Here is a 576,716-nt window from a genome sequence, read left to right as displayed (position 1 = left end):
ACGTATATTCAAAGTTGTTTTCGTGATATACAAACATATATACAAACAAACAATTCGTATAAATGCAAAGAAATGGCTTATACGTACAAAAGTGGAGGCCATATACGTGCATATTTTAATTTAATTTTAAACGAGTTGGTTTAACATCATATACGATTTAATATGTAATAACAAATTCATTTTGAAAAGTCTTACGATGTAATCTGATTTAATTTGTGATACAGTACGACGGAAAAATGAGTCATCGCATATAAGTCGGAAATATGCATTCTATACGATTTAACTTAAACATAATGCGAAGTATGCCATTCTTAAATGCGATTTTGACTTAAACTGTAGCAATTTACGATACTGTCTGTACATTGTTATACGACTTCTGGTTGTCTGGGTAATGATTAAAACGTTAATTTGTCGAAACTTTTTGCCCACCCACGAAGACTAGCCCCACCATTATGCTTGGAAAACTTTACCTTACTGGTATTAGTTTGAGTGGGCGACCTAAGAGTTTTAACAAATTGACGTTTGAATTTTGATTACAAAAGCAGATACGGTTTTTTTTAATCCATCCTTGAATTGTCACAACTACAAACGATATTGAATTACTTTGAACTAAAATAACCCTCACCTTTATCTTAATCGGTAACCACTTCTAACGAAACTGGTTAAAAACCATTGCAATTTTTTTTTTGAATTATTGTCACTTTAACGCTTTTGGGTCATTCGTGACTTGTCCGGGGGTGAGAGTTGAACTCGTGACTTTGGCGCCGGGGTCGCCCCCAGACTATTGCAATTAAAATAGAGTTTCGCATGAAGCTACTTAACATTTTGATACCTATTCAACATTGAAACTGACGAAGCCAACACTTCTTCGACTGAATGCAGGGTGACAAATACTTTGATATAGGATTTCATTTTCATCGTTCGCTTCAAATCTTGTATTCAACATTTAGTGAACATCAACTACCTACCTAGTTATGTATGTATGTACGAACGCGCATTCGTTAGTGCTGCTTGGAGAGAGTCGTAGCCACAATACAAATAGTGATGATACACGTAATATATTTCATTTATTATAAATGAAAGGAAGCACTCGGATGCTGTTAGCTGAACATTGCGGGAAATCTTGTAAATCTTTGGTTAGATGGATTTGTTTGGATTAGAGGTGAAAGGGTTTCCTCTGTCCGGGGTCTCTGCTGTTGTGGGGACAAAAGAAGACGGATAAAACACGAGAGGTTATGGTACAGTGTAGGTGTCTGGGCGTTGATGCACGTGACAGTGTGAACGAGGGAACATTTCAAAACGTTTTGAGTAGATGTTGAACTTTATTTATTTATGTTTCGAATACAATCAGTGGGGGCAAGCGAACGAAAGACGTGGCAAACGGTTTTCGGAAGGTGGGGTTGGGCTCGTTTTCTCTCTCCCCATAGCTTGCTTGTGCTTTGGCAATGTTTAGCACGCCATAGTGGTTATCTGCTTCGGGCTAGCAGAGGGGTACGACCAACAGACGAGAGTATGAGTGAGACAGCAAGATCGTTCAGTATGATCCGGATGAAGAACGGAATTGTGCAGAGAACTATTCGTATCAGAGGAACGACGGACTCATTGATACGTTATAACGTTGGGAACATCAACTATATTGTTTTAGATTTTCAATTTCCTATGTACAAGATTCATGCTTGACGTATTTCTCAACCACGGATGCTGGGAGCTATGCTGAAGCAACAACGTCTCAGTTGTGAGAGAGAATATCCATAAAACAGTACCTTGTAGTGCAAAACTAAACTACACATAGCAAATCCGTGTTTCAGCGCTGAGCACCTTCGCTGTGGATAGAGTATTGATTTGAAGTTTAAGTTTCATTATAATTTAACCCAAGACAAGACCGTTAATTGATAAGTGGTGTTGTAGAGCTTCTTCAAACTGCCACAGAGTGGAGTATTAATTTTGCACGTTTACATCACGCTTCGGCACACATTCTAATGGGAAAATTGCGATCTAGTTTGTCATCTGTAAATATTTAGCACTGTGTCATCTTACACTGTCACGGCTATAAGGATACGAGCAGCCGCAGTGAACCCCAAACATCACATGTGCGATAATTGATCTACGTGAGATAATGATGCTCAAATAATTGGTTGTACAAATATTGCCTATATATACTCGTAGTTTTCACCGATTTCCCTCATATTCGAGCAGATTTTTAATTCATTTTATCTATTTATTCAGTCTATGAGATTTTATTCAGTCTATGAGAAACCCACGGTTTTTGCGATTTTGATTGAAAAACCACTAAATTTTTAGTCGATTTCATCGACCGTGTATCCCATATGAGTATTCGTCAATTATTATTTAGCAACGCTATGTACTCTATCAATTGTTGTCTACTTTATATTATGTGATAAAATCACGGACCTTGTTTGCGTAAAAATGAAAAAAAAAGCTGTAAAATGGACAGAGACAATTCTTGCAAATGAAATAAAACTACATTTGGTCACAATTTGAGATTACAGGATCTCAACTGGCTTAAAAAATATGGTAGTCAACTTTAACACATAGAAATAAAATAAGCTAAAAACCAAGCCTGCTGACTTGATTGCAATCGAGGCACCTAATTTTTCTCCTTAAAAACGAGTTACTTTTCAACATGAATAAAAGTTTAACACATAACAACATTACACTAACCGTACAAAATATAACGAACCAAGTATCAAGCTTGAATATTGCATGTTTGATCGCGATCACAGTATCATGTTTTCAAAACACATGGGAATAAAAGCCGCACTCGTTCGAACAAAAACCTGGCTCATCACGCCAACCGATCAATAGATCACGCCCAATGGCAGTCATACCGGTAACAAAAAGAAATCGAGAGCACACATTTCTTTTGTTATCACGAGACAAAATGAAATCAAAATAAAAAATCAAATGTGCACGGGGCCTGTGACTAAAATAAAAATGTCACACATCAGACCGACTACCTGATCAACACTCCTCTCGGCCTAAGTTCAAAAATTCAAATGTTTAAAAACTCCACGCATTTGAAATCTAGCTAATTCCATACACTGGATCTCTAATTCAAGTTTAACAATTTTCTCTCACAGAGCCTTGATGAATATAAAGTTCGTTGGGATCTTGCAGTGAAACTTTTGTCATCTTTCGCCACCTTTATTTCGATGTGAAAACTTCTACAAAACAAGATCGACGAAAAAAAAAAGGATTTTTATTGAAATTAAGATTTGATTTGAATTAATGTTCCAAGCAAAGCTCAATTCTTGTTTGTGATATTTCAGGGATGGTTGTATAGGAAGCTATTATTCAATAAAAGTTCATAGTAACACTCCTTAATAACACTGAATATTAAATTCTTATTCATTTAGATACTTTCAAATCGATGAAAAATACAACTATACTTCATTTCATACGAAAATTTCAAATAGTCTTATATGTTTTAATCGATTCTCTTCATTAACTTTCCTTTTCTCTAATAACTCAGTTGCAAAAACATTCCCTGATGTGTTTACCGTTCTGGGCGCTAGACGAGAACATCCTTCATCAAACTATGTGGTAAAAACAGCGCGAAATTTATTTGAATAACCGTGGAGAGTCGATGAAGAGAGATGAACTAGCCTTCGGCTAAAAATCTCTAAAATAAAAATAAAAAAAGTCGATGAAGAGAATCGATCAAAGCAAATATGATCTTTTGAATAATTAATCTAGATATAATCAATGTAAACCCTTCTAAAAATAATTCTAGATGTTTTTCAAAGTGACATAAAACGAGCAAATCATCTTTGTTGTAAGCAATTTGGAAATTTAGTTTTGTGTATCGTAAAATAAAACTAATATTTTGTATGAAAATGCTTCTGGTAAAGTCAAACGTGCACTTCAGTCTGATCGAAATATATGTTTTTCTCCATAATTTGTAGGTTGTACAGGAAGGATGTTTTGCATATTTGATGAATTATACTCAATTCTGTTTTTATGACATTTTTTTTTCATCCGTTTTTTTGATCGTGTGATCTCAAATTGCAACAACACTAGTTTCAAAATATCAGAAAAAATCAAAGAAAAATTTGCTGGTATTAAAATTTCTGTACTCATCCTAAATGAGATCAAAATCTAAAACTTGTACATCGCGTAAAAACAGAATTGAGTGTATGTTTTAATGCTCATTTTCATTTTCATTTCTTATGCAACCCGTCAACATTATCATCATCATGCAGTGTTGACATCTGTAATGAATTTTTGCTGCAATCTTTCAACGCGTGCTAGAATGATTTTTCTGAAAAAATTCGAATCAAACTTTTGCCCCACCGATGATGGGGCAGAAGTTTTATTTAGCAATGGGCCAAAAGTTCACAATTTGTGAGAATTTTTGTCTTTGGAAATTTTAAATGCTCCATGATGATGCATATACAGTGTTAAGAAAATCATTTTCAAATCTCATTCATTGAGTCCTCCAGAGAGAATAAATTCGCATGTGAATCTGGCAAACAAATATCACGCTTGAGATTCTTATGCATTTTCACGCACTCATACTCACAACGCCAAAAAATAATTCCAGTTTAGAACTAGTAAAAACCGCTCAATGAAGTACTGCATCTGCTGATACAAATACAACACGCATAACGCAAAAATATAACGCAATGAATATTTATACCTGAAAACTCATCGATGATTTTTGTGCAGTTGAATTTCGTCGATTTGAGTTTTTGAGATTTTCCAAATACTGTGCGTAAGACATGAAGAGATCATAAATTTGTGCCCAGATATTGTCAAAACTTGCCATACAACGAAACCAGCTATTTATGCAACAGTTGCAAAACGAAGATTATTTTAGCACGAAGTTTACGGTAATTACGGCGAGTGGTGAAAACATTTTTTGCAATTTCGCATCATAATACCTGTTTTTTCATCATTCAGAAAAGGCCAATTTTTCCTAGCTAATGTGCATGATTGCGTCTCTTGAAGTACATCACACTTTTGATAAGCGAAAAAGTTAGAGTTTGGGACTCGACTAGAACGTTCGCCTCGCTGTAGGGAATTCTAATTGATGGCATATGCGATGCATTTTGAGGTGCATCGCACTTTTGATATGCCATCAGTTAGAATTCCCTACAGCAAGGGAACGTTCTAGTCGAGCCCCAAACTCTAAATTTTTCGCTTATCAAAAGTGTGATGCACTTCAAGAGACGCAATCATGCACATTAACTATAGATTTCTCACGTATTAAACTTTTCACATTACCGATTCGAAAACATCATCAATTGTCGTAGGTACTTTTTTTTAGTCTGCATAACTGATCAAGCAATGAGTTTTGTTTTGCACAGACTTGAAAAATATTTAAAATTGAACTATTCCCGACCTTACTTTACGTTAAAATTAGCCCAATTCGTGTGTGTGTGTGTGCGAATGTTTCTGTTACACAGCAAAGACGAAGCAGTGTCTATGAAAAACGAATAAATTTCCTGACCACGCAGTTGCACACAGTGGCTCGTGATTTTGCGCGTGTGACATTCCAAGCAATTCATTTTTTTTCTCGAAACGTTGCTGTAGGTAGCCCACATGGAAACGAGACAACAGTGCTCACTGGGAATTTCAGACTACACGACTTTTGGCAACAACAACAGAAGGCAGACTCGTCTGCGGAAAAATGCTACCTGCTACCAACGTGCTGCTCTGGGGACATCAGATAACACAAAATGTTTGGTCACGACTTTCTGATCTCGAGTCGGTATAGGCAACATGCTGGAATTAAGATTCAACTGAAATAATTAAACAATTTTATTCCAAACAAATTAGTTTTTAATTCCAGCGAGAGCAATATTTTCATTTTATGATTGCTCACGATCCGTCGGCGTTTGTATTATTTCATAGGTCGAATCAGGTTTGATAAGGGCAGCTGTAGTATATCCCCACTCGAAGGTCAATGTTAAATGTTGTAACCGTCTGGGAACGAGCTAAACGTCCAAACAGAGCCAAGTTAGCAAACTAGGTACCTATGAAAGCAAGAGGCTTGTGTAGGTATATGCAATAAAAATATTAATATATGCATGCATAATTTTTGCTGCTATTCAAATTAGTCACACATAAACAATTAGAATAATGTGTGCTTGGTTATTTCCATGAAGTGTTGTTTTTCATCTCAGCTATTACCGTACATCATTGCAAGCACCGAAGAAAGCTGTTAACTCTCCAACGCTACTGGTAATATGGAACGCAATTGAAAAGGTTGATTGATTGTGAGAATATTCTATGAATGCAATTGTTCTGATACACCAAACCGAGCGTTTCTTGCTGGATCTAACATACGCAGAACTGAAACATGCCATGTGAAAAATCTATGGTATTGTCTAAGCTATCAATCGCTGGAGAAATTCAATAAATCCACACCACGCTTACGTTACATGTAACATGTGAACTTTATATCTTTATATTGAAATATGTCTCCGCCAACAGATTGTCAAAAGGATTGAATCCAATAACTCTTACACTCGTTCCATATCGTAGGGATATTTCGAATCCAATTTAATTCGCCTCTCTGCCTGGTGCGACAACTTCACCAGAAGCTGAAGTGATATGCCGAATCAATTTTTGGGCGCTAAATCACCCAACTTTAAAGTGCACAACCTATGTGGCAGGATACAGAGATGGGGGAACAAGCGGGATTAAAAAAATGACTTTGAACCTTTTTTTATTCTGTACGATACGGTGCATCCAATGTAGAAAGGCAAAAAAAAATCAGTTCCGCTCATCAAAAGATGTGTGACAACATTATAAACATTCGATGCATATTGTGCACGAACAGACGATAGCTATGGACGGTGGCGCGGCGCCGGAAAGCAACAGCTTGTTTATTGAATTTTTTGAGAGTGTCAGTGGGCTCTGTTTAATGCTGATATTGTGCGTACATACACAGATAAAAATTCCGAATTTTAATAGTGATGTAAACATTCATTCACGTAAACTTGTATTTCATTTCACACAACCGAGCAACTTGTAAACAATGTTGTTTACAATAATGGGCTTTTGTATACAATATTTGCTTCTTTGCATGAAATGTCTCAGAACTTTACATGATATATAATGTAAACTTATATGATATGTGACGCTCCATTTATGTGCATCATACTAAACAGAAATTTACACTACTTTTTCGAACTGTGTAGGTATATCCGTATGTGTTAGGAGCAATCTAGCTAATATTATAGTTTCGATCGTTGCATGTTGAATTTTTTTTTCAACGCGTTAGTTTAAATTATTGAGATTTGAAATGAGACAATATTTATCGCGTAACTTTTCTAAAGTACCAATGTAAAATATCCGCCATTTTGAGAAAATCGAAGTTGAAGATCGACAGATTATTATTTTAACTGTTTAGAAGCAATAAATTTTGCAATACTTTTTTTTTCTGTAGTCAGTGAATAATAACACGAGATGAACTAGCCTACGGCTAAAAATCTAAAAAAAAAGTTGAAAAAGTGGATAATAACGTTGAAAATTGAGTGCAAACGGTAAAATAACAATTTTACTTTGAATTGCATACTACAATATAAAAAAAATCACACAGGAAGTTTTGACTAGTCAGGATGTGACATGTTACATTGGCCGATTATTCTCAATTACATAATCAATGAGTGATACATTGGGCGTTTCGTTCTACATCATACTAGATTCCCTTTCAAAGATTTCAGAATTTAGTACCTAGCCTTAGATTGGTTTGCCATGCCCCGCTTTTAGAAAATGAGCACCAATCATGCTAGGCAGTCCAAATAGTCCGAAGTAACAATCACGTACCCATCTCTTCAAACTGTACGTTGGATAATTGTTTGACCTATGATTATCTTGAATAAATGAAAATGAATTTGGATGGGTGTTTTTGTATCACATACAATGATAGAAGAGCAATAGTTGGTATCGATTAACTCGATTTGATTACATTGGATACTTAAGACTTTTTAAAAAGTCATGCGAGATTTGTTCACGCATCCTTGTGAACAAAGATGGTCTCTTTTCAGACATTATTTTACAGTTTCAAACAGTTTAACATTCGGTAATGAATTCAGTAAAAGTTTAGTTTACCGAACGATCAACAAACTTGAAATCAATACTCAATTCCAGACTGGTTTAAGATTTGGGGCGCAACTTTTTTTTGTAAACAATGATTTCAATTGCCACTTGTTAGAGGAATCATTCTCTTACTAGATTGTGTCGTTAGTTTATGAGTGGGGGGACGGCCTAACGTAACCTAACACTGTAGGTCACGAGTTCAAATCTCATCCTTGAACAAGTCACGAATTACCAAAAATGTGTTAAAGTGATAATAATAAACTGGTGGAATAGAGGTAATAATAATAATAATTATTATTAATTATAATATTAATAATAATAATAATAACAATAATGCCCTTATGTTAAATCACTCCGGAACTGTCTTCAGCTTATCAAATAATACCAAAGCCAAGTAAAATTTGAAAAATAAGCCGTCAATATTTAAGTTCTTTCAGCAATTATTACTGTTTACGACTTTTTTTTCATTAAATAAAAGCACACTGGTTTAAATACTACAGTACATTTGAACATTTTTTATGGGCTCCTACCAAAAACTAAAACAAACTGAAATAAAGTGGGGCAGCAATGTCATTACATTCTATTTGTGTCGATCAGAATTTTGCTGTTTTCTGGATAATTATCGCATATGTTTATCGTTTAATGTATGGAATCTATAGATAAGAATGAATACTAACCATTCATAAGCATAGTTATTATTAACGAACAAAGAGTGAGTTATAAGCCAAGCCATTAAGTATTTTTTTTTCGTCAGGCATAAACTTGCAGCTATATAAAGCAAGACGGCTGCTGAAGGCGGGTTCGATTCCCGGTCGAGTTGCAAAATTTCTCGACTTCCCTGGGCATAGAGTAAGATTGTACTTACCATGCAATAATACTAATGCAAAAATTGATACAGGATTAGGATTAGGATACAGCTCTCAATTCACAACTGCGGAAATGCTAAAGAACACTAAGTTGAGACCCGGCGTAAAGCACCAGTTAGAATGTAAATAATAAAGCCAAAGAAGAAGAGAAGACACACTTCAATCTGGTTGTACAGCTGCTATGGTTTTACCATGTACGGTACGGTACAACCATGCGTTATATCGTAAACCCATTGCGGTTGTACAATCAGATTGCAGTGTGTGCAAAACTGTACCGGTACACCAGTGCTGTAAAATATCGACCATACACGGCGACATTGACAAAACAGTTTAAGCTTCGAAATTCGTCACTCACTCACAGCAGCATATTGAATTACACCCTGCACTCGTGCTAACAGTCATCGTCAAGGGAAACCATGTCAACTGTCAGTGACGAACATGTACAGTTTTTCGTATTACCTATGTAAGGAAATTAAATTAATTTAGACCAATAAATACATGCAGTCGCAATGTGTACAAGCATCTACGTCCGCAACAGTCTGGATACGTATAATAATGTGTAAAAGAACTCTCGGAATAACACTTTTTGTTGTCTGTATCATTGATACACAAATCAATGAGACCTTTGACGAATGTTTATGTGGGAGTCTTCCAGAGACAATGCCAAAAATATTTCTGTCAATATCGCGTGAAAACTATCAACGGGTGTTGACTACCTGAAAAAAAAACCTGGAAAATCAGGGAATATCCGGGAATTCAGTTTTGAACCTGGAAAATCAGGGGATCTAATTCAACTTCAGGGAAATATTTCTTAGTTGGACGATGGTTTTTCATTTCAAATATTAAATAGAAATGCAAACTTGTGGTTGTTCAATGCTTGATGTTGTATTTTTGCAAGTTGAGCAAAAGTTACTCAAATAAAAGGGTATTTCGGTAATTTTGAGCGTATTATACATTCAGCTTCCACTGGGTGTTATCATATTCCTGAGTTTTTTCTTCCTTGATTTGTTTTCCGTCGATCTTGTTTTCCGTGCTGAGCACCAATGCTACCCTACCTGTGGGAGGCAGCTCCCACACCTGGACCCTACCTATCGACTCATCAACTGATGAACCGGGGACCAACGGCTTTACCTCCCTTCCGAAGGAAGGCATGATCAGAACATCCCGGCGGCGTGATCAAGTCAGTTAAATGGCATGGTTTTAACTGAGTCTAAATCCAGCTTAACCTTTACCCAGCATTAAGAGAAGATGATATTTTTTTCTGAATACTTCTAGCTATTGTTCTGTATTGTGTTCTTAACAGCTTGATGAGCTCAGAGAACTAACTAAATGAGAATCTTGCTTGTGAGGCATTCTTTTTCTGGCTTGCAGTAGCATTTTTTGGATTGAATAATGATTCAAGTATACGTAGACAAGCATTGACTTGACAGCATAAAGTGGCTTAATTGATAATTCTAGGTCTTTATTGTAAACCATGTAGCTCGTACAATTAGCTCCCCTGTGAAGTTTTAGTACTGCATTGTTGCTGCTATTGCAATTTAGATGGACATAATTGCAATTGACATAATTTTGAAGGTGAAAGCGCTATACCAACGGAGGGATCCGCCCACGAATTAGCGTTTGGTTAAGCGGAATAATTTTCTTGTGGAGCTGGGTCTCAAAATGTGCTCAAGGCAAAAAAAAATATATAATGGGGTTAAAACAAGTGTTTCATATGTAAAATGCAGTGAATCGGGAAAACCGGAAAAAAAACTGGGAATTTCAAACAAAAAACCAAAAGATCACAAATCTGGAAAACTAGTCCTCGTCCTCTCTTCGAAAACAATAAGATGTCAAGACCCTTAGAATGAACTAGATTTTCAGGATACAGTCACTTCGAAGAACTTTTAACAGAATTGAATCTATAGATAACACCAAGGTAACTGTTACTCGAACTCCCAAGAGTGAAGAGGATTCCATTATTCGTGAAAAATACCAAGTGAAGCTAATTTTTAGGGTACAATTCCAAAATAATTCTGAGAAGATCTATAAGGAAATTCCGAGGATAATTACTAGTGCATTTCGAACGGAATTTCTAGAGAGTTTTGATGAAAAATGCATGAAATTTCCAGAAAAATTTCGAGGGGACTTAGACCCTTTTCAATTGTTGGCCGAGAACCAGAGGTAAATTGCATGGAAATTCTACAAAAAAAATGAAGCTCTAGTTTAAAATTCGATGAGAATCTAAGGACTAATTTTAAGGTTTTGTTTTATTTTTCTACAGACAATTTCTGGACTTTCATAAAGAAATTCTCATGGCACTTCCAGAGAGAATTTCAAATTTATTTTAGAAGAATTCTGAAAAGGTCTGTGTTATAAAAATCTCCAGAAAACGCTAATATATACAAAGTATGTATCAAAATTGATCGTATTTTTTTTTAAATCGTGGCTGGTGATTGAACAGATATTGAAGTTAAATTTATTTTAGTAAAACGCTCAATTTTCAAATGTTTACCTACTGGACGAATTTTAGTAAAATTAGTGGCAGATGAATGATCCTTATTTCAACTTCAAATGAGCAAAATGTCAATGTTCATTTTATTTCAAGGAAATAAGGTTTTTCGAGAAAAAAGCGTTTTCTTTAAATTGCTCTAACTTTTTGTAAACTCAACCAAATATGCCCAATACTGAGCCAATCATTGATAAATGAATGCTGAGTCAAAAATTCAGAGGCGTATCTTTTTAACTTGTGCCGTTTTTCTAAAATTTAAATACTGCTGTACGATCAATTTTGAGATACACTGTATCTGAGGAAAGTAATAGCTGATGGGGTGTGTTTCCAAAAACGGTTACAAGTACCCTGCACTTGGATTTTTTTTTGAAAATTACTAGAAAATCAGGGAATATCAGGGAATTTTGTTTTATTCATTGAGTCGAATCGATGATTAAAACGGGCAATTCTCAGCACTGCTGTACACCAACAGCCGTATGCATGCTGGAAAATTGCACATTGAATGATGGCCGAGGGTTATGCAACTATGAATCCATATCAACCTTTCAGTGTTTTTTTTCTGCTCGGAGCAGAGCAACATATTCCTGTTCGTAGCTTATGGCTAAGAGGTGTACAGAAGCATTAGTTACTATTCAATCCCATTAATGATTTTTAGGTAGGTGGTAAAAATTACTAAACAAATTTTTTTTCTTGGTTTGTTTTCCGTCGATCTTGTTTTCCGAGCTTAGCACCAATGCTACCGACACCAGGAAGGCAGCTCCCACTCCTGGACCCTACCTATCGAACCATCAACTAAACAAATTTAAAAGGGTGCATTTTTAGCTGTTTAAGCTTTTACTTTTGACGTAGGACTACGTCTTTCGGGAAGATGGCGGTACACTTTATGAAAACCGAAAAGTGATATTATGAAAGATTTTGAACGTTAATAACTCAGCTGTCGCTGGACCAATTTCAAAAATGTTATGACCAATCAATCAGAAACATTTCTACGCATCGATAACACTGTTTTGACTGTTGATTTTTAAATTAAAACTATTGAAAAAATGGAAAATTTCAAGCATTGTCGAAAAGCTTCGAAATAACTAACAAATCTACCAATTACGTACATGCATATGCTGCTTCCCCAACACAGTCATCAGAGAATGGTTCCTAGATGAAATAAGTCGAAGTGACAGTCTCCTCCGATCTTCGGGCGTGTACGAATAGGGAGGATGCAATCGCGGAACATTTAGCCGGCAATTCAGAACTACACACCCCCAACGACCACAGACAATGCTCTCCGTTTTTTTCCCTTGGATTTGTTTTCCGTCGATCTTGTTTTCCGTACTGACACCAATGCTACCCACACCTGGACCCTACCTAACGACCCATCAACTCATGAACCGGGGACCAACGGCTTTACTTCCCTTTCGGAGGAAGGCGTGATCAGAGATGTTATGCCTCAGAACATCCCGGCGGTGGGATTCAACCCAGGTAATTACGCTTACCTGGGTGAGAGGTAATAACGCTTACCACTATTTACACCACCGGCGCCACTACTCTCCAGAGTTGTAATCTTGTAACCAAACTTGGAAGCAGGGGATACTCTATATAAGTTCTATTCTAACTCTTTTCTGAAATGAACTTGGTGGCCGAAGGTGTTCCTAAAAAATATGATCTGTGATGCCCTCACCTACGTAGGTTAAAACTTATCACCAACGTAACGGTCCTTTTCAGCGCCACCAAGTTCATTTCAGAAAAGAGTTGGATTAGAATTTATATAGATTAACCTATGATTCACCCATTCAATTTGTCACTAAATACATCAAAATGATACAAAAATCAAATTAATTGTTATGGAAATAACTTATGTTCTGTTTGTTGTCTAATCGGTGGGTTAAATTTATTCCGTTTCACTTTAAATAATAAACTGAGAAACCCTTATCGTATGCATTCTCCTGCTGCGCGACATCTTCGAAATCGTCCGAACCGTTAAATAATACAGAGTACAGATATAACAGACTTAGAGTACAGAGTGTACAAAAGGAGAGGAGCCAGTGTCGCTACTTGATAGCAAACTACTCATGATGGGAGGAGTCTGTGTACTTTACCAACGTGTTCAATAAAAAAGGCAATCAAAATTTGATTGTAGCATTCTCTGTAAATTCCAACTGGTACAGTAAATGCTTCAGTGTTTACACTAAGCGTTGGATACAGTCAATATTCGAAGCAAGACAAGTGTTTATTGAGAAATTCTGTACAAATCTTCAAAATGTCTATACACATGGCTGCTAAATATCTCCGCAATTATCGGAAGCGCGTGAGAGACCAGGAGGCAGGGAAACCTGCGAAACAGACGCGGACTGTTGCTGAAAGCGTTCGAATGTGTCGAGCCAACAAGAAAGCAGTCAAAGATAATGCATTGCCAACTACTAATTGGGACTCCCTTAGTGCAATTTAGAAAATTGAACGCTAAAATTTATCCTAACATTGCTTTGCATTTTGCATTATCTTTATGTGATATTTTTGTGCAACCCTCAGTTTAAAGAAGAAATATTTGATAGAATCTTACATTTTCTATGTTGATTGTTTCAAGAAAATACATTCATTTCTCTCTAAAACTGTATGTTTTGCCAATACTACACAGATAAAAATTCTGAATTGTAATAGTGATGTGAACATTCATTCACGTAAACTTGCATTTCACTTCACGCAACCGAGCAACTTGTAAACAATGTGGTTTACAACAATGGGCTTTTGAATACAATATTTGCTACATTGCATGGAATGTCTCAGAACTTTACATGATATAAAGGGTGATACGGTCAAAATTTGGTCAAGGGAAAACGCGTGTAAATCGGTGAAATCGTTTATTTAAAAATCAAATTAAATTTCTTTTTCAAGTTCAATTAGTATAAAATTCAGGAAAAATATTCAGTTAGGCTTCCGCTTTTCCAAATCCGAATTGCCGGGCCTTACGCTTGACCCCTGCCATCAGATTTTGTACAGCCACCTTGTCCACCTTCTTCGCCGCAGAAAGCCAGTTTGCCTTGAACTGCTGCTCGCCCTTAGCAGTTTTTTTGGTCTTCTTTAGGTTCCGCTTGACAATAGCCCAGTATTTCTCAATTGGGCGGAGCTCTGGCGTGTTGGGAGGGTTCTTGTCCTTGGGAACCACCTGCACGTTGTTGGCGGCGTACCACTCCATGGCCTTTTTACCGTAATGGCAAGATGCCAAATCCGGCCAAAACAGTACGGAACAACCGTGTTTCTTCAGGAAAGGCAGCAGACGTTTATTCAAACACTCTTTCACGTAAATTTCTTGTTTGACAGTCCCGGAAGCTATGAAAATGCTGCTTTTCAAGCCACAGGTACAGATGGCTTGCCAAACCAGATATTTCTTTGCGAACTTTGACAGTTTCATGTGCTTGAAAACATCTGCTACCTTTCCCCTTCCTTTTGCCGTATAAAACTCCTGTCCCGGAAGCTGCTTGTAGTCGGCTTTGACGTAGGTTTCGTCGTCCATTACCACGCAGTCAAACTTCGTCAGCATCGTCGTGTACAGCCTCCGGGATCGCGCTTTGGCCGTCGTATTTTGTTTATCATCGCGATTTGGAGTCCCTACCTTCTTGTAAGTCGATAGTCCGGCTCGTTTTTTGGCTCGATGCACGGTTGTAGACGATACACCCAGCTTATTTGCGGCATCTCGGAGAGAGAGGTTAGGGTTTCGCTTGAAACTACCGGCAACTCTCTTTGTCGTCTCAGCGGCTTCCGGTTTTCGATTTCCCCCCGATCCAGACTTCCTGGCTGTCGACAAACGTTCCCCAAACACTTTAATTACATTTGTAACGGTTGATTTGGCAACTTTTAGCAATTTTGCCAACTTTGCGTGCGAGTAGCTCGGATTTTCGCGATGCGCGAGCAAAATTTTGATACGCTGCTCTTCTTGCTTGGACGGCATTTTGACAACTGAAGAGTGAATTCCAAAATCAAAATAGGAGCAACATTCTACACACACACACCTTCAAAATGAGGGGTGTTCAGGTTTTTTAAATGCAAAATTGAAAGAAATACGTCAAGTTGATATTGACCAAATTTTGACCGTATCACCCTTTATAATGTAAAAGTATATGATATGTGACGCTCCATTTATGTAAATCATACTGAAAAGAAATTTACACTGCTTTATCGAGCTGTGTACATATCAATTAAAATACATTGTTAAAGATAAACATTTTTCTTCAAATCTTTTTCTTGTATTACAAATAAGTATGCAATATTATTTATTTAATTTGATAAAACAGAGGACATTAGCAGTCCTCATTGAAGTGGTAAGTTATTCGATAAAACATTACAGCAACTTCAATTTGCAAAATGAAAGTTGTGTCTTCCCAGCTGTAATTTGAACCAGTAAACAAATATATAAATATATTTTTAAGAATAATTTGAATTCCAATTCCCGATATTCAACTGTCATCGCCTTTTCTATAAGGTGATCAAAATATCGGAAGAAGTTTTCTGTACACCAGATCACATGCATGAGGCATGTAACAAAAAGTGTGTTGGTTAGTTCTTTGGCGTTAATGTTCCCGAAAAGTTCACTATTTTGCTATAAGCAAATGCAAAACAAACAAATTTATTGGCAGATTTGGGAAAATTTTGACCTGTTTCATGCCACCGGAAGGGCTGGTCACAAATGCCGTGCCAAACTGATTTCCTGCGCAAGTGATATGTATAAACGCGAATAAACACGACGTCCAATGATTATTGCAAAGCTTGCCATAAAGAAACCATCACAGTTCAGGGCCACCACAACTTTCTACGACAGAGTTGAGTTATGAAATTCACATAACTCCAAAATAATATCCGAAATAACAAACTAGGAAATCGAACAAAAATTTCGCAGTCCTACGTCAACAATGCGGTCGTGTCTTGTACACCACCCTCCAACTTTTTTATATTTATTGAACAAAATTAACAAAAGATGTTTACAGTCATACATTTTCCTAAAACTTTGTCTCAGACGTTATTTCGATTAGAAGAGACAGGTTTGTGCTATGATTTATTGGGAAATATCGAATTTGCCATTTTTAAATTTTTTTTTTTTTTTTTTTCCTTTGGTTTGTTTTTTCCGTCGATCTTGTTTTCCGTGCTGAGCACCAATGCTACCGACGTGCCAGGAAGGCAGCTCCCACACCTGGACCCTACCTATCGACCCATCAAACTCATGAACCGGGGACCAACGGCTTTACTTCCCATCCGAAGGAAGGCGTGAGCAGAGATGTTATGCCTCAGAACATCCCGGCGGCGCCGACTGGGATTGAACCCAGGCCTGCTAGGGTGAGAGGTAATCACGCTTACCACTACACCACCGGCGCCGTTGTTTTTTTTAAAAATGAAGTGAGCGTAAAAATGGCCCAATCTAAGCAAAAATGTGAATGATTACCCATAACGAATATTTTTTTTTTTTGGGGATGGTGTAGTCTGAATTTTATTTTGATTTTGCTATTTGGCCTGGAGTTGCTTGTGACCTCCCTATATATTTTTTTTATATGCATTTTAAAGCCAATCACAGCTTCATTATTTAAGGATCAGTGGATCAGTGCGTAGAAGGTCATAGGTTCAATCTCAGGCCAGTCCACTTTAAATATTTGTAGCTCTAATAATTTGCTAATAATGTTTACCAAACGTATCCTATGGTTTACCCTCCCTATTATCGAAATTTCATCCCTCCCGTAACATTTATGAGGGTCGTAGAGTTCTCTGCATCTCTTTTAAGTAAATGTCCAACTAGCAATCCTTCTAATCTTCGTTAGTTGCAGGGTCGCAACCAGGATAGTTCTCGATCAGGGGGACGACCCCAGCGTAGTGGTTAGAATTCATTTCTCTTACGCCAAAGTCACGAGTTTAAATCTCACCTCCAGACAAGTCACGAATAACCCAAGAGCGTTAAAGTGACTATAATAAAGAAAAAAAAGTTCTCGATCATTGGAGGTTGTACACAGCATGAACAATTCATGTAAATTTCTGCGATTTATAGCGCACACGTTATTGACACTAGATTTGGCGTGATTTTACACGATATTTCATGTTAATTCACTTCCATCTAAAGGAGCATCCATTAAGTACGTCACGCTCTAATGGGGGGAGTGAAGGGGTTTACAAATGTGTGACAAGGAATGCATTAGGTATAGAAACAACGTGACAACTACAAAATCAGAACGAACTTTCAAATCGCCAAGCCATGTTGTAGTATTAAAGAATCAGTGTGCCACTCTATTTTTGAGGTAGGCTTTGAACAAATAAATAAATGCAGCTCCCTAACTATTGGAAAGTCAAAAGTGTCAACTAGTTAACAATTACTAAATGTTTATTTAATTAAGAAACTTTTAGATGCTTGCCCATCGCTGCGCTTCTCTAATTTAATAAACAAAAAAACACGTGCAGTCTATAACTTTTGTAAAATAGTGTGAAATACTACATTTATACCAGACAAGAACAAAGGAGAACTCTTTTGATCATGTCCGGTATATATGTAGTATTTTTGCACTATTTCAAAAGAGAAATAGAACTTACTAATAGAAAACATGGTGAATGGGGCATCCACGGTTACTGGTTACTTGACGGTGTACCGATTGGTGATGAAAGTGTCAGCCATACAACAATGAAAATGATATGGAAGAAAAGTTAATAATTTTTGCCGGTTTGTCGGTGGTTCTCGTACGGGACCGGGACCCATGCACGCGGAGAATGTTTATGCCTTGCAGAATGTATACATTCTGTTTAAGTTGGATTAGTTCAACTCCCAGTCCGGTCTAGGTATGTTTCGGGTTGGAAATAGGCTTGACATGCGAATAAGAAGAATAAGTAGGGAATATCGTGTGAAACTTGTCTATAAAAGATTTTGATGATGCAGAAGAACAGATAGGTTTTGCTGAAGATTTCGTTCTAATGACAAGGATCAAAAATAGTCAAATAGTCGGCCTCTTCAAAACAAACCTCTTCTACTGAAAATTGTCAATGAAATCAGGCCCTTCTATTGATTTCCATGTCGGCAAGTCAAATGAACTGAAAAAAAAAACAGAAAGAAATAAGATGAAGAAACTAAGATAAACGCCAACGCAAGTTTCTCAAATTTGATGAATGAACTCGTTCACCTGGGACATAACGTAAGGTTTGGGAAATAAAATCCCTACCTTTAATTACGTATCAGCGGTAGACCATCTGCAGCGAGAACAAGACTTAATGTGTTTGGATTTTACGGATCAGACATCAACAGCAGAGCGCGGTGGCCACATTAAAGATTTAGACTGCTGGATTCAAAACTGGATTCGTACATTCAGGTTCCGTGTTCATAAGACATTGTGATTTGAGTGATTCGACAGCATAGTGGGCAACGGACGATCAACCATCTTCAATCAGCTGAAGATTAATCCTTTCATTCATATTCGGGCCGGTATTTTTTAGTCGCATTTGTGCATTAATCAGATACTTTGAATTAATTTATCTGACTTTTCTTAATGAAATTATAAACACTAATTAGCGACTCTCGTCAACGTTGACTTTCGGATCGATTTTTGACGCTTTGAGCTTTTTGAGTACCATCATGATTGATCAATGAATATCCACTAAAGAAGGTTACTTCAACATGAACTTACGCTGAAAGTGCCTATAGATCCCATCTTTTCGATTATTATGATAAAGTGTCGAGGTCACTTCACGAATAAATTTAATTAACAACTGAATTTTATAGCTGTACCCAGCTGGGAAGCAATGATCCGTTCTACCTTCCTGGCTCGCCTAATTCATTTACGATGTTCTAAATTCCGCGTTAGAGACGATTGATAGAAGTCACAGTGGGAAATTTACAGTTGTTTAACCTTTTAAGGCTTATGATTATGTTATTAAGATATAATCAATTGGTAGCTACTCACCCCATTCTGTTGGTTAAAAAATTCACACATCAGTGCGCAGCGGGAGAATGAAACGATAAAAGAGAGAGAAGAGAAAAATATTTAAAAAAATGTATCCTCGATGTTAATTTCATAATTAGTACCGTTCTAGCGTTGACATCTGCCTTCAGAGTTCCTGCTACCAGCTTAACGACGTCCTCATTGCCATGCTTGGCGGCCCAATGGAGAGCGGTCTGTAAAATAGAAAGTAACAAAAAGAGAGTCAATTTCCTGCAAACCTATTCACTACTGGGATGTTGAAGAAATATTTCGACATTTTTGTTTTGTAGATCTAAATATCAGTTGAGTACAATATTTGATTTAGGTAGGGGAAATGGATGTAATGTCGGCCTAAATGCCTCTAATTTGGGCCCATACATAAAATCAGCAATCGACTAAATTTTCAATAGCAACCAAAAATATCCATTAGTACCGTCCCAATGACGCGTTCATCTAGATAAAATTGATAAATAGCAGATTTTTAGCGATGGGCCCAATCTTAGATGCATAGGCCAACATGACCCCTATTTGGCAATTGCGGTATGCAAGAAAAACGTTTTATTTTTCGTATCGTTTGCTGCTATCAAAGGGGCCATTGGACGACACTGATAGCTAGCTACCAATGCATTGCATTGCACCATTCCTTTTCTTAATAATCTTCTTTGTATTCTCCTTCTTAACAATTTGTTGAAATTACGCACCCATAAGTGGACCCTACACGATTGATTTTATTGACAATAATCGATATTGAAAATATTTCTGTATTCACATCATCAATATTATTGCCAATAATTTCCCTTCGCGTCATTATATTGATACGTGTGGGGTTCGCTATACACCAATTTTTATACTTGTTTAATTTCCGTCGGTCTCTGTTCCGCAAACGAGTGCCAATCGCTAACGTCAGGGATGTGACTGGACCCTACATATCGACCCCATTAACGCATGGTGCCCGAACAACGGTATTACCAACCGGTGTAAAATAACGATTTGAAGTAGGCTCACACTTGACTAGCCTATCGGTCCCAAGAACATCGATTATCGTACCCCAATCTAGTCGAAATTCTAGTACTACACTATGTTTGTTTTGATTCGCTATGAAAGTTTGACAGATGAAATGAGGGGTTCGTGCTTGGGACCGAAGAGGGTACCAGAGCTGAGAAGAAAAGTTGAGCAAATTTCTTCGGGACCTTCTGCTAGAGTTACCTCTACGGTATTACTTCCCTTCCGATGGAAGATGTGACCAGAGATTTTTTGTCTAAGAAAATTGGACCACTGGGATGAGAAAGCAGTCACGTTTACCACACAACCATCGGCGCCGTCAAACATTTACACCTATTTTAATCCGGTCATTTGATGAGCATAGCTCTTTGTTTACCACTATCAATCCGCTGTCTAGATTGTCTCTTCCAGCATCGGAGTAGCCGCTCGCTAGCATGCTTCGTGCTACATGCTAATCAAATCAGAATCGGAGAGTTTCTTCGAGTAATTATAATACTCTTCATAGCTTCCGGTGTGACAGTTGGTGCGCCTTCATCTATTACCGAGGAAGCAATTCCAGGCACGTGACAATTGTCAATGGATTCAATGAAAGAATAATTGAGTGGGAATTACCGGGATATTAAATGACACCGGAATCAAAACGCTAGGCCCCAGGAAAAAGAATGCGGGCGCCAAGGCAGCACAGAGACACGATTTACGCGTTTATTTTGTTTTGTTTTTCACGTGTTTAGCCGATTCCACGGAATGGTGTCACGAAATTGTGTTTTGAATAATTTATGACAATTTTACCCATATTACAGGTCCATCATAACTTTCCTACCTCCGTAACGCCAGAACAACGAAAGAGTTTGTGGAGGAGAAAATCATGATAATGACGACAATTATACTACATGATAAAATCACTACCATGCGAGGCTTGAAAAAATTGTCACACAATGTTTGATATTTTTGCGTGTGCCTCGCTTCATTTTTTTTAGTTTCGTAGAAGAGTTATGCTGGCACAACGAGAGCCTCGACTCCACTTGGGCAGAATAGGGTCGCGGCAAGAAATTGTTTTTTATGCTTTCTGGCACCATTCTAATGGGTACGTGGCGATGAATTTAAGGACGCATTTGTAGAATGAAAATATATTGTTTTGTCTCACGGTTATGATTTATAGCCCATAGCTCGAATCTTGCTGTCTGACTTATTCGTCTTGTCTTGTGCAGTCTAGAGGAATCCACGCGCTAAGATCACGACGCCCATGGCTTGCTTAAAGAATACACATTCGCGGAACAACCTTCGAAGCCCACAGACTTCTAAAATTTCTGCCCTTTTTTCTCGGTAGTGCAAGACTCGAAAGCTCAAGTAAAAGAAAAGGAAATGCACTTTTGTTTTCTGTGAAATCCTTGCATCCAACCAACAACGGATGATGGTTAGCATTCCCTACGACCTGGTCGGCGTGGATTCTCTGGGGTGGCTGAAAAAATTTTGCAATTGAAATTATAACCACAGCTACATGATGAGGTGGCGCCAACCGTGAGCCGGCAATGATGTTGTCTGTAGGAGACGGTAGTTGTTTTTTAATCTCTTTTTCTCTCATCCTCATGAGTCGGTGGACTTACTTAATAAAAGTAACACATGCCCGGTTTCACGACGGTACTTGAGAAAAAAGAAGCCAATTGAAAGTTGGGGTAAATTGTTATCATGACCTTTCACATACTTTTGAAAGATATTTGTTTTAAAACTTTTCGTAGAAACTTCAGATCAATATAGTTTTAGTGACATTTTTTAATGTAGTTTGATGTATAGAAATTGTTATTTATTTTTAATTGTTATGTTATTTATTGTTGTATGCAGTGTTGTCCAGTCAATAATTGACAAATTTCCGAAGATAATAAACTGCCATTAGCTGACATTCATAAAACAAATTGTTAGTTCAATTAGCACGAAAACAGCCAAGAAATCATGGTAGGTGAACTGCACTTTTCGGGGGATTCCTGTATAGACATATATGGAAAAGCATAGACGTGAGTTTCTTTTTTAGAGAGATTACCAAGGCTGATTCGTTTTTCTATGGTTTAAAGAAAAATGCAAAAAAGAATATATGCTGCAAAAAAAGTATGTACATTTTATTCATACCTCGTGAAATTCATCATTCCGATGCAAGAGAAAGAAGGTAAAAAATACAAGCACTTTTATCACTTCGATCCGCTCAAAAATTTCGTTAATTTTCACTGATTTTCGACACTAAACGTTTCATAAAGTAAAAACATAGTTTGACTCAACATTAGTTATTTACCCTAGCAATACTTTGTCTGAACTTTAAAAAAAATTCACTTTTCACTGCGTACGACAAAATTAGCAATACAAAATTGCGTGCTTTTGATGTTTTTTGACAGCTGTTCTCCGTGTAATAATAAATAACAGTGACCATTCAGCAAAAGTAACATGATTACCGACATGTGATTAATCTTGGTGGGCTTCGTGGTCGTGCGGTTAGCGGCGTCACCCGTCGTTCAGGCGTATTGTGAGTGCCACGAAGTGAGAGTTAGATTCCCGCGGTGGAACTTTTCGCAACCCGGAAATTTCTCTACTGGTCTACTGGGTGTTGTGTGTTGTCCATTGTCTAGTGTAAAGTATTCAGTCTGTACAACCTATGGTTGAAGACGGTGTCAATTGTCTTATAAGTCTGTAAGAGTTATTAACGAAATAATTTACCACAGGATTGATTGATTTATCTTTATTTAGGAGGCTTTCAGCCTGAGGCTGGCTCGCCTCCAAATTTACCACAGGAGTGAATTTAAGATTACCGAACAAATCAGTAATGAAAATAGGAAAACACAGTAAATGATTTAAGAAAATACTGGTCTTCAGTAACTCACGTCACTGTTTTCGGTATAAACATTACAAAATAGAGGAATGTATTACAATTTAACAGTTTTGCCGAGTATAGTCCACTAAATAAAAGTACCTAACATCGAGAATGCGATTTCAGGGTAATTAAAATTAATCTACGCCGAGTTATTTAATGGTTAAACAATATTGAATAATGTGATTTGATGTGTCGCATGATGGAATTTGGCTCAAGTTAAGCCACTTCCTGGGGACCCAGAACATGTCTTATGTCTATTGTTTATTATGGCTAATATAGTACTGGGCACCAAGGTTGCAAATACTCATTTCAGCTAAAATAATGTTTTTCGGAATAATACAACCAAAACATGGTATGATGGCATGTTTTCATGTGGTTTGATAGATCATGCGTTCATGTTAAAGTTTTACCATTTCCCCTGAAGGTATTCAAAACAAATCCGTGTATCAATAATATAGTAGGTTCGAGGCACTTATTCTCGAATTATCATCTGATTTAATATGTACCATGAAGGCTTTTGGTTTATGACAAATCTTGAACAGTTCTCCGGAGGTAAAACAAGACGAAAATACACAGCCGGGGAAATTGCATGTTTTGCTTTCGACCACCTGTATTATGAATCGTTCTTCTATTTCATATTGAAAACAGGTGCTATAAATTATACAAACAAATTGTAACACTCAAACCGCTGATCTAACATAGCATAATCTAAATCTTGCAGGAATCGATACGTATCAATTCTATCTTGTATACGTATCTCGAAGAAACAAGAACTACTAAATGCAACCTTCAAAACATAATAGCCACATCCCTCAGAAAAAAAACGCCGGAAAATTGCTGCTATTAGAAAGAATACATTAATCTTGCCTTACACCGCACGGTGCTATCTAAAAGCGATAATTTAGGACTATTTAGGTTAAACTAATAGCGGGCAGCAGTTATATCCTTCGGCAAGAACACATCTGCTTCGGAAGTGCGAACATTAGTGCGATTTGGCGGATGTTAAAAAATCCTTTTTTCGATGTTCCAGCCAGAACTTCGTCACTTCTGGTGGTGCTGTGGCAGGCAACGTATTACATGCTGTCGTTACCTATATATGGCGATTGGTTTCAATGGAGGTCGAAAGGCTGGGTAAAGCATGCAGTATGAAGGTAAAATGTGTGCAATGCAAAATTTCTTGAAAATAAAATTGTTTCGCTTCTACGAGCAGTCACCTACTGGTCGACTGCCGCCGGCCGCCACAGACGCTGTTGGCTTTGCTCCATCAGACAACAATTTAGTTTTCTCGTCGCCCTGCACTTGGATAAAGATGGTTAGCTCGTCTCACCGAGAAAAAAAAACCCATCTCCACCACCAGCTGCAGTAGCAAGCAGCAAAATTGCATCCACCGGAGAAGCAACCAAAACCGATTGTGTCAGTTCGTGAGAAGAAGCAAAAAGGTAAACTCTCAATAAATTATTTTCCTTTTAGGACGCAATCGCGCTATCATTGTTGTCTTCGACTGTCGCCAAGATGATTATCTGATAAAAGAGAGCCATGCAAGATGGTGAAAATGCAAGGAAAAAAAATCTGAAAAGCAAAGTGCAGCTTGTACATGTGTTCCCGTACCCTGTATTTGTTTTTATTTCGTGTGTGGCAAATTTCATGTGTATAGCTTCATACCATTTCATTGAAAAAGTTTCTGTGATCTCTGTATGTCACATAGTAAAGTGTGGTTAGTAATAATAACTGTGCATAAATGAACACCCTCTTCATAAATTATGCAAAAAAAAGAAGAGGAAGCTATCGTTCTCTGAGACACTGTAGAATACATACCCACGAAAGGAATACATCTAAAATATCATCCTGAAACATTCAGTGTGTGCAAAGAAACTCTCAAGCGTTTCAATTTTCGATGTCATAGTGACCCAGCGTCCATCTTTAACAATCATTACAAAGGCGAACAACGTGTCAAACGGTTTATATCAGAATCAAGGTTTTTGTTGATCTATGCAGTTTAATGGGTTGAAGCTGAAAAGCTAGTTACCATCCTCATGATTTAACAAGTCTGCTGGTAGGTGAAATCGTGGAATTTGTAGCGTTTGCTAATATTAGGACAGCATCTTAACAGGCAATTTTTCACAATGTTGCGGAGTTAACTGATATGCTCTCGAACGAATACGATGGTCTGTGAATATATCTTAGCTTGATGGTCACCAATCGTTCAGGTGTAAGATCTTTCAACACCGTAGCTTTCATTAAAAGCAAATTGAGGACATTGATTACTTAAAGCTGAGCTTGATGTGTTTGCTGAACATCGAAAGTGATATTCTTAAAACGATTAATTTTGTAAAATTATAAAAGATTTTGCTGAAGCTTAGTTAGACAATTCATTGTGCTAGTTTATAAACCCTTGCCTTATTTTTTTTATATTTATGATTGATTGATTATTTGATTAAAAATCAAGTGCTGATAATTCTCCCAAAGTTTGAGATAATTTGGATGCAATTTTTAATGCGATGTTTTCTAATCAATTGAGATTGAGATGGTCGAGCAAAATCGATATTTTTAACCACCCTAACATACATATATGTAGCTCTATACGTGTCTATACTTCACATGTGTGGTCCAAACATTTGTCAATTTGCTGTTCTTCCGCTATATTCAAATTTATAAGACTTGTAATTTTTTTCAAAGATATTGTGAGTTTATATTCAGATCAGTGTTGGCAAAATCAGAAATCAATTGATATTTTCCCGCTCTCATGCGCTCGCAATATCACGCGTGATATTGAAACAAAATATCATGCTTGATATTGATTTTACAAGCCCCTTTAATATTTCGAGACTATTCACAACGTGCAAAAATCAAGCTGAGAGTTGACTCGATACAAAAATGATTCCGTTGCACCTCGTTTTCTTAGAAAGAGAAAGTATAGTTTGCTATCTCTTTTTACTCTTCACCGATGGCAGATATGAAGTGACTGCTGCCAGCCGTTATGGAAGTTTCGGTTGCATTCGAGTGTAAAGCAAAAATCATGAAATTCAATCTCACCACAGATTGTTGAGATTTGCAGCTGGTGAGTTTTGTTAGCTTGATATTCTGAGCTGCGATATCACACCTTGCAAAATCAACCGCAGTTGTTTGCTTGTTGATTTTTGTGTTCGAAAATCAAGCGTGATCTTGGTCGTTGGTGAGATTTGATTTTTTGATATTTTCCCAACACTGATTCAGATGCTTGCAACGTGAAGAAGCTTTACATAAGTTTATGCGAATTTTTGGATATCCTTTTTGGCATTTCTAACACGCGCTAGTGATGTTGCGTTTTCAAGTGCAAAGATTGTAAGCCACACTTTAACCGCAGACAAAGAAAGTCTTTAGTTTCTTGTTATCTTCACTTTCGTAGAAAGGAATAAAAAAGCAGTATGATTATTTGGATCCTTCATGATGACGATGAGATGTGCAAGATCACTAAAGCACTGCTCTACTGTATGAAGAAGGATTGAGCTATACATATAATTAATGATAAAAGATAAATTTCCAATAACAACTTGATGGATTTTACATGTTAAATAACTGCTCATGTCATAAAGAAGAGTCAACTCCAAGAGCATATGTGTGTGAGAGAAAGAGAGAGAAAGAGAGAAGAAAGATCGAGAGAAACGATTTTGGAAACTGCTGATGTTTTAAAGAAGGAACCAATTCCAAGAAAGAGAGAGAGAGTGAGCAACTTGGGCATTTCAGTTCGATTTCTCAATTGCATTTAAGTTTCGTTTGATTGTATTTAAATGCTATTTGACCTTTTGTCCTTCGACCTACAACCAAATAATCATTCCAAAAGAAGGAAGGCAAATAGAATAGTATGAGAAAACAACGAGCAGCTTTCAAAAGAAGGAAAACAATGTCATGACATATTAGATGCATAGTGCCAACAATAGTCAAAAACAAGAGCAACACTCGGAAGAACTGGTAATGTTTGAAAGAAGTAAACATATTAAAACAGTTTTTTTGATTATTCTTTTTCTAGGCTTTTTACGCTTCTGTAGTGAGCTTTTTGTCGGCTCTCAACTTAGTGTTCTAGGTGCACTTCCACAAATATTAATTGATACATAGATAAAAATTCTGAATTTTAATAGTGAGGTAAACATTGATTCACGTAAACTTGTATTTCATTTCACGCATCCGAGTAACTTGTATACAATATTTACTACATTGCATGAAATGTCTCAGAACTTTACATGATATATAATGTAAACTTATATAATATGTGACGCTCCATTTATGTGCATCATACTGAACAGAAATTTACACTACTTTTTCGAACTGTGTAGCTCTCTTAGCATGCAACTAATGCATGTAATTTGTATATTGTGTGGCAATCACAATGATATTCTATGCCCAGGGAAGTCAAGAAAATGTCAAACCCGAAAGATTTCCGCAACCGGACTGGGATTCAAACCCGCCGCCTCTGGCTTGCTAATACCATGCCTTTACTGGTTATCTGAGAGCTCAATTTTGAATTATTGCCAACCTGAAACTTTCAAAGCTCAGGTGATATAATCATATTTAACTATTCCGAGAAAATTTCAAATCACAGTCAAGCACTCTTAAAAACTTCACATAATCCTCAAAGCTCTCTCGAAGCCCAAATTGTCTGGACAAAATTTTCAAGTGCTCAAAATCATGAAATAAAAAGAGTTTCCAAAATTTAAAAAAAAAATAACGATCCACGCAAATAAAAACATAAAAATTTATTTCAAATTTTGCGGTTTTGCAGTTAAGTTATTAACGAAAGAGAAAATCGACCTAATCCATTGTTCGGCTTGAAATTACATAAAAATTACTATAGTTTATTGCGAAAAAGACAATCAATTATATACTGACTGAAGTGGATAATTTTTGAGAATTTGTTGGTAGTAATCGATTTGCAGATAAGTGCGCAGTGCCTGAAAATTGCATAATTTTACGATTATTTATATGCTAGAAAAAAATCTTGACTCGAGGCTCGGTAGCTTAGTGGTAACCGTTTCTGCTCATTGGGCTGTAGGCTGTCTTAAATCCCAGATCCGTCATGATGATGATAATGTTGACAGGTTGCAAGGATAATTAATGAAAATGAGCATTGCAATTGTCTTCAAACTTGTAAAACTTCTTTCCAATACAGCCTTCGAATTGAAGGAGGAAATAGTTTTCCGGTCGGACTTTGTGTTTTTTTGACGTTATCAAATGGATTTCCATGAGGAATTTTCATTTTATTTCACGATATTGTCAATACTACATCGTACAAAAGATATAATCAAACCAAAATTTCCTTAACTGATTTACTCGTATTTATGATAGTGAAAACCATCTAAAATCGTATTGAATTAAATTTCATATTTTTATTGGGGCATTTCATTTTTTGTGAGACGAACAATGTATACAATTTAATCAAAATGTAAAATTTTTCTTGGAAAATAGATAGACGTATAAAAATTGTATTTAGATCGCTTATTTAGATTTTAATAAATTAATAGTCTTAGTTCCTCCACTACTGGCACACTCACCTTAAAATAAATTTACTGTATTTTTTTTTCATGAAAGAACACCATTTTCCCAACCATTTTATCTTAGGAAACATTTCGGCCAGAAAAGAAGTTGTACTATTATTCATTAAAAAATAAATATAGAATACGCCATTTTACAACATGACAAAATGGCATACCGAAAAATCATATAAAGTATCATGCAAATCGGAAAAGCTTGAGTCTGAAATTCGTTGTTATTTTGCTATTTGACACGGCTTTATTGGGCACGAATATGCACATTTTTAAATATCATTTCGTCCGCCAAGTTCAACATGCATACGTTGCATTATCTCGGGCGATGAAAGATAACCTTAATACGATACGATATGGTCAGATTGCGACGGTTGTCGCTATTCATTATATTTTGTTCTGCTTTCGTATACCGATGCTTATCAGCGGAGCGAGCTGACGTGAAAAGTTGCTCCTACAACAAAGTTGATCTGAATGGTGGGAATTATTTTGATTCCCTCCACCTATGGGACACTGTTTGCCACTTCAACGAGGCGCAATACACTTTTAGATCACACATCCATTTGGACAATGGATTCACATTAGCAGCCCAGTCAGCTTGAGCAAGCATCGTCATCGTCATCGGCAGTGATAAAAAACGACTATAGTAACACGTGTACTTTGCTAGAAACATACATTTTAACAATCGGAAACTATGTAAAAAAAAGCGAAAAAAAACTGGTCGATGAAGTAGCTCTTAACATTGATTATAAATTTGCATTCCCCAACAGGGGGGACCCTCAGCTATGGGCACTTGGCAGCAGTGTTAGACAAAGTATGTTTTCGCTGTACCTCTACTAAAAGGGTTGTGTAAAAAGAGATTTTACACTTCGATATCGCGATTGTCGTTTGTTTTCAGTCGTATTTTTTATACTTACTGCTAGCTGCAGTCGTTTGCTCGTCTTTTACTGAACTGCAACAGAATATCCATGTTTCCCATTTGTTTTCCTACGTCGTCTGAATTCAGTATTGTTTGATTTGTTAAAACAATATCATAACAAATGATAACATTTTATTGTTACATCTCTATAGAGGAAGAATAAGATGTGTAGTTCGGGTTGTTGCCTGTTGCTAGCGATCAACAGCAGCACATGAAAACATTATTTTCTCCCCGCTGACATAATTTATGTTTATTAGCGAAAATCTGGAAAAGCATCGTGTATTGTTGTCTCAATCTGTTTCGGAACAAGACCCCGTGACAATTTAGTGGCTCGCTCGGAAGAAACGGAGCACAGCCAAAGTAGACAAGGGCACAAATTCAATGCGACGTTTTTCCACATCTTCCGATATATGGATGCCTTTGCCGTCGTTGTACCTACCTACCTACTACTAAAAACGAGATGCTATCAGAATTTGTATTCAAATTGATTTTTCTTGCGTTATTTCCCGCCCGCCGAAAAAAGGGCAACAGACAGCTCAGATTATGGACAGAGAGGCTGCACAGTGGACAAAAAGAAGCGCACCAAATTGGTACAAATCTGTATCCGTTTCCAAAGCGATTTGTCTTCCCTAAAAGTCTTTCGAAAATTTGTCGGGAAACCTCTCCGGTTGTGACGTCTGTGTACGGTGGGTAATGATTTAATTAGAAAGTTCTTTCGGATGTCGTTCGATTTCGGTTTAGAATTGATTCTAGAGGTTTAGTTTTTCTACCCCAGGAACGGGAAACACTCGTCATCACATAGTTCTCACATAGTCGCTCTTGGCATAGATGAGGTTCGATGCACAGGAGTGCATCAAACAATCGTTCGGCGTCTGTCGTTGAAAGGCTTAGGTTAGAATTGGAAAGAAGCTTATCCGATTAAGAGACGCTTTTCTTCGCTCGTTCAACGGGACCGTTGTGGCGACTTCATTGATTGCCACTCGGGAATTGTTTTAGTGGTGCTAGAACGGTGAAAAATAGAAGGCAGATAGAATGTCGTGTGGACAATCTCAATAATCGTCTAACATGGTTGATATAACTGTGAGAGATTGACTAAATGGCATGTTGCCTAATAGCAAAACCGTTTGCCTGTACACTTCATTTTTGAAGACCTCAGATGGAAAATTTGATAAAAAAAAGTCTACAGTCCATTAACCAGCAACGCATTCACCGTACTTTTTGGTAATAGGGAAAATTATCTCTTCGTCGTTTGCTGTCCCTATTATCGTCAGGGAGAGATGAAGCAAATGACATAGACAAATATTCAATGGGAAGGACAATAACACCCCATGTTTGTGAAACTCGAGGAAATTTGTAGTATTAAGAGATGCTTCACTAGGCCAGTTACTGAAACCGGCATCCAAATATTGTATGATTATTATAAATGCAGTTAGGCCGATTTCCGCTAAGCTGTATGCCATTATGTACACAGAGATGCCAGTGAAACTTATTGCCGAGCTGCTCGACGGTGCTGGAGTTACCGAAATTCTTGCTGGACTGGAATAGGGCGTCGCCCACGAAATTCTCGAACAGCTTACTGCAGGTACTCAACGAAGTATTTCCACGATAGTTGATAATATTGCATTTTTATCCTTTCTTGTGACACTCATTTGACAACATCAACTTGTTTTTCTTCTGTTGCGCCAAAAAAGAAACGGGTAATGCCACCGACACACTTGGATGACAAACTATGAACATGAGTATTAATTGAATAATAAGTATGAGCACTTTAAAACAACTATACAAAAACTATACAAGTCTGACCATTGATGTGCTCTGCAATGTTACTTGGGTGTAGTCACGTTTTGTCTGCTGTCAATATTTTATTTTATGTTTTCCTGTAATTATCGTAAATAATAAATATTCAATATAATAGATAGCTCAGCCATATATATAAGTAAATTTGATCATTTGGGTGAAAACCTTTCTTTTTGTTTGTTAACACTTTATTTTAAACAGGATTGGAATTAAAATTGAGGAGCTCGGCTAGCTTGACCGCTACCGCTTTTGCTTACTGAGTAGAAGATCGTGGGTTTATTCCCAAGCTCCTCCAAAACAAAACAATTACTAAGGTCGCATCGTCTGCTTAAGCGAATCCTGATCCATCTCCTACCCAACTATCCAACTCCGTAGCATCTATGGGGACGTCAGTGAGTCGCTGGCCTTCCGTTAAGTAGATGTTACATCAACCATATCCTTCCTTTCCCCGTAACGGAGAAGATGGGCGTGGCGAGCAATGGTAATTGTCATGCTTTTTCTATTCTGAATTCTGATTGAAGAGCTATTCATTCCCGAAGAGTTTTCATTAAGCAATTAGAATAAGAAAGTAAACGTAGATACATGACAGTTGCCAGTATGCAACCTAAGAATTACTCCGTTACAAACGCAACGCAACGCAAGTGTGACCATTATACAAATGATGGTCATGTTCATAGTTTGTCATACACGTGTATCGGCGGCATAAGTCTGACCATGTCTGAGAATGAATTGTTTGTTATTTTATAATGCAGCATGGATAAAACATTCTGCTGGAAATCGTGACTAAATTTTTTAAAAGGCTGGACTTAGGGGAAAAAATAATTTATTAAAAATAATGCGGAAGATTTGGTCTAAAAAATGTCAAATTTAATTATGTTCGAAAAAACACGCAAATTACTAGCTAAAATTATCCACCACTTTGACTATATGTTTAGTATAACTTCTGCGTGAAGTCAACGTCAAATTACCACTTTAGTCTGTTACTTGAAATTAGCATCTTCAACTATTATCCACCAGATTTCAGGAAGGTAACATGCTATCAGCTCTGCTATAAGTAGAAAAAGAAACACGCCACAATCGCATAAGGAAATCAGACGGTAGAAAAGTGTGAAAGAATTAGGGTTTTAGGAGTTATCGTTGATTCCAAACTAAAATTTAAAATTTCTGAATCAATACGATTATCAATAAAGCATACAACATGCTTGGCTTCGTAAAACGATTCAGTTATAAGTTTGATGACTGCACATATCAAAAAATCATTTATTTATAGCAAATGAATGACAGCAACCTTGTTTCCACTCCGAAGCCTATACTCACCGGCCATGGTCCGGCCATATCTCCGGAGTCAGTTAAGCGATTTCAAAAATATTCAATAGCGATCAATAGGACCATAAAACCTTTCAATTTGCGCTTGATGCGTTCAATTCGGTTCAATGGTTGCCGAGAAACATGAGAGTATTCACTTCATTACTTATTTTTTCATTGCCGTCAATCAAATGTAGACCGTTTTGTATAGTTTGTCACAATTTCTGTCTTATTTATAATATGAACTATTTTCACATGTTAAAACTAAAAATAGAATTAAAATACTGCTTCTATTTGATTTTTGTCATTGTAAAGTTTATAGACTTTTATAGAAACTATGCCTAATGAAAGTAGCCATAATTTGATTTATTGGTCCGAAATTAGGATAGTTTATGCGATAGTGATTTGTAGTAAATAACTATATTTCGATTTCGCAGTTGCCAGCCGGCGCCGGTGGTGTAGTGGTAAGCGTGACTGCTTTGTAACACCCCGATGGGTCTGGGTTCAATCCCAGCCGAGGTCGGTGGGATTTTTCTGAGGCATAAAAATCTCTGGTCACGTCTTCCTTCGGAAGGGAAGTAAAGCCCTTGGTCCCGGCCCATGTGTGTTGAATGGGTGCGATATCCTACGCAGGTGTGGAAGCTGCCTTCCTGCACATTCGATTGCCATCAATGGATGGCAATCGATGTTCGTCGGTGATTGGCACTAGATTGCGGAACAGAGACCGACGTTAAACAAAGGAAAGAAAGATTTCGCAGTTGCCGAGAAGGTATGTACCTTTGTATGTACCTTTGATAAGAGTCCTACTGTGTAAATGCGAAGTGAAACGATATCGTTTAAAAATGAAACCATTGCACATTCACAACGCTCTTTTAATATTTGGATGTTGATGAGCATGCAGCGTGCTTCATAAGATGGAAGAGGAAATCTTGTCGAACCTAATTTACGAAGAACAAATAATAAAAATTGCTTTTGTACTGATTCTAATCGTTCATCATGCTTGATTGAGAAAGCCCAAGTTACATAGCAAGCTTTATAGAGGTTTTATTGTATTCTACACACCTAAATCATGGTCAACAGAACCCTTTATAGAGGTTTTATTGTATTCTACACAACTAAATCATGGTCAACAGAACCCTCATAAAACCAAAATGTTACTTGGGAGGTAACAAAAGTATGCCGGAATATTCCAGTATTGACCTCACGTATGAAATAATGTATAGTGTTCATATTGTATACGGGTCATGAAAAATTTAACTGAGCTATCGTGCGCTTAAACATTTTGTACGGTGCTGTGTTGTATTGGTACGGGGTGTGGCGTATGGTATTTTGGTTAAATTAGTTTTAATTTTTCGCATACGTTTAATTCTCGGGTGATCGGGGTTTTTCGGTTGTGTTGTTGTAGATCGGTGGTCAGATTGTGTTGGTAAATCTTGTGCACCATAATTTGGTCCATAAGGATTAATTGTGAATCGAGATATTGTCCAACAAGCCAAAATCAGTATTCAAACATCTCCATAAAATCCTCTGGATATACAGTGAACTCTCCTTTGCTCGATATTCTCCCAAACTCGATGGAAATCCAGGCTACTTGAACAACTCTTGCCTTACAAATTTCAAGGTCCCTTCAATATCGAATTAGGAACGAGTGCCTGTATAATCATTTGAATAAAATTTTCATTAAGTCCTCTAGATGTGTGTTGAAGACTTCTGGTGCACCAGGTAATTTTATGAACATTGCTATCGGTTCAGGTATCCAAATAACAATCGATCAGTTTTTTCATAATACCTAGCAATAAAAAAAATATTGCAGACCAAGATCTCCAATAGATCATCAATTCAAATATAATTTCTTAAATAATAACTTATAATGCCATGTTGACCAGTATTTTTGTTAATTATCCTCAGGTGATCAAAGATCTCCGTGATGTCCTCTAGTTGTTTGTTCAAGACATTAGGTTCAAGGTACTATTTTAAAGATCTTCATCAGCCTAGTAATCCTAATCTCATCTGTAATATATTATCTTATTATATCTGTTGCTCAGAAATTATTTCAAAAATATATAGGTGCTTAAAAATCTCTGGATGATATTTTTTATGTTTTTTCAAGATTTCAGGATCATCTGCATTTAACTGTTAGTAGTTCCATGGATTCAGCTATTTTCCCCTTGATATCAAAAAGTTCAGCATCCACTTTTGATAAACACTACCTCGCTCAAAATTTACGATTCCCATAACTGCACTCACTGATACTGCCTAGAATATGACGGGCGCCTGTTCATTGGTTGGCTTTCTCTCCCTCATGAAGAGGCCTGCACGCCTATGGAAACCACCCACAATGTTGAGTTAATCCATGCGCTCATCTTATGCTTTGCAGCCAAGTGATGCGTGCTGTCAACAATTTCAATTAACGTAAAATATTGGTCTAGCATTTAATTTAACTTCCGACACTGATATTCGTAGTGACCATGATATCAGGCGATACGGCTTTGACATTTCTATCCATATGAATAGCACTAAGGAAAAGTGGAAAATCATACTTTTATCTCAATAAATCAACTTTTTTGTATGACCTTTGCATTGTATTAATATTTCTGACGACTTTTCTAACAATCGGAACTCGGTTAGTTGGCAAGTATAAGAAACATTTGCGGCAGAACTTTGAATATCAGTGGTCCCTTTACGATGTCAATGTCATTTGCGCACTGAAAATGACTCGAATGATATTGATATATCAGATGGCTAGTGAAATTGAGTAGGTATTTTGTAGGTATTGATATTGATATTTTACGACGCCTATAACTGCACTCACCGATACTGCCTAGAATATGACGGGAGTCTGTCTAATGGTTGGCTTTCCCTCCCTCATGAAGAGGCTTGCACGCCTATGGAAACCACCCACAATTTTAAGTTAATCCATGCGCTTATCTTATGCTTTGCAGCCAAGTTATGCGCACTGTCAAAAATTTTAATTGACGTAAGATATTGGTAGTAACCGTAGTGATATCAGACGATACGGATTTGACCTTTCTATCCATATGAATAGCACTAAGGAAAAGTGGAAAATCATATTTTTATCTCAATAAATCAACTTTTTTGTATGACCGTTGCATTGTTTTAATATTACTATGAGTTTTCTAACAATCGGAACTCGGTTAGCTGGCAAACATAAGAAACATTTGCGGCAGAACTTTGAATATCAATGGTCCCTTTACGTTGAAATGTCATTTGCCTACTGACAATGACTCGAATGATATTGATATATCAGGTGGCTAGTGAAATTCAGTATTTTATATTGATATTTTGCAGCACTGGCAGCCAACCTTAATTTTGAGTGGATCACAACCCTTGCTTCCCATTGCTCTTTAGATGTGTATTCAGGTCCCCAAAAACTGCCAAATTTGAACGAATTTGGTTATGATCTGTATTTGCGGGAGAATTTTTAATTTGTATGAGCAATTGTAAACCTATTAATTTGCTTGTCAAAAATGTATATTGGGTAAAACAACTTTGTCTAAGACCGCCAATCAATTTGAAATCTGCGCAAAAAGTTATTTATAGTGTACCGCGTATATATGAGCTGGTAGGTATGTGCGGAGCACTTGGTCTAAAGTAAAATAATAATACCTAAACAGTTTTGGATAAAGTTGTTCCACTTAGTATACTCAATTTATATCCGATGTTTGGTGAAAATTGAGCTAAAATTGAATTTTTGACAGGTCTATGAAGTTTTGTTATATTTCCCATACAAACTTGCGAGCTCTCTCGCAAATCCAGGATACATAAACCCAGTGCAATTAATTTTCATCATCTTTTAAATTGTTCGGGTGTTTCGGTTGTCCGGATGATCGAGTCCGACTTGTATGAACAAAAGTTGATGTTCTACGGTTTTTGTCGATTTTCAAGTTTCCATGATTTCAAATACTCCTAAAGTTTGCATTTTTCACGAGCTTTATTTAAAAATATATTATTAACATTGAACATGCTTTATGAGATAGTTCAGTTTTAAACATTTTTTTTGAATTTTGACTCAAAATAAAAAAATATATATATATAAATTACCGTGTATATTTTTTCCAGAATTTCTTTGCTTTTATAAAAAAAAGTTGTCTCGGACTGGCAAGCGGTAAAAATGTTTATGAAAGTTTTGTTTTGTGCCAGCGACAAAACAATTTCACATTTAGAATTTTGCTGATTTCAGGCTAATTACTATATTTATTTGATGTTTATTGCATGAAATTAAAAGATAAGAATAAATACTAACCACTCATAAGCATAGATGTTAAAATTGTGCGGAACTAAGAGAGTTGATAATTTACTGTCACACGCAAGCTTACAGCTAAAATTTATTTACAATAAACTATTTGAAAAATAATGGACTGCGACAGTTTTCATATTCTCTATCTCCGCTGTTCGCTTGAAATGTACAAAATTGAAATTGCAAAAACGATACATTTGCCACCACTGCTAGCGGCAATCAGTAAAATAGATTGCGCATTATAGCGCATCATTGTGCGATTACAGCGCACTACTTCCGACGTTATGTTTAATGTACAAAACGAGAGTAAAATTTATTGTCGCTATTGTGTTATTTCGGTTTCTAACTGTAGTGTACCGACAATATTCAATCATCGATGCATTTCGTGAATCTACAAGGGTGGAAGAATGCGTGGACATACCGTACCAAAAGCTTTGAGTTATGTGAATATACTGCATGGTATATACAATATTGAACATAGTATAATGGAGTGTGTTTAAAAAAATCTAGACAAACATTTCAAAACTTCGATTCTATTCATAAGTTTTTCCCTTTCGCTCCAAAAACATTGCCAGTTGTGTTTGACGTTCTGGACGCTAGATGAGAAGCTCCTTCATCAAACTACAGCAATCCCTCCATTTATGCAGTGGGTTATACTGTCCACCCACCGCTGTTCTCGGTTATTCTTCAACCATTTACGCTGATTTGTTGTATGTGATTAGTGTCAGCTAGTTATCATTTTGACTTTTTAGCTTTCTACAAATTTAAATAATAGCATACCTAACTATCTGATGACCTCAAAAGCTTAATTCTAATAAGAAGTGGAAAATCTTAGAAAAATATTAAATAGAGTTTTAAATTTCAAACTGCAGCTCACAAGCAACTTTAAGACATATTGGGGTCATGTTGCCAAAATCGAATTAGACATTTTATGGCCGTTAAAAAAATGTCCATTCAGCTAGATGTCCATTCGTCCAAATATTTTTCGGCTAAACGTTTTCAGTCGTTTGTTCAGTGACTTACATCTCTTTGTGTGCGAAATATCACCGATTATATTACATAATATCACTGGGATGATGAAAACATATTATATTTTATTAACTGACGGGATCAATTCCAGCTATGGAATAAGAGATCCCCAAATTGACTATGAGGCTATGAGACTATTAGGGAAACATGATCGAAATGATTTCTTGGTAAATTTGCAATGAAGGAATACGAATTCAATGTCAATGCAAATTTGGCGAATTCATGCCATATGGCTAATAAGGAGAGCACTAGTGCTTAAGTGGTTCACGGTTGCACAAAAATGTCTACAGTGAGTATCAGTAGCCAATAAACGGTCAAATGCATTTTTTGGCCTTATAAATCCGCGATTTTGGCGAATATTTGCTTTGGGTCACAGTTCATCCGGTGGGCATATACCATCCCTTACCGAAAAAAAGCATATATATCGATGCAGTGGAATCCTGGTAAAATGTCATTGTTTTTCAGTAACGATTTTTCTCACTGTCGCTTGCTGTTGGGACACATTATGTCCACCTCAAAGGTGTTTGCAATTTATGCTTTTCAACCAGGTCTCTTCGGCTTAGCCGTAAAATATTCACGCGGCACATAACCTTTTGTCGCGTTTGTTTTTTTTTTAAACAAAAAAGAAGATATTTAAGCGTTCCACCGACGACCGACCGAACGATTGCAACAACATCAAGAAGCAGTATTTGATTCTTCGTGTGAATCGGGGTAACGTATCTGGCTGGTTTGAACGCTGGAAAGAAATGGTCTTGGCTTTGCTTTGTAGGTAATTTATGTGATTCCATACGCGAAAATGAGACACCAATTGCCATTAAATTTATAGCGAAATGCGTTTCTTGAAATCGGTATGTGGAATCCTCGATGCGTGCCGATCGATTCCTCGAAGATAATTAAACTCACAGAATCCTATATCGGCTTTTGTTTTGAGTGGTAAAATCGAATCGTCTGTTGCAAGAGATTATGTACATTTGCGCCATTCAGAATTTGGTAAACTGCACATCTACCGACTATGTTTTTCAAAGATAATGCCACTGTATTTGGCTACATCTGATCTCTCTTAAATAAAACATCGGTAAACATTAATTTGTTAAATGGTAGGGCAATATTTGAAGAAGAAAAAATAGATACATCAAATTTGATCTTTACACAAAGCTCAACCAATTTTCCAATCATCTAAACCTTTTGATGTACATTGTTTGAACTTTTTTTACGAGTATATTTTTCAACCATGCATACATATACGATCTGTAGATCATTTAGCTACTAAAATTAATAAAAAAAAATTTACTGTTCAATTATATTTTTTTATTTTTACGTTGATATTGATGAGCTTTGAGGCAGTAAAGCATTTGAGGAGAAACCTTCCGTGGAAAGTCAGTTAGCGGATGATTTGGGGTTACTGACATTCGTGGTAGAATGCTAGAATCAACTATATTTTGAAAATGAATATCACTGCAAAAATACATGGTGGCAAAGACTATAAACATAAAGTTATTTTGGGTCAAAATTTCAGCCATGATTTATGATGCATGTAATTAGGATCGTTTACCATTACTTTTGGTACTGGCTGTAAATTAAAAAAAAAATCAAATTTAAAATGTCTTAAACTGATAAATAGAGTAAAATATGTCAATTGAATCTAATTTTATTCGAATTCTACAGCTTACGGACTCCAGGATTGGCCCGAGAACCGAATCCGCATTAATATATTGATGCGCATTCTGAAAAAAACTGGCTTGTACGCTGCAGTCCATTGTCGTATGAAACATATGCAGAGGATGTAATAAATTCTTCCGAAAGCATCGGTAATCAACTCTACATGTAATGGAAAGACTAGGAGAAAAGTCGAATCCAGAAACATACTATTCTAGCTCTGGGATATTTTTTTCCTTCCAAACATTCACTCATATAATTAATAGAAGCATGATGTATTGTTGTCACGATTTATGAAGGAATGAAATAAAAATTTTCAGCTAAGTATAAAGCTTTTTGTCATTTCCACCACTGTCATTGCATGTTATGTTCGTTAAATATAACATGAGCTTTCACATTTATTTCAGTGATGTATTAAACGTCCATTTACTACGAAAACAGCTTTGGGCTGCCAAAAGTATTAAACTTAACGTCACGTCGTCGGTGGATTATCGTTTGTAGTAACACCGGGAAGTAGAGAAAACGATACAGCTTTTAAAATCCAATAAAAATAAACTAAATACTTACATACTGTTGATATCGGATTACACATCCGCGCGTCGGCCAGATTCGTTCCATTTGTAGTTCGGTGCCCACCAGATCCACCGTCGAGCGGAAGAATGCGCGCGATTCCGGTAAAGATCAGGTATTGATTTCAGTAGATTGTTGAATTTATGATCGGCGGTAGTGGCAGCAACGGTGGTGGAATTACGTATTTGCAGGCGGATCCATAAGTGTTGCACATGAAACGAGATGGGATATAAAGGGAAAAACGCTTCAATAATTTATACGATGCTCTCGTGTACGTATGGGAAAAGACTGCTTATATGTACGTGCAATGGAAAGCGAAGGAACAGTTCGCTGTTATGCTTAATTTTTTACCTTGGAATACTGTAGACAGACGAATGCGTATCGTCATGTGTTATCTAAAATTATTCTTAAATATAAATAACCATTAAATTATGATTGACTGTTGAAGTTATTGTAAATAAAAAGCAACACGATTTTAAATGGCAAGATGATACAGATAAGCGCGATGGGAAAACTGTAACTGTTGCCGATATCCTGGAGGAATGGTTTGAGCTAAAATCGCCATATGCTTCATTCAATTCTCAGGATTTGAAAAGGTGAATATGACTACAAATCCATCTCCATTCATCAAGGACTTCAGAAGCATGTAGTAATAGGACGCAACATTGATCGACTGCTACCAATATTGCGACCACATAAACATAATTTTTGCAATTATGGCAAGTTCCAAAATAGCAGCCTGAGGCAACAACAAAAATGTGTTCAGACTTCGCAGACGTTCTTGGACATCCAGCATGCGTTTAAGTTTAAGTAGGCAGTAGTGTCATTGCACCTATGATCAAGCTACGTCGCTCGGGCATTCATTTGCATTTCACTTGATTAATGTGATTAACATTTAATAAGCAATTTCGTAACTTCACCAAACAACTGGACCAGGATCTGAAATTTTATCAGGCACGCGTATCATACGGAATGACCTTGTTGTACCTTCTGTTTCTTTTCCTCGTCGACGTTTGTATTTTTCGGAACGATGCGGCCGAAAAGAAAATGTGAAACGATTTAACACCTGCCGGCGTGTTAATATACGACGTATGCCACATTTTGGGTGAATATTATTAGTCCACGAACTGACTATCGCGGGGCTTTGTTTCCGTATCGATTTCGTACGGGTCGGACGAAAGCAAAAGGTATCATTATTATAACATATTTCAGTGAGATGGGAAATAAGAAATTAGTTTTAGTCAGATTTTATTTTTGATGTTTGCTTTTTTCTGAAATAAATAGAATAAATAAATAAACTTTTCCGCGATTATTTCCAGGGAGGAATTCTTGTTAGTTTAAAACGTGCAATGTGTATTTCAAATTTCAAAAGTTCGTTCCGATAAGCGTAATTTGTTTGGTACGTAAATAATCAGATACAGTACCGGCCATAAGTATATGATTTATTCCAGCTCAAGTGTATACACTACCTGAGATCGATTTCACCGATTTCAATCAAACTTTGCCAAAATTCTTATTTTGATATCCTAAACCATATTGGATTTGACTCTAAAGGGCTTGGTACCTGATTTTTAGATTTAAAACAAATTTATCTTTGAATAGAAATTACTCCGCAACCAAAGAAGTTCATTGTGTTCTTGACTCACCATTTTGATGGGTTTTAAATTCAGAATATCGTAGAATATCAAATTCAGAATATCATAGGATGATATACAAATTATCAAAAAATGCCTTTTTCATAACGCTCGGATTTTGTTATTCTTTTTAGGTTTTACAATTGCCTCCTCATTTTGGAAAACCTATCGACAAGAGTGCCCAGAAAAAATAAATATTTGAAAATATGGCTTACGAGATAAAAGCTAATAACTTTTCAGGATCAACTCCGGTCTTAGACAAAGTTGTTGAGCATACAATTTCCTATTAGGGTATTGGGTTTGGTGATGTTTGGCATGTTTACAATACCACCTAGCGACAAAATTTTGAAAATTGCGTTCTTTAATATATTTCTAAATAGGCAACTGTTGACCGATTTGGCTAAAATTTAAAAACAAGTATTGTGGCGATGGATGCGGGTCATGTTTTGTTAACCCTTATCACGTCTTAAGTTATAAAAATACGATTAGTGTGTACAAAAATCACAATTAGAAAAATCTTAATGATATTCAGTAAAATCAATTACTTTTTGCACTCCAAAACCGTTTAAAAATTACAAATCGGTTGCAAAATGATTGATTTACTCATGATAGTATGCGGTAACAGTCGGGACATTAGGCATAAGTAAGATTGATGTGTATGTTAGGCATACAGACGTTAAGCATAACTGACGTAAGGCATAATGTTAGTTCCTCCCCAAGTAACAATCTAAATGCTTGGAAGATTTATTCTTATTTTATCATTGTTTTATCATAGCATCCCTTCCAGCCTGTGGTTGTATTACGGTTTTGTGTGCTTGTCATAAAATCAGGCCGTCAAGTCGTCTATAAAACTGTTTTATGACTACTAAATTAAAACTCAGACTTCATAGTTTTAACGGTAGCTGTAAGGTGGCTCTGCATCACTACTTATAACTGAAGAATAAAACCAAAACAAAACATACAATTATGTTTTATGGTACACTTTTTATGACCGATATAAAACTTGAAGCAGTCTTAGACCTTCATTAAAGCTTCATTACAACTATCATCTTTATCAGAGGCCTAAGATTCACAGATAAGAAATATACTGCTACAACAAAAAATACTCTGAAATTTTTTGTCATTATAAAAAACAAATCTATTCAGATATATGAAATGAAAACCCCTTCAGTGCTTCTGAACACGATGAAGATGAGACGATCGACAATATGAAACTCCTGGAGGAACTACAGTTATACGATCCCTACATAAGGCACAGTGCGGTGAAGGAGCTCTTAAAAATATTGAACAAGCGGCTTTCCGATACACTTCCGAAAGATCCACGAACCCTTCTTAAAGCAACGCCGACAGTTTCACTAAATCCGTTTGGAGATGGCCAGTATTGACATCACGGCTTTAAACCTTGTATTGAAAAAGCTTTTAGTGGATCCAATAAGCATTGCTTACATCTTGATTACAAGCGAAAATAGGAGGATCGCTTGGAATGTTGACTTTTTGATAGGTGGTCATGGTTTTTGTTTTGTTTTGATTCGCTGTACCGAATAAAACCAGCAAGCTAGTTATATAGCTTAAATATAACTTAACGCTCTCAATTTGGACTACGAAATGCTAAGATACAACCATTAGGTTTATGTTATGCTATAGAATTCCAATCTAGGAGAATATGTTATATTGAGGTTTTTTTAAGGAGTAGCAAGTTATAACGAAAAAAAATGTCGCCTTATGAACAAATTTCACACAGTATGAATAATTACGCTTTAATTGATAGGCAATAAAACACTTTCATACATTTATGTATAATTAAATAATATGTGACTGGTTATTGCTCAACAGTAGTAACAGTTTTGTACTAAATAGATAATCTTTGAATGACTCTTTAATGCATGGTGCTAATGCAGACAAATTAAAAATATCCCTATATTTTAGTATTCATATGGCGCACTGAATTTATACTCCTATTTGGTATAATAATCACCATAAATATTGCACGGCATGCTGTGAAGCATATACAGATTGGTTTAAAATTATAATAAAGTTGTCTTATTTTCAATGTACAATTGACATAAATCCTATGCTCCTAAAGTAGTTCGCATATCAAGTTTTAATGACTGCATTAAAACTGGGCCAATTGGCCATGACATGGCTGCATTGCGGTTCTCAGGAGATTGTTAAAGCAATGTGGTCGTCAGTGAAGGTTTTATAATTTGGTTATATCAACTGCTATAAAACTTAAATAAAACAAAAATTGTTGCTTGGGTCCGATCTTACCGCTTCCCTTAAAAGTCCAACTGGCTTCCACTGGAAAAGAAAATTGTGTCTTATGTAATCCAGAAGTTTCTCCTGTCTCCTGTCACTACTGTTTTCTAAGGAAAGTTTATTCAGAGCTCCGCTGGAAATTGTTTTGTGAAAGAGAATAGTGAAATTGGTACAGAATTGAAAAAAATTTTTTTCGCATATTGAACTTATTGGATTAAAAAAAAGCACATTTTTAAAAGAGCGGCAAAAAATGTTGAATTAAAATTGTTTGAACTTTTTTTTTAGTCGTAGGATTTAATTTTACATGACATATTTGCTGAAGTTTTACCATTTGTAAAAAATGACTTCTAGTGGCTGTGTCATTTCTCGGAAGATTATTTCACCGAAAGTAATTTCTCCGAAGTAGTCCGAACATCATTTCAACCGGTTCTCAAAAAAAAGGTAAGTCTCGAAACAACTGCTCCTGTTTAAAAGATGGAAAAACATTTTAAAATGTGATGAAATAAATTTCAAGGAAAGAACAAGCAGCCTTTGAAATTAGCGAAAAACAATCTCATCAAACTTTCACATTTTGACATTTTTGTAGGCAAAATGACCCGTTCCTAAATTTTGATCCGTGTAACATAAGTGTTGTCATAGTGTGTGCATCTCAATTAATTAAATCGAAACGGTAAAAAATTAGAACTAAAGTTCGCAAAGCAAACAGTCAAAATAATGTTTTGACTACCGTGGACCCTACAGGTTTCAATCTCAACGCTTTTTAATTTGAAACCCTTTAATATTGTTAAACGTCATTGGAACGATGCGAAAAGGAAAAGGGGGAGAATTAGGTTAGACACCGATTAGCTGAACCTATTACTAGGTCGATCATCGTTTAACCGAAACTAAATTTTCACTCATACTTCAGCATATGTCGTCGGTATTTTATGATTTTTTTTATAAAAGTACAACATGTTTATAAAAAATTTATTAAGGGTACATGGGTATTGCTAGTCGTATTAAAATTAAGTTAGTTTTACGCTAGAATTTTCTTAGAAACAAGTTTTAAGTTATCTCATTCAAATTATTGATAAAGATGACGGGAATCATGCTCATTAACATTTGGAAGAAAACCAGAATATTAATAACTAACCAGGGTGGAAACGCGATAAATTTGTTTTACGAATTGTTTAAGGAATCTAAAGCTTGCAAGAAATTAAGATCCAATGAATAGATTTTTACAAACTCATGTTTTGCTCAATATTTATATTTAATTTTCACCAGGCAGTAACAGGATTTAAAATTCGGTATCTGATATAATTTTAAATTTTTCCTACGTCTATAAATTCATTTTGAACATATTTTTTTTAAACCAAGACTTATAAAAGGAACATAACCTTGTAATAATAGTCCTTTTAATATCGTACATAAAATCAACTTTAAACGATTAGCATTTAAAAATTATACAATATTTTGTGACTCCGACAATTGAGCAAAACAAAATGATTAAATATCTTTAGTATCCTTAATTTATTAAAATTTTCAATAAACTTATAATTAAAAAGATGTTACGCGTTTCTCTGCATGAAAAGGATTTTAATATTCTAAAATTTGGTGAACGTTCAATACGTAAAGATTTCTTATTTTTATCGAAGACATTCCCAATTCCTCATCTCATCTCATCTATATATCTTTAACAACTTACAAAATCATGTTTGAAAACTTAGTATTGGTCTTCAATAATCATCATTGTAATTAACTTGAACATTTGTTAGAAACATTTTATTTTAGATTTTTCTTAAATTCTGGGTTAGGGATTTGATTAAAAAATATATTGACACTTATGATTGTTTTAAGACAATCCTGGAATAAAGTTTAACACAAAAGTCGCAAAAATCGGCAATATTATTTTGTTTTCTACCCAATTGTGATGATTTGAAAAATATATATTCACAAGGACAATTTCTGACACACAAGAAACAATTTGGATTTCAATTGGAATTCCCTTCAAATTTTCACCATCTGCTGAATTTTTTTGAAATTCACCCTATAGTATTGTTTGTATTCTCATGAAACCTTGCACTTCAGTTTATTCGATTCATATAATACTCTTGTTATATTCATTATAATTCTTTTGTACCGTGCCAGCACCATATTTGACGCGTTCCTGGTCTGTTTTTGATCGCATCTCGATTTTGACAAGATATTTTTAAAACCTTTGTTACACCATCATCCCTAGAGCACTGGAACTAAAATTTGCAGAAGTAACATTTCAAAAATAATGATTTAAAATAGTCGAACATTATTGAGTGCGTCGATTTAGGAACCGCTTCGAATATGGTGCCTCCACGGTAAATTTCTTTAGATTTACCTTTAAGTATTTTTCAGAAACCTTTTGAAATTCACCTCCGACCTGCTATTGAAGCTTGCTAATAATTTTCATGAAACCTTCCTCATAATCAGTGTTGGGAAAATCTCAAAAAATCAAATCTCATCAACGCCCAAGATCACGCTTGATTTTCGTAGACAAAAATCAACCAGCAAACAACTGCGGTTGATTTTGCAAGCTATGATATCGCAGCTCGGAATATCAAGCTAACAAAACTCACCAACTGCAAATCTCACCAAACTGTGGTGAGATTGAGTTTAATGAATTTTGATTTACACACGAATGCAGCCGAAACTTCCATAACGGCGTGCAGCAGTCCCTCCGCGTCTGCCATCGGTGAAGATTAAAAAGAGATAGCAAACTATGCTTTCTCTTTCTAAGAAAACGATGTGCAATGGAATCATTTTTGTGTCGAGTCAACTTTCAGCTTCAGCAAAGGAGCTTGTAAAATCAATATCAAGCATGATATTTTGTTCCAATAGCACGCATGATATTGCGAGCGTATGAGAGCGGAAAAATATCAATTGATTTCTGATTTTGCCAACACTGCTCAGAATACTCCTGAAAATTTCCGCAGAACTTTATTAAAATTCTTCTTAAAATGTTGAAATTCCGTAAGGTTTATTAACAACCCATTGAAATATTCTGTCGAGCTAAAATTTTCTTCAGAATTCTAGCCAATATTATCAATCTTTGAAGTGCCAGACTGTTGAAAGACAAGATAATTATAAGAACTTTGAAAATATTTCAATATGTCAGATTCTTGGGAAACTTTTAGAGTCAATGGAGTTTCATGGAAGAGAAAAAAAATCAAAGTTACAAATGGGATTTAAAGAACAAAATATTTTAAAATTTTGAAAATATGAATATTAATTCTCATTTTTTAAATAAAAACCAAGAATCATGAAAATTTTCGCAGTCTGTAATTATCAAGAATAAAAAATGGTTTTTTTTTCAAGTTTTCTGCAATAATAAATCTAACTTCAATCTGATTCGGAAACTCAAACAAATGTGGAAGTTATACATAACAAAATTGACACCTATGAAACATGTCCCAAATTATGTACACATATCACTTGTGCATAAATTTGATTCATAACATATAGTAGGTCCACCACCTGTCGATTCGTATCACGCAAATACACACCTTCTCGCCTTGGGACGGATAAAATAAAATAGCTATTCTTTTCGGAAGCAAAAAGCAGCAGCAGCAGCAGCAACAACAACAGACACAATGTGGCAGCGTGCAGGACAGCAGACAGTGTTATTGTCAGGCATTTATGTTACAACATGCTTTCTTTTGAGGAACTGTCATAAAAACTCAACAAACTTGTTAAGAGTGTTCGAGGAGGTCAGTGGATTCTGACAATTTAATTGCTAACCACAGTTGAACGAAATCTAGATTTATGGATCGAACAGACGATCAGTCAACTTCAATTTCAAGGACTATTCCCGTTTGTTGCTTGTAAATTAATAAAGGATCATTCTTATAAATTCAAGACGACTTTTGTTTAAAGTGTTTCACGCAACAGAAACAGAGCATTAAACAATTTATGTAAAAAGCGCAAGTAGCGGTTATGAGTGGAAACACGAAAACAAAGCGATGTGAATTGATAATTGAACGAGAAAAAACTGCTATAATTGATTATACGCAGTCTCGTTATTTTTTGTTGCAGGATAACGATGATCGCCCATCACACTTATAGCGGTTCTTACAATGGATACTTATACCCCTTTTCCACATATAATGGATAATCGAGAAAGCCAACATTAACGATGAAAATTGTACACATTGCACCAGAGGCTTTTGGCTCCATATTAATAATTATAGGGATCAAGATCGTGTGTTTATTTGATAATTCAGCTCAGAAAGCTGAAAATGTGTAATAGTAAAGTTTTTCACCAAGAACTTTTTGCTTAACCAAGAACTAGTAATTGTTGGCACTTAATGACATTAAAGAAAAAATGGCTCTCAAGAGAGATGCTTTTAATGTCCTGTAAGTTGGTGGTTCCACAACATTTGATATTGCTAACCAGCAAGTTTATAGCTCTAAAGACACTGCTTTGAAACATCTCAATTGTAGAATAATATCTTTTGTTTGTCATGCTCATGCTAATGCATAAAAGTGCTCAGAAAGTCGTTGTTATTGAGCTGATATGAGATAAGAATATGCAGGTAAAATCCGGGTTAACATACGAGACGATGCACTGTTGGAATGAATTCTTGTAAGAAATGGTCAAAACAAAAGCTCAAAATACCTGGAATAATAACGAAAAATTATGAATACAGTAATTACCCGATTTTGCGGCCTCCTTTTTGAAAATCTTTTCTAATGTTTTACGAAACCCATGCCTTTTATCAGTGGTCTTATTGCGCCAAAGTATACCCTAAACATCAATTTTGAACATGAATGAGAATGATTTGGAGTTAAGGTTATGTGAAATTATTGAAAGTCTGATGCGCGAATTTCTAGCCCAAGTGCATTATAGGACAATATTGCTAAATAAATTTAATAAAATTATTTAAAAACCTTCCAACGCCGACATCACAGAATCTTCTCATGCGGTGAAAATCTGTAAGAAATGCTAAAATTTCCCGGTTAGGTGTGATAATCATTAAATTGTATTTTCTGCCACCATGTATACGTTACCAAGGTTGCCATTGTTTTTTCTTCTTCTGAGATTGTGTAAGTAAGTTAATGTGCAGCCCTAATATGTACACATACAGTGTATCTCAAAATTGATCGAACAGCTGTATTTAAATTTTAGAAAAAACGGCTCTAAAATCACAAGTTTAAAAGATACGCCTCTGACTTTTTGGTAGCTGACTCAGCATACATTTATCAATTATTGTCTCAGTATTAGACATATTTGGTTGATATTACAAAAAGTTAGAGCAATTTAAAGAAACACCTTTTTCTTGTAAAAACCTTATTTTCTTGTAATTAAATGATCATAACTTCTTGAAATTTGGCTCCTTTTAAGTCGTAGTAAGGATCATTCATATGCCACTAATTTTACTAAAATTCGTCCACTAGGTAAAAAGTTGAAAATCAAGTGTTTTACTAAAATAAATCTAGCTTCATACAGGCTTTTCCAATATACACATTAATACACATCTCTTCAACCACCAGCCACGCTTAAAAAAAATATATCTATTCACCATGTTTCAAAAAATTTTCCTCTAGGTAGTACGATTAATTTTGAGATACACTGTATATTGGTCTACATTTTGCAAGTTTTTTTTTAAATCATTTATCAAATGATTTTTAATATACTACTCAGTAGTAGTCTATTAACTCGAAACAACATAATAAAGCCTACAGTAGAACGGAGTGAATTTAATCACTGAGATAAAGTTGATCACAATACCATTCAATTAACTTTTCTCGAAAATCATTGCCTGTAATATTTTTTCCGTCGATCTTGTTTTCCATGCTGAGCACTTATGCTACCGACGCCAGGGAGGCAGCTCCCACACCTGGACCCTACCTATCGACCCATCAACTCATGAACCGGATACTAACGGCTTTACTTCCCATCCGAAGGAAGGCTTGATCAGAGATGTTACGAGAGGTAATCACACTTACCACTACACCACCGGTGCCGCTTGCCTGTAATATTGATATGAATTCATTTCATCAGAATTTTATTGGATAGCCTTTAACTTTTCTTGGCATACGATCCATTCTATCACTCTATCGTATGTGATATTGTTTGTACCACCACATAAATCTAAAATAACCTGGTATTATACAAATATGGACGTGTGAAATGAATTGGTGCCAACCCGAGCAAAGTTAGAGATCAAATTGAAATCAGAATTTGCTGTTATGAAGTTATTTATTTTGAATACTCAATTTGTTCTCATTTTGGTTGACTTAACGGTTAACACAGCAAAAATGAGAGCAACATTTTACACTGTTGAATCAAATGGAAAACTAATCCTGCTATCAATGAAATCAATTTGATTACCGATTTTGCATTCATGATGTTTAACTGAATACGGGCCTGGCGTAAATGGTTAACATCCATGCTTTTCACGCTGAAATACTTGATCTCAAATCTCTCCTCGGTTTAGTCACGAATGACCTAAAATGTGTTAATTCAATGACAGATTTATTTGTCTTTGTATTTATTGTATGCATCCATCTGACATCGTGGTCTTAATGAATAAAACTTAACTAAAAAAAAAACTTTAACACGTTGTACAGAAAAAACAAAATCATTCTGGTCGATTCAGTAGACGGTTTCGAAAGACGTTGGTAGAGATATTGAAGTCAAACAAGCTGTAATTGTCTTGAAGTCTTCGACTTATCGAATCGATGGTATTGTTGGATCCGTACTGTGTTCGTCTCGTTGGCTGGCGCAATAGCTGTCTAGATCGCAGCACTCGTTGAGGGGCGTAGATGTTGAGCTGACTCAGCAATGCACGGCAGTCTATTCCGGAGCGTAAAATTTTGGCTCCTAAGATAGCTTCGCTGAACTTGCGTCTATCCACTAGCGGTTCAATACCAAGCAGCGCACAGCGGTGCTCGTAGGATGGTAGTCGTAATGAGTCGGTCCATGGCAAGCCTCGTAGAGCACATCTCACAAATTTCCGCTGCACTGATTCGATTCGTGAAATCCACACAGCATCGTACGGAGACCAGGCGGCAGAAGCAAATTCAAGAATTGATCTAACTAGCGAGCAATACAGAGATCGCAAACACAGAGGGTCATCAAATTCGTTCGCTATCTTGAGAATAAATCCAAGTTGACGATTTGCTTTATCAACTATTTTCGAATAGTGCATTTTGAATGTGAGTTGATAATCCAGTACCACATCCAAGTCTTTAACATGATCAACCCGATGCAGTACAGTGCCATTGATAGTATAGTCATGTATAGTCATGATTTCTCGTTCTTCGAAAGGATATGATACAGCATTTGGACACACTGACTGCTAGATGATTCAGTGCACACCAACTGACAAACAAATCTAGCTGTTGTTGCAATTGACGGCAATCATTTGTGCTCCTAACAACCAGGTAGATTTTCAAATCGTCTGCGTAGAACATTAGGCAGCAATTCAGAAGAACGTGGGACACATCATTGAAGAACAATGCGAATAACAGCGGCCCCAAGTTGCTCCCTTGCGGCACCCCACATCGAGGAATGAAAGGTGCTGACACGGCTGATCCAATTTTCACGAACAATTGACGGCCAGTCAAATATGATCTCAGCCAACTACAAATTCTCGAAGATGCTCCTAGTCGCTTCAGCTTAGCCAATAGAATATCGTGATTAACTGAGTCGAACGCAGCCTTTATGTCAGTGTATATGCTGTCGATTTGACCCCTCATTGCTCCATTTCGCTGATGCAAAACAACGTGTATTCACACAGATTAGTGATGACTGAACGTTGCGGAAAAAATCCATGCTGAGATGTTGAAATGTACGGTCTACAGGCCTGGAACATAACATCATTGAGAATTATCTCAAAGCATTTGGATCCGGCAGGCAACGAAGTTATTTCACGATAGTTCGACACATCCACTTTACTGCCTTTCTTGAAGATATCCAGTATGACATCTTCCAAGCGATTGGAAACTGCTGGCTTCGAAGAGAGAGGTTGAATATAGCTTGCAGAGGTGTAATCAACATGCCACTACATTTTTTCAATATGCACGCAGGAATACCCTCCGGTCCAGGTGAAACAGATGATTTCAGCTTTTTCAGTGCATTCTCCACCATCGTCTGATTAACATCGAAAATATCAGGCAGGGACCTTGTCGCAGTTTCAACATCCGATGGAGACGCAGTTGATGCCTGAAAAACACTCGCAAATCGTGTAGCAAATAGTTCGCATTTGGCTTCTGCTGTGGAGGCAGATTGATCTTCCATGCGCATGGTAGATGGAAAGCCGCTTTCATTTCGCTTAGTGTTTACAAAATTCCAGAACTGTTTAGGATTTCTTCGCAGATTGTCCTGAACACGACTTACGTATCTGCCGTACAAGTAACGGTTATAGCTCCGATAGTTGCGACTAGCTCGTGCAAACGCCAGTTTGGCGATGCCATTTTTGCAGGCCGAGAAGCGTTTAAGCATCTTAGATCGAATACGTCGAAGGTACTGTAAGCGAGAATTGGACCAAGCAGGTTTTCTCCGAGGTCTTGACAACGGAACACAGAATGTGAAGCAATCGCGCAGTATACTGTTGAAGCAACTAACAACATCATCTACGTTGCTACACCGACAAACAGTAGACCAATCAACTTGAGAAAGCATAGAGTTGAGTGCGTCATAATCAACTTTACTAAAGTCTCGATCATGTTCATCGACGTTCTCAACAAATGGAAATATTGCTGAACAATACACCGTGAAAACAAGAGCTGGATGATGAGCATCGATATCCACAACCGACTCCGGGGCCTCATCAACTGAACTGCAATCTGTCATGCAGTCGTTCGAAAATATCAAATCAAGCGTTCTGTCCAAGTGATTGCGTATCATATTTCGTTGTCTCAACCCTCCAAAAGCAAGGCTGTCCAGAAGAATGCGGCAAGCTTGAGAAAAATTTGATGCAAGAGGATCAGCAAATGCGTAGACGTTGTTCACTGATTTCCAGACGATTCGAGGCTGATTGAAATCCACGAAAAAGATGATCCCATCAAAGCTACCCATCATTTCATTAATTTCCGAAACAATGCTGCGTGAGATTGGATGCTCTCGCAATCAGCGGACTTCTCTGGTGGTACGTATGAAATACCAACGAAGATAGAACTTGTTTCGGATGAGATCTTTACCCATATGCTCTCCATGATTGCACCCGAAGAGGTTTGCACTAAAGCTGCTTCGAGTTTGTTAGAAACAGCTATTAAAACACCTCCACCACGTGTCCTGGTACTGTTCAAAGCAGAACGATCGGTGCGATAAACGCTGAATCCATCACCGAACAATTGACATGATTTAATTCGGTCGTCGAGCCATGTTTCCGTGAAAACGAACACATCATAACTGTTTTCCGAGGTTGCAAGGAAGACGTCGGTGGTTTTGGTTTTAAGCCCTCGGACGTTTTGATAATAAAAATGTAGTTGAGATTTTGCCGGGTCACACGAAGCAACTATCGTGTCGGTTGTGCTTTCTCTGCCATTCCGGTCGATTGAACGGGATCTAACGTTTGCAGCATTCCCTCGAACAGAAACTTCTGAGCAAGTCAGGTACCGGATTGCTTCGATTGCAGTCATACTTGCCTGAGGTGGAAGCTTGGAAGACCCCATCACCGTCCTCAACAGCAGGGCCAAAACGACTACGACGGCGGGAACCAGCAGGCTCGACTGCGTTGAAGGGATCAGGGGCTTCCATGAGGCGGCAGGCAGTGCGTTCTGATTCAGCGTGTTCATTGGTGTCGTCAACGAGTTTGAATGAGTCGAAATTTGCAGACTCTGTTATGATGCGGGACGTAGTGCTAGGGTACAAAAACGAATCAGGAGCCGTTTTGACTGAATTGCGTTCATACTTGCCTAAAATTGAAGTTTGGAAGACCCCGTCACCACCCTCAGCAACAGGGCTAGAACGACTATGGTGGCAGGAACCAGCATGCTCGACTGAGTTGATGGGATCAGGGGCTTCCATGATGCGATAGGCAGTGCGTTCTGGTTTGTAGGTGCAGTGATCGGTACTGGATGCAGCAGGTTCCGTAGATGGAGCAATATTGTGAAACAGAAAGTTGGCTGAAAACAGCGGTTGGAAGACCCCGTCACCAACTACGACCTCAGGTCCAGAACGGCTACGACGACAGGAACCAGGAAGCACGTCTGGGTCGAGTGGATCAGGGGCTTCCTTAATACGGTAGGCAGTGTGTTCTGGTGTGGATGTCCATTTCACGCCGATTTCCCCGAGCCGTTCACAGGTTGGTTGATACTGACGATTCGCCTCTCGTTTTTTGTGTGATTTTCAAATTCACGGAAGCACACATTTTCCGGCCAAGAACTACTTGAGAGTGCAACGTCCTTCAGTGTGATATTCACTCCAACTTTGAATAAAACGAAACTCAAGCTGGCTAGGTCTTTTCCTTTTGGAATCAACTTGATCACTTTTGGTTTGGCATCCATATCCATGCTCAGGCAGTCCCTAGTGAGCGTCGCGATTTCCGCTTCTGTCGTACTGGGGTGGAATGCAGAAAGGTAGATCCACACAAACTCATCCGTATCGTCCAGCTGTACAGCATTCACCAGTTCACAGGTTGGCTTAGTTCCTCGAATGGTAGGAATTTTGAAGGCGAATCCTCGTGTCGTTTTCTTTTCGGTGCGTTCGAGTTGGTAGTCCAATTAACGTTTTTCCAATCTAGCTTCGCCATAGGTGTTAGAGGTTTGGCGTCAACCTTGGCTGCGAGCGCGCTAACTGCATCGCTTAGTTTGATGATGTCATCTTTTAGCAAGCTAATTGATGTCTCATCGGTGCTTTTGACAGAACTGCGCTGGACCATGTTCCGGAAATGATCACTAGAAAACAGATCAGTGCAGTCATCACATATCCAAAATACATTGCGCGCGTGCTCTCCTAGAGTTTCAAGCAGCGGTTGATCCACTTGCGCACAGAACACATGAAATGAGCATCCACAATAACCACGGCAAGTTGTACGGTCAGACTCCGCAAACGACTTTCTGACAACGAGTGCATGCCATCCTGAGTGGTGAATTAATATTGCGAACGCCGATGAGATGAGAGATGACTGCAAATGTAGTTCTCCTATTCACTCCCAGAGGGCCAGATTTTGAAAAAAAAGTGCGCAGCGGGGTACTGTCTATGTATGCGTACGACCAATAAAAGATCAAAGGCACTTCACAAAATCACAAATTACTGCACATAAATCTCACGGAATGTCATTAACTTTAATGCATCGGCACAGAAAACATTCACCACAATGCGAAAACAGTAGTCCGATAAATTAAAAACCAGTTTGACAGGTAAACTTTTTTACAACAAATACAGACAATACTCTAAGGAGGTTGACTTGCCAAAAACTACACTGAGGGAAAAAACTTAAATCAAATTTTAAACAAGAAATTAACTGCAGACCTTCAAGTTAAGTTAGTCAGTTGACTGCATAATGAAAGCACAATATGAAATCGCGACAATTGAAATCGAAATGAGTTTTCGTTATGATAGGAACTGCAAACTTAAATATCGTTAGGCTTTCATTTTGTTAACCAACTTTGCTCGGGAAGTGTGACCTTTTACTGGAGTAATATGGATCTACACTAAACAATCAAATCTGGTCACGCGTTTTAAAAGCGTATGGAGATCGTAATTCAAGATTCAAGTCAAGAAGAACAGAGTCCACCTTCTTATTTGTTGAAAGCACGGTGTTTTCTTCCATAGCTGAGAATTCCATGCAAATTTATCGGCAAACAAGAACTTTGTTCGTCATCTATAAGCAAGTAATCATATATATAATAATTATATATATAATATATAATAAATATAAGTAAGTCATTGTGCTTGGTCAACATTTTCTGATACAACCTATGATTGCGTGTTTTGGCCACTACGTTTTACTTCAACGTTTTGTTTGGTTATTTACTAGCACGAAAATAATGTAAACTTTCCCACAAACGGATCCTTCTAACAGTACTACCGTTGCCACTGTGATTTCTGGCGACATCACGGTCTGAGACGCATGGATTATTCCGAATTGTGCTCAGCTTTCGATTACAAATTCCACCATGATGCTTACTCTGAATTACCCGATCCATGGTATTCCGTTCGCGCAAGCGTGTGAGGACACTGCACACTGTTGATTTAGCTAATTTCAATGTTTTCGAGATTTTTTTTTCCAACTGACCACGTCGGATTTTTGACGTGGTTGTGCAAAATCTATGTTGTTTTCTAGTGGCATAGCTTTTCTTAATCAACAAGAATCGGAATGACACATTCTGCACTGCAAAAGGAGGATTGTCAAAACAAACTGGGAACGGGGCCGGTGGTGTAGTGGTAAGCGTGATTACCTCTCACCCCAGCAGGCCTGGGTTCAATCCCTGTCGGCGCTGCCGGGATGTTCTGAGGCATAAAATCTCTGATCACGCCTTCCTTCGGATGGGAAGTAAAGCCGTTGGTCCCCGGTTCATGAGTTGATGGGTCGATAGGTAGGGTCCAGGTGTGGGAGCTGCCTTCCTGGCACGTCGGTAGCATTGGTGCTCAGCACGGAAAACAAGATCGACGGAAAAAACAAACCAAAGAAAAAAAAAAAAACTGCAGTCAAAATATTCCTGTGCCCGAGCAGGAACGAATATCTCGATACCTCAAATTGGTATGAATGAGCATGACATAAGAGGTAAAATACAAAAAAATACCAAAAAATGTTCGCACAATACCATTCCAATACCAAATTATAATAATGCAATACCAGAACAATACCACACAGGTATTTTTTTTGGTATCCAAATATCAATTTTTGTTATTTATAATTATTCAATTTTTAGGTATTATTATTATTTGGTATTTTACCTCTTATGTCATGCTGATCAATACCAAATTTTGGTATCAGATCAAAATTAGGTATTCATTAGTTATTTTCTCCTGCTCGGGTGGTTGGCACTACAATAGAGCTCTTGGTTCGCGTGGGCGTACTTACCCGGAAAAAAATAACCATACAATTACCATAAAATAATATAAAATCACAACGCAATCTATTGCCAACAATCGATCTTTTTGTATGTATACCATGGTATGCATACAAGTAAATTCAAAATATAGTTATTACAATAGACCTACAATACATCCCATATGGTATGAATTTTCAACAATAGAAAAACAATAAAATGAATGGAAAATGGCTCAAGTTCGTTCGGGAAAAAGTGATTTTTTGAATTGTTAATATACATAACAACCCCCTTGTTCTATTGTAGATATCCCCAGGTACCATAGATTCTATTGTGGAAACAATAAATTCTATGGATACTTTATCGTTGTGGACAGTACAATTTATTTTAAGTACAATAAATTCTATTGTATAGTTACAATACATTTCATTGTACCTCTATCGTTCCTTTTTTACGGGTAGGTTCGTGCGAGAAAGCCCTAACAAGCTGTGTTTACCAAATTTGATTGGCCCTTTTCAAATGTTACGCGAGAATTGTTCGCTAGGGGCAAGAAACCAAGTTTGTGCTGAAATTTGGTCATCTTGTTATTTTTTTTTATTTTTTTAAAAAGAAAAAAGAGGAGAATTTACGGACGCGAGAAATACCCAAGTGTAAAATTTTCGGTTATATTTTTTTCTGGAATTAATTTTTTCATCGTGTTTTAGCTCGAAACAATGTGCCACTCAATAACATAGTTCGATAAAAGAACTTTAGTGCAAAACATCGGGTGAAATGCATTCCATAGTGTTTTTTTAATCTGCATCCTTTTCGTCAGAACTGCGATTGGCAGGCTAGCGCAATGATTCTCATTGGAGGTGGATTGTCCAAGAGTTTCTTTGAAGATCCTACGGACTGTTGTGAAATGTTGAGCTAGAATTAGGATATGCAGTAGTCTTTCACGTTTTTGCTTCACGGCAAAAACCATCGTGCATTTGGTGAGTTCGTTCCTGTTATTTATTCACCTGTTTCGGTACCTTTTATCAGCTTTCTACAACTTTGTCATTTCGAGGAGCCGCTTTCGTGCTGTAATGTTTTGATAAGTGTCAAGCGCGCTATTTTCAAAGGTTGGGAACGAGTGGGAATGGCCGAGTTCCAGCCCATTGGTTTATTCAGCAAGAGAATCGTCATAGTGCTTCTGGTTTTAGACGATTGATATCTTCACTGATGTTTTTGTACTTGAAAGTTCTCTGTTTTGTGATCATGATTAAGAGTTTTTTTTTAACTAGCGCGAAAAAGTCTTGGAATAGTCTTTGGTTCAACAGTACTACAGCAGGACAGTAGAAGTACAACATTGTGAAATTGGATGAGATCTTTCTTTTATTTTCATTTGTAGGTATGCATTCTCTTTCTATATTTCTCTACTGAAATCTAGTTCTCACCTCTTCGTGTTCAGCCTTTGTAAATTTCGCGAGATTTTATGAAGCTCACAATAGGAAAAAATCGCAAGTCATTGTAAGTTTTCGCGAAATTTTCCAGTAGATGATTAGAGACCCACTTATCTCAGTTTCCATACAAGGGAGGATAGAACTAGGGTTCCTTCCTCCTTTTCCCTTCTCCTATGGCTTTTCTCTTTTTAGAAATCTAGTAATGGCGCTTAATCATAGTTAGCGGTCATGCCCCGACCGCTCCTGAGCATCACTTAACCTTTTTAGACCAATGACCCAATGACCATTCATTTATAAATAACAATACATCATAACGTATGGTATGAGATGCCCACGTTTCACCCATTTATTGATTCTGTGTTGGTGTTAGATTATATTAGATTAGATATTTGCCCTGGAACTGCTCATGTTTGTTAGATGAATTATAATAAACGATACCATACCATAAAAAAAAACAAACCATACCATATTTACCCTACCATACTTTTCGGTATCCGTAGTATAATTGGTAAAGCGCCCGTGTACTAAATGGAGTTTGTGCGTTCAAATCCCACCGGTTGCCGTCATTTTTTTTGCAAACTTTCTCATACACACGTGTCCGGCTAATTATGTGTGCTTTGCTTCTCAGTATATTTTTTCCAAAAATAGTTATAACCATATAACGCTGTAGCATCTACTGTAAAAAAAATCCCATAGTGAGCAGTGCAGAAGCTAAGAACATCCCAGCTGAGATACTACTGGCGTGTGTGTGGTATTGAGTAAGCAAAACAAAAACAAAATATACCTTGGGAGCCTTGCTGCACGGTTGCTTCTTGCATCATTCGAGATCTACGGCAACGAATTTCATGACTGATAATCTTCGACCAATTTACTTGTGACCTTATTTGAAACAAATAAGGGGCATTTTTGATTGTGGTTGCTTTTGTTGTCGTGATATCGTTCTTGCAAGAAGCCGCGCATTTTGTCCATATTCAATGAGCATTGGTTCGGTAGTCGGTTCTCATCGAGACAACAATTTTGTCGTCGGAGTAATCGAAAAAAAAATGATATCAATATGAAAGATCGGTGTACTGGCGTACTGATGCTTTCCACTACTTGCTGCGACTCGGCGGTCATGCGAATTGTGTATATCCGATATGGCGCCTCGTTCAGCCCGCGTGGGTTTCGCAAATTTCGTGCAAAGGCGGCTAGACGAAAGAACAAGAAGCGCATAATGCATGCTTTTTGTGGAAGCTTTTCGCTACAGATAATGGTTTAATAAATCTTTTATGTTTTTTTTTCTCATGCTATCTGCTCACTCATGGATTGCTAATGTTCAAGTTGCAACCTAAGGAAAATGAGTTATGGTATTGTATGGGAACGTATGGAAAGAAAATTGAATTCACGAACTGAGTAAATATTCATTTAGCTACATCATTACTTAATTCGCAACAAAGGATGTAAGCTACCGACATGGTAAAACATGAAGAGCCCTATGGGACGATGCTGGTTCATATACCAATGATTTGAAAACAAAATCATAATAAGCAAAATATGTTACGAGGATTTCATTTGAATGAGCCCACTGTATGATAAAAATTTAAATTGTCCTCTCATTTCCATAAAAGGAATGCAACAATTTGTCGCAGTTTGTAAGTTCATTTTGTTTTCCGACAAATGAGACTATTGTTTCATTAAACGTAAATCGACGATATATTGAATTGAACAGCATAAAGCACTTAATCGAGGAAATGTTCTTCATTATTCATAAATCCAAAATGTCTGACACCCACCGGAAGTCGAAAATCATTAAATTATGCTTTTTTAATGTAAGTAAAAAAACTGCAACATAACGCCACACAAACTTAACAAAGCCAGCATGTAGCATAAATGTAAATTTAAATCATTTCCATATACCACAGATAAAATTAAAGGAATGATTTGAACATAAACAGAAAGAGAGGAACAAGTCTTTGGCTCAATCGATATATCATGCTGCTTTGCTAGTGCCGATTTGGACCTGATAAAAGGCGAACGAGTATAAATCCATTTGGGCAATTTGTTTCAATCATAATTCGCTTAATACTCGCAGCGACGTTTTCATAAAAAAAAAGAACGCAAACAAACAAACGAACCAAACAAGAAAGGAAAGAAGGATCAAGATCCTCTATCACTGTCCGAAGTCCAACGCAGGAGATCAGGAATTTGTCTGGTCTGGCGTGGTGGTTTACCTACACTTTGGGCCTCCTCCTTCGCCAGCATCTTCATATGATTCTGAATGAATGAGTACTCTGCTGCCAGACTCGAGCCTCGAGGAAGGCAAAGAGGGATTCGTCTGGCAGAATAACAACGTTAGCAACTTTCTTTCGTAATAAATTTCAAATTTTAGGCTGGTAAAAAACGGCAGGTGGTGACTAGTAGGTGGCATGACCCCATGCCACTAAGCGGGATGAAATGACATTTTTAACTATATCTTCAACCAAGGTTTGAGTTTAGGGTACGGTGATCAATTATGGCCAGTTGGATACGAATTTATTCCGGGGAAACAATAAATGCATACTTTTGACTTTGGTGTTACCTTCAAGCATCAAGCTGAATCTGGTGGATGTTGGATATTTCGCACCACTTTGCACACAAAGTAATGTTGGCTGTGCTATGATTTACAGAAAGAGATCGAAAAGGAAAATTTGTTTACCTTTTTATTTTCCCTCCTGTTGTTTTGTCAGTTCATACGAATCACACTCACACAATGTGGGTGAGGGCCCACAGACGATAAAAAAAGAAATATTTCGTTTCGGTAAGCCACGGGAGATTAATTCACAGACATGTTAAAGGTATTTTTAAGCGATCGGAATCGAATCTGAATGTAGCCGTTTATAATATAATTAATTAGACTGAGTTAAAAATTAGTATAATTTATAAAGGGAGCACCACAAAAAGATAATTAACAACGGAACGATTGGTGGTCTGGCCCAATAGACATCTTAGAGGTAGGACTGCACTACTAAATAGATACTATCGATCGCTTCTGTTCTAATTGATAGCTACCGTCGTCGGAGGCTTTTGTAAACATGTTTGATTCGTGCATTCGGTAGCACGTTCTTAAGAGAAATGAAAAACAATGAAACAACCGATAATACAACGAGATTGCAATTATCAGCTATGTAGATCAATTTGCATAATTATATTGCAAAACAGGAGTACTGGCAGCTGATAGTCATCGATGTTGCTTTTTATCTGTTCTCATATCGATACATAAACGATAAAGCAGTAAAGAAATGTGGTTGGAAGATGGGTTTGCTGCCACAATGAGCACACTTGTAATTTGAATATATAGGGTAGAGAACTACTTCGGCCTAAGCGCCCATTTTCGTCATATCGAATGATTTAAACATACGTTTGGTACGATAGTTTAGTTCAAAAGCTACAAAACAAAGTCTATAAAACAACATAATATTTATATTTACATCCATTCTTCCCAAAAACAAAAGATGCACTTCTAGCGAATCAACTTTTTCCGCCTCCATCCGTATGCCGAAGTGAATTCAATGACGTTCCAATGCGTTTGGACGGAATTGAAAATCGTATGACGGAATGGGACTCAAGTAGCAGTGTTAGATTTTTATCAATATCTCAACAATTTGTGACTATTTTTCAAATCTAACGGTACGTATGGAAAGGTAAATAAATTTAGACGCTCAGAACACTAAACCAAAATAGAATATTATTGCATCACCAATTTTTCCCAAACGTCTTCTGAAAAATTGATATAATTTTTTTTCTATATAAAATCGGGGCTTCGACAACATGTTTTCCTATTAAATGCAAGTCCATGAGTGCTCATTTTTTGCATGACGGATCCTGTGTCAGTGCGTCTTTTGGCAAAAAATTGAGCACTGAAGAGTGTTTTTTTTATCACAAATTCGGAAAAGTTCAGAAACTTTCTAAGCAATTCGAGAGTTCCCTCAATGTTAGTTTGGGTCTTCCAAGTCTGATTGAGAATCAGGTTGCTCGGGATTATCTGAATATTTTTGATGATTCCTGGGGGACTGATTTGAACGAAGTAAGATCTATAACTAAAAAGTTTCAAAATATGAATGCTCCAGGTGATGATTAAATTTTCTACATCCTCATCAAAAAGTCCCAGAGAGTGCCTTGTCTTTCTTGGTAAAACTATTTAACAGATGTCACTATATGGCATATTTTCCTGATAAATTAAAAATGCAAAAGTTGTTTGAATTTTGAAGCCGGATAAAAATCCAGCTGAAGCTTCTAGCTACCGTCCAATAAGTTTGCTTTCTTCAATAAGTAAACTATTAGAAAAGATAATTTTGTATAGAATGATGATTCACATCAATACGAACTCAATTTTTGCAGATGAGTAGTTTGAACTTCGCCATGGGCATTCAAATTCATCAATTCTTAAAAGGTACCAATTTAATTCTTTCAAATGTGTTTAGGGATGATCGCGATAAATTGTTATCCAACGAAAAATGTGGTGGTGATGGTGTATTAATATCAGTTAGTGTAGAGTTTGAATCAGAGCAAATTTCAAATTGCAAATGTAGGGAGTTCGATCATGTTTGGGATAAATTTTGTATTGGAGGTAAAATTCACATTTTTGCAGTCGTTAATTTTCTTCCAGAACATGCAAAAAAGAATCATTCGATTTTTTTAGTTTGGTTTAGTTTGATTTTTTATGTGATTCACTTTATTTAGTCCACTTGCTGCACATTTGTCGAACAGAGTATGAAGCGTTTCATTTTCCCCAACAATCGGTATCAAAAAGGATTCATTTTCGTCATCAACAATAAAATTGCCTGCACGTTGATTAAATTTCTCCGTATATATGAACATTTGCTTCAGCCTCAAATCCTTTTTTCCCTTGATTTGTTTTCCGTCGATCTTGTTTTCCGTGCTGAGCACCAATGCTACCGACGCCAGGGATGCAGCTCCAACACCTGGGCTCTACCTATTGACCCATCAACTCACGCTGAACTATTGGGCCTATACTATATAACATTTTCATTTCGGACCTCCTTGAGTTGCCTCAGGGTTGCCACAAATCTGTGTTCGCCGATGACACAGGAATTTTCGGTAAAGGAAGAAGTCTTCGTGTTATTTACAGCAGACTGCAGAAAAGTTTAGATATTTTCTGTTCTTATTTACAAAAACGTTTCCAAAACTGAACTTATAATATTCTCACATAAGCCTAGAGCTTCCTTTTTGAAACAAAGTAGTAGTCACATCGTCGCTATGAACGGAGTTCCAATTTCTTGGTCAAGTCAAGTGAAATATCTTGTATTAGTACTTTACCGTAAAGTAGCTTTTAAAGATCATATTGACAGCATCCAAGCGAAGACAACATATCAAGAAGACTGGCATCTCTTCCATTTTCTCATACGAACGCTATGAGCCAGGTACAATCGCGTCATCTGCCGCTCAAAGGTAAATGCTTCGAGCGAATTTGATAGCAAAGATTACATCCTCAGAAGAAAGGTTTGTGTATTTGCTTATTTTTATATGCGTTGCTTCCACCTTCACTCAAGCGCAGCGCTACTGTATCTGTCGCTTGGATTCTGGCAAAGTTGCCAGCCTCAATTCAATGTTCGATTCAAGCCAAATGTAACAAATATATAAAATGTTTGTATCCTCTTATAACCAAGAAATCCAAACTTTGCCTGAAGAATAAACTTCTAATATTTAAACAACACTCTTAGAAATACCTAATTTTACACGTGACGGAATCCATGTTTGACATAAAGGATAACACGTAAACAAACATGTCAAGTAAAATTATGTGCTCCGATACTGAAAAGTTCGCAAGTACGTTTGTTGATTGAGCTGAATTTTGCATCTATTATGACTCAATTTTATGTCAAAATTGACGCTCGAATATGTCAGTCTCAGAGCACCAAAACTTACATCAATTTTTCTAGACGGTGTGAAGTTTATAGACCGTCCATGCTTAACACTGTGCCAAAATGGTCTGGTTGTTGCACTACTAGGGGAAAAGCACTTCAAAGGATTCAGAATAAAGTTCTGAAGATGATTTGGAAGTTGCCTCCCTGGTACAGTAATACAGAGGTACACAGAGTTTTGAATGTTGAGACTTTAGATGAAATGTCCAACGAAATAATTTATAATTTCAGACAAAAATCGTTGGAATAAATCCTAAAATAATTCCCGTTATATTTAGATAAGATTAAGTTATAGTTTTTAGTTTTAAGATGAAAATTGTTTGCAGGAACAATGTAAACACACTTAGATATATATCATCACAATTAAGGTTGGTAAGTTACTACCTCTAGATTGAAATGAAATGTAATTTAATTTGAATTTAAAACAAATAAATAATTATGGAATATATGGAAGAAAAGTTTATCATTTCTTATTATCGTGTAACTTGAGCATTGGCTAGATTGAGAGCTAAAAGAAAATTTGCGTGGAAGCTTTTATAATTCGCACCCAGATATTGATCATGGTATGGTTTTCCGAGTTCATTCCAGTTGAAAAATTGTTATTGATTCCCGTTTGCTATCCGTCAGGATGGCATCGATCGCGCGTGGTTGAAACATGATTCGATTTGAGGGGCTAAATAAATATTGCATTCGCAATCGAACTTGCATATTTGGAACTTGATAGATTATATTTCGATGTGCCCTCATTAACAACACACTTAAAAAAATCATGTAAATTTAGGTGCTCTGAGACTGACATATACGAGCGTCAATTTTGACATAAAATTGAGTCATAATAGACGCAAAATTCAGCTCAATCAAACGTACTTTCGAACTTTTCAGTCTCGGAGCACTTAATTTTACATGACATGTTTGTTTAAGTCTCATCCTTTATGTCAAAGATGGATTCCGTCACGTGTAAGATTAGGTATTTCTAAATGTGAAGTTATCATGCCGTTTCAGGTTGGGTTTGTTTTCGACCTGCAAGACCGAAAAAAAGCGAAATTTTTGATTTTTTTTTTCTCGAAAACGACGCAACATATTGAAAAGGGGTTTTCTGCCGTTTATTGAACACACATTAAATGGTACATTTATCAGTCGATGCTGTAAAAACGAGGTCCTGGTGCCCCGCACGGCTGCTCCCCGTGGACGATGTTCTAAAAAACGCTTTTTGCGGTGCCAACTGCGGTTTGTGATGTAATCATCTGAAAAAAAAAAAAAAACCATGCCAAATCGTTAAGCATGTGTTAAACTAGTCCTTGATCGTTCGGTTTTTTTTTTAATTTTTTTGACAAAATGGCGGCCTTGCAAAGGTGAAGTGCCGATTTTTGATCCTTAAAATTTGTCTTTGATCGGCTGTAAAAAATCGAAATTAAATGATAGACGAAATCCGAACGATCGTGGACTGCACAAAATAGTACTGAACAGAAATCAAAACGAATCCGACGAATCGAATGTATACATTTCGAGAAATTTTTGGCACCGGTTTTGAAAATATGATTCAGAGATAATCGCGTTTAAAGTTTCAAGTTGGGTTTAGTCCACTATAAGTGAATATTTTTGTACGTCGCATAACTTTCACAATTTTCATCGGATCAACTTGATCTTTGGAGGAAATATTCTTGACTTTATATACTTTCGATTAGGACAGTAAAAATAATGATTTTTTGAAAGTTTGCAGGTAGGCGTAACCCCTTAAGTGTTTGTAAGATGAAATTTTTGATTACAATTCAGCAAATTATGATAACATTAGAAATAGACTGAACATTGTCGATTGACAAGCAATATTAAGAACTGCAGGAAATGTTGAATGTGCAGTTGACAATGTGTTGTTTGAAATAATACTTGAAGAAGTGCCAACTAAAAGAAGAAGACATCAAAGTCATGCAAAACATCCGGTTTGGTACAACAGGGAACTGAAATGTTTAAAAAAATCGAAAGCAAAAAGGGCACAAAGTTAATAACAAAAATATAATAGTGAAGAAACTTTGGCATCCTATTTATACATTTGCGATCAGTTAAATTTGGCCGTGAATATGGCATTTGAGGAGTATAAGTTACAAACTGAACTTGAAATAAAATCTTGTCCTAGAAACTTCTTCAATTATGTGAAAACCAAATTAAAATCTGATAATTTTCCATTAAAGATGCATTTGGACGATAGGGTAGGTGAGAATTTTTTGCAAATTTCTTCCAAGAAATCTATACTACGTTTTCAGAAGAGAACCGTGACCGTGAATATTTTGAATCTTATCCAGAATTTTCAAGTGACATCAGCTCAAGTCAAATCAAGGATCATGATATCTTAAAGGGTTTAAACAATTTAGATGCATCTAAAGGTCCTGGTCCTGACGGTGTTCCGCCAGTTTTTATGAAAACTGTAGCAACTGAACTTACTGCTCCATTATTTTGGATTTTCAATATGTCACTGGAATCCGGAAACTTCCCTAAAATATGGAAAAACTCGTTTTTAGTGCCTATCTTTAAATCGGGCAAAAAAATCTGACACACGTAATTATCGTGGTATTGCTATTATCTCTTGCATTCCGAAACTTTTCGAGGCGATTATAAATGAAAAACTCTTTCTTCAAATTAAAAACAGAATAGCTACTATGCAACATGGCTTCTTTAAAGGCCGTTCAACAACTACGAATTTGCTCGAATTAATTAATTATTCCTTGAATGCAATGGATAACGGAAACCATGTAGAAGTGTTGTATACAGATTTCAGCAAAGCGTTTGATCGAATTGACATACCCATGCTTCTTTTTAAACTTCGAAAAATGGGAATTCATTTACGCACTCCTCAAGTGGCTAGAATCATACTTAACTGACCGCCATCAAATAGTAAAATACAAAGGAAAGACATCAACTCCCGTTGATGTCACTTCAGAAGTTCCTCAAGGCTCCCATTTCGGTCCGCTTTTATTTATTCTCTTCGTCAATGACATATCTTTCATTATTAAGAAATTGAAAGTTTTAATCTATGCTGACGACATTAAACTTTTTTTTTGAAATAAAAGATGCTAAAGACATCATCACATTCAAAGAGGAAATACAGATATTCCATACTTGGTGTCAAAAAAGCCTGCTACAAGTAAATATAAAAAATGTAACTCAATTACCATTAGTAGAAAACGAATCCTACCCGATATAACAATCACTTTAGGAAACCAGATCGTAGTAAAGTGTGATAGAGTCAGGGATCTAGGTGTTATTTTGGACTCAAAACTTACTTTCACAGATCATTATAACACAATTATTTACTTAGAGCTAACAACATGTTTGGTTTCATAAAACGTTTCTGTTATAACTTTCACGATCCGTATATGATTAAAACATTGTACATTGCTTATGTAAGGTTGATATTAGAATATTGCAGCATAGTTTGGTCTCCTTTTTTAATCACACACGAAGAAAGAATAGAGTCCGTTCAAAAGCAGTTTCTATTGTATGCACTCCGCAAGTTAGGTTGGACTGTATTTCCTTTTCCATCTTACACAGCTCGGTGTATGCTCATAAATATCCAAACATTAAAAGAGCGTCGCGAATTTGCTATGATTTCATTCGTAAACGATATCGTACCACATCGTATTGATTCAATAGAACTATTGTCATCCTTAAATTTATATACACCATCTAGGCATTTACGAAATAGAAATATATTTGCTACAAATCGTCATCGTACTTATTATGCCAAATTTGGGCCCTTGAACCAAATGATGGACACATATAATAAGCACTGACTTTACAATGACAAAAACCAAATTAAAGCAATATTTTAATTCCTCCCATAACGTCAGCTAGAAGTAATTTTTTTAACTTGCTCCCAAGAAATATTATAAAAATATATATAAACAAAGACAAAATTGTAAAAATAGCACTTCAGACAACAATTGTAAAATGGTCTACACTGATTGACGATAAATAAATAAACATAAAAAAAATAAATAAACAGAAAAAAAGGGATAGTCAGATACGAAAGGGACACACTTAAGTGCCGTCTCAATTGATTAATAGTGCAATTTCACTGATTCTGATCAGTCATGGAGTAGCAACCATTGATCTGTGTAGTCTGTTTAAGCTAAGCTAAGTTACCACTATAATGGTTATCACATAATGCTAGCTTTGGGTTCAAAAAAGTCTTCCTTATTATATAATTATTCATCAGAAATCGAAACAGCGAGGAATCGAAACATGAACTTTAAATATTTAAATTTTAGTCACCATAAATTGTAACAACTTGATTGTTACTACAACTGATCATTTTCAGTTACCAGCGTTCTTCGACATGTGTGCTACCTGCACATATAAAACAATTTTTGTGCCGAAATGTGCATGACAAGCATGCTTGTAAGCAGGGTTGCTTCCACTCACTTGCTATAAAATACCCCTACCCCACCCGTGTCCCCTCGAGATCGTCAAGTCGACGATGACAGGAGCACATATCGTGGTAGGGGTAAACAATAGTTGCAATTTCCAAACCTACGACTGGATGCCTTCCTTCAAATAACAACTGAAGTGCGGTAAAAAATCGGTAGAACTGTTTCAAACACACAGTTGGTACATGAGCGGGTCGGTTTTCATCTCTTTTTGCCAGAGGTGACGGGGGGGGGGGGCACCCCTCACCATCCCTCTCCAAAGGGGGAGTTTGGTAAAGAGAGATGAAAAAACCGATTTGTACCTTCCTTAAAAGTTGTCCTAGCTCGCTTGTCTAATATCTATATACAATCTTCACACTGCCGTACTCTAACGGAACTATCAACTCTATGCTTTCATCTACTCCATCTATCGTATAAAAATTACCACTACAGTCTGTTATTTGAAATTAGCATCTTCAACTATATAAAATAATGTTTTTTGAAATTATGAAATCATTAGATTATATAATGCTATGTTGTACTTGTGAGTAACAAGAAGAGGGTGTAAAGTATGTGTTTGACTCATTAAACCTGTCAATTTCGCTTTCAGAGCGTCACAATCAGCGATCTTATGATTCGCGAGCATTCACTCAGAGTGAGCGCTCACAAATCATTAAATCGCTTATTGTGACGCACTGAAAGCAATATTCAAAAGTTTTATGTGTCAAACATATACTTCACGACCTCTTCTGTCTTCTTGTAACTTTCAAGTACTAATTATCATTATAGTGTTTTCATAATTTGGAAAAACCATTTTTCATAGCAAGTGAGTGGAGTAACCGTGCTTGTAAGTATGCTTGCATAGTGTATTATCGCGGTTGATTTCTATCAAGGCTATACTAAAGGCAGGGTTCGATTCCCGGAATATACGTAGACCGGAATGGGAATCAAACTAACCACCTTCTTCTTCTTCTTCTTCTTCTTCTTCTTCTTCTTCTTCTTCTTCGCATTTCAAGCTTATTGCAAATCGCATATTAGCTTATTGCGTGCTCTCAACTTAGTGTTCTAGATGCACTTCCACAGTTATTAATTGAGAGCTTTCGATGCCTGTACCATTTTTGCATTGGTATGATTGTGTGGCAAGTCCAATCATACTTCTATGCCCAGGGAAGTCGGGAAAATTTCCAACCCAAAAAATTCCTAGGCCGGACCGGGAATCAAACCCAGCCACCTCCAGCATGGTCTTGCTTTGTAGCTGCGCCTTTACAGACTGAGCTAAGGGAGGCCTCTAACTGCCTTGTTGTTGTTGATTTTTTCTTTATTTACCGATTTTTGCGAATTTGCTGCTTTTTTGAAGCAAAGCTTCTGGTTTTTGTAGCTAATCGCTTTCAGCATCTATGCAATTTAGCATACGAATCGCGTGTAAAAAACTCTAGATAAACATTTGAAAACGGAACAACCAAACGTCTTTAAACGCAAATAATCAATACACATCGAAGCAATCTAACACCAGCATCTAATAGAGCAAACTTCCTTTATCGAATGGCATTGTTAGTTTGCGTGGACGTGTTTTGATTCTTCGCGTATAATGCCATTGTTTACGTTTGGATGATCAACCTACACACTTGGAAAAAATAAACTAATTTTACACGTGACGGAATCCATTTTTGACATAAAAGATGTGACGCAAACAAACATGTCATGTACAATTATGTGCTCCGAGAGTGAAAAGTACGTTACTCGACGAAAAGTTCGTTTGATTGAGCTGAATTTGGCGTCTATTATGATTCAATTTTATGTCAAAATTGACGCTCGTATATGTCAGTCTCAAAGCACCTAAATTGACATGATGTTTTCTTAGTGTGTATTTCAATTGTTGGTCTAGAACTTTGCACTTAATTGTTGAAAATTGATTTTTCTTCCAACAATAAAAGGAAAAGATGCCTATATTGAAAATGTTATGATAATACTATTGGGATTGTTATGATAATAATATTGGGATTGTTATGATAATAATATTAATAATATTATGATGATAATCATGAACACTATACAAGTGTAACCATGGTGAGCATGAGTTTTATTATAAAACACTCGCGGAATAACTAATGTTTTCTGCACATTGTAAAAGAAAAACGCGTATTTGTCATGGATCCAATATTAACTAATTGAAAATAAATGGCAAGGACTCGTTCGGATTTAGAAATTGTTTTTTAATCGGTTCACTTCCTAAATTTCCATGATTATTACTAATTAGATTGTCTATTGCTAGTAAAGCAACTGGAAAAAAACAGCAATTAATTTCTCAAGATGTTCAAACCGTCGAATCATGCTGCGCTAAACAGATTTTACCCTCAAGGTATTACTAAATACGGTTACCTGTAAGTAAGACCGTCTTGTAATCACTCAAAACAGTCATCCACTCTAATAATAATTGAACCTACAATTACTCATCAACCAGAACGAAAATGAAATAAAAAGATATAATGATACTTACACCCTTCATTCGTTGAATTTACACGTAGTTAAGGTTGTCAACAGGCCAATTGACGATGGCAGGAGCAGGAATGGACGGAAATGGCCAGCACCGATCATCGTCAGCGGGTGGCAATTTTCCCCAGTGCCATAAGCAGTAGGCAGAACATTTTTTTTTGTTGGTCATTCGTGCGGGCCGCATTCCAAATGTGGTTGTTAGAAGGTATCAAAAGTTTTAAAGATTATCATTATCGTAGCCCAGTTGCGGCACAGTGGTCACATTTTGGTGGTGATCGTTACCATTAGATAGTGGTTGGAAAATTGCAGGTTATGTTCAATTGTGTCGTTCGTGTCCCCGAAGCGCCGGAGATTCATAACGACATAATCATTTTGGAGATGGTTTTTGCATGTTTTTTGTTCCATCCGGATGACCGTTGATAGAAGCAACCCAGGAAGCGAAGTACCATACATTCCGATGGAGCAGTCCAATGTACGATGCAGAGCACCGATGATGATCATTATTATTTTTACGATGATGATGATGTCGTCGATTTGCGAGAGGGACCACGATGATAGCGACGATAGTTCCATGTTCGAGTTCAAAGTTTTGTTGTTGAATTTGTTGGACATGCAATGAGAAATGAAACGAGAACAAGAGAAAATACATGTAGCGGCTATATTAAGAGAACATGTGTTAGAATTTATAAAATTACGTGCCAAATGTGCTTTTCTATTTTCGATTTTCTAAGTTGCTACGTTTGTTTTTCCATTTGGAAGCCGGAAACAACTGAAACGACGACATTGTGCAAATTTTCCGCTTGTAAAACACAGGAAGGAGATTTTTGTTCTTGGATATACTATTTTGGTTCCTGTTCTAGAAATGCAAATTTTAGGCTGCTTTTAGCTCGCTCAGATATGTTTGGAACGATATGTTGAAGTATTCAAGATTGCGTAATAATCATTTAGTCATGCATTATGTAACTCAAATAATATTTTAAACAAACAACTTCAACCCAAGTCAAACTTACCATGATAGAGAGGGCCAGGCGAGGTCAGGAAGGAAAGATGACCCGTCACAGATAATCTTAACAATGATTAATGAATTCATTGACGAAAAGACCATCACTTTTCACTGTTCCTCTGCACCTTGTTCAACGAGTAGCTCTGCATGTGTACAACATTTTATACCTGGATCATTTCTCTGTGGCGAAACTGCTAATCGGTAAGATATGTGTATTCTGGTACTTTGTAGCAGTTTGTTATTATATCCATATTAATTTGCTTCTTTCCAGAACTGCCAACCGTTAGAATGAGGCTTCTTTTTCTGTCTGCAATAGGTTATGTTCAAAGTGGCTTTGGATATCTGCTTATCCATCCTTAAAAAGTAGCCATTTAGGAAGGTACAAATTATACTTTCCAGTTTTTCTTCCCTATATTTCGAGCGTATTATTAAGTCAAGACAGCACTTGGATGGAAATGGAACCCTTAGTCAGATCCAGAAGCAAGGTAATTAATTTAAAACATATTAGTTTGTGCAACGAGCCTACTGAAAACAGGTTGTGTTAATTGTTTTTTTTTCTCATCCTGATGACGTCCAGCGCAAAAAAGTTTGCATTCATCAATACGAGCATTTTTCACACTAGAAGCATTTAAAACATTAAACGATGAGCACTGGCAGTATTCTAGATAGCAATTTCTGCTATTATTTAGAAATTTGCGACGAGGATCATAAAGGATACAACACGCCTGTAGGTATCCAAGTCTCAAGTTTGGGCAATAATAATTTATGTATGAATTTTTGACAACTTAAAGAATAGTTTATTTCCGTTTTGCACACTTTTCGCATACAAACTTTAATGTTTTCCCACTAATCCAAATCGCAACCAAATTGGATCAAATTTGGCATACTTATTCGGGATCTCAATACAAATCTAAAGAGCTGTGGGCAAAGTTGACCCACTCTAATGAGAACATATTTTTTTTTATATCTTTATTAAGGAGACTTTCAGCAATGGGCTGGTTCGTCTCCGGAAATGGGAACATAAATTATACGATAAATCAAGCACAACACTCTTTTAACATTAACTTACTAAAGTATTTTGATATACTTAGTTAAAAGATGAACTAACCGTAGGCTAAACATTTCTACAATAAAGTATACAATAAGATAAACTCAATTTCAACTTTTGATATTGTGTTCAAATAATCATCATGTCAATTCATCCAAAGAAATCACCAACTGATTTATACTTTGAAGGCGTGAGATTTTGTTTAATTAATTTAAAATAAATCTCTAGCAACAACAAAAAAATAACGTCTTTTTCTTTCGTCTATTACGCTCCTGGAACTAGAACTAGAACGTTACGTCTGTTATCAACTTTTATTTTGCATTCGTATGGCAAGTACAATGCCCAGGTAACAATTTTGGTTTTATGAAGGTTCTGTAAACCATGATTTAGACTTGTAGAATGCTATAAAACCGTGATAAAACCTGCAAAGTTACTTGGGTGATATTTCTGAGGCATAAAATCTCTGATCACGTAGGGGAGTAAAGCCGTTGGTCCCCGGTCCATGAGTTGATGGGTCGATAGTTAGGGTCCAGGTGTGGGAGCTGTTTCCCTGGCATCAGTAGCATTCATACTCAGGAGAAACGTAGAGTTCAACTCTATGCCCAGGTAATTCGAGAAATCTTCTAATCAGAAAAATTGGAAGTGCATCTAGAAAACTAAGTTGAGAGCATGCAATATGTTAATATTAGATAAGCAATAAGCTTGAAATGCAAAACAACAAAAGTCTTGTAAACACAAAAAGAGAAAACAGATGCTCTATTTTTCCAAATTGATTGTTTAAAACTATAAACAATGTAGTGCCTAGCAACCAAATGTGGCAACATTTTAATTTTTATGAATTTCTTGGCAATTTTTTGCAATAGTTTAAAAACGCTAACTATAACTCACACTATTTATTTATAACTCACATCGACTTATCAGCATATCTTGATGTACTTTGGAACAAACGACCGACATGCCCAATACCCTGAATAACTTACCCCGCCTTTGGGCTAGTTGGTTAATCGCAAAATATCCATAAAATGCTAAAATATTTTGGAACGTTTATTTTTTTACATGATGTACACAGCAAAAAAAAAATCAATATTACATCCAAGAGGATGCACTTCAATCATGTCGAAAATCTGATTTAATTTCTATACCTACAAAAATAAACGACGCAGCAAAAGCAGCGTAATGTCAGTTCATGCACTGCATTAATGATAATTTTGTCCTTTTTCGGCAAGTAATATTGCACCATAATTTTGACACGATTGAAGTGATATCATGTGATCTCAATATTGGCCCAGATCCGGTAAAATGACTAAAATAGTCGTTTTTCTTTTATTTATTGAGTTTTGATACTTATTCACCATTAAATACATCCACTCATCTATGTTAATGAATCAAACTTCGCAATTACTTGTTTAAATAAACTTAAATTCATCGCTAGAAGCAATACATCTGGCACCGCTGCACAGTGGTGCCTCATTCTCCTATGAATGTTTCCAATAGTTAATCAAAGCTCACTTCCTGGTTTCTAAATGGTATATTTGGAAATTTTAAAAGAGAGATATTGTCTATTTGTGCCAATAAACCAGTCAAATGCTTTCAATTGATAGAGGATTTTGGGGTAAATCAGGTTCTAAACATGTATTTATTTGTTCGTATACAGTATGCAAACCAGCACATTGGATGCTAACCTAAATCTCGTGTTAGCATTTCAGCAGCAGAAATCTTTCAAATATAGTGAATTGTTTTGATATGAGATACCGGGGAAAAAAACACTCAAAACATGCACTTGAATCAGTTTTGTCCTTTAGACTATTTTAATCCACTTTCTGAGTGTTTTGTGCTTCTCATATTACAATTTTTAATATTGAGTTTAAATTCGGAAAACTTTTATATTTTATTAAACAATCTGGTTTATTTGACCCCATGCTCTCCTATGTATGTTTTTAATAGTTTTTAGTGTGATAGTTTTTGGTCATACTGAGTACCCGGCTGATAAACGGCTGGATAATGCGACCATTGGTACTACGCGCACGTGCAGGTATAACATATACTCCTTAGCCTATTGTCCAGTAACTCCTATCCCTACCTCCCAGCGGTCCCGGCTGGGGTACGAGTAATCATAGGAAAGATCGGGTAACCATCTCCGGTGGGACCTTGTTCGTGTTCTAACAAGACCCCCTGGGTCCAGTCAACCGAGTGTCTGTTCCCCATGTTAGAGGCCGCTCAACACAGTGTCTGTTGTCCATGTTAGGAACAGCTGATCATCTAATGATGCAGTGTTGCCAAATGAGAGAGATCTGACTGAAGCTCCTATTGATGATTGCTGAGGTAGTGTTAACAGCGCAGCAGAAAGTGCCATTGGGTTCGTAGAGAGGAATCGACGTAACGATTAGTTGGACGAGGAGTGTCAGACGGATTTAGACGAGAAGAATGCAGTTCTCAAGGGACCGTAAGTTCTACTAGAAACTCAACGTATCCCACAAAAGCTTTGTGCTGAAATGGATGGTATCTTGACGGATGAACGTGAAGTGATTGAAAGGTGGAAGCAGCATTACGATGAACATCTGAATGACGCAGAGGTGGAGAACCAAGACAGTAAGAGGAATAACTTCATCAATACGACCGACGAGGGACAGTCAAGGCAAATCCTCAAAAAGTGTTACGAACATCAAGTTCCTACACAAAACATATGCACCGATTTTAAGGCCGCTAACGATACTATTGACCATGAAAAGCTATGGAGTCTTTGTCTAGGGACATGAACGAAAGGTTGACGTAGGATCGCGATTGTTTTTGCGCTTAGTTCTTTTAGTTGTTTAAAATCTATAAACTTAAGACTCTTTAAACATTTCGGCCACCATTTGTATGAAAAGAGCCTGAAATAGAATGGATACCAACAGTAAGAGCAAAACCGTTAAGGAAGGCTGCTGTGTACCTGGCGGGCAGTTCATGATTATTAGATCCTGTAATTTAAAGTTTTGTGAGTGCCATCAAATTTTTTATGATAATATTATTATTCATCTCTAAAAAAACTAGAAAGCTTTTGCTTCGGGAAATTTACCGTAATATTTCGGCTAGAGTGATGGTAAACTTATAGTGATGATATTTATAAAGTTACATAAGGAGTTTCCATATAGGGAAAATGACAACTTCGGCCTTTTTACCTATTATCGTTAAGGGGTAAATGAAGCGCTGATGTTTTGCATGATGCTGCATCATATTCTAGAGCATCACTGTGCAGAAAATGATTATTTTAGACTTCATTTACCCCTTGGCCATAATAGGTCATTGCATAAACCGCATAAAAAGTGATTTTTTGCGCTGAGATATATTCAAACTTAGAACTGGAAAAAGAGTTTCCACTCTTTACTACATATTCGCCAATAATTCAGTAATTTCTGTTCCCACTGAAGAAACTTGATCAAATACGTCGTTGTTACAGGAAAAATACTTAGCTTCAGGCATTCTATGGATCTAATTGGTTTCGTTTTGTGTAGAATAGTGCAAGCTGAGGTTTAGGCGACTTTTACTCCAAAAAGCCATATTTTGTAAAAATAGCTCTCATAACATGTAATCATGACTGCTGAAACTAAACCTGATACGATTCTTCCTTATGATTTAATGAGGTTTTTCCATGACTGACATTACATGGTAAGTCAAGAGCGTAGTTAGGTTTTGAATTAGGTGGGGGGGGGGGTTGTGGTTGGTGTCAAAATATTTGTTTTATGGAGGATTAGGTTAGATGCCGATTAGCTGAACACCTCTTTTTTTTTTGGTGCCTATTTTCAAATCTGGCTCGAAAACTGACATCCGAAATTACCGTGGAATTGCCATTATTTCTTGCATTCTAAAACTTTTTGAATTTATCATAAACGACAATTTATCAACAAGTAAAAAACCAAATAACAAGTCAACAGGCTTCTTCAAGGGCCGTTCCACTGCTTCTAATCTTCAGGAGTTTGACTCTTTTACACTGAATGTCATGGATAATGGTAACCACGCAGAAGCTCTTAAAAACTGACTTCAGTAGAGCATTTGACAGAATGACTGGCTCCAGTCCTACTTAACAAACCGTAAGCAAATTGTACGCTTTCAAAATAAATATGCAGAACCAATTCTAGTCACCTCTGGGGTCCCCCAGGGATCTCATTTAGACCCACTTTTATTTTGCATAAACATACATTTAGGAAACGAAATAGTAGACAAATGCCAAAGTGTAAGGGACTTAGGCGTAATACTGGATACCAAACTTACATTTGTAGAACATTATAACACTATCATAAGCAAATCAAATAGCATGCTGGGCTTCATTAAGAGGTTCAGTTACAATTTTCAGGACCCATACACTATAATATTACTGAACACTACATACCTACTACCTATTCTGGAATACTGCCACATAGTATGGAGCCCATACACTGCCATACTCGAAGAACGCATTGAATCTGTCCAAAAGCAATCTCTTGTATATGCTCTTCGACGACTAAATTGCATTGCATTTCCTCTACCATCCTATGAAGCACGCTGCATGCTCATCAATCTACAAACACTAATGGGGTGTTTACATCTGTGCGGATTTACTCGCGCTAGTGTACTCGCCAACTAGCACGAATTTCAGTTGCTCCTGAAATTTTATGTTGGTAGACGCTGATGCCCTGTTTACATTATGCTGGTGAGCGTTTTTGCTAGCAGCGAGCTCATTAGCGCTAGTGAACTAGCCTAAGTGTAAACATCACATAAAGGAACGGCGTGAATTTGCAATGATTTTCTTTATCAATGACATCATTTGTCATCGCATAGAATGTGCAGCAATACTCTCACAACTAAATTTTTATGCGCCCTTTAGACCTCTTAGAACTCGAAAATTATTCTATGAAAACACATGCAAAACAAATTACGCAAAAAATGGTCCTATGATGCAACTGTATAACATAAATTGCGAAGAAATTGGCATCACTATGTCCAAAAACCAAATAAAAACTCGACTAAAAGGAAATAGAAATAATGAAAAACTCTAGGGATTGTCTTCAAGTTTCAAGTTTTTTTTTCTAGTTGTATTAAAAGTTAGTTTTAAGTCTTACAATCTTCTGATTTTCCAACCCTGGATTATTTCAATTTCCCTAAAAATCTCTCACAACATATTTTTTTTTAATTTTCCCAAGATTTTTTTTAGAAACAAGTTTCAAGTTATCTCATTCAAATTAATGATAAAGATGACGGGAAATCTCTAGTTGTCGTAGCAAGAAACTGTTGACAGCATTTTGATTTGTAATGGATTTTTTTATTCTGTGGTGAAAATTTCATCAGGATTCATACACACGTTTTAAAGCTATCGGAGATGGAACGCAAAAGACGTGAAAAAATTCTGCACACTCACTTGAGCACCCAACGCGGTAAGGTAAGGAGGAATGATCGCAATGGTTTTGAAATTTCCAAAATAGACTGTGAATACCGTGCTTAAACATTACGGGGAACAATAACGTTGGATTGCGCAAAACAAAACAAATGTAGAAGTGGAACAATTGTCCGGAAATTACGATCGAAGATCATTAGGGCAGTCCAAAAGAATCCTGGGATCTCCGGACGTGATTTGGCGCACAGTACAGTTCGGCGAATCTGTATGCGAGAAGGTTTTCGATCGTATCATGCCAGAAAATATCCCAACTGGACGCTGAAACAAAACCTGGTTGCCAAGGAAGCTGTACGAGCAAGTTCTGACCAAGTATAATGGATGTATTTTGATGGACGATGAAACTTGAATGGATAACTTTACAAGTAGGAATGTCTCCAGAAGAGAATTTCGCCATTCACACCGTCACACGAAGGTCCCGTAAAGTTCTGGCCCGACTTATCCTGCTGCCATTACAGCAGGAATGTCATTGAATGGTATAAGCAGAATAATGTCAATTTTATTGAAAAAAAGTGTCATTGCACCAAATTGTCCAAATTTTCATACTATGGAAAAATTTTGGGCAATTATCAAGCGTTAATTGTAAAAATGTGGCAAAACAATCAAATCACCATCTGATTTGCAGAAGTGATGGAAAAATATAGCTAATAAGGTTGACAGTACTACTTTGCAAGGCATGATGGGAGGTATTCAGTGAAAAGTTCAAAAATTCATAAGAAAAGCTGACAAATAATTTATCTTCGAATTTAAAAACTAGCGTTTTTGTATGTTATTTCCACTTAGAGAAATGATCCATTTTGAGCGACCAAATTCTAAATGGGACAGACTTACATTAGTTGCTTTGGCAAAATTGCGCGTTAATTTTTTTTAAGTGTCTTGGGCTGACTCCATGTTAAAAACATATAAAAATCGTGAAAATTGCTTCCTTCAGCAAAGTTCCTTCAAATTAGTTGTTCTACAACTATGTTCAACATTGTGGTACTATATCTCGAATAACTAAAAAGTTGATGAGTTTTAATCATTAACATAGGAATCACTTCCACTCACTTGCTATAAAAAAATGTTTGTCAGAATTATTTTACGACTCGTGAGTGCTTTTTCTGAGCGAACGCTCACAAATCATAAGATCGCTTATTGTGACGCTCTGAAAGTAAAATTTACAGGATTTATGAGTCAAACACATACTTTAAATCCTTTTCTTGTAACTTACAAGTACAGCATACCTTTATATCATCTAATGATTGCATAATTCCGAAAAGAATGTTTTTATAGCAAGTGAGTGGAAGCAACCCTGGGAATCACCCTTATAATACTTACTTAATTATTTGAGATAGAGATCCGCAATGTTCGACAAAGTTGTAGAACAGCGCATTTGAAGCATCACTTAAGTAGTAGATTGAATTCAACAAAAAACTCGTTCATGTACTTACCGTACTCATGTCCTGCAAAAGAAAAGAAAAAAAAACTATTAGAATCGTATCAACAAACAAACAAACATCGCAACAAATGGGACGGATAAAAGTACTAGGTGCAAACAGCTGCACGAAATTGTTTCCCTTTCGAATACGACACACAAAAGTGAAATAAAATCACTAGACAAATCACCTGATTACGTGTTTATGAAGAAGCCTATCGGTGTGGTCATGTTTAGTTCTATTGTAATGCGTCCGAAGGCGTTCGCGCCCGTCGTTTAGTCCCAGAGTGAGCCCGAGGCGAACAGATCAAAAATACGACAAAATTAATTTAAATTCATATTTTTACGATTCCTTCGTGGCGTGCGATGTGTTTGCAGGTGGGACACGCAGGTAGGTACCAATGGGATTTATGAATCAGACCGGGATCGCTGCTGTCGAGCCTGGGACGACGCGACGACGTGCGAAGAGTGTGCCACACACAAACAGAACGCTTCCTCCATCATCGAGAAATCCAACGGCCAATAAAGCACCACGAGTCGTCATATAATATTAAAATTTATGCATTGTAAATTATTATATCGAACCATGTTTAACTGACTAATAAACCATTTAATTTGACTAGAAATAACTTCATCACCGTGTGACGAGCAAAACAGCGGGTATACGGATATAAATACGTATGTCCCGGGTTGACGCAAGGTGTAAAAGCTCGTGTGCTTACAAACGAGGTCCAATATGATGTGATTTCCATTTTTTGCGCTTGGGTGGATTTTTTGGTTATATGACGGCTATTTGGTCGTGAGCTTGGTTTCGAACAACGATCTTTATGTTTTATTTACACGAGTTTTGATAATAAAATATTCAAATATCCTTTAGTATATTTTCTGTGTGGCGAGGGCTCGTTTCTTTTCTTTTATTGTGGTAAATTTTTTGTTTCTTCGACTTTTAGTAGAATCTATAAAACGGTGGTATTTCACTTCACGTCGCCAGGTTTGTCATCTTAGCACTAGATTTCTTTTTGTTCTGTTGATGCAGTTAGGGCTGGCAGATTATCTGGGATAAAATTTGTTTGAAGACCGAAAGCTGCATCACTGTCATTGAGGAATTCTGAGTAAGAACGGATGAGTTCGATTTCGATTCTAGTCGGTAAAATTGCATTTGAAGAATTTACGAGTGCTCAGCTAAGATATAATCTGTAACCTGATGTTTAAGAAATGAAAACAACAAATATCGAAAGCTGAATTCGATGATAAATCTCCAGCTGGCAACCCTATTCGACTGACCGCGTGTTCTCTGTCAGCTTCAGTTACGGCCAACAGAGATGTTGAAACAAACGCTGACCTGCTGCGCCGAGTTCGAGTCATGTGTCGTTTCCATACACTTTATCCTCGTATTTTGGCTAGAAGAGGAGAGATCTTAAATTTTGTATGATTTATGATCGGTTTATTCCCCAGGTTTGGAATTTGATTCACGGCCACATCTCCAGGAGGGAGCGGAATATTCGGCGACCTCGGGATGGAACGTGCCCAACCTGTGAGTCAAAAACAGCAAACAGCAGAGAAAGATAGCCCGAGAAAAGTGTCAATTCATAAATATTTGATTATTAATAAGATTGAATACGTGACCAGCGGGCGAAGGAAACGGTGCCGTTCCTACCAGGCGTCAGAGAGTGGGCTCCGCGTGCTCCGTGATTTATTAATTGATTATACTAATTTATTCGTGTATTTCGATTTATCTCGTTAGGTTTATTATATGGTTTGTGATTTGTGAAAAAATCGATGGAAAGGGTTACACATTTGTTCTGATGCTGCATTGTACATTCATGAAGGGTGTAAAATTATTTGAGTTATCTGTCGTAGAACATTTAGACCATTCACCGCTAGTAGCAACACGCAGACTGTTCCTTTCCTTTTCGAACAGTCTAGTTAATGTAGAAAGGGATCCTTCACGGAGCCTTTAAAGTAAGAGCATCGCTATAAAACTGCATACATTACCACTTTTAATGCCAAATATTCACGCAATAAATGAATAATTTAATAAACCTGCAAAGCTCCTCTAAACCGACGCATTCAGTTATTCGCTGTCGAGCACGTCCATCGTTTCTCGCGGCAACGGACAATATAATTTATACATCAAAGATTAATTTATTACTATTTTGATACAGTTTTTAATGTCTTGTAAAATAGCATTGCCCATAACATACACGGAAACGTGGTTCTCCAGAATAAGCTGGTTGGTCGCGGATACGTTCCACATGCCCGATTAAACCCTACACAAGGATGGGTACAGTAAAGGACGTAACATTTGCTTCTATTCTCGATGGAAATACTCCCCATGAACTAAATAGCTAAATTAATTTCTAATCTAGATAGGGGAATTTACGTATTCTCGGCAACCTAAGCAGCGACCTTCTTTCTATAGGCTTTTTCTCTATGGAACGCACACATATGCAGTATTGGTTTGTTTACAATATTTTGCTGCCAGCTGCTCTAACAATTTCAGTCGAAAGAATTGTCAAAAACTGTTTTGAAACGCTTTTACAAAGCTCCAATCTTCTCTAGTGAGAGCGAGTATTGTCGGCAACCAGTTTTTCTTCGGCAACCGTTCCATTTGAACTGCATGTAAATCTGCTGTTCTATTATCGGCAACTCGAAATCAGCTACAATTTGTAGAGCGTGTGTTTCATTTCAAGAAAACCCTGCTAGATTGCTTTTTCTCAGTGGTAAAAATATAGTCAAATTGAAGCTGAAAGCATAAAGAATCGTTTGCATGGATTCAGCGAAGTGTTTTCGTAAGAAAATCCAGTGAAAATAGTGTTTCAATTTGGGTTGCCGAAAATAGTCTGTCATGCCGAAGCCGTCATTTCCTCTATAATGATAACATCACAATGATTTCAAAAAGGGGATGCTTGTATGGTTGAGATTTTCAATGGTGCAAATATCATGGCCAATACTGTATATCGCTACCAGAGAGAGCCGCCTATCAGCAAGAGTGGTCAGTTTTCCTTTTTTTGCGCCAGAAATCGACAACCAATGCAACAAGCACCCATACGCTTCATATGCATCGCGCGTCTAGTTGCCACCTATAGTGGTTGCAGCTTTTTGATGCATACAAATATTCCACTTTTTTGCAGTCTGTGTGATGGCTAAAGTCACCCCTTTTCCCTGTTCAGGGCTGATAAAGTCACAAGGCTTCGATGCAAAAATCCATTGCGCTGAAATTTATGCCGTGTAGTTTTAATTAAAATTGCCCCTTTTATTGCATCGATATATACACACACACACACAGTGAGTTGCAGGCGGCGAGAATTAAATTGCACTCGATTTTTTGAATGCAAGACTCGTCTTGTGTCTTCAAAACAGTCTTAACGATAGCGAAATGGGTTTGATCAGGCGACGATTACACTCTCATTTAGCACTGTCAGGGCTCATTTCCTGAACGCTTCATTTAGATCACACTCGAGTGCTCGCTGACATGCAGCATTTTTTCTTCTTCAGTATTTTTGACCTCCCGAGAGCTAAGCTGTGCAGTAATTTCCCACCAGTTGTTGAGCGTAGTTCGGTTGCTGACAGGAGACATTAGAATGCTAAATGATGTGTTTATTTTCCATACCATTTGAATCTTCTTTTTTGTTAGCCACCAGTTGTCAGTTTTCAAGATGGGAAATGTCAGTTTAAATTGTTCTCTGAACGATGGTGAAAAATCATGTAGATGAGCTGACATTGCATCAGATAAAGATAATCGGTAGATGAAAATAAACTAGTACTTAGTGTTTTGATTTTTACAAATAGCAACTAGGCTGAAAGAAATATACTATGGAGCAGGTTTTTCAAGCTTTTCACTTGCGGAGCACTTTTTGGAAAATATTTTTTTGGCGGAACACTATCATCAATGGTGTCGATCTTGAAGACAGCATTACACCACATATTAAAATTTTCATTTAATTTGAAAATTTCTGCTAATATAAATCAATTTTTATTTCATAAATAAACTCCTACATGCATCAAAACAATGCATATCCGCAAGAAGGTATTTCAATTTTTATAATGCATCGTATCTTTGATAAAAAAAAAGCAATATGGATGGGCTATGGGCCAATTGCAAGTGTCAACGTTTTTCGGTTTTCCCCCCCGTTTTTGGTAACTATCCCAAATGTGCTATATACATTCAAATTGAGCATAAACCCGAATGTGATTGAGCCGAGGGGTCATTAGAGTCGGAATTCTGCAAAATTTGTTTAATTTTATTTACCTTTATAATGCGCTCAAATCTGATCCATGTGGAAATTTCTTGAGAATTTTCTTAAATAATTGTTCGTCACAAAGTTATTTTCAGAATTCCCCTTAAAAGAAACTTAAGGTTCTATCTGGTATTCCTTTACCATCTAGTCTAAAGATTCCTTGTAAAATACCCCTTGTAATTTACCCTCAGATTTTCTTCAAAGTTTTAATGACTCTTCCAAGTATTAGCTGATGTTTCCTTTCCATGGCACTTTAAATTTTTTCTTAGGTTTTCCATGCAAATTATCTCAGGAATGTCTTGCAATTCTGTTCAGAACTATCTTGGAGTTCTCCACTGTACTCTTCTGAAAACTCACTTAGAATAACATTGCTCTCGGAAATCCTTAGGATTACTCTTGCGAATTCTCTTAGATTTATTTTGGAACGGTCCTCAGAATTAATTATCCTTAAAGTTTTGCTAAAAGTTTCATCCACACTCTCTTGAAATTCTTGTAAGAACATATTAAAAATATTAATTTAAACTGGACCTGGAATCTTCCTCATAATGGTCATGGAAATCTCCGCAGAAAAACTCTTCTCATAACTACCCGCGTCCCAAAATTGCACTGTAGTTTTAGTAAAACTCCCAGAACTCCCTCGGAGTTTCTTTTTTTTCAACTCTGCTCCACATACCTCTTACAGAAAATTGAATTTGCATTGAAATTGACTTAACAATTCTGAAAAACCAGTTCTGTCCAACAATGTTCCTAGGTCCATAGCCTTCGGCAGCCATCGACTGTTTTCGGTAACCACAATTTAAACGTTATCTTCGCTGTATTTTCTCACTTAAACACTCCGCTGAATGTATTTAAACGATTCCTTAGTCCTTCAGCTTCAATCCTAATACATTTTTACGGCTGAGAAAATCTGTTATGCCAGGTGTTTCTTCAAATGAAACATAAGCACATGAACATACGGCTGATTTCGAGTTGCCGATAGTAGAATAGCTGATAGAAGTGCGGAAGCTGCTTAAATTGCCGAGAATACGTAAATTCCCCTATATATTTTTCTGATTTGTCTTCAGAACTGACGGGGCTTTCATTGTCTTTTCCCGAGTTCTTTCTTCTTCGCATTTCAAGCTTATTGCATATCGCATATTAGCTCATTGCGTGGTCTCAACTTAGTGTTCTAGATGCAGTTATTCCACAGTTATTAATTGAGAGCTTTTGATGCCTGTTCCATTTTTGCATTGGTATAATTGTGTGGCAAGTCCAATCATACTTCTATGCCCAGAGAAGTCAAGACATTTTCCAACCCGAAAAATTCCTAGATCGGACCGGGAATCGAACCCAGCCACCCCCAGCATGGTCTTGCTTTGTAGCTGCACCTTTACCGACTGAGCTAAGGGAGGTCCCGAGTTCTTGGTCACCCTGAAATTGCAAATAAATTGAATCCGTACCGAGTTGCTAAACAAAAGTCTGCATTTATAACAAAAGCTGTTCATTTTTAAGAGGTGATGTTGTGAAGTGGATTCATAGCTAGTCTCTTCGTGGAAATCTACCGATACATCTCAATCCTGAATTTTATGGCAAAAGTTTGCAAAAGTCTTCTGCATGACAAGCTGTAACCAGTTGTCCAATCTATAATCTCGGAGTTTCAGAAACAATTAATGAAAAAGAGTTTGAAAATCTTCAGCTATACCAACACTCTGATTGGTAGCTTCGAGAAATGTCAGAAAGTACACGTCGTCGGGACCGAGAATCGTACGGGGTTAAAATCCGTACACATAGTACACAATTTACACGTTTTACGGGTTTCGATTCATGATGTAGGTGCATATACGGATTTTAATCGCGCATGAACTTGGTGTCACAAAGCTGGTAGATAGTGCGCTGCACAGTGGACAAAAACTGACCCAGAGTCGCACTTATTTCGTGTCGCTGATTTCAAGAGGTGTGAAATACCTTTTCTTATGTAAAAAATAGAGGGAATCGAATGCCGTTGGTTTTTTCTTGCACATTCTACAGGAAGTGCCCTATTTGCCCGTTTCTCCCCAATTTCTGGTGAAATTAGAAGTTATTTGGCTTTATATGTGACTGCCGGTTATAAACAACCATAGTCACTGATTAACTTGATCATCAAAAAAACCTTTGTCAAAATCTCATTGATTTTTTCGTCAATGACAAAGGTTCACCTGCCAACAAAACGTTTAATTTAGTGCATTCTGTGTCACATTATTGTTATCCGAGCAGTTCAGGACGTAGATGCTTGTTCACTTTAACGGCTCCATGTAATTGTTTTGCTCAAGTCATTTAATTTCGTTACAAATTTAGCTAATAAAAAATCTGCACATGTTCGTCACTGACAGCATTGTCACTGACAATTGACATGGTATGGTTTCACCAATACCAATATAAAGTCATCATATAAATTTCGAAGGCCATAATTAAAAACACGTCTTAAAATGACGTCCCAAAACTTCGGCCTATAGTTTTAAAGCGTAAATTGCGTTAAAACATCTGAATAAACATTATCAGTTAAAACTGTGATGTTGATTTATTAGGCTTATTAAGTTACAAAAAGGTAAGTCCTTTCATTTCATGAAATTATCAGTGTATATTTTCGTTAGTGCGGCAGATAATGGCGCCTAGAAATCGAAAAATATGAAAACTCACCTTTTTCTTCAAAAAAGAATAATAAATGTACAACATTTATCTCAAAAATAGGCAATTCATTTACGGATTACAGTTTCACAGCAGATTTGATATTAGTTTTTCATGACTATTCTATATTATTGCTGAATAAATTAGTTATTTTCTTGATAGGCCGAGGTGAGGGACTAGGCTGATATTACATCCCGTTACCCTATTTAATATAAAATTCAGAATAACCAGAAACCCAAACTTAATTGATAACACTACATTTGATTAAATTGTTAAAAATAATCTGGTTGGACCATAAAAGCTGAAGGTTTGTCCATCTTAACCACCTTTCACCTGTTAATGAGACAATGTACCGAGCACAGTGTTTTTTTTTTTATAGTTTACACACTACGAACAATTATTTCAATTTCGGATGCATGGATACTTGCTTCCAATAATTTTAGTAATTCTTCCATCAACCGCTCAGATTTCAAGTACCTGTGTCAGTTGTAAAGTGTTATTTAGTCATCATATTTATGGTTCGTTTAAGGTGTTTTATTTTGTATTACAGTCACTTTAACACATTTTAGGCCATTCGTGACTTGTCTGGGGATGATATTTGAACTCGTGAATTTCAGCATGAGAGGCATGGACACTGAACACTAGGCCGGGCCCGTTCCGCTTTTAAAATTATAAAATTTACATGAGGGCTTATGGTCTAAAATGCACCCTAATTAATTTTTTTGTGGTTAAAATACCCTTTTAATTAATTTTCGAGGATCTGCTATTTGAATGTCTTAACCAGCAGTGCTGCATGATACATATGCAAAAATGTTTTGGAAATGAAATAAAAATTGTCATTTTGCTCCGCCGCTGCATTTTACCTCATGTATCCCTACACTCTTAAGGTCATTAAAGTAATTTAACTCTTAGTTTCTCGGTATTGAAAACATTGCATAATAAATCATAACTGTAATTTGAATCTGTACCATGTGTCTGTGGTAAGCGTGATTGCCTCTCACCCCAGCAAACCTGGGTTCAATCCCAGTCGGTGTCGCCAGGATGTTCTGAGGCCATGGTTCATGAGTTGATGAGTCGATAGGTAGAGTCCAGGTTTGGGAGCTGCCTCCCTGGCGGCGGTAGCATTAATGCTCAGCACGGAAAACAAATCAAGGATAAAAACGCACATTCCATCCGCACAACAGGTCAAACATTCACATCCAGGTAAAATCAATTGGGTAGTTATTCAATGTATCACACTCTCAAATGCTTAAATATTGAATACCTTTGATCAAAAGTAATGGCTTCATGACGATCTTTTCAGGAAAATTCTTCTGCATAAACGAAGGTTTGTAAAATTTTGTTATTTATGCAGCACAACGGAATATTTGCCAAAAACAAGAACATTGTAATTACGGATCATCTCCAGCTTAAGATTTATACGAATATAAATTCTAGTTTTTAGCAATCCTCCGTATCATCATCATAAATTCATCAGAGAGCGTGTTAATGAACTGCGCTCACCGAACGAATAAAGTATCGATGCCGCAGAAATTTAAAATTTTAATTTTCCGCAACACACTGTAATGTGCAAGAACGCCAATAAAAATGTGTTAGAAAATTTCTCAAAAGCACTATTAAACACATACACTGACAGCAGTAATGGAGAAAAGAGCAACACGAGACAAAGACTCCCATCACCTGAAATGAAATATTTATAAAATTTTGGAACCATTTTCACTTCGCCGGACGTTGCTTTTTGCAGTCAACCCTTCTTGCTCCGCTCGAGTTGGTTTCGTTTTTCTACAGCTCATGAATAATCTTCAACAATTTGAAGAAATACACCAAAACAATTAATTCATACAAAATATGGATAATTAAGACAAAATGGTACCAGCTCTCCCGGTTGCCCAAAGGCTATCGAGAGGGGCGCACTGGTTTTCCTCACAAACTGAACCAACTTTTCGAGGTTCAGGTTACTGTACCACCAGTGTTTTAATTTTCAAGTACCCATACCAGAAACAAACAAACAGACAGTTGAGCGACCAAACGGGCAGTGATGAAGATGATGGCGATTCAGAAGCAGCACGGTTATAGTGTCAAAAAGAAACATGACGAACTAATGCCGCCGGCGTCTTGTTCGTTTCCAGCATGTAGGTTTGCTTCGTGCAAATGATTTGCAGCGTTATAGATAATATGTTTTAATTAAAAACGAGAACGCGAAATAGTTTTGCTAAAAATTTGAACATGGTGTCCAGGAGAACTGAACAGGAAGAATCTGATGTGTGGATCAACTAAACTTCAGATTTATGTTCTGATATTTAACTGTCAAGTTAAACAATCAATCAAAGTTTGGTCTATATCAGTTAACTTTGCAAAATGTTCCGCTAAACAAACAGTCTTCAGGAAGTTACAAGCGACGAGTAGAGTAATGTATGATAATTTATTTGCATTAAATTATTTAATCCACAGGAACCCGTTGTAACAGTGAACATTGCTCGGATTCATAACTTACTCTAAAATATAGAAATACAAATCATAATAAACTTAGGGTAGGTGTATCAGTTATTTTATGTTCCTTTTATACTGTGTTCCAGTTATGGCCTATGGAATCCCCACAGGCCATAATTGGAACACACCATAATAGGAACGTATTTCCATAACTGGTACATTTACCCTATCAACATTATATTTTTCAAATCTGATATTCTGTGGTACAGCTAGGAAACCTTCAGGAAGGTTTCAAAGGATTATGTAGGTCGAAAGGTCTTCAAAGCGAATCAGGTGTATTTTCTAGAAGAATCTGCACTAAAGTAGTGGACCTAAAGAATTTTAGGGAATAATATGAATACTTTGAGACGGATGAAGCGCACTTCTATTAGGTTCGGTGTACTTTGGGGCTTACTTATCGAGAGGACTACAAAATTGGGTACATTGGTTTTCAAGAACAGATTAGGGATATTTCTCATCAAGACAAGTCGTGAAAATTAGCTTTAAAGGTAGACCCAGAAAACTATTGATTACTTGAATCTTCAGAACTCGCTGATCTTTGTCTTCTGGATATTCCTCCACTGAGCTTTCATAAGGGCTCTAGTAACAAATGTTAACAATGACTTCTTCCGCAAATTTATCGACGAAAACTCCCCCAAGCAAACCTCCTCGATTATTGCGTTGGGGAAGAGTCCCTCTATCCGATAGGATTGGTGGCTTACATAAATAGACTTTTAATTACGAGAAATATGGGGAAGAACCCATTGTTTACGTTTGCGACTTAGGCTTTTATGAATGCTCAGTGTCAGGAAAGGATCTACACATTGACGTAGCTAATGGGGGTGCAAAGGAGGCCAGCCCCCTCCAGATTTGTCTAAGCCCCCCCCCCCCTGAATTTTTTGTGTTTTTTTTTGACTCACCGGTATTTTGTCAAGCTTGTCAAGTTCGATGTTACTATTTAACAGCGAATAATAAAATTGGACGACAAACAACGTTTTTTTAAGTCCTTCATGCTGACTACCTTTCTTATGTTCTGGACTAGAAGAAACAATTTTGAGAAATTATATTGTGTCGATATTTAATCGATGGCATAATAAGAGTTCTGAGAACTTCGTGAAAATTCAAGGACTTCTAAGAAACTCAGGAAACATCATAGAAATTGAGGAAACTTAGTAGAAATTCTGGGAGGTTAAAAGATCTTCAGAAAAAATCATAGAAACAAGGGACTTGGAAATGTTCTGAAAACTGTGGAAAACTTATTTAATTTTAAGGAGCACGTAGAGCTTATGGGACCATTATTTTATTTCAGGGAAGCTCATTATTGATCGGGAACCCCTATATAATTTTGGGGGCACTTTTTCGAAGTCTCTTGGAATAGTTGTTGAAATTACATACAAATTCAAAAATTATCGGTTGTGGCACGTCGAGGAAAGTCAACGAGACACGTAGAAGTGCAGCAAACTTTGTAGAAGTTTTACAAATTTCATAGCATTTTGAGGAGCAGCGTAAAATTTCATATAAGTGTAAGGAATGTTGAAAAAGTTCAGGGAATTTTGTAGAAGATCTAAAACTAGTTCAGTAAACTTCTAAGAACTTCAAGGATCCTCGCTTCAGTTTAGGGAACTTCGTTGCAGCTTGTCACAGATCTTACCTTATCGCAAAGATGAACTTCTTGGAAGTTTTGGGAACTTCGTTAAATTTCGGAAAACTTATGTGCTGAGATCTTCGTTCGATTAAGAAAGATGGAAAAATATGGATTTTGAATAAATTCAGGGAACTTCGTTCGTAGTTGAGGAAATGTTGTTAAACATAGAGGGGTATTGAATATGTACAGCAAACGTTGCATAAGTTACAGGATATTTTTTCAGACAACTTTCCTAGACAGAAGGAAATATTCAAAAGATCTCCATATAGATGAAGTTCTCTGGATATTTTGCAAGAGTTCAGATTGATCAAGTTCTGAGGATCTCCAACTGTTAAAAAATGCAATGCTCTTTCAAGACTGTAGGTTGTTCAGGAAGTATTCAAAAGTTTTTCATCTAATTGAATCTGATGAATCTTGAATGATTAACCTAAATTTTATGGACATGTTTGTACATTTTCTGTAGGAGAAACATTTCTTTATATACCTAACATGTATAAATTTCTTCTTTCCGATGAAATATACGCCCGGAATTTGAATTGCTTGAAATATAATCAAATCTGTACTTTTTGTGTGTATCTTTTTTTTATTAAACTAAAAACATTGAATAAGATCTTACCTGTATAAAGAACGTGTAAATAGCAAATTGGTAATGGGTTTAACCAAAACTAACTCCATTTCAAATGTAAAAATCAATACCAATACTTTTTTTTATAAATAAATTCAATTATTTTTAGTTACAAACAGGCACACAATCATCCAAGTTTCGAGTTCATTGCTTTCGGTTAGAATTAAAGTTAAATATTGATTTTATATATAACTTCAAATGTAAGTTAGCCGATGCATCGATAAGAAAAATGTTCTGGATAAAAGCTTCATTACTTTCTTTTCTCTTCAAATATCAGAATCATGACATTTGAAATCCGGTATCTTAAAATCCTGATGAAAATAAATTATAAGCTGATTTTTGTAAGATGTCAAGATTTTTCGAAATTTAAATTTATATTTTTCTTATCTCGAATAATTTTCCTCTTGAAAAATGCTGTAAGTGTCAAAATCTTGGTGAGTTTTCAAAAATCTTAAACTACAAATTTCGAAGTCCAGGAGATTCAAAGCTCGTCCAACCCTATTATAGCAAAACCTTATTTTCATCCTAAAATTTATTTTGAACTAAATGTCGTTGAATTTTTTTCAGGCATATTTATTTTGTAGAGTTTTTATGAAACTTTCGATTAGGTCAAACACCAGTGGCGTTGAGTACTTGGCACTGATGAAGTCTGCAAGTAGTAGACAAAATACGCGTATCTGTCAAAAGATAAGCAATTATAACGGAATATAAAGGAAATAAAACAACCCACTCAAAGCTCTTCATAATGGGATTCCGTTAAGAGGTTCGAAAAATTTTAAAGATATGTTATAATTATTAAAATTCTTATTTCACTTGTTTTTAATATTCATTTACTTTGTCTTAGAATTATAACAATTGAGTTGAGTATTATTTACATTTGTCTTCGAAGAATTTATACTTATAATCTGTATCAGAGATATCTATTTTTTGTAGTTACAAAATCTTGAAGTTATATGGGTTTATGATCTCAAAACTATTTTTATTTTAACATTCAGAATGTTTTCTACGTTAAATTATGAATTTTTTTCTGTGTGCACTTTACCATTGAAACACCAAAGCCAGAATTTTATAAAATATTAAAATTCAAACTCCTAGCCTAGGAAGCCTTAAACCAAATCGAGGTCCCAATCGTTGTTATGGAATAAATATTATCACATTTATTGTTTCATTATTAAAATGCAATGCTCTTTCAAGACTGTAGGTTGTTCAGGAAGTATTCAAAAGTTTTTCATCTAATTGAATCTGATGAATCTTGAATGATTAACCTAAATTTTATGGACATGTTTGTACATTTTCTGTAGGAGAAACATTTCTTTATATACCTAACATGTATAAATTTCTTCTTTCCGATGAAATATACGCCCGGAATTTGAATTGCTTGAAATATAATCAAATCTGTACTTTTTGTGTGTATCTTTTTTTTATTAAACTAAAAACATTGAATAAGATCTTACCTGTATAAAGAACGTGTAAATAGCAAATTGGTAATGGGTTTAACCAAAACTAACTCCATTTCAAATGTAAAAATCAATACCAATACTTTTTTTTATAAATAAATTCAATTATTTTTAGTTACAAACAGGCACACAATCATCCAAGTTTCGAGTTCATTGCTTTCGGTTAGAATTAAAGTTAAATATTGATTTTATATATAACTTCAAATGTAAGTTAGCCGATGCATCGATAAGAAAAATGTTCTGGATAAAAGCTTCATTACTTTCTTTTCTCTTCAAATATCAGAATCATGACATTTGAAATCCGGTATCTTAAAATCCTGATGAAAATAAATTATAAGCTGATTTTTGTAAGATGTCAAGATTTTTCGAAATTTAAATTTATATTTTTCTTATCTCGAATAATTTTCCTCTTGAAAAATGCTGTAAGTGTCAAAATCTTGGTGAGTTTTCAAAAATCTTAAACTACAAATTTCGAAGTCCAGGAGATTCAAAGCTCGTCCAACCCTATTATAGCAAAACCTTATTTTCATCCTAAAATTTATTTTGAACTAAATGTCGTTGAATTTTTTTCAGGCATATTTATTTTGTAGAGTTTTTATGAAACTTTCGATTAGGTCAAACACCAGTGGCGTTGAGTACTTGGCACTGATGAAGTCTGCAAGTAGTAGACAAAATACGCGTATCTGTCAAAAGATAAGCAATTATAACGGAATATAAAGGAAATAAAACAACCCACTCAAAGCTCTTCATAATGGGATTCCGTTAAGAGGTTCGAAAAATTTTAAAGATATGTTATAATTATTAAAATTCTTATTTCACTTGTTTTTAATATTCATTTACTTTGTCTTAGAATTATAACAATTGAGTTGAGTATTATTTACATTTGTCTTCGAAGAATTTATACTTATAATCTGTATCAGAGATATCTATTTTTTGTAGTTACAAAATCTTGAAGTTATATGGGTTTATGATCTCAAAACTATTTTTATTTTAACATTCAGAATGTTTTCTACGTTAAATTATGAATTTTTTTCTGTGTGCACTTTACCATTGAAACACCAAAGCCAGAATTTTATAAAATATTAAAATTCAAACTCCTAGCCTAGGAAGCCTTAAACCAAATCGAGGTCCCAATCGTTGTTATGGAATAAATATTATCACATTTATTGTTTCATTATTAAAATAATAGCAAGCCTTAATGTCATATTAATGGTCACAGAAAAAAAAAATACCTAGCGCGTTTATCTTGATTTAGATAAAAATGGATGTAAATATGCATATTATGCGTTCTTACAAACTTTGTTTTGTAGTTTTTGAACTAAGTTATCGTACCAAATGCATGATTGATTCGTTCATGTCGAAATCATTGATATATTTGATGTTTCGATATAACGGAAATGATCGGTTATACCGAAGTAGTTCTCTATCCTGTTGAAATTCACACTTCACAAATTCAGCGTAAATGTACACGTTATTTCATGTAAATTTTAGCGCAAAATCGCATAAATTTGTTTCATTGTATGCAAGCTTATAAAAAACTTCGTTGTTTATGATAAATTTAAAACAAAATTCAACGAGAGAACAAACAGTTGAGCAGTTTAAATAGAATACTGCACTGAATCTAGGCTTCTTTTACTAGTTGAGTACAAATTGAGTTGCAATTTTAACACATACAGTACGGTTATAAGTATTTAACATCGTTTTTTATTCACGAAAGTAAAACGAGCTGCCTATAATCACACATTAGTCCCATATTTGCTTGATCTCCTATGCTTATGGAATAGTCATACGATTATGGGTAAAGTATCAACTAGAAAAGTTACAACTCTTTGATTAAAAAAAAAATAACGACTTTGTTTAGGACACTTATGCCTGGTCCTTTTTTTCCTAAGTCTTTGCTTATTGATAAGGGGAAAATGACGGCTTCAGCGTTCAATTTTGTTCAAGGGCTTATTTTACCCTTGACTATAATAGAATCCATCATTCACCCTAGCAGTTTTTTTTATAATCTTTTGTCAAGATAGGACCGTCTATAACATATTTAAAATAAATGTGTAAAACATTGTGTTAAAAATATAAAAAAGCACCAACGAAGATTTTATAGCCAAAGCCAGTTAAAAGATGCTTCCCAATGTTTATGAACGCCTCATACAACTACAGCAAAGAATTTAGCATTCTGATCTGCCACACACACAGAATATCAACCGTACAGAAGATTACGACGTTTTTCTGGTAATCAAAATAATGAATACACTGATGAATGACGATAATTTGGAGTATCAGCAATAAACATAAAAAATAACAGCGTATTTATTTTACCAACAGCAACACCAGAGTACCTACATTGTTCTCGCTTCTTTTCCCTTCAAAGGTAACTGATCGTAGTCTACGTGGAGGAGCAGCAATTTCCGAAGCTCATCGGAGTTACCAAAGTGCAACAATGTGATGTAACACATAAACAAACTGAAGCTTGCCTTCTTCTCGGTGGCGAAGGAATGGTTCATCACAGTAGATAGGGCTTATTTTTAGACAACAACGTGAGGACTCTCTTTTCCTCGGCCCAACGCGAGGATCAAGAGATGTTAAATTCGCTTTTCTGATGCGGTGTGGTATCACGACCACACTATTATTAACATTGTTATTAAATATATTAAGTTGAAGTTTGTTATTAAATAGACCGCCGATCGATATTAACGGTTGCGGTAGCGGTTGTTCGAGGATTTTCAACATCACGGCGGGGGTTTCAGAGAGTGTGTCGGCTCCCATCAAAAGGCGCCGTTCGGAAACCTTCACATGGTGTCGGATCATAAATGATTGTACACCATGTGAAAGCATTAGGTAGTTTACTCAACTTTAATGTAATGAAGCAGTAAAGAGACCAAATTTGTTCGGAAGAGATGAAATTTAATTTTCTACATGATTCGATTTAGTCATAATAATCGTGAAAATTTAATTTTTCGATGAATAACAATTTTTAAACATTACACGTCTTTCATTTTTCGTACAGGTGAAATTGGAAATGTGTAGTCCTAATAGCATATTCGTCTTAATTTACTACTCAAACATCCGAAAAGAAAACTACCAGGAAGACACAGGACGTATTCCGCTAAAACACGAGGTAAGGCAAAACTAATATCTCCTTCATGCATGTTTCTGTATGCAAATGTACGCGTCAGATTCAATCGTCTTAGCTCAGCCTCAAGTCATGCTTCATTGCACAAAGGCGTGTTATAGATGTGGCAGCTCCAAGCAGTTCCTCTTCGTCTGATACACATAGGGTGAGGGTAACATAGTGCACCTCCTGTTCCCCCTACCCGAACAAAACCGGCGTAGTCATTGGTGGACGAAATGGTCTGTGGCTGTGGCTCTAGCAGCCAGGTCGTAATTCATTCTCGAGACTTGTTTCATTTAGAAAGACAATTAAATCCGCTATTAAATCTCAAATTAGTGACAATTCCTAATCACATTTCCTTAGAAATAAATTTTGCATATACAAATCGGAAATGGCTTTCCATTTGGTTTGCTTTCTCCTTCCTTCGAAGAAGCGGTATGCCACTCGAGAAGGAATGGTTCGTCTTTTGAATAGTGAATGTCTTGAAATGGACGACAGTAATGTGTAGATAACTTGAACAAAATGTTTTCAAATTTAATTTAATTAAGATATTTGTCGTTTAATTGACTACGCTTATGTCAGAATTCACAATAAATTGTTATCTATTCAAATCAGTTATCTACACTAATGAATCCTGAGCATTTTTAAATTTGCATAGAGCCATCGTATTTTTTCCTTTTGATTGGATTACCATATGCATGCCTTTGGGGCCAAAAAGTAGTGCAAGGATATTTACAAAACTATCGATTTTAGAACAGAAAATAGATAATAAAAGAAATGATAGGCCTCTCGGCTTGGCTAAAAATATATAGTTACAAAATAAGTTGTATATCCATAACATATTGTCCATAGCTATTCAATATTACTGTCAAGATATGGGACTTTACTAACTATATTTAACTCTTCGTGATATGCTACATTCAAAAATACCATGCTCCTATAAACATAGCCTACAAATTTAACAAAAAATTGATCTACTCAATATTTTTTTGAAAGGCACCGTAAATTAACCAAAGGTTCATTAAAATAGTATACATTATATTTTCTTTAACAATTGATTTTTTTTTCTATTTTTGATTAAAGATAAGATAATAATCTACGAATAAACAAATAAAATTACAAAAATTAAATCAATTGTTTCAATTAATGTACAATTCAAAATGCGTAAATTACTAAATTTTTCCTAAACTTTTTGCAAGTAATAATTATTTTAACAAGGGATTAGTGATTAGAGAATTGATCAATCCTGGCTTTTTTGTGTAGAGGAGAACTTTAAAAGATGCACAAGTAAGGTCATCCACATTAGTTCACTTTTATTTGCGTTTTTCATGGCTTTTCCATAGCAAATTTGACATTCTATCTAACAGCACTTCTAGTTCATCGTCTGAACTTAATATACTGCATCAATCCTAGATTTGTTTTATATATATTTTTTAAATAAAAATCTTTTCAAACTACAGGTTCAATGAACATTTCAAACCACTGAAATGTATTTTTCTAATTATAGTTACTATAACACTTATGAGTCATTCGGGACTAGTGCGGGATGAGGTTTGAACTCGTGTCTTTGGCGAGAGACTTATGTACTGTATAAAGCAGTTTTAAAGTTTTAAAATTCATATAAATTTGATAATGAGGAGTCCAGAAGTGTTTTCAGTAGATCAGATGGTAATGCGACCTTCGAATCAAAACAGTGAGAACAACAATTGCGGTTCACGACGGATTGAAGAAATGACAGCCTACATTTACTTACCTACGTGTGTCATCTCCTGCGTATGTTATGAAAAAGCTTGCAAACAATTTTACTTTTTCCTTCCACACCGTTCTGATCAAGCTACAGCTATCCCCCGAAGAACGCGTTACCCACTGAGTTGTACCCACCGCTTTTTCTCTGCGGGGTTTCAACCAGTCGGTCTGATTTTTTGCATGTGAGTAGTGCCAATGGAGAACTAGTCACTCGCAGAAAAACAGAGCGCTTGGTTAAAAACACACCGAGAAAAAGCGGTGGGTAGAACTCAATGGGTAACGCGTTCTTCGGGGGATAGCTGTATATTGCTGACGGAGTTTTCTTGAAAAAAAAAACGCCAGAGGATATTGATGACGAGGCTTGGTAGCTAAGTGGTTACCGTTTCTACTTACTGAGCAGAAAGTCAAGAGTTCAATCCCAGGCCCGTTCTATTCCTTGTATTTGTCACTATGCCTTATTATCTATCCACATTAAACTTAAAAAAAAAAAACAAATATGCTTTACTGATCGTATGCGCACTGTAAGCCACAATGAATCCAGATCAAAAACAACCTGACCCACACTAACACAACTTTCCTTTCCATGGTAATCACAGACCGTGTAGACGTGGCCGGTGTCGGTGCTGATCCATTAATAGCTTGAATTAGTGAACTTGCATATTGAAGTTGGATAATTTAATCCCAAGCGCCATCTATGTGGTTCTCTGTGAAACTCCACTTGTAGCAACTACAATATTCACAATTTAAAAAAAAAATGAAAATAAAATTAAAACAAAACGCTAGAGGATATTGTCTTTAATTCTGACAATGCGTTATCATTTGGCTCGTTGAATGTTTGTTGATTCTAATCTAATCCAATACAATCACAGCGAGTACGAGAAAGCGTCCTGGAAAAGTTAGATAACGCCTAATAATTTTTCTTGTCAATATTGATGTTTGCATCTTATCCGAGATAACACAAACATCAAAACGGCCGTTGTATTTGATGATTCTTGCAAATTATTCGAGTTCAATTGAAAATATTTCACCAACGAAGCATTACTTAAATATATAGGGGTGGAAGGATACGTGGACATACCGTACTAAATAAACGCTCCGAGTTATATAAATTTGATTTGAATAGTACAGGTATATAATGTTAAACATAACAATGGAACGGTCTCAGCATATGTCTCTTATGTTATCCATTATTACATCCTGTCAATTGCAAGCTGCAGGCATTGAAACTCCATAAAACAGGTATCAAACCAGGTAACAAAACGATCACGGTACCGGAATCTCCATTATAAACAAAGAAATACGTTTCAAATATGAAACCTCCAGGTTAATTATGATGGAATTCCCATCACAAAACTCCCAGAGAGTAGCTTGTTTTTCTAGGTAACATTATTTAACAGATGTTTCTATTCGGCATACTTTCCTGATAAATGGAAAAAAAGCAAAAGTTGTTCCAATTTCTAAGCCGGTTAAAAATCCAGCAGAAGCTTCTAGCTACCGTCCAATAAGTTTGCTTTCATCAATAAGTAAACTATTTGAAAAGATAATTTTGAATAAAATTATGCTTCATATCAATACGAACTCAATTTTTGCATATGAGCAGTTTGGATTTCGCCATGGGAATTCAACTACTCATCAATTTTTAAGAGTTGATTTAGTTCGTTAAAACCAATCTGAAGGCTGCTCAACTGGAATTGCTCTTCTACACCGTTGGAAAAATTCATGTAAGTTTCTGGGAGATATACCGCAATAATTATTTTTATTTCGTGTAAATTTAAGCGCAATATCGCTTAAATTAGCAATGTTGTATACAAGCTTGTAAAGATTTTGTTGTTAATGCCAATTGTCGCCGAATCACATTCATAAATACGTTCAATTTATTCGAAAAATCGACATGAAAATAACTATAAATACACAATATAAAGCCCTGCCAATTTAGAATCTGTGCGATTTCAATTGGATTTATCTCAGAATCTGTTTGGTTTACAAAAACTTTATTAGAAGAAAATGTTATGTATTTGTTGTAGTTGTAGTTGTAGTCATGAAAGCCTTCGTGAAGTTCTGACGCAGTTTTCGGTCCACTGTACCGCTTCGACGCCCTGATTTCACCTTCCGGTAAAAAACAAACGTTCCTTGAAACGTTTCTGCACTGCACAGAATGTGGTTTTGACCATTTTTAACTCCTTTGCAATCCTCGTACCCAACCATGTCGGTTTTTCATAGCTTGTGTGCAGAATTAATTCTCTTTTTTTTCAGCCATCACGTGGCAATTCAAGAAAAACTACAACCACAAACTAGGATTTAAATTACAGGATTTAAAGAGAAAGACATTGTTAACAAATTTCTGTTAAAAGATTTCAGAACCTACCACTAGGAGCGTTGTACCTGACATTATTTACTAAACTCTTATTTAAAGTATTTCTTTTTATTGTTATCAAGGCAAGAAACGGTCTAAAAACGTCCAAGATCCACAAACCCGAAGTCAAAAACATGTTGTGCAAAAAACCTTCAACAATCATTATTTTCCAAAAAGATTAATTCTTCTAGCAGTCCGGAGATCAAACCTATCAAAACCTTTTCAGTTCTGTATAATAAATATGTCATAACACTTCATACCAGCGAACTTAATCTAAAATGATAAAAAATACTGGACAAATATGGCCAAAACAATTATTTTTGAAGAAAATGTGCCTCACTATGATGATTTAAAAAAAGTGCACTTTCGGCACACAGAATGTTTGAGCAGTAAGTAAACAACAACAAACATCGATGAGTGGCTGTTAAACGTAATCGGTATACAAATGTGTCGTGTTGATCTTGAGATTATCGAAACTGGCACATCCTATATTGTTTCAGGTCAAAGCGATTCTGTTCCGCAACATGAAAAGCAACAGTCTAATATCTAGGGCTGTAATTTGATTTTTTTTTTCATGAAAAACATTATCTCTTGCTGAGCAATTATATGAGGCCTATTGATAGTACCATGAAGTTTGTGTCTGTGTGTGTGTATTCCCTCTAACCCCCACTGGCCGGCAGTGTTATTATGGAAGAACTCTCTCTACAATGTCGCATTTATGGTCATTGTAGACAGCTTTAGTCCGGGAGTTAGAAAGTGATAGCTCTATTGCAGATCCAGCAACCCATTTCAGAATGTTTGGAGAGTCACGCCCATTCCGAGGTTACTTTCACTCACAATAAGCCCCGCATGTATGCATCACCGTTTATCATCAAGGTTGTTACCTTGATCTCTGATCAAATATTGTCAGGTTCAAATACTCCTACTGTTAACATCTAAATAAAATATTTCACGAAGGAAATTTTGAAATAGGTTAGGAGTGTATAAAATGCCTTCTTTGCACTTCTTTGACTCCTGGATGTAAACATATGGTAACATATATACCTGGGTAAACATATTCAAAAAGATACTTTTTTTCCAGCTTTATGCAGATTGAGATATCTAACATTGACGCTCTGGGTCTTCCCGAGCAAAGCTGCAGATTAAATTGAAATACAAATTTGCTGTTATGATGTAACCTATTTGGAATACACCAGTGGATCTCATTTTAGTTGACTTAACGGTTAACACAGCAAAAATGAGAGCACAATTTTACTCCTCCCCATGGACATGGAGGTTGACGGTACTGAAGCAAAGGGTTATGTTTAATTTCTTTATATTTGCAACGATGATGATTTTCTATAGTGACACATATCACCTTCTTAATGCTTCAGTATGCCTCAAACGAATTATTCTTGGTTGTTAATAGAACTTCCTTGATGAAATTGGCTGCTTCATGCAGACTGAGCAATTCTGATTATAGTATCAGATTTGTTCTGTATACAGAGGAACTGGGAGGGCTTATTAGAAACTTCTCACCAATAAAGTAATGATCTTCTAGTAAATTTTGCATATAATCTTATTAATATTTTATTTTATTTAAGCATATTATTTTTGTAACAGTCAATTAGCATTAGCATACTATATAAGATATTTAATATTACTTGCTCGTTTTTGCGTAAAATAATCAATATGTATTTTACTTGTAATTAATTACCTATGAAAATTTTCCTCAATTTTTTTTTGTGATCTGAAAATTTTCCCAGTTTGGTTAGAAGTTTCGAAGCTAACGCATATCCACAGGCCTAATAGAAAGATAGGTACAAAAAGTGTATCATGAAGAATGGTTGCATGCAGGGTTGCTTCCACTTACTTGCTATAGATGAGTGATTTTCGGAGTTTTGAATTCGTTAGATGTTGTAATGGAGATTTGTGTTGTTGGATGCGGGAGGAGATTGAAGGGCGGATGTTTGACGCATAGAGCCTGTCAATTTCGCTTTCAGAGTGTCGCAGTCAGCGGTTTTATGATTCGTGAGCGCTCGCGTTTCGTAGAATCGTTGATTGTGACTGCAAGTGGATCTGGCGGGTTTTGTGTGTCGGACGCTTGCTTTTTGGCCTCTTCTTGTGTCTAACATGTGCAGAGTATTATTATAGCGTCTAATGGTTTTGAGATTCCTGGTTGCGTGATATATATTTGTAAGAATATATTTTTGAGATTTTAGTAGTCACGTTTTGTTTGTAGTTTATATGTTATTTCTTTCATGTAATTCTCGTAAGTAATAGTTATTCAATAATAGATAGTGGATCCATATATTCGTACTTTGACGCAAAGCGCTGTGGATTTTGAGATGTTCGATGACCCTGTAGGGATCGATTTTGCTTACTGAGCAAAAAATCATGGATTTAACCCCAAGCTCTTCCACAGCACAATAAATCGCCACCATCAATTGTATATTTGATATTGAACATTAACCTCGGAAACTATTTGCATATCAAGCGAAAACGTAGTCCTGTATTGTCGCGAAGCGTTATGGTTCTGAGATGCTCGAAGACCCTGGAGGGATCGTTTTGCTTACTGAGCAGAAAGTCATGGGTTTAATCCCATGCTCTCCGTCATGACTCTTAAAATTCATGATCACTAAACAAAATGAATATGTTCTTTTGACAGCCGGCTATCGAGAGATTAAATAAACAACAAATAAACAATACATACTTTTGGTTGCATCGTCAACTTGAGGTGAATCCTAACCGAATACCCTACCCAACCTTCCAACTCCGTAGCACTTATGAGGGTGTCGCTAAGTCGGTGGCCTCTCGTTAAGTAAGTACTACATCAACATTTCCTTCCCTATCCCTAGTTATGGTAAAGATGGGCGTGGCCGGGAATAGCGACAGTCATGCTTCTGTTACTCTTGTTTAGATTGGAACCAATGTTTACTCCCCAGCATTATTCCTGAAAGCAGTCTAACTGAGAATTTCACAAGAGACTTGAGTGTCGCTAGTATCCAATCTACGAAGTATATCATAACAACGCTAACGCTAACGCTAACGCTAACGCTAACGCTAACGCTAACGCTAGCTAGCTGTGTTAGCGTTAGCTAACACAGCAAAAATGAGAGCATAATTTTACACTGTTGAATCAAACGGAAGACTAATCCTGCTTCCAATGAAATCGATTTTATTACTAATTTTGGGTTCAGAATATTTAACTGAATACGGGCCTGGCGTAAATGTTAGCATTCATGCTTCTCACACTGAAAGGCTTGAGTTCAAATCTCACCCGGACAAGTCACGAATAACCTAAAATGTGTTAAACAAAACAACTAAACAAAACTCGTTAGTTCAACGACAGGCAAACGTAAATTAAATGTTCAACAAGACGTTAATGGCAGAACTTGAAGATCAGTTGTTTTCATTTAAAAAACATTTGACTACATAATGAAATCAAAATGAGTTTAAATTATGATAACTTAGGAACTGCAAAATTGAGCATACTATCCATTTAGTAATGATCATACTGTCCCTTTTTTGTGGGACATTTTATATGGTAGATGGAGCATTTCGCCCCGCATAGTTAAACAATCTAGAATTTAGGTGTTGTCGAAAAATGTTTAATGATTACACCTTATTTCTAACTCCCAAAGAAATGGATAGACGTAATTGTTCCATTAATTAAAGAGAAAACAGTAAAAATATATCCGATTTTCCTTATTACATTATTACTTAGTTCCATTCCTTTACCTGATTACCCTACATTTATGTTTGTATGATATTGATTTTTTCCCTGTTTTTAGCTCAGTTTTTTGATAGGATGTTACTATTTTCATAACGAAATCACGCAAAATGGGCCATATCTATTTGTACTCACATTGGTAGGAAAATCAAATGTTCAAACTAGAAGAATACCACTGTCTTGAATTGCATATTCACACCGGATGCCTCCCACCACGCAAAAGCACACACAGGAAGGAAAATGTTGGTCCTATATCAATTCAACCTTTCATGTTATGCCGCTGCTACAGTATCGCCACCGCACCATTATCACTTTGGTATGGCACGTTCGCAAATGCAAACGAAGCATAAGACTACAGCGCATTGGTACTTGTGTTCTCTGGATGCTTCTTCCGAAAACGGATAGATTCTTGTTGGTGCTCGAAGATATATTACTTCTACTGCCAAGTCTCCCATCAGATGATAACCATATTATTATATCAAAACCGACTGAGCGATGAAACAGGATGGGGTGCGTTTAGTGCCTGATTTAGTACAATCTTGCTGACCATTGTCAGTATCACTGCTCGTCCTACTAAATGCATCCAATTTGCTCACCAATCACTTTCTTTCTCGACTAATTGTTTCTGGAAGCGAAAGCCCACTTCTCCTGGGCGGAAGAAGAACAACGATGTGTACTGATGTCCAAGCCAGAGTAGCCATCCAACAAGACAACAATGACAATTTCTTCCACACAGAAGTGTTGCAATCTAGTAGCTACACTGCCGGGATGGAAGATATATGAGCTGAAAAAGGATTCTCTGCCTTCCAAGATGGATTCGATGTGAGAATCGTAAATTACGAAACTGTCATGTACCAAAGATTCCGCACGTCACAAGAAAGCTACAAATGGGTACGGGTTTGTAAGACGCTGGCCTGGTCGGGTGGTTGGAATGATCTGGTAAATGCATTAAATTCATTGCATATTGCATTTCAGTGTCTATTTGGGTCTTCACCTCATTCATCGAATGAAGTCATTCAGACGGACCCGAATTTCTCTGGAAATACTTTTACGCATTGTAATTAAAAAAAAATACCCCTCTACACTATGGCATGGAAATAGCGTTAAACAAGTTGGATACCGTGAGGAGAAACATCTGACGTTGCCGGTTTTGACCGATGGCATATTTGCAGTCATGTGACACATATAAGCAATATCGCTTTAACTCAAGGACCAACATGCCAACCATATCGCAAGTAAGTAACCCAATGACAGCAACTTTTAGGAGGTCCCTTGCGCGCGGGATCGATGACATGTTGTAGTTATGCAAAACATAATGCAACATCACTTACCATGTGTTATCAAGAAGCATTTCTCTGGCGCAAAGCAACGACAGGTAATTATATCATGGAAATTACTGACCTCGTTGGCTGTTTGGCTCGTGACAAATGCTTTCATAACTACCTGCCTTCAGCTGAGCAACGACGATCGCGATGCGTTTATCAAATAAATAGTTTGGCATAATTTTGTCACATGCTCGACTTAATCGAGTGCCGTCACGTCGTCTGTTGTTGGTTGAGCTTTGCACGGCTGTACCGCGACCTGTTCTCCGTATTACGCCGTTTTCGCCGTCAGGATATATGCATCGCACACAAACGTAAATGTATATATTACATCGCACAAGACAATGACATCTTTCATGTTCGTAAATGTTAATGGCGTTGCTCTACCAGACAAACGCGACAGCCTCGGTCAAGTGAAACAATTTATCGAAAATATTTTAATTACATCAAACAGGTGATACCGTAGCGAGCCGCTGCTGGCTGGCTGAAGCAACATAAGTGGCCGTTTGTTTGCAGGTCGCGGACCCGTCTCACCCTACAGAGATAGAGTGTGTGAGCATTGTCAAAGTCCGAAGACAGACGCACCCGACCGACCAGCCGACCAGCACAGCCGCTATTGCGCTACCGAGCTACCAATTTCGTCGTCGATGTGTTTACAAGTTATTTCGCTTTATTAAGGAAAATGATTAGGGTTGCTGATAACGTCCTAAAACAAGCTGTTTTACACCCATTATCATTGTGCAAAATAATCGAATTCTACGACCGAAGGCATGGCTCCTTGGGCTCTGCGGTCGCGGCGGTCGTGACCCTTTTCGCCTAATGATGCTGCCGGCAGCGTTTATAGAAATTTAATAAATGATTACCTCGCCAGTGTTTTACATTTAAAATTAGCTGCTGCATTTGTTCAAAATTGTCCAGCAAGGTTTTTCTCATGTTGATGATTTTTAGTAAGGAGTTGTAGTGAAAGGGACTCGCTGTTTAGACGAATGCAAAAAAGCAGACCATGCTGAGGGTGGTGTGTTCGATTCTAGGTTCGGTTCAGAATCTTTTGGAGTTGAAAACAGGGGAATAAGTGCTTGGAGTATAAGGTTTTATTATATCAAGCATGAAATCAAATGAAAGGTAAACATAATAACTGACTGTATTAAAGTAAAACGTAAGTTTGTCACTAGTGGCAGTGTCAAACACCAATCTTAATTCTCAATCATTTTTAAGTTCAACATCACAATGCATTACCTACTTTTCTTTTGCAGCCCATCCCACATAAACGTTTAGCATGCTCCTGTAAATAGGTTACATTAGTTCGATCCCATACTCGGTTCATGTAAGTGAGCCGGTTAAACTGCACTACTAGAAGACTACCCTGAATACGAATGGGGAGAAAGGCTTCACGCTTACAGTTTTCTTCCTTGTTTAACCTCCCTGTTGGTTGTTGTAAGACACCGTCATCGCATCGACTCAAATTGCTCGAAAGGGAAGTTATTTGATGGTTTGATCTTGTTTCGTTCTTCATTTACACTGGTTAGACATTTTTCATCGCGTTTAACGAATGCCTCTTCTAAAAGGTTTTCGTTTTCATTATCTGGACACATCTCGAACAGAAGTACATGTGTTCTTGGGGGCTCCAATGAGTATATACAACTTTACATTGATGCATGCATGGTAATGTTTGTGGGCATATCGCAGGGGTAGGCACAAACTGCAGCTCTGGTTTTTTGTTTCGTTTTTTTTTATTTCGTAAATTTATTTTAATTTATGTTAATACAGTAATTTGTATGTCTATTATACTTTCTTGTAATCGTTATAATTGGTTACATTTTTGTTCGGACCTTGAGTAGTGGAATTCGTGCAGCCTAAAATCCTTATTTGTGTTTAAAAAATACGTTTCTATTTAATTTAACTGGCGACGCTGGTATTTATAGTAGCTATGAAGAAATGATCAATCGATACGACTTAGAAATGATGTTTTTAAACTCAATAATTATACATTTTGACGATCTACCGTGAACTTTGGTTATTCCACGCGGTTTTTAGTTCCGCTCACTCAGCTTACAATTCGGTGAATTCCAGCAAATTTCAATAAAAGTGTACCTACAAATGTAGCGTTAACATCGTGCTTTTAGAAATTTGCATAAATTTATCGAATTTTAAGACGAGTGAATGGAACAAACTACGCAGAATAACCCACGATCACGGTAATTGTGTCAGTAGGTAGTAACGATAAGTTTGTTAAAGGATTCTAGCCAGAAAACTAGCGCTAGTCAGAAAAATATACCACGGAAATTAGAATTTCAGCGATGAGAAGTGAAGCTTTCGTGCTACAATTTATTGAAATTTTTTGGAAAAAATACCTGATCCAAAATGGCCGGATTTTTGCAAAAATGTGAATGATTGCCCATAACACATACTTATGTATTATTTCATTCAAATCGGAGAAGGTCGAGTTAATTTTTTCAATCCTATTTGGCCTTCAACTGGTCTAATACGAGCACCCACTGCCACCACTGTTTTTTGGCTGACATCAATTCAATTGAACTGGTTTGATTCTTCGAAGCAAATCGTATAAAACTGTTGGAATCGCCACTACAATCACCTGACTTCAACCCTGTTGGTCAATCTTGACTGTGCTCATGCACTTCTCAGCGCTAGCTGGCGTTGCTAGATAGCTACTCCTCTCTCCATTTACGCTGCAGCTCCGATATAATCTGCGTGACTGCTTTATTGACGGCTCTCTCGACACATTTCATCGGCAACATTCTCCACGTTAAGGACGAGCATCTCCCTTCGCACTGCCTCGGACAGTCGAAGACCACATGCTTTGGCGTTTCTCAGCAACCACTGGAGCGAATTGGCCGCAACAGCCAAATGAGAGGTATTTTGGTCCCATAGAGTATTTTTGAATATTTGAATAAATTTTAGATATAGCCGGAACATATTCCGGTGAATATGGGACGTGTGTCTAGCAACGGCTTGAATTATGTTAATCCCATCATGTGATACTTAAATCATATGAGAACGCAAACAGATGATCAATGGTTAACATGTTGAGCAACTAGGACCAAATTGGCCACATCCGAACATGTTCCGGGTATCCCAGGAGAAGTGGCCAGTTTCTGACGTGGAACAAAGCCATCATGCGACAACTCAAATCACATGAGATTTCAAAAACAAGTACAATGGTGGTTATATTAAGGGCCCTGGACTACTTTAGACACATCTGGACATGTTCCGAGTGCACCTGGGATAGTTTACACTTCCTTTCAATCTTGGAAATTTTTGGAGTTCATATAAAAAATTTACACAGGAGTCAAAGAAGACCAAACGCTCCGAGTTATATAAATGTGATTGCAATATGTCATGTCATGGGTCTCACCAAGTTATTTCTTATATACCGTTATAATTTCATTTTATACACAGAACATATTTAACTTCCGATGGAATCAAAAACAACGTAAAACTGAATCACATATCCAACGCACGGAATACCGATCATAACTACACTTGGAAATATCCTTTGTACGGCAGCAAGAACCTGAACTCGTGAACCTATATTAAAAAAATTATCGAGTGGCAAAGTTGGAAATGCGTCTTTAGATAAAACTCGGAAAATCACGGCAATACAAAAAAAAAAGATGAGCAATTTGACAGCAGAAAATTTTTCGCGTCCGTTAAGCAGCTTACATTTTGATCCCGTGTAGTTTACAGTTCATTTAAAGGGCCAAAATCCATCATACGACACATGAAATCAATACGTCACATTTCACAATAGCATAAGTGGATACATTCAGGATTTTTCATTAGGTGCAGTTAAAATAAAAAGCCCGAACATGACCTTTCTTTTAGTGCAACGAACGGAACGCAATTACACTATTATTTGTACACATTATTATTATTTGTTTGCATCGAACCCAAAATTCTAACGATAATGATCGTACTTACTTACCAATCAGGCATAGGCCTTGTTGTCCTCTGCTGTCCGAAGAAGTAGTCTCCACTCTACTCGATCCATGGCCACACTTCGCCAGCCTCGTAGTCTTCGAAGGGTCCGCAGGTCGCCTTCTACTTGGTCGATCCACCTTACCCGCTGTGCGCTTCTTCTTCTTGTTCCTGTTGGGTCGCTTTCAAGAATGATTTTCACTGGGTCGTCATGCGGCATTCTTACGATGTGCCCAACCCACCGTAGTCGCCCAATTTTTGCAATGTGAACGATGGATGGTTCTCCCAGCAGCTGGTGCAATTCATGGTTCATTCGCCTCCTCCACGTTCCGTCATCCATCTGCACTCCACCGTACATGGTACGCAACACCATCCGTTCGAAAACACCACGGGCGCGTTGGTCCTCCACGAGCATAGTCCAGGTCTCGTGACCGTAGAGGACAGCCGGTCTAATCAGCATCATGTAGATAGTCTACTTTGCGCGGCGGTGAATTTTATTCGACCAGAGCGTCCTCCGGAGTCCAAAGTAGGCACGATTCCCTGGCATAATGCGTCTTGGAATTTCTCTGCTGGTATCATTTTCGGCGGTCACCAGTGAGCCCAAATACACGAACTCATCGACCACCTCGATTTCGTCACCGTCAATCTGAACTCGGGGTGGGAGGCTAATAGCGAATTCGTTTATTATTCAGTTCCAACCTGGATCGGGTATCAGGATTGGGTCTGCTTGTTTTCTGACAAACGTCAGTTTGCTCGTTTGTTTTTAAAACCTAGCTCAGGTTGAGGTTCGCACTGACAAAAAGTTCGGTTTCGCACTGGGTTGGAACTGGTTCCAACCCCGATAATAAACGAATTCGCTATAACATTGTCTTCTCTAGAACTTCTTTCTTTCATGTATGTTGTCTTTGATGCGTTGATGGCAAGCCCAATCCGCCTAGCTTCAGCCTTCAGTCTGATGTATGTTTCCGCCATTGTCTCAAAGTTCCGTGCCATGATGTCGATGTCATCGGCGAAGCCAAGAAGCTGTATGGACTTCCCAATGATCGTGCCACTCGTGTCTATCCCAGCTCTTCTGAATACACCTTCTAACGCGATGTTGAATAGCAGACACGAAAGTCCATCACCTTGCTGTAACCCCCTTCGAGATTCAAATGTGTCTCCGATACTCGAGCAACGCACATCACTCGATCCATCATCGCCTTGACCAATCGCGTCCGTTTATACGGAAATCCGTACTCGTGCATAATCTACCATAGCTGATATCGATCGATTGCGTCGTATGCGAATTTGAAATCGATGAACACATGATGTGTGGGCACGTTGTATTCGCGGCATTTCTGCAGAACTTGCCACCCATGAATCCCGCCTGGTATTGCCCCACGAATTCTCTTGCAAATGGTGAAAGGCGGCGGCATAGAATTTGGGAGAGTACCTTGTAGGGGGCGCTCAGCAGTGTAATCGCGCGGTAGTTGCAGCAATCCAACTTGTCGCCCTTTTTGTAGATTTGGCATACGACACCTTCCATCCACTCCTCCGGTAATATCTCCTCCTCCCAAATCTTAGCAATTACCCAGTGCTTCACCACCGTATTTTAATAGCTCACTTGGTAGTTGATCTACACCAGTTGCTTTGTTGTTCTTCAGCTTCAGTCGTCTTCTGCGCGTGCTTCAAGGTCTGTTGCTGTACCACCTTCGTAAGTTGTTGGAGAAAATGATTCTTCTTCGTCTGAACAAGTGGGTTGAGTCGAATCGTTTACTCTCAGATACGCAATTTGGATTTCGGAGGGACAAGGGAACGAACGACTGCCTTGTGTTGCTTTCTACTGAAATTCAACTGTCCTATGCTCAGAAACAGCAAATGGGCTCAGTATTTTTTGGATATTAAGGGGGATTTTGACTCTGTTCAGTTCGCGTTTGGCTTTCACCGTTAGCAGTTCAGCTCGTGCCGTGTTCTGTGTGTGCATTTTTTCTTCCCTTTGTTTGTGCGTGCTGGCGTTCCGCGTTCCGGACGAATGTTGTCATCGTCGTGTTTGTGCGTTGAGGTTGTGTTTCAGAAATGCAATCGAAGTGTGCCGTGGCCGCTTTTAGACGCGTGGGTTTTCGGTCGCAGGAGATTTTGGTTCTGATTTCGGCGTTGGTCGCGAGTTGATTCGGCCGATGAGGAGCTGGCGTCGCGGGTGATTGGTGATGGAAAGTGGATGCAGTCCTTTTTTTCTCTGCTCAGATCTCTCTAGTTGGAGCAGCTAGAGTGTATTTCGTGGTTGATGGGGTTTGCGCTGCTGTGTGAGAACCGAAAGGCGAGAGTGCTGTTTTTAACACCGGTTGAAGAAGTAGCGCCAGCATAACTATTGGAGCTCTTCGAAATCATCGTGACGTCATGGATTCCTTTGCAACATATCGGGTGAGATCTTTCCTTTATTTTTCTCGTAATCCCATTTTATTGTTATACATCACACTTTACACTTTACATTTACATCCTTACATTATTAGTAATTAGAGATAAAATATATATTTGCTTAACATAACCTTGAAATTTCATTGTTACATCCACCTGATATTGTGAGCTGAAGAAACATAGAGCTGCATCTTATTATATGTAAAATAATTATTATTTTCATTGCAGAATATCAACTATTTCATCTATATAGATAAATTTATATTCATTATTTCATATCTAATGTTCTGATATATTTCGTTTCTCTATTACATATATTTTCATTATATAAATAAATACTGGGTTGGGAGGGAGCATCAGGGTATCATTTGACCTGGAGCTGGACGATTGGAGTGGTATGACAACCGGAGTCTAGGAGGGAATAAACACTATCATTTTCTGTATCCTACCGATTCGATCGTGGTGGTGTGAATTCTACTCCAACAGTTTCAGTAAGATTGACGCGCCCTTCTTTACAAACCATCCTGTAGAAAGCTTAATAAGTATTGCGAATTGCGTTATCCGATTTGTTGGATCGTATCGTTGGAAGGAGATTCTTAAATTCCCGTGGATTTCGCGTAAGTGTCTCTGCTTAGGGCTCCGCACCTCCGTTTTTGGCCCTTCATACAGCGATATTTTTAACCATACGTTAATTCACATCGGTAGCTCAAATTGATCTTGCTATTAAGTGGAGCTGCATACAAGACAAGATCTTAGAAGGGATGGTGGCTACCTTACATACATTAAGGGGGCTTTTGACTCTGTTTGTATCGATGTCCTTTCGTTTAAACTCCACGATAGTGGGCTTTCACCAATTCTTAACAACTTTTTGAGCAATTTATTGTCAGAGAAATACATGAGCTTTTCTCATGGAAACTCGACAACTTCACGAATTAGTTACATGGGCCTCCCCCAGGACCAAAAGCACCGGACCTCCAAGATACCTTGGACAACTTGTCTACTTGGGCTATGAAGCTGGGTATCGAATTCTCTCCGGAGAAATCTGAGATGGTTGTATTTTCTAGGAAGCATTATCGAGCACAAATACAGCTTCAACTAATGGGTAAAACAATCACTCATAGCATGTCTTTTAAGTATTAAGGTATCTGGTTCGATTCCAAATGCACATGGAGAAAATATATTGCGTATTTGAGTCAAAAATACCAGCAAAGAATCAATTTTCTCCGGACTATCACCGGTATTTGGTGGGGAGCCCATCAGGAAGACTTGATAAGGTTGTACCGAACAACCATTCTACCCGTTTTAGAGTACGGTAGCTTTTGTTTTCAATCGGCGGCAAACACACATTTTGAAGCTGCAACGGATTCAATACCGTTGTCTCCGTATCGCGTTAGGGTGTATGCACTCATCCGTTGCGAAGTTATGAATTCATTGGTAATAGAGAACTTTGAAAAGTTGCTCGACCGAAAGGACGGCCGTCTTCGTTCAACCCCAATCGTGCAGGCTTCGAAGATTTCTACAGTTCCTCTGTACATTTGGTTGTGACCATGAAGTAAGAAATCATGGAATCCAGATCATGTTTCGATGGTTGTTCCCTCAATTTTCGCTATCAAGCACCGCTACGTCAATCAAGAGAAGAGATTTTTCACAGATGGGTCAACCATAAATGCGCCCACTGGTTTTAGAGTATTCAGTGAATTTCATAGCGCCTCCTATAAACTTCAGAAACTCTTTTTTATGTAGCCTGTAAAATGTTTTCTACGAAAATTTTCACGATGAAGAAAAATCGCAAGAAAAGTAAGGGAAAACCATTATCAGGGTAATGATCATGATCATAATTCTAATGATTTTGTTCATGCTTGAAAACTTATTATCTTTTACTGGAGAACATTTCAGTGCTGAAATTTGACATTGTCGTTGACAGACTTTCGCGCGATATTGACAAAATTGTTTTTCATATAGTCACTGATCCTCCAAAAAACCTTTGTCAAAATCTCATTCATTGTTTCGTCAATGACAAAGATTCAACTGGTAACAAAAATTGTAATTTCATGCATTCTCTGTCACATTTTTGTTATCTAAGCAGTTCATGTCGTAGATGCTTGTTCACTTCAATGGCTCCACGTAATTGTGTTGCTCAAGTCATTTAATTTCGTTACAAATTTAGTTAATAACAAAATCTACACATGTCCGTCACTGACAATTGACATGGTTTGCCTTGACGATGACTTTTAGCTCAAATGAGTGACCAAAGCATTATTGCGAATATCATCGTGTACTATCGAGATTTTGCAGCACTCGTCAGTTATGCATTTTCAAAGTATGTGATATCTGATAAAATCCGAAAAATTAAACTAAAATTTTCCGGGAAAATTAAGCAAACCCGTTTTTTATAAACTCGGTATGAAGTATTGCAGAAACCGAAATTTACTCTACATATACTGTAGTATATATATTTTCACGGTGCTTGGGACACCCTGCAGTATATGGAATTAATTCGATTCAAAACGCTTGAATTTGTCAACTAAGGTTGAACATTTGTTCCATCTTAGTACCCTCCCGAGCAAAGCTGAAGATCAAATTGAAATCAGAATTTGCTGTTATGATGTAACTTATTTTGAATACTCCAGTTGATCTCATTTTGGTTGACTTAACGGTTAACACAGCAAAAATGAGAGCAACATTTTACACTGTTGAAGCAAACGGAAAACTAATCCTGCTTTCAATGAAATCAATTTGATTACTGATTTTGCATTCATAATGTTTAACTGAATACGGGCCTAGAGTAAATGGTTACCATTCATGTTTCTCAAGCTGAAAGACTTAGGCTCCAATCTCACCGCGGGCAAGTCACGAATGACCTAAAATGTGTTAAACAAATCAGATAAACGATAATCATTAGTTCAACGACAGATGAATTTCAATTAAATTTTAAACAAGACGTAAACAGCAGAACTTCAAGTTAAGTTGCTTTCATTTAAAACGTTTTGACTGCATAATGAAAGCAGAATATGATATCAGACTTATGTCGCAACATTTGTAATCAAAATGAGTTTTCAGTATGATAGGAACTGCACACTTTAATATCGATTTGCTTTCATTTTGTTAACCGACTTTGCTCGGGCTACCCTACCCTGTATAATAAAGTTTAAGTTAAAGTGATGAAAAAAGGTTACAAGAATCAAATAGTTGTACAGAATCAACTTGTAACGTTTCGTTGTTTGCGACGAAATTCGCACTGCATATTCTATATCGAGTGTGAGTAAATATGATGAAGGGTTTGCCCCAATTGCAATGAATTAGACCCGTTATTCATATCCCATACTTCATATCATGCAAGTGCAAAGAGATCGGGATATTGCCTCATGAACAGCAAAAACCGTATTCGTTTCCGATCATTTCCTGCCAGATTTATTGTTGCATTTTCCTGCTTACATGTAGACCACCAAGCGTAAAACTCCTGAGCCCATTGATCATCATCACCGCCATCCTAGCAAACAACCTGTTGTGGTCATGTTTTCTTCCCTGCCAGTGATTCCTGGTTAGCCACATCCGGTTTGTGTGCTTATTAGGCGTCATTAACTGCTCATTCTCCGCTATAAATCCGCTGCTGTTTTCCAACTCATCGATGTGCGAAAGGATACAACTGTCTTGCATGAGTTGCTGCTGTTTTTTTTGTATGAATTGTAACACATCTCCTTCGGCTCGAGGCGCGAGATGGTTTTTCCGCGGATTTCGCGGGGCATTGAGCAAAGGCTTCAAACGAATCATTGGACCTTCGTCGGACCGGACCGTAAGCAGCACTAGAATAAATGGTTTACGTTTCGTGGTCGGCTCGAGGGAACCAGGCTGATAAAATTGGAGGGTGGAAAAGTATGTAAATTCTTCAAAAACATGGTTTCGCTGCGAATTATTCAAATGAATTTACATCATTTTTGTAACCATGTTCCACATTAGACTATGTAAATTTTCGCATCGCCTCGTCCAAGCAATAATAAAACAGGGAGGAAAAAACGCATTATCTCCACGCACCTAGGAGAAGAACACAAAAATACACACACGCACCATGTGAGAGCTGGCTACCACCCAATGCATCTCATCACGAAATTCGCGGCAGAATAAACAATTAAATTCGCGCTTGCATTAAACGAAAAAAAAAAAATGGTGGTGGCCGCGCAAAATGATCCCGCATCTTCTCTTGAAGCCCCCTCACACCCTAACCTATGTCGCGAAACCCACTTTTGGCGCATAATGTGGGGAAGGAGGGAGAGATGGGGAAATGATGTTGTTACTTCAGGCTGGGGCTGGTGGATGTTGTTTTAGTTTCCATTGAATGGTTTGGCGTAAGTATAAGCTACGATCCGATTGAATGCAATAAAAATATATATGTATAACCTAGACCACGTAAAGACGAGCTAAAAACCGCTGTAGTACGACATTCCAGACACTCTGGCGAAACAGTGGTAGGACAAGATGGATAACAACCAGAAGACAGGATTTTTTGTATCGTTCCTCAAAGTTTACTCTCATTAACAGATGCGAAAGGATTGTATTTTTTTTTGCTAAGGTCTACGAGGGGCATTTTGTAAAAAGTAGTAATGAGCAGGATTGATCAAGATTATATGATTTATGTTATATAGTTAATATTGGAAAAAAGATAACCAAAATCAAAGAAAATCCGTTCTATTTTCCTTAGATTGAGCATCTACGACGAAATTGGTCGCATCCGGACATGTTGAGACATGACAACTCAAAGCACACGATGATTCAAAAACACTTTACATGGTGGATATATAAATTGCCCAGAAACATACCCGAAAAAAAAATGATTTTTTGATAAAATATGACGTTTGCTTGATGATGGACATCACTCAATTTGAAAGATTTCATGTCGCCGGTAATGAACAATCGTAGTTGGTAATGTAACCCAGCCCCTTAGGTAGCGTAGTCCAACCGTTTTTGAACACTGAGCAGAAGAACGTGGGTTTTATCCCACGCCTCTTTACATTTCTGAGTTGATAGGGTCGAAGCATTCGCTCATTAAAAGATCACAAATATTATTCGTGTGAATGTCGAAAAACAATTCATTATAAACTACGATCGCATCACTTATCAAGGTGAATCCTGATTCAATGAACCCAACCTACTTACAATATCTCCTCTCCAGTCCTTGCCTATTTCCACCTGATTGCAAGGACGTGCTGGCGTTTTAATGATTGTGTTCAATTACGGAGTAGCAAACATTGCTGTGTGCAGTCGGTCTACTACTAGGGTTTTTGATCTAATTTCCGTCCTACTAAGCACAACGCGTACTTTACCTCTCTTTCCTGAACGAGTTTAAACTAAAAATGGAGTATTTCTGTCAAAGATGACTTCTAAATTTATTCACTTTTCCATACGTACCGTTGGATTTGATAAAAAGCCACAAATTGTTGAGATATTGTTTAAAATCTAATACTGCTTCTTGATTCTAAATTCGTTCTACGAGTTTCAATTCCGTCCTAACGCATTGAAACGCCATTAGATTTTCTTCGTCCTACGGATAAACGTAGAAAAAGGGGATTCGTAGGGAGCGCTTCTTTTGATTTGAGAACAATGAGCGTTAATATTCATACAATGGGCTCTAACAGGGTTTATGTTGAAGCTAATGAACTAACGCATCGGAAAAAAAAACATACTATTGATTTGTGCACGGTGAAATCATTGATATTATTGATCTTTTCTGATCGATAGAACGGAAATGGGCGATTACGACGAAGTAGCGCTCTACCCTATTTACTTTCAAACAACTTCTTGGAAAACGACGTTTCCTACCATATGGCAATTTAAGTAATGTAATGTTAGTCGTTTCATGTTTGAACATAATTACTAGACATCTCTTGCAATAAAACCAATAAATAGATTCAAATTATTTTGAAAAACTTGAATCTAACCATTTATTCTCGACCGGATATTGAATAGTAGTTTATGACATAATGTGTGCACAAAATAAAATAAGAAAACTTAATCCAAACTGGGTAAATATTGATTTGTATAACATCAAGGTAAGATGCACGATAAAGTACCCTATTCGCAGTCTTATACAGCAACCACATCCATGATCAACGTTAGCAACCCTGCGCATCACCCACGCATTTGGTTTTTTCATTCTGAAATACGTTTGATTTTGGGTGATATAAATCAAAACGACATAATTAATTGATAAAAATTACTTAATTTCAAATTTATGTCGTTGTACAGCCGGGAACTGTGAGCTCTCTGGGGCATTTTTCTTCGTCTGTCTGTTAGCCAACCGGAGGATCCGCATGTGCCCTCAGTGGGGGAACTTCCACGGTTTTCCTGTCTATTCATCATCCTTTTCATATTTACCGAATCTGTTGCGATCGAAATGGACTGGGCGGTGGTGGTCACTTTGCCTTCCTTTTCGGTAAGGCTCACACAACCCGCTACAATGCAGAAACTGGCGACTCGAGAGAAAGGAGACTTGATACATTCAAATTAGATAAAGATAATTCGAAATGATTCTTCATAAATCACAGCGATGCTATTAATCAGATGTGTGCTGCTGATAAAGACGATCCCAATATAAGATTTTCTTGGTTGCTCTGGTTATTGAAATGTTACTCTGTGGACCTGAACAACCGAGCCGGTGTGTGCTTGTAAAATAAATTTAGTTTTAAAAATAAACAACAAGATGTATGACCAATTTATTTAAAGTAGAGCGGCGGCAAGTTTCAGAAAACGAATAAAATCCTCTATCTGTACGGATTGTAGATCTTCGCTAGTGTGCAAGGGGAGGTACTGCAAAGCCAACGAGCTATTGATTTATGATGATGCACGGCTCAATTAACGTATTATTCAAGTCCTATATGGATTGGTCTCGTGTTTTGTTTAATTTGAAATATTAGTCTCCGAGAAGAAAATAAGTAATATATTCATTTATTAAACAAAAGTTTCTTACCAATTGATAGTTGGAGATTTCGAGAAAAACAAAACACACCGCCAGGGCCAGAATGAAATCTAGCAGGAAAAAATTGATAACGCTCTGGGATTGCTTCCAATTAAGTTGATGTCTTCAGCCAAGTTTCTCGGTTTTGTTAGTACTATAATTTGGAGGATACAAATTGTTCTAATTCTTTACGTGTAGATGGCGCAGCGATTTCAAATTTTTTATTTTGCTTTTTTTCTATGATTTGTTTTCCGTCGATCTTGTTTTCCGTACTGAGTGCCAACGCTACCAGGGAGGCAGCTCCCACACCTGAACCCTACCTATCGACCCATCAACTCATGGACCGGGGACCGACGGATTTACTTCCCTTGATCAAAGATGTTATGTCTCAGAAAATCTCGACAGCGCCGACTGGGATTGAACTCAGATCCTTTGGAGTGAGAGGGCGGTCACGCTTACCTGTACACCAGCGGCGCCACTGCAAGCTGCACGTTGTGCAGCACTGTTGTAGATAATTTATTTATTTACAATTTAATAATTTATCATTGAATTACTTGTTTATACATTACTTTTTAATTTTCGACCTCCCCCGCTCGAGTGATGTAAAATAATATTAAATTATTATCATCAGTCAATCTGGTAAGCGTGATTGCCTCTCACCCCAGCAGGCCTGGGTTTAATCCCAGTCGGCGCCACCGGGATGTTCTGAAGATGTTCATCAGTCAATCGGTTGCTGATCTGCAGAATCAGAGAATTGTGAAAGAGAAAAAACGTTTTAATCGCAATAGAATACGGTTGAGATTACTTTTTTTCTTCCTTTGGTTTGTTTTCCGTCGATCTTGTTTTTCGTGCTGAGCACCAATGCTACCAACGCCAGGGAGGCATTCAACTCCCACACCTGGACCCTACCTATCGACTCATCCACTCATGAACCGGGGACCAACGGCTTTCTTCCCTGATCGTGAGCGTGATCAGAGATGTCATGCCTCAGGCCATCCCGGCGGCGGCAACTGGGATTGAACTCGGGCCTGCTGGGGTGAGAGGTAATCACGCTTACCACTACACTATTGGCGCCGCTGTTGTTGAGATTACTGAAAATATGTGAAGTTTTCGTGCCATAAAACTCGATCCTAATCGAAAATCATGGTAGAGAGGCGTCCGAGGAGTTTATTAATTTTAGTCACTTTAACACTCTTGGGTAATTCGTGGCTTGTCCGGAGGTGAGATTTAAACTCGTGACTTTGGCCTGAGAGGTATGGATGCTAACCACTACGCCCCAATATGTCATATTTTTTAATGTCATCATTGCATAATAGTCACCCTTGTCGTGGTTTTTTTTATAATGTCATCCATTTTGTGTGGCAGTCGTCGTCACTACCGTTAGGAAAACAATCTCTAGTGAGATTCGAAACAGTGTGAAAAAGAAAATGGATTTATCGGTAAAATATGACGTATGCTTGATGCAGGACATCATTCCGTTTGAACAATCGTCGTTGGAAATGTAATGTAATGTTATATAATAGGCTCGGTAGTCTATTTCAACAATGTTTGCTAACTGCACGGAAGATCGGGGGGTTTTATCCCACTTACTGAGGTGATAGGGTTGCATCATTTGCGTGTTGACAAAACTATTGATCGATCAACAATTATTTTTATCAAAACTACTATTGCATCACTTATCAAGGTGAATCCTTATCCAATGTACAAAATCTCCTCTCGTGTGATCTTTGTAAGGACACAGAGGTACACATGGTCCCCAAAACAACAAAGGCTATTAAAATATTCCTTCCCTACTCCTACCTGATTGCAAGGACGTGTGCGGCGCCGTTAGTGATCTTTAAATATGGAGTCACTGAAACTTTTACATTGATAATGGACGATCACTCGCAGTCTCATTTAGTTGATTCATATAGTGTAATTTAATTGATTCTGATGAAAGAGATGAACTAGCCTTAGGCTAAAAATCTCTCTAATAAAGTTAAAAAAAAAAACATTGATTCTGATCAATCACGGAGTAGCAAACATTGATAAATATGTGCAGTCAGTCTAAGCTCTGCTAACCTTTTATTTGTTCGTTTTTCCTTTTCCTTTCCCTTTCTATCACTTTCTACACTATTAGGGTTAAATACCCCATTTCCGGCCTATTAAGCATAACACGCATTTAGTCTTTCTTAATCTAGATCAGTTTAGCACCAAACGGAATGTTATTATTACTGATGGTTTCCAAATTTATTTGCCTTTCTGTACGTACCATAAGATTTGAAAACGAGAAACCAATCGTTGAGATATTGTCAAAAGTCCAACACTGCTTCTTGACGCCAAACTCGGCCTACGGATTTTAAACTCGGCCTAACGCATTGAAACGCCAATGAATTCACTCCGGCCTATCGTATGAAGATAAAAATTGATTCGGTCGGAGCGCTTCTTTTGTTTTTGGGAATAATGGGTGCAAACTTTCATACCACGCGTTCTCATTGACTTCGTTCGGTAGCTTATTAACTAAAGTATCGTACCAAACGCATAATTGATTTGTTATAACTCTGAAATCATGGATTGAAGTTTTCTGCTCGATAGGCCCAAAATGGGCGATTAGGCCGAAGTAGTGCTATATCCTATTTCCATGATCAGGGAGTTCTCACTCAATTTAACAACTTTGTCGAAGAGGAGAACTTTCAATATGATTAGGCTCTTACAGGGTACAATACAATATTTTTGCTCGCTAGCGCCACCTGGTAAGGATCATTAGATAGGAAACATCAAAATATGTTGGCTCACTAGAGCTACATTTTGAATCCTTTTTTTAACTACTGCCACCGTTTAGTAAATTGAACAACTTTGACGAAGCCGAAAACTTTCCATAAGGTCAGGATCATGATATATTAGAATAGATAATATGTTTGCTCACTATCGCTTAGTAAGTCATATTTGGAAATTGCTTTTATATACATTAGGGGTTATTCTGGTCGAGTCACGTAACCAAAGTGACAATTAAATTAAAATTAGTCACCTCACGTCACTATGACTCTCTGAATAACCCCCAATTGCTTTGGCCATCGGTTTCTCACCCACAAATGCAAACTAACAGCACCATCAAGTAGAGCAATGTTTCCTCTACCAATTGGTATGGTTAAGCTGGTTGGCTGATTACACTCACGTTGCTCTGATTAGGGTCGTTTTAACGGTTAAATTTAAAGCAAAACATTCATCAGTAAATGTCGTTCTGCTCTCAATGAAAGCAAAATGAAGACTCTTTTTGCGAGTGAGAGCAAAAATCGGGCAACTTCATTTTTATGCTCGACTTTGCTCAGAATACAAGCTTATAGGTTATCCTATCAGTAAGTTTTGTCAAATGTTTCAGAATTGAAAAAAAAAAATAAGTTCATTTCCATCATAGATGTACATATATAATACAATTGTTAAGCATTGAGCTTCTTCGCCAGTACTGAAAACCGTACACAGCAAAAAAATAATTTTGATATCACATCAAAGTGGATGCACTACAATCATGTCGAAAATTTCATGTAATTTTTATGACCACATAAATAAACAAATGCAGTAAAAGCAGCGTAATGTCAGTTCATGCATTGTATTAATGATAATTTTGTCCATTTTAGCAAGTAATATTACACCATATTTTCGACATGATTGTAGTGCATCCACTTTGACGTGATATCAAAATTATTTTTTTGCTGTGTACGATACGGATAGCAATCTCTTAATTAATATTTTTATTACTCACATTAATTACGAAAATTGAATCTGGCTTTCGTTGCGCATTGTAACTTGTTCCGCAACTCCCTCACTTGACTCCTGACTACATGTATCGATGAAGAGGCTTACCCCAGTGCATAAACATCGTTTTAATTGATCGCATCCTTTGCGTTCCTTGAGCCAACAGAGCCGGTCCAGTGTTGTTGGTAAGAAATTAAATTATTATCCCTCTACTGCACTAAGTTTGCTGTCCGTACCATTCAATGGTGGGCGTCGGGTTAGGGGTCATCTCTACCGTTTTCTGCCCCTGCATCAGCATATCTCCCGCAAGCGATCGCGAAGTATCGTATAGGTACTGTTTTGAGTCGATCTTCTTTAGTGGTTTTGGAATGATCTCCTCTGAACGCTCTGCGTTGAAACAATTCTACAGATGATCAGGTTTCTTGCATCGACGGTATATAGTGAGTCGTGTTTGACTTTGCAATTGAAATAAACCGTTTTACACCTACAATTAATAAAATGAATGACTCCATAAATTTCGATCAATACATTCTGCGGTTATGCCGGGTCCTTCGTGATTTTATCATATTGATAGAGCGAGTATTTTATTTGTTTAGTGGAAAATTTCAAATACTATTTCATTGAAATTTATGATTTGAGTAATTTGAATCGGAAGTGAGTGTCTAGCAATGCGTTGGCTCATTCTTTAGCCATTTAAGTGGTTGAACTTACTTCTTAGCCCTACTATTTATGACCTTCGGCCGTGGTAGTTTTCACACCAATTTGGTCCTGTTCAATATTTACGATGGCCATGCAGGAAAGTCAAGATTTGCCAAACGTGTGAAAACCGCACCGTGATGGCCCTCACCACATCACATGAAGAGTTTGCAGCATAGTCGAAGGAGTATAAGAAGCTCCTTTACTCTCTGCTCCATGTGAGACAAAACAGCATTCTTAAGTTTTTGTCTTGAGTGCATTTGCTTGTTATCGGACTTTCCTCTCACAGCGTGTTTTAACGGCGGAACATTGGCAGTAGGTAGGTATACGGTGGATATTGTTGTTGTTGTTTTTTCTTGGTGAAATGAGAGTGAATTTATATGGTTCAATCCATGATTCACACCGGAATCGATTTCCTTACGCTCATCGATTGTCCGATGGTCGCATCGGTGGAGGGTATGTCTGTTGTGAATCTGCTTGAATATTACCGTTTTAAAACCTTATGTACACTAGAACATACGTATATCGAAAACATTTACTCAATATATTTGATTAGAATCTTAAGAAAAACAATCGGGTTTTATAGTTAGAAATACCGTACGTGAGGGAACTTCTATATCCGCTTATTACTTTTCTTAAACACATTTTAAACTATTTCATTATAAATTATTCGTCTGAGAATAATACATAACCGTCAAAAGCTTGGATGCAAGTATATTTAGTATTTAAACGACTTCTAACTTATAATTTGACGAACTTCTGATGGAACTCACAATTACAAGTACAAGTATTATTTATTATACTTCTAAACCAAATATTAGATATCATCAGTGCCGTCACCTCAACTTCCATCTACCTGTGCAATAGATGAATATCATTAAAATTAGAATATTCTGTACATTTTGCAATCGATTTAATTATAAACTTATTTTAATATTATATCCAAGCGGATGCACTTCAATCATATCGAAAATCTCTTGTAATTTTTATGGGCACAACAATAAACAAATGCAGTAAAAGCAGCGTAATGTCAGTTCATGCACGTAATTTATTAATGATAATTTTTGCTTTTGGCAAGTAATATTACACCATATTTTTGACACGATTGAAGTGCATCCACTTTGATGTGATATCATTTTTTTTTTGCTGTGTAGATATCACCTTTTAAAAGTTGGTGTACAGGTAAAAAATGATCTTACGCGACGCCACTGATAAACATGCAACATGAATTCCTTGTAATGGTTATCCATCTTGGTGAGTAGAGTTCTTGAATTAATTACCAGTAAACTTTTATCGGGTTTGTTTTTTTTTCCGTGGATTTTTTTTTTATTATCTATAATCGGTTGCTGATCTGGCCAAAACCAGGCCCAGGAGACAATTTCTAGTTCCGCAGTCCCTATTATTTGCCGCTGAGAAGCTGTTCCGAAGCCAAGTAGAACCTCCACGAGGCGTCCCATCATTAGTTGAGTCGCAGCGTTGAACCTGACTATTTTCCACGAAAAGGCTTGCCAATGCACATCAAAAATCGACTACATACATCCGAACATTTGTTCCTCTCAAATCTTCCGTTGATTCCGCGCAACTACCATAAACCGGACTAGTTCATGTTGATCTTCGTCAAGCTTCGTCTACAATTTGGACCTCTACATCAACACATGTCAGGCAGCCTTCAGGTTCAATTGGCTAAACTTGGTGAGTTCGATCAATTTTGTAAATTTTTATCTTTTCAAACCAGTAACGTTGGGATATCACCTTTTTGTGGTGCGTTACTGGTATAAGATCTACCACCGAACCCTAGTCGTGACAACTTCAAACTAGGGAATCAGGACTCGGGTAGTGACCACCGCCATTATGCATTTCTATATTGTATATTTTAAATTAAAAATATTGTTTATGTTTATAGAGTTTACATAATCCTTTTCGCTTTGTTCTTCTCCTTTTCCTTTCACTCTTCTCTTTTCAGAAAGCGAGTAATGGCGCTATAGCCATAAGCCATAAAAGGCTAGAACAAGAGTTAGTGCTCATGTCCCAACCGTCAGAAGAAAGTGGAGCATCACTTAACCTTTCTAGCTGTGATGCTTCCAACAACCAACCAATCATATAATTACCAACATCGAAACGTACAGTACAAGATGTCCACGTTTCATCTATTTATTGGATTTTGAAGCATCGTGTTTAAATCTTCGATTTAAACAGGCCCGATGTTTTCTGAATCATCTTGCCCCTTAAATGCTGACCGTTTTGATATGTGTGACGCATCTTCGATGTGAAACATATATCAAATAGACAAGAAAAATTATGGAGGTATTCCATCATTTTCCAGGATGCTTTCAAGAGCTGGCTGTGTTGGTGTTAGATTAGATTAGATTAACTTTTATCGTGCTAGAACCACCTATTCTTATTCCATACATGTTAATATCTTCGAAAAACATCTTAAAATGTCGGTAAGAAATAACTACAAATATAAATGTAAAACTAAACAAAGGAAATATAACAAAAGATCAATGTGTTGGTCGCAGTGATTATGAGCAAACAAATAAAAACGAATTCCCATTCCGCACACAAATTGATTAAAACTGCAAATAAACCTGCTTGCTGAGAAGCAATGAAATGTAAAATTCTACAAACTGATAGTTGCAATAGAAAATTAAAAATTAGTACAAAAAAGTTAAATATTAAATAAACTAGCATAAAAACGTAATATTTTTCATGAAAACATAAGAAGTTACCAACTAAAAACCAATAAATTATCAATAAAATCATAAACAAATTTAATTAAAAACCTAATTGAGGTTAAGAAGGAAAGGGGTGCATGTGACAAACAGAAATGGCCACTATAATAATTTAATATGAGCCGCACACTTATCATCACCTCTTCCCCCTCTTAAAGTGTCTACGCAATTTATGGATAGCCTCCAATGTAAATGGCGTAGGGTAAACGCTCCTATAGTTGCGGTACGTTAGAAGCGTTAGGTTCCGATAGTTGTGTATTGAGTCTCCATGCACAACTATAGGAACCTAAAGCTTCTAACGTACGACAGTTATAAGAGCGTTTCTCCTATATAAAATTTTGCTGGATTAGATTTCCATTTTGGGATTTACAAGTTCATTTATTCATTTTATTTATAGATCAGAACCAACGCCGGCCACGCCCTCACGGTCTTTGGGAAGGACAGGATGATTAGTTTGACCATTATTTTTACTTGAAACCAAGTATACTGCCGCTCATCGCAAGTCGGTCCCATATGCGTTTTCGTCAAAACTGTTTTTTTTTTCAATAGAAATGGTATTTAATAACCCATATATTCATAATACTAGATCAACTCAACAACTTTGTTTTGGAAAAGTTTGAAAAAAATAGACAACCGGGTTGTCAATGGTGAGAAGCAAACTTTAAATACGTTTTTCTCGGCTTGCTGATTGTGCTATGAGACGGACTTGCCATGAGCGGCAGTATTCCTCTGCATCACCACAATTACCGTGGGAAATATAGTTGTGTTAGTAGGTCGGGTTATTTTTAAATCAAGATTCACTGTGGTAAGTGATGCCGATCAGTGAAAGTAGCTAACTGTTTTTATTTAAATTTTAAATCTATTAAGGATAGAATAAGGTAGATCGAAATATTGCAAGGAAGGAGACGGATTGGGGGATTGAAACTCCCTGCCATCTGCTCAGTAAGCAGAAACGGTAACCACTAAGCTACCGAACCTCGTCGTTCCGATATTTATTTCAACTTCCGCTGCAAATTTTCTTAAGTTAATGGGATTGTTCTGAAGTTATCTGAAGGTCATACATTATTAAATACTTTTTATTGTGTTCCAAAAATTATCTCGGAGCTTTGCTGAAGATTCTGGAAATTTCCTGAATTTCTCGGAACTTCTGCAATTTTGAACTGCCGTTTGATTCTCTGATCTGTCTTCATGTTCTCGGAGCTTCCCTGAAGCTCTAAATTCTATTGAAAATCTCAGTGGTAGATAAATGCAATTCTCGTAAACACCTTTAAGCTTCCCGGGAATTCCGTGGACTTCTGTGAAGTTCCTGGAAATCTTCTGGATTTTTTTTTTATAAATTCTCTGAAGGTCTCAGAATATCTAAGAGTTCTCGGTTTTTTTTTTATAGTACATCATGGAACTATCCTGAATTTGATTAATCACACTCTTATAGATCTTTAAACTGCTCCAAAAGCCTGGACTAAAGTTACGAGACCTGCCGTTAAGATCTGTGAAATTCCCCAAATATCTGTAGATCTAGATCTAGATCTTTCCTCAAGTTCTCTAAATTTCAGAAGTGCTCTTGGCACCGGTGCAGTTCTTTGAAATTATGGGCACTTCTTAAAAGTTCCTGCAGTTTTTCGGAAGCTTTCAGTAAGTTCCCCATATTTTCAGGATGTTAACTTTCCGTATGTTCTCGTAGTTTGATTGATTGATTGATTTATCTTTATTTAGGAGGCTTTCAGCCTGAGGCTGGTTCGCCTCCAATTCCCGTAGTTTATTTATGAAGCTTCGCTGAAATTCTCAGCATTTCCTTTCATTTTTCAGAACTTCTGTAAAGTTCCTGCAATAGTTGTGAAGTCAATAGGACTGAAGATTTCTTTAATCGTTCATAAAGTTAATTACAAACTTAAAATAAATCATGTTTTTTCCTTAATTCTGGCACTTAAAATTTTTAACTTCTTAAACTTGTGCATGGAAAACAAATCTTTAAGACAAAGAATATTTTGAGGTCTTAGACTAAACTGATTGTCATGATGTTGATCAAAAAAAAAAAAGCATATTTTTAACGCATCTAAAAATAGCTTTCTTATTACAAATCTGGAAATTACCTGTTAAAACTCGGAAAAACCTGGAAGAATCATGTAATTTTATTTAGTCAAATGAGTAGACACTCTGTAAATAAAAAAAGACGATTAAACGTCAACAAGCTCTGTAAAAGCAAAAGATTTTCGAATTATTCGAAAATTAGAACAACTGTAGGCATGGATTGGACTATCTGATCATACAGAATAACGATCAATCTTGAAATAAATTCACGCTAAAAAAGTTGAAAATATTGACTGATTACAAGAAAAAGTAACGTAAGTAACTTCAGTCACAAAAGTGCTACCAGCCTTGTAATAACGAAGTTAATGTTCCGAATCCTAGTTGATACATTTTGAGCAATATTAAATGTTTTACGTGTCCCTATTGTGGACACTGCTGACAATTTTCACTTCTTCGATGATAAACACCTTTTGTCTGGTATATTAAATTGACCACTTTGTGCCAAGAAGCTGAAGTCGTAAAATTTTGATATTTTTTCATGACCATGATGTATTTTCTCTGATATTTGAAATTTTATTGAGTTACAGAATGGGCTATTTGGTTGGATAAAATACAAAGATAAATTGGTAAACTGTTCTACAAATTTTTGACTTTAATAAATGAAGATCTGGGATCATTCAAGACTAACTACAGCGAAAATATCTAAAGAATTTTTAGTTGAATATAAAGACAATTCTAGGAATAGAAATTCTTCATAAAAACAATCAAAACTCCCCTTAGATGTTCCAGATTATTCACTTTTCATTTCTTGGGAGCTCTCAGTGGAATTCCATATTAGTCCTGAGGACTTCAAAGGTGGCTGTGAGGTGAACTTCAAGCGAAGTCTAAGGATTGCTTCCAATGCAATTCTGAGGAACACATAATTCCTGGTGAATCTTCAGAATAATACCAAGGAGGTTCTAGAATTATTTAAAATAATTTTAAAGAATATTCTAAAGAAATTGCGATTGAATCATTGTAATTAATTAATCAAGGTGGTTGTAGTATTATCCTAAATAGAAATCTAAGAATATTCTGCATATAATTCAAAGCGTTATTTGCGATCACCTATCTCGATGTGCTCCTCTTTGTTTTGTACCAATTGGATTTGAGGCAAACAGAATTTGTTAATCAAAAAATCTGTAAAGGGTTCCAAGGTAATTGACAAAATTTTAGGATCACCGATCCACAGAACAACAAGATTTGAAAAATAAATAAGATCCCGGAATGAGACATTTTTACAAGATTCTGGAACATGAGATTCAAATCTTACAGAAATGTTCAAAATGCCGGGCCATTTGACAAGGCTTATTTTATATAAATCAAATACGTATCTGAGATATCGTAATATTTTATGATTGTTGCGCTTATAATCTTTTCAAGATATTCGATTACAACAAAAATTAAAAACTCTAGGACAATGCAATGTTTGGAGATCTGGGTTGTAAAACCAGTTGCAATATGCCGAATTAAGGGGGGAGGGTGTCTAAGTCCTCTCAAAACCGGTCTCCGTAGCTCATGAACAGCCCATAAGTAAAAAAATAATCAGAGGGGATGGCCTCAATGTAGTAGTTAACAACAATACCTCTCACGTCAAAGTTACGAGTTCAAATCCTATTGTTTCAATCATACCTTTTTTTGGCTATATCTTTAAAAAAAAACAGAGTTCAAGGAAACGTTACATTAGTCTGAAAAAATAACAGGTGCCAATTTGGAATGTAATAAATTTTAATCCATTTAAAGTGACAGCCTTTTCGAGAGCGGAATTTTTACATTTTTGTAGGTCCTGTGAAAATACGGCCTTAAGAAATCAATAGCAAAACCATGGCAGCATGAAAAAAAAAATGCCTCGCGGTTACCTAAAGGCAAAAACACGAATCACCATAAATAAGCAAACGAAGCGAGGACAAACCTTAAAACTAAATTAATTGTCAAATTGCATTGGAAGAAAGCTGAGGTTGGAGGGTTGCTTCAGCAACGACAGCTCGAAACGAGAACACAATTTATTGCCACCGAATCGACGATTTTGCATATTTTCCTTTGCTGGCGGATACTCTAAAGCCCTATTCTTCGGTGTCGTTTGTTGACGGTTTTCGCAAAACGTTCGGTCGTTCGTCGTCGTCGTCGTCGTCTAAGCGCACATAAGACACCAGTTCCCGCCATTGTGTGCGAATTTTAATTATTATTATTTCACCTGATTCTAAGATTTATTTCATTCGTTTTAAAAAAAATTCGATTGTTTCATCATTGACTGCAAATTCTGAAGGCACCTAATTTTAAATTGAAATTTTGTGCTTGTATTTTGTCACAAATAATACAGCAGTGTAGAGCAGTTCTGCTCTCAAAGTTCTGTGCGAAATTATCCTGAATCGGAAACAGGAGAAGATCGTCGCGGGCTTTCTTTAGCAGCTAGCAGGATTCTGTGTCACGATTTTCACGCGTGGAGCAGGTCAACGAATCCCAAAAGCCGCTGTATTTGGTATTCATTAACTATGAAATAATTATCGATCGACTCAATCACGAAAACCTGTGGCGCAAGGTAGTTACGGATAAAATCGAAGCGCAGAAAAAAGATTTAACGTGCAGAGTTCTGCAAAACGGAAGCTTGTCTGACCCAGAGGGATGCAAAGGACAGCATTTTGCCTACGCATCATTGAATCAATATGGCGTCAAGTGTTATTGTTTTTATTATTTCGACCATCGTAAACACAAATAAAATAATTTATTAGACTTGCAATTCATCAGTTTAGTGTTCCTCAGTACTCATTGCCTTGAAAAAAAAAACATGGAAACCCCATTGAAACATTGTTTTTTTGTATTGAAATCCTAAAACTAGTTAATTTATCCCATTGCACCAGATTTAGGGTGAACCTCCGACGAAGCGCATCACGTGTGAGGTGAAAGTCGAATACAGATGCGACTCTGTTGAACACACGCTGTAGTCCGCAAATCGCACCATATGCCCCGTAGTTCGTGCGACGCAGTGGCAGTCTCAGCATGAGGTTGTTACGAAGTGGTCGGGGTTGCACGTTTAGGTCAGTTTGCCTTAGGATAGCCTCACAATCTATTCGTCCCTGTAGAGTGTCGGCGATAATCAAAGCTCTGTTGGTGTTCCTTCTAATCCGGAGAGGTTCAAGGTTTATCAGTTGGCAGCGACTCTCGTAGCTGGGCAGCCGAAGCGGATCTCTCCAGGGCAGTCTACGAAGCGCAAAACGAAGAAAGCGACATTGAACAGATTCGATTCTCTCGGCACCATTGTTGTAATTCGGATTCCAAACCGCAGAACAATACTCAAGCGTCGATCGTACGAGGGAGCAGTAAAGAGATTTTAAGCAGTAGACATCGGTGAAATTCTTAGCTATCCTGAAGATGAATTCTAAAGTCCTAGACGACTTATTGATGACATAAGAAATGTGTTGCCTGAATGTTAGCTGTGAATCCAACACCACACCCAGGTCTTTCACCTGATTAACGCGTTCGAGTGTCGTTCCAAACAGGTCATAGCTGAATACAATCGGTTGCTTTTTTCGTGAGAACGTTATGGCAGAGCACTTTGCTGGGTTCACTACCATTCGATTTAAAGTACACCAACTGGCGAAGACATTAAGCTGATGTTGAAGATTGTGGCAGTCAGCGATCGAGCAAATTCGTAAAAATATTTTGAGGTCGTCTGCATATGCTAATCGAGGTCCTTCGATAACCAGGTTCACGTCGTTGAAGTAGAGTAGAAAAATCAACGGTCCCAGATGGCTTCCCTGCGGTATACCTGATGTGGCAAAGAAGCTAGCTGATTTGCAATCTCCTATAGCAACCATAAGTTGGCGACCAGTAAGATACGAACGGAACCAACTCAAGAGATTACCGCTCACCCCAAGCCTGTCAAGTTTAGCAATCGCAATGTCATGATTCAACTTATCGAATGCCGCGGATAGATCGCTATATATAACGTCCGTCTGTACCCGTTCATTCATACTATCGGTAATGTAGGATGTGAGGCATAGCAGATTGGTGGTTGTAGAGCGACCGCCAGTAAACCCGTGTTGATCAGCACTCAGATACTGCTTGCTGTGAGAGAGCAACGGTTCCATAATAACAAGCTCGAATAGTTTCGAAACAGCACTCAGCGATGTAATTCCACGATAGTTATCCACGGCTCGTTTGCTTCCCTTTTTGTGGACAGGAAACATGTGTGCACATTTCCAGAAGGATGGAAATATACCACTGGAGAGAGACATCCGGAATAGACGGTGAAGTGGAGTTAACAAGCAAGCAATATGTTTCTTCAAAAACACGGACGGAACTCCATCGGGTCCAGGGTTGAAGGACGATTTGAGCTGCGTTGCAGCGTTAGAAATCATCTCAACGTTGACATCAATTGCACTCAGCGTTTGACCATTTAGTGGGATGTTCCTGGCTGCGAGGGAAACATGGTCGTCACTTAGTCTCTCATCAGTGAACACACTGGCAAAATTGACAGAAAAAAGGCGACAAATATCCTGCGGAGTGGAAGCGACTTCACTGTTCAATTCCATTGACGATGGGAGGCCAGATTCTCTGCGTTGCTCGTTCACGTAGTTCCAGAAAGATTTCTGGTGAAGTTTAAGGTTACGCTGAATACCTCGTTGAAATCGCAGAAAGCAATTGAAAACTTGTTTTAGTTTAAAACATCACTTATTTCGCTTAAGATTTATTTTATTGAGAATAAACCTAACATACTATTAAATTTATTGTAAAAGTCCAGTATACATAAATTTTATAGACGATAATCATATGCTTATTTTACTTATAGTGGAAAATGCATGAAAAAAACAATTATGTACTATTGTAACGGTATGTTTTATTGTATATCAATAATATTTTTTATTCGGGATAAAACGTAATTAAACTCTTAGCATGACTAGAGCACAGAATATTTAAAAAACGGAACTAAATACAGATAACTGCAGAAGACGATGTTAAAAACATTCAAACCTGGTGTTTTCAATCGTGATATCACCAATATACAGTACCGTCGTCGGGGCTTCTTTTGACACTTTTTTGGTGCTAGCGAACTTTTACATGTCCGTATAAAATAACTAAAGTAGATAATAATAGGATGTGGTGTACATCAAATAGCGATACCATTATGGTATGTAATGAGAAGCATATTAATGGCCAAGCATGATTGTAGACCATTTTCGCCATATAGGGGAAATGGCTCCAATGTTGGCCCATGGATCTAAGATTGGGCCCATCGCTAAAAATCTGCTATTCATCAATTTTATCTAGATGAACGCGTCATTGGGACGGTACTAATGGATATTTTTTGTCGCTATTGAAAATTTAGTTGATTGCTGAATTTATGTATGGGTCCAAATTAGGGGCATTTGTGCCGACATTACATCTATTTCACCTATCCATCTAACCGCAGTCGGAAATGTAAACATAGAGGCTACTTTGGACACGTCATACATTTTCATATTTTTTGCTAATTAAATGGACAAAATCAATCGACATCATAAACTGCACACAAAAACAAACAGCCTGTCCAAATCTCATAGTCAGATCAGTCAAATTACTGATTTGACAGAAATTTTTTAAAAATCGTGAATTTTTTGGTATGGTGCACCCGACCGGGCGATGTAAGATTTGTAAGATGCAGGATATTAGTGGAGACCGTATGAACGAAGGATGAGATATACTGAGCTGCAGTCCAATGCAAGAAAATTTAAACCGAAAAATATGGAGTGTATAAGTGAGAGAAATTAATTATGACGAAAAAAGAAAAAAAAAGGGTGCCGACTGGACTCTAACCACAAACGTTGCGATTATCAGACCTGTGATTTCTCCACTACTCTCTCCATGCTTCGGAACATGGATAGGCTAAAAACGAATAAGAAGCGCTCTTAGTAGTATAATTTGATTTGGCATGCTTTTTCTGCTGAACAGAAATTGAAGAGAATCGACGCAAGTGTGTGCGTCGTTTTACAATGTTATAAATAAAAATCTTGGTGGTATTGTTGAAAGCGTAGACAGAACAAGAAATAAAAAAGATGAAAAATCATTGCATCATCTGCATGACCAACTTATATCATTCTCTGCGGTATTCGCTGCGGAGGATGATAGGAAATGCAACTAACAACTCTTTTTTTTTTTTTTTTTTTTTTTTTTTTTCTTTATTAGAGAGATTTTTAGCCTAAGGCTAGCTCTCTCTCTTTTTGCTTTTCCTGGCCATAACATTGCTTTAAACAATTTTCACATGAAATATCCTGCATAATCCGGTATAACGAATGTTTATCGACTCCCAAGAGGAGCTTGAGAATGTTTTTACAAGTTTCAACAACTATATGGGTAAGTTTTTTGAGTAGGTCTACTTTTTATAAATCTTGTTGGTAATCTTTTCCGCATAATTCTGACAAGCGCTGAATAATACTTGCTGACGATTCTATATGATCGATATACTGCAGTCCCAGAGCAAGTTGTAACGTTACATGAATTAATGATCGGCTCCGTAAAGCTTACGCGATTCAGCTTTTCAAATAAGCGAACTAGATAAAACAAATAGTTGCAGCTCATTGATATTTTTAGGAGATAGAAAAAAATCACGATGTTGTATACTTTTCTTCTTTCCTTTATTTAACGTCGGTGTCTGTTCCGCAATCTAGTGCCAATCACCGACGGACATCGATTGCCATCCATTGACGGCAATCGAATGTGCAGAAAGGCAGCTTCCACACCTGCGTAGGATATCGAACCCATTTAAACACACATGGGCCGGGACCAACGGCTTTACTAATGGATAAATGGATAAAGAGATTTTTATGCCTCAGAAAAATCCCACCGACCTCGACTGGGATTGAACCCAGACCCATTGGGGTGAGAAAGCAATCACACTAACTACTACACCACCGGCGCCGGAAATGTTATATACTTTGGTCCGTTATTGTACGACGCTCTACAGTGAGACATATCTTTTTTTTTTATTTTTAACAACCGAATCGCTCTATGGAACAACATTCAATAGCCAAAAAACGAACAAGACTTGTATACGAGCAAGTTTCAACTAAATCTGAATGATGCATTCTGATGGATGGCACAACATACGTCAAAACGCAATCAACTTCCCGGTCAACATTTTTACATGATAACTGATCGTGGGGATGTCTGGCCTATCCACTTTTGTAAACAAAACTTGTAATGTCCTTTTCGCACGAGCTGAAGTTCACCTACGTAAATAAAGAACACTATCGGGAAGGGAAAAAATTCCCCTACCTGATGGTGTTGTTGGTTTGCATAGAAGCATCGATTCGAGCGAAAAGAGCATTACAAGTTTTGTTTACAAAAGCTGATAGGCCATTTATAAATGTTACACGAGAATTCATTTTCGTTGAAAAAAAATTGCAATGAATGTTATAGTTTGGGAAGAGATCTGCTGCTGTGGACTTAATTTCAAGGTTTCCATCGCATAATGCACAATAACATCGAAGATTTACAAATTAATGTATACTAGTTACTTCTAAATCTATAAATGCTGTCTAAAGTTTATGATTTCAATCGCTAGAGACGCGATGGTACATTCATAGCTGCGTCCAGATTATATATTAATCAGGCTTTATAGTTTGTGCTTGGTGGTCTCATCACTGAATCTCGAATGATGACGTCATCAGATGCCCATATAACCCAAAATTCTAGAAAGTGGAGGTAGGTCAGCCACATATTACGAATGGGTAGAAGCTAAATCTGTAAGCAAGCGCTGGTTCAGAATCCAGTAGGACATCTAAGCAGAGGCCGACCAAGGAAGGAGGTCAAGGAATTAAATAAATCAACGGAAATATTACCTCGGCCTAGAAAAACTCATTAACAATCAAACGTATGTTCCCCGAAAAATAAATGTTTATGTTTCATCCTTTACGTCAAAGTTGAATTTCTTCAAGTAAAACATTAGTTTTTTCTTAGCGCTCAGGATCAACAATGTCAAAACTATCAATTTTTGTACACGAAAACAGTTGGGACCTACTTGTTTATTTTGGTACCGGAAGGTACTGAAACAAGTTTGTCAGCTCAAAAAATAGTTCCAAACATTAACTTTTTTTTGAGCTACGTACGGGTTTTTGAATGTTTATTAAATCTTCCTCCCCCTTGGAATACACTGTAAGATTTTCAGTTATCCTCCTCCCCCTCTAAAATCTTAGTAAAATCTCAAGATTGTCAGAAAATCGTTAAATATTGAGTAATGTTCCCAACTGTCATTAAATCAGTTTATCATATGCTCATATGCATTAAGTATGATCAGTGTTGGAAAAATATCAAAAAATCAAATCGCACCAAAGCCCAAGATCAGGCTTGATTTTTGTTGACAAAAATCAACAAGCACACAACTGCGGTTGATATTCCAAGCTGTGATATCGCAGCTCGGAATATCAAACTAAAAAAACCCACCAGCTGCAAATCTCTCCAAACTGTAGTGAGAATTTAGGATTGGACGAAGCGTGGAGCTTTCCTTAGCTCAGTCGGTAAAGGCGCAGCTATAAAGCAAGACCAGGCAGAAGGCGGCCGGGTTCGATTCCCGGTCCGGTTTAGGAATTTATCAGGTTGGAAAATTTCTCGACCCCCCTGGGCACAGAGTATGATTGTACATGCCAATATATACTAATGCAAAACTGGTACAGGCTAAGAATGCTCTCATTTAACTACTATGGCTCTAAGAACCCTAAGTTGAGAGCCGACGTAAACTTCTAGTGAGGATGCAATAAAGCCAAAGAAGAAGTTATTACGATGCGTAAACAATTCAGACTACCGTGCGGGATAAAAATCCGTGCACCTCATAAAAGTAGACAATTTTTATGAAGTGTACGGATTTCGAATAATTTCTTAGTTGTACGGATTTTGGTCCCACACGGTACACATCGTCAACAAGTTTTTCTGGAACGATTATAATGCAGACAAATCATCAAATGCATCCCTCTTACCGCGCTCAAAGTTTTAACCGGACTGCCACCACAAGTTCGGCACTTCAGAAAAAAAAAGTTACGTCTAACAAAACAGCAGCTTGAAGATTTTAATACGTCCGCCGGTAAACCGAAAAGACCGCCCGGGCAGAGGCCCATTTCAGTTTCTGTAGAAAAAAATGCGTCAATCTCTCCCACCTTTATCCCCACCGGAGCGTCACTTTTCATCAGCACTAATTAGCAGCATTCAAAATAGCTATATTCTGATCTTGGAAGATAGCGCACTCTGTCTTAGATCTTTCGAGATGGGGTTTTATTAGCCATTTTATGCCTCTTCTCCCGAAGCTGATGAGCGGCGGTCACCCACCGGAGGAGGCTGGCTCCGACTGACCGCATATCACATAATGTGTGTTTGGATATCTCCAAAGTTGGTTGCTTGGTGGTTGATTGTTTGCTCAACGATGATGTTAAACAAGCGACATATAGTAGGGGACGAGGAGATACTTTTTAAATGCCTTTTTTTTTTTGTTTGCCCAGACTCGTTCATTTGATATCATTAACTTTCGGCTACCTGTTTGTCGTCAGGAGTCTCGGATTCACACGTCGCCTATCAACGTATAAATTAATTTATTATGGATATTCATTTCAGAGAGCGCTAGAGCCGATGGTTGCCATCAATTCGATGTACCACGGTATCTCGTGCTTTTGAGAGTGCTCCTGGTTTTGTTTTCTCCTATAGTTTGACGGCGAGATGTTTGGTACGATTACAAATCAACCGTCATAAAAGAAACAACACATGTCAGAGCTACTGTGCAGGTTTTGTGGCTGGACATAAACAACGTCACAAAAGTCTATCTGCATTCTCCGGCTTAAAACTCGACTTATGTTAACCTTCATTGAAATAGATATTGATTTTCTTTTCTTGTAGTTACCCTTTGACATTAAGTTCTCGTTTTCACACCATCGATGGCTTGAGCAGCATAAAAATGTATTCGTTTCACTTACCAAACCCTGTCTGTACATGATAAGCAACTCGTTTTGCATACAACTATTTCGAATACAGTTACTTAATATTTGCTGGATATGCTGGTAAATCCGTGACCAAAACAGATCGATGATATGAGGCCTTATTCATGAGGACATTACTCACCTGCAAGTAGAAGAAAAAAGCAAAAAAGATAATTCATCACAGTAATACATTCAAGCTGAATGGTTTTATCTCAATAGTCATCCAAGTGAGAAGAAGATCCAATAAACGTGCATCGAGTTGCGATTGCCGATTTGAAATGTTCATAAATTAAGATTTCGGCTACCATGGCTAGCGCAGCCAATTATGCTGTAGAGGCCTATCTGAAGATTGGTTTCATGGGTTTCTGACTCAGTTCACTTTTTGTACTGGGCAACACACTTCATGATAATTTTTCACAATGTAAGTCAACAGTTAATAAACATTGGTTAGTTGGTTGGTTGGTTATCTTTATTAAGGAGATTTGAAGTCAGATGCTAGTTCATATTCAACGTTAAAAAAGTATTAATCTTAGTGTGCAGTTAACAATTTAACCTTTGGTCTTTTAGCTCAGCCAACACTAGAAAATCACAGATTTTTTTTTACCATAAAACTCCAGATGCTTTGACGACAATTCCTAACTTTTAAAAGTTGATTATGAAGGTAAAATATGCTCTGAATGCCACGTGAATTCTATGTGGGTTCTAATCGTCCATGTTCATAAACCATAATTATTATGTTGCTAAGTAAATGTAATATTGAATACAAAAAAAAAGATAAATCCGGAATGAAAAACCGTACAACATTCGACTTACTATGGCATCCATATTCAAATTATAGAACTGTATTTTCTTGAATTGTCCAGATAATGATAATGAATAATAATATAATATTTTTAGAATACGTGTTGAACTAAAAAAAAAATGCATAAGTGAGATCAATCTTGCCGAAAAGAGCAATGAATTAATTTAAACAATTGTGTTTATTCTACGCAAGTCAAAACATAATTGATCACGTGCATGCATCCAACTTATTTAGTGTCTACGGCGACATGTTTCTCCGATGGCACCAATCCATCAAAAGCATAACCAGAGGGCTCAATCATTATCGCCTTTGACATCATTATGTTATCCTTTTTGTTGTGTTTTGCTACGAATAAAGCAGAATATTTTGGGTGCTCAGCGGGAAGTGATGCGTTGTATATTGAAATAAAATTAGCTCTATACCAATGGAAGATGTGATACAGCTATATTCCTGCTCCGACGTGGTTGATCTCATTTTGATATGGGTGAGCGCATGCACTTCAAGTGTCAACTGTCAAAACATGTGCGACTGATCTTTTTCACTTCATGTTGTCAGCGGTGCTTCCGTCACCCGTGCGTGCGTGCGTGCCACCTTCCATCGGAATATTATAGATGATGCGATCGAAACGAAAAGCAGATGAGCAGCTGTTTCAGAGCCTTTGCGAGCTTACGTGTGTGGGATAAAATTCGTCGCACGCTTCCGAGAGAGACAAATGCATTGGACGAAATATAATTTATTTTATGATACCTTCTGTTTTGAAAACAGTGCAACGGAACGACATTAATAGAGTGCATCTCTTTCGCGCATCTCGTGATGGATATGTCTCAATCTTCGTTGCCGGATATATTTCATGGAGAGGCGCATGTCTTTGTATCACATTTTTTATTACCATTACGCGCCCTCACTTCGAAACGTGTTAAATGGCCTACATCGTTTTCGGGAGGATTTCAATACTTATATGAATTTCAAACAAATTACGGGTGTTCTTTTTTTCCGTTTTGCTCTAAATAAAAAACAAGCGATGTCATATTTTTTACCACCAAGATAGATGTTAACCTTATAACATCGTGATGTCACGGCACACGCATATTTCATTCTACGATCGCTTTTCCCCACGGTTTGTCTCCTGGTACGCGGTATGCCTACCGTATAGTTTTTCTCTACCCGGATTCAGATTAGGAAGATGTCGAAAACAAGAAAAAAAAGCGAACTCTAAGCACGAGAACAACGAACGTAATTTATGCACCAGACGATCTCTTGTTTTCGAGTGAACAGAGAAGAAGCTGAAAATAATTAGGCGTCTATTTCTGGGTTATAGATCGAAACGTAAATCAACTGTATAGTAGAAAATTGGACTAGTATTACAAGGTTGTCAGCACTAATTAAAACTTTATTGGGGATTTCAGAAGGATTTGGTAAAGTAAATGGAGTACAAAAAGGGTCTTTCACCGCTTTTAGTGCACTAGGGCGCTGAGAAAATAACAATCGAAAGATTATTTTGCTGCAAATATCAGTGCATATTATTCCGATGGAACAGTTGTTACCTTAGATTCTAATTATTCACTATAACCCTAGAACATGCTGTCTTTCCCATAATTATTGATGGAGCATTGGATCCAATTTTTAAAACTTATTAATTAGTTTGCACTAGTTCTATACGTTTAAAACATGATTCAAGATAGACTTAAGGTAACACTGGAACTTAATGTTTGCAGACAAATTTAAAAACATAATATTGCGAGTTACCAGGATACGTTGTGGCAAACTTTATAAACTCAAATTTCGCATTAATGTGCAAGTTATCTGCATACATCTGCAGTTCCATTTCAATTAACGATTTTTTTTAAATTTTTGATCGACCTTCTACGATTATGCACAGTTGTTTGTTATTGTTCAAAATGCACAATATGTATGGTTCCTTAGTTTAGTACACGACTAACACTTGAAAAGAGCTTAGGCAGAAATGATACGCATCAATAGAAAAACATATATCTCGTGAACGATTTGTTTGACGAGATGATATCTTCGAAGAAGTTGCGGACAAGTATTCTGCCTTTCAAGAAAAAAATCTACACTGTAAAAAAATATTTTATTATTTACATAAAAAAAATCAAAAAATCTCCAACGCTCCACTATGCTTCATAGTGGAGCGTTGGAGACGGTTAAGGTCCGGCATCGTTGGCTCATGCCGTGGCAGAATAGCATCATGAGCATGCGATGAGGATTACTGAGCTTCCCTTCTCTGATGAACCACTGCATGAGTAAATCAAAGATCTAGTCTAGCAATGATAGTATCACTATTGTTTTCCTTTGTTTGAGAGTCGCGTTGTAGTACGCTTACGTATAGGCACTGACGTTGGGTGCGATACTGGCGATTACGATTTTCCGCAAATCACTCTTATTTTATTTATTTTTACACAAATAGAATTATTTGGGAATACACGGGAATCATACTATTCAAATGTTTCAGAAAGTGCCCAACAGTGCTCCTTCTACTTGCGTGACAAGTTTTCATTGTTGTTTTCATTGATGTATTATTCAGGAAACAATGATAAACACCATTTTTGTACATGGTACTGTAACTAGGGTGACTGATGATGGTTGGACCTATTTAGGCCGGTTTCACACGACGTCAACATTCATGTCGTATTTTTTTATGAATTCAACATATAATTATGAAAAATCCGTGATTAGGGGAAAGATCTACCTTTCTTGTTTCTAATAATAACATATAAAGTTAAATATTATGAACAAATGATTTTATAAAACGTTTTTATTCAGCAAAGAATTATGATGTTGGTTGGACCTATACTGATCTTGGTTGGACCTAAAATATGATGATGGTGGACCTATTTTTGCAAATGCTAGCTTAGCCCATATTTGTTCAAAAACTTTGTTTAGGGTTTTTTGGTATCATAAAAAAAAACTTTTTATACAGTTTTTATGAATTTTCTTCAAAAATCAAGAAATTTGAGTTTATCTTCGTTTTTAAAAAAGTTCATTTTCCACGCATTAGCTATTCATCATGGCACATTTTCTAGAAAATCATTGACCCGATTTGGAAAATTTTTAACGCCAAACTATAGGTATTGTGGTCCCATTGAAAGCTATCGAATATTTTTGGAATCGGTCAACTGGTTCCGGAGATATGGCCGGAACAAGTTCCAGGGTATATGGAACATGGACCTAATTTTGACATGTCAGGAATAAAACCTATCATGCGACACTTCACATTACTTCCAAATTCTATAACAAGATAAATAACAAAATTGAGTGCCTTAGACCACATTGGCCACTTCCATGACAGAATATCAGAACTTAATTTCGGTTTTATAGTTTTTTTTCTCCTGGGAGTTTTTTTTTTCGGAATTTAGCAGCTTCCAAGATCTTTTTGGTCGTCTTGGGACTGCCAGAAGCAGCACACACACAAACCCAATCCCCTAGCTGGTTCTCCAAATCAACACTCAACACTATTTCCCTTCCATATTTCTTGCCGTGGCTTCCCTTAATTTTTGCGTGAAGTGTCGTTTTCGGAATATTGTACCTTTTCTGTGCCTAATACGCGGTAAGTGATTTATTTCTTATTAAAAGAACAGCCTCTTGAAGATTTTCGACCGTATAACTCTTTTCTTTAGCCATTTTTTCAATCGAAGAAACAGATCACTCGGCCAAAACGAAGTCGAATTTCAAATCAGCTGCGCATGAAGGAAGTAGACAAACCGAAGCGCACCTAGCGGCCGTCTTAGGAAACACATAGGTCCAACCATCATCATGCGTAGGTCCAACCATGATCATATTTATCTATTCGAATTTCGTCAATTATTCAAACATTTTAGTGAAACCAATGGATAAATGGCGTGCTAACGTATTGTTTACACCTTAAAGCAGTATTTTACTGCATGAAAATAAAAATAAATGTAAAAAATATTCCTTTTTTGTATGTTTGAAAGTAAGGCATGATGACGAGCTAATGCGTGGAAAGTGAACTGTTTTGAAAACACATTGAAACTCAATTGTTTTGAAGTTTTTTTTCAATAAAACACCCATGCAAGTTGAAGAAAAAGAGTTTTTTTATGATAGTAAAGTGATCTTTGAAAATAAAAATTTAGCTAAGATTGACTAAACTAGCGATTGAAAAAATAGGTCCAACCATCATCAGTTTTTGGATTGGTCCAACCAGAATCAATTACCCTAATGTTATATATGCTTCATTTTGGTTCGGGATAAGTGTTTGAACTATGACTCGGGATTTCCGCTGTGGCGTGCTTCTATTGTGACATATCTATACGTAATTTTGTGGGATGACATAAGGGAATCGTGTGAGCGTAGTTGAAGCATATACCCAATATAATTTAAAAATCAGCTAGGAAACTAACTTCAAAGTGAAGCATTTTAGTCACTTGAAGGTATCACCTGGGACGAACTAATATATAATAAATATAGGTCCACTATTGATTAGGTACATTAGAGATTTCAATTATTTATTAAATTAGGCTAATGAAATATCATAATCTTCAAATGAACTTAAATAAGAAAATTTAGACAGCCTAATAACATTAAGTAGATTAACAAAAGATTTAGGATGATGGGGGTCCGATTAAGAAGGAAACTAGCCTTTAAAGCAGCTGGCTACTAGCCTTTTCATATATTGTCTGTTTATTTTGATGGTTGCTTTAAAATATCAATGGGAGATGGATTTTAGGTTTCTTTACATTTTGCAGCATAAATCTAGTACTATGTGTCATTTCCTCAAAACCCCCCAATAACCGACCTCTTCAATCCCTTCCTTTTTCCATGAGGTTCAAATGGTCCGCACAGACTATTCAGCCATTACCCTTCCCTTATCCTCGGCTTTGGATTGACTTGCGCTCCCATTGCCCCACCAAACGCTACAAAATGAAAATGAAATAGTTTTAATTTTAAAACGCATTAAATTTACAACTAAAAAGCTCATAATGCTTAAATTTCCCAGAGTTGTTATTTTCGAGATACTCGTAGGTTAAAATTTACTTATCGTATGATTTGAGCAATTTTCGCCCATTTAAGATGTTTTTCGTGAGTGTCCAATCTTGAAGATATGTTTACCAAAAAGCCCAATTAATTTCCTTAAATTTTTCAGTTCACAGTTTTTCAATAAGACGCACGTCTCTATACAACAAGCGTTGAAAATCAAGCCACTGAATGTCTGTAACTGTAACTAACAATAAGCAGTCTAAGTCGTTATCTATGGAAAAAGAAATAGTTTGATGTCAGTGATTCAGTGCTGTAATACAAAGTTTCGTTTCTGTTAAGGTAAACTTGTTATTCAATATATATTTTATACAAAAATAAGTTATATATATATATAAAAAAATAAGTATATTTATAGTTTAACGTTCTTTTTCAGCGTTCACCAGTAAAAATGTGGGCAAACAAACGAAAGGAGGAAGAGCTGACGAGTTTATCATTTGGTTTTGTAACATCAGAAGAATATAAAACGATGGCGGCAGAACTTAATGAACAATATTGTGAATCAAAATTGAAGCAAGGAACGCAAAAATTTCACTCATTTATTCCTATATCTGAAAATAAAATTAGAGCAAAATTGATCTCAAACTGTTCAGATCATGATGCACAGGTTTTAATATGTTTAATAGACGTGTGTAGGACCACATTTGTGACATCCGGTCAGGAAAATCGATCCGACTTCTATGCAAAATGTTTTACTTTAGACTAAGTACTCCACGCATATCTAAGTTCAAATACATGTACACTGATTTTCAGAAAAAAAATGGAAATCTACAAATCTAAAAGGGCCAGTGGACATCAAAATAAAATGTTGTTGCAAAAACACGAGAAATACTTCTAAACAAACAAGTTTCGACAACATTTTAAGGATTAGTTTTCAATCGATTATAAACATCTTATCGACCAAAATTTTTACCTGGCAACTAGTCGTGAGGATGCCCCCCCTATTTTTTTATCTTTGAACTTTTTCTGATTTTTTTAAACCATTTGCATCAAACTTTGGTTTCATTTGGTTTTGAAGGAGGAAAAATATGACAGTGAAATTTTTTAGTTAGATGTATACATTTTTAAGTCTAGAGAGAAGCAGTAAAATTTTGCCACAATTGTTCCGGTTTATGTAGAAGTACCATCCCGCAAATATGCAGTATTTTAAGCTGACTTTACCTCGCTTCATTACGCAAGATTTAAATTAAATCGAGCGCTTATCGATACCTGTTATCCCAAGGTTTCAATCCTCCATATGTTTCTCAACGATATCCAATGGATCACATCATTTGAGCATTTTAAAATGTCGTTTCCTACCACTTTAAGTTTACAGTGGAATAATATTTCGATATTTTTTCTTAAAGAACCTCTAGAAAATAGTGTTATATTTATGCTAGACTAGAAACATCTGAATTTTATTGCATCATTTTCTTGAAATCGCTGGTAGAACGACGTCCAAAAACTGCTCGACATTATGATTAATTGAACATGTGTGGTCAAATCCCAACACAAAGATCTATTCCAATACTTTGTAACAAAAAACGTGGAAAGATTGATCGAAAAGACAATAGAGGAGCTAGAAATTATCCTAACCAAAGTTTGGTGGATCACTATGCAGTGTTGGGAAAATATCAAAAAATCAAATCTCACCAACGCCCAAGATCACGATTGACTTTCGTAGACAAAAATCAACAAGCAAACAACTGCGGTTGATTTTGCAAGCTATGATATCACAGCTCGGAATATCAAGCTAACAAAACTCACCAGCTGCAAATCTCAACAAACTGTGGTGAGATTGAGTTTCATGATTTTTGCTTTACACCCGAATGCAACCGAAACTTCCATAACGGCTGACAGCAGTCACTTTGTGTCTGCCATCGGTGAAGAGTAAAAAGAGATAGCACACTTTACCTTCTCTTTCTAAGAAAACGATGTGCAACGGAATCATTTATGTGTCGAGTCAACTCTCAGCTCGATTTGTGCACGTTGTGAATAGTCTGGCAATATTAAAGGAGCTTGTAAAATCAATATCAAGCATGATATTTTGTTCCAATATCACGCGTGATATTGAGAACGCATGAGAGCGGGAAAATATCAATTGATTGCTGATTTTGCCAACACTGCCACTATGGCTTGAATTTTTTTTTCTAGTTACAAAATAAGCACTATTTCCAGCCAAAAGTAATCGTTTGGTTCTATTTCACGTAGTTTTTTTACTAGCTCGTTTCGAGAAATGTCTACTGCAAATAGGTATTTTTCCTATTTCTTTCTGTTTCCAATATATGTTCACATACTTACTTTAAAGTCCGGCTGCAATTCCAGATCGCTGCCAAATTCCTTAAAAATTTCGAACAGCTGTTTCTCAATACAAATCAAAAGTGCCATAAAGAGCTAATACACACCACTGCGTCCTAGCAAGAAGTACGGTCGACTTGTTTCGCGCTCCGTTGTTTTGGAAGTTTTCTCGGTATTCGCTTGATATAAATTATCAGTTTTTTCTCACTAAGTGACTCCTGGCATAGTTCCCGGTAAATTGATCGAAAAGTGAGTTTTTTTTTAAGTAGAAAGTGTCATTTTCGGAACGATTAATCCGTGCTATTGGTAATTTGCAAACCAATTTGGGCATCATCGTTGCGTGGTCACGCATACGCGCTCACGCATACGCGCTCACGCATACCCGCTTACGTATCATCATCATCGAGTGTGAGCACCCGTTTCTACATCTACATCGTTCATCAATCATCGTGCGCCTGTGTGCGCTGAGTACCGAGCCTCGATCAAGTGCACCACAACGAAGGTCATCCACGCAGCGCGTCTCTTCCAGCCATCTGTGTAAACGCCTACACATATAACGCTCGGTGGTAGTAGTATAGGATTATCAGATAAGTTTTTGTTTTTTTCTTGTTTCTTTTCCTCCCCCATTAGTTAAATTTTCATTTTGTATTTCTGTGTTTGTAGTGTTTTCTGTGTATTGTGTCTGTGCGTTCAGTGGGAGAGCGTTTTGCGCTCCCACTAGTTGAACAAAATGGATGTTTTGTCAGAAGACGACATGGATGACCATTCATCTAAGAAAAATGATGATGTCATCCATGGTTCGTCGTCTCAGTCTGTCAATGGGCAGGCTGAGAAAAACTCCAGATTGCGGGCCTACCCGAATGACTCGACTGGCCCATGCGTTGTCTATTTTCAGCCCAAAAACAAACCCTTGAATGTTGTTCAGATATCTGATGATCTGACAAAGCGATTCTCTGCCGTGACCGAAATAACGAAGGTTAGGCACAACAAACTTCGTGTGACCGTCGCTAACCTGAAACAGGCTAATGAAATTGCTGTTTCCCAGTTTTTCACACTGGAATATAGGGTGTACATTCCAGCCTCTGATGTGGAGATCGAAGGCGTGGTCACTGAGGCGAGCCTGAACCCCGAGATACTGGAGAAGCAAGCGGTTGGCCGATTCAAGAACCCCTTGCTTCCTCCGGTAAAGATACTGGCCGTTCATAGAATGAAGTCAGTATCGCTCAGCGAGGGTAAAAAGAGTTTTACCCCCACAGACTCGTTTCGGGTGACCTTTTCTGGATCTGCCCTTCCTCAATACATCGAGCTGGGAAAACTTCGTCTTCCTGTGCGGTTGTTTGTACCTCGGGTCATGAACTGCCAGAATTGCACCAAAATGCGTGTACTGCAATGGAACTCCTCCTCATGCTCTCTCGTTGTGCCCGGCGTACAAACAGCTCGGGGACAAAATGAAACGCTCCCTTAAGGAACGTTCCAGGCGGTCTTTTGCAGAAATGCTTAAGACAGCCAAGCCATCGACCAACGAAACAAATCCCTTCGCTCTTTTGTCAGATGACGAGTCTGGCTCTGACTTGGCTGAGGAGGGAGTTTCTTTCAGTTTTCCGGAAGGTTCTGCCCGGAAACGAAAACGCATCCGTTCGCGGAAAGTTGCAGATCAAGAACCCCAAATCAGCTTGCCCAAATCAAGGAGTGGTGGAAAAAAGGAGACTTCTACTCCTCCTGGATTCCGCAGAACTGATTATACCCAGGATTTTCCACCTCTTCCGGGGACATCCAAAACCCCTGATGCCCCATTTTTAAGAACAGAAACCCCTTCTTCATCTGGGCTGTTCTCATTTGATGACATTGTGGACGGTATTCTCAAATACCTCAACATTTCTGATCCTCTGAAAAGCATTGTCCTCACATTGCTTCCGACTGTGAAATCCTTCTTGAAGCAATTGACTTCAAAATGGCCCCTTCTTGCAGCTATCATCTCCTTCGATGGATAATTTTCCAAACGAGGTCGGGGATTTGATCACTGTTCTACAGTGGAATTGTCGAAGTCTTATTCCGAAATTAGATTCGTTCAAGTATTTAGTCCATAACAATAATTGCGATGCATTTGCCCTCTGTGAAACATGGCTCTCTTCAGAAATTGATCTCCCTTTTTTTGATTTTAACATTATTCGATTGGATCGTGAGGATTCACGTGGAGGAGGGGTACTTTTGGGGATCAAAAAGTGCCATTCCTTCTATAGAGTGAATCTTCCCGAATTTCCCGGTATTGAAGTTGTCGCATGTCAGGCTACCATTAAAGGTAAGAGCCTTTGTATTGCTTCTGTATATATTGCTCCTAGAGTCTCTGTTAATCGCAAACAACTTTTCGACATATGTGCGGTACTTCCCGCTCCATGGTTGATCATGGGAGATTTTAACTCCCACGGTACAGGCTGGGGGGAGCTGTACGATGATAACCGTTCTACTTTGATTTATGATCTCTGCGACAACTTCAACATGACAATCCTTAACAATGGAGAAGTAACACGTTTGGCTGGTCCATCCTCGAATGGTAGCAGATTAGACCTCACCTTTTGCTCTAATTCACTATCGTTGGATTGCACTTGGCATGTAATCCAGGATCCGCACGGTAGTGATCATCTGCCGATCAAAATTTCGATTGCCAGTGGGTTCAACTCGTCAGAATCCGTTAACGTCGCGTATGATCTAACCCGTAACATTGATTGGACTAAGTTCCAATCCGCGATAGACGATACAGTATCGTCAGTGGAAGAGCTTCCGCCGTTGGAGGAATATAATTTCCTCTCTAATCTCATCGTCGACAGCGCACTTCAAGCTCAAACACGACCGGTGCCGCGATCGTCTATTCGTAAGAAAACACCATCGCTCTGGTGGGATCAACAATGCACGGAGGTTTACCGTAAAAAGTCCGACGCGTTTAAACTTTTTCGGAAACGCGGAACACGCGAGCATTTCGACGCATACACATCTCTTGAACGCGAACTCAAGAGCCTCATCAAGGCCAAAAAACGGGGTTACTGGCGGCAGTTTGTAGACGGATTGTCGCGCGAAACGTCTATGAATACGCTTTGGAGTACGGCGCGAAGAATGCGTAACCGGTCTACTAACAACGAAAGCGAGGAATGCTCGGATCAATGGATTCTTAAATTCGCGCGAAAAGTGTGTCCGGATTCCGTGCCGTCGCAGTTGATTCCTCGCGAAACCGCGAATTCGGTACACGAAATCAGTCAGCCTTTTTCAATGGTCGAACTTTCACTCGCTCTCCTTTCGTGTGGTAATTCTGCCCCGGGATCTGATAGAATCAAGTTCAACTTGCTGAAAAACCTCCCAGACGTCGCTAAGAGGCGCATGTTGAACTTGTACAATCAGTTCTTGGAGCACAATATTGTTCCCGACGATTGGAGACGAGTAAGGGTGATAGCCATTAAAAAGCCTGATAAACCCGCGTCGGATCACAATTCGTATCGGCCCATCGCGATGCTGTCGTGTATTCGGAAATTGATGGAGAAAATGATCCTTTTTCGCCTCGACAAATGGGTTGAGACGAACCACCTTCTTTCAGATACTCAATTTGGTTTCCGTAGGGGTAAAGGAACGAACGACTGTCTCGCGTTGCTTTCCTCGGAAATTCAGTTAGCTTTTGCTAAGAAAGAGCAAATGGCTTCTGTGTTCTTGGATATCAAGGGGGCTTTTGATTCAGTATCCGTTGAAGTTCTTTCAGAGAAACTCCACGCTTGTGGATTGTCTCCATTAATGAATAATTTTTTGTACAATTTGCTGTCAGAAAAACATATGAGCTTTTCTCATGGAAACTCTACAGCTTTTCGATTTAGCTACATGGGTCTCCCCCAAGGCTCATGTTTAAGCCCCCTTTTGTACAATTTCTACGTTAGAGAAATTGATGTCTGTCTTAGTGACAATTGCACGTTGAGACAACTTGCAGATGACGGCGTAGTGTCTATCACAGGGCCAAAAGAGGTTGACCTGCAAGGACCCTTACAGGATACCTTGGACAATTTGTCTACTTGGGCTATTCAGCTAGGTATCGAATTCTCCACGGAGAAAACTGAGTTGGTCGTTTTTTCTAGGAAGCATAGCCCAGCACAACCGAAGCTTCAACTTTTGGGTAAACCGATCACTCATTCCATGTCTTTTAAATATCTTGGGGTCTGGTTCGATTCCAAATGCACCTGGAGATCCCACATTGAGTATCTGAGACGAAAATGCCAACTAAGGATCAATTTCCTTCGATCAATTACCGGAACGTGGTGGGGAGCCCATCCACAAGATCTTCTGACGTTGTACCGGACAACGATTTTATCGGTTTTAGAGTACGGTAGTTTTTGCTTCCAGTCGGCAGCTAAAACGCACATCATCAAGCTGGAACGGATCCAGTATCGTTGTCTTCGTATCGCGTTAGGATGCATGCACTCGACTCATACTATGAGTCTCGAAGTGCTGGCGGGCATGTTGCCACTATCCGTCCGTTTTTCAGAGTTATCTCTGAGGCTCCTCACCCGTTGCGAAGTAATGAACCCACTGGTGATCGAAAATTTTGAGAAGCTTCTGGAGCTAAATCCTCAAACATGTTTTATGACTTTATACTACCTATATTTAACTCAGGATGTCAGCCCTTCAAGAAATATTCCCCATCGTGTTATCTTCTCCGATTTCGGCAATTCAGTGAATTTTGATTTATCTATGACACAGGAAATCCGCGGAATTCCAGAGCATCATCGTCCTATGATTGCTCCGTCATTATACGCTGCAAAGTTTGGCCATATTGATTCTGCAAGAACGTTTTTCACAGATGGATCTCTAATAGAGGAGTCCGCTGGTTTTGGTGTATTTAATGAATTTCATAGCGCCTCTCGAAAACTTGAAGCTCCTTGTTCTGTGTATGTGGCTGAACTGGCAGCAATTCACTACACTTTGGAAACTATTGCTTCACTTCTTCCAGACCACTACTTTATTTTTACGGATAGTCTCAGTTCTGTCGAGGCTATCCGTTCCATTAGGCCGGTAAAGCACTTCTCGTATTTTCTCTTGAAAATACGAGAACTGCTTAGTGCTTTATCCGTGCGCTCTTTCATCATCACCTTCGCGTGGATCCCTTCGCATTGTTCAATTTTGGGCAATGAGAAGGCGGATTCACTTGCGAAGGTGGGCGCTATGGAAGGCGACATTTATGATCGACAGATCGCCTATAGTGAATTTTTCTCTATTTATCGTCAGCAGTCGCTCGTTAGCTGGCAACATCAATGGAGTGAAGGGAGCTTGGGACGATGGCTACATTCAATTATCCCTAAGGTGTCGAAGTTTGCATGGTTCAAAGGGTTGGACTTGAGTCGAGACTTCATACGCGTGATGTCTCGTCTCATGTCCAATCACTATTGTCTAAACGCTCACTTGTTCCGTGTGGGGTTGGGAGACAGCAATCTCTGTGAATGTGGACAAGGTTACCAGGACGCTGATCACATCCTTTGGTCTTGTGCGGAGTATCGTGGAGTCAGATCACATTTTTATGATTCCCTTCGGGCTCGAGGTAGACAACCTAATGTTCCAGTTCGGGATATTTTGGCTAGACGCGATCTGGAGTTTATGAAACTCATATATGTTTACTTTAAGGATATTAACCTTAGATTGTAAGTTTGATTAACCTTGTGTTTAGTTTGTATTTTGTACGTGTGGGTTTTTTTTTTCAATGTTTGTTTTCAAGATGAATAGAAATAATTTCATGCTTTAGGATTAATTAAATAGTTGTATCGTAAACCACATTTCAAACCTCCTTCTTCCCTTTTCCCATCCAAAAAATTGTAAATCTCCACTAACCTCGAGACAACCGCGAGTACTCGGTCCAGTTCCTTTAACTTTAAATTTAAGACAGTAATAATGTATAACGCAAAGGATAACTCGGCTCTGTAAAGTTTATTCGATTGAGCCTGTACAAATAAAGTAATTATAAAAAAAAAAATAAAGAGCTAATATGTGTGGCCCACCCTTATGCCCAGCATTCCAAATAGCGTGTCGATCTTACCTCACTCACGAGTGACAGTCTTATCCCAGCAGGGCATAGTTTTGCAAAAACATGATTATCAACATATTATGTGATGAACTAGCCCCTGACTAAAAATCACTCTAATAAAGTTAAAAAAAAAAGTTAAAATTAGAATGTGTATGTAAAAACACAGGATTTCAAACAGGACACGAGCACAAACGAACCTCGGGTATGTTTTGTTTATTTTATTGGTATTTTACAGTTTATTTAGGGTTCAATGTGTCTCAAAATTATCAACCTGTGTTTATTTAGTTAGAATAGCAAAGCACATCATATGCGATTGTTGTGGGGTCTATATAATGGTCAACCAATACATTTTGCAGAAAATATCGTGTGTTGCCGTGGAAAACTCTTGTGATTAGTGGATTCCCCACACATCAAAATTGGTAAAATAAGCATCACATTATACACCTGGACACATCCTTACAATTGTAGGGAAGTAAAATTAGTCAAACATCTACTTAAGAAGGCGCAGGGAACATTTATGTTAGTAGGAAATGGAATATATTTAGGAATCTCTATTCGACAATATAAAGTAAAAATTATGTGAAAATGGAAATACAATTAAATAAATGCAAAATGAAAGATCTCATCAAAGCTATCTGCAATAAGCCTGTCTTTACATATTTTCGAAGCTGTTTCATGGATTATCCTCGCCACTACTCTGCAGCACGCGTCTTATTTTTACACTGGTGCATCGAGGCCATGTACCACTCTTCCGCCTCATCACACAACCGACGCGAAAACAGAAGCTAGGTATTACGGAAACAAGTAAAAACGACAAGACCGGGTATAACCTGCGTTACTGAATTGGAAGCAAACTACAGCAGAATGTGCTGACCCTAGGCGGGTAATATCACAGGTGGGCAGGAGCTTACGATCTCCCAGTGTTGGTGAGTTCATTGCCGTTAATGTTCACGCAAAGTTCACTATTTGCCATACGGAAATCCAAAAAAAAAAAAAAAAAAAATTATGGGTGGGTTTGGACAGTTTTTTACTTGCTTCATACGACCAGAAGGTGTATGTTGGTCACATATGCCGTGCGAAACTGCTTTCCTACACAAATAATCAACATTTGATGTGAATTTCACTAATAAACACGAGGAGCATGTCTTATAGCAAAACTTGCCATAACAAAATGGGCATAGTTCATTTTAGTAAACAAACTAACACTTCTTCCTTGTGTGTCACTTTTGTATTTAGCGCCTAGGTGCTGACCCTCCTATGCTTGGAGTAGATCTGATCACCAACACCATCATAGAACGATTAGAAAACCCAGCACATCCGTCACACGCCCAGGCGAGTAAGAGAGGTGCCACAGTCGGAAAAAGTGTTAGTTTGTTTACTTAAATGAACCATGCCCATTTTGTTATGGCAAGTTTGCTATAAGAAATGCTCCTCGTGTTTATTAGCGAAATTCACATCAAAGATTGACTAATTGCGTAGGAAATCAGTTTGGCACGGCATTTGTGACCAGCATACACCTTCCGGTCGTATGAAACAGGTCAAAAACTGTCCAAATCCGCAGATAAAAATTTTTGTTTTGAATTTCTGTATAGCAAAATAGTGAACTTTTCGTGAACATTAACGGCATAGAACTCACTGACACTGGGAGACCGTGAGTTCCTGCCCACCTGTCATCTCCCATCTCGGTCGCAGGCATCGATCACTTCTGCCCACAAACACAGACGAAAAAGAGAAAAAATATACACGACCGCTGATAAAATCATACAACGCGTAAATGAAGCGAAAAATATAGAAGTACGCAGAGCGTGATAGCGATTTCTCTTCTGATGCTTGCAAACATGATGAATCACGTTTCCTTAAAACATCCCGGGAAGCGACTAAACTTTCAAAATCACACACGTATAACCGTCCGGGAGGCAGAGCGCCAACGCTAATCAACCAAAAGCAGCCGAAAAAGATCAAACCGAGCAGAGAGCAAACTTAAAACACAACCCTTTCCGACGGGTTCCGAAACTGAACTCCGAATGACCTGCGTTTATTTAGTTGTACAAAAAAAAACTGTTTTCTAGCAAAAGTGCAGGGCTACTGGACTTACCCACCACTATGTATATGTGAATGATTATCCATAAAAAAAACCAATAATGCTAAGTTTTAAGCAAATCGGATAAGATCAAGTTAAAAAGTTCATTTTTTTTGGCTATTTGGCCTGGATCTGCTCAACTAGATACAAATGTTTTCGAACCAATCTCGGAGCTTCACAATTTAAGGATTCTCTGGAAGACCAGCTGGTGTAATTTACGGCAATTCTCTCCAGTTGCAATGAGAACTGAAGATTATCTACGATAATATCTGAGAATTGAAGAAAAACCCGGTTTTTGTGCAAATAGGATTTCTATCTACAAAGTTTCAGAGCATCTTAAACTTCGAAAATTCCGAAAACTTCCGGAACCCAAAGAGCCTCCACAGCTAACAAAACTATAAGATCAGAGATGAAGGTACTTCCGGAACACTTTGAATGATATAGGAAATTATTGTTGTTAGAGTCCCGACAGTTTCAGAAGCTTTTTTTTTTTGTTTATTATTTTATTTGATAAGGCTCAACCGAATTAACTTTACAGAGCCAAGGATTCTTGGTCACTATACAATACATCTTAAAACTATAGACAAAAGGTACAACACAATAAACACTTTATCTTCCGCTATCCAAAATGCCTCCTTCATCAGAACTGGAGCCGCTTCCAGTGGTTTCATTGTATGGCAAATTGTTGTACGCCAACGAGGGTCAGAGCGCGTCCATTGCAGCAATGGACGCAAAACGTGGTCAGCACTCACACACTCATCACGAAACGGTTGCTTTCCAAAGTCGACGACGAATCGACCGAAAGAACTGCTGATGAAGAACAATGAGGAGGACCACACAATGGTTGCTGCCGAGAAAACAGACGATCGCGTAGCACACATCGAGAGTGGCCTGCTTTTGTCGACAGCCGAGTGAACACTGTGTTTCAGAAGTTGTAGACAGAGTGTAGTATATAATACTAATTATTATTTCAAACTCAACTCTGCCTGCTACATTGGGGCTCTAGTGCAAGCATCTTTGGAGATTTGCTACATTATAAATAATCCCACGAATGTCGAATATCTTAAAGGTTTCTAAAGCGGTATTTACCAAAGTTTTTGGAGTTTTCACATAAATGTATAGCTCGATATAACGTTACTGTTACTTTTCCCTTCTACTGCCGATTTCTCGCAAAGTACCATTCAATCACGCAAAGTAACAACACCATCGGACAGATGAGCCAGTCCACTATATATTGGTAATGTTGATGTGTGCTATTGAGTTAATGCCTGCGAGAACTCGACGATTGAAGTGAAAAGTGGAAGTTACGTTATATCGAAGATCTCACTATAAGGATCTCGCTTTGATATAGTATTATCCTTTATGGGTGTGACTGATTTTTTGCTTTTTTTCTAGACCGTGTTATTCAAATAGAAGCTGGGTACACACATAAAAATTAAGCAAAATATTTATTACGCTGATTATAACAACTTTGTGACATTTGCCACAGGATGCCACATGAACATAATTAAATTGAAATACTAACCGTTTAAGGTAACAAGATTCGTGGAAATGACGAAAATATGATTTTTTTTAACATAAGTAGACCGCTGTTGCTTCCCTAGCAACAATATCTTTATTTTTTTAATTCGACATTTCTCGATTCTACAAGGTCTTTCGGGTATTCATAGATTAATGGGATGAATTACCACCCTGCAAAATTTTCAAGTTAGTCAAAAAAGAAAGCTGTGTTTATATGAAAAAATGGCTTAAGCTTGAGCTTGAGCTTGATTAACCGCCCACGGTTGCTACTCTGTTATTGCCAGATCAGCTGTAATTACACAGAGAACCAATAGACGATGCTTGGGACTAGCAATCATCCTCAATGTGTAAAAACTGGTGATCTTGAATTAGGCAATACCAGCGCCGGCCGCGCCCGAACACAGGTCAAGAAAGGAATGGGAAGGATTGTGTTGACATGACACTCGCTTTGATGGAAGCCGAGAACACCTCTGCACTTCCACGAGGAATCACTGGGATGTTGGATAAGAGGGTTGGGTTTGCAGCAGGGTTCGTTTTGGTAAACGATAAGCTGAATTAATGTCCTAACGATCATATAACGCGAAGGAGCTTGGGACTAAACCCACGGTCTTCTGCTCAGTAAGCAAAAACGTTTGCCACTAGGCAGACGAGCACCTTATTAATCACCGAGTTGCTGTTATTACCATGTAGTCATATTAACAAATAAAACGATTGACGAATCTTGATTGTGGATGGGCCTGAGATTAGACTCATGATGTTCTGCTCAGTAAGCAAAAACGGTTGCTCTAAGGCCACCGAGCCCCTCATATCACATAATACCGTTGCTCAAATTTTTGTATCCATTCAAACCCGGAACCAACGACAACAACGAGTTTCGCAAAATACACGATACACAAGCGATTTTACTATAAATCTCTTTGATATGTTAGGACCTGGGACCGCGTTTTTCTGCTCAGTAAGCAGGCTACTGTAACCGACGATCTTTCAAATCCGAAAACTAAAAACTACGAAAAAGTACTTAGGCCTTCATTAAGTTCCACATTCACGCGACGTACAATGTTTCAATTTGCTCTTTACGTATTGTTCAGGCTAGGCCCTTTTCAAAATTTACGCGAGAAATACGCACAATCGTCACCTACCTCGCAAAACTGGTTCCAAACGACAACAAAGGCATAAGCAACGATGGATTGTTGAACTTTGCTGGCTCCGGTGGTGTAGTGCACAGCAAAAAAAATGTAATATCGATCAACGTAATTCAAGCTGATGTATGGAATAATGATGTAGGGTAGATGTACCAGTTATGGCTATACGCTCCTATTATGATGTGTCCCAATTATGGCATATAGGATTTCCATAGGCCATGATTGGAACACACCACAACAGGAACGCACAGCCATAACTGGTACATCTACCCTAATTGTAATTTTGTAATTTATCCGCACACACCCTGGTCGACCACTGTAAACCAATCTGCCGTTCAGCGTTTTCGGTTTTTTTTTTTCTGGATCTTTAGTTGCCTCTGTGATATACTTACTTGCGGCATACTATTTTGGGAGTGTATATGAGCGTGTACCATGTACGGTAGCTCATCTCTCATCGTGATGGTGGGACATAGCAGACAAATTAGAGAGAAAACAAGGAGGTATTAGTATTAGTTATATGTAAACAAACAAAACAAAAGTTAGATAATGCGGCACTGTAACTACTACTATTTTAGAGGTATGATTCGTCATGTTTAACTCAATGTTTCAATTGAGGCAAACTATCTATCTTACAATTACAAAAGCAAACCTAAACTTACAATTATATGCAAATGCAAAATGAAACTTGACAAATCATCGTCAATTCCCTTATTCCAGGGCAGGGCCTGACGATTTGAATCTAATTTTGATCAGTGAACGGGCACCATATGGTACATTTTCTCACCATGAACCTATCATTTCCAGCCTATCTGAACTATTTAATAAATGGAAGCCATAACATGGGTTACGCTCCCCCTAAGCGGGCCCTCCGCATCCTGTCTCTGTCTTATCTCAAATACAAAATGCCAATGGTATGAATGTATCTATATATAACTTGGAAATGACGTACAATCAAATAAACCCGTAACCCACTCACTTGGTCAGGCTTCAGAATCGTCCAGTGGGCAGTGCACTCTACACTCCAAGTTCCCTTTTTTTCAAATTTACCGCAAATTTGATATTTTACCCATTGAGTGTTGATTAGTCACAATGAAACATTGTGACAGAAGTTGAGGTTACTAGTGTATTAAATAATCTAGGTCCTATTTAGGATTATATCTGAAAAATCCAAATCTGGCCAACGCCCACCCTAAACCTAAACCTGTTCTAATCCACCTGAAATGACTAACGAATGGAAGACTTTGACTACCCAGCCATGCAATAGTCTCATTCCGTGCCTTATGGCAACTTGATGATTCTATTGCGCTCATCTTCTGGCACCACCCAGGGGAGACTTGGTCCTGTACCCAATGCTTAACTTATCTCCATTCCACTCAACTACTCGCAATTTCGTGTGATATAGTGGGCGGAATATTATTATATGAGACAATTCAATGCAGACGTCTTTCCAAATTTGGCAGATCGACAGGTAATCGGTGAGTTAGCACGATAGTTGCTATTCAACAACTCGACAACGTCCCATCGTCAACGCCTGCTATGAGAATTTTCCATAGCAGACGCCAACGAAATGACGTCATCGAGCTATCGATCAACTACCCTGGTTATCGCCTGGTACCTTATAGCACGATGCTAGGAGGCGAACCGGAAGAATCGATGAGCTACCTCCCCCCATGCATAGGAACCCTAGTCTTAACCACTTCAAACTAGGGAACAACGAATAGAAGACTAGGAATCACGTAGATGAAGACAACTAACTCATTTTTTTCCTTGTTTCAAGATCATCCTCGGTAGACAAAGCCGAGTCTTGTCACTATCAACAAGGCGGAAAAAGTAACAAGGAGTAAGATGCGTTCCTTGGATTACTGAAAATTCTGTTCCCCTAGTTTGAAGTAGTCAGGACTAGGAATCGGTGGTAGATCTTACATCCCGTAACGTACCACGAAAAGGTGATCTACCCACGTTACGGGGCTTTATATGAAAAAATGGCTTACAGCGTATAAAACCACGCGTAATTCAAGGATGATTTTTCACTAGGACTTATGTGATTTTGTAAACACAGATTCAAAAATAAATTTTTTGAAACTCTTAGCTCGCCCACGCAAAGTAACATCGTTTGAGTGGGCGAGCTAAGATTTTCGACAAATTATCGATTTAATATTTATATAAAAGCAGATCCGTCGTTTTGAAAATTCTTCCTTGATTTGTTTTTTTTTTTAAATTTTCCACTCTTTCATATTGTTTATGATTAGAATTGTGATCCATCAAAATTATAAAATAGTAGTTTTGAACTCTTTTTTGCACATAACATTTGAGGATATTTTCATAATTTGGACAACCCTAGAGTCATCATTAAGATACAGGTTCAGGTTATGGCGTACTCGAACTCACCTACGCTTCCTTTTTCTAACATCCTAGAACGTGGATGGTTCCGGCTCTCCATAATTTGACGCTTCGCATGCCCTCAGAATAATTGTGAAAACCAGCGAAAGACATAAACCTCCGTCAAAACAAAGAGTGTCATAAATTACAACTGAGGAAAAAAAAAGCTCCAACACGAAAGACAGCCAAAGGAATGCCTTAAAAATGCGTTATAACAAAATTTATTGTTTTACATATCTCTGGGTGCTGCGACAACACACGCGCTCTTCCCCTTCAACGGCAGCCAGCGAACAGTCGCATAAGTTCTCACTACGGCTACAAAAAAACAGGGAACACATCTTCCCCGAACTCCTCGACTAGTAAGCTCATAAACCACATAAAAGCACCAGCTAATAAACCGTTGAGCTCTCGCGCTCTCGTACGTCTTCGTAAGTCATCAACGCCTCTACGAACAAAAAAAAAACCCCGCACTGTTATGGGAATATTCTGTTTAGACACGGTGCACCATAAAATTATCTATATGTCAAACAATTTTAGATAAATGAGACTAAAATACAAGCTCTGACAAGGTGGGTGATAAAATTTGATTTACACCTTACCCATGCAACTTTATCCACGACCTGATGGTCTAATGTTCTTTTTTTATTGTAGCTTATCAGTGGTGAGATGGCCAATTTAGTTATCCAGTTTCTGTGTCCATTTGAGTGTAGGATATACAAGATTTACAGCAAATATCCCGCAGATTGGAGGAATCGTTTTTGTGCCTTAATTTTTTATAAGTGCAGTCAAACCGATTAATTAAGATAAGTTTTGCAAGCTGAGCAATAAACGAGTGCGCTTTCATGGGCGTACATGCGTGGAATGGTTGAGGGGAACGAAAGAGTTATTGCCACATTTTTGAAATTTTATGATCCATCACACTGATGACGCGAAATTTAGTCATCATATGCTTGTTCTGAAAAGCATCGACCAAGAGAGGGGAGCAGCCGGTCTCGTTGTAAAAAAATGTCTTCAAATGTGTGGTCCAGGCAAAAACGATGGAGGATACTCCCTGAATTGCCAGATTCGAGCGATGATTTAAGGCTTGTGGTGTCATCAAAAATGAGTAATTAGTTTGTTGGTTTGGTTTTTGTTGTACCCTACCACATCTCCTTCCGGACGTGCACGGGTTTATGTATGATATTAAAAAAAACTACAACTAGTGATGGTTACAAAATATTAACACGTGATAGAGATATCTGGGATAACGAATAGAAACATATGACGCTGTGTCACGAGTATGTTCAACAAGTGGTGTATTATAGATATTTGTACACATGTTTCTCTTATAGTTACAAGGTTGAGGCGTCGGAACTGAAATAGTTAAATCGCTTATTTCACGGCGTTCTGTTTGCTTCGATGTAAACTGATTTTACTCGGATTTATATCTGAGATGCGATTGCGATTGCTGAGTACATTTATTTTATATTAACTGATCGCAAAAAAAGTCATACATAATATTTAGATATTTAGCCTCATGAATTGATATTTTCCAACGGTTAGGTATATGTTAGAAGGTACCAAAGCTTCGTTAGAGTAACAACCTGAATCAATCCACCTATGGTGAGATCTGACTCTTCTTACTAATAGAAATTCCGACAAAAGTACTTATGTGATGTGAGGTGATAGATGGATTCTCATGTGATTTGAGGTATTGCATTATGGATTTTGACCTAAGTCAGAAACTGGCCACTTCTCCGGGGATACCCAGAACATGTTCGGATGTAGCCAGTGTGGACCTGGGAACTCCAAATAACTACCATTGGACTGATTTTTTGAATTCTCATGTGATTTTGATCCTAGTCAGGAGCTGACTAATTCCCCGGGGGTTCCCGGAACGTGTTCAGATGTGGCCAGTGTGGTACTGGGTAATCAAAATTATTACCATGGAATTAGTTTTTGAATTCTCATGAGATTTGAGATATAGCAGATGCGTTTTAACCCTAGTTAGAAACTGGCCACTTCTCCAGGGGTACCCGAAACATGTCCGGATATAGCCAGTGTTTTCCTGGGTACACAAAATAACTTCCATTGAACAGGTTTTTGAATTCTCATGTGATTTTAGGTATGGCATGATGGATTTTGAGCATAGTTAGTAAGTGGCCACTTTTTCAAAGGTACTCGATCATGGCGGAATGTTGCCAAAGTAGTCCTGAGTACATCAAATGAATTCCATTGAACTGGAATTCTCATGCATTTGTATAGTGACATGATGGAATTTTTTCGTTTAAAAAAAAAAATCAAAAGCATTCTATGTGACCATAGCACCTTTCATTTGATGGTTGTTGCGTCCAATTCGATGCAATGGTTGCCGAGAAACACACCGTTCTTTATTTTGTTACACACGCACATACACAGAAAAAATCTAAATTGTGACTACCACATAAAATGTGCTCTCGTTTATTGTTGAGCTATATAGTAGTAGAAATTGCTTATAAATTTTGTATACCATATTATGATTTATGCAATATTGCGTTTAAATTTAAATGAAATATCGTGTAAATTCACGGCAAATCTAGCATTTTATATTTACAATTTACATGTCTACGCACACACCACACACATTTTTTCTTCTTCATAAAATCGAGCTGAGTCGAATGGAATATGACACTTGGCACTCCGGGCCTTGGTTTTCCAAGCGGTATGTATAGCGGGAAGTAGTATAAACACTGAGCCAACAGTGTGCAGTGAGTCAACGGGAATATCTTGATCATAAAAGTGTTCAAACTTCTTGATATTTTCCTTGAGAGTGTAGTTTATCAAGCTTTATAACGTGATGTAGTTTGAGAAAATATATTATCTTTTTATTGTATAATTTAGCAAAAATCGGTTTTGGGCGAGGTCAGACTACATTTTGATGCGAACAATTTCAAGTCAAATTCAGCAACAAAGCGCATATTCAATCTAAATACATTTTGCTTATTAATATCGTAAAGTTTAAGCGGCACCGGTGGTGTAGTGGTAAGCGCGATTACCTCTTACCCCAGCAGGCCTGGGTTCAATCCCAGTCGGCGCCATTGGGTGTTCTGAGGCATTACATCTTTGATGACGCCTTCCTTCGGAAAGGAAGTAAAGCCGTTGTTTCCCGGTTCATGAGTTGATGGGTCGATAAGTAGGGTCCAGGTGTGGGAGCTGCCTCCCTGGTATCGGTAGCATTCGTGCACGGCGAATGAGAACGACCCAAATTTGAGTTTAGTTCTCTCATAATCGCCAAAAGTGCAGGAGCTCAGCGATGAGTAAATTTGTTTCATGTTTTCCCAGGTTTTTCCAAGATTTTCCAGGGAAAAATTCCAGAATTTGAGAAAAGTAAAGATTGGATTCCCTCAGTCTATTGGTACTACTCCGAGACTGAATAAAATTTTCGTCAATTTCCTCATTTTCCGGCAGATTTTTTAGGTTTTCCACAGAAAAACCATGAGACAAATTTACTCATCGCTGATTTCCTGCACTTTTGGCGATTATGAGTGAACTAAACTCAAATTTGGGTCGTTCTCATTCGCCGTGTGCTCAGTATGGAAAACAAGATCGACGGTAAACACAATCAAGGAAAAAATATATCGTATAGTGATAAGGTTTTATAATTATAAGTGATGAAAATTAAATTATTTGATTAATACTTCTATTTCACTATTTTTTCATAAAACATACCTGTGGGAAACAGTGAGACATGCCCGTGATACGTAGCCTTTTTTGTAAGTAGGTAAACAGTATTCTTTATATGTGGAATGCCGATTAATTACGTTACGGAAAAAAAACCTTTGTTCATGCCCCTTTCCTATTTGTCACGTTTTTTATGGACCTTATTTTTTGTGTATGTATCCAACCACCCCCTCCCCCCTACTACTCCCCCCTAAAAGCATGGTATAATGTATGATAAGATGTGGTCGAACAATACTTTTATGGCCATATTAAAACATGTGTCACATAACAGATGTGGAACTTAAGCCTCAAAAGTTGAATCTTTTATGGGATTTGAAGTTTTATACATAAACATCGATCTGTCAAAGTATTTATAACAGTTTCCAAACGACCGTGAAACCGAGGGGATAGTCAAAGCACTAGTTCTGGCTTAACCACCAATCATGTACTCAAAGTCCTCTAGTACTGTGGAAGTAAGCACTAAATTGGTGGAGTAAGATCTAGAAATAATTGTAGGATGAATAATAATAAGTTCTTCCTGAATGAATATTAACGAGATTTGAAATAAATTACCCGTTTTGCTCCAAACAAAGTAAGACAGCAATACCGTGGGGGACCGAAATATGTACTCCATACACAGGTGTTTTCTATCCCAAGCTATATCCAAAGTCTCATAATATATGTCACGGTGTAGTGGTAAGCATGACTGCTCTCTCCTTCCAAAGGGCCTGGGTTCAATCCCAGTCGCGCGTCGGGATTTTTTGAGACATAAAATCTCTGATCACTGGATCTAGGGAAGTAAAGTCGTAGGTTCCCGGTCCATGAGTTGATGGGTCGATAGGTAGAGTTCAGATGTGGGAGCTGCTGATACCAAGAAGAATGGACGAATCATGTTTTTCAATAAATAATAAAGCAATATTAATGTTTACAAAATCAAGAAATCCTTTTCTTCCTTCAAACAATGTTCCTGTTCTTCTGTGCATTTTAGCATTCAGCAGCATTTTCTTCAGACTACCAAACTGTTTCAAATTTCAGTTCAATGAATTTGATTTTAGTTCAGATGTTTAATTTTTTACATTTCGATGTGTAGTTATTCCAGTTATAACAGAGAAGTAAAACGACTTTACTTTTTGGCAAGCATGTCGTTCGAAATTCCACTTATGTTATGTGCATGTGTCTCAATGTTCAAGCCTCTTTGTTTCGTTGTTCCTGCCTAATGGGGAACAATGAGACAAAAATGTACCTTTACACTTTCGGTTGTAACTAAATTAGATTACAACCAATCCGCCTGAAACTTATTTTAATTCAACTAGAAACGTAAACCGTTCGAATAGGTTCAAAGGTTCATAGCTTTCATCTAAAAATTATGAAAAATTATTGAACAAAAACTGTCTTACTGTTCACTACTTTTTTTGACGAATAAATACATAAATAAACTACTTTCTTCTGCCCTTCTCTGTAAGAAGAGTAAACCAAAAGTTATCTCCTTTTTTTTATCAAACCATTCGTTTAAGCGCAGATATTGTGTATCATGATGTGATGATTTGATTTCCATTCCAGCAGGAAGTTTAGATTATATATTAGATTTAGCAATGTAGGTGCCTTCTGAACATTAAGTGTAATTATATTGTAAGAATTTGATCAGTTATTTGTCTATTTATATGTTAGTAACAATGTATTACAAAGACCTAAATATTACTTCTGTGGAAAAAAGGAAAAGGAAAACCTCTCAACCAAATATAAAAGTATTCAGAGAACTCATGGAAATATGTTGATATGAGTTTCGCTAGAGACAACCATACATGCGCCGGATATCGACTCTTAGCTAAAGTTGTGCTTCAACCTGCCAAAAATAGTTCAAAATTCTTGGTACTGTATTCCTAGCGCATTCCTCACACCAATAAATTAAATTAATTACTCGGTTTCCCTTCATTTGTAGCATTAGATCACATCATAAATTAATTTGCATTTCCCACAACCAGAATGCCAACAAGTTGGGAGGAAATCGCATCGCCTCACTAAACATTCCTCCGTCTTGGCTTACGATTTTCGAGGCCCCCTCGTAGCTCTGCAGTCTACGCTACAGCAATACGAAATAAAAAGCCATATGTCTAATTAAAACGAATGTATGATTCTTTTCGGGGATAGACGCCCAGAGGGTATAGAAATAAAAGATTTTCCTCGGTAATTATTCCTAATTAAGAGCGGGCCACATTTTCCACAGTTTTGCACGACGTTGAAAGAGTCAAACTGACTGTTTAACATGGAACATGCTAACCAGCTAATCAGAGGCATTTTTTTCACGGTGCTAATTAATAGTACGTTCTGCTCCAATATTGTTCGCAAATTGGTAGTGGCATGTGGCAGATGGTCTTGAGAATACTGTTGTTCGTAGTAATTTCTGAAAACTCTTTGCCTGGCAGGGAAAGAGTTGACGATGAGACAAATCCATCATCTTCCTCGTGGACGAGTGAGTACTAGCTTCTGACATCGTCGTTATACGTTTTGTTTGCAATTAAATCACCCGGTAAAACATCATCATCTCATCTCTCATTTAGTGGAAGACAATATTGTACTCTGCACGTGCTTTCACTTTTTCGAGAACATATTTTTGGTCTCTGTAAGATTTGTGCTGGTAAGAGATGACGTTTTATGACAAATGGTTTGTGACTGCGTGAAGATGGCATCAAAAAATTAGGCGGAACTCGTTATGGTTGTGATATTTAATACATCAACGCGGGGGCGACCCCGACGTAGTGGTTAACATCCATACCTCTCACGCCAAAGTCACGAGTTCAAATCTCAACCCCGGACAAGTCACGAATGACCCAAAAGTGCTAGAGTGACTACAGTACATCCACGCCTTCTTTTTCCTGACGTCATTTCTCCCAAACAACAACCAAATCATACAATAGCGCTCAATAGGCATATGTCCATAAACTATTTAATACAGCTGGAGAGGGAGGTGTCTACGGTTTACACAAACTATTAAATTTTGTGTATCAAACTCTGTCTACGCAGGTGGTGGACGGTCAGTTTATGAACGGCCCTTGTGACAATCATAGCTTTTCATCATAGACAGGGGCCACATAATGTACGCAAGTCGAAACGACTTTTAAATGTTATTAATTAGTTTTTTATTTTTTTTGCTCGATTTTTAATCTTTTAGTGCTAATTTTGATTTCATTATTGGCACATTTTTTGGCACTCATTATGATTTTCTTTTTGGAACATTTAGATCTCTAATTGGAAATTCTTTAATTATTTAAGGAACATTCAAGATGTTGGTCAAACATATGTTTTCTATTGTTACTTTTTAATTTTATGTTGCAACTTTTCAATTTATTGTTGCTTTTTTGGGGTTTTACCATCAGAAAAAATATGTCTGTTGCAAATTTTAAATTTTGAATTGCTAATTTCCACAAGTCTATTGCTTATTTTCAATAGTTTAATGTTCCTAAGCATGCAGGTTTATTGGTAGTATTGCATTAAACTATGGGAGATTTCCCTTCCTTTAGTGAGCGTTTAGACTAGCGTTTGATTGATTTTCTTAGAAGACATAAATAATGTGAAATGTTGCTATTTGTAGGAGTTATAGTTCACAATTCAGAAAACGGGCCACGGGATTTGGATTTTGCCACGGAAAATATAGTTTTTTTTACATGATGTGGCTGTTCCAAATTATATTTACACTATGTAATTAAGAATTTTACTGTTTATGTAAATATCCACGCTGTATTTCTTATCACGCAAACTACCAACTTGCACGAAATATTGCTAACAAAGATAGACGGTTGCATAACAAATTTGTAATATTTAATTAAATGTCTCATAACTTTACGTGATCTCTAATGTAATATTGTATGATGTTTGACGCTCCATTTATGTGCACATATTGAACAGAAATTTACACTACATTTTCTAAATGTGTACATCTGGTGGATTTTTTGAGTATTTTTAAAAACCTAATCAGTAGTGTTTAGTAACATTATAAAGTTAGAAATATTTAACTTATCACAACACTGCAAAAAATTCGGAATTTTAATTGTGATGTAAAGATACATCACATTAGCTTGTAATTCATTTCACGCAAACGAGCAACTTGTAAGCAATGTTGTTTGCAAAGATGGGCATTTGTATACAATAATTGCATCATTTCATGAAATGTCTCAGAACATTACAGCACTTATAATGTAAACTTATATGATATGTGACGCTCCATTTATGTGCATCGTATTGAACAGAAATTTACACTATTTTTTCGAACTGTGCAATAGTCTTGACAGAAAACATGAAACATTTGATTCCCTTTACAACTTTTCTCCCTATCACTTTCTTCTAGGCTGTTTACGCTTCTGTAGCGAGCGTTTCCACGTTCTCAACTTAGTGTTCTAGATGCACTCCCAAAGTTATTAATTGAGAACTTTTTATTGCAACCAAATGCATGCAATTGTATATTGTGTGGCACGCACAATAATATTCTATGCCCAAGAAAATCGAGAAAAATTCCAACCCGAAAGATTTTTTTTCGACCGGACCAGGAAATCGAACCCGCCGCCTCCGGCTTGGTAATACCGTGCCTTTACCGACAAGGCTATCTGAGGCCCCAGCATAAGCTCCCTATCAGCACGCTCCATTAATTTGTCATAGTAAACAACTACCCACCAGACAATCGTACTCGCGTTGTTTGTTTATTTTAATTAATCCAACGCCCTGGTATACCCAGACGGGATGCATTTAATCGTTGAGACAACCGATGACTATGCTCACCCAATCAGTAACGCCTAAAACAAGGAAAAAACAGGCAGCAAATCTCCGTACCTCAGCAGCAGATAAAAAGGTGAATATTTATTATTTACATATTTATCAATTCTCGGTAGCCGTGTTTTAAGTGGCAGATAACTACCGAAGAAATTGAATTTCTGACAGCCAAAGCAGAAATCGGTAAATTATATCTTGGCATGGTCACTGTCCTTCCCTCTCTGGCTCTCTCTCTCTCTCTCTCTCTCTCTCTCTCGAATTTGTGGCCTGTGGCCAGGGCACATATATTCACAACGCGTCGATGAGGTATGCAGTCAACTCAACAGCAGCCAAATGCAGGCCTTTGGAACATAATCTTTCATCCCATATCGTCAGCTTACAGCGACGTTTCCAACGGAGGCAGAGGCACGCACGCCAGCATGCTCATCTCGTGATACGTTATTGTGTGTTATTGAAACCAAGTCCCCTAGAGGCTTGTTCGGTTCAGGAGTGGCTGCTGATCGACCCTGGCCTCGGCCTCCATCGTAGTTCCACCGTTCGAGCGTCCACCGGAGGAGTAAAAAATAATTATGATTTGTCTGCCAATAACATGGAGGGGCATAAACACAAGATATGAGTGTATAAATAACATATGTAAAGAAATATTTCTTTCAAATTGAAATACAAACAATTACAAGTTTTAAATTGATTTTCTTTAATTAAGTCCCTGTTGTATCTTCCGGACAAGCTCGATTTACTTTTGTGAAAAATGTGCGTTCGATATGTGCTCTGTGCTTCCGTTCTACTACCAATATCTCTTACAGTTTTTTAGGCGTTGAAATCTTGGTTGTACTTGCGGTGTAATATCATATGATGATTGAAACACGGTGGGCTGATTATTTGCGATAACTAGTTTTTATATGAACTTAGGATTCATCGGTGTTTTGGAATTAATATATGTAAAAGTGGTCATCTGAAAAGTTTGGTCTGGTCAGATTCAATTTAACCCACTGTGCCAGAATCACTCAGGATGCAAAACGAGTGAAAAGTGAATCAGAATGCATATTTGTCCATACATTATCTCGTTGCTCTAAGGAAGGAATTATTATCATTACAGTTGTTTGCACCGGTCAGAGTTGCTCCATTTTTGTACACAACTATTCTCATATGCTGGCCCTTGAGCGAAACTCTTCCAGGTTGCAGTTGCAGTTTTGCGTACTAATGAGGTGCAGAAGGCTCCGATCGAATTGTGAATGATAAAATGTTGCACAGCACAGCTAGACCGCATAAACCGAACAGAAAAGAAAAGTAAAGATGCAAAACACTCGCTGTTTCGAAAAACAGCATAAAGCGATATTTTGAACTGAATGACCTATCGAGGGGCTAGCCATGTAAATTGAAAATTGGGGTATGTTTTGGGCGTCTGTTTTGGTCAATGAGCTCAACGGGATGAAGAGGATGGAGCTTGTTGGTCTTAAACTGTTCCACGGAATTACTAATGATCTCATCTTTGCGTACGTTATGATCCAGTCATGCACGGTGCAACATTGTTGCATTTTTAGGCAATCTTGCTTTGCATGAGAACATATTAAATCTCGCCCATTATTGGAATCATAAGTGATGAAATTCATTAGCACTAATAATATGATTCCCTGTCAGACACGCAATTCCAAGGTTGACTGATAAAAAAGATGTCAATAATTTCAGTTGTGATTCTATCTGAAATAACAATTGGCTAAAAAAATCCTATCTGAAACATTTCCATTATCAGCTGAGCAGCAGCTCCTCGAAATGCATAAATATCCCTAAAGTTTGAGCCCTGAAGGCTATCCCCAGCCATCTCCAATGCTGACCACTTTAATTAACGCTGGACCCCTGAAAGCGAGAGTTTGTGTCCGAGTCATAAGTTACGGTCAAAGCATTTCCGAGGGAAACCCCGGCCTGGTAGGGAAGCCGGTTGGATGAAATGAAACGACGTGAACCGGTTGACCATCAGTAGCCACCGGGGAGCAGTTGAAAATCATCCTCCATGTTACGTAAAACTCACCCTTTTCGAATGGATACACACTGCATAGAGACCAGGGTACCCAGGGAACATACCACTGAAAATGAACGAAAATGGCCACAGCACAGGTGCCTAGAGCGACACACGAACACACGCAGACACGCTGGTTGGGACTGCGGAAGGGCACGGGAAGTGTGTTCAGATAGACTCTGGCTAATGCTGGAAATTAACATACTACATGTATTAAACTCTTTAGTTAATCAAAATTTATGCTCCTGCAAGAGGAGGGAAGCGTTTTTTCGGGATGTAATTCAAGCAGGGAAATTCGTTGGGAGTTTGGGTTGGCGTGTAAGGAAAAAGTTTTGCTCTAATTAACGATGTACTTAGTCACGGCTTTTGCTTGTTTGTATAAGTTGCGTAAGCGTAATAGTAGTTCACATTCGTATGTAAATTGATCTTACTATCGGAAGCGTTATATCTCATGTTTGCTTAAAGATAATTGAAGAGTTACGTTAACACAGTAGGATGATCTATTAGACAATGCCAACGATTAAAAAGAGGGATAGTCGACGTGAACAGCGAGGTAATCGATAGTACAACGATAATTATTATTTTACCTTCTGAATTCGACTATGTAACAGTATGTGACTACGAAAGAAATGTTCGATGTTTCGGAGTCCCTCAGGAAACAGCAAGTGTCAAAGTTCCTCAAAAAGTTCATGATGTGGCAGGCGTTTTGTGTGCGCGGAAAATAGAACAAGCCTTTCGTAACAACTACAAGCAGGGGCGACCCTGGCGTAGAAGTTAGCATCCATATCTCTTACGCCAAAGTCACGAGTTCAAATCTCACCCCCGGACAAGTCACGAATGTCCCAAGAGAGTTAAAGTGACTATAATAATAATAATAATAAAAAAAACTACAACCGTAAATGGCCAAGTCTACATGAATGAGTGCCTGAAGAAACGACTACTTCCGTTTCTCAAATCACACAACGTTCCAACATGTTTTTGGCCGGATATAGCATCTTGCCACTACTCCAAGGACGTTCCGGAGTGACGAACGGGATCAATTTCGAGCCGATGGATCTCAATCCCTCTAACACACCGAAGCTGCGGCCGATCGAAAGATACTGGGCTATAATGAAACACGAACTCACGAAATCATTATTGAAAGCAGAAAAAAAATGTCGATTCAACCTTGAACAAAACGTTATCGCGGGTTCGGTCGAGATATTTTTCCGCTTAAGGAATTTCTCGACTTTCCTGTGCAAGGCCTAAATTGTACGTGCTTAGAGAGCACTCGGTTAACGACTGTGCAAGTACTCAACTAAATAGGGTAGGCGTAAATTTTCTGTTGGGACGTAATAGCCTATAAGAAGAAAATGTTCAAGGGAAAAAATCGTATACTTTAATACGAAATTTTTAATCTGCTTGTTGAGAAGCAAGGAATTAAATGAAAAATTAGACCTATTTTTGACCATTATAGTACCATTAATCCGGACACTTAAATTTTGATTGAATAATATGTCTACTTTGCAACATAATAAACAATGGTTATGATTTTGAGCGATACCGCAAGGTCATGTTATTATTGACGTGCTATTTTGAGCATGGTAGGCATTGCTAATAAAGTTTTTAAAGTGTCCAGATTTATGGACTAAGTGTCTGGTTCTCGGTGCTTTATGGAACGACACAGAATATATCTTTAAAACATATTCCATATTTGGACAATGTACTTTATTACTGATACTTTTGTGTTGTCATAATTTTGTGCACAGCCTATATAATTTCTTGCACAGCCTATATACGCTTTACATTCAAAAATATGATATAGAGTTATATATCTGCGAAAAGTGCCCGTAAATACAAAACTGCGGTCTAGTTATAAATTGCAAAGTATCATACAAAAGGGATGATTAATCAGGTTGGGTGTAGCCGGGAAAAATAAGGTTCTATTGCAGATTTGCATGAAAAGTGTGCTGAATTTGCATCAACAGATTCTGTAATGTGGTCGCCGGAAGGTTTTGGAAATAATTTTGTAATTTTGTTTTTCCTTGATTTGTTTTCCGTGCTGAGCACCAATGCTACCGACGCCACCCGAGCAAAGTCGGTTAACAAAATGAAAGCAAATCGATATTAAAGTGTGCAGTTCCTATCATAATGAAAACTCATTTTGATTTCAAATGTTGCGACATAAGTCTGATATCATATTGTGCTTTCATTATACAGTCAAGACTTTTTAAATGAAAGCAACTTAACTTGAAGTTCTGCTGTTTACGTCTTGTTTAAAATTTAATTGGAATTCATGTGTCGTTTAACTAATGATTATTGTTTATTTGATTTGTTTGACACATTTTAGGTAATTCGTGACTTGCCCGGGGTGAGATTGGAGCCCAAGTCTTTCAGCTTGAGAAACATGAATGGTAACCATTTACTCCAGGCCCGTATTCAGTTAAACATTATGAATGCAAAATCAGTAATCAAATTGATTTCATTGAAAGCAGGATTAGTTTTCCGTTTGCTTCAACAGTGTAAAATTTTGCTCTCATTTTTGCTGTGTTAACCGTTAAGTCAACCAAAATGAGATCAACTGGAGTATTCAAAATAAGTTACATCATAACAGCAAATTTTGATTTCAATTTGATCTTCACCTTTGCTCGGGCAGGGAGGCAGCTCCCAAACCTGGACCCTACCTATTGACCCATCAACTCATGAACCGGGGACCAACGGCTTTACTTCCGTATCCCGTGATCAGAGATGCTATGCCTCAGAACATCCCGGCGGCGCCAACTGGGATTGAACCCAGGCCTGCTGGGGTGACAGGTAATTTTGTAATTTTTATCATAGCTTATTTTTCAAACAAAGTTTGTTTCCCCAAATTCATTGCATCTAGAAAATCATCTCGTGAAGTTTTTTTTTTTTACAAAAACATGCATTCTTGTTAAACTTGCTGGTACGCTGCAGTCCATTGCAAGAACTGATATTAAATTTTTTGTATGAAACATATGCAGAGGATGTAATTAATCCCATTGGATGTAAGAGAAATTTGTTTTGCGTGAAGTTACTAGGGTAGAGAACTACTTCGGCCTAATCGCCCATTTTGGGCCTATCGAGCAGAAAACTTCAAATAAATCCATGATTTCAGAGTTAACAAGTCAATTATGCGTTTGGTACGATACTTTAGTTAATAAACTACGCAACGAATTCAATGAAAACGCGTGATATGAAGGTTTGCACCCATTATTCTCAAAAACAATAGAAGCGCTCCGACTGAATCAATTTTTATCTTCGTCCGATAGGCCGAAGTGAATTCATTGGCGTTTCAATGCGTTAGGTCGAGTTTAGAATCCGTAGGCCGAGTTTGGTGTCAAGAAGCAGTGTTAAACTTTTGGCAATATCTCAACGATTGGTTTCTCTTTATCAAATCTTACGGTACATACGGAAAGGTAAATAAATTTGGAAGCCATCAGTAATAATAACATTCCGTTTGGTTATAAACTACGCTAGATTAAGAAAGACTAAGTGCGGGTTGTGCTTAATAGGCTGGAAATGGGGTAGTTAACCCTATTTAACCAATCTAACTCACACATAATTGCACTTTATAAAACCAAACCTTTCACAAAACTACTCAAACCTACCAGGAACAATTGAAATTCACGACAAAATAAATTAGTTTTTCGGCTCCACCGTAAACTTGTTAATAGATATTTGGGTGTCAAACGTGTGACAGCAGCCGACTAATCTTGTGGAAAAATCGTTTTTTCTTCTGCCTTTTCCTTTCATCTGCGAGTGGGAGAAACATTTACCATCGCCGACTTTGGGCTGGAAAAGGGAAGAAGGAAGGAAATTGATTCAATACGAAACCGTTTAACAGGAGGAGCACTTTTAGGACGTCCGCCAAAGCGAGCAATTCGATTTTATCTTTCGGTGGTAAAGCTGGAATAGTCAGACACCAAGATTCAATGACGAATGGCTGGAAATCTAAGGGGACGACGCCAGAACGTTGAAACATAAAGACCTCTCCTCGACTTTCATCCACAGCAGAACAAAAGTGCTACAAAAAGGTATCACTACAAAAGAGGTATGAAAATTTTTGATTTGATCATACAACTTGATATCCGCCTCTGGAGTGTGTCGTGTAGTCGGTAGGGAATGAAGAATAAGGAGGAACCCGTCCACGCGGCGACATATCATGACCACGGGATATGGGCTTTAGGGGTTTAAGATGCAGACGGAAAAGGTACGTTAACGCCTGGCGCCATCTGCTGTCGTGTGAACTTGTTGGTTGCGACTGACAGGCGAGCAGTTGAAAAAAAAACTCGCGCAATGATAATGGTGTCTGATAATGCGAAGCGGTTAATCAACTTTCGAGGTCGAATAGAAATGCACATTTGATAAAGCCGAATCATGCGGCTCTTCCTGTGATATCAATTAAACTTTCAAAAGGGCTAACAACCTATAAAAATCTACATTAGCATTTCCATATGCGAGAGGAGAATGCCATGTTAATGTGCTTCCTTCTCGGTATTTATAATATACGAGTGGCGCTTATTAAAATTTTCCCGTTTCGCAGGAAAATGTTGCCTCGTTCGCCGAATCTTGGCTTCCGCTTGGCCGGTCGACGCGTCGGAACGAGGGACAAGTTTTTCGCTCCACGCCGAGAAGAAGTGTGTACACAATTTTAATATCCACGTACCAACACGTTGGATCATATGTTTGTGCCATACTACTTGTAACGACAAATAGACGACAGTCGAGCTGCCATCCGGAACTTCCAAGATTGCTGTGAGGTGAGGCCAAGTGGGAAATGCTTCTTCATGTTCGCCTTACTTTCTAGTATTGTCACCACTTTCGCATCGCACTAAGAAAAAGACATCAACAAACAATGCGCTTATGGTCGTCATAACGCGCTTTTATAGCATGCCAGAATGAGAAATAGGCAGCACTCTTGTCGAGATGAAAACATTAAAATTCATATTCGTCTTTTTGAGAAGGAAGGGGTTTTCATGTAGAAAGTGGAAAACTTGTAGGTGGACAAACTGCTGAACATGGTAGTGTATTGCAAGATATGGTGATCGGTATCAAAAGATATTAAGCTTCATAAATGAGGTTTAATTCATAGTTGCAGTTTAAATGCCATATAATACAATCAGAATATTCAATAACATCTTGTGATTCAATAAAGTGGAAGTGGGAAGTGGAATATTGGCGCTTACACAGAGTTATACTACCACTGAAAGACATACCTACTTAAAATGTCCCCGTGTTCACTTTACTGGATTGAGTAAGTGTCCACGGGCCATATACATTTTTGAAAGCTTGTATAGATGATTCGCTACGCAACAAAAGGGGGCCTAAATTGATGTTCTCTGGTACCTGCTACGGTGCAACTAGTCACAGTAAATTAAACTTGATCTCTTGATTGAATGGTGAAGAACTTTTCAAATGCATTTCATTGTGTTCAAGTACACGATTTTTGTGTTTTAATGCCTTTAATATTTCGATTACAAAATGCAGACTTCTTCAGTATCTAGTTGGATTATTAGTAGGTCCTAAACACGGAAGAAATCTTGATTGACGGGATATTTACGCGTATCGGTCGAGGATAAGCGATAAAGGTAGTGGAATTAAATTACATTTCCAATTAATTTTTCTACAGTACATGTCAGAACAGCGCCTCAGAGTCGGTAGTCGGTAAAGGTACGGTATTACCAAGCAGGAGACGGCGAGTTCGATTCCCGGTTCACTCGAAGAAATCTTTCTGGTTAGACATTTTCTCGACTTCCCTGAGCATAGGCTGCAATTAATAACTAAGTTGAGAGTCGGCAAAACTCTCGCTACAGAAGCTTAAAAGCCTAGAAGAATAAGAAAAATAAGAAGAACATTTCAAAACTATACAACCATCTGCAATTTCAGCGTCCTTAAAACCGTTGTATATCTGTTTGTCAATATTTTTTGACGATTTCTTCAAATATCAAGCAATATTAATATTAAAATCTAAAAATGTATACGAATATATCTTTCAAATAATAATGTTTATATTATTTAGATAAATAAGCGTTAACGTAACACTAATGAAAATATTATCACAATTTTACTTTAATTGGATCACAATTAATATTTCCTGGGCGTTTTTTTTTTGCTTGGTGTCTCAAGAATAGGATGATTTTGAACGATTCGAAGCGTTCCATCATCATATTCTGAAGAAAAAAATGCTTTACATACAGCCTTCATGGCCAGACACTGAATCGGGAAACTATAGTCAAAGACTTAGGAGCAATGTTAGATTGTCAACTAACCTTCTAGTAGCATGTGCCATATGTCACCAGTAAAGCATCTCAGCTTGGCATTATATTTCGCTTTGCTAAATATTTCAGACATTTCGTGCTTGAAATCGCTATGTTGCTCGACACTGAAATACTGTAGTTTGGGCACTGTTTTACAACAATGCCGCGAATCGAATTGAGTCTATACAGAGGAGACTTGTTCGCTTTGCTCTTCGTTGGAGAGACCCTGTAACCTCCATAATTGTTGGGCATACAGAAATTTGTTCAAGTGACCAAGTCCTTTCGGATGTGTGCGGTATACAGTCATGAGCTTAAGAAAGTGTGAAATGAGCTTTATTAATGATTCGGTAGAAATGTATACGGAGCTAAAGTCGACATACACTCTATGTCGATTTGATCAAAGTAGGCGATGCTTCGAATATTTGAAAACCCAGAACTCGTGGCCTTTCATTCCCAGGAGCTCCAAGAGGTAAGTAATAATTTAGCTGCAAGCTACAGCGTTGGGGGATTCCCCTTTGAACCAGGTGGAAATTCACAGGATGGTTGCCATATTAGTTCAGAACTCTCTCGCTACGCAGCGCTAGCGTGCACATGAGCTTCATGTATAAGCTGTATCTCAAAATCTTGGCCTTATATAAGGTTACTGTCTTTAGAAAAGTTGTGCAGGTGACCAAGTCCTTTCGGATGATGGTTATATAAGTTCAAAACACTCTCACTACGCGGCGTTAGCTACTTGCACACTTCCTGTATAAACTGTATCCCGAGAACCTGGCCGTATATAAAGTTGCTGTCTTCAACAAAGTTGTTCAGGTGACCAAGTTCTTTCAGATGGTGATCATATTATTTTAGAACTCTCTCACTACGCGGCGCTGATGTACACATGAACTTCCTTAATATGTAATGTCTCGAAAGCTTGTCCATATAATATGTTACAGTCCAATGTGAGAACAGGAATCGGAAAAGGGAATACGTGTGAGAGTCTGGAAATCGATTTTGGACGCCATTTTTAAATCCAAGATGGCGGTCATCGGTTCAAGAAAGACTGTCAAGTATTCTACAATATGGGCATTTCCGGAATGGGAACGACGTGTAGAGGGCGGAAATCGATTCCAGATGCCATTTTGAAATTCAAGATGGAGGCCATCGGTTTAAGAAAAACTGTCAAATACCCTACAATATGGGTATTTCTGGATAAGGGATGACGTGTATAGGCCGGAAATCGATGCCAGACGTAATTTTGGAATCTAAGATGGCGGCCATCGGTTCAAGAAAAACTGTCAAATACCCTTGAATATGGGTATTTTCGGGAAGGGAACGACGTGTAGAGTTCAGATATCGATGCCAGACGTCATTTTTTAGTCCAAGATGGCAGCCTTTGATTTAAAGTAAACTATTAATAGGGAAGAAATGTATAGGCCCAAAATTGATGTCTGCCACCATTTTTAAATCCAAAATGGTGGCAATTGACTTTCGAAGGGTGGTAGTGGCTATGGACAGCCTTGTATCAGTTCAGCACAGTTAACATGGACCATTTATGGAGGAGGTTTGGCGATAATTCATTAGGCACATGAATTTTGTGTAATTAATGTTTTAGGCTATTTTGGAGCTCACAATCTTGCATCGCATTAATTTTCGTGAATCAGGCTTACTAAATATATTGCGTATAATTTATTGTGTATAGCGTATCATTGAGCAAGATAGCAACGTATCGTGGAAAATTCCTCAAAACAATAAAACGCTTTAATTTGTTTTGTTTTTTTTTTCATTCGTAAACTGTAGATTTATTCCACAATGTATTTCCTCTTTCGATGATAAAGAACCAACCAGCGCTGTCATGTTTTATGCATTCTAGTCACCTTCGTTCTTCCACTTCGACGGAAAGGTTTCGACTTCCCTTAGCAAATCTTGCATTTTTGCACTATGTTCGACACTTTTGAACTCGAAGTGGATTTATTTTGAACTCGATTTCTGCCGTGGTAGGATGAAAATATTTCATCTCATTTGAACACCTGGTCAAGACAATTCTGAACACTTTCAATTTATTTTTTGACCAACGATCAAATGGCATCGATTGCTGGTCTCTACACGTCATCCCCTTTCCAAAAATACCCATATTGTAGGATATTTGACAGTTTTTCTTGAACCGATGGTCGCCATCTAGGATTTAAAAATGGCGTCTGCAATAGATTTCCGGCCTCTACAGTTCGTCCCCTTTCCGAAAATACCCATATTATAGAGTATTTGTAGAGTATTTATTATTCTTGAACCAATGGACGCCATCTTGGAGTTCAAAATGGCGTCTGGCAGCGATTCCCGGCCTCTACACGTCATCCCCTATCGGGAAATGTCCATATTGTTTTTTCTTGCACCGACGACTGCCATCTTGGATTTTAAAATGGCGCCCGAAATAGATTGCCGGCCTCTACAAAATCATCCATTTTCCGGTTTATGTTCTCACATTGCACAGCAACATATTATATGGACAAGCTTTCGAGACATTACATATTAAGGAAGTTCATATGCACACTAGCGCCATATAGTGAGAGAGTTCTGAAATAATATGACCACCATCCGAAAGGACTTGGTCACCAGTACAACTTTGCTGGAGACAGCAACTTTATATACGGCCAGGTTCTCGAGACACAGTTTATACAGGAAGTTCACTAGCACACTAGCGCCGCGTAGTGAGAGTGTTTTGAACTTATATGACCATCATCTGAAAGGACTTGGTCACCTGCACAACTTTGCTCAAGACAGCAATTTTCTATATGGCCAGGCTCTCGGGATATAGGAAGTTCACATGCACACTATAGCGCTGCGCTGCGTAGTAGGAGGCAACCATCCGAAAGGACTTGGTTACTTGAACAACTTTCTGTATGGCCTGGATCACGAAATATTCTATGTTGGACCTAAGATCCATATATTATAGCGCCCGTCATAAGTAACATAAAAGTGAAACGCCTCTAGCGGCGTAGTTCCCAATTAAACCTGAATCCAATGACACAGGCTTGTTTGTCTATACCAGTACAACAACTTTTTCGAAGACAGTATAGCTTTATATATTGAAACAAATGAAATAATCCACCACAGCCCCCTTTAGTGAAAATCCCATAAGCTGTGGGTATCCTTTTTCACGCTCCGTTACCCCGACAATAAGGATTTCTAACTGTATTTAGGAATGTAAGCACCCAAACTAACTTTTGATGAAGAAAAATCCAATGTACATAAAAGTTGATTAATACGCCACTGGATACGGGGTGCATTGGTTCTATTGTTATGACATTATAGATGTCAACATTTATCATGATTTATAATCGCGAACAATATCGTTCAAGACCATCTTTGTTTAAGTAAAACGATGGAATACAGTCATCAAAAGGAAAAGCATCATCCAAACTTTGTTTTAATCTCGCAATATATACTGTTTGCCAAAACAAAACTCCTGATTTTTTATGATTGTTTACGGGATCCTTACTAAGCAAATTAAACAATCTAACAAAATATAGCAAAATTCTGTCGACCATTAACTACACCATCAACTTCACCAGTGAACTTGTTCCGCAAATAAAAGTTGTGGGGTTCTATTATTCAACTGAACGAAACAGCGACTCGACGACGACGAAACAAAGAGACATTCTGAAAGGGAATATCCATAAATGATGCAGCATATTTTTGACCGATTTTAAACCCTCCTCTCTCCTTCGTAGCGTATTTTGCTATACCTAATACATGGCCGGTAGCAACATCTAAAATCCCCACTCTCCCCTCAAATGATGCGTTATTTATGCATGTTCCCAAAAAGAAAATAGACACATAATAGCCTCGGGTTTACATGAACCTTATTGGATTCAGCATTTTTGGGCAAAGCTAGTTATGTAACTGTGGCTCTTGTTAGAATCCTTCAGGTTAATAGCTCTATTAGGACCACACTGTGCTTCCTTTTAATATGATTATTATGACAGATACAGAAAGGGATGCTGATCAAAGCGTAGGTATAACTTTAATAAACCTTTTGAACGATGGAAATGGCGCTATGCTTGGATGGAATTTGCAGTGGTACTATACGGCCGTACGACCACACAAAAGACGGAGGTTCGATGGGAGTTCGTATGAACCGCCCGGTGCTCTGACTGAACGACGAGATTGGTGATTCAATGGCATTTCTGATGGACAGACGGATGGCGAAACTTTCAATGCCGGAAGGTGCAGAAAAATTAGCTACTCTTCAGATGTCGAATAACAATGTCCTGAAGGAAGTGGCTTTTTGAACTAATGAGATACGCATTCAATAATTAAATGAACAGCAATTGTTTGAACTGGAACATCCTTCGGGCGTATTTGCCAATTATGTTTGTTTGATTTACGATGACTGACGATGGTGGATTAAAAATACCCGTTGTCAAATTGGCGACTAATTAAAAATTGTACAACGTCCCGCTCGGCGTCATGTTGCTGGCAGTTTCATGTGCATTTGGCAAAACGAAAGCCAACAAATGCAACGAGAGCGACAGCAACGATCACGGCGATGATGATGATGAGCAACAGCGTCAACAAAATGCAGGTCATAAAACTCACGAGTGCAATGTCGTTTACTACCATTTTAATAATTTTATGACAAAACAAACATCATGTCTTACCAGCAATGCTGTTTGCAGAGGAAATCGTCATCAGCGAGTTTGTCATCTCAGCTGTTTTTCGCGAGATGTCTGGCATGGATTCGTTTCGCAAATAACACTGGTTCAATTTGCTAGAATTTTAGTAGTTGTGCTGTTGGTTCGTGTATTTTTTCACTTCTGATCAGCTCTATAAAACTACCCATTTTCCTTTTGGGCGTGGTTTGGTGGATGCGACGGGAAAGGAAATTTTAGTTCAACTTGCTGCTTAACTGAGCTGACTGATTATCACGTGTTCAGGATTTGCTAGCAGATTTGCGACGACTGATGGATTTTAGTGACCCATGTACCATGTCTTGTATAGCACGTGTAAATCAGTGCATTTTGATGATTGGAATAAAACGTGATCGTAGCGAACGAAGAAGTGATTAGCTGTATCATTGATGCCAGACAAATTTGGCATCGGTATTTCGCCAGTGGTTTTTAATAAAATTATTGTTAAATTTATGCTTCTACCAACACAGAAAATCAAAATTTCAATTGATCAGACGCAATTCAATTTCGCTGATGTATTAAATATTAATGTAATTCAAAAAAACTGATACAATCGGTGGATGCAAATTTGTTCGTAAATTATGTGTACATCGTACAACGTAATATTATGTGCATCTGTTTAGATGTAATATTCAAAAGATTTTTTACTGTGCATTTACATAAAAAGTACTGTTGTATCAAAATCTACATGCCTAACGCTAAATTAAATTAATTTCTTTAGCAAATAGAGTAAGACATTTCAAGGTTCGATTTAACTGTTAGTCCGGTTACCATATTTCGTTTTTTTTTTTGTTTAGGATGAAGAACTACCTACTAACGAACTGAATGAGTGGAGTGAAGTCATTTGCAAAGTCATGAAGGGAAATAGATTGGAGTGCACCAATTATTGAGGAATATCGCTCCTGAATGCAGTATTAAATTAACTATCACGCGTTCTGTTTAACAAAATGATAAGTAACACATATATGTTGAAAGCGGAGCAGGAAGAAATATTTCCTAGATAAAAGAGTAATAACCAGCAATACTGAGCTCTCGTATAAAAATCCCCACGGGAGGCCAAAACAGGAGGCATAATTGCAATAATTGGTTTTTCCGAAGCATCTTTACGCGGTATGCGAATGAATTATTGACAGGAGGGGTGGTATTTAATTGAAAAACTCTAATAAGCAGCTGAAAATCGGGTGCAAATCGACTGATCTGGCGCGGAAGGTATCCCTTGGATCAAATGGAAAAAAGGGGTCGGAAAAGCATAAAGTGGAAATAAATTTAAATTCTTACACTTACATGATCACAATGAAGCATGGGACGTGCTAATATTTTCTGGTTGCACCCATTTCAGTAAGCATGGTCCGCATAGCAATGTGTTGCATTGCATATTTAAAATAAATCGTCTGCCGTATATTCTGTTGTTGCCAATGCGAGTCAATCAAATTATGTAATCAAATGAGTAAATTTGAGAGTATATTCTGCTACTGCTCTAGTAGTGCGTTTCAATTGCACTAATGTATATTAAATTGGCTAGTAGAAAAGAAATGCAACGCTCCAGAGATTTGAACATCCTATTACACAGGTCACCATGTACTTCTATTTTGCCGATATAACCTGATCCAACGAAAAATAAAAAAATAAATTCCCAAAAAGATCTGTAACTTCTGAAGACAATGCATTGTGCATCGATAATTTAACAGGAACAAATAGGGGAAATGGATGTAATGTCGGCCTAAATGCCCCTAATTTGGGCTCATACATAAATTCAGCAATTGACTGAATTTTCAATAGCGACCAAAAATATCCATCCGTAACGTCCCAATAACGCGTTCTTCTAGATAAAATTGATAAATAGCAGATTTTTAGCAATGGGCCCAATCTTCAGTTTTCAATTAAGGTGATCTTAAAAATATCAGTGTTTTCAATAAATTTTTAGTTTTATAGTTTTCGAAAACCCAATTGTAGGAAGTTTTGTAAAGCTAGTCTTCAGTCTACAAATATGCTGAAAGCAGTTTATTTTTTTTTATTTCTTGAGTTACATATAATTTGTTAGTTTCTTAAGGGATTTCAAATATCATTTTTAAATTTTTTTTTTTGATTTTAATATTAAGTTTTGCTGATTTTTTTTTCAATTTAAAACAAACGGTAGATGAATATACGCATATATCCAGACATAGAAGAACTTTAATTTACCAAGTTTATTCAAATTTTGATTTTACTTGTTCAGTTACGGATACTAATTTGAAAATAACCGATCATGAGACCTTAGTGATTAATGTATTAGATAATATCTATAATAACGATGATTTATCAAATTGACGTGCTGGAGGAAATCTTGTTGAGAGAAGCGTGGATTTTCCAGTCGCGGCCGGTAATTTAGATGAATCCACAGCTGTTCTAACTAACGCTTTGAAAACATGTTCCAATAAATTAGTTGACCAAAAGTTTGTTTCTTTGAAAAACTCAAACAGCTGGTACAATTTGGATCTTTTACGTCTTAAACAGAAAAGGGGCAAATGGTACAAAAAGTTTTGTAGATCAAAAAGTGACAATCATTGGAATAGGTACATAATCGCGCGTAATAAATATGCAAAATCGATAAAAAAAACTCGTTGTGAGTATGTTCAGAGAAAGATTGATCAGCATCTAAACAACAGCGTTATGAAATTTTTTGAAACCTTTATTTAATTGCAAACCGCGGTCCATAACTTTTAATGGCGATTAGAATAGTCAGAATAAGTAATGGCATCTAAATTTAATGAATATTTTGTCGACAGTGTTTCATTGATTAATCAATCTATTGGTCGATGAACCTGACGAAATAAAGCAACCAATTAATATTGATTGTAGATTTGAAGGTTTTCACCCAATTACATTAGATTAACTTAGAGTTATTTGCTTTTCGTAAGGAGAATCGACTAGAGTAGACAATGTTAATGCTAGAGTTATTCAAGATTGCCTTCATGTCATTGGCCACATCTTGCGGGGCCTTATTAATGAATCATTGCAAACTTGACAAGGGCCACAAATTTGGAAGGAGTCCTTAGTGGTTCCTATTCAAAAAGTTGCTGGAACGATTAAAGCCGAAGAGTTTCTTCCCATCAACATGTTGCACACATTATATAAAATTTTAGAACTTGTTGTTAAAGACCAGCTGTTGGAGTATTTGAATAGCAACTCTTTGTTGATACCAGAACAATCAGGATATCGGGAAAGTCATTCTTGTGAAACTGCATTGAATTTGGCGTTAGCAAAGTGGAAAGACAACTTGGAGTGTAAAGATAGGACTGTTGCTGTTTTTTTTTGATCCGAAACGCACTTTTGAAACAATTTATAGGCCTTTTTGTTAAGTACAAGTTGAGTACACGCTGCTACTCTTGCTTGGACGTCATTTTGAAAACTGGAGAGCAAACGGTGAAAACTCATCATAGCAACCATTATATATACACTCAACTTCGAAATGCAGCATTTCAGGTTTTTTATGCATTTTTAACAGAAATACACCAATTTGAAGTTGACCAATTTTTGCGCGTTCCAGACTTTATACTACCGATCCATGCAATATTCAACAACTTTTTTTTTGTTGGGTAATTCTATGTCTAAATCAAATTGAGCCTCCTTTAGGCTGAAAACCTCTTAAATAAAGAAACAAAATAAAAATTGAGTAAAATTTGACGCAGGGAACTCAATTAAGTTTTGAGGGTGGAGGGTTGAATTAGGGACAACCATAAAAAGTAAACTAGTGTAGAATATACGAGTTCACTTAGAACCCATCTGGAAACTTATGATAGATTTAATTTAGCAATCTGGTTTGTGAAAATATGGGTTTGAATACAAGATTATCAATAATGACATGTTAGATTGTATGTATATATGTCCAACACTGTGAAAAAAAAAAACATTCACAATGCCAGGGCATACGATATCGAAAGTATATTTGCGGTAAATTTTATTGGACCATTTACGATGGAACAACTAGTTTTTTTTCCCTACCATTCTACCATATTTTCTAGCAATGGACCACGATTGAAGATTTGTAGACGAACCAAACCCTCATTATCCCGGCATGTATAGTTCAGTCCGACCAAAAACGATGGACTCTGTGTACCGGATCTGCTGCGGTCACACGGGTCGTTTCTGGTTGTGGTAAATGAAATCGGAAAACTATCATCGAAATATGGCTGTATTTCACCGTCTGAACATGGAACGAAAGAACACGTACTGCTGAAATGCGATGGTTTTTGGGGGCCGTACAATTGAGTATCGGTAGTCCTTTGCCCTCGAAAGGAGCTATCGAATAAGCACTAAAGCTGTGGTTTTTCCTGCTGGCTCGTACATCGTCATCGTCGAAGTCGTTTTAGTCGTCCGTTTGGCGCTTTGTGCTTCTGGTGGATGGGTTGCCAAAAACGTACCGAGCTTCTCCTTTCTCAACCCTCCTCGTCAAGTCCGACAACATCCTGATCCACGCAATGCTACTTGAATTCTCGTACGCCGTTTCAAATGAATGGAACGAATATTCATTCGGTGGTTTGCTCAAATGCGCAACTTATAATGTGCCGAGAATCCCGTGGTTCGTGTGATCCGGCTGTTCTGTGGCACTGGGACCTGGTGTATGTCTTTTCAGATCGCTTTATGTACGCTCAATAAAATATTGTTTGTTGTTCTCTCCACGTCTAATTGATTCCTATAAAAGCGTTTGATAAATAGCATTTTATCATGCTTGTTATGGGCGTTTCTCGAGAGCGATTTGATTCCGTAAATGATGAATGAATTGGAGGAGTTTTGGCGAGTCCTCCTTTTCACCGCCTGGTTTTGGTTTTGTTTATTTTTTTGTGCGTACATTTTTGGAACTTCCGTTTCGTTGGGGCATACGTTATACGTTTGATTTTTGTTATGGAGGATGTATTAGCTCAAGATTGATTCTGAATTATAAAAATCAATATACATCTGGAATACTTTTTTCACGCCATTCGTATGACGCTAGGTTTATCTTTTTTTAAATTAAGTTGCATTCTAGCTTCCTAGAAAAAAAAAATAGCAACAAAGTTGAATGTTACGAATTTGTTGACATCTGTTACAAATATGTCGAATCTCCACAGCCTCATGAAAGTGAAATATTTGACATTTTTGATCAATCCTGTGAAAAACATGTTTTCCAAAAAAATAAGAGTGGTAACTAATTGGCCTTTTTTCAATCAATTTATGTGGTAAGGCTCAACAATCTGAATAACCGAGTCGAAAGTGTCTAAAAACAATTCTACAATAAAAATACTATTTCGAAACAGTGTCGAAGGAGAGCCGTCTGTTGTCACTCACTTACCTTTTTCAAGAAAAGTCAGATAGCAAATTGAAACCAAATCAATATTAAATTTTGCTGTTCCTTTGAGAAATAAGTCTTATATCATATTAAGCTTTGATTATGCAATCATGAACTTATTTAATTGAAAACAACTTAACTCCAAGTTTTGCTGAAGTCTTGGTGAAAATAAAATTTGATTTTATTTGTTGTTAAACGAAATATTATTGTTTGATTGTTTTGTTTGAAACATCATTCGTGGTTTCTTTGGGGGGTGAGAATTGAAAACTCGCCTCTTTCATAGTGAGAAGCATGGATGTTAACCTAGATCTGGCGAAGACGTAATGATTTTTGGACCAATTACTTACTTGAACTGAAACATTATGTCCAGTTGATCGAAAGCAAAATTTCTTACCTTTAATTTAGCGTTAAATAATTGATATAGCTCTATTACAGTCGGAGATATTTGAATTTTAGTTAACAAACGTTTGTCAGTGAAATATCATTTTTTAACTGTATCTAGAAAACTATCGTACTGAGATTTTTTCTGACTACATTTTTGGATTCAGCACCCGGGTTTACATTGGAAATGACCACCAGCGTACAAAGTTCAAATATGCTGTAAACTAGTTTAATTAATTAGTGAAAATGGTGAAAACATATGCTTTTGACCCAGTTCATGTACCAAATTTATAATGCACTTTTGAATAGTATAGGCAGAGTATTCCGAAACATTTTTTAGGGGTACATAAATATAAGATCACTGATTTTATTAGAAATTTATTATTTTTGAAAGATGGTGTGAAAGCAAAGGTAATTTGTTATTAAGGTTGTCTTCTTTTCCAATTCGTTTATTTGATAAGTTCAAATGTCGTAAATACAACTTAGTAGCAGTGTTGGAAAAGTTCGCGATATTTCATGAAGTTCTCCAAGGGAAAAGTTCGCGAGTCATAGTGAGTTTTTGCGAACTTTTCCATCACTGCTTAGTAGAACTGAGTAACAATGAATATAAAAAAAATCAAGAATACATATTATTATGAGTCCTTCTCCGGGCGGTGACTTGATTGCGGTTTTTACCCCCTCCTTTCATGCATCATCATCTATTCTTCCTCCCCTCCATTTTGTCATATATTGCATAAATCTAGAGCCTTCTGATAGACCTCATCATTCACGCACTTGAACCGGAGTTTTTGTTGCTGTTGCTAGATTTCTGGATCTCGACTACATTTTGGTCGTTGAAGTCCAAAGACGTACCTTCAGTCACTACACCAGCGTACGTACTGCTGCTGCTTTGCTTTCCGTTGTGCTGCTGCTTTTATTCGTCCTGGTGGTTCCATCCGGGTCTTCCGCTTGGGACAGGAGTTCATCCGGCGCCTCTTTGTCTTAAAATATATTCCCTTTCGGATTGCGAAAATGTAGCGAGAAGGGAATCCCTTGTTTTACGTCCATGTACACACCTCGCACACCTGTGTACATAGCTAGGCCCAACTATGCTGAGAGTTTCTCCCGGATGACAGGCTTCACTTTCCCGTATTTCCCCAGCGGTGGTAAGTCGTACACTCATATGTATTGAACGTTGCCACCCGCAAATGACATAAATACATCTTCTGCCTTTCCATTAGCATAATGCAAAATTAATTGCTCAGGGTTATGCGTTACGGCATAATGCAGACTTGTTTCAGATTTAAACTTGATAAAGATCGCCTTTCCTTCACTATTTGTTATGTCAATAGGATTCGCGTCCAGTAATTTCACGAAATTTGCCACTGTGGCTATCGCTCTACCGTTATGATAGGAAAAACACAAGGTGTACTTTATTTCGACCATTATTGTCGACATTTTTGCTTCGCACAGCGACATCAAAGGCACTGAAAACAAGGAAATTATAATAGTTATAAATTTACATCAATTTCTTAAAAAAAAAAAAAAAAAATCAAAATAAGCAATTTATGCTCGAGATATTTTCATATTATGTGGCTTGAGGTTTTTACATAGAAATCATAGTAAGTTGCAAAACTATGTGAAAAACGTTTCTGAATGCTGATTTATATCACTTTTTCTGACATTTGAATAGAAAAAGGTTATGACAACTTGTAACTTTCATCAAGTATTAACCATTTTATTATGTTTCACTTCAACAGCCGAGCTCCGTATAGTTCCAAATAGTGTAGGAGGCGGTGCATCGGTCCGGTCGATTCCAGTATAGAGTATCATTGTACTTGATTTATACATAAACTGAACCTTAATTCTTAATCTGCAATATCGTGTATTTGCAGGTATAGACTATAGAGCAGCGCTGCCCACTGGCCGGACGTGGTTTCTGGATTTCAGCAATGACATCATTCTAGCCCAATTTTATTCATCATTATTTATTTCAGCCCAGCATGAATGATAAAGAAACAAAAAGTGACTTAAAACATGGTCATCGAACATAGATACAACAATTTGAAAAAAGCAAGTTTTGAAAGGTTGGGAAGGCCTGCTATAGAGCCTCGAATGTCTTCTTGATACTTATTGAACAAAGTGGATGGATTAGATATGTATGAACATTTCAAAGCTTCTACTTTAAAACCCTGGAGAAAAGTTTCGCATTAAATTAGTATTATCCTTTGCAACTTGTGCTAGTTTCTTATAAAAAATGCTCTACATATTCAAATCTAAAAACGTAATGAAGTCCTTTATCGATTTTCATATTTGCTTTGGTTAACTCTGTGATGTGTTGTTTACACTTTTTCCAATGAGATTTTTCAACCGATGGTTTTGAAATTTGGGTTCCAGACTTAGCCTCCTTCAACGTCACATGCTTCTATTGGTTGGGTCATGCTTGGCATACACAGTTTTGGTCACGAACTGCTCATTTGTTAATAACTTTACACACAGTTGACTAAACATAGTTCTTTTTGAAGCAATAGATAGAATATAGTTTAAGCTTGTTATAAATATGTAAAAACAAGTAAATTTTAATTCTAGTAATAAGCCGTATTTGATTTTGCGTTGCAAAAATGAAGTGAGAAATGCTCGCTGCACATCTCGGACTTAAAGCGTAAAATGCATTGGTGTTGGTTCAAATGTTAAGATTTACCTACTCTTTGCATATCAATAGGAAACTATGATCCTAATCTATCAATTACTTTAAAGAAAAACAAGATTCAACAACTGAGTGAAAAGTTATTAACAAATGAGCAGTTAGTGTGTACAACTGTGTATGCCAAGTATGGGTAGGGTGCGGGGAGGAGGGGGCGTTAACTATCTGTGCCATTCGCTATTTTTCAGTCATCCAATAATCAAGCTCTACTATCATTTCAGGTTTTATTAGATACTATATAAGACCATTACCCTCAATTTTGATCCCACGCGATTTTTTTCGGCCGTATTTATAATCATGTGATTGGAAATTGCAACCAAATTTAGTACAACTTTTTTGAAAAGTTAAAAAAAAATGGTATGGTAGGACTAAATAAAAAAAAATCACGTAAAAACAGAATTGAGTATACATACAAGTTTTTTACAAATTAATTTAATTTTCCTAAATTAGTACTGCAATACATACTAGGAAAAACTAATGTACATTTTGGTGCTCTCATACCGACATATGAGCGTCTAAAGTAACATAAAATTCAAGAAAAAATAAGGGAAATTCTGGTAAATGTATTTCTACTCATACGCACATACGCGGGCATTGTTCACAGTTGTGACTGTCATGTATTAGGTATAAAAATTTGCTACGAAAGGACAGGACGGTAAAATATATACTACGTCAGTTATGGATGTTCCTTTATTTATGAATGTTTGATTGTTTGATGTCCTTTATTTAGGAGATTTTCAGCCGCATCTCCGATTATGAATATTTTGGAGACATGGTAGTAGGATACCACTAAGCTGTAATACTATCCTCATTTCATCAGAGCACAAATAAGCAGCTCGAGAAAAACGCTTATTATCCATGCACTAATAACTTACAGTAATCCCTCAATTTATGTGGTGGGAGGTACCGTCCACCCTCCGCTATTTCTCTGCTATCCTTCAACCAATTGGTTTTATGTAGATAGCAAGTTTATGGTCGAAACTAATCGAATACAAAAAAAAGTGTAAGTGGTTGAAGAAAATCCGAGAAACAGTTGTTGATGGACGGTACCACCCACCGCATAAATGGAGGGATTACTGTATAACTGTTTCAAAAAACATACGCTTTCCGTATTTTTACGGCATTGATAAAAATACGTATACTCATCAAAATAAACATGTCTGTGATGTTACCGCATTGTTCTATAACATACAATGCTGAACGCAAGAAAAAAAATGCTAGCGTGGATAAAACGCGTAGAAAGCAAAATGAAAAAAAAATCTCTCAAAACTAGAACAGATGAGCCCTACCGAGTCTCGAGTAAGCAAAATGATTTATTTGGGATTTGGACTAAAATATAGCTCTACGGTTTCAGTTTCTCATTCTTTGAGGATTTTTTTCTTCGTTCGCCCGTCTGTTTTCGCTTGCCCAGGGCTCGCTCTATTATTCATAGTTCTGTTTGACTCGCAACAATCCCAACATCGTTAGGCATTTTTTGTTAATCCCATTTAAAATCTCTTCGTTTGTTATTTGGCTTGGTGAGCAGAGTTCTCAGTATTTTCGCGCTTGCCACTATGCTCTCGGAACGCCACATGGTGGTGGTCCACCAACACCGAACAAAAACAGGGTGAAAAATGTGAATGATGTGCGTATGGAGGCTCTAAGAATGGGAGTTGGTTTATTAGATAAATTGAGTATTATTTATTGCTCCTCTTGTTATCGCACACAGATCATCTCACATCTGAAAGAGCTTCTGTTTGGACGGACGCGGACAGAGGGGTTTCATTTCTCGCAAGAAGATGATAGATGATTCAGTGGCGGGAAAATAGTTTAAATTCTTTACGATTACGGATGCTCACTTGGGGGCTCTACAACAGATTAGTTTTGATTTGTTTATTAGAATGTCGTTGAGATTGATGCCAACATAAGTAAACTTTTCACCTGCTTATATTGAACAATATAATTAGTTTAAGTCAAAGGTGCGATGTACCGCTTAAAGGAGGGCACAGCGGGTCATCGGTAGCTGTCTATGGAAGTTGCGTGACTAACAGTGGGCTCTGTAAAGTTTCTTCGAAAAACCACGATATTCGAAAACAATCCGTCAAGCAAGCTGGTAAAGCCGTTGGTCCCCGGTCCGGTTGATAGGTCGATATGTAGGGTCCAGGTGTGGAAGCTGCCTCCCTGGCTTCGGTAGCATTGGTACTCAGTACGGCAAACAAGATCTTCGGAAAACAAATCAAGAAAAAAAGCTGATACCGCTATAAGTACCTAAGCTTTCTTAACCTCACCGAGCGACTGTATACTTTGAAAAAAAAAACCCAGTAGGGCCCAACTGGGAGATCTTGAGACTAAATTGAGTTAGTTGGCCGAACATTGAAGAACACAAATCGCCATTGGATCAGATACTGGAGTTCGAGGTGAAATCGATCCCAGCACCGTGAAGTAAGTTTTCTGGTTATCGTATAGGCTCATGCCATGCTCTTAAAGTGCAAGATTGAGGAGCGAAGACAACCAAAATCCGCGATAGAGCGAACGAAAATCTGGTGGAATCACAACTGGATTTCGAAGGCTGAGCTCCATCGTCGATGTTATCAGAAGCCGATATCAACATAAATCCGAGAACGGAAGTGAAGGCTCATGGCTTCGGGGTCTAAATAAAAAAATCAAGCAAGTAGACAGAAATCTAGAAATCCATGTCATAGCAAAAGCAAGCAGCCGCCCTGGATGGAAGTCTTACACGTTGGCCCTGAGGTACGTGAGGTGAGTGCGAAAGGTGCGATGTGCATCCCGTAACTATTCGTCTTAGAGAGCATGCGGAATCAAACTAGTTCTTAATTATTGTAAGCAAAAACAAAGCTTTGGATCATAGTTTTTAACGCGACAGAAACATAAATCCAGCGGCACCGGTAGCGGTAAGCGTGATTGGCCCAAAAGGCCTAGGTTCAATCCCAGTCGGCGCCGCCGGGATTTTCTGAGGCATAAAATCTCTGATCACGCGTAAAGTAAAGCCGTTGGTCCCCGGTCTATGAGTTGATTGGTTGATAGGTAGGGTTCAGGTGTGGGAGCTGCCTATCTGGCGTCGGTAGGATTGGTACTCAGTACGGAAAACAAATCAAGGAAAAAATAAAAATAAACATAAATCCATGATTTCGGCGTAACAAGTAAACTATGTATTTGGTAGAATAGTTAAGTTCAAAAGGTACCAACCGAAGTCAATAAGAACGGGTGATATGAATGTTTGTACCAATTATTCTCAAAATCAAACTGCGCTCCGACCAAATCAATTTTTTTCTTCTTCCTGCACTATTTTGAAGCGTAATTGTACCATATATCATCGGAAAAGCTGCTGTAGAAAGGTTAATAAGTACCATGAAATCAGCTGAAATGTTCAGTAAATCATTGTGTGCATTTGTGCATTTTTACTGAACCAGCTGATTTCATGGTACTTATTAACCTTTCTACAGCAGCTTTTCCGATGATATATGGTACAATTACACTTCAAAATGGTGCAAAGCGGTGCATAATAAGGAGCATTTTCAAATGCTTAATGTACAGTTTTCTCTATTTTAGGGAGCGTACTTTAAATATTTACTGAGCATTTTAAGATTTTTAACGTATTTTGATCAATCATGTAAGAGCAACCCGATCTATTTTAAGGAGTTTTTTTGTACTTATTAAGGAACATCGTCATTGTTTAATGTTTTATTTACCTACTTTTGCGGATATCTTGAACATGAATCCAAGCTGACGATTAGCTTTGTCGATCGTGGTTGAGAAGTGGCGAGTGTATGTGAGCTTTTCATCCAACATGACACCGAGGTCAGTCCCAGCAACGTTATAATCAAACAAAACGGTAGTCCTAGTTCGACTGAAACTAATTACGCCGCACTTTGAGACGCACAGGACCATAAAATTACGTTCACACTAATCATTAAAGATTTCAAGAAGGTTTTGTAGTTCTAAACAGTCGACATAGCCTCGAACGACTAGATAAATCTTCAAGTCATCGGCAAAAAACAATTTACCTCCACGTAGTAGAATAAACGTTACATCGTTCACAAATAAAGAGAAGAGCAGTGGTCCCAAAGTGCTACCCTGTGGAACTCCTGATCTGTTCGAGAAACAGTACGATGAGTAGTTTCCAATGCATACAGTAACTTCAAGTTGCACGAGGTACGATCTAAGCCAGCTGCAGAAGGAAACAGAACATCCAATTTTTCAAGCTTAGATAGTAGAACGTCGTGCACAACTCTATCAAACGCAGCTTTAAGATCAGTGTAGATGGCATCCACTTGAAGTTTCTTGCATACATTTTCCATACAGAACGACGTAAAGCTGACGAGATTAGTTTCCACGGAGCGGCCAGGAAAGAAACCATGTTGACATGTACTTATGTAATGCTTGCAGTAAGTAAACAATCTCTCATTTATCAGCGACTCAAACAACTTAGATTCAACCCCAAGCGAGGTAATCCCACGGTAGTTTTCCACATTGCGTTTGTCTCCTTTCTTGAAAACAGGGAACATAGTAGAGCGTTTCCATAGTGCGGGAAATTTCTGTTGACGAAGTGACAGGTTGAAGAGCAAGGACAACGGAGCAGCTAAGATATCGGAGCATTTTTTAGGACAGCAGATGGAATAACACTCGGACCTGGTGAAAATGATGATTTGGTTTTAATTATCACAGAGAGAACCATTTGTACATCTACGGCAAAAACATCCATGTTTACGACGTCGGTTGGCACATCACGGACGGCTCGCTCAATTTCTACTTGCGATGGGGAGTTATTCGAGAAGACGCTCAAGAAGTGCCAAGCAAATAGACTGCATTTGTCTTCACTAGGCAATGCAACGTCATTGCCGAGAAACATTTTTGATGGCAGCCCAGGTTCCTTCCTGTTTGTATTCACAAACGACCAGAATACCTTGGGGTGGCACTGCAGATTATGTTGAGTACGAATTACATACCTCTTGTAAAAAAGCTTGTTGTAGTGGCGATAATCATCGCTGGCAATTGAAAAATTTCGCTTAGTAAGGGTACATCGTCGATTAGTGAGAGCATGGAGAGTTCTAGATCGCACTCGTTTCAGGTTGCAGAGAGTAGCGTTAGACCAAGGCGGTTTTCTTGGAGGTAGGCACTTCGGTACTGAAGCACAAACACAGTCGCGCAAAAGGCTATTATAGCGAGCGGCTGCTGTATATATATATCAAGGTCATTCAACACGTTCCAGTTGATCCGGGACAAGGAACGCCTCAGCAAACGGAAATCGGTCTTCCGGAAATTGAGCCGAGTGGCAGTCATGGTTTCATCAAAACGAATTTGAGATCCGTTCGCGATAGATATATCCAAAGCAGGATGGAAATTGTCAAGAGGAACGATGACGTCAGGCGCTTCAGCGACGACACAGTCCAGAAGTGCACTTTCGCTAACAAAAACCAAGTCAAGAAAACGAGACTAGAAATTGGGAACAAGGTTTATCTGGTTCATCCCATGAAAAGCCGTGCCGTCAACAAGCTAGCGGCTGGCAGGAGTAGTTGAAGATGCAATCGGATCTGGAAACGCATAACCCTGGTCTGAGGGTGACCAGCTAAGCCCAGGCTGATTAAAATCATCAAGCAGAAGATGCACATCCGTTATATCAGACATGGACGATGCAATTTTGTAGCATCCAGATGAAGCTGCATTGTGCTGCAGTCATGTCGACGTTAAGGGGGAATATACACCGCTCAAATGAGGATGTTCCGCGAAGTGAGGCTAACCCAAACCGCTTCAATTGTAGTAAATAGTTCGTTGGCGATTACGCAGGAGGCGAATGCGTTGGAAACAACGATGAGGACACCACCACTCCGAGTACGAATGCAGTTGGATGAAATACGGTCTAATCTGTAGACAGTAAAAGAGTCACCAAACAGTTGCACTGAATTGATCCTCCCATCGAGCAGTTTCCGTGAATACATAAACGTCATATTCCCCGTCAAGTTGAAACCAATCTCTTAGCTCAACGTCAGCTTCATTTTCCGGAAGATCAGCTTGTGGAATTCCCGGCAATGCTTCAATTTTGGGTACACAAGGAAATTCTAGTAGCTCTGAGAACTGAATATAATCCACGATAATCTCTGCGAATAATAGAAGATAAACCCAGTAATGTTGGTGCAAGCTTGCAAATGCTCATTAGAGCTAAAATGCTATTTTTCGGATTTATGAAGCTATGAAATATTTTAATGGTAATTCTAGGCTATCTGAAGTCCCCTTGCACATTTGTATTTTTTCTTAAAGAACACCTAACACCAACAAACCATAAATGGTTTATTGTGAATGCTAGGAAGGTAGCTTACAATGTCACAATCATTTGAGCATAAGTATTAGGTCAAAAACTCAGGTTAGTTTTATTTGACACATTCTACCGTGACACATTCTACCGCTGGTACCTGTTTGTGTCAGTTTTGTTTACTGTAACTAAAACACATTGTAACGTCACGGTAAAATGCGTCATTTATAGAACATTTTAGTTTTCAATAACTGTTTAGTCGAAATATTCCACTCCATTCGGCATGAAAACGTTCCTCGCAAATGCGAAAAAAAAAAACAAAATCTTCCAAATTGAATAATTTCACGTCACCGTGCTAATTTGCTTGTTAATTACAAGAAAAACAGTAATACTTCTGCATCCCTCGTCTAAGCCATGCGTTCTGTAGCCACGACCCGCGAATCTCCCTTCCACATCTCCATCCCTCACCAACCGAGCTAATTTGAACATCGTCGTCGTCGTCGTCATCATCAGCATGGTCGTTTCCAAGTCATGAGCTAAAGATAAAAATAGCTTATCCAATCACATTCGAGAGCGGGTTTGAGTACGAAACGAACACAGAATAAGAAGACAAAAAAACGCAAACGCTTTCACGCGCGCTCTCTGTGTGTAATTTAATTATCGTGCTGCTGGTGGTGCTGGTGATCATCGTACACTCAGCCCACCCACCCACAATCCACTTAACATTTCAATGATGGAGTCTCTCGGTATCCCCTCCAATCGTGGGCATGTTTCCCTCTCTTGCTCTCGTTCACGACTTCACGATCCCACCCAACGCATACACGACTGTAACCAGTACTTTGATTTAATTAAGTACGAAATAAAATAATAATAAAAGAAAATATTTTCACAAAAAGTGGGTGGATTTAATTCTCCCTACATTTGCCAAACATATTAACCAATCTTGTTTTTATAGCAGGGTGTAATAAGATTTTTTCTTCCACTCTTGCTTTACCTCCGAGATAACATACTTCTCTATAGGTATATCTTTTGTCGAATTGCTGTTGAGCTGCCTTACAATGGTGTCACATGCTCATTCTCCTACGACGAGCAGTGTTCATTCCGAGCAGACTCAGCCTCTCCCGCAATTTTTAGCCATACTTAATAACGAGTGAGTGTGTTGCACAGTACGACAAGAGGTTGATCAAAGAAGGTGAAAATTATTAAATCAAAATTAATGCTTGATATTTTTCTAAATTGCTAACTTGTTGCATCAATAAATTCACGACTCTATTAATTTAGTGTAACGTCTTTTGGCCGAGATTGCGATTTTTTTATTTTATTAAATAATTATATTAATCATAAGTTGCTAATGCAAATTATGTTGTTTCAATTGTATTGCTTAGCCTAGAAATGGCAGTACATTCTATATACTTTAGAAACAAACGAGAAACTTTCTGTTGAAACAATATTGTCTTTCAAAATATCCATACAATCAAGATGGTTCAAATCTTTGGTAGTAGATATTCCATTGGTGGAAGTTAGTAAAAAGGCATATTATGTGCTTTTGATAATGTCAGAACACAGCTCATATAATTTCCGAGAAATTTAAAAACTTTGATTTTTAACAGAGTTTGAAATTATTAAGGAATTGTTACTTAAAAATAACTAGGAAAATGTAGGTTTGCGGCCATTCGCTTGCTATAAAAACTTGTTTTTCAGAATTATGAAATAATATGATGTTATGATGATATTTTGACCTGCATTTAAAATCATATTGAGATAATGCAAAAAATAGCAATATTATTTGTTTTTTTGCTGTTTTTGGAAAAAAAAAACCAAACAAATTAATAAAAAGTATTAACATTTTCTTAACGGAATCCTTTAACATGTGCTTTTCAAGTAAAACATGCAATTTTTTTTTGCTTTCCATTAAAAGCTTTAAAGGTTTTGGCGTATCAAAACCATTCATTTTTGGACTGCTTTGGCATTTTATACGTTTTAAGCGAAGACATCATATTAAGAAGGTTGACAACTTTACCAGAAGCAGCAGATGACGCGATTGTGCCCTCTTATAATGGTTGTATGAGAAAACGACAGAGTTACCTGTCTTCTTGTTTTAAGGTTATTTTGGCTATTTTGGCGATTTTAAAAGTAATTTTAGTGTTTTAAAAGGTTTTCAAGTTGCTGAATTTGTGAATTTGAGATCATTTTGGAGTTTTCAAAATAATTTAAAGATTTAAGGTTGTTTTTTTTTGCCATTTTCGCCCTTATAAAGCTAATAAAGCATTTTTTCAAAGTCATTTTGGTGGGTTCTAGCTTCTAAGATATTCTATATTATAACACAGTAATACCCACACACTTTTCTCAGCGATGCGCAGCTGGAGCGATTTGAGTAGAACCGCTTTTGATTGTATCTGTTTCCCATAGAACCCTATTGAATTCCACCTCGTTCACACGTTTGGTTCTGAAAATTTACCGAAAATAATAAAATAAAATGCTGATTGGTATACCTACTGGTGACAAGTGCCTTTCGCGTATAATATTGATTAACTTAATTTCAAATTGCAGTTGCTACCGACGTACCTGGAACACACTTGAATGTTTAGACACTAAATACTTGTTACCCAGGGATATCCGAAGCATATCCGGGTGTAAGGGAATAATTTTATACAGTAGAGAAATAAGTTCGAAACTTGGAGGTAAATTAATAGCTACATTCTTATCGAAACTTGTGTATGGCTGTTTTAGTCTATTAAATACTAGGTATGGTTTCACTAATTGCTCAAAATATGGGACATATTTAAAAATTTGTAAACGCTACTCAAAACAGAATAAATATTATTCAAAATTCAATATTGTTTGCGAAAAAATAGCTTCAATGTAAAAAAGAAACAAATTACTCAATTAGCCGATAGAAATAGTTTTAGCGCTTATTGGCCATCAGATATCATTCTGATGTTTGTGGTGCCTCTGTCGGAAATTACGCATGAACTGCTCAATTTTATACGATACCTACCAATGAAACAGCGCTATCTCTGGGAACATTCTTTATGGAAACCACTTAATTGAGATGAGTTCATTTGTCTGCGCCCAATGATATTTGTTTGTTTTCTTAGACTTGAAGCTTGTAGAATTGTGAATTATTTCTATTTTCGATAGGAAGTTAACAAATTCACAGCTTACTCAATACACTAAAGAAGCATCGCTTAGATGGTTATTTTGGCCAATGTATATACTTCTAATTCACTTCAACTTTTTACCCAAGTTCAAGGTATCATCGGGGAAGTTTTTTGAATCTGAAATGAGCCAAAAGCCATCATGCGAAACCACGCGCGAATTCAACTAGAAAACTATCGATCAGGTGAAGTAACCAGGACCCAATTGACAATGAGTTATAGCTTGAAAGCATTTTCAAATAAATCGTGTGTTTTAGATAGCCTAGTTTGTAAACACACGGTATCACCAAGCCGGAGGTGGCGGGTTCGATTCCCGATCCGGCCAAGGAAATTTTCTCGATTTGCTTGGGCATAGAATTATCATTATGCTTGCCATACAATATACAAATTGCATTAGTTAGTACATATTGCTCTCAATCAATAGCTGTGGAAGTGCATCTAGAACACTTATTTGAGGGCAGAACCCTAGCTTTTTTTTATTGGCAGAACTCTAGTTACAGAAGCATAGAAAGCCTAGAAGAAGAAGATGGACAGGACTAGCGATGCCACAAAAATTCCGATTTTTGTTCAAAATAAAATGTTGGGACCCCCTTATTCATTTTGATATCGTAAGTTACTGTAACACGTTTTTTAGCTTATCATATTTGTTCCAGTTGTTATGGTATTAAAATAAACAAGGGGTCCCATTTTTTGTCATATGCAAAAATCGGTATTTGTGGTATCGCTGGATAATGTTCAAGCTTACGTCATACATATTTCAAACAGGTGAGTCGCAACCAGGGTTCTAAAGACGTTAACGTCTTTAATGAAAATTTGCATTGCAGATGTTAACGCTGACGTTAAAGTCGTATCAACATAAAACATACTTCTTCGACATTAAAAATAGATAAATTCAACTTGATTCATCCCACTGTGCATCAACTGGCAGTGCTCTTCAATCGCACAAAGATCTCCTCCTCTTTGGCGTTTGTTTTTTTTTCTGCTGGTATCGCACATAATTCGACGTAATTAAACCTCGAGTGTGGCGAATGGCATATGGCGAGAAGCTACTCCCTCTCTTTCCACCATGCTGCTGTCGATAGCGGGGAAATAGCGAAGAGAGAAAGGAAAAAATCACATTCAACGACAACGGGTGGGGTTGTCTACGAAGCAGTAGAGAGGCAGTTGTCACTACCACAGATCGTTTTTTTTTCTTCTTATGCCCCCTGCCGAAGGTTACACCTTCACGTCCATTGAAAGAAAATTTATCATCGAGCATCGCAGATTGGGCGGAACCTGAGCATGGTGAGGGAGGGGATGTGTTTGGCAACGCTGGTAGCAGTAAATGATTGGAGAGTACGCATAAAAATGAAGAACATGTGAAGCTAATGACAACATAATGGATTCGAACTCGAAGTATACAATTTGAATATTTCAAAAAGATTACACCTAATGCTACGTAAACCTAAATGCTAGAGTTTTTCGGATTGCAGTATTGTGCACGTTCTCTTAATCGATTTGATTCAAATCAATGCAGGTACGTAGTACATCATGTCAACATGCATGTTAACTAAAACCAAAACTGGCTCTTGCTTCAAAGTAAACTTGCAAACAAACAAAAAATCATCAGTGTTAGTCGGACAAGAAAACGTTAATTTCAATTTACGGTGACCGGCCACAGGCAAGAACAACGAAACAGGGTGACATTTTGTAGTACATTATACTAACAACTGACTGACGATACTAGTGGTTAACAACCTCAGCAGGGGCAGTGTAATACTTGATACACGGGAAATATTGCTCATGCTTGCGTTTATGACGTTAGAAACGATAAAATTTTCAAACTAGCATCTAGAAATACCCCGTTTTAAAATTATTACAAATATCTGCAAACAATCCTCTTGAACATTTGGTGATTTTGCGTAATTCTAAAACAGTCTCAGTAAATACTTTTCACAAAAATCAAGAATGGATCTAGCATTTAAGTGCTAGAATCATTTCTGTAAGTTCAAACATGTAGCACTGCCACGCTTATTTATTGCACTTTAAAAACTTTCTTCTTTATTCATATGAACGTAAGCTCTCATGGGTGTTTACTCTCTTATCTTGGGATGTTGGTGGTTAGTCTTACAGTTTCTGAAGGATACGCTTGTTAGCTAGTAATGTGCATATATGGCATATATAGCAGATATAGCTATATTAGCTCATGTTTTTCGGTGTCGCGTTACTGTTTTGGGATTAGAGAACATGATCAAGTACCGCTTAAATTTTCAAGTGTAAAAAGCAGTTTTCAAGGGTTGGAAAGGTTGATACAAATAAAGCTAGTTAATGGAATGGCTCTGTTCGGGACATAAAACCACTGCGACCAGTAATTTGATTTATTGCATTGTTGTATCCCGCGTCCTAGGTTTAGTGCATGTTGTGTTAGTCGATCAATATTGAGAAATGATGACGTATTCGGTTTTGATACAGTTGCCATTTTTGTTTTCATCAAAAGGAACCGACTCTAACTAATTTAAAAGTCCCGCTATTTATACTCTTCGAAGAGTTAGAGCACCTTCCAAAAATGCACCCCTTTGTCAGTCAAAGTTAAAGTTTCTCATTTGAACATATTATATAAAGATCTTCACATGAAAGTACATAATTTGCAAGAAACACTTAACTTTAAAACCCCTTTTTTATTGGGTATCAAGCTGGAGCTGCGTGACAGTACGGCAGAAGGACTAGCCTATGTTGGCCGCTTGAACACTGGATTCCGTGTGTATTGTTTCAAAATAGTTATAGAAAAAATGTTGTGACGTGTGCGCGTAGATACATCCACGTAGTAAACCGATTGAATAAGTAAATCCGTTTCGAACGAAATATCTAAATTATGTAAGTTACGAAAACCGCGCGAATTCCGAAAGCCGCGCGAGACAACCGAAGCGAGAAAAAAGGCTTATTTTAATTTAAAGAGTGCCACCAAAATAAATGTGATAGCCAAGGTTGCAAATACTCATTTCAGCTAAAACATTTTTTTTTTTTAATTATGAAATAATTAGATGCCATGATCATATTTTGAGTTCGTAGGATACAAGAAGAGGTTGCAAAGAATGTGTTTGACATATTAAACCTGTTTATTTCACTTCATGAGAGTCACAATCAGTGATTTTTCACAAACTCACTCACTCACTCACTCAACGATCAGCAAATCGCTGATTGTGACTCATAGAAAGCAAAATTTACAGGTTTTATGTTTCAAACGCATACTTTGTAACCTCTTCTTGTAAGTTACAAGTAAAACAAGCCACCATACCATCTTTTGGTTTTATTATTCCGAAAAACATTATTTTAGCTGAAATGAGTATTTGCAACCTTGGTGATAGCCTATGTTGGCAAGTTGATTAATTTTGGTTCCCTCCCTAGATATTCTACTTATTTACTACTGACCTTTGTATCAAATTAGTTAATTTAAGGAACGTATCAATCATTTCAAGAGACCGCACCGAACAAATTCTATACTACATAAGCTCAAAAGCGTTTGACAAGCTCTACCGAATTGCGTATCACTTCTGCGTAAGCTCCGTAGACGTAGGCGCGTTGAATCCGACAGTCGGCAAAGGTTTAACCTGTACCAACACCGCTTCAGGAACGACCTCGAGTCAGTAAAACCGTTTAAAGTTAAACATCTAAATTACGTAAGATACGAAAATCGCGCAAATTGTGAACGCCACGCGAGACAACCGTAGAGAAAAACAGCTTATTATCACTTAAAGAGTGCCACCAAAATAAATGTGATAGCCTATGTTGGCAAGTTGATTAATTTTGGTTTCCTCCCTAAATATTCTCCTTATTTTACTGTTGAGCTTTGTTTCAATTTAGTTATTTTACCGCACGTATCAATCATTTCAAGATTTCGCAACCGTACCGAACAAATTCTATACAGAAACTCAAAAAAACTTTTGGTGAGCTCTACCGCATTGCGAATCACTTCTGCGTAAGCTCCGTAGACGTAGGCGCGTTGATTCCGACAGCCGCGAAAAGTTAAACATGCATCAATACCACATAAGGAAAGATCGATTTTACGTAGGGTTTAGTTCATAGATTAACATTGACTGCTGTTCACAAATGTAAGTACTTGAACACTAAGAAATAAGTTAACTCAAATGCTTTAACCGCATATATAAGAGATTTCGCATATTGAGAGAATAATATAGTAATTGAGTCCAACAAACTCAGGGGAATACAATACCTCCTAAAGTCTAAAAGTTATTAATTGTCACATGCCTCTACTTTTACTTTTTTCCTAAACTATTATTTTCCTTGTTAATCTGCAATGAAAGCATTCACACTGTTTTTTTTAGTTTTGTGACCGATCATCAGTATTTTGATTTGGGGTTACTTTGATAATGCTCGATTTTTTAGTTCTCTAAATATGAAACTTTGGATAAGTATATAATCAGAAAACATCATAGGCAATAAGAATACAACATTGAATATGTGATGGCTATATCCGAAATACATTTCATAAGTAATGGTTTGAGTGCTTTTTCAAACAGGCGAAAAATACGAAAGTTGTTTTTTTTTTATGTTTTTAAAATATGTAAAACATACTATATGAAAATTAGATACGATATCAACGGAAATACCCTAAGCTACAAAATGGAAGCAATATTTCTAATATAGAAAAAGCGCAGCGAGTAAATTTAATCTTTATATTATACTATCAAAGTTACCCGCATTATCAAAGATACCCCGTTTTACGGTACCTGCACTTGTGCTTGTAATCTAATATTAATCGTGTTTCAAGTACTTTTGATTTTGACCTTTATCTATTTATTATATCTTAGATCGACCCATATAACACCTTCATGTGACTAAAATGCTTCATTTTGAAGTTAGTTTCCTAGCTCCTATGCTCACACGCTTCCACTATGTCGCACCACAAAAATACGTATGGGTATGTCACAAAACAAGCACGCCACAGTGGAAATCCCGAGCCATAGTTCAAACACTTATCCCAAATCAAAATGAAGCACATATAATATTAGTTACAATACCATGTGCAAAAATGATGTTTAACATTGTTTCCTGAGCAATACATCAATGAAAACAACAATGAAAGCTTGTCACGCAAATAGAAGGAGCACCGATGGGCACTTTCTGAAATATTTCAATAGTATAATTCCCTTGTAAACCCAAATAAATCTATCTGCGTAAAAATAAATAAAATAGGAGTGATTTGCGGCAAAACCCGCAAGTATCACACCCAACGTTTGTGCCTATACGTAAGCGTACTACGACGCGGCTCTCAATCAAACGAGTAACAAGTGTGATACTATCACTGCTAGACTAGATCTTTGGTTCTCTCATGCAGTTGTTTATCATAGAGGGGAAGCTTAGTAATCCCCATTGCCTGCCGATGGCGCCATTCTATCGTGGCATGAGCCAGCAACGCCGGCCATAAACCTACCGTCTCCAACACTCCACTATAAAGCATGAAATTAAGCCCACCCACCAACAGTAAGGTGCAAAAACTAGCCAAGGGGAGGGAACTTTACAGCACATTTAAAATAAAAACAACTGATTAATGTTATCTACACTTTACTCCAGGAGTTCAAGAAACATATTCTAGTCATCATTTTCTGCATATTCAAGATATTTGCATCACATTTCTTTTAAATTTTGGCCCAATGTCACCCCGCCTTACAGATCATATTTTCAACGTGCACATTTAGATATATTAATGTAAATTTAGGTGCTCTGAGACTGACATATACGAGCGTCAATTTTGACATAATATTAACTCATAATAGACGCGAAATTCAGCTCAATCAAACGTAATATCGAACTTTTCAGTCTCGGAGCACTTTATTTTACATGACATGTTTGTTTACGTCTCCTCCTTTATGTCAAAAATGTATTTCTAACTGTGTGGTTAAAACGCCTTGTCTTTGAGGTCATAGTATTTTTTTTATTTTAAGCTGTATAGAAACAGTCAAGATAGAGTTTTATAGATACAGCTCGGTAATAAGCTCAGTTTTAATAACAATCTATATATATATAAATGAATTTCTGTCTGTCTGTTGTCTGTCTGTCTGTCTGTCTGTCTGTCTGTCTGTCTGTCTGTCTGTCTGTCTGTCTGTCTGTCTGTCTGTCTGTCTGTCTGTCTGTCTGTCTGTCTGTCTGTCTGTCTGTCTGTCTGTCTGTCTGTCTGTCTGTCTGTCTGTCTGTCTGTCTGTCTGTCTGTCTGTTTGTCTGTCTGTCTGTCTGTCTGTCTGTCTGTCTGTCTGTCTGTCTGTCTGTCTGTCTGTCTGTCTGTCTGTCTGTCTGTCTGTCTGTCTGTCTGTCTGTTTGTCTGTCTGTCTGTCTGTCTGTCTGTCTGTCTGTCTGTCTGTCTGTCTGTCTGTCTGTCTGTCTGTCTGTCTGTCTGTCTGTCTGTCTGTCTGTCTGTCTGTCTGTCTGTCTGTCTGTCTGTCTGTCTGTCTGTCTGTCTGTCTGTCTGTCTGACCCTTATAGACTCGGAAACTACTGAACCGATTGGCGTGAAAATTTGTATACAGGGGTTTTTGGGGCCGTGGAAGGTTCTTATGATGGTTCGAGACCCCTCCCCCTTATGTAAGGGGGGGGGGCTCCCATACAAATGAAACAGAAATTTCTGCTTAATCGAGAACTAATCAAGCAAATGGAACCAAATTAGGCATGTGGGGGCGAGTGTGGGGGTATAAGGAGATAATCATAGGGGGTAGCCCCTTAGATAATAGGGGGGGGGCAACGTACAATATAGCATGCTTTTTTTTTTAAATCGGCGCATAAACTCAAGCTAATATTGAATCCCGAGCAAGACCGCACACTTAGAAATTATTATTTTTACACGAGACGTAATTCAGCTTTGACGTAAATCATGGAACGTAAACAAACATAGCATGTAAAATTAAGTGTCCTGAAACAGAAACATATGCAACTCGACGAAAAGTGCGTTTGATTGAAATGATTTTCTCGTCCTTTTCAACTGATTCTTATATCAAAAGGGCCGCTTGCATGTGTCGGTCTCAGGGCACTGAAATTTACATGTCTTTTTCGTAGTGTGCGGGCACACTCAGCTAGTATTTAATAAAACAAAACATTACCCACCACCAAAACGCAAATTTAATTTTTTTTTGTTAAAAATTCTAAAATTGAAACAAGCTTGAAGAATTGCTAAAAAAAAAGTTAAGCCATATTTGTCTAAATCTTAAGTTCATTTTAACAAATGATGTGTGTCTGACAGAACGGGAATTAATGATATCATCCTTAACAATGTTTAAGTAACTCCTTCCTATCACAGCTAAATCATCAATGAGAAAATCAGCTGATCAAAAGCGTATCTTAAAAGGGTCTATTCAGAATTTAGCGGCTGGGGTTGCCTGCCGTCAATGAAAATATGTTTTTGACCCCAGATTTTCCAGTATGAATATTGACCGCTAAGGTTCATCCTTATTTTCCAACGAATTTATTGATATAGGACGAAGAATGGCTTAAGCAATAGGCCCCTGTTTGCGAAAAATACCGGATCTACGGGATCAGTCTTCAAAATTATCTGCAGCTCATATGCATGCATAAAACATCTCAATTACTTCAATCCCGTCATTCCCTCAAAGTTAAGAAGTTCTTCGTCTAAGTGGGAGACGCTTCGATGTTTGCACACTAAGAAGACATCTACGCGAGGTAACTCGCGTGTGCTTGTTGTTGGCTGGTTGGGTGTGGATTATGTCTACTTCAAAACTCATCTACCCAGAGCCTAAAGGGGCACCTCCATAAATACCTTTCGTACGCTTTTAGTTGGTGAGCTAAGTTTGGGTGTAAATTCTTCTCCAACAAGAATAACTTCACGCCCTGACAGTCGTCTACCTAGAGAAAGACACTTCGCGACTGCTTTTCATTGGCGGACTGGTTGTGGGTGTGAATTCTTCTTCAACAGGTGCGCCACTCCTACTATAGTCTATCCAAGGCCTGGAGACCTCTACAGTTCCATCTTCTTGGATAGGTATGTGACTATTTCTGTTTGTTTGTCAGAAGTGAAGTGTTCCTAGTTATTTTGGAAATGTAAAAAAATAGTTTGAAAATGTAGTCTTTACTTTACTATGGGAATTTGCGTATTCTCATCAATCCAGCGTCCGCACTTCTATTAGCTATTTTCCAGCGCTAGGCACACATATGACGTGTTTATTTGTTTACATTTATCTGCTACTTTATCTATTTTAATGGACAGAATTTTCCAAAACGGTTTGGAAACGTTTCAACAACGCTCCAAACTTCTCAGGTGAGTGTGGTTATTGTCAACAATCTCTTTTTCTTCGGCAACCTATTCAATTGAAGCGGGTTAACCAACAATTATCGGAAAAAGGAAGGAGAACCTGGAATAACCGGTTCGCTCAGTCGTAAAAATGTAATCAGATTGAAGCTGACAGACTATGGCATTATTTAAATACATTCAGCAAGTGTTTTGGTGAGACAATGCAGTGCAATTAACATTAGGTTGCCGAAAATAGTCAATGGGTGCCGAAGCCATAATTTACCCTGTATAGTTAAACGAAATTCTGCGGAGTTCCGTAAAATTTCGTTAACATGGAAATATTTCAACCCGATATTTTCTGATCGAAACGAAACGAAATATTATATTTGCAACTAACTAAAATGAACGCTATAACCCGATATATCGAGAAACAAAACCCTGCCTCAAATCTCCTCCCTTTTTCCTATGCTTCGACAATGTACCCCTCTAACCTCGGGTAATGCGCGAGTATTCGACCCAACTCCTACTAGACATAGAATTAATTGATTTTTTTTTACAAACAAAGAACAATGAATTAGCGGCTCCGTAAAGCTAACGCGATTAAACCTTACAAATAAACGAACTAGAAAAAAAAAACCCCGATATATCGCAAACCCTTACTTGATTTTAAGATTTATCGATTAACGATTTTGATGACCATGATGAATTTCATCTGTAGCTTTAAACAATTATAAATGGAAATAGATATTAGCGTACAATCCAGAGAAAAAAAACGGCTTGTTAACTTTCAACGAACGTTAGCTAAAAAGATCATCAGCAGAAGTAACAAACCAGTTTACTAAATATAATTCGACATTAAATGAATATAAGCAAGGCAAAAGAAGACACAAAAGAGGACCGATAATTCTCCCAGCTTGGTACCACTTGAAACTAGCGAATGTTACGAAGGCTTTTTGACAGAGAATAAGTGCTACTTGAATACAACACGAGGGCTTGGGCATTCTGCTACCTACATTTAAAAGTGTCAATTTCCAAGTTCAAATATTTCTTCAAACATTCAGGAGAAAAAAAAACTAGAACTACTCAGCAAATCATTTGTAAATGAATTCCAAGAAAACCAATCAGTATGCCCCGTAGATGAGTGGAAAAGTGAAACCAAGTGGAACGCGAGTGTTGGTTGGGCATTGTTTGTAAACATATGCTTGTGCGTGGCAGAAATCAGAAGGAGGTTACATTTCAGGTCATAAATCCTGCGCGTATGGCAGAAGGAATCTATGTGTAGCGCCAGGGGACCGCAGGAAATTATCAGTGTTTTACATGAAAAGGATGTTGCATCGGTTGGGCGATCGTCACTTGAAAGATGATCCAAGATAGGCGGCTTGAAATTGATCCGGTAAACGCGTTGCAACACTTATGTTTACATGTAAACCCATAATGAGTGGTGTATGGTGGACATAAGAATCTGGAGGTTCTGCTTTCTTCGTGAGTTTTTTTTTTCAAGAAGGCATCGACAAATGACATGTGACTTTTCTTCGAAATGTTGAAGGCGCATCTTGAAATGACAAAACACTTGAAAATCAAAAATTTCTCACACATGTGTTTTACAATGAGAATGCCTCGCTTATCGAACTTCATACAAGCTACAAACTTGTGGGTGCAATATCTTTAAATTAGCACGACACATTGTCACCCTTATACATTGTCGATGTGAACCCCTTTATACTCCACACACTCCGATACACACATTAAAAACATGTGGCCAAAAACACATATTTCAGTTTTAAATTAACTTTATATGGTACATAATAAACAAAATTAAGCGAAATAAATGTAAAACTTGCGTTGATTTGCGGCAGTGTAGAATCGCTCTCCAGCACCTGCTGATAATGCTACTGTTGGTTTGGTTTGGTTCCAGCTCAAGTGCGGCTGACTCTTCTGGAAAGCAAGCACGGTAAGCATGTTGGTGCTTCTGTTTATGACTAATGGCACACTTGCCACACACATCTGGTTAATTACTTATGGGAATGCTAACTCAAATCTAGAACATGATACCAGTAGTGGTATCCGGATGGAAGATTGCAGCTGGCATGGTTGCCAAATAGAAAGTTTACAGTACATCGTTGTATGTATTATAAATTGAACAAAATATCAATGTGTGGCATTAATGCAGTATTTATTGTACGAAATCATGATGTAACTGAAAAGTGCGGCTCAGTTCCAATATTAACTTCAAGAATGACATTTCTCACCATTAACTGGCTATGTTGATAACCCATCTGCTAAGTATACAAACAAGCACACATCATTTTCCATGCAGAGCCAAACATGATAAGCGAATGAGAACAGCTTGAGTTCATTGAAATGCATTCCTTGAATAAACTGAATTTAAAGGTGAAAATGATGATAGTTATGTTTTCGATAGTTATAATCTAAAACCGAAAAAAAAAAATAATAAACAGCAGCAAAAAATGTCTACGGCAGTGACAATTGAAAGCATATTAAACTGTAGAAAATTTCATCCGTTATGGTGAAATAAAGTCCAATCTGAAATACACTGTTGTTTGACAGCTTCAACATCTTTTCCTGGCATCGAGCTTTAGGGGAGCAAGGGATAACATAAAATTATAAACTAAATGATTACTTGCATTTTTTTAATGCCGATTAATCGAGAAAAAAAATTGAAGTTTCATCACGAAAAATATTTAAAATAAATTCAGTTTTGTTGTTCCCCAAGCTCCCCTACAATTGAGCAATAGCTGCGAAGAATCATCATAAAAGTATCTTCTGACTAAAGCATACAGTAATAGTTAACTACTGGAGTATTATCAGCTGTGTCTTATCAGCTCTTCATACTGACGAATGTTTACTTTCAATTGGCTGCAACCAGTGCAAGTGGAGTGGATGTGTGCTAGAATGTAAGTTGCCTGTAGTCACGATCGAAACAGGTTATGCGTTGGACGTAAAATTGAAAGATTTCAAAGCAAAACTAACTTACGCGCACTGTGAAACGAAACGGAATACTTAACTAAACTAGTTTTCGATAAGGATAAACAAACTAACTAACAAGTGATTCAGTATGAGTAATCTGCTTAAGATTGGTTTCCTTGGTGGTGGTAAAATGGCGCAAGCAATGGCAAAAGGATTTATTTCAGCCGGTTGGTATGGGAAAAATTGGAAAAAGGCAGTTACCGGCCATAACTATAACATCGTGTTTATTATATTTCTTCACATCTCATAATAACTTGAACTCATTTCTCTTGATGGTATTACAGAATAGAAAGAATATCGATAATAGTTGGCTTCAATGTGTGTGGTTTCAAATCTATTCATAATCAAATCGGTGTTCATCCGGTAATTTAGCTACTTTTCGCATTTTTATTTTCAAATCAAACTTAAGAAGCCTTTCAAATGTGGTTTAAAATTAGTGGGATTGATTGATAAAGTAAGCAATTCAAATGGATTTGGATCTGTATTGCTTTAAATTCGGGAGCTCACGAAATTACCGGATTGAAATTGCCAAAAGGACATAGTTATCATTAATACAGTGCATGAACTGACATTGCGCTGCATTTACTGTATTTGTTTATTGTTGTGTCCATGAAAATTACATGAGATTTTCTACGTGATTGAAGTGCATCCTCTTGGATGTAATATTAAAATTTATTTGTTGCTGTGTTGGATTTGATAGAGTCACACAATTTTGAGATATGGAGACGAACCAGCCCAGGGCTGAAAGTCTCCTTAATAAAGATATATAAAAAAAAATTGAGATATTGTTTAAAATCTACTGCTTCTTGACTCCAATTCCGCCCAAACACATTGAAATTTCATTGGATTCACTTCATCATGCGGATGAGAGCGGAAAAAAATGATTCGCTAAGAGCGCTTTTGCGTTTTCGAGAGAATGGATTTAAATATTTTATTATGCTTTCTTCTTGACTGTATTTTGTAGCTTTTTTCATTCGTTCACGTCGAAACTGTCGATATTTGTATTTGATTTTTTTTAAACTTTATTAAAGTGATTTTTAGCCGAGGGCTAGTTCATCGCACGATATATTTGATCTTTTTGCATGATATGACGCAAATGGGCGCTTATGCCAAAGTAGTTCTCTACCATATCAACACTTGATTCAGTTCACATCTAGCTGCCTTCTAAGTATGCACGATGGTCATCAAATGGATTCCATTTATACGGACTTAAAAGTCGCATTCGATCGTGTCAATCACCGAATCCTGCTCGCAAAACTCGAACGCTTAGGAGTTGAAACTCGGGTTGTCAAATGGATGGAATCTTACCTTGTGAACTGTTGTCTTTGCGTGAAACTTGGCACTTTTGAGTCGCACACTTTCAGCAACAGCTCAGGAGTTCCACAAGGAAGCAATCTTTGACCACTGTTATTTTCCCTGTTTTTCAACGATGTCTGCTCTCTCCTACCAGGCGGGTGTAAAATCTTGTATGCAGATGATCTAAAATAGTACTTGATAATACGATCTATAGAAGACTGCCAGAAGCTTCAACAGTATATTGATCTCTTCGAAGGCTGGTGTGACAGGAATTATCTCGTTATAAGTGTGAAAAAATGTGCCGTGATATCTTTCACCCGCAAGAAATCTCCAATCTGCTGGCCATACTCGATTCGTGGAGAAGCATTGGAAAGAGTCACAAGCATCAGGGATCTTGGAGTGGAGCTTGATTGCAAAATGACGTTTCGGGATCATTACTCCAACATCATCGCTAGAGCTAACAGAAATCTGGGATTCATCTTCCGCATTTGGTTTGTATCTCTTTCCCATGGCGCTTAATCGTGTTACTTTCCAACTTCGGTGAAGCGGACGTGTGGATGAGCGCTCAACTTCGATCTGTTCGTCTATCATGCAACACATCAATCGAAGTTTCATGACGAATATGAAAGAAATTGACAATATATATCAAATGCTCATTTCGCATAAAACATTATTTTTAGGAATTTTGAAATTATAAGACAGAAACTGTAATAATATTTCGAATTTATAAGCTACACAAAGAGTTTGTTAAGTATGTCAACAAACCCAGCTCTCAACCTAGTGTTCCAGTGGCGCCGGTGGTGTACTGGTAAACGTGATCGCCTCTCACCTCAAAAGGCCTGGGTTCAATCCCAGTCGGCACCGCCGGGATTTTCTGAGGCATACAATCTCTGATCACGTCTTCCTTCGGAAGGGAAGTAAAGCCTTTGGTCCTCAGTCTATGAGTTGATGGGTCCAATGGTGTAGAGTCCAGGTGTGGGAGCTGCCACTCTGGCGTCGGTAGCATTGGTACTCAGTGCGGAAAACAAGATCGATGGAAAACAAATCAAGGAAAAAAAAAGCAGTTACACAATTTACAATTACAATTTTTGTAAAATTGATGGTATTCCAGGTTCAAATCTCAAAAAAAATCCCAGTTTTTAATATTCAGTAAAAAACGAAAGTGTTCAATGGCATTAACTTTTTTTAATCGTGATCACGTCCAAATTATTTTAACTTATTTGTGGCTAAAAAACTTCTATAGCAAAACTACAGGAAGCATTTTTTAAAGCTGAAAGTATATTCAACTGAATAATAATGATGATTCTTCGATCTAGACACGTTGTAAAGTCATTCTATAATTATAGATCAGCTTATATAAATTATGAATCAGTCAGCTCAGTGTGTTAGCCAACTCAAAATCATATCAAGAAGACTGGCCACAATTCATGTTACAGAACAGAAGAGCTGCGCTTGAGCTAAGGTGCAAACAATGTACAGTAAAATGAGCATATACGTAAACCTCTCTTCTAAGGTTGGGGTATAAGAATATTTCCACGATTCTGAGGTTTTGACATTTGATTAGAATTTTGAGATGTATGACTCATACAAATCTGGCGGATTTATGGATATTTATAACACAGAATTGGAAAATTTTCATCGATTTATAACTGAGACAAGTACTCAAAATGTCATATTTTAAAATAATTTCTAGATCACAGATGTTGCCTTAACTTATATAATTTATGTGCTCATTTAAATTCTAAGAGTTCTGACCAGAATTACAAGATAATTTTGAGATAAAGTCCTAAAAAATTGAATTGAATTGAATTCCAAGGTGATTATGAGGAGAATTTATGGGAATCGTGAGGAGAATAGCTGGTAAATTTTAAGGAGAAGTTCAAGAGAATTCTAATGAGAGTTCAAAAATAAGTATGGCCGGCGCCGGTGGTGTAGTGGTAAGCGTAACTGCTTTCTAACACCCCTATGGGTCTGGGTTCAATCCCAGCCGAGGTCGGTGGGATTTTTCTGAGGCATAAAAATCTCTGGTCACGTCTTCCTTCGGAAGGGAAGTAAAGCCGTTGGTCCCGGCCCATGTGTGTTGAATGGGTGCGATATCCTACGCAGGTGTGGAAGCTGCCTTCCTGCACATTCGATTGCCATCAATGGATGGCAATCGATGTTCGTCGGTGATTGGCACTAGATTGCGGAACAGAGACCGACGTTAAATAAAGGAAAAAAGAAAACAAAAATAAGTATGAGCAGAACATAACGGTGTTCTGAGGATGATTTCAAAGGAATACTGGGGAAGATTTAGAAAAGAACTTCAAGAGAATTACGAGAAAAATGTCAAAGTAATTGTATTCTGGAGATAATTAAAAATAAATTGATGAAAATAAAAAGAGAAAGAAAATTCAGAAAGAAATTCTAATGGATGTCAGAAGAGAGTTTGGAATTAAAATAAAATTTTGAGGCTAATTTCAAAGGAATCTGATTAACATAAAAGTTGCAAAGGAACTTAGTGCTTAGGAGCCCAAGTAACATTGCAAGTTTTATCTTGATATTAAAGCATATCTTAATCATAGTCTACAGAACCTTTATAAAACCAAAATTGTTACTTGGGAGAGCTTCAAGGGATTTCCAAAGAGAATTCTATGGTAAATAGGAAGAGAGTTTCAAGGGAATTGTTTGGTAATTTTAATAAGATTTCCTTGATAATTCTCAATATCTAATACTGACTTTTCATATTCTTGATCATTTCCCGGTTTTCCTGGTTTGCTGGCCACCCTGATTAGTTTATATTGTGTGGTAAGGACAATCATACACTATGTCCAGGGAAGACGAGAAATTTTCTAGTACAATTCCAAAACCGGACCGGGAATCGCTACCTCCAGCACGGTCTTACTTTATAGCAGCGCCTTTACCGACTGCGCTAAGAGAAGCCCTGCGTTTGACACATAAAACTTGTCAATTTTACTCGCAAATAGACAATAAATGAAACAAATTATCAAGAGTATGTTTAGCCTGATTTATTTATCAGTGGGTTTCAGAAAACAACATTATGTTTGTTGAACAAAATATTTTTGGCGTCAATCCACAACAATGCAACAAATCGAACTAGTAAATTTTTAAGCGTTTTCTAAAATAAGCCTTAGTTTGGATGAAATTTGTTATTGATGTCCAGCCATTTCAATGCACTGTGCAGAACTTGCCGGAAGGCGTTAAATCTAAAGGGCGATCATCGTTTGAGAATCACACACTAAGAACAAAGTATGAACGTTTTGGTCCTTGGGAAAATGTTTCTCTTCTTTCAGCGACTTTTAAAAAAGAGAAAAACATAATTTCGGTGCTGTTGTCCTAATTTTAGGCACACCGATTTGTGGAATCATACTTGATATCATATAGGGGAATTTACGTATTCTCGGCAACCTAAGCAGCGACCTTCTTTCTATAGCCTTTTTCTCTAAGGAACGCACACATATGCAGTATTGGTTTGTTTACAATCTTTTTCTGCCAGCTGCTCTAACAATTTCAGTCGAAAGAATTGTCAAAAACTGTTTTGAAACGCTTTTACAAAGCTCCAATCTTCTCTAGTGAGAGCGAGTATTGTCGGCAACCAGTTTTTCTTCGGCAACCGTTCCATTTGAACTGCATGTAAATCTGCTGTTCTATTATCGGTAACTCGAAATCAGCTACAATTTGTAGTGCGTGTGTTGCATTTCAAGAAAACCTTGCTAGATTGCTTTTTCTCAGTGGTAAAAATATAGTCAAATTGAAGCTGAAAGCATAAAGAATCGTTTGCATGCATTCAGCGAAGTGTTTTCGTAAGAAAATCCAGTGAAAATAGTGTTTCAATGTGTGTTGCCGAAAATAGTCTGTCATGCCGAAGCCGTCATTTCCCCTATCTTTTTTTTTATAATAATGCACTTTTTCCCCACTAATGAGCTAGTCACGTAACAGCAGCGATTATGAGCGTTATTTTTTTTATTGTAGTCACTTTAACACTCTTGGGTCATTCGTGACTTGTTCGGGGGTGAGATGTGAACTCGTGACTTTGGCGTGAGAAGTATGGATGTTAACCACTACGCCGGGGTCGCCCCAGCGTTACTCCTTGTTTTTTTCACAACGTGAATGACGTGACGGTTATAACATACCCATAATGTATCTTGTATAAACTCGTTCATTAATATTTTTTCTAACTCAATTTCAGGCCTTACCAAGAGCGAAAATATGACCGCTAGCTTTCATCCGACTGACTTATCAAATATCGAAGCGTTTAAATCGTTCGGAGCCGAAACGTTTTTGGAAAACATTCCAATAGTGAAGCGCTCGGAAGTGATATTCGTTTCCGTGAAACCATCAGTCGTTCCAACTGTACTGGAAAACGTACGAACCGTCAGCGATGGGAAGCTATTCATTTCGATCGCCATGGGAGTCACGCTAGAAGACTTGGAAAAGGTAATTTAAATCGTATTTTAACCAGATAGATGGTATTTGACACGAATTTATGTAGTCTCTTTCATCAAAAGCTCGCGTTATTCGAGTGATGCCCAATACTCCGGCATTGGTGCGAAGTGGAGCTACCGTCTACGTGCGCGGAAAGGCAGCAACTTCGGATGATTGCTCTGTGACTCAAAAATTGTTTGAATCTATTGGAACTTGTGAGGAAGTTATGGAAAGTTTGATGGACCCCGTGACCGCACTTTCTGGTAGTGGACCAGCGTACATATTCGTGCTGATAGAAGCTCTCGCCGATGGAGGTGTGAAGATGGGTTTACCACGTGATCTGGCTTATCGTTTAGCTGCACAAACCGTACTTGGGGCTGGCAAGCTGGTACGCGAAACAGGTCGACATCCTGGACAGTTAAAAGATGACGTTACAAGTCCGGCTGGATCGACTGCTGCGGGATTGGCATTCTTGGAGCAAAATGGTAAATCAAAGCTATTATTTTTTACGATCGTCGCCAACTCAAAAACCACATTCTTTTGCAGCATTCCGACATGCCGTAGCTGGAGCTGTAGAAGCGGCGACACTTCGATGCCGTGAAGTTTCGGGCAATAAATAAAATCTATAGCATTCCTTCCTTCACCCTTGATAGACCGTGCTCAAATGCATACAGAGTTCGGAAAACTGTAGATACTTATTAGGCGTATAAATAATACCAAACATCACTTGAAGACAATAAAAGTGCCAGAACGGGTCTCTAAACAATCACAACGGAAGAAATATCGACCATTTAGTTGAATTCGACATATTCCCTCTGAAAACTGCTGTCATTATTCAACTCTTCCTGCGGTGGCGACAATGGGAACAGAGTAGGACAAATACCTACCTTGCCTCAAGCTGCAAGTATAGTTTTATGTTCCGACTAATAATCTCGAGGAAAACGAAGGAGCTCGATGTACTCAACTTATTCACACGTTTTCCCCCTTTTCTGTTGGGCGAACGGTGGAAAACTAATTTTTCATCGTCACATTTTCCAAAATATACACATAAGGTACTTTTCCCCCTTTTTTCGAGTGCTTTACTTTCTCGCTCATTAAGACGCTAATAATGCGTCACTGATGTTTGTTATCTAAATGAGTGGGGTCTCCTGCATATAAGGAAATGTAAACAGTCCAAAAACTCTTATTGCAAGTACTTTACACAAATTCAGTAAAAGATTTTCAATTTTAAATGCAATGTAGAATGAGTCAATTTAATTGCGAAGCTTTAATCAGGGTTGCGGTATTGTGAAATCATTATATGTTATAATGATATTTTGTATAATTTCGCTTTCAGAGAGTCACGAGACGCGATACACAAATTACGTAACGCAAAATTCTGATTATGGACGCCTCCTTATAACAATAACAACGCTTCATACCCCCCCTAAAATTACGTAACGCTAACTCATTGGCTTCCCTTTTTTTTCAAGATTGAATAAAAAATCTCAATTAACATTTGACATTTTAACCGTATTGAATCAATTCAAAAAAAGTTTCTGTTATTTGCTCTAAGAAAGTTAGGCTGGACGAGTTTAACCTTACCATCTTATGAGTCTCAATGTATGTTGATCAATTTGGATGCACTTGAAAAGCGAAAGCAGTTGGCAATGATTGCTTTTATAAACGATGTTGTAGCATAAAGAGTGAATGCCACAGAGATTTTAGAAAAACTAAATTTTTATGCTCCCACTCGTTCCTTAAGAAACAGAAATATGTTTTATATTTAAAATCAAAGAACAAACTATGCTAGGAACGTGCCTTTAAATAGAATGATGTATTGTTATAATGAACATTATGACACAATTGATTTGACAATGAACAAAAAGGCTCTTTTTGAGGTTAGTCAGAAATTAAAATAAATGTTTAGTGTTTTTTGTAACTTGAACTGGTCTACATTTGATTGACGACGAATAAATAAGTTACAAGTACAATATATCATTATAACATGTAATGATCCCAGTCGGCGCCGCCGGGATTTTCTGAGGCGTAAGATCTCTGATCACGCCTTCCTTCAGAAGGGAAGTAAAGCCGTTGGTCCCTGGTCCATGAGTTGATGTGTCGATAGGTAGAGTCCAGCTGTGGGAGCTGCTTTCCTGGCGTCGGTAGCATTGGTATGGAAAACAAGATCGACGGAAAACAAATCAAAGAAAAAAAAAAGAAAAAAAAATGCAATGATTTTATAATTCCGAAAACATTTTTTTAAGCGAAGTGCCTAGAAGAAGCCCTGGTTTTAAATATTTCTAAGCAGAATTTAATTTTTATGAACTGATCTCAATTGCGCATTGCTTGGTTCTCCACTCACAGAGCACCAACAAATTCTTTACGGAAGCTAAACATTCTAAATAGCTTTCACTTCCCTCATTAGCTTGGGTGGCGCGGGTCTAAATTATGTGAGTGCGTCACGCACTTCTTTCCTCACACGGCGACGGGCATTCTTCAGCCGAAAGGTGCTCATCTCGTCGATGTCTTTTCTTCAATGGCGGTGACGATGTCGGTCGTTGAGATGCTGCTGATGCTAAAGATGACGAGCGGTGATAATGCAGTCAACCAGAAGTAGCAACAGCAGCAATGTTGGAAAGTGAGATATGTGACATGGTTCTAATTTACGATATGGAAACCGCATGACAATTTACGCGCGCCGTAGGTTTTGGTCTCGCGCTGCCAGTTCCAGGACGGTGACAACGCGAAAGGCAAATGAAGAGAGACAGACGATTTTTTTTCTGAAGGAAGCAACTTCAGTTCACAGCGATGGAAGAACTAATGGTATAGGTCCACCGCGTGAAGGAAGATATATTTACGGTTCAATTTGTGTGACACTGATGACGTGCTGGTGCAGTGAGAAAAAGAGTTAAACGTACACTCAGTCTGCGATCGGTTTTTGTTGTCGGATTCGAACGATTCGGGAGTTTTCCATACGATGCAGGTTGGCCACCATGGTTCGCTGTAAAATCGTGGATAAAAGATTGACCATTGACGCCGCACAGGGACCAAACTTACATCAATTATAATAAACGATTATTACTCTGTGGACAAATATACTGATCTTCAGGACAACCCTTTTGTCAATTTATGAGCAAACTAGCCGAGAACCCGTTTCCTTGTTGGAATGCTCATTTACTGATAATCAAATTTGGAGGGTTATAGAGGTTGGTTAAACGGCTGAATATTGCGTATCATTGGTATTCCGCGAACCTGCAGGTATAAAGTAGTATCCATTTAGTGGTACTCAGCCTATTGTCCAGAAGCCCCTACCTCCCCGTGGTGCTGGCTGGGGTACGAATAACCATAGGAAAGATCGGGCAACCAATCCCGGTGGGACTTTGGTTGTTTGCTGAAAGAGTAGAGAGGGGGCTGGACTCTTCTCTCCAGTGGATGCAACTTATCCGATCGTCTGGTCCTCCGGCGATACAGGAGGTTGGTGCAGGCCCTACAAGGCAGCTCTTTAATTCAAGAGTACTGAAAGCAAACAATTCACACTGGGCCAGGAATGCAATCTAGCGGAGCACCAGTATGTTTATTTACAAAATTTATTTATTTAATACATTTGCATAAAAGAAAAATATAAAATTAAAGGGTGATACGGTCAAAATTTGGTCAAGGGAAAACGCGTGTAAATCGGTGAAATCGTTTATTTAAAAAATCAAATTAAATTTCTTTTTCAAGTTCAATTAGTATAAAATTCAGGAAAAATATTCAGTTAGGCTTCCGCTTTTCCAAATCCGAATTGCCGGGCCTTACGCTTGACCCCTGCCATCAGATTTTGTACAGCCACCTTGTCCACCTTCTTCGTCGCAGAAAGCCAGTTTGCCTTGAACTGCTGCTCGCCCTTAGCAGTTTTTTTGGTCTTCTTTAGGTTCCGCTTAACAATAGCCCAGTATTTCTCAATTGGGCGGAGCTCTGGCGTGTTGGGAGGGTTCTTGTCCTTGGGAACCACCTGCACGTTGTTGGCGGCGTACCACTCCATGGCCTTTTTACCGTAATGGCAAGATGCCAAATCTGGCCAAAACAGTACGGAACAACCGTGTTTCTTCAGGAAAGGCAGCAGACGTTTATTCAAACACTCTTTCACGTAAATTTTTTGGTTGACAGTCCCGGAAGCTATGAAAATGCTGCTTTTCAAGCCACAGGTACAGATGGCTTGCCAAACCAGATATTTCTTTGCGAACTTTGACAGTTTCATGTGCTTGAAAACATCTGCTACCTTTCCCCTTCCTTTTGCCGTATAAAACTCCTGTCCTGGAAGCTGCTTGTAGTCGGCTTTGACGTAGGTTTCATCGTCCATTACCACGCAGTCAAACTTCGTCTGCATCGTCGTGTACAGCCTCCGGGATCGCGCTTTGGCCGTCGTATTTTGTTTATCATCGCGATTTGGAGTCACTACCTTCTTGTAAGTCGATAGTCCGGCTCGTTTTTTGGCTCGATGCACGGTTGTAGACGATACACCCAGCTTATTTGCGGCATCTCGGAGAGAGAGGTTAGGGTTTCGCTTGAAACTACCGGCAACTCTCTTTGTCGTCTCAGCGGCTTCCGGTTTTCGATTTCCCCCCGATCCAGACTTCCTGGCTGTCGACAAACGTTCCCCAAACACTTTAATTACATTTGTAACGGTTGATTTGGCAACTTTTAGCGATTTTGCCAACTTTGCGTGCAAGTAGCTCGGATTTTCGCGATGCGCGAGCAAAATTTTGATACGCTGCTCTTCTTGCTTGGACGGCATTTTGACAACTGAAGAGTGAATTCCAAAATCAAAATAGGAGCAACATTCTACACACACACACCTTCAAAATGAGGGGTGTTCAGGTTTTTTAAATGCAAAATTGAAAGAAATACGTCAAGTTGATATTGACCAAATTTTGACCGTATCACCCTTTATATGGTTGTAAGCAAAAAAAAAAACCGAAGCAGAAAGAAAAAACCATATTTTTGACATTTTTTGCTTTAACTCCGTATAGGGTAGAGAACTACTTCGGCTTAATCGCCCATTTTGGGCCTATCGAGCAGAAAACTTCAAATAAATCCATGATTGCAGAGTGAACAAGTCAATTATGCGTTTGATTCGATACTTAAGTTAGTTAGCTACTCAACGAAGTCAATGAGAACGAATGATATGAAGGTTTGCACCCGTTATTCCCAAAAACAAAAGAAGCGCTCCGACCGAAACAATTTTTATCTTCTTCCGATAGGCCGAAGTGAATTCATTGGCGTTTCAATGCGTTAGGCCGAGTTTAGAATCCGTAGGCCGAGTTTGCCGTCGTGTTAGACTTTTGACAATATCTCAACGATCGGTTTCTCTTTATCAAATCTTACGGTACGTGCGGAAAGGTAAATAAATTTGGAAGCCATCAGTTATAATAACATTCCGTTTGGTGCTAAACTACGCTAGACTAAGAAAGACTAAGTGCGGGTTGTGCTTAATAGGCCGGAAATAGGGTAGTTAACCCTAACTCGGAACCAGTAGGCTGTGAAAATTTTAAGACTTAAAAAAAGTTGTTTATTTTGTCAAGATAAAAAACTTTGCCGAATACATCAAGTCTCCAAAACGTCAGAGAAAAAAGTTAGATTGTGGCGCCATCTTTGCGGAAGAGTTTTGAACTATTTGTTTATGTCAATATATGATCCTTATTATGATGAGAAACTTTGCCCAAGACACCAAGTCGCGAAAATGCTTCGTTTCGGAGTTATTAATTTTGCTCCGCTAGATTGCATTCCTGGCCCAGTGCCAATGTAAGTATGAACCGGTACAGCTTTTATCGTGATGGGTGAAATGCAAAAGTTCTTGATTGGGTGGTAGCCAATCGACAACAGAATCTTCAAGTTGAGGATCAAAGCCCATTTCTTCAATGTCAGCATTGGTATCTGTTTATATAATTTACCATTACTCGCTTCAACAGTGTAGATTAATTGCGTTTGTTCTGAAAATCTTCGCTGTCACGTACGAGTGAAATGAACAAATGAGTTCATTCTCCATCGATTAATACGCGTATGTTCATCAACGCTTGAGTTTCCAACACAACATTTTTAAAATTGGATGCGATTCTCGAAAGAAAAAAAAATCAATTTTATTACCGATCGAAGAGCCAAAAACCTCGATATTATCATCAATTCTGCATGAAGAAATAATTTTCTATCGATCTGAACGTGAAAAGCAACACAAAACGTTCTACAACGTTATATTTGCGTATAATGAAAATAAACTTTTGCATTTGATACTCTAAATCATCCCACCAAGATGAGAATGAATATTAATATTGACAGTAACACAGGCGATAATGAACATCCATCTACGAATGAACAAAAACAAATGTTGAGTTCGAAACTAAGCGGTTGCCTTGTCATGTAGTTGGTTTATCTTTCAAGGTTGCCTCGATCTTCAGCTGATTTGAGTTTGGAAGAAATTATTTTTATCAACTCTGGTCAGCATAATCACCGTTCACAGTCCTCATTAAGAAGCGACAATGACGATAAGGATACCTTTTACGCGCAGCCAAGCCATGATGTCAAAATCATTATCGGATAATTAACAATGCTCAGGTTGACCAGGAGGAGGAATTTAGAACGGTTATCGGAAAGTTCAGCGCACGAACCAAAACGGCCTCAGACTCGTCGATTTCGTCGTCTCCAAGAACATGGCCTATACATACATAATTCCTACTTCTAGCAAAGCCCCCTGTATCGGTACACCTGCATATCACCATCGCAGACCGATTCACAAATCGACCACGTTTTTATTGATGAAAGGCAGTTCTCAGATATTATCGACGTCAGGATCTATCGCGGCACAAACATCGATCCAGACCACTACCTACTGACGGTAAAGTACACCAAAGACTTTCCGCTGTAAATAACATTCGGTACCGATGCCCGCCTCGGTACAATCTGGAACGACTCAAGCTACTCAAAGTCGCAACTGATTACGCGCAAAGCCTCGAAGCAACGTTGCTGGATAAGGGAGAGCTGATCGATGCCCTTCTTGAGGACTGTTGGAGTGGTATCAGCATTGGGTTCATGCAGAGAAATCGACGAAAAGAGTGGTTCGACGAACATAATCAGACGGTTTTAAACGAGAAGAATGCAGCGCCGGCGATGATACTGCAGCAAGAGACCTGGCAAAATGTGGAGCGATACAAACAGAAGCGAAGACACCTAACCCGTCTTTTCCGGGATAAGAAGCGCTGCCAGGAAGAGTTGGAGTGCGAAGAAATTGAGCAGCTGTATCGTTTTCAAGAAAGCGGCGCCGGTGGTGTAGTGGTAAGCGTGATTACCTCTCACCCCAGCAGGCCTGGGCTCAATCCCAGTCGGCGCCGCCGGGATATTCTGAGGTATAACATCTCTGATCACGCCTTCCTTCGGAAGGGAAGTTAAGCCGTTGGTCCCCGGTTCATGAGTTGATGGGTCGATAGGTACCCAAGTAACCAAAAGTTCTGATAAAAGGCTATTTATGGCTTAAGCACCTTGGTTTAAGGTGGTCTATATAATTCTAAGCAGCCTCATTTTTAAGTCGTTATAAGAACTTGAAAGTTCCGGTACCATAATTGAAGAGCTTTCTAAGCAGTCTCTGGAGGAACTTGAACGGAACTTTTAGAAAATAAATTAAAAAAGGTTTTTGTCCTCTACACCAATTCTATATTTAGTTCGCACTTTTATGAAAGTTATTTCTAAAGGCAGGTATTAATGTGTGTTGATTTATCAGCATTAGTAGTAGTAATGGAGCTGTTGGGAGAATTAAACCCAGTCCTTCTGCGTGAGAGTCTCAGCACGAACCACTACGTCATCTGAAATATATTAAAGTGAGCTGTTGTCCCTCCTATTGTTGGAGTTTTCTGAGCCAGCTGACTGACTTGAATACGAAACACAACACCTTTATGAATTTAAATTGGTGTTTGCCCGCATGGTATTCCATCACACTTGTGGCGCAGTGGTTAGCAATCGTAGATCACATGACGAATACACGGGTTCGAATCCAGGAAATTACTTTTGAATTTATTTTTTATTTTTGGATAGAATGTTACATGAATATAAGAATTATGATTTATTCGGGCCACTGATTATTTCATATTTATGTACATAAAATGTTGTTACAAAAGAAGATTTGTGCGGATTGCTTCATGTGGGTTGAAAGTTCTGTCGGAACTTTATTTGAACGTTATGGAACTTGAAAGTTCTGTCGGAACTTTATTTGAACTATATGGAACTTGAAAGTTCTGTCGGAACTATATTTGAATTTTATGGAGCTTGAAAGTTCTGTCAGAACTTTATTTGAACTTTATGGAACTTGAAAGTTCTGTCGGAACTTTATTTGAACTTTACGGAACTTGAAAGTTTGGTCGGAACTTTATATGAACTTTATGGAACTTGAAAGTTCTGTCGGAACTTTATTTGAACTTTATGGAACTTGAATGTTCTGTCGGAACTTTATTTGAACTTTATGGAACTTGGAAGTGTTGAATGCGGAACTTTTGGTTACTTGGGTAGGGTCCAGGTGTTGGAGCTGCCTTCCTGGCGTCGGTAGCATTGGTGCTCAGCACGGAAAACAAGATCGACGGAAAACAAATCAAGGAAAAAAAAAAACGTTTTCAAGAAACGCGTAAGCTGTATTAGAAAGACGCAAAGGCTTTGCGCCGCGTGCCAAAATATTTCGGGATAATAATGGAAGTGTCTTGACGGATGAACGTGAGGTGATCGACAGGTGAAAGCAGCACTACGATTAACACCTGAATGGCGCAGAGGTGGACAACCAAGAACGCAGGAGGATCTTCAAGCAACAATGTTGGATTTATTATGGTTCTGTAGACCATGTAGACTTGTTTACGTGCTTTACAACCTTGATATAACTTGCAACGTTGCTTGGGTTGGCTTCATCGGTATGGCAGATGAAAGAGATGCCAACTCCCATTACAAGTGAAGTTAAGGATGCTATAAAACAACTTAAGAACAATAAGGCACATGGGAAGGAAGGTATCGGAGCGGAACTTAATAAAATGAGCCAGCATAAGTTCGACAACGCGATGGTCTTTCCTGCCTCATGTTCAACATTGCGCTGTTATGGTGTTATGGTGTTATGAAACATGCGAGCTTTAACATGTGGAGCACGATCTTCAATAAAACCAGCTTGTTCATTTGCTTCGCTGACGACGTGGACACTGTCGGAAGAACGTTGTAGGCGGTTGCTGAGCAGTACACCATTCGCGTGAAGCAGAAAAGGTTGGATTAAAGGTGAATACGTCGAAGACTAAATATCTGTTGGCTGGAGGAACCGAGTGAGATAGAGCTTGCATAGGCAGAAGTGTGATATTCGACGGAGACGAGTTCGAAATGGTGAATTAATTTGTGTACCTCTGATCATTGGTGACGTAGAGTAACAACTGTAACAGAGAAATTCTGAGAACAAGTAGACTTCACCCCCGTACTAATGTCGTTTTCGTTTTTGCGGTGTTATAACCAAAAGTGTAAGCGCCAGCAAACGCGAGTTGTTTGTTAATAAACGTTCACCAGATATTTACATCCTGAATAATATCGGTGTAGTGCAGTTCTAGCCAAGGTTGCAAAGACTCATTTCAGCTAAAATAATGTTTTTCGGAATAATAAAACCAAAAGATGGTATGATGGCATGTTTTACTTGTAACTTACAAGAAGAGGTTACAAAGTATGCGTTGGAAACATAAAACTTGTAAATTTTGCTTTCTATGAGTCACAATCAGCGATTTGCTGATCGCTGAGTGAGTGAGTGAGTGAGTGAGTGAGTTTGTGAAAAATCGCTGATTGTGACTCTCATGAAGTGAAATAAACAGGTTTAATATGTCAAACACATTCTTTGCAACCTCTTCTTGTATCCTACCAATTCAAAATTTGATCATGGCATCTAATTATTTCATAATTTAGAAAAACATTGTTTTAGCTGAAATGAGTCTTTGCAACCTTGGTTCTAGCAACACTGCAAAAACGAAAACCGTATAAGTGTACCATGTACAAGACGCTGATAATCCAAGTAACCATTGGTATCGGCATCGCCTTTTTGGCTACATACAGCTTAGCAACGGTTCTAAAAGATGAGCCGTGCACAATCTGGACAATTTCGTGGCGGCCTGCAAGTACTGAGAATTTTCGAAAGACGCTTGTTCAGGACCATCTTTGGTGGGGTATATGGAAACGGTGTATGGAGGAGAAGAATGAATCACAAGCTGGTGCAACTCTATGACCAGCCCAGTATCCAGTAAGTCGTTCAAGCTGGGTACAATGGGCGGGACACGTTGAAGAATGCCAGACAACAATCCCGCAAGAATGGTGTTAGCATCGAATTCGACTGGTACAAAATGTAGAGGAGTGCAGCGAGCTCGGTGGTTAGAAGAAGTGGAGCAAGATCTAGGAAGTGTAGGGACTATAAATAACAAGGGACGAACTCCAAAAGGCCTGGGTTCAATCCCAGTCGATGCCACCGGGATTTTCTGAGACATAAAATGTCTGATCACGTCTTCCTTGGGATAGGTAGAGTCCAGGTGTGGGAAGGCAGCTCCTGACGTCGGTAGCATTGGTACTAAATAAGTACGGAAAAGCGCAGAGCAAAAGAAGATTTCGAATAGGGCTATGCCCCTTAGATATTTTGTAATTTTTGACATAAAATAATTAATAAATTTGCATCAGCCTTATTCAAAGGTATCCATGATTGACCAAGGTAAATGGCATGAGGTCGCATGATTGACTAAGAGGTTAGAATAATGCTGATTGGATATTTGTTTGATCTTCCTCATCCGAAAATTATTATAAGTCGACGGGTGCTTTTGCTTTCGTTCACCGCTGAGTGCACGCCACGACAAGTGAATGTTTGTCGTCATCGTCGTCGTGAATGGGTTGTAGTGCAACGATTGTAGATGTCGATGACGGTGGTGATCAATGTTGTCACTGGTCGTACACCCAATAGCACCCTAAAAATGACAACGACGAAGGAAATTTCAAAATTTTATGCATCCTTTCGGTATAAATTTTTCGGCTTCGGCTCGAAAATTACGTGCGATGAGAATAAATTTTCGTTTTCAATGGGCTTTTGTTTGTTTTGCCATCACCATCGATGTCGTCGTCATCCAAGGCCTGGGTTGGATGTCGTTTCAACCGACCCATCAAAATAATGGCCGTCGATGGCACACTGTCGTCATTCTTTGGCGACGACGTTGGTTGCTGCGCTGCTGACAGGCTATGGCCGCGATCCATGGTGAAAGATTTCGTCAATTGCTGCTGTCTCCGTCATTGCATTGGTAGTAGTGGCGAGTGGCGGTCGTTGGCAATCCCAACGGCCGTTGATGCCACCCAGATGGATTAGGTGCATGGTGGGGCTAAAGTGGCCACCAAGCTAATAAAAGACAAAAGAAGAGTCACCAGTCATTCATCGTCGTCGTCGTCGTCTCCATCATCACCGTCGTCGCCAGTCGTCAACGGCTGGATGCTAGCTGTCAAAGGGTTTCGCCTCTCAATTTACGAACGTAATTGCAGGCAATTTTTAAATTGGGAACGGTTGAAGGCTGACATACACATGACGCGACAGCTGGGATCGATTCAGGAGTTAAGGCTTGATTCTGATGAAGCACGGAGATTTAGGGAATAGTCGGTCGGTTTTGAAGATCTATCGTTTTTGAAAATATGGTATTAGTTCATTTTAGATTAAAACTAGTGATGCTGCCACCATAGTACTATGAAGCTTTACAGACTCAAAATTTTGCTCAAATACCTTCATGCCAACATTTTAGGCGAGAAATGGCCGAATAGGGGAAGTGCACTAGTATTGACAATAGGTTTCTATTTTTGCCACACCTCAGAAAACCGATTAAGTTACAATATTCGTGCATTTTGTGGTCGAAATGTTTATGTACACCGATGAATATGGTTTGTACCAACAAACTGAATGTAACTAAATTGTAAACAACGTGAAATATCGTTAAAAGGTGACCAAAAGAGGAATATGGTCAATACTGGTGCGTTTCCCCTACCACTTAACATTTTGGTGTAATCGCCGAGAACCTGAGCATAGCCCGATTTAGTGCATTACTAATTAAAACTTCAAAAACAGTAAAAATAACTGGCATCTTTTATTAAACATCGAGATTAAAGTAGATAATTATAATCATTTGCTTTAATTGTGTGCATACCTATTCTAGATGTCGACATATTCAAACACATAATCAACTATCACCCACGATTCGATCTCAGGTTCTGCCATGTTAGATAAAAACGATTCAGCAACTTGCAATTGACTTCACTGTTATTGCGCTTAATCTGAGTGGCGCCATACGATTTACGAGCTAGCAACCGGACAAATACAATTGTACACGTGTTAATAAAAACCTCATTTAATTGAGTCAAACGATTTATGGTGGAAATTTGTGAATTATTGTCCTACTAACAACAGATTCGATCACCAGCTAAATGAACAACCGTATGCACGGTAAATCGCTATATACGTACGATGTGCCGAGGGGAGTTAAAGCACTGCATCTAAAGCGTAGCTGGTGGATGCCTGGCTGCATTGGAGAGAGTAAATTATCCCCGAAGTACCACCGAACTGCGTTGGCTCCGGAGGCTCACCGAAATTGCACTCAGCATAGCGGGAACGAGCGAGAGGAAGCGGTTAAATTTTCTGCCTTTCAAAATCGATAGGCAATAACAATAAAACAATAAACCGAAACTTAAATTTATGAATGAAATTTAGCCACATATATTATCAAAAACAAACGAATAAATTTTAAAGAAGAAGGAGAAATCGGTGCTGAGCTATTGGTAGAGGTCGTAGCGTTCTCTAGGCCTCAGATCTCGGCCACCGGATTGAATAAACAGTTTTAATTAATTATCCATTGCCAGTAATTTTACCATCAGCCCAAATCCAGAGCTGATCGTCCGAAAGAGCCGATGTATTTTGATCATTCAGAGGTGCATGATGCACCGCTTGTTATATGCAAAGGTCCAAGCAGTCACCACCAGACTCTTTCGCAAATAAATTGGGTTTGTAAAAGCGTATCGAAAAAGCGTACTCACCTGCAATTTGACCAGATTCGGAGAGTCGGTGGATAGTTTAGCCAGCTCCTGGTAGTTTGCGTTGGCTGCAGCAATCAACCACTCCTTGGCTTTCGGATGCTGAAGCTGGAATGGCATGAAACGGAAGGAACGATAATCAATTGATGAAATAACGTTTTGCGAAAGTGCATCCACATTGGGGTTTCGTTCGCTTACCGGTGTTGAATTTAGAGCTGCCTATGTTTTAGTGGTAGCTGGCCGTTGGTTATCTGCCTTTTATTTTAGTTACGGTAAAATTAAATTAAATCGATTGATATTATGTAGAATTATTTCCAAGTAAAATAATGTGTGCACCCAATCAATAGATCCTATGCATATTTTCTAAATATGTAGTTATAATTTTAGTTGGTCAAGCAAAGTTTTATTACGTCAAAATAAGCTTCTTTGGTTTTTTAATTATTCCTGCTTACTTTCCGTTGCTTCTATTCTCCAAATGAGTGTCAATCACCGACGCCAAAGGGGCGTTTTTACACCTGGACCCTAAATATCGAAGCAATCAACATAAGGACCGAGACCAACGGCTTTACTTCTCTTCCGAAGAAAGCCGTGATCAGAGATTTTTCATCTCAGAAAATCCCAACGAACTTGGCTGGGATTGAGCCCAGACCCACTGGGATGAAAATTTTTAGGTAATTTCATGATGTTTAACGCTTTAAGACCAGGCACCGACTAGCACGTCAAAACATCATGTTGACGATGGCCACACACCACATTAAATGATGTTTTGACAAGTTAATGATGCCACATCACCGCCACACCAGTGGGCGCCCTGCCTAAGACTTGGGTAATGAACTGAGGAATGCGCTCGTCAAATTCCATCACGGTTCAGTGAAATGAGTTTTATCCATAAACCTGATGCTTAATCTAACTTAGTGAAGAAATTTCATAAATTTACACGTACTGTGCCTCAAAACAAACGTGGTGAATATCATCGGTTTGGGAAAACTAAGGGTTTCGAAACTGCGCATTCATCAAGGTTTTCAAAACACGGTTTAGGATAAATGTCATAATTTGTTATGCTTATTCTTCTTCTTCTTTTAGGCTATTAACGCTTCTTTTTCGAGCATTTGCCAGCTCTCAATTTAGTGTTTTAGAAGCACTTCCACAGCTATTAATTGAGAGCTTTTTTTTGAGCATAATGATTCTCTAGCTCAGTCGCGAAGATATCCAAGCCGAAAGATTTCCCGGACCGGACCGAGAACCGAAGCTGCCAGCTCTGGCTTGGAAATACCGTGCTTTTAATGACTTGGTTGTTTGAGGCCTCAATTACTTCGTCAAGTTCGTTTTTGAACATTTATCAGTCGAATAACATGAGCTGGCGCTTTTAGTTTGAATCTTGTATGGGGAATTTCTATAAAATACGTGAAAAATGGTACTCCTACACTCTATCGACCATAAAAAGATTCCTTTTTATCGAATTGATTCAGATTTTCAGGGTTTGTAGTTCAATCAATGAGTAACAGCTTTTCTGTAGATTACATCATGAATGATCAATTTGTATATGAAAATTTCAACCAAATCTCCTATATGAACATTAAACCTAAAACGCCAGCCCGTTTAACGTCAAAAAGTGCTTAAAAGTTCAGAGAGTGGTTATTGCACCAAAATACACGAGGCTGGATGTTGGCCTGTGGAAAATATGAACTTTTATTTTTAGTGGTAATCTGCCTATATTTTGTTGCAATATACGAGCAAAATGCACATAATTAATTAATATATCCATAATACTAACTTGAATCGTGATGCTGTCTTCAGCAAAGTTGTTCTTTATATTTTAAACTACGTGTGCTGAAATTATGAGCTTAATAGAGTTTGCTGAATCAATTCTATGCACGAAAGAGTGAAGTAATGTTATTTCTACATACATTTCAACCAATATCCTCATATAAATGTTAAATCAAAAGCGCCAACTCGTGTTACATCCTAATGGGCTGAGATTTCCTCACCTAATGGCACAAATCTAGGAATTGGCCTGTTGAAAAAAAATGATAAAAAAAATTCCCCCATATAAATGTGGGCCAGTCTAGTATATATTGTTGCTTGCTCTGAAACTCTTCAGAGAACTAAAAAAAAACTGCAAAATTTTCATATGTGCGTGATTTTAAATTGTGTTGTGTCCAGCCTGAAATAAAAAAGCCTTTAACTTGATTTTTTTTAAGATCTTGAAAAAGTTTCATTCCACAATATGGAAACTCCGTTATGTTGAGAATTTTGATGAAAAGTTTGTTGGATTTTGCTTCTTTAATTGTTCAATCTTGCACTTCCCGAAGTTTATATTAATAGACCATGTATGATTCCATGTTACTATCAATTTTAACTAAGCCTTTGACGAATTGGAGTGGATTGTTCCACGGGAATCCCCAAAAGAGCGCGGTTTGTAGTCTTTGTGAAATTCTTGTACTAAATAGTGAGATTGAAAAAAGGGTGAGGGGTTTGTAAATTGAGGTTAGGCGCAGCTGTTTCTCTATAGTAAAGACATTTTGCCACCATCGGAATTTGTTTCAATCATGAGGAAACATTAATATTTTTAAAATTTAGCTGACTTTTTTCTTTGTAAAACAAATCTAAGTCACGCTGGCAACAAAATTTTTGGCGGCGTGATTTTGGTTTGTGTGATTGAGTATCGAAATGCACCTTTTTATCAAACATTACGTCTATTTTGCAACATAATAAATATGTCTGAACGGCATGAAATAAAAGTTATAATAAATATAAATAAAATATAAATAAAATTAAAAAAAATAAAAAATAAATAAACGGCAATGCTATAAAAGAATTTACGTGCTGTTTTGAGCATCGATAATCAACTTTCGGATTTCGAGCCATTACGGTACACATTTACGGTAATTCAGCGATGGAAATACAAACAATCGTTGTCATAACAGCGAGGCATACCTGTATTTTGTAATCTCTTTATGTAAGCGAAAGAAACCTTAAATGTCGTTTTACTGTATCTTGTGCAAACTGAAAAAAAAAACATACCAGATTCTCCGAACTCAGCGTTTCATCAGGGCTCTGGAACGAAAAGAAAGCATTATATTATTATTCAGATTGTTCAGTAGTTGTCTAAATAGGAGTCATTTGCTTATTTACTCTTCTGAAACATGGGATAAACATGTATGCGGCGGCTGTATACATAAATGTTTTAAGTTTTGTGGAAATATAGTAGGGTTCCAGTTTTTTAAGTTTGTGTTAATGATGTCTGTTTTTTTCCCTTGATTTGTTTTCCGTGCTGAGCACCAATGCTACCGACGCCAGAGAGGCAGCTTTCACATCTGGACCCTACCTATCGACCCATCAACTCATGAACCGGGGACCAACGGCTTTACTTCCTTGGCTTCGACTGGGATTGAACCCAGGCCTGCTGGGGTGAGAGATAATCACGCTTATTTATGATATCTTGCTTGATATAATTCTTAGCCTAAACTATCTTTTAATTTTACACTAACGCTTTGGATTTCAAAGTTACCAACCCAAAATGTACTGCTTATGTTCCTTTACTGACTGAGCTATTTGTGATACACGACCTTTGAAAGTCTTCATCAGTGTCATTCCCACTGTCTGCGAGCAGCATGAAACTACGGATGCAGCCAACCGCACTGACTAAGTTTAGGTACTCCACGGTGCTAAAAATCGGTTGAGTGTGGTGGCTAGTGGTAGTGAACCGATTCGCCGTGGTCACTCACTACTACGCACGAACTGCACGGAGAAGGAGAGAGTTTCTCGCCGAAGAATGTGGGAAGTAGAATTATGCGATAGAAATGTAAATATAGGAAATTAATTAGTCTAGAAAGTACACCGTCGCGAGTAGTCGACCGGGGCGAACCCCATACGCAAAAAATATATGTTTTAGTTTTAATTAAAGTAATAAATTAGTGTATATTAATAAAATTCGATGTAGTGTTTAGCTCGGTGTTTTAGTGGCAATAAAATGTATTTTGTGTGGACATTGGTGTAGTTGGTGCTAGCGAAAGAAGGTCTACGGATGACGGAAGGCAACAGGATCAAGTAAGGAGGATAAAGGGAACGTTCGCCTGGCAAGTGGAAGTCATCAGCAATCGGTCGGGACGGTCCCCGACATAATTTGGTCCTTCGAGCCGGATCTTTCCACTGCCGGTGGACTACGGATCGGTCGGATTTCGAAGATCTGGCCAAAACCATCGACATTACGCCATCGAACGAGCTGCACACCGCCAGCCTCGTATGCAACAAAGGTTCTACGCCATACTTAAGTGCCCTGAAAAGGACCCATCGCCATCTAAAGCCGTTATCAAAGGGATCCGATCGCCATCGTCGATGATAGTGAAAGGATCTATTGCCAACATACAACACCACCTATTATCCTGCGTCAGGAAAGCCACCATCACTGGAAATCATCATCAACAGCTGCGGTACAGTGAGGAAAATCGCCATCGCTGACGTGCAACAATCGTTACGAATGGAATTGTGAATTCGCAAGGCCAATACCGATTCTCAGCAGAATTGTAGACAACCATAGCGTTGTTCTACTACCGTTCAGGTACGTAAGAACTGGTATATGTCCGCCGAAGCGACAAATATTCCTTACTAACGCCCACATTTCAATTCGTTGTCTGTTGCTGTTGAATCAACGAGGAATTCGGACGTCAAAGTGGTGAATCAGTTCACGAAGAACTTGATTTCGAGCACCATTCGAGGAATTCGGTGATGATTGAGGGCGGTCGACTACAATTCTGGCGCTGCCTTCCTCACGACTAGACGAGACAGCGACAACACGATAGCTTCAGGCTTGGGCATCGTACATCGGTCATCGTAGCCAGGTAAATACATTTTACAGTATATGCCCAGCCGAAGCTGGAATTGATTGATACCGCACCTAAATAAATTTAACCTTTCAATGCTATTTGGACTATTGGAGTCAATTCATTCACGAACGCAAGCCCTGAGGTTTTGTTTGTTTTCGGACTGCTACTTTACATTCTGCGTGACGTTCAGCACCATCTGTAGTTCTCCAGGTGAGAATAAGTATATGTCCTGCCGAAGCAGACTCTCTTGTTATACTACATTGGTACTTTCTCCTTCGCTGCACTGGATAAACAATCGAGACGATCTTGCCGTTTGTATACATTCGTGACTAGAGGATAGTTATCGTGATTGAGCCAATTTTGGATTCGGCTGCTGGTACAGACTGCCGTTTGCACGGGTAAGCCGAACGGTATATGTTCAGCCGAAGCTCAAATATAGATTACTACATTAGCCTTTCCACTCTTTCGCTCTTCACTGGCTCGAGTTCGAATCTGAGGTTACGGATTGTACGTTTTGAGGCGCACCGTTTTGGAATATACTGCTATCTGGCTTCGGTAGCACCACTGGTTCCTCTCACAGGTGAGTTGAACAGTATATGCCCAGCCGAAGCAGACAATTTGTATACTACATCGTGGATTCCTTTCGATTCTCTGATCTTCCAACGTTTCGCCAAACTTCGAGAGGATCAACAACTAGTACCTACCAACTGACTGGCTCTTGGTTCTTCGTTTCCGTACCGTGATTCCTCCAACAACAACCATGTCAACGAAGATTACCAGGTCAACCGACTCCTTGAAAGCGTTGAAGTCAAAACTCAAGGGTCTTCGAGCGTCGTTAAACAACATTAGTCAGTTCGTTAGGTATTATAAAGAGGGTACAACAGCTAGTCAGGTCAATGTCCGCCTCGAACGTATAGATTTGTTGTGGGAGCAAATTAGTGAGACTTCTTGGGAAATCGAATCGCATGAGGACTACGAAGAGCAAGAAGGTGTCGAAAATGAGCAATTGGAGTTTGAGAATCGCTACTACGATGCGAAATCGTTCTTGATGGAGAAGGCCAAGAAGTTCCAGGAAGAATCAGCATTAAATCAGTCAACACGGAGTGCAGACACCGCTAGTACACATGGTACAATGGACCGTGTACGCCTGCCGCAAATCAAGCTGCAGACTTTCGACGGAGACATCGATGACTGGCTGAGTTTCAGGGATCTCTACACGTCCTTGATCCATGAGAAGGCAGAACTTCCGGATGTGGAGAAATTTCACTATCTGAAGGGTTGCTTAGCAGGCGAAGCTAAGGCGCTAGTCGATCCGCTGAAGATAACTAGCGAAAATTATAAAATAGCTTGGGAGTCGTTGCTAAAACGCTTCAACAACAGCAAGCTACTGAAAAGGAAGCAAGTACAAGCGTTAGTGAAACTGCCTTCACTTACCAAGGAATCGGTCACGGATCTCCACAAACTGGCTGATGGATTCGATCGTGCGATTCAGATATTGGATCAAGTCATTGAACCAGCCGAATACAAGGATTTGCTGCTGGTAGAACTGCTGAGTTCTCGTCTGGATCCAGTCACTCGACGTGGCTGGGAGGAACACACGTCCGCTAAGGAGCAAGACACTCTACAGGACTTGCAGGAGTTCCTACATCGGAGAATTCAAATCCTGGAGTCTCTACCAGCGAAGGCAGAACCCAAAAACGAGCCACAACAACCCAGACGGAAGTCGTTTTCACCGAAGGTTAGCCACAACGCCGTACAGTGGAACACCGCTAAGTGCCCATCGTGTACGGAGGTTCATGGACTACATACGTGTCCAGCCTTCCTGAAAATGTCGCTGTCCAGCAGGGAGTCGTTTCTACGAGCACAGTCACTCTGCCGAAACTGTCTCAAACGAGGACATCTAGCTCGAGATTGCTCGTCGAAGTTTTCGTGTCGCAACTGCAAGGCTCGACACCACACACTGCTGTGCTTCAAGGGCGAAGGAAGAAGCAGTAGGAATGGATCACCCGAGAAGGCCAATTCGGGTAAAACTGGCAACCGGAACGACTCGAGTTTTGATCCCAAGGCAGGGAATGCAGCATCGGTCGAGACAGCATCGTCAAACACGGCGCAGCTTCCGACATCGCAGGTACTTCTGGCTACGGCAGTAGTTGTAATCGAGGACAACCAAGGTTCTCGCTATCCGGCACGCGCGCTATTAGATTCCGGGTCGGAATGCAACTTCATCTCTGAAGGTCTGAGTCAGTTGATGAAGGTTGCTAGCCAGAAGGTGGATATTTCGATATTGGGCATCGGACAATCCGGAACGAGGGTCACACGAAAGATTCAAGCCGTCGTCAAGTCTCGAGTCTCGTCGTACTCTAGACCGATGGATTTTCTCGTCTTGCCGAAGGTCACAGCTTGTCTGCCCACTTCTACAGTGCAGGCAAATGGATGGGACATACCGGCAGACATCGAACTTGCAGATCCTGAATTCTTCCGCTCGAGAAAGGTCGACTTGGTCATGGGCATCCAAGCTTTCTTCAGCTTCTTCCCATCCGGAAGGGAGATTCCGCTGGGAACCGGTCTGCCAGTACTCACCGAGTCAGTTTTCGGATGGATAGTGACAGGCGAGGTCGCTACATCAAATCATGGTGTGAGATATTCATGCAACATGTCGGTATCGAGCAATCTGGAGGAGCTAATGGCACGGTTTTGGTCCTGCGAGGAAGTGGGAGCCGTCAACAAGTTATCTCCGGACGAGACGCGCTGCGAAGAGCAATTCGAGCGCACTGTCGAACGGAATTCGGAAGGCCGATACACCGTCACTCTCCCTAAGAACGACAATGTTTTAGCGGAACTAGGCGAATCGAGAGACATCGCGCTACGACGTCTTCGAGCTGTGGAACGACGACTGGAAAAGGATCCAGACCTTCAGAAGCAGTACTTCAACTTCATGACCGAATATCTCGAGCTCGGTCACATGAGAAGAGTGGACGATAAAGAGGAGGGGACAGTTAAACGATGTTTCCTGCCACATCATCCTGTAATCAAGGAGTCAAGCACCACGACCAAAGTCAGGGTGGTCTTCGATGCTTCGTGCAAGACGTCTTCTGGGATTTCACTGAACGATGCGCTCTATGCTGGACCTGTGGTACAACAGGATTTACGGTCGATTGTTCTCCGCAGTCGTACACGTCAGGTGATGGTTGTAGCCGACGTTGAGAAGATGTTCCGACAGATTTGGACGAACTTGGTCGACACTCCTCTTCAATGCGTTCTTTGGTTGGGAACCGATGGAAGCGTTGTAGCGTATGAACTGCTGACGGTGACATATGGCACCAAATCAGCACCGTACCTGGCGACTCGTACGTTGAAGCAGCTGGCAAGTGATGAACGAGAGCAGTTTCCCTTGGCTGCACCAGCGGTAGAAGAGGACGTGTATATGGACGACGTTATATCTGGAGCGGACGACGTCGAATCTGCGGTCGAATTGAGGCGACAAATCGACGCAATGATGAACAGTGGAGGATTCAAGTTGCGAAAATGGGCCTCCAACTGTCCAGCTGTTCTTGAAGACATTCCCAAGGAGAATTTGGCGCTACCGGATTCTAATGGGATCGACTGGGACCAGGATGCAGAGGTGAAAACATTGGGTTTGACCTGGCTTCCCAACGTGGACTGTTTCAAGTTCTCGTTCACGATACCACCACTAACGGATGGCCAGATCCTAACGAAGCGACAAGTGCTCTGCTTCATTGCGAAATTGTTCGATCCACTGGGACTGCTCGGTGCGACGATCACAGCAGCAAAAATATTCATGCAAAGACTCTGGTGTTTGAAAGGCGAACACGGGCAATGTCTGCAATGGGACGACCCACTACCTGGAACGGTGGGTGAGGAATGGCGAGCATTTCATAAGCAAATTCCCGCACTGAATATGCTTCGCATACAACGGTGTGTCGTAGCACCAAGAGCGGTGTCCGTGCAATACCACTGCTTCTCAGATGCATCAATTCTCGCTTACGGTGCGACAATCTACGTTCGGAGTGAACGACAAGATGGTTCGGTTTCGGTGCACCTTCTGATTTCGAAATCGAAGGTAGCACCTCTCAAGGTGCAATCGCTACCACGGTTGGAGCTATGTGGTGCGCTTCTAGCGGCTCAGCTTTGGGAAAGGGTAGCGGAATCTCTGAAGGCAGACGGCAGCGTTCACTTCTGGTCGGACTCAACCTGTGTTCTCCACTGGATTCGTTCTCCTCCAGGTACGTGGACCACTTTCGTGGCGAACAGGGTCGCCAAAATTCAAGCGCTGACAGAGGGAAACAATTGGCGACATGTTTCGGGAATCACCAATCCTGCTGACCTAATTTCACGTGGAATCGCTCCGAGGGACATTGTCGAGAACAACTTATGGTGGCATGGGCCTACCTGGTTAGAGGATCCTCCCGAAGAATGGCCGAAAGGAGCTGGAAACCCACCAGAAGGAGAATTAGAACGACGACGCAATGTGGTGGTTTGCGCTTCGTCGATGGAAAAGGAGTTCGTTTCGGATTACTTAGTGAAGTTCTCATCGTTTACTAGGCTAATTCGTACAACAGCTTACTGGCTACGCTTCATGGACAACTTACGGTGTCCAGAAGAACAAAGACGGACAGGTTTTCTATCCGCTAGCGAGCTGAAACTAGCCGAATGGGCGATCATCCGGAAGGTGCAAGCGGAGTCATTCTCGGAGGAGATCAAGCATCTGTCGTCAGGTTCTTCTGTTCGTCGAAATTCGCCCTTGCGATGGTTTAACCCTCGAATCGACGAAAACGGCATCCTGCGAGTTGGTGGTAGACTAGCGCACTCTGAGGAATCACAGCAGATGAAACATCCGATGGTTTTACCGGCTAGACATCCATTCACGGAATTAGTTCTACGCTATCATCACCACAAACATCTCCACGCTGGACCCCAACTACTTTTGGGTACGGTTCGGCAACGATATTGGCCACTAGGCGGTAGAAATCTTGCGCGGAAGGTTGTTCGTCAGTGCCAGCGTTGTTTTCGAGCGAGACCGTCGATCATCCAGCAGCAAATGGGCGAGTTACCGGCTGCTAGAGTTACGGTTTCGAGACCGTTTTCCAAGACTGGGGTCGATTTCTTCGGACCAGTATACATTCGAGCAGGACGTGGACGACAACCAACCAAAGCCTACGTTTCGATCTTCGTGTGCATGGCAACGAAAGCGGTTCATATGGAACTCGTGTCAGATTTGTCGACGGAACGGTTTCTACAGGCTTTGCGGAGATTCTTTGCCCGCCGAGGACGATGCACAGATGTCTATTCGGACAACGGGACGAATTTTGTAGGAGCAAGAAACCAGATCCAGGAGCTATTCGCGATGCTGAAAGATAAAACACATCGTGAGAAGGTGTCTAAGGAATGTGCGGATGAAGGTATTTTTTTGCATTTTAACCCCCCGAGCGCCCCACATTTCGGAGGATTATGGGAGGCAGCGGTACGTTCTGCGAAGTACCACCTTCTACGAGTTCTCGGTGGAAATCCAGTGTCGCAAGAAGATTTCGTCACTCTCTTAGCACAGGTGGAGGGATGCATGAACTCAAGGCCATTAACATCATTATCGGATGATCCTCTTGATCTTGAGCCATTAACACCGGCACACTTCCTGACGGGAGGTTCACTACATGCTATGCCAGATCCAAATTTGAGCGATGTTCAGATGAATCGTCTATCCAGATGGCAATTAGTCCAGCGGCAGCTCCAAGATTTCTGGATACGTTGGCGTCGTGAATATTTAACGCAGCTTCAATCACGAACAAAAAATTGGCAGCCAGCAGCAGAAATGCAAATCGGCAGACTTGTTGTTATTGTTGACACAAATCAACCACCCACACAATGGAAGATGGGTCGTATACAAGAACTTCACCCAGGTGATGATGGAGTCACTAGAGTGGTTACAGTACGAACATCAACCGGTTCGATGAAACGTCCGGTAGCAAAATTGTGTTTACTACCGTCACCAGAGCAAAACCAAACCTCAGATCAAAATTGAATCGGTGGTCCAGTGCGTCGAAAGGAGTTCTTTTCTTTTCTTTATTTTCAGAAGTTTTCCCGGTAACTTCAGGGTGGGTGAGAATGTCTGCGAGCAGCATGAAACTACGGATGCAGCCAACCGCACTGACTAAGTTTAGGTACTCCACGGTGCTAAAAATCGGTTGAGTGTGGTGGCTAGTGGTAGTGAACCGATTCGCCGTGGTCACTCACTACTACGCACGAACTGCACGGAGAAGGAGAGAGTTTCTCGCCGAAGAATGTGGGAAGTAGAATTATGCGATAGAAATGTAAATATAGGAAATTAATTAGTCTAGAAAGTACACCGTCGCGAGTAGTCGACCGGGGGCGAACCCCATACGCAAAAAATATATGTTTTAGTTTTAATTAAAGTAATAAATTAGTGTATATTAATAAAATTCGATGTAGTGTTTAGCTCGGTGTTTTAGTGGCAATAAAATGTATTTTGTGTGGACATTGGTGTAGTTGGTGCTAGCGAAAGAAGGTCTACGGATGACGGAAGGCAACAGGATCAAGTAAGGAGGATAAAGGGAACGTTCGCCTGGCAAGTGGAAGTCATCAGCAATCGGTCGGGACGGTCCCCGACACCCACTAAAGAACTTATCAAAATCTAACCCCCTTAAGTACTCATCCCCTAGGTAAAATAAGTCAAGATCATAGGTATAAAAATGAAACTACAATGTGTTGAATCGGAACCTACCTAACTAATAAAAACCAAAGATTTAAGTAAGCTAAAGGAGAAAAATCTATACAATCTATCTATACGTTATAAAAATCAAAAATTGGTTAAAAAATTATTGAGTTACTCTTGATAGTATGTGATCACTAGCTCATAATTGTTGTTTTTAACAATAACTTTAAATTTTGGGGGTGTTAGCAGTTCTAACTTAAAACAATTTCAAATGTGACTTCATGTTGTACTCGACTAGACTAACAACCTACAATAGGTCACTTGAAAAGTTTATCCAATTATGTTTTATTCTTAACACTGTGTAGTTAATTAAATATAGCTAAAAGATAGGAAATTTGATGAAACACATGATTTTTTGCAGACAAGAGCCATACTTTTACATATTCGCTTTAAAATCTTCATATGTATATTCAATATCATACAAGGCTGCTCAAAAATTTAATATATTTGGATAAATAATCGAATAAATAAATCAAAAACGAAGTCGCAAGTGCTCAGCGACCATTAAATTGTGGATTGTGACTCTCTGAAATCTTGAAAGTGTGTACTACGAAAACAGTTGAAAATCGAGCGTTTTACTGAAATTACTCGAACTTCATACAGGCTCTGCCAATGTCATAGCTATGTAGTTGATCCTCCGAGCAGGCAGTATGCCTCTCGGAGGCAATAAAAAGGTGAACCAAAAGGTAACTGCAGTGTTTGATGTATGTTCCGGAAAACTCTTCGCCTTGCTGATTTTCACAACCGTCAACATCGCAACGTAGGGCGATGCATCATGGCCGAAACAAGTGCTCTTATGAAATTTCGGGTAGTGAATTCAAGAGCCACATGTGAAAAGGGCATACAAGCTTTTTATAAACAAACCTTTTTATGCCCTTTTCTCGCCAACCGAGGGTCGCCCACGCAAACCAACAACTTCATCGGAAAGGGGAAAGCTTTCTCTACCCGCTAATGCTAATAATTTGCGTTGGTGTCATATGGGTGGCAAGAAAAAGGCATAAGAAGGTTTGTTTACAAAAAGCTTGTATGCCCTTTTCACATGTTGTTCTTGAATTCCCATATATTTTTAAACGTATAGTTCCATTCTATATAGCACTACCCTAAATACCATAAGAAAACAATTTCTAAGATAATAAAAGAACCTACAAATTTTTTTTTATTGGTTACTTTTTAAGAAGGACGTGACCGAAAAGATCAAAGATATTTTATTTTATTTAAAAATATTTCCAATGGATTTTTTAAATTTGTTTACGGACTTTTAAGACTGAATTATATTATAAAATTATAAAGTAATTTTAGATTTGCAAGTATACGGCCTCTACTTTTGTAGATATGAGTAATTTTTGTGCAACCTCAAATGAAAACAACTTATACCACAATCAAACCGGATTCCACCGGGAAGTGTTCAGAATTGGACCTTAGGACCATTATGCAACAAATCAAATTACACGAGATTTTTTTTCAAGAAATATTCAAATAATATAATTTTAATATCACATCAAAGTGGATGCACTTGAATCGTACCGAAAATATGGTGTAATATTTCTTGCCAAAAAGGACAAAATTGTCATTAATACAGTGCATGAACTGCTTTTACTGCGTTTGTTTATTTTTGTGGCCATAAAAATTACATGAGATTTTCGACATGATTGAAGTGCATCCTCTTGGATGTAATATAAAAAAATATTTTTTGCTGTGTTCATCTTTATTACGCGTTTAAAAATCTTTCTCATCCAACGACCCAAAAATCTCGCCAATAAAATATATAAAAAAAAACTTTTTCTCCTTTAAAAATTCAAAACTCCGTATAATATGTATGCATAAAAAATCTGTATACTGTATTCTGCATCTGAATTTACATATTTTTGCATCAAAAAATTTCAAAAAATCTGTCCTAACACGGACATGTTCCGGGAAGTGGGCAGCATCTGACTGTAGTAAAATTTTAATATGATTCTTCTTCTTCTTTGGCTATATAACGTCCCACTGGGACTTTACGCCAGCTCTCAATTTAGTGTTCTGTGAACACTTTCATAGTTATTAATCGAGAGCTTTATAAGCCTGTACCATTTTTTCATTAGTATATATTGTGTGGCGAGTACAATCATACTGTATGCCCAGACAAGTCGAGAAATTTCACAATCCTGGCCGGGAATCGAATCCAGCCGCCTTCTACAGAGCCTCGTTTATAGCTGCGCCATAACCGACTTATGCCAATTGAGCTAAGGAAATTCCCCAAATTTCATGATATGTTTGTATCAACTTTTAAATCTGTAACCTGTAACATGTCAGATCTCACCACCGGTGAAAAAATTCAGGATTTAATTCAAACCATTTCTTAAACAAACCCCCAATGCTGGAAACACACCATGTGAACATTTGACCCTTTCAATTCCAAATGCATTTTATCTTATAGTTATTAAGGAAAGCAAATTAGTAACCCGAATTTGCAACGTCCAATAAAAACCAATGTCGAACAATTTAAGTTGCTCTTTTTATTGTGATTATCGCTAATAAAATTGGGCGTGCGTTTAAAATCGGGAAAGGCAAACAAAACCCAACGACAACAATTCGTGATGAGAGGGACAAGAAATAACTGTTGAATTTATATTTTAATATATAACACTTTACTGCCGATGGGTGATGATACGTGGCGTGTTGGAATAAAAAATGGCAAATAATATTCGCGTTTTTATGATTATTGCCATCATTTGAATAAAGCGCACGGCAGCGGCAGCAACAGCAACGGGTTCGACAAGTATGAATGCGTTGTTGTTGCATTGGATGGATATGAATGTATGGTCTGTCCCCTCGAGCCCCAAAGGAGACAGGTAGTACAGAAAGATGCGGACAGCGGAACTGCTGCAATTGATTTACAATTTGTCGATATATGCAAATTAAGTGCCATTTGTTTTTTGTTCTCGGCAACTCTCTCCCTCTTTCTCTTTCAGTTCCAACACTCGGTCCTATTGCTTCTCAGTTCTTCTGACGAATGATGATGATGGTGATGGCATTGCTGGTGCCGTTGGACGATCTACGTCGAATGCTCTTGATCCATCACGCATAACGACGCCCGTTGGCCAAACCGGCCTGGGCCGTTGCTATCCAGAATCGATTTGAGACGAACGAGTTTTAATTTGGAAAAATTTGCATGAGCACCAATAAATGCGGCGCATTGGGAAGATGGAACAACATTATGGGGATACTGGAAAGTCGTTTAGCGAAATGTTTGTTTGTTTAAGACTTAATTGTTTGTTGTTAACGATTTTCCGCATTTATGTCTTTCTGTTGCATCTGATAGATTCATTGGAAAGATTTATCAATTCATACAGGACTAAATACTAGTAAATTCACATATCTACTACATAAATTAACAACCAATCTATTATTATTATTTAGCTTTATTTAGGAGGCTTTCAGCCTTAGGCTGGTTCGCCTCCAAACAACCAATCTATTGTCAATCAACTCTTACGTGTCACAAATTTAACTCACTCAAACTAATTTGAAGGCTGTTCAATTGGAGTTGAGCTGCTGTTCTAGCTTAGAACAAGAATTCGACAGAGTTTATTATCAAATTAAAATTGATAGTTTCTGTGGATGAAACTTAAATTTTACTAAATATTTATGAAGTTTGCTCCCTGCAAAATTATGGAAAAAATACCCTCAGAAGGCAATTGGCAATCGATGTCCGGCGGTGATTGGCACTAGATTGCGGAGCAGAGGCCGACGTTAACTAAAGGAATGAAACTATTGGGTTCGGATTAATACTTTCTGGCATGAGTCTGTTAACAGTGGTCACTTAAAAAACTTTAGCAATATTTTAAAATCTTCAATAAAAGTCCCTGACTTCAATGATTATGTAAATAATTATGTGTGCACACCTATGATTGTGTGTTTTCCTAGAACAAGTATGTATTTTTTATTCTTCTGTTGGAGCTCATTTGGCTAACGAGACTTCAGCACTAGTAATTAAGAGATCCGCACGTAGCAGCGCATGCAAATGACCCAAGGCTTATAGCGTGCAGACCGCATGGTTACAAGCTTTCTCACTCCAATATTTCCCTCCATTATCCTAAAACAATAAAAATGTAAATGCTATCCAGCATGCGTGAATAAAAACATGGACTGATAACAGCCCATATCGCGAAAATTATCCGCGTCGCCGTCCGCGAGGAAACTGGAAAATTAATTTCGCGGAATATAAATTAACTGCAGCCAAGTTGAAGCATCTCACCCAGGCCAATAGTCTCCGATGGTTGGCCCCAAAACAATAAAACCGGCTATCACACGCACGGACCTCGTTCGATGGGTTGATATGTGTGTTAGGGCATGCTGCGTGCTACCCCTTTCCCTTATTAGTTCAATAAGGGAAGCCTAGAGAAGGCAGTAGTCACAACCACTCGAACGCATACACATACATCTACCATAGCCAGACAGTAGGCAGAAGTGAGTGAGGATAAGTTAAATGATCTTTAGCTGATTGTGGTTAATTAACCGCTAAACATTTCTGCGTGATAATAATACCACTTTAAAAATTAAAACTTATAATTTCATCGTTCCAGGTCTAGTGTTTTGAATGGCTTTCGAAATTATAAACTCTAGCACCAGTCGGCATCCAGTCAGTAGCCGTATCGCAGTTATTCAGCCTACCCCAGATCCGTGTGGTCGTGTCGCTAATTATTTTATTCTGTCAGAGAGCGCTGTGAGCCACTTGAGTTTCAAAAACATTAACGCATAAATAAGTTGCCTCGCGGGAATGCTTCATTGTCGATTCGGTTAGTCACAATGTCGTCGCTTCGAGAGATACTTGTAAAATATCGCCCTCTGAATAGGATTACTGGGATAATCTAATATGTTTTCCCAGCACAACCTCACCGTCCCAAACAAGAAGCACGCTATTTCAGCTGAACGCGCACGTTTTTGGACTTTTGCCACATGGCAAAACGTGCAAGCAAACCATCATCAACCACTTGAGCTCTATGAAAATATCACGAAATATTATAACCACTTGGCTCGTTTGCCGGTTGACTGGTAAGAGCCCTTTCTCATCCTAGCGAATGCGAGAGACTTCATGAACTCTATCCTGGACCCGATGTAGCAAAACTGTTTTGCATTTTATTTAAAATCATAATGATAATAAACAGCAAATAAAGTGCATCCGAATCTTTCTCACCCGCTCAAATTTGATTTCCGGTTTTCGCTCGTCAGGGTATGAGCATGAGTAGAAATCCTGTTAAAATTGCCACAACACACCGTTTCCCACAAACTGGTCTCGTTTTGCATGGTGTTCCCACCGGAGTGGACTCTTTCTTTCGTACTCATGTAAAGGGTGTCCACGATGAAATTGCCACACTATGAAATTGCTCTTACTTTTTAACCGTTGGCTAGAATTTAATGAAAATTTGGGTGGATTTAGTTCATAGTGCATTATTTACATCCTGCAAGTTTTAAAGTCCTGTGATCAAAACTCGCGGAAATGGAGTCGAAAGAACAGCTCGTGCGTGATAAAATCTTGCGCATTCATCACGAGAACAAGGATCTCTCGCATCGTTCCATCGCTAAAACGTTGGGAATCGCGAATTCCACGGTGTCGCGAGTGATTAAGCGGTTCGAGGAACGGTTGACCACCGATCGGAAGCCCAGAAGTGAAGGAAAAAGTATTCCGTACAACACCAAAAATCACAACCGCGTAGTTGGGGCCTTCAACCGAAATCCAAACGCCTCCGTTAGGGATGTGGTTAAGAAGCTGCACCTAAGCCGAAGTTTTGTCCAGAAGGCCAAAACTAAGGCTGGTCTTCGAACGTTCAAGGTACAAAAGGCCCCTAATCGCGACGAGAAGCAGAACAAGTCCGCCAAAACCCGTGCCAGGAAGTTGTACCTCAACATGCTGACGAAAGTTGAATGCTGCATCATGGACGACGAAACATATGTGAAGGCCGACTTGAAACAGATCCCCGGCAACCTGTTTTTCACGGCCAAGGATAAGTTCAGCGTTCCGGAGCATGTCCGCACTCAGAAGATGTCCAAATTTGCGAAGAAATTCCTGGTTTGGCAAGCCATCTGCACGTGCGGGAAGCGGAGTGCACCTTTCGTGACCCAGGACACGATGAACGGACAGGTGTACATAAAAGAGTGCCTCCAGAAGCGGCTGCTTCCTCTCCTGAAGGCCCACAACGTCCCAACAATCTTCTGGCCGGATTTGGCCTCATGCCACTACTCCAAGGACGTGCTGAAGTGGTATGCGGACAATAAGGTCAATTTCGTGCCGAAAATGTTCAACCCTCCCAACACTCCGGAGCTCCGCCCCATCGAGAAGTACTGGGCGATTATGAAGCAGCACCTTCTTAAACGACCTAAGGTAGTGAAGACAGTCGAGGAACTGAAGAAAGTATGGGTTTACATGCAAAAAACGGTTGATTCATAGGTTGTGCAGAATCTTATGGCCGGGGTTAAGGCCAAGGTGCGGGCATTTGCGTATGGACTGTAAATAAAATACGAGTAAAATGGTAAAATGTAGTTTAATAGTTATTTCTCAATCCCTGAAAATTTGATGGCAATCGGATGAAAACTCGAATTTTGCGAATCAATTTTGTGTGTGGCAATTTCATCGTGGACACCCTTTACCTCTCATATGCTTCGGTTATTTTGCACAAGCTCATCCTGCGTCGTTGTCTCAGAAGTGGTTAGATATGTGTGTAAGAGTGTGTACGTACGTATGCATTTACCAACCGCAGCCACTCCTGTTCCGGATCCTATAGTTTTGGGAAATGCGGAGACACTTGTACACTGGCTTACTCTTCCCAGTATCACAATCTGGATGCAAACCGCCACTGTGCTTCCACACATTTTCGGTTTCGTTTGGGGGGAGTTGGAGCTTTGTTTGTTTTCTATGCAATTTGCGCTTACGGTATTAAAAGTTATTTGCTCATACATACAGCTTCTCCTTGTACCTACTGTTTCCGTTACTCTCCTGGCTGTTGCGGGTGAAATTTTGTTACCATAGTTTGCTATTCCGGTATTGCAACTTTGCACACTCCCGGTTGTTTGTGTTTCTGGGGGATTTCGTCTGTCAAGTGTCTTGTTTTCGGAGCAAAGATGCAACTTTGCGTGTTTTATAATCGTCGTCATATAACAATAATAACATCTGAGTTAAGCTGATTTTCTATTCGTCGCTGTTTTGAGTAAGGAGGATATCACTATCAATATCATGCAATGAGTAAGAAACATTTGATACGCTTTGATACATGATGTGAGTTTCCTGACCGTGTAGCTAGCGGCAACAACCGTTGTTCAGGCGCAAATATTGTGTTCACTATGCAGTGTGGGTTCGTTTCCTGCTCCTGCACTTTTCATAAAACGGAAACTTCCCTACTATTGTTCTTATCTTTAAATTTAGGCGGTTGGTCCTCCACGAGTATAGTCCAGGTCTCGTCACCGTAGAGATGCACCGCAGTGGGACGAAACGGCCTTTCTGTTGGCAGGTATGACCGCTTCGACATCTTCGATGCATTTTTTTTATAGATTCGGGTTCGTCTCTTTCAATACTAGCTATACACATATACTGGTCCAGTGCTAAAAACCCATCATTTCTGCCTCGTTTCCATTGGTAACATTGTATAATTTGATGAAATACATTTGCAAAAACCTAGTCTAGTTTGACTCGAACTCGATGATGGAAGATTTACACACATACAGGCGTGGCATGACGGCCTGAGGGGGCTTCTGCGTTGCTTGCTTTCAGTGATCCGAAATTGGACCGTGTGTCTGTCTATTGAAGCGAGTGGTTGGGGTTGCAACCAGTCACTCGAACAAGCTCTTCATTAGTCCCCGCGGTAATATTTTCATTCTGTTTAGATGAAAGGGTAGCAAAGGACTGACTTGATACTGGCTATGTGCTCATCCTCTATTGCTCTTCTATGTGCGTACAGTTATACCTTTACCTTTCATCTCGTGCAACATTCTCCATGGCTGTCATGGTGTGGTAGAATGGGTTCCCATTTTCCATTCTACTAGACGATGATGATGATGGAAGCCGACGAACGTTCATCGAAGAAAGTACGTCATCGTTCAGCTTCAAGTAGTGTAACAAAGCAGAGATGATACCTCTATTACAATTTACAAGTGCGTACTTGTTCCGTATCCTCGTAATGAACACATGCGAAACGGCAGTTGAAAGGATAGCGTGCCCGGTAGTTTATCGTAAAGGTAGCTAGATTGAATGGTAGTCTGTACAAAGGCCCAATTTGGGCTCGTGCCGACTCGTGGTTTTTGATATACGCACCACTGAGATCCATATATTCTGTAGAACAAAACCGGATACATAGATATTGCATTGCACAACATTGTAGTAGATAGCTAGATGAATGATCAACTATCAAGATTTAGGACTTTGAACTGTGAAAACATCATTTCTTATTGAACTTTCATTTGGCTCCCATATATTTCATTTCGGATCGAAGAAAGCTTCAACACAACACGCGCGCTTTACAATTTGTGCTAAATCATCGCCTCGCGCCGATCGGTGAAATCCAATTTGTTTTCTGTTATTGAAAACATTTTGCTGTTCAATTTGATTTGACAAGGCTTGTTAGCAGGTTCCCTCGGTCGAGACCGAAGTTAAAAAATCTGGGTGGTAAAATTTGGAGCCCACACACAAACAGGGCGAAGGCGATAAATAGCATCATTCGTTGGCAAACAGTCAAAATAAAAGCAGCGAGAGGTGCTCCTCGTGCTCTAACAGAAATGTTCGATCAGCAATAAAAAATTAAGTTTACAAACTTTGATATATAATCTATAAAAACGAGTTGAGATGCTTGTAAGCACCTTAATACCATTTTTCGCGTCTCGGCGTACCTCTTCTTCGGCGGCGTTACTTTTATATCGATTGGTTTGTTGAGAGATTTCAGTATTCTTCGAAGAAATTTGCATGCAATTAAGAAATAGGAGGGTAAATCAGAGTTTTATTCACTCCAGGTCCTTTATTTACATAAGATATAAGATATATTCTTGAGTCATTCGCGTCGTTTATGTTACTAACATCCCTGCTCTGCATAGAAATGGTCTCATATTATGCGTAAAAATAACACGTAATCATCTCAAACTGGCTCGAATTTTATTTCAACAAAATATCGTGCACTACAGTATCTACTTATATATTGCGAACGGCACGCAACAAAAGATGCACGTGTCGTTCCTAATGAAGGTCGTTTGAATTTTTCGGGACCCAAACTGAAAATGAAGTCGACATTTTTTTATCTCGAAATGTATTCATGCGTTTTATGATATTTTCATAACCGTTAGGTTCATGCCTGAACTTTTTGGGACCAGATGATTACGTTACATAGTTTTGATGTCACAAGTAAATTACAGACTATTGTTTTTTTTTTTCAATCAATACAAGGGACATAAAATTTTATTAAATATTTGTGTAAGCTTTCAGGGAAAATATAATGATAGAAATAAATAAGTTTTAATTTGCAGAGACGGCCACCAATACTATACAATGATTCTGGATTTTACGACATGAACTAACAATCCTTGTGATATGATCAACCAAACCTTGAAAAGAAATATGTATCAATAAAAATAAAAATATCAGCGCCTGAACACATTTTATATAGAGCATCAAGCTAGAACATAGTAGGGTAAATGCACCAGTACTGGCCATGTTCCTATTTTGGCCACCTTTTGACGATATTTCACGTTTTTTACTATTTGGATATGTTAAGTTGCGCTCAGTTGTTGGTACAAATCATATTAATCGGTGTACCTAAACATGTTTACCTCAAAATCCACGAAGATTGTGATTTAATCGGTTTTCTGGGGTGTGGCAAAAACAGAAACCCATGGCCAATACTGGTGCACTTACCCTATATATATATATATTTTTCCTTGTTTTGATTTCCGTCGATCTTGTTTGCCGTGCTGAGCACCAATGCTCCCACAGCTGGACCCTACCTATCAACCCATCGACTTATGAACCGGGGACCAACGATTTTACTTCCTTTCCGAATGAAGGCGTGATCAGAGATGTTATGCCTCAGATCATCCCGGCAGCGTCGACTGGGATTGAACCCAGGCCTGCTGGGGTGAGAGGTAACCACGCATACCACTACACCACCGGCGCTTCTAGGGGAAAAGTCCTATTTTAAAATTGTTTCAACCCCACGCTAACTCAGAGCATTATTAATTTAGCACGGTGCTCAGTAAGTAGATTGGCTAAAATGAATGGACAGCCAACTCGAACTACGGTGCTCACTAGGTCACTGTAGCTTTTCAGCTCGTATTGCGATTACATAATCAGGAACATGTAACATCACTTATCAAGAAAAATATCAATAATATTGAAAGTAACGAAGACCTTTAAATAAAATAAGGGTTATTGGAAATGATTTAACTGAAAATAGTTTTGATGTTGTATCAGTATAAATCGGTACATACTCTAATTTGATTTCCTTATGTACTAAAGATGTTGTCATTCCTGTATTGTTCGAAGAATTTTCATCATTTATCCTCTCGTTGATATTGTTGAAGCTCATACACTATACGTACACGTAAAGGTTTAGAAGCAAGACATATAAGAAAAAGAAAACAAAAAGAAAGAGAAAGGCGTATTAGTAATTCGATTTCGTTTTCAATCACAAAAGGAGGTCATGGGACCAGGTCTTAAGTGGAAAATCACTGTCCATACTACATCAGGGTACAGACATCACCCTGCCATCACAGAACAAAAACATCAAGGGTTCAAATGCATTTTGATTTTAAAATATCGATAGTAAGGAAAGTCCTCTAAAATAAAGAATTGAAAAAAAGGAAGGAAAGTCGCTGAATACATGGGATAGTCAAAGTAACAGTGATAATAGTTAAAAGGTTGGAAAATAAAGAGGTAGATATGGATGATTTGCTATACTTATTCAATTTTGTGTGTTCAGAAATGTAAGTATATTCACAGGATAAAAAAGTATTTATAACGCGTCTCAAGCAAAATTTGAGCGAATAAAGACACCCACAAACATCGAAAACCACAGAAAACACGCAAAGAAAAAAAAAAAAAAACCGCAAGAACAGAATCGAAAAAACAGTTCAAAAGAGTGAACAATATTTTTAAAAAAAATTGACTGATAGTACCTAATAGCCATAATATAATAAAAATCCGCATAAAAAAATCATATAAGAAAAAAACAATGTAAATTTCAAACTTCACGTGAACCGCTACAGAATGTTGAAAATGAACAAAAAATGCCTAAAATGTCTTCAAGAGTAACACTTTCTTCAGCAAAAAGCAAATACATAGATCCACACGGCAAGAGAGCACGATGCGGACTATCCGTTTTCTTGATCTCTATTAAGGGGGAAATCAAGTAACACGTCAAAAACTCGACGATTTTGATGGATTATGTTTAAATATTTCTAAACTTTCTGCTACGTCTAGTTTCCAAGGCGAAAATACACTCCGCAGGATATTAATGTTATCATTTGTCAAATTGTGCCCCTTTTAAAGATATATTCTGTAACCTTGGATTTAAATTCATAGTGAAGTCCTTTATCCATCTCTTTGATAGCCTTTTTTACCTCTGCGATATGTTTCTTAAACCTTGTTTCCAAAGTCCTTTTCGTCTGAGCAATGTAGATTTTATTGCAATCTAACAGTGACTTCAGCTGATTTGTCCTGCTGCTGAATACTAAATCTAGGCCAAAACATCTAAACTTCGAAAGCAATGGTTTGGTAATGTTTTTGTCGAAATTCACCGCTACCCGTTTTAAACCCTCGGTTGTCGAAACACGCCGAAAATGATCCCTTGTTCTTTTATCGATTACACACTCAAAGCTCCTTATAAAGGGATTCCGTTAAGAGGTTTGATAAATTTAAAAGATTAAAATGACTTGCAAATGCTAAGTAATACCCAGCAGGCCTGGGTTCAATCCCAGTCGGTGCCGCCGGGATGTTCTGAGCCATAACATCTCTGATCACGCTTTCCTTCGGAAGGGAAGCTGTTGGTCCCCGGTTCATGAGTTGATGGGTCGATAGGTAGGGTCCAGGTGTGAGAGCTGCCTCTCTGGCGTCGGTAGTATTGGTGCTCAGCACGGAAAACAAGATCAACGGAAATCAAATCAAGAAAAAAATGCTAAGTAACAATAAAGTAAGGGTTATTGAAAGCTATTTGAATGAAACTTCCTGTTTACTTTGCTACCAACATTCAACAATTTTGACTACGATTGGAGCTGTCTCGGAACGAATATGCGAAAATATTAGAAAAAAGATTAAAGTCTAACTATGTTTAACGGTTTAAATAGAAAAGAAGGAGCAAAAGTATGAAATATTACAAAGCTCTTATTCTCAAATAATTAACAAAAAAAAAAAAAATAGAAGGGTCTGTACCTAGGGGCATGAACGCAAGCTTGACGTAAGACCGCTAGTGGACGGAACACATGTGAAGAGCATTTAGTTCTTTTAATTGATCGATCATCTATTATCTTAACTCTTTCCATGTTTGAATTGTAGGCGTTCCAAATTTGTAGTATATTTTTTTAAGAGAAAGTTGATTAATAGAATCAATCAAAATCACTTGCACCCCTGCTTCCAAGTTTGGTTACAAGATTACAACTCTGGAGAGCTTTTTGTGTGGTCGTTGGGGGCGTGTGGTTCTGAATATGGAGGAACAGACACAGATAAATTATATTCCAACTCTTTACTGTAATAAGCTTGTTTGTTGCCAAAGTTAATAATGATTTAACCTCCGAAACCGTACAGAGTGCCACTTACGCTTGGCGGATCACATTTTCCAGGAACACCTTCAGCACACCTCGTAGATCAGACCAGAGATACGTTTTACACCGCCACGGCGAGCCAGACTACGGTTATCACGAAGAACCTTGCGATGACGCTTGGACCTTTTCCTCCTTTGCCATGACCAGTCATTGTTGCTACCTAACCTGCCACCTATGCAAAGCAATTGATGCTTCTGCTGCCTGGTCACCACGCCATCCAAAGCGAAAATGAGTTGAGGCTAGACAGCAGCGCTCTATTATTCAGGTTAAAGCAGAATGATGTGCAACCAAGTGGTACTCGATTATGACGACTGGGTTTGGGAAGAACGTTTATTTCATGAAAACAGTGGTAAAATTATTACTTTTTTTTGTACATTGGACAATGCTTGACATTATCACTTTTTCAATAGTTTTTTGTTGAAAATCATCATTCGGAATCATTGTTATTGATGCGAGGAAATATTTCTGATCGATTGGTGATTGGTCCAGGGTCATCTGAGTTATTAATGTTCAAAGTCTTTCATAATTTTGTTACATGTTCCATTTTCGGTTTTCACAAAGTGTACCCCCATATAGAAATCACAGACTCCTACGTCAAAAAAAAACCACACTGCATTAGTTCAAGCTATACAAGATTTTATACAAACAGGTATGTGAATGTAAATGGGGAGATTTATTCTACATATTTGAGGCCTAGTTGCTTTCCTATGCGGACCCCCCGCATCCTATTCTTCCCTCGAGATCAGCCTAAAAGTAAAATGTCTCTCTGTCTTCTAAAGTTGCTTTTTACATTTTCCTGCAAAATCAATCCTGTATTCGTCCGTCTTAAGTAACACTTTTCTGTGATAAAATGCTTCATTCCGAGATTAGTCTCCTCTCTAACGTACATTTTGTTTTTGGTAAATACTTCCAACTGACTCCATCCCAACGTACCCTGACATCGTAAATGGTATTCCCAAATGCCACAACCGAACACACAACAGGACACATAGCCATAACGAAAGCATTCATCCTTTTCCAAAATAAAGCAATACATAAATTATTTATGATACCATCTGCAATATAGGTATTTTTGGTTATTCATTCAATGATAATGAATGAATGAACAACAATAAAAATACGATAAGTGCACTTTTAGTCGTTTTACCTAAATAATTTGGATAAGAGATAGAATATACTTTATTTAATCTAACTAGTAGTCAAATTTAAGAGTGAATTGCGGCAAAAACCGCCGGTATTACACCTGATAACAGTGCCTTTATATAAACGTACTACGACGTGACTAAGAAATGAACGAGAAGAATATGTGATACCATCACTTCGGGCAACTGTCTTGGTCTCCCATGCAGGGCTACAGCATGAAATTAAGCTCTCCCATATTCGGAAAGGTGCTTAAGAATAGCCTACGGGAGAGAAAAATATCAATTAAAGGTTTAATGAACAAAATAAAAGCAAAAACGTTAGGAAACGAACATGGATTGTTGGAAATTTTCGTGACCCTTCAACGAAACTAGAATCGTCTTGCTAGAAAGATGAGTGTTGTAACGTTAAGAAAAGTTGAAGCTGCTTAACCTTTAACCAATTTTCTCGGGTTTCATAAGGGAAAACAATTCAATTTCTTTGTTTACCAAATCAAAGAATATGGTTTTAAGGAAAATAATTGTTAACTTAAATTCAGGCGCGTTGTAACGTTACACTACATAGCCGCTTATGAATATATGTTTAGCAACTCAAATCAAATACACTATAGAAAATTAATCACACATTCCAAGTATTCTTAGGGGTTACTTATACATTTTTATGTTACACTAGCTGAGTGTGTCCGGCCTTGCTCGGGATTCAACATTAGCTTGAGTTTATGCATAGATTCAAAAAAATATCCTATACTTTTTCTGTTTCATTTGTATGGGACCCCACCCCCCCCTTCACAGAAGGGGGAGGGGCCTCGAACCATCATAAGAAAAAATTTCCGGACCCAAAAACTCCTGCATACACATTTTTACGCCGATCGGTTCAGTAGTTTCCGAGTCTATAAGGGTAGACAGACAGACAGAAATTCATTTTTATATATATAGATTAGACCTGTTCATTTTAAACGAAATGTTCGGAATGTAACGGGTCAACCGTGATAACTGTTCGTCATGTTAATTTGAACTTTTGTGCAAATTTTCAGCAAAATCGGTGTTGATTTAGAGGTGCTTCTAGTTAATTTTATGTTTTCAAGGTAATTTACGGCTTATAATATTTGTATCTCGAGACTGAAACAACGAAAGCTGCTGTAACAACTTTCATAGCAAAGCTTAATGTGTTATCTACCAACTTTGTGGCCAAAGGTTGACTATTCGAAGTGATTTTATTGAATTTTCACTTAGTTTCATGCTCGAAGATATCTTAAAATGTGAAGAATTTTAAAGTATTTGTTCTACGAATTTTCCACCCATATGATATAAAAATGTGTAGTGTACGGCATAATGTTCCTCATATTGTTCTAGAAGTTTCGTTCCAACATAGTTTTCGTGTATATTTCATAGATTGAGAGATAAAAATCAGAAAAGAGGCCGTGTAGCTAAAATTCACAAGACAACAGAACCAATAAAAGTCAATTAGATTGACAGAACATAGATGCATTGCTTTTCAATGACGACCGATGACTGTTTCATTGATATATGATTTTTTCATAAATATGAATCCTCAGTATACGTGTTTTTTTTATCAAAGGCAAGTGTCACTCGAGCACCTCTAAATCATCATCGATTTTGCTGAAAATTTACACAGAAGTACAAATTAACATGACGAACAGTAATAACGGTTGACCCGTTACATTCGGAACATTTCGTTCAAAATGAACAGGTCTAATATAGATAGATAACAAAACACTGAAGAACATAAGTCACAACGTTGTAACGTCACGGCAGAATGTGTCATCTAACATTGAAACAGAATTTAAATATGCGACCCCAGATAGGAAAACCCCAAACTACTCGGCTAGGCTACGGGTCTTCCTACGGAATTCATTAGCAAAATCATAATTAATTGATTCAATGTTGAACAATAATTGTGCTTCGATTGTCCTATCAAGAAAACTCAATCTACACATGTCTCATGCAGAACAACCATGACGAGGCATTTTTTATATACCAACTAAACGCACTCAAGTCAATAATCGAATATTTTTCACTGCTTTAAACTCTTGAGGCATCATCGAGCATATGAATGTAGATGATGGTGCCAAAATTCATTTCCAGTGCTAGAAAACAAAACGTTTTTCTCCCTCCCAGTTGAGAAACTTGGACTCTGTGGGTCTTGCGTATAGGTTGATGGAGGAAATGATGAGATCGGTAGATTAGTGTCAGCGGGAACCACCACAGACTCCATTCACGGATGGCAGACATTCAAGGAGGTGAAAGCAGCAGCCCAATATGCAATACAAAACTATCGAATAAATGATGGAAACAATTATGAAAATTTAATTTTAACAGGATGATTGTCCGATTTTTGAAGTTTGTAGAGCTAGCCATCCAGCAAGTCTCCAACGGTGATTGATTTTTTTAAAGGAATGATAAATGAATCTCGAATAGTTCTACTTAAAACACGTTCCCTTAGGGCCGTGCAATCCTTAATAGGAGAGTGCTTTCGAAGTTGTTTTACTATTCGATGCATAAAGCAGTTGGAGAGAATTCAAATGATGTTATCAAATAATTAAATCCTAGGAAAGTTATTAATTACAGCGATCATCAGTGTACGGATTACCATATCTGATCATTGGCCTGCGACAGCCAGCTGGGGGGTCATTTGGCACTCGACTTGGTAGGTCTTTGTTCCAGTTTTTGTTGCACTCGTGAACTCATTCGCAGTATGGCTTCGAAAATGGTCATGGTCTAAACGAGAATCAATAAACGGTATTAAATTAAATCTAAATTAATTGTAAATCATCCCCATTGTCCCGTCTGGGTGTACAATTTTGGAAGCCCACGGCGCACTAGTAATAATTTATAGTTTTGACAGCTCGTTTGCTTATTTATTTTGTTCATTGTTGAGAGTATCGTTCCACAGTGACTCAATACGAGAAATCGGACGGGACAGCCAACAAAGTCTGAACGAGACAGAGAGTGAACAAATATCGCAAAGTCACCGTTAAAATAACGCTATGTCAAAATGCCATTTTCTCACCGGGGGACAATCTTTTGGGAGGATTCGTTTTTTATTTGAAAAAAAAATGATGCTGCTATAGAAGGCTTTACCACCAACCAGCTATTGTTGGCATTTTCAACACGCGTGTAGTTCGATCGTAACCAACAATAGCCGGAGCGAGGTTAGGAAAGCCCAGATTCAATTTCATGGCAAATCATTCAAGTTTGGCAGTTTTATCTGTGGAGTCATCTTTTGCCTCCACAAGGGAAGAAAATTCGAAGTAAACTGACTGTCACTGTTAAGCCAATTAGTTTGAACACATGCGTAATACAGCTAAAATATATTACCCGCAAATTAAGTCATGCTGCACACGTTACCAGAAGAATGGCTCACACAGAATAAAAAAAACAAAAGTATTAAACTAATAGTGAGTTAAAGATCAACAGAACAGCAATGCATTAAGAAGTGGAAAAAACAGAAGTTGTTTTTCGAGTAAAACAAAACAAAAAAAAAACACATGCGAATCACACTTCTTTCTAAATGACTTTCAATTTGATGCATGTCGTGTCTGTTTGTGGTGTTTTCAGAAAACTTTTTCGGCGAAACCAAGGAACCAAAAAAAGTGTAACCAATTTGTAAACATTTTGTAAGGGTGGAATCCACTTGTACATGATACGCCTGCTCGATGAGCTTCATGGCGCATCGGTACAGCAAAACAATATATGGGATGACCTTGGCGATGAACGTTCTATTTGGAAAATGCATTTACGGGTAATTAGTAGTAGACTGAACTAGCGGGATTTATTATGACACATATATAAACAGCACCTAGAGAAATTACATGTTGTACTCAAATTAATCACAAATGATAATAAAGCTGCTTGCTGAGTACCGTTCCGATTCAAATTTCGGACGATTCAAATTTCGGACACTTTCATTTTTAATTAAATATTACATCCAGTTAGAAACAAAGTAATAATGTTAGATGATCGTGGAGGGCACTAGTCAAAAAAATTTAAAATTTACAAGACATGTGGATCATATTCGACCGAGATAATCAACTTTTAAAAGTGTCCGAAATTCGAGTTTGAGTGTCCGAAATTTGAATCGGCACGGTAGCTATAAATAATTTAAGAGTGAAAATTTAAAATTTAAAAGTTGCAATAGGTAATACTTGTTTACCGGTTAAATCATAAAAAATAGCAACAAGCAAATCAATTGTTATACTGACATGCAGGTTTAAAAAACCTGTTTAAAATACTGAATTGCCAAGACAGGAACAATGTAAAAACACTTAGATATATATCATAACAATTAAGGCTGGTACGTTACTGCAGTAACTGGAGCACCTAGGTTAAAAATGAAATGTAATTTATTTTGAATTTGGAACAAATAAAGAGTTAAAAAAAAAAAAAAAAAAAAAAAAGCAACAAGCAATTCCAATGCATGTGGGCGCCTATAGTAGAATACCAATATAAAGAAACGGTTAGTAATCTCCATTTAATTCCACTACCCTAACTGCTTATAATTGACATACGTATATCTGGTATTTCATTTACAATATGCTTACTTCTTCAGTGTCTTGTTATAATACTCGGCTACTAATACTCGACTATTAATACTCGAGTATTAGTACAAGACACTGAAGGAGTCTGCACATTATAGACGAAATACGCGTATGTGTTAAGGATAAGCAATTAAGTAGTGGAATTGAATGGAAATTAAAATTCCTTTTCTCTTTCTTTAAACAAGCATTTGAAAAGATGCGATAGAAAACTCTCAAGTAGTCATGAAAAACATTGGACAATCTAAAGTGTTTTATTAATACAAGCAAAATTAAAAAGGGATTAGTAGAAAACTTATAAATAGTAATTGAGACTAAACTAAAACTAGGTAATAGTCATTGTACTTTTCAGCGATTTTATTGGAATGTTGGATTTTTTGTGTCACTTTAACACATTTTAGGTCATTTGTGACTAATCCGCTATTTTGAACTTAGCTTGCCAGAAAAACTCACACTTAGGAATTATCACTGACTTTAGTATTTTTAACCGAAATCTCAACACATGAACTGTTCGATGAAATTTAAGCAGATCAGTTTAATTGTTTTAAAGCTACAAAAGAACTCCACTACAATGACAAAATATGATCATTTGAATAAGGTTGAACGTGCTTTGAACTTATTTTTGTGGTCAACATTTTACATTTTAGATCAGCTGAGATTTCGGTAAAACATTACCTAAGACGACAATGCGTGTGAAATTTGCTTGAATTTTTTTAGATATGTTATTACTACATCAGAATTAGTTCAACAAGATGTGAAAAAAGAACTAGGAGATCTGTCGCCTGTTTTCAGAAAAGTTTACTAGTGTATTCTCGGATGAGAAATTGACCGCTGATCTTGTTACCCTAGCAGCTAGCAATGTTCCACTGTACGGTCAAACACTGGGGGTAATTGACGTAAACATTGAGATGATTTCCACCGCCGCATTACAACTGAAGTCACCTTCAACCCAGGACCCGATGGTGTCCCGTCGGTATTTCTGAAGAAGCATATCACCAGCTTGCTTTATTATTACGGATAGTTTGACGTTCTATATATCGATCTATCCGCGGCATTCGATAAGTTGAATCAGGCTATTGCGATTGCTAAAATCGACAGACTTGGGAGAGTGGACACACTTGATCCCTTGTTTAGATGTTGGATATATCTCGGCGAAAAAATAGAAACTTAATGCGATTTTTGCACAGGTTCACAGGGAAATTTCGTTTGTAAGTTTATAAATACTCAAAAGGCTCCACAAATATAAATAAATTCACAAAACTACATAGTTGGAGATGCTTAACGTCAAATATCAGACTTAAAGTGATCATTTTATACGATAGATGAGGAGATGAAAGTATAGAGTTGATAGTTCCGTTTACTGCGATGTGAAAATTGTATATAGAGAGTAGGAATCAAGCAAAGGTCAATTTTGAAGACGGTACGAATCGGGTTGATCATCTCCTTTACCAAACTCCCCCGTTGAGGAAGGATGGTGAGGGGAATCGCCCATAAAGTAATACAGGCATGTTTAGTTGAAGTCCCAAAACTACGTTTTTTTTTTCTGAAAGATCTCTAAAAACACATTTTGAATGTTTGGGTGTGACTTGATCTCTCTCTGATGACATGTATTGTTTTAAAGGAGAGTATTTTTTTTTGTTTCCTTTGGTTTGTTTTTTTCCGTCGATCTTGTTTTCCGTGCTGAGCACCAATGCTACCGACGTGCCAGGAAGGCAGCTCCCACACCTGGACCCTACCTATCGACCCATCAACTCATGAACCGGGGACCAACGGCTTTACTTCCCATCCGAAGGAAGGCGTGATCAGAGATGTTATGCCTCAGAACATCCCGGCAGCGCCGACTGGGATTGAACCCAGGCCTGCTGGGGTGAGAGGTAATCACGCTTACCACTACACCACCGGCGCCGTTGATTGAAGGACTTTTCATATATTTTTTTTAATTCTTTCGAGCCACTGACATGCTAAGGTTAATGTCCCTAATGTCGGCCTACGTGTCCCTAATATTGAGATTTGTTTCGATGGGCCCAGTATCTATAGGCCAACATTTATATCAGCTAAGGTCGAATGAAGATTTATTGTTTTTACATTCATAGATCAGCTTTAAGTGTGCGTAAATCTTGAGGGATCAAGTGTCTCCTAACTGAGTTTTCAACTTCATATTAAAGTGAACAAAAAATCAGAAGAAACAGCAACAATTCAATGATAATATTGGATTCTACTTATTCACAGCCTTTAGCGGTGAAAATTTTATTTATTTTTTCGTTGAAAATCCAAAAAGTTTTTTAGAATTTCCATGCTGGCTAACAAAAAAGTCTAAGGGAGTGAAAACATAAGAACTGCTCTCAATATTATATTCGTTCCACAATCCGACGAAAATGTCACCGTCTAGAGGAAAGTTTGTGAAAACTTACTTGAAAAAAAAAATCTGAACCCAAGGGGGGATCAAGTGTCCCCAGGAACCATTGATATTTCGTTGATATTTCTACTCTACTTCAATGAAGTACATCTGGTTATCGAAGGACCTCGATCACTGACTACTACCTTCTTCAATGTCAGCTTAATGTTTTGGATAGCCGGTGTAATTTAAACCGAATGGTAGTGAACCCAGCTAAGTGCTCTGCCATAACGTTCTCACGAAAGAACATCCGATTGTATTTAGCTATGACCTGTTTGGCACGACACTCGAACGCGTGAATCTGGTGAAAGACCTCGGTGTGGTCTTGGATTCACAGCTATCATTCAGGCAACACATTTCGTATGTTGTCAATAAGGCATCTAGGACTCCCTCCCCTTGGCTAGTTTTTGCAGTTTGCTGTTGGTGGGAGGCTTTAATTTCATGCTTTATAGTGGAGTGTTGGAGACGGTAGGTTTATGGCCAGCGTTGCTGACTCATGCCGCGATAGAATGGCGTCATGGACAGGCAATGGGGATTACTAAGCTTCCCCTCTCTGATGAACCACTGCATGAGAGAACCAAAGATCTAGTCTAGCAGTGATAGTATCACACTTGTTACTCCTTTGATTGAGAGCCGCGTCGTAGTACGTTTACGTATAGGCACTGACGTTGGGTGTGATACTTGCGGGTTTTGCCGCAAATAACTCATATTTTATTTATTTTTACGCAGATAGATTTATTTGGGTTTGCAAGGGAATTATACTATTGAAATATTTCAGAAAGTGCACAACGGTGCTCCTTCTATTTGCGTGGCAAGCTTTCATTGTTGTTTTCATTGAGGTATTACTCAGGGAACAATGTTAAACACCATTTTTGTACATGGTATTGTAACTAATCTTATATGTGCTTCATTTTGATTTGGGATAAGTGTTTGAACTATGGCTCGGGATTTCCACTGTGGCGTGCTTACTCATACGTATTTTTGTGGTGCGACATAGTGGAAGCGTGTGAGCATAGTTGAAGCATATACCCTATATAATTTAAAATTCAGCTAGGAAACTAACTTCAAAATGAAGCATTTTAGTCACATGAAGGCGTTATCTGGGTCGAACTAAGATATAATAAATAGATATAGATCAAAATCAAAAGTACTTGAAACACGTTTAATATTAGATTACAAGCACAAGTACAGGTACTTAATAAAGCATGGGTTATGATTGATTAGGTGAATTAGAGCTTTTAATAATTTATTAAATTAGACTAATGAGATATCATAATCATCAAATGAACTTAAATAAGAAACTTCAGAAAGTCTAATGACATTAAGCAGATTAACAAAAGAATTAGGATGCGGGGGGGCCCGCTTAGGGAGGCAGCTAACCTTCAAAGTTGTAGAATAAATCTTCCTATTTAGTCTTGAACTTTAATAAGAAAACGCAAGCAGACCAATAGCATTAAGCAGATTAACAAGGAAAGGAATCGTTTAGGAAATAAGTAAAAGTAGAGGTATGTGACAATTAATAACTTTTAAACTTTTGGAGGTATTATATTCCCCTGAGTTTGTTGTACTCGATTACTATATTATTCTCTCAATACACGAAATCTCTTATATATGCGGTTAAAGCATTTGAGTTAACTCATTTATTAGTTTTCAAGTACTTACATTTGTAAACAGCAGTCAACATTAATCTATGAACTAAGCCCTACGTAAAATCGATCTTTCGTTATGTGGTATTGATGCATGTTTAACTTTTCGCGGCTGTCGGAATCAACGCGCCTACGTCTACGGAGCTTACGCAGAAGTGATTCACAATGCGGTAGAGCTCACCAAAAGTTTTTTTGAGCTTCTGTAGTATAGAATTTGTTCGGTACGGTTGCGAAATCTTGAAATGATTGATACGTGCGGTAAAATAACTAAATTGAAACAAAGCTCAACAGTAAAATAAGTAGAATATTTAGGGAGGAAACCAAAATTAATCAACTTGCCAACATAGGCATCAAATTTATTTTGGTGGCACTCTTGAGTGATAATAAGCTGTTTTTTTATCTACGGTTGTTTCGCGTGGCGTTCACAATTTGCGCGATTTTCGTATCTTACGTAATTTAGATGTATAACTCTAAACGGTTTTACTGACTCGAGGTCGTTCCTTAAGCGGTGTTGGTACAGGTTAAACCTTTGCCGACTGTCGGATTCAACGCGCCTACGTCTACGGAGCTTACGCAGAAGTGATACGGAATTCGGTAGAGCTTGTCAAACGCTTTTGAGCTTATGTAGTATAGAATTTGTTCGGTGCGGTCGCGAAATCTTGAAATTATTGATACGTTCTTTAAATTAACTAATTTGATACAAAGCTCAGTAGTAAATAAGTAGAATATTTAGGGAGGAAACCAAAATTAATAAACTTGCCAACATAGGCTATCACATTTATTTTGGTGGCACTCTTTAAATGATAATAAGCCTTTTTTTCTTGCTTCGGTTGTCTCGCACGGCTTTCGGAATTCGCGTGGTTTTCGTAACTTACATAATTTAGATATTTCGTTCGAAACGGATTTACTTATTCAATCGGTTTACTACGCGGATGTATCTACGCGCACACGTCACAGCATTTTTTTCTATAACTACAGTACTGGACAAAATAAATCATACGCTCAACCCAAAAAAGTACATTACATCATATTTTTGCTATTTTGCACGCAATTTCAGCAGTATATTCAGAAAAGTTCAAGTATTTCTCATGGTGCATTCAATGAGCTGAATGAAAATTGTTATAATATTCTGCTATTTTTGTTACAAATTTAAATAAATATATGCTCACTTTTGTGCTGGGACAACATAAATCATACAATCCTAAGATTTTATTTTTAGTTATCGAATAAAAACAAAATCTGAAGATTTGGCACCACGACGTAATATTTCACAGTTCTTGTTCAAGGAAGCATGCGCATCGCACCATTGTGTTTTGGTTGCGTCATTTGAAAAGTGAAAAATGTCGGGAAAGCAGATTTCGCTCGATGTTAGAAATTTGGTGATTCGCGATCGTGAAAAAGGAATTTATTTTCGGAAAATTTCCGAAAAGTACTCGATCTCAGTTGGAGCTGTTCAGCACTTATGAAAAAAGTACGAAACACGAGGAATTGTGAGGAATTTATCCGGACAAGGACGTCATCGTGCGACAAGTAATCGTGATGACATCAGAATTGTTCGAATGGCTGATCAGAATACAAAGTATTCATCGAGGCATATTGAGGAATCGATTGATCTCAATGTAAGTCGACGTACTGTTCGCCGGCGACTTAATGAGAGCGGTTTGAAAAGCTGTTTGGCATCGAAGCGTCCTTTTATCAACAAGCGGAACCAACGGAAGCGACTGGAATTTGCCAAGACGGATGGAAGCAAAGGGTGGTCATACCAAATACTGAGAGTGTTAAAATGAAAGTTGAAAGTTGAATTAAACAATAATTTTCAATAAGAAATCAGCCGTATGATTTATTTTGTCCAACACGAAATTCTCCTTTTACAACTTATAAATGATGATTGAGAAAGTCATACAATATATTGAATATTCTATACCTGCACAGTTTTAGCGAAAAACATACAGAAGTATTGCAGAACAAAACATTATTGTATGTTTGAATCTACCTGATATATCGAGCTCCAAAGAAAAATTATATGGGTGTATGATTTATTTTGTCCAGTACTGTATCTTGAAACAATACACACGGAATCCAGTGTTCAAGCGGCCAACATAGGCTAGTCCTTCTGCTGTATTGTCAAAGATAGAAGCGAAATTTATTCAAATGTTTCAAGTCTTGAAAACTAAGCTGTCACGCAGCTCCAGCTTGATACCCAATAAAAAATAAAATAATAAAAATAAGGCATCTAGGACTCACACAGACCCACAGACACATTGATATACACTCAAGTCTTTTTTTACACGGGGGATATGTACCGTGTAAAAAAAAACCGTGTAAAAAAAAACCGTTTAAAAAAAAACCTACGAGATTTTTATTTTTCACATGCCTAAATGTTTAAAAAAATAAGATTTTGATGCCATTAGCATGGTATGGTCCATATAGACATATTTTAAAAATTTCTGTATTCACACCAAAACTTGTAATTTTTTATGTATGTCATTCGATTACCTATAGCTTGAAACGGATAATGTAATTGGAATCAAGTCGATAGGTTGTATCGTTGTCGAGAAATCGTAAAAAACGTACCGTGTAAATCGCAAAAAACCGTGTAAAAAAACCGCGTTAAAAAAAAACCGGGTGAAAAAAGACTTTAGTGTAATTCAGAAATTGTCAGTCTTTCTTTCCAAAATGTGGACTTGAGCATTTTGTCGGACTTCTAATAAGTGAGGAAAAATCTCACATTCTGGCCAAGTTAATTGATTCTCTTCATCGTTTCGTTTTGGTTTACTACAGCAACTCAAATCATTTCCTAGATATGTTTGCAGCTTAGGTCGACATAAGATGACCGAATACCAAATGACGAGAATAGAAATGTGTGCACTTTTTTGAGAAAAAAAAACCCATGAATTTTAGGTTAGGGCCGATGAATGAAACTCTAGAGTTAAGAACTGACACATTTACCCTACTTGATTTTTTAAAGATGTTATACTGTTATAAGTATTCCATAAGTAATGTATTTTTTGAGACTCTTTAGGCACACAATAGCATGGATTAATGCCATGATTATTATGAATTGAAAAATATGCTAGTTGCTTACAACCGTGTTTGTAATGTGTTTGCACATTATAATATAAATTGAAAATGAAAACATGTGGAAAATTTATAGTGCCAGGCTAACCTATACATATCTGTCACATTCTGATGGACATTCGCGTCTGGATATTATGCGTAAACCAGTCTCGACCTAATGAGAATTTCTGCATAAAAAAATACGACTGTCGAACACGATTCACGTGCCTCGGAGCTAAGCTTCAGCGTGTTTCTACCGAAACATAGCCGTCAACATCTTTGTCTCAGCCAAGACAGGAGAAAAAATGAGTATTGGCGTCCGCTTACAGGATCAGTCGTTCTCCGGCTGCGTTTACAACCGCTATTAGCTCATGTAAATACGAAATCATTTGTAATTGACATAATTGGAAGACGGGACATGCAATTATGCCAGCAAGTGAGCTCAGAGTTCATCTGCTCTGTGTCCACATTACGGGCGGGAGACCACACGAGAAACCCTATAATCTGGACCACAGGTGCTTGCACGTACACAACGAAAAAAATGTGCGTAATTTGGAAGCGATCTCCGCTATAGTCATCCATGAGGAAGTGACGGTCTCAATGACTTTCACGTCGCGACGGCTAAAACTGGTCAGCTGGGATTGTGGTAGAACGAGAAATAGCTTTCTTTTGTGACCAACTTCCTTAACGCATTCATTCATTCATCTTTACGGATTTTATTTGACGAACGGTTCCAAGCGTACCGGGGAGCCGGCAGACATAAGTTGCTGCTATTCAATTAAAATTTGTTTACATCCTACAGGAATGGCGGCGGCGGCGGCCACCACGATATAAAAAATGCACTATAAACCGTGGCCCATTAGCGGCTAGGGAGAGGTCATTTCGGCTAGTTCTAATTAGAAGATCTGGAAGTAATAAAGATTTGATTGCTTTTTTTTGTGAATTGAAGTTTAGAATACGATGGGTTCAATCGACCTCACTGGAAAACAGTAGGATATTTATGAATGGCAATTCAGACTTTGAATGGAAAGAGCTTCATTCATAAAAAACAAATCTTACATTACTACTGCGAAGATGTGTTGTAAAGCAAGATACATTTCATTTGAATAGAACGTGAACTTCAGAAATTATGTGAATCGCACTGCTTACTAAAGTCTGGAATGCTCAAAAATTGGTCAATTTCAAATTGGTGTATTTCTGTTAAAAATGCATAAAAAACAGAAATGCTGCATTTGGAAGTTGAGTGTATATACAATGGGTGCTATGATGAGTTTTCACCATTTGCTCTCCAGTTTTCAAAATGAAGTCCAAGCAAGAGGAGCAGCGGGCCAAAATTTTGCTCGCGCAGCAAGAGAATCCGACGTTCTCACACGCCAAGTTGGCAAAATTGCTGGATGTGGCCAAACCGACCGTGACAAACGTTTTAAAAGTATTCGGGGAGCGTCTGTCGACCGCCAGGAAGTCTGGAAGCGGCGGCAATCGTAATCCGGACGTGGCAGCGACGACGAAGAAGGTGGCGGTGAAATATAAGCAGAATCCTAACCTCTCCATCCGGGACGCCGCTGGCAAGCTCAATGTCTCCCATACTACTGATCAGCGAGCTAAGAAACGAGCCGGGTTGTCGACGTTTAAGAAGGTGAAGGTGGCAAACCGAGATTACAAACAAAACACGTCGGAAAAGCAGAGGTCCCGAAAGCTGTATACGAATCTGCTCACAAAGCTCGACTGTGTCGTCATGGACGACGAAACTTATGTGAAGGCGGATTTCAAGCAGCTTCCGGGACAGGAGTTTTATACCGCATCAGGAAAAGGGAAGGTAGCTGATATTTTCAAAACCATCAAACTATCGAAGATCCCAAAAAATATCTCGTCTGGCAGGCCATAAGCACGTGTGGTCTAAAAAGTGGCATTTTCATTACTACGGGAACCATCAATCAAGAGATCTACGTCCAGGAGTGCCTGGAAAAGAGGCTGCTACCATTCCTAAAGCAACATAATAGACCTGTACTGTTCTGGCCAGACTTGGCGAGCTGCCACTATGGGAAAAAAGCAATCGAGTGGTACGATGCGAACAACGTGGTTGTGGTACCCAAAGACCACAACCCTCCAAACAGACCAGAACGCTGCCCTATCGAACGGTATTGGGCCTTGGTCAAACGGAATCCCAAAAAAAAAAACTAATAAATCCATGGAATACGAGCAGCAGTTTAAATCTAACTGGCGTTCGGCGGCGAATAAGTTCGATGAGCCCACTGTGCAAAATTTAATGGAAGGGGTTAAGCGGAAGGCACAGCAGATCGGATTTGGTAAACTAAAAGAAAAAAAACGAACATTTTTTTCCTTTAAACATATGAGTTAAACTATCAAAAGAAAAATAAGAAGATTTTAGTGATATGAATTTTGACTGAAAGAAACGATTTTTTTGTCGACCAATTTTTGCGCGTTCCAGTCTTTAAGGCAAAGTTTGTGCATTGCTGATCTTTTTGAGTAACGCTTATACCATCCAGTAGATAAATTTGAGCTACTGGGAACTAGAATTTTAGAAAATTTCAAAAATAGCTCTAATTCTATTTTAGATGCAACCAGTAATACAACTTGGATCACCTTTTCGTGGTGCGTTACTGGTATGAACCCTAGTCCTGACAACTTCAAACTTGGGGAACGGGATTTTAAGAAATCAAAAGAACACATATTAGTTCTTGTTAATAGTGACAAGACTCGGATTGATCTTGAAACAAGTTAAAAAATAGTTAGTTAGTCTTCATATAGGAATGTGATTCCTGTTTCTTCTTCTGATTCGTTGTTCTCTAGTTTAAAGTGGTTGAGACTAGGTTCCTGATGCATGGTCAATGTCGGTGTTATTTTTTGATGATGTGAAAAAAACATAGATACCACACAAAGACAGGCAAGTTAGTCTTATGGGATTTTTTTAGTTATCGAATAAATGCCAATGAAAAAAAAGTGGTTAATCTTCTCAGAAAAATTTAGATGAAATTTTAGGATTTTCCGGGCCATCACGTTCTTTGAAAATTCATATTATCGTTACAGTTGAAATCCGGAAAAACCCACTAGCGAAAATCGATGCTTATCGTTCTTTTTTTTCCTAGATTTGTTTTTCCGTACTGAGTATCAATGCTACCGACGCCAGAGAGGCAGCTTCCACACCTGGACCCTACCTATCGACCCATCAACTCATAGACCGGAGACCAACGGCTTTACTTCCCTCCCGAAATAAGGCGTGAACAGAGATTTTATGCCTCAGAAAATCCCGGCGGCGCCGACGGAGATTGAACCCAGGCTTTTTGGGGAGAGAGGCAATCACGATTACCACTACACGACCGGCGCCGCTAATGGTTCTCGTTCTATACGTTATACATAATGTCGAAAGTAGATTGCATTATAGCGTATCATTGTGCGATTACAGAGCACTACTTCCGGCACTATGTATAACACATAGAGAACGAGAATAAAATCGATTTTCGGGTTTTTCCAGTTTTGATAAGGAAGTTATCTCGACAATCCATAAAATATTTAATTTGAATAGGTTGAAAATCTCTCTAATAAAGCAAAAAAAAAATATATATATATAATTTGAAAAATGTTTTTTTTACAAAACAATTCACAGTTGAGGAAAATTGCATGAAAATTTAGGAAAACCATTGACAGAGTAATAAAAATCTTTCACTGGTGAAAATATGAACCAAAAATTTCCCATAGTAATTCGTCATAATCCACATACAAATTTCAAACCATTTGCGCGACCTCAAAACCTTCATCAATCTTTCATTTTTTGCAAAGGGTCAGACAGTTCTAAGTAAGGGAATAAAAATGAGTTAGTAAAGTTCCAACCGCCAAGAAATAAAGATCGTTTTCAAATTAAATAAAGTGTTGGCGAACTTGAGGCACTACTCCACAGAACTTGAGTAGGCACTACTCCACAGATTTTGCCGTTCCGTTTTTGGCTACTAGTGTCCGTGTGTGATCCCGAAATACTCCGCCGGAAAACCACGATCCTGCCCTAACAGGCTCATATTGTGGAGTTATGAATTAAACTGGAGGGTGGCCTATCAGATTGTAAACACCTTTTTTTTTAAATGAAGCACCCTAATTATCATGCTATCAATTGACGTTATAGTGGTTTTTATAAGTTTTGGGCTGGAATGCATTGTGGTTTTGTAAATGTGAGTGCGTGAGAATTTCAATCGACAGATTTATTTGAAAATTCACACGCGACTTAATCCTCTGAAAAGGGCTTAATGAACAGGATTTCAGAATGATCCGAGCACTGCACATAGCATACTATGAGAGTTGACTTTGAGTAAAAAGGTAACGATCTCGCAGGAGCTGAATCAATACTGATTTGTGCTTGCATGAATTTTCAATGCTTCCTCCTTGAAGTAGAGCACGCATGCTGACATATTTCCAACAGAAATACAATTAGAAATATTAATTCGATCCAAATTGCGAGCAAATTTAGAGACCAAATATTTCAAATGTAAAAAAAACTAATCGACCCACTTCCAAACCCACCAGCCGTGTTTGGAAATCGGCTGCAATGCGTCATTGAATTTCGTGTTGCTCGAAATGGCCACACAAGTGTTAAAGTGTCATTTGATGGATGTCGCCGGGACTGTAACAAATATTTAGATTTTTAAATAGATCCACCACACGAAGCACTTTTCTGCATCCCATTCGTAAAACACCCGATGGCAGACAAGGCAAACGGAAAACAACACTAAAATGAACAATTTTTCATCGCGCGGAATGGAGCTCGTTCTGGGGAGGGCTGCCGACTTAGGAAAACAACAAGGACCAGAACGCATAGAAATAAAATGCTACGGAAAATGCGCGCGCCATGTAACATGAAGCGTAGCCAAGTTGTAACAAATGACATAATTTCCTCAAACTATTGACAGACTCGTGTCAATTGTTGTTTATTTTCGGTAGCACCTCGACAGCTTAAAATGAGCTATAATTCATAAGATTTTGTCACGAATCACGGATCGGTCGGGCGAGGTTAAAAATAAGCTACGAACTCGTCAAGAAGGCATTCAAGTGTGAGAAATAAAATTGCCAGCTGTTTGGTGTTCTTTTGCAGTTTTTGATCCGATGCTGACGTGCTTACATGGACTTGATTTTGTATGGAGCTGAAGCTGATATTGTTTAGATTAGTTGAGTGGCATTGTTATTTTCTAGAAAAGTCTCAGAGAATTCAAAATAAAACAAGATTCTAGTTTTCAATGAGAGCGGCACCGGTGGTGTAGTGGTAAGCGGAATTGCCTCTCACCTCAAAAGGCCTGGGTTCAATTTATGAGGCATACAATCTCTGATCACGCCTTGCTTCGGAAGGGAAGTAAACCCTTTGTCCCCGATCTATGAGTTAGTCAATAGGTAGCGTCCAGGTGTGGGAGCTGCCTTCCTGGCGTCGGTAGCATTGGCACTCAGTACGGAAAACAAATCAAGGAGAAAAAAGGTTTTCAATGAGAGTGATATCTTGCTACTTTAATTTTAAATCCATTTTGAGAAAAAAATGTCGTTTATGGCACTAGGCACGGAGAAAAACGGCCAGCTTATCGTTAAAGTAAAATGTTCGCGCTAAATTAAGTGAATATTGACTTTAGAGTACTTTCCATGAACCAAAAAAAGTCTAAATAATAAAAGAAAAAAATCATTCTCTTTAATAAAAAAAAAAGATCTAATTTGTTCAAGTGATTGAAACCTTCTGGATTGAAGTGACAGTTTTCTCACTACACCACGCTTGTGTGTCTCAGGAAAGCCTTAGTCACCTAACCAACTAGACGGTCAGGCTTAAGAGGTATAGCACATACTGAAAGTTCACATTCATTGTCTACCATCCAAAAAGTGTTTTTTTTTTCTTGGTTTGTTTTCCGTCGATTTTGTTTTCCGTGCTGAGCACCAATACTAACGACGCCAGGAAGGCAGCTCCCACACCTGGACCCTACCTATCGATCCATCAACTCATGAACCGGGGACCAACGGCTTTACTTCCTTTCCGAAGGAAGACGAGATCAGAGATGTTATGAACATCCCGGTGGCGCCGACTGGGATTGAACCCAGGGCTGCTGGGGTGAGAGGTAATCACGCTTACCAGTACACCACCGGCGCCGCTGAAAAAAGTGTTTATCGCTTAAACAAGTTTGCCGAAAACAGCAACTTCCTAGATAATTAGTATACAAAGATTTAGCTTATAGGAACATAAAGTTCACATGCAAATTATCTGTTCACCATCATCTTGCCAACATTGCCGGAATCAGAAACTTCGTAGAAAACTAGTTACATGAATTTAACGCTTTTATAGATCTTTCGGACGATCCTCCGGGGCTCCGTATTCCGAATTCAAAACCAAAAAAGTCGTTTGTTCAGAATGTCAAAATAAGCGTTTTGGCAAAGTTAGGTTCAAATCGGTGAAATCTATCACAAGTGGTGTATACACTCGAGCTGGAATGACCCACATGTATACTAGCGCCGCGTGTTGAGAAAATTCTGAACTACTGTCCACCAATGAAAAGATTTTGACTTCATGAACAACTTTGCCGAAGACATTTACTATCTTTATGGTCAGGATCTATAGATATTTTATATGGGAGAATTTCACATGCATACTAGTGCTACGTAGTGAGAAAATTCTGAACTACTGTCCACCCGCAAAAAGTTTATGATCTCCTGAACAGCTTTGCCGAAGACAGTATCTGGTCAGGATCTCCAGATATTCTGTTATCAAATTCAACGTAGTATGGACACCGTTTACGCGGTTTCCATTTACATTTTCCCCCTATTATCCGCATTTTTTGGGGTTTACTGTAATCAAAGTTTAGCACCTTTAGGTCAAACAAGCTTTTGAAGAATACACGTTGGTTTTAAATCGATTGGCAGCAACAAAATGGCAATGGAAAACTCATATGTGATGAACAAAGTACAACCAACAATCAATTCGAAACTAACGATTTTAAATTAGCTCCCTACTTGACTAGCCTATTGGTCCCAAGCAAATCGATTAACGTATCCCAATCTAGTATAAATTCCAGTACTACACTATGTTTTGATTCGCTATGAAAGTTTGACAGATAAAATGAGGGGTTAGTGGATTTTCCTATGTTTCGAGGGGTGCATCGATTAGCTTGGGACCGAAGATAGTACCAGAGCTGAGCCCAAAAGTTGACCATGTTTCTTCGGGACCTTCTGGTCTTAGAGTTACCTCTATGGTACAACAGCGCGAGTAACTGAGGGTTTACGTAAAACTAAACAAAAAACTAGAATAATAGATTTTTTTCGAATTTTGGTAATGGCATATCAGTTATATCTTCGTTTACGAGCCGCATAGGAGTTTAATGTTATGTAAATAATTCAAACGTAACTATTCAAATCGACGTATGTGCTTTTGTAAACAATCTTTTCAAACGGCGATTTGTCTTAACTGCTAAATAACCCATGCAAACAAAGACCAAATCTTCCCCCTACTAACTGTTGTTGCTAGTTTCTGTGAGTGAGCTAGCAGTTGCCACAAATCGTCGATTGAAGTGATTGTTCACAAAAGCAGATACGTAGATTTGAATAGTTAGTGAATTAGTTAGCAGAAGCGTCGATTTGAATAGTTTATAGTTAGTAGTGCGATATAGGAGGAGCAGTGAGACAGCGCCAATAATTCCTGCAACAATACAACTCGAAAGAACAGTTCATGTTTGAAAGAAGGGAAAATCTCTATTAAAAGTAGCCAGTGGGGCAAAGTGCCCGAGCAAAGTCCATCATAAAAACGACAGCAAATCGAAATCAAATTTGGTTTTCCTTGTCCAAGAATGAAGGGATTGTCGATGATTTGTCAAGTTCTATTTTTTGCATTTGTTTTGTTTTTATCAAAGTTATTTATATGGGAAATATAATATTAGCATATAATTGTTATTTTAAGTTTGCTTTTGTAAATTCAAGTAAAATGATCCCGAAACTAACCCTCATCCAAGGTTGCAAAGACTCATTTCAGCTAAAATAATGTTTTTCGGAATAATAAAACCAAAAGATGGTATGATGGCATGTTTTACATGTAACTTACAAGAAAAGGTTACAAAGTATGCGTTGGAAACATAACACCTGTAAATTTTTCTTTCTATGAGTCACAATCAGCGATTTGCTGATCGCTGAGTGAGTGAGTGAGTGAGTGAGTGAGTTTGTGAAAAATCGCTGATTGTGACTCTCATGAAGTGAAATAAACAGGTTTAATATGTCAAACACATTCTTTGCAACCTCTTCTTGTATCCTACCAATTCAAAATTTGATCATGGCATCTAATTATTTCATAATTTAGAAAAACATTGTTTTAGCTGAAATGAGTCTTTGCAACCTTGCCCTCATCCATTGCACTTCAAGTTATAAAGTAGTTTTATTTTCCTACAAAACTGTCATTTCTATTATGCTTATACTTTTTTATACTTTATTATGCTTATACTTTTTTATACTTTATTATGCTTATACTTTTTTATACGTTTCTTTTTCTTTATTTTCTACTTGATATTTATTCCCCTTTTATTTATCTGCTCTTCTTTCTTTCTTCTTGTTTAAATATAACTAATACTAATACCTCCTTGTTTGCTCTCTAATTAGTCTGCTATATCCCACCATCACGACGAGAGATGCGCATGGTACATGGTACACGATAAATGATGAAAATTCTTCGAACAACACAGGAATGCAGGGTGGCAAGTGAATTTCCATTTTGAAATTCCTGGTTTTTTCCTGGTTTTCCTGGTAAATGGTTTAAAAATTTCCTGGTTTTAAAAACCTTGTTTTAAAAAAAAACAGTTTTTAATAATAAAAAAAATAAAGTGAATCCTTGTACCATCATTCATCGCGCAACGCGGAATTTCACAAACCAAAATAGGTATTAAGGTTCTTATGAATGCCCGTGAAATCTTTAACCGATTGTTTGCTGTAAAGAAGCTAGTAGGGAGCCGCGCTACTTCGTCGTATCATGGCGCCTATTTCCGTTCTATGTGCTAAAACTATAATAGGAAAGCGTTTTCACTCATGTTTTTGCAAAAACATCTTTGCTTACAAGATTAATTACGATTGACACTGAAACATTTGCGATAACCCTTAAAATGTGCGATTTTAGGGGTGTATGACGAAGAAAAGCTGAGATACGACGGACTAGCGCGGAGTCCTATCTAATGTCTGAAATTTAGAGATCTATAAGCCCCTAAATCTTGAGATTTCTGTTTTTGAAACTGCGATTTTTTTAACTTTATTATTGAGATTTTTAGCCAACGGGCTAGTTTATCTCAAGGTGAAATTGCGAAGTGTGATATGAATGAGGACTCTTTAAACAAACCTTTGCTTCTAACAATTTTACGGATTTCCAGTTTGTTTAAATTTTCCGCAAATTGTCAACGATTAAGGATCTTATTTAGCGGAATTTTGATTACAACATGATTTCAAAATCATATGATTAAAAGATTACATCAACAACGCTGGTTTAATAACTCTTATTATTAAAAAAAGATTGACTGCTGAAATTTATAGAGACTCCCTAAAGTCCGTAGAACTTCCCTGAAGCGTTAAGGTTTTTCCTGATTGATTCCAGTTCATTGAAGTTTGTACCGCCTGAATTTCATGGGTATTTCCAGAAGTTCGAAGGACTTTTTTTTTAAGATCTTAGGACTTCCCTGAAGTTAGGAGTTTTTTTGAAATTCATAGGAATTTCTTAAATATCGTAGAAGGACCACGAAGTTCATAGAAATTCTAAGAAGTTCGTAAGACTTCCTTCAAGTTCGAAGAACTTTCTCGAAGATCTGAGGACTTCCCAGAAGTTTGAAGGACTTAACTGAATATATGAGAACCCTAAATTTAGGAGAGCTTCCCTGAAGGTCATAAGGCTTTTAATATCGAAGGGTTTTCCAAAAGTTTGTGGGGGTTTCCATAATTTCTTGGAAATTCCCTGAAGTTTGGAGAGCTCCCATGAATTTCAGGACTACCTGTAGTTCAATCGACTTCTCGGAAGTTCTAGGAACTTTTTTGAGCTTGGGGAACTATGTTAAGTTCAGAGGACTTCCCAAAAGTATTGAAGACTGCTCTGAAGCTCTTCTCTGAAGCAGTGCTGTAAATTCTCAAAATCATTTGAACATTTTTGATGAAAATGAGAAAAGTAGCTATTCGCTATCAAAGGGGACCTCCTCCGAATGGGTGATATCAGTTGCTTAGTCATTTGACGAAGGCATGGATCATTCTCATTTGAGAAACGCTATATATCATTCGATTGAGTGTAACTTACACACAAACGGAGCTCTGGTCGACATTCCGGCAAAAAAGCTAAGCCAACCCGACACCAACCTGACTTCTATCAAACCCCAACCCGATGTTGACCCGACATTGACCCGACATAAACCCAAAATTGACCCGACATTAACACGACATTGGGTCGACATCGATCTTAAATTAGCCTTACATTGATCCGACATCGGGTCGACTTGTCTGTTCGGGACCATTTTCCTGGATTTCTTCCATACTCCACTGTCGTATATCAAATGATACTGAGTGACTCAATTGACAGTGACAATGAGCTTCGAATGAGAAAGGGGCTCTTCAAATTATGGTCATGTGAGAATTCGTTTACACACAATTGATTGAATGGTTGTAGTGGTTCATCTTCAATCGAATGATATGAAAATTTACAGCACTGCTCTGAAGTGTCATAGGATTATCCTTAAATGTCGCAGAAGTTACATTAAATTTGTAGAAAATTCTGTAAAATTCGTAGTTATTCCCTAAAGATTAAAGGACTTCGCTGAAGTTCGTAAGACTTCTCTGAAATTTGTAGAACTTCTCTGAAGGTTCGGAGAGATTTCCTGACCGTCGTAGGTCATCACAGTAGTTCACAGGGTTTTCCTGAAACTTGTAAGACTTTCCCGAATCCCAAAAAACTGTCTACGTAGTTAATGAACAGTTCCCTAGGGGATGAGTACTTAAGGGGTTAGGTTTTGATAGGTATAGAATTTAATTGAAATATCAGTGGTGTTCATATTGCCCCGAATGGACATAAGTCATAATTGGTTAAGATTTTTTTAAATGTTCATTAAAAACTAGAAAAACATCACGTCATATAAGAAACCAATGACCATTTATGAAGCTGCTGAAGGAATATCAACGATAAGTTATAAGAAACTACTGATCGACCTTATTTTTTGATTCAACAATTTTATAACAGTTTTAACATTTTGAGCTAGTCTAACATTTTTCGAATATTTGCTCTATAGAAAAGTATTTTGTTATGCTTAAATCAAATGGATAGTAGGCTTCAAGCATTAAGCCTGCAATAAGTTGATTTTTAGGCCCCACTTTCTCCTATCTACAGAAAAGTTGGTGAGTCGAGAAATAACGGTGGATGGACGGTACCACCCACCGCATAAATGGAGGGATTACTGTAATTCATAAAAAGGGGTAACATTTTACCCATAATTTGCAAAAAATATAATTAGAAACACTTGCGGATTGAATACGAGCTTTTAAACTTACCTTTTCCGGTTTCTTTTTGCCTATTGGCGAAGGCACTTTTGCCTCTTCTTCTGAGGCAAAGCGGTTAAATTTCATCATCTTCTCTTTGACGCTCAGTTTGTTTTCCTCCTGCTGCTCGGCATTTGCAGCGTTAGCATTTTTAATATCATTATCATCGCCCACTGTGGTGCTTTGCTCGTTCTCTTTGTTCGACTCGTGCTCAGATTCACTCGCGGTCATCGGAATATTTGCGATGGGTTCACGATTTTTTTCTTCAATAGAAAACTGTCGCAACTGTCCGGTTGATTGATCCACACTTGTGCGCTTTCGAGGCGGTATAGCCGGAGCTGATTCTTCCTGACTATCGAAACGATACAATTCAACACTCTGCTTCCTGGATACTTCCGAAAGTAAACGAGAATCACTGCTCTCACTTCTAACTAACGACGAACCGATCTTACGCGAATCACTACCGGTAAATTCACTGCTGAAACTGTACTCGGAACCACTGCGGCCGGTGTCGGAGCTATTCTTCCGCGATAAAGCAATGCTTCCCCGAGGGCTTCCTTGATATGGGTTATTTAGATCGAGAACTTCTGGTGGAGGTCGATAAGGTGGGGGTAATTTAAATGGTGAATTTTCACCATCCGATAGAACTGCTGTTAACGAACGTGAGCCCGGGCTCATCGGAATATTCACATTCACGGCATCTTCACTAGGGCACTCGTTAATGTACTTTTTGCGCAAAATAAGAAACTTTTCGTCACCTTCGTTCTTGATTGATGCCAAGGTGTTGACGTAACTCTTGAAGACTTTTCGGGCCTCATCTGGAACAAAACAGACAGTGCATCGATTGAGTGACGTTTTTTAATTATTCGAGAACCATTGTACACCCAATAGCAGGTGACATCAGCATCAAAATTTGCTAATCCAAGCAAATTAACGCCACGATGCAACAAGTGGTAGGGATCCGAACAAAAACAAAAGTTCCACGATGAATCATACTTACCCTGCGTTTCTTTGTTCGTCAAAAATGCACGGAAATGTTTCACCAATGCGTGGTTAGTCACTTTACAATTATTTTTAAGCATAAAACTACGAATTTCAGCCAAAGAAAGCTCGCGCGGTCCTGAATCCATGTTTACAGTTTAAATTATTTGCGTTTGTAAACATAGGTAAACATCAACAACTCGATGCTGACCGGATGATTTTGACGTTTCTTCTGCATCTCTTCTACAAGGTGATCTGGCAGATGTGTCTACCGGGTCTGCTCGTTCATGCCGCTGTGCTCTTACGTAGCGTGCCGCTGTTTGGAACACGCTGGAATAATGAATAATGTTACAGCGGTTGATGTTCGGGAGTGATTGATATATTTATTAATGGTTGGAGCGGTATCTGCAGGGGCGCGTTTTTCCGATTTATATCATGCCTTTTAATGGCACATTAGAACAGTCAGAACAAGTAATTGCATCTAAATTTAATGATTATTTTGCCGACAGTGTTTCATTGTTTAATTAATTAATTTAATTGGTCGATGAACCTGACGAAATAAAACGGTTAGTAGTAGTTGTAGATTTGAAGGTTTCATTAGATGTCCTTCTAGTTATTTGCTTTCATGTCATTAGCCACATCTTGCAGGACCTTATTAATCAATCATTGCAGACTGGACATGTGCCACAAATTTGGAAGGAATCCTTAGTTGTTCCTATACAAAAAGATGCTGGAACGATCAATACTGGAACAATCGGGATATCGGGAAGGTCATTCTTGTGAAACCGCGTTGAATTTGGAATTAGCGAAGTGGAAAAATTAATTGGAGCCTAGGTATATATACGAGTGTTGCTGTTTTTTGATCTAAAATACGATTTTGAAACAATTTCTAGGCCCTTATTGTTGAGTTCAATCAAGCGCTTTTGGAATTATGGGTATTTCATATACATGGTTTGAAAGCTATTTGTCTGACAAAACTCAACGAACTGAATGATTCTGTTTCCAGTATCGTGGAGAATAACCTTGAACTGCCACAGCAAAGTGTATAAGGGCTCCTTTTATTTATTATGTATATTAATGACATGTGTCGTGTTTTACGATTTTGCGATATTGACTTTTTGCATATGATACTGTTTTATTCGTTACAGTTAAGGGTTTAGATGCTGCCGTTGTACACTTGAATGAAGATTTGCTTTCTCTAAGTATGAACTAGCCTAAGGCTATAAATCTCTTTAATAAAGCTTTAAAAAAAAATTCTCTAAGTAGGTGGTTGATGTATAAGCAGCAAAAATGGAATACAACTAAAACTAATTTCATTGTAATTGCGCGGAATCGAGTAAATGAGAACGTATTTGTTGTAATTGATGATGAGACTATTGATCATGTTCAGGAGATTAAATATCTTGGCGTCATTATTGATGCCAAACTTAAGTTCATCTCTCAAATTGACAATGTCATCAAAAAAAATGACCAAGAAGTATGAAATTCTATATCGATTGAAAAAAGATTTAAATATTACCATTAAAATCGACAACTATACTCCAGGAGTTCAATTAGTATTAATAATATACAATTAATATTTTTCAATTTAGGCTCAAAAGTTCAAAAATAAATTAAATTATTTTTTTCCTGAAGACAGTATGTCTTACATAGGGGAAATGGCTCTAATGTTGGCCTATGGATATAAGATTGGGCCCATCGCTAACAATCTGCTCTTTATCATTTTTATCTAGATGAACGTGTCATTTTGACGGTACTAATGGATATTTTTGGTCGCTATTGAAAATTTAGTCGATTGCTGAATTTATGTATGAACCCAAATTAGGGGCATTTAGACCGACATTACATTCATTACCCCTAGTATGAATTTCTTACATAGTTGTAGCACTTTTTAAATATATTTTACCCTAAATTTAACTGCACATAGGAGAGAAAGTGACAAATTGGGTTGTAACCTAGGTTGTAACTGTACGTCAAAGCAGTGAAAATTGGTTTGCCAAAACTGAAAATATGTGCATACGCCTGTTTTGCCATGTGCAATATAAAAACAAGCCAAACTGCTAATGTTTTAAATGAGGCTTTTGGAATAAGGTAAAAGTTGATGTAAAATTCAGTTGTAAATATTAAAGAAGCGTTGATGTGTTTATATAATATATATTATATTCACATGAGTTTGTATAGAAAACGCAGTACAATTATTATACAACACAATGTTATCCCGATATCAAGTTATCAATTATCAACTTCTTCATCTGTCTCGTTGTCGCTGACAAATTCATCAAATATGTGTATTTTTCGAAAATTCTTTGATTTCTTCTTCAGTTTACAGTTAAGAACAACCCTGTTAGAGATTTTTACACATTCCCTATAGATTTCATCAAATATGATCATATTCAAAGGTGTTCACCACAACGGGTATTCTTTATTTGAATATTGCGGGGTTGTCAACAAACTACGTAGAATTACGTCAGATTGTTGAGGAAAAACGTCCTCTTTTAGTTTTATTATCTGAAACTCATATTGTAGAAACTGAAGCTTTTGATCAGTATAGTATTCCGGGATATATTGTTGCTGCTTGTTTATCACATTCTAGACACACTGGCGGTGTTGCTATTTATGTCGAAGAATCAGTTCAACTCAACCTTCGTACCAACGAAGTTATTGATGGCAACTGGATGCTTCACAAAATTCATTATATTTTAAAGGAATAAATGTTTTCAATTCGATGCCTAGACATATCAAACGTTCAGCAACGCTTACAGAATTTAAAAGACACGGCATTTCACAAGTTAAAACTGTCTTTTGATCAGTTATCCAGTGATTTTTTTATGAATTGACAAATTATGTATCTTGACGAAGTTACCTATAACGGATTATTTTGTATGGATAGCTGTCATAATGACTTTTTAATAATTATTGTAGCACTGCAAAAACTATTTTTGTTCACCACGATGGTGATGATGGATTTTGAATATTTGATTTAATAGTAGTCGATTAATTAAAAAAAAAGTAGTCTACAAAGTGTTTGTGCCTCGCGCGCGTAAATGCAATATTGAAGCTTATTTGGAAGATACCTTGAGTTAGTAGTAAGTTTTCTGGCAAATGTTGGGGGTTCGTGAGCATTCCTGACATTGCTGAAAATTATGATAGCATCAGATTGCGGGGTTGCTAGTGTAATAGGATGCTTTGTTGATTGTTCATTAACTCTTGATTGCTTGTAATACTTATGAATATTTTAGGTGAACAAAAAACCGAACTAAGAGGTGGACGCCTGACCGTTTCCACATTTATATCACTGTGAAGCAACTGTAAACTCTAGAGGGAATTTATATCTGTAACTGAAACCAGTTCGATTTTGTTTGCAAACCTGGTTAAAATGCCATATTTAATTATCTTAAAGATAAATCGTCCAGCTCAAACCTTTGTAGGGGTAAGAGGTGGGACCATCATCATCATCTCCTGAGAATTACGATGAAACTAGTCACATGAAATCAGTGCACTGATATTTATATGATAAATAAAACAATATAAATTTGAAAACAATTTGGCGCAGCTACTTCATCAAAATCATGAGTGCTTTGAAGGAGTCAAAAAGTCTTTTCAAAACACTTCAAACCCCGTACGAGTCCCAAATAATCGAAGTGTCAGTCAACGGCAGTTTCCAATCGGAAATCGCTCCAAAGCCAGCGCCATATGGCAGCTGTGTGGCCCAGCATGAGGTCAATTGAATTCTGTCGTGTACATAATTTTAGAAGGATGGTCTCCACTGGCCGCATCGATCCAACACGTCTGACCGATGGATGGATGATGATCGGAAAAGGTGTCTGCAACCCGGACAGATTTGATGAAGACGATTATGTTTTCGATTCGATTCGATGATGCGGTCGTCGTTCGTTTTAATGAGCAATTTGGACTGTATCATGAATGGGCTGAATGGTGGTGGGAACGGGATGGTATTGTTCGAGTTGCATCAATGGCTCATCTCGGCAAATGCATCAGTGCACCGTGTTCACAGTCTTGTTCGGAATCAACGGTCTCAGGGAGAAGAAGAGGTTTATTTGATTTCTTTTTCCACCTCGACGACTGCTAATTGTGATGTTTATTTAACCTCACTTTCATGTGTGTGAAAAATTGATGGCTCTTTTTGGATCTGTTTTGGCCACCAACCAGTTGGTGCATGGTAGATATATGGTATGGTACACCATACTGTGGAATGGGAATTTATGAATGAAATTCCGCACTTTTGATTAATGATGAATTATGGCAAGATGAAAGAGACGCTTCTTCAGACAAGCATACAGTTTAATAAACGTTGGATACTGACTCACATGCGGTGCTTTGAGCCCGGTACATTTGAAATATGCAGACAAGCTGCGACTGTACATCATAATGTGGAATCGTTTTTCACTCTCAACACGCCGGACATTTTCGTAACCCATGCATACGCACCGTGAAAAGATGATGATTAAATGCTACATTACAGAAATTAGTATCCACTGGACCGTTTTACCGTATTTGCTATTACCCATCTTTCGACCTATTTTTTGATATTTTTCAAAAGATTACGTTATTAATATGATCTTAAATACAGATTGGCTCAGAGCATTTCAGCATAGTTATAATCAATACAACGCTCTTTTAATACATATATAATGACTGATTTTCAAACACGTGGCAATTAATAATCCTCCACTGGTTCAAGTATCGCAGCTCGATAAACACATAACTCAAAACAAGAACTCTATTATCATGCACCAAAAGTCAGGGTCTTAGTCGTTAGCTTTTGAGCTACTGCTTCTTGATCTCACAGTTTTTCAGTTCAATTCAATTCTCTTTATTCATGAATGAACTTTCGTGGGCGATCCAAAATCAGGAATGATACTATCAAAAGCACTAATCGTAAGTCGCTCGTCATCGTAAATTTAACTTGCTTTGATAGCAAAAAAAACAAGCTTCCATTGGATTTAATTTAATTTCCAAAGCTGTTTAACGATCTACTTTACGTTTAAATGATTAATGACGATTAGCTTGCGAGCAAATTCAATGACTTCGATGTCCCATTTAAAACACGCGGCGATATAATAGTGGGACTTGCAATCAAACGAAATAGCTACCTTTAGGTTCGTTTTGGATAGATCCAAATAGCGGTGAGTATGTGTATATTTACCTACCACAGTTCGGTGTTATGTCATTGGGTTGAAGGAAAGTGTAAAAAAGTGAACTTATAATTTATTTCCGAAACTTCAGAATTGTGAGTTTATATACATCCCATATCCGACTGACCGAGAGTGCTTTCATGAAAGAAAATTGGCTGTACCTATTTGTTTTTATTTTTTTTATTTTTCCTTTATTTAACGTCGGTCTCTGTTCCGCAATCAAGTGTCAATCACCGACGGACATCGATTGCCATCCATTGACGGCAACCGAATGTGCAAGGAAGGCAGCTTCCACACCTGCGTAGGATTTCGCACCCATTCACCACACACACATGGGCCGGGACCAACGGCTTTACTTCCCTTTCGAAGGAAGACGTGACCAGATTTTTATACCTCAGAAAAATCCCACCGACCTCGGCTTGGATTGAACCCAGACCCATTGGGGTGTTAGAAAGCAGTCACGCTTACCACTACACCACCGGCGCCGGTTGCACCTATTTGTTGATAGGTTTATTTTTATCAAGGGATGCAAATATTTTTTGCCATGGAAATGGAAGGTGACATTGTGCTCTATTGTAAACTTCAGCAATACATTTCAATAATGTCTGATCATACACGTGCATTCTGAAGTCGCTCTGGAAAATTCGATGCATTACCCAACTAACAATTTTCACAATGTAAACGCTTTACTCATTTCATTTATACAGGGCCTCAAGATGCATTCAAACGTTATACGATATTAGGCAACCTTTACCCAACCTCTAATACAAGTAAATCTGGCGAACTTAATCAGCTACTACTTATGGCTGTTGGGATGGTTGGAATAAGCCCTTCTTGCACTTCCATTTACGCTGTTATCCTGCTGTTAAGTTGTGTGTGAACTTGAAAGGCGTTTATTCAACCTTTTCCCGGTTATCCAATAATCACTACACAGCTTTCTTTTGAAGCCGGGTTAAATATTGTTTGCTCTTTTTTTGTTGGAGGAATTGATAGAGTTTATTTTAATGAGAGAATCAAATTAATCGAAATTAGTTATAATCACACCACCAAATTATTTTACCCTGCACCGGAATCTGGAATCGAACTCGAGACAACCGCATTGGCAAACCTTGACACTACTTACCTCGCTACGCCAACACTTTGAACTGACGTAAAATAATATACTATACATGACTTTCTACAACAATATTGCTGAGTAGAGGATTTATAACAGTGCACATGAATCACTTTTCTCGACTAGTTACTTCAGCTTTGTAATTGAGCAGAGTGAAAGCTGTAAGGACAAGTCTAAAAATAAACCTAGTTGACTGTAAAAATGTTTCCAAAGTAGCGTTAACACAGTTTATTAGCTGAGTACAGGTTGTTTAATTGTTTTTTTTCATGATTTGTTTTTCCGTCGATCTTGTTTTCCGTGCTGAGCACTAATGCTACCGACGCCAGGGAGGCAACTCCCACACCTGGGCCCTACCACCTATCGACCCATCAACTCATGAATCGGGGACCAACGGCTTTACTTCCCTTCCGAAGGAAGGCGTGATCAGAGATGTTATGCCTCTGAACATCCCGGTGGCGCCGACTGGGATTGAACGCAGGCCTGCTGAGGTGAGAGGTAATCACGCTTACCATTAAACCACCGGCGCCGCTGGAAAACAAGATCGACGGAAAACAAATCAAGGAAAAAAAAACGCAGCTCGTTGACCAAGTATTCAAAGTTTATCGGTACTGTTTTTGGCATGATTGGTTGAGTATATATGAAATTTGAGTACGCAATTTTTTTTAATAACCACCAGTATCAAAACTAATACCTAGTAGGTTATAACGCCGTTGATATTAATCCTTTAAATTTGTCGAACCTCTTAAGGGAATCCCTTTAGGAAGAGCTTTGAGTGGGTTGGTTTATTTCCTTTAAATTCCGTTATAATTGCTTATCTTTTGACAGATACGCGTATTTCGTCTACTACTTGCAGACTTCATCGGTGCCAAGTACTCAGTGGTGTTGAGTACTTGGCACAGATGAAGTCTGCAAGTAGTAGACAAAATACGCGCCGTTGATATGTTGATATGTTGATGCACTCGATTGCCGTCGGTGATTCATCACTAATTGGCATTCGATTGCGAAACAGAGACCGACGATTAATATATAAAGAAAAAAACAAAAGTTCAACCATCATTTTGTCAGGTTATTCAGGGGAACTGTACGAAGTTTTTACATTGAAGAAGTATTGCTACATGACAAATATATTCAATAATTATTACTCTGGTTTTAATTTGGTTTAAAAAGGTATGGAATATACAGTAACACCATAAGCAAGTTGTGATGGGTTTTTATCGTCCATTCTAATCATTGACACACTTTACAATTATCCTGCACGATATTAAAACCTACATGCGACTAAAATTACGATTACTCAATAATAGTATTGCTTAGAACAATTAGACAATCTAATTTATGTTAATGAACATTCGCTTTCACGATGTGCAGTGCAAATAAAGATACGGGGCAAAAGGATCACCTTTCTGTTGTGACCCAGGCATATAAACTGCAAAGAGAGGAATCTGGGAAACGTCTCTGTTAGATGCCACTGCTACCTTGGATAACTTTTTGTTGCTGCCCGCTTCGTCACGAATCTTCCTCGCATAAGCACTGTCACTTCCATTGGACCACCAAAGCTGATGTTTAAATGCTGCGACTAATTAACCTCATAGGAAAACTGCTGTGCACCATTTACGGTTTCGCTTGAACCCAGTAGCTTGATTCGTTTTTTCGGAGGCCTGTTAATTGCTCTAACAAGACGTAAAATTTCATCTCGCTCAATTTACGCGACACGAAGGGTGCAATTTGAGTACCGGTTCGCGGTATCGTTTTTCGTCTCAAGCGAATGTTGGTCTCATTTTTGAAATGGATCAACCGCTAAAAATAACCTCAGAGCTGTACGCCGGACGAGTTCCAGAGTAAAAGTACGAATCCTTGAACAACTGTCTCTGTGAATGTTGTATTCGATATGCAATAGTTTCATGCCACCGTTTGATCTAACGATAAATTGGGCTATCACTGAACCTTACATGTGTGCCATCGTGCTGGTTGCTTTGAGAGGTCGCTCAGTGGACATACGTTAATATAATTTATAGTATTTATAAATTTACATAGAAATGGTTTCTATTTATAACTGTTCTCTCATCAATAACAAAATATTGCAATATGTGCTATGGTTGTACGGTGGATTTTCATAGCTTGGGGGTATATACCTACATATATGCGACATAACATAACCAGATAGAATAAGTAAAATAAAAAATAAAAATAAATATTACAACCTATATCGTCTGTTATGTTAAGAAAGTATGTTGAATCTGTGTCAAAGCGCTCCACGGCCTATTAAACAAACTCAAGTTCTAATTTCGTTCACTAGAATTCCCAAAAACTTAGGTTACTCATACGCTTAGACTTACAAAACTGAATAAAGATATTTTTTACTATTAAAGGCAAGGTTGCAAAGACTCATTTCAGCTAAAATAATGTTTTTCGGAATAATAAAACCAAACGATGGTATGATGGCATGTTTTACTTGTAACTTACAAGAAGAGTTTACAAAGTATGCGTTTAAAACATAAAACCTGTAAATTTTGCTTTCTATGAGTCACAATCAGCGATTTGCTGATCGCTGAGTGAGTGAGTGAGTTTGTGAAAAATCGCTGATTGTGACTCTCATGAAGTGAAATAAACAGGTTTAATATGTCAAACACATTCTTTGCAACCACTTCTTGTATCCTACCAATTCAAAATTTGATCATGGCATCTAATTATTTCATAATTTAGAAAAACATTGTTTTAGCTGAAATGAGTCTTTGCAACCTTGATTAAAGCGAGGGGGACGACTCTATCTACGATGCAGAAAAGATTGTGTTTTGCTGTGGCTAGCTGCACGCACGCTGAGTAGATAAAAGGAAGATTTATGTCGATTTTGAAGATTTCCTGCAAAAAGATGAAGCACGATGCAAGTAGATGCGAGAAATGAAAGATGATTTTTCGAAGATTGATTCGCTAGTGTGAGATTTTTTGAGCATCTAGAATTGAGATTTAGATGTGTTGCCCCCCTCGGATTAAAGGCGTGTAAATAAATTTTGACACCCAAAAATAATAATGGCTTTCTGTTCGAAGATCGTTCTATCGATAATATCAATAATACAGGAATGTTCAAATTTTATTTTCAAGCTTCCACTTATGTGGAATGTTAGAGATTGAATTTTGAAATCGGAATATGGAATACTAAATCTTATTTTAAACGCAAATAAAATTTTCAATATACTGAGTTTTAGATATTGACCAGTTCCACGCCAAATAGAAAGCATATCTGACTCGACCTTATCCGATTTGAATAACACTTTACATGTTATGAGAAATCATACAAATTTTTGCAAAAATTCGGCTGTTTTGAAACTGTTTTTTTCAAAATGGTGTCTTTGAAATTTTTCAAAAATTGTAGCACGAAAACGTCACTTTTGATCGAAAGGACATCTGAGTAAAAGTTGTATTTCTGGGGAAAATAAACACGGATTATTTTTTTTTGTTATTTTAAGTAAAAATACCTCAAATATCTCAAAGAGTGCATCTTCAATTTTAATAGTTTAAAAAAAGCTAATGAAAAATGGTAGCTATTGGAATATTTAAAATGATAGACGCATGAAAATTTGAAAAACATCAACTTTTGGATATATGGTTAAACATATTCGCTTGCTATTTTATGTAATTTTTGTACAGAAAACAATAAAGAATGTTTCATATATAGTTTCCAGTAAATATTTAAACACACACTTTTTGAAATATTTGAGTCTAGAAAAAAAAAATGAATTTTAAAATAACGTGTATAATTTTCGCAAAGAGAGTTTATTTTTCTCTATGTCTCAGACGAAATTTTAATCAGAAGTTACGTTTCAGTGCTACAATTTATTGAAAAATGATAAAAACACCATTTTGAGACAAATAAAACTTAAGATCCAAGATCCGCATAACAACCAATTATGCAAAGAGTTACGCAAATCGGAGAAGATCGAGTTTCCTGTTTGGCGTAGAACTGCTGTACTGAATCTTGGACATTTCAATATTATGAATAATATTTGGATTGTGATTAGAATTTCCGGCGAATTTTAAGGACAAGTTTATGGTCGTCTGATGATAATTGATAAGTAATTCTTTAAAGATATAGTTCAAACTTTATACAGGACAAATTGAAGGAATTCTATGCAGAAATCAAAGAGATAAAGATATGATAGAGATAAATCTTTAAAGATAGCTCTTAAAAATTCAGGATGGGAATTTTAAGGAGAGTTTCAAGGAATTTTGCCCAAAGAAAACCCCTGTGATACTATCTCCAGAAAAGTTATATGATGATATTTAAATAATGTTTGTGAACGTATTTTGTTAGGTACTTCAAAAAAATTCAGAAGAAAATTGGGTGTTATAATTCAAGGAGACGTTAAAGAGACATGGAGAAATAAATTGAAGCAAATTCATGCAAGAATTTTGAAAATAAACAAAGAGAATTGAAAAATAAATGCCATGCTTTCTTTGTAAAGAAGATACGAATCAGCTGAAAGTCTCTTTAATATAGACAACAACAACAACAACAACAACAACAACAACAACAACAACAACAACAACAACAACAACAACAACAACAACAACAACAACAACAACAACAACAACAACAACAACAACAACAACAACAACAACAACAACAACAACAACAACAACAACAACAACAACAACAACAACAACAACAACAACAACAACAACAACAACAACAACAACAACAACAACAACAACAACAACAACAACAACAACAACAACAACAACAACAACAACAACAACAACAACAACAACAACAACAACAACAACAACAACAACAACAACAACAACAACAACAACAACAACAACAACAACAACAACAACAACAACAACAACAACAACAACAACAACAACAACAACAACAACAACAACAACAACAACAACAACAACAACAACAACAACAACAACAACAACAACAACAACAACAACAACAACAACAACAACAACAACAACAACAACAACAACAACAACAACAACAACAACAACAACAACAACAACAACAACAACAACAACAACAACAACAACAACAACAACAACAACAACAACAACAACAACAACAACAACAACAACAACAACAACAACAACAACAACAACAACAACAACAACAACAACAACAACAACAACAACAACAACAACAACAACAACAACAACAACAACAACAACAACAACAACAACAACAACAACAACAACAACAACAACAACAACAACAACAACAACAACAACAACAACAACAACAACAACAACAACAACAACAACAACAACAACAACAACAACAACAACAACAACAACAACAACAACAACAACAACAACAACAACAACAACAACAACAACAACAACAACAACAACAACAACAACAACAACAACAACAACAACAACAACAACAACAACAACAACAACAACAACAACAACAACAACAACAACAACAACAACAACAACAACAACAACAACAACAACAACAACAACAACAACAACAACAACAACAACAACAACAACAACAACAACAACAACAACAACAACAACAACAACAACAACAACAACAACAACAACAACAACAACAACAACAACAACAACAACAACAACAACAACAACAACAACAACAACAACAACAACAACAACAACAACAACAACAACAACAACAACAACAACAACAACAACAACAACAACAACAACAACAACAACAACAACAACAACAACAACAACAACAACAACAACAACAACAACAACAACAACAACAACAACAACAACAACAACAACAACAACAACAACAACAACAACAACAACAACAACAACAACAACAACAACAACAACAACAACAACAACAACAACAACAACAACAACAACAACAACAACAACAACAACAACAACAACAACAACAACAACAACAACAACAACAACAACAACAACAACAACAACAACAACAACAACAACAACAACAACAACAACAACAACAACAACAACAACAACAACAACAACAACAACAACAACAACAACAACAACAACAACAACAACAACAACAACAACAACAACAACAACAACAACAACAACAACAACAACAACAACAACAACAACAACAACAACAACAACAACAACAACAACAACAACAACAACAACAACAGCTTTATTGTGGATAATCGTTCTGCAGATAAATCCTAAAATGTCATCGAGAAAATATCTGGAAATTTGAAAATAACTCTAAAGAAATCCTGGAAATTTCTTGAACACCAATTGCAATTTGCAAATATCAACTTAAGAAACATGCCACAAGTTTTACGAGCCGACTCAACAAAAGGATTCAAATTTATAACTACGGAAAATTGCCTGTAGTTTAATTTTCAATGACATTTGAAAAATCATGTTCAATAATTGTAATACAATTATTCAAATTTTGAGCAAGTGATCAAACTTGTTACAAGTTTGCTCCATAAAGCAGAAAAAATCACAAATATTTTATGTATATATATGTATTTTTTTCCACCTTCATTTCATAACTCTTGAAGAGGGGAGTGGGGGGAGGGGGAATTGTTCCCAAATTAATTGAAAATAGTGAGATCCTTTCAATCGTAGTTCAAAACCGGAGTTTTATTTAAGTTTTTGTTTTTGTTTGACAATTTGTTTCAAATTCCATAATGATTGGGTGTATTGAGAAAAAGGCCTGAAGCCTTGTGGATATTATGGTATAGTTTACAAACTAGTTTCAGAAACATGTGTATGTTGTTTGCTCCATCAATTAATGTAGCCGTTTTAAAAAAAAAACTTTTTTATTGTGGGTCATCGAATAATAAGCAATTTTTTTATTTTATTTTTTGAAAATCAGTAAATAATACATTAACACATAAATTTATAGTGCATATCCTTAAAAACAAAACAACAACATAATTTAGTTTGAAATCACCGTAAAACAAGTTATGGTAAATAAACTAAATGTATAGGTCCATAAAAATTAGATTTTTACTAGCTTAAACCAACAATATAGTTCACTCTTCGATTTTACATACATCACTCAGGAGTCAGAAACTTGATGTCACACCACCAAACGTCAGAAAACGCAACCAACATGTTTTTGGTTACAGTCGAGGGGTGAGTGAGCTGTAATTATTACACATGAAAAGCACAATTTAACTACATTAATTACAATTAGCCAAAAAAGTTCGGCACATTGCTGAGGCCTATGGGAACACGATCATAATTGTTTAAACTAATTTTGTTTTTAATCTCTATTGTTGCTTTGAAGCATCCCTCGTGATGTTTATAGAATACATTAGCTGCCTTTTCTGACGCGAGCATGTTGGCCGAAAACTGTGTCTCCGAAAAAAGAGTTAACTATATTGTTAGTGTATTTGCTTAAACCGAAGACAACAAATCAAGAAGACTGGCAACTTTGCCAGAATTCAAGCGACAGATACGACAGGCGCTGCGCTTTAGTGAAGGTGAAAACAACGCATAGAAAAATGAGCAAATACACAAACCCTTCTTCTGAGGATGTAATCTTTGCTATATAATTCGTTCGAAGGCTTTTCCTTTGAGCGGCAGATGACGCGATTGTACCTGTCTCATAGCGTTCGTATGAGAAAATGGAAGAGTTGCCAGTCTTCTTGATTTGTTGTCTTCGTTAAATGTTAAAATGGAAAAATAGTGCCTTCAGCAGATTTTCTTACAATAATGTATTCTAGGACATTGCTGAGTCCAGCATTATAACAATTGGAAAAAAGTAGCTTTTTCATCTCGCCGCTAGGTGGATTACACACACATAAGAAAAATTTAAAATATAAAATTTTGAATTTCAAAAGCTTTCCCTACGATACATAATAAAAATCTACCTTGTAGCTCAACATATTTTTAAATCTAATCAACAAGGTTTTTCAATAGTCAATTTATTTGATTACATTTTCCTAAGCTTAGTTCAACTTTGTAGAAAACATGGAATTCGTTTTATTTGCATTGCCTAGCTGTAAGCAATATAATTTTCGTCAATAACTCAGCCTACGATTGGAGAAACCAATGAAATCATTTTATGGGCCACTACCGAGTGTCAAAACAAATACGAGTTTTACCAATTATCAGAGTACATCCAGAAAAATTAACCAAAAATCGTTCAGAATGAATGGCTTTATATGATTAACTGTATTGAATGAATTATTAAATTATTTCAATTACACATAACCGGGATATGTTTGCTTTTTTTGCAGATTTGTATAAAAAGTATGCAGAATTTTTAATCTTTCACCCCATGAACAAGTTCTGCAATAAAGTCCTTGGAAGGTTTTTAAAATAATTTTGTATTTTTTTATATAAGTTTAATTTTCGAACAAAATTTGTTGCTCCAAATGTACTGCGGCTGGAAAATCATCTCGTGATGGTTTTAAACAATAATATTCTCTCTGGAAAAACATGCTCGTACGCTCAAGTCCATGGTAAGTACTGCCATTACATTTGTTGTAAAAAACATATTCAGACGATGTAAGAAATCCACTGTTACATGTAATGTTTTCTTCAAGATGGATGTTTAAGGTATATGTACTTTGTTGCAATAAGACCGCGGAAAAAGTGCATGGGTTTCGAAGTTTTCTTTATTCGTGGCTTTTGCAGTAAAATTGTATGTGCTTATTGTCTTATTATTTCGAAATAATAACTGAAGCTTTCACGCTAGCGCTTTTTAAGAACAAAGTGAACAATAACTTATATAGTTCTCGTTGATGGTAACCTTTCTGGCTTAGAGAAGGCATAAAAAGGGATTAACAGCTTTTATTGGCACGTTTCACTTGCATTTATACTATAAGCTGCTGTTTTTATGTCAATCCAAATGTTCCGACAATTTCGTCGAGGATAGGAAGTTGAATATGAACTAGTGTTGTTTAAAATTGTTATGCTTGCTGATTGTTAACGATCCACCCCAGAGCCAGGAAGGTGAATAAAAGTGAAAAACTCGATTAAAACTCACCGCACGTTGCGGCTATTTCTATGCCTAGTAGCCGTCGATGATGTCTAGTCTTGGACGAGACCGGCCATACCAGACATCACATCACTCGTCGAACGCATGAGTGTTGTACTTTTTTCACGGTACAAGTCTATGCGGTTTGCGTTCCTTTGTAACGTTAGGTAGGATTCGACCTCTTGTCAGAGGTATACATCTATGTTCAATTAGTGTGAATGTCAGAGGTATACATCTATGTTCAATTAGTGTGAATTTATTACAATAAAATGTATAATGTTCGTTTAATCCGTTTTATAGCCTCTCTTCGCAAGAATGTGTGTTTATTGGAGCTGCTCATTTTGAACTTAACTCTCTTTCGCGTAGATTCGCTTGGGATAGAGGCAGCGTTGTTAATTTTTCTTTGTGTGGTTTCAACAATAAAATTTTACTACCAGGACATTAGTGATGAAAAATTTATTCAAGATTAGGGACCATGCATAAATGACGCTGCATTTTAGGGGGAGCATACGAGGCGGGATAATAGGCCAATAATATACTACGTTATTTAAGCATGAACCCTTAAAAAAGATGATTTATTTACATTAATTTAAAAAAATTGGCCCTACGTTGGCAACACTGCTCTAAGTAATTTACCTTCCACCGGAACGGGCAGGTGTGTGCAGGAATGTATCGATATCAAACCGTTTGCTGGTCAACCGAACGCGATGGAACGGAAATTTTATATATCCAAATGGGTTTCATTTATACTTAACATCCTTGAGCACATCAGCATAAAAATTTCCACTCGCGAGCTGTGGTGGATTGGCCATTGCCTTACTTTGCTAGCCTCCCCCTATTTTTATCATCTCGTTCTACTACATATAGTAAATGATCGCTTGCTTGCCTGCTCGCTGGCTGGTAAACATGTTTAACATGTTTTCAGCATACTTTTCTTTTGTAGTGAAACATAGAAAACACACATGATCTAAATGCAATCTGCATTGCTTATGTTGGCGATTGTTGCGCGATTATACGCGAATGTTTTTGAATGAAATCTGATACGTGCTCGAATGTAACCTTTTCGCTTCTTTGAGTGTTTTTATCCCGCGGAGTTCAGGGATGTAGTAGCAACGTTCTCGAAAAGTGCATGGGAGGTAATTTCTGTATTTCGACAAAATGTGGTATTGTGCTGGATCCAAAAAGGAAATCCTGCGTAATTAGACACACTTCGATTGCCCTTATTTGATGGGATACAATCAGTAATAGTTGAATTTGCGGCTTTCCCTTACCATAGCGTTAGCGTTAGCGTTATTACGATATGCTTCGTAGATTGGATACTAGCGACACTCACATCTATTTTGAAATTCTCAGTCAGACTGCTTTCAGGAATAATGCTGGTGAGTAAACATTGATTCCAATCTAAACAAGAATATCGAAAGCATGACTGTTGCTAATTCCGGCCACGCCCATCTTAACCGTAACTAGGGATAGGGAAGGACAGCTTGATGTAAGCCAACGGCTTGCCGTTACTATCTAATCGAATCTAATCTAATCTAATACAAACGCCGTCAGTACGTGAAAGCATCCTGGAAAATGATTAGGTTAGACAACGCCTAATAGTTTTTCTTGTCAACATTGATGTTTGCAGCATATCTTTAATATGACACAAACATCAAAACGGTCAGGCCTACTGCGTTGCATTTGCCGCAAAGATGATCCTGTGAAATGATTCGAGTTTTAATAAATCTATTTAAAAAGCGATGCATTTCGTGAATCTACAGGGGTGGAAGGATGCGAGGAAACCGCGTACCAAACGCTCCGAGTTATGTAAGAATATATGTAACAATAGTATGTGATGAAATGAATGGTTTATATAATATAGTGTAATGGAAAGATCTCATCAACTGCCTCCAATGTTAGCCTCTAATTTATAGATAAAAATTGACGTACCAAAACTGGTCAACTTTCCCGGGCTCTGAACAACTGCTATGAAATGTACCAAATGGAGACTTCCTTCGGTCACTTCTTCTTGATCTGGCTGCATCGGACGATTGGATGTGGGAGGTTCAATGGAAATTTATTTTTTTCGTAGCTACCACTTGATCGGGGATCCAGCGGCTATGCGAGGGAGCAACTCATTTTTTTTCTGAACATTACGTCGTATTCCGTGGACCCTGATGGGGATATCAAACTGGATTAAACCCACGATATTCTACTCATTAAGCAAATCTAGTTTATGTTAAACTAGAAATTACTAAAATTTTAAATTGAATCATACCCACTGTAACCTATTATGCTGTTATTGAAAATTGGAACGAAACATGGATTACAGTAATGAGAAGATTTTTTTAAGTTCTACGAAACCCATGCGCTTTTTCTGTAGTCTTATTGCACCAAAGTATACCATAAACATCCATATTGATGATGATTGAGAATGATTTGGAAAAAAAAATATTGATAAATAAAAGTCTAATGCGTGAAGGGGCTGACAAAATTGGGTCATTACTGTATTTATATATACTGATCCAGTTTTAGAAACAAGATCGAATGTGATAGTCTCAATTCTACACGTCTACATTAATTTTATGATTGACGGATAGGGGTTGGTGTTTACATTGATTGGTCTGTGCTAAACTGCCAAGTAAAATGAAAAACACTGTTTACTGGAAAGTTCAAGAGGAAATGTTGCGGAAATATTAAATATATTTTTTTTTCTTTTCTGTACTGCATCTCTGTAACGATATTGTAATTAAGCAGGTTAACGCACGTACGGCAAGGCGTAAACAAAAAGTAAAACCAGTGGTACAATATCCGTTTTTTTTGCGCGGAGTTCTACACCCTGCAGCATGTTTCGCTCAGCTCTGTTAATCCTCTGGATATTGGGTTGGGTGTGTAATAAGTATAGTATTTTCATGTTCCATTTGTGCAGCGGCATGGTATAACGTTCTGGAATCTTAACAACCGATATCCCATGTAAGTGTTAGGGCTTTAAGGTAAGCAATTGCGGTCGACGGAGTTTGAATGCTGAATCAAGCAATTTTCTACTCGAAACGGTATCTATCGGCAGCTGTGGGATCCTAACAGTTTAAAGTAATTAGGCATTATTGCATCATTCAGAAGTCAACCTAATATAGTTCCTGTAACGTGATACGATGTCAAAATGTGTGTCTGTTCTCTAAAGCTGCGCCACGTTTAAGCATTTGTTGAAATGATCCTTGTAAAGTGAAACCAAACAAACGTTCTTTTGCCTACGTGCAGTGCATGTCTCTTTGTTCACACTTTCCTATGAACAGAGAATGCCAATCGTCTCGATGAAGATCGACACTCATTCAGGCTAATTAGTGGCAACCTTCTGGGAATGTATTGCCTTCTTCATTTCTGGTAACATTTTCTTCCGCCACCGGATTCGGTTTGAGTGGTAAGGAAGTGGAACTGTTACTTGTTGTTTAATTTGAGAAGCCCATCTCAGCTGGCTCAAAGCATTTGTTTTTGTGGGATAAACAGAAGGAAACAATAAACCAAGAAGCGCTTTTCGTACGGTTGATGATTCTTTCTCTTGGTGTTTTTGGTTAGCTACCACCGTTGCTGTTGGCGGAAAATGGAATTGTAAAGAAAAGCGCGTGCACATGTTTTGGAAACGGAAATTTTGAGCAATTATTTTATTTCGTTCACAACTCGTAGGCTGCTTGTGGATGATATAACTACTATTGTAGAAACTTTTGTTAATACTTCGTTGAGTCAACCAATTGGAGTGCAATAGTTTATTCCATTAGTATACTAAAAGAATCATAGCTGAAATTATTTTAAAATAAATTGCTAAATAATCGTGCCTAGTTTTAATTGTGATGTAAACATTCATTCACGAAAACATATATTTCATTTCACGCAAACAAGCAACTTGTAAGCAATGTTACATGCTTTATAATGTAACCATATATGATATGTCACGCTCCATTTATGTTCATCGTATTGAACAGAAATTTCCTTTACTTTTTCGATCTGTTTGTGATTATCCGTAACATGTTAGATTACCTGGGGCCTCAGATAGCATAGTGAGTAAAGGCACTGTATTACCAAGCTGGAGGCGGCGGGTTAAATTCTCTGGATGCCCAGGGAGTATGATTGTACTTACCACACAATATATAAGTTCATGAATAGTATGGTATTGAAAGCTTTCAATTAATAGCTGTAGAAGTGCTTTAAAGAAAACTAAGGCCGTTCGCAATCCTGTTGTATGTTATATGGACTCTTTCGACTTGAAACTAGAATAGAAACGCACCCCTCGCAATGCTGAGATGCAGTTTCATTATTCGAGCACTATTTTGCACCAGATTTGCAACTGCTCGACTATTCGATTTTATTTCTGAGTATCTGGGAGTATCATTGAAGTTTAGGTAATTGCAAAGAAATGAGAGGTATTTCATAAAAGATCGGGGAACATAATCGTTGTTCTGAGAATTTCATAGTATATTATCAGAGCTTCATGGAAATCCATGATTCTTGATAGAATTTCATGAAACACAGATATTTTTTCAAGACTTCGGGTTGATCAGATATAATTCTCAAAATAGTTGGGTAATCCAACAATCTAAATCAAATCTCTCATATATCTTCTCATATGATACCAGGTAGCTCATAAATTATTCCATGTCTATTACGATGTCTATAAAGTCCTCTGGATACTTTTTCAAGACTTCAAGTTGATCAGGTACTATTCTGATGAAGATCTCAAACTATCCAACAATTCAAATCACATCTCCCAGATATTCTCTCATGATACTAGGTGACTCAGAACATATTCCAAATACCTTCAGCTGATCAAGTTCAACAACTTCTCAGGATGTTCTCATGTTTTTAGGTTGATTTAGTATTATTCTGAAGATCTTCAACTGGCCAACAATTAAAATCACGTCTCTCAGATATTCACCCACGATTCCAAATTGCTCAGCAATTGTTTCAAAGACCACCCAACAAACAGTTCAAAGTCACAAATAAGCATACACATTGAATAAATGCTGTATAACAGTGTACAATGCTGAATACAACAAGATGTCGAATTATGTGCTGAAAAAAGCTCATTGAGATCAATAGATGCGCCTTTATTCCGCCGTTTGCTCTGATATGATTAATTTACGTATTAAAAGCTTTATAAACGTTGACTGTCTTCCTAATTCAGAACCAGAAGTTTGATCTAATAACTAACTGAATATGTGTAATTTGCACATACATTGACGCTTTAATTCGACTGTTTTAAATTGATTTAATAAAATGCCTTATTAGACGTCTAATAATTGTTTTCTAGCTCCATTATTAGATTCCATTACATTGCTTACCAATATTGCTGAATAAAGGTGAATACAGTCAGCATAATAGCTCTATGCGTCCATGTTTTAATTTCATGCTTTGTAAATGCTTTACAAACGGCGTATTCATTCATTATTTCACAACACTGCTTCAGGCTGACAACAAAACGAAATTGGTAGCATAGTGGTTACCGTTTCCGCTTTCCAAGTAAAAGGTCGTGAGTTCAATCCCAACATCAACCCTTTTTTATTTATTTTCTACGCCTAATTAATTTAAATCGTAATCATAGATCGTATCACTCACGACAACCAATTCATAGATCTATCGAAGAGAATAGCATCCTTTCCATCGAAATTAGAAAGATGGAGAGGTAACGTTGGTCTCATGTTAAACAACTATGGATGAATTAATCATTCTCACATCTCCTTGAATTAGCTAGAGTTACGGATGGGAGTGCTGATAGGTTTTCAGATTCAAGCATTTATTGATTATTTAGCTGCCCATATGATGTAATCAAGGATAGCTCAGATGGCAAGGCAAGCTACTGGTGATCGGAAGGTCATGGTTCGAATCCCATCTAACAACATGTGTGTGTGTATGTATGTAGTAAATTTTCTAGTATCTGTGTGGTGGGTGCGTGCTTCTTCGAAACAACAAATCACAAACGAGAAAAACAAACCCTGCTCTGTGCTGTGCCGTTCTTATTTTCGGATTAATTATCCCGTAGTTGAATAATCGTTTAATATACATATAATAGTGTTTAATTAAACATTATTCCACATGAGAATCAAGCGTCTATAATACACCTTTATACCATCGCTGTTTAAGGAAGTAAATGATGTCTAATAAACGCCGAATAATCAAAAAATGATCGAATAAAGCTCTGTTACAACTCTTGTAAGTCGAATAAAAGCTTCGCGACATACCTTATTCAAAACCAAATATTTCGATGTTGTGGTTGAATAAATTCTCCAGATTTGTGTGACCAAAGCCTGAACAGAAGCTATTATCAAAAATAGTAAAAGTATTATTGAGCATGCAGTTGAATAAAATCGTCAGAGGTCGTTTCTTCAATAGGCAATTGTTTGTTGGGCATAATACTTTCTTTTCATGTTTCTACAGCAGAATTGTCCGGGACCTCTTATCGTGGTTCGAACTCGTTACCTGATACTGGATTACGAATCACTGAATAAAAAAAAAATTGCTCACGCACACATTTGTAGGAATGAATAGCAAACACCGTTTAAAACGGTACAATGCGCTGATATAGTTTTATTTTTAACAGCTTCAAATTTTAGAATTGTAGAGTAGTTTGAAACAATTTTGAAACTCAGCATTGTGAATGGCCTAAGTAAGAGCAAGCAAAACGCTCGCAAATGAAGCATTAAAACCCCAGAAGAAGATGGATAGATCACATCTAAATGGTACGATACCGGTGAAAGATCCAATTTTAGGCCTAACAGAAATTAAAATCTCCGCTTAAAATCTCCAATCAATTAATTTTGAGCAGTAGTTGGCAAAAACCACTAAATTGCTTACAAGCTTGTATACCCAACTAACAATTTTCGCAATGTAAACGCTTTACTCATTTCACTTTCATTTTCAAATGTTATACGATATGAGGAAACCTTTATTCAAGCAAATCTGGCGAACTTAGTCAGCTACTTATGGCTGTTGGGACGGTTGGGACGAGCTCTTATTGCATATCCATTAATGCTTCTATACAGCTGTTATCCTGCTGTTTAGTTGTGTGTACACTTAAAAAGGCGCTTATTCAACCTTTTCCCGGTTATCCAATAATCACAACACAGCTTTGTTTTAAAGCCAGATTAAATATTGTTTACGCTATTTTTTAATGGAGGAATTGATTGAGTTTATATTTTGCTGTAAATCAAATTGATCCAAATTAGTTACAAGCAACACCACCAAATTATTTACCATGCACCGGAATCTGGAATCGAACTCGAGACGACCGCATTGGAAATCTTTCACACTACGAACTGTGCTACGCTAACACTTTGAACTGATGTAAAAAAATCAATATGCCCTTCTACAACAAAATCTCTGAGTGACTCACTTTTCTCGACTAGTTACTTCACCTTTGTAAAGGAGCAGAGTAAAAGCTCTAAAACTGCACACATCTAAAAATAAACCTAGCTGACTGTAAAAATGCGTCCAAAGTAGCGCTAACACAGCTTATTAGCTGATTACAGGTTGTTTAGTTGTTGAAAAAACACTTTTGATGTTTATTTTATTCAGCAAGAGTGGTTGGTTGTGTAGAAGCCATCTAATGAGTAATATATTTACTTTTTGACTATATGTTATAGTATTACTTCTGCGTGAAGTCAACGATTTACATAGTCATAGCCAGTGGTGGAGGGGAGGGGACACCCCTCACCATCCCTCTCCAAAGGGGGAGTTTGGTAAAGAGAGATGAAAAAACCGATTTGTACCTTCCTTAAAAGTTGTCCTAGCTCGCTATTTTACCATCTATATGCAATTTTCACACTGCCGTACTCTAACGGAACTATCAACTCTACACTTTCATCTACTCCATCTATCGTATAAAAATTACCACTACAGTCTGTTATTTGAAATTAGCATCTTCAACTATATTTACTTTGTTAGTTTTGTTTTGCAGCTACAAGTTGAAAGTTGATTAGGATGTGTATAAAAGTGACATTAGCGTTTATTTTCTGTTGTTTTTCAGTGAGATTGGCAAATTGAATAATGGTTGTGAATAATTTGAGTAACCGCTCTACAAACCAATTTTGCTAGCTTCTGCTTGTAGCTGTATCTGCAGCTTTTTTCAGCTACTTTACAGCGCAACGCTGCAAAAGTTGGCTTTGTTGAAGCAGAAAATGTTAGTTGGGTACACGCTATTTCAAAATTAACCCAGATCAGTCAAAACTGTACCTACCCAAAACTGGATGTGAGTGACAATTTGACAAAAGAACAACATCAATATGAAGCCAATCGACGTTGTTCATTTGTCAACTTGTTACTATCAACACAACATAGATCACCACATTTTGGATAGGTTCAGTTTCAGTTTTCCATCCCTTATCGGAATTCTACCAAAATTTTAGTGTTGTTTTGAAATAGCGTGCAGCATTACTGTTTTTGCTATATTGCACCTAAATTTACATGAAATATCGTGTAAATTTCCGCTATACTTAGCGATATAGCACCGAAATTTACATACATTTTTCAACTGGTATGATAGTGTACATCAGTGGTGCTGTAATTGGCCATACAGACTCCAATCTCACCATTTTCAATAGTGTGTTAGTGTGCCGTGCCTAAATAAAAACCAAAAAAATGTTATAAATAGTTCAAACCAAAATTATATGATGTATTTAGGATTTTTTGCTAAGAAATATGATTAGTTTCTTGCTTCTTCCCGACCAATGGACATAATTGGTTAATTAATCACTTTTTATGTAGACAATAACGGAATGATACCGCCACTGAATGACCTCCACTGAATGGATTTTTTTCACAATATTGAATGTTTTCACAGCAGATGACTTTTAAATTTGTTTACCCCTCCGTACAACATATTTGCCCAAAAAAAAACAAAACAAACAAACCACAACGATCACCTTATGGAAAGGACCATTCCCCACAATATAAGAATCATCATTTAAATGGGATTGAATTATGTATGAATAAATGCCAAAAAAAAGGGCAATGGTATTTAATTCTAGCTCATATTTTTGACCTTAAGTATGGGATACGAACTTAGACAACAATTTCATAAATTTATTTGACCAGGTTAAAACGGAGATTATGCGCAACTTTAACAAAAATTCTTATCGATTGAAACCAGTTTTATAAAAATCGGTTAAGAACTGATGAACTGGGAGCATTATCAAGTTTTATGATGGAAAGTGCTTGAGCACATAAAGGTTAAAGACAAGATAATTGAATCAGTGCTCTCTTAGCTGTCAACACAGGCAACCGTGTGTTTTTTTTTCGGTGGGGGTCACGCGATAGCCTGTTATTCAATAGCAAATATTGTTGCGGTGCCTGCTCATTGTGTGAAGTTCGTTTGCTACTGTCGTCGCCTCTTTGGAAGCAAACAACTGGAGATGTCGGTGGAAATAAAACTGAGTGTTAGATTCAGCTTCGCTGCTAGCTATACAAAACCATCAATGGACGAAATTGTGACCTTTGTGGAAGCGTTGGACGCGGATTCGAATCAGATGATCGCTACATATCGCATAGCGGAGGAAAAATCTATGTTCATCAAGTTCAAATCAGAAGATTCGATACTTTTTTTTGTTTACTTCACAACTGTGAAAAATTGATTTTCTATTATACCGATGGAAAAACCCAACGTTTCAAAAATTCATGTAAATTTCTGTCACGTATTTGTGCACACTTTATTAATGCTAGATTTGGCGTAATTTTACATGATATTTAATGTAAATTTAAGCACAATATCGCATAAAACTGCTTGTAAGCAATTTAGTTATTTATGCTAACTATAGCTCAAAATTAAATGAGTGGAGATTATACGCGACATTTAAAATCAGAACTTTTCTATGCAGGTACGTATGTCACCTGCTGGGGACACCGTTCAATAAAAGATAAAAGATGAGATGTTAACAAACATGCCATGTAATATTAAGTGCTCCGAGACTGAAAACTTTATTGCTCGACGTAAAGTATGTTTGATTAGGCTATATTTCGCGTCTGTTATGACTCAAATTTATGTCAAAATTGACGCTCGTATATGTCACTATCAGAGCAGCTAAATTTACATGATTTTTTCTAAGTGTGTAGCATTGGTGCTAGGGAAATGCGTTGATGTAAAGCGTGTAGTTCGTGAGACATGCGACAACGATAAAGGAACAGAGGAAGCGGTTGAAGTGCTGTCCGAAGGTGGCCAGTGTGGACTTGAAACAATAGCAAAATTATGCATAGTGTTCATGTTATATTACATGAGCATAAAAATTGCATTTTTGAGCACATGTGATTAAAAATTTCATAAAAAACTGCATGCAGCTTCAAATGTATTGTTCATTATTTTTTTATGTTGCTTCCAATTAAAACTTGCCGAAGAAAGCATTAAGGTAACTACTTTTTTTTTTTTTGGTTTGTTTTTTCCGTCGATCTTGTTTTCCGTGCTGAGCAGCAATGCTACCGACGTGCCAGGAAGGCAGCTCCCACACCTGGACCCTACCTATCGACCCATCAACTCATGAACCGGGGACCAACGGCTTTACTTCCCATCCGAAGGAAGGCGTGATCAGAGATGTTATGCCTCAGAACATCCCGGCGGCGCCGACTGGTATTGAACCCAGGCCTGCTGGGGTGAGAGGTAATCACGCTTACCACTACACCACATTAAGGTAACTAGTAAAATAAAAAAAAGTTAGGACTGAAAATGTGTTTCCATTTTATAAGTTGAACGGTCCTTATGGTCCTGAACACTTCAATTTTCGGCAGGAGGGAGCTCAGTACAGTTACGATAAAATAAAGGTATATTCAGATATGAGCGTGCATTAGCGGAGTGGAGCGAGATTTGGAATGAGAGAGTCAACCGGCCGCTTGTCTCATGCACACTCATGTCAGAATACAACTTAAAGCGACAGATTTAATAGCATAGAGGAGCTTTGGCAGCTATTTGGATTTCTCGTTAATTACAGGACACGGTTTGACTCTATTCTCATGCAAGAATTTAATAAGATCGCGACCGACTTTGGATTCTGCACTGTAACTGGAAAGTACCCATTAATGGGTACAATTTCACCCATTTTAAAGTAAAGTAGGTTAACCCACACACTTAGAAAATCCTAATTTTACACGTGACGTAATCTATCTTTGACATAAAGGATGAGACATAAACAAACATGTCATGTAAAATTAAGTGCCCCGAGACTGAAAAGCTCGTTACTCGACAAAAAGTACGTTTGATTGAGCTGATTTTCGCGTCTATTATGACTCAATTTAATGTCAAAATTGACGCTCGTACATGTCAGTCTCAGAGCACCTAAATTTACATGAATTTTCCTAAGAGTACATTTAATGAGTAAAAACTTCCCATTGATGTGTAGCTAATACCCATAAATGAGTAATTGTTACCCATTAGTGGTTAAACGTTACTCATTAATGGGTAATTTATTTAACTATTCAATGGGTTAACCTACTTTACTTCAAAATGGGTGAAATTGTACTCATTAATGGGTACTATAATGTTAGAGTGTGTATCAGATGGATTCTGTATCAATCATGCTCATAGTCCTCTCCAGGCGAGTTCGTATTGGTGCGATTTGCGTGTGTTAGTGAGATGAAATTTTTTGTTAGCTGTAAGAAATTTTTTGTTTGCTGTACGAACTGTCATTCTAAAGTAAAAATAAACAACAAAACGAAAACAAACCCTACGCTTGCACGGTAACAGTTAAATACCCTTTTATGAGTAAAAGTTAACCAATTTTTATTAAAAGTGGCTTTACTCATTAATGAGTAAATTATTTTAACAACAATGAGTTTCTGCTAACAGTAGCTAACAGTTACTACTTAATTGGCATAATAAATTGCTCATTAATTAGTAGTGCCACTTTTATTGACAATGGGTTCACTTTTACTCATAAATGGATGTTTGATTCTTATCGTGCACAGTATATGCTAGTGTGTGAAAAATAATGTTATTAGTGTAGTGTTAGTGAGATCCTGCTTGGAGAACTCAATGCTCATGTTCAGAGGTGGATTATTTTAAGTCACATATGCCAGAGCTGTTTTATGATTTGAATTATTGATTCCTTTCGAAGAAGTTTTCCCCACCATTAAATCTGCTTTAAGATTTTTTTTTTTTACTTTCTAGACCATAACAGTAACGCCCCGTGTTTATCAGCCCGTTTTGAAAATAATTTCTAATGTTCTATGTAATCGATGAGCTTTTTTCAATGGCTTTATGCATCAAAGTGTATCTTAAACATTCATCTTGAAGATGATCGAGAAAGATTTAGAACTACGGTTACGTGAAATTATTAAAAGGTTAAAGTCTGATGGGTGGAGGTACTGACAAAATCGGGTCATTGCTGTATTTTGCATAAGAAAGGTATTTTCGAACATAATAATCTTTTGTGACCAGCCTATTGCCACCAAAGCTCCAAGAGTACTTAGTAACATTATTATATTTTAACGATTATGCTAGTTTAACAAACATATATTGATTTACTATAGATGGATTGTTGGGATGCCTCCTCTTTGGAATCTGAATTATAATAATTATAATTGCCACCGATGAAAAGTAGATACAAGTTGTCTCTTGCAAATTAATAAGGCATACGCACTATTATTAGGTGAGTCCCTGTGAGCAACCCAGTAGCCATCGTACATCCTCACCGGCTGGAGCTGACTTGTATGAAGTTTGGTTGGCTCACATCGTCGTCGTCATACGTGGAGCCTTTACATATGAGTGAACTGGAGTTGCTGTTTTCTACCATGTACATACATAAATTGTGCGCGTCGCTCACCTACAACGTTGCAGTACCGTAGCTATCCTTCGTGCGGCTGTGCTCTTCGTGAGAGCAGAGAGTGTATTCTATGTACACTGTGAGCGCATGTTTATGTACCCCAGTCGAATCGGTGTGTATCTTGCTGCCATGAAGCCGTTCGTTGCATGAGAAGAGAAAAACATAGCCGGTGTTGCTTCTACGGGATCCAGAGTCGCATCGCCGCAGCCGCACATGGAACCTGAATAGCACAGCAGCATAGGCCCCAAAGACCGAGGTCGAAATTTCCGAGCGGAACAGTTGGGGCCATGAGTCACACACGGTTCTAACTTTCAGTGCTTGATTGCATATCCACCAAGTCAAACATAAATAGCTTATACGATAATTATATGCTCGGTGAGTGATTTGGATCGACAGGATCTATTAATAAGTAGGAAAAAAGAAATAGGGAAAACAAGTTTTTTTGCGCCCGTCTCCACTATGTACCGAAGGTGTGCATTTTTACACACATCGACATAAGTGTCTTCAGGTGCAACGGATTTTTCTTCGTACACAAGTGTTTGTGCTTTTCTTGCTGGAGTTTTACATAAAGCAGGCAAGATCACTTGAACTTGCTTCAGGAAATTTAATGGATAATTGATCATTGTTTTGCGAATGTTGTTTACTTTTTTCTTTTCTGTATTTTCAAACCTTTCAACAGTGATTAAAACGTTATCGAAGAAACAGAATAAAGCAAGACGATAAAATCGAAAAAGTCGTTGAAAATAATTAATTGAATTGATATCACTGATAAACGAAGAATAAGTTATCTCGAACTGGGAAAAAGTAGAAGATAATAAATCAAATAGAAAAGTAGCCAAAGAAAGCCGACAAAAGCCGGGACGAAATCAATCTCAGTTGGAGAGTGGTGGAAAACCCGAAACGAAAACAAGCTTCGCGCCCCGTTTTTCATCTTTTTCCGCCTGTATCCGAATTGGTGGGACTGTTGCGGTGTGGTGCAAGAACGGAATGTTTATCTGCACTGTATCGTCATCGGTGATACTTTGATATCAGGGAATCAGTCGGTTGATTCGACGGTGGCAGCAGTACCGATGAGGGTTGACAGTTGACAAGCTTGCCCCCATAGTTGCCTATATAACCTAGAAATTGTACGATTTGAACTACGGCTTCGTGCCGCTCACAACACACTTTGTATTTTTTGGTGCAACAGAGTAACTTTTACCGGCAGGATCTATCGAGCTTCGCGCCAGCTCTGGAACCACGTGTGAGTGCGTGCCGATGTTTATGATTATAGTGTAAACAAACTATTTTGGCGGTACACATTCGGAGTGCGAGATTGGAACAGTGTGGTTTTATTCTGAAAGTATGGTTTGATTGACGGGCAACATGGGTGATGTGTTGCAATATCACAAGTAAATGACGTTATGTGTGCATTCTGGTGAAATTTAGTGAATGTTGAAAGAAAAGTGATTCATGAGCTAAGTGTGATCGGTGAGCAGATTAATCATGGACATACCAGGCGTCAACGACGGCTGGGAACTGGAAGTCAATCCGTTGATACAGGAGATAGCCCATCGAGAAGAGGAATACTTCAACCCGCAAGAGGTGAGTCGATGATGAGCTCTCTGACCTTATATGAATAATATGAATGGCTCTTTTGGCTGAAAATATGTGTCGTCTGGCATGCAGTGCTGAGATTTGTCATTGTCATTGACAGACTTTCGCGCGATATTGACAAAATTGTTCGTCACATAGTCACTGACAGACTTGATCCTCAAAAAAACCTTCGTCAAAATCTCATTCATTTTTTCGTCAATGACAAAGATTCACCTGATAACAAAAAGTGTAATTTAGTACATTCTGTGTCACATTATTGTTATCCAAGTAGCTCAGGACGTAGATACTTGTTCATTAAAATGGATCCATGTAATTATTTTGCTCAAGTCATTTAATTTCGTTACAAATTTAGCTAATAAACAAATCTGCACATGTTCGTCACTGACACCATTGTCATTGACAATTGACATGGTTTGCCTTGACTATGACTGTTAGCTCAAATGAGTGACCAAAGCAGAATTGTCAATATCATCGTGTACTGTCGAGATTTTGCAGCACTGGCATGCATCGTAACTTAGTTTTGTTTATCAGAAGTTTGATATAAAATAGGTTTATTTTTCAAAAAGTCAAAGCCATTAAAATTTTCACAAAATGTTGCCTGTTCCGATCATTTTATCTATTCCATGTTTATTAAAACTATAATATTACAGGTATTTATTATATTTATTCTTGCTTTAACTGTAAGTGATTAGATACACACAATACACAAACAAATCACGAAAATAACAAGCTGGAGGTGGCGGGTTCGATTCCCAGTCTGGTCTAGGGAATCTTTCGGGTTGGAAATTTTCTCAGCTACCCTGGGCCAGTAGCATTGTGCCACACAATATACAGATTCATGCATTGGTTGATATAGAAGGCACGCAATTAATAATTGAGAAAGTGTTTCAAATTGCGGCGCCGGTGGTGTAGTGGTAAGCGTGATTGCCTCTCACTCCAAAGGGCCTGGGTTCAATCCAAGTCAGCGCCGTTGAGATTTTCTGAGGCATAAAACCCTCTGTTTGTCCCCGATCCATGAGTTGATGGGTCGAGATAGGTAGAGTCCAGGCGTGGGAGCTGCCTCCCTGGCGTCGGTTGCATTGGTACGCAGTACGGAAAACAAGATCGACGGAAAACAAACCAAGGAAAACACTCAGTTGAGAGCAGGCAAAAGCTCGCGTAAAGTGTCAGAGCCAGGAAGAAGAAGAATATACTATGTATAAAAGGCCTGGTGTAGTGGATAGTATCCATGCATCGTACGCTAAAGGTTACGCGTTCAAATCTCATTCCCGGGCCAGTCACGAGTTACCTGAAATGTATTAAAGTATCTATAATAAAAGATCAAAAACATCATTGATTTCATCGCGATCTATGCCTGCAAAGTTTTTACAGGTTTACACCTCAAAATTAACTTTTTCACTAGAAATTTTCATATACATCACCAATTATTGAGCTATTTTTGGTGTAAGCCTGTCTCTGAAAGACCTTTCAAACAACTGTTGAATTATTCACAACAACAAAATAATTTTGATATCACTTCAAAGTGAATGCACTTCAATCGTGTCAAAAATATGGTATAATATTACTTGCCAAAAAGGACACAATTATCATTAACACTGTGCATGAACTGATATTACGCTGCTTTTACTGCATTTCTTAATTTGTGTGGCCATAAAAATTACATGAGATTTTTGACATGATTGAAGTGCTTCCTCTTGGAAATTAAAATTAATTTTTTTGCTGTGTTGAGTTTGGTGCCAGGTGCCTAATATTGTAATAATTAGGCATCTGGCACCAAAACGCAATGACTCAACAATCAGAATCTGAAATGTTTTGATTGTACAGTTGTGGTATTGTTAACGTTTTGTAAGTAGATGAGTGTCGCGCAAGCAGTGGATCCGATCGGTCGCATTTGATAATGATGTTGGCATGGGAGTGGTGTTTATATGCAAAAAATGTGCTGTGATCACGATCAAACGTGCAATATTAGGGCTTGTTATTTGGTTGATTAAAGTGAATATCCGGGAGTGGTGATGAAAGTGCCAGCCATGAACAAAAAATTGGCTGAAGGAAAAATGTTATGAAATGTTATGTTATGAGCTTGTTGAGCTACATATTTAATACTGGATGGAATCCGGGATGTTTTTCGGGTGTACATGTTTCGGTCCAACCATTGCGATCATGCATGATAGAACTTACTATAGCGTAGAGCCCACCAATTTCGTGATGTGTGGAATTTTTTTTAAATATTTTATTGTGATTTTTAGCCTTAGGCTGGTTCACTACATAAGCGTGGAAAGAGTTAGAATTGATGGTTTTTATTTTATCAATTTTTGGACCAAACGAATCAACGGTGGTGCAGTTTAAATTCACAATGTATAAACCTGCATCATTGGGCATCTATCATGGATTGATTTGGAGTGTTAAACTTGTTCTAAAACATCATGTTTATTGATTCCCATCTGCTACTGAGCGGGATGACCTCGATCGCAGGGGTTTTTTTTTCAGTTATTCGCACCTTCAAGTGCGATGAGTTGATAAGTTTTAGGTTAGTATTGGGTACCAATTACTCGTGGCGGGCGGGTAACAATTTCGATTGGAAGGAGCTAGGTAGGAAACTGGTTTCTGAAGCCTCCTTCAGATACTACTCTCGGACGGTTGACCAAATCCTGGCTGGGCAGGGGCAAGTAGCACAGAAACAGGAGGATAATAAGACTGGGACACAATGGCTGGAAATTGTTTGGAAAGGAGGGGATTGTTGATCATGTATTATTTCGTTAAAAAACATGATTTTGGTTACATTATTGATAATCACAAACTTTGAGTAATTGTTTATTATAGGTAATGATTCGCATTTTTGCTAAAATTCCGCCATTTAAATCCTTGTAAGTTTCCAAAATGGCGTCCTTGAATTTTTCAAAAAATTATATCACCAAAATGGCATTTCTGATCGGAATGGCGTCTAAGACAAGGTTGTTTTGCATTTATTTTAAGCAAAAATTTAAAAATCATGTTGAAATCCCAAATATCCCAAAATTTCCTTGACCGGTTATTCAAATTTTGTTTTGAAAAAAAAAATGCTTTTAAGAAATGCAACCTTTTGAGATGTTAAAAACTGTGGACACTTGCACAGAGCAAGAACTTTTTGAATGTTTTTGAATTTTTTTTTAGAAAGCTTTTTGTATATTTTTTCCCAGAAATTATTTAAAACGGCATTTTTTTTCTTCGTTGTTCTTGTTCTACGTTTTTTTGTTAAGTGTCCATAATTTTGAACATTTAACATGAATTTTCAAGTGTCCATAATTTTAAACCTTTGAAAAATTAGCATTTTTCCTGATTTTGTTTAAAGAAATAAAAATCAAAAATCGGATAAGTAGATTTGAGATATTTAGGTTTTTAACATTTTTTTTAAATTATTACTTGAAGGTTATTATTACTTCAGTTATTCGCACCTTCAGGTGCGATGAGTTGATAACCATGCTGACACATATCTTATTTTTTATGGAGAAAAAGTAGGTGCCATGCACTCCTTGGCTTTTGACTTTAGTTTTTGTTTTGTATGGGAAAATGACTACAATATTTTTTAAGCAAGTTTTTATATCTTCTTTCCGTACTTTTGATCATTTAATCTCTAACTGTGACCAGTTGTGATGCAATTTGTTTAAAGAAATCTTAAAAAAAAACAAAGAAAAGCATGGATTCATTAAAAGTTCTGTTATGAGCCTACGTAAGGACCAAAGCGAAATAATAAACATCACTAAAAAGTAGAATTTAGTAAGTCATAAGTGCTTTTCCGTAGCTTCATGGTTCTGTATGATCGTCGAACGCAGTGGTTTATTCTGGTGTCGGGTGGTTGTCGGTTTTTCATAATTATAGCAGCAACTCGATCATAAGTGGTGTGTTGCGATATGAGGGACTCGGCTGCCTTAGGCAAACCGTTTGTGCTTTCTGAGTAGAAAATCGTGGGATCAATCCCAGGCCTCTTCATATTAAGGACTTACGAGTCACGTTCCTTACTTATTGTGTGCTTAGTGAAACTTGTCGTCATCGTTGCCGGGTTTGAATGGTTACAACAACAACTGGATCATAGGTGGTGTGAATTGGCATATGAGGGGATCGGTGGCATTAGAGAAACCGTTTTTGCTTACTGCGCAGAACATCTTGGATTTAATGACGGGCTTGGTTAGTCGTTTTTTACCCTTCTTACTAAGAAGGGTATACATGCCACTTGGAAACCGACTTTCACCGTCTGAGGCCTGGAGGGCCGAGTATCATATACCAATCAACTCAGTTTGACGAGATCAGAAAATTTTCTAAGCCATCTTCCTCGGCAACCACTGAACCGAATTGGTTCGAATTAGACGTAACAATAACCAAATGAAAGGTACTATGGTCCCAAAGAATGATTTTGTATATTTTTGGAATCCGTTAACTGGTTCCGGAGAAATTACTGGTTTGTATGGGCCATGAGACTAAATCTGACTTGCAATGCTCATCATGTGACACATCAAACGAAATGAGAATAACCAAACCAGTTCAATGATAGGCATTTGTGAGGTACTGGTCACATCGTGCTATATTATTTTCAACATTATTTTTTTGATAAATAGCCTATTTTGTCCATTTTTCAATTTTGTGAAATCCATTTTGTAGCTAAAATTGGAGGCGAACCAGCCCCAGGCTGAAAGCCTCCCGAAAAAAGAAAACTTAACTTAATTTGAAGCTAAAATGTTCTGCAACATTGATGCGTATTTGATATTATTCTCTTTTTTTCTTTGATTTGTTTTCCGTTGGTCTTGTTTTCCGTACTGAGTACCAATGCTACCGACGCCTAGCCACCCATCATGGCTTCACTTCCCTTCCGAAGGAAGGCGTGATCAGAGATTTAATGCCTCAAAAATTTCCCGGTGGTGCCGACTGGGATTGAACCCAGGCCTTATGGAGTGAGAGGCAATCACTCTTACCACTACATCATCTGCGCCGCTATTTTTTTCTCTTCTTTCAGAATACAGAAATAGAGTTTTGGGCAAATGTGTGCTAGTTCATTAATTTTTGCTATTTCCGTTGTTATCTCATTATTCTCGAAAAATTCGCAAATATCCTTTATTTATTTATTGTTTATTTATTTATTGTTTATCAGTCAACAGGTAAAATGTTTACCCCAATGACACTTGTTCTACAACTGCTCATATAAACCATTTTGTTTTTATTATTAAGATAGGTATATAAAATTGCCTCTTTATTTTTTTAAACATCAAAGCGCTAAAAATTAAGAAATTTGATGATAGATTTTTTTATTTTAAAAGAGCATTATTTAATATTGTAATTGAACTTATTTTCTCCATTGTATGTTTTTGAACCAATCTAATGCAATATTTTATTCTTCGACTTTTATCATCAAATCTTGATTAAATATTAATTATATGGTAGTCCAAATACATTTCCACGCTTACAAGTTATAAACATAATTATGACCGACTTTTGAATAGAGCCACCCCACTATGGGTAGTTGCCAGATTCAGACTATGTTTCAAATCCATAATGTGCTGCCTCAAATCACATGATAATTCAAAAACCAGTTCAATGGTGGTCATTTGATGTGCCTAGAACTACACTGGCCACATCCGGCCTTGTTCTGGGTACCCCCGAAGAAGTAGCTGGTTTATGACTAGGGTTCAAATCCATCATGCGATACCTCAAATCACTTGAGCATTCATCTGTCATATCACGTTGACGGCACCATCGGGTACCGCCTCTTCACACAATGATTGACATTTTATATTGGGGGTTTTCGGTGGTTTGTATTAGAAACAAATTGAAAATACCCTTTTATTACAAAACCTAGACCCCCTAGACCGAAATCCTAGCTGTGCCACTGGCAAGAAATTAAGTTTATGTAATTGTGTTCAAATACTACTATGTAATTGTGTTCAAGTTGTTAGAAAGGAGTTGATACTCTGGTAACTAAGCTGATAGGTCTGCTGCTTTACAATACGTCTTTTTTTTTGGTTATCGTAGTTTCTAATAAACAAATACCATATGCAAATGATCACCAGGATGGTAGAACTATTGTCCGCAAATGGTTTGGATGATACCCCTACAAGAACACGTCGATAAGCATCTTGTATGGTTATTTTCCATTAGGGGTTGCTGCTTCGTTTCTGATCAGAACAAGTGGAATGACACAGAGAAACACATAGTTGGCGCAAGGAATAGCTTGTCCATCTTCAATGTGAAGTTTCACTTATTCAAGCTATTAGATAAGCACTAGAAATACTCAGAGGGAGAGATAGGCGGAGAAAACAAAATACAATTCGGCAGCAGGGATTTCTACCTAAATTATCTTGCAACCCTTGCTAGATGCTAGCATTTAACATGGCTTTTATTTTTGATTTGATTTACGTGTAAAATAATAATTGATTGCATCGCAATATTTTACACATTTCTTGGTGCCATTAATTAACCAACGAAGATCAATTAATCAATATAGTTAGAATATTGTTTTTGATTCCAAAAACTAGTTGAATTTGAGAAGAACACGAAAGATAAAGGTGATTGAATCTCTGTTCGATTGCAATACTCTCTAATTTAATCTAGTAAGAATAAGAAATCCTCGCAAAATTTCTAATGGGAATGTTGAATTGGCTCAGATTTTGACAGTTCATTTGACTCAAAACATTCTCTCCGCCCATCTCTCCCTTTGAGTATTTCTAATAAGCACCAGCGCCGGCAGAAAGGTGAAAATTAATTAGTATGACATATATGACGACAATCGTTGTTAGAGACCAGACTCTGAGTCTCTACGATTACCATCGGAAGGAAAGTTGTGTTATGTCGTTTTCGTTTTTGCGGTGTAGCACCGGTTTAGTGTAAGCAGGAATAAAGGGCGGCGCACAATGCATACGTTTTCGGGTTTTTTGACAGATAATGCATGGGCTAACTGTCAAAAAACCTGAAAACGTATCCATTGTGCGCCGGCCTTAAGCGCGAGACAATATTTGTTTGTAAACAAAGGTGCATTCTATATCTACCCCCTAATTTATTTCGGTGTACGGCAGTGTAGAACCGGTGCAGCTACACTGCAAAAAAGAAAACGACATTAGTGTGGGTCAAGTCATTTTTGATCTGGATTCACTGTGATGCGATTGGGTTAAGCACAATTTTGTTTATTTATTTTTGTTAGGCAAAGTGACAAATACAGGGATTGAACTTTCGACTTTCTGCTCAGTAAGCAGAAACGGTAACCACTAAGCTACCAAGACTCATCACTTTACAAAACGTTTTTAGGACGAACCGAAGGCGTGTTGCTCGAGAATATGATGTTTCTGTCATCGGCGGGAACATGATAGATACTAAAAAGAAAATTATTACCATCAAACTTAGTCTAGTTAAGAAGTTACAAGACAGACTAGTAGTTAGTTTTAAAAACTCCGCCTCTTGCGCCTTTTAAGTTGTATCACTTTGTATGTAGGGGAAATGGATGTAATGTCGGCCTAAATGCCCATAATTTGGGCTCTTACATACATTCAACAATCGACTTAATTTTCAATAACGACCAAAAATATCCATTCGTACCGTCCCAATGACGCGTTCATCTAGATAAAATTGATAAATAGCAGAGTTTTAGCGATGGGCCCAAAATTAGATCCATAGGCCAACATTAGAGCCATTTCCTCTATTTGTACAAATGCAAAAGTGCAATTTGTTATAAAAGAGTTGAACATACTTTTAAACAGGGTTGCTTCCACTCACTTGCTATAAAAAGATGTTTTTCGGTATTATGAAATCATGAAATAGTATAATGCTAATAAATACTTGTAAGTTACAAGAAGAGGTCATGAACTATATGTTTGACACGTAAAATCTGTCAATATTGCTTTCAGTGCATCACAATCAGCGATTTTACGACTCGTGAGCGCTCACTCAGAGTGAACGCTCACGAATCATAAGATCGCATGATTGTGACGCCCTGAAAGCGAAATTGACAGGTTTTATAAGTCAAACACATACTTTACACCCTCTTCCTGTTACTTAAAAGTACAACATACCATTATAACATCTACTAATTGCATAATTCCCAAAAATATTTTTTATAGTGAGTGAGTGGAAGCAACCCTGCTTTTAAATGACATTCTGTCTAAGCTGACGCTTCTGCTGTTTTTCATAATCTCTTTATGACGAGTTGATTGCGTGTTGGAATGTGTTTTCCTGTTATTGATGAGGACATGATACATACTGAAAAAGGTATTACCATAAATCGTAGTTGGTGTAGTGAGTAAGCTACAAACCTACCACACCAAGGATCAGTGTTAAAATTCTTTGCTTGGTATTGCTTATTTTTGTATGGGAGGATACTTTTTGCCACAAAAAAATGGTTGGATGTTAAGATAACATAGGGGTATTTACGTATTCTCGGCAATCTAAGCAGCGTCCACGCTTCTATGGATTTTTTCTCAATGCAACGAACACATTAGCGTGTTTGGTTGTTTACATTCAGCTGCTGCCTGCTGCTTTATCCATTCCAATTGGTTGAATTTTTTTCCTTGATTTGTTTTCCATCGATCTTGTTTTCCGTGCTAAGCACCAATGCTCCGACGCCAGGGAGGCAGCTCCCACACTTGGACCCGGGTTTACTTCGTGAAGGCGTGATCAGAGATGTTATGCCTCAGAACATCCGGGCGGCGCCAACTGGGATTGAACCCAGGTCTGCTGGGGTGAGAGGTAATCACGCTATTCGGTTGCATTGTCCAAAACTGTATTAAACATTTTTACAACGCTCCAAACTTCTCAGGTGAGTGTGACTATTGTCGGCAGCTTTTTTTTTTCTTCGGCAATCTTTCCATTTGATATGCTTCTGTTCTTTTATCGACAACTCGAAATCAGCAACATTTTGTAATGCGTGTGTTTCATTTGAATTTGATCAGCCATACAAATCTTATCAGATTGAAACTGTAAGTCTAAGGAATTCTTTGAAAACATTCAACGAAGAGTTTTGATGAGAAAATGCAGTGTAATTACCGTATGTATGTTGTTGCCGAAAACAGTTAATTTTTGCCGACCCCGACATTTACCCTTTAAGGACTGTTCAAGTTATAAAACGGACTTCAAAGATTTTCTGTAAGTATTTCTTTTCCATTGTATCCGTACTGTTTATTCAGGATATGAATAGATTATAATCCAAACAAAAACATCCCAGACAACCCGAATGCACGTACATTCAAAGTTGTTTTTGTGATTTACAAACATATATACAAACAAACAAATCGTATGTAATGCAAACAATTGGCTTACGATTGGCAAAAGTGGAGGCCACATACGTGCACATTGTAATTACTTTTTAAACGAGTTGATTTAACATTATATACGATTTGATCTGTAATAACAAATTCAATATTAAAAGTCTTACGATGTAATCCGATTAAATTTGTGACACAATACGATAGAAAAATAATACACCGTATATAAGTCGAACATTTGTATTCTATACGATTTATCTTAAACATAATGCGATGTAAGTCATTGTTATATGCGATGCTGACTTAAACTGTAGCAATTTACGATACTGTCTGTACATTGTTATACGACTTCTGGTTGTCTGGGATGCATTGTTTAAATTAATGATAATCAAACGCATAGCTTAAGAATAAACCATCAAAGCAAGTATTCTCAAATACTACAAAATACTAAAAAGTAAAGTTCATTATCTGTTTGTTTTCTCGCGTAAACAATCAAGGAATAAAAAAAATCTATATCATCCAGAATGATTTTTTTTTCATTCTGATGAAAATGTAGATATTAAACACATTAACGGATGATTAGAAAATACACATATACAAATATTTTAAATATAACATTACACCTTTAACTATTCGAAATTCGATGAACTAAAGCGGAAATTTACACGTTCATTGTCCGTTCAAAATTAAATAAATTTCAGTTGAACTTTTGTCATCCATGTAAAAACTCACATGCATGTGAAATTCAATGCAAATGAATGTATTATTAAATAATTTCAAGTTAAATTCATGTTTTTTTCCTATATGTTTCAACTAAGGTCAAAAACACATTAACGTCACAAGCAACAATTTTGGTTTTATGAGGGTTCTGTAGATCATGATTTAGACTTGTAGAATGCTATAAAACCGTGATAAAACCTGCAATGTTACTTGGGGTGCCAAATGTAAATTTACAAAGATTTTGCAGTGTATTTTCAAAGTAACAAAGAAAGACACATTCAACAAGAGGGGAACCCAGACCAAGGATAATCTTGATATTCCATCACCACACTATCAGTGTGGTATCTGACGCCTTTGCTAATTTTGTAAAATTTCCTACCCTTGGATAATCTAATCCATCCATTCAATGATCGGAAGCAATTTCTACGCTCACATTATAACTTTCCATATCGTCCACAGCGAGAAGGGGGAGGACATTTTTCACCCGTTAGAAAGCCTATGACTTTCGCATGTAGTAACGTTCGTGCGGTACGATTCTGACAGGATCCTTTTAATATAGATATGACTTTTCACTCCCTTCTAATATTTAATAAGTTATAATGTCTAACCATATTTAAATTTCACTCGTCCTTACCTCGATTATGGTGGCATCCGGCAATGAAGCGAAAAAAGAAGCGGAAGGGAAAGCACCCTTTGGAATGGAAGATACACTGAGCCACACTAGGTTCGAGCAAAATAGAGACGAGAATATTAATGATTCGAATGGGTTAATAAAAATAAAGTTGTTGGAACACGCTGTTGAAACCTTGTCGGCATTATACAGTTTCGTGTTTCAGGAATTTGAAACAGTAGCGGAATGGTTCAACCCCTTTACCGGTTTTCTGTGAACGAGTCAAAGTCGAAGCAAACAAAACTGCTGCGGGAACAGCAGAGGTTGATGGGGGAAATGGTGAGCTTTTTGATAAAAAGGGATTCATAGGACGAAAGTAAAAAGTCGTGTATGACTGATTTTTTACGAAAAAATACTTTTATCCAATTGTTGGAGCAATTCTGAGCATTACATCATGCAGTATGAAAGAGTTAGATGACACTGCTGGCAGTTTTTAGTTAGTCATTCATTTACTTCAACTTTGTGTGTCCTCTTGATAAGGATGGAATTTTAACCGAGGAAAGTGAACTTTGTACTTTGTTTTTTTTTCTAAAGCTCAGTTATGTTTTAGAGTATGTGTGTGTGCCTCTTCCGCTTATGAAGCAGTTTTTATGATAAAGGGTGAATTCGATAAAAATTGCACACACATTCACAGCTGTAACTTTTTAACTATTATACCAAATAACATAAAATTTTCAGAGAAGATTCTTTAGAGATTACTGAACAATTAAAAATGGGGTTTTAAGATCAATAATCAAGATAACACAAAAATGTCTTAAAAACATTTTGTACAGTGTCTTGTGCAGTGTCGAAAAACTACATTTTGCTTATTTTATCATATTGTTCCCATTCCTTGTTCAATTTATTATCGAATTATTCATCTTAAAAGTGTGATAGAAAATAATATTTGTGTTTGGTGTTAAAGCTTTGATATTTCATTTATGTAGAAGGGTTTAGATTTTTAAAGTAAAAATGAGCCAAAATTAGGAAGTGTAATTTTTGACCATCTGTACAATATTTTGAAAAAAAAATAGTATTTGGTATAAAACTTGATTTCAAATTTGAGACTTTATTAAATTTTAATATTTTTTTTTAAATTAGAATTACCATGCCGTTTGAGCAAGCATAGTAATTTAATGAGAATATGGACAACTATGGTCAACAATACTGAAATCATAGTTGAATTAACGGTTAGAACCAGGTTATGATTGAAATTAACTGCTTTCTGCAAAATAGTATTCCTTACTTTGATTTTTATTTAAACGAAGTTTCTCAAAATTGCACCCAATTTCAAAGGAAATCTTCTGAAAAAGGTAAAAAAAAGCGAAGTGCGCGGTAGGCTCTGCCTGCGAAGGGTCGGTTTTAATTTCGCTGTCATACATTTTATGTTTTCCGCTTACTTTTAGGCTTGTACCAGGGCAGAAAGAAATTCGTTTTCAATATTATCATGGGTACAAATCATTATTCATCAAGATTAATTCATCAGTTTTTTTAATATTGTAAATTATTCAGAAAACTCCCGGGCAAGAATTTGGTTTGAATAGTTGTGTTGCTGTAGCGTCACGCTATCCGGTTTGTGCTTCGGTCGGTTTTTCTTTTCGCGTGTTTAAGTATTACGCCTCCACTTTTCAAAGGAAAGTTAACCGTGTCTTTTTACGTTTTTGATGTAGGCGTTCTGCCCCGGACAATAGTAGGATACGGGAGGATGTGTTGTTTTTCCAGTTGCCTTTTATCACTCTCTTTCTTTATTTTATCCTTGATTTGTTTTCCGTCGATCTCGTTTTCCGTACTGAGTACCAATGCTACCGACACCAGGGAGGCAGCTCCCACACCTGGATCCTACATATCAACCCATCAACTCATAGACCGGGGACCAACGGCTTTACTCCCCCGTGATCAGAGATTTTATGCCATAGAAAATCCCGGCTGTGCTGATTGGGATTAAACCCAGACCTTTTGGGGCGAGAGGCAATCACGCTTACCACTACACCACCGGCGCTGCTATCACTCTCTTACTGTAATTAGTGTCATGTTAATTTTAATTCTATGTCTTTTCAAAACAGCGTGTGAAGAAAAGTAAGGATAAAAGGCATTTTAAAACTGAGTTTAGTGCGCGGTTCGAAAGGAAGTTTGACGGGTTGTGTAGTATTGTGTTAGAATGCTTTCCCGATATAGGTTGCGACAAATTCTTCGGTGCAACTTCGTACCGAAGATTAGGAGGTTTTAACAAACTGCAGCAAAAAAAAAAACATTAAGAACGAAATCAGCATCAGCACATCCATCGATAGCGTAAATACTAATCCTCTGCAGCTGCTGACAGAATGGTTGGAGACATTATTGCCAGCAAATTGAGTCTTGTCACTTGTAGAAATTGCTTGATTTACCGAAGGCAGATACATTGGTGAGATCAATCTAATTATTAGTGAATCAAAAATGCTGTTTCATTATTACTAAATACGCGCTGGATTTGAGTACATCATGTTTTGAATCTGGAAGTGTGTTGGCATTGACATTATCCAATTAGTAACGGTAATGTTTACATGCGAGACTTATTGTATGCGAAAGTAACCTGGGAATAAACGTGATTTACTAGGCATTCTGGAATGGGTTGCTGGATCTGCAGTAATTTGCAGTAAGTTAAGTTTTCAATTATTATCTCAAGGATAATTGCGAACAGAATTCTTATTACCACTGCCGGCCAGTGGGAGTATGTTTGAATGCACACTCACACTGCAAATAACAACAAAACTGTAGTACTGATTTTCAATTAGTAAAACTCCACTAAGCAATGTGTATCCTTATTCGTAATTCCTTGTATGCGCCCCGTATTAAGCGAGAATAAGTATTGCTGTAATAAGTGAGTATTTGGACCAGGGGCCTTCCTTAGCTCAGTTGGTAAAAGCGCAGCTATAAAGCAAGAACATGCTAGAGGCAGCTGGCTTCAAAAAATTTCTCGACTTTCGTGGACATAGAGTACTTGCCACACAATTATAGCAGTTGCATGCCAAATGACGAATCAATCTGTCGCGACATTCTTCGATTTGCTTGAAACTTTGAAAAATTGTTTGTAATGGCCAATCATTCTCATTTGAGGTTAAATTTGGTCATTTTGAATCTCACATAACATTTCAAAATAGCGTGTTTCACAAATAAAAACTTGAAAACGTTTCTTCTAATCAATAGAAATAGCGCCTGAGTCAAGGATGCACGAAAAAATAATTCCTTTGCAGGAAAAGTACTCACGGTGAAAAATTTCAATAACACTGGGAGCTCAATATGACCGCCTACACGAAACGAAAATCAATTATTTAATTCATGTCTTTCACTTATACATTTTTGCCAAAGCATCAGCCTTATACATTCCATAAGACAAACCACATAGGTCCTACTAGAATGCATAAAAGGTATGTGTGACCGCTTATACATTTCATTTGACACATGATCTTTATTAACTTTTTGCAAGGCGTCTGCTTATTAGTTGACTTATACATTTTATGAATAATCAGCAATGGAAATTTGCCAAAAGGTATAAGGAGATTTCTATCCGTGTAAGATTATATTGTAACCATCTTTTCATATTTAAAAAAAACCTGAAATGCTGCATTTGGAAGTTGAGTGTGTATACAATGATTGCTATGATGAGTTTTCACCGTTTGCTCTGCAGTTTTCAAAATGACGTCCAAGCAAGAGGAGCAGTGTGTTAAAATTTTGCTCGCGCAGCAAGAGAATCCGACCTTCTCACACGCTAAGTTGGCAAAATTGCTGGATGTGGCCAAATCGACCGATGCCTCTTGGTTCGTTCTGCTTCAACCAGCTACTGTCGTCCGCCTCCAGTGATATTCGTATCGCAACTAACTCGATATCGCTTGTGATCATCCTATCGTTCCTATTGTTCGCCAATACTACTAGACGAATACAGGGATGTATTCTAGTCCAACCATACAGAGGCGTACCTCAACATAACGTATAATATTACTGAACTCTACATCCCTTCTCCACTCCAACCAAACAAAACAAAACAAACGCACAGGCTAGCACACGTCACATCTGCATATACTGAAACAAATCAGAAGAACAAAATCAACAAGGCAAGACACACACACAAAATATGAACAATAGTGTAGCTCCAAAATACTCCAACAATCAAGACCATAACATTCTACATCAATCCTACCAGGTGATTTTGTTTTTTTTAGGAGAATATAAAACCTACTTATGTTTTATTTTATATGAGCTTCTCATCATTCAGGAGTATTGTATTGATGGGATTAACAACCTCATAAATAATTTTTGGTAATAGATTGAATACATTAAAATCATGGACGGTTTCTATACGATATGATGGAATTGGGAACTGATGCCGTAGTTGTGCTCTTCCCTATTAAGACTGTTAATCGACTTTTACCGCATTATTTCTTACGTTGGAACAATTAAGTCACTTTTCCAATACGAAGAGCACCCCAAGGAGCACACGTGCACCTTAATAAGTTTCATATAAGTAACCGCAACTGTTCAGCGACAAGTGTGCTACTCGGGATACTTCTTCTTACTTTCCCTGGCTTTCACGCCCTCACACAAGTTTACTCCTGCAATCAAGTACGTACTTTATGGAGCCCTTCCTTAGATATTTATGCCAACCAAAGATCAGCAACACTTATGTCATCCAGACATTTATAAAATGTGAAAGATCACATCCTGAATTTAACTTATTGCTAAGAGTTAGACCATAGAGCCTTATTCCTTTGTCATACCAAAAAGATTAAGAATCAGGTCTCTTCTAATTGGGTTGTTTAACTTCGAAAATATATCGATTTTTATACATCATCTGATAGAGCTTTGTTTTCTGAGCACAACGATATTTTTATCGATCTCGATTTTTAAATCAATATTTAACTTTTTTGATCGTTGACAGCTCGCTCCCATACAAAGTTCCACCAAGGGGCGCTAAGATGGTGATTTTTGCTAATGTAATCGTACTTATTTAAAATACTTCCAGTGTACCAAAATTGATAAAATTTTGGATTTCGGTTCCATTTTTTTTATTGACGTTGGCCTCAGCTCCGCAATCAAGTGCCGCCGACGGGCATCGATTGACTTCCCTTGACGACCATCGAATTCCATGGGGCTGCTTTCACACCTGGGTAGATATCGCACCCGTCACTATATGGACCAGGACCAACGACTTTATTTCTCTTTCAAATGAGGAAACGTTAAACATCACACAAAAACCCAAAGATCTCGAAAGAAATTGAAAGCATTCACACTGGGATAAGAAGCAGTCACGTTTATGACTACACCACGGACGCCGTTTTCATACTGTCTCAGAAAGCTTCTCATTGTGTTATGGTTCATCATTTAGATTAGTGTTCGATTCTCAGTCCATCCAACAACAACAACGGCATCTGTGTGCGTGTTTGAATATATTATTGGTCTGCAGTTGTACTCGGTGTTTGACTTGATCTCAAATAAAAATCTACAAACACACGTGTTGAATAGCAGAATTTAAATAAGGCCCGCGATGTTTCCTACGGTCAAACGTATAGGATTGATATAGGGATGCTAGTCCCCTGGTTTCCTGTTCTATGCTTCATATTTCTCTGGTCCAGAATTCTCTGTGTTTATAGCATGCACCGAAATTTTGTTAAACGTCGTCTCACTCACATATTCCAGCTCTAAAGCTTAAAAGCTACTGAATTCTTCTAAATCCCGGCCTCACAAATCATAATCTTTTTATCCGGAGATGAACCATCTTACGGCTGAAAATCTTTCGTTTGTTTTCTTTTTTTTGTCTATTAAAATCCAGTTTCCTGAAATCAGTTGCTTTCTGGTCTATCTGATAGTCCCCAATAGTTTGCCCTATGATCTGCAACAACTGATCTTGCTTATTCACTAATTTCACTACGAATCAACAATAATGCACTTCAGCATTTTACTGTGCCTTATTTTTATCAAGCGATTTATTTCATTGCACTCGCTCTCGCACTTCAACCCTTCGACTCGCCTTGCGGTCTTCTGTTTTAGCTTTCATACAATTACCAATACTTTCAGCTTTCCAATCGACCCTTCAGTGCTAAGCTGGTCTAGTCTTGAGTGTAGTATCAAATATGACTTCCATGTGTGCTACGAAGTTATCGTCTCACACTCTCCCTCGTTTTTCAATCTACGACTGAGCTAAAAATATTCATGTGACTCACACTCCTATGCTATCTCTCTGGTTCTTCAGTAGTGATGTCCTATTACTTCTCATTTAATTGAGAAAATCGTACATCACTATACTCTTCAGCCACATTTGCTGGTCAATTCCAGATTAGTCATGTGCTACAGTCTGAAACAATTGGTCTTGCTCACTCACTTACCAAACAGCGCTAAGGTAGATCCCCTGTCTCGCTCTTGCTCTTCAGCCTGTAGGCTGGCGTAGCAATGTAGTAGTAGTAGTGCGCTTCAGTGTTTCACTGGACTCGCTTTTTCCTGAAGCGGTTCGGTTTACAACCGGACTCGCTTGTGCTCTGCAGCTCATCAGCTGGCCTAGCAATGTTGTACCTAATGCGCTTCAGTATTTCACTGGACTCGCTTTTTTTCTAGCGCTTCGGTCGATAACCGGACTCGCTTGTGCTCTACAGCTCATCAACTGGCCTAGCAATGTGATAGTGCGCTTCAGTATTTCACTGGACGCGCTTTTTTTCTAGCGCTTCGGTTGAAAACCGGACTCGCTTGTGCTCTACAGCTCATCAACTGGCCTAGCAATGTGATAGTGCGCTTCAGTGTTTCACTGGACTCGCGTTTTTCTCTAGCGCTTCGGTTGAAAACCGGTCTCGCGTAGCACTGCAGCTTCTTAGCTGGACTTGCTTCATCATAATTTGTTGCATCTTTAAACACAATTCATGAAATTATCTCTACGTACCGTATCCAAATAAAATTATCCTCCATCTCTCCAGTCACCGATCTCTATAAAAAAAATCGTACCGGCTGCGCCAAATTGTAGAAATCACCCGATGCCTCTTGGTTCGTTCTGCTTCAACCAGCTACTGTCATCCGCCTCCAGTGATATTCGTATCGCAACTAACTCGATATCGCTTGTGATCATCCTATCGTTCCTATAGAGATTGCTAAAGTATGATTGTGTAAGTGATTTGTTTTCATCGGGAAAATTATCCGCTATGAAGTTTTTTTTCCCGATGAAAACATTTTGCGTATACGTATACGTGACGCACACTACGTACGACAAACGTCAGCAATCTCTATTGTTCGCCAATACTACTAGACAAATACAGGGATGTATTCTAGTCCAACCATACAGAGGCGTACCTCTGCATAACGTATAATATTACTGAACTCTACACTAATGTGCAGCGGGCCAAGAAACGAGCAGGGTTGTCGACGTTTAAGGAGGTGAAGATGGTGAATCGAGATTACAAACAAAACACGTTGGCAAAGCAGAGGTCTCGAAAGCTGTATACGAATCTGCTCACAAAGTTCGACTGTGTCGTCATGGACGACGAAACTTATGTGAAGGCGGATTTCAAGCAGCTTCCGGGATAGGAGTTTTATATCGCATCAGGAAAATAGAAAGTGGCTGAAATTACGGGAACCATAAATCAAGAGATCTACGTCCAGGAGTGCCTGTAAAAGCGACTGCTACCATTCCTAAACCAACAAACTGTGCTGTTCTGACCGGACTTGGCGAGCTGCCCTATGGTAAATAGGCAATCGAGTGGTACGATGCGAACAACGTGGTTGTGGTACCCAAAGACCACAACCCTCCCAACATCCCAGAACTCCGCCCTATCGAACGGTATTGGGCCTTGGCCAGACGGAATCTAAAAAAAAACTAATAAATCCTTGGAAAACGAACAGCAGTTTAAATCTAACTGGCGTTCGGCGGCGATGAGACCACTTTGCAAAATTTAATGGAAGGGGTTAAGCGGAAGGCACGGCAATTCGGACTTGCAAACCAAAATAATAAATGAACATTTTTTCCTTTAAATATATGAATTGAACTACCAACAGAAAAATAAGAAGATTTTTGTGAAATGAAGTTTGACTGAAATAAACGATTTTTTGTCGACCAATTTTTGCACGTTCCAGTCTTTAATGTATGATGATATATGTGACAATAATTTATTAATCATATTGAATAAACATATTTTGGCCAACAAAATTGAACGATTGCTTAATACTATGCGCTTCCGACAGACAAAACACGGAAATAAACATAATAAATTTATAAAAGAGATATTTTACATAATTCAGAACACATAAGTTTTCTCCGCATACGTAAAGTCTCTATTTTGATAAATAAAATGGTGGTTTAAATAGCATCAAATGTGATTTATGTCGAAAAATGGTCTATTACAGAAGTATAAAAATTAAAACAGCTACGCACAAACCAATATATTACATTGAATATTAGTTGCATTTCCTATTATCTTCCATACCGCTGCTAATAATATAAGTTGACCTTGCAGACGATGTAATGATTTTGTATCTTTTTTAATTTGTATTCTGTCAACGCTTTCGACTATACCAGCAAGCATTTTATTTATAACATTGAGGAACGACGCACACGCTTGCCTCGATTCTTTTCAATTCCCATTCATCAGAAAAAGCATACGAAATCGAGTACGACAGGGAATGAGTGCTTTTTATTCGCTTTTAGCCTATCCATATTTATGTCGTTTTCGTTTTTACTACACTACACCGGTGTAGTGTAAGCAGCAATAAGTGCGAGTCATTGACAGTTCATCATCACTTCTTTGTAAACAAAGGTGCAACCGATAGCTACACCCTAATTTTTTTCGGTGTTCGGCAGTGTAGCACCGGTGTAGCTACACCGCAAAAACGAAAACGACATTAGAAGCATGGAGATAGCAGTCTAGAAAGGGCTGGTCTGATAATCAACAACGTTCGTGGTTCGAGTCCAGTTGGTATCCTTTTTTCACTTTTTTTTTACGATAATATTAGTTTTTCTCACTAATACACTCCACATTAGTCTTTCTCTATTTTCTTGCATTGGACCTCAGCTTGGTATATCTTATCCTCCGTTCATGCGGTCTCCACTAACATCCTGCGATGATGATACCCTCATAATTGTAAGCAAATCTTACATCGTCTGGTTGGGTGTACAGTACGGGCTCAACGAGTCTTGAAACCAGGTCGTTAGCGTGACTGTCTCGTGTGCTGAACAGACTTAGAAATGCTCATTACAGCTAAATGCTGAGATGCAAGAAGAGGAGGTAAAGTTTGTGTATGTATGACACATACACCTGTCAATTTCGCTTTCAGAGGGTCAAAATTAGCTTTTTAGCTGTAATGAGTAATCGCGATGAGTGAATACTTTTCGTTATAGCTAATCGCTATTTGTGATACTCTTGAAGCGAAATTTTCTGGTTTTATGTGTCATACACAAACTTTACCTCCTCTTCTTGAATTTTCAATATAAAAATATTATTATAGGGGAAATGGCTCTAATGTTGGCCTTTGGATCTAAGATTGGGCCCATCGCTTACAATCTGCTATTTATCAATTTAATCTAGATAAACGCGTCATTGAGACGGTACACGCAAACCAAAAATCTATTACAATGAATGTTAGTTCCAGTTCCTATAATCCTCTGTTCATGAACATCGCAACGAATGTTAGGAATTGACCATGCAGGCGATGTAATGGTTTTTTTTTATTTCGTGTTCCATCTACGCTTTCGACTATACCAGTAAGCTTGTAGAACGACGCACATTCTAGAACATTGTAGAACGACGCACACACTTGTCTCGAATCTCTCCAGCAGAAAAAGCATACGAAGTCGAGCATGCGAGAAAATGAGCGCTTCATGTTTGCTTTTAGGCTAACCATATTCAGAAGCATAGAGAGAGCAGTGAAGAAAGCACAGGTCTGAAAGTCGCAACGTCCGTGGTGCGAGTCCAGTCGGCAACCTTTTTTTCTATTTTTTTCGACATAATTAATTTCACTCACTAATACACTCCACATTTTTCGGTCTCCAATTTTCTTACATCGGACCGCAGCTAGGTATATCGCATCCTCGGTTCATGCGGTCTCCACTTACATCCTCTGATGATGAATCCCACATAATTGTAAGCGAATCTTACATCCACCGGTTGGGTGTACTAATGGATATTTTTGGTCGCTATTGAAAATTTAGTCGATTGCTGAATTTATGTATGGGCCCAAATTAGGGGCATTTAGACCGACATTACATCCATTTCCCCTAATATCTCATAGTTTCATAATTTCTAAAAGTAACATTTTAGCTGTAATGCGCATTTTCAAGCCTGGTGCTGACCACTCAGCAATATCTTTTTGTTGAAGGTAGGAGAAAAAAGAACAACAGTATCTTCGGTTGTCATGGTTCTACCTGTCAGAGACGAAAAGAAAGCAGTGAACGTGAACTTTACACAAAGAGTGATTTTCAAAATGTTTTAAAATATCTCAATTTGTTATGGATACGATATTGTAGTCAGCGTGCGAGATATAAATTCTATGAAGTAACCGAAATGTCAGCTAATTCCGTGAGAAGTTCCAGGTAGATGTACATATATCATTGGTTTGTAGGTGTCCAGGTGGGAGTAGGGAAGGAGTATTAGAATGACTTTTTTTTTGACGTAGGACTACGTCTTTGATTTCTATATGGGGGTACACTTTGTGAAAACCGAAAATGGAACATGTAACAAATTAAGAAAGATTTTGAACGTTAATAACTCAGCTGCCCCTGGTCCAATTTCAATAATTTTATCGCCAATCGATCAGAAATATGGCTACGCATCGATAACAACGATTGAATGTTGATTTTCAACAAGAAACTATTGAAAAACTGGTAAATGTTCAGCATTGTCCAAAAGCGTCGAATTAACTAACAAATCCACCAATTACCTACATGCATATGCTGCTTCCCCAGCACAGTCGTCGGAGGGTAGTAAGTAGACGAAACAAGTCGATCCTCGGGCACGTGCGAATAGGGAGGATGGAATTGCGTAATATTTTGCACACTCATCGCCATATTCAGAACCAAACGCAAATTTTTCGAGATAACCACCATCCGTCGTCTGGCTCGTCTGAGATCCGTGATGCTTGCACCTACACTAAACACGCCAAGCGTAAGCGGCCATGGATGTCATCTACGTTTTGAAGTGACAGAGACGCACTCTGTTTGGTTTCGGAGGTTAAATCATCACCAACTTTGGCAACAAAACGGCTCTTTTCAGGGCCACCAAGCTTATTACAGTAAAGAGTAGGAATAGAATTCATCTGCCTGTTTGTCCACATTCAAAACCAACGATCACACAAAATGCTCATGTAATCAAACTGGAAGCAGGCGTACAAATTATTTTGATCAACCTTGATCAACTTTGAATCGCCACGGCCGGATATTTTCGATGGAAGAAGCAACAATCTAGCATCAAATTCGACGAAGACGGCAGGAAACATTTGTGAAGCCGAGTTATTTACGAAAGAGAGTGTCGATGAAGAGAATCGATCAATGTAGATAGTACCTATTGAAAAGTGACGCGAGATATGTTTTCCGTACTGAGCTCCAATGCTACCGACGCCAGAGAGGCAGCTCCCACACCTGGACCCTACCGATCGACCCATCAACTCAACCGGGGACCAACGGCTTTACTTCCCGAAGGAAGGCGTGATCAGAGATGTTATGCCTTAGAACATGCCGGTGGCGCCGACTGAGATTGGACCCAGGCGTGCTGGGGTGAGAGGTAATCACGCTAACCACCGGCGCCGATATCTTTCAAGGTGATATCACGGCGAATGAGATCTACCCAAATTTGATTTTAGTTATCTCAGGATTAAGAAATAAAGTGCAGGAACTCAGCGATGAGCAAATTTGCCTCATGTTTTTCTAGGTTTTTCCAGGATTTTCCAGGGAAAAATTCCCGAATTTGAGAAAAGTAAAGATTGGATTCACTCAGTCTATTGGTACTACTCCAAGACTGAATAAAATTTTCGTCAATTTCCTCATTTTCTGGCAGATTTTTTACACACTTAGAAATAACTAATTTTACACGTGACGGAATCCGTCGTTGACATAAAAGATGAGACGGAAACAAACATGTCATGTAATATTAAGTGCTCCGAGACTGAAATGTTCGTTGCTCGACAAAATCTACGTTTTATTGAGCTATATTTCGCGTCTGTTATGACTCAAATTTATGTCAAAATTGACGCTCGTATATGTCACTCTCAGAGCACCTAAATTTACATGATTTTTTCTAAGTGTGTAGGTTTTCCACAGGAAACTATGAGACAAATTTACTCATCGCTGAGTTCCTGCACTTTTGGCGATTATGAGTGAACTAAACTCAAATTTGGGTCGTTCTCATTCGCCGTGTACGCAAAAGGAAAAGAGCCAGTGTCGCTACTTGATATCAAACTACTCATAATAGGAGGAGTCTTTGTAGCTTTTATACCACTTGGTTGAACATCATTCTGCTTTAACCTGAAAAGATATAAAAGAGCGCTGCTGTATGGCATTAGCTCATTTTCGCTTCGAACGGCGTGGTGAACAGTGATAGCAGTAGTAGAAAGGTGGTGGCTAGTCCACTCCTTCACACCTAACTAGCAACAATTGACTGGTCGTGGCAAAGGAGGAAAAGGTCTGGTAAAGGAGGCGCCAAGCGTCATCGCAAAGTTCTTCGAGATAACCGCCATCGGTCGTCTGGCTCGCCGTGGTGGTGTCAAACGTATCTCCGGTCTGATCTACAAGGTGTGCTGAAGGTGTTCCTGGAAAATGAGGTCCGTGATGCTGTCACCTACACTAAACACGGCAAGCGTAAGTGGCCATGGATGTCCTCTTCAATAAAACGGCCCTTTTCAGGGCCATCAAGCTTACATCAGTAAAGAGTTGGAATAGAATTTATCTATGCTTGTTTGTCCAAATTCAGAACCACAAGCCCCCAACGACCACACAAAATGCTCTCCAGAGTTGTAATCTTGTAACCAAACTTGGAAGCAGAGGTGCAAGTGATTTTGATTGATTCTCTTAATCAACTTTCTCTTTGGAAAAAATTACTACAAATTTGGTACGCCTACAATTCAAAAAACGGAAAGAGTTGAGATAATAGATAATTGATCAATTAAAAGAACTAAATGCTCTTTACATTTATTCGGGCCACTAGCGGTCCTACGTCAAGCTTCCGTTCGTGCCCCTAGGCACAGATCCTTCTACTTTTTAGTTTGGGGCGTCCTCATAAAGATAACAGGAGAGGAGACTTCGTTAGTAGACTAAGTTCATTGGATTAGTTGATCATCAGTTGATATAATGTATTCATTTCCGAAATTAACGCGAATAAGACTTGCGACCTTATCAACTCAGTAATATAAAGTTGCCTGGGATAAAACCCACGGTCTTCTGCTCAGTAAGCAAAAACGGTTGGACTATACAACCGAGCCCTTTAAACTATAATAAACCACCTGCCTGAAGCTATTCAAATCCCGCATGATGCATACGTCATATATTACCGTGAAAACCCATTTTTTCGCAGTTTCGACCAAGTACTATCTCACTAGCGATTATTTACGTACCGGTGACGACTATCTCAAAATTCTCGACCGCGATCGTGAGATACATCCCATGCTTAACCGTTATGTGTGTGACGGGGTACCCGGGTCAGAGCTGGTAAATATCACGGCCGTCATGTGACAATGAGAAAACATGTCCTCTCACTATCACGAGATGAAACGACCGATCATTACCTTTCTTGCAGTGTTGGAGAGCACATTTTCAAAACAAGTTCTTTCGCAGTTCCCGAAGCTAAGGTTCTTGTCTGCTATGTCATGTTTCGTCGCGGAGCAGAATAAAATTATCTCGCTGATGTTTTCTTTTTCTAGATTTGGTGTTATACTTTTGCATACATGTAGGAGCTACACGTGCGTTATAATTGGTGGAAAAGTTCACGAGTCATAGTTAATGGTCTATTTTATCACATATCGGGAACGTTAAGTTGTGCAAGGAACTTAGAGCAAAAAAATATCTTTAAACATACGCTCTCTATTGCAGGTGATTCAAAGTGGGAGTGATATTAGTTCATCCCAATCTCAAACAAGAAAATTCGCTCGGGAAATAAGGCTTTTCGAAATTCCCAACGATAATTTCCCTAATGAAAACATCTCGCTTGCGATACTGAACTTTTGGCGTTATTTCCAATACTGCTTTATTGTCATTTTCCAATGATCAAGCAATCATGAGAATAATTCTTGTGCGGGTTTGACATCAACATTTCTAACTGATTTACGTGAATTTAAACAAGTCACCGTATGTAATCGGTAGAGTAAATATATTTTTAAGATTTCCTCGGTACAAGTAACTTTAAACGTAATACATGAGCTAGTAATCACGATGATCACAACACTGTCACGTTCTGTCATTACAAAAAAATCGATGAGATTTTGAAGAAAATCTCTGTCTTCGTTTTCTCATCCGATGATAGTGACAGAAGTATCTCTGTAAATATCGCGTGAGATCTTTCATTGAAAATGATATTTGCCAGCCCTGGCCCGGGTACCAAGCTCCCATTTGAATAACATGGTGTAGAAAAAAGCAAAAAAAAAAAAAATCCTCACGCACATAAGGGTTAAACACAAACAAAATCTTAACGCTCGCACCCTAGCGTAATCCGGGCAACACACCTCATATAGTCATCGATAGAATGGAAATAGGTGATTACGACAAAAAAAAGAGCTCTACGTGAATTTACGTTACCATTAACAACATGTTCACTTTAAATCACAGAAATTTACACGAATCTATTAAACTTTCAATAATATGGGCAAAACAGGATTTCAAGATCTAATAAAAAAAAATCCGTAACACTTGATTCCTGATTTCTTAATTTTATAGTAATCTGCTTTATAACAAATGCTTAAGTAATATCAGTTGGTTCAGGTTTTACAACATCCCAAAACAAATTATCATCATCTTGACGACATCAATCATGCTGACTCTAAAAAAATATACTACCAACATCTGCAACCTTGTACCGTGGTTAGTTCATAGCAGCGTCGGCTAATTTATCTCACGGTGGTCCACCGGAAATAAACTATTTTGATGGCAGCAAGCAAAAACGCTCCCTTTACTAACTGCTCGCAGAATTTTCATTTACCGCATGCACTTCGTGGGACAATACTCCGGGTGACGTCATAAAGTGTGCACCAGTAGAGTGGAAAGTTGGTTTCGGAGAAAAACGACCATACAAGGAACGTGGTTTACCGCGATCGTTCTGGTAAAAGTATGATCCTACCGGAGAAGCGGTTCGAGCTCCAATTGCAGGTCCCACTCCCGAAACTGGCGCTAGGAATGGGAGAATAAATTATTGTCCATGTACGTACACTTGTCCGGTAGCCAAACCAACCGACCAGAGCGCCACGTTTCGATGCTGTCGTCTCTTTCCTCCCTCTGTCAAGTTGACTCGACGCGACGATGGAACGGGGTAAAGGGTAGTTCCCTGCGTCAGGACGAATTTCGATGGCCACAGATGGCACACGATTGTTCCTCTTTGGCTCATACCCCTTCCGGTCGAGCATATGCAAAACAGTGGTTATCTTCCTGGAGTACCGATTTTTTGTTATTATCCACGTGAATCGTTTTTTTTTGCGCTGGTGGATCACAGTTCCATAAACAACACATTTTAAACTCCGACGCAGAGGCTGAAAAATTTAACCGGATTTTTCTGCTTTAATTTTTTAATTCGGTCCGATTATGTTTCCAAGTGGACAACTGCCTATCGCAGTTTCAAATTAAATTTAATTAAATTAATTATGTTTGGCTGATTATATGCGAGCGCTGCTGCGTTTGGCGTTTATTTATTTTGGCATGCTGTTTTCTGGTACTGTCCATCGGAATGGGGAAAATAAGTGGACCGAAATTAAAATATATAAAAATGAATTAATATTAACATTAAATTTAAAACATCAAAATTGAATAAAATTGTCAACCCGGAAGTGATGGGGCAAATATGACAGACGGAGGCTGTGAATCGACCACATTCGACAGTTTGTGGTTTCAGATCTGGGGTTGGTGCGTACTACAGGGTAATGTCGAAAAAATTACCGCACTTTAGCACCTTTGCCCTATCATTATTTAAAAATTTGTGTTTGTTCATTCGAAAAATGTCATTCAATTACATCAATCGTCACAGAATGGCTAATTTCCCTTTAATTCACACACTTTTTTGCATGCGTGCAGGAAAAAAAAAAGGTTCAGCGAATGCAAATTACAGCAGAAACGTTTTACCCAGATGCGTGCCCACCTCGCTTCCCGATCGAATGCTCACTCAACTGTAATGCACATATAAAATATATGAATTAAAATACATTTTTGTGCATCCACTTCAGCAATAATTATATTTCAATTTCACAAACAATACAAACATAATTTCGTACCTCCGAGTGGCACACTGTTTGGTACAGGAAAGCGGAAAAGCACATTGCACATGCACGAAATAAAAACAACGTTGGATTTTTTTGGCGTACTTTTTTTTAACCTGTCCGGGCTTTTCCAGTGAGATTGGAAAATTTAAATAATGATGTGATCGAATTATAATAATGCAATAATAAATAAATGAAATCCTCCGGCAGACTGCATCAGAGGGAAAATATTTACATTTTCTTTTGTTTCCCGAACTGCAGAATTTTACCGCTTGATTTGTTAATGTAGAGCACTGATGTTGCACTGCGGGGTTGGCGTTTGTTGGTAATCCTAGAGTGCGTCAAACTTTTGTAAATGCCTGTGGTAGTGGCGTGATTGGAATTTTTTTTTTCGGTTAAGTGTCTAATTATTCGGGCTCCATATGACGGCTCCGGCCTAGTGGTTAAAATCCATACACCATACCCCCTTCCCAAAGTTACGAGTTCAAATCTCATCCCCGAACAAGTCACGAATAACCCAAGAATGTTAAAGTGGCATATGACCGATGCTGTAATATTTTAATTGTTTATCCGACATCAATCAGAGCAAAGATTTTTAATAGGGCTGAATTTATTTTTTGCCCCTTCAATATTTTGTAACTTTGAGGGGGCGACAGCCAAAAATGTTAAATTTACATGATACTAATTAAAAATAAATAAAATAATGTTTGGGTGGTTTACCACCCATTGTAGCACGGAAACTAAGTCCGGCAGCAGTGGGCTCTCATCTCTGTTTGTCTTGATCAAGCCTAATAACCTCTGATTGTCCTCAACATGTCGCTGTATGAAGGGCCAAAAACGGATTGGGTAGATCGATAGGCAAAGTCGCCTATACGCATCTACGAAACAATAAAGAATCACCTTCCAGCAACTTGATCAGCCAATTGGTCAAAAAGGCAAGTCCTCAAACAGGAAGATGCCCCATTGAGTGGGAAAAAGAGCTCGCCCGTTGGCATTCCCACTCTCCCCGTCCAATTTGCTTCAATCGGATCCCTTCCCTTTTATATATGTATTTCAATGTATATACGAGTTGATTGTTATGATTATTGTCAATAATACTTACATTTAGATGAAGACCGTGATACTTATCATTACAGAAACCAATCTTGAATCGTAGATCAGGTCCATCAACAATACACTCGTTCCGAGAAGGGGTTCATTCTCATCTTCTTTTTCTTCAGGTTCGCTCATCACCCGGAATGAAGGCTCGGTGCGGTTAGTAATATCAAACAGTGTTACATGCAAACGAAAAAGAGATACAACCAGGATTAGTTTTTTAAAGTAATAGTCATCTGAATACCCAACTAACTATATCTCAGTGACATTTTCTCACTCTGAACCTACATTAAAAGTTATTTTGTGATTATATGGTTACTTTGGTACTCAAATGAAATGTTGTGCAAGTACCACATGTTCAACAACGCCCAACTATGGACAGCTCAATGTTAATACCATTTCCTTTTTGAATCAGCGTACACCAACAAGAGACACCTAAGAATGTATAGAGATTAAGCTCAAAATACAGTTCTAACTGATGGTACTATGAGCCAAAGGAATTAAGTGATGAACAAAAGGAAATCTTCGAAAAAGTAAGAATGATCCTAAAAAAGAGCATACGAAAGATACAAAGTGTTATAATTTGAGATCCACTGTAAAACCTATTGGAAATAGTAGTGAAGAAAAACTTTTTCATTTCCAATAAAGCAAGAATTTTCAATGGAAAGCTGGCTGACACGTACTCACTTTCCTGCACAAATTATTGATAAACTAGGTTCCAATTGAGGGGGTTCGAAGGAAAGGGGTGTAAGTGACTTTGATCGATTTTCTTCATCGACTTTTTTTTTATAGCTACAGCTTTATAAACAGATTTTGCGCTATTTCTGCCACATAGTTTGATAAAGGAGGTTATCTAGCATCCAGAATGGCACACGAATCAAGGAATTTATTTGCAGCTAAATTATTAACGAAAGAGAAAATCAATGAAGAGAATCGATCAAAATCACTTAAACCCCTTTCCTTATAACCCCCTCAATTGTTATGAACTGGAGGATCTGCTAATCAGCAACATTCGGAATGAATAGGACTCCATCATCACTTTTTATCCTCTAGGAATTCCAGCTTCACCGTTAATTGTTTTGATTCTGATGGGTGCTCACTAGCAAGTACACTTCTGGCAAAAGTACCACCAGACTTTGTCCTACCACTATCCGTAAAAAAAATTTCAATTGATGATGTGTCGTGAAGAAAATTGAAGTTTTAATGAGGAAGAAAACATGCACGCCTCAGGACACGAATTATGGATGTTGAACACCAAAATTAATTTGTTAAACCATATTTTCAAAAGTTTTAAGTATATGATGATGATGATGATGGTCCCACCTCTTACCCCTACAAAGATTTGAGCTGGACGAGTTATCTTTAAGATAACTACCAGGTTTGCAAACAAAATCGAGCTGGTTACAATTACAGATATAAATGTCCTGTTAAATATGCTATAGGCATCAACCAAAAACATTCAAAGGTGTAACTAGTTATCAAAAGTCCAAGTATAGTCCTCGACAATACTTCCATTTACACGTGACCTGGGATTTACACGTTTAAGCTTCCGCAGTGCCAGGACTATATCCAAGGAAACGACTTCCAGCCAATCCTTTACTAATTCAAGGCTTTTGCCACAATTTCCACGTATTAGTCATTTATACCTGTATTCCGCACGCGAGGCTCAAACAATTGTAGACTACTCAAAGCTAATTTTACTATTACTACTACAAAATCAAAAAACTAAAAATCCATCATCACCATCGAGGCAAACAATGTAGTTTTTTGTATATGCTACATAAATTACTAAAATGTCTTTATGACAGTCTCCATTCAAAATAATCCGTTAGTGATAACTTTGTCAAGATACATGATTTATCCATTCATAAAAATTCAACTGCTCAATAAACAGCTTTTACATGTGAAATGCAGCGTCTCTTGAATTCTGTAAGTGTAGTTGCACGCTTGATGTGTCTAGGCATCGAATTGAAAACATTTATAACTTTGAAAAATAATGAATTTTGTGAAGCATTATTCAAAAGATGTGGTGTTCTTACTTCATCCGCGTTTCTAGTGTTATATCTATGTAATAAATATTTTTGAGAAATATTTTTGTATTGTATTTTATATAATTTAATTAACTCAGCAGTCTTAGTTTTAATAATTATCCATGAATTTCTCGTTACTGACCATTGTCGATTGGTATGATCATGATCTATTTCTCTATCATATCATCTTTTTTTCAGTCAACTGAAATCATTTGAAAACGTTCCATTTTGAATTTAAACTTCTGCACTTTAATAAAACGTTTAGGCGTCCAGCGGTCGTGCTAATGTACAGAGCACATGCAAGAAAATAATGGAATTTGCATTTGGTTCAATCTGGGTATTGGTTGCAGTGACCATTTTACCACACTTGTAGGCCCTGGCTCAAAACCCCGATCACAAAACACGGTATATTACGTGTCGTATCTTATCGACCGCCAACTCAGTGTTGAGGATTGCATTTCGGTTACTTTACCAGCAACTTCGGGTATTCTCAGTGAAGTCACCTTGGGCCACTAAGCTTTCTTATTTAATTCATCGATGCTACTGTCCTTCGCTGATGATAGATTGATAGATTCAGTGACTGGTGTGGTTGTGGAACCAAACCAGTTTATCGCGCAAAAAAGAGCCTTCGGCGTTCAATTACACATTTCTGGGTTTTTCGATTGAACATGTACGCAAAGCAACGAAGGACTTGGGCATCATCTTGGACTCACAACTAACGCTCAAACAGCAAATTTCGTTTATTGTAGACAAAGTCTCCATGGATATGGAGACATAATATTTAAGGTAGCTAAGGATTTTACTGACTTACACTACCTTAAATCGTTATACTGTTCTTTAGTACGCTCTTCTTTGGAATACGGTGCAGCTGTGTGGAGTACTTTCTATCAGAATAAAGCTGAGTGAATTGAATCAGTTCAACGCAGAATCATTCAATACGCACTTCGACGGTTGCCCTGGCGTGATCCTTTTTCGCCACTTTTTTTCAAGAAACATACAACAATGATCGTGATTATGCATATCTTTCTTATTTTCCTGACTTTTCAACTACTGTTGGCGTTAATAACATTTCGGTTCATGATATTTGGAATGGCCTACGAGATTTGGACGCCACTAAAGGCTCAGAACCAGATGAAATTTCACCTATTTTTTTTTGAAAAACTTAGCAACTGAACTCACAAGCCCTATATTCTGGCTGTTTAATATGTAACTTGAATCCGGTATATTCCCGAAGGAATGGCAAAAAATCCTTCTTAATACCCATATATAAATCTGGTAAAAAATCCTATATTCGAAATTATCGTGGGATTGCTATCATTTCGTGCACTCTTCGAATCAATTATAAATAAAAAAGTTTTTGGTCAAATAAAACAAATAATAACTAGTGCACAACACGGCTTTTTTAAAGGCCGTTTAACCACCTAGGTAACCAAGTAGAAGCTCTATATACGGACTTCAGCAAAGCGTTTGACAGAATTGATATCCCAATGCTGATTTTTAAATTAGAAAAAATGGGTGTTAGGGCAGGTTTTTACTAACTAATTTTTATTCCTTTACATTGTCTATTTAACCTACGTTGTGTTGGAAACATTTCATCTACAAAACTTGCATGCAACATTTGCAGTGCAATACTAGAACCAACAATCAATACGAAACTAACGATTTTAAATTGGCTCACTTCTTGACTAGCCTATTGGTCCCAAGCAAATCTATTAACGTACCCCATTCTAGTCAAGATTCTAGTACTGCACAATGTTTGTTTTGATTCGCTATGAAAGTTTGACAGATAAAATGAGGGGTTAGTGAATTTTCCTGTGGTTCGAGGGGGAATCGATTAGGTTGGGACCGAAGATAGTACCATAGCTAAGCCAAAAAGTTGAGCACGTTTCTTCGGGACCTACTAGTTTTAGAGTTACCTCTATGCTAGAACTGCCAGCACTGCCTGCCTTTATGGGCAACAGTCAGTTTGAGAACTGTCAATAGGAATTAAGATGAAGCTCCTCACCTGGATTAAATCGTATTTTGTTGATCGCCAGCAAATTGTAAGATTCAACGAGAAAACCTCTAAGCCAATTCATGTCACGTCACTTGCCAGGGCTCACACCTAGGTCTCCTTCTTTTTATTTTGTACACTTCTCTCTTATTTTAAAAATATCAGAGTACTAATATACGCTGATGACATAAGTTATTTTTAGAAATAGGAAGTGATAACGATATGAATGTGTTTTAGAATGAAATACATATTTTTTACAGATGGTGTAGTAAAAGTTTATTGAAACTAAATATAAAAAAATGAAATCTTATAACGTACAGTAGAAAACTAAACAAACAAAATCTTCGTATTACATTAGGTAATGAAAATGTTAAAAAATTTGAAAATGTAAGAGATTTAGGTGTTTTAAGTGTTATTCTAGATTCTAAATTGACATTTTCTGGACCATTATAACACAATAATACATAGAGCAGGCAATATGCTTCATTTTATAAAACGTTTCGGTCTCCACTTTAAAGACCATTTTACAATAAAATCACTTTACGTTGCTTATGTGAGGTCAATTTTAGAAAATTGTAGCGTTGTTTGGTCACCTTATATGAAAAAGCATGAAGAACGAATAGAGTCAATCCAAAAGCAGTTTTTATTATATGCACTACTTAAGTTAGGTTGGACGGCTTTTCCTCTCCCGTCATATGAAGCACGTTGCTTGCTGATCAGCATTCAAACATTGAAAAAACATCGTGATTACGCAATGATTTCTTTATTAAACAAAATCATTTCGCAACGCATTGACTCAGCTGATTTATTGTCAAGGTTAAATTTGTATGCACCTTCCCGACAATTACGCAATCGACACTTGTTCGCAGTAGACCACCATCGGACCAATTACGCTAAATTTGGACCAATAAATCAGATGATGACTGTTTATAATCATCATTGTGAAATGAGTGACCTAAATAGGCCCTCAAAAAAATCAAAAATATATTTCAGAACCCTGCGAAGTCATAGAACATAAGTCCTAATGTTAATATGTAGTCTACGATTTGATTGATTGAGGAATAAATAAATAAATAAATAGATTGCCACTCGATGAGGAACGTTGTTCGTTAATAAATCTAGAACCTCTCAATACTCGTCGCCACACTCTAAAAGCGTTGTTTGTTGTGAACGTCATGCAAAATGTAATTGATTGCTCAGCTGTATTGGGTCAAATCAACTTCAAAGTGCAGCCGAGGTCATTGAGATACAATCTGATGCTCCGCTTGCCACTGACCCGTTGAGGAACTGAGTGTAAAATTAACAGGTAGCATAATCATGACAAAAATAGTTAAATTCAGCTCCAAATCTACAGCCATCGATTCTGACTACGATACTTATTTCCACACACTTAGAAATTATTATTTTTACACGAGACGTAATTCAGCTTTGCCGTAAATCATGGAACATAAACAAACATGGCATGTAAAATTAAGTGTCCTGAAACTGAAACATATACAACTCGACGAAAAGTGCGTTTGATTGAATTGATTTTCTCGTCCCTTTCAACTGATTCTTATGTCAAAAGGGCTGCTTGCATGTGTCGGTCTCAGAGCACTGAAATTTACATGTCTTTTTCGTAGTGTGCACCCTGCCTTTTCTGGAGGAGAACTAGCTGTTTCGTGGTGAAATATTAACATCCATTAGTTTCGTGAATTTGATGTTTTGCTGAGAATTTATCAAAGATTGAAAATATTTTCAATAATTATCCGTTTTAAATAAGTGTTAGAAAACAATTGATGTTTTGCGGGTAGTAATAAACAGTTCACTATGGGAATAAAATGAACAGTGCGTACACTCGAGTAAATAATTAAAACAAAATGAATGCATAATTTGATTTTATGATGTAACGAGTTAACAGTAATGATATCAAAAATCAGATCTAAATGGTGTATGAAGATTATAAAAATGATAGCAAATCTAGATTTACTGCTAACAAATTAATGTAAGCATTATGATAATGACATTTTCGTTAATATTCATCATAATATTTTTTTTTTCAATTTAATAATAACATATTGATTACTTAAAGTAATCAATATTTTATTATAAAAACGAAAAAAAAAAAATTGTCACATAAATATTTTAAATATGACACGATATCAATGTTTTGATATCTAATTTAGCACTCAACTGAGCTATGTGGTGTATCAAAAACTAAAATCAAGAGTCCGGCTGAGCTGGCAAATGTCAGTTTCAATAAAAGATATAACGTGATATTTACAGAGATGCTTCTTTCACTATCATCGGATGAGAAAACGATGATAGAGATTTTTTAAATCTCATCGATTTTTTTGCCATGACAGAACGTGGCCGTGTTGTGTGTGTTACTTGTACCGAGGAAATCTTAATAATATATTCACTCTACCGATTACATACGGTTGCTGGCTAAAATTCATCTGAATCAGATAAAAATAGTGATGTCAAAACCGCATAAGAATTATTCTCATGAGTGCTAGATCATTGTAAAATGACAAGAAAGCTAATGACAGGTAGTTTCATCCCGTGATAGTGAGAGGACCTATTTTCTCATTTTGATATGACGGCCGTGATATTTACCAGCTCTGGTACGGCTATAAACCTACATAATTGAGCAGGTTAGAAAGAAAGGGGTGCAAATGTCAACCCTTCAAAAATTTGAAAATGACACTTTGAGCATCATTTTATAAACGCCTTTTACATTAAGGGCTGTCCGTAAATACTTTCCTTCAGACCCTTTTCCTTCTAACCCCTTTTCTGCTGACCCCTTAATTAGTATGTAGCTTAAAATCTCTAGATTATCACTAGAATTAACTGGAGCAGTAGCTTTTGACAGTTGCGACCAATTTTGAAAAACTGCATTAGCTTGTGGCGCTCAGCAAGAGTATCCAAACCCGGCAAACGACAGCAGTCAGCATACGGTTGTAAATTCAGCAGGTCACTGCAAGGAAAATAGCGCAGTGCGTATCTGACGAACTTGCGTTGAACAGCTTCAAATCGTGCACTTCATACTGCTTGGTAGGGATTCCAGACAACACACGTAAATTCCAGTAGTGAGCGTACCAATGAACAGTAAAGGGCTTTAAAACACGGAGGATCACGGAATTTCTTAGAGATATTGAACATGAATCCAAGCTGACGATTTGCTTTGTCGATCGTGGTTGAGAAGTGACGAGTTTTCGTGAGCTTTTCATCCAACATGACACCGAGGTCTTTAACGTGATTGACACGTTGAAGTGCAGTCCCAGCGTGTACTGTGTGAACTCTTCGAGAAACGATGAGTAGTTTCCAATGCATACAGTAACTTCACGTTGAACGAGGTACGATCTAAGCCAGCTGCAAGGAAGCAGAATATCCAATTTTGTCAATCTTTGCTAGCAGAACGTCGTGCACATCTCTTTCAAACGCTGCTTTAAGATCACTGTAGATGGCATCCACTTGAAGTTTCTTGCATACATTTTCCATACAGAACGACGTAAAGCTATCAGCGACTCAAACACCTTAAATTCAACCCCGAGCGGGAAAATCCCACGGTTTCATGAAAACAGGGAACATAGCAGAGCGTATCCATAGCGCGGGAAATTTCTGCTGACGAAGTGACAGGTTGAAGAGCAAGGACAGCGGAGCAGCTAAGATATCGGAGCATTTCTTTCAGAACACCCGATGAAATAACGCTCGAACCTGGTGAAAACGGTGATTTGGTTTTACTTATCACAGAGAGAACCATTTGTACATCTACGGCAAAAACATCCATGTTAACGACGTCGGTTGGCACATCACGGACAGATCGCTCAATTTCTGCTTGCGATGGTGAGTCATTCGAGAAGACGCTCAAGAAGTGCCAAGCAAATAGGCTGCATTTGTCCTCAGTAGTCAATGCAACGTCATTGCCGAGAAACATTTTTGGTGGCAGACCAGTTTCCTTCCTCTTCGTATTCACAAACGACCAGAATCCCTTGGGGTGGCTTTGCAGATTATGTTGAGTACGAATTACATACCTCTTGAAAAGAAGCTTTTTGTAATGGCGATAATCATTGCTGGCAATTTAAAAATTTCGTTTGGTAAGGGTACATCGACGATGAGTGAGTGCACGGAGAGCTCTAGCTCGCACTCGTTTCAGGTTGCGGAGAGCTCTAGCTCACCCTAGTTTCAGATTACGGAGAGTAGCGTTAGACCAAGGCGGTTTTCTTAGAGGCAGGCATTTCGGTGCTGAAGCACAAACACAGTTGCGCAAAAGGCAATTATAGCGAGCGACTGCTGTATCGATAACAAGGTTATTCAACGCGTTCCAGTCGATCCTGGACAAGAAACGCCTCAGCAAACGGAAATCGTTCTTCCGAAAATTGAGACGATTGGCAGTCGAGGTTTCATCAAATCGAATTTGATAGATATATCCAAAGTAGGGTGGAAATTGTCAAGATGAACGATGACGTCAGGCGCTTCAGCGATGACACAGTTCAGAAGTGCACTTTCACTTACAAAAACCAAGTCAGGGAAACGAGACTGGAAATTGGGAACAAGGTTTCTCTGGCTCAGTCCATGAAAAGCCGTGCCGTCTACAAGCAACCGGCTGGCAGGAGTAGTTGAAGATGCAATCGTTTCTGGAAACGCATAACCCTGGCCTGAGGGCGACCAGATAAGCCCAGGCTGATTAAAATCATCAAACATAAGAAGCACATCCGTTATATCAGCCAAGTACTATGCAAATTCTGCAGCATCCAGATGAAGCGTCATGTCGACGTTCAGGGGGAATATACACCGCTCCAATGAGGATATTCCGCGAGGTGAGGCTGACCTTAACCCAAACCGCTTCAATTGTAGTAAACCGTTAGTCGGCGATCTCGCAGGAAGCGAGAAACAGCGATGAGGACACCACCACCTCGTGTACAAATGCTGTTGGATGAAGTACGGTCTAATCTGTAGACAGTAAAATGGTCACCAAACAGTTGCACTGAATTGATCCTCCCATCGAGCCAAGTTTCCGTGAATACATAAATGTCATATTCCCCATCAAGCGCAGCCAGATAAACATCGTCCGATTTATTCATGGTGTGCTGATATTAGACTCGTAAACCGCTAGAGGGTTCGACGCGAGCCGTGTCAATAGGCGAATCCAATAGAAACTAAGTGACCGTTTCAGCCTCTGGTGGTGACTAGGGGAACCATCAAAAGGGTGATGAGGGCTGACATTTTCGCCGTGAAGCATAGGAAGTGGAAAATATGTTTACCTTTTATGATTAATTTATCCATCGCAGGTGCTTGATATCATCATCCACATGAAATATTTTGTTTTCTGTATCGATTTTACAGCGATCCGGCTAGTGCTTTCGGATATTTTTGTTAAGAAAAGTGAAGATTCATTTAATTGCCCCAGCGGTTATGATCTTCCGGATTTTTAATGTGGTATTATTTGAGCTGTAAATCCGTTCAAATAAATGAAAAATAATAAAATAAAACCCCTCCGGATGGAAATATGGTAGATATGCATAAAAATATGCGATAATGTGAGTAATACAAATTGTAATTTGTAAACGAACGGTTTGGTTGACGTTTCCTCTCATAATCACCTAGCGCATTGGTGGTGCATAGAAACAGCCTATGGTAACTTGTCCAGGATCCGAGCGGAAGAACGGTGAACTATCAGGCAGTGAAAGATCACCTGGCGTAGAAAGGCTGGAAGTGGTGGCCGTAACCGAAAGCGAACCGATGAACTGAAACCAGGCGGCGGATCAACAGTTGAATTAACATGGATGAGTTCATAATTGCCGTAAATGAGTGGTTGGAAGATCTTTACCAGGCCCGCACACAGGGCCAGGACAGCTGTAGGTTGCTGACGGGAACGACTCGACTGTGGCGGGGGGCTCGGGGGCTTCCATGATGCCAACGACAGTGCGACCCAGTAAACAAACAGAAGTTGATTCATCATAATGGTGCACGTCGTCACTCTTCGGCAGGATATGAAAGCAATAAGCTTGAAATGCGGAGAAGAAGAAGAAGATTAATTTTTTCATGCATCCTAAAATTGAAAGTGTGAAAATTCTTGTAAATCAGGCCTCCGCAAACAAAGTTTAATTTAGGTTTTAGTGTGTGTAAGCCTTGAGGGATAAAGTGTACTCGAACTATCGTTTCAATTTCTTATTAAACTGAACAAAAAATCGAGAGAAAAGGCATAATTAAATTATTTTAATCAATTCTACTTATTCACAGCTTTGAGCAGTGCAAATTGTTTACGTTTTGGTTAAAAATCCAAACGGTTATTAAAAATTTTCATGCTGGCTAAAAACACAATCTAAGGGAAGTCAAAACATACGAACTGCTTTCAAAAATATATTCGTTCCAGAATCTGACGCAAATGTCACTATAATATTGCATCCGTCTAGGCAAATTCTGCTCAGAATTTTGAGAATACAAGGTTGAATACAGTGCCCCTAGGCACAGAGAACAGACGTTCAAGTTCGGTCAGAAACTTGTGTAAAATAAATGGGAACGTCGCCGTTTCGTGGTGTTAGCATCTCCTGATTTTCTCTATAAATTTTCCACTTTCGACCAATTTGGCGCTAGTATCGATAAAATTTCTGTTGAAAATTGCCACTTGGTGCTACTAGCACTTAGTGTCTAGTGTAATTTGTGCAAAGCCAGCGCCATCATGTTGTCAAAGAGGGTTTTTAAGTGGGGAAGTCGCCGTTAGTGGCGCTTAAGTCGAATAGGAATCTTTACACAAGTTTTTTGAGATATTTTGTTCGAGTCTCCATGTCTGTTCTCTGTGCCCTAGGGGCCAAGTGTGTGCTGTCTCTCCTAATATTTTTACACATTGATTGAAGATTGATCAGCATGAAAACAACAGCAAAGAACTATGGAAAATTTTGAAATCTTTTTTAAAACCTAGTAATTGCAAACCGTGGTCCATAACTTTTAATGGCACATTAGAACAGTCAGAACAAGTAATTGCACCTAATTTTAATGATTATTTTGTCGACAGAGTTTCATTGATTAATCAATCCATTGAATTGGCCGATGAACCTGATGAAATAAAGCAGCCATTAAATAGTAGTTGTATATTTGAAGGTTTTCACGCAATTGTATTAGATGAACTTAGAGTTTATTGTTTTTTCATTAGGAAAATTGGCTAGAGTTATTCAAGATTGCTTTCATGTCATTGACCACATCTTGCTGGACCTTATTAAAAATCATTGCAGACTGGACATGTGCCACACATTTGAATGTAATCCTTAGTGGTTCCTATTCAAAAAGTTGCTGGAACGATTAAAGCCCACGAGTTTCGTCCCACCAACATGTTGCTCACATTATAGAAAATTTTAGGACTTGTTGTGAAAGGCCAGCTGTTGGAGTATTTGAATAGTAATAGTTTGTTGATTCCAGAATAATCGGGCTATCGGGAAGATCATAATTGTGAAACTGCATTGAATTTGGTATTAACGAAGTGGAAAGATTACGTTGATCGTAAAGAGACGACTGTTGCTGTTTTTTGGATCTGAAACGCGCTTTTGATACAATTTCTATGTCCTTATTGTTAAGTACAATCAAGCGCTTGTACGCTGTATATAAATGAAAGCTATGTAGCTGACAGTACTCAATGGACTGTTTTTAATGATTCTATTTCCAGTCCCGTGGGGAATATCCTTGTAGTGCCCCAGGGAAGTGCATTAGGGTTCCTTTTTATTTATGATGTATATTAACGATTTGCGACGTATTTTATGATTTTGCGACATTAATCTTTTTGCAGATGATACTGTGTTATTCATTTCAGCTAAGGATTTAGACCACTTGAATGAAGATTTGTGATCTCTAAGTAGATTGTTGAAGTGTAAGCAGTTGAAAATGCAAGTAAAACTAAATTCAAGTAATTTCGCAGAATCGAGTAAATGAGAATGTCTCTGTTGTAATTAATGATGAGACTATTGATCGCGTTCAGAAGATTAAATATCTTGGCGAGATTATTGATGACAAACTTAAGTTCAACTCTCACATTAACAATATCATCAAGAAAATTGCCAAGAAGTATGGAATTCTATGTCGATTGAAAAACCCCAAGCAACACGGCTTGTCATAAAGAAGTTGAAAATACTGTGTAATGCCTAGCGCAAAGAATCACTAATACTTTAATATACATCATTTAATACATTTTTACAACCTCAAAAGCGCAAGACGCGGAGCTTATACAACTAAATACTGGTCTTATAACATGTTTTGGAAACATCATAAAAACCAGCGACAAAAAAAAAAACAATAAAAAAAACTTGAGCATGGGGGATTCGAACAGTGGTCCTTGGCGTGGTAAACTTGTTACTACCTAACTAAACCAACACCGCTTGATGAAAGGTTTCTATCATGTTCTTGCCAATGGCATGAAAATTATTTTCTCGTTCAACACGCCTTCGATCCGTCATGAAAACAAGTTAGTAGCAAAGCGTACATCTAATTGCCAGAATGTTATTTAAACGTATTTTCAACTCCTTATAAGACAACCTGCACATTTGCAGTTGTATTAATTTATGAGATGTCATAAAAAAGTATTTTCAACTTTCTTTATAACAAACCTCCGAATACCTCATAAGAAAATGTCAATCACTGCATGAAGAGACAGTCCGGCTCAATGGCACCGTCAATGTTTACGTCAATCTGGATTGATTTTTTATACGACAAGATTTATAGTGGTATTAAAATAGTAAGATGCACGTTCAAATAACATTTAGAGATAAAAGCAAAAGAAAACTAAATGTTGAATCAAAGAAGTATGAAGAAAACATCTTTAAACCTCGTATATAACGTGGGATGCTTTCTGCATCTCTTATAATACATTTATACAACAAGCCGTTCTAATTCTTTTTCAAAAAGATGTTTTATGTGCTACTTGGGACGATTTAACTAATGCCAGTAAAATACTGCTATATAAATCAATCATCTCTGCTCATCTAGACTTTTGCCCTTCCATTTTAATTTTTGCCAATGAAACACACATATCAAGATACAGCGCTTGCAGAATAAAATAATGCGTTTGATTTTGAGATGCAATAGATTCACTTCCTGAACTTTGATGCTGGACGCTATTTTATATATTTGCTCAAAACTTGTCGAAGTTTTCAAGCTGATTTTGAAGAATAGAGTTGTTTTGCTCACTACCTTATTAAACCTAAGCGGCGCCGGTGGTTTAGTGGTAAGCGTAAATGCCTCTCACCCCAGCAGGCCTGGGTTCATGCCAAGTCGGCGCCGCCGGGAAGTAAAGCCGTTGGTCCAGGGTTCATGAGTTGATGGGTCGATAGGTGGTAGGGTCCAGGTGTGGGAGCTGCCACTCTGGCGTCGGTAGCATTGTTGCTCAGCACGGAAAATAAGACCGACCGAAAACAAATCAAGGAAAAAAAAACCTTACTAAACCAAATAGAACGCAGTTAATTGCATTTTATGCATTGAAATGAAATTATTTTATCATATATAATAAAGTTGAAAATTTGTCCTCAATGACTTACCAATGTAATACAAATGAGCATTCAGCTATCTAATTTTACAACCCCGTTGAAGGTCAGTTCAATTCGAAGGCTTCATTCATGAAATCTCCACACAAATAACTCCAAAACGCAAATAAATAGTCCATCAAACAGTTTACGACCGACTCGTCATAATCCTGCGTCAAGTGCACCGATGATGGCTGTCCAAGACAAGCTTCCATCCAGAAATGCGACGAAACCTGCCTAAACAATAAACAAACAGCGCTCCTTGGCAGACCTTAGATTTATTACAATTATTTTATTCGGTCGTTCTTGGGTTAATGTTCAACTTTTATGTTCGGCATTAATCTTGCAACCGGGCCTCTTCGACTTGCAGCAACAGGATGCTGTTTGATCACAACGCTAGCACTTTACTTCGCCCTGTGCTCGTAAATGTGTTCATTTAGGAGTTGAAGTTTCCCTTGATGATGGAATGCAACAAGTGGGTTTGGTCTAATTACAGACCACTTGCTGACGAGCTATTAACAAAGGCTTTTACCTCTCAATCAAATCGACTTTATCACCAGCAAGTTTCAAACTTTGGCAAACTTTTGTGTCAGAATGTTGGTGGTATACTTTTGAGAATTTGCTACTTTCTGTTTTTGTATCTCATTGTGAACATCCTTATTATCCGTAAAAAAAAAAGACCATAAACGACTAAGGCAAACACTCGTAAATCGGGAAAGTTGAGAGTACGCACACGTCATATAATTTACACAAATTTCCGAGTGCGTGATTTATAGCAGAAACCCCATTAAGCCAAATTACTCATATTCATTTAGCTTCATCTACTTTCTTTTGTCATAAAAAAATCATAAAAAATCCTTCGCCCTGTCATTGCGTGTAACATACACCTCTTCTAGCATATGGATGTGATATCGTACCAACATACGGGTGAACCGTGCATATGTACATACTCGAAAGGGCGACCGACGGCAATGGCTCGGATAAAAAAAAAAACAGAAAAGGAACCCCACTTACACGGTTGAACTTGTGCCACATCATCTTTTTCCCAGGGCGCATTACTGGAACAAAAAATCTCAACGATACTAGAGGCGGTGAGTGTTTTTCCCGTGTCGGCTGGGCATCCGTACCTACTTTGCACTCGCAGTAGGAGAAGAGTACTTTTTATTTGCGGTAAATTGTACCGTGGCGCATATGCTGCGGTTCTTTAATATCCACATAGGCACGCTACCACAAGGATCAGCTGAAGGAACCACACGCCGTCCATCATCTCTTTGAGGGAAAAGTGCAGAAAACTTTCAACCGCAGTACGATGAGGAGTATTATAGAGATGGGAACATTGACAAACACTCATACACTTTATGGAAGAAAGTGAAAAGCAGTGGTCGTTGGATTTCAGATGCGAAGGTGCGAGTGCAAATATGTTGGTCGAATAATAGTAGTTTGTGGAGATGCCTTAACACTAAAAATTCCGGAAGAAAAGGTGTAACCTGTATTTATTGCGAAAAATGGAAAACTTTGTTATTCCTCAATTGTTGCCTACTACTTTTTGATTTTTGGGGAAAACATTACGATAATTTTTTAAATAAAAACTAGTTACACCTTTATTTGTTGTAACTCGATGAGGGAGGCTGGTGATTGCGGAACCAGACAAACTAAACACGAATAAATCGGCCGAGCGGACTCTGATCACAGCCCTTCTGCGGTACAAACTTCACTAGCTCCACCAACATAAACAGTAAAGACGTGAGTTTACTCACTCTCTATTTTGGGCGGAATTGAGGGCAGTTGGGTGGATTGATGTCCTTTTCGAAAAAAAATTACCCCGTTGTCTCGATACCACTGTAGAACGTCTCCGCTGTAGTGGCAGCTTGCCAAATCAGACCAAAACTTTACAGGTCCATTGTGAGCCTCAATGTATGGAAGAATACGTTTTTTCAGGCACTCCTGCTTGTACATTTTGGAATCCATAGTCTTGTTCTTGAAAACATGGGTTTTTTGTCCGAAGCTGTAAATACCTTGGCTTTCTTGCAAATTTATCGGCTAAAACGAATTTGAACTTGCTAGGGACAGCACCTCGACCAGTGGCTTTATATAATTTTTGACCGTGAAGCTGCCCATAATCCATATTCACGTACGTTTCGGCGTCCATGAGGATGCATCCTTCAAACTTTGTAAGAACATCATCGTACAACTTCCGGGTAGGTGTTTTGGCCACTAGATTTTGCTTAAGTGCCCTGTTTGGTTACTTACTGGCGAAATCCTTCTTGCTGACGAATCCTTCTGACGGTGCTTTGGGTGGCATTGAATTTCTTGGCGATATATGCCCTAACCGTTCTCTACACCTTGAAAGGCAGCTACGACGCTTGCTATGATCCTGCCGATCGATAGTATGCCACTCACGAAAACGTTTGAGAACACTGCACACAGCGGATTTAGCCAATTTCAACGACTTCGCGATTTTTGAACCTAACCACTTCTGAATTTCCATGTGGGTGTTCAAAATTAATTTTAAGTTCACGGCTTCCATCAAGTAGAACTTCTTTTAAACAAAATGAATCGTGACAAACTTTTCAGCACTGAAAGAAGAAACATTTCAAAGCAAACTTCTGTCAAAACATCCCAGATCCGACTGCTAGGAGCACTGCAGTAAATAAACAGTGTGTTTAGATATTAAATGACTCAAGCTTTAGACCCAAGTAATGATAGCAGTGTTGAATAAACCCAACGCCGAAATAAGCGCCAACAAACTTCAAAGGGGTTTTGATGAGAGCCTGCGTTCAATCCTGACTAGATCACTCAGGTGAGACGAAGGCAAAACGCGAGCCAATCCTAAAATATTTACGGCTCTGAATAAGAGTTTTTTTTAGTTTAAGTTGTTTCTTCATGAATGAGCTAACTAATACATCCAGCCGGAGAAATGTAAGATTCTATTCCTGAATTTTAAGTAAAGATTGTTCATTTTATAAAGCGCAACCTACGAAATATCTGTAATATTTTTATTGAGATTTAAAGAATACGAGCAATAGAAAAATAAGCATTGCTTAAATTATTTATTTTTATACAAATTAATTTTAATTAATATTCAAATATGCCTCATTCAAAATTTTCTGCACAAAACGACAAAACAAATTTTTAATCTGCCGTTAATCAGTATCATATGGAAAATGTAGACATTTAAAAAATGGCAGTTGAAGTTGCCAAGTGAAATTTTCATGTATAAGATTGAAAAATCATAGTAAATTAATTGATATTTTTTCAAGTTGAAATCAATTACTTGAAGCTTGCATGTTTGGTTAAATCAGTGAAAAATAAGGTGATCCGTAAAACAGAACTGTACCTCTAGACGATAGAATTTCTGGATGGGACTTCTTGTTTTTGATTCCTTTATTTTACGTCGACCTCTGCTCCGTAATCAAGTGCCAATCACCGACGGACATCGATTGCCATCCATTAACAGCAATAGAATGTGCAGGAAGGCAGCTTCCACACCTGCGTAGGATATCGCATCCATTCAAACACACATGGGCCAGGACCAACTGATAACGTATGCATTAAGAAAATTGACTGATTTAAGCGATTTTTCATGCTGTTGGTGAATCCCCCTATGCATCGCCAATCATAGCAACCTAGTTGGGTACTGTGAAAAAAATTGACAGCGTTATCAGTTGATTTGCAGCAGCCATGGCGAAAACAGTCAAGAAACTACGCTCCATGGTTTGTTTGTAATGCCAGCTCCATCCCGGAGCGAAGAAGTTGAACATCGTGAGGCACTTCATGTCCGCCGAATATAGCCAATCCGGCATTTACAACATACTATCCATTCTGGAGAAAGACGATAGCGTCGAACGGAAGCCCGGTTCCGTTCCGAAGCCTGCTGCGCGACCGTAAAGTGCAGCAGAAGCTGAAGAGGAAGCTCGAGGGCAAGGCGGCTTCATCGTTCCGCGCCTTGGGCCGGGAGGTTGGAGCAACCGGCTAAAAGGTGAAGAAGTTCCTGGATAAGATGGACAGTGTTATGCGGAAGCGTCAGTCGAGGTCGACCGTGTCTGAGCAGTATGCAATCATCCAGAAGGAGCGGCTGAAGGTGCTGGTGAAAAACAACTTTCAGCGAAGCGTGACGTCGTGGTCGTGGAGAACCGCCAACCCTCCCAACGTCCCCCAGCTGTGACCAATAAAAAAAATTTGGGTGAACGTCGAACGTAAGATCTATTCAAATAATTTCGTGACCAAAACGAAGGAGCACCTGATCACCAAGGCCACGAAAGAGCTGAAGAACATGAGGACATCCATCTTTTCATCGGCCATAGCTAAGGTTCCGGCCAGCTACAGTACAAGGCGTCGAAATCAGTTGATTTGCAGCAGCCATGACGAAAACAGTCAAGCAACTACGCTCCATGGTTTGTTCGTAATGCCAGTTTATCAATAGTTTTTTTAATGGCTAAAAAACTAAATGATGGCTTAAAACTAAAGATGACCAAACAAAAGATGCAAAATTGAACCAATAAATCCCTAGATTTCAAACAAACTTTCTTGACAACGGTGGTTTCAAGCAACAATATCAATCAAGATTAGTGACACTCGATTGGCATTGGTTTTAACAGTTGGAGCTGCTTAAAATAAGCCTGACCCTTAAGAAGTGCAATAACTGTATTTGGACAATTTTTAAAAGATAAGTAAGTTTGTAACACTATATGGACATAGGTTGCCAGGTATTTATTAGATTTGCAACAAGAATTGCTGTTAATTTAAAGCTAAACATGTATTTTTGGATGAATAAGCAACTCTCCAGCTAATACCACCAAATATTGTTGCTAGACTTTCAACAGTTTTAATGGTACTCAGTTGGTAGCTCAACCGTTAAAAAAATATGAGCGTTTGATACTGTCGTAGTTGTTAAAACAATGTTATTTAATATCAACTTTACTTCAATCTACAGATTCAATTTGTAAATGTAACGCTCGTTTTTTTTCAAACCTGGTTAAAATGTTCACATTTAATTACCTTAAAGATAAATCGTCCAGCTCAAACCTTTGTAGGGGTAAGAGGTGGGACCATCATCATCATCATCATCTAAGAACTTCAAGATGCAAGCTTGTTTTAGTTCAAAATTGTGATATGAAAGCTAGTTTTAGATACAATTTTTATAAAAATTGGTGGATAGCCTTTGAGGAATCTTAACCTCACTTATGATTGGTTGACTGATTTAATTTGAGATTTGTAGATTATCAGAGTCTATCAGAATTAACATAATCCCTATAATTGCTCTCATTGAACTAATAAACATCAAACGTTGGATATAAACATTACCAAAATAATCGGTTTCAGAAGGATACAAACCGGTATTTCGTTTTAGCATAATCGCTTGGTTTGTTTTTTTTTTGTTTTTTTTCACAATGAAGTTCCCTACTGGGGATCTTTTGATTAGTGGAAGACTACATTGAGATTTTCTATTCATATTTTGGACATCTAGCTTTATATGGGACCTCCGATAGCATAGTAAGTAAAGACACTTTATTACCAAGCCGGAGGCGTCGGGTCCGATTTCAGGTCTGGTTGAGAGAATCTTTTGGGTAGAAAATGACTGTTGACGTTTTCTTGGGCATAAATAACTGTGATAGCGCTAAAAGAACACTTTGTTAAGATCAGGCGAAATCTAATTTATTTAAGAGTGTCAAAGTCAATTATAAGACGAGGTTTTGTTTGCGAATGTTCCTGAAATAAATTCAGCAATCTTTATTCCTATTTAATTCCACTCAGTTTTGACTCAATGTTGTTTCATTGTCCACGTAGTTGCACAAATTTGTAGGTGGTACAAGTCCTAGACCATTGTTTGAGATTATTGCCATCTCCGTCCGTTACCGTATTGGCCGATATTTTTTGTATTGATCTCGGCCTCCTTGATGGAAGTAGCACTGTCTGCAACAAACGAGAACTGTCCTGGCCACGTCCTTGCAACTAATTGGGTGGGAAGGATTTTTAGATGGACGGTTACTTATACCTCTGAGTTATTTTAATGAATTAAATTGTATTTGATGTACATTTTGAATAATTGATGACATTTCGCGTTCACCTGCACATATTTTAGAAAATTCAATCATAAAAACGTGTATTTTTTAAATTTCATGTGATATCAAGAGCCACATGTGAAAAGGGCATACAAGCTTTTTGTAAACAAACCTTCTTATGCCCTTTTCTCGTACCCAAATGACACCAACACAAACCATCAACATCACCGGATAGGGGTTGTTAGTTTGCGTGGGCGACCCGTGGGCATAAGAAGGTTTGTTTACAAAAAGCTTGTATGTCTTTTTCACATGTTGTTCTTGATATGTACTTTTAAGTAATCTAAAAATAATTGCATTGATCTAGAAAAAGATTGAATTGAGAGAAAAAATGATAAAAGTGTTATTTTAATCGATTGTTCAAACTATAATACTAAAAACTAATTCTATACGTTCTACAACTTTGCCCAAGACAGCAAACCTCTATCTTACGAAATAAAAAAGTTTGTATCGTTGCGTCATCTTTGCGGCCAAAACTTGAACTATTTTTATCTACAAAATTGTAGTCCTAATTATTTCAAGAAAATTCACTCAATACGGCAACTCAATTGAATGCAATCCCAGAGCCTTACATTTGTCATCCTGCTAAATTTAATTCCTGGCCCACTGTGCAATTTGGATTGAATAAGGCATAGTGAAAAATTACAAGGAAAGGAACGGGCCTGGGATTGAATTCCCGACCTCCACTCAGTAAGCAGAAACGGTAATCACTAAGCTACCAAGCTTGTCATGATTAATCCATGTCGAACATATAGTTAAGTTAGAAAAAAAGCTACGGTAATAAAATTATTCTGAAATAAAAGAAAATCTTAGAATACTTTTTAAATTTTATGCAATTAAAAAAATTTAGCTATAGGTTGAATCAAAATTCAATTTAAAAAGGTAAGAACGACACAAAAAGCTTGAGGGTCATGTTTCTGTTATGACTGTTTTTGCATAAGATTTCAGACATAAAAAATAACTGCAAACATGAGATGAGTACGGTATATTTTAACAAATTTGATCTTTCAATCGATACTCATCAATCACCATCGCAACTCTTGATACTAATCCGCAAAGCTCGATGAGCAACAGCAAACCTCATTGGGACAATTTATTCTGTTATTCATTTCTGGATGCAACAGTGGCAGCAGTGGGCCGGTTTGACACTAATTACGATCCTATCAGTTGCAGACGGAGTCTAAAATCGTTCAGCTATAGCAAGAATGTGACGATGAAGAAAAAGAAAAAGAATAGAAAACCCCAGATAACAAGCACAAGGAAGCAATCCTACCGTGCGTAAAACTAGACCATAAATTAATCTCCCGTCTCCAGCTCTCGACTATGCCATCAAAACTTTGTCATCAATGAAAAACATACCTCTTAACATGCTACCAGAGATAGTCGTCGAAAGGAGGGGGAAAAGTGCTGTTCAAGGAAAAAGAAATCTTTTCGTTACCTTTTTTCCTTTGTCTCGTTCCAAATTGCTTCCCAGTGGACTGGATGGTCCTTGCGTCTCAACCTTTTCCTTGTCCACTGCATTCCAATCTCTGCTTTGTCCACTCTTCGCGGTTTCGTCCCTTTTCTGTCAGGACCAGGGATTGCAGACCAAATTTTGAAGGCATTTATAATCCACTAATTGTTTGGCGCCATCCAGTTTTGAGCACTTTCCTCGTTTCTTATTTCACGAGTTTCTTCGGACGTAAACTGAGGTGCTTAAACGCAAGGGTTTATATCCGACCAGAAAAGAAGCCAGAGAACAACTCTTCCTTCGTCACAGACAGTATAAAGATGTGGTACTAACATAAAGCTCATTTTAAGAATGATTATACATTGGAATAACTTTTGAAATTCAGGAGCAAGAAATTTGCTTTAGAAAAATATGGAAACCTCAACTTGATCATTTCATCATTTACCCATCTGTGAATTGTGCTTGTCAGCCTCAATTTTTTTTTCTACGAGAAAACCAATGAAAATTCGAATTCAAACAATGCTCTCCTCCCTCAACAAAACACTGCTAAGGTGTCCTAAAAAGTTCAAGCTAAAAGTACTAAGCCAAACAGCCTTGCCTTCGAAAGGAACTACATACCACGTGAGAGCTCCTATACCTTCATGCAGTAACATAAAAGTTTAAGGTTTTTGTTTATTACATCCTCAAGATTTTCGCCTTCACGCAGCACAGATCTCATACGCTTGACCAGAAATTTTCCTCAACGTTTCCGTTTTCTCTTTTTTTTTCTTGCGATCGTTGCTCCATCTGATGTTCCTTTCGATGCGTGTGCAAGATTTTTATTATTATCAGAGCGTTGATGTTGACCATATAAATAAAATTATATTAGTTTTTATTGGTGGTCAGTTTTGTCCTTCCTTTCGATTATTTTTTTACGTTTGTTTTCCGTCCTGATTTGGTACTCGGACCAGACGTTCTGCAGACTTTCGGGTGGTGGCATCTACCAAGTAGGGCCAGCACGATAAAAAGATGTTAGCAGTCGCGAGGCTTTCGAATAGGCATTATAAAAATCACTTTTTATACATTGATTAATTGGTGCTGTAAAACTTGTGACAGTTTTTCGATGTTACAGGCAAGTGAAAAAAGAAACCTGACTTTATCTCTCGTAATCGAGACAATGCAATGATGGTCAAGAGGAAACGTCTGAGCTGACATTGTTGCAGAAAGTGATGTTGTTAGGTTGACAATTACTGTTTAACGAACTTTGAATTTTGACAATTCGCATTAAATTCATATTATCGTTTGCAATCTTTGAAAGTGTTACGGTCACGTGTATTGAATTCATCGAAAAATGTTATGTGTTCGTCTATAAACATAAATGCTTATAAATAAACACGAACACAATCAACCGAAGACGACAACAACAACAACAACAAAAAATCAACATTAAAATGTGTTTTTTTACTGTTCAAAAGTCCCGCCTGCTTCAATAGCTAGGAGAGATTCTCGTTACTATTTTTTGCTGCCATTTTTACATAAACTTTCCTCAAAAATTAAATGACTCATAGCGGTCTCAAAATGCTGAAGAGTGAGAACGGCCAAATTAACCTATGTAAAAAATATCTATTGTAGGTTTAGGAAGAAAAAATCATTGAATGCCAATTGATTGATTGATTTCTTTTATTTGGGAGATTTTCAGTAGCAGACTGGTTCATCTTCATAATGCCAATTGATTCACCAATACATTTTACAGAAAATATCGTGTATTGCCGCGAAAAAGCACTTGGGATTAGTGATTTTCTCCACACATACAAATTTGCAACACAAGCGCCGCATTATACACTAGGCCACGTTCTTACAATCGCATGGGATGGAAAGGAAAGATAGTCCAACATCTACTTACGAAGTCCTCGGTCTACGAGTCGATGGGTCGAAAGGTAGGGTCCAGGTGTGGGAGCTGCCTCCCTGGCGTCAGCAGTATTGGTACTCAGTACGGAAAACAAGATCGACGGAAAACCAATCAAAGAAAAAACAAATCAAAGAAAAAACAAATCAAAGAAAAAAAAATCTACTTAACCCTCCGTTACTCGCGCTGTTGTACTTTATACAACACACATGTGTTTTCCATTGCCATTTTGTTGCTGAGTTACCAATCGATCTGAAACCAACGAGTATTCCTCAAAAAACTTGTTTTGATCTAAACAAGCTAAGCTTTGATTACAGTAAACACCTAAAAATGCGGATAATAGGGAAAATGTAAATGGAAACCGCGTAAACTGCGACCATACTACGTGGGATTTGACTTAATTGATTACAACATGGAATATATCGAGATCCTGACCAGATAGAACGTTACTGTCTCCAACAAAGTTGTTCAGGAGATCATAGCCTTGCCGCTGGTGGACAGTAGTTCAGAATTTGATCACTACGTAGCGCTAGTATACATGTGAAATTCTCGCATGTGATAGTATGCATGGTAGCATGGGGAGGGGGGGGTAAATAATCCCAAAAAACTGTCTACGTAGTTTATGAACAGGCCCTGACCAGATAGAAAGTTACTGTCTTTAACAAAGTTTTTCAGGAGGTCAAAGCCTATTGTTTGGTGCTCAAAAGTTCAGAATTTGCTCACTACGCGACGCTAGTATACACGTGAAATTCTCACATAAAACATCTCGAGTTCTCAACCAGATAGAAAGGTACTTTCTTCGGCATAGTTGTTCAGGAGGTCAAGGTTTTTTCGCAGGTGGACAGTAGTTCAGAGTTTTCTCACTTTGCGGTGCTACTATACATGTGAAACTCTTGCATATAAAATATCTCTAGATCCTGACCAGATAGAAAGTAAATGTACTAGGCCTAGTTTTTCAGCAAGTCAAGATCTTTTTGTTGGGTGACAATAGTTCAGAATTTTCTCACATGCGGCGCTAGTATATACGTGCCTTTCTCGCATATTTAATAGCTCGAGATCTTGATCAGCTAGAAAGTTGCTGTCTTCGGCAAAGTTATTCAGAGGGTCAAGACTTTTTTGCTGGTAAACAGTAGTTAAGAATTTTCTCACCACGAGGCGTTAGTACACATGTACACTTCTCGCATATAGTACACAGTTCGAAAAGTAGTGTAAATTTCTGTTCAATATGATGCACACAAATGGAGCGTCTTATATCATATAAGTTTACATTATATATCATGTAAAGTTCTAGCACAATTCATGCAATGTAGCAAATATTGTATACAAAAGCCCATCTTTGTAAACAACATTGTTTACAAGTTGCTCGGTTGTGTGAAATTTAATTTAAGTTTACGTGAATGAATGTTTACATCACAATTAAAATTTAGAATTTTTATGAGTGTATATCTTGAGATCTTGATCAGCTAGAAAGTTGTTTAGGGGGTCGAGGTCTTTTGGCTGGTGGACAGTAGTTCAGAATTTTCTCACTTCATGATGCTAGTATACATGTGAAATGCTCGCATATAAAGTTCTTGACCAGATAGAACATTACTGTCGTCGGCAAATTTGTTCAGGATATCACAAAATTTTTGTTCGTGGAAAGTTGTTCAAAATTTTCTCACTACGTAGCGCTAGTGAAATGTGAAATTTTCGCCAGTGATATATCTCGAGATTCTGACCAGATAGAAAGTTACTGTATTGAACAAAGTTGTTCAGGAGGTTAAAGCCTATTTTTTGTGCACAATGTTTCAGAATTTTCGTACTACGCGTCGCTTGTATACACGTGAAATTTTCACGTATAAAATATCTCGAGATCGTGACCAAATAGAAAGTTACTGTCTTCGGCAAAGTTGTTCAGGAGATCAAGGTCTTTTGGCTGGTGAACAGTAGTTCAGAATTTTCTCACTGTGCTGCGCTAGTATACACGTGCAATCCTCATATATGCTACAGCTTGAGATCCCGAACAGCTAGAAAATTACTGTCTTCGGCAAAGTTGTTTAGGAGATCAAAGCTTCTTTGCTGATGAACAGTAAATAGTTCCAAATATTTTCGGCATGCGGCGCTAGTGTGCATGTAAAATATTTGTATATGCTATAGCTTAAGGTCAGGAAGTAACTGTCATCGTCAAAGTTGTACATGTGGCAAAGTTCTTCCGGATGGTGAACATGGACATGTGTTTTGTTCAAAGCTTTCTCATTTTAGTCCAATTTTTGATCTCCTTAGGTTTTTGAATGGTATGAATGGTATACACACTTAGAAATAACTATTTTTACACGTGACGGAATCCGTCTTTGACATAAAAGATGAGACGTAAACAAACATGTCATGCAAAATTAAGTGCTCCGAGACTGGAAAGTTCGTTGCTCGACGAAATGTACGTTTGATTGAGCTATATTGCACGTCTGTTATGACTCAAATTTTTGTCCAAATTGACGCTCGTATATGTCACTCTCAGAGCACCTAATGTTACATGATTTTTTTCTAATTCTGTAGCATAAGGGTTCTGCTACAACTTTCAATTTAATTTTTTTTCAAATCTGAGAAAATTAATGATTCTTCAGAGTAAATTTTGAAAAATAGTGTAACTTTGGGTGAACCTTTGATATACAAAATTTGAAAATGATATTGAGCAATTTTCCTCTTCGTATTTCCATTCAAAATATTTCAAATGTTTAAAAAAAGAACGAAAATTGGACGTTTTTAGGGGGTGTCCTTAAACTTATGATCGGGAGTGTACGGTTTTATAAATTTCTTCATTCAACTGCGCAAAAGTGCCTCACTCTCTGAGTTAGTCTCGTTGTCCGTGCATACGTAAACATAGGTTTTTTTTTGTTCTAGACCCCTCTATAATACATTTTGAAATTAGCCTAAAATGAGGGAAACTCTAAACATTCATTTGGTGGAAGTTTCAGCGATATTGATCTTTCAAGATAATGTTTTCCATCTGAGATACGTGTTACCTAATTTATCAGAGGTATACAAGTGGAACGACTCACCCAAATTTATGTATCCACAAATCTGCATGAAAATCTTCACCAGTAAAAGATATCCAGAATATATTTGTCTTATCCCACTAAGGCTGATGTAAATTGTATTTTTATTTTATGATATTTGATATGCGAGAATTACCCGCCAAGTTTTGAGATATTTCTGAACTACTGTTCATCAGCCAAAAGCTCTTTATCTCCTTAACAGCTTTGCTAAATACAGTAATTTTCTAGCTATTTAGGATCTCGACATATTACATATGCGAAGATTTCACGTATATCCTAGCGCCGCGTAGTGAGAAAATTCTGTACTGTATACCAACGAAAAAGTTTTGATCAATTGGACAACATAGACGATGACAGTTTAGCAGGTCTCGAAATATATCAAATGCAAGAATTGTACGTGTATACAAGCGCAATGATGTGAAAAAAATTGAATTTATGTCCACCAGCCAAAAGGCCTTCGATCCCTGAACAACTTTGCCGTAGACAGTAACATTCTATTTGGTCAGGATCTCGAAACATCCCACATGCGAGAATTTCACGTGTATTCTAGGGTCCACTAGTGAAATCTATCTGATCAGAATTACGAGATATTTTACATGCGAGAATTTTGCGTGTATACTACCGCCACGTAGTGTGAAAATTCTGAACTATTGTGCACCAAGCAATAGGCATTGACCTCATGAACAACTTTTTCCAAGACAGTAATTTTCTACCTGTTCAGAATCTCGAGCTATAGCATACGCGAGAATTGTACCCGTTTACTAGCGCCGCGTAGCGAGAAAATTCTGAACTACTGTCCACCAGCCAAAAATACTTGACCCCCTGAACAAGTTTTCCCAAGACAGTAACTATCTATCTGCTCAGGATCTCGAGCTATTGTATATGCGAAAATTGCACGTATATACTAGAACCACGTAGCGAGAATTTTCTGAACTACTCCACCAACGAATAGATCTTGACTTCCTGAAAAACTTTGGCGGAGACAGTAACTTTCTATCTGGTCAGAATCTCGAGAGATTTTATATAAGAATTTCACGTGTATACTAGCGCTGCGTATTGAGAAAATTTTGAACTATTGTGCACCAAGAAATATGCTTTGATCTCATGAACAACTTTGTCGATGACAGTAACTTTCTATCTGGTCATGATCTCGAGATATATCACATGCGATAATTTCACATGTATTCTAGCGCTACGTGGTGAGAAAATTCTGAACTACTCTCCACCAGCAAAAAGTTTATGATCTCTAGAACAACTTTGCCCGAGACAGTAACTTTATATCTGGTCAGGATCTCGAGATTTTCCATGTTGTTATCAATTAAGTCAAATCCCACGTAGTACGGACACCGTTTACGCGGTTTCCATTCACATTTTCTCTATTATCAGCATTTTTGGGGGTTAACTGTGATAAAAGCTTAGCTTGTTTAGTTAAAAACAAGTTTTTTAAGGAATACTCGTTGGTTTCATATCGATTGGTAGCTCGGCTGCAAAATGGCAATGGAAAACTTACACTGTTGTACAAAGTACAACGCGCGAGTACTCGTTTTACAAAAGCTGGCGCGAGTAACGGAGGGTTAAGTAGGTGCAGGGAACCCATACTACCGACATAGTTGTCACGGAAGGGGTAAATTTGTATGAGTAGGAAATGATGTATGAATAAAACTCATGTGAAAACTAATGGAAATATAATTAAATAAATAAGAAAAAGTCACACCCAAATTAACTGCATCAAACCAGCTTTTCCGTATTTTCAAAGCTATTTCATCAATTATCCTTCCCGGTTCACCAATATCACTGTTGACACAACCCGATAATCATACTGTGTGGCTGGCACTTTCAATCCGGTCATTCGATCTAGCCAACCCAGCTTTGTACATTTCATCGCATCCATACTTTTTTTTTCAAAAACACCCGAACAAAACCCACGCTTGCATTAAAAAAAGCCTTTTCCATCAAACCAAACGTATAATCAATCTCGCGAGGTCGAAGTTAAACCGGGTAACAAAAGGAAATGCACCAACAACTCGAGAACAAAACGAATGCAAGAAAACTCATGGTTTCTAGGACAAAAAATATGAACATGTTTGATCTTTTTTGTTTTGTGATCTCCTGAGTTTATGTGTAGAAGATACTTAAGCCATAGCACGTCACGTTTTCTTGGTACTACTAACCGGACACAAATTGATCACTGTTTAACAAAAATATCTAAGTAAATTTCAACAAAAAAAGGACACTGACCAACTAATAGATTTTGGACTGTATCGTTATCCATGGTAACTTATCGAATTAGATGAATGTTTATTTTTAGGAAAGTTAGTCATATTTGAAAATGTCGATATTGGGTTAAGGTGATTTCTTGAAGCGAGCTCAAAAATGGCCGTCATGATGGTTGATATCACCCTATCACTTCAAATTTACTAGAGCTCAAATTTTGGGCACTGTTCGTTCATGAAATTACATCCCTCTGTTTGCTGCACTGCAGAAACCGTGGAGTTTCAGTTTCATCAGACCCCCTTCACTATTTGGAATTTATAGCGACAGATAACAGCGCCAAAAGGTTTGTTGCGAGACAAAGTTGAACTGCAGCATTGGAAGAAAACACGCACACCAACATCTAAGCATGTACGAACCCACTGAGCAAACGGTACAGCGGAAATTAATACACAAAGCGGTGTCGTCACTCATCATCATCATTCAACTTCGCCAAATTCCATTTGACTTTACATTCGCCGGCATTGACAAATACCATCCTACCTTATAAAATAGGAAAATAATCATTATTCCAACGTAGTTTTTGAATAGAATGCGTGTTGTGTTGGCAAAGGAAGATGACATATTTTATTACGATTGTTTAACAATGATTTCGATACGTTGCATTTCCAGTGGATGGAGTGTTGGAATTTCTTTAGGGAGAGGGGATGTTTTTGCCATGTTTACTATTAGAGATTTGGTGATGATATTGGAACGAGTATTGGAAACTCTTTCACTCAAAAGCAAAACATATTACAAGCCCAGCTGTCACAAAACAGACAATAATTAAACAAGATATCGCATCAATCAATTCCTCGAACAAGGCAATAGATACGCCAACCTTAGGTGATCGCAGTGCCATCAACAACATAAAGTTAGTTTGTCCCATTACGTAAAGTAATCGCATGACGTATGCATTAAAAATTGACTTATTTCGGATGGCGATAAAAAAAAAACTTCGAAAGGTAATTCAATGGAACACATTTTACTTAAATCCTACGTTTAGAAGCCTTCTACAAAAATGCTTCGACGCCCTGTACTGTAGCTGGCCGGAACCTTAGCTATGGCCGATGAAAATGTTTAAGCTGAACAGTTGTGAATGTTTACATCACTATTACAATTCAGAATTTTTATCTGTTTACAGTCAAACAGCACGTAATGTTGTGAACAACTTCAATGACAGTTGTCCAGCATTGCTCTCATTTTATTTACAACAATGCCTACGAGATTGTGCCGAAGCTGTGGCGAATCAAATTTCGGCACAATGTGCTGAGTGTCTAACACAGTTCAAAAAAGTAGTGTAAATTTCTGTTTAATGTGATTCACATAAATGGTGCGTCACATATCGTATAAGTTTACACTATAAATCATGTTAAATTCTGAGACATTTCATGCAATGTTGTAAATATTGTATACAAAAGCCGATTATTGTAAACAACATTGCTTACAAGTTGCTCTTTTGCGTGAAATGAAATTCAAGTTTAAGTAAATGAATATCTACATCATAATTAAAATTCAGAGAGAGAGAAAGATTAGTAATTTCCATTTAATTCCACTACCTTATTTGCTTATCCTTGACAGATACGCGTATAAGAAGTCTGCACATTGTCGACGAAACTGATTCGGCATACGGCATACAGTTCCAGAGTAACACCCAGTTAGTAACACCCAGGGCCCAGCAACTACAATCTTCAGGAGACATCAACGAGGACGAGATTATGGTAACTTTCGACGTCACAGCTCTTTCTCCCAGCGTACCGGTCAAGGAAGCGATCAACCATTTGGAGGACTGGTTATTAACACAACGAGAGGATGCAGCATGGAGAAACAAGGTTCGGACGTATCTTAAGCTGACCCGCCTTTGTATGGAAGAGAACTAATTCTCTTTCCGAGGTAACTTCTACAAGCAGACGAAAGGAGCCCCAATGGGAACCCCCCCCCCCCCTACCTCCCTGTGTGAACTTTTCATGGCCAACTTGGAGACAATTCTTAAGGAGAAAGGACTATTACCAAACCGTTGGTGAAAATATATATTGTTGACGATATCTTCAGAGTAGTTAAAAGGGAAGCCCTTCCACAAATTTTAGATGAGATCAACAGAATTCACAAGGATATCAAATTTACTCACGAGGTAGAAAAAGACGGGAAATTCGCATTTCTCGATATTCTAGTCATCAGGGAATCGTCATCATCATCTTCGCTTGAATACGAAATTTACAGGAAACCAACAAGCACCAAAAGAGTTATCCCTATACTTCCAACCATTCGTTCCAGCAGAAAATGGCCCCTTCCACCACATGATTCATCGGATGCAGATTCTTCCACTCAGCGATACAGGAAAGGTTAACGAATTACAGTACATCTTCGAAACAGCGAGACTCAACGGATACAAGGAGACCACAATCCAGGCAATCATTGATAAAAACGCGAGAATTCTACAAAGGAGATTATTTACAACCCTCACCGCAGAACCTGAACCCTTGAAACGAGTGTCCGTTCCATTTGATCAAGATATTACTTGTAAACTAAGACCACAGTTAAAACAATTCGGATTAGATTTCGTTTTTACCAGTAGACATAACCAGTTGAAATCAGTGTTAGGATCTACTAAAGACCCAGTTAATGTTTTAGGTAAATCAGGTGTATATAAAATAAGCTTTAATCATTGTAACAAAGTATACGACAGGTATTCCACTAAGACGCCCACATTCATCAGGATAAAACTCAGAATTTTTATTACACTTGATTTTTGCAAAGTTTTACAGAGATGCAATCGGTAGATGTTTCTAAAATTCACAAAAACCATTTGTTGATCATCGATGATCACTAAGGATATACATACATTTATGCGTTTTCCGAGATATTTAATGAGTATCCATGTGGTTTAGACTCGAATGATTCTTCTACTGGTTGGTTGGATGTCCATACAATATGTTCAAATATTATTTGAACTAGCTCATGTGTTATTTTGCTGCTACAAAAAATATTGACATGTTGAATCATAATTAGTAAGCTACCCATGTATGGGAGATTTGTGTGTTATCATTTGTTTGTTTGTTATCATTTACTTTATGTGGGCCGCTCCTTACATTCCAACCGATGAAATCATCAAACACAGTTGTAGAAAGTTTCTACAGAGCTCTTAGCTTTTCTGATGAGTATGACTATTGTCAGAAAACTGAGCGTCGAGGCTTCATATTGTCTGTTGAGTTGCTATGGAAACCTTATTTCTGATTGATTTTACTATCCGTTCGCTAGCTGAAACATGTTTACCTTTTACTTAGTGAACGACATATGCTAACTGAAATGCGTTTTTTGCGTCACTTTTAAATAGGTCCTATCTGCGATGGTCGATTCTTGTAATTGACACAACTTAAATTTGCGTTTTAGTATTAACTAGCACCAAAATCGTCAAACATAACAGATCATATTGTTACTGCTGAGTTATTAGCAAAAGAGAAAGTCGATAAACAGAATCGATCAATTTAGTTAGGGCATATTGAAAAGTTACTAGTTGAAAAATGCATTTAAAGTGCACCGATGCGCATGTGACTTTTCTTGACATATAGATTTTGCACAAATTTGTCAGATACATTATCGACCATAACATTGGGGTCACCCTTTAAAAACATGTAAATGTTTTGCCCATCTCTCTGTCATTTTACGATTGATTTCCGATCTTTATAGGTCATTTGAAAGGAATTGACGGAAATTTAGATTGAGAGTAACTTGTTTCACACATTTTACAATTTTTGTATACTAAAACTTCTACTAAAGTTACAAAGTTTACCAAAATTCACACTGAATATTCATGATTTATTTTATCAGAATTGGGTCGGCCAAATATTGAGATGAAAGTAGCAGTAAAACTCTTATTCTATACCTATCAAGATACTTCTGTGAAAGTTTGGTTAAAAATATTAGAATATGCTTTAAATCAACAAAATCGTTATTCAAGTCATCGAGACAAAGTTTGAGGTCACCCACCGTATGGTTCCATGAGCGTAAATCTGACAAAATAATTCGAGTATATAATTAGAAACATCATAAGCAATAAGAAGACATCATTGGATCTATGATGGCTGTATCGGAAATAAATTCAAAAAGTGATTGAGTGCATTTTCAATCAGGCGAGAAGCAAGAAAATTGATTTTTTTTTCAGATTTTAGGAAATATGTAAAAAATTCTATACCCTAAGCTACAAAATGGAACCGTTTTTTTCAATTAGGAAATAATGCAGCGAGTAAATTTAATCATTATATTTTACTATCAAAGTTACCCGCGTTATCAAACACACTCCGTTTTACGATATTTAGGTTGGTAAATTATCATAAAAATAATTTTAATAAAGAGCCACCAAATTCGATGATAACACATAATCTTAAATATTTCAACGCATTCGACCATGTGACAAATGAAAATTTCATACAAACGGCTCAAGAAAATTTGCATAACCTTGCCATAAATTTACTCAACTCACCACCGTTGCACTCAATTTGCATCATAAAAGTGAGAGAACAAAACGACTGTAGAAATCGCTGCAGCCTGTAAGACCGAAGAGCAAACAAAGACAAATTCGTAAGTTTTATAATCAATGGGCACGTCTTTCTCGTTGCTGGCGCATAATTTTGCGAGCAAACTTCCAGCACCTTAGGCAAGTATGAAACACACTGGAACTAGATGGTTAAATTTTGGTCAGAACTGTTTGATGATCCACATACGCCTTGTTTATAAAAAAAGTAGATTTTGAAAGTTGGATAGACTCCTAAACTAACACATGCTTACACAATATTTTTCTGTTTGATACTGAGGTGTGTCAATGGTTCACAGCAAAAATGTGCGACTTTGAGCAAGCTGTTACTGCCTGGTAGAAATCTGTCTGGAAGCATCTTAAGAGAGAAAGGTAAACATCTCAACCGAAATGGCAAAATAAAACTACCCACCAAGAAGAACGATGAGCTGACTGACTTGCAAATGGCATAACAATAACAGTCAGACCTTCTTTCTACCCCGGGGAGGCCGAACAGAGGAGAGTGAGTGAGTGCAATAAATGTTAGTTTACTAAAAATAATAAAACATTTTAAAGTCATTTGTTTCACTTCGGGGGGTTGTTTGGCGAAATTAAAAAGAATAATGCCCCCAAAGATTCAATTTGGAGTGGGTACCGGTTTTTATTAGAGTGCAACTTCTCGTCGAGAGAACGCCGGTTTTGCGACATCGGAGGTTCGAGTCTATTGATCCCGTGAAGGGTGGTTTTTCTATGCCAAAATTCATCTGACTTGTGAGTGAGATGGTTCGTGACAACTTCAATACTGATGGAAGCAGGGGGAAGAAGTGATTTGGACTCATAAACATTTATGTCTGTTGATATTGCACTTTTTATGATAAATATATTTAAATGAGCTCTCAGCGGTAATGCCCCAATAAACGAGATCCGATCCGTCGCTGAGTAAAGTTTCAAGAATAACGAAAAGTGAGATGTTCCAACCATAATCTTCTATGTACAAGTTGTTTTCTATGAGAAGAAGCACTTGAGAAAGGCAATAGTCGTAAATGCGAAGTAATTAGGATGACTGACTGGTGGGCATGTTTAATTAAAAGTCAGGTTCAATAAAACTGTAAACGACCGGTGGTAGATGACTCTTGCCAAAGGATTGAGGACGTTGGGCGAAAATGGTTTTCGTCACAGAATGAACTCAGAAAGGTTAAACAGTAATTACTGTTGAGGTAAAACGGATTCAGTTGCACTCTATGAATTGCTTTAGGAATAATTACTTGGAGCTTCTGGACGCCATGGAAGGTCATATTGCTCTTCAATGGTTGGTATATAAGTTTTTACCTGGAGGAAATCTTTTCCAAATAAGTTGAAGTCAGGTATCAAGTACTTTATGTTCATGTAAGGATAGCAATAGCATTTATCAGTGTAATGTGCCCACTTGATGATAACAAACTATAAAGCTTAAACCCATATTACAGATTTGTTTATTCCAGTAAATACAATGAGAGACAGTGGTTTTACATCGAAGTGCCCTTAATTTAATTATTAGAATGATTTTTGTTAGCGGCGCCGGTAGTGTAGCGTGATTACCTCTCATCCCAGCAGGCCTGGGTTCAATCCCAGTTGGCGCCGCCGGGATATTCTAACATCTCTGATCACGCCTTCCATCGGAAGGGAAGTTAAGCCGTTGGTCCCCGGTCCATTAGTTGATGGGCGATAGGTGTAGGGTCCAGGTGTGGGAGCTACCTCCCTGGCGTCGGTAGCATTGTTACTCAGCACGAAAAACAAGATCGACGGAAAACAAATCAAGGGAAGAAAGAATAATTTTTGTTATTCTTGTTGTTTATTATTGACATTATATATAAAAAACAACAACAATGGATTCTTTAAATATGTTGTCTCTACCTGCAATGATTTTGTTGTAAATCTAAGACTAGGGAATAAATGGTCAATTGATTGATTGATCGTTAAAAGGATACATTAACTGTTGATTGTTATACAGAGGGGAAGTGGTTCATTTTTTTACCAACAACCCTGAGTATTTTTTCAACCATATGTTTGACACACAAACAAATACCTTTTAAACCTCAACAGGTAAATGATTTTCCATCATCTGTATTTATTTTTTAAAATAATCTTAAATAGTAAAATGTCATTGCTGCTTAAGTGTATACAGAGTTGTGGTGTATGTCATCGATTTAATCAAACCAAAATGCTTATTTTGATTTTCTTAGAAAAAATCTTTGTGAATTTAGCTCTTAGGGGATTGGTTCCCTCTAGGCTACAACCCTGGTGTTTTTGGATATTTGAATATTGTATCTTTTAATAGAGATTACTCCGCAACCAAGCAAGTTATTGGTGTTCTTTACCCATGATTTTGAAAGTTTTTTTTTATGTCAAATTTGATTGATGTATCTACATTCGATTTCTGTTCTTGAAACAACAGTATAGATTTTCGGAAGATATCCAAATTATCAAAAAATGGCATTTTTTCATACTGCGCGGTATTGTTGTGTTTCAAGATTTTTCTGGATCGGACTTACGAGTGAACTGTAAGCACTCTATCTGTCTCGACCGCCTTGTGCATTTGAGGTCACCGACCTCCACTTGATCTTATTCAATTGTAGATCAGTTCACTTCTTCTGGGCACAAACTAACACTGGACTTGTTCGTTGTGTGGTAAGATTGATAATAAGTTTATTATCTACAGGGTGCGTGACGAATTTTTGCAGTAAATTTCAAATAGTAATTTCTCATGCTTGTGCATCATGATTTAGATATATTTGGCAGCACTGGATAGCTTATACTCTTAGGTGTAAGATTTAAACAAACAATGTTGAGTAAACGTAAAGATGTCGAAACAAGAGAGCAATCTGTCAGTCGTTGTCGCTTTGTTGCGCGCCGGAGTATGCATGAAAAAAATAATTCGGTCGGTAAATGTGTCTGAAAGAACAGTGTTTAATATTAAAAAAGACTTGGGAAAGTGATAAGACGGAGCACCTGCTCATACTGCTAATAAAGCACAGAAATGGCTTACGGAAAATATTTCGTAAATTTGGGAGGAAGAAATTTGGCCCCCAAGCAGTCCCGATATCAATCCGTTGGATTATTTTGTATAGGGCGTCGTCCAACGGGATACCAATAGAACCCCTCACACCACACTTAAGTCGCTAAAAGCTAAAATCAAGGCAGTGATGACATCTATGGATCGAAACATTTTAAAACGTGTATACTGCAGTTTCCGGAAGCGTCTAACTACAGTCGTCGAAAGGGAAGGCATTTTTTTTAAATAAATTTACTTACAACTTCCATATGTTGCGAAAGAAAATAAATCGCACAAAATTCATTGCTAAAATAACTAGCTGGTGTATTTTTTCTCAAATATGCCATTTACTGCAAAAATTCGTCACGCACCCTGTATTATCGGACCTAGCTATCCTGTAGATCGCGTACGATCGGGTGGGCGAAAGAAAGTGAACAATGAGAGAACCTAATCTTAACTGTTCTACTGCAATCGTGACATGGGGTACTCTATCGATTTACGTAAACAAATATTTTAACCTGATACTTCTTCCACATATTGTTATGAGAATTACTACATGTTCGATCTTGACATTGGTGCCGGCTTCTACCCTGTTTGAACCATGCTCACAGTGATAACAAATACCCTTCTACTGAATATATAAAACGAGATCCACATAAAATCTAGATAAACATTTCAAAAGGTCCTATCTGCATTGGTCGATTCTCTTAATCGACTTTCTCTTACGTCAATAACTCAGCTGCAAAACCTTTTCCTATTGTAAATGGAATGTGTGCTCTCTATCCGGACAAACCACTATTGTTGACCGTCATTCGAAATCTGAAGATGAAAAAGATGCACAACGTAGGGCCACATCCTGAACATAACAGACCCAGGGATGTCGAGAAATTTTCAGTCCCGGAAAATTCCTAGACCGGACCGGGAATCGAACCCAGCCACCTGCAGCATGGTCTTGCTTTATAGCTGCGCCTTTACCGAGTGAGTTAAGGGAGGCCCCAGTCATTTTCACTAGCCCATACTCCTATCTTTGATCGTGTTTTATTATATGGTGACTTATCGCAGCAAACATACAATAAATCATGCACGATCAAAGCCATACCCGACAACGGAGGGGAATGCGAGAGCACACTAATTACCGTTGCGTCTGCAACAAGATCGAAAAAATACCAAAACATATTCTAACAGACCAAATTATGGTGCAAGAGATATAGAACAATAGAACCGAAAAAAATTCCGATCTCTAGAGAGTAAACATATTCGAAAAATTACAACTAATTTATCCAAACTATCATGCGCCTCTCCCGAAACCAATACTACAGAACCGATCGGCTCTCCTTGCACAGCACCGAAAAATGTTCACCTCACTCCGCTTGATGCAACATTTTATACCTTGTACCGACATAAAAAGTTCACTGTTGTACTACCGTTGTACTGCTTTAAGCTAGTACCACAAATTGTACTTTTTGAAGTACTATATTAAAGGAGTACAGCGGTACTAATTTGTATGTCTGTCTGTGGTATTACAGGCCGGACTCGATTATCCGGAGGCTCGATTAACCGGAGGCTCGATTATTCAGGGCTCGATTATCCGGAGAAAATGGCTCGATTATCCGGAGTCAAAAAACTTGTTTTGATCTAAACAAGCTAAGCTTTGATTACAGTAAACACCTCAAAAATACAGATAATAGGGAAAATGTAAATGGAAACCGCGAAAACTGTGACCATACTACGTGGGATTTGACTTAATTGATTACAAAAAGGATCTAGTGATGTATCACATGCGAGAACTTAACATGTATACGAGCACTACCTAGTGAGAAAATTTTAAACTACTGTTAATCAGCAAAAAAGCTATGATCTCCTGAACAGCTTTGCCTAAGACAGTAACTTTTTATCTGGTCAGGATCTCAAGATATTTTGTATTAGAATTTCACGTTTATACTAGCGCCGTGTAGTGAGAAAATTCTGAACTACTGTCCACCAGCCAAAACTACTTGACACCCTGAACAAGTTTGCCGAAGACAGTAACTTCTCTCTGCTCAGGATCTCGAGCTATTGTATATGCGAAAATTGCATGTATATACTAGCGCCACGTAGTGAGAAAACGCTGAACTACGGTCCACCAACGAAAAGGCCTTGACCTTCTGAACAACTTTGTCGACGACAGTAATTTTCTATCTGGTCATGATCTCGAGATATATGTATCACATGCGATAATTTCACATGTATTCTAGCGCTACCTAGTGAGCACATTCTGAACTACTCTCCACCAGCAACAAGATTATGATCTCTAGAACAACTTTGCCGAAGACAGTAATTTTCTATCTGGTCAGGATCTCGAGATTTTCCATGTTGTAACCAATTAAGTCAAATCCCACGTAGTACGGACACCGTTTACGCGGTTTCCATTCACATTTTCTCTATTATCCGCATTTTTGTGGGTTGACTGTGATAAAATTTTAGCTTGTTTAGTTAAAAACAAGTTTTTTAATGAATACCCGTTGGTTTCATATCGATTGGTAGCTCGGCTGCAAAATGCCAATGGAAAACTCACACTGTTGTACAAAGTACAACGCGCGAGTACTCGTGTTATAAAAGTTAGCGCGAGTAACGGAGGGTTAAAGGGGGGTTTCGTGAGAATTGGTCTTTTGGTGGCTTCATACCTGAAAATTTATATCAATTTTCTTATCTTATTTTGTAGTTCAATTCATTTATTCATCATTTCAGTAAAAACAAAGAGAATTGCAAATTTGATCATAAATCAATCCTTATTGACTATTTTATCAAGAATATTTCCCCTGATTTCACAAAGTAAAAACTGCCGTTCCAACGGCAATTGGTTTTCCTCAGCCCATGTGATGATAGTGTCAATACTGTTCAGCGCTGATTGATCTAGAACTGGTTCGTACTTCTCATCTTGGATGTCATCTGTTGTAGAAATGTTTGCAGTTTCATCCAGAGTGGTGTTCGTCACGCTTTCTCCTTCATAAAAATGTGAATCATGGTTAAGAACAACATTGACTATGTCAGCATCAGACATGACATCGAATTCCACATTCTCGTTTTCATTTTCGCCTGCAGCCGCTTTATCAGCAACCATCAGTTGAATTATTACACTATCATCCCTAGAGCACCGGAACTAATATTTGCAATGTTAACATTTCAAAAATATTAATGGAAAATGGTCGAAACTGATCGAGTGCGTCAAGTTAGGAACCGCGTCAAATATGGTGCCTTCACGGAAGCCGTGCTTTTTAGCCAAGCTCAACTTTGTCTCTACACACTCGTGAGATTCGCGAGACTACAATTTTTCTCAAGTTGAGGGGTCCCATGGCGTGGTTGGCTACACGTTCGCTTCTCAAGCGGATGGTCCATGCGTTCAATTCCATTGATCTTCTTATCGAATTTTGATGTATTTTAATGTGCCTCATGATAGGTTATTATCCAAGTCCGATTCTGGCCACTTTCTCGGGGTACCTGGAACTTGTCCGGAAGTGGCCAATATGGTCCAAGGTACTTAATTTTTTCCACCATTGATCTTGATATCAAATTTTGATTTAATTTGATGTGTCGCTTAATGGGTTTTGTTCCTTTCAAGTCAAATTTAGCCTCATGGCCCATAAACGCCGGAACTTGTTCCGGCCATATCTACAAAACCAGTGGTCCGATTCCATAATCCTTCAATAGCGTTCAATGGGAGCACTAAAAACATTAAATGAGACCACATAAGACCAAAACATTTTTTTTTGATGGCTCGATTATCCGGAGGGCTCGATTATCCGGAGTGAAATTTTTTTCAAGACTCCGGATAATCGAGTCCGCCCTGTACTTTCATATCCCTTCATTCTCTATGATAACCACCGACAAACTAACATGAAAACCATCACTCAACGCATATTTTCTTCCGTTCGTTTCTAGCCGCACAATTATAGGGTAGAGAACTACTTCGGCCTAATCGCCCATTTTGGGCCTATCGAGCAGAAACTTTCAAATAAATCCATGATTTCAGAGTTAACAAGTCAATTATGCGTTTGGTACGATACTTTAGTTAATAAACTACAGAACGAAGTCAATGAGAACGCGTGATATGAAGGTTTGCACCGATTATTCCCAAAAACAAAAGAAGCGCTCCGACCGAATCAATTTGTATCTTCATCCGATAGGCCGAAGTGAATTCATTGGCGTTTCAATGGCGTTTCAGTGCGCTAGGCCGAGTTTAGAATCCGTAGGCCGAGTTTGGCGTCAAAAAGCAGTGTTAGACTTTTGACAATATCTCAACGATTGGTTTCTCTTTATCAAATCTTACGGTACGTACGGAAAGGTAAATAAATTTGAAAGCCATCAGTAATAATAATAATATTCCGTTTGGTGCTAAACTGCGCTAGATTAAGAAAGACTAAGTGCGTGTTGTGCTTAATAGGCCGGAAATGGGGGTAGTTAACCCTACCTATATGAAAAATTTATCTTCCATATAATTTCATTTTTCTTGGCTGGCAGAAAATCGCTGCGAGGAAATGAACGCTTGTTATTTGGTTTTTTGTCTATCTATATTCTGAAGCATGGAGAGATCAATGGAAAAAGTACAGGTCTGCTAATTACAACGTTCGTAGTTCGATTCCAGTCAGAAACCTTTTTGTTCGTTATAATTAATTTGTATCACTTATACACTTAACATTTTTCGGTCTCCAATTGCCTTGCATTGGACCGCAACTTGGTATATCTCATCCTCCGGTCATGCGGTCTTCAATAAAATCCTGCAAAGATAAATCACACATAATTGTAAGCAAATTTTACTTCCCCGGGTTGGGTGTAAAATTACGAATATGTGGAAAAAAAATCAGGTCAAAATCTTTAAAAGTAGCAACAGCGGTATGAAAAAGGGTCTTGTTTGATAATTTGGATACCTTTCAAGAATCTGCCACTTAACTGTAGTTTCAGAATTTAAAATCAAATATTGATAAATCTGTGAGACTTAACATTAAAAACCCTTCAAAATAGTGGGTTAGGAACATACATAAAATATTTTGTGGAGAAGTAATCTCTATTCAAAGATACAATTAAAAAAAAAATCAAAATAAACTAAACTTGAATTTTTTTTTAAATTTTATTTAGGAGATTTCAGCCTTGGTTCTTTGAATATCAAAATAAAATTTTTGGCAAAGTTTGATTGAAATCGGTGACCACAACTCTGTATGCACTAGTGCTGAGGAAATTGTGCTCACCAAATTTTGAAAAGGCGCTGAGGCTATTTGCTTAAACCACACATGAATACGAAATCCTTCGGATGCACATCCTAAATGCTACTGCTAGTTCAATCTTCAGAAGCAAAGTGTCAAAGCTCTGGACCAGTTATGGTTAGTTATGGTAGATACTTCTGTGTGAAATTCTTCTAATGTTCACTTTAATAACGCAATAAATCAATTTTCAGTGTACGAAAATGTAAAACTGAATGTGATCACATTTATTTTTTATCAATAATGCATTATTGATTGAGCAAGTCAAGAAACAAATTCAAAATTTTTGAAATCATGGTGCGTTTAGGATGATGCTCCAACTTTTACAGTATATGGGCAGAAGAACGTGGACGTAGAGAAAAAGCACTATGAGAATAAATTGTAAACAAACTCATTAAAGCAAAAACAAAATTCTGATTCACTAATTTGAGACATTAGAACACCTACCTATACTCATCTTGCTTGAAACTATGACTGGGGATCAGAGCTGATCGTCATTAAATGTATTGTTAAGCAGTCTGGTTTGTAGAAAATTAGTGACTGTAAAAGTTGACTTACGTGCATTTGAGAGCCTCCACATATGTTCCCCGGGCTCTCATAAATGTAAATCCAGCCCTGACAAAGCCCATTGGTTATACGATTTTCTGTTGATAGGCTTGCCACTTCATATCAATATTTTTTTTTGGATTTGCCATCTTCCTTTTGGAATATGCATTCCAAATTTGCCTTATATAATTTGTCTTATTTGTCGATATTTTTATTACATTGGAACATTATTGGCCTACTCAACCAATCTGATAGAAGATCATAATTGGTTCATTATTTCTTTTTTTTTTTCCTTTGATTTGTTTTCCGTCGATCTTGTTTTCCGTGCTGGGCACCAATGCTACCGACGCCAGGGAGGCAGCTCCAACACCTGGACCCTACCTATCGACCCATCAAACTCATGAACCGGGGACCAACGGCTTTGCTTCCCTTCCGTGATCAGAGATGTTATACCTCAGAACATCCCGGCGGCGTCGACTGGGATTGAACCCAGGCCTGCTGGGGTGAGAGGCAATCACGCTTACCACTACACCACCGGCACCGCTGGTTCATTATTTCATGTATTAAATTAAAGTATCAAGTGATACATTCCGTTGATTTATGGAGGAAGTCTTTATTCGACATATGATCATTATCATTTGAATGCTTTGTGAGTACGTTATTTGCTAATTTTAGTTAACGTCCTTCCAATTACAAACATTATGTTTAAGTCCACATTTTAATTCATATTCAAGGTTGCTTGAACATTGTAAAGTCATTAGTAAACATTGCTTATCGCTTTCCCAATAATAGTTACAGTAGCGCTTACGGTCTGCTAAATTATTTCCCAATTGTCCGTTGATCTGGACGCTACCCAAGTGACACTAAGAGGCTACAAATGTCAGGTACCACAAAGATAAAGTATCTGATAAGCAAAAACATCGCTCTTAACAACAGAAAATACTTAGTAAGTGCACATGTTAAGCATTTGCTCTAGTGATACCGGTTGCAGGTCTGTTTCTTTTTCTGCTGCTGTCTTCCATTCTACGCATCCCATCACCTCATACTCAGATCGCTATCACCTTTATATGATATGTAAATTAACAGGCACGCACTTTGCGCCACTAGAGTGACATTGAAAAAACCGGAAAGCACGGTGCAACCGGGAAGCATGTGGATCGTGTGAGCAACGCACATGCTGTCATCGTTGGAACTATCTTTCCGTTGCTTTTCTCACACGCTCTCTCTAGTTCTCTTTCTTTACGTAACAACTGGTTTATGCACATCCGAAATGCCTGTTGATAACAGAAAGTTAATTGGTATCATTAAATTTTCGGAAAATATTTACTGACTTATGAGTGTGTTTGATAAATGATCAGGCCCCATTAAATAGAACATGTTCGGTGGCGCGCAATTTTACATGTGACGCCTGGATGATTGGCATTTATAATGATACATTCTAATAGATTGTAGCGATCTCATATCTACAACTTGTACAAAAAGTTAAAATCTGTAGAGCCCACCAGAAAACATGTATTCTCCGGCCAATCATGACAGCCACACACACAAATGAAAAGGTGCGACTACTATATTGATTTTTCCCAGCATCCGTTACTAATGGTGGGTTTCGTTTCGCTCATGGTGATCTAATTCCTGGTAAAATGACACAAGTTCTGTTACCAAAATATTTTGAAAAGATATTTGTTATCCTCTTCTTGGTGGTAATTACATAAAAGGAACCACATTTCATCCTGTGGAGGTACAAAAACGAAATAGAAAGATCAAATTCCCTTTACAATAATTTAGATCTCAGTCAATAATGCCATATTCGATCTCTTGGTGTGGCAGTAACCGAGGAAGTGTCTGTAAATTACTCTACAGATGTCCCAGAAAATGAATGCAAAAATGGAAAGCGAAAAGACCCTGACCATAAATCATGCAGAAAAAGGAACAATATGAGAAACGTTACACAAATGCATTTTTCACTTTGCCTTTATATTTGTTGGGAGGACCTCACACGAAATTTTGTCCATCACCATCAGAGCTATTGTCCTTGATTTGGTTATTTTTCTTCATTCTTCGATATGCTTCGCTCTGGTTTTGGGCCTCTTGCATTAATTTAAATTTGTTCTGGTGGACATACATGAGGTTTCAAACTTTCAGGGTTAAATTGTGTGTGATGTGGAATATTTTTGGGATAGGGTAGAGCGCTACTTCGTCGTAATCGTCCATTTCCGTTCTATTTCATCGTGCACAAATCAGTAATTGGTTTGTTCCTATGCGTTAGTTCATTAGCTTCAAAATAAATCCTGTTAGAGCGCATTACATGAATATTTACGCTCATTGTTCTCAAAACAAAAGAAGCGCTCTTAGCGAATCCCCTTTTTCTACGTTTATCCGTAGGACGAAGAAAATCTAATGGCGTTTCAATGCCGGAATTGAAACTCGTAGAACGACTTTAGAATCAAGAAGCAGTATTAGATTTTAAACAATATCTCAACAATTTGTGACTCTTTTTCAAATCTAACGGTACGTATGGAAAGGTGAATAAATTTAGAAGTCATCTTTGACAGAAATATTCCGTTTTTTTTTGTTTAAACTCGTTCAGTAAAGACAGGTAAAGCGCGGGTTGTGCTTAGTACGACGGAAATTAGATCAAAAACCCTATAAGGTTTTTTTGCACATGCATACGAAAGAATGTGGCTGTTTTTCTTCTATTATTTTCGTTTGTCTTGTAAAATAAATATGTTGAAACAGATATTCTGAATCAGGGTGATTCTATGATATGAGAGTGTCAAGTGGATGTTTAGCATTTTCCAATAGCTTTTCAGCCTCTTCTAGGAGGCTAAATTTTTGATCAAACCGTTGTAAAACCTTTGTAAAAAATACAGATTAGGGACAGGAGGGGCATTGTGAACAGGTGGGGCATAGTGAGCATTTCGCACTTTGGCTCTGGATCTCCAGTTTCATGAAACAAATCAACTGGTAGTAGGTTCAATATCATTATGATATTGATCCTACCACTAATCAATTTGTTCCGAACGGCCGGAAAACTAAGCTGGGGCATGGGATGCTCACTATGCCCCACCTGTTCACTATGCCCCTCTTACCCCTATTTGGATATAGTGGCAAGTGAAGATAGACAGGAAAAAGATTAAATTTGATGATATCAAATAGGGGAAATGACGGCTTCGGCATGACAGACTATATTCGGCAACCCAAATTGAAACGCTAATTACACTGGATTTTCTTACGAAAACACTTCGCTGAATGCATTAAAACGATTCTTTAGGCTTTCAGCTTCAAATTGATTATATTTTTACCACTGAGAAAAAGCAATCTAGCAGGGTTTTCTTGAAATGAAACACACGCACTATAAAATGCTGCTGATTTCGAGTTGCCGATGAAAACACAGCAGTTTAACACGCAGCTCAAATAGAAAGGTTGCCGAATAAAAAGATGTTGCCCACAATAGTCGCTCTCACTAGAGAAGATTGGAGCTTTGTAAAAGTGTTTCTAAACGGTTTTTGACAATTCTTTCGACTGGAATTGTTAGAGCAGCAGGCAGCAAAAGATTGTAAACACACCAATATTGTATATGTATGCGTTCCTCAGAGAAAAAGGCTATAGAAAGATGGTCGCTGCTTAGGTTGCCGAGAATACGTATATTCCCCTATCACCAACTTATTGTTAGCGTCATGTTCAATTTTTAGTAGTAAAATTATGTTCATTTCTGTTCATTATGATTGTAAATTGATTTAAAATTTCAATTGATTAGCCTATCTTACTATTCATATTTGTTCCATTGGTTATTTTAATTTAATATTTAAGTTTTTCAACTTGTTTACATTATTCCCCCTTGGGAGCATATTTGGATTGAATATAAATCGATAATATTAAAACCGACCTAACTACGAATATAACTTAACCTAATGTGCTAGATTACGTAAGATCTGTTGATCTGATCTCAGGCAGGTGTCTCCGAACCATTCCAGGATGAATACTCTCCATTTATCTAATGTCTGAATTTCAGCCTGGAGGTGAATCTTAGAATTTCGAGTCCTCGGCGAACTGTTTGGGATTATCATAAGGATCTTGTTCTTGATCCTTTGCAGGTTAAGGTGATGGCATTTGGCATATCATATTTAATAACAGGTATGATTAGTTGTTTATAGACAGCAAACTTATTTTAAGGAGGATTTCCTGTTGTTTCAATTTCATAGAACTATGCTGAGTAAACTGCTATACAACCAAAACCAGTCATACAAAGGATATATAAACTGTTATAGAACATTTGTGTTGCTGAATCACGATTTTGAACTTAGTGTTAGTTTTATCGATGTGTTCCCTGAAAAGAAGCTTGCTGTCTAGTGGCAGTCCGAGGTACACTGACCCGTTTAAGCGTATATTATTATTCTCAGACGGAACAACCCTAGTAGCACGCTTTTCACAAATCAATTGTAGAAACTTATATTTCAGTCATAAACAAGTTGCTGTAACTTATTGTGATGAAAGTGTGCTACTCGGGAAGTCTAGATGATTGAAAATGTGAGAAAATTATTACCTGGGTCTTAGCCGCGTTAATTCGAATCTTCCAACTTTTGTAATACTCAGACAGGGCATTCAAGCCTCTTTGAAGTTTGGCAGGTAGAGATCCGATGACCCTACCCTTGTAGATATCATCTACATTGCATGTGTCATCTGCGAATAGAGACAACGTTCCACCATCAGGGAGAGCCGGAATGTCGGAGGTGAACAGATTGAAAAGGATGGACTCAGGGATACTTTCTTGTGGAACACCCGTGTCTGTGTTGTGGGCATCCGAAGTGATGCGATTGAGAAATAATTGGAAAGTTCTGTCTGAGAGATGATTTTTAATGATCTTCACAAGTAACATTGGAAGCCTGTATCGTCGTAGTTTGTACACGAGACATAGTTGAACGCTTTTTAAACGTCCAACAATCAAGCATAGGAAAATGCATTCACTGGCACGAGCACCACAGAAAAATAGCAATTCTCACCTACACACAGATTGCCGAACGAGTGTGAATTCTTCCAACCGAGGTACTCTACATGTAGACTCAGAACTGGCAGGAAAGAATGAAGGATAAACTGAAAGGTATCCGAACAATTTTCTCTACCGACGATTGAATGCGTAAAAACCGATCGCTAACGATTTGAATAGCCGAGTGAGATATTTTGACGTAGTACTAAGTCTGTGATTTCTATATGGGGTTACAATTTGTGAAAAACGAATATGGAACATGTAAAAAAATATTGAAAGATTTTGAACATTAATAACTCAGCTGCCCCTAGACCAATTTCAATAATTTTATCACCAATCGATCAGAAATATTTCTACGCACCAAAAAAAAAGCTTTCGATTGTAGATTTTTAACAAGAAACTATTGAAAAAGTGGTAATGTCAAGCATTGTCCAATGTACAAATAAAAAGTGATAATTTTATCACTGTTTTCATGAAATGAACGTTCTTACCAAACCCAGTCGTCATAATCGAGTACCACTTGGTTGCAAATTTTCATTTAACATGAAAATATATAAAAGAGCGCTGCTGTCTAGCATCAACTCATTTTTGCTTCGGATTGCGTGGTCAGCAGGCAGCAGAAGCAGCAATAGCAGCAATAGGAAGGTGGTGGCAGGCTAGGTAGTCCACTTTTCTAACTAACAAGCAACAATGACTGTCTTGGTAAAGAAGGCGCCAAGCGTTATCGAAAGGTTTTTCGTGATAACCGCCATCAGTTGTCTGGCTCGCCGGGGCGGTGTCAAACGTATCTCCGGTCTGCTCTGCGAGAAAACTTGAGGTGTGCTGAAGGTGTTCCTGGAAAATTTGATCCGTGATGCTGTCACCTACTCTGAACACGCCAAGTGTAAGCGGCCATGGATGTCGTCTACGCTTTGAAGCGACAGACGCACTCTGTACGGTTTCGAATGTTAAATCCTCACCATCTTTGGTAACAAAACGGCCCTTTTCAGGGCCAACAAGCTTATTACAGTGAATAGTTGCAATAGAACTTACCTGTGCCTATTTGTCCATATTGAATAAATATAACACAAAATGTTAGAAGAGCAATAATTTGTATCAATTAACTCGATTTGTTTACATTTGTTACTTAGGACCGTTTGAAAAGCTACGCGAGAATTCTGTGTTTACGAAGAAAATAGAGTCGGTGTATAATGAGTCACGCCAAGAGTGAAGCCAACACGCTAACTTGAAAGTACTCATTAATGAGTAAAAAAAGACCCATTTTGAAGAAAAGTGGCTTAACTCATGAATGATTAAACAATTTTACCCATTAATGAGTATCTGTTACCCATAAATGATTAACAATTACTCATTAATGGGTAACAGATACTCATTAATGGGTAAAAAATTCACTCATTTAATGAGTTAAGCCACTTTTCTTCAAAATGGTTCTTTTTCAACCATTAATGGGTACTTTCAAGTTAGCGTGTTGGCTTCACTCTTGGCGTGACTCATTATACACCGACTCTATTTTCTTCGTAAACACAGAATTCTCGCGTAGCTTTTCAAACGGTCCTAAGTAACAAGTGTAAACAAATCGAGTTAATTGATACAAATTATTGCTCTTCTAACATTTTGTGTTATATTTATTCAATATGGACAAATAGGCACAGGTAAGTTCTATTGCAACTATTCACTGTAATAAGCTTGTTAAGTTGTGAGTAGTCGACCGACCTTGTCAAAAACCAAACTGCGCCTCGAGTAAGAGATGTTATTTTCGTCGGCAGATATTATAAGACGCTGGTCCTAATCCTGAAAGGAGAGGAAGGATTTTCCCCAGATTTCTGAATGGGTATGACTTAAGCTACCAGCACGAAGGGATGTAGCCAAGCTTAAGGCACTAGTTGAAAATTAGTGTCAGGTAATCATGGAATCTAGAACTCAAATGTTTGAGATCTAGATTCAAAATTTTATCGAATCCTGAGGCCTTCTTGTTTTTGGAAGGTTTTATGTAGGCCAACAGTTCGTCAGCTGAAATCTCTGAAACTTCGGGAAATTTTTTGGTAATCAAATTGAGGTTAGCTACATTTTCAGCAACAGCAGCCTCATGTGACTAATCATGTTTTGTCCGAGAATATGGGAGCTGAAAAAGTGTTGGCACTCTTCTCAACAGGAGTTATCAGATGAACCACTGAATCATCGGAACGATTCAATGGAACCAGTGGTGGAATGGGTTTGGGCTTATGATTCAAGATTCTGGTAACCTTTCTGGCTTCCAAAAAGGTTTTTCACAATCTGGGGGAGAACGGATCTTATTGGCAAAATCGTTATTTCTAAGATCCACCATCCTGCCCGGAATGATCTTTGATAGTCGATTACAAATGGTTCTCAATTTAAGCAGACCAGAACTCTGGAACTACGAATGGTGCTATGGAGTTCAATGAGGTCTTTAGTAGTGCAGTCAAGGTTCAGAGTGCTACTTACATGTCTGGATAGTGGCACGTGTTCTTCTGTGGCCAGGAAAATTGCCTCCTCGATGGTCTTCTAGCGTCTCCGGTTTCGCCTAAAAGCTTCTAATCGGTTCACGGAGGATCCCACCTCAGACACTAGCCACCAGGCAACCGGTTGCGAGATATGGGCCATATTACTAATGTAGATGTCATTGGTGGCGTGAGCACCGGACCAACTCAGCCGGGTGGTGGTATGTTGTAGTGTACTTCTTGAAAGTAATTGTTCAGGATAATTCCATTTCCGTTGCCCCAAGCTTCATGTTTGGCGTTCAGGTCGCCAGCGATGATGTATTTTTGCCGCCGCTGAGTCACCTATGTAACAATTTGATGCTTAACAAATGTTTTTTTTCCAACGATTTTAATTCAGCCTTAATTTGAATTATAGTTGACACTTTAACCTTTGTTCAGCCTTTATACATCTGAATCTATACATTTTAAGCTTATACCCCGGACAGACTATGGCTTATATCATGTAATATAGGCTGTCTTGCAATGAGCACTCATACATCTAGTTTTGACTGGAAATCCTATGTATGAGTGCTCATTGCAAGACAGCCTATATTACATGAAATAAGCCATAGTCTGTCCAGGGTATTAATGAGACATTCAATAACAATCTGTATCAACCCTTGTTCATCTTTCAAGTATTATTTCAAAAATTTCACCAATTTATATCTTATATTTTTTATGGGACTGCTGTACCTTGATGCTGACAAATTGGATTCAAATATTTATATATGTATGAAAAGTCTATACATTTCCTTTGCATTTAGGGATTGGAACCGGTAGTTGCTGATTTACAGGCGTTAAACATACCTACTGGACCACTTAAGGGGAAGTTTATCACCCCGAAAATATTTTTTTTATATATATTTTCGGCACGTTTCCATTTTTCTAAAATCTAATAGATTTTTGACACAAACTACATGCATAAATGTTTTTTTTCTATCTCATAATGAAAAAAACTGAGATCATAGCAAAACCACAGTCGATGTTTTTGAAGCTATCACGTTTTGGGTTTATTTCCATTTCGTCAAGCCAGTGTAGACTACATACAATGATTATTACAATGTTTACTTACATACTATGCATTAATTCTATTCTGTTTTAGCTTAGTTTGTATTTGCTGCTTGGACATAGTGATGTCAATAGTTCCGCAATGCAAATTATATAGGCGCATCATTCGATTGATTGGGCTATTTTTTGCATAGTTTGTTCTGTACGATGTTTCTGAAAATAAATTCCGTGTTCTAAAATATCGACAAGGTGTGTAAAAATTTAATTGTGCGAGAATTTCTGCCGAATCTATGCGCATTGAAATAATGTCGTTGATGAAGAAAAGCATTGCAAATTGGCGGCGCTCCTTAAGTGTTTGTATATTGATGAGCATGCAGCGCGCTTCATAAGATGGTAATGGAAATGCAGTCCAATTCAATTTACGTAAAGCATATAAAAGGAATTGTTTTTGGACAGATTCTATGAGTTGTTCGTGTATGGAAATGTATGGATTCCATACTAGGTGGCAGTATTCCAGAATTGGCCTTACATATGTGGTATATAAAAGCTTAATAGTGTATGGGTCTTCGAAATTATGACTGAACCTTTTGATGAAGCCTAGCATTCTGTTTGCTTTACTAATGATAGTATTATAATGTTCTATAAAAGTTAGTTTGGAGTCTAGGATTACACCTAGATCTCTTACAATTTTGCTTTTTTCTACTATTTGGCTGCCTAATGATATTTCAATATGCGGTGTTTCAATTTTTCTGCTAAATGCTATTGCAGTACATTTTTTTACGTTCAGTTTAAGTAGACTTTTACTACACCAGGTGTGGAATATATTGATTTCATTCTGGAATTCTTCTGCATCGCTTGAATTACTTATTTCCATAAAGAGCTTCATGTCGTCTGCATATACAAGCAATTTTATTTTTTTAAGTATGTAGGAAATGTCGTTTATGTACAAAATAAAAAGAAGTGGGCCTAAATGAGAACCCTGGGGTACCCCAGAGGTGACTGAAATTGGTTCTGAAAGTTTATTTTGAAAGCGAACTATTTGTTTACGATGTGTTAGGTATGATTGAAGCCAATTCAAAAGTCCAGGCTCCATTCCTATTTTCTGCAATTTGAGGATTAATAATGGTATGTCGATGCGGTCAAATGCTTTACTGAAGTCGGTGTATAGCGCTTCAACGTGCTTGCCACTGTCCAACGCTTTAATAATGAAAGATACATATTCTAGAAGATTAGAGGTAGTTGAGCGACCTTTAAAAAAGCCGTGCTGTTTACTTGTAATTAGCACCTTCGCTCAATATTCACCTTCGCTCAATACTCCACCTTCGCTCAATACTCCTATGTGTAGTCTACCATGCATGTCCATTGATTAATAGCGATTGTAACATGGTCACAATGAACTGGAAACTCTTACAAGAGTGCCCTACAAAGGATCTATGAACTTTTGGCCATATTTGGCAAGCTGTCACAACAGCTTGGAGGTACATCAGTAATGCTGCGACAACGGGGTGAATTTAATTGAGAAAGACATCAATCTTCCCAATTGCCCGAGAAACTGCCCCACAAGATAAGCACCCTTCAATTTTACATAATATCCATTTTTCTTTTCGATTGTTACAACTTTCAATTAATGTTTCAACTTCGTGCTGGTATTTTATTTTATTTTATAGTTCTTAAAAACCCAAAAATGTCATAAAATAACAAACTCTGTACGTTTTTCCCCACAGGAGTGCTCATCTTGCCCCGGGGTGTCTGAGAACGGTGTAAGAAAGTTACTTTTTTAATTCATATGGTAAACAGTCAAATTTCTATACATTGAACAATATCAACCCTAGAGAGCTAGGGAAGACGTTGAAGAACTAGTACAGACAGTATTTGAATGTATTAATTGCAATTATTGTGGCAATCATGCCCCGTTTCACCATATCAAGTAGAAGTTCTAGAGGACTAAATAACAAGCGGACATAAAATGCTGTTGGCATGGCCAGATGGTGATTTAATCAAAATCACATCAGAATGTATTTTTTATATTTTTTTTTTAAAGAAAGAGCAATAAATAAATGAAAAAATTGGAAAAGCGTCCAAATTTTCTTCAGAAGTTGTGGGTTAGTTGGAATCTTGCCTGAAAAATATGAACAAACAGATTATTGTGGAGACAAAAACTCTGAAAATGCAATGGTTGATATTACCAATAACTCCAATTTACCCCAATACATGGACCAATACTGAGACCTGTTCTGATATGCTGCTAAATTTTTGATCACCGGTCGGATTGGTTCATGGACTCGCAGAACTTGTCCTCTTCAGAGGCCACTTATCATAGAGCCGAGCATTCCCTCCAAAAGGCGCATCGAAATTTTTAAGTTGGAATAACCTTCCTCCTATAAAACCTTTTCCACCGGAAGCAGATTTTATGAATTGATGTTTGATTTGCTGTAAAAGTAATTGTTTAACTTTTTGAAACGAATGTAGAAAGTTAAAAGGTTTTAGCCTTATGCTACTGAAAATTGAGTTATAAACAATAATAAATAAAGCTTACGAATTCCGTAACAAGCTTAAGTCAATTAGTTTGTATATGAAAAAGAAATTTGCGTTGCATACGACCATGAACATAAATCGTTTAATGAGGCCGACTGGAGAACTTTCACAGTCTTCGAACGTAAAGTTCGGCAAACATGAAAATGGCATCTGGCATCAGTGATCAAACCACAAGTTGTACCAAGAATGGATACTGTGGCTACGGTGTACTGGGCATTTAACACGGATACCGGAAGAACGAGATCACTTAACGTGCAAGGTGACTAGAAACGATTGGCTCAGGATCCAGTCCAGTTGAGATGAATTTTCTTTTTGGCTTAAATTCATTGGATTGTAACCCTAAAAATAAATGATATATGTACCTGTGATGAACTAGCCCAGAAGTGGCTAAAATCACCATATTAAAGCTTTACAAATAAAGAAGATGAATCACCATAATCATTGAAGTTAACATATTCTAAATAATTGACCTCATACTACTTCTGGCAGTTTTTTCCATAATTGGATGAACCTTTTCAAAATGGGTATGTAACTTGACGAACGTTGGGCACAATTTGTTTAATTTACTCTTGTCTGTTATTCACTGCTACGATGTCCTACTTCTTAAATGTTAATTTTAGTTTTGCATGAAGCTAAGAATCATTAGAAGTCACAATTTTTCTCATCTATTATCCTTTCTCTTATAAAACTGTTTTTATATATAATTCATATATGTGTCAAGGCTCATTCACATTAGCTTTAATTTTTTTTTTTACAAAGTTTTCTTAAAACTATTGTTAATGAAACGACGACATATTACTCGTGGTTTGGTCGAGGTTAGCGGTAACAATTGGGTAAAAATGTGGAAGTGGGGCTAAGGACGCATGCAACATATTTGAATCGTGTAGTGTTAGTTAATTTGTAATTTACTAATTTTTACCTGTACAGTGATATAGTATCAATATTAACAGCAACGAAGATTACAAACAAAACGCAATTACAATCAAACAATTCAACTCACATCACACATCTCTTGTTGCAGCACGCAATTAAAGAACCATTTTCTCGCCACTCTCCAATGATATTATACCCAATGAATGGCACTGCTGCGTTGGTAGAGTACCCGCCAGTGAGACAATAAAAGCGTTATTATTTTCTTTTCTATGGACAGTTATGATTGTTGGTCAATACGAAAGCGGAGCGCAATTGCACAGCATCTCATGACTTGCACTGACTGGTAGTGAAAACAGTGCGATCATTTGGACCATTCTTTGCTATATTTATGGAAGTTGGTGCGAATTACGAATGTAATGGTTGTAAAATGTGCCATTATTTTCGCGTCGTTGCCTCCAAAAATGACAATTACTAAAGTGTTGCCCTGCTGTGGCGAGCGAGTTGAAATAGATCATGACAAGAGTTCACCGAGTGGAATGTAGTTTACTTCTCGCGTGAAAAGTGTGTATGGGTTTCAAGACCTAACTGCAGTGTAATAACCATTCCTTTCATTTATGCACTTTGTTAACAGACGCTAATGGCTTCATTCTTCAGTATTTAACAACTTTTTTCGTCGAATAACTGACCGCGAAGCAAACGGTGAATGGAAACCGTAAAAGGTGTGTTAAGATGCTACTTGTGGGTGTCTATATATTTTGAAACAAATGCACCATTGCAACTGCAGGAAATAGTGAAATATCTTCGCAAATTTTGTTCCATAGAGCTCAGCTGAGCAATTGACACTTTTGTGTAAATAATCGGCGTTTTATTGTAGATTCATTGATGTTAAATTAAACCACAGTTTCTACTGAAGGGAAGCAGAGATCCGGTCCACTAATTAAATTCATTTCTAAGCACGCATTCGGTGGCTAAGTGGAGATTTATAGACCATAAATCATAAACATAAAATTAATGATCTCATAAAATCGGTAACTGAACATGGAAAAAAGCTTCTGTGATGAAACCTTTCCACCTTTTGTAGTGCAGAGTGATTGGCCAAAGGTTGAATGGAAAAACGTCTTCTCGGGGGCCAAGAAGAACGCAATCAAATTTATTACACAAATTTCCTCTCCTTTCTTCGGTACCGCGCATAGATGCCCATAGCGAATCTTCGTTTTTTTTTCCAAACTGTATGTTTGCGTGTGGTTTGAAGGCGATTAATGGGAAATTAATGGCATGTTTCTGAGCTTTTTACCCTCTCGCTAAGCCCTTCCTTGGTTCACCGTAGTCAAAAGACGACCGGAAATATTTAAGATAATGAAATTTCCAACCATTGAAATAAAGGGAAATCCTGTAATCCAAACCAAATGAGCTTTTCTGCTTCTTGCAAATAGAAAAAAAGATACATCTTAGCAAAAAAGAGCAACAAAACTTCATCCGAACAAATATTTGCATTACACAATCTTTTTCCTCAGCCCATATCCCAATCTTAACACGTTTTGGGATTTATTTCTGGTTCGTCGTTGATCCTTTTTTTTATTGCGGTCCTTAGGCTGGGTTTCAACGGAGGCGACAAAGAAGATAAACGTCCTTAACTTTTGTCTCCTCCTCTATTTACTTTAGCCACGTAACACAAGTCGTCAGGGCTTATTCGGTTACCTGACCTTTTTGCTCGTTTTGCTATTCAGCCTAGCCTGACTCCGTCTTCATTCATTTCATTTCACCTGCCTCGGATGTCGTCTACATAGCTGTCTGTCTGCCTGGCCCGATGAACGGGGGTGCTGCTTATCTTAATCCCATAAAATATTTGAGTTATGACTGATCTGGGGTTTGCTTTCATTGATCATTTGATATAACGCGTTCCGTTTTCTTCGTTAAATAACATATAAACAAAATTTAGTAAATATAAGGACTGTATCGAAAATGAGTTGTAAACTATTTTTTCTTTCCAAATCCATAATCCATATATTTTTTGTAAATATATTCATCAATTATTTATGCCATTTCCTTCTTAAGAAGTCAACTCCTAAAAATAAAACATTTCCTTTAGGTACTTTTATGATGTTACATTTTGGTCTTTTTATAAATTTTGGACAGTGTGACAAAAGAGGTTTTTCGCACTTTTTGTACACATCGTAATTTTTTTTAAGTTGTTTCATGATCTAAGTGGCTATAACATCCATGGAAAAGGTTGTGAGGAAAACCCATCAATTTACAATTGATTCAGTCTAATTTGACATCGATTATGAACGACATTCTTGCTGAAAAATGAAAAAGTGAGACATTTAGAGCGACCCAATTCAACTTGTTCGTAACTACAACCTATTAAATGCCGATAACTGATGCTGAATGGCAATTGTAAAGAGCATCTTCAGAAGGATATTAAGAGTTTTAAAAGCTTGAAAATGTCAAATATATACTGTAACGATGCGTTCAAAAACAGAAAATGCATTGTCCGAAACTTTGTAAGAGAAAAAAAATCTAACATGATACCAGAATGATTTTTGGTTTGTATTTCTTTGTTAATTTTCAAAGAAGGCCATCACACATATAATCGAAGATTTTTTTTATAATTAGAACATATTTTGCTCGGAATTGGAAAGAAAATTTTGTTTACATTTTTTTACGATATAGAACTTATGCATAAAAAGTATTGCTTGTATAGTTAACAAATATTCTAAGTTCACTGTTTAAGAAAACGATCTTAGTAAACTCAATGTAATATTGAGTGGTGCCGGCTCGATGATGTCTTGCTCAAGTAGATCTTGTAGCTTACTCTCGACGAGGTCTTGCAAAGGTATCGGTAGGCGCCGACATGGTTGTTGAACAGGAACTACGCTTTCGTCAATTTTAACGTCTACCTGCAAGTCTTTCACTTTTCCGATCGGTGGTTCTTCTTTCTTCGACACACTGAATACTTCGCCTTCAATCTTCAATATCTCCAGATCCATCGACGTCTGCTTGCTGAGAAGGTTGGCTCCCTTCTTGTTGTTGACGACGTACACTTCGTGGTGAACCGTTTTCAAATTGGTACTGATGTCAGTTTTGAAGATTTCAAAACTTTTTTTTTTTTCTCGAGACTGAGGACATTCACATGTGCTCCGGAATCAACAATCCAATTTAACTTCACTCCACCGACGTAACAGGTCACCATATCGTGCTCCGCGCATGTAGCATTAATTTGCTGCACGTCGTTGTCACTGTCACTTTGCTCTGCTTCGTTTTCACTGGCATCGTCGTCAGAATCACGCACTTGAAACGCGCGGTTCGTCTTTTCTTGTTTGTTTTTCGCTGCACCGATTTTGTTCTACACATTTTACGGAAATGTCCGATGATTTTACACTTGTCACAAACCTTGTTCTTAGCTGGACACCATTTGTCATAGGCGAAGTGACCCGCATTGCCACACCGGAAGCATACTTCCTTCTTTTTTTCACGCTTCACTTGAAAAACTCTCGCCTCGTCCAATGAGGCGGACATTTTCCTCATTTCCTCCTTATTTCTCTGGACGGTTTCCAAAATTCGCGCATTGTCCACAATTGCCGCTACCGTTAGGAGTTTCTTCTTCAAAATAGCTTCGCGTAGCTCGTCTGAGCGGCAATTATCAAACATCTGCTCCGTAATTCGCATATCAAGTGCACCTTCGTACTCGCAGAGACGACCCTGTTCCCTCAATCGAATGACAAACTTTTCCAAAGACTCACCCTCTTCTTGTTCCATGCATCGGAACACGTACCGATCGTACGGAATGCTAGCCAACGGAGCAAAGTGTGCATCCAACAGTCGGATAGCTTCCTTGTATACATCCGAGCTGACACCTTCAGCCTTCAATTTCGAAGAAGATGTCTTGAACCTCAGTCCCTGCAAAATGCAGCAAGTAGGACTTTTTCCGCGATGGAAGAGCAATACAGTTAACCTCCAGGAACAATTCCAATGACCGTTTCCATTTTCTCCAGCGGGTACCAACCGGAGAAGTATCGGCAGCAGTGATGCAAAATATCATGACACTCACGTGACACTCGTCTTCGCATCAACCGACTATCGCTGACAGATCGTTTTGTCACGCAGTGAGAGTTAGAGCCATGGCAAACAACAATCACCAGTAATGGTCGCTGCTCACAAGCAAAACGTTACACTCGCTGCTGATGATAAAAAGCAGAACGAAAACAGTGAAGACTTCTGCAGTACGATCATGAGAAAAAGCGAAACGACAGAAGAAAATGAAAACAATGCCTACGCATTCCAAGTTCGTCTTGGCAGGCGCGACTGTGTAAGTTACAAATAAAGCAGGCAACATGAAACGGAAGCTGTTGGGCTCACTCACCAACACACTCACCAACACACTCACATAAGCAAGCAAAGCAGCAACTGCTTCAAAACGAGCACAGATGAGTGTCGTGATTGTCGGGAATGACCAGATCTGTGATTGATCACAACAGAAGACGACATTCACTTCTTTCGTCAACATGATGAAATGTCATGGAGAGAGCTTCGACGAGCACATTGATAGGAATGTACAAAGTGTTACTACCATCAGCTGTTTGGCGATCGTGATTGTAATAGGTCGCAACTCTGATCGGCAGTTTTTTTTTTTTTTTTTTTTTTTTTTTTTATTTATTTTTTTTTTTTATTATTATTATAGTCACTTTAACGCTCTTGGGTCATTCGTGACTTGTCCGGGGGTGAGATTTGAACTCATGACTTTGGTGTGAGTGGTATGGATACTAACCACTACGCCGGGCAGTGTCGAACGGCGGCAAAGATGGTTTGGGTTCCATGTTCATAATTTTCTTATTCGCAACTTCGGCGTAAGCACTTTTCAGCTTACAATTTCTACTCTGCTACGCACATTCAGCAGCAGCTTTACTGACTCCCTCGCAGAAATGAGAGGTTATGTTCACTTTTCGACTGGTCTTCACGTCTGTTTTCCGGCGATTTTTCTGACGTAAATCAACCTCCTGGAACGTAACAAGACAATTAGATCCCAAATTCAATCACACGATCCGGAACCGTTCTCCACGAATCTAATACCCCGTTCACATTACAGTCTATATCACGTAATATAGGCTGTCTTGCAATGAGCCCTCATACATAGGATTTCCAGTGAGAACTAGATGTATGAGTGCTCATTGCAAGACAGCGTATATCACATGATATACGCTGTAATGTGAACTGGGTATAATCTAAAATTTATGCTGTGTCGCCAAAATGTTATGATTACAAATAAAACACGTGCGTACAGGAGAACATAACTTTAATCAATCTTTCTCTTCTACATCCAGTGTTGCCAGTCCCATGACTTGTTATTAAGTCACAACACCATACATCTCATTTTGTCGACTGCCAGTGCATGCGGAACCCTATCAAACGCCTTACTGAAGTCCACGGTAGATCGCATTAACTTATCGTCGTTTTTCAACAGAATTGATCAGCGAGTTGACGAACACAATTAGGTTAGTCGTTGTAGAATGTAAACTTACGAAGCCGTGTTGATGTTCATACATTTTTTACCTTTGATACTGTACGGGCCTGCTTGTGGAAACATACGATTTTAAACTACCATGTGAATGTGGGTCATTGAACGCGGATTATAATTTCACGCACCGGACACTTTATTCAATACTATACATGAAAACTGGATCCAAAAGCTGTATTTTTTTTGTCAGATGAATGGAAAATACACAGGAAAATAAAACACAACACGCATATTCGTTTTTTTTTTAATTTACATGAATATATCAGATTGATTGTCAAGTGCGCAAAATACGTTATTTAGCATTCCCCAAATTAAAATAATTACCGTAAATTGGGGGATCATTGATAGTTTTTTTTTTACATATCCTTATTTTTTTTAAAGCAATCAGTGTTTGCCAAATTCGTTAGTAATATTTTTAAGATTATTTCTTGTAGGGTCTACAAATGGCAGGCTATACATGCCTTTCCACTTCGAATTTTCAATTACACAAATCTCTGAAATTAATGCCCCATTTCACCTGAAATTGCTACTTCATGTATGCTGCAGTACAGCAAACGTAGAGTAGTAGTTTCATTCTGGTACGTATAGTAGAAGCTGATATTTGTGCACTTAAAGTTTCGAAGTGGTTACGAGAATAAGGATCTCACAGCGAAACACCTTAATGGGAATTATTACATTTACACAACAGCTGGGAGGGGCTTCTTTCTTAAAAAAGAAACTATGGGCGAACGGCGTGTGACCAATTCTCAGAAGTGTTAGTACGCGCCCGTCGAAAGTGCTACCCCGTTCCGTCCAGTTGTGCGCGTCGTCTTTGACCTCTCTCAGCTTCGATCCCTGGACGCGAACTGTTGGCCGTTCCATCGTTGCCGAATTCTTTGCATCACCATTCTCAACGCATCATCGCCTCGGATTGGTACATCTATGGGAGGTTGTGTTCTCGCCATGTTTGCTAACCGATCAGCTTCGTTGTTTCCGTGGATGCCGGAGTGTCCAGGTATCCAGCAGAAACGAACGGATATGTTTCGTGTTATTTGTTTAACTTCCAGAATGCACGGGTGCTTAGATGATCCCGCTTCTAATGCCTGAAGACAGCTTGCAGAGTCCGTAAGAATGACTAATTCGTTCGATATGTTCGGAATGGAAACAACTAGGGAGGGTACAGTATAAGAGAGGAGCGGATTCAAAACAAAATGCCTTAGCAACCGATGTCTAAGTGATTTCTATCAACACTGCCAATGCATTCAAGATAGGCGTTGCTCGATTGGCTCTGGCTTTGACAGTTCGTTTGGCTCAAAAGCAGCCTGTCCGCTCCTCTCTTATACTAGACCCTCTCTAGAAATAACCATCTTAATGGCGTACGCCTCCGCAGAGAAAACGATACATTTCTTCGGGAGATTATTGAATGCGGCACAGTGCTGTCGTGTTTGGATCCATCGGATCACTGGTGGATCGCCGGCTCGTTTGCATTTTTGACGTCCCACATGATCGATAGTTTTAGTGTGTGCCAAGGACGATCGGTCAACCGCACAAGTTGACCGATAGCAGGGAGCGCTGAGTTTGTCAGCTCATTGAGACGATCCGATGCTCGTCGAATAAGAGGGAGGCTGCACTTTTTCCGATTCTTCGCTAGTATCCGAATTGAAACTCGCTCTATGGATTGTGCTGCTAGCAGTTCGATCGGTAAGGTGCCCGCTTCAGTCATGATTGATATTATCGGGCTAGTGATGAAGGCTCCGGACACAAACCGTACCATTTTATTGTAAGCTGGGGTGAGGTTCTGCAGGACTACCGGTCCTCCTCGGCATACTACTCCAATTCAGGACTAGGTCGATCACGATGTTACACCCAGGTTCTCAACGAGCATTCAGAATGCATTAAAAGATGTACGACTTTCTTGCTGATATGGTGAATCCAACGCTTTTCGTCTACTTGTCGACAGTTTTGATGGCGGCCTGCAGTTTTCGATGTAGGCCTTCATTTTTTGCCCCTTGTGTGACGAGAAGGATGTATTCCGCGTACAAAAGAGTATCGACTCCTCTTGGTATTACCCGGAAGATATGCTGCATCGCGACGAGAAATAAAATCACTGATAGAACAGAATACTGTGGTACTCCATTTTTCAGCTGTTGTTTGCGAGACATATGTCTCCTACGGACTCTTGGAATGTCCTTTCCCAAAGGAAACTTTGCAGGATGTTCATCATCCGACCACATGATCGCCATGATTTTAGTGGAGGCAGAACTCCGTGTCGCCAGGTGGTATCAAATGCCTTCGACATGCAACATGCTATAGGTTTAGAAAGCTTTAAATTCGCCAAGTTCCGGACAGGTGTAGAGTTTCAGATGGAATTTAGTCATAATAGGAAGAATAAAAAGAAGAAGAATGAAACTCTTCTTCCTATTTACAATTATGTTCTGATAATTTATATGCAATCATTTTGCCTTAAATCAAAAATGCATCAATACATATAGTTTTGTTTTATTTCCATTATTATTTCTAATTTCAAGCACTCTTTCAATCAAGCTACTTATTGGTTTTAATCTTTATATGATTTCTATTGAATTCATTTGCGCATTTTGTTCCACATTTTCCCATCTCTATCTTCGTTCCTTGTTTATTTCAGTTCATGTTATCGCTTTCTTATATGATTATCGTTCTTAATTGCACTTGCCTACGTAAGGCTTACATCTTAAAAATGGTTGCTTTGAATGAATCATTCCAATTTATTCTATGTTCTACCATTGAATATAAAACCAAAATAGTGGCTAAACTATTCTTGAAGGCCACTACTGCGTACTAGCAACAAAACTTATACCCAGCAAGATGAACTAAGTTAAAAGCTAGAGGAGTAAACGCAGCGCCGTGCTAGGCAGTAAATGTGCATGCATGGTGCGAGCAGTAAGTGAAATTTGGGTGACAAAGCATCCACTTGAAACAATGCAATAGGAGGGCACTCTAGGCATAAGTGTTGTTTCATGTCACCTGAAAACGAGATCTCGGTTTTCCAGCTTTCACGAGAACTGCGGGATGAAATTGCACAGCTGGAGTGTGAAACCGCTCGTTCGGCATAGACAGAGCAAAAAAAAAAAAGAAACAAAAAAAAATAGGGCAAGTGCTCGAGGGGAGAAATTAACCCTCCCGCGGTTCCATCCATTTGACGCTGTTGGCTTCGACGGATGCTAGGGATGCAGCAAGTTAAGAACAACTCTCCTTGATGTGCAGTGGAATGGTGATGGGTTGCCTCAGACGATAGCGAGAGAGAAGAATGATGCAATGAGAAACAAAACAGTTACGGGGATAAACATTTGTTTACTTTGTGGATTATGCTATTGAATTTTAAGATGGTGTTAATCGCAGTTTGATGAGATTAGTTAACGAATGAATAAATAATGTTGAACTGAATTTGCTTTTACCATCAGTAAAATGTTTTGAATAATACATAAATATAATAAAGTAGAAAATGTGAAGATTGTAAGCATAGTGGTATGAAATACTCAAGAATTGACATTAACAAAACTCATACAAAATAAGGTCTGAACTTTTTTAATCCAACATTCCACTTCCTTGAAGAATATGCAACACAAAAGTTATTTGCTTTTCCCGCAAACTTTTCACACAACCCTTTTGTGCCTAATCGATTTTGATGATTAAGCATGTCTAAATAACCATCATCGCTCAGACCAGTTTAACTCGAAAGCCTAATGGCAACAGCGTCGTCAAACGGATTATCCGCCTTTCATTCATCCGACTACCAGACGTTTCCTATTGGTTTTAAGGTCCTAATTCCCTTCACCACCGACTCTGATTACTATCGTTTGGTGTTATGTTCTCTATGTACAGTTCCATGAGGACGCTACCGCAGGCTGAAGGAAGTAGAATAGAGGAAAAGATAACGAGCAAACACACGTTAAAATCAAACATAGATTTTTTTCCTTCAAAAGCTATAGAAATCATACGCAAAGAAACTGAAACAGTTGACAAGACACTAGATAATCATCAAAAGATAGAGACCGCGCTTTATTATTATGAATCGAACTTTTCAATCATGCTCAAGAGTGTGTAGCTTGTGTGAGTGATGGCACAGCTTGAAAGGGCTCCGACGAATACTGGCTAAATCGATGACGATGGATCAAAATGTCCGATTGATAACGAAACGTTGAATTATGAGCAGTAGAACAAATCAATCATTAGCAATATGTTTGCGAAAAACTATAAAAGTATTTTCATTTGAAGCATTTTGTGGGTCGATGATTTTACTAATAGCATTAAATGTTATGAACAATTAATTTGAAGAGACTGTGAATTCTAAATTTTAAAATAAAGATGCAGTCCGAGGAACAAAATTTTTGATGATTTTATAACAGTTTGGCATCTATATTATCTTTAAGGAAGCTTGCCAAATATATACTGCTTTTCGGTAAAGAAACGCTTCTATTTTCGAATTAAGTACTTTTAAAAAAAATTATTGATTCTATTGCTGATTAAAATACCCAACCATTGTCTGAAATTTTCAGCTCATTCGGATTTTACAAGAGCTGGCACTTTTGGTTTAAAGTTTATATTGGGGTTTTTGTTGAAATGTATGGAAAAATAACATTCCTTCACTGGTTTAGCAAACTTTATTATGCTCCAATGAAACAATGAGACAATGAAAAAAATGTGCTATTTCGTAATTTTAGATTTGTTAAAAAAAAAAGCTTATGAAAAATGCAAACTTTAAATATAGAAAACTTTGGACACTTTGAAATTTTCAAAAATCGTAGAACAAAATCTTTTAAACAAGACATGCATGCTTCGGGTACACAAACACGATATTAACGTATATTTAAAGGAACAATTTGAGATAACAAATCTGCTTTATGATTCTGAGACCATAAAATGAATCGAATTTAAAAAAAAAAAGTTTCACTGCTACACAATCCTCAGCATCATCGTCATCACCAGCACCATGATGTTAGGTATTTGAATGCTTCACGTGTGGGGTTGGATGGATAGAATCTCAGGCAGAAGTACCTACAATGCGATATTCTAGAGGGGTGAACCTACGATGTGCGCGAAAGCAATGGCTTCGAAGTTTAAAAGGACCCATAGTTGATGTGATAGAAGTAGGATGCAATGAGACGCGTAACTACTGCATCATGGAAGTACCTACAGCATAGCATGGAGATGCCGGCGAGAAGATAGAGAGCTACATTTATGTGCGTATGTACTTTATTGAATGGCACGACAAGTGTACTTTTTCACAGCTGTTGTTTAAAGAGATGTACCGGTTGGGCAAGGCGTTTTGCATTAGTGGGGATTTGTTTGTATGTAAATAGGATTAAAGCCTCTCGAACTAGCGGTTGAAAATAGCGAGATGTGCACCATGGTAAATATGTATAGAACTACATCATTATACTAACGCAGCAAACATACTTGCATATATGGTTATCATTTTTAGCTACTGGAGATTTGTTTGGATCTGAGTGCATCTTAATAGGTGTTGTAGGGGAATTGTCTCTAATGTTGGCCTATGGATCTAAGATTGGGCCCATCGCTAAAAATCTGCTATTTATAAATTTTATCTAGATAAACACGTGATTGGGGCGTTACTAGTGGATATTTTTGGCCGCCATTGAAAATTTAGTCGATTGTTGAATTTATGTATGGGCCCAAATTAGTGGCATTTAGGCCGACATTACATCCGTTTCCCCTAGAATACATTTTTCGTCAAATCTGTGGCTATTGAACAATTTTCATCAAGTTGATTATTTAATGTTTGTTTGGACAGTCATCAAATTATCAGATTTATACAAGATGGAAGCGTTATTCCTAAGACCCATCGGATCTTGTTAACTGACAGAACTCCAAGGATGGAAAGTGCGTGGCGATGCTATGACACAGCACGCCTGTCTCGCTGCCGATCAGCGTGCTTGTTCACAGCATCGCTACGCTCTTTGCACCCTTGGGGTTCTGTCAGTTAATGAATTTAACGCCGTTACCGTATGCCATGCAGATTCCCATTTAAGGCGTTAACGGCAATGACGTCGTTAACAACCCTGTTCAGGCCGGACACAGTTCGAACAAGTAGTGAGAATTTCTGTTCAATATGATGTACATAAATGGAGCGTCAAATATCATATAAGCTTACATTGTATACACTTAAACAGAGATCATAAGATCGGTTTAAAAATACCGTCTTAGATTGGTAATCCTAAAAATTACAGATGTTTCGGTATTTTCTTGCTTTATTACTGAAACTATAAATAAAATGACCGAATTTTGGTGGTTTCATTTCAATTTCAATGGTAAACAAAGTTCGGTAATGATCACAGTGAGAAACGTCAAATCCGCCATATTGTGATTTTCGATAGGCTTTGAAACGTTCGTAAGTTCGTAAGTGGAAACTGCGTTTGTTAAAAATAAAAAAGTGAAATGATGGAATCTGTTATAAAATGCCCAGACAGTCGATGTTGTTACTTGATTTTTCTGTCGGTAGCAAGCTCCATTCCTGTTGGTGGCGATCTTAAAACAGCATTTGGAATCTTCATTCAATGCTTTCCAGTTTTCAACGTAGCACCGAATGCTTCAGACAAAAACTTAGTTTTGTTCATCAGTGGATCAGTTTAATACACTAACACATTGACCACGATTGGAGTCAAATTTTTGCATGTATTTCAGTGACAGGCAGCGCTGCATGTAAGTTTTTGGGTTTGCAATTTACATAAAATATGTCCGTAACAGGGGGTTGAGGCATGCCCAACAAGCCACTCTGGAAAACATATAAAGTTCTTAGGTATAACATCTCGGATCACGCCTTCCTTCGGATGGGAAGTAAAGCCGTTTGTCCCCGGTTCATGAGTTGATGGGTCGATAGGTAGGGTCCAGGTGTGGGAGCTGCCTTCCTGGCACGTCGTAGCATTGGTGCTCAGTACGGAAAACAATATCGACGGAAAAAACAAACCAAAGGAAAAAAAAATGTAGAACACAAATAAAAAAAAAAGGGTTGAGCTTGGGATTGAACTCACGACCTTCTAATTCGAAAGCGGAAACGGTAACCACTACTCTACTATTTTCGCCTTGTTGTTAAACTGAATCAGTGTTGTCGAATAATGAATCTAATACGTCGTTTATAAAGCATTTACAAATCATGTGATTACAACATGGTCGCATAGTGGTATAATAGCTATTATGCTGACTGTATTCACCTTTATTCAGCAATATTGTATAGTAATGCAATGAAATCTAATAAAGAAGCTGGAGAACATTTATTAGACGTCTAATAAAGCATGTTATTAAATCAATTGAAAACAGTCGAGTAAAAGTGACAATGTATGCACAAATTACCCTTTTTCAGTTTGTTATTAGATCAAACTTCTGGCGTTGGATTGGGAAGACATTTAACACTTTTACAGCTTTTAATAAGTAAATTAATCAGATCAGAGCAAACAGTGGAATAAATGTGCATCTATCGATCTCAATGAGCTTTTTCAGCACATAATTCGACAACTCTTTTTATTCAGCATTGTACGCTGTTATACAGCATTTATTCAATATATATGCTTATTTGTGACTCTGAATTGTTTGTTGGGTGGTATAAGAGCTATTTTGCTGAGTGTATTCACCTTTATACAGCAATATTGTAAAGTAATGCAATGAAATCTAATAATGGAGCTAGAAAACATTTATAAGACGTTTGATAAAGCATTTTATTCAATCAATTGAAAACAGTCGAATTAAAGCGACAATGTATGTGCAAATTACACTTATTCAGTTTGTTATAAGATCAAACTTCTGGTTCTGAATAAGGAAGACAGTCAACGTTTATAAAGCTTTTAATAAGGAAATTAATCATATCAGAGCAAACGGCGGAATAAAGGCGCATCTATCGATCTCAATGAGCTTTTTTCAGCACATAATTCGACATCCTGTTTTATTCAGCATTGTACATTGTTATACAGCATTTATTCAATGTGTATGCTTATTTGTGACTTTGAATTGTTTGTTGGGGTGACACCACCAACGAGCTGAAACCAGCCAAAGGCTACGTGCCGCAAGCCGATATGTGCAAGGACTTGGACGGTAACCTTCTCACGAACGAGTGTGAGGTGATTGAGAGGTGGAAGCAGTACTATGACGAGCACCTCAATGGCGATAAGCCAGAAAACGAAGGTGGCAGGGTAATAGACCTTGGAGCACGTGCAGAAGACGACAGCCTACCGGCCTCTGATCTTCAAGAAGTTGAGGAGGAGATCGGTCGGATGAAGAACAACAAAGCAACTGGTGTAGATAAATTACCAAGTGAGCTATTAAAATACGGTGGTGAATCACTGGCTAGAGCGCTACACTGGGTAATTGGAAGGAAGAGATATTACCGGAGGAGTGGGTGGAAGGTGCCGTATGCCCAATCTACAAAAAGGGCGAAAAGTTGGATTGCTGCAACAACCTCGCGATCACACTGCTGAGCGCTACCTACAAAGTACTCTCCTAAATTATAGGTCGCCGCCTGTCACCACTTGCAAGAGAGTTCGTGGAGCAATACCAGGGTCATGGGTGACGGGGTTTCACTATCCAAATTTACGCAATTCGGCAGGATCTGCAGAAATGTCGCGAGTACAACGTGCCCACACATCATTTGTTCATCGATTTCCAATCGTCATCTAATCGATCGAGATCAACAATGGCAGATTATGCACGACTACGGATTTTTGGATAAACTGACGAGGTTGGACAAGGCGATGATGGATCGAGTGTGTGTTGTTCGCGTATCGGGGACACTCTTGAGTCCCTTTGAATCTCAAAGGGGTTTTGTCAAGGTGATGGACTTTCGTGTTTGCTATTTAACATCGCGTTATCAGGAGCTGGGATAGACACGAGTGGCACGATCTTCACGAAGTCCATCCAGCTCCTTGGCTTTGCCATTTGAAAACTGAAAATAATTTTAGAACAAGAATATTTCGTAAAATGTTTAAACTTTTTGTTCGTATGCTTATTTGTGTATTTTATCAAAGTACATGCGTGTTGCGTTGCGTTGCATGTGTAACGGAGTAATTCGTAGATTGCATACTGGCAACTGTCATGCATCACCTTTAACGTTCTTATTCTGATTGCTTAAGGAAAACTATTAGGGAGTGAATAGTTCTCCAATCAAAGTTCACAACAGGAAAAGCATGAGAATTACCATTGCCGGCCACATCTACTTAATGGGAGGCCAGCAACTCACCGACGCCCCCATAGATGCTACGGATTTGGATAGTTTGGTAGGAGATGGGTCAGGATTCTCTTAAGTAGGCCATGCGATCATCGTAATTGTTTTGTTCTCGAGGAGCTTGGCAGTAAACCCATGATCTTCTACTCAAAAGCGACAGCCGCCAAGCTAGCCAAGCAGCGGCGCCGGCGGTGTAGTGGTAAGCGTAAATACCTCTCACTCCAGCAGGCCTGGGTTCAATCCCAGTTGGCGCCCCTGGGATTTTCTGAGGCATAACATCTCTGATCACGGATGATGGGTCGATAGGTAGCTGCCTTCCTGGCGTCGGTAGCGTTGGTTTTCAGCACGGAAAACAACATCGACAGAAAACAAATCAAGTAAAAAAATAAGCTAGCCGAGCCCCTAAATTTAAATTCCAATCCTGTTTAAAATAAAATTAAACAAACAAAAAGGAACCGTCTCACCCAAACGATCCAATTTACTCCAGCCATGTATGATAAAAAACACTCATGGCCGTGAGGATGGTCAAATTTCTGTTGCGGGAGCACAAGCAAAAAAAAAAAAAAAAAAACAAACGCAGATAACGACATCTCTTCTGAAGCTTGCAAACATGATGAATCATGTTTTCTTTCCCAATTTTAAAACTTCTCGGAAAGCGAGAAAACCACCAACCACACACGTATAACCGCCTGGAAGGCAGAGTGCCAGCGGTAATCAGACAAAAGCAGCCGAAAACTACTAAAGCGAACGCACGCACAAAACAGAGAGCAAACTTAAAACACAACCGTTTCCGAAGGGGTTCGAAACTGAACAGAACATGATTTAAAATGTCTCAAACATTGTTTTCCGTACATAAATAACATGAAAAAACGTTTTCACAACGTTCAAAAATTTTACCAAAACTGCTTTTTGAACGATTTTTGAGAATTTTCAAGTATCCATAATTTAAAAAATTCCAAAAGTTTGCATTTTTCATGAGTTTAAAAAAAATACCATAAATCGTACATGCACATTTTGAACTACCGTAAACGGGGTATCTTTGATAATGCGGGTTACTTTGATAGTTATCAAGTCAAAAATATAATATTATTGGCACAGTTCAAAACCGGAAAACCCCACACGCGACAATCGATTTTACTCTTGTTCTGTATATTAAACATAGTGTCGGACGTAGTGCGCTGTATTCGCACAATAATGCGCACTATGTCCGACGTCATGTTTAACGGACAGAACGAGAGTAAAATCGAATGTCCCGTGTGGGGTCCAACTTGACAGACAATGATTAAATTTACTCTCTACACTATTTCCGAATTGGAAACATTGGTTCTATTTTGTAGCTAGAGTATTACCATAGAGGTAACTCTAAGACCAGAAGTTCCCGAAGAAACAAGCTCAACTATTTGGCTCAGCTCTGGTATTATCTTCGGTCCCAAGCTAATCGATTCACCCCTCAAAACATAGGAAAATCCACTAAACCCTCATTTTATCTGTCAAACTTTCATCAAAACAAACATAGTGTAGTACTGGAATTTATACTAGAATGGAGTACGTTAATCGGTTTGCTTGTGACCAATAGGCTAGTCAAGTAGTGAGACAATTTAAAATCGTTAGTTTCGAATTGATTGTTGGTATTACCATTGATTAAATCATTGCCCATAGGAGAAGGTTGAATTCCAGCGAGGTTTGCCAATACTGGACTTCGAACTTCCTGGGAAAGTTAAATCAAATCGTGTTATTCACGTCCACTATTTTGCAATCTTTCTTCCAGCGGTGACAATATTAGGCACTCACCGAGACATGTCCCACAAAAGCAAGCAACCAGGAGGTGTAGCCCTGATTGACCGTATCGAAAAAAGCAAAGCGATTGCCAAAATGCAGCGCAGCACAACCCAATTATTAGCGCACGCTGTGCTCTCTAAAAGGGGACTGCCCAGACAACCAGAAGTCGTATAACAATGTGCAGACACTGTCGTAAATTGCTACAGTTTAAGTCAAAAGCGCATATAAGAATGGCATGCTTCGCATTATGTTTAAGTTAAATCGTATAGAATACAAATTTCCGACCTATATGCGATGATTCATTTTTCCGTCGTACTGTATCACAAATCAAATCGGATAACATCGTAAGACTTTTCAAAGTGAATTTGTTATTACAGATTAAATCGCATATGATGTTAAATCTACTCGTTTAAAATTAAATTAGAATTTGCACGTATATGGCCTCCACTTTTGTACGTATAAGCCATTTATTTGCATTCTATACGATTTGTTGGTTTGTATATATGTTTGTATATCATGAAAACAACTTTGAATATACGTGCATTCTGGTTGTCTGGGTGAACATCTAGATGAACATGTGAAAAGGGCCAATGTGTCAAATGTAAACAATTACTTTGAAAAACGATATCTAGCGGATTAAAACTCATCCAGGCAAACAAACAGCGGCATGTGGTAAAGGACGTTTGTTCTATCAGTTGGTGTAGTAAGTTTTTGTGAATGTGTTGTCATTCGTGAGAAATCGACATTTAATGCACATTGCTTGCAGTTGGCTCATTGACCGTTTTCACATGTTCGTATAGAAATGTGCTGTTATTGTTAACACGTAGATGTCTATATTCTATATGTCCAAATAAAGTTTCATAACTTTATTGGACTCCATTAGCTCAGCCGGTAAAAGCGCAGCTACAAATTTTTTTGCACTTCCAACACAATTATACTAATGCAAAAATGGTACAGGCATTGAAAGCTCTCAATTAATAACTGTGGAAGGGCATCTAGAACACTAAGTTGAGAGCACTCAATGAGCTAATATCCGATAAGCAATAAGCTAGAAATACGAGAAGAAGAAAAAGAAGAACTTTTTTGGATTTGTAATCCTTTAAAAGCTTGACAATCGCTATTGTACCCATTCAATTTACTATCGAACAATAGTACTGAAAACAGTGAGAAAAAGGATAAGTTTACAATTTTATTTTCATACTAAGGCACAAAAACTCCAATTAAAAGTAACTTAATAATGGACACGTTTGTATTAAACTTTCTCATTATTTTAATTATCCTCATCGTGAACAATTCATGAAATCTTTACATGGTTACATGGTTACATGGTTGACGTTTCAAATGGGACCGTGAGTTATATACTTGCTTTCGAGATTAGGTTCACAATATAGAGAACAACTCTTGAACTTGTATCACGTTTTCCAGAACTAAATCATGATTTCAGTTTACGTTTTCATGACTTCTGTTGCCGTTACCGGTGTGTGGCGTACGCTAGCGTAGGCGTTACTTTTATTTGTAGAGCGAAAATCGCCTTATTCCGAAAATCGTGAGTTGAGGTTGACCAATTTCGGAACGGATTTTTTCCCGTATAACAATTTGATAAAAACTGAATTCACAAAAAAATAAGTTAACCTTCAACCCGTCAAATTACGATAAGATCAATCAAAAATTAATACTCTAGCATTCAGGCTAAGGACGGGGTGTCCTGTGCTGTACGAAGAAGTTTTCTTCATTCCGTTCGATCTATACCTGCAAGTCTGCGGAAGGCTGCAGGTTGCCTTTCACCTGATCGATGCACCTTGCGTACTGCGCGCCTCTTCTTCTTGTTCCAGTCGGGCCGCTATCATGAACCACCTAGTCGTCATACGAAATTCTTACGACGTGCCCAGTCCACCGTAGTCGCCCAATTTTTGTGATGTTGACTATGGGTGGTTCTCTCAGCATTCGGTGCAATTCGTGTTTCATTCGCCGTTTCCACTTTCCGTCTTTTATCTGCACTGCACCGAAGATGGTACACAACACTTTCCGTTCGAAAACACCAAGGTAGGTCCTCCACAAACATTGTCCAAGTCTCGTAGCCGTAGAGGTCCGCTAGTCTTATCGACGTCTTGTAGATAGTCAACTTCGTGGAGTGGAGAATTTGATTCAATCGGAGCGTCCTCTGGAGTCCAAGGTAGGCAGGTTTCCATGCTACAATGCATCTTTGAATTTCTCTGCTGGTATCATTATTGACAGTCAAGGTGGGAGGCTAACATTATCTTTCCTGGAACCTCTTCCACTCATGTATTTCGTCATCGATGCGTTGATGGCAAGTACAATCCGCCTAGCTTCAGCCTTCAGTCTGATGTACGTTTCCGCCATCAGGTTCTGCGCCTATCAATGTCATCGGTAAAGTCAAGAAGGTGGATGAACTTCTTGGAGATCGTGCCTGTCGTTTCTATCTTCGCTCTTCTTATCCCACCTTCCAACGCGATGTTAAATATCAGACCGAAAAGTTCGTCACCTTGCCGTAACCTCCTTCGAGATTGAAAGGGACTCAAGAGTGTTCCCGATACTTGAACAACGCACATCACTCGATGTAATGTCGCCTTGATCAATCGCGTCAGTTTATCCAAAAATCCGTAGTCGTGCATAATTGTTGATCTCGATCGATTGAATGCCGATTGGAAATCGATGAACTAATGTTGTGTGGGCACTTGCCGAATCGTGAAAATTTGGTTCATGGTAGTGTGCGCACCCATGAATCCCGTCTGGTATTACCCGACGTACCCTCTTGCAAATGGCGACAGGTGGTGGCATAGAATTTGGGAGAGAAGCTTGTAGGCTGCGCTGGTAGTTACAGCAATCCAACTTGTCGCCCTTTATGTAGATAGGGCACACGACCTTTGATCCACTCTTCCGGTAATAACTCCTCCTCGCAAATCTTGAAAATTATCCAATGCAGCGCTCTATCCAGTGCATCACAACCGTATTTGAATAGCTCACTAGATAGTTTATCAACAGCAGCTGCTTTGTTGTTTTTCAGCCTTCTTGGAGATCACAGGGGCCTGTCGTACTCGTGCTCCCAGATTTGTTACCGTACCTTCGTTCTCTGTTGCATCGCCGTTGAAGTGTTCGACGTATGTAGTACTGCTTCCACCTCTCAATCACGTCATACTCTTTCGGGAGAAGGTTACCCAAGTTGCACACATCTATCACACAAAGTACCAGCAACTTGATTGTAACTAAATTAGTCCTATAGCTGTTACCTCAACCGGTTTGCAATAAGTGTGATACTATGGAACGGTCCAATGACATATTTTCAAACCATCCGCATCTTTTTTTTCTAATCCTACTGTATAAGTTTCAGCGATACAAAATCCAAGACTTACATACAAGACGAAACTTGATAATCGATACAATGTTAAAATAGAGTTGATAAAACAAATAAAAAGCAAAATTCTTGAATACTATTTCAGGATCAATTTAAAAATTCAGTTTTGAATTTCTATTCTAAATTATGAGTCAAAACATTCCATTGACAAAATTATGGTAAGTTTTTTAGTAAGTCCAATGTAAATATTATTTTCATTTTCTGTCTGACATTACTCAGTTTTTGGTCACGACGGGGAGGGGGGTCAAATATAAATTACGAGGGTCAAATACTTTGAATGAGAAATATCTAGATACGATTATTGAGCATTAAAGCAAACGGGTAGGGTCCACTATAAACCTTTCTTATTCTGCCCCTTCAATATTATGTACTGACTGTTCAAGTTATAAAACGGACATCAAAGCTGTGATTTTTTGAATTTTACATTGTATCCGTGTTGTGTATTCAGGATATGTATGTATACAAAAAATCAATATTGATATAAATTAAAACTATAATTTGCATTAAAGAGCCTTTCAGTATAAGGCTGGTTTGCCTCTGAACAAAATATATAGATATAGGCTTTAAAACTTTTGCACAGCCGCTTCCGGTATGGCATCTCACTCATCCTGCGTGCCTCCAGTTGCTCCAGGGCCAACGCCAGAGACTTTCATCCTGGGTGGCTGCATGCTTTGCCTTGATTGCTGTCAGTGATATGTCGCACCTTCAATGACTGACTAGAGGAGGCTTCTCTCACATACATAAATTGTAATATCTACCTAGATTTTTACAATCAGGTATGATTGATTTTCTTCATGATTGAAAATTTTATTTATAGCTAACCTTTACTTAAATGAGTCAAATGTGAACAGAATTTTTAGTTTGGAAAACTAAAATATTTCTTATATTTAATATTCATGTTCTAAAAGATTTATATTTTCTGTTTTTAGTAAAATATTCATAAAATATCCAGCGTTTAGATTCCATTAAACTCATTGTTGTTTAAAATTATTTTGATTGTTATTGTTAGAATTCAATCAAAACTGATGGATTACATTTGTATACTCTCTTACTGTATTCTACCTCACCTGTTAACATATTAATCGAGTAGATTGAACATTGCTTTATAGATTTGCGAACTACATATATCCACCAAACTAATAAATCTATCAGCAACGAACAATACAGCAATCTTCGAAACAACTGAAACACACCTCGTTTAACCACACTTTCAAATAGATCCCTAAGGAAACAAACAAAGAAATAAAAAACACACAAAAAAAACGAGAAAAGTCCAGAAGACACACTTTGAACAAACTAGGTATGGGAAAAAGGGGATACAAATAGGATAAATGTACACATGTTCAATTTAAAAATTGTCGTTCCGCTAGATTTTCTCCTTTTCCGTATCTCTCGATGCTATTTTTCCGTACGAGTCCTCCTTCACCTGCTGCTGCCACTGCTAGCACGCGCTGTCTCTTTCACTCACTCTTTCCTGTGTGGCTAGATAACGAGAGCGCTTGTCGTTGACAACAATGGTGCAAACATAAGGACCCGAGCATTCGACCAAAACCTCCTCAGAAGGATCCGTCGTCCTGTCAGGCAGGAGGGGAGTACACAAGTGGCAGGATAAACTCAACAATGGTCCTCGATTCTGACAAATCCTTACAACCATATCGTCAGGAGCTGGAGGGCGGGCGCGGTGATGCATGTGACTGGTAGCGAAGGGTTTGTTGTGTATCGTTTCGATGTTGCTGCTCCAAACATTGGATCAATTTCTCCAATCTCCGAGAACTCTTGGTCCCGGTGGTGGCACCCCGAAGGAAACGAAGGAAACATTCTCCTTTCCGGCTATCGGATAATCAGCAAGCCCTCTCGTCCTGTTTAGCAACAGAGTCAATGAACGAGAGCACACTACACTGTAGGGTTCAGGTCGTCGGTGCCGGTGCATGTTTTCCTTGCTAGCTTCGTTAAAGCAAAGGACAATATTCGAAAAAGTATCGCTCTCATTAGAAAGGACGATTTTTCCACCTTAAAAAGGGAGAGTTGAAGGAGAGTGTGCTCCTGGTTTTCAAGAATTATGTCCAGGGACGTAATGAGGAGATGAAAATTGGAGGAAAAATTCCGAGGTTTTCCATTGAACGGAATGCTCTTGAACACCTTGAATACAGTTTGCACACTAAAGAAAGCAGAACAGACAATATGTGAGAGAAAGAGAGAAGCCATCGCTTTCCCCACCTTAACTTCGAAAAAAGGCGGAGCTTGCTTGGCAATGATTTTTCTCTTCTCTCTTGTGCACACTTGCTTTTCGCCTGGTTGCCACTGCTTCGTGTCTCTACTTTGTGCAATTGATCATAAAAAGGCGTGTTCTTTTGCTATGTAAAGCGTTGCGATTGGTCCGTTCCCAACGCCCTCTTGCCATTATCTCCTACATTCGGACCGGTTTTGCCAGTTCGACCCTTCGGTTGCATACAAACAGACCGGAGACTAGTTTTTCGATATTGTAATTCAGTTACTGCTAAAACGTGAACAAGTGCGCATCGTCGCTACGCAGAAGAAACGAGATTTTTTCGCTGTTGGAGTTTCGTCGCGTGCTCACTCACGGGATTGTTTTGATTTTTCCGCTCTCGCATTTGCAAAACCCGGCGAAGCTGGCTGCCGGGAAAAGCGTCGCGCGTGTGTCACCGACGACGACGGAGGAAAACTGTTGACGAGGTGTGGGTGTGTGCGAGTGGTGGACGGCCGGTGTGCAGGAGTGGGCCAGGAAAACAAAAAGGAAAAATCTCTGTGAGCCACGAGCAAGTGAATGAGGTGAATACACACGAGCGGCATTGTTCTTGTTCTTTTTCGTGTGTTCAGTGGATTACTAGGATCGGGCTCGTGGAAACTCGAAACACTCAGATACTCGCGACGTTGGCACCGAACCCAGTGAAAAAATAGAAGCGCAGTGTGCTGATATTTTCAGTTATTTACAGTTTTTTGTTTGTTTGCCGGAATATTCGTTTTTGTGTTTGTTGTGTTACACGTACTCCAGCACACATAGGAAAGCAGAAGAGCCCGCTTTTTTTGTTGATGTTGTGCTTCGGATGAAAAATATTTGAACAAGTAAAACTGTGTTGTAAGGACATAAAAGACAATTATTATTGATGTTGTAATAAAACATTTTCAATTTCTGTACCGACATTGTTTTGCTGTCTGGAATGAAACACTGAACTTTTTTTTATGAAATCGGAAGAAAGTGAAAAAAGTGTATTATATATATGCAGTTTTTCGTATTACACAAGTGAAACCAACAATGAACATGGAGAATTATGAGTGATTTTCAATTACGATCGGCCTTCGAATGACAAAATTGAAAGAACGGAGCCTGCTGTAGTATATGCAGAGTAGTAGTTCAGTGACCGAACAGGAAACACTGAAATCATGCTGGTTCCGGCAAGCATGATACATCTTAGCACGTCGGGCTGTCCCGAAGGTTGCAACGGTGTGTAGTGGAAGGATCGTACGTAGCCGGAAGTCAAGTGTAATCGACAACAAGGCAACATACCACTCCTATGCGAACCCTTGAAAATCGTCAGCGGTCCTGTTATGTTGTGTTTGATTCTTATTTGCTGTTCTGACTAGTGAAATGATGTAATTTATTCGTTCGTGAATGGATACCAAGTTTCGGCGAATGTGACACAGAAGAGTACAAGTGAAGAGATTCTGTTTTTAAGTTTGTACCTGTAGGATTTAGTCTTTAAGTTCGGTGGAACACTCCGGCCGTAGGTTCCAAACTGTCTCAACATTGTCAGTATAATCATCATCGCATTCTCCAAAGTAGAGAGTGAGGACGGAAACGTGCTCACAAACGCTCTCTCACCGGACGACGTTAGATAATATGGCCGCGTATGCTCAATTTGGTTACACATATCCGTCGGCAAGTCAGGTAAGTTATGGGCTGGTGCTAAAGGTATCGAAAAGAACCTATTTTAAGGTTATTATGTGACAGGAGCCTCCCTTAGCTCAGTGGACAAAGGCGCAGCTACAAAGCAAGACCATGCTGGAGGTGGTTGGGTTCGATTCCCGGTCCGGACTAGGAAATTTCCGGGTTGGAAAATTTCTCGACTTCCCTGTGCATAAAGTATGATTGTACTTGCCACACAATTATACCAGGTACAGGCATAGAAAGCTCTTAATTAATAACTTTGGAAGTGAATCTAGAACACTAAGCTTAGAGCACGAGATAAGCTGATATGTGATAAGCAATATGACCTAAGGTTGAAATTCGAAGAAGAAGAAGAAGATGGGTCAATTATGTTTTTTACTCGAAATTTGTCCAAATGCTTACACAAATAAGACACATTGATTTGGATCAACAATGATGTACATTTTTAGTTTAAAGACCTAAGTGTCATATTGCCAAAAATGAGATCTCACTGTACATGTTTTTAAATATGTATTGTGTTATCTTAGAGAAAATTTTCCTCATCAGCTCTAAAATTCATGGTCGTTTTCATTAAAAAGACATTTCCTGAGGCTAATATCAGTAACGATAGAAAAGCTCATTATGTGGCTTCTTTCAAGATGATTTACAATTTTAAAATTATTATTGAATATGAATACTGGCTGACTGATTCTGTTGAGCTTTTTTTTTGTAGGATCAAGTGGAGCAAGGGAGATTCTGATTGAAAAACTAATCATCAATCTATACTTGATCAGGTTTAATAACCTACTTAAACATGAGTAGAAGTCATGAGAGTCCAATTGCGCAGTATGAATTATCATGCATACGATATATTGATCTATTTTTCTTCCTTTTCGTTCGACCTTTATGTTTATGTAAATCTGTTGTTTTACGTTCACACTAAGAAAAACTGATGAGAATTTCGGTTATCTGAGATCATCATAGCGTCAGATATTATTAATAATATTTTATTGGTCTCGTTGCGCTTTATTTTACATGACAACAAACGTTTACGTTTGATCCACCATGTCAAAGTTGAATTCCGTTTCGTGTTAAATGCGGACTCGGATTACCTCTTAATCCCGTCCCTGTTTTGATGATCTGCAAAATGTATGCTTAGAGTCGTGTTGATTAAGTCTGATGTCGACATCAAAGCAGCCGGACATTCTCAAGATTTCATCCGAGGATAATACTGATTCGACTTTACCACCATTAGTGTGTGCTACAGCCTCGTGCACACATTACGCAACGCATGGAGGGGGGTCAAGCTTGCGTTATTTATTGTTACATAGGTGGGAGGGGAGTAATGGGAAATGCTACGTAACAGATTGGCCAAAGGGTAAAACTTAATTATCAGCTATTGAAAAAATCCACGTGTGCCTTGTTTAAGCTTTCAAACTATTTGAACTTGCCATAACAAAAACTTTTCAAACTGTGATTTTAAATTAAATTTTGGAAAAGGAGGACGTTACGTACTTTTATGGATGGGGGGGGGGGATGGTTATTTTCAAGCGTTACTTATTATTAGGGGTGCGTTCACCTTTAAATATGTGGGTGGGACAAGGCACTAAATATGGTCTCATATACCTTTTGAATATTTTTGGAATTATGTAATTCAGATTTTTAATTATGTTCCCAGGATTGTATCTGGGTGGGGCAAAGCTTTGACTGCCCCACCGGTCCCACCCACTTCTCGTGCCTCTGTTTATTGTTACAAAGGGGGGAAGGGGGTACAAAGTCTGGACTTTTTGCGTGTACCGTGATTGGAACGAAATGTCAGATTTTCAAGGATTCAATATTTTAAATTTGTTCAGTAAAGTGTCAGTATATATTTCGAAACGTGCACACATTTAGAAGGTAGTTACAAAATATTTTTATCTGTGTATACTTTGTTTTGTTCTGAAGTAGTTACTTATATTTTTGACGTTGTTGTTCAACGGTGTCGTGAAATAATAGGGCAGCCTACACAGCATATATTTTGTATTAACATTTGTTAAGCATTAATTTCATTAGTTCAAACATACATCTTTTCAGCTATTATTCGAAACGAAAACATTTGGGATAATCCATATATTTACATATATTATGCAATTTTACATTAAACTCTGTTAATAGGCATTAAGTATTGTGTTTTTGCTTGTTTATGGAATGCATGATCGTTTAAATATCGACTTTAATCTTGTTATTCTAAATTTAAAAACAATCACATATTTTTATTTCAACATATTTTTAAAGGTCTTTAAAATTTAGCAAAACAATCTGGTTGAGCTGGAACTTTACGCCAGCCCTCATTATGTCATAGATGATAATAGAGAGTTATATTATTGCTGCATTCGTAGACACTTACCCTTGTCACTTAACAGTTGTGGTTACTTGTATGCACCTTATTTCAGTCACAATCAAGTTGCAGCAACCTGTTTTGATAGATGTGTGTTGCTTGGGTTAAAAATGACCAGACGTGACGTGACGTGACGTGACGAAAATCATGAAACGTAAACAAACATGTATTGTAAAATTAAGTGAACCGAGTCCAAAACGTATACAACTCGTCGAAAAGTGTTATTGATTTAATTGATTTTAGGTTTTTTTTTCAAGTCATTACTACGCCATAAAGGGCGATCACAACTTACATGTGTCGGTCTCAGAGCATTTAAATTTACATGATTTTTTCTTGGTGTATATATTGTGCGGAAAGTTGTGTGTGTATGTTCAGTGCAGCTTAAACAATTCCTTGACCGAACCAGAAATCAAACCCGCCGTCTCCAACATTTATTTGCTTTTAACCGCCCCTTTACTGACTAGGCTATCGATTTCCAATGTATGGGATCAAGCGCAGTCGCTGCGCGTCTTATTATGAGCTTTTAATGCAGTAGGGGTACGCAAAAGGAAATGTTGGACATTGATATGCTACACAGCAAAAACTTTGTAAATCTACATGAGGCACATTATTGTATTTTCTGGCCTTAGTTGAAACATACAGCAATAAATCATTAAATCAAGTTTTTAATAATTGCATTGCATTTTACGTGCCAGTGTGTTTTTATATGGAAGTCCAAAGCTCAATTGAAATTAATTTTATTTTCAACGAACGAATGACGATATGAATTTATATGAACGTGTAAATTTCAGCATTAATCAATAGAATTTCATATCATTAAACGAATAACTTAATATTTAAAAACCTCATAGCTACTTGAAACTTACAAAATATTTTTATTTGTGTAGGGAGGCATCAGTTCGTGGGTTTATTCACCTAAAAGAGGAAAATTAATTGTTGTTTTCGGTTTGTTTACCGTGGACATAGTGTTCTTTACACACTTCCACAGTGTGCAATGCAATAACAGAATGGAAACTTGCGTGAGGTCTACAGCAGTTGTCGCTAGTGAATGCGGTAGCTTAGTGGCTACCGTTTCTGATCATTGATCTAAAAGTCGGGAGTTCAATCCCAGGCCCATCCCCTTCCTTGTAATTTGTCACTGTGCCTTATTCTATCCCCACTAGATTTAAATAAAACAGCTTTTACTGATCGCACCACACTGAATTCTGATCTAAAAATAATCCAATCCACTAACATAACATAGCTATTGTTACCGTGGCATTTGTGGGATGCAGAGGTAAATTCGGTTTCTAGTAACAACTATTATCAAACTAATGACCAACCTTCCCCTCACCAAAGACCGTGAGAGCGTGGCCGGCAGCGGTACTTAACTATAAATAGAATGAATCAGCGAACTCAATGTATAAGTCCGATGGATATATTTTCCCAATCTCTCCATCTATGTGGTTCTCTGTGCAATTTCACTTCTGATCAGTTAGTAATGGAGTAGCAATTACACAGCAAAACAATAATTTTAATTTCACATCAGAGTGGATGCACTTAAATCGTGTTAAAAATATGGTGTGATATTACTTGCTAAAAATGACAAAACTATCATTAACACTGCATGAACAGACATTACACTGCTTTTACTACATTTGTTCATTTTTGTGACCATAAAAATGACATGAGATTTTCGACGTGATTGATGTGCATCCTTTTGGATGTAACATTAAAATTTATTTTTTGCTGTGTACGACGTTCACGGTTTAAAAAAAGGCCAAGCTTAGTCGAGTAAATTTCCAACTTGAAACATGGCTAGCCTGAACTGGGAATTGAACCCACTATTTCTGGTAGGCCACAACCTTACGGAATAGGCTATCGGTTGGTCCTTATTAAGAATGTATCATGTTAAAAAATCAGTCTAGCGTTATTTGAGTCATGATAAGAATTATATCCAGCTTAACAAACACGCTAAGACCTTGTACAGACATACACATCACGCCGTTGTACTGCTTTAAGCTAGTACCTCAAATTGTACTTTTTCAGACTCTAAATTAAAGGTGTATAATGGTGCTGCTTTGTACACAGCAAAAAATAAATTTCAATATTACATCCAGGAGGATGCACTTCAATCATGTCAAAAATCTCATGTAATTTCTATGGCCACAGTAAAAGCAGCGTAATGTCAGTTCAATCACTGTATTAATGATAATTTTGTCCTTATATAAATATTACACCATATTTTCGACACGATTGAAGTCCATCCACTTTGATGTGATATTAAAATTATTTTTTTGCTGTGTATGTCTGTCGGTGGTGTAATGAAATACTAGCATGGTTGATTTCCTAATTTTAACGAAACATATTTGGAATTACGATTATGTGATTTGTTTTTCGTACTAAGTACCAGTGCTACCGACGCTCCCACACCTGGACCTTACCCATTAACCCATCAACTACGAAAAAGACATGTACATTTCAGTTCCCTGAGACCGACACATGTAAGCGGCCCTTTTGACATAAGAATCAGTTGAAAAAACGAGAAAATCAATTAAATCAAACGTTCTCTTCGGCGAGTTGCTAATGTTTCAGTTTGAGAACACTTTATTTTACATGAAATGTTTGTTTACGTTCCAAGATTTACGTCCAATATAGATTACGTCTCGTGTAAAAGTAGTTATTTCTAAGTGTGTAGGATTGAACCCAGGCCCTTTGGAGTGCGAGGCAGTCAAGCTTACCACTACACCACCGGCGCCACTATGTGGAATTATTGAAAGATAAAAGTCTAATGCGTGGAGGAGATGACTAAATTGAGACATTACTGTATAATTTAATGTTTGGAAGCCCTGCACAGTTCGAAAAAGAGAGTGTTAATTTATATTGATATTATGCACATATATGGAGCGTTATCTATTACACAAATTTGTATGCAACATGTCATGCATGTTCTTAGTTTAGGTGAACAAAAATACAAGGTCACAATCAATAAACAACAATAATACTCAGATATTTTTTTTCTGTAAATATATTAGGGAGTTCAATACAAGGATTTTGCTCGGCAGAACTTAATAGGTTCCAAATAAGGTGCTGATAAATCTCCCAAAATTTAAGCTCATTTGGTAGCGGTCTCATACTGCCTTTGAAGATTATATGGGAATTACCATGAGAAAAGGGAACGTTTTGTTCTCTCGTTCTAGTATTTCGGCATAGCTTGATATATGAATTTAAGTGAAATTTTCTCAGCTTCAACTTTGCTCAAGACCACTTTTTGATTGAACATCAACATTGTAGCCAAATGAGTTCAAATTTCGTGGAAATTACCAGAACCTGATTTGATTCCGTTGACCTGGGTGGATCAAAATCTATATTGTGAAACACTCTCCCACATAGTTCGAAAAAGTGGCGTAAATGTCTGTTAAATATGATGCACATAAATGGAGAGTCATGTATCATACAAGTTATGAGATAATTCTTGAAATATTCCAAATATTGAATGCAATCATTGATTTTTGTAAATTTCTGCGATATATAGCGCACACTATATTTCGTGTAAATTTAAACGCGATATCCCATAACTCAGGCACGTACAAGCTGTCAAGGAAATTTTTTCGTTGTGTGTTACAATTATACACAGGCAAAAAAAGTAGTGTAAATTTCCGTTACTATGATGCATGTAAATGGAGCATACAAGTTTAGATTATAGATCGTGTAAATTTATGAGACATGTCATGCAATATCCCATATAGTGTATGCAACTGTCCACTTTTGTTTGCAACATTTCTTGCAAGTTGCTAGTTTACGTGAAAAGGAAGTTTACATGCATGAATGTTTGCATGCATGGATGTTTACATCGCCAGTAAAATTCTAAATTGTTTGGTGTGTAGCTTAAAATTAAACGAGGGGATATTTTACGCGATGGTGAAATTTCAGATTTTTGTTCTAGTACTGGTTATTCTGGTAGATTAGGCTTCACTTACTTTCTCAATATTTTGCTATATTCAAACTACACAGTTCGAAATAGTAGTGTAAATTTCTGTTCAATATGATGCACATAAATGGAGCGTCACATATCATATACGTTTACATTATATATCATGTAAAGTTATGACACATTTCATGCAATGTAGCAAATATTGTATACAAAAGCCCATCTTTGTAAACAACATTGTTTGCAAGTTACTCGGTTGCGTGAAATGAAATACAAGTCTACGTGAATGAATGTTTACATCACAATTAAAATTCAGAATTTTTATCGGTGTAGAGTTCAACAACTTCCAATGACGTTAATACTCAGTTAATGCTCAATCAAACATTTTAAAAGCTATTTAAGTATAAAGACTTTTTCATACGGTCCAGACTTCTTTGTCATATTTATTTTCGCCACAAGGGTGTGCATATAATTTTACGAAGCATCCAGCTACTGTTAACGAACAAAACCAAAAATAAACAAAAGACAAGCATTCTCCATGATACAGGAATGGAATCCTTTCAAGAACTCTTTCGGGTAACTAAACCGAAGAAAAAAAAATATCGCAAGTCTCAAGTCGCCAACTGTCAATATTGATCTGCAATTGCAACCGCAACCGCGACAATCTCCCGAAAAAAATGTCGCCCATGTCATCGTGGTCCGGGTTCGGGGAAGAATCTGCTAAGAAAGCAACCCGAGCAAATACTTTCAAGATGAAAAATTACACTTTTTCACACACCTCAAACTGCGACGAAGGCGCGATCGGCATCGGAAGCAGCAAAACATTTAACATATTTATTTAAGGGCTCTTGTATGTTTTGGGGCGCGTCCCATTTATGGAATCCACGTTTCCTCCGCCAATGCGATGACATCATGTGTCAAATCAATGGCAGGCATCCTGTGCTGTGCAAGTGCCCACTGATGATGAGTCGATTCATACTCAATGAATTTGGCTCACTGACGCCTGCCGAATGGGATCTATAGTGTATGTCATCATCATGCAACATTAACCTTGACTGGACCATCATCGCCCGGAGGTAGGATACAAGGGAAATGGGCACCAGATAAGAACAAAAAAATCAGTTCGCAGCTAGAGATTTTGCCGTCTGCCTTTTTTGTTGATCTTTTTTTTTTTTTGGACAGTCTGTTGCTTCAAGTCTCAATATATCTCACGTCACATACTCTCTGAAAGCATACGGAGTCGCGCGAAGCACCCCGTTGTTCCGAAATCCAAACTCCGGCATCCGCTCTCCGTCGCCAGACGGTTCCTGTATCGTCGTCTGGCCGCACATATTTTTCGCATCACGTTACACCCCGTCGTCTTGTCACTCTGATCTTCCCTTCTCTGTCTTTTCCCTGCCTAACGAAGGAAAGCCATCCCAAGAAAACGTTTATGAATGCGTTTTGAGTCTGCTCCCGTTTTCGTCATTATTGGGATTATTTATTATGATTTGATTAGGCACTCTAATGAATTTTCGAGCTTCTTGGGCGCGAATCACTACGTTTCGAAGCTTGGCAGAGCTTTCTGATCGCCTCACCCTCTTTCCTACCAGAAAAGGGAAGATTATTTCGAACTCAAGTCGCGTCCGTCGTCGCTTTTTTTTGTTGTATGTGCTGCTTATGACTAGCTCCTGCCGCGTTTTTCACGTTTTGTGTGCGTTCGCGTCGCTGGCTTAATATAAATATTTATCAACTTAAACATTGATAAATTAATTGTAAATTAATTAAATTGATTTGTACGTGATTTTAACGAGTTTTTGTACGATCTGGGTGTGCTGTACGACCGGTGCGGAGAAGCATCACGAAAAGAGATTCTGGATGAAGTGGTTTTCGCGGGTACGATCGGCCTGTTGAATATGTGTTGATTAGCCATGGGGCGTATGCACGGATTTGTGTGAACATTTATAGATTTAAATGATTTGTGACTGTATTTCAAACATGGTATTGTCAATAAAATATGTACCGTACCTTTGCTAATGCGGTTAACTTTGATAGTTGAATATAATAGTTATATTTACTTCAAATTAGAAACATTGGTTCCATTTTGTAGCTTGGAGAGAGATAGAGAGTTTTTATGTAGTATGTTTTACATATTTTCTAAATATCTTTAAAAAAAATCTTGTTTTTCGCCTGATTGAAAATACACTCAAACAATCACTTATTAAATCTATGATCGATATAGTCATCACAGATGCAATGTTGCCTTCTTATTGCTTATTTTAATTCAGATTATATATTCATTCAAATTTTCAAATTTCTTGATCTAAATTGTATGAGATTCATGAATGTTCTTCAACATTCATCGTGTATTATCAAAGTTACATCAAAAAAATAAAACTGGTGTTCAGTCACAAGACACAAAAATAGTGAAAATGCAATAATATCCCTTAAACATATTACTAACGAATTCACTCAAGGATTATCAGTAATTGTTTTGAAATAATAATATTTGAAATCCAAAAGCAGTGGGAAACATCTCAGCGGAATAGTTAAATTTGATGCGGGTTTTCCATTGCTTTATAGGGAAACTCTTAATGTTATTTTATCAATACTATCATGCTTCTAACGAAAACACTCAATAGTATGATATCTGAAAGATGCCGATATATGGCTTTTAAAAAAATTTAGGGAGACTTGATCCCCGGATCGAAGTGACTTGCTTCTCTTTTGATAACAAGCATTTCGATAAACATTTTCACACACATTCCGTGATTAAATGTGTCACAACTTTTCGGGGATCAAACCTGAATTTTCAAGATCAAATTAATCTGATTAAATTATCAAAAGCAAAAGCGTCAATCCAATGATTACACAGTTCGAAAAAATAGTGTAAATTTATGTTACTATGACGCACATAAATGGAGCGTCTTATATCATACAAGTTTACATTATAAATCGTGAAATGAGATAGAAAGTTTGCATGCATAAATGTTTACATCACTAGTAAATTCAGTTTTTTTTTTTAATTCATTTGGTTCCACTCACTTTCCTATAAAAAATGTTCATCAAAATTATGAAATAATTAGATGTTATAATGACTGTTTGTTCTTATCAGTTTTAAGAAAAGGTTGTGAAGTATGTCAGCGATTGTGATTCACTCAGAGTAAGCGCACACGAATCATAAAATTGCTGATTGTGACCCGCTATAAGCAAAATTGACAGGCAAACACATACTTCACTACCTCTTCGTGTAATTACTCGCACAAAATATCATTATAATATCTAATAATTGCACAATTCCGAAAAACTTTTTTTTAAAGCGACATGAATTTTTAAATCGACATGAGTGTTTGGTCTACTTATTCAATGCTTTGTGTTGTGGGAATGTTATACGTTTTGGATCAACATACAAAACAGTTATTAAACATATTCATACTTGCAATACAAAATGGTTTCACCCTCAAAAATATATGTGTTGATCAAACTGATGCAAATTGCACCATAGGTTAACCATCTATTTGGACGAAAGATTATGGTAACTTGCCCGAAAAAAACGAGCAAACCAATCAAATGAAATTCTACCATCAATATCATATTATGCTACTGGTAAGCTGTGCGCACGTTGTTAACGCTATATTTGGCGTAAATTTACACGATATTCCATGCCAATTTAAGCGAAATTTCGCATAAATCACCAATGTTGTATGCAAGCTTGCAAACAGTTTCGATGATTTTTGCCAACTTTAGCTCAAAATTAAACGAGGGAAGATATTTCGCGATGGTGTATCATGAATTCAAGAGCTAATTTTAACTTCATGGTGAACAAGCTATTAATATGTTAACTTACCAATAACTTGATGAGATATAATTGCAGAATGTGACCTTAATTTGCTTTGATTTTTGCAATTTTTTTTATGACAACAACTGACTTTGCTATTACTCAGTTATGGTCCCATTGATTTTTTGATATTTACCTCTTATACACGCAATACCACGCATTACCATGAATGTTAGATGCATATAAGTTGACCATGCAGATACTGTCTACACTTTCGACAATATCACCAAGCTTTTTATTTAACATTGTAAAACGACGTACACACTTGCCTCGATTTTCTCCAATTCCCGTTCAGCAGAAAAAGCATGTGAAATCAAACTATCGTAGTATGAGCGTATCTTATACGCTTTTAGCCTATCCATCTTCAAAAGCATAGAGAGAGCAGTGGGAAGCACAGGTCTGCTAATCGCAACGTTCGTGGTTTGAGTCCTGTCGGCAACAAAATAAATTTCACTCATTAATACATTCCTCATTATTCGGTCTCCAATTTGGATCGCAGCTCGGTTTATCTCATCCTCCATTCATGTGGTCTCCACTAAGTAAATCTTACATCCTCCGGTTGGGTGTATCAATCAAACTTATATACACACTTTTTTTTTTAATAATGCGTGTATTTTTCCAGGCTCATTTGCTGTAGCTTTGCGGAGCCAATATTCATTGATTAGATTACAAAATTACTTAAAACTAACGTTAGTAAAGCGGGGGCCGATTACTCGCGGCTATCTCGAGGTTAGTGGTGACAAATTGTAACAAATGGATGCCAGGGTAGGGATTGTGAACGCAAGGTTTGGAGAGCAATGTGCTCTTGATCTCGAACTAAGTGACACTCTGATGAAAAAGACAAACATGGGGGTACACCGATGGGCAGCTAATAACTTGGGAGAACACAAGATGACACTAACTACTAAATCCTCAGATCTATCCGTTTTAAAAACACATAAATGAAATTCAAATAGTCGAGATCTCGGCTCGCCAAGACATCTCTAACGGGTATCGCGGGTTGTTTTCCTCGGGCCCTGAGGGATGTGGATAACTCAGATCTGGCAACACGGTGTAAGGTACACGACCAAACAACATGCTCGATATCGTGATAACCACTGCCACACGCACATAAATTGCTGCCTGAGAGCCCAATTCGATAGAAGTGCGAGTCTAACGAGCAGTGATTGGACATAAGCCTTGATATAACGCGTATAAAGTCGCGGCTCATGTCCAACCCTTTTTGTTCGACACCTGTGGGAGAATAGAATGTAACCATCTTTATATACACACTTAGAAATAACTAATTTTACAAGTGACGGAATCCATCTTTGACATAAAAGATGAGACGTAAACAAACATGTCATGTAATATTAAGTGCTCCGAGACTAAAAAGCTTGTTACTCGACGAAAAGTACGTTTGATTAAGCTATATTTCGCGTCTGTTATGACTCAAATTTATGTCAAAATTGACGCTCGTATATGTCACTCTCAGAGCACCTAAATTTACATGAGTTTTTATAAGTGTGTACATTTTTGACGTTCTGCTCTCCAAGTTAAACTTGCTATTGATTTGTTATTCTCGTCTACTCAGGATATTTACACGTATTTTTTCACTATAGAGCAATTCCACGCCAAATGACGAATTAATGTAACTCGACGTTCTTCGATTTGCATGAAACTTTGCATAATTGATTGTTATGGACGATCATTAAATTTTCTGCTAAAATGCGGCCATTTTGGATCTTGTAACTTTTAAATAAAAATGGCCACTAACCTTCTTCAATAAATTGTAGTACGAACATGTCACTTCTGATCGAATTATACAGAAAAATATACACTGATTTGTATCTGAGAAATATATATTTCATTATTTTATCATATTAAAATGTGTAATAGTTATATTATCATATAAAATACTGCTATTTACATTAAATAAATATGGGGTCGGCAGGGAGTATGCGAAGTCTAGGAAGAAATGATCATTGTAATTTTCTTTATCCTAAGGATTCGATTGTAATAGTTGCTTACCATAAGGATTCTTCTCCAACAGTTTCAGGGAGATTAAAGTGCTCTTCATACAAAAACCATCCTGTGGGAAGCTTTATAAGTAGTGTGAATTGTATTACAGCTATCTCCGAAGAACGGGCTACCCTCTGAGTTCTACTTACCGCTTTTTTGTGGCGGCTTTTCAACCAGTTCGTTTGATTTTTTGCGTGTGAGTAGAGTCAATGGAAAACAAATCACTCGAAAGAAGACAAGACAATCAGAGCGATTGGTTGAAACCCCGCTGAGAAAAAGCGGTTGGAAGAACTCAGTGAGCAACGCGTTCTTCGGGGGAAAGCTGTATTGGATTTTTTGGATCGTTTCGTTGGAAGGAGAATCCTATTTTCTTGCGGATTTCGCGTAAGTATCTCTGCTTACGGGTCCTCCCTTCCGTGTAGCATGATGAAATTTAATTATCTGGCTGAACTCAAACTGGGCACTCAATTTCATCTGGCTGAACTCAAACTGGGCACTCAATTTCATCTTGCTATTAAGAGTAGCCGCATACAAGACTAGATCTTCGAGGGGATGGTGGCTACCTTAAGTACATACATATAAACTAGTTTTGCATGATTCCATTTCAAATTCCCAACATTTCATTATTTAATTTCAGTACTTTTATTGTTAGTAGGGGGAAGGTGCATAATGAGCACCTTAAGTAAAATCCATATGTTTTGGTGACTTAATGGAATAAAATTTAATATTTTAGGTTTCTATTCTTCAATGCAATCCTTTTCGTTTATGATCAGATGATTAAAAGTGTGAAATTAGTTGATTTTGACCTTAAAAAAAAAATGCATTTTTCAGATTAGTTGACAACGGTATTTTAAAGGAACGGGGCAACTTGAGCACCCCCATGGAGCATAAAGGGCATAGCTACAAAAACGGGCAGTGGTGTACTTTTTAAAATTAAACGTAATAGGGTAGAGCGCTACTTCGTCGTAATCGCCCATTTCCGTTCTATCGATCAGAAAACATCAATAATATCAATGATTTCACCGTGCAAAAATCAATAATAAGTTTGTTTCGATGCGTTAGTTCATTAGCTATAACATAAATCCTGTTAGAGCGCATTGTATGAATATTTACGCTCATTGTTCTCAAAACAAAAGAAGCGCTCCTAGTGAATCCCCTTTTTCTACGTTTATCCGTAGGACGAAGAAAATCTAATGGCGTTTCAATGCATTAGGACGGAATTGAAACTCGTAGAACGAATTTAGAATCAAGAAGCATTATTAGATTTTAAGCAATATCTCAACAATTTGTGGCTCTTTTTCAAATCTAACGGTACGTATGGAAAGGTGAATAAATTTAGAAGTCATTTTTGAAAGAACTGTTTCATTTTTTGTTTAAACTCGTTCAGAAAACAGCAGCAACCATTGTGTTGTTCTCCTCATTGTTCTTCATCAGCAGTTCTTTCGGTCGATGCGTCGTCGACTTTAGAAAGCAACCGTTTCGTTATGAGTGTGTGAGTGTTGACCACGTTTTGCGTCCATTGCTGCAATGGAAGCGCATTGCCCCACGATGGCGTAACTGCCCATAGAATGAAACCACTGGAAGCGGCACCAGTTCTGATGGAGGAGGCTTTTTGGAAAAAACTCACTTCCAAGTTCCATAAAGTTCAAATAAATTTCCGACAGAACCTTCAAGTTCCATAAAGTTCGAATAAAGTTCTGACAGAACTTTCAAGCTCCATAAAGTTCAATTAAAGTTCCAACAGAACTTTAAAGTTCAAATAAAGTTCCGACAAAACTTTCAAGTTCTATTTATATATTAGAAATTTCCGACAGAACTTCATATTTTGATAAAGTTCAAATAAACTTTCAACAGTAATTTCTTCCAAAGCAACCAACTTCAGGCTCTTGAAGTTCAATTAAAGTTCCACAAAGCATCCCTAAGCACTTCTTAGGAACTTCAGGCATAGCTGAAAACATGGCCACAACAAAGTTCTGAACAAGTTACCAGTGGATATTTTTATCAACTTTAAAGTATCTTAAAAGTTTCGTGCGGAACTTCTTAGCACCTTTAAAGTATCTTGAAAGTTCCCTGTGGAACTTCTTAGCAACTTGAAAGTTTCTAAAAAGATCCGTCATAGCCCACATGAAGCAATCCGCACAAGTATTTTTTTGGAACAAAAATTGATGTACGTAAATATGAAATGATCAGTGGTTCAAAGAAATCAAAATTATTTTACTTATGCAGTGCATCAATATTCTATCCAAACATAAAAAAAAAATTAAAGAGGAATTTCCTGGATTCGAATCCGTGTCCTGGTATCGAATCCACTGCGCCACAAGTGTGTTGGAATACATTGCGGGCAAACACCAATGTACAATTCATCAAGGTGTTGTGTTTGGTATTCATGTCAGTCAGCTCACTTTAATATATCTCAGATGTCGTAGCGCTTCGTTCTGGGGCCCTCACGTAGAAGGACTGGGTTTAATTCTTCAAACAGCTCCAATACTACTACTAATACTGATAAACCAATACACTTCAAACCTTCTAAAAGCAGCTTCTAGCTTTCATAAAGACCTGACTTTAGAATTAACATTCATAAAAGTGCGAACTATAAATATAAAATTGGTGTACAGGACAAAAACCATTTTAAATTTATTTTCTAAAAGTTCCGTTCAAGTTCCACCAGAAGCTGTTTAGAATGCTCCTCAATTATGGTACCGGAACTTTCAAGTTCTGATAACGACTTAAAAATGAGGCTGCTTAGAAACCTATAGACCACCTTCAACCAAGCTGCTTAAGGCACAAATAGCCTTTTATCAGAACTTTTAGTTACTAGGGTAGTCTCGACGAGTACCATCGTTGCCCACTGGTCACCATAACCAGTCGAACTCCAGACAAATATAGAACCACACTACCGTTCATACTAGCGACAACACTCTGATGAAACAACGAAACCCCACCCCCAAGCTCCTCCCCTGATCCTATCCTTCGACAATGTACTCCTCTAACCTCGAGTAAGCCGCCAGTATTCGGCTTAACTATTCCTATTAGGCATAGAAATAAGTGAATTTTGAGACAAACAATGAACATTGAATAATCGGATCCTTAAAGCTAACGCGATTGAGAGTTCCAAATAAACGAACTGTTCATTTTTCTATACCTAGCGGCGCCGGTGGTGTAGTGGTAAGCGTGATTACCTCTCACCCCAGCAGGCCTGGATTCAATCCCAGTCGGCACCGCCGGGATGTTCTGAGGCATAACATCTCTGATCACGCCTTCCTTCGGAAGGGAAGTAAAACTGTTGGTCCCCGGTTCATGAGTTGATGGGTCGATAGGTAGGGTCCAGGTGTGGGAGCTGCCTCCCTCGCGTCGGTAGTATTGGTGCTCAGTACGGAAAACAAGATCGACGGAAAACAAACCACTGACTGTACTTGAGCAAGTCAAGTGCGTTAACCCCCCTTCCCTCCCCAACTACACAGAAAACATTCTGAATTTGTTATCGCGTAATATCTCCCTTCGTTTAATTTTAAGCTACACAGCTAAAAAAAGTAGCGTAAATTTCCGTTGCTATGATGCACATAAATGGAGCGTCATATATCATACAAGTTTACATTATAGATCGTGTAAATTTATGAAACATGTCATGCAATATTCCATATATTATATGCAAATGTTCACTTTTGTTTCCAACATTACTTGCAAGCTGCTAGTTTATGTGAAATGAAAGTTTACATGCATGAATGTTTACATTACCAATAAAATACAGGATTTTTTCTGTGTATAGTCGGCTTGAAATACGAAATTTCTTACAACCTTGTATGTAACACTGCTGGTTAATGTGACATCGCGCTTAAATTTACATGAAATATTGTATAAATGTACGCTAAATCTAGTGTTTATTACCTGTGCGCTATATATTCCAAAAAGTTACATGCATTTTTCAAACGGTGTAACTGAACCATATCCTACACAGCAAAAAATCCTAATTTTGATAGTGGTTTAAACATTTCTTCACGTAAACTAGTATTTCATGTTACGCAATCGAGCAACTTGTAAGCAATGTTGATTACAAAGAGGGTCTTTTGTATACAATACATGTAAAATTTATGAAGTGTCTCCGAACTTTATACGTTTTATAATGCAATCTTAAATGATATGTGACATTCCTTTTTCGAGTTGTGTAGCTAATAAATTTCGCACTAAGTCTCAGGCCTACATTAGTAAAGTATTTTCCTTCCAAAACTGATGTCATTTGTTGATCATATTTCAAAAAAAAAACATCGGAGGGACACATCAATACGATATGAGGATTTCTTCTAGTGTATGACATGTGTATCTTTAAAAAAAAATTACGCCCTCTTTAAAACACGGTTCCATGAAGATCGTTTCACAGCTTTTTTTTCTGATTTTGTTTTTGGAAATTCAAATACCGGTATCGTTACATTTCCAGGTCGGTTTTTTGCTTTTCTTCATTCGGCATGTACCTCAGTGAGCAAGCGACAGATGAAACCTGCAAACTGGAGGTTTCATTCTTGAAGCGTCTGTTCTGTGTCTACTCCAGACAGCTACATCAGAATCAGCCAAGGGAATTCTCCGGGAGAGTCAGTTGGGACAAAAAAAAAAAAAAAAAAAAAAAAAAGTTGGGAACTGCTACGAAGAGGAAAAAAAACTCAAAATAAATTCAATTAGAACATATTTCTGATATGTCACATTTTTAATTCTCCGTAACGCGCCGAGAGAGCATCTTTATTCCCTGAGTGCTGCTGGTTTTTGCCATTTGCCCTTCATCCTTCGCATGGCTCATTTCGTCTTAAATTATAATTAATTAACGAGATTTTTTGTCCTTCTGCTGCATTGGACTTGCTAGGGGACAGTAAGTAAGAGGTTGGCTGAGTGAAAATACACACGTAATGGTACGCATCGTCGTCTTGTGTGTCATATGCTTTCCTACAGTATCGCTCTGGAGGAACCGTTCAGATATGACACACAATGGATGCTGTTCGCGAGAAACAAGGCGACGGTGATGATGATGTTACAGGCTAAAAATCCAGTAAACAGTCGTCATATCGGCACTGAAGTAAGTCAGAAATTGGGTGCAAAGATGTGTGACGCGAATAATTTCACAGTTTGAGGACAGTTTCGGTTTTTGCTGAGTTGCAATCTTTTCGGACTTTGGCGGGCCCGGCTGGCTGCCTTCTATGGAGTTGCAGGCAAAGGAAATGATGCGACAAATTTGCACTCCGAAACTGTTGCCAGTCAGGATGAAAGGCGTATTCGGAGAGCTGTGGGAATTAGACTAACAAGTTTCCGAAATTGAGTCGCTTGAATTTTGGATCGCCAAGCTGCTAACGGAACCGAAGTTTGGCTTGTGAATTATCCCATGGGAAAGGGCGATTCCTTAATGGGTTAGTGGTTCAGGAGTATACGGATGCCGGCATATGATGAAATTTTCTGTGTATGGCTTCGGAAATTAACTTTGGAAACATGACAAAGGTGTAAGCATTCTTCAACAGAGAATTTAGGGACAATTCGTTACTACCATAGAGAGATAAAAAATAATTATTCGTAGCTGTCGGTATTTCAATAATTTTCAATTTTTTTGCCTGAAATCTCTCCAAAAATGTCAGCGTAGCCACAAATTGATTGAGGATCCGTTTTTCCATCATTCATGGAACAGTTCCCTTTTGTAAGATCACGAAATCATACACCCAACCGGTGGATGTAAGATTCACTTACAATTATGTGGGATTCATCATCAGAAGATGTAAGTGGAGACCGCATGAACCGAGGATGAGATATACCTAGCTGCGGTCCAATGCAAGAAAATTTGAGACCGAAAAATGTAGAGTGTATTAGTGAGGTAAATTAATGATGTCGAAAAAAATAGGAAAAAGGTTGCCGACTGGACTCGAACAACGAACGTTTCGATTATCAGACCTGTGCTTCCTCCACTGCTCTCTCCATGCTTCTGAATAAGGAGAGCCTAAAAGCAAACAAGAAGCGCTCATTTCCTCTCACTCTCGACTTCGTATGCTTTTTCTGCTGTAGAGACTCGAGGCAAGTGTGTGCGTCGTTCTACCATGTTATACATAAAAATCAAGGAAAATGCTTGCTTGTGTAGGTGAAAGCACAGACAGAACACGAAATAAAAAAGGCAAAAAACCATTACATCGCCTGCAAAGTCAACTTCTAACATTCGCTGCGATGTTCATGAACAGAGGATGATAGGAAATGGAACTAACATTCATTGTAATAAATTTTTGGTTTGCATGTAGATGTGTCAGATTTAGACAATACACATCCAATATTTTTAATTTGCTTGTGCTATGTACTTTAAAATCTCAAGTCCAATTTAATATGCTCAGACTTTCCGTTAACCTGTGGACGTGATCAGTGAATCAAGTTTGCAATTTTAAAATATTGAGAGAAGCTGAACGGCAAAAAACTGTTTGTTGTCAAAAGCATACCTTTTGCAACAGCAAATGATCCGTTGCCAAAAATTGAATCGTAAAATGAAGAGCTTCAAAATTTGTTAAAAACTCTAGGTACAATGATGATGATGATGATCCTACCTCTTGGTTCGAGCTGGACGATTTATCTTTAAGATAGTTAAAAATAACATTTTAAACATATTACTTAAATCTTTGGTTTTAATTAGTTAGGTAGGTTCCTATTCAACACATTGTAGGTTCATTGTTATACCTATGGTCTTGAGTTTTTTACCTAGGGGATAAATTTCGGGTTAGATTTTGATAAGTTCTTTAGTGGGAATGACACTGATGAAGACTGCACATTGTAGTCGAAATACGTATCTGTCATGGATACCAAAATTAATTAAGTGGAATTTAATGGAAGATAACCTTTTTTGCTGTTTTATTTAGCATTCCGCTAACAACCCAATTTCATTACTTCATTACAAATTTTATATTTTTAAAACAAGTACTGAGGATCCAAGAGGTAATTCGTTAGTTTTATGTTGAACGAAAATTAAAGCATTTGCACTATTTTTTCCGATTTATGACCGAACTTCAGCATTTTGATTTGTAACTTTGATAATGCTCGATGAATGTAGAAAAAAAATGAGTGAAACTCAAACAATTTAGTTCTTTAAATATGAAACATTGAATGAGTATATTATCGGAAAACTTTGAAAACTTCAACATTGAATTTGTGATGGCTGTATCGGAAAAACATTTCATAAGTGATGGTTTGAGTGCTTTTTCAATAAGGCGAAAAACATGAAAATGGTTTTTTAATATTTTAGTAAAATATGTAACACATACTATGTAAGTAAATTTATTATTTATATTATACTATCAAAGTTACCCGCATTATCAAAGATACCTCGTTTTACGGTACTACTTTTATATAAAATATAAATAATCCACCAGCACCCTCATGGCAAGCAACATAGTTTTTCAGTGGTACAATAATTATTAAAAAGGCTTTATGACAGCTTTTCAAACAAAATAACCCGTTAGATAGAACTTTGGCGGGATACATAATTTGTCAGTTCATAAAAGAAGAAACTCATTAGATAACTATTAAGAGACAGCTCACACATTAATGAAATGCAATGTCCCTTAAATTCTGCTAGTGTTGTTGCACGTTTAAAGTGTGTAGGCATCGAACTGAAAACTTTTATTCTTTTAAAATACAATGAATTCTGTGAAGCACAAGACAAGAAATGTGTTCTTATTTGATCCGCATTTCTAGTATCCTCTTTCAATTCGATCAAGCTTATTGCTTATCGCATATTAACTTAATGCTTGCTCTAAACTTAGTGTTCTAGATAGATGCACTTCCATAGTTATTAATTGAGAGTTATCGATGCCTGTTCCATTCTTGCATTAGTGTAATTGTGTGGCAAGCACAATCATACTCTATACCCAGGGAAGTCGAGAAAGTTCCGCACCCGAAAAAATCGTAGACCTCCACAATAGTCTTGTTTTGCGGCTGTGCCTTTAGCGACGGTGTCAAGGTAGGCCCATGTCAAATTGATGAGTGGAAAAATATATATTTCGTCTCAGCGTTGGAAAAGTTCGCGATATTTCACGAAGTTCACCAAGGGAAAAGTTCACGAGTCATAGTGAGTTTTGGTGATCTTTTCCAAACAGTCTATACGTCCAATTTAACGTCCACTCGGTTGAACGATCGTAATCCAAACACCCATACGTCAATCGTCCTTACGTCAACGGTAGTATCAGGCATCATCGATGGCAAGTATGTCATAATTATGGTTGTGGTTATACCGATTGATTTTCCGGTATTACAATACCGGTACTGGCATTTGAAATTACCGGTGTTTTAAACAGCTTATTAACATTATTAAAGATACTTAACACTAGAAACAAGGACGTGGTGTAGAAGATGACGATAGAAAAGTTCAAAAGGAGTTCATTAAGGCATTTGTTACAGTTTCAATTAATTCGGTGGTGATGCCTGGGTTTTCGGAAACTATGCAAAATTAGGTTACATTCTTTGATACTGAAGGATTGAATGGAAAATATTTGAAAATTTACAAAGTACTGAGTATGTTTCAGTCTACTTTAGTAAATTCTGGGCATCTTCTGTGTTCGGAAATTTAGTGATTAAAAATATGCTGAATGTGGTTTGCCATTTTAAAATTATATATATACATATATATGATACTCTAAGGAAGCCTTAGCGTGAAACTTTAAAGGCACAAATGTCAGCTTCCACAAAACATACAAATTTGCTACTCCTTGTTTGCTGTGCTACTACAAACAGAGAGTAGCAATTTCAAATTTGTATTTTTTGTGGAAGCTGACATTTGTGCCTTTGAAGTTTTGCGATAAGGCTTCCTTAGAGTATCACCTTAAGAATCACACTCTCCGGGAGAATCCTCTCTTCGCATAAAAAAGTATGGATACAAGTGGTATGAGGACAGTGCCGAAGGTCTAAAAATATTGATGAAATAAATGGATTTTCTTAATTTTTCACCAATATCCATACCTAATGAACACGACCCGTCAAACTTGCGTTCGAACCGCGCACTGAGCTCAATTGCTTTTTTAAAAAGGTACAACATTAAAATTTAAATTACACCAATTACAGAAAGCGAGCGAAAAAAGCGACTGTAAAAAATACATCCACCCGCGAGCATCCTAGTCTAACCTGCAAAACTATATTTCCCAATTATTGCAGAACGCCAACACAAAAAACGTAAACGGACACCGACATATGTATTTCTTAGGGGAGTGGAGTCGTAGCACCGAAACACGCGAAACCAAATTCTTGCCCGGGGGTTTTACAATATTACAACACTGATAAATAAATCTTGATAAATATTCATGTGTAGGGGTAAGAGGGGCATAGTGAGCATCCCGTGCCGTTCGGAACAAATTTATTGGTAATAGGATCAATATCATAATGATATTGAACCTACTACCAGGTGATTTGTTTCATGCAGCTAGAGATCCAGGGCCAAACTGCGGGATGCTTACTATGCCCCACCTGTTCACTATGCCCCTCCTCGCGCTACCCATGATAAAATGAAAACGACATTTTTTTTGCAAAATTTGGGACAGCGAATTAAAAGCCGATTGTTCGTGGGCAGAGCCTACTGCGCACTCCAAGTATAATTTCAACTTGAAGGGCAGTGAACTTCAGCAAAGTTTTCAAAAAACCCAAATTACTGTAAAAGGATTTGTGCAACATAAATTGACAGAGTAAAGCATAAAGTTTGCTCAGCTGAATATGAAGCCTAGTTACGCTGATTCAAAGTTGGCTGTATTTTTTCAGCATTACATCCTACAAGATATAAAAAAAACTATTTTTTCATGACCAATTCTTAAGTCTTTAGACCTCGATTTACTTACAAATAGACATAAATGTATCACTAGTAGCTCCAGGAATACCAGTTACAGAAATCCTTAACATTTATTGTAGTTCAGAAACAAATATAAACAAAGACAAAATTGTAAAAATAGCACTTAAGACAACAATTGTAAAACGGTCTACACTGATTGACGACAAATAAATAAATAAATAAAATAAAAATCAGGCCTGAGGAATTATAAACAATATTTATAAATAGATATTTCAAATTGTGTGGGAATGCTTTTAAAGCTTGTTGTCACCATTGCTAATCACTAAGGTGAGAACTTGTTCATTCAACCTAGTATAAGGATATTTGCATGGGATGTAAAAAAAATCCTAAATTGGCCGCTTGGATATATTTGAAGTATTTTTTCCTTGATTTGTTATCCGTCCGTCCATCTTGTGTCCAGTACTGAGTACCAATGCTACTGACGCCAGGGAGGCAGCTCCCACACCTGAACCCTACCTATCGACGCATGGATTGGTGACCAACCGCTTAACTTCCCTTTCTAAGGAAGGCGTGATCAGAGATTTTATGCCTCAGAAAATCCCGAGGGTACCGACTGAGATTGAACCCAGGTCCTTTGGGGTGAAAGGCAGTCACATTTACCAATATACCACCGGAACCAATGTGTGTAGTAAATGTTTAACATTGCATTTCAATGAGTTTTATATTAATTATATTATTTTTTTCTATATATGTTGTTTCCAGTGGAACCTCTCTTAACTTATTTAAAAAAGGGATGGCAGTACGAGGATCGTTCAGGGATTTTTCATATTATTGGCCCATTCAAATAAGTCGGATGTATTTAAGACAATGCGTCATTTTTAGATTTTCCGATAGCTTATGGCAACGTGTGATCATTAAATTTTACTTGAATACTTTGCGGGCTTCACTGATTATTAACTTTCAAGCTATGACATGTTTGTTGGTGTTGGTGTGAAGCAGTAGGGAAATCTAAAGATAAAGCCTCTTTCATAAACTATGCCATCATAACAACAATCTTGCAGTCAAACTGGTAACGTATAAACAATGTCGTATCCCTATTTTCGCCAGGGTCTGCAGGGGTGTATTTTGAGCACACAGAAGGGCAAATGTAAGAAAGAAGAAAAGTTTGAAAAAGACGCATCTGATGAAGTCGTCCATAAATTATACTAATTAGGAAGTCACTTTAAAATTCTATGTTTTTTGAAACTTTATTTCCATGAACTTTGCTGAAGACGCAAATTTACTAACATGTTATTTTAATTAAGATATAAAGAAATGGAAGCCCGTTTAAAATCGATTAATCGGCTAAAATTTTTGATTGATTTTTCCAAGGCATACTATGCTTAAAATAGTTTTTTGTTTTATTAAAAAACACATCTTTCTAGAAACCAACAATAAGCTATCTAGAAATCCACAAAAGATATATGGGTTAATTTCTTTAAAACATGATGTTTTACTTTAGTCAAATCTCAAAACTGGGCAAATATTTTCATAAACTTCTCTGAAAACAGCAAATGGCTTAAACTTCATCTTCATGGACTTTTTATTTGTTTTCCTGAAATTTACCCTTCTGGTTCACTGTGCAGTATTTTCATGATGATGCATCATGTTGCCCAGAGTTGAAGTGATAAATTTTGTTTTAACTATATATATATCCTTTAAATTTGTCGAACCTCTTAACGGAATCCCTTTATGAAGAGCTTTGAGTGGGTTGGTATATTTCCTTTTAATTCCGTTATAATTGCTTATCTTTTGACAGATACGCGTATTTCGTCTACTACTTGCAGACTTCATCAGTGCCAAGTACTCAACACCACTGAAGAATCCATCTTTAATCTACGAGTTATATACTAATCAATAGGTACTAAAAATCAGCAGGTATCCACTGCCATGTCAAAATTTACCTAAACAGGTACCTAAATTCAGTCTCCAACAGGTAGAGGCATGCTACGATGTGATGTTTTAGGTAGCATGCTAAAGAGTCTCGAGTATCCGTTTCCTTGATCTCTATTAAGCAATGTTGATGGATTATGTTTAAATATTTCTAGACTTTCGGCTACGTCTAGTTTCCAAGGTGAAGATACAGTCCGCAGGATATTAATGTTTTCCTTAGTCAAATTGTGCCCCTTTTTAACGATATGTTCTGCAACCTTGGATTTAAATTCATAATGAAGCCCTTTATCCATCTCTTTGTTAGCCTTTTTTACTTCTGCGATGTGTTCCTTAAACCTTGTTTCCAAAGTCCTTTTCGTCTGACCAATGTAGATTTTATTGCAATCTGGACAAGAGATTTTGTAGACTCCGGCTTTCCCTAAGACATTTATTGAATCCTTAGTTGATCCTAACAGTGACTTCAGCTGATTTATCCTACTGCTGAATACTAAATCGAGGCCAAAACTTCTAAACTTTGAAATCAATGATTTGGTAATGTTTTTGTCGAAATTCACCGCTACCCGTTTTAAACCCTCAGTTACTGGAGTAAGAGTTGTCGAAATACGCCTAAAATGATCCCTTGTTCTTTTATCGATTACTGCTTTGAATTGTTTTTTCTTGATACCCATTAAGTCTAGCGATTTCAAAAATGTGAGCTATTTCCTTTGATTTGCCTGTATCACTAAGAGGAAGAGTTTGCATCCTGTGAACCATGTGGTGAAAAGCGGCCATTTTGTGTTGATGGGAATGGTTTGAAGTGCTTGGTATTACTCTCTTTGTGTTTGTTGGTTTCCTATAGATTTCGAAATTGAACGAAGACGTTTCCCTCATGATGAGAAGATCTAAGAAGGGGAGTTTACCGTCTCTCTCTTCTTCGTGAGTAAATTTGATGTCCTTGTGAACGTTGCTTATGGCCTCCAAAGTTTTTGATAAATCTTCCCTTTTGACAATGCTAAAGATGTCATCCACGTACCTATACCAACATTTGGGCAACAAATTCCTATCCTCCAGAGTATTTTCTAGGTTAGCCATGAACAATTCACATAAAAATGGAGAAAGCGGATTGCCCATAGGAGCGCCTTTAGTTTGTTTGTAGAAATTTCCTCTGAAAATGAAATAATTTTCCTCCATACAAAGACGAGTAAGTTTGAGATATGACCGAACTTTGTTTTTCCAAGTAGAATCCTCACGTTGCTTCAGAAGCCAGTCCTCTAAAAGGCTGATGGCTTCCTTTACTGGTACACTCGGAAAAAGTGCTGTGACATCAAATGAAACCATGACTTCATCTTCCCGAATCTCTCCTGATGCCTGAAGCTGACTTGCGAATTCCTGTGTGCTGTTAACTGAGCGAGTGGAAAAGGGTTTAGGCATATTTTGAAATTCCTTCACTAGCCATTTGGCAAGCTTATGATTGGGGGATCCTTCAGCCCACTCAAAGCTCTATATATATATATATATATTTCAAAAGTGTTTGCTATTTGTTTTCGTTAGTAACACTTGTTTCGCATTATATGCTTTTAAACATTCCTTCACTACTATATGTTGTTTGGCCAATGAAAAATTAAACAACCTCAGTATTGAAACACTGCCAATGTCAGTCAAACAGGTTTCAATCAGTACTATTTTATTATACCTACAGCTCCGAGCAGCTATAAATCATCTAATCGATTGCAGAACAGTATCATCATTGGAGTCATTTTCAAACTCCTTAAAAATTTGCCAAACAAAAAGGAAATGAAAACCTTTTTACTTAACTTTTCACTCAAATGAAACTCTCCCTTGGAATCAAAATTCCCAAGAGTAAGAAGTTGAAAATTTTTGAAATGATTTATTATGTTTCTGTTTACACCCCGCCACCCTCCGCTCGTGTCACCTTGGCCACAAGACTGTCGACAATGTGCTTAAAGAACCTCTCAGCAGTGAGGCACACGAATGGTAAACGCAAAGCGACGCTGGTCCTTGGATTGCCGCCTGTCCTGCCGTTATCACAAATTCATATTTTTCGGGAATCATCATCAATATTATCACCGTGAGGCCGCTCTCGAAGCGCACTGGCTGTTTTCTTTGGAAATATCCCGCACTCCATTCCGCTTAAAGTGCAAAACCGTTGCGCCCTGCTTCCCTCTCGTGGGGGCTTCGTTAAATAAGTGGCAGCAAGTTGTCTCAAACGGTTTTCAAGAAGTACATAAATTTCGGTCCCTGGCAGCAGCATTTTGAAGCTCCACTTGGCACAGAATTCAAGCTATTCGGAGACTTTTTTCTGTTAGGATTTGCACCCGGACAAGATAGATGGTACTGAGTCGACAGACTGGCCACTCTTTTCTTGGGTCAAATAGGGCTTGGTGTTGTGTTTTGATGAAGCGCCATAAAAAGTAGCTAAAATTTGTGAAACCACTTATTAAGGGCCGTCTGCGGTCATTAAGAAATTATAAATTCATAATCGGAAATGCTGAAGCGTTGTTGAAAAATTTTACAACCCTATTAAAACTGCACACGGTGTCGTAAGGTTCCACGGAGGATGGAATGGGGACCAGGAAAATCTGGATTCCATAGAGTGAACATGACGTGAGAGGATCTTTATGAATCGTCGAGAATCGAAGGCTATTGAGCATAAGTGTGACTCCAGAGTTGAGGAAAACGGAATAACGATGGCAAAAGAGCAAAAGTTGATAACAAACTGCGAGAATGAGGCGAACTGGAAAATATGAATAAAACAAATATGAATCCGTCTCATGAATTAATAATTCATAATGTTATAAAAATGTTGAAGTTGATGTCAATAATTTATAATGCGACTTTTCTCTTTGCTTTTTTATGTTTTCTTTGGTATGTCTCTGCGAGGTAGAGTCCGGGCGTCTATTGATGGATTGCCTAATGGTTTTATATTCTGTCCTTATTTGGGATTGCCCGGAAAGTTGTAGAGTAAAAAGAGGCATCATTTTCATAGGAATGTCGTGATTATATGTGTACTGCAGTATTGTAGTGCTATGTCAGAAGCGCCAAAAGCAATGTTCACATCGCAGGTTGACTACTTTTGGAGCTCTGTGATTAGCACCCGTTCATTTACCACTCAATCAGTTGAGCCGATGAGGATTGAAATAATTTTCGCCATGAATGGTTTTGAGAAAGGTATGAACAGTATTATGGATCTTGATTTTCATACGTAAACTTTGGAGTAATGTTTTTTTAATTATAAAATCTTTACTCATACCTTTTAAGTGATTCCAATTGTAGAGGAAATACTTATCAATATCATAAAACAGTTCTTCATTGGCTCGTTAGGGGAGAAGCTCAGATTGTGTTTTTTTATGATTGTTTAAAAATAATAATAGTAACTGCAATATGCATACATGACGTTAAAAGATCTGTTTAATGTGTCCAAAGTTGCCTAATTGTCTAATTGAACATTGTCATAGATGCCATTTAAAAAGAATGGCCAAATTTTAGCACAACTGTCCATGATTGCTAATAACAAATCATTTTCCAAAGTTTCTTGCAATTCGGAGAAAATCGTGTCTGGTCGATTCGTCGTTCGGCATGGATCTTAGTGAAGCCCAAAATTGCACTTTGTCAGGAAACCTGGGTGCTCACCTTTCAAATGATAGCTACACACTACAAAAAAAGCCATGTAAATTTCAGTGCCCTGAGACCGACACATGCAAGCGGCCCTTTTGACATAAGAATCAGTTAAAAAGGACGAGAATATCAATTCAGTCAAACGCAATTTTAATCGAGTTGCAAATGTATCAGTTTCAGGACACTTAATTTTACATGCCATGTTTGTTTATGTTCCATGATTTACGTCAAAGCTGGATTACGCCTCGAGTAAAAAAAAATTCTAAGTGTGTATTGATGTAACAATCAATCTTTTGTAGGGCGGAAACTCTGGGAAATGATGATTAGGGGTAGCCCCGATGAGATTTTTGAAAGAAGTAAATTTGTCATAGAATATGGAAAAATATTATTAATTCTTTAAAATTTAGTGAACCCTAAACCTTAATTTTTTTTTACAAAATCCTTAGGGTACAAACTATAAGAAAAAAAAATGTTACGGTATGTTTGGCGTTAAATGCTGTTGTTACATTTTTTTAATTCCTTAAAATGATGATAAATTCGGCATTAGACTGATGCAAAATTTGAAATTTCCGCTCCACATTACTCAAACGGTTTCAAATTGGGTCCTGATTAGCCTCCCAAAATTTGAACTCATTTAGTGAGAAACTGACTTGGCACAAACCATTTGAAGTTTATATGGGAATTACTATGAAGAAAGCATAATTTTGGTTCATATCTAATTCAAAATTCACCAGTTAACTCTACTTTTAAAAATGATAGCTGAGCTTGTTGAAAATTTTCCCAGCTACAACTTTGTTGAAAACCACTTTTCGATCAAATGTAAGGAACAAAAGTTAATAATGATTCAAGTCACTGATGTCTTATGATTATGCTCAATCAACTGTTCAGCAGGCAACATTGGTGTTTATGGAGCGTAGAATAGAGGACAAAAATCATGGCTACCATGTCACACAGTACAGTTGCTTAATCTTGCCATAAGATTATCAATCTCAATTAATAACTATTTAATTTGACGTTTGGCTGAAAAACGTTTTTCTGCAAAGATGTAGCTGATAAAAATTCCCATAAGAATAAAAACAGACTTTGTTAACAATATGTAAAAAGGCTAGAAGACAATGAACAAAAAAAATTTGTTTTCCCATAGTAATTTCCATATCAACTTCAAATGGTTTGTGCCAAGTCAGTTTCTCACTAAATGAGTTTAATCTTTCGGAGGGTAATCAGGACCCGATTTGAAACCGTTTGAACACTGTGGAGCGAAAATTTCAAATTTTGCACCAGTCTATTAGGCATATTATGTCATTTAATCTGGGTAGAGGGGAATAGCCCATATAAACACCAGAGCAAATTTTACCATCCTTATCTTATTATGATATTAATAAGATGTGTGCTATAATATGTTAATAGCTTATTCTGCTATCAATTGTTATGATATTTTGGTATCATGAATTCGCGATCTGATTTTGGTCTGATTGCAGAATAAACTATTAATATATCATTACATTGATTAATTTAATCATCAGTCCAATAGCTTGATGAGATATAATAGCAAAATTAATAACACATGATACTGTATGATTTTTGCTTTTCTTTAGATTCTTACTTTGCTATTCCTTGGTTATGGTTCCATGGAGTTTTTGATATTTTTTTGTTTATTTATTTATTTATTTATTTATTTATTTGTCTGCATCAACAAGCTGTGTATAGCCCCAATGATGATTTAAGTAACTTATATAGGTAAATCAAAAAATAAAAACTAAGAATAAAATACATAAATAAAACACACAATCATTCACGGTTAACTGTGCCAGAAAAGAACGATGAGAAGTATCTTCGTAGCAGCTGTCGAGGCATATGGAAATCGAAGATGCCCGAGACTCGATTGAACACTCGTTGCAGCCCACCTATTGCACCGTTCATGCCATAGTTTGTGCGCTGAAGTGGCAATCTCAGCATAACGTTGTTACGTAGCGCACGGGGTTGGACGTTAATGTTGACTTGCCCCAAGATTGCACTGCAATCAATTCTACCTTGTAAAGTGTCCGCAATGAACAGGGCCCTAGAGGTGTCTCTTCTAGTTCGGAGAGGCTCCAGATCAATCAGCTGACAACGACTTTCATAGCTGGGCAGATGAAATGGGTCTCTCCAAGGCAGCTTCCGCAAAGCGAATCGAAGAAAACGGCGTTGAACGGACTCAACTCTCTCAGCACCATTGTTGTAGTTTGGACTCCAGACCACAGAACAATATTCCAGAATGGATCGCACCAAGGAACAGTACAGTGACTTCAAACAGTAGATATCGGAGAAGTTCTTTGCTATCCTGAAGATAAATCCCAATGTCCTAGACGCCTTGTCGACAACGTACGAGATGTGCTGCTTGTACGTAAGTTGAGAATCCAGAATAACACCCAGATCTTTCACATGGTTCACACGGTCGATTACAGTGCCGATAAGTTTGTATTCAAATGTGATTGGTTCTTTCTTCCGAGTAAAAGTGATCACTGAACACTTAGTGGGGTTAACCACCATTCGGTTCAAATTACACCAGCTGGCAAAGGCTTCGAACTGACGTTGAAGGAAGTGACAGTCATCAATCGATCGGATTCGTAGGTAGATTTTAAGATCGTCTGCATACGATAGTCGTGGGCCTTCGATGACCAAGTTCACGTCATTGAAGTAGAGTAAGAAAATCAAAGGTCCCAGGTGACTTCCTTGAGGTATTCCTGACGTAGCTAGATAGATATTGGACCGGTTGTCACCAATGGCAACCATCAGTTGCCGATCAGTGAGATATGAACGAAACCATCGAAAGAGGTTGCCGCTGACCCCAAGCCTATGCAACTTGGCAATCGCGATGGCATGATTTACCTTATCGAAGGCAGCTGACAAGTCGGTGTATATGACGTCTGTTTGAGTCCTCTCTGCCATGCTTTCCGTAAGATACGATGTCAAACACAGCAGATTTGTGGAAGTAGTCGTGTTGATCACCACTTAGATACTGCTTACAATAAGAGAGTAGAGGCTCCATGATGACTAACTCGAATAACTTCGAAACTGCACTCAACGACGTAATTCCACGATAATTGTCCACATCCCGTTTGCTGCCCTTTTTGTGGATAGGAAACATATGTGCGAATTTCCAACAAGATGGAAATGTACCACTCGAGATGGACAATCGAAATAGGTGAAGCATGGGCATCAGCAAGCTGGCGATATGCTTTTTCAGGAATACGGATGGAACGCCATCGGGTCCTGGATTGAAAGACGACTTGAGTTTTGATGCGGCAGTGGAAATCATCTCGACGTTGACATCCATCGCACCCACTGTTTGACCGTACAGTGAAACATTACTAGCTGCTAGGGTAACGTGTTCGTCAGTTAATCTCTCATTCGTGAAAACACTGGCGAACTTCTCAGAAAACAAGCGACAGATCTGCTGAGGAGTGGAAGCAACTGCTCCATTCAACACCATTGAAGAAGGTAGGCCGGATTCCTTGCGCTGCTCATTTACGTAATTCCAGAATGACTTCGGGTGCGACTTGAGTTTCCTCTGAATCCCTCGTTGATATCGCGGCTAACTCGCTTGAACTCATAATTGAGCCTAACGTAGTGACGTTTCAGCGAAAGCGTTACAAAAGAATCAAACTAATAGCATTTTCTGATGTTCTGTTTCCCAATTTAAAAAGTACAACTTGAAATTGATTTGATATTCTCATCTACTTGTGTACCCTCTTTACTAGTACATACATTTATGGAGCAAAACAAACAATAGCTCTTCCAGGCCAAATAGCAAAAAAAAAAAATCATGCTAGACCTCCTCCGATTTGCCTGAAACTTTGTACAATTGTTTGTTATGGGCAATCATTCACAATTGTGCTAAAATTGGGTTATATTGAATCTTGCTAAACATTTCAAAATGTTGCAATCTATATTTTTTATTGCACTTAAATTTCAAAAGAAAAATTACGACTGAGGCAAAGTTGCAGGGAAATATAGAGCATAATAAAACAAAATTAAAACATCCAAAAATGAATGTCCGCATCCAATGTTTTTTAATTATTTATTATTGAAAAGCTCATGAAAAATACTAACTTTTGTGAAATTTTCAGGTTGAACATTTTAAAATTGACAAAAATTATAGAACAACAGTTTTTGGTCAAATTTGAACTGTTTTACTTTTTTACGCGCACAAACATATTTTAAAAGATTGTTATAACTTGTTTCTTTGCAACCGAAACGAAAATATTTTAAAGAAATGTCCAAAAATTAAACCCAAAGTTGTTGTTCTACGACTCCTGTTAAATTTAAAGAGTCCAACTTGAAAATTATGCTTATGAATGAAGTATACAAGTGTGACCATGGATGTACTTATAATTTATTATACAAATAATGCTCACGCTCATAGTTTGTCATCCAAGTGTGTCCATGGCATTACTGTGATTATGTAACATATGCAATTTGTTTGGCATTTTCAAATAAGATTGAGGAGCATGATCGTCCCAAAAGAGTTATCATAACTGATTTTTATTGCCTATTTTTTGCCTCGGCCTGACCTAACCTCAACCTCAAGCGTGACAGTGAAATTGTATGGGAATTTGACTACCCGTCGGTCTCCCGAGTGGGCCATCATCTCGCAAACTTCAACGAATGTAGGTCTGGAAATTGATTTCGCACACAGATTTCATTCTCTCGCTTTCCCATCCCTGTTGAATACCTACCTTTTCTACGATATGACCATCGATAACGTATGGAGGTACGTTACATGATTGTGTTTTTCGTAGAAGATGTTGGGTTCCAACCTACGACGTCAGATGGACTTTGCCTGGGGTACACTGTCAAAGTTCTATGCTGGGAATTGACGGCCGATTCCACATACGCGTTGTGAAGAGTGGATAAAAATAAAGACGTAAATTGACAGAATGAAATTGATTTTGTGGGAAATAATGGCATTTCTATTAAGTTCATATGGTGCCTATCGAACGATTGTCGTGAGAGTGGAAAAAAACGAACATAATGTGTATAATTTCAGGGGTGGAAACGTGAGCGGGAAAATCAGAAGTTGAATGGTGAGGAATCGTTTTTGATACAGCTCATACCAAAAGTGGTATGATGTGTTGGTACTGAAGAAGCTCATTCGTTGCATCGATTACGGGTACTTTCCGTCGCCAGTCTGCCACAGGAAGTCATCCAAAAGCACGTGCGTTCGTGCGAAAGGAGTTACGGTAAGGTGTGAGCCGTTTCCGAGAACGGATGAGTTTACTTCGTTTCAGTGGAGACCGAAGCGCCTTTAATTTAAGACACCTCGGAGTGAAGAACCCCACACGTCTGGCCGTAGTAATCGATACAGCCAGTCGCATTACAAACAACCCGCTCGCCATACTGTGAGTGAGAGTGCGAGGGGAGTGCAGCAAAATGATGAATTATCCATTTGTCGATAGTAATATTTATATCTCAATTAATGTAATTTATTATTTATTATGATTTATCCGCTCTGATGGCGAATCGAGGAGAATCTAAGAAAATGCGATGAGGGAACGACTTGGCAAAGTGCGAAAACATCTGACGGGGCTGCTTGGATAAGAGTATCGCAGAGCCGGACATGGGCTACTATGTTTCTATCCGGGAAGGGCTCGCGAACTGATTGATCGAAACTAGCTCGGGGCTGCGTCGATTGGAGCCCATAAATTCAGTCGCAGTTAGCCGTGTCTTGCACCCGATGCTTGGTTGCTTGGTGGCTGGTTGCATTCGATGACTCGAGAAGCGTCGACGGCGGCGAGCGAAAATCGCCGTCGGGCGTGATGGTGGTAATAACAATATTCGGCGAAATTTATTGTTGTTATTATAAACAGTTTCAACCTAAAAAAGCATTAATAAGAACGGCGATGGCGGTAGAAAATTATGTAAATATTTATGGGAGTAATATTTAAATTTTTCGTATAAGCCACAGCTCATATTGAAAAGACTTTTTTTGTTTTCGAAAAACTATACAACCAAAGTCAGTTCCAAACGCCAGTAAGATGTATGAACGTGAGTTTGGACTGTGATCGAAATGGGTCTTAAGTGGGCCACATTTAGCGGGAATCGATTAGGGAAGGAATTTGGTCGCCTCACTGTTGACCCTGGCTAATTGAACTTGAAGAAGGACAGGTGAAACGAGAAAAGTCCGGGATTTCGGTCTGGAGGCTATATGTGAAGCGCCAAGATGTGATCTAAAATCCGAAAGAAATTATGCTTCTCGGTCGTTATCGATCTGAGTGTCCATCCAGCCAAGAGACTTGCGAACAGGCTATTGGTACGGGTCCACCTTACGACGGAATACGTATATTCCAGCGATAAGGAGGAGTTTGGCAGCAAAAACGTTGTTTTTTTCAAAACCCAGGAAGAGACAGAATAGAAGAGACAGAGACGACAGACGATAAATCATTCCCATGTCCTCGAAAACCAGTCCGGCAAAACCGGAGCATAACGTCGCAGTGCGTTCATAAATATAAATCTAGTGCTGGAGGGGAAACATCAATATCTCTCATACAAGCTGAGATGAGAGAAAAACTACTTATAAAACTTTCATCACATCAAAAAATGATATCATTATCATTGAATGTTATCAAAATATTTCAATAAATTGTCAATAAAACGATTTATCTCAACAAATTTATCTTACATTTATAATGTATGGATGGGATTGTGTTCTGGTTTGCTCTTTTTCCCCCATTCTGCATTTTTTTCTGCTCACCTCCAAACCGGCATGATGCGTGAAGTTGTCCACGGTTGTCAGTCGCACTCGTTGGTTAGGCGTATGGAAGTCAGTGCGCCATCAATGGCCAGTTGATAGGCTCCGATCCGCGATACGCTCCCGCATCGATCACACAGCAAGTCGTTGCCGTGGCATAAAAAATGCATCACCTTATGGCGGGGAAAGGGCAGGAAACTGAACCAGAAAATGATATGTATTCTAGTCATTTTTATATGAGCGTATAACTGCCGTGCTTCCACGTCTTATGAAGATATGAACTGATAACATTTCTGCGTGTATTAAAATGCATTTTTATTCATAAATATAGCAGAGGCGCAGTACTGACATCGGCTGATGAGCTCACATCGAAGCAACGACGGAAAAGGCCTAGAGCAAGTATTGGAAACCATCGACTTTTACTGGTTTGGAGTTTTGCTACTCAACGGTCTTGTGGACAACTAAACTTGAGTCTGATAAAATCTACCAGCCAATTTTTTTCGCTTGCTCTTGTTGTTGGGTTTCACAAAAAAAAAAAACACAAAAAGAGAATGAAATGGAAACCCCTTCTGGTTACTGCGGGGTCAAAATCTCTTGAACCGAAGTTTGGTTCAGCTTAATTTAATATGCTTACCGTTTCGGTTTTCCTCATGCACGTCAATATCTGGGCTGATGGAAATTTTTGTGGCTACTTGAATTGAGATGCATCTTTTTTTCTGTAAGACAGATCTGAAGACGCTGGTAATAAAACTTTTTTCTCTGCTCGGAAAGTGATCTCATGTTTCACACAAAACTTTCGATGCTAGCAGGGAGGAGCACGATGGAAGGCCCTCGGGACTGAAGGCATACTTTTGGGTATTATCATTATCGTTATGTTTATGATGATATTATAAAACTCTTTAGCTCCAGACGATTACTGTTATTTTTGCGATTTAATGTACTGTTTGGCGAGACAGTAGTGCGAGGTGAAAATTTGTGATGCAAATTATGGTCATTTTTTTCTGGCCGAGGTTTTGTGTAGTTTTTCTTTTCATTTCTACAGGAGATGATGGTTCGGAGTCGTCCGAAGAATGGAGGCGGATAAATTTACTCGAAACTGCCGAAAACAGAAGCATGTGCAGCGTTGAATTTTAGTGGCATAATGATATAGATTACAGGACATCATTCTTACATGGAGAAAAGGGTTGATATTGTTTTTTACTGTTTGGTTTTTAGAACTTCATCGATCATTTGGAATTGAACGAATAGATAGTTGCAAGATGGTTAAAATTTAACAGACTCAGTTTATCGTTTCTGGAAAAAGTTCAATTTATTTTAAATTTCTTGTAAATCTAACTTAGGTTCTTTTAAAATTTTACTATATGCCATAAATGACGTACACACTAATCGAGTCAGTACAGTTTTACTGAGTTTTTGAATTCCGGAACTGTTCGGTAAAATTTTAAAAATCTGTGGAAAATTTATTAATTAGAAAATTTGTTCTGAACTTGTATATACTTAGTTATGTTAACCCCATTAAATGATAGAAAATAAAATTGGTCGATTTCATTGATTCCTTACGGATAACGGTCATTTGTATTTTTACCGACTTTTTCAGCAATTCAAAAACCCAGTAAAAAAATACTGACTCCTGTAAAAAAATCTTAGTGTGTATGTTATAATTTGGAACACACCGTAATGGGAACCTTCAGCCATGACTGGTTAATCTACCATCTATTTACTCATCTGCAAGATTTATGAATGATAAGTAGGGACAGTGGAAAATCGAGGCTAATTGCTTAATTGCGAGAAATGTGAAAAAAAACTTGAAATTACGTGAAAGTTTTTTAGCTCACAAAAATCGCAATAGGGGTATTCGGGGTAAGACGGAAAGTGGGGTATGTTGGTTATTTGATGGCTTAACTATTGAATAATAGGGTTTTTGTCACATCCACTGTCAATTTATGATATCAACAAAATAGATCCTCCGTCACCGTCATGTGTCGCATGATGGGTTTTGGCATATACCCGAAGTACCCAGGACATATACGGACATTTTGGTCAGTTTGAAATCGAAAAATATGAATCTAATTTATAATTATTACTTAGAACATTTAATTAACGTCATGAAAAATCAATTGCTTTGCATACAACAAAACAAAGTACTTTTTGAACATCTTATGCCATTTTCCATAAATTTTGCGGCATCTCGCGGAATCACTGAAATTTCGCGGTTAAATCCAAATTTCGTGGAGTTCTCGGCCTCCGTTAACCCTAACATGGATATTAGACGCTGTTAAAGCGGCCTTAGCATCGAGGAGAGACCCTCGGATAGGCTGCACCCTCCGAAGAGTGGAGCCCCCCACACCCCCTCCCCCTGTCAGCATACGACCAAGCTCCCACCCGATTGAATTATTTACAACGATTTTTTATTTTACAAAATATTCTAATCCGGAGCCTATGAGCATACACCACTAGGATTGATTGCATAGGTCAACACTAATTCGTTTGTACACAAAAACTTCGTTGTTCACACGCAAAAATATATAGAAGAACACTGAATTTAATTGGTCATTTTTGGGTTCTTCAATCATTCCTATTAGGAGTTGTAATTATTATGGAAAGTAGAGTAGAACATATTTCGTTCTACCAACTTCGGTGATTACCATTTCGTACGCGAGAACGCTTCCATCACAGCACGCACATTAACCGCCCCTTCCGGAACGTGGAGGCGCGCGGCTAACTGCCAAAACAGTGATGATTGATTGTGCTTCGAAGAAGTGACCTTCCCTATAACCGACACCACCGAACGGCGTTGATTCATCCGAACGAGTGGGTTGGCCGCCGAAATTTCAAGGGGTGTTTTTGACACGTTGTCACCACACACACCGTGAGGAATTTAGCGCTTATTTCCAGCTTTCTTCGCTCTGCGCTAATTACCACTGGTAAGAGTGTCCCGGGAATCGACCCCGCCAGCTACGACGTTGACAAGGGCGGAAGTTTACTGCGGCTATCTTAATTATTTATGATGGAAAGGGCTTGAGTGTGTAACGGTTGGGGCGGCAAGAGCGACCGTCCTTATGCTTTGATTTATCATGTTTGGCAGTAACTGTTACCAGAACGGGGTTTTCAAATAGCTCATAATGGCTAGGGCCGTAAAGATAAAGCTCTGAAGTTAGACAGTTTTGTTCACCACGGTGGAGACATCGGAGTTAGGGCCAATTGAAGAATATGTCAATAAGCGTACATGAACTAAACACGTTTACCTAGCGGCTCGTTAAGAGACAGTAATAATCATTATGCTATGGTTTCACTACTGTGGAAGCTAGGAAATCGAGCATGTGCCGACAGTCAGTAGAAAGCTATATGTCAATGATGACGAGCTATTCAACGCACTAAATAGAATCAAAGTGCGACCAAAAGTAGCAACTAGGTCCTTTGTTTGTTTGTGCCCTGTCGGCAATAAATCATAAAATCCAGTTATATAAACCCAGTAAAAGCCAAGCTTCATTAAATACAACTATAATAATACCCGCAATCATCATCAGTGGTGGTGAGGGAAGAGCAAATATTTACATTCGGTTTATTTAATTAAGTAAAATAGAGATATTAAATGCACATAAAACTGAGTCTGTTGAGGGTAAGCAATGGGATAATTTTCGGGTGATAATGCATGATTTTTTGGAGAGTATGTCTAACTTTTACTGATGGTAATCTGCAGCGTTTCGCTTTGGAATAATTGTTTTATTATTTTTGAAAATTGGAGCGATGGAAAGATAAGTTTATAGCATAGAATTTCAAACAAGTAAACGAAAAAATGTTCTACATCTCAGTGAACATAAAGAATGAATTTCTAATTGGATCTTTATGGTTGGTAAAGTACAACAAGCAAATGGCCATCGGAGAGAGCAAAAACAAAGCAAAACAGCAGTAAGATAAATCACAAAATTAATTCTGTTTAAGACATCATTAAAATGAGTACGAAAGCGTTGTAAAATTTCCTTTTCCTTCTGGAGCGATCCTTCGCCAATGAAGGCGTTCCCCGCCAATGAAAGTTGACCTGGGGGAAAATGTGGCCATAAAAACAAAACCAAACAAACCCAAGGAGGTGGCAAACGTCGAAGCACAGAAAAACGTCTTGGGAGGGTTATTTCGTTCCGGCCGTTTTACTTTTGTTTGTTTGACTAAATTCTAATTACAAATTTCAGCTAATTGTTACGCGCTGCGGTCTCACCCGGTGTAGTCGGTCGTGCCAAATTGATTTGCATTTTAATTAGCACTTTTTCGCCTACTTTATGAAGCGTGATGATTTTTCGATGGTGTCCTGCTTTGTTGCTTCGTTCTACGTGATTTGCCGCCTACTACAACAACAACCTCTAGTGGGACCGATGCGCGGAAGCTTCAAGCTTCATTCAGCAGAACAGAAACATTAACCGAACCGGTGTTGCTTTTCTGTGTCGTTAAAAACGTTCAGCATCCTTAGTTTACTGTTTCAGTATTTTGTTGAAAGAGTTATTATTACACAACGTCAATACTTTTAAAAATACCTACAGGCTCGTGAAACTATGAATGTATTGAACGAACATAACTATTCCATTTTCCGCAATCACTCTACGGTTTCATTGCTTTCCTCTCACTTACAAATGATTTCTAGCTCAGTCAATGCACGAAGTGGAATTGAATCAGGCCTAATTAGTAGGCTAGAATAAGCAACACAGTTATTTGTTGCCCTATTGGTGTTAATTTATCGCCTAATGGCAAATACAATCTTTTCATTCCTTTGCGCCAAAACAGGTGTGGACTCAGGACTGGGAAGAATTTTATGCACCAACATTCTTATTCCTCGCATCTCCTCGATCTGGATCTTGCTCACCGAGAAAACCTCGCGAAGGGATGCAATTTTTCAGCAAATATGGCGAAAAGGTGAGATATAATTACGGTTTACCTATATGCTTTAGAAATATTAGCGATCACATTTACAGATTTGGAGTGCACTTTTCCTGCTATAAGTGTGTTTCCATGTAACGTGATCTATACCGCACAAGGGGTACATCCAAACCAAAATGCCGCGCTGTTTGAAGGGTTCATATTAGTTGGTCGCTTTCTGATTATTACTTGTCGGGTAGCTTAATTTGTCTAGGCTACAAAAATCTCAGTAGCCGTTGAGCAGTGCAGTAGGCAGTGTTAATCCTGTGACATCCTTCTTTCCTGACCTACTACTCATCTCATCATAATCTGTCGTGCTTAAATGTGACTTTTGTTGAAAATTTTTTCACTCCACGTTCATGGCTGGAAGATGGAAGCGGCTTTTCTCTGCTTCTGAACCGGGTACCAGTTAATATAAAAATGCCCTTTCCACAGCTCACAATAATGATGGTAACAAAGTAGCGACGGCCCAGCAGCAGGAGCTAATGTGTGTATTATTAAAAGCGACATCTTCAGACATAATTAAAAGCTATAAAGCATCTTATGTGACACGAGAAGAAGAATAGAATTAAATGTTAATCCTATCGTTTGTGCTTCCTCCCTCACTCTGGGTCACCACCATGACTACGAATCGGGCGAGAAGAACGGGTTAAGTAGTGTAGCGAGTAATAAGAAGCTTGTGTTGTTGTTTATACCTCCATGTGCGAAACATAAGTAGCGTTATTATGGATGGAAACGGTTAGGTATTCGTTCAGGGTGATTCGCGACATACTCGTGCCGCCATTGTAAAAACCTTGGGCTTCTATTACTTTCTTTTAAGCAACTGAGGGGAGCTCGGCATGACATTATTGCGTTAAATTTCCCGCATTCATGCGACTAATCGCTGAAAACGAACAGCGGAACCGAAATCCTTTAATCTCATTTAACTGTAAATTAACATATTATATGACAAATATTAAAATCAAATTGACTATACGTTCTATCATCGCGTAATTTGATATGTTTGTATGTTGTCATCTTTGCCGAGAAGGGGATCGTTCCGCTTCGGCTGTCTCATGGCTGTCGGCATGCTGTCATTGCCTTTCAAGAGACGTCTCAGTCACTCTGTCCCGCTTGCTCGTATGGACGTACAATTTTTGGGGTTTCGTCGTCCCTGCGTGCCCCGCTCTCCCCTCCAATATCCAGAAGACGGTACGTTCTTCTTTCTTTCTTTTCGGGGGATAGAACAACAAACGTAAATAATCAACACCGTGTGCCTCTTCCAGCAATAAGTACTGAAACAAACTCCAGAGAAAGGTCAGGGGAGGACGGGTGGGAAGAAGGTCAAACCCCAGAGAAGCCGGTTGACTCTTCAAAAACCGGCCATTAGATTCATTATTTATTTAGCTTGTTGCGTTGGTTGTCAGTTTCTTTTTGCTTTTGTTTTCCTCCGCCTGGTGTTTTGGGAAATAGAGTGAATCAAAGGTAACTTGGATGAGAGTGAAGGCAAGATGCCGATACGGCTGTCGATGATGATGGTGGTGTCGAAAGATGAAAAGACAATATTTGACGATATATTAACACTTGAAGTGATTATTACAACCGAACGAGCTGAGGTGTGGTTTTGAAGGGGGATAGGGGCAATCGCGGAGGCGTGTTGAACTCAAGTGGGATAATATGATCTATGAAGATTATGCTAATAAATAATTCAATTTGTGTGGTTTTTGCGGCTGGGAAATTAGGTTTAATGGCAGTGATTTTGGGTAGGTTGATTAAAAGGTTTCATTGCTTTCTGTTTTCTTTGCAGTTGTTGGTTGGTGGTGGACAGACGACAACCGCCAGTTCACAGTCACCAATCTCGGCCACGAACGCTCCATCATTGAGCCCGGGTGGTTCGGCAACAGGCGCGCCATCAGGTGCCTTAAGCCCCGGGGCTGTCTCACAAACCTCAAACAATGCGCCACCGGCAACCTCCTGCTGTGAGAATGGCAGGCCTATTATGACCGATCCTGTATCAGGACAAACCGTATGCTCCTGCCAATATGATTCGGCCCGGTTAGCACTGTCCAGCTACTCCCGGATACCAACCGGTAGTGTTGGTGTGTACGGTACACCATATCCTTCAACCGAGCAGAACCCATACCCGAGCATTGGCGTAGATAGTTCAGCATTTTATTCACCTCTTGTAAGTACTACTCACCATTTCAATGATCACAACCACATCGTATTCCCTAGACGTATATCCACATTGAATATTGATTTAAATTTTCACTACAACTCATTAGCATTTTTAATCAACGGGATCGCAAACTGCTTACAAACCGCGTTGATCCCATACTCACATGCACTTCACGAACCAGTTTAATTAATTAGTGTCATTATGGTGTTTGTATTCTATACCAGCCATCACGTCTGGTACAAATATGATGAAATATATATTATGATATACATGTTTGAAAATAAATAACGACACAGTGAAGGCCACTCTATGCGCAGGGAGAATCCTAAAGATGGGAACCACGCCACGATCCAGCCTTCATTCATTTCTCACCGACTCCTATGGCTGACGACCGACCAACCGAAAGAAAACGGTATGATGGCAGAGTGCGAGAGGCGACAGACATGTACAACTCCAAGCAACTAGACGACTTGGTGAATTTGTTGTACAAACATATTTTAAAATTCAGTGTGTGTTTCGCTACACTTTTTCACAGCTTTTCATGGAGATCATTTGTCTTCTGGCTAGGGAGCTTAGCTTTTATTTTTCGCTATCCTGCTTACTACTACTACTTTGCTGGATGGTTGTTGGCATGTTGGCTAATGGCGAAGGAAAGGCAACATTTTTGTCGCTCCACATGCTCGTTGGAGGGTGGGCAATTTACAGCATCCACTCACAACTTGTACGTTATTCCATTCTTTATCCGAATGAACGTGAGTTGACTTTTGAAAAAGGCGTATTAAGTCAAATATCTGTCAAACGAGTAAATTCATCATATGTTTAAGAACATCGTTCCCTTGTAGAATAGGTGACGAACGGATATTATATTCTTTGTTTTCTCAAAATAGGGTATGTACCAGTCACGCCTATACGTTCCAATTACGGTGTGTTCCCATTATGACATATGGGTTTTAACCGAATTAAGGTCATTCACCACTAACTAGTTAGTTTTTAATTAAGCATGTAGTTCACTTAAATTTTTTATCAGAAGATCCTGAACAATTTTTTTTCCGATATAGGACTGTCAATTTGTACCAACTTTTTACATTCATGGTATGGAAAACCAAAGATCAGTATTGCAATCAAAGCGTGGGAAAATTAATAATATATATTTCACATCGAAAATGCACCACAAAAACGGCCAGGTCTACTATGCAGCATTTAAGGGGCAAGATGATTCAGAAAACATAGGGCCTGTTTAAGAATAATCCAATAAATGAATAAAACGTGAACATCTCGTACTATACTTTCCGTTTTTTATATTATTGGTTGGTCGTTAGAAGCATCTAGGGTAGAATGGTTAATTGAAGGGAAGGGAAGTAAAGCCCCCGGTTCAAGATCGACGGAAAACAAATCAAAGGAAAAAAAGAAGAAAATAAATAAACCTTAACTTGATACACGATCCAGGTTAAAATTGAACATAAAAAAATTCGGTATTCACCTCTTTTTTAGCTTGTCCAAAAGTTTATTTTATTCAACAAAATCGATTATACCAATCGGTGTTCTCAATCAACCGTCAAGTATGTAATGTCGGCCTAAATGCGCCTAATTTGGACCCATACGTAAATTCAGCAATCGACTAAATTTTAAATGGCTACCAAAAATATCCATTAGTACCGTCCCAATGACGTGTTCATCTAGATAAAATTAATAAATAGAAGATTTTAAGCGATGGGCCTCATCTTAGACCCATAGGCCAATATTAGAGCCATTTCCCCTATGATCATTCAGTTTTTCTTTAGTTCTTTTTATTTCAAAGAAGAACGATCATTACACTCAAGAGATATGTAGACCAATTATTAAAACTTACTTTTTTAATGGACTGTAGACGTTTGCCAATCTCCCTTAGAGGCTTATCGAGATTACACCTATTTCAATATCTAAAGGACAACATTTGATGAATTGTCAGTAGATTTTCATAGGATCAAACAATTCACATGCATCGAGGAATCATAATTCAGTTGTTACAAATTATTCACACACTACAATCGATTCATAAACCAGTACGTGATCATGATCATTCCATCAAAATGCAGTTACTCTGATTATGGTTACTGCCACTATTGGCTGCCATTTTCGATTCGCAACCTGAAGCGCCGGCCTAAAACGAGATGCGAACTTTTAATTTCGCATTCCGCACACGAAATTGTCCTATATGTTGCGAACCAACCACCAATCAGGGAGGTAAAGAGCTGCACTTGCCCTGTGCAACGGACCACAGCAGGCAGCAGTGATGAAAACCAAAGTGACTGGGCAAGTTAATTCTTTCCCTTAGCAGCTGCCGAGGGTTACTTTGCCATTCCCGGAGAGTGCTTTCGCTGCTGCCGTTCATTAGCCGTGCGATAAAACGTGCTGCAAAATAGAAGAAAGTGTATTAAATCGCAGGCTCCATTTTTCCATTAATTTATCACAGCATCATGATTCATTCTGGAAGTTGTACTGCTGCCGAAGGGTGGGAATAATAAGAAAATGACGGGGGCTTAAAATCGATATTTTTTTCGGATGAGGATAAGAGCAAACGGCGGATAAAAATTCAAGCAAACGGTGAGCGCTAGAATTAAATTCCAATAAATTTTTCGGCTGAGATTTAAATTCCTTTTAATGGTTTCGAGGCTGATGAAAGCCGGCGGTGAACGATCCTTGAGGAGTAAAAGCTTATTTGCAGTTTACAACAGGGAAGAAGGATATGGTAAACTGACATCGAACATAAGCATTAGTGTAGAATAATGACAGAGTTTAATCAAATAGCTATGGTTGCAAAAACTACGACACCGATTACGCTTTCTCTGGACAACAGTGCTAATAACAAGCGTTTTGTGCGAAGCATTGAAAAGTCATGCGCACGCTTCAATTGCAGCCGGTGTGGAGTATTTTTTTTAAGTCATTCGGTTTAACCCTTGCAGCTCCGTATGTTCCAGGTATATTCTCGAAACAAGGCCTTTAAAGACCTGCTTTCGGAACTTGATGGGTCAACCGAGGGATTGCTACCCGATCAGTGTCAGCGATATCAAATGTAAAATCAAGATTTTTTGTCGTTGCATTTTTCCTGTGTGGTGGCCATCAACGTCAAATCAGGAACAAACAAACCGAAAAACAAAAACTAAGCAAGTGATATACGATCCTGTTCCGTCTGCCATTGAAGCACTGTAGGTTCCCTACCGCTCACATTTACGCACAAACATACACACACACAGACATCAGACATCGGAAAAGGAGTAAGCACCGAAGGATTACTTGTGTAATTCGAAATGCGAAAAATGCATTTGTAAAATGTGTGCGACAGCAATTTCAACGGCGCTTTTCCACATGTTTCAACATTTTGCCGTTTTTGTTGCTCTATGCCAGGCCCCCGTTTTGTCGCTATTCGGATTTCTTGCCCCGGGTCGGTCGTCGGCATAGAATTTCTCTGTCGTCGCTCGTGCGCTGCAGGTCATTCTTGACGTCGTCGTGGTCGTTGTCGTTGTCGTCATAGTCGGAATCGTCAACGGCTGGCTGGGCCATGTAGTTAAAATAAATGTATAACAAGATGTAAATTAAACCCTTTCTATAAATACAAAATTACCCGTTGCTCGGACTTGTATGCTTTGGCGACGAATCCTCGACGTACGTTGGAGACACCGAATCTAGATCGATGTAATCTATGTTATAATTTCCATGTAGTTATGTTTTGGCTTGCTTTGGTCGCATCGACCAAAGTGTTTTTTAGCGGTTCCTTCCACCAGCCAAAGTAGAACGCATCGTAGTAAGCTGATTATTAGTGTTGAGTTACCATTTTTACTGCTTCTTCGGTTAATGCGAAGGCACATTTTTAGGGTTCGCTTATGAAACCTTTTGATGAATATAGTGTGAAAACAGTTAAACGGATTAATCCTGGTGGAGTATATGTTGGTATCGGAGTGTCAGTTTTATTTCGTGGAAATAATGATAACAATTAGTAGAGTGGCCACATAAACCAAACAGTCCCGCCGTTGTCACAAGGCTATCGACCGTTGTCCATCCACAACCGATAGTACAAACCATTATCGCATTAGACTGTGGGAATACTGTGTGCGCTTTGAACCCACTTAGTGACTTTTCCTGGAATCTAATGAGTTTAAAGTAATTTTGTTTAGCTTGTTTTAGACTTGCTGCCAAACTGGTGCCAACAGCGTGTGTAATTGCCGTCATTTACCTTCCCGACGGTGCAGGAATCACTAGATTTTCATCAAACTTTCCGTGACATGGGGAACAAGATCGATTTCTAAGTTTTATCGCACGCCTACCATCAGGGAACGTTTATTTCCATACAAGGAACAGTTGACAGATGCTCTACTTTTCGGGTGTCGAATATTGGTGGTGAGTGTTTCCTAGTCGATACAAGCTATACAAGCAAAGTAGAGCTTGTTTGCCTCAACGTATTGCCTCCTAACCAATTAACTAATTATTTTTTTCTTAGTGTAACCGACTGTTGGCAGGTGTGCGATATACCAAACAGGGGTAGATTTATTTTGAGCGTTCTTATTGTTACGTGTCCTTAGGCGTACTCAGAACTCTTCACTCTTTCCGCCAAGAAGATACAAAAATACAAAAAGCTTTTCCATGCAGCCTTAATCTATCAAATTCATTATGAAAAAATAAGCATTTGTAAAAAATCATATTGCTTTAACTGTTTTTCAATAGTAGTTCAAATGAAATGCAATAATACATATTGAGTACACGAAGAATCTATAATAAATGCTGAATTCAATAGCTGGATTGATAATCATGAGATGGACTAGCTAAGGCGCCGTCTATAAACTTTTAAGACTGCGTAGATCGCCATCCAAAACTGTCTACATATTATAAGGACTGCCTCTATGAAGATATTCAAACTTTTTCCGTTGAGAGCAATGCTCAATAAATAAATTTTAGGCCAATTTGATCAGAATAGTATTTATTTATTTGTCAGCATCAACAGACTCGGTATGGTCCCATCCAAAACTTAACTTTAACTTAAAATTAAAATTAAAGTCATAAGTTAAAACTACAAAACATTAAAACATGATCATTGACCGTTTCCATTTCTGGAGAAGAATGAAGAGAAAAGTTTCCGAAGTGTTAGTCGTGGCAGGTGAAAATCGAATACTGATGAAACTCGGTTAAATACTCGGTTAAATACAGTCCGCCTATTGCATCGTTGATTGCATAGTTTGTTCTACATAGTGGCATTCTCAGCATAACATTGTTACGAAGCATTCGGGGTTGGACGTTAATGTTTACTTGCTCCAAGATTGCCATGCAATCAATTCTACCATATAACGTGTCCGCGACAAGCAGGGCTTTTGAAGTATCTCTTCTGGTGCGAAGAGGCTCCAAGTCAATCAGCTGGCAGCGACTTTCATAGCTGGGCAAATGAAACGGGTCTCTTCAAGGTTACATTCTCAACGCGTATCATAGAAAGCGGCGTTGAACAGACTCGACTCTCTCAGTACCATTGTTGTAGTTCGGACTCCAAACCACAGAACAATATTCTAGAATGGAACGTACCAGGGAACAATAAAGTGACTTGAGGCAATGGATGTCGGAGAAATTCTTAGCTGTTTTGAAGATAAAGCCCAATATCCATGACGACTTGTCGACGACGTACGAGACGTGTTGCTTATATGTAAGTTGAGAGTCCAGGATGACACCTAGATCTTTTACATGGCTCACACGTTCAATAATGGTATCCCGGAGAGCATAGTGAAAAATAACTGGTTCTTTCTTTCGGGTAAAAGTGATGACTGAACACTTTGCAGGATTTACTGTCATTCGGTTCAAATGGCACCAGCTGGCAAACACTTCAAACTGACGTTGGAGGAATTGACAATCATCGATCGAGCAGATCCGTAAGTAGATTTTGAGATCGTCTGCATACGATAGTCGTGGACCTTCGATAACTAAATTCACGTCTTTGAAGTAGAGTAAGAAAATTAACGGTCCCAGATGACTTCCTTGAGGTATTCCTGACGTAGCTGCGAAAATGTCGGACTGGCAGTCACCATGGGCCTGCACCAACTGACGATCGGCGAGATATGAGCGAAACCATCTCAAGAGATTTCCGCTAATCCCAAGTCTATCCAATTTGGCAAACTTGGAGGCGAACCAGCCTAAGGCTGAAAGCCTCCTAAATAAAGCTAAATTAATTAATTAATCCAATTTGGCAATCGCGATGGCGTGATTTATGTTATCGAAGGCAGCAGACAAGTCAGTGTAGATGACGTCTGTTTGTGACCTTTCAACCATACTTTGCGTGATGTAGGATGTCAGACACAGTAGATTCGTGGTGGTAGATCGACCAAAGGTGAAGCCATGTTGATCTTCACTTAGATACTGCTTGCAATGGGAGATCAGAGGCTCTATGATGATTAACTCGAATAACTTCGAAATTACGCACAAAGATGTAAATCCACGATAATTATCCACGTTCCGTTTACCACCCTTTTTATACACAGGGAACATATGCGCAAATTTCCAGTTCGATGGAAAAATGCCACACGATAAGGACAATCGGAACAGATCTGGTAGCGGTGACAGTAAGTTGGCAATATGCTTCTTCAGAAAGACTGAAGGGACACCATCCGGTCCAGGGTTGATAGAAGGCTTTAGTTTTAGTGCGGCAGTCGTTATCACTTCAGCGTTGACAACAATACAACAATTCCGGAAAGTGGAACGTTGCTTGCTGGTAGAGTCACGTATTCGTTGGTTAAGCTCTCGTCAGAGAAGACACTTGCAAACTTGTTGGAGAACAAGCGGCAGACTTCCTGTGGAGTGGAAGCGACTTCGCCGTTCAATATCATGCATGATGGTAGACCAGACTCTCTGCGCTGCTCCTTCACGTACTTCCAGAAAGACTTCGGATGCGACTTGAATTTCCTTTGAATCCCTCGCAGATAATGCAAGTAGCATTGACGGCTGACTCGCTTGAACTGATAATTGAGCTTAACGTAGTGACGTTTCAGTGACATCGTTCGATATTTAGTGAATTTCCTCAACGCGGCTCTCTTGATCGATTTCAGCTTCTTTAATTCGTTCGTCTGCCAAGAGAGGTGCGATGCAATCTGGTGAACGCTCTTAGGTACGTGTCTGTCAATGACATAAGCCAAGACATGTGAAAAAGTTTGAGCAGCGGTTTCGACGTTATCAGAATCGAGTATGTTTTCCCAATCAATGCTTGACAGCACATCGACAATGCTACGAAGATCGGCTTTCCGGAAATGGTAAGACACCGTAGTGGAGATGTCTTCGAGATCCCGAATGTGATTGGCTTCAACAGTAATAACCAAAGGAGGATGATGAGGAACTTCCTTTACGAGTGGAGAAGGAGCCGTATCCTGAGCACTTACGAAACAGAGGTCTAAGCTACGATTGTTCTCGTTAACCACGGGATTGATTTGAGATAACGTCGCTGTGCTATAGCTGTCGAGAAGGCTAACAGATCCAGGATGGAAAGCAGAACCAGCGGGGTCCGTAAAGAGAAAGCCACTGTGGGAAGGTTTTCACGAAACACCAGCAAGATTAAAGTCGCACAGAACAATAATCTCATCGATAGGTGACGCACAATCTAATATGGTGGAAACGGATCGACAATGAGTTTCGATGAGTTCAATATCGCGAACTCGGTCGGGTGCAATGTATATGACACATAAGTACAGTGTGTGATTGTTCAACGCAGTTCCACATGTCGTGCTCTATGGCTCTAGCATTCAACTCGGACCGAACAGCAATCAGGACACCGCCACCAGTGGACTTTCGACTATTGTAATTCAAATAGTAAAAAATAAAAAATACGCTCAGATTAGATGTAACAAATTGAACTGTCATGAGGTGCTTTTCAGTCCCTTCAAGATCGATTTAAGAAATGGATGGAAAATTCAAACATTACCTATGTCTTCATTAGCTGGTAAAACCTTGAAAAAGCCCACAAAACAACCAGTAGCACCTTATAAAGCAATTTTAAGTGATCATTTTACTCTAAAATGAGTTTGACTTTTTCCAACAATAAATAGAACATGGAAAAAAGTGTAATATTGCAACAGATGGGTCTGCAGTGGTAGTAAAATCGAGTGTTCGAGCCAAACAAAGCATTTCGGCTAGAAATTATGCATAAAGTTTAATATTTATTTTCTCTGCACATGATGTGTTACTTTTTTTTTTACCAAACAACAAAATATTTTCATACATTTTCATCATTTGTGAGAGCGATACGTAATACGAAATCTATCTTAAAATTCACCATTTCACACAGCTTCTAATAATGATTGCTCTGCATTTAGAAAATTTTCTCAGCTAAAACTTTTTTCAAGACCACTTTCAAGGAACAAAAGTTATTAATGATTCAGGTCACTGAAGTCTTAAGAATATGCTCAATCAATTTGGATGGCAAACAGATAATTGTTTACAAAAAAGAAAGTGGAAATTTACAGTAAGGAAGATACAAAATTTTAAACTTCTTCAAAATTTCTACTTTTTTTTTTAAATAAATTCTACACATTTTTTTTCCTTGATTTGTTTTCCGTCGATCTTGTTTTCCGTGCTGAGCACCAATGCTACCGACGCCAGAGAGGCAGCTATCACACCCTGGACCCTACCTTTCGACCCCGAAGGAAGGCGTGATCAGAGATGTTATGCATCAGAACATCCCGGTGGCGCCGACTGGGATTTAACCCAGGCCTGCTGGGAATTCTACACATTCGACCTAATAAAAACTAACTCTACAGTCTATGTTTGCGGTAGGTGTGGTAGTGCATTATGTACACTCACACCATTTCAGCATCAATGATAATCAATTCACTGATCCATGGACAGGAGAGAGAAAAAAAGCAACAAAAAACATATGGCCTTAAGGTGATTCCTTGTTGAGTCCACAAATGGCCGGTAGGCTATACATGCACTTCCACTTCGAATTTTCAATTACACAAATCCCGGAAATCAGTGCTCCATTTAATTTGAAATGGCTACTTCATGTATGCTGCAGTGCAGCAAACGTGAAGTAACAATTTAAATGTTGCACTTGTCGTAGAATCTGATATTTGTGCTTCGAAGTGGTTACGAGAATAAGGATGTCACAGCGAATCACCTTAACTTAGTGTTCTTTGACCCACTACCACAGATTTCAATGCTTCCTAGCTTCCTATGCTAACCAATACATACATTTGTATATTGTATGCCAGGCCCAGTCGAGAAAATCGATTATCGGTTATGAATTACAAATATTCATATGGTCCAGGTCTCAGGTAGTGCATTTATTTTGAGTTCCTATTTTGTATGATATTCAGCTAAGATATACCTGTATTAAGTATATATGTAAGGATTTAAAATGGTAGCTCAGTAATTTATTACAAACTGACATAGTGATTGATTTTTATTTGTCGAACATCCATAGAATAATACCATAATAATCTTTGCTCAGTACGACTTAAATAAGTCTCAACTGAAATCTTAATAGATTTATACGTAACTTGCTATCAATCCCGAAGAGATTTTTACATTTTTTTTAACTCTTCGAACAAAATGATGTCGCGTCACTTTTTTTCCAAGTGATGTTTCTCGGATTCTTTTTATCCGTTTTCCAATGTGTTTATACCGTTGAAAAGGTCTCTTCTACAACATTCGACAATAACACAAATATTCTACAGTAAAAATCATACATTTAATTAACTATCGAACACATCATAATATGTCAAGATGAATCAAACCAATGGAAAACAAACAAACATTCTGGCAAGATCAAAACAATTTTTTAGGTTTTATATTAGGGTTAACAGTTAAAGCCGTTGAAAGACGATTCTTACCATTCGATCTTTATCGTGGAGCAATATTTTGATTTCATGTCTTTTAAAACTTCGAGAATGTATGAAATTCTATAAATTCCAAAATGTTTTCCTTCATTTTATTAAAATTGCTGGTAGAAAGCAGCTTGAAACTGCTCGACCTTGGAAAGGTATTTCAAAATTAGTGATTGTGGTTTGGTGCTCAAAGAGTAAATAGTTTTATAGTGGCTGTCTCATGCATTATGTGATAAAACTATAATGCATACATCATTATGGATTGTCCAGAGTTGTTAATCATTATTTATTCTCTTCGTCAATGACATATCTTTCATTATTAAGAAATTGAAAGTTTTAATATATGCTGACGACATTAAACTTTTTTTTGGAAATAAAAGATGCCAAAGACATCATCACATTCAAAGAGGAAATTCAAATATTCCATACTTGGTGTCAAAAAAGCCTGCTACAATTAAATATAAAAAAATGTAACTCCATTACCATTAGTAGAAAACAAAAGCTACCCGATATAACAGTCACTTTAGGAATCCAGATCGTAGAAAAATGTGATAGAGTCAGGGATCTAGGTGTTATTTTGGACTCAAAACTTACTTTCACCGATCATTATAACACAATTATTAACAGAGCTAACAACATGCTTGGTTTCATAAAACGTTTCTGCTATAACTTTCACGATCCGTATACGATAAAAACATTGTACATTGCTTATGTAAGATCGATATTAGAATATTGCAGCATAGTTTGGTCACCTTTTTCAATCACACACGAAGAAAGAATAGAGTCCGTTCAAAAGCAGTTTCTATTGTATGCACTCCGCAAGTTAGGTTGGACTGTATTTCCTCTGCCATCTTACACAGCTCGGTGTATGCTCATAAATATCCAAACATTAAAAAAGCGTCGTGAATTTGCTATGATTTCTTTCGTAAACGATATCGTATCACATCGAATTGATTCAATAGAACTATTGTCATCCTTAAATTTATAGACACCATCTAGGCATTTACGAAACAGAAATATATTTGCTACAAATCGTCATCGTACGAATTATGCCAAATTTGGACCCTTGAACCAAATGATGGATACATATAATAAGCACTGCGATAACATTGACTTTACAATGACAAAAACTAAATTAAAGCAATATTTTAATTCGTCGCATAACGTCAACTAGAAGTAATGTTTCAACTTTTTCTTAAGACATATTATAAAAAATATAAACAAAGACAAAATTGTAAAAATAGCACTTAAGACAACAATTGTAAAACGGTCTACACTGATTGACGACAAATAAATAAATAAATAACGTCAGCTTTTACGGGAATTTGCATTAAAGACGTTAATAGACGTTAACGTAATTGATAACCCTATACTTTTCACATATCAAGTTTAATGAAGGGCTGTCCATTAACTACGTAGTCCTAACATGGATGTTTAGTGATCCCTACGAGGTTGTTAACAATGTAATCGGTAGAGGAAGCTTCATAATTTGGTTTCGTCAACTGCTTTAAAACTTCAATACAACGAAAATTATAATTTATCTTTGCCAACTCTGTCAACAAGAATTAAATTGCTGCAAAAGAAAACATCATTGCATCACACTCCTTCTAAATTATGTTTACGTTCATCAACATTGAATCACCCAGTGTCAATTATCGAAGGAATACTGTACGTTAATACTTCCTCAAAATTCCTATATGATGTTAGAAATAATAAAAAAAAAACGATTATTTATTTATATTGTTGCGTCCCTAACGTGCACGCCACTGAAATTGCTCCCCTTAGAATCCAATTACCGCTTATTATAATTATATTAGAACATGCTCCACAGAGATAGCTGTCGCCACGTCGCTCGTCATCGTCGTCGTTGTGATTTCTTATCACCTGTTTACTATCGTCGCCGGGCCTTGTCGGGTTATTTTTTTTTATCTTCCACGTAGCGGTATCGGTTCAAACGACCCTTTGCCTGCCGAACAGGGGAAAGCAATCAATTTCTTCCGACTGGCTTTGATTTGTTTTATATTATATTGCTCGCTCTTTTTTTCGGGGGGTTTCAACAACTAGCGGTATTATCTATATTAAATAGTGTCAGTGGGATAGCAAACGATAGTGAGCTCAATTTTCGACAGGTTACAAGCACAATTAGCGGAAAATGTATCGACATTTGTTTACTTTCGCTTATTCGAGTAAGATTGATGTGCATCATGATTCACGGGCTTGATGTTTGCGAACATAGATACAGGGGAACTATTTCGGGAACAGACTCGTTGAACCGGTTTCTAAAGTACCTATTCAAGTGTGAATCGTCCTAGTAAGACGCATTCTTTTCTATAATTTATTCGTTTTTAATCATTCGATGTCAGCTAGGAAAAGCTCAATCAGATTACTCAGCAGCCATAGATTACCGGTTTTCCCAACGAACCACAGGATGGTAATTTATTGCTTTCTGATTTCACGCATCTTCACTGGATAAATGCAGCGTAGAGAAGTCGATTGCTACTCAGCATTGTAGCCCCCTGTACAAGACCAAGACCAGACATTGTATGCGCATTCGAGGATATCCACCACCGTGGCCGATGGATAGTCGTCTTGCTTCTATCATCTTGCTTCACGGTTTCTGCAACTCTCGAAGTTGAACTCCAAGAGCCAACTGGCCTTTGCTTTTTTTTATCACCGCTGGAAAATCATTGGCGTAATTTTTCTCTCCTTTCTGTTTCAATTTCTGCTAACAAGAAGCACTGGCACTGGCTGTTTCTCTTCGAGGAACGCGTGTCCGAAGGAGCAACGTAAACAATGTTAAGAAGAAAAATCAATGACCACTCCATTCATAAATAAGATTCGAAGCAGATTTTTATAGCATAAACGTGTGACTGAAGTGACTAGTGGGAGGAAGATTCATTTCATCCGGTGATTCAGAGCAATTCCCTCGATTGGTGTAAGTTTATGATACACTCATTCGAGACACAAATAAATTTGGAACCACCCTAGAAGTACGATGTAATCATAATAATAGTGAAAACGGTCCAGCTTTAATGTCTTATTCTTGATCCTCGTGGTAATCCGCGGGATCACCTTCCGGAGACACAAACAAGCTGTGAAACGGATCGTGCAATGGCAGCAAAAAAAAAAAAAAAACTCATCCCACGCTCTTTTTTTAGCTGTGCATAACTATGCTCACTGTCCTGATAAATTTCATTCCTTTGTTTTCTTACTCCCCATCCCGAGAGAGGACCCGATTTTGGTGGTACGATTGTTTTTCATAAAATATTCAAATTTAATTTCTTCTCACTTTTTCTTTAACTTCCCGTTGCCGTATTCTTTTCTCACTTCTTTTTTCCTTGTTGCCATTGGATTTTATGTTTTAGCATCCGTTCTAAATCCAAAACGGACCAAAGCAAGCTGGAATGTTTTTTGTTGTTGTTTAAAAAAAAACGTGCTGCTGGCCTTCCAGTCAACCGACCGTCGACGGCGGTAGTGGTGTGGCATTCGACAAAGGAACTGCAACTCTCCAGCAGCCAGATCCGGGTGAAGGAGAAAGAAGTCGACCCCGTTCCGTGGTGGAGATTACAAATGCGATTTATATACATTATTGCCGGATTCACACAATCGGTGTGAACTATCTGGATTGGTGCGGTCGATTGGCAATTTGATCGGCAAACCTGGTGGCTGGTGGAAGGGTTATTTTGGATTATTTTTTTCGGTTGGCTGCGAGGAAAGGTCGTGAGCGTGAAACAATGGTCTAGGAATTTTCGGTTGAGTTCTGCGAAATGAAATCGAGTGGAATGATTTCTCCACTTTCCGGTTCTCGCAAATGGTTGGCACGTTTTTTTTTGTTTGATGCAAGAATGTTTCCTCCAGCAGATAGCTTTTAGATTGAATGTGGTTAGTTGGCGGGATGAATGCCAAATGAAGAAAATCAATTTGTCGATATTTGTATGCATAAGCCTGAAATTATATCGATTTTTTTTAAATTTAATCTTATTATCATTGAATTTTTTGTCAATTATATAAAACAATGATTCCAATTAATGTAGTCGATTGCTCGGACGATTGCAGGCTCGATCAAAGAATTTAACGGGTGGCAAAATTTCTCATCCTGCTTGGACATAGAGGAAGTACACAGATAAAAATTCTGAATTTTAACTATCGCGTAAAATCTCCTCACGTCTAATTTTGAGCTACAGTTGGCATAAACAACGGAATCGTTTACAAGCTTGCTTCCAGATTGCTAATTTATGCGATATTACGTTTACATTTACACAAAATATCGCGTAAAGTTATGCCAAATCTAGCGTTAATTGTATGTGCACTATAGCTTGCAGAAATTTACATGAATTTTTCATACGGTGTAAAGGGTGTCCACGATGAAATTGCCACACTATGAAATTGCTCTAACTTTTTAACCGTTGGGTAGAATTTAATGAAAATTTGGGTGGATTTAGTTCATAGTGCATTATTTACATCCTGCAAGTTTTAAAGTCCTGTGATCAAAACTCGCGGAAATGGAGTCGAAAGAACAGCTCGTGCGTGATAAAATCTTGCGCATTCATCACGAGAACAAGGATCTCTCGCATCGTTCCATCGCTAAAACGTTGGGAATCGCGAATTCCACGGTGTCGCGAGTGATTAAGCGGTTCGAGGAACGGTTGACCACCGATCGGAAGCCCAGAAGTGAAGGAAAAAGTATTCCGTACAACACCAAAAATCACAACCGCGTAGTTGGGGCCTTCAACCGAAATCCGAACGCCTCCGTTAGGGATGTGGCTAAGAAGCTGCACCTAAGCCGAAGTTTTGTCCAGAAGGCCAAAACTAAGGCTGGGCTTCGAACGTTCAAGGTACAAAAGGCCCCTAATCGCGACGAGAAGCAGAACAAGTCCGCCAAAACCCGTGCCAGGAAGTTGTACCTCAACATGCTGACGAAAGTTGAATGCTGCATCATGGACGACGAAACATATGTGAAGGCCGACTTCAAACAGATCCCCGGCAACCTGTTTTTCACGGCCAAGGATAAGTTCAGCGTTCCGGAGCATGTCCGCACTCAGAAGATGTCCAAATTTGCGAAGAAATTCCTGGTTTGGCAAGCCATCTGCACGTGCGGGAAGCGGAGTGCACCTTTCGTGACCCAGGACACGATGAACGGACAGGTGTACATAAAAGAGTGCCTCCAGAAGCGGCTGCTTCCTCTCCTGAAGGCCCACAACGTCCCAACAATCTTCTGGCCGGATTTGGCCTCATGCCACTACTCCAAGGACGTGCTGAAGTGGTATGCGGACAATAAGGTCAATTTCGTGCCGAAAATGTTCAACCCTCCCAACACTCCGGAGCTCCGCTCCATCGAGAAGTACTGGGCGATTATGAAGCAGCACCTTCTTAAACGACCTAAGGTAGTGAAGACAGTCGAGGAACTGAAGAAAGTATGGGTTTACATGCAAAAAACGGTTGATTCACAGGTTGTGCAGAATCTTATGGCCGGGGTTAAGGCCAAGTTGCGGGCATTTGCGTATGGACTGTAAATAAAATACGAGTAAAATGGTAAAATGAAGTTTAATAGTTATTTCTCAATCCCTGAAAATTTGATGGCAATCGGATGAAAACTCGAATTTTGCGAATCAATTTTGTGTGTGGCAATTTCATCGTGGACACCCTTTAGAGCTGTTGTGGGCTTTGACAGCTCACAATGAACAACTTTTGAAATGCGCAAAAGGCACTTGAAAACACGGTTGGGGACAGGTGCAATGTTGCTATTCAGTCGAAATCGTAGCTTAGCTTAGAACGTCTGCACATATCAATGGTTGCTGCTCCTTTATTGACCAGAATCTCTAAAATTGCTTAATAAATCTGCTGATTGGGGCTGGAAATAACCTTCCATTCTAAATGTACAAGTTTCAGTGACACCATACTTTGAAGATCAATAACGGCGCCGGCCACGTGCATGCAGTCAGGTGGGACTAGGAAAGGAATATTAGAGTGACCTTTGCTGTATTAGAGCCCGAGTATACCTTTACATCCCCACAAAGGTCACAGGAGAGAGTATTTTGTCAGTAGGTTGGGTTCTTTGGATCTGGATTCACCTTCATAAGTGATGCAATCGTAGTTTTCATAAAATGTATAGTTTTCCGAAAGTAACGCGAATAAGATGTAAAAGGGCCTGGGATATAACACACGGTCTTCTGCACAGTTTTCAAAAACGGTTGAACCTGACCCCTTACATTACAACAAAATATTACCGTCGACGATTTTTCATGCTCAATGGTATGAAATGATGTCCCGTATCAAGAATATGAAATATTTCACCCATATCAAGAATATGAAATATTTCACTATTTTTATCTTTCGCAGTCTCGACCAAGTTCCGTCTCACTCACGATTGTCTACGTACCGGTGAAATGAATGATATTAAGAAAACCACATTTTTTAGGCGATCTCGACCGAAATCTATTGTGTTATAAACTTTTTGTTTTTTTCACATTTTGCTGGACCGTTACATCTATGCGTCACTCTTCCACATCACAACCATTGAAACGACCTAATTAAGGCTTTAAAAAAACCACCCAACATCATGTAGACCATAAACCTTTGCATAAATTTACACCAGGCGGTACGTAAGTGTACCCTTTTTTCCAGTAGATCCTTGCCGTAAATTCATGATCGTATTAGGGAGGACGCGTACGCACCCGACAACACATAAACATCTCGATCACAACGACGACATTTATTTTTTTATCACACGTATCCAACTGTACAAACAGAGCAACAGGTGATCGAGGCCATCCCCATCATTTATAAGAACATTCTTCAACTGGAGCATACTCACCAAATCAATACATCTCGATCACATGTTATATGGGAGTGGTTTCCCGAAGCATACACACATATTTTGAGAGCAGCAGACCAAGCACAATTGCAGCAGCAATTCGGGAACAAATCGTTTGCAAATAACTAATTCAATTAGATTAAACTATCGTGCATGAGGCTTTCAGTTAGTAAAATCGATCACCGGCCCACAAAAACACAACATAAAATCTCTCTGAAGCTGTACGATAATTAGGCATGATCAGAAAATGCAAAAATATCACCAAATGTCAAAATGACAAGCGATCAACGAGTCAAATAATAAAGCTATGTCAGAAACTTGCTATGCTTTTCATGGAATGCAGGGAGTGAGCCTAAAATACCTTGAAGACGGATTCAGAAAACTGTGAATTTTGGAGCTTGTTTTTTATCATTTGAGGATTTATGCGTTTAAGATAAGACTTATTCATAAACTTTACAAACCTTCTCTTCAGTCAGCTGGTTCTGGAGGTTATCTGGATTAGACCGTCTGCCTCATGAACTATCTTAAATGCTAACATGTTTTTTCTCATTTTTAGACTGGAATAACCTTTGTTTCGAATATTTGCCACAGAATTTCCGAGGTCGTTGGAATTTCCCTGGGATAATTCGGATTTACTCTCAGGATTATTTAGTCTTTTCATAAGTTACAAGCTGAAATGTTTTTAGCCAGCGCTGGTGGTGTAGTGGTTAGCGTGACTGCTTTCTCACCCCAATGGGTCTGGGTTCAATCCCAGCCGAGGTCGGTGGGATTATTCTGAGGCATAAAAATCTCTAGTCACGTCTTCCTTCGGAAGGGAAATAAAACCGTTGGTCCCGGCCCATGTGTGTTGAATGGTTGCGATATCCTACGCAGGTGTGGAAGCTACTTTCCTGCACATCCGATTGCTGGGAACAATATTATAAAAAAAAAACATCAGAACCTCTTGAAAATAGGGACTTAATTATGCTCGGAAAAATCAGGAAATTATTGCTTCATTTTCGTAAAATCTCTGAAGGTTGTCCGAAAACCACTTGACTATGTGATTAATCGGAAGCGCCTGCCTGCTTGTGTGCCTAACTGCTCGACGGAATTTGGTGACCCAACGGCAGAGGAGACCAAAAAAGAGGAGATCAGTAGAGAAAAACATGCTACAAACAACAAGTTTTGGCTTGGGGACGGCCTTGGCGTAGTGGATAACATCCATAGTTCTATCGCCAAAGTCACGAGTTCAAATCTCATCCCCGGAAAAGACCCTTCAAGAGTGTTAAAGTGGCTAAAATAATTAAAAACATTTGTATTAGTTTTAGTGAGATCAATCCAAATTTCACTATTAATACATATGCATATGCAAAAACCACCAATTTATGCGAATGCAAAATACGGGCGAGGTTCAATAGTGAAAAGTTCTAATACACTTCAGGTATCCATTATATATGTGGATTAGGGGCTTATTGCATAGAGTTATCTGATTGCTTTAGTGTTGGTGTACTAAAGTGTGTAGCTCTAGATATAATCCAAAACATATCACGACAGTTTGTATATAATTAAGAGTTCACATGTTAACAATTAGCATGCACAAGTGGTGTAAGTGCTTTGCATGTTCTGTCGCTGACCGTATTTAAGAATCTTTGAAACATGTCGTCAAATATTTAAACGAACAAATTGTTTGATATGTTTGGCCACTTATCATACTACATAAACAGAAAGCAAACGTAACTTTGACTTTAGGCAGCCACACTTTACAGATTACGACACTCGAAGCCAAATGGCCATTTTAAATTAGCCTCATCTTGAGATTATTTTAAGATGCCTTCTTCGGACTTAATTCACCTTCTTTCGTGATTATCGAGTTGTTGCGAGCCCAATTAATTGCCCTGTCCATTTTCGGTTGGCTCTCACTTATTTCATTGACCGATTCCATTAAGTATCTCGGTAGCAAATTTCGGTTCATGTGGGTGGCCTGGGATCTCACGCTTCCGAAGTTGGGCCTCCTTCAGTACGGGTGATAAAAATTGTCCCCAAATGGCTGCGGCCGCTGCTACCCCAACTCGTCTTAGTGTTCCTTTTTAATTGGTTAATCTTTTCACTGCACTGGAGGTGTTGACACTGAAAGAAAAGAGAAGGTCTAAAACGCTGGGTGGCATATTCAAATTTGGAAATTAAATTTTTGAAATCATTATTACACCTTTTTATTATCTTTCTCTTCCGTTTAACAGTGGGATGTTGTTATGTTTTACTCAACTGGCTGGCAGCCATGGTATTGCTTTTTTGGCTGCTCGTTTTGTTGACATTCTATAAAATTCTTTAATGATTTCTTTTCCGTTGACTCTTCCCATTTGCTTGTTGCTGGCTGGGTGTCTCGTGCGGTGTCGTACGATTGCTTCAAAGAGATCGTTTCGACACTTTGGAGCTGGCTGAAGTTGGCTCAGTGTGGAGCGTCCGGTAAGGACAAACGAGAGACTCTGCCACCAACTGTTTCGGATTCTATAAATATCCAGAAATACTTTTGTATTATGACCAAAATCAGCCACTACCAGAACGATGGTGATGACACAGAGCGAATGGTAGAGTAAAACAAAGACTGCTGCAGAAAAAAAAAACTGTTGAATGTAAATGAGGCATATACCTTTGGGGTCTAAGCCGCATCTGTGGAGCGGACACGGGTCGTAAGTAAACTCGAAATTAGATAAAATGAAACTGTCAATTAATTTTATTCTCAGCAAATAAATTTTGTTTCGATTTTTTCCTTCTGCACTCGGGTTGAGACTGCACCGAGTCAACCCTTGGCCAATCGCATGGAAAAGCGTCAAGAAGAACCTCTGATGACCTTTCTCAATCTGGCAAGCCTTAAAAAAAATTTCCTTCCTCTCTCTTGAGCAGCACGATTTGGTGGTCCAAGGATAATTAAGAGAATGTGTTTTTAACTTCTTATTTTTCTCACTTGGCTGCCTGGCTACATAGCCTCACGAGTGACCAGTGGAACGCAGAGTGTCGAGACCATAAGAGAGAATAGCAGACAGTGACAAGCTTTGGCAACAGGTGTGCGGGTGTTCGGCTGGGTTGGGTAGATAGTGGAAACGCGGGAGAGCTCAATGAGGGCACTGGACTGCTGAGATTAGATCGCAGCAATCAGTGCAAATTGTTCATTTCCTTAGGGTCTCGCACTCTTAATAACAATGAATGGAACGTCTTCGGAGGTTCGTAAATTGCGCAATAAAAATTAAACGACAATAAAATATCAATGATCAACACTATCAACCCCCAAAAAAAGAGACAATTATTCATAGCAAGCAGATGATATTGATCTTACATGGCCATTGTAATTGAGAAATTCTAACGAAAAACTGTTATTCTAGTGCTGTCGATTAAAAAATAGCCTACCACTAAAGTATATCATACAATAAAAGACAAAGGGAATGTTTAACAGAAAAGAGCTGTTGATCAAACTTATCGATTAATAAATAAAAGAAAATAAATAAAAAAAAAAACTTCTTCAAAGTGCAGCAGGACAACAAAAAATTTCAGTTCAGTTCCAGCTGAGTATAGCATAATGGAAATATTGTATTTTAATTTATCGGAATTGTTTCGGTGACGTGAGTATGCGCAAACCATCGTATTCGCAAAAACCGTCGTCTGCAGAGCACTTATCAATTCTGAAGACACCCGACATCAGAGCCCAGCGCCATGCAGAGACATAAATGTTCAAATAGGGCTCGAGTTTATAAACTCGTGCTATGTCGGTGTCGGTTGTCAGATCTAAAGTGCAACGCACAGTTCGCTTTACGCGCCGCCATCCTAGTCACCTGTGCCTCAAGCCTCGTTGCCATCGTTTTGGCGGCGAACTGACCGGTGTGGCCCAACTTCGATCCTCATCGTAGTAGGCATATTTGCGCACTGCGTTCAGAAGCGAAGTACAAAAGAATTTGCGCCACGCAGAATATGCGAAAAGGGTGAATTTAATTAGCCCAAAGTATTCATTATGAACCTTTTGTTTGTGCTACTGGTGTTTTCCACTCCGGGCAGATCGTCGCCAGTCATGAGACAACTCTACTACCTGTACTTGACATAACAAATGGTGCCTAGTAGGAAGCTATCCAGACTGTGAAGGGTCTAATTATGAAAGGTAAAACAATGATTAAAGTCGAAAGTGATTACTTGTGTAAACGTTGTGTACTTCTTTACCGAAATTTTTGACTTTGGAAGCAATTTCTGCTATTCCATATTTGTTTTAGAAAATGCTGGCAAACCCCATTTATTTTGCTTTATGGCTTTTGATGCATTCCACAGTGCCACTCTTCCCGTGCATCAAATTTTCTTCACTTTCAGCAAAAGTCTACGCGATCAGGCACACATTGCTTCAACACGCTATAATATTGTCATTACCACAACATAAATTCCGTTATTGTTATAATAACTCAGTTTATGAACTTTTCTCTCTGGCTTTAAAACTGCCGTGAAGGTTGAGCACACTTAGCACAAGGTTTTTTTTTTGTGTTTCCCTACTCACCAACCAGCGCTTTTTAATTTTATGCTCCCCTTGCTCGGCGAAACCATGCCTCAACCATCTCGTGGCTTTGGTTAAATCCACTATTTTTCACTTTCCCGTTGGTGTTGCTCTATCACTTTGCACGCGTTGGTTCTGGTGTTCGCAGTTCCCGGTTGCATTCTATTGGGAGGAAGTGATTGTAGGAAGGCAGAGGATATCGGCTCAACCACTCGGCACTTGGGTACTGTTCCATAAAATATGCAACTCGATGAATGTAGAGTAGGATTATAATGGTAATATTAAAAGGATTTAACAGAGGGTGTACAATTTTGCTTTATTATCTGATTTATGCATAAAGTTTTTTTTCTATTTATTTGAATTTAACAGTCTATTTTATTTGTCTAGGATGCGGAAAAGTTGGGCATAACGATTAACACCTTTTGGGTTCCCTCATTTGCGATGTTTGGCGGTTAGATGAAGCTTTGGATATTTTAGTAATAATTTAGTATATTATGTCTATCATATTGTGATACTTGGGCTTTAAAGAGTTTGTTCTGAGAATATAGTTGGTGAGCCAAAGTCCACCTTGAGTCCATTTTATAGCTACGATAACATGACAGTTACTTTCGTTGCTACCTGTAAGCCATATTTCATACACCCGTCGAACCTGCAGCTCGGCAGCTGCCACTGGACATGACCAGAAGCATAAATATATCGGGAATGCAATTAGTTGATAAGGATAACCGGCTTTCGCGTTTGGTAGTTCCTTTCTTCGCTCTCTCTGTCCTTCGTGTAGCCCAACAAGCGTCACCCGTGTTTTTTTTCGCCTTATTACAATTTATATTCGTGTTCGACGGAACCTTAACAGTTGTACGTTTTTGCGTCTCCCGCTGAACGATCAATTTGCTCCAAACAAATGGTCACTAAATGTAGTTCACTTTGTTGCCAGCCTACTAAACGACCCAGTCGGTCGGTAGCTCCGAGTCTCAAAGTAGGCTATCGCATATGCGGGTTAGACAATAGATATTGTATGGTGGGAAGTCCTTGAACCTTTGGCCATTGACGCAACACGATAAAAGTGTGATACAGGCGGAATTCAGGTGTCCAGACCCGTCCTGCCTCAACCCCTTCCCAATGCCTCTAAACTCTCGCAACGCCTCAGTTCACTTTGTTGCCATTAACACCTGCGCGCTCTCGCGCTCCCATGAGCAGACAAAGTTAGTAGAAATAGTTCAACGCCAAGCTAACATGCCATAAATGCACTTAAAATATTTCTCCCTCTGCATGAATTTTTACCTTTTCCTGTCTTTTTTTTTTCGTTTCCAGTTCGTACGCGAGAATTAATAACTTAATTTTTATCGATAAAATGCCTGACGTAACGCTAGTGTATGGCTGGTTTAGTATTTTGTTTTCCATTTATTGAATTTCATAAACGATAAATTTATTAATGTGGCTGGCGTGATAAACCGGTGCGATTCTCGTTTTGCCATGTTACGCGGTACATTTTTGTACCCGATCGTCAACGCCTGCTTGATAAGGCAAGTTCCGAGCAGTACTGTTAGAAAAGCTCAATCGTCGCGAGGTAAAAAACATATCCACCGAAGTTCGTCGCTTGGAGATGCACTGCAGTCTTAGAGACCGAGTCTTTGCTGCTGTGATCATTTTGACCATCATTTGTCACGAAACCATCCAATGTGTGGGCTCCACTTTCTCGTATCATGCATACATTAATAACACATCACATATGGAACTGGGCTACATTCCTCTAGATTCTCAAAGTGAGGAGAATACAAAAAAAACAAAACAATATGTGTTAACATCGAAACGAAACAGAGCAAAAGCTGCGATGACTTAAGTGACCACGATATAGTTAGAGTTGATGCTTTCCGGTTTTCCAAAGTGGTCACGATGGATGCGCAGATGTGCGGCTGTTCTCATCAGCTCAAGAATGGTAATTTATATCTCTCACGTTTTGCTACTCTCCAGAGATAAATGGATTGCCTTTTGCTACTGTGTCCGTCCGAAGGCGAAGACGCAGCAAATGGTATTGCTAATAATCATAATAATGTGTGATACATAATAAAAAGGAAATAAATAAAACTGCGAGTTTCCATATTCTTGGCCGCCTGATTTCGCTCTCTCGCTCTGACTCACTTGTCCAATGAAACCTTTTGCTTGTTAAGACCAACTGACGAGTTTTGCTCTCTGTGACGCCATTCTTTTAACTACCCTTTTTTATTACAAATCGCTTTTATAGCTTGTTACAGGATACCTCTATCACCTCGTTACCTGGTGAGCTTTAATTGAAACATAAAAAGCTAACTGAGCCGTAACCGACGTAAACGCCACCCATTCGCATGCAGTAGGACTAATTGAATGCTGATTAGAAATTTGTAAATTGAAATTTTTACATTGGTTCAAGCGGCCACGACGTTGTCACAGGGTGTGATATTGAAATTAAAATTACCACTGTGTCACTTGAGCATCATTAGCATGGAAATGGCTAATGAGATAAGCGAGCAGAGCAGCGAGCGAGCGAGCGACCGATCATTGGCAAGCAACGGTGGGCTACTTTGTTTGTGCGTGCTCCCGAACAATAGGTCTTCGGCTATACGATTATTCCTGTTTTTTGAAGCGTTGCGTTGACTGTTTAACGTTCACAGTTTTTCACAGCATGCTGAGCAGCCGTTTACTTCTACGACAGTAGTGAAGCAAACTAATCCTACAACAATGCGCGTGCAGCACGCTCTTACCGCTTTCGGCGAACAGGTACCTATATCGGAAAACGATAATGTAGAAATTTCCACCAAATTTGAATTTACAAAAAGTACAAGTGTTCTTCTACCCTTTGCTTCACCTGCGTCCACAGGCTCACAAGCTCGCGTCTATTCACCACAAACCGGCCGGAGCCAAGCTGATAATTTTTGGTGTATAATTTTATGCGCGAAACATATTTTGTTAAAATAAAATGTTATAATTAAGTGTTGTATTTTTATCTTTATGTGCACATTAAAATACATTTGTAGTTGAGTATCGTTCACTTCACTCTATATCTTGGGTTAAGTTCAAGTTTATTCTTCCATCATCGCGTCTTGATCGTCAGCCACACTACACGTCTTTTGTGTTTCCTTGGGTTTTGTATCCATTTTCTTCAGCTTGCTTTCATAATTACCTGATTAAAATGGAACGAGAGGGAGAGAATTTTAGCATTGCTTGCCAACGAAGGGTGTGTCAACTGTAGTTGCTTTTGTATTCTTTTAATATATTAATTAGATAGGGTTAATGTCTTCAATATCGGTCTTAGTGTACGTTACATTGGGGCCATGCATGAATTCCAAAGTTAGCATTTTTTTATCGATTTATATTAGCATATTGTTCATTCAGTCATTTGTCTGTATTGTTCCAGATTAAAAAAAAATAATTAGCAGCAAACGAAGTAGGCAATTCATTCAAGATGTCAATAATCATTGCAATATGTCCAGAAAGATCCACTCATGTTTCAAAGAAGAAGAACATTTACTATGAGAAATCTTTATCTAGACATGAATACATGAAGGAAAATCTGCGTTGAAAAATTCCTCTGCAGAAAATATACATACATACGTGATCTCGAAACTCTATCCAAGCTTCAGTTCTTATGATTTTTCTAACGCCCATGATCTTAAATATAGAGTCCTTAAGGGCCGAATTTAGAAAAGTTTTTCAAGTAGGTGTTCTTATAACCAGGATTAAGTTTGGGATCATAATTTATAGTTCTTATAATAAGGTCTAGAACAAAAATAAGGACATTATTACCAAATATGTTCAAGAACTATAATATCTTCAAATAAAAATTTAAGTTCAATATTTTGACATGTTTTCAACATCCCTTTTAGGTCTTGAAAAATTCTCAAAGTTGCATTTTCCAAGAAATACTAAATTAAGTCCTTTACTTTTCGAAATTCGGCCTATTTTTAAATTTGGTTTAATTGATAGCGGCCAAATTACCCATTAGACCTAGTGGTCTTTGATCTTATGATTAATGCGTGGAAAACGTTTCTAATTAATTTGACTATTTTTCATTAGCATTTTGGTTATTAAAAATATAGCAACATGCTTACTGAATCAGTCAACTGTAAATACTGCCAGGATATTTCACTAAGAAATCACAAACAGAAAATATAATAAAAAAAAACATGCTGCATAGTTTGGAATTTTTTAAAACTAGTTTAAGCTGTTGATTAAGCTTGCGTACCCAACTTTTTACTTTAAACATTTCATATTGCATCCACATTTGATAAAACAGGATCTCTTCGATCAGAAATTGTACCAAGATTTTGATTATGTATATTTACTATTACTATTTGTGTCTTGTTGAAGGATGTGTTACTACTACCGAAAGCTACAACAATTTTAAACTGCAGTTTTCAGTGATAACAATAACCTGTAAATATTCTATTTTATTTCATTCTTATTCCTCTTTGATCCTTGTTTGGACCTTACCCGAAGTACTTCTGCATGGACATCGACTTGGAAAATTCCTCTTCGTTCCTTCAAATTCTTATAGTAATATGCTTGGAAACCGATTTGGAGAAACTTTTTTCTGCCACTATGGCACCTAAGCGCAAAAGAAAAGGGCACTCTCTTGATCCCCCTTCTGATGAAATTCACTTGAGCAATCAATTTGATGTACTCACGGATGATTGGAATGATCCATCATCCAGGCAAAATTCTAATAAACTTTCTCGGCTTAATGCCAAGAAGGAAAAGGTTCCCCTATTGTGCTATATATGATTTAAAAGAGGTCTTCAGCTAATTTGTTCACATAAGAAATGATTGCAAGCATACCCGTAATCATTATGACATTTTTCTTATAGTAATTCCCATATAAACTTCAAATGGCCACTGCAGTATGAGTTCACATCCAAATAAGCACCAATCTTGAAAGAATGATGGATCCGATTTAGAATCGATTGAGTTCGGTGGAACAAAATCGGTATTTTGAACTACATATTTTCTCAAAACCTTGCTGGATCGAGAAAAATTAAGGCTCTTCTTCTGGGTTCAAGCTGTTGAGTTGTTGACAATGATAAGTGTGCATATAAATGATATATATGGGTCTATTTTTTATCATTTTTTTGGAAATTTGTTTTGACAGCATTCTGATAACATGAACCTCTGAAAGAGTAATATTAAAAAATCATCCATAGCAAATCGCCATAATCTTAAAACAAACTTCAAACCATTTGCGTGATCTCTAAACCTTCATGAATCTTTATCATTTTATAGACACGCTATTATTTTAGGGCTATGAATCAAACTGGAGAGTGATCTATTAGGTTACATTTTTAGACTTATTTTTTTTCTCAACATGTAGCACCCTAGTCAACAACCCTCCTCTCCTAATCTATGCATCTATGCGGTATGTGGTATATGAACAGGCCCTAATATAATCGGGGATTGAGTGAAAATTTGTTTTATCATGATATATTTACAATGCCTCACTTATTTTTATTCACTATTTGATACAATCTTTTATTAAGGTTAGGTGTTTAACAGTGATCATACTCTTGTAAATCGCAGTTTTTACGATATTTTTCTTTATTTAACGCTTACATATATTAAAATACAAATCCAATGAAAATAAGTAAACTTTACGTAGTAAATCCGAGTTTACTCATTGACTCTGTAAGCTCGGGTTTAAAGGAAAACTAAGTAAAATTTCCATTAGGGAAAAAAGAGAGAAGTATATAAATCGACTCATTCAGTGAATAAAATGCGTTACAACTGTCAACCGCAGTTTACTTTTAATCCTGAGGTGGTCATACAACCTGTCACAGGATTCTAGTTTTTCTATGGACTGAAGATATATATTGAACTTCAGAATCAATTGTTGTGTTGTGGCAAAGATACACTTTGTATGGATATAAAAACAACTACCACCTGGTAGCCCCTCGGCAGAGCGTTGTGAACCGAGGCCTGACGACGTTGACGATGATGATGGTAAGGTGAATCACACGAAACAGTGGCAAGAAAAGTGCCAAGTCTCGTCTCAAGAGCTAGCAGCAAATTTAAATTACCTGTGGCGCTTTCGCGATATGACGAACTGCCAGTGTAAACATTTCAGTCCACGATCGTGTTGAGGCAGCAGGATGAGAGGCATGAAGGTGGAGCCAGATGGAAAAACAAACACACAAAAGTATTTGTTGATCATAAAAAAGTTAATATTGCTGAAGTGCATTGAGAGGGAAAATGTGGTCGAAAAAAAAACTATCCACACAGCACTTGCTGAATCGCAATAGACGGATAGACGGGCAGGCGGGCAGGTAGACTGGCAGTTCGAGAAAATCACTCAGGTCAGACAGGTTCCATGAGGCATACCGAGCCCGAGAGCTAACAAGAGAAACAATAAAAAATAAAAGTGTTAATTGTTTTGTTTTGTCCGACTTAATTCGTAAACACAATGGTACACACTAACGCTATCAAGATGAGAATATTTCATTTTGCGGTTTCAATTTCAATTAAATATTTCTCTCTTCTTTTTCTCCAATTTATTTGCAGAGCAACCCGTATGCTTTAAAGGAAAGTGGACCAACTAGTGATATGACCGCGTGGACATCCGCCGGTCTGCAACCTACGACCGGATACTACCCGTACGATCCCACTCTGGCGGCCTATGGGTGAGTTTTCGTTGTTATTGCAGGAGGGAAAAACCTTCACACCCTTTTCTTTTCGTGACCGCATCCGGAGTGCCTGAAACTGCGAAAAGTCACGCCGTTCCGGAGCTTCCGGACTGAACGTCAAAATTCACTCCCATCTTCAATTCGATAAAAACCCTCGAAAATTGGCCTCAAAACACACTGCGAAGTAGTTACTTCCTTCCTACTTTTTTTATTATTGTTGCTCTCCTTGCTTTTGTATTTTTATCACATTTTATTACGAATGCTCAAATGTACCGTCCCTTCGCTGCCGCTATTCAGAACAGGAGGGAAGCGAAATCTGTGGTCGACTATAATTCATAAAAAGCGTATGTTTATAGTGGTGGGTGGAACATTATCGTCGGTTTTCTTGCGTTCCATTGTTTGCTGTGGCTAGGAGTCGAAAGTCCTTTGCACTGACCGAGTCTTGACAGTGAAAAGTGCACCACATTCCGCAGTGAGCAAACATGCGCTGATGGCGTGACCTTTAGTAATTTTTTTGACTATTGACGCCTCTCACTGACCAATAATCGCAATAGAAAATGGAAAAGGATTGACCGGTGGGAAATCACCACAAAACACGCCTTGCGACATTGTATTCCATTGTTTCTTTGGATGACGGGTTGCAATAAGATCAGTGAATAATTGAGGTTAGGCGCTGGATTTTGAATCAGGCTTGGACAGCTACGTTTATGCAAATTATTTTGATCATCATAACTCGGAATATGATAATCAAATTATTGTAATCAGGTACAAACTTTTCATTTAATCCCCCATCAGCTGAAATGGGATCATCCAAGCGCCTCTTTTAACACATCATTTCGACACGTTAAACTCCATCGGGATCTCATCTTGTATTTATAGCGCTTCCTCCATGCGATAATAAAATATCATTCAATAAACGAAAGAACGAAGAAAAAAAAATTGAAAAACGATTTGAGAACCCATAAAAAATTCAAAAACTTCTACCTTTCCCCAGCGAGATGTATCGTGAACCCTCGACCTTCTGAGTGCTTCCTTTTTTTTCGAATGAAAAAAAAAACGAAGCAACCAGTGCTCTTCTCACCACGTTAAAAAAAATACCGTTGAAGAGCGAGAGTGTGAGACCACTTCCGATTCAATAAAGACCGGAATCGAACCTATCAATATAGCCTTGCCGAACACGGCGTACGTACCGTTTTTCCACTGTTGTTTCGTTCTGCCACGTGCACGGATGTGTGCATGTGTGCGAGTGGAACGTTGTAGGAAAATACCACGTGTGTGCGCCGCACCGGCGGGGCAACCAATCGAAAGAAAAAGTGCCTCGAGTCTAGCTTTAATACAGAAACTGCCTCTGCAGGCGAGAGCACTCCAGCGGTTTTGGGAAAAGAGCGATTTTCCTCAATAGCGACTAGTCATGGAAATGTAGATCAGGTTGATTTGCTTGTCCATTATTTTCCCTCGGGAGGAAGGGAAATCCACCTGGAAAATGTAAGGAATCTGACAAATTATCAATGCTCGCTGGGAAATATGGCGAAGCAGCAATGATGGATGGTTGAAGCAATACAGTCATACTCTACAGGAGGCTTCGTTTCCTTTTGTGTGTCATTTTTTTTTTTAGTTGTCGAGTGTGACTGCGAAAAAATGAATGAATGCGAATCGTTCGGTTGTTGGCACGCATAATACATAAAAGTTGATAAATTTCACATTTTCTCCGTATCCACCTCACGGATCCGAGGCCAAGGAAGCCAAAACGAGGTTGGAATCGGTTTTCCTCCACCACTAACCTTCTGCGGCGGAAGATGATTGGAATCGAAATTGATGATGCTCTCCTTCTGGAAGTTTTCCCGCCCGTATGAAGTCGTCTTTCCGTGATTTAATACGTGAAATATGCTCGTAAATGGGCTTGTTTATTCTGCTGCTCTGTTTGAGGGTGGAATTTTTCGCTGGCTGCTTCCTTGATTCAGAGCGAGTCAATCTGGAGGCAGCTGGTTAACTCAATTGAATTTCGGGTGAATGGGGGACGTGGAAATAGGAAAAAATAGACTCTCAGAGTGATAAATCAGTTTTGGGGTTTCTTTCGTGTGAATCGTTTTCCCTTTCAGGCCACATATTTGTGTGGTACCTTCAACGGTTTTCAGGGCTATTGAAACGCACTTTGCTTGATGAGAATGGTACTACTGAGAATTATTCTCCTATCTTGTTATGTCCTGATAGTGGTCGGAAAAGTTCGAAATCGTGACGTGACCTACTGATAAGTACTTGATAATCGATATGTTTCTCGTCTGTTTGAGTATAAAACCACTGCGACCAGTAATTTGTAGTATATTCCGTGTCCTTGTTTTAGTATATGTCATGTTACTCCATCACTATTGAGAAATGGTGAAGTAATCGGTTTTGATGCAGTTTTCATTCTTGTTTTCATCACAAGGAACCACAATATCAAGACTAACTATCTCATTTTTCCGTGTTTCAATCATCCTCGGTGGAGCAATCCGAGTATTGTCACTATTAACAAGGCATACAAAGTAATAAGGACTAAGATACGTTTCTTTCATAGGTAAGCGTGATTATCTCTCACCCCAGCAGGCCTGGGTTCAATCCCAGTCGGCACCGGCGGGATGATCTCTGATCACGCCTTCCTTTGGAAGGGAAGTAAAGCCGTTGGTCCCCGGTTCATGAGTTGATGAGTCGATATGTATGGTCCAGGGGTGGGAGCTACCTACATGGCGTCGGTAGCATTGGAAAACAAGATCGACGGAAAACAATTAAAGGAAGAAAAAAAAACCATGCCATAGATTAACAAGCCTGTCATTGTTGTGATCAAATGAGCGCTTTAGTTTCCTATCCAGCATTGTCAAAATCAGAAGCTATACTAAAAAACAGAAAAATCATTTTCATTTAGGCAAAATGATTATCTTGAACACTATCAGGCGCAAAAACCCCATATCCTTACACAAAACATATACAATAATTAAAAAGCGAATCATACAAAAAATAAACGGAAATAGAATCACAACATAATAAATTAAAATCGTGGTCCATAACATAAAATTATCATCCTTAGGCATGCGCTCGTCAGGTGCCAGGCCAAGCCCTCGTCAGAAAGATGAAGTTAACGGGGGAAAAAGAGCAGGTAGCACAATCTTTACATGTTATAGAAATTGGACAGTTACTCACCAATTTAATTGAATCATTGAGGCGTTTCATCGTAGTTCAATTGATGTCATTCCGCCTTTCAGAGAGTCTACGCTTAAATGTACTCAGCAGAAGCGTTGAAGTCGAACAGCAAGTACATCTGGTTGAACCTGGCTGACATGAATCGTATGGGATCATGCTGACCATACAAAGCGTTGCGAACCTCGAGCATACAAAATCACGGTGGCGAAAGATTCGTTCCGGTGCGTAAATATTCAGCTGCGCGAGGATCTTCGATGAATCCGTATTCCCCAACAGGATCTTTTCCACACAAACTGCTTGAGCAGTGTTTCTTATTTTCTCCAGAGTTTCAATACCCAGCAGTCAACAACGGTCCTCGTAATGTGGTAGCTGGATTGGATCTCGCCACGGAAGGTCACGAAGGGCATATCTCACGAACTGCCGATTGGCTCTAGAGATAATGTCGTTGTAATGTAATCGAAAGGTGAACGCTTAGTCAAGGACAACGCCCAAATCCCATACTTGGTGAACACGCTCAAGAGGCTGGTCGGCGATGTTATAGTTATGTATAAACGGCTTCAGTTTCCTGTTGACCTATATGACGTTGCACTTATGAATGCTCAATGTAAGCATGTTTGTTACACCATTCAGCGAAACGATCGATTAACTGTTGTAATACGAGCCAGTCCTGAAGAATATTCACCACCATGTAAATGTTGACACCATCAGCATAGAACAATCGGCAACCTGTGGGCAGTGTTTTAGATAGTTCATTGATGAAGTGTTAGGTTCTTATAGTTGATTATAGAATCTCCATAAGCAACTTTAAGATTCTAACGCTTCTAACGTACCGTAACTAGAAAAGCGCTTACCATACTTTATTTTATTTTTTTCATATTTATATCTCTTTCTCACATTTTTTTTTGATTTGAACACATAGCAATCACATATTACATTTTAAAAGCATATGGACAGCTAGAATAAAAGATAGAGTGACATTTGTGAAATTTAAACTGCATCCATAGTAATCTCCACACTCTAATCTTTCAGCAATCTTTACCATCATATTTTGGGGTTATGTATTAAACCGGAGGTTGGCTGGTGATACCATACACCGTCCACAAATCAACGGCAGAATGGCTAACTTGCTCTGCCACTTCAAATTTTCTAGGAAGTAAATCGTGGACACTATTGCGATTTGATGCATGAAATTTTCTTCTCCATATTTGATACTTTGCTTCAAACATGGGGAAGCAGTTTTGTAGTTGTATATTTTCTGGTAGCTGATATTTAGTGTTGTTAAGATATACTTCGTAGATTGGATACTAGTGACACTCACGTCTCTTCTGAAATTTTCAGCTAGTATACTTTCAGGAATAATGCTGGGGAGTAAACATTGGTTCTAATCTAAACAAGAGTAACAGAACCATGACTGTCGCTAAAGGGTGATACGGTCAAAATTTGGTCAAGGGAAAACGCGTGTAAATCGGTGAAATCGTTTATTTAAAAAATCAAATTAAATTTCTTTTTCAAGTTCAATTAGTATAAAATTCAGGAAAAATATTCAGTTAGGCTTCCGCTTTTCCAAATCCGAATTGCCGGGCCTTACGCTTGACCCCTGCCATCAGATTTTGTACAGCCACCTTGTCCACCTTCTTCGCCGCAGAAAGCCAGTTTGCCTTGAACTGCTGCTCGCCCTTAGCAGTTTTTTTGGTCTTCTTTTGGTTCCGCTTGACAATAGCCCAGTATTTCTCAATTGGGCGGAGCTTTGGCGTGTTGGGAGGGTTCTTGTCCTTGGGAACCACCTGCACGTTGTTGGCGGCGTACCACTCCATGACCTTTTTACCGTAATGGCAAGATGCCAAATCCGGCCAAAACAGTACGGAACAACCGTGTTTCTTCAGGAAAGGCAGCAGACGTTTATTCAAACACTCTTTCACGTAAATTTCTTGGTTGACAGTCCCGGAAGCTATGAAAATGCTGCTTTTCAAGCCACAGGTACAGATGGCTTGCCAAACCAGATATTTCTTTGCGAACTTTGACAGTTTCATGTGCTTGAAAACATCTGCTACCTTTCCCCTTCCTTTTGCCGTATAAAACTCCTGTCCCGGAAGCTGCTTGTAGTCGGCTTTGACGTAGGTTTCGTCGTCCATTACCACGCAGTCAAACTTCGTCAGCATCGTCGTGTACAGCCTCCGGGATCGCGCTTTGGCCGTCGTATTTTGTTTATCATCGCGATTTGGAGTCGCTACCTTCTTGTAAGTCGATAGTCCGGCTCGTTTTTTGGCTCGATGCACGGTTGTAGACGATACACCCAGCTTATTTGCGGCATCTCGGAGAGAGAGGTTAGGGTTTCGCTTGAAACTACCGGCAACTCTCTTTGTCGTCTCAGCGGCTTCCGGTTTTCGATTTCCCCCCGATCCAGACTTCCTGGCTGTCGACAAACGTTCCCCAAACACTTTAATTACATTTGTAACGGTTGATTTGGCAACTTTTAGCGATTTTGCCAACTTTGCGTGCGAGTAGCTCGGATTTTGGCGATGCGCGAGCAAAATTTTGATACGCTGCTCTTCTTGCTTGGACGGCATTTTGACAACTGAAAAGTGAATTCCAAAATCAAAATAGGAGCAACATTCTACACACACACACCTTCAAAATGAGGGGTGTTCAGGTTTTTTAAATGCAAAATTGAAAGAAATACGTCAAGTTGATATTGACCAAATTTTGACCGTATCACCCTTTATTCCCGGTCACGCCCATCTTTACCATAACTTTATATCCAATAATAGGGATAGGGAAGGAAATGTTGATGTTGTACTTACTTAACGAGAGGCCACTGGTAGCTGATATTTATACTCCAGAAAATGTGAAGTGGCATCAGTGCAAAAGCTTCCTTTCAATGATTGCAAATGCTAGATTTTGTGAAAATTTAAACTATAATTCGTGTAAACTTCTGAGATATATTGCATAATCCACCAAAATTGTAAACAAGCCGGTTATCATTTTCTTTGTATATACCAATTTAACATTAAACATTTTATCCTCGATCGTGTAATGTTAAATTGGTATAAAAACGACATAAATATAGGATGTAAGTAGCTACAGATGATTAAATCATGATATTTTTGCTTTTCCAGTATTATTTGGATTGTTGGAAAGGAAATAAGTTATTTTTTATACTGTTCAATTGGTCATGTCACATGATTGTTAGTGTGAATGTTAATTCAATATTTAAATTTCTAATTTTTGTCGAGTCGTTTGAAAAACCAAATGTTTGATTTATTCTTAAATGTTTTCCCTGGAATATCTAGAATCGAAAATTAACTTCAAACATTCAAATATAAAAGGGGATTAAAACTTTGATAACAATGACAATGAATAACAAGAGTCGAGAACAAAAATGTCTGAACAAGACATTAATAAATGAATAAACTAATAATAATAACAATATTTTGGAATTTTTGGAATAAAAATAAAATTTGCATAAGAAAAAGTATAAACGGAATCCGAGATACATCACTTTGAAAAAAGTGTGGACTTCATTTTCAGAGTGAATTTCGAAGAGTTAAGATTGGAAATACCCAAAACATTTGATCTAACGCAGCATTGTTATCAGCACTGCTTAGAATATAACCACAGACAAACAGACGTAACTCTCAGAAGAAAATTCTTCAAAAAATATCGTCAAGCGTATTTTGCACCATCTATCATCCACATTCCCAAGCAATGTTTTGCAACAGGAGCATCCCTCGTGAATGCAATTTTTTCACTAGTTGCTTTTCCTTTGTTCTGTCAACGCGTCAGCTGTGTTTAGTAAAAACAAAACAGATGGAAGTCAGTGATGTCGGTTCTATGAAATTTTCCGAAGATCTATAGAATTGATTGAATTCTGCAGAATTACGGATCCGTAGGAAAAATTCTCAGAAGCTGAGACTTTTTTTAGGGATTTGTTTTGTTTGCTTAGTGTGCTTTTTCTTTTGGTGGAAACAAATTTTTAAACGAGGTCATCACTTATTAGTTCCCTTTCTACCACCGCTTATCACTTGAATGTGTACATAGGAGAAAAAAAAATATATATCAATCAATGATATTCATGGTGAAATATTGAACATCAATAACTGGTAAAAGTTGATAGAATAGTATAGTCATCAACATGATTTGTTCTTGTGTTCTGTGTACATCGTAAAACGTAATATTAGGAACGGAATGACTAATGTGCAGCAGTTTTGATGTAATATTCAACAACTTTTTTTCTGTATTCGTCAGATGTGGTATGTGTCTCCTGTGGAATGCCTTGACCACTTATCATTTTCAAGAGCTGACATCTACTAGCTAGACGTGAAAAAGAACTGGCATCACTGATAAGTTCGAAATGTGGTGGCTTGCTCAATACTTCAGTGGCGTGATTGTGAGTGTTATGTCTGTTTGTCTGTGATATAACTTTGTATGCTCTCGAATTGAAATCCTTATTTTCATATGGTTGATTATGATTCTTTTGGAAAATGTAAAATTTAAGGCAACAAACTGGCACCTTTTCCTAGTGATTCTCTGTCGAACTTTTGTGATAATAAGTTGATCGTTGCTGTATTTTCGAAACATTGCAGAGTTTTTTCCGTCTAAAACTGTTCAACTCTGAACAACCGTTTCGAAATGTCATTTAAACCATGCGTTGTTGGGCCAGAAAATTGTCATTTTCGGGGCACCGTGATAAATCATGTTACCAAAAGTTCTAAGCTTTAAAACAATAACAAATGCAGAAAGTTAACTACGTACTCCGTGCCAGCGACTGGCACGACTACCATGTGGCCGTGTTTCGAGTCTGTCACTTGGGTGACTCACTCTATAAACGCAGAGCACGCAAGCAAATGGCCCCCAACAACATCAGCACAATTAATTAACGCATCGGAACATGTTCATCAAATGCTCGAAATATGTTTTAAACTGCTCTCCTACTCTACCTACTTTCTCGAAACCTTCCTCACAACACGTTGCAGTTGCTGCTCGCTTGCTAGAGAGTTTACGTCTGACATTTGAACAAAGCACTCGCGGTTAATGAAATGTAAGCAGGTGCGAAATTTTTGCAACTCTTTCTCACCCAACCTCCGCCATCGCCGCAGTCTTGGAATTTTCCGCTTTTAATCTAAAAAGCATTTCACTTTCAGACCTATTTTTGTGGCCAAGCAAAAGCGCAACACCAATTAATCCGAATCACCTGAGGAGAGCCTTATCTCCTGGCTGTTTGAAGTGTTTCATGCTCTTGCATCGATGAGCATTAGTGTAGGCTCGACTTCTCGCCTGATTCCATTCGGGTGGCTAATTAATGTACGATAAACGAATATTACACTGCATTCACGCTTATGAATGTTTTAACGTTTCATTAAGTTTGCACCGTTCAGGCTGGTTACGTTAAGACCCAATTATTTGCTTATTTCACCATCTGATGCAAAACTAGTGTTAAGTTCATGTTTATTCGAGTTGCACTTGCATTCGCTTTCCGGGGGAATTTTCGAAATTCATCATATTTTACAATGTATGCCGTTTGTCCCTGTCAAGAACATGTTTTAAATTTGTAATTTTCAAAGGTTTATAAGACTTGACAGCTTCACGCCTGTGTGATAAAGCCCTGTGCACGGTGGTGGCCATCATCGTCTAGACAAGCGTAAAATTGCGATACTGAATCCATTCAGCCATGACTTGATGATGGGTTGATGCGTGCATGCATTGTTGTGGCGTTTGTACTTGTGTACCTGACGGAGATTGACCGTTGAAAAATGTGCGTAAGGTAATCATTCAAATGCTTTAATGGAAAAACGGTGAAAATATTCAATGGTGAAATAGTTTGTACAATTTTCAATAACATGTAACATGCTTGAAGTGAGTAGCTGCTTGGATTGTGTAATAGAAATTGTTCAAGGTGAGCTAACCTTTTAGTCGATTGGCGCACGAAATAAATGTGTATTGTGAAAAACAACTTTGTTATGTTCAATACGCCCTCGTACCCGCTTTCATGGGCTGACAGCTAAGGTTTGCTTAGTCAGAAGTGACGAATTTGATTGTTCATGTAGGTGAAGATCTTTGATGTTGGAAAATTGTCAGACGATCAGGTTAGTTGTTAAAATTGAACTTCAGTCATGCCAACATCAGTAGAGAAATCTAAAAACACACTATGACAGGGAATTGTGCTCCTGGAGGAAAATGTTGAAATAGTTAACGTTTGAATGATTTAACTATATTACAAATGTTTAATTGAAAAATGCTAGCCCAGTGGGCTAGAAATTCAACCTAGGGGCGTAAATAAATTGCTCAAAAGCGCTTAGTCGCTTTCATAATAGTTTCAAAAGCAATAATTTAATAGTGTTTCAAATTTGGGTTCCTTGGTATTTGCATGGAATCTTCCACATGCATTTTTTTGTTAAATATTTATCAACGTGATTTTTAACCAAAGGCTAGTTCATCACGGTACACATGCTAATGAAAAATAAAACATTTCTCTGGTGCATCGCATAGAGGTGGTATCCCAAGTAGCACAATTTTGGAAGGACAAGATGCAGCAACTTGTTCTTATGACTATAAGAAGCCGTACCTACAACCAATTTGCAACAACCATGCTACTAGGGCTCTTATGGTGTTAAGTCATACAAGTTGAAGTTTTTACTTATTTTATTCTATGTAATTCCTTCATATCGAATCGCTTCCGCTTCTTTGTGTACTAACCAAAGTTTGTAAAAAAAAAAAAACGCTTAACAACAGTCTCAGAGCACCTAAATTTATATCAATTTTTCCAAGTGTGTAAGGTAAACGTTTAAAATTTGACAGCAGTCATCGTTTGCCTGCCGAATGCTAAACAAGGGTGTTTGTTATGTTGTACACTGAAAACGAACCTAACTGATTATTTTGATCGCCGTAAAACATCAGTTATAGTATTAATTAGGCTTGCAATCAATCAGTTTATTGTTCCTCAGACAGAATTTTTGTTTTTTTTTTGTATCGAAATTCCTAAATAAGCCCTTTGCCCCATTGCACCAGTTGAACAGTTTGTTAAAATATTTTCCAAATAATATATACTCAAGGTGGTGTATGAAAAGCAAGTAGAAGAGAGCACACAACGTGTAATTAAACATTATTGTAAATTGCCCTGCGTGAACATGAATATCTCATGTTTTGATTATTAGCATATAAATACAAACATTTCGCTTACTGTGCCTTGTGTCGTCGTCGTCGTCGGCGGCGGTGCGTCGCTGATGCCCGGTGTCCTCATGAATACTCATAAATTGGCAAATAGAGTTCATGGGATGTAGTGGGTAGTGGCAGTAAAGACGGGTGAGCGTAATCAGCGAAATTATGTATGATATGCGGCACATCCTCTGAGCAGAACAGATCCCGACCGCTGCTGGTGGGTGGTACGAGGTGCAATGAAAAGAGTAGCGATGAAGCTAATTGTATGCACTTTTAGTGTTTAATTATATGGTGATGATCTTCAGTTTGCTTTTTCTCTGTCTCCATGTATCAAACGAACGCTCATAGTCGGTGTTCTCTCATCCTGAACGGGAGGCTCTTTCGGAACGGTGTCTATTTGACTAACATGCAAAACAATTAGTGTGCAGGGTTGTATCCGTTCATGGGACAACAAAGCTTTGCTCAATAGCTATCACTATATTGAACTCGATTTGTAAGGTAAAATTTGAAACTTGGCAGTGATTATTTAAAAATTGTGTGATTTTCAAATGGACGGCGACTTCGCACCTGAAACGTCACATCCAACCGCTATCATTAGTTTTGCACATACTTTGCCTTGCCACTTGTCTGATGTCTATCTAGCACTACATCACAGTTTTGCACCAGCTTCTGTGACCATTGCTAATAACAGCCATACCACCGGAGCCGCCTCTGAACAATGCGAGTATCGTTATCATTACGCCTCAGGGAAATGAACCTGATGGAAAACAATACGGTGAAATGAGAGAGAGAGAGAGAGAAAGATCACCTCTGTATGTCCACTCTGTACCTACCAATTACGATTCGCTTTCGCACAATCCTCAATTGTTATGATAGAGTTCTGAGGGCCTGTTCATAAACTACGTAGACCTTTTTTGGGAGATTTTAGATCTCCCCTCCCCCTTCGTAGACAATCGTCCATACAAATTTTGAAAATTTGAATGGACCGTAGACACTCGCTTAATTGTCTACGCGGTGTATGAACAGCCCCTAATGAATTCCTGGCCCACAATTCGGCTCGACCTACTGACCATAATCATGTCGGATGCCCATGGCTACTTAGCAAGTCAGTAGTGTGATGAGCGTATAGATTCCCATTCATCGTTGGTGGTCAGAACGTAGGAATATCAACGCCCCATAACATGCACTTGATTCGTTTTTAGACGCAGCGCGTTTAAGCCATAAAAAATCTATCATAAATCTAACGCGCTAGTTCTGCACATGGGGAATAAAGTTTCCAACTTTGCGTGCCCCAACTATGTACCGCACCGTGTGACATCCTGCTTGTTTTCGTGGTCGTGTGACAAAGATTTTTTCCCGCAGGGGTGGATTCATATCTGACATGCAACCGCTCGTGATGCGTTCGTATCAGTCACTCCGTTGCTTCTGGTGACGCCAAACGGTGGCTAGAATTGCCACCACAAATCATGTAGCAGTAAAGTTTTATTGGTGGAAAAACAGTGGTTTATTGTTGGGTACATGATATGAATATATTAGCACTAACAATTCAATAAATCACAGAGCTGAAAAAAAAAATCTGTTTATCCACCTCACGAAGGTCGGATTCAAGAAAATCAACCCAACTAAGTCTAGGGCATTCGGGGAAAACTAACGATCCAATCAATGCAAATATGGTTGCCCAAGTGCGTATCGAGTTTTGCATACATCGAGGAGGTGATCGAAGTATGCCATTCAAAATAATGGACTACATTTTTCGCAGACAGGTAGTGCGAACAAAGAAATTTCCCAACACCCTTGGCAGCCGTAAAATAAAATGTTGCAATGTTTCGGAAATGTTCGCCAAAGACCGCTTAGCGCCACCGTCCATTAAAATTTATTACATTTACTCGGATCGTCAATTTATTTCTCGTTTTTCTTCGTCAACTGCATCGTGCCTCTCTTGGAGCATCGAAGCACAAAACGCAGCTCTTAAACAAGATTAATTGATTTTTGATTTGTGCTTAACTTTGCCAGGTAAAACAAATTTATGTAAAAACTTTTCGTTTTTACTTCTGTCAAGTCAGGGGCCCGTATTCATAGATTAATCTGGCGCGATTACGTTTTCCACCCCACGAAAACAAGTTTTCTTGCTCATTCCTCTGACTTGCTGGCTGGACTTGCAAGAAGTACCTGAAAATCAACTGTGGCATTGCCTGAGCTTGTATTTACGATTATTCGATAAGTTTTTGTTTCACTTTCCTTCCTCGGCCCATCCCTGTCCTGAGCCAGTTTCTGTTCTCCGGAAAGACCGAAAGCAGAACTAATTTATGCATGGGTAAAATTCAAACCCCCGGCAATGAGGAGGCGAGAAGGAGGAGAAACGCAACAGAGTGTACGTACGCATTTGCCAGAATGGCCAGTTTGGCGCGACATCGATAACGACATCGATGGCGACACTGTTGGCCAAAACTAGGAACGGTGAGTGTCTTACCTGATGGTTTGCCCAGTCCTCCTTCTCTTCGAGAAATTCCGAGATGTCCACAAACATTTATCATTTCGGTCTCCTCAGCGCGCAAGTAAGTATAATGTTATTCAGTATTATCATAAACTTTAATCGATTAGGCGCCGCCATTTTGTTTCACATGTATAAATTGAATAAATTTAAAGTGATACCAGGAGAAACGGCGACAGAAGCGACGGTATCGGCAGCAGCCCCAAACAACAAGCTTTCCATGCACGAGCAATGAGAGAGGACGGGCGGCAGGCAGCATAGGCCGTGAGATAAAATTACGTTGATGAAAATGTCCCATGTGCACTGCTTGTATTTGTGTGTATAGTTGTGTGTACTTACGTATGATATCCTCCATATTCGATACCGAGCAAATACAACACACACTCTCACTACTGCTGGGCCCCGAATAGGATGCTAATGGTGTGGAAATTCCTTCGAGTCTTTCTTAGCAAAAACCGTGCCCCAAACTGTTCTAGTGATTTCTACAAAACCCACGACAAAGTGAGAAAAAGGGCAGACTGACAAAAGGGAAAATTTAAATTTTTCGTGTTCTACCACTTCTTACGATATGCTTTTTCGGTTTTGTAGTACACTCTACTAACTGCCAGCCTGCCTGCGCTTTCCCACGTACCGGTTATAGTACCGATCAACAGTTCAACCGGCCGTCGGTCGGTCGGATGGTCGGAGAGCGTCAGACAGCACATTTTGGTTGTTCTCCAGTGTGAGCCTGGTCCCGGTCTTGTTGTCGTGTCTGGGATGTATGCATGCTGCTGCTCGCAATTTCCAATCCAACAATATATACATAAATGCGCATGACTATTTCATAACAAGTTTTATGTTGTCGCCATCTCGCTCGCTCATTTGTGCGGACCTGTATGGTTTCCCTCCCGGGCGGCCAATAGAACTGAGAATGCCTCGTCACTCTCTTACTCCCTCGTTCGGGATGTTTTTCCTCAAGGCAGAGCATAACAATACGAGCTGTTGAGTCTCGCTTTACCGATGGCTTTATGTCTGTGGACAATTTTATACGCATATCGCTATCTGTGTATGGATGTAATTCCGAGCAAAGTAAAGTGCTTCGAAATGTAAAAAAGTGGATGAAAATGTTACACGCAAAAAAAAGCTCGAACCGTAGCGAGTGTAAACGAGATAAACATCATTGTTAGCAACGTTAAATGGCATAGATAAAACTGTATTGCTCCGAGAACATCGATATCATTTGCCCTCACCACGGGACTAAAGGATAAGGTTTTCGAGAGGACTGTACATATTCTAACGTTGCCTATTAGATGGACGGAAATGGAGTAGTTGATTTGTTCAGTATTGACAACCGTGCGACCTTGGCTGGAATGGAGTTTTGTTGATAAAGTTTCTCTGTTTATTTAGAAATAGAGTATATGCATATGATTGATAGAATTAAGCTGTGGTAAAAGAGGCACAAATGCATTCAATTATTCACTACCACGTGAAATTGTTTTATTTTACTAGAATTCTTGACTCATTTTAAGTGCATAAAAAAATTGTACTCAACTTTTTCAATTTTATATTTGATACTATTCGAAATATATAAAAAAAAAACTTTTTAAAACAACATGTTTTTTTTATTTTTATCATTTCTCAATTCGTTATTACGTTGGTATAATGTATATGTAACTTATGTTCACATCCATGTCCAAGTTCGTGTTCAATAATTATTACATTTTGGGCCGACTATTATAGCGGGGATTAGTATTGACTGAATTCCCTTTCAAAACCGCTCTACTTATTGGTCACATTCCAAGTACATTCCAATGTTCGTTTATATGATGGTGGTAAAAGCGCATGTCCCTTTTGAGTACACTATAGAGGTTGTCTAAGAGATAGGCCTGAATTGTATTTTAACTGCAAGTCCTCAGCACATTTCAATTAAAGGACATTTATCTGTCAACATTGTGCAATATCGAAATGTCGTGAAAAGTCAGATGCACCTCGATGCTTTTTAAATGCCAACAAGTTTGACATCTGAAAAGCATTTCAGTAAGCGAATACCATTCGCTATGTGAAACGTAACAATATTTTAGCCACTTAGTAGGGGAAATGTCTCTAATGTAGGCCTATGGATCTAAGATTGGGCCCATCGCTAAAACCCTGCTATTTATCAATTTTATCTAGATAAACGCGTTAATGGGACGGTACTAATGGATATTTTTGGTTGCTATTGAAAATTTAGTCGATTGCTGAATTTATGTATGGGCCCAAATTAGGGACACTTATTTAGGCCGACATTACCTGCATTTCCCCTATATTATTTTTATTTGTCTTCGCTGCAACAAATATCTTTCATGTACAGTTTTTATAATCCACTGAAGCTGTATAGTCTATGTTCTTAATAAAAAATGATGAGATTGCACCCAATTTTAGTGCACCTTGTTTCAAAAACTCAGAAAAAAATCAGTAATTTGTTTTGATGTAAGGGGATCGTTGGCCTAGTAGAGACCGTCTCTGATTCTTCTAATTTTTCTTCTTCTTCTTCTTCTTCTTCTTCTTCTCATTTCAAGCTTATTGCATATCGCATATTAGCTAATTGCGTGCTCTCAACTTAGTGTTCTAGATGCACTTCTACAGTTATTAATTGAGAGCTTTCGATGCCTGTACCATTTTTGCATTGGTATAATTGTGTAGCAAGTCCAATCATACTTCTATGCCCAGAGAAGTCGAGAAATTTTCCAACCCGAAAAATTCCTAGACCGGACCGGGAATTGAACCCAGCCACCTCCAGCATGGTCTTGCTTTGTAGCTGCGCCTTTACCGACTGAGCTGGGGCAGGGGCCTCGCATACTGAACAGAACATCGTGGGTTCTATCCCAGGCGCTCTACAATACTGAGTGGATAGAACTGCACCGATATTTATTGACATTCTCTTACTGGGCTGTGTCTAAAAGGTTATCACTTAAAAACATATTTTAGATCCGAGGCACGGAGGATCATGTGTTATAATACCCATCGATTCAGCTCAACGAGATCGGAAAACATAAGTGATTTCTCGACAATGGATGTTCCAATTTGTGAGCTGTTCCAGTTTATTGCTCCCATCGAAGCCAATTGAATTTAATACCTATCGGACATATTTTTTTTTTTTCCTTTTGGTTTGTTTTTTCCGTCGATCTTGTTTTCCGTGCTGAGCACCAATGCTACCGACGTGCCAGGAAGGCAGCTCCCACACCTGGACCCTACCTATCGACCCATCAACTCATGAACCGGGGACCAACGGCTTTACTTCCCATCCAAAGGAAGGCGTGATCAGAGATGTTATGCCTCAGAACATCCCGGCGGCGCCGACTGGGATTGAACCCAGGCCTGCTGGGGTGAGAGGTAATCACGCTTACCACTACACCACCGGCGCCGTTGTATCGGACATATGATATATTTTAACTACATATTAGTTTATTTCGTCAAACAAAAGTAGACTACATTCAATGGTTACAATTCATTCGATTGATAGGGTAATTTGTTCGGCGTGATTCTTCTGAGAATAATTTCCGTGTTCTAAGATGACGACAGGGTGTGTAAAAGTTTAATTTTGAGAGTAATTCTGATGATTCTTTTCGATGTGAAATAATGGCATTGATGAAGAATAGCATTGCGAATTCGCGGCGTTCTTTGAGGGTTTGTAAGTTGATGACCATGCAGCGTGCTTCATATTATGGAAGAGGAAATGCGGTCCAATTCATTTTGCGAAGGGCATATGAAAGGAATTGTTTTTGGACTGATTCTATGCGTTCCTCATATACGACAATGTTCGGATTCTATACTAGGTTACAGTATTCGATAATAGGTCTTACATATGTAATGTATCATATGTGTATCAATAGTGTATGGGTCTTGATAATTATAGTTGAACCTCTTAATGAAACTTTTTAAAGAAGTTTCAGAGTATGATCAAAAAAATAAAAATAAACTGGATAAGCTAGATGGACAAGACCTTACGTAACCGACATCGCTTGAAATGCAGTTTGATTAGTTAACCAAAAACACCTCTTCCTGTAGTACATATCTTTCTCGTATAGTATAAAAAGCATAATTTCATATTCTGACAACTAAATCAAGTCACAAATAGGTACATTATTTACATGTTAGCAAATAACATCTACTTTAAGACTTTTAACTCAAAATTACCTTCCCGCAGACATCAAAGAAGATTGTGAATTGACTAACGTTATTCATGCAGATATATCAAATATTGATGTACAATCCGTTCACTGGTGACAAATGTCCTTCTCGTATATTATTAAATAGCTTCATTTCATATTCACTATCGGACGGGGACCCAGAAGTTTAAACTGATTTCCTATGGGTATCCAAAGCATAGCTGTTTAATGGAATGATTAAGTAAAAATTTTAGTTTGCAACTTGGAGGTGAATTAGTACCATAATCCGGGGGCAAATTGATCACTTTGTTTTATTTACAAGGCCTTCGAAAAATGCCAATCCAATGCAATACTAAACTTATTAAAACATCTATAAAAAAACGACTGCTTCATCAAATCAAACATAGAATATTATCGGCACAGTAGAAAACCGGAAAACCCCACACGTTGCAATCGATTTTACTCTTGTTCTGTACGTTAAACACAGTGAGTTGAATTCGCACAATATGCGCACTATATCAGACGTTATGTTTAACGTATAGAACGAGAGTAATATCGAATATCGCGTGTACGGTTTTTCGGTATCTGACTTAAGGGGGTATTCCCAATCTTTTGCCTTTTTTCGGCCTGTTTTTCAATTATTTTTTTTTCAAGGAAAATGAATAGTAATGCGCCTAACTCTTTGGGATTCTTGTTTATTGAACATTAAAGTTTACAAATAAATTTTTTTCGACATAAAAAAAGACATTATTGACGTCACAAAATGGCGGCAAACAGACCCCTGTTCGCCGCAAACGCCTGGACGGGCGAAGACTTTTCTCTGGAACGGCTTCATCTGAAACAGATCTCGTGATGAAATTAATAATCTGCATAAGATTCTCTGGAGCTTATCCCGTTGGCAGCAAAAAATCTAGCAAATTAACAAAATGGCGGCCATATGAAAAAACAGGCGATTTTTAGCCCGCTTTTTTGCAGCTTTAAGGTGCTTCAAACAATGTTAAATGTTAATATTTTTGGCTGAAAGTGGGAGAAGCTCCAAAGAATTTAATAAGGAACAAAATGCGCAAAGATTCAAGTCAATATCTCTTATAGTTTCTGAGAAAAATCTTCGCCCGATAAAAAAAATGTGGTTTCGAGAAAAACGCGTTTAAAGTTTTGACTTTAGTTAAAACCATTTGGGGGTTCTTACCATTAGTCAGCTATGCCTGGACACCGAATTCGCTGATCGGAAAACGGCTTGGGGGGATGAAAGTATATAGTCTAAAGTACAAAAAAACGTGAAAAAAAAAATTTGTTAAACGTTACAAATACAAATTTACTCGAATTTTTCAACTATTCATTGATTGCAATGGACAATGGAAACCATATAAAAGCTCTCTATACAGACAGCAAGGCATTTCATCGCGTTGACATACACGGTTCGAAAAAGTAGTGTAATTTTCTGTTCAATATGATGCACATAAATGGAGCGTCACATATCATATAAGTTTACATTATAAATCGTGTAAAGTTCTGAGACATTTCATGAAATGTCGCAAATATTGTAAACAAAAGCCAATTGTTGTAAACAACATTATTTACAAGTTGCTCAGTTGCGTGAAATTAAATACAAGTTTGCGTAAATGAATGTTTACATCACTATTAAAATTCAGAATTTTTATCTGTGTACCTATGATATACAGGGTGCGTGACGAATTTTTGCAGTAAATTTCAAATAGTAATTTATCATGCTTGTGCATCATGATTTAGATATATTTGGCAGCACTGGATAGCTTATACTGTTAGGTGTAAGATTTAAACAAACAATGTTGAGTGAACGTAAAGATGTCGAAACAAGAGAGCAATCTGTCAGCCGTTGTCGCTTTGTTGCGCGCCGGAGTATGCATGAAAGAAATAATTCGGTCGGTAAATGTGTCTGAAAGAACAGTGTATAATATTAAAAAAAGGCTTGGGAAAATGATAAGACGGAGCACCTGCTCATACTGCTAATAAATCACAGAAATGGCTTGCGGAAAATATTTCGTAAATTTGGGAGGAAGAAATTTGGCCCCCAAGCAGTCCCGATATCAATCCGTTGGATTATTTTGTATAGGGCGTCGTCCAACGGGATACCAATAGAACCCCTCACACCCCACTTAAGTCGCTAAAAGCTAAAATCAAGGCAGTGATGACATCTATGGATCGAAATATTTTAAAACGTGCATACTGCAGTTTCCGGAAGCGTCTAACTACAGTCGTCGAAAGGGAAGGCAATTTTTTTTGAATAAATTTACTTACAACTTCCATATGTTGCGAAAGAAAATAAATCGCACAAAATTCATTGCTAGAATAACTAACTGGTGTATTTTTTCTCAAATATGCCATTTACTGCAAAAATTCGTCACGGACCCTGTACATTAACATTCAAATTGCAAAAACTGGGAATTATACAATTTTATCTAACTAATCATCAATAAATAGTTAGATTCAATGGGAAGAAATCAAATCCTATTCAAGTTTCCTCAGGAGTACCCCAAGGCTCTCATCTTGGCTCTCTGCTGTTTATATTGTTTGTCAATGACATTTTCTTCATTCTTAAAGACTTAAGGGTTCTTATTTGTGCCGACGACTTTTTATAAATAAAACAAAAAAAAAATAAAAAAATAAAAGAATAAGTAATACATTTGCTGAAGACTGCCTCTTGCATCCAGTTAATTTTGTTGAAATATTGGCTTTTGAATGTATATGAGAATTTTTTATATGAAAATTTCAACCAAATCCCTAATATAAACATTAAACCTAAAGCGCCAGCTGAACAATTCAGAGAGAGGTAATCTAACCTAATGAAACGAGTATGGATGTTAGCCTGTGGAAAATATGAACTTTTATTTTTTAATTGTTATGTTGTTGATACGTTGCTTACACAGTTTGAAAAAGTAGTGTAAATTTCTGTTCAGTATGATGCACATAAATGGAGCGTCATATATCAAATAAGTTTACATTATATATCATGTAAAGTACTGAGTCATTTCATGCAATGTAGCAAATATTGTATACAAAAGCCCATTGTTGTAAACAACATTGTTTACAAGTTGCTCGGTTGCGTGAAATTAAATACAAGTTTACGTGAATAAATGTTTACATCACTATTAAAATTCAGAATTTCTATCTGTGTGAGCTGCCTCTTTTTGGTTCAAAATGCACATATAAATTAAAGAATGAATATCTCCATAATTGTAACTTGAATCGTAATGCTGTCTTGAGCAAAGTTGTTCCTTATACTTTAAGCTACATGTGCTGAAATTCTAAGCTTAAACGTGTTTGCTGAACCAGTTGTATGCACAGAAGAGTGAATGAGTGTTATTTCTCCATACATGTCGATCAATACGCCCATATAAAATTTATGCCAAAAGCGCCAGCTCTTGTTACATCCGAAAGAGCTGAAATTTTCAGAGAGTGGTTTTCTCACCTAATGGCACGAAAAATCTCTCATATAAATGTAGGCCAGTCTACTGGCTTAAGCCCCGGAGCAATTCAATATGGCATTTTCTTATCATCTAAATCGAGAATCATTTAAACAATATAGGTATACCATTTAAAAATACCTGATGTAATCCTAGCTCTACTCGATCCATTGAATCAAAGCCATCATGCCACATTTGGAATGCGCTCGCTCAATCCCAAAATAAAAATCGCTTCCGCACGTTTGCCGAACTTGCATTCTAAAATAGCAACACGGTGTACAACCCTGCACCGACCACTACCACACAGCGCTGCCAACAATGTGATTATCAGCTTTGCTAAACAAGCAACCGCTGACTTTCCGTAGCAGTTCGGTCAGCCGCAGGAAAATCCGTTCATAGTTTGTAGTTTGCACGGTATAACAACAGGGGTGAAAAATTTAGGTTGTTTAGATGTACCCGTACGGGGATCTGTGACCGTAACAACACACTCACCATGCAATCACAGATCGACGAGTAACAACAACGGTGCCAAATTTTCGCTCAATTGCATCCTGCCAGTGCACATCAGATCACACTGCTGCAGTTCGTCACTTGCTAAATACGAGATTCTGAGAGCAAAGAAAAAAAAACGATGACATAGTTTTATCTAAAATTAAAACCAATCTGCCGAGTACGATACTCAGAGCAGCCATTTTTCCCTATTGCTCAAAAATAAAATCAAACTCATCGTGGAATGCTGCGATGTGACTATATGTCGCGTCACCGCTATGGTTTGCTGTGATGGCATGCTGATTTTTTTACTGTCCCCGGTGGAGTTGTTGAACACGAGAACCGATGTGTGATATGAGCCATGTTGGAATTTAAAGTGCGCGCGTGCGAACTCTCGCCACTCTGAGCAGACAGAACGGGATGGAACTATCGTGCCGGGATGATACATGTGTTGAGCTTAATTGAAATTTATAGAAAATGTCAAAAGCTCTCCTTCGCTCCGTCGGATCTGCTGCTGTCGACGGCGTCGTCGTCGTCGTCGTAGCCGCGATGCCGGGACAAGGACGACGGAGAAAGTTTTTCTTGTAGAAGTAGCTGTAGAATCACTATTAAATCTATTGTTTCACATTCATTTTTACGGCCCGAGAGTATGCTTGCTCTTGTTCATGCTACACCGTTTGAGTTTCGGAAGCGAGACGAAGATGGAATTTATTAAGGAAGCTGTTTGTTACTAGTGCTGGAAGCACTCGAGGAAGACAGGAAGTGACTTTTCCTGTGCGAAAGGAAAACTTTTACTCCTCCGGAAAATGAATTTAGTTCCGTACTCGCTTCGCTTCTTGTTTTAAAATTTTCTCCCGTCTTTGCCTCCGCTGGAGTAGGGTAGATGTTGTCTGAAACAACCATTGGCGGTCGTTGTTTGGGGAGACATCAGAGTAACTGGGGAATAGATTTCTGCTCTGGAGGGAAAATTGGTTGAGCAAGAAACTTTTAGATGAAATTCTTGTTCCTGGTGCATTTGCCTTCTCTTTCTCTTGCTCTTTCTACCAGTTGTTGTCTTGCTTTTCTACAGAGGTTGAATAATCAATAGCATTAAGGATGAGGACAGGGCTTCGTAAAGTGTTTGTATTAAAGAAGAACTTTGCGAGAACTTTCGACATCGAACTCGCTAGACAAGTTCTGTTGCTGATTTGCTCTACAGATTTTCTGGAAATAGTTTTATGAGGAGGTGTGCAATTTAAATTTATTTTATATGATGTTTGGTTCCTGAGATTTTCACAGCTATTTTGGCTAAATACGTACAACTCCAATAAATAGATAAAACATCAATCACTCCATGAAAATGTGATTATCGCTAAAATAATTCGCTACTCAAATCTATTTTTCACCATCACGATATTCACATTAATTATAATGATTTATTGTTGTCAGTCGTCAGCAGGTGATTTTGAGTTGATGAACACATGTATTTAGCCGGTAAGTTGACAGGACGTGAGCTTTCTGTACTGTCCTTACATTTTGAAAATCCGAACAATATGATCTCATTTTTCACTCTTTATTAAAACCATGATGAATCATTAAATGAATAAATTGTCCTCTATTATGACTTGCATTGCTCTTGCTGCGCTATGCTAGTTTTTGGTCACAAACGTAGTGAACCATCTCACTGAAAAGCTGAGAGAGACAGCGTGTTTGTGCAATAAATTACCGGGCGATCCCGTGCAGCCTATGGTCACTATGTCACCCGCTGTTTCTCTCACGCTACAACACAGTAGGGCAAGTTTTTGGTTGCATGTGTCCCCCGGACGGACGGCCATAAGCCAGGCATTGCGCACCCGATCGTCTCTGTGGAAACAAAATGATATTCATTTGCGATTATAATTCTATGAACATGCATGTTAATGGTGTGTACGCGCGATATGTGTTTTTATTGAGCTTTTTTTTTCTACGTTGTCCGTGTACGCGCGCACGCCTTATATGCCTGAACTGGGCAATTGCAGCCTTGGTTGCAGTCGTATGTAAAAAGTGCACTATCTCCTGCTCACAAATTACCTGCTGCCGGTCCCTTGTCTTTGCAGCAGCTCGGTGACAGTCATTATCTAGTAGTATTATTAGAGTTGTTAATTAGTAATTTCGATAATTATATAATTGTGAGATAACAAATGTTCGTTGGAGCTCGGTACTAGTTTTTATGCCCATTCAACTTATGACAAGTCCAAAAGGTCTATTAGTGAGACTGTCAAAAGCGCTGGCACGATACATGTGCTTTCTAACACCGCCGTTGGAATAGAAACGTGTGGTCATACTACAGTTGTAATCAAATTACACTAAATGTCATGTAATCAAATTAGAACTCTTTATTCTGCAATGTGATTTAGTGCAAACACAACTTTTCTTAATTGCAAACATCTATGCAGCACACCTTGTTATTCCCGTATTTCTGACTGGGTCATAAAATATGTTTTCCGTCAGCATAACAGCACTTCGATCAAAACTAGTTTAATATTTTCCTGTAAAACTGAAACACCATTCCCTTATTTCCTCCAAGAATCTTCCAATGTGCCTCCGTTGACATCGTTTAATGGAAATGTAACCATTTCCAGGACCTGCATCGATACACTTGGGGAAAATATTTCTTCATTTTATCGCTTTTCTTCAATTGTCCCTTCGCATCGAAAAACATGTTCAACACAATCGTAAAGATTTCCACTTGGAAAGGATTTATTTTCCTTTTGTCACTTGTTCTCCGGTTTTGTCTGTGACTGTTCGTTCCCTCGTGGGGCCTCCTAGTGCAGAGCAATCGATCCCACTCGTCCGTGGGTTGCGTTGCTTCATGGCATACTAGAGTGATGTCACAACCACTATTTACAGTCGACAAGCGATCACGTTAGCACTGCACTTACTACGTGACGGACATCGAAAAGCTCTTTTCCATCCTGGTTGTTTACCTTTTTCCAGTATGGATACTTATTTTCAGATCCTGGGACATGCAAATTATCATACTTTATTAGCTATTAATTGCGCACACATTAGCCTGGAATTTAATTGCAGCACTGCAATAAATGGCGATAGATTTCCTCCGTGATGGTGGTACAAATTCAGGGTTCAAATCAACACGTTCAACCAGAAACAGTGATTGTGTGCATGTCGTGCGCTACAACCCTGATCACAAATCAGCAGAAAGGGCTGAATGCATGCGACACGTTATTATCACGCGTTCCATATTTCCTCTCGGCCAGAAGCTGCACAATAGAGAACCGAATTACTGACGTTTGTACGCCAGCACAAACTTGCGGCCGCACGGAAAAAACATGTAGTTTTCGTGCGTTTGATTATATATTATTAGGTACAAATATTTTTCCTCTGTTTATCGTTTCACTTTGTTATCAGATCATTTTCCTCAATTTACAACTGTAGAACATGACAAATAAAATGACTGACTATGCTTAGTACACACCAAGCTAAGAAGTGGAATGGACAACCAGTCTCGTACATTACCGGAAAATGGATTTCATTCAAAGTATTGCCTTAAAATGAAATTGGCTTATCCCTTTAATGACCAGCTACTCTTATAATGAAACATCCTAGAATAAAATGAGTAAAATGGGATACTATAGCACCTTCCTATAGAGATCCTATTCCAAGCATATTTACTTACTTAAGGGTCCTGTGCACCACCAGCGGTGCAAAGGGCCAACGTGAAAGACCTCCATCCTGGGCGGCTGCTCGCTTTTGCCTTGACCTGGGCCCAGGTCAGATTCCTATCGACTTGCTTAATTTCCTTATTGAGGCTCCGCCGCCATGAGCCCCTGGGACTGCCTCTGCTGCGATGTCCTGCCGGATTCCAATCCAGCACTTGCTTGCAGATTTCGTTTCCGCCCCGTGGAAGTGTGTGGCCGACCCACCTCCACTTTCGCTCTCGAATTTCTGTTGCTATCGGCTTCTGTTGACATCGACGATGGAGCTCGGCATTCGAGATCCAGTTCTGAGGCCACCAGGCACGAATTATATACCGCAGGCAACGGTTGATGAAGACCTGCAGCTTTTGAGTGTTCTCCGCTGATACACACCACGTCTCGCTGGCGTATAACAACACAGATTTCACGTTCGAGTTGAAAATTCGGATTTTGATGCGTTGACTTATCTGGTTGAATCTCCATACATTTTGTAAACTCGCAAAGGCAGCCCAACCTTCTTGATTCGTGCACCTATGTCGATCTTGATCCCACCGTCCGACGCTATTTGGCTGCCAAGATATTGGAAACTTTCGACCTTCTCCACTGCTTGCCCCGCTACCGTAAAGTTGGAAGGGTTGCCCTTGTTGATATCCAACGATTTGGTTTTGTTGACGTTGATTGTGAGACCCACTACAGAGGACCGTTCGGCTAGGTCATTGAGCTTACTCTGCATATTCCAAGCGTACCTATTTTATAATTTCTTCTAAAATTACGATTTATGTCGCACAAACCAGGCATGTGAGAGGAATATTGCTTGCAAGTTGTAAGTTTAAATGGGCGTTTTCATACAACATGACCATTTCCATGAAAACCTGTTTCAACCTATTATTTAGTGATCATGGGTGAGCTATATCGATAACAAAAACCAATGTTAGTTACAGCAAATTTTGACAAACCCTAAAGCATCTGATCTTCTGTATCTTGCTTGTTTTGATTACTATGTTCATAATGGAATGGAAATTGCTCGAGTTTTGCAGCAGATTTCACTAGTGAATAAAAGTTACGGCGTTTTAATTCGCTTGCAAAAAGTTAAATATGTGCAGTGTTGATTTTGATGAATTTTGGTTCTTTTTCGAAAAAAATATTGGCTGCTTCCCAACCAGAAAGGAATAACTAAAAAATAAAAACATTCTTTAAACGCCTGTTATTAATAATTAATCTCGATATAAATTTTTTTTCAGGGTCTTGGTGTGAAAAAAACACTTCAAAATAATAACAAATTCTGTAAAAATTTAAGTTCATTACAAAATGTGCTATAATTTTGTAAGATTTGGAATAGAAGGACAAATTATACTGAAATAATGTTTTAACTGTGTTTCAATTTCGATTTTTTTTTGTCAGTGATTCCTTAGCAGTCAGAGCAAATACTTTTATTATGTTACATTTTAAGAAAGAAGAAGATTGTACATAATATTGTTTAACACGCTCTTCAATAGGTGTACGAAACACGAGACGATGGGAGAAGTGAGGGTTGATTAGGTGTACTTTCATTTCATGTTATTTAATTCATATATTCTCTTATAATTACCTCCCAAACAGAATAACTGAATGCTTCAAACATTCAATTGATTTTCGTTATAAAGTTTTTCTACACTTAGACAAAAATCTTAGGATCAGAATTAAAGTCTTGCTAAAAGTATCCGAGTGTAAAGCTTAAACGCACCAAGCCAACTCACACTAAAGTATATAATGTTCTTTTGCGAAAAACAAAAACTACCGTGTGATTTTTAAAATGGAGAAAAGGGTCTCAGGGTCGAGATAAGAGGGTTTATTTATGCTAGACCTAATGAATCTGATATTAGCATAGAAGGATGCACCAAATCTTATCCACTATGTGATTATTTAACTGTTATGTTCCAATTTGAATAACACGGTGTAGAAAACCTAAACAAATTCCTGGTCTACATGTTAAATTGAATTTAAGTTAAACGACAATCGTTCACAAAGCATCCAATGAAGACAAAACTCCCACCTATTTCAAAAAATTTTCAAAGGAATCTCATTAAATGAATTGTCGTCATAGTTTAAAATGAGTGAAGAAAGTAAGAGGAGTAGGGGAAACTTTTTTTATTTTGCAACTAAGTTGAATTGTGCACCCCCACACAAAGCGTTACTTCATTCTTTTGCAACTGCTCTTCCTGAAAGAGATAGACATAGACACGAATATTTATCAGCTCAATACTCTCAAACGTCAGGGTTCAAATGCCAGCGGTAGCCCTTTAGTATTTTTTAAAATGATTAAAAAAATCAAATGATATAAATAGAAAAGCACTCAAAAAACATTCACTCCCTAAGACTTTTTTCCCCCACTTGAATATTCTTAATAACGTTTTAAATATTCAACCAAAATGTATCAACTTTTCACAGCTCAAAGCTTTGAATAACTATAATCAATTGTTTAATTGGTGCAGTTTATTTTGAGCTTTTGTTCAGTTTGATTTGAAGTTGGAAATTCAGTTAGGAGAGTCATGATCCCAAAATAAAACACACTTAAACTTGAGATCCGTATGAAAAATATTAAACTATGTTTGGGGAGACATCATCCTCCAAAATTTTCACAAATTCAATTTTAATAGTTGAAGATGCTAATTTCAAATAACAGACTGTAGTGGTAATTTTTATACGATAGATGGAGTAGATGAAAGTATAGAGTTGATGGTTCCGTTAGAGTACGGCAGTGTGAAAATTGCATATAGATAGTAGAATAGCGAGCTAGGACAACTTTTAAGGAAGGTACAAATCGGTTTTTTCATCTCTCTTTACCAAACTCCCCCTTTGGAGAGGGATGGTGAAAGGTACCCCCCCCCCCCCCAGTGTCCCAATGGTGGAAAGAAATTAGAAATTATGTATCACTTTCGAGAGTATTCATAAAGTTAAATACGATCCCTGTGAGCCTGATCAAAAACCGAAATTTTACGCTGATCTATATCCACCATTAAAACAGTTGATCGAGTGTGATGATACTTTCTACATTACTTCAGATTACAAAAATAATGATAACTAATAGTTTTCAAAATTGAAGTGCTGTGCTGGAGGAAATATTCGAAGCAGGTCGGTAATTTAGATCAATCTACAGCAGTTCTTACTAGTGCTTTGATATCATGTACCAATCAATAAGTTGAACAAAACTTTAATTCTTTGAATAACTCGAACAGCTGGTACACTTAGGATTTTTTGCGCCCTAAACGTAATTCTACAAACAGTTTTGTAGATCAAATAGTGATAATCATTGGAACAGGTACACGGTCACGCGTTTTAAATATTCACAAACGATCAAGATAACTCGTTGTGGTTATATTCTGAGAAAGATTCCTCAGAATCAAAGCAATAGCAAAGAGATATGGAAAATTTAAAATATTTAATAAATACTAGTAACTGCGAGCCACGGTCCACAACCTTTAATGAAACATTAGAACAGTTAACACAAGTAATTGCTTCTAAGCAGCGAATCCAAATACATAAAGCTACCAACGATATAGACAAAAGGCTTGCTACGACTTCCACGACAAACTCTTTCTGCAACACAGCTCGATCGGAGTGGAAGAAGGATAATTATATATTGCTAGCCTGCTTTGTTGCAATATACATGGTTTAGGATATATCTTTATTGGAATCGAGAAAAGACATAACAAAACAAAATCCCATTATCACACGTGTATCATCTTCGGTTTAACTTCATGAAGCAGCTTGCCAAAAAATTGGAAGTTTCCTTCTACCGGCCCGAGTGAGCTGTGTTGCAGAGACTGTTTGTCATGAAAAAAGGGAAAAATATTATATAACTGTTGCTTCCCATTTACGACAAAGCGTGATCGCTTGTCATTTTGTCATTTGGAGTTATTTTTGATTCCTTGGTTATTTTCTCGTTTTTTTTTAGTTTTCACCCAATTTCATTTTATGGACAAATAGTTCTATTTGATTTTAATTAGACAACACGGCTGGAGTAGATAATAAAAATGCTAGAGTTATTCAAGATTGCTTTCATGTCATTAGTCACATCTTGCTGGACCTTATTAATCAATCATTGCTAACAAGGCACGTGCCACAGGTGTGTAAGGAATCCTGAGTTATTCATATACAAAAAGTTGTTGAAACGATTAAAGCCGAAGAGTTGCGTCCCATCGTTGAAACCAGAACAATCGGAACATCGGAATGGTAGCTAAGGTGAAATAAGCTTGGAACTTAAAGACACGATTGCTGCTGTTTTTAGTTATCTAAAATACGTTTTTGACACAATTTCTATGCCCTTATTATAAAAACAATCAAGCGCAATGAAATTACGAGTACTGTATATACATGATTTGAAAGTTATTTGTCTAATAGAACTCATCATACTTCAATGATTATGTTTCTAATCCCTTAGGGAATAACCTTGGAGTGCCCTAGGGAAGTGTATGATCGCCCCTTTTATTTTTTATGCATATTAACTCTCAAACTCCCCCCAACCCCCACGTAAAAACTACCTCATTTCAATTCAAAATATTTTCAAAATAAAAATACTTTTTCAAAATAATTTAAAGCTTATTGAAACTTTTTTAATTAGATGGATGGATAAAAAATCTGTTCAGACATGACGGAGTTATTATAGTTTTAGTATCAGACGTTGAGGGTTTGAAAGTTAATGACATGCGACATGTTTACCTATTTTGTGACATCAATAATTTTTCAGATGATGCTGTGCGATACTTGAATGAAGATTTGCGTTCTCTAAGGAGATAGGTTAAGTATAAACAGATACAATCTAATAACATTTAGTTTTAGGCTATCCTTTTATCGAGGCACCAACTGTGCAATTATTTTAATTTAAATCTCAAATTCAAATTGAGGCCAACTAACAAAATGCAGTGGGATAAACTGTACTCGAATTTTCGACACGTAAACTATGTAGATAGTGCTCATACGCTTCAAAAATATAGAATGATTGTCGTGAAACAACGTGTCAAATTTTCAATGTTACATTCCTTAAATGAGAACGTCTCTGTTTGATGGTGAGTTCAACTTTCACATTGACAATGTGAATAAGAAAATCAAAAAGAAGTTTGGAATTTAATGTCGTTTGAAAAACGATTTAAATATTTGCGGAATATACAATTATAAATAAATCATCTCTCCATATCTGGACATTGCCCTTTCATTTTATTGTTATCGAGACTACAGCACTAGCAGATCAAAATAATGCGCTTGATTTTGAGATTTAATAAATTCACTTCCTCATCGTTCATGCTGCACGCTTCTCAGTGATTGTCAGTAAAGCGAAAAATTGAATATTTGACTCATTGTAAAAGTAGTTTGTTTGCTGCCTCGATATTTGTGTGATCGAACTTTCATACATGTAATGCCAGAAACACGGATGAAATAAGAACAACACATTCCTTGCCCTATGCTTCACATTCGAAGGTATAAATGTTTTCAACCACCACTGTAGGGGTTGAGCCATCATCATCATAATTACCTACATTTATTTTAAATCCAATTTCATTAGGTTTGGCTCATTTTCATGAAATTTAAATTAATTTTCGAACGATATATCTGTCACTCCAAAAAATGTTCAACATAGAAAAAAAAAACATGCAAATGTAGGTGCTCTGAAAATGACATACACGAGCTTGAATTTACAAATAAATTTGAGATATAACAGACGTGAAGTTCAGCTCAATCAAACATACTTTTCGTCGAGTAACGAACTTTTCAATCTTGCTGCACTAAGCGGTGCCGGTGATGTAGTGGTAAGGGTGATTGACTCTCCTTAAAAGGCCTGGGTTCAATCCCCGTCGGCGCCACCGGGATTTTCTGAGGCATAAAATCTTTGATCACGTCTTCCTTTGGAAGGAAAGTAAAGCCGTTGGCCCCCGATCCATGAGTTGATGGGTCGAAAGGTAGGCTCCAGGTGTGGGAGCTGCCTCCCTGGCGTCGGTACCATTGCGGAAAACAAGATCGACGGAAAACAAATCAAGGAAAAAAAATCTTGCAGCACTTATTTTCATAATTTGTTTGTTTTCGTCTCATCCTTTGTGTCCGAGATGGATTCCGTTACGTGTAAAATTAATTAGAGTACATCTATGATCATTTAAGATAAGATGTAGCTGATTATTTAAAATCATCATGTTAAAAGATTTTAATAATGCTGACGTTGCAGCAAATTAGCTATCAACTCCGTTAGCACACCAGTAATGTTCACAAAAAAGAACCTAAACTGTTGAATTGGAAATATTTGTTCGGGAATCCTAATGATGTATTACAGTATTCCCCAATATGCAATATGTTGTATTTTTTTGTATTATAGTCACATTAACACATTTAGGGTCAGGGTGACTTTTTGTTTGAGAATCATGGATGCTAACCACTACGTCGGACCCATCACCATGCTTTAATTTCGTTTCAACACAAGTTAGGTGAATTTGAATACGCAGCAATAGCATTAAATCGCTTAGCACAAATCTGTTTCTTATTCAAGTTGGCTAGATATGAATGAGAATGAAATCTTCAGTTTACTCGGAAGGCGTTGAATTTCAGTTCAAATTCCAATTGGAATGTTGACTGCTATCTGAATGACATTGAAAATGAAGAGTACGAATCACATGGTGCTCGTGGATTATCCTAAGCCATTCGATCCGTCTTGACGAATGATCTTGTCACATCGCAAGGCCGTCCGATGCTGATTATCCCAAAAAACGATCCAAACTTCATTGCAGGCTTAATTAATTATGGCTCATTATTGTTATTAATCTCGTTCTTCGGTATAATCGACACACGAATTGAGGACCTGATGCCATCCGATACGGTAGCTGGCTCCGTGGTGGGTAGACCTGATAGTTGTCGTGCTCGTTCGTCTTCGAGCTGTGTGGCGTCAGCGTGCGCACAAAGAGACGCAAAAGAAGAGTCCTGAGCGAGCACTTTCTTAAAGAGTTTGTCCTTATCTCTGATGGGGCTACCGTGAAGCCTGCGGAGACTCCCGCTACCAAGAGACCAACCAACAACACCGGCCAGATTTCATGAATACAATCGAGATAACATCTGTATTTAGTCATGAATTGATACTCATTTGGTTAATCATACAAATATAATGCCCAGCGCTTGTACTGGAAGCGCAGCACGAATTCGAGCACAAAAAGGCAACAATCTCCCATGGTGGTCCGAGTGGGCTATTGAAAGAGCAAATTTTCACTTTCAAATCACAAGACTAAAATCCAGCTACCGGTCTTCAACCGGAGCTGGGGGCACAACAAGATTGCTTCATTTGTCTTCCACATTCTTCGAAACTCAATACCCGTTGCTGGGAGATTACAGGGAATCTCTTCAAACAAATTATGATTGAGTAATCTCCAAGATCTTCTGTGGCTACTAGATTTATGCATATTTTTCGACGAACTAGAGCAGGCTGAGCCAGTTGAAGGAGAGACTATTCATAGGTCACTGCGATCAGTAAAAAGAGAGGTCCAGCCCCCTTGGAGCGATGAAGATTATCGTTTTCTGTTGCTCAGTAGTTGGCAGAACCAAGGAGAGAAATGGAGGAGAGAGAAATATTGTAATCATTTGTTAAATGATGATGAATTTATTAGTCACGAAATATTTCAAATAGAATAAATTACTCAGTTCTGGTGATATTTCATTCCGGGTTGGAAAAAAAAGCCACTCGTGTATATTTAGAGAGGCAAAACAGTGCCCGTCGCGAGGAGAGCAAACAAATAAATAATTATTGTTGTTGTTATTTATGGGGTCTCCCTGTGTCGCTCCAACTCCCGAAAGTTGCGCTCCGTGTTGGGACGATCTGTGAAGGCTCGCCTTTTAGACTACAAGCGGAGAAGAGACATATTACTCTTATGATTTATTACAATGAACATTCAAAAAAGCACAGCAAGAGAAATATAAAGCATTTATTTAGCGTTTCGCCTTAGAGCTTTACTATACAAAAGCAGCCCTCTTAGTGAACAGAAACAATTTGTCACTTTAATGATATTTACACTTCTCGTGTCCTCTTCTTTCTACTTTATCTTGTCCAGATATGGCGCTGGTTATGATTTAGCGGCCCGCAGAAAGAATGCAACCCGCGAGTCAACCGCAACGTTGAAGGCGTGGCTCAACGAGCACAAAAAGAACCCGTACCCGACCAAGGGCGAGAAAATTATGCTAGCCATCATTACTAAGATGACACTGACACAGGTGTCCACCTGGTTCGCCAATGCCCGGCGGCGGCTGAAAAAGGAGAACAAGATGACGTGGGAGCCCAAGAATAAGACAGACGACGACGATGATGCGATGGTGTCAGACGACGAGAAGGATAAGGACGACATGGATCCGGACAAGAGTCGTGATCACAAAGGTAAGAGCCAATCGACTTTCTCAAGACTGCAAAACGAAGGTATCCAACCGTGAAAACGGCCGCAAACCACCATCTAATTTTTCTTCTCCACTTGATCTATTGCAAAAATTACTTTTTTCTCACGGGAAAACCTTTCCATCCACCCTCGCCTTTTGTATGGCTTTGCTATGTTTACTATTCTTCTTATAACGACATTTCCTTCCTTCCATCTCATCCGACTGTGGCCTTGCGTCGGAGGCACACTTTTCTCCCGCTTAATTGTATCAATAGCACAAAGCCGTGAAATGATTGCAATAATCATGAGCATCCTTATCATCAACATCATCTCTTCGGGTGGTGGTGATCCCTTCTGACTTTTTCTTGCACGAGATCAAACATCGAAGTCACCCCCTGCCGACCGTACGCCGCTGATCCGTTCCGTTCCGTTGTGTTTACTTTGCGGATAGAAGTGCACACTTATACATAAGTCACGGATCCTGTTTCCCAGTACTGCGGTCCATCGCTTGACTGTGTTGTAATTTATGAGCATTGCTGGAAGCATACGTTTCTAATTTCAATTCAATACTGTTCACTGAAACAGCGCCGGAAAAGCGTTACCCATTGAATAATGGCCCAAAACAAGCACTTTAAAACAAAGCAAATCTATGTCTGCCAATACACGCATCCTTTTCCATAATTTAAACAACTGTACCAATCCCCCCCGATGTTGATTGGTAGGATTTATATGTATCTGCTTGCTGAGCAGACACAGTATATTCACATAAAATGTTTTATTCAGTCAGCTCCATTTCGTCCCCAAAACCCTAGAGTACTCTCGATATCACACACACACACATACATACATGTGTATGGTGCTTTCATCTGGGTAAACATTCAAAACCCTCCGCAGATGACGTCACAGGAAGCATTCTGTTAGCTTAAGCTGTCACACGTTACTGTCGCACCGCGATCCTTCAGTTTCCCCTTTCAACGAAAGTCATCCGCCTCAATCTCAGCAGGCAGAGCAAGAGAACTCAATGGTTCTGAAGTGTGTACAACAACAACAATTCAATATAAAGACAGCCGACGTTTCACTTAATATATCGACTTTATCACTTTCTCTTTCGGTGCGAAGCTAGCAAGGACACACTGAATCCTGTCCCAAGTGTGCGGGGAACAGTTACCATCCTTCACCACAGCCAGCAAGTGAGGGAAAGGGTCATTTTTCTTTCGCGTCTCGGGAACCGCTTTGGCCTCTTTCCGGTCCCGTTTTGTGGCTTTCCATGTGCGAACAAGTGAATGCGAGTGGATGACTTTTTCTGACTTTTCTCTTCGCCCCTGTCTGTCTGGAAAAGGGTCGTCGGTGCTAGTAATTTTGCAAGAAGGTATCATCCTAGTAGGTCGCATCTTCACACGTTTCCTTCCGGTCGATCGGTGGTTGCCATGTGAGCTCTCTTTGAAGAAGATAAAGTGGTTTTGTGTAATCTTATTCTCGTTTACGGAAAGATTGATTTGCTATCGATTTTCCCCATTCTCGGAAGCGAAGGGTCGTCACGCTGCTGTTGTGACCAACACTCCGCCGTTCACAATCTAATCGGAGCGCAATTTATCAGCGATGTTTCCACAGTTTCCGCCTTGTGAAACTTGCTTGCTTCATTGAATTGATTGAATTTTAAAATGTCTTCGGTTCGACCGATCCCGAATCTGAAAATTTTCCAGCCAGAAACACCTTTAGATCCAGTAGAATTAAATAATAATAAAATTTAACTCCTTCTCAACATCGCTTTTCCAGGCCTGGACCCTTGTGTGAGCTCTTTGTGTGATTTGAATATTATAGAATCCTTAAGAACAATTTGCGGCGGTAGTCACATATTTCTTGATGGTTTCTGATGTTTGATCAGCAGTGGTCGGATCCCATCCACAAGGAACCGACCATCAATGGCAGCCAGGATGGAATATTTAATTAATTGATGAAATCGGTCTGATTTTAATTAGTGATGAGTTTCAAATTGAGATGAATGTCCCACTTGAAGGGGCCGAAGATGAAGAGGTTCGATATCCCTTTCATTCCGTTCCGTTCCGTTTTTGCTCTCGGAAGGCAGGCGCTTTCAGGATTGAAATTTTAAAGGAAACAGCTGCTAATAGCGAGACTAATCCCCTGATGGCTCGACAAAGTACGGAGACCTGCCTGTCAGAAATGTCAATCCCTCCGGTTGCCGCCAGGCTCATTCCGGGTTGATGGAAAATCTAACAAATTGAAAGCGAAAACTATACCTCCCCTGAGGTGTCAAAACGCTTCACTCATCCTGACACTTTGCCATTCCCGATAGAGACAGAGGGGAAAAGGGCGAAATTAAAATCTTTTGACGCTGCTTAAATAGCTCGGAAAATGGACCATTCTGAGGCAGTGCTGGAAATTAAATCATTAGGCAACGTATAAATATATAAACGCGATAATAGAGCACCGAATCCTGGGTGTCGAATATAGGAGGGAATTAGGATATCTGTATCATCTGTTCGTTTTTCCATTCCAATTGCACGATTGCCTCCCTTCGGCGGCTCAGCATGGTTCGGCGAAGATGTCCAAAGTGGTTTTCCCTCTTCACCGTTTGCCAAGCCGTCGAGGGGTGAGAATTTGAAAAATAACACACTGGCAGGCCCATTTTGCAGTCGAAAAACTTGACTGACTCTTTAGCTCGGCCAGTTTTGTTTTCTAGGGTGGAGAAACTGTAAATGCACAGATTCCCTACGGGCTTATGAAAGCCTCTTTATCAGGTTTACAGCTTTGGTGAAACCCCCTCCCTCTGTCAGTGGTAGCAAGAAGCTGCTTCGAGGCCATGAATGTCTAAATAACAAGTGGCATTTTCACTTAACTTAATCGGATAATGGATATATTATCACGCACAGTCATCAAGATTCGAGTTCTCCTGTGTAGACGAATAATATATATGGGAGGGTTGGAGGAAAACTGCAAACAAGGGGATATCCCTAGGTACTCTCCCGCGTGCTTGTGCGGCTTTAGCTGTTACGTTCAAACTAGGCGTTAATTGAATGATAGGATATATTGGTGCTCATATGGTGAGAAAGTATTGATTTGAATAAATTTGCAGATCCAGAAGGTTGGCTGTAAGAAAGAGAACAACATCTGGGTAGCACTGATTAAACTTACTCTTGAACTGCGTAGGCTAGTATTCTTAGAAGGAGGATTTGCGCAACTTGACGCAACTGAATAATCTATGCAGTTTATATTTATACTTACATGTATAGGAATTCAATGCAAAGGCTATTACTTTCTACATTTATGTATGTACCAGGCTATTTGGTTTTTTTTTGTTCATATATTGCCAGTCATCTCCCTTAACAAGGTTTTACTATAAACACACAGTAAATTTAGCGTTCTTTAGATTTCGTAGAAAGTGCAAAGGAAAAACATTATGTGTTGCCAAACACGCGAAAGCACTGAACATAATGCGTCATAAAAATACGCAAATCTTCATTCTACTCTACTCTACTGTCCATTTTGATCCTTTATTGTAGATCCAGTGACCCATTTGAAGAATAACTGCTCGTGCACGTGCATTCCGAGATCACTCATTCTTATACAATATGAGGCATACATTTTCTTAATCAAATTTTAGGCATTGCACATACTTACAGATTTCTGAAACAAGATAATGAAAGGGTGTGTATCTAGTAGGTAATTTTAACCTGCCGGTATTATGTTAAAAGTCTGTTTGCAAATGTTTGTGTTGATCCATCTAATCCATTGTAATCCATTTCGCAGCCATACCGAGGTCATTTTTACTTAGGAAATGCTACACATGTCTACCGTTATAAAATAGCTAATGATAACTGCATACGCGTTAATGAATAATATTTGTGAGTCCTGCGCGTGTTCAATTTTTTCAGCATTTAGGGTTTATTAATACCTGGAACGGTCTCATCAAATTCTGCACCATATTTCATGAGACCACAAAGGCTTCAAACTGATCCAGATGTTATATGCTATAATACTTTACGCTTCCTTAAATTTTCAGTGTACTATTCCGTACACAAAAAAAAATCAGAATTTTACTGGTGACGTAAGCATCCATGCATTCAAACTTCATTTTCACGTAAACCAGCAACTTGCAAGAAATGTTGCTAACAAAGATGAACGGTTGCATACAATGTATGGAATATCATGTCATCATAAATTTACACGTTGTATGATATATGAAGCTCCTTTTATGTGCATCATAGTAACGTACCCTACTTTTTCGAACTGTGGCTATTACTCTTAACTCCATAAAACACGTTCCGCTACAATGAGGCTTACCAATATTTCGGAAAAGTCCATTGTAGCGAAGCTTTCTGAATTCTTCCTGATGTTTTGTTGCCTACACAGAATAAAATTCTGAATTTTAACTATCGCGAAAAATCTCCCTTCGTTTAATTTTGAGCTATACTTGGCATAAACAGTGAAATCACTTACAAGATTGCATACAATATTGCTAATTTATGCGATATTGCGCTTAAATTTACAAGAAATATCGCGTAAATTTTTGCCAAATCTAGCGTTAATTTTATGTGCGCTATATCTCGCAGAAATTTACATTAATTTTTCGAACGGTGTATCTTCATATGATTAACCGTCAATTTAAATAGCTTTTAAATTTACAAAATTTACCTGACACTCTTTAGAATTTGGTAAAACTGAAAAAAAAAATCAAATACTTTTCAATTGTAAGCCAACTAATATGTTTCTTATTCAGTACGCTATAAGAAAATCAATATTGTAGTTATGACTAAACATAGCACACACACGGAATACACAGTTCGAAAAAGTAGTGTAAATTTCTGTTCAATATGATGCACATAAAAGGAGCGTCACATCTCATCTAAGTTTACATTATAAATCTTGTAAAGTTCTGAGACATTTCATGAAATGTTGCAAATATTGTATACAACAGCCCATATTTAAAAACAACATTGCTTGCAAGTTGCTTGTTTTCGTGAAATGAAATACAAGTTTACGTGAATGAATGTTTATATCACCATTATAACTCAGAATTTTTTGCTGTGTAGGTATAATACCATTAAAAAATCAGCATGTCAATCATTTATATTTAGAAATATCTCCCCTAATTTGTATTCCACCTCCCCCCCCCGCTATTGCCAGACTACCCCCCTCCACCTCTTGCATTAAGTAATATTTTAATGGGCCCTATTTTGTAGTACAATAATTTAGCAATGATTTAAAAAACATAATAAAAAAAATCTACTAAGCAACGATATTAGTATGGAAACTAAGTCAATCCAATTTAATTTTTTTTTTTTGCTTGATTTTTGTCAATTTGCTTTTTGGGTAAATTTCTTTCGACAAATTGGCACCGTGACACAAAACCATTCACTCACTCAATTTAAACATTTTTCTGTATAATAAACTTTAAAGAGCGCCCCTGACCACCCTCTGAAATTTGCAACTGACTGGGATGGGATTGAACGGGATTTCCTATTACTGCACCCAAACTGAGCAATTTCTACTGCGAAACCGACATACAACATACGCAAAAACGACGAGGGGTAGAAAGTGCGATGTTTTCAATTGAATGAAAATCACATAATATCACTTATTAAGACTCAATTCATTTTCTCGCCCTCCCTCGTCATCGTCGTCATCGGTCGGTCGGTTGGTCGGTCGGGAAGCCACACGCCGGAAAAAGGCTAACGCAGTCGTTCGCAAACTAGAAAGCAGTCAGGGGTTGCCAAAACCATTCCTAGCAGTAGTCATCGTCGTTGGTACGACGGCCAGCGTTGAAGCATAACGAGGCCGTTTCACCGTTGTGTTTATTCGGAACGTTTGGCGAGGGTGGCATAAAGTACCGCACAAACGACCGAGGGTTAGTCGCTTAAGTGGTGGTTCTCAGTTTCAAAACCAACCAACCCCCGGACGGCGGCTGACGACGCGAAGAGGATCTGCTCGGGAGGCTGCGTGTGTTTACTGTTATTAGATTTAATTCACCATATCGAATTGTTGAAATAAGTTTATTCAGGGTCGATGATTTTTATTAGATTTAATGGAAGAGCATATTTTCGCTCGGGTGTCCAAATTTGATTACACGAGTATTTGAAGAGAGAAAGGACAACGCGCCGTGATTTGGACATGGGAACCGCAAAAATTTGTTTCTTTTGTTCTGGAAAACTCTACATAGTTTCCGAAAGAAGAGGCTGATGAATTTAAGCTCTGTAACAATTGAAACATTCACTCCCACAACATGTTCCTCTGGACGAGCATATACTTACTATCTGGTGACAGAATATGTCAAGGAGGGTCGGTGAAACATACATGTTTGTACAATAGAAAAATGTTTCTATTTTGTAAGCAAAGACAACAGGAAATTCACAAAGCACTCTCAACAGGGTTGTTGGCACGGTAGTGGAGGCAAGTTTAATATAGCCTCTGTCTGTATGTTGGGGGCACACAAGTTTCCAATAGAACTTCTAAGGACATTGTGTCCAACATCTGCAGCAACAGAGTGTTCATCATGCTGAAGCAAGAGAATTTATAACAAAACTGTCAGCACCTACTGCTGGTCCGCTGCAACGAGACAGCTCGTACCATCCCATAATGATTTGTGGTTCCTCAGCTTCGTCTGTTAGGATACACAAATACGTACACACTTATCCAAGGAAATCGTGTCCTTGATGTTGTACAATATATTTACAAAGGATATAATACTTAATCCTTTCTGTGGCGGTTGCCTAACCTAACACAAGCAAGATTCATCTCGAGAACGGCCAGTTTACGACAGCCATACTTCAAACGTGTCAAAAGAAGAAGGAAAATGTTACAAATTTATCCACATTCTCATCCTCTAACCTCACCCACGACATCCCTCTCGAAAATCGTCACGTACAATAACCCGGGTTTAGTTGTGTGCGTGTTTACAAAACCAAAACTTGATTGCTTGAATGCGATTGTCCTCCTCTGCGCAGTCCCGAACACATGTTCAGGATTCAAAATCAATCTTCTTCAATTGTTCGCACCGAGCACGGGCACAAAACACTACCCAAATCCTTGCGCTCCAAAGATGGTGACGAATATGCGCGCCGGGAAAACAACTGATAAACTATGCATAGCACTGCAAATCAAACCAGACAGAAATCAATCCGTCAAATCAATTGAGAAAATGGAATCACACGAAACGAAAGTGCAATCGTTTGCAGCAGTGCAGTGTTCAGTCAATCAATGCGAGACAACGGCGTAGGTTTTTTTTTCGCTGTGCTCAGACTGTCAGCTAACTAACCTGGGCGGTAAAAACGGCATTCGATGAAAGCCACTTTGGAATTGAAATATTTCCCGCGTCCGTGCGTGGTTTCCGCTACGTTTGGGCACTTGGAAAGCGCGACGATCGGCCGAGGGAAAGGGTTAATGTGCGGCCACACCACGTGGCTGATGTGCCAAAGAGTGGCGCTAATGGAGACGGATGGATGGATGGATGGATGGATGGATGAATGAATTGGCCCAAGGTATATTTAGGAAGAGGCCTCCCTCTTCGTCGGCTCGGTGGTTGATGCTCGCGAGAAAGGAGAAGGAAAATAAGGAATCCATTAAATTCAGCTGACAAACGGTACCCGCCACGGACTGACTGACAAATCGGTTTTCCATATCGATCGATCTTCTCGACTCTTTTTTTTTCTCTCTCTCTCTCTGGGGCAGGCGATGGGGTGAGGCAGGATCGTCGCGCGTTTTCGCGAAAAGGGGGTTTTGTGGTGCAATTTCAGTGAGTTGAATGTTTAATAGGCTTTTTGAATCAGTGAATGGTATAATGGAAATGCTTTTACTTGCAGAAGTAAACGGTACGAGACGCTCCCATGAGGTTAAACAATCTTTCCAGTGTTTCAGTAGTTACAAATAAGGGGATACAAAATGTGGAGTATTCTGAACAGTTTTGGAAAGTTTTTGGAGATTGATTTACACAGGAGCTTGTCAGAAATTTTGGCAAACGTACACTGTAACGTGGTTGCCGGAATATTAATAAAATTATTGTGTAATTTTTATGATGACTTATTTTTTTAACAAAGTTTGTGTTCCCAAATTATTTTTTTGCTGTGTATGCATTCTGGGGCCCCTTATCTCAGTCGGTAAAGGCGCAGCTACATGCGCAGGCCATGCTGGAGGTGGCTGGGTTCGATGTCCGGTCCGGTCTGGGAATTTTTCGGGTTTGAAAATTTCTCGACTTCCCTGCGCATAGAATACACAGAAAAAAAATCAGAATTTTGCTGGTGAAGTACACAGCAAAAAATTTTGCCAAAAAGGACAAAATTATCATTAATACAGTGCATGAACTGACATTACGCTGCTTTTACTGCATTTGTTTATTTTTGCAGACTTAAAAATTACATGAGATTTTGGACATGATTAAAGTGCATCCTCTTGGATGTAATATTAAATTTTTTTTTTCTTTGTAAACATCCATGCATGCAAACATTCATGGATGTAAAGATCCTTTAACGTAAAACGAGCAAAGTCGAAAATCAAAATAATATCAAAATGATATCACATTATGTTTTTAAAATCATATTGCTAGCATATTTTGATATACTATTTTTTAATTTCAGTTGAGTTTATATTTTGATATTTTTTTGATATTTTTAAAAAGTATAATTAAAAACAAAATTTGATATTTTTTTAAAAGAGCTTCCACATTTATCACTGAAATCTACATTTTATTTTTTTCTAACAAGTCAATCAGCATGCTTGCTATTTTCTTTATGAACATCACAAAGACAATTCAAGCTGAACATTGTATTAGGTCCTAAGTAACATTGATCGATTCTCTTCGTCTACATTATCTTTCGTTAATAACTTGAGTACAAAACCGTTTCTTGTTGCGTCTGTCGTATTAGATGCAAGATAAAAACTTCTTTTACAGATCTGTGTGCTGCAAATACCTGGGAATGTCTTTACATGGCCGTGGAGATACAAAGAGAAAGTTGACGAAGAGAATCTGCCAATGTTACTTAGGACCTAAAGCAATGCTCAGCTTGAATTATGATTTGTACAGTTATATTTTACAACATTTATTGATCTCAGTATACCTGCGAATTTAATTTACTAATCGATATAAGATAGATTTCGATAGAACTGTTTTAGATTTTAAAACATTCAGATTACTAAATTTGATATCATAATATCAAAATAAAAACTAATTTAGTTTTTTTTTTTTGTTTTAAAAATTTAATAACTTATTTTGTTTACAATTATCGAAATTACTGATATCAAAACGCATACAAGGATTTGTTATCAAGAAAACATGATTTGTTATCTTTTTGGTATTCTTCATATACCATTTAGATCTCATTTTTGTTATGATTACTGTTAACTAGACCACACGGTAGGCAAAATATGTTATCACGAACGCTTATATCAAAATATTAAAATTAGTTTTCATTTTGTTTTCATTCTCTGCTGGAGAACTTGCTGGAAATGTTGCTTACACAAATTGACAGTTGCATACAATATATAGAATATTTCATAAATTTACACGATCTTTAATGTAAAATAGTATGACATATGACGCTCCTTTTATGTTCATCATAGTAAAGGAAATTTACTCTACCTTACACTACGGCATCGAAAGCTCTCAATTAAATAATAACTGTGGAAGTGCATATAGAACACTACGTTTAGAGCATGCAATAAGTTAATATGCGATATGCAATAAGCTTGAAATGCGTAGAAAAATAATAATAATAAGAAGAAGACGCATTCTGTAAAAAACTTGCTTTTAAGCTACAGTCCATTGCAGGAACTTCCATTACATTTGTGTACTGATACATATGCAGAGGATATAATAAACCCAACCTTACATTGGATGTAAGAGAAATTTATTATACCTTAGTACAATATTTTCGATATAACAAACGTGTACGTTCCACTAACCAAAATAAAAAGTAAGAGGTTGTACCCAACACACAACAGTAGATTTGACGCAGGACTACACAGCAAAAAATTAATCTTAATAGCACATCAAAGTGGATGCACTTCAATCGTGTCGAAAATATGGTGTAGCAATATGCCAACTAGGACAAAATTATCATTAATTCAATGGATGAACTGACATTACGCTGCTTTTACTGCGTTTGTTTATTTTTGTGGCCACAAAAATCACATCAGATTTTTGACATGATTGAAGTGCATCCTTTTGGATGTAATATTTAATTTAATTTTTGCTGTGTACGTGCTCGGTATCAATAATCGTCGACTGTGTTAGGGATACCATTTTTGCAGACAATCGGTGATAATTTTTATCACCATTGCAACAGTTGGACATTTGTGTAATTTTCAATAGTGACCTATTGGAAATTGACAAAATGTTCATTTTAGCAGATTCGTAGAAAACTTTCCAATCGATTAGCTTGTTTAGAATTAAAATCCATCCGCTATTGACAGAGTTAAAAGTTATCAAAACCTGACCACTTTTCGGAACACGGTCGATTTGGTTCATTGGTGTTGATTCAAATGTTAAGCTTTACCTAGCATATCTATAAAAAAAAACTTTGATCCTAATCTATCAATTACTTTAAAGAAAAAACCAATTACAACAACTGAATGAAAAGTTATTAACAAATGAGCAGTTAGTGTGTACAACTGTGAATTCCAAGCATGCCTGCCATTACACAGATGGTGATGGGGACTAGCATTCATTCTCAATGTGCATAAACTGGTGATCTCATACTTTACGCAAGCTTATACCAGTGCCAGCCGCGACCGAATGTAGGTGAATTAGGGAATGGGTAGAACACGTGATGCCTGCTTTGTTGGAAGCCGAGAACTCATTGAGATGTTGGATGGAAGGATAAATGGCAAATGTTACGCAAAACGGAGCATCAGCAGATAAGTTGTATCGAAGCCATTTACATGAAATGACCTTCTCAGCGCAATTCTACCGTGATTTTCGACCGAGATCGAGATAATGTCACATGTTCTATTACTTATCCTACGCACAAGTTCCAACTGAATTCTATAGCAATTAACAGTGATTTACAATATTCTTACATCCTTGCATCAATTTGCAATATCATGACAATATTATTGTTAAAGCAAATATCGATTTTAAAATGTAACGTGACCTAAAACTTAATACTTTATCAGATTTTTTTATTTCAGGAAGTTCAAGAATCTTGAAGTATTGTATAATTTTAGATACCTACTATGATTTACATATTTTTATGAGCGTGATCTTCAAATCATTTCAAAGACTGTTTTAAATTTCAAAGAAATTTTTCGGGTCTGTTAACGCTACTAGAAAAAATACATACGTGCCAAAAACACGAATTTTGAAAACAGAAAGAAAAAAGTTTGAAAGTATTTTAGACATTTTGAAATGTAATTAATTAAGATTCGACATATTTTTTGAAAAAAGAAAAAAAGAAGCATGAAGAAGTTTTCAAGATTCTAGTACAAAGATTCAGATATCGGATCTTGAAAGGTTTTCCAAAATCCCTGATTTGAAAACAAATATCAATATTATGGACCTCATAAAATTTTCAAGATTCATGGGCTAGAAGAAAACATTCACGATTCTGGAAATTTGTGGCATTATTTTGAGAATTTCTGAAGAATTTGATGTGAATTTAAAGGGAGTATTCTAAAATGCGTCCAAGATAATTATTATGACCTTTGGATTCCTTGTAAATGCTCGAAAGATTTCCAAGGAAAATTCTTTGAAGAATTCCTAGGTAGGAGAAGTATTCAAACCAGAAGGGCTTCAATTTAATTCTAAGTAGAATTCCCAAGTGAGAAGAAAATTTAAACGAGTATTCAAGCATAATTTCTCAGAAAATGTGAGCATAATTCCATATGAGCATTCCAATTGAATTCTGAGGAGAAATTCAACGGGAGATCAAAGCATGATTTCAACAGAGAAGATGAAAAAGCCTAATGAATGTCAAAGTTTATTGACTAGGAATTGTGAGGAGAGTTTCAGGTGAATTTCAGAAAGAATTTTAAATGGATTCTGAAGAGAATTCCAAGGGAGTTCTGGCTACAATCTCAGGTGAATTATAAGGAGAATTCGATGGAAGTTCTGGAGATAAATCCAAAGTAAATTTTAACTGAATACCAAAGGAATTCTGAGATTTCCATTGGTGAGCCTGAAAGAAATTCCATGGAGTGTTCGAATGCAATTCCTTTGAAAATTTCATGGAAACTAAAAGTGGAATTCCATGAAAGTTCTGAAGCATATTTTGAGGAATTCGAGAGCATATTTCAAAAGTAATTTGAAGAATAATTCCATTTAAGTTTTGTACGAATGTTAAGAAAATGCTGATGATAATTAAAAAAATCATATTTTTGTGATGATTTTTCTAATCAGGAGAGGTAAACAAATTGAATACACCTATAGATCTAAATTATGTCTGCAGTTTATAATTACTTCCCATTTGATGAAATAATAAAATACCAATGTAAATACAGATCATTGAATAAAAAATGCACAAACGTTCACGCAAATGTATGCAATATATAGTGCACACATATTTAACACAAGATTTGGTGTAAACCTACACGATATTTCATGTACCAATGAAATTTCAAATAATTCAAAAATTTCAGTAAGCACCGATATCGATGTTTGCACCAATTAGTGGAAGACGGGGTAAGAACGCCCGGCGGGGTAAGAGGGAGCACAGCCAGTTCTATATGAAATCCTCAAGATTCTTACCAATACTCAATACAGAAAAGATTAATAACATGTTTTTATCATTCTGAAACACCTTGTAGCCCCGAACTTATTAATCTTCAAAACAATAAATAAAAGCAAACTTCTCGTTCGGTGCAGCTTTTACGATCTAATTTTGAAAACAACAAATGTAAGACTTTTTGATGAACACACCATACTCAATTTAACCACCAATGACAATTTTTAGAGTTCTCACGTGATTTGACGGGTCGCATGATGGATTTCGAGCTAATATTATTGTTGACCACTTCCCTGGGGGTACCCAGAACATGTCAGGGCGTAGAAAATGAGGCCCTGGGCACACAATATAACTCATATTGTTTATGATCTAATTCTCATGTGATTTGATGTGTCACAATATAGGGTTGTATCGTTTTTGATCATTTCTAGATCTGTGCTCACAGGACTTATGGTCACTGGAAACTGTTCCGGCCATATCTGTGGAACCCGTTGACCGATTCCAAAGATATTCACTTTGTGACGCGCTTGTTGCGTCCAATGTTGTGCAACAGTTGTCGAAAAATCCGCTATGGTCCGTCTTATCCAATGGTGGTCCTTCTTACCCCGCTTGTAAAAGAACGAGTATTTTTTTATCTTTCCAAATCGGTTCTATGGGAATTTTATATAAACAAAATAAAATTTGTTGCACCTAAATCAGTTTAGCCATCACTGAATAAAGTGGTTGAGTAACACAATTGGACTGCAAACTAAACTATTTTTTTTAATATCTCCTGAACCAAATGTCTGATCAGGATACAATTCAATTCGGCTCTATGAGAGGCAGATACAACTTCTTCTTCTTCTTCGCATTTCAAGCTTATTGCATATCGCATTTTAGCTAATTGCGTGCTCTCAACTTAGTGTTCTAGATGCACTTCCACAGTTATTAATTGAGAACTTTCGATGTCTGTACCATTTTTGCATTGGTATAATTGTGTGGCAAGTCCAATCATACTTCTATGCCCAGAGAAGTCGAGAAATTTTCCAACCCGAAAAATTCCTAGACCAAACCGGGAATTGAACTCAGCCACCTCCAGCATGCTCTTGCTTAGTAGCTGCGCCTTTACCGACTGAGCTAAGGGAGGATGATACAAGCAAAATTTAATTTCGTCATCTTCGAGAATAGCACATACACAGCAAAAGTAACACATCTACGCACTTATATACATATATCGCTCGCAGAGACATTTGCAGATATTATTGAGCTGAGCCAATTGGTATATCACTCTTTCTACGTGACGTTACAACGGGTAATTGATAAAGAGTTTATGTATTGAATAGCTCGAAACCTTTTGATAAGTAGTTGTTGAGTAGGATTAGTCGAATTATAACTTTCCACAGTTTCCAATACCATGCGCTCTTCTCCACTTAGCTTCGACTTCAATGTGCAAAAAACTGAGGAAACCACATTTTGTTCCTCTTTGAGAAATGTTTTGTCCTGATTGAATGCGTTGATGCAATGATTCAAGAAATGCATGCTACTTGATTGTTTTTTATCGAAATAACAAAGAACGAAATAATAACAAGCCTGCTTGAGATCATGACTATGTATGTAGGAAGTGTCCGTCTTTGGCAAAGTTGTTTAGCTGAAGGGGAAGGTGCAGGTGTTGGAAGGTTAGTTCAGAATTATCTCACTACGCAGCACTAGTTTTCTTGTGAACTTCATGATTATGTTCTGATAATTCAAGAAGTTTCCCGAGGCTGAAAATTTCTTTATTTAAAAATAAAGACCTATGAAATTATTGTAAAATTTCATGTGATTGTAATCTTCAGCATGGGAAACAGGTGGGTTCAAAATTTTCTCACTACTCTTTGTATGTATGTTTATCATCAGGAAATTCCAAGTCATCTGACCAAGGTTGCAGCAGACGGCCACTTTCTAGATGGTCAGGCTTTTGAGATATAGCACATACTGGCAGTTCACATTCATACTTGCGCCACGTATTGAGAAGATTGTGAACTAATTTGTTTACTATCCAAAAAGCGTTGATTGCCTTAAATTATTTGCCGAAAACAGCAACTTCTTAGATGATCAGGGTATCAAGATATAACCTATAGGTACATGAAGCGCCGCATAGTGAGATAATACCAAATTTACCTGTTCACCATTCGGAAAGCCTTGCTCATCTGTTATGTTATTCCTCATAATTTAAAGAAAACTTTAATTTTTCCTAATAGTAACATTGTGTGTTTTCCTAATAGTAACATTACGTTTACATGGTACGTTCTGTAATCACAAAACAACAAGTGCCAGCCACCGCCATAAACAACGTTTTTTTTTTAACATTTCGACGTTTCATCTGTTATCAAATTAAAATGTGTTTTACAACATAAACTATACTGTAACAAAGAACTCTACATATTTTATATTTTAAGAGTTTATTGTATCAATAATTGAAAGGGTTGCCGTCTTACCTCCGGTGACTGTCTTCCCCCGTCATCTCCTATTATTAATATTTTTGTTGGGTACTGCGGACTCAATCGATTTTATTTTGCCAGCCATGGGAAAGCTGCTTGAAAATTTCTTTAAGTATCATATTGTTTAGCTGAAACTCTGATCCATGACTACTTGAACCCCCAAGACTCTCATAAACTTTATTTACATTCCTGTTTTGCAAGAGAATGTTTTATTGGAATTGCAACCCTGCTGAGTCATCAAAACTGTACTGGTTTCCATGCTTTCTTCACTGAGCCTTTTGGTTTCTGCCTTTGAGCTTACATTTAATGTGTTCAATGAAATGACACTACTTGAAGACAGATAGGAATAGTAGCTACATTTGTGGTTTCTGAATTTTTGGCTCCCGTTTGACAGTTCATACTGGCATATTAAGTGAGTCTGCAGTACTCAGCTTTTTTACACATACATGTGGCTGTGTAAAAGTTGGACCTTAAATTTCAGTGGTGTGTTTTACACCATTTGCTCCTAGTAATGAGAAGCTCTAGCATAACGATTAATGTCAGCATTCTCGTTCTAGATATGCATCATCATGTAAAGGCCGAGCACGACAAGGACGACGATGACGATGATCTCACTGACGACGAACGGAAGCCGGAAAACTTAATAGGGCATCCGGGACATCTGGGGCAGCACCATCCGTACTACCACCATTCGATGCTCGGGGGACACCACCACCATGCAGGACTCAAATCAGAAATGGACCATCCAAAAAACCAAACGGGCAGCGACTGTGGAGTGCCGATTCCAGCCTCAAAGCCGAAAATTTGGAGTCTGGCAGACACAGCCGCTTGCAAAACCCCACCACCACAGGCACTACACAGCTCCTGGATGACCGGCGGCTATCACCCAGGACAGCACCACCAACAGCAACAGCATCAACAACAACAGCACCATCTACAGCAGCAGCAGCAGCAACAGCACCTCCAACAGCAGCAGCAGCAACAGCAGCACCAGCATCAACAGCATGCGGGCAGTGGGATGATGATGGGCGGCGGAAGCTCCCCTATGAGTATGAATATGGCAAATACACCTCACAATCAAGGTATGGGGACTATGGGCAGTGGTATGATGAACAATTTCGCGAGTACCCCTTATTCCCGTTATGGGGGGTTTCTAACAGGAGCTCAACACTACAATACTACCCACAACAACAACAGCAGCAGCAACACCACCAACAACAGTACCAACAGCAATACGAGTACGGGTCCAGTGACGGATGCTACAACGCCCACTTTGCAACAACAGCAGCCGCAGCAGCTTCAGCAACAGCACCCACAGCAAGGGATGCTCCAGCAGCAGCTACCCCAACAAGCTATGAACACCAACAACAATACCCAGTCGATGGGGTTTCCCGAGGTTCAGACCGACACCCCTCCTCAAACCCCGCCGAATATGAAGTTGCCCAGCGTGGCGGGGAACCTTCTTACGGCCTCAACAACCCCTACGACAGGTACCTGCTATAATACCGCTGGCAATCCCAATAGCAACAACAACAACAACAACCTCACCCCTAATAACAACAACCTAAATCAAACGAACGGCTACGCGTCCTCGCCGGAATCGATGGGACAGTCCAACAATCAGCAAGGACAACAGCAAAACACCTACTATCGAATGCAATCAAATTCACCGCAAAAATCCCAGCAAGACTATTCGCAGCAAATGCTTCATCAGCAAGACGGTTTCAAGCCGTTCTACAAAAAGTAAGTGGTTTTCTATTTCGCCGGCCGGTCGGAGACGGCGGCGCGTTGGAATGAATAATTTATGAACAATCAATTTTCGTCCATTTTAGCACACCACAAGTCGGCAACGGTTTCGTTTCTCCAGTTTGAGCAGCATCAGTAGCAGCGTACGCATTCGGAAGATTAGAGGAAGAGCTGATGAGATTTAGTGAGAATACCACCGTTCGACATCCTTAGTTGGTCGCATAATTCCACCACATACGAAACACGAGCTTTCAGGTTTTCTGGTTTCTGCGCACGCACACATACACACTGAGGCGTCACATTTTCGGCTGCTCCGAGTAAAAGCGTTGAAAGGTAATTTTGGATTTTTGGTTCATTTCTTCCTGTTGTGTCAAAGTTCATTCTTCGTCCACGCGCTCCTTTCGTCCTCCCACTCTATCACGGGTCTACGCACTTGTCACCGCCATCACCATGGCAGCGTGATGCGAATTTGATAAATGATGCCGTCGTCGGTGTCGTCGTATATCTGAAGGCAAGAACAATCATCCCTCTTATCCCTCAGCGGATCGACCCGGCGAGGCATTTGGCTTTCTGTTCCCTTATATAAATGTTTAGATAAGGCCATCGCTCATCCACGTGACAAAATTAATGTTTGAAACTTTTCGCTCGGGATTAGTATGGTGTATGTGCTGCGGGTCTATGAAAGTCAGTGCCTCTTTCAACCGTAGAATCACGTGCACCATCCGAATTTTACTAGAATGGATCTAATCTCACCCCCTACCATCCATGCAGATTTGCCATCTAGATAGCTGTGCATTTGCATCGCGTCAAAACATCGAGGGGACGACACAAAGTCAATGCCATCTTCGATGTTAATTTATATTTGTTGATTTTGGGAGCGTGCCACCATCCAAACACTTGTTCCATGCTGTTCTTGAGGTTTTATTTATCATTGCATTCGATGTTGTAAAAGGTATCGTAGGACAAGTGTATTAGTTCGAAGGCAATGAAATCGATAGAGCATTAGCTCACACGAACTTACTTCACACATCATTAGCTTCTCCTTGGGAATCCAATTAGCGCACTGGTGACCCACGCCTTTCTGAAATGCACAACAATCTATTACCATTTCCGAAACCGTAAGACCCAACGGGCAGAGTAGAGAAGGAGCGAAAGGTTTTCCAAAAACCGCTCGAGATTTATTGTATTGCTCGATCATCATACATTAATCTTGGCGGCTTCGGTGGTTTCCGTCAAAAGGCCCACGGAATAAAATGTGACGCTTTTTTGTTCTTTCCCTTGTTGTTTATCCTCGCATCCGTCCTTGCGTCTGATTAAGATAGACGACGGTCGTTCACCACACCACAACCGAAGACGACCAACCAACCAACCTCCCGCTCCACTTTCCCATCAAATGCTAACCGCAATCATAAGTTCGAATGTTTATGAATGAATTAATACAAGCATACCTACTAGTTAGCTGAAGTCAGGGAAGATCGGTTCTAGAGTTCAAGATTGTGCGGAACGATCTTCCCCGCACGATACTGTCTCATTAAACGACGATGAAGCCGCGCAGACTGATCGGCAGCGTAGAATTCCTTATGCCGGACCATCCAACCTTTCCGTGCACGGTTAAAACAAAAGAGAGCGAAGGGAACCATCGGCTTAGGACATTTTTCTTTGACTTTATTTTTTAAAGTAAATAAATAAAGCCCACGCGGTCGGTCGCTTCTCCATCCGCGTACCTACTCACACTCGTTCGGTGACCGGGACGACGGACAGCCTTTGAGAAATCCCACCATCGTAGACAGTGCGACTGTGGATCGGTTTTTTTTTTTTTGGGAGCGGCATTTAATATGCGCGCGATCGAGAAATTTTTTCTCAAACATCCATAAATCAGGGAAAATATCACCGGATTTCTACGGCAAGCGAGTCAAGATCAAAGTTGACGTTCGGCACATTATTCAAAGAGTTCTAGAACCGGTTGTAACCCAGTCGAAAGATATGCATGGACTGTGCGTGTGGTTTTAGTCTAGCATAGCAATTAACCCTTTTTGTTCTAAGCTCAACCATGGAGGCACCGATGCGATTGATTAGCTAGTTTAGGCTATCTCTTCCTAACTGAAGGGGTGCGCAGTGTTGAAATTGATATTTATTGATGCTGGTTGTTTATTTCATTATGGGTGGTTGCAAATCGTTAAAAATAATAAAGTCGAGAGCGAAGATTACCCTCCCTCTTTGCAACGAGATTCTAAACGGGCATATACGAGCCGTACACCACGTGGCGAATTTCGTTTTATATAGAGTAGAGGGTAGCTCGTCGCAGAATTTCACGAACGGATCTACAGTATGCTGTGGTTGATTTATGTAAGAGTGCTCCCGACGTCTAAATTATACCAGACGGGGTAGGCTTATAAAGAAAGGATTTATGAATACTTTTTGCCAGCAGCTGATGCAAAGTGTTTTTGGCTATCTTTCTGGGGGATGATGCAAGGATTCCACTGGTTGAATGACGTTTTTACGCGCGGCTTAGGGTGATTCTTTCGACAACCATTGCCTGTTAGTAAAATCTATACAATTTTATATGTCGTTATGCCTGTTCCTCAAAAATCCACCGTAAAGCTTTCTTGTAAAATTATTAAAAACCTAATCCAGAAGATATATCAAAATTTAGGTTTTGGATATTAACGGTACCATGCCCAAGTAACCAACAAGCACGCTATTTCGCCGTTATACACGGCTAACATAGGGCATGCTAGGCTTTATATTAGCCGCATATTAGCCTTACATTGCAAAAAGGTGAATTAGCGGGCTTGTTGGTTACTTGGGTAGGCATATGGTGCCTGAGGGTTTTTAAAATAATTATGTTAGATGAACATCGACGATGGCCTTATTAAGTTGTAAAAAAATCCAGATTTGAGGATTTGAGGTGTTCGTAAAGTCATAGGCACATTATTATAGTGAATCCTTGGAGATTCTAATGGCTATTTCATAAGTTGAAATATTGAGGTTTTTTTTTTTAATTTTTGTTCGTAGCTGAACCTAAAACGGGTTGTTGCTGTCAAAGAAGCATGCAATGTTTATAATTTACTTATTCATACACCTCGTGAATCACATGCAAGTGCTTTAGAAATAGCGGGGTACCATAAGTTTGTTCTATGGTTTTTAAAGTGATTTTTAGCCGAAATAGCGGGGTACCATAAGTTTGTTCTATGGTTTTTAAAGTGATTTTTAGCCTAGTTCATCACAGAAGAGATGCACGAGCCTTCGGTTAAAAATCTCTATAATAAATAATCTAAAAAAAAGTTCATCACATGGGCATTATAAGTGTTTAAAATGAATCTACAAAGAAATATCTAAGATCAGTAAGGTCAGCAACATTTTTAATTTTTTGTGGATACCAGAGAACTAAGAGCATGTGTCTAAAAATATTTAAGAATCTGTCTACATGCTATAAGGCTACTCATTTTTGAGTCGCAAATCACTCACTCACACTGCCAAAAGGGAAGTTAACCAGAAATGGGTAAAAGTACTTTTACTCAAATTTAATTAAACGTGCCTATGGAGGAAACTGGGTAAGGTCTACTCAGATGATGACATTTGTCAACTGAGTAAACCTTACCCATTTCTATTGAAACGAATATATGCCCTTTGAACATGAATTCTTTATATAAAAATTATTTCGTCCAGGAAAAACAATATGAAAATGATTATTTTGTATTTATTGATACAAAATCTTTTCGTAACCCGAGTTGTAACCCATCATAAGTAGTAATCATCATGTAGTTAAAACAAAATAAGAGATAAAATATATTTTAATTGTTTTAGCCTAGATGGCCTCGATCAAATTCGAACAAACCTCGTTCGAATATTTTTTGTTAGAGATTTATCGAAGATTAAAAATCAAAAAGACCGATAACTCTGCCAAAAATCAGGAGACAGTAACGGCAACGCCTCTTCTGAGCAAAAGTGGAATCTATGTATGAAGGTGTTTGTTAATTCACGGGTGCATTCACACACGTAGGTAGTACTATATAGCTGTCAATTATTGGTTTTATTATTATTGCCGTAAAAAGTGAAACGTTTCTTTTTTTGCTTTATGCTGACAACGAGTAAAATTCCAGCTGAAATTGAACTGATGCGTAAGTAAATTTGTTTTGAAAATTAAAACTATGGCAATGATGCCCTTCACAACGATGGTGGGACCCTCCTCGATCATTGATTTGCTAAATCAGATTTCCAATTTTCCTAAGCCTTTTAGTGATGCATTTATGGGCATTCGTATAGTGCATTAGTAAAATGCATGCCCGTTCCGCATGGCTTCGGCACCTAGCCACAGTAGGGGGAGTTAAGTTGTGACGCTCGGCAACTTGGCACAGTACTCGCTGACCATTTGAATGTCACTGGCCAATCCGACACTGTTGTTATCATTCTCTGGAAGGGGTCGGTCGATTCTAAGAATTGTTAAAGCATACAGATCACTATCCAGTGGTTTCATGTTCTGACAACATCTAAAATGAAAAAAATATTCTTTATCAATACGTACCGTTTGGGATTGTAGTCCTTCAACCTTTCATTTTCATTTTCTCCAACATTAGATCCTGGGCCTTATTACGGGTGTCACTACACGGTGATAAGGAAGTGATACTTGGAATAACAGCCGTGATTGCCGTACAAATCAAATGGGAATCACTTCACCGTGACGACAAGTGACAAGTTTTCACCGTGAAGTGACATCCGTAATAAGCCCCCCTGTTACGCCTTCCGTTGGATCGTGATGTAGGTACCGGATCTTTCTTCTGCCAAGACCTTGTAATTGATTGCTTCCAACAGGCAAAATAAACAATATTTCGGCTCCTCGTTTACAAGTAAAAGCTACTTTCACTAGGTATCGATCCGAGTTTCAATCCTCTACTTGATCCACCATGACAAGTTTTTCGGTTTGGAGTTGGAAAACTACCGGCTTGCTGGGATTAGGATACAAATTGCCGTGAAATTTTGTAGAGCAATACAAAAACAATAACGAGTACCGTGTTATGATAATTCGTTTTGGTGACATCAGGTCACACACACACAGTCACTATTTATTAGAAGTCTCACTAACACTTGTGCTTCAAAGTTCCACCATTGACAGATGCGCTGTTATAAGTGACGTTTGACATGTTTATGGGAGAAGGGAACAGTTGCCAGTCTTCTTGGTTTGTAGTCTTCGGTTGTATACATCACCAACTAGCTGCTAGCGGTGCCGGTGGTGTAGTGGTAAGCGTGATTGCCTCTCATCCCAGCAGGCCTGGGTTCAATCCTAAATTTCAACAACTGAGTGAAAAGTCATTAACAAATGAGCAGTTGGTATGTACAACTGTGCATGCCAAGCATGGGAACAAGAGCTTCGTTAATCCGCAGGTTATTTTCAATTTAATGACTTGTGATGGTTGACGGTATAGGGACAGAGGCAATCGTATGTCACCATTTTTGCTAGCCATGTGATTGGTGATGTTGTTGGCTTTGACTGTTGTTTAAAGAAACCTTGAAATGTATTTTAATATACAAAGCGATATATTTCTTCTGCTTTCGTTAGCTTCATATTGCATGGCTATTTCCCTCTTATTAAGACCCTTTTCATTTATGATCAAATCTTCACTCTCGAAATCAATAATAATACTTACTTCTATTTTAGGTACCCATCAAACCCACGGAATTCACTGCAAGCATAAGACGAACTACTAATATTCATCACAATGTAAACAGGAGCACCACACAACAAGTCATCTGTTTCGATCAGATCATTACAATACAACAATTGAAGTCAATCAACTCGGAGAACCACGTGTGCAACAGGCTGCTCACTGTACCAAAAACCATGGAATAGACGCAACGATTCTCTTCGCGCAACTGTTTTTTTTTTTGTTTTCAGTTTTCTCATCACTCCATACGCCACCCTCTTTTTCTCTCGCACCCGAGCATTGTGCACTCTCACTCAGACAGAGCGGAACACTCACTAACTCTAAAGAACAATACATAAGGCAGAACTATTTCTACTACTACAAGAGATACTAACCCGAACGCTAAGAAGAACCCAAATCAGTTGTATACGAGAATGAATGGCAAACGTGTACTTTACTAACAGATAGCCGACTAATGTTTGAAACAAATTGAGATGACTTTTTCTATCCCTACTGGAAACTGGGCTATGTGCAAGAAAAGAATGTTTATAACGGAGCGATAGACATTTGTTTCCACGATGTAATCACTTTTTACTGGTAGTCTAATTTTACCGGCTTTAATCCTTAGATACGAGAAAAACGAAATGATTGCTTCATTTAAGTACGAACCGATTTTCCTCCCAACTAAGACGCTACGTGCAATTCTCTTCCCTTCCCATAATTAGTTCAGTGTCCATGTGAGCACTGTTATCGAAAGCTTTGTGAAGCAAATCAGCAAATCAATCGATTTAATTTTCGGCCTTGTATTATATTTCACCTAATGTAAAATCGAAACAAAATGTTGAGAAACGCATTTGTAATCTGTGATAACGAAAAAGTATATAAAAATATTGAACATATTTAACACTTTAACTTAAGACACTCTAAAAATTTCTTTTAGTTTGTATTTAGCGAAAAATCTTTCTTCGGCGTACAGTTTAGTTTCCGTTCAATTCGCTCGAGAGTACCATCTCCATTTGTCTCATATCAATGCAAGTGAAATCAAACCGTTGAAACCATTTCCGTACAACTTTGTTGATGTTTTGTATAAATGTACTGGATGTTAAAGAAAAGGAAAATAAGAAAGCAATGATCAATACCCTATGACACTTCAATGCAGCACCGGCTTAGAAGTAAAGATTTTCTACATGCAATCAGACGAGAAACAAAACATACCGACGTGGAATACCAAATCTTAATAACCAGATCCACAAGATTGTATAAATTTTACATAGTTCAAATCACTACTACTGATCAGCAAGAAATTGTACATACATTGTTTAAAATTTTCCATTAGACGAAATATCATTCAGTAGCAGTTGGGCATCGCTTGCCAAGTGTAATGAAGTTTTGTACATAGCAATCCTTACATCAATTATCATCTTAAGGTTAAAGAAGACTCATGAAGACAAACCGATACATGATCAAACAAAATTCATTTCCCTTTTGTGTGAAATTAGCAAACAGCGCTAAGCCTGGCAAACCATGCCACCGTCTATAGCATTTCGATAAGAAAATTTAAATACAATCGATTCACTACTTAATACACAAAATCCATGAATAGTCGACACGTCACATAAACACACAAAAGCATATATTCCGAACGATTGGCAAATTAACAGAAATTCCTGAGTAAACTTTCCTTCGTTAATCATATGTGAGCAATACAGGAAAGTCAGAATAAGGAAGTTTTGCTCTTAAAAAACAACTCTAACGGATAAATCCACATGAATGTACACTTTCATCATCCTTTGATAGTAGGAAATACTAGCCGGAATGGAAGCGACGGTACACCTATTATAATAGTTATGATAACAAAACAAAGCGAGAAAACTTATATAGTGAGGTAATGCATACAGAAAATCAGAAAACACTATAAATTATATATATTTAAACGAAAATCACTAGGAAAATAGAAGTAATAATAAAACAACGCCTAGCAGTTTTCTGAAGCGTCGTGAAATTCACATTCAGTCCCATCTCATCCACATCCATTATCAATAGATATTTTCTCTGTACAAATCATTGCACAGTGGGCAAAAATTGACAAAACCGCGACTAAATTGAATATCTCGGCTGCCAAATGGTTTAAGTCAATATGTTATACATATTCTCAAAGTAAAAACTCTGCTAAATCGATTAGAATCAATTTCATTGGCCGGAGACTTTTGCGTACCGAGATAGAGGACCGGGATCAACCCGAGTTACTGGTAAAGTAGCAAATGCCACTATCTATCGACATAATTTTACACTTTACTTAACGTATATTACTGGAAATTGATAGTACTAAGTATATATGGTGTAAAGACACCATATACGCCCTCAGGGAAACTCTACTGTCCTAAAAGAGGATCCGGAACGACCGATAAAGTGGCCACATTATAAAAATTGTCCTTGCGGTTTTTTTCTATGTTTGTTCAGAATCATGAGATCGAAGCGAATTTAATAAAGAATTTAAATTTTGGGGTAAAGTGGCCATATCCTGGTTCTGCGGATAATCTGGATTGACCGATAAAGTAGCCACATTATAAAAATGGTCCTAGATCCTTTGTGGTTTATCCATATTGTTCAGAATCACGAGATCAAAGCGTATTTAACTTCGAATAAATATTTTGGAACATAGTGGCCATATCCTGGTTCCCCGGATAATCTGGATTGACCAATAAAGTAGCCACTTCCACCACCAATCGATTCTGCAGAATTTTTCCTTTGAGAATATGTATATCATGTTGACTGAAACCGTTTAGTAGCCGATATATTCAATTTAGTCGTGGTTTTGTCAATTTTTGCCCACTGTGCATTGGATTATTCTTTTAACACTAACAGGCTAAATTTCATACCGACTAGTAGACCATTCGATGCATTCATTTTTTACTAGTTAATACGTTCCATCTGGAAGTCATGTCCTTCTTCTTCTTATTTGCTTTTCAAGCTCATTGCTTATCGCATAGTAGCTTATTGCGTGCTCTCAACTTGGTGTTCATCTACACTTCCACAGTTATTAATTTAGAACTTTCGATGCCTGTACCATTTTTGCATTAGTATTGTTTTGTGGCAAGTACAATAATACTCTATATGCCCAGGGAAGTTGAGAAATTTTCCAACCCGAAAAATTCCTAGGCCGCCTAGAGCATGTAGCTGCGCCTTTACCGACTGAGCTAAGGGAGATTGAGCTAATGGAGGCATTCATGTCCATTCTCAACTCAATGATCACAGTTTGTATCATTTTTGCATTGGTTTATTGCATGGTTGGGAGAATTAAGAATAGGGTAGAGCGCTTCTTCGTCATAATCGCCCATTTCCATTCTATCGATCAGAAAAGATCAAAAATATCAATGATTTCACCGTGCACAAAATAATAGGATAGTTCAGATGCGTTAGTTCATTAGCTACAACATAAATCTTATTAGAGTGCATTTTATGAATATTTACGCTCATTGTTCTCAGAACAAAAGAAGCGCTCCTAGTTAATCCCCTTTTTATACGTTTATCCGTAGGACGAAGAAAATATAATGGCGTTTCAATGCGTTTAGACGGAATTGAAACTCGTAGGACGAATTTAGAATCAAGAAGCAGTGTTATATATTAAACAATATCTCAAAAATTTGTTACTCTTTATCAAATTAAACGGTACGTATGGAAAGGTAAATAAATGTAGAAGTCATCTGTTACAGAAATATTCCATTTTTTGTTCAAACGCGTTCAAAAAAGAGAGGTAAAACGCGGGTTGTGCTTAGTAGGACGGAAACTAGATCAAAAACCCTACGATGTATCGGACTGCACAGAAAAAAAAAAACTTAAACCATCGCGTTAAAACCCCCTCGTTAAATTTTGAGCTTTAGTTGGCATAAACAACGAAATAGTTTACAAGATAGTTGATTTATGCAAAAATGCACTTAAATGGCGTCCTAGCTGCGTGTGCGGAATTCTCCGAAATCACATCCAGTTTGAATATTTCTCGATTACGTTTTCGAAGGGACGTATTAGCTCTTGTAAAGAATGCATTTTATCGTCGATTTGGCGTAACTGGTAGCTGGAGAAATTTACCCCGACGATCAAATGCATTGCTAACAAAAGCAGATAAGTCCCTTCGAAAAGTAATCGAGATTTGGTTCTTTATGTGCGTACACTTGTGCTGTGATGCCAACCCATAATTATTGTACTTTTGAAATTTGAAAATAATGCAGTATATTATACAATCACATAATGCTGAACTTTCAAATGTTTAGGTCCCTTTTGCCCCGGTGTTTAAGTACAAGGAAATGAGTACCTAGTGGGAAGAAATATTAATATCTACGTATACATTTCTAGTCGGAACGCTTTGTTTGGTCCAATTTGATGATGATGATGATGATGATGATGATGATGATGATGATGGTCCCATCTCTTACTACTACAATGATTTGTGCTGGACGAGTATAGTATCTTAAGCAGATTAGCAAACAAAAACGAACTGGTTATAGTTAGAGACATGATTTCCTCACGGTTTACAGTTGCTTCACAGCGATATAAATGTGATAAATCTTAGGCATCCCTTCGTTCATTTTTTGATCACCTTATATATTCAGAAGTACTTATTCCCAGCATTCAAGAGTATATTGATTATCAGTAAAGGATCCTTTTACACTAGGAACCCCGCGATATGGTATAATATTATCCATTTAGATAAACATTATCTGTACGTCACTGATGAATTGACTTCCGACGTGACTGGTGGTACTGTAAAAGTACTTTAAAAATTGACAATAATGGAGTAAGGGCAGAGGAAGGTTCAGAACTCAGGCTTCAGAACATTAATTTGGTACAGGTAACACCATAAATTTCAGCAATGTTAGGATTTTTAAATTTTATTAAAATCACATTAACACGCTTGGGTCATTCGTGACTTGTCCGGGGATGAGATTTGAACTCGTGTCTGAGGCGTGAGAGTTATGGATGTTAATCACTATGCCGGGGCCGTCACCATGTCAGGATTTTCAAGGAACTCTCGTAATCAGTCAGAAAACTTACTACTAATTCAAAGCATCCAAATAAGTTTCAATAGGGGTCTCCCTTAGCTCAGTTGGTAAAGGCGCAGCAATAAAACAGGAACATGCTGGAGACAGATGGGTTCGATTCCTCCAGGTCTGGTGAAAATTTCTTGACTTGCCTGGACATATCGTATGATTTTACTTGCCACACAATAACACCAATACAAAAATGGTACAGGCTTAGAAAGCTCTCAAATATCAACTATGGAAGTGCTCAAAAACACTAAAGGGGTTGGCTTAAAGTCCCAGTAGGGACGTAATAAATCCAAAGAAGAAGAAGCGATTGATAACCGCAGAGGCAGTTAAAAAGTCGATACAAATAAGTGTCCAATTTTTTTTTTTTTATGTTATATAAGAATATGTCATTCATATTCGTAGTTACTTGTCACAGATAAGTTTTAGAAACTGCAACTTTTCGTGACGGTGCTACTCGGGTTAAATCGTCAATTCATAAAAATCTTTTAAATACCTGTTCAAAATACAGCCTTATCGTGTGAAAGGCAGTGCCTATTAAATTCTATAAGTGTTGTTGCACGTTTGATGTGTCTAGGCATAGAATTGCAAACGATTATTCCTTTTTGAAATATAATGAAATGTATGATGCACAGGTCAAGAACTGTAGTGTTCTTATTTAATCCGCGTTTCAAGTATTATACCTATGAAAGTCACTTCATCTTTCAATAGATCACTGTATGCTGCCCTGTAACGTGGGCAGATCACCTTTTCGTGGCATGTTACGGGATGTAAGATCTTCCACCGATTCCTAGTCCTGACTACTTCAAACTAGGGGAACAGGGTTTTTTCAGTAATCAAAGGAACACATCTTAGTCATTGTTAGTTCTTATTCCTTGTTGATAGTGACAAGATGATCTTGAAACAAGGAAAAATTGAGTTAGTTAGTCTTCATCTATGTGATTCTTAATCTGCTATTCGTTGCTCCCTAGATTGAATTGGAGAGACTAGGGTTCTGATGCATGGTAATTATCGGTGTCTTTCCTTAATTTTGTAACTATGGAATCCAATTTTGACTGACAAAGGGGCACGCCTTAGGAGGGTGTTCCAGCACTCCGAAGGGTATAAATAGCGGGACCTTTCAATAAGAGTCGGATCGAATACTTCATCATTTTTCAATAGTGATGGAGTAATAAGACATGCACTAAACTAAGGACACGGGATATACTTCAATAGATCAAATTACTGGTCGCAGTGGTGTTAGGTCCCGAACAAAGGAAAAAAAAAGGCTGTCAGTTTGGATCTCATCACTACTAGAAACACTGGAATAAAAGACCAACGGAGACACTGTTATGATTCCAATCGAACTGTCAAAAGCAGTTCCAATCTGCAATGTTTACAAATGTTTTGCTTCAATTAGGGAGGAGTATTAAAATCGTTTAACTATCACTCATGAACTCGCTCGTCGGTGCATTGGCGAAGTCACTCGTAAGCAGTTACAAATGCAAGTGATGCCAGGATTGTTTTGATGTTTATCCTGTTGCCAAATTTATGTTTTTTTTTTCTCCGCTGGTCTCTTACTCCAGTGTTTCTAATCACTACTGACAGTATGGCGCAACCTATGAGCGAAAAGTAAACTGAAAAAAAAGAATGGAGATTTTAACATTGTTCCAAAATTATCGATTTTGGAAGGGAAAACAGAAAAAAATATTTCGTAGAGGTGTTGCGGTTTTTTGCATGCATACTAGCGACATCTATTGCATAAATCAACCATGCTTTTAATCCATTCGATCACACAAATATTGAGACAGCAAACCGTAAACTATACGTTAAAACTAAACACTATTGTCAAATACACAATTCTTTGCTGCAACGACAACCACTGCAAAGCGTCTAGTATCAAAGTTGAGGAAGTAAATCTATTACATCTCAAAATCAAACGAATAATATTGTTCTGTAGTCTCGATATTTGTGTTTCATTGACCGATCATAAAATGGAAAGGCAAAAGTCCGGGTGAGGAGAAATGTTTGATTTGTAATGCTGTATTTTACTGCAAATAGTTGAATAATTTTTCAAACCACATAGGAAAATACATGCTTAGTGGCAGTTTTCTAAATGACATTGTCATTGTGAGAGTTGCACTTAAGTTTTTCATTAATAATTACACCAAACGTGATCAATAGTCTTATCATCAGTTACAACTGAGACGTTCTCATTTACTCGATTCCGCAGAATTACCATACAATTAGCTTTACTTATACACTCAATTCTGTTTTAACACGATTTTACTTTTCGCTTTCTCTTTTTGGTCGTGTGATTTCAATTTCAAATTAGTTTATATTTAAATAACTGTATCCATCCATACGTAAAACCAGAATGGAGCGTAAATTAATTTTTTATTCGATGTATGGAAAAGCCTGTTCGAGTAAACTTCTTTCAAGTATTGTCTCCAATAGGCATAAAAAACACTATTCTTTTCACAAAAGAATATTACAATAAATTTGCACCTTGAAGCTCTTTTAAGGCAGTGTTATGCAATTTTAATGACTTTTCATTCTGATTTTTCGGTACTACCGGTGGACGGTTGTTGATGAACCTTTGTATGTGGGCGACGAGAGAGCTATGATGAGTGGTGGCAATTCCATGATATCTTGATGGCTATTAGGGTAGGCCACTGTTGTATGGAAAAACATAAACTTGACCACATCAATCTAGAACAAATCTTTTTGTGTTCCATTTGGTGTCTCAAACCACTTGCAAAATTTGAGGACGACACGGCTTTCCACATTGCGTTTGAAATTTGGATGGAAATTAATATGGGAAAACCAAGGAGGTAGCACCCCTATCTCTACTAATAGCATGTAGCCGTAGCAAGCATAGATGCGGGCCCACGCTCTGGGCCCGCTTAAATTGATATGTGATCCCGTTTTTATGCTGGCTACAAAAAGAAGGCGGCGTTTCATGCCATTGGGGAAAACCTACTTCTTTCACCCGAATCTTGATGAATGTGGGCGTCTTGTGGAAAATCTGTATAAATAAAGAAAGCAGGATTCGTAATTTCAATTTAGTTCCACTACCTTATTTTCTTATCCTTGACAGATACGCGTATTTCGTCTGTGGAGACTTCATCAGTGTCTTGTACTAATAATCGACTATTAGTACAAGACACTGAAGGAGTCTACACATTGTAGACGAAATACGCGTATCTGTTAAGGATAAGCAAATAAGGTAATGGAATTAAGCGGAAATTACTAATACTTCTCTGTCCCTCTATCTTTATACTTTTCTTCATTTTAATTCCTAGATACCACAATTTTTCTGAACCATGCAAATAATTCTGTAAAAGTATAGTCTCCCAAGTAACATTGCAAGTTTTATCTTCGGTCTTCAGAACCCTTATAAAACCAACATTGTTACTTGGGTTGGGAAGTGCCCAAGGATGTACGTTAGGAGAATGTCTCTAAACAAAGTTAGAGTAGCTGTTCCAATATGTATGGTTTGAAATAAATGCCAACATTAATTTCCTACCCTTGGCCTAGGTGGCGGCCAGGGTAGACGCGATGCGATTCACGCAAGAAATAATAATAACTAATAAAATTCTTTTGAATTGGTCGCGTCGCGTCGCGTGTCACGTCTACCCTGGCCGTGGCCTTATAGTGGAGTGTTGGCAGGTTTATAGCCAGCGTTGCTGGCTCATGCCGCGATAGAATGCCGTCATGGGCAGGCAATAGGGATTACTAAGCTTCCCCTCTCTGATAAACCACTGCATGAGAAAACCAAAGATCTAGTCCAGCAGTGATAGTATCACACTTGTTACTCCTTTGTTTGAGAGCCGCGTTGTAGTACGCTCACGTATAGGCACTGACGTTGGGTGTTATACAAGCGGATTTTGCCGCAAATCACTCTTATTTTTTTTAAGAAGATAGATTTATTTGGGTTTGCAAGGTAATTATACTATTGAAATAGTTCAGAAAGTGCCCAACAGTGCTCCTTCTACTTGCGTGACAAGCTTTCATTGTTATTTTCAATGAGGTATTGCTCACGGAACAATGTTAAACACCATTTTTGTATTTGGTATTGTAACTAATCTTATACGTGCTTCATTTTGATTTGGGATAAATGTTTGAACTATGGCTCGGGATTTCCACTGTGTCGTGCTTCTACTGTGACATACTCACTCATACGTATTTTTGTGGTGCGACATAGTGGAAGCGTGTGAGCATAGTTGGAGCATATACCCTATATAATTTAAAAATCAGCTAGGAAACTAACTTCAAAATGAAGCATTTTAGTCACATGAAGGCGTTATCTGGGTCGAACTAAGATATAATAAATAGATATAGGATAAAATCAAAATTACTTGAAACATGTTAAATTTTAGATTACAAGCACAAGTACAGGTACTTAATAAAGCATGGGTTATGATTGATTAGGTGAATTAGAGATTTCAATAATTTATTAAATTAGACTAATGAGATATCATAATCATCAAATGAACTTAAATAAGAGACTTCAGAAAGTCTAATGACATTAAGTAGATTAACAAAAGAATTAGGATGCGGGGGTCCGCTTAGGAAGGCAACTAACCTTAAAGTTGTAGAATAAATTTTTTTATTTAGTCTTGAACTTTAATAAGAAAACGCAAGCAGACCAATAGCATTAAGCAGATAAACAAGGAGAGGAATAGTTTAGGAAATAAGTAAAAGTAGAGGTATGTGATAATTGATAACTTGTAATCTTTTGTAGGTATTGTATTCCCCTGAGTTTGCTGTACTCAATAGCTATATTTTTCTCTCAATACTCGAAACCTCTGATATATGCGGTTATAGCATTTAAGTTAACGTATTTCTTAGTGTTCAAGTACTTACATTTGTGAACATGCATGTTTAACTTTTTGCGGCTGTCGGATTCAACGCGCCTACGTCTACGGAGTTTACGCAGAAATGATATGTAGTATACAATTTGTTCGGTACGGTCGCGAAATCTTTAAATGATTGATACGTTTTTTAAATTAACTAATTTGATACAAAGCTCAGTGGTAAATATGGTATAATGATGTGTGATGTTTATATTTTTCGTTTTGAAAATAAACAAATAAACAAATAAACAAATGGGTTACCGATTGAGAGACACCGAGAGGGTTGGAACCGGCCGTGACCTTGTTCTTGATGGAGTGATCGGTCCAGGTTTGTGGTAGGTTCCAACCACTGACTCCGATCCAGTGAACCCTGCTCACTGTAGGGAGCTCTTGGTTGGTCCACTTTATCAGGAGTTGATTGACCTCCATCAAAGAAGAACCCTCCCTCGCCTGTGGTCTTCTCATCCAGGTCGATTGCTCTACGGCAAATCGTGCTCACAACGAATTTTTCGAAAGGTGGGAAGCCGCTTTCGATGCAAGCAGCAATGCTGGGAGTGGATGGTACTAAGCCGGTCGATATCCTGATTGCCTTATTGTACCGTTTGCGTGATAAGGTTTGCACCATTGAGCAATGTCAAAATTAAAAAAATTCTCAAAAATGTAATTTTTGAGTTTTTTTAATTATTCAAAGGGGAGATGTTTCTCAGAGTCTTAAACTATGTTAATCATCGATCGAGTTTCCACTTGCTGCAATTACGGCCTCCACTCGTTTCCGGAATGCACGGCAGGCTCTAATAATGTAGTCTGGATCCATTTCTCTCCAGGTACGGGTCAATGTTTGTCTGAGGCTTGCTGTACTTGGGTGGCGTTTAGAACAGGCCTTGGCCTTCATGACGCGCCATATTGAGTAATCCAGCGGATTAAGATCGGGGCTGGATGGCGACCACATATCCTTCGCCCAGAACGGAAGATGTTCCTGCAACCACTTCTGAGTGTGGTTCGAGGTGTGGCACGGAGCCCCATCTTGTTGAAATACAAAATTTGGCTTCGGACTGTACTGTTCTTTGATCCACGGAAGAACATACTTACTTAAAATCCCGATGTAGACCTCCGTGTTGACCTTGTCACCTTCTGGAATGAACACCGGGTCCATTTGTTTGCTCTCGGAAGCCACCAATCCAAACACCATGACGCTAGCAGGATGCTTGGTCAGATACACGTTCTTATGCTCGTCGGCCACGTCTTTTACCGGAAGAGAACTAATATACCGGTCGGTTCTGGAATTTGATACGGGATCGGTAAACATGCGCTCGTCGGTGAAAGGCATTACCGGATTTTTTCGCTTAAGGAAGTTCAAGATTTTCTTGCATCGTTCGACTCGTAGCTCCCGGATGCGGTTGGTAATCATGTGAGTTTTTTTTTCCGTGCCCTCGACTTCGCCCCGCAATCTTCCTTTACGATCTTCCGTGCCGAAAAGTCACTGATCCCGTGTTCCTTTGCCATTTTCCTTATTGAACGCACTGGATTCACCCGAATCTTCCTTTTGATAACAGCGATAACCCTCGGAATCCGAGCTGACCTCGGACGACCTGTGGCCACCTTCTCGGATAGTTGTCCTTTCTTTTCTCGGTCTAAACCCTTTTGACGGTCCACCGGGCACTCCCACGGCGATTGAAATGTCTTTTTGCGACATTTGCGCGTGGGACAAATCACGAATACGCTACCACTTCGTTATGGTGCAACTGTTAAACTAAGTAAATCATTTTCTTTTATACACAGTCTACTACGGTATGAGCTATAGGTTACGTGCAAGCAAAGAAAACCAAGGCATAGTATGCACAGGTGAAACGGGAACCTTATTTGTACGATGGTGCAAACATTATCACGCATACGGTATGTGGATGCTAGCTTTTTATTTAGTTAGTCCTGGGCTAGACATGTGATTTCAATGCCGTATGTCAGTTTTGAGTTTATAATGACCTTGGTCTTTGTCTCGTCGAAGTGTTTCTAGAAGTATAGTTTCCTATAAAAGTAGATGCCCAGGATGCGCACTGTCCTTTGGTATGGGATGACATCTTGGTTGATCTGAAGTGGAACGCTGATTGGTTGGTGTGATTGCTGATAGATGTGGGTAATGGCACTCTCTTCCGCTGAGATGCAAAACCCGGCGTAGGAAGCCCATCGGTAGACAGCCTTTACCGCTGAGCCAAGAGAGATTTGTAGTGGTTAGGCCATGTTCCTGACTATGACCAGGAGTATATGTATATTCCTTTCGGAAGGTTGCTGAAAATTCCGTTCATTAGGATGAAGAACAGGGTGACCGTGATGACGGAGCCCTGTAAGTGGTTTTGATGACTCTAAACCAATTGACCTATATAAGCATAAATCTACATAAAATCGTTAAAAGTCTACATCGTAGGTCTCTATCTCCTTGATATTGCGGGCAGTGGCATATGAAGTGTTTCACCGAGAGGTGGATCTGGAAAAAGTCGGTGTAATTCGTCGTTTCCAGTTATGTTATTTTTTTTTCTTCTTTATTTATTTTTCCGTCGATCTTGTTTTCCGTGCTGAGCCCAATGCTATCGACGCCAGGAAGGGTGGCTCCCACACCTGAACCCTACCTATCGGCCCATCTTTCGTGATCAGAGATGTTATGCCTCAGAACATCCCGACGGCGCCGACAGGGATTGAACCCAGGCCTGCTGGGATGAGAGGTAATCACGCTTACTACTACACCACCGACGCCACTAGTTATGTTATTTTAATCCTGTTTTTAAGCTCTTAATTGACAGATTTTAATAAATTTGTATTGAGAATTCACATTTGAAACACATAAAATAAATTTCGTTCACACCAAATGCCAAGAAGAATAAGAAATAGATTATGGTCCAAATAAAAATATGCATTGTTTAAATTAATGATAGCCAAACACATAACTACAAAATGGACAAACAAAGCAATTTTTCAAATAAAATCCATGTTCAAAATATCAGTCTTCACGAAAACGTGTACCATGTTGAGCTTGTGTACAAAAATCAAAGCGATTTTTCAGCTTGAACTTACGTGCAATTTTGTACAAAGGTACATTTCATACAACACACTCGGGTGCATCAATGTTCACAAGTTGTAACTAATGAAGACTTCCCACCGTATTTGGCGCGGACGTCTTCAATAGCCAGCCAGCCGAGCTAACTCACCTCTTTAATAATTCTCAGGGTCAACCAAACGCACCTGTCCCTTTTGCTGCCAAAAGCGAACCAAACTGAAATCAATTTTCGGTGCACGCAAGAAAAGTATTCAAAGCAAAACATTACGGAAAGCAAACTAACTAACGGTTTATTCAAATATTTAACTCCAAAATTTATTGGAAATTCCTTTCGAGAATAAAAAAAACAAGAACGGACTCACTGTACTCGTTGCTGCTCCTGCTGTTGGTCGTGATACCGTCACCACGATACCGTCGAAGGCTGCACCACACCGGTTCTCCACAGGTCGACGTCTGATGTGCTGAGCTTCACCGGGTCCCAACCAGCCTGGGGGAACTCCTGTTACTACTGCTTCCTGTTCCGACTTCGGTCGGAGGGTATCTTCGCGGTGGATGGCCGTATGTTGACGGACGACCTTTGGCAAACCTGGGTAGCGTTCGTGTGCACACTTTCTTCAAGAGGAATTAGGGTTAACTACTCCATTTTCGGTCTATTAAGCACAACCCGCACTTAGTCTTTCTTAATCTAGCGCAGCTAAACACCAAATGGAATGTTATTATTACTGATGGCTTCCAAATTTATTTACCATTCCGTACGTACCGTAAGATTTGATAAAAAGAAACCAATCGTTGAGATATTGTCAAAAGTCTAACATTGCTTCTTGACGCCAAACTCGGCCTACGGATTCTAAACTCTGCCTAACGCATTGAAACGCCATTGAAACGCCAATGAATTCACTTCGGCCTATCGGATGAAGATACAAATTGATTCGGTCGGAGCGCTTCTTTTGTTTTTCGGAATAATTGGTGAAAACCTTCATATCACGCGTTCTCATTGACTTCGTTCGGTAGCTTATTAACTACAGTATCGTACCAAACGCATAATTGACTTGTTAACTCTGAAATCATGGATTTATTTGAAGTTGGACGATTAGACCGAAACAGTTCCCTACCCTATTTTCGGATTAGTTCACACTCGCAACACCTTGCAATTCCAGTCGAATAACTTCACGGATAGTCTATGTGCCGACTTCTAACGTCTCGACCGGTCTGCGACCTTTCACTCCACTACTGGCCTCAACGTTGGCAATAAATAGGACCAGGGCCACGTGGTGGCCTTATAAGTTACGCCAAAATCACTTTACGCGAACCGTAATAACTGTTTGTGAACCAAACCACTATTTGCGAAAGCAAATCTTATTAACTTTAAACACGTGAATTTGAAAACGAAGTTTAGACTTTATCAGCACAATTTCACTTAATTCACGCTCTTTGGAGGCGAACCAGCCCAAGGCTGAAAGCCTCCTTAATAAAGCTAAATAATAATAATTAATTCACGCTTGCCAAATATTCACCGACTTGATCTTCTCGCTACTCCAGGTAAAAGAGACCGTCCCTGTGGGCCGGACGATCTTATATAGCATTCCTGGTCTTATGCTTACAAAAGGGATCGTACGATATCTCACCAGGTCACATATACTGGATCACGTTCAGGGTGAATTGCACCTTTTGTAGTAGAGTAGCCGCTGTTATAGTATTGGTTTTAGCTACCTAGATCAATTTCGTAGAGATGCGAGCAGTGAAATCCCGCTACGGAGCAAAACTATAAAAAAAAAAAAAAATAACAAAAAACGCTGCAGATCGGAACTCGAACCATGAATCTGGTGATCAAAAGGCCTGCGTCTTGACCACTCGTCTATTTTAATGCGCGGATAATGTTTAGGTGAAAAGCATATAAGAAGCACTCATAGTAGGTAAGGGAACTAATCGTCTGCCCTTTGTACAAGCCGTCTACCATATCAGCACAAGCGCATGAGTTTGTACATGGGTGTAAACTTGTTCATTATAGTTGAGTACAAACTTTTGTACAAATTGGCTTTCACATATTCGAATATCACAAGTGTAGAACAAGTGAGAACATTCGTGTACTTTACACACATGTTGTACCGTGAATACTTTTTTTTTCAATAAAATAAAATTCAAAATTTATTTCAAGGGTGTATTCGATAAAAATGGCACTCCAAATAAACTTCCGCAACTTTTGAACCGTATGAGTAAAAAACCGGAAAATTTGAGTAAATCTTATTCATAATGTATTGCTTACATCTGTCATGTTTCTTAGTTATTCATACAGCAGTTCCAGTCATGTCGTCGAAACAAGAAAATGTCCGTGAAAAAAATGTTAAACAGCTTGGAATTGCAAATAGAACTGTGTCTCGTGTGATAAGAATTATCACTGAGTGTCTGAGTGCCCGAAAGAAGGAAGGGGGTGGTCGTAAAAGTGGTTCAATGGACAGCAAAATGGTCAGGAAAGTGGTGCAACAGTTCAAGAACTGTTCAAACATGTAAATTCAATATGTCGCTAAAAAGAACAAGGTGTCAATTTTGTGCAGAAAACCATGAAGCGTGCTGGATCAAATTTTTACAAGGTGCAAAAAGCCCTAAACCAGAATGAAAAGTAAAACATCACTGCGAAAAACCACGCCCGGAGACGTTACACGGAGTTGCTCACGAAATCGTGTTGCATCGTGATGTATGACGAAACTTACGTCAAGGCCGACTTCCGTCAACTTCTTTTTTCCAAAGAAAAAAATATCGAAATTTGCAAAGAAGTTCCTGATCTGGCAGGCTATTTGCGGATGTGGTGGACAATCCGAGACAATCAACGGTGCAATTTACATGGAAGAATGCCTTAAGAAGCGTCTCTTGCCATTCATAAGGAAGAACAAAGGATCAACTCTGTTATGGCCTCATCTAGCATCCTGTCACTACGCTCGAAACGTGTTGGAATGGTACCGAGCCAACGGAGTAAATTTTGTGCCAAATAATATGAACCTACTAAATTCACCGGAACTTCGCCCATTTGAAAAATTCTGGGCAATTATAAAAACGGAACTTCGCAAACATCCCAAAACTATTAAAACAGAGCTGGAGTTGAAGAAAACTGGGGTTAAAACAACAAACACACTGGGAAAATCGGTCGTACTCATCTTCTTCTTCTTCTTATTCGCATTAAAAGCTTATTACGTAGCGCATATATTAGCTTATTGCGTGCTCTCAACTTAGTGTTCTATAAATGCACTTCCACAGTTATTAATTGTGAGCTTTCGATGCCATTACCAATGCATGAATTTGTATATTGTGCGGCAAGCACAATGATACTTTATTGTTCAGGGAAGTCGAGAAAATTTCCAACTCGAAAGATTCTCTCGACCGAACCGGGAATCGAACCCGCCGCCTCCGGCTTGGTAATACCGTGCCTTTACTAACTAAGCTATGAGGCCCTGGTTGTACACATATTAAAGGAATAAACTTGGACTGGTCTGTAGAAGTTTGCTTAGGAATTCTACAAAAATATAACTTTTCAAATGAATCACATGCTGACATTTTAAAAACTTCCCCATTCCACGAGTTGCCCGGATATCATCGTGGGAACTGCCAAAGACAAAAGTATAACTAATATAGGCAATATATTATTTAGAGATAAGAAGATGAGCAATACCGCATGATTTACACTTATATCAAATATGATCAGTTTTTGCGAAAAGTATGTTTATTTTAAAAAAATTATTCCATTAAAAAGATATTCACTAAATTCCATACACAGTAAAAATGAGCATCCTCAAACTCAATATTGAATTTCGAGTGTATCAAATCAAAGCTCCAAACGAGATCAACCGAACACCCACAAACGTTGAAAAATGGCTCCAGATAAGCTAAGCCTTCCATGCGGAGGCCCCAAAACTCTTTCTCAGCAAATATCAACCGAGCGACTGCTGTAAATTACTCTCCGATATCACATTGAATTGTTTATTCTTCCTTCGCGCCTCAACTCACCATTTCAACAAACACAAACCGGCATCGACGACATCAGAGTGCGGGTGACCGTCAAAGAGGTGTCCACTTGATTTTCGGAATGCCCATTTGGGAGAGTCTCGCGTGCTTCTTAATGCGTGCATTATTTTGTCGAACAAGGCGTTTGAGCTCGTTCAGATCTGAATGTCTGGGTTTGTTTTGCTTCACGGTCTCCTCTAGAGTGATAAAATAAAATATTTAATTAATTGGATTTGTGATAATATGGTTTGTTGGATTTACATTTTATGACCGTTTTGTCCCAACTTTGGATAAAATGTGGCTGATGACAAACGAAAATTATGTTAAAATTGGTGATTTTCTGTTGTTATTCGTATGATAAAATGTGTCACTCTCAAGAAGAAGCGTCTTCCTTCGGACGAAGGCTTATCACAGTCTTAAATTGAATTGACTGACATGTGTTTTTGTGTCTGTTGATAAACCATTCCATGCAAGAAGTGAGTATGAGATTTATTCCTGGCGACAATCAATCAACTATTTGAAAACGTTTGCTTAAAAAACGAGAAAACTATGACTAATTAATAATCCATATCATTTTAGGGTGCCACCTTGCTGTCAACTGCAACGCCTTATTCTGCTGCTGCAAGAATCTGAATCATTATCCACTTTTTACATAATCTCAGCAAAGACGGGAAGCTCTCGATTCGTTTCATAGCTTCAGCAGCACATGTCGCTTGGTGTGACGTCGAGCGAAGGGAAAGGATTTTTATAAATTTATCCATAATTACCGATGCTGTAAACATCCCTACGGAGCGGTTGGTGACAAGATACTACGTTGGTGATAGCATGCAGATGGGTATGGCGCTGAAAGTAGTGACAAAAGGATACTTTCTGCAAGCATGTGCTCGTTAACCCACTCGGCTTGTTTGCGCTAAACGAGGCGAGGGATTAAGTTTTTTCCAATGTAATTAGAATGTAATTTATCATTTTACATGCAAAAATCGGTTGACACTGAGCATATGATTCATCTCACGGGTTTAAGAGAAATGCGTCATCTGGTGATCGATAAGTTTTATAAAAATTAATCAAAGGAATATTCAATGAGTTGCTATACTGTTGCATAAAAAGCCGGTGCTATCATTTTCAATGCACGACAAAATTATCTCTACAGCAACCTTTATAATAAACCTAAGCCATTTGCATTGACAGCAACCAACCGTAATTGAAAAAATTCAAATTAATACTATCCCTCTGAGTTACCCCCCGACGCAGGCAAGCGTCGATGCTTTTATCGATATTATGACTTGACAATATTGTTTAAGAAAAAGTGTACCCCATACGTACCCCTTACTTTTCCTCCTAATCAAATTGGTATTACTCTCATTTTGACAAATCCGGGCCGATTTTATGATTATGATTTATGATGTATGATTCTGTTAATGATCATAATATTAGTTTCAGTTTCAAAATACTACTACATATCATTCTTTAAATATAATCATGCGCTCACAACCAAAAAGTTTTTGAATAATTTTAAAACAAGACTCAAATTCTACACATTGTTAAATTTAAAGCAATTCTTGATCAATAGGAAGCCATTCATCAAAATTGGTCTAGAATCAACCCTCTTCTAGACAAGCTTGTCAAAGAGCTGCACTGAAAAAAATCTAAATGTTACTGGTGGTTTAATGCTGTATTCCTTTCAACGTAAACTAGCAACTAGCAAGAACAATCACATATCAATATGAACGGTTGCATTCAATATTTGTTATATTTCATTACTGATCTCATTCCTTGTCTCTTAACTTAACACAATTTATGATGTAAACTTGCATGATATATGGCACTCCATTAATGTGCAAAACAGAAACTTACACTGATTTTTTGAACTGTGTGGGATAAAGAGAATTTAATTTTTCATCAAATGTTATGCATATGTTTGGAGAGATACTTTATTTCTGAACCATTTGCATGACTGTTTGAATGTTTGAAATAAATTGATTGCAAAACTATTTCAAAAGTTATGTTCCGAAAATGAGTTCTGTGATTTTTAGTATCATTGAGAGAGTTTCATCTTAATTCCTTTAAGTTAACTGATTGTTCTGAGTATTTTGCTAGAGTTCGCTCTTGAATTTTATAATCTGTTGCTGCTACATATATTGTTTTCATTTTTTACATGTGCTGCTTTCTAGTTGTGGATATTCTCCGCATTGAAATATTTCGGCATGAGTGTAAAGTGATAAAGCTCGCGATAAGCATGTGCAAATAACGAAGCATACTTTAAGGCGAATCAACAAGACTATTTCTCGATTACTTTTTCAAAGGGACGTATCAGCTTTCGTAAACTATGTATTTGATCGTCAATTTGGCGTAACTGGTAGCTCGCACACGCTTACTAACACCATTAGCAGGTAGGGAAAAAATCCCCTATCTGATGGCAATCTACCAGTTACGCCAAATCGACGATCAAATGTATTGTTTTTCAAAAGCTGATACGTCCCTTTGAAAAAGTTATCGAGATGTGTCCTGCAGTTCCTGCGTAGTTTTCCCACCGACAAACCGACATGAATGATCATACAAATTACAAAGAAATTTTTGATCTAAACACAAAACTGACATCTGCAGCCGTGTTCGCGGAAAATAGTTATCCTAGCCATGAACACGCGTACAAAATTTATGAGTTGGTTCATGTCTAATCTATTTCGGACAAATTATTTTTAACCATATAAAACATTTCTATGGTTTTGACAGATGGGATCGCTGCATATTTGAAACGGCCGTTATGGATTCTCGATCAAGAGCTCAATTTAAGTTCCATGTCGGTTTGTTGGTGGTTTTCCACTGACCTCCAAAAAAATAACTACCTACTTTAAAATAGTCAGTTTCGTATACTGCTGGCATGAAAAACCTTTACCTCCAGAACTGATCAATGGAATGAAAGGATAAATTCCCACTGCAGACCATTGGGTAGTTATTGCGTCGTAGTTTTTAAGATCGAACCACTTTGCCTTGCGATAACTCGTTCTTTCTGGTGGAGTACGTGATACAGTTCACAAGATTATTTTCGCTGTGAAAATCTTAATAAAAAGATAATTCCAAAATTGGAATAGTGATTTAAATTAACTAAATTTGAAGTAAGTTTTCGCGAGTTTATAAAAGTATTTTAAATTTATTGTGTGTTTTCTGTTGAATTTTTAGAGTTTGTAAATAATTGATATTTTTGAAACAAATTGAAGTTTGATAACGGCTAACAGTAAATCAGGTAAGCCTCAGTGAATTCGTCAGCCAAATAAGGATTCACTGCGTTGTTTAGGCACGTCAGGCCCAATCAACGTGGGCAGCTTCTCTGGTGGTGGAATTTCCCGCCGTCCATAGCGAGGACGCCAACCGACCACAATCGGTTCTCCGACAATCGAAATCCGATCGTTAGCTAGTGGTGAGTTTCTTTGCGACACCACCGTTACAACTCGTTTCGTCAAGTCGTGTGGCGCCGAGCGACGCAACAAAAAGCTCTGACTCCACCAAATTCCGGGGACGCATATACTCCGACGATTATCGCACATGCACGAGTTGGTCTTTCACGTGCCTGAAGCCTGCCTGTTCGTTGGAACATCTTCCAACGCTGGAAAGACGCCCGAGAACAACCGCCGTTGGACCAACGCCTGGAAGAATAAGGTCAGAAGTTTTTGGTACTTTTTTTATCTAGTTGGTTTATTTGTAAGGCTCAAGCGCGTTAGCTTTACGGAGCCGATAATTCATTGTTCTTTGTTTGTAACATAATTCACTTCATTATATGTCTAGTAGGAGTTGGGCCGAATACTCGCGGCTAACTCGAGGTACCCCTGTCGAAGGATAGGAAAAGGGGAGGAGCTGTATGGTTTCTTTGTCTCATCAGAGCGATGTCGCTAGTATGAACGGTAGTGTGGTTCTAGATTCGTCTGGAGTTCGACCGGCTATGGTGACCAGTGGGCAACGATGAGACGCATCGAGACGGAGGACAAGACAAACAAAAACTAATAAAGAGATCAGAGTTGGTTGGAAATGCTAACATGAAGCTTTAGTATGATGATTTATTAGCTAGAGAATGATCTTTAGAAGAGGGTAGGTGGTAGTCCACAGGCCCGTGGACTTGGAGGCATACTTCAAGTCCCCGCGTACATCGTACGGGTTAGGCAAACATGTGCGTCTATCTTGAAAAACTGACGCATTAATGGCCCTTCGCTCATTTTCAACTTCTATTCAATTATCATACTGCCGTACTCTAACGGAACTATCCACCTACCCTCTTCTAAAGATCATTCTCTAGCTAATAAATCTCGATGAACATTTCAAATAGTCCTATCTGCTTTGATCGATTCTCTTCATCGACTTTCTCTTTTCATAACCACTGCTATGCAAACAGATTTCGCGCTAATTCTACCATCTAGTTTGATAAAGGAGGTTCTTTTCTAGCGTCCAAAACGTCAAATACAAGAGGGAAAGGTTTTGCAGCTGAGTTATTGACGAAAGAGAAAGTCGATGAAGAGAATCGATCAAAGCAGATAGGACCATTTGAAATGTTCATCGAGAAATCATCACACTAAAGCTTCATGTTAGCATTTCCAACCAACTCTGAAAATCGTTAACTTCGCGTATGAAGTAACATAAAATACACTTTGAATGGAATAAAGAGATATAAAAGACAAACGAATTAAATTCTTATACTAGACATTTGCACAAACACATAAATCGACTGCATATCGCAGAGATGTTATTGGTCCTTGTTTTTTAAAGTCCTTAGACCTACAGCACGAAATATATGTATCACTTTTTTTTCCCCAAATTAGTTCAATGAGGAGAAACGGAACGTTCACAGAAAAGCATCAAAGTTTCCGAAATTGTGGCTGCTTGTTAGTCAAATATTCATGATTCTTCAGTATAGCTTTGGGCTTGAGTGGCTGAGTTTGTAAGCAGTTTGAGAAATTTTAGTAAAATGTCTTCCTTTTGAACTTGAATTTCTTGAAGCAAATTTATCCAACATAGCAGATATTTTAATTGTTTGAAGAAATATAGAATGTCTTCGCCTGAATTGAACCCTTTTTATATTCGTGAACTTAACGGCGCCGGTGGTGTAGTGGTAAGCGTGATTACCTCTCACCCCAGCAGGCCTGGGTTCAATCCCAGTCGGCGCCGCCGGGATGTTCTGAGGCATAACATCTCTGATCACGCCATCCTTCGGATGGGAACTAAGCCGTTGGTCCCCGGTTCATGAGTTGATGGGTCGATAGGTAGGGTCCAGGTGTGGGAGCTGCCTTCCTGGCACGTCGGTAGCATTGGTGCTCAGCACGGAAAACAAGATCAACGGAAAAACAAACCAAAGGAAAAAAAAATATTCGTGAACAGATTTTAGTAAAGTTTGAATCATAATAAAAGAATAATTTGACAACAAATTATTAGAACTACAGCTGTGTTGATTTACTTGAAAATATATTTTTTTCTAAAATCATTCAAACCTGTAACAGATCAATCAAAGATCGGAAAAAGTTGCGCGTACTCATCTTAAGGCTCAAAACACCGTCACTCAGTTTGTATTCTTCTTCCTTTTGAAATATTTTTCAATCATCCTAATTAGTATACACATACATTATCACACTATTCATCCGAAAATTTAATGCAATTACATCTTGATTTTACAACAAAAATATTAAATATTCACGAAATCGAACAACAACAAGAAAATCACTTTGACTCTGCTATTTTGATAGTGAACGCAAAAGTATCATTTCAAAAGCCTGAATTGCCTTTCGCAATGATTTTAAGTTTACTAAAACAAGTCAATTCCGTTGCTGGTCTGGGCAATCAGGCTAAGGCCTTGTTGTCCTCTGCTGTTCGAAGAAGTCGTATCTACTCTACTCGATCCATGGCCACACTTCACCAGCCTCGTAGTCTGGGAAGGGTCCGCAGGTCGATCCACCTTGCCCACTGCGCGCCTCTTCTTCTTGTTCCTGTTGGGTCACTTTCTAGAACCATTTTCACTGGGTCGTCGTGCGGCATTCTTACGATGTGCCCAGCCCACCATAGTCGCCCAATTTTTGCAATGTGGACGATGGAGTGTTCTCCCATCAGCTGATGCAATTCATGGTTCATTCGCCTCCTCCACGTTCTGTCATCCATCTGCACTCCACCTTCCGTTCGAAAACACCAAGGGCGCGTTGGTCCTCCACGAGCATAGTCCAGGTCTCGTGGCCGTAGAGGACCACCGGTCTAATCAGCGTCTTGTAGACAGTCAACTTCGTGCGGCAGCGAATTTTATTTGACCGGAGCGTCCTCCGGAATCCAACAAACAATTTGAGTTGATTAACAGCTGAATAAGCCATTTGGTAGCTGAAGAAGCTTATTTTTGCCAGAATAAGCTCTTATTAAACATTCTATGTTTGTTGGGTAGACACGATTCCTTGCCATAATGCGTCTTTGAATTCCTCTGCTGGTATCATTTTCGGCGGTCACCAGTGAGCCCAAATACACGAACTCATCGACCACCTCAATTTCGTCACCGTCAATCTGAACTTCCCTAGAACCTCTTCATTTCATGTATTTTGTCTTTGATGCGTTGATGGCAAGTCCAATCCGCCTAGCTTCAGCCTTCAGTCTGATATACGTTTCCGCCATCGTCTCAAAGTTCCGTGCCATGATGTCAATGTCATCGGTGGAGGCAAGAAGCTGGATGGACTTCCTGAAGATCGGGCCACTCGTGTCTATCCCAGCTCTTCTGATCACACCTTCTAACACGATGTTGAATAGCAGACACGAAAGTCCATCACCTTGCCGTAACCCCCTTCGAGATTCAAAGGGACTTGAGAGTGTCCCCGATACTCGAACAATGCACATCACTCGATCCATCGTCGCCTTGACCAATCAGTAGAGCGTCAGTTTAACCGGAAATCCGTACTCGTGCATAATCTGCCACAGTTGATCTCGATCGATTGTGTCGTATGCGGATTTGAAATCGATGAACAAATGATGTGTGGGCACGTTGTATTCGCGGCATTTCTGCAGAACCTGCCGAATCGCGAAAATTTGGTCCGTGGTAGCGCGGGTACTCATGAATCCCGCCTGGTATTGCCGCACGAACTCTCTTGCAAATGGTGACAAGTGGTGGCATAGAATTTGGGAGAGTACCTTGCAGGCGGCGCTCAGCAGTGTGATCGCGCGGTAATGGAGCAATCCAACTTATCGCCCTTTTTGTAGATTGAGCATACGACACCTTCCATCCACTCCTCCGGTAATATCTCCTCCTCCCAAATTTGGCAATTACCCAGTGCAGCGCTCTAGCCAGTGCTTCACCACCGTATTTTAATAGCGTAGCAGGTAGTTGATCTACACCAGCAGTTGCTTTGTTGTTCTTCAGCCGACCGATCTCCTCCTCAACTTCTTGAAGATCAGGGGCCGGTAGCCTGTCATCTTCTGCGCGTGCTCCAAGGTATGTTGCCGTGCCACCTTCGTTTTCTGCTGCTTCGCCGTTGAGGTGCTCGTCATAGAACTGCTTCCACCTCTCAATCACTCACACTCATTCACATATCGGCTTGTGCTGAATTCTTCTCCTCTACTAAGAGTTTGCATTCGCCGTAAAACCAGCCATTTCTTCGGTCCGGGATTACAGTACCTAGTGCAGTTGCAGCAGTACTACCTATAGCGGAACGGATGTCTCTCCAGCGCCAAGCTGCTCTTCCGTGGGTAGTGCAACTTAAATTCCGTGCAAGTAAATTCCGTAGACCCCCGATAATGTGACCGTTTTTAATCCACACACTTTTTAATTTGAACCCCGCTAATCTGCAGGGTGAGCAAACGGGGTCGGTACAAAGTCTTACTGATTAACTTAGATAAGTGGATGTATTTACAGGTGAACAATTACAAGTTTCCTCATAACGAACTGTTTTATTGTCATTTAATTGAGAAAATTTTTGTTTTTTTGGATCAGGTGTTTAACATAAGTAGCGTAAAACGGGGTCAAATCAATCAGTGGGGTGTTTTTTATCATTGAGATTTTTCATTGTTTTTTGTCAGGTATAATATGTTTTATGTCGAATAACGTTGAAATAGAATGTACACCCTAAAACAACAAAAATATTGAACGAATGAAAATAATGAGAAATATCATTGCTCAAAGCTGGCACACTAAAGAGTTTGGCATACAAAATGCGACAATTTTAAAACATTTTATATCAAAACTGTATAGTTCTTCTAACACGTAATTTTTAATCATTATAGTTAAAAAATAACCATCCCATAAAAATCAGGCATGCCAATACTTCAGTTGAAATGCTCAGTAAAAAAAATTGAAAGTGCGATAAATAAGTAAAATTGCACCAGTAAATTTAGAAAAAACTATCACCAAGAAAGATTAAATGTTCCTACAAAATATTGCAATGTTCCATAAAAATATGAAATGAACAGCGAATCCAAACACATAAAGCAACCAAGATGCAGTCAAAACGGTTGCTACGACTACCATGACAAATTCGCTCTGTAACATAGCTCGATCGGAGTGGCAGAAGGATAATGAAATATTGCTTGCCTGCTTTGTTGCAATATACATGGATGAGGACATAGTTTGATCTGAATCGAGAAAAGACATAAAAAATCCCACTAGCACACGTGTATCATCTTCGGCTTTACTTCGTGAAGCAGCTTGCCAACAATTTGCTCGTTTCCCTCTACCGCCCCGAGCGAGCTGTGTCGTACGGGCTGCTTGTCTTGAAAAAAAGAAGAAAATTATATTTTTTTTAACTCTTTATTTGTTCCAAATTCAAAATAAATTACATTTCATTTTAACCTAGGTGCTCCAGTTACTACAGTTTCTTACCAGCCTTAATTGTTATGATATATATTCAAGTGTTTTAACATTGTTCCTGCCTTGGCAATTCAGTATTTTAAACAGGTTTTTTAAACCTGCATGTCAGTATGACACTTGCAATCTTAAAACTAAAAACTAAAACTAAATCTTATCTAAGTATAAAGGGAATTAATCGTTACAATTGAGGATTGCAACGATTTTTACCTGAAATTATTAATTATTTTGTTGACCATTTGTTCTAAAGTCTCAACATTAGAAATTCTTTGTACTTCGGTAGTACTGTACCAGGGAGGCAACTTCAAAATCATCCTCAGAACTTTGTTCTGAATCCTTTGAAGTGCTTTTTTCCTGGTAGTGCAACAACTAGACCATATTGGCACAGCGTAAAGCATGGCCGGTCTAAAAACTTGTTTAAATATTAGAAATGTATTCGTCAGGCAAAGTTTGGATTTCCTGTTTATAAGAGGATACAAACATTTTATATATTTGTTACATTTGGCATGAATGCTCTCAATGTGATCTTTAGAAGTTAATTTTTGGTCAAGTATTAATCCAAGATATTTCACTTGGTTTGACAAGGAAATTGGAACTCCGTTCATAGTGACTATGTGACTACTACTAGGTTTTAAAAAGGAAGTTTCAACCTTATGTGGAAATATTATAAGTTGAGTTTTGGAAGCGTTGGAAGAAATCTTCCATTTTGTAAATAAGAAGAGAAAATATCTAAACTTTTCTGCAGTCTGCTGCACATAACACGAATACTTCTTCCTTTAGCGGAAATGCCAGTGTCATCAGCGAACAAAGATTTGTGGCAATCCTGAGGCAAATCAGGGAGTCCGAAGTGAAAATGTTATACAATATAGGCCCAAGAATGCTACCCTGAGGAACTCCTGAAGAAGATTATATCATTATTGCTTTCCACTTCTGACATAGCGTTGTCATTTGGCTCGTTGATCGCTTGTCATTTTGTCATTTGGAGATATTTTTGATTCCTTGGAAATGAGCCAAGCGTTCCTAGCGAATCCACTTTTTCTACCTTGGCGTTTCAATCTAAAAAATCTAATGGCGTTTTAATGCGTTAGGATGGAATTGAAACTCATATAATGAATTTCTAGTAGAATCAAGAAGCAGTATTAGATTTTTAACAATATCTTAACAATGTGTGACTCTTTATCATTCTTAATTCTATTTAAGAGCAAATTTGAGCATGGTGGCATACCCAATTGGGTAATGTAAGGCTCTTTCACAGATTTGTGTACAAAATATTAAAAATTTGAAAAGTTTCACCGCATGGATAAATTCTGTAATGTGGTCGTCGGATGGTTTGAATTTTCTTTTATATATCTATGTTAGCATAAGATTCGAACAAAATGAATTTCTTCAACACTTACATTTGTTGTTCATGCCATTTGTTTTGCAAAGTCAACATTTGAAAGATTTGTGGAACAAGTAGCTTTATGTCGTTGCTTTACGCTATCTCATGATTGATTATAACACAAAAGGCATTGTCAGCAATAAGAGTCAATGAACAACGAAAACTTCTTTAAAAATTTAAAATCAATCCATGTATGTTTTCTGTGTTGACGATTAACACTAATGATAAAGGTTGTAACTATCTCTATGGGGCATTAAGCGACACTACTGCGTGTAAAAATTCCAGATTTATCCCAAAGGATAACGAAATGGAAAAAAAGAACGATGGAGCGATAAATTATCCAATCAAGTCTAGACGAGCTTATCTTTGGTTGACTGGACGACCGTCTTCCGTTACGTTTTTCAACCCTAATCTTTAAAGAGGATCATGTTTTTCATCTTTCCCACGACGACAGCTTGAACTAGTATTGCAAGTTGGCGTTTAACAGATATTTGATGGACTAATTGAAATGAGCTGAATTCAAATATATGGATTGTTGTTATTTTTTATTTGGTTTCTTTAGTTTCTATCTTGTCATGGTTCATAAATTAGAGCATACCTAAGAGACAATAGAGGAATATGAGTCTTCAACCACATCGACCCTTTTCTACGACAGGCACCAATGGACAGAATTGCAAATGAAAACATATCGATGTTCATGTTCTCGCTAATGTACCCCAGCGAGTTAGAGGAATGGGAAAAAGGTCGTCCTTCTTATCGCTTCCGTAAAAAATAAACTCAGATCTCCGGCTACAAAATGTTGGTCGCTGTATCCTTCGTCCTGTTTCCCATCAACAGTTGCAGCGTCCACACACGCCGTAGGACCTTGGAGTAATGGAAGAAAGGATGAATCGCCGACATTTGCCATGTTGTTGTTTCGATTTTTTTTCTCCTCTTACATGTAAGTGATATTCCAGGTAGGAATCGGACATGTACCATACACGGATTGGCGCCACGGGAGATTTCCGTCCTCGGACACACAGGTCTTCTCTCGACCGGATTGACGATGGAACATGGATACGAGCATACGTGATAAAGGCAATGGAATAAGCATAACAACCTTGATGCGAAGCAACGGAGAGCATAAAACCGATGCTGTAACGGATTTTTGCCCACTTGTTCGCTTCTCTCGGGACATGGTAATTGATATATTAATATTGCTTTTTTCTGGTTTTTCTAACCGTTCATTGAGGATTGGGAAAAGGGATTTCCATTGGAGCCCCTAAATCACATCAGACAAGTGAGTAAATACGGGCGAAAGGATATATACTCAGACGATATTTGTGTAGGAAAGCATTATTAATAATTCTTCCGGTTGTGTTTTTCTGTGTTGGGATAAAATCTCGGATGTAAGAGTTCATTCAGACGTTCATTTATAATATGTTTCGTACGAAAGCTTATTAACCGTGTGGAATAGGTAAAACTGTATTATTTTATGAACTAGTTGAGTACCCCCGATATTTACCGGGAAAAACTTATCTAATCTAACACCAACACAGCCTGTTCTTGAAAGCATCCTGGAAAATGCATCATTAATACGCATACACATTTCAACACGACCAGACCCACTGTGTGGCATTAATTCAGAAACATCGGGAATGTTTTAATCTGCTTTAGAATCCAATAAGTGGATGAAACGTTGACATCTCGTACTGGTGGTTGGGACATGGGTAATATGACTATATATTGTGGGTGGGTCATCATGATCATTTTTGCAGAACAATGTGATTTTGGTTCCATTTGGGGTTCCAAACAACTGTGCAAAATTTGGGGACGATTGGTTGTAACTCGACTTTTCGCCTAGGGGCACGCAATAACCTGTAACTCCGATGCAGCCAACGGCTGTAATTAAATTAATTGCGGGTATCTATGTGTGGAGTTTATGGGCTTCGTGGTCGTGCGGTTAGCGGCGTCACCCGTCGTTGTTCAGGCATATTTTGAGAACCACAAAGTGAGCTCTGGATTCCTGCTCCAACCGATGGAACTTTTTGCAACCCGGAAATTTCCCTACTGGTCTACTGGGTGTTGACTGTTGTCCGTGTCTAGTCATAAGTGTTCAGTATGTGCATCCTTTGGTAGAAGACGGTGTCATTTTTTGTGTGACCCAAATGGTCAGCATCGGCAGTATGGAGGTTTTGTGAGCAGCAGAAACGCCTCTACCAAGGGATGTATCGCTGACCACCTTCATCCTTCTTCCCAGTCGGCGCCGCCAGGATGTTCTGAGGCATAACATCTCTGATCACGTCTTCCTTCGGAAAGGAGGTAAAGCCGTTGGTCCCTGGTTCATGGGTTGATGGGTCGATAGGTAGGTCCAGGTGTAGGAGCTGCCTCCCTGGCGTCGGTAGCATTGGTGCTCAGCACGGAAAACAAGATCGAGGGAAAACAAATCAAGGAAAAAAAACTGTAGCTATTGGTAAAAATTGTTCCAATGATCCACAAAAAAAGTAAAACCATTAAAATTTTCAATAAATTCTGAGTCCCTGAAGGTGGTTCAAAACGGACCGAAACGTTGAGCAAAAATAAAATAACATTATTTTGATTTTGTCGAGACTGAAAAGCCATTTCCAACTCATACCATTTCCCAGTCGATCAACATCAACCACAACAAAGTGCAAATATTTCCTGTACTCAACGGATAGTATGCTCCAAGGCGTCAATATTCGGCTTTCTCATACTACACAAAATCGAACTTTCTTGATAATATCTTCTGAAATGTGAATAGTTACTATCTTAAATTGCTATATTTTTGTGTTCAATGCTTATGTATGCTTATAGGGTCGTATGAAAAATGGGACATATAGGCCCGTTTAAAATAGGCCATATTGCCCGTGGGTGAACCGAAGTGAAAAATCATTCATTTAAAAGCAAATGTCGCACGTCAAACTGTTTCCAACTAGGGCAGTGTTTTAAAACTTCACTTAATGCATCTGATTAGATCTATCGAGTAATGAACCAAAAAAAAAATACATCGGAAGGAAGCATCTTAGAATTTAGACAGCTGTCAAACTTGCATAGTAGAGTGCTCTCACTTATAACTTGGAGCGCCCATCATTATTGTATTTAAATTAATGCTAGAATCATAGAAATGCAAAGGGGGCGTTTAATACACTCTATCCTACTGTGGTTTTTTTAAATATCGGGCTGGTTTAGGCTGAATGATCTCAGAATTTTATGAAAATTTGCCCACAAGTAGATTGGTTAATATTCCCGGTAAACTTTAGTTGTAGTTTTAGGACTTTCCCGGACATTTCGTAAAGGTTGAACATGAAAGAATCGGACACGCAAATTTGGTTGGGGTTTAATAATGCGTTTTTTGTTTTTTTTTCAATTGACCACTTTGTCAAGCAGTTTTGGCGTGACTTTCTACGAGCGATTTCACAAAACTGGACCAACTAATTTCTATTTTTTATGAAACGCACAAATGTTGGCTACTTTTCTTGTGGTTCTAGAAGAAAAAAATCTCAAAATCATGTTTTATTTCAAAGTTTGAGTGGTAGTAAACGTCATTTTAACTGCTCGAATGAAGTGATTAATTAGTATTAATTAGTTCAATATAACAGCTATACATTAGCAGGTATTATACTTATTGTATTGTTTCAGTCTTCCTTCTTCTCGAACTTTTCTTCGTACAAGGCCCATCATCTTTTGCACGAGCCCCGTTTCCCTGTTTGACTGCCAAATTCCATTTCTGCTAAAAATCCTTAAGGTCAATTGCAGTTCCACCCTTTTTCTTCAGTATGTGCTTCACAATTAACCAGTTTTTGGTCAATTGGCCTTCGTTCTGGAGTATTGGCTGGGTAAATCTCCTTGGGAACCATTGTGACTCCATTTTCGCTGAACATCTTTTTGGTGAAATTTGAGTAGTAGCAGCTTGCCAAGTCCGGCCAGAATAGGCAATCCACTTCATGCTGCTCCAGAAAAGGCAGTATGATCTTCCGTAGGCACTCCTTCTCCTAGGCAGTTCTACGAGAAGCTAAATAGTCCGCGCAAAGGCTACGTGCCGCAAGCTGATATGTGCATGGACTTGGACGGTAACCTTCTGATGAACGAGTTTGAGGTGATTGAGAAGTGGAAGCAGTACTATGACGAGCACCTCAACCGTAATGCAGCAGAAAACGAAGGTGACACGGCAACAGACCTTGGAGCACGCGTAGAAGACGACAGGCTACCGGCCCCTGATCTTCAACAAGTTGAGGAGGAGATCGGTCCGCTGAAATACAACAAAGCAACTGGTGTAGATCAAATGAGCTAATAAAATGCGGTGGTGAACCACTTGGTAATTGCCAAGATTTGGGAGGAGGAGATATTACCGGAGCAGTAAATGGAAGGTGTCGTATGCTCAATCTACAAAAAGGGTGACAAGTTGGATTGCTGCAACTACCGCGCGATCACACTGCTGAGCGCCACCTACAAGGTACTCTTCCAAATTCTATGCCGCCGCCTGTCACCATTTGCAAGAAAGTTCGTGGGGAAATACCAGACAGGATGCATGGGTGCCAGCGAACCAAATTTTGCTCTGCAAAAATGCCGCGAATACAATGTGCCCACACATCATTTGTTCATCGATTTCAAATCCGCATACGACACAATCGATCGAGATTAGCAATGGCAGATTATGCACGAATACGGATTGTTGAATAAACTTACGCGATTGGTCAAGGCGACGATGCTTCTTGGCTTCGCCGATGAGATCGACATCATGGCACGGAACTTTGAGACGATGGCGGAAACATACATCAGACTGAAGGACAAAGCTAGGCGGATTGGACCTGCCATCAACGCATCGCAGACGAAATATATGAGAGGAAGAGGTTCTAGAGAAGACAATGTTAGCCTCCCACCCCTAGTTCAGATTAAGAGTGACGAAATCGAGGTGGTTTATCGTGTATTCCGGTTCACTGGTGACCTCTGAAAATAATACCAGCAGAAAAATTCAGGGGATCGTCCGTACTTTGGACTCTGGAGGACGCTTCGCCACCGCACGAAGTTGACTATCTACAATACGCTCATTAGACCGGTGATCCTCTACGGCCACGAGACCTGCACTATGCTCGTGAAGGACCTACGCGCCCTTGGTGTTTTCGAACGGAAGATGTTGCGTACCATCTAGGGCGTAGTGCAGATATGGATGACGGAACGTGGAGGAGGCGAATGAACCACGAATTGCACCAGCTGCTGGGAGAACCATCCATCGTCCACATTGCAAAAATTAGGCGACTATGGTGGGCTGGACACATCGTAAGAATGCCGAACGATGTCCCAGTGAAAATGGTTCTCGAAAGCGACCCAACAGAAACAAGAAGAAGAGGCGCACAGTGGGTAAGGTGGATCGACCAAGGCTGGCGACATGTAGTCATGGATCGAGTAGAGTGGAGACGACTTCTTCGGACAGCAGAGGACATCACCTGATTTGTAAGGTGAAGTATACCAAAACGACATAGTGATTCTTAGAATTTCATAAAAATTGGTAGTTTTGTTCCTTATCGCAAAATATTAGACCCATATTTTTTTTTTTTGTAATTAGGATGACCATTTCCATGTTAGGGTGGTCCAAAAAATCGATTTATTTGTCCAAAAATTACTTTTTTCATTCGTTCATAACTGTTTAACCGCTGAACCGATTGAAAAGATCAAAATATCAATTGCAAGGTATTTAAAAGTTTCTGGAAAACTACAATAATATATAAAAATTGGGTTTTGGTTTTCAAAAACATTGATTGAATTTGGGTTTTATGGTTTTCATGGTTTGTGGATAGATATGTTTTATATTTTTTCTTGCCTGCGTCGGAGGTGTTTGGTTTTCTAATTGTTCTATGATGGTGTTGGTGATCAGATGTACTCCGAACACTGAAGGGTGCTTCCAATACAGTAGTGCAGAGTGATGAATGGTCTCAATGCTTCGGTGTGAAAAGAAAACGGTTGCTGGAGAGTATTGGCAAGGATGATGCATGAAACAGCTTCGAAAAGATGGAAAGACAGGCATATAGCAGATAAGTTTGGTGAGATCTTTCTTTTTGTATTAATTTAAATTTGTTTACATTCTCACATAACCTTTATTTTATATTGCCGAATAGAAATTCCTAAATATATTCCATTTCCTACTAACACAAATGTTCCCTCCCGTGGCATATATGAAGGTAGTATGGGTTCCCTGCACCTTCTTAAGTAGATGTTGGACTAATTTTCCTTCCTATTCCTTGCGATTGTAAGGATGTGACCAGGTGCATAATGCGATGCTTGATTTGTAGATTTTAATGTGTTGGAAAAATCACTAGTCCCAAGTGTTTTTCACGGCAACACACGATATTTTCTACAAAATGTATTGGTTGACCATTGACCAGCCCCCCACGATTTGTGCAATCGCTTATGCTATGCTATGCTATGCTATGCTAGATATGTTTTTGTATTTTTTCTTGGAAATTTAGGCTTTTTTACACAACATATCAAAAAATCAGCGATGTGTTTTTTTCGTTTTTGAGTTATATTTTGTTAAAGTCATAAAGTTTTGGGTTTCCGCTTAATTCTCATTTGCGACTAGACTACCATGCGTCGTGACCATGTTACAGTTGCTATAAAGCAATGAAAACAGCAAACCGGTAGCTACTTTAAAAGTTAACACCATTGTCGAATGTACAATTCATTGCTTCACCCACTGCAAAGCGGTCAGTATCAAAGTTGAGGAAGTGAATTTATTACATCTGAAAAACCAAACGGTTTATATTGTTCTGCAAGTGCCATCTCGCTATTTGTGTTTAATTGGACAATCAAAAATATGGTAGGGCAGAAGTTTAGATGAAGAAAGGTGATTTGTTTGTATAACTGGTATTTTACTGTCAATTCCATAATGTCAATTCCATACTTCTTATGACATTGTCAATGTACGAGTTAAATTTAAGTTTATCATTAACAATCACACCAAAATATTCAATCTCCCAAACACAATCAATAGTTTCATCATCAATTATAACAGAAGCGTTCTCATTTGCTCGATTCCGGGAACATGAATTCATGTTTCTTGCATTCAATTTAAACTGCTTATACTTCATCCATTTACTTGGAGAACGCACATCTTCATTAAAGTGTGAAACGGCATCTTCTAAACCTTCAGCTGTAATGAATAATAATATCATCTGTAAAAAACGTCACAAAACCGCAAAACTTGTAGCATGTCATTCATGTAAATAACAAACAAAAGGAGCCCTAATACACTTCCCTTGGTCACTCCAAGGTTATTCCCCACGGGACTGGAAACAGAATAATTTAAAAACGTCTAAGGAGTTCTGTCCGACAAATAGCTATCGAACCAATTATATGCAGTACTAGTATTCCCAAAGCGCTTGATTGTTCTTAACAATTAGGGCCTAGACATTGTTTGCGACTGGAGGCGAACCAGCCCCAGGCTGAAAGCCTCCCTAATAAAGATAAATTAATTAATTAATTAATTGTTTGCGATAAGTTTGAAAAACAATACTTGTTCCTGACCCGTGGTACAGTGAGGCGAAGCCGGTTTTTTATGAATTATTATTTCTAAAACATTTTTTCAGATTCTCAGACAGATTTTTTTAATGCGATTTTAAATTTCACGGTAATCCGACAATAATTGAATTTTGTACCTAGTGGTTTAGAAAGAAATTCGTTGCAAAACCGTAAATTGTTGACTATAATAAAAATGCGCCCAATTGCGTCAACATAGTGTTTGTACTGTTTGAAATAATTTTTCAAGACCTTTCTAAATATCTGAACCACATTTTGCTCAAGTTTGCGCTTATATTTTAAAATTGATTATTTCCAAGAAGATCTTTTTTTTTCGATTATATTTTGAAGTCACACTACGGTCTCGATTTTCTCTTGAGCTAGAGTGCTAAAAATGTTTATTGATAATAAAACAAATCTAAACAACGACCTGGAAAAAGATGCCGTTTTTATTTTCAACTTTACATGAAACATGCATTTAAAAAAAACCCCTTTAATAGAAAATTTTGAACCACCCTAAAATATTAGATTTTTTAAACATAATTTTAAACGCAACATGGTTATTTACGAGCATCACATAGCTTATAAAGTGTGTTGATTACGATTTAAACAAAAAATTTCAGCACGACTGCTTTTTATATGGGGTCGCCCCTCGGGATGTTCTACTCGGCTGATGAATCCCGATTCTTATATGTTTACGCTTTTTGATAATCCAGACCAGGCCATAATTGATAATTGTTCTGAAATTTCAATTTTCAATGAACTTCATAGTTTCGAAATCCAGATCCAATTTAGAATATATACAAAATAATATGAGAGGAATATGTATGCCCAAACGCGAAGCATACCTGAAGTCATGTCCATTTACCTTAAGGCAATACATTTTATGAAACCTAGAGGCGATGGTTAACGCGAATTTCAAATATTTTTGACGGCGATTTGGTGTTTTATAGTGAAGCTCATTATATGTGGTGCTATGCTAGATTGATTTTTGTGTTGTTAGAAAGAAAATTGAATTACAAACAGCTCAATGTTTTTAATACGAAACTACAAGATAAAGCTCAGCACGTCGCATTACAATTTTTCAATCTCAATCTGACCAAAACCATTTATGTTGAGCAATTCTTAAACTACGTACGTAGACAACTTGGAAGAGAGAAGACTAGCGAATTGTTTAGAAATTGTCTACGCAGGGGGAGGGGCTTAAAATTACTCAAAAACCGTTAACGTAGTTTATGGACAGTCCATCCAGAACATTCGGTGCTTTGTCCCAGAGTGCGAATAATATAGCAAATATTATCGTTGGAGTATAATATCAATTCGATAAAATACTTGTAAATTAGATGAATAAATTTTCACTGATAACAGTATTTGTTATCGAAATATTATCATTTATAAAACATTGGGTTATTTTTGTGGTGTCCAATGAACGATATTGTGCAATTTTTTGTATTATCGGGGCTATGTATTCAACCAAACTAATTACCATTTTTTCTAATCATGCTTGAGCATATGTGATTGTACAAATCGTGAGTGACTATGGCAGTAGAGTCTGATTCTGGCAACACATTTTTTTTTGCTTTAAAACTTTCTAAAAATGTTAATAATTGCATTCCTGATTATCATGTCAAAAGCTACACAATAATCTGGAAAGTCAAAAAAACATATCAAACAGGGTTTGAGGTTATTAAGTGCGGAGTCTAATCAAGTAAAAAACATTGAAGACGTGTTGCCAAAATAAGGCCATACCAGTAAGCATAACAGTCAGGTTCAATGATTAATTTTTATATGAATATGAACCGCCATCCGCCTTACTGCCTCGCGAGAGGCAGAATTATTATAAAAAACGAGTTATTTATTTATTTATTTCAGTTATTTATTTATTTCGTCAACCAACGTAGACTAGTACATATTAGAATACAGTTTTGTTTTCTTAAATTTATTTATTTATTTCGTCAACTTTGGGCAAAAGGTTAAAAGTATATTTTTTCTTTAATAAAAATTAAGCAGTGTCAGCTTTTCTATTTTTTATGAGTTATAATGCCTTATGGAGTAAGGCCGTACAGCCGAGCACTCTATCAGTAGCTCATTCTGCACGTTTATTCTTTCGTGATGGTACCCAATCCTTGTTTTAAATGATTGAGCTTACATTTTCTATGGAAAAATACCTCTATTACATGCTGTGTGAGCGAAGGCAAGCGGTGTGAGTCGCCTCTTCGTGAGTGACTGTATGTTTATGTTGGCTCTTTCATTGGCTCGTCCTTTACCGTTTGATACATACAGTTAGGATAGAGTAATGAATTGAATAGAGCATTGCTTGCACACTCAGCCTAAGCAGTCAATAATATTACGCTCTGACCCAACATTGCATTTTTTAATGAAGTTTCCATGATTACTCAGTCCACTGTGGTGCAACAGTCTTACATGTATGATGGAAGAGGGAAATGAAAACATCGCACAGCCGAAAAAGTGTAGCATTGGATCAGAATGTGTAGCTGCGCAAGTCAAAGTGACTCATGGAGTTTTGCGGTGTGTCTACATTTCGGCGATTGCCGTTTCTTTGTTCGATGTTTTTTGTATTCTGTTATGCTCGGTTGATGGATATACTTATTTAAAAGCAATGAGCAAACATCATGCATCTAGCATGACGTTATTGAATGAAGTTGGATTTTACGAGTTGAACGGTACTTGTCCGTGGTCGTGACATTTCCGTCTTTTGTGTTCGTTTTGAGGCCATTAATGACAAATTTCTTTAAAAATAAAGGAGAAATAACATGAAACTCGTGCCCGCTTTCGGGAGAACACCGTTTGAATATTTAATAGCCAATCTGAAGTGGAAGTGGTAACGCCGTCGTAATTGAGCCACTGTCCGGATATGCCTTTAGATAGAATCAGTATGGCTTTCGATTTCTTGATAAATTTTATGAATAATACTTCTTATGGGCATTTTCTCTACAATAGCAGCTACATGCTACATAGGTACAGACAATTGACGAGACCACCAAAGCAGCAGCACCAACAACAAAACTCAACACCTTCGGTTTCTGTCCGGTTGTTTCAAATCGTGCCACAATCTCGTTGAATAGGTAATTCAATTGCTGCTGGGCCTGTGGATACATCAAAAAGAAACGGAAAGGGCACATGTTTGGAAAACTCTTTTAAGCCTTGCCGTCATCCATGATTTATGTATCGCGTCGCAAGCCAGCAGTTGAGAGCCGTCCGCGGTTGCTCCGGATTGGGTCTCGACAGAGGAAGAAACGAATAAAAAGTAATACAGAGTGGTTGAATGGCAATAATAATTCGGCTTTTTGTTATTGGCTAGCACTTTCGAAAACATGCCCTTCTTTCAACCGATTTGACTGTTGGTTCGGCTAAGTTTTGCGGTCAGTATGGAAAGAGGGAGAGGAAGAACCACCACTGGCGCCCACGTACCTATAGATTTATGATTATTATTTTATCGTCACAATCGTTGTAAATTTACCATACATGATACGTGTTATTTTTGTGTGTTAATGGTCGTAGTTCTTCTACGCGTGGTTTGAATTTATTCTGTGCTTCTGAGACAGCAGCCAGAATTATATTTACCTGTTTTAAAAGGATTTAAAGACAGGGCCGTAGTAAAGGGTGGATAAAACGATCTCCGCCAAGGGCAACAAGACGAAGGGGTGAATTCGACGAGTTTCAGCCTTGCACCTTTTCCATGACATGAATTTCATTACACATTTAATCAATGTGCGTAATTTCAAAGGCATTCTACAGAGAACTCTTTGGAAGCTCAGGAAAGTATTGTTCATTGAAGTTCTGAAAAAAATTCCACGTGATTTGTGAGGAGAACTTCAGGTGAATTCTTTCGAGACTTGCAAAGGTATTATGAGTAAAATTTTAAAGGGATTACTGACGACAACTTCAAGAACATTTTTACAAAACATCGGTAACTTTTGTCCACTACAACAAAAATACAAAAAAATTCAAGGTTCACAACACCAACAAAAAATGGTAATTTCGAAATTTACAGTAAAAATAGGGAATATAAAGTCACCGAGAAGTCAACGTGAAACATGAACTTTTGCTCGAAATTATATAACAGCTGATTCAACTCATAAAATCTTGCATACGTGCTCATGGCTTAGCTAAACATTTTCCTCGAATATAGGGATAGATGTCAGTAGTGTGCTTTGAGCATTAATTTTATTGAAACTTCTATGGTCATTCATGCCAGTTTGTAGCTGGTTGAGTCTCTTAACAGTAGAAAACAAAACAATTTTTCCCGTATAAATGCCGTTTCACTACAGTAATTGTCATTGTTTTGATCAAAAACGAAATTCATGTTGGCTCCGGTACAGAAAAATGTAACATGGCATAGATTTTGTAATCTGAAATTCTTAACGACCGGACCAGAGACGAACCAGCCCCTGGCTGAGAAGAAGAGACAAATGAAATAGATTATCAACGACCTCGACTGGAATTGAATCCCTTACCACTCCTATCACGCTTATCACTGAACCAGGTGTTGACACTTAATTTATTTCAATGAAGGTCGTTATTTTAAAAGTTTGCCAAGGACCCAAACCTCATTACGCCTGTGCTTGTAAATAATATATTTACTTTGACTATATGTATAGTATTACTTCTGCGTGAAAGTCAACGATTTACATAGTTGAAAATGTTAATTTCAAATAACAGACTAAAGCGGTAATTTTTATACAAAAATGAGGAGATGAAAGCATAGAATTGATAGATCCGTTAGAGTACGGCTGTGTGAAAATTGCATATAGAGAGTAGAAAGCGAGCAAGGACAACTTTAGGAAGGTACAAATCGGTTTGATCATCTCTCTTTACCAAACTCCCCCGTTGGAGAGGGATGGTGA

General features: G+C 38.1%; 3 protein-coding genes across 5 annotated transcripts; 2 read left to right on the top strand and 1 right to left on the bottom strand.

Moving 5' to 3' along the window:
- Nucleotides 1-137,909: 137,909 nt before the first annotated feature.
- Nucleotides 137,910-278,178, bottom strand: LOC135703026 (uncharacterized). Its single transcript, XM_065224125.1, has 5 exons — nucleotides 278,007-278,178; nucleotides 277,019-277,824; nucleotides 231,388-231,420; nucleotides 228,367-228,471; nucleotides 137,910-138,099 (listed from the first exon to the last, which is right to left on the bottom strand). Exons 1-5 carry the CDS (start codon nucleotides 278,134-278,136, stop codon nucleotides 138,013-138,015), a joined length of 1,161 nt encoding a protein of 386 aa, XP_065080197.1. The 5' UTR covers nucleotides 278,137-278,178; the 3' UTR covers nucleotides 137,910-138,012.
- On the top strand, nucleotides 209,453-216,073 carry LOC135703027 (pyrroline-5-carboxylate reductase 1, mitochondrial-like). The gene is made up of 4 exons (XM_065224127.1): nucleotides 209,453-209,753; nucleotides 215,072-215,319; nucleotides 215,375-215,792; nucleotides 215,854-216,073. Exons 1-4 carry the CDS (start codon nucleotides 209,675-209,677, stop codon nucleotides 215,925-215,927), a joined length of 819 nt encoding a protein of 272 aa, XP_065080199.1. The 5' UTR covers nucleotides 209,453-209,674; the 3' UTR covers nucleotides 215,928-216,073.
- A 28,054-nt stretch (nucleotides 278,179-306,232) lies between the features above and the next one.
- On the top strand, nucleotides 306,233-539,202 carry LOC135703024 (homeobox protein araucan-like). 3 transcript variants are annotated; one of them, XM_065224120.1, is made up of 8 exons: nucleotides 306,233-306,346; nucleotides 307,161-307,555; nucleotides 453,630-454,007; nucleotides 481,666-481,784; nucleotides 514,398-514,717; nucleotides 530,400-531,585; nucleotides 531,675-531,921; nucleotides 537,245-539,202. In XM_065224120.1, the coding sequence occupies exons 2-7, from the start codon at nucleotides 307,457-307,459 to the stop codon at nucleotides 531,712-531,714; spliced, it is 2,142 nt and encodes a 713-aa protein (XP_065080192.1). In that variant the 5' UTR covers nucleotides 306,233-306,346; nucleotides 307,161-307,456; the 3' UTR covers nucleotides 531,715-531,921; nucleotides 537,245-539,202. The 3 variants fall into 3 exon arrangements, with proteins under 3 accessions (XP_065080192.1, XP_065080191.1, XP_065080193.1); XM_065224119.1 differs by lacking the exon at nucleotides 306,233-306,346 and having other exon boundaries at nucleotides 306,667-307,555; XM_065224121.1 differs by lacking the exons at nucleotides 306,233-306,346; nucleotides 307,161-307,555 and adding an exon at nucleotides 411,391-412,802.
- The last annotated feature ends 37,514 nt before the right edge of the window (nucleotides 539,203-576,716 follow it).

The sequence above is a fragment of the Ochlerotatus camptorhynchus genome, unplaced genomic scaffold (genome assembly GCF_037179485.1).
Source record: "Ochlerotatus camptorhynchus isolate MF236.1 unplaced genomic scaffold, CSIRO-AGI_Acam_v1.1 ptg000205l, whole genome shotgun sequence".
Lineage (NCBI taxonomy): Eukaryota > Metazoa > Arthropoda > Insecta > Diptera > Culicidae > Ochlerotatus > Ochlerotatus camptorhynchus.
Note: the sequence above shows the minus strand (reverse complement) of the source record. Positions and strands in the feature narration are given on the sequence as shown.

Coding starts and splice junctions, on each gene's coding strand:
- LOC135703027 (XM_065224127.1), top strand. CDS start 209,675: ATGAGTAATCTGCTTAAGATTGGTTTCCTTGGTGGTGGTAAAATGGCG. Junction 209,754..215,071: donor AAAAGGATTTATTTCAGCCG/GTTGGTATGGGA, acceptor ACTCAATTTCAG/GCCTTACCAAGAGCGAAAAT. Junction 215,793..215,853: donor GGCATTCTTGGAGCAAAATG/GTAAATCAAAGC, acceptor ATTCTTTTGCAG/CATTCCGACATGCCGTAGCT.
- LOC135703026 (XM_065224125.1), bottom strand. CDS start 278,136: ATGGATTCAGGACCGCGCGAGCTTTCTTTGGCTGAAATTCGTAGTTTT. Junction 277,825..278,006: donor GACGAACAAAGAAACGCAGG/GTAAGTATGATT, acceptor GTTTTGTTCCAG/ATGAGGCCCGAAAAGTCTTC. Junction 231,421..277,018: donor GCAAAAAGAAACCGGAAAAG/GTAAGTTTAAAA, acceptor TTTTCGTTCCAG/AGCCCTGATGAAACGCTGAG.
- LOC135703024 (XM_065224120.1), top strand. CDS start 307,457: ATGGACATACCAGGCGTCAACGACGGCTGGGAACTGGAAGTCAATCCG. Junction 307,556..453,629: donor AATACTTCAACCCGCAAGAG/GTGAGTCGATGA, acceptor TTTTCTTTGCAG/TTGTTGGTTGGTGGTGGACA. Junction 531,586..531,674: donor TTCAAGCCGTTCTACAAAAA/GTAAGTGGTTTT, acceptor CGTCCATTTTAG/CACACCACAAGTCGGCAACG.